This window comes from Falco biarmicus, chromosome 9 (assembly GCF_023638135.1).
Source record: "Falco biarmicus isolate bFalBia1 chromosome 9, bFalBia1.pri, whole genome shotgun sequence".
Classification (NCBI taxonomy): Eukaryota; Metazoa; Chordata; class Aves; order Falconiformes; family Falconidae; genus Falco; species Falco biarmicus.
In genome coordinates this window covers 16684027-17150615 of record NC_079296.1, presented here as the reverse complement: position 1 = coordinate 17150615, position 466589 = coordinate 16684027, and the positions used below count along the sequence as shown (strand labels likewise).

Here is a 466589-nt window from a genome sequence, read left to right as displayed (position 1 = left end):
CTGCCGTACAGCAGTGTGGCGGTGTGGTAAACAGCAGCCTTGCAGGCCTGGCACCAAGCTGCCACCACGGCAAGGAGGTTATTCGGTAGTGCTGTAAGCAAGGGCTTTGCAGGCCTCAGGGTGTTGGCCCTGTGAGGCAGGAAGGTGCTGTTAGCCCTGTTTTCCAGGTATTTGCCGACAATGAGGGACAGAAGGACAGGCAGGTGCCAAGTATCATGTAGAGAACAAATGCTGATTATCTCTATCCAGGGTTTAATGGTTACCCAACAAATTGACTTACTAGATCTAATTTGCCTATTACTTGTAGTGCCTTGTGTGTTCCCTCTCAAGCAGCAAGCCTGCATGGGTGTGGCAGGTATGCTTTTAAAGTGAAGCATGTGCTTTTGATGACTGGTAAGGAGAGTGAATTCTTTTGAAGCTTCATTTTCATGGTCATCTGCTTGCAGCTGTTATTTTAGCAGTTGTAGCAATACAGTAACAGATTTACCTCTAAGTCTCTTGGTTCAAAACTCTTTATTGCAGTTTTTAGTAGTAGCTTGACAAACTTTAAGGGAGAGTTTCAGGTACCATTGAAGTGCTTGGGGGTTTTTTTTTGGTCTCGAGCTGTTCTTTTCCCACAAGTAAACTATTTGTATGTACATGCATGCACATACATAAACACCGAAATACCCAGAATTCTCACCTCCTGATAAAATGCTTAGTCCAGTGAAACCATGCCAGTCAAAACCTGCATCAGTTCTCTGGCACCACTTTGTCTATTGGGTGGCTGCTTGAATAATTGAGAGCACTTCCAGGTAGCTGTTTACCAGGTGTAGCAGATAAAAAAGCATAGTGGTTGTTACTACCTCAGATGTAATCTTTTTTTTTTTTTTTATAGAGCCACTTTGGTGTCCTGCCACACTCTGTCCCACATTTAGATTACCAATTATGTTATTGTTTTAACATAAAAACCAATTTTATCATGACTGGTGGCATTTGGAGTTTTCTCTGCTTCATTAGCTGAGGGGTGAACATCATCAGTTGATTAGTACTTTCAACTCAGTCATTGAAAACAGGCTCCTGAGTATATAAGGAGCAGCTCAATAAAAAGATAATACATTCTACTCATGTGCTAGCAATTTGTTTCTTTTACAGAAATGGGGAACACCTGTCAAAGCTACAAAAGAGAGCTAATGCATGGGAGTACAAACAGGTTTTCTTCATAAAGGCACTTTCTTGTCTGGGTACCAGTAAAAACTGGATCTCCTATTCTTGGGCTTTCATCATGCAGCCTTTGTTTCTTGTAGGTGTGCCTGGGTCAAATTGCATAAAGCTTTTAAAATGTTTCTGTTCCTGGAGCTTTGATGTGTCACTGAGAAGTCAAATGTGTGAGGCATTCTTGTTAGAGAACAGCTGTTTGATCTCATTCTTGTTTGCATCAAGCTATCCTTGATGCTTAATTTGATGTTGTCAGCTGCAGATTCAGGTGAAGCAAGCAAAGCATTTAAGACCTGCCCATTATAATTTTTTGTTGCCATCTTAAAAATTTGGCTTCTTAATATGGAGCTGCAGTTGTGCTTCAAAACTGGCAGCTACAATAACCTTCTTTTAATATGTTGATGTCAAGCTGCTGGACAGAATGCCAGAGTGTGTATACAGTAAGTAAAGATGGATAGCCTGTATCTCGAAAGTCAAAGATCAATGGTTGGCTCACACAAAGCCCACTTAGTACAAAGCTTGCATAAATTTAATGATAAGAAAATCAGTCCTGTGATAGTGCTTGGAGCAGATGTGCCCAAGCTACGAAACTGTTTTTCCTTGCTGAATGGCTACTGAAAAATAAAGATCTTAATAATTAATGTTCCACAAAGGACCAGTTCACTAGTTACCAGTTACACACATTAATGGTGCCTGTTGCTGAAAACTTAGTGTCCATCTAGTGAGATGATTAAGATGTTCAGGTACTACCTTGTTACAGTAACATCTGCCTGCCTAGAGGAGAAACAGGAGACACATCTGTACATGAGCACGGATCAGCGTGGTAACTCAGGGCCTTCTGATTTTACACGTTTCCTTGCATCTGATTTTGGTGATTAATATAATTAACCTCCTAGCTCTGCTCTTGTATAATTTCTTCTTGTAGTCCTTACATGTGGCTGAGTCATTATTATTGCATTTGCTGTCATGTCAGCTGCATTTTTGCAGGTGATGTGTAATTTCTTTATCTTCTCATCTTGCTTGTGTTACTGGAAGTAACATCATCTCTTGCTCTAAGGAAAAATATTTCTTATGTTGCATTACAGGTAAAATATTTACAACTTGCTTGAAGTGTACTGTTGTCTAGGTTTTAGGTTTGAAAATGGAGGGAAAATGCAAGAAAGGAAACAAAAGGATGAAATAAGAATAAAAAAATATATAGGACATGGAGAAAAAGAAACAGGATAACAAGAAATAGGATTGTTTGGGAAATGCGAAGCTTCTTGTCCTGTGAGATTGCTGGCCATTGAGTGATGGGAGAGCTTGTGGCGGCTGCTAGAAGACAGACCTGGCGTGTCTGGGTGCCCCACCGGCAGTGCTTTCCCTCAGGCCGATGGCCCTGACCGACGGTACTGTCCCCCCGCCCCAGGGAAAGGCCGTTCATCCCGGTGTTCTGCGGGCGGTCTCCTTGGGCTGACCCTTCTGGGCAGCGGGAGCCCCTGCCCAGCTCCGTGTTCCCACCCGCGGCCGCAGACGGAGAACGTGCTGCGCTGGGCTCCCCGTCGGCACCGGCGGCTCTGGGCGTCCCGGGGTGGCGGCGGGGCTGCAGCCGGCGCTGCCCGCCAGGTGGCGACAGGCACCCGCGAGCTCGCCCTCCCGCCCGCCGGCGCTGCCCCTGCAAGTGTTTCGTGCTTAATTGGATTTACTGATCATTGCTAAGAGACGCAATTTTATTTTCCTCTGATACTAAAGCAATTAGGTAGTCAAGAATACAAACCACATCCTTTGTAATCAGTGCTAATTAATTAGGGACTTAACTCTGCCTGCTTCGAAGTAAGTAGCATAAGTGGGAATTTGTGCGTAGTACTTTTCACAGTAATATTTATTATATGTATTTGACTTGCCATTTTCTTTCTTGAGTTAATGAAGTAGGATCAGTGGGGTGGAATTCATTAATTTTACCCTAATTCTACCTTAATTCTTCTGTGCCGTTTCACATAATGTCACAGAGAGATTTACTTATGGATGTTACGGCTGTGCAATCCTAAAATGTGCTGTACAACCCCAAATTTTATTGAAATATATGGTAACGAAAGGTGTTTTGGGTCTCTGATGAAAGCACAAACTCCAGCCTCTCAGGACACTCCTGCTTCTTAATCTATGGTTGTGATTATTTTCTGCTTTTGACTGAACTCATGTTGAGAGTCAGCTTTCAAGTGAGAGGCGTTTTATATACTACTTGTACTTAAAACTAAGAATGTGCTTGCAGTGACCTAGTGAGACAGTTGGGCGCGCTACCTTGCAAGATCAGACCTTGTGTCATTATATTATATTACATTCTTCCTGCCTACCCCATGCAGTGAGAACTGAAGAAAACCTAGACATGACTCCTGGCTTTTTTTTTTTTTTTTTCCCAGGGAGTATAGGGTAGAAGTGTGGCAGTGCTGCTGTCCTTTCCATGTAATCAACTTGAATAAGTAATCTCTGGCAGGCAGCCTTTAACACAGTGTCCCTTTGGTTACTTGCTGCTACTGTGCTTGACTTAAAAGCATTTGTAACAGAGCAGTGCTGTGTCCTTGAATACCTACCGACTTCCAAATAAAATGAAGTGTAATGTCACTGATAACAGATAAGTATGAAAGCTCTATGCAGGCAGATTTCAAATATTAAAATTTTCTAACATTTGTAATCAAACAATGTATCAGTGTGCTGTTTGTTGGAAAAATGATCTCTTCTCTCAGTCCTTTATTCTTCTAAAATCACTTTACAGCTTCTTTTATCAATAAGCATGTCTTTTCCTTGGTGTCCTTTACAGCGTGGGTTAAAATCACCACTTTCCATACATTTGAGCCCAGACCAAAATTGCCTATGTCCCCAGAAGCATTGAGCTAGACCATGGGACTGGAACTGTTAGCTACGTCACTCAGCACAAACATTTGCTTTGGTGCCTTGAGATGGAATCTGCATGCAAAAGTGAAGTAGCTAGACTGGAAAATACATATTTCATTTGATGGTGTGGGGAAGGCTACTGAGAGAATGGCAAAAATGTTATTTTGTGAACTCTAAGGATTATATAATTTTTACGTCACCAGAGTCTGCCAGTGTTGTCTGTCCCTTCACAGCTCTGGGTTCTTTTTCCAGTTTGAGGCAGCTGCATCATGATGTGCTGGATGAATAAGCAGGCAATCAGGGAGAAGGTTAGAAGATAAGCATTTACATACAGAAATGGGAGCTGAAAAGGAACAGTGGTAATAAAATCTAGGGGACGGTTTCTGTGTAGGAGGCTGAGACACCTGAGGGCCCATTGCATTTCTGTTACTGGCATCTTGGGCAATGTTAAGGCAAGTCATCCACACAACTGAAGTAATGACTGAGACATGCTTTGGGCAGTGTTTTAGCTCTTTCAGTGTGAAGTGTTTGATAACAACTAGAGAGTATTTTCCTCCTATCTGTGCTACTGACTTTGGGGAAGTCATTTAACATTTAGATCTCAGGTTTCCACTTCAGCAAAATATGACTAATGATATTGTAGTGGCTAGGTTTGTATATTGGACAGGCACAGTCTACTGAGGAAAAGCAGGAAAGACCTTACTCTTTGAGGAAACAGCTTTGAGAGGAAGATGAAGAGTGCATTTCCTGACTCAGAGACTGTACACTTTGGAGAGGGAGGAAGTGGTTGAGTAGCCTAAGCAGGAGAACAATAATTTTATACTGTTTTCCGGTAACAAACAGAAATAATTCTTTAGCTGAGGTGAATTCATGATGCTACCTCAGGTGTAGCAGCAAAATTTGATTGCATTTTATATCAAACCTGTTCATCACAAAAGCTTGGACTATACTATAGTATTTGCAAGGGCTGGTTTTGCTAAATGCTGTCCTAACCAATCTGTCTGTAGATTTGGAATACCCCAAGGGCTGACATATAAATTCACCTTCTATATTCTGTTTGCCAGTTTGTCTTTCTGCATCAGAAAGCATGATACAGCATTGGCTGAGTGTACTACATGGGACTGGTTGGACTGGTCTGCACAAATAGAGAATTGACTGTGCTCCAGCTGAATGACAAGGCTTTACAGCTCTGATCAACGTTATTGTGGCAGAGAGGGGAGTGCACAAACACAATTAATTAGGCTGTTCAGGTGAGATTTCCAGCCCCCTCTGAAAAGTCAGATTTCTGTTTGCAGATACCAGTTCACAGCCTTTTTTTTTTTTTTCCTGGTGTAATTTGACCTGAAAAGTTCAGAATTTGCCTCATTTTTAAATGTACCAGTATCTTACACTTCATCTATATACACCTTGGGCTATTCTGTAGAGTTCATTAACATAATGGTCAGGTTCAATAAGTACATCTTATGTTAAAGACAGTGGAAGTCACAATCTTTTGCATTTTTATGTCTTGTCCCAGTTTAGCAAATATGAGAAACAAATCTCTTCCTTGTTTCTGAAAGGAAGGATTTTTGAATGGTAAGAGAAACTTACCCAGAAGAAGATATTTCTTTGACTTCCTAGTAAGAAGTCTCTCAATTGCTTTAAAAGATAAGAATAGGTAGATGTTGCAGCCTTACTATTCAGTTCTAATTCCTCTTATACCTCATTTGATATTTTAAAAATTAGGTAACAGAAAAGTTACTGGGTGATACTTTTCTAATAACTTCTGGCCAAGGGACAGAAGCATAGGTAGTATTTCCATAGTCTACCTTCTGTCTTGGGTGATTGCCCGTGTTTGGAGCCTAAAGCCTGTATGTTCTCTCTGTGATCAATGGTAAGAGAAGTACTTCCAGAAGGCCAGTCAGTCACCTTGCTAAAGTTTAATATAGTTGTTCGTAGTTGCCCTCTTCAGGCAATTGTGACTCTGAGTATTGATTGAATGGATAGTCTACAGAGCCTAGATGGCTAATGTAAGCATCTAATGTACATGCTTAATGCAAACCATCTGAACATAGCCCTAACCTGTGAAAACAGGATGAAAGCACGAAACGAAGAACTGAGGTGGCATCAGCTTGTGATAGAGCTGGCCAGCAGTGGGTTAGCAGATTTCTGAGTATTTGGGAATGAAAGGGAGACTGAGCTAGCAGCCTGCTTTTCTGTTCTTGCTTCTGCACTCTAATCACTGTACTCGAGTTCATTATTGCATCCTATCTTGTTCTGAGCATGCTGGCTGCTATGGCTTCAAATAAATCTTGTCTGTATAGCTAAAAAAAATGTTTTATTGCAAGAATCTAATTTTTGGAGAAAGTCTTCATTTGTTTCTATTTTTTTACTTTTTTAAAAAACATTTTTAGTTCTTAGAATTGAAGAACTGATAAGAAACAGGAGAACAGAAGATAGAGACTCATTTGAAGAGCTGCACAGCATCTCTCCAGCAAAATGAGTCTGGAGCACTGGACTTAGAAACATATGTTCTCAGAGTGGTAGAGGTTAATGTACATTGTGCCCAGTGGAACTGAGTCAAATTTTACCTCAGTCCCTTCACTGAGTTCTGTATTGGATACTAGTCTGTAGGAAACACTAAACGTAGGGACATGGGTGAAATATTGGTCATCTGAATATAGCCTAGAGCCTTTCTGCATCAGAGTAAGGTACGGATAACAACACCGCCTTGCTTTGCAGGAGAATCATGGAGGCAATTATTTTAGTTTGTTAGATCTTGGACGTTCTGTCCTGGGAGATGTATTGTGGTAGATAAATTGAGGGAGTGAAAAAAGCTTCTCTGTATTTCTTCTGTAGAACATTCCTGAGACTGGCAGTCTGCAACCTTTCAGCAGTGTTTGAATTCACTGTCTTGAAAAGCAAAGCGTCTTGCTCTCTGTGGTACTGTTTGCTGTTTCCCTGTTTGAAACTAACTAGTAGAACCCCAGAGGATTTCTGAAACAGCTGACCGTTAAACACATTGAGGAGCAAAGATCAATAGAAAACACATTTAGATTTAAGCTTCCTGGTCTGCTTTCAATTTTTTCAAGTCATCATTGGGAGTTATTACCATGGTCGATCTTGTTTTATGGCTTATTCATATAAACAATCAACTTCAGGGATGCCCAACTGCTTTCTGGGGGTTTTAATTTGCTTTTAATATCTTCCAAATATTCCCAAAATTAACAAAGGATTATGGTTTTAAGTGCAGAAAATGTTAAATAGAAGCATGCTATTGGACACAGAACTATATTTATGAATTTAGAGGGAGCCTGCAAGAAACTCACTTTGCAAGCAGAATTTGGGTCATGGCACCTGAAAGCTTCAGTAGCCTTCTTGAGTCTGGGATCTGGATTATTATTTCTGTTCAGATGGAGCTATACAGGCACAAAAGGATATATAGCTCCAAAGAGTATGCATTTCAGATAGAAATCAGGAATAGTCGGTGGTTTGGCTGAGCTTACTTATGCCTTTAGGGGACAGGAAAGAATCCTAAATATAGTTTGTAGCAATCCCATGGCATTAAAATGACTGAAGCACCTGCAGTTCTGTCCATGGCTGTTCTGAGCCCTGAACTCTTTCTCTTGTGTCAGATGCCATGCTACTGTATTGCCACCAGAAGTGTGATGCCAAACACATCATTTTTTTGCAAGTCTTGCAATAGTTGCTGTTTTTGGCGTTGGGTTTTGTTTCTTTTTCTTTTACAACAAGCTACTGTAGTGCTAAAGTTAAGTGGTAGTATCTGCTTTTAGAGTTTTGTATTATGTTTTTAAGTCATGTTACAAAATAAAAGTATGACTATAGGAATACTGTATCAAGCAAATATTGTTTTGTCAATATGCAAAAGCTTTCACTCACTTTCACAGTTTTGGGAATCGTTAGACTATGTGAGTGTTGAAAGCTGATGGCAATATAGCATCACTGTCAAGAAGAAAATAGTAATTAAAAAACATACATATGTTTGTGTTATATATGTTAGAACAAATACGTTGGCAAATACATTGCAATGCAGACACGCTCAAAATAGTTAAGGTACAAGAAGCCCTAAAACCACGTTAGTACAGTAGCCTTCCTGGGCTAATATGCCCTTCACAGGGGGGCCACTTCATTTCTGTGCTCAGTCAGCTGTACTATTTCCATACCCAAGCTAACCTGCTCAGGTACCACAGCTCTCACTGTATGGCGATGTTTGCAATGCAGGCATGTAACTTCACGAAAGGCCAAGCACATGGGAATGAACAACATCCCCAGCAGAGATCCCAGGCTCTGAGTCAGTATGCTAAATCTTTTTAAGGGAATAGCATTAGTGATAGCTTCAATATACAGCAGGGTATTCATTATTAATAATGGTAGCCTAGAGCCAGCTAATTATATTTGCAGAGTGGTTTCCCTAAAAAGCAGATGTTGGACAGATGGTAGTCAAATGATCAGTCACGCCACCACCTACAGCAAGTCCAAGGGCTGTGGGGAAAAAGGTAGTGTGTGGAACATATGTCTCCGTCCTGTGGGAGCCTTGTACTTTTTTACAGGTATACAAAGGCTCACAGTAATCTATAAAGTGTTGGTTAAGAATTGTAGAGCTGCTGATGGTTGGATACAGCAAGTGGGCAAAGCTTCACCTTAATGTGCTTGTTACCCTCGGATGCCTGAATCCTCTAACAGAGCTCTCCAGAGATGATGAGACTGCATGCTAGCCAGAGCTTTGCAGAAGCCTTTGTTAGGCTGGAACACTTCTTGCCTCTCTCCTTATTCCTTTGCAAACTTTTCTATACTTTTTTCAGTCTGCTTTCTCATGGAAGTTCTCTATGCTGTTGTGTTGCATGCCAATAGTACGGGAACAGCATGCCTTCAAGTGAAAACTGTAGTTCAATATTCTGTTGCAACTGAAGTGCTTAAAGCAAACATGACTGCCCATGTAGATGACTTGTAGCATAGTCCAGTTTTTAAAAGTGCTTTTGTAAGGTAGTGTTCAGCCTTTATCATCTTTGTTCAGCAAGGGAACTAGAATTTTATTTCCTGTGTAATAGCAAGCCTTTCCTAAGACATAATTCTGATCATTGTTTCATAACAATACTGATTTTAATGTATCTTAATTGTTGCTAAATACATCTATTTTGTCAACTGAAGTAAAATTACAGGACACATGCTATGCAAATAGAGCATGGTACTTAATTGTTTGAAGTGGTATGTGCAGTTTGTGTTGCCACAGGAGTTGTTCTTCTGGGTTTTGGGTAGAACTTTTGCAAAGGCTCAGGACTGCTCCATTAAAATTAAATCTTTGATTTCCATTGCCCTGTAATCAAATGCAAGCCAGAGCTTCCAGGGATCGTAATGGTTTGTAATAATGTCTCAAGTTGAATTCAGCTCTTTCGCAGCCCATCAAAAGAAGTTGTCCTTGACAAAAACAATATTTTAAATATCTGCTCACAAGCACTGGAGCCAGAAGGTTGCTATTTCGTTTGGCAAAACACCTTCCCAAGAACAAGACTGAGACCTGAAGCTGAGCCAAAATAAGCTCTAACAGATGCTTAGCCTAGAAAGCACTACACTGAATGGCTAAAATTGTTGAAAGAGGGTACAGGAAAAGGGAAGGGCAGCTAGCTAGCTCTGCTTCTGACTTGCTGTGTGGGCAAGCTGCATCCCTTCTGTCCTAGTGCTCTGCCAGCTAGAGGACCTGTCTTGTCAGTCTGCCACTTCAGCTTCTGGGGATTAATCCATTTCTTGCTGTGAGTACTGCTGTAGTCAACAATAGACTTTCATCAGTTCATAATAGCTGAAGAGTCTAATCTTGTCCTTTCCTAATGGACTCTGTTCAGCTTGAATAGCAAAACCTGTTTGGATCAAGAGGCTCTGCTGTGGCCTTCCATTCACACTTTCCATGCTGCATGTTATACTTGAGCTTGCAAAAAAAAACCCCACCAACTTTCAGATGCTAGTGAGGTTTGAGAATTGTAAAAGCTGTGCTCCTGTGATGACTGAGGTTGATCTAGTTGGCCACACAGGCCTCCTTTCCTTCCCATTTTCTGGTTCTGGCCTTTATCTGTCCTCATATAATGCTGTCTTTGCTCTCAGATCTGGTGAGAAAGTTAGTAACTTTCTTGGTGTCTTTTCTGTTAATGCAAAGAAGGTGTGTGGGATTCTGAGGCAAGGACAGGGCAGGCCCGTGGAGGCCAGCAGTTGGATTGGTTCAGGTTGTTGGAAACATACAGCCTGATGATGTTGTTCTGTGAGTTTCTATGAAACTGCAGCTTAAGTACTTGGTCATTCTCCAGATCCTGGCAGTGATAGGAGGTGAGGACAAACAAGCTAAACAGCTTTCCTGGGGTACAGAGATGCCTGATCCAAAACGAGAAGTGAAGCCCTGGGTTCTTAAGTCAGACAGTAATCACAGATATCACCAGGATATAAACAGCTAATTGCTCTTTTGGAAACAGTCAGTCTAGATGGCTTTGTTCAAGTTAAGAAATGCCAAGCGTCAGTGCTCAAGGGAAAAGCTAAATAAAAGCTGGTTATGCTGCAGTAGAGGGTGGTACAGATTCTTATCTCATTGACTTTGATGCATGTCAGGAGTAGGCCGTCTATCTGGTGTAATTGATACCAGGGTGTCTTATGAAATTAACATTTTCTAGAGCTTGAGGCAGAGAGAAGAGCAAGTGGCAAGGATACCAACTCTGTTCATAAATCTCCAAATTCAAAGAAGTAGGTGTGTGTTTCGGTATGTGGCTTGCTTTATTTATGGTGGCTTTGACATTGGGTTTCCTCCCTGGGCAAAGTTCAGAAGGAGCTTTGCCTTAACTGCTTCTGTGAAGGCTGTGCCCATGGAAATAACACAATACGACTGATGCTCCTTTGCAGAAGCTCCAGTGTGGCTGAATCCAAGGAACAGGTAATCTCATTCGGTAACTGTAACTCCCAACATCTGAAAGCCAGGGTTACAGTGGAGAATAGTAGTGGGAGAAAGATAGATTGCTTAAAAAAAAAAAAAAAAGGTGCCATTTGCTCTTAAGAATAGCTAGCATACACTTTCTCAGAAGCATGCCATGCTGTGATGTGATATATAACAAATTAAGGTAACATTAGTGGCCAAAAAGTACTCATAATGAACAGGAGATATCCTTTGGAAGGTGTTGGTTTACATTGGTTTCAGTATCTTACTGGACAAAGGTGGTTCCAAAAGCACTGACTTGGACTTGTCACAATTCTGGTGAATTGTTATCCTGATATTGCTCTAATGAGGTGCTATGAGCATGGTGATAGCAGGCAAAGCTCTTGGGAAGCTGGGACTCAGGGAAGCCATTGAAAATCTCAACTTGATTAGGAGCATCTGACTGTCCTTAGAAAACTGACTTTGTACTAAATATATGGCAGCACTGTGTTAACCAAGAGTGCACCTCGGAAAAGGGCACTGCCAGAAAAATCTCTTTCCCAGTATTTCCTAGGAGTCAGTTTGACCACATCTGGAACAAGATCACTGCACTGCAGACTGCTTGGTTTGTGTGACTTGGCTGGAGCTGCGCTTGGGGGACATTTGAGCTTTGATTTGCTCACTGGTCCAGACTGAGGTCTGGTAGAAGAAGTTGCTTTCTCCATCCTATATTTAAACAAGCCTTAGTGGGTTGCTCTAAAGAATGGGGATATTGGCTTCAGCTTCAAGTTAATGAAACCATAGCAACATGCTGTGGGATGCAGCAGCTGACAGGCTATATATCAAGAATTGTTCAGTCTCTGTGAAAAGTGGGAATGAACCTCCAATACCTGATTTTAAAGAACTCCTACAAGTTTGGCTAAGACTCTGCATTTAACAGTCAGGGGTCTAGGACATAAAATAAGCTATTTAGGTTCCATCTAGCAGAAGCTAGATGTGCTTGCTTTAATGTAACTACAAGAAACTGTATATTCACAGAGGGACTAAGAATAATCTGAAACCAGAAACCAGTTGTCTATAAGCATAGACAAAATCACAAGAAAGACATGCTGATCATTGGCTAGAAAAAGCCATGAAAAAAGTTGGTGGCTCAAGGAGCAGGCATGTTATTCTCTATAATGGGAGGAAAGTATTTTTTTTTTGGTCTGATTTGACCTCAAATCGTATTGTTCATTCTGTTATCAGAACTAGTGGCCTATAAACCCAGGACACTGTCTTTTAAATGATGCCCGTATCATTTATCACAGTTTTTCTCCCTAGTTCATCTCTTGACATTGTGAAACACTTCAGTAAAACCTAAATTGCTGAGGTTAACTTTTGTGGTGTGTTTGTGGGATTTTTGAGTGCTACCCTGAAGAAGCCATTTGCAATGCCCCAAACACTGATGCTCTACAAAACCAAATTACAAGCAGTGTTTATTCCTAAGCATTATTCACTTGCAGTATTTCTGGTTTATAGGAAGTCTTAGCTCAAGTTTATCCCAACTCAGAATAAAAACATGGCTTCCAGTAATCTGCAAATCAGAAATTTTCACATACCCCCTTGGAAATGACAGTTTCTGATTGAAATCACCTGTTTGCTTGTTACACAAGGAAGTGTTGAGCAAGGCAGAACAGCTGATTAGAACTTGGAAGCTTTGAGTTTTCCTCTCAGAGCTGCTGCTCTGAGAGGAGTGTTGGAAGCCCTAAAAGACTGTGCTTCGCCTTGAGTTCTTCAGGTTCCAGCTTACATTGGAAAAGAAGCCTAAAAGCCCTTACTGTCTGTAGTCCTGGTTACTGCACTAGTTTACTAGTCAGGCTAAACTAGAAATCAGAGTAGATAGGGCTTGAATTAATTTGGTTTCTTTTTAATTTTTGACCAGATCTACCAGTGAGGTCCTACCTGCTGCGTGGTCCTCTAGCAACTAATGAAACAGAAGTGTTGTGTGTACATAGAGGTATTATAACAGGATGTGTTGTGCTGTCCAAAAAGGTAACAAAAATCTGCTGTGTTTTTTTTTTCCCTTGCCAAATTCAGAGATATCAGCCATTTGAGGCTCCTTTTTAAAATCAGTTCTGTATTGCAGCTCTGCTTGTGCTTTCTATGTCCCGTATGTGTTTTACCTTGAGGAGGTGCTTGGGTTTCTTAGTCCTGAGATTGGGTTGAAATTTAGCACAGACAAGTGCACTGGCAATTAGGGAAGAATTAAATACAGCAATGCCCCTGACTTGGGGTGTATGTTTATATTGGGGATCTGTGATCCTGTTCTACTCTCTGGTTTTGGTGTGTGGGTTGGGAGTGAGGAAGGTAAGGACACTGATGCATAAATATAAGGGTTTCTTTGTATTGCAGCTCATAGCAAGCTCATGTGCTTGCAGAGTCTAGTGTGACAAAATTAAACCAATTTGTTTCTCAGTAAGAGAAGCTAATAGAAAATGTGCCAATAAGCATTTTTTCCTGAGTATCGATTGTGATTGTATATGTCTGCTCAAGGAATGTGGGTATGGTGACCGGTCATGGGTGCGGTGTCTGGTCACATAGGCACACAGCTTTGAGGAGACGCCTGCCCTTCTTCCTCTAACAAAGGGGCTATTTAAAAAAGAATGAGAAAAGGATGAGAGACATTCAAATGCTGTCTAGAGGGAGGGAGTGCTAAGTCTCCTTGCTGGAGAAGATCAGACGGTCACAAGGACATGAATCACCTACAAACCTGCAAGACCACCACATTCCAGGCAAAGGACTGATAAGCTAATTAACATACGATGCGGGAGTAAGCGGGTTTAGGTAACGAATATGTATAGGCGTTAATTGAATATTCATTTGTTTTATTGTATAAATGTGAGATGGTTCGTCACTTCGGGCACGCACGCTTGTGGAGGAGCGATCCCCGTGCATCTGCGCGCAAGAAACATACCTACTTTATAACTTTCGAGTTGTAGAGTCTAATTCCGTACGCCAATGTAAAATTGCAAGTGTGTTTCCATGAAAAGCTATCATACTCCACCTGACTATGAATACAACATCAGGGTAAGTCGGCTGGTGGCATTGGGTGGAATAAAAAAGCTGTTTCTCGAGAGGAACTTATCTTGAGGCTTTTGTCACTTTTTATAAAATGACATTGTCTGTGTTGCATCCTCTGTTTTAGCTGACATTTCCTGTTTTCAATTTTGCTGATGGACTTCAGTGGTATTTTTGTCCTACAGGGATCAATTAAGGAGTTCACCCTCTATGTTGTAAGTAAAAGGCCTCATGCGGTGGGAGTTTAAGTCACTATTAGTTGTAGCAGGAAAATGATGAGGGTTATACATCAGCTGTCTAGCTCTGTCCATATGACTGAATTAGAGGAAAGTTGATGACTTTGTGTTACAGGAATTTTGAGAACTTTATTTGGACAAGTGACCTGTTTTGCTGGGATACCTTGCATCTGACAACTGCATGCAGAGCAAGCAAGTAGGAGCTACCACCTGTGGTTGGTTTGGGTTTACAGGCCAGCACTTCTGTCCCCATTTACACATACTTGCAATTCCTTCTTGGCCGTTGCAAGGGATGGGCAGTTACTGTGCACCGTGAAGGTGTCTTCCCAAAGGAATAAAAAAAAATTATCTAAATCACCAAAATAATTGGAAATAACAAATTCCTCTGTATATCATCTATTGCCTTTTCAGACCGAGGGATGCAGCTTGAAAACTCCATGAACATTTGAAGAATTGCTAGATCCACCCTCAATCCAAACATCTCTGGGTGGTTCTACTGTGCTTGGAGGGAAGGAACCAATTCCAGGAGCACACTCCCCAGACTGTTATGCAACCCAAGCATGCAGGCATTCAAAGCATTTCCCATAGGTGAGCTTGATGGTTTCAGCTCCCTAAAGAGACCAGACTTTTTGCCTCCACTTTGATGAACTCTGGCTGCCTTCTCTACATGTCAGGGAGGGCAATAGGAGTGGCTTCTGATCTCTCCTGTGAGGCACTGTGGGATGCCATAGTGCATGGCACTATAGAGGTCCCACAAGAAGGACGCTTGCAGCAAACAGTGGCAAGGGAGAGCTGGCAAATGTAATTTGCCTAGAGTTTCAGTCTGCAAGACGTGAAGAACCTTATGAGCTGTGCTTTATGTGGGTAAGGCTAAGCTGTTTAACCATGCTTTGTGGGGCTTGTTTTTAGCTGTAGCAGACGCTGTTAGAAATATTTAGACAGATCGTCAAAGCATCACCAGTCAGCTCAGTGGGCCTCATTTTTATTAATATGGTATTTGATACTAATAAAAATCAATACACGAGGGCATTTACAGCAGAGAACACAGTTATGACAGTAGAAAGGCAGGATATTGCAGTTTGTCAGCCTCATATGTACAATGCCATTGATTTGAAGATATATACTGTAATTTTGCTTCCTAGTTGGCCATTTCTCTTAGAATGGAGAATGGATGAAAGGGTTTCCTGGAGAGCTGGGGGCTAGGAGTGAGTCAGGAACTGGAGGAAGTATGGCCAGTTTAATGGACCACTGAGGTAGCAATGGTGGTGCTAGTGTTAAGACACCAAAATAAAGCATTCTGGAGATTTGTCTGTGAAAGGTCTGAGTATATCTGGTGAGAAAGCTTTTTTCTTGGTTTCAGTGGAAACCCAGGTGCTGAGGAAAAAGCGAAAGAATAAGAAAAGACATGAAAGAACTTGTAACCAAGATTGCTTGTGTTGGACTTTGGATGAACAGCAAGATCCAGTTCCCATTGCTGTTGGGAATCTTTTAACAGGAAGAAGATGAATACGTGAAGAAGGAAACATACAAAGCTCCAAGATGGAGGTATGTGGGAATTCTTGGCATAGCCAAGAAATGTGAAATTGGTCTTAGTATATCTATTTAATAAATCCTCTATTAGAGTTCTTGCTGCTCCTCAGAAAATTCTGCCTCTTTCAAACTGTATCTTGTATGCAGGAAAGCACAGTGTTTACAGCTCTGTGAAGACTTATCCTGGGTTTCCTGCAGACTTGTAAATCAGCTGGTTTTTTCCTTCAGTCTTAATCTTAACGCTTGTAAGAAAAAGTGTTTGGAAGCATGAAGTTGGGCTGAATTGTCATCCCATTCCTTCAAATCATGGTCACAGCAGCTGGTTCTGATGCTTATTACTAGTTAACCATGGTATCCTAACTGCTGAATTTGTCTTGTTATCTCTATAGACAGGCTGCTCTGTTACCAGGCACTGTTAGATTGAAGAAGGGAAGGGTCTGGCAAAATAATTTGAACAGTTGTGTTTGTTTAAATATTTAGATCTAACCACCAATTTCTTGTGATTGTGTTTTTATTTCCTGTCTATAAAATGTGACAAACACTTTCTTCTTCCCATCAAATATAAAATTATTTGCTTTTTAGGATAGTGACTTTTCAGCTGTAAGGCTCAGAGGACCCCTTGTTGACCCTTAAGCACGCCAGTGCTGTCACCAATAAAATGATCTTAAATCTTCAGCCACTGGCTCATTATTCAAGAAAAGCAGCATGGTCAGAGTTAACACTTGCAGGGACCATATCCTAAATGAGCTCTTGGTGTAAAGCAAAGCACTATTTCATGCTATTCTTGACATAACTAAATACTATTATGGTGTTTCGGGGTCATTTTTTTGCAGCCTGTCTTATTTTGAAGAGTGGGAAGAAGAATGTTTTCTCTGTTGTTGTGTATTTCTTCATGGAGTACTCTGTTGCCTTAGCAAGTTAAAAAAACACACAACCACCCACCCTGGAAGTGGTCAAGGCCAGGTTGGAAAGGGCTTTGAGCAACCTGGTCTAGTGGATGGTGTCCTTGCCTGTGGCAGGGGGCTTGGAACTAGATGGTCTTTAAGGTTCTTTCCAACCCAAACCATTCTGTGATCTGGCTTAAGTGTACTGTTCTGCAAATGCAATTTCTACTGGCATGAATTAACAGGCTTCCAAAAAACAACTATTACATGGAATATACAGTTCTGTTTTGACATCGCATATATCTAGCATTATATATTTATCTAAAAGATAACTGACAAAATGAAAGTAGCTCAATACCATCTCCAGCTGAAAAAACAGATTTTATACAGCATAGCCCTTGGGAAGGTTGTGTTTGTGTCTTTTGGATCAAATTACTTTTCAAAGTTGGAGACCACTTTGGAATTTTGGATCCTTTTTGTTGAGTTTAAAATATGATCAAAAGGGCAAACTTGGCATGTATCTACTGGTTCAGAATTTATTGGTAGGAGTTCTTTGAAGGATCAGTTCAGTATAATTTTTGGAAAATAATCAATTTTAATAAAGTATTATACAATGAGAATATACATGGCTGATTCTGTACTAGACCTCTATGTGTCCCCAGAGATGAGTTTCTAGGCAATTGGCTGTATGCTAAAGCAACTGCATGGAGAGGAAATTGGGTAAATGTTAGCTAACATGATGCCTGTCTGAGGGAGGTCTGAGTCAGGTTTGCTGGGATGTGGAATATCTTCACTATAAATACCAACAGTCACTGCAAAGTTGGTTAGGCATGCTGGCAGGAACTGCACGGTTAGGTGTGTACTGCTGACCACAAAATTCCTCAGAAAATCAAAGCAACAGCCATAGAATGGAAAACTATTAGATGAGTGTGCTATAGAAGACACAAGGGTATAAACTTAGTGTCTAGTCCTTCCCTTTGTTCCTCATTTAATCTTCCCTTAGGTTGAGTACCTAAGTTCAGTTTAAGTTGTGAGTTCTAAATCTGTCAAAACTACTTGAATATTTGATCAGTAAATATAGGTCACCTGGAAGACAGAGAAGATGATCTCTCACTTGCCCATCGTAAACATACTGCATAATACTGTAATGCAGTTTGTGGTATTTGAGGTTGACCTTTCTCTTCTGGCAGTGCAGAGTATTTTCCAAAATAGGCACAAGTCAGTAAGTTCCAACTCGAGAGCTCTCTGAGCTGTGAATCCATTCCTAGCAAGCATCTAGCTTTAAGTTGTCTTGAGATGCAACTCCTTATTCTTTCCAGATAAGGAGTGGTGTTGTTCTCTTGTAGGGAATTAAAATGTCCTGGAAAAATTACATTTTTAACTATCTTTATTTTTTTAGAGTTCTGAAGTTTATTGCTAAGTTGATAAATTGTGTTTTTCATTCCTCCCCGTTCTTTATATCATTTTTTCCCCACAGACATTCAGGTTTTATTTTAATCATTATTTGCCTAAAACCTATCTAGCTATGACACTGGAAATACTAAATATAACTGATTACTTCACACTGCCAGACTCTGCAATACTTCTTTCTCCTGTCCTAGTTAAGATTAAAACATGCAGCACAGTGGCAACAGGGAACATCTTGCATGTTTGAGAATTACAGGATGGCATTTTGGTACACTGGCTTGCAGCAGGACCAGGAGTTAACTTTGCTGGAATACCTGACAACCAGTGGGGTCAGAGATCCCCTTAGTAGCGATCTCTCTGTTTCTGATGAAGGTTCTAATGTTTGTCTGCTGCACCTGCAGAAAAGTCAGTGGTGTGCCCAGATAGGCAGTAGTTTGATGCTTCCTACCACACAGAAGACCTGTGCACAGACTACTTCCATGAGACAACATACAAGGAGAAAGAAGATGGTTTTCATTTTTTATTCACCTTTTAAAAGCATCCACTACCTTTTGGCTTAAGGGAGTTGTACATATGATGACTTTCAGAAAACAAGTAAAGCTTTGTTGTCAGAAGAGGAAAGCAAAGGACAGGAGATAAGAGAACTCTCCTGTTAGCCAATTTCAGTCTATTCCTGACTATTCCCTGCATGTATTTAGTCTTTGTTCCTGTATTTTTTTTTTCCCCAGGGGGACAGCATGATGTAAATACCAATCTGAATACATGATTCACAGCCTAATGTTCTTGCAAATCTAGTGTCCCTTAACCGCTGCAATTTAATTGGAGTTTTGATCCAGGGCTGGAGACTATGGCTGATCTAAAAAAAAAATATAATCCTTTCTTTTGATGGCTGGTGGGTAGTGTTAAATGATGGCAAGGGTACTCACCTGTGTGTCAAAAAAAGAAAATAATATCAGCTTGGTTCATATGATCTATGTTTGTTGTATAAACTCTGAAGTCCGCTTATTGTTAGAGAAGTGATGGGTGTAGCAATCAAAGAGGCTCTGTTAATTAAACAGTTTTCTCCCAAAAATGCATGGAATGATCAAACAAATATGAGCAAGTTTGAAGGTACAGGACCACTTTACTGTTTACAGCAAATATTTTGTGGTAGCAGAGAGAAGCTTCTACAGTGGTACTAAATTTTGTTGCCAGTGTGATGACATGAGTAAACTGGCCATAACAAGCAAAACCTCAGTAAGCAACATGGCCTGTGAGCTTGTGTTGGTGTCACTGTCATTCACATTATGCAATGGACAGTGTAGAAAACTACCTAGGGTCAGCAGAACCTGAAGACGGGTTCCTCATGTGGCCTATTTGCTGCTTTTTTGTCACTAACTTGTTTGTTCTGGTAACATGATGTGTTTCCAGGGCACAAAAAGAAGGTTCTCTGCTACTTCCTGGAAAACTGATAGCCCATACTATTAACTTTCTAGTGTTTGATTCCTTCTTTTACACACAGAAAACTGTTAATTCATTTGCATTCTGACACAAAACTATGTGTTCCTGCAGGCAGTTGAGAGAATAATCTGTAAGTATTGTGGTTTTGGCTAGTATACTAGGAATGCTGGCTCAGGCCAGGCTGCCTAGGGGCATTCCTGGGACTGCAGAGCAGTCCCAAGGGCATATTAAGAGCAGTTGTAACAAAAGGCAAAGGGCAGTAGCTAGAGAGCTGGAAGTGTCTCCCCTCCATGGATTTTAAGGTAGCGCCAGTGTGGAGAATAAGAGACTCCAGTTTCTTGTGAGCGATTTTTGTTTTGGAGGAAGTAGCATGTGTGTGTTGAAGTGAGCTTTCTTTATGGAAATGGATGGAGAAAGGCTTTTACAGAAGATTTCAGGATGTATCACTGCAAACTCAGAGTAGCTCACTGAGTAAGTGATCAACAGATTTTTTAAGGTCTTCTTGGAAGACTTTCAGTGATCTGCATGTACTGCCTGAAAGGAGCTAAAAACCAGTCTGTCAGCAGTACACATCTGCACTACCCTTCTGCAGGCCCAATGTGAAGAAGGTTATCTAAGGTTAGTTGGTAGTGGCATGAGTTAAGAAAGATCTTGAATTACCCAAATTCATAATGTGAATGAAAAACATACTACAGAAGTAGCTTCAGTGGTAATTTGTTCTTGCTTTTCCTTCTGATTTCTTTTACCTTTAAGCTTCCCCTCATGAACCATATCCCAAGAAGGCAGCTGGAAAGGAATAAGGAAATGTAGAAATAAAGGCTAAGCACTGAATGCTGAATAGCATTGCCTCCCTGATAGCTATGCTTGCTTAGCATAGTCCGACATTTGGGAGGGTGCTGGTTTCTTCGTAAGTTTTTGGGTTTTTCTGTTTTACTAACATAACATTGTACATAATACATAACATTATTCATGTACTGCAGTTTAAGGAAACTCTGGTAGAGTGATGACTCTATGAGCTAGTTTGGTCTTTTTTCCTATGTAACACTTTCCAGGAAAATGCTGAATTATTTTAGAAAAACTTATACCACTTGTGGATTTTTTTATGCGCCCCCCCCCCCCCCCCCCCCCCCCCCCTTTCCCTTTTCAAAGAGAAATGGTAGCTGGGACTATTGGGAACACTTTTTGCAGCTCGTTATTGATATTCAAAAGCTTCTATTCTCAGAAATGATGCTTCCAAACTTGTCATGCAGCATGAATTCCAACTTGCTGGTGAGCATAAAATTGCCTGATTTCCCTGTAACAGAGAAGACCTTCTGTTTAGTGGTTTCTGCTGTTACTAGGCTTTCAGGTATTTTTCACAGATTGTGGAGAGACTCTACAGAGCTCTAAACCACCAGTTTTCTTTTTCATTCAAGGATCAAATGCATGTCCTCTGGGGTAGTTTTATGTGGAGAAGGAAATTGAGGGGGAGAGGAGGGGGAATATCAGCTGAAAATATTGCAGTGAGTTAAACCTCCAAAATTATACCAAGACTTAAGTAATCTACTGTCAATTTTAAATGATAAATGCCATTATTTTTCCAATGCAATTGATCAGGTGGTAAAGCATTGTCTTGTTAAGTTTGCTAGCAACTGCAGAATAATATCACAGTATAAAAGCACAAATCAGTGGTTGGCACAACAAAATTGATTTGCAAATTGTGTAGCTCTGTTGAAAAGCTATATGAGGAATCCTTTTTTTCCTTTTTTTTCTTCTCCCCAGTTCTGCAGAACATTTTTCTATTTCTGCAATGTGGCTTAAGTTCTTAGGGTTTGGTATTTAAAGGACTGATGCTGCATGCAAAAATCTGAGCACAGAAATGTTGCTGTTGGAAGGATATTGTAGTTGAAACTGGAGAGACACTGAACTAAAGAGCTACGGCAGACTAGGAAGGAACAAAAGTACTGAACCTTGGATTTGTTAATGTAGTTTCCACTCCATGAAAACAGAGCTGCCCCAGAAACTTAACTACTGTTCTGAACAGACTTCACAATGAATCCCTACAGCTTTAAGCTGGCCTGCATGAAAAGCCCGGTATTTTATGGGACATCTCTTATTCATGTGCTAAATGAATGACTTAGCTGTTCAGTAGCTTGAACTCTGCAGAAAACCACTAAGAAATATTGTTACCAAACACACTCTCTTCTTAGTGTGGATTTCCACCTGAAAAAGCCTTATGTTTGATCTTAACTCGCTATATTAGGTTCAAGTGTGTTGTCTGAAGACTGTACTTAAAATAGTAGAAATTGGGGGGAGGGGCGGCAAGAAATCATGGATGTATTTGAGACTTTGCCATTGAAATTACAGGTCAGGGTAAGACATATTTTGTACTTGTGACCCAGACAAAGAAATGACATACCTTGTACAGACATCTGAAAAGGCTCTTTAATGAGTATGTAAACAGCAGGTAGACAGTGATATATCTGAAATCTTTCAGCTGATAGTATTTCCATGATAGGGCTTGTTGGAGGCATGATTTTGCAATAACTCATCTGACTGGGCCGGCGTTTCTAGGTAGAGGCCTTCTGGAAATTGTTGTCTGGGTCCAGAGGCTATCACAGTGGAAAACTTTACCTTTGGGGGACTTGTTGTTGCCATGCTGATAATAAGTGGCCTGAGGGAAAGGTTCAGGGTTGAATGAGAATTGGAAAATGAAATTGCTTCCTTCAAAGTTGAGCTGGGAGTCAGGCTTGGAAGACATTCAGAGAAGAAGGCTTTGTAGAAGTTTTGGGATGATGGAAGTACCAAATGCCTAATATCTCAAATAACTTCTGAATGATGGAATCTTTTTGGGAGCACTTGACTGTGATTTCAAATTATACTTCATTTTGCAGGCTTTGAATATCTGGAAATGGGTGTGTTGTCTTCATCCCCAGCTTTTCCCCAGCACCCATAGGGATCTCTTAAACTCTGTAGCTGAAGGAATTTTGAATGTTTTTCACAGGTTAGAAACACTTTTGTACATTGGACAAGGACTTTGTATTTGCAGCTAAGCTCTTTAAAGATTTCTAAAATGATAGGCAAACTATAATGATGATACAAATACTAATTATTGGGAAAATAGGACGAGTTCTAATTTTAAGACTGCTAAATATTCAGAACTGCTAAGAACTGTTTTTTCAAGACAGCTTCAAATTAACTTCACTTTTAATTTAAGTTGTCTTATGAAATTGATTGCAATATTTTGGAATGTTATAACTGGTGAACTTTAATAGTTCAAAGTAATTCATAGTTGAAGCGGATAGAGACTTGTGAATGGGGAGAATCATAACTCTTTGAAGGGAGTACACTTGCTATAAAATATCCTGTAGAAGAGATGTAGTAACTTTTACTTTTAAAGAAACGTGCTTGTACTAGAACAACTTGTGACTGACCTTGATATGGAGCCAGCCTCTATGAGTTCTGTGCATCCTTTGCTGTTCCATTCTCTGTCCCGTGCTACTATAACCCGTGGCATTGCTAGCGGTTAGCTGGAGCTTCAGCAGATTGTAGACAAGTCCTGCCCACTGATGCCTGTGCAAGAAGAAATGAGTGGAGAAAGTAACAACAGGGATGCTCTAGGTACTCATTATCACAAACACTGAGCCTGTTCACTTCTTTTAAATTGTATTCCAGTATATTACTAAAGTTCTCTTTAAAATGTTTGGGTTTTCATCTTTGTAATTAAAAGAAGCAATGTGTGAAAGTACAAAAGACATGTAATCTCTGCGACCCAGCAAATGGCACTTTATATCCCCAAGCAAGGAATCAATTGGATGTAAATTGATAGCTTATGAGGTTTGTCAAACATGATATATAGTATGAATTGGAATATAAACCACATGGATTAACAAGTCAGTTGCCATAGAAACTTCTTCTGAAATTGGATCTGAAACTTGCTGAAGAACACAGCCCATGACATTTCGCTGGTTCTAAGCTTTTTATATGTAATAGCTGCAACAACAGCTATGTGATGGGATTTCTTTTTTTGTCCTCCTAACTTCTATTAACACTGGAAATGGGTTTTTTATGGTTAACTCTGCAGTTGCTCTGGTTGTTCGAGCTGCTAGGGATCTCCCCATACAAGTGATCACTCCAAGTCCTGTTGTAGCAGGTATTTTGTAGGCAATAATAGGCTGCAATTACTTAATATTATTAATATAGTAATATTAATATACTTAGAATATTAATATATTGCATCCAAATGGCTTTGACAGCCACAGGCCAACTTCAAGAATATGCATGGACCTAGCAGTTATATAGCGTTCGCTCTTTAAAAGCTATATATAGCTGAATTCACCAGCTTTCACAACTCGACTGCTAAACTGGATCTAGAGCGACCCTATATGCAATAACAATTAGCTGGTTCAAATGGTGGATGGCAGCATGTGGACCTTACATTTCTGAGACAGTATTTTAAATCTTGGTGTCTTCTCATTGCTGTCAGTCCTGGATTTTTCAGTTCAGTGCATCTGCAAATTAGACATCTACAGCTTTTGAGAGGCTTCCATTACAGTATGCAGAGACACATGTTGCTGAAGTGGAAGTCTGCATTTAGAGCGAGTCCATGTTCATATCCACTAGCTGAGTCATGGTTAGGGGGATGAAAGGCTGCTCTGCTATTCTGCTGTGCTGTGTGCTCTCTATAGCCAGGTCTTTTGTCTTCAGAGCTGTTAGTCCAATATTTCTTGTGCTAAAGTCACTTGAAATAGAAATAGAGCTGCTAGGATATAAAACTAAAATAACTTTGAGGTTATTTACTGCAAGAGAGAATGTCAAATCATTGTTCCACTGAAAGTGAAGGGGTTATAAGACAAGAGTTTTGATCCAGCCTTTAAGTGGGCTTGAAGTCAAGCAACAAACATCCTTAGCCATAACTTTGTTCAAAGTTGTTATTTTCAGCAGTTTTGTCCTGGAGAAATCTGAGACTTGGCTTGAAAAGAGATAGCAAAATCTTTAAGTGATGACTAGACACCCAGGCCTGGCTAACCCAGATAGCTTTTTAACAGAGCCTACATTGCTGACCTATTGGTTTGCTTACACTTTAAGCCTTTGGATACCTGGATATCTGGATGAGGCATCCATGGATTAATGAAATCTCTGTGTAGTAATAGCTGAGTCCCTCTTTAACCTGTAGCTTGCTGCTTAACACATATTTACAAGTGCTCGGTGTTTTGTGCTTGCCCAAAATATAATGTACTCATTGCTATTAATCAATGCAGAATCATATTTGAAACAGTACTGTCTTGTGCACCCCGATTCCTCAGTTAAACTAAGTTTGATTCATTCATTTTCAGCATTTTTACAAGTTGTAGGATCTAGCCTCTTGCTGCTGTTTTCAATATGTTGTTCTTCTAGGACTGTTGTTTAGATTTTAACTATTTATAGGGGCCTTGTGATGTGCATTTTGGCTGTTCTTACCTCTTACTGGAAACTGAGACTGGAGTATTATGAAAACATAACTGGTGCATGCAGTATTGGGCTGTGTGCCAAAACAGAGAAGGGACTGAGAGGTGGGAGGAGGTAGGAATAACTGGAATGGAAAAGGTCACGTTCTCAGAATCAGTAGCTGCAACTTGGAATACATTTGGAAATGGCATCTGTTTACGCTAGTGACAGATTTGGCATAAAGTAGTCGCCGGTTCTCTTCAGTCTAGAACTTAGTTCTGTAGCCCTTCTGATTATCAAGTGGAATTCTAATCTTGACCCCCTGAGTCTTGTTTCCTTTATTTCTCTAAAGTTGATGGATTAATTTGGTTGGTTGGCTAGGTCAGAAGATTTGGAAAATTATTTGCACATTTAAAGGGACGGAAATCCTAAAGACTCCTCAAGTGAATGCAGATATAGCAAGAGCCTTTAATAGAGACTCTGTAAAATAATAATTTTTAAAAAATCATTACAGCTGTAGTTAATGGATATAGTGGACAGAGATATTAGTCCCTTTTGAGGCCATATTTCTAACTGGACAAGAATCCAGAAAAAAAGAGGTGGGCTCTGTTACATAAACAATTGATGCAGTTGAGACTTTGATTCTTTATGGAGCTTTGCAGAAAATATGCAGTTTGCAGGACTGAGACATAGACTTTTTAGTGTGTGAAACCGTTGTGGTAAATACCCTTTTAGCATATTGCAGCTTACTATTTTCATGGATCAGATAATCTGCATAGCAGTAACAGTGAGCACTTAATGCTATTGGAGTTAACAAGTCTGGACTAGTTTCTGTTGTTGTGACAGTGCTGCTGTATCAACAGGAGCAGATTCAAAAACCTTTTCTGCAGATGGGTTTCTCTTTTTTTTTTTTTTTTTTTTTTTTTAAACTGTTCAATTTATAGCCCAGCAAGTTACTATGCAATAGTAGAGAATATAATTCCTTAGTGTCTAAAAGCTAAACAATTGTTTATAGAGTTTATTTATACTTGAATCTTTAGCAGTAGTGGAGTCGGGGATGGGGGATGGTGTGGGGAATAACATAACTGTAAAAACAAATATAATTGGAGTGACATTTCATAAAATGATGAAATAGACGAATGGAAAACTACAGATAAAGAATGGCAGGAAATGTATACAAAACCTGATTCTGTGGGAATTGCTTTCCACAGCCCTCCCCTTTTGACAGGACATTAAGGGCTGGATCCTCAGTTGGTGTTAGTTGTCCCCTCAGCTGAGTCAAAAGAGCTGCAAGGATTGCCGGCTCAGGCTCTGACATAGCCCAGCTGGCTTCCAGCTTGCACTTGTGCATCCAATGATAGATACTTCATAGGTGTAGGATATAAACACATGCATGGCAGAAATAGGAAAATGACACTTTTTTTCTGCAAGAATAAAGCCTGGCAAACATGAATCCCACCCCCCTTCCTGACAAACAAACAAACCAGCCACCTCCCTGACAACCCTTGAATCTTACTTTATTTTCTATTAGTATTTATCCTTGCAAACTTTTGCTTACAAGAACATTCCTAGAAAGAGAAGACTAAAATCTTTGCAAGAAGTGTTTGCATGAGTACTTGTGTGTGATTTTGTGTAGTCACTATGATTTGAGTCATGCAACGAGACGCAAATTGATACCATATAGGATACGGGAATGAACATGAATGGTGGGTGATTGATGTAAAACAGCCTTGAGTTGGCATAAAATTGTGAATTTGCTCATCCTATTAGGAGTTCAAACAATGAATAAGGACCACACTTCTAAATAAAAAGTCTGGTCAAATGTTTATCTGCAAAAAAAATTAGTTAATATTTGTTGAAGATTTCTGTTGTTATGAGCAATTATTTGGATCAGTTTTCATGCATGTTTTGCAAAATTTATTAGAACCATGACTTTGTAGAAGTGCACACTTAAAAATCTGAATCAAAACTTTTGCAGATAGATTTATATGCTGTTATTATTCCCAATGCAGTTGACCACTTTTCAGGAACAGTTCCACCGAATTCAACCGGATTATTGATGGAATAATAAAAATAAAGTCCAGTGCTGAGACCTAAGTAAGAAAATGTTTCAAATGCTATAGCTAAACATAGGTGTGCAACATCACGTTGAGACAATGTTACAGACATAAGGGGATGTGGATCTGCTGTGGTCATTGCATCCTCCATCCTTAGCTACAATTTATTATAAACTTTTGGTCCTGACAGTGATTTTCACATAAGTACCTTGAAACAGTAACATTAGAGACTTGCTGCTACTTTATCGCGTGATATTGCTTCCCAGCTGTAAGAAGTGACCTTACTTTCTGAAAAGCTTAATCCTAAGGAGTACAGATGTCTGTCTTTACCTAGTCATAAAATATCTGTGCCCAAGAGTGATGCAAAAATTCTGAGAAAAAATCTTTCTTACCTGCTTCACTGAGATTCCCTGAATCTCATTTGCTAGCACCTTTTTGCAGCTATGAATAGGAAGCCTAAAAGGAAGGTCATGTTGTGCTCAACTACAGAGGCAAAAATGAATTCACAAGGCGGCCTGTGAAAAAATCAGTCTTTTTTTGTTGTTGTGGTTTAACCCCAGCCAGCAACTAAGTGTCTTGCAGCCACTCACTCACTTACCTACATCCTCAGTGGGATGGGGAGGAGAATTGGAAAAAGGTAGAATCCATGGGTTGAAATAGCAACAGTTTCATAACTGAAATAAAGTAAAATATAATAATAATAGTAATGAAAAGAGGGATAACAAAAGACAGAGAGAGAGAGAGGAATAAAACCCAAGAAAGAGAAGTGATGCACTATACAATTACTCACCACTTGTTGACGGATGCCCAGCCAGTCCCAAGCAGTGATCAGCAGGCCCTGGCCAACCACCCCCAACCCACCCCCAGTTTATATATTGAGCTTGATGTTCTATGGTATGGAATATCCCAGTGGCTAGTTGGGGTCAGCTGTCCTGGATACGCTCCCTCCCAGCTTCTTGTGCACTTGCTCACTGGCAAAGCATGGGAAAACTGAAACATCCTTGACGTAGAGTAAGCACCACTTAGCAACAACTAAAACGTCACTGTGTTAGTAACATTATTCTCATACTAAATCCAAAACACAGCACTGTACCAGCTACTAGGAAGAAAACTAACTCTGTCCCAGCTGAAACCAGGACATTTGTACAACCAGATGCAAGTTTGCCAGAAGAAAGGATATGGGAGACTAAAACCTCCATAGGCTTCCTATAGTACTACTTAATGCACACAAACTGGCGGTCACATAACGCTTTTACAGTCATGTTGGTTCATTGCTCCAGTGTCTTCAAAGTGTCTCAATGCAGAACCATAGGCAGTGCTGAAATGTCCTTCTTGGCGTGATCTTGCACAAGTATGGCCAACTGTGCACGATGATATGAATGTTGCCTAATAACATCGATGCATGAAAAAACTAACAGAATATTCTCCACAGGGAATACTTGCTTAAGGCTTAGTAGACTCAGGGAACGCTTAAAATGCATATTTTAAAAATATGTGACTACATTAATATGTTTACTCATTCCTTAACTTCTAATGTGAGGTAACACTGAGATGCTGATAACATTGATATTGGCCTCATTTTCTACAATATGCTACTCAAGCTGGCTCAGTGCTAAAAGTCACTATATCGTTATCTGTGATAAGGGTAAAATGATGGTCATTTTTAATTTTATCTTTCATTTGCAGAGAGATGTTCAGGCAGTACTAATGATGTCAATGTTCCATTGCTGTCTTGTAGAATTTGCACAATGCAACAGATGAGAACCTTTTTCTTGTCTTTTGTAACATTTCAAGCAGCAATTTCTTTGCCTGTTAAATGTGTTTCTGAGCATTTGAAATGTTGAAAAATGATTCAAGAGTAAAAACCTAAATACAAAACACCTTAGATCATCACGTTCCTTTTGTCTAGTAAGCCACAGTAATCACTATGTACCCCAGGATTATCTCTAAAGAAGAAAATTGACTTCAACATTTTGCCTTCGCTGAGTTATTAAGACCTGGCAAGTCATGTGTAATTGTGTTAAACTATGCTTTGTGTAAAGCTTCTAAGCTGACCATGGTGACTAGTTTAATTTTATTTCAAAAGTGTAAACTGAAAGCCTCTTACTGGTCTGATGAACACACAACTGAGGATTCAAAAGCTTAAGGAGAAAGTTTGAAAGGCAAGAGATGACTGGACAAGATCACTGTATTAAAAAAAAAAAAAAGGAAAAAAATGCATGGGGATATGGAGTCAGTAATGTTTTCTAATCTAATGTTGTTATCAGGCACTGAGTTTGTCCTGTTTGTAGGCATTCTGTATCCTGCAGGGAGAATTACTGAGGTGGGAGTCTCTGAAATAAGCCAGAACTTAGTTTCTATCTTGCCTATGCAGCTGAATTTAACCCTGATAAAAAAACCAACAGTTACTTTTCAGCTCTCTGTTGGAGCTCCTAGTAACTGCTATTAAAAATATAATGAACTGAATATGGCTTTGTCAGTAAGGCTCTGAAATTTTCTACATTAGGTACAAATCTGATGCAATTTGAATAATGGAATATTCTTGGGGTTTGTGGTTTTAGCTGAAGTTGGCAGAGTGAAATATCTCACAAAGGAAAAGCAATCTCGGTAGCTCAGACTGAAGCACAGATAGATGTGGTAACTGGAAATCAGCAAATTTAAGCTAGAAGTTAATGCCATGGATAAATGAACAATTGCAAAATGTTCCTAGAATGCAGTGGATATGTAGTTTGACATCTTTATATCAAGACTGGCTCTCGCTCTAAAGTCTTTGAATAGTTGAGTTACTGTCTTCCTCCTCCTTAACAGGCAGTGCATGGTATTTTTGTGTGGCAGCCATGAAACACCAATGCCTTGGAAAACAGTGTCACAGTCAGCTTTAAGGGGGTGAAGGAAGGTGAATCCCTGAAAGATAGATCATGGTATACCAAAGCAGTGTTGTGGCTTGACTGGTAATTTTTGTTTGCCCAAGTTGATGCTAGCTATGGGAAACTGTGCAGCAGTCTTCGCATTCAGCTGTGTGCTTTGTCCCTAGCTACCTAACCCATGGCCTCCTGCAGATATAGATGTTCTGCAGTTTGAAGTTTAGGAACTTAGCACACATTTTGGAGACTGCTTAGTATTTCTGTGTGACTTGCATGCACACTGTGAGTCTTGGCTGCCAGCTGTCAATAGTGGTTTGTAACCAAAACAGACCAGAGGGGTCAGGGTCCTAACATGAGGAATGTCATGGCCTGATGTGAGTCCTCACGTGGGGGGGAGGCTGTCTAGGCAAGGCAGACTCAGTGCCTACCTCAGGCTGTGCTGTACTTGGGTTTAGACATGCATTATGGAGACGATGCCGTATGTCAGAGTGATAATTTCCCTTTTCTGGCTCCACGGGGAGCAGGCTGAACCCTCTGATAAGGATGCTGAGCTGACTTTTAGCCCTCTCAGGCAATGGATTCTGACACCCTCATGCAGATCATTTGGACAAGTTCAGCTTGTTAGAACAGGAGATTACATTTAAGCTACTGCAAGTAAGGACTTTGCCTGCTGTCGCTTTGTTTTGCCCACAATGTATAGCAGTCCAGCACAGAGTACAAATCCATTTTTGTCTTGCCTTCTCTGAAACAAGATTACCTTTGTTTCACCCTAGAGTGAGGAACCTGTTGCTTTTAAATACCTTATGGTAACACCTGCTGTTTCCCTTACCAGTACTTTCAGCATCTTTAGCACTGTATGCCATTTTCCACTTGCCATGCACGTGGATTTATTAACTTATCAAAGATGATAAATTTACTTGGAGAACTATTTTCACCCCAGATCACAGTCCTGCTTTAATTTGCTGATGGGCCTCTGTATTTCTTTGCCAACATTCCTGCATGTTTCTGGTTCTTATTTATTTTTCTAATGCTAGTTTCCTCTCATTAATCACTCTAAACCTATACAGAAGTGATTTTCTCATATTACAAGAAATATCTTACAGGGCATGAACCTTATGTTATGTCCTGAATATATTATAATATCTTAATTAGGCTGCATATTAAATAGCAAAATACTTGATTAGATCACTTACTATTTCTGTCTACGGTAAACTAGTATCTGCAAGCTTAACCCTAGAGGCTGATTCTGGCTAATCATATAGTGCATAAATCATGAGTGGCCTCAATGTAAGCAGCTTTGTAATTCCTCCCTTTCTGAGCTCTGATGGGACTCTTCCCTAGAGGACAATTCAACACCTCGTTATTAAGTATGAAAAGACGGAAGTATGTAAGGTAGATACATTTGCCTCCTCCTTACTGAGCATAAAATGAGCTGGCTAGCTCTGATTTTTGGGAACCTGGTCAGGGTCTAAAATAAGGTTGGGCTTTTTTAGCATTAGGTGATTGAAGTACATAAAGCAATCCCTGCAGCACAAATATGTCTCAGTTATAATTAAACATCATCTGTATGTAGCAGGGGGAAGAGGACTGATATGAATGATTTAAGAGCAAGTTCCTCCTACACTGCATCACCTAATGAGAATGGGCTGAACCTTGCTGCACTGCAGTGGTTTTTAAATTTCTTCTGTTTCTGAGGACCCAAAAAGTAATCAGGAAACAAGTGAGCACCTAAATGGAAGGGAAAGAAGGGATTATAGGGAAAGAATTCAAGGCGTACTTATCCCACTTGGTAAGTCTGTGTCAGTCTGTAAGGTTTGGGACAACTGTGTGTTGGGAGGATGGTCACTAGAATTTCAGGAACCAGCCCTTGTTGAAGAGGAAAGTGACTTCTTGTGCCAAGTTGCATTTTCTGGTTATTACTCATTCATCCCCATTTGAGGTTCATGCAAGCAATTTTGGGGAGTAAAACTACATTACTTTTAAAATGCACTTTCTTATACTGAAAGAACAGGTAGTTTGGAAGGGGGAAGGAGGAATACTGAGGGAAGGATCAATCTCATTCCCTGCACAAAGCACTGCTTTGGGTTGTACCTGCTGAGCTCTGTGCACAGTTATTGAGTATGCACAGTATGGCTTTCAGGAGCAGAGAATAAACACTTCCAGCAAATTTACTCAGGAGGAGCCTGTCTGCCAAGTGGAACCACCTCCCTCCTTGGTTGTGTTTATGAAAACGTTGTTTAAACGGGGAAAACAAGAGAAGAGCAAACAGATTCCATGACCCACCCAGCACTTCTCTCTGCAGCACAGCCACTCCTGCTGTGTGGGATCCATCACATGATGAGGAGATGCTTCTGGGAGCTGTTATTTTAAAATACTGGCAGCACATCATTGGGTGGGACTGCTCTATCTTGTATCTTCTTACATTCTCCTACTAGCTACTTTTCCTGTTTTATACATCTTCTTGCTCTAGCTGTATCGGCTATAACAACATAATTCTTGTTTGTCCTCTGTGTGACTGTGTTCGTATGCTTTGATTGAGGGTTGTTCTGTGGATGATGTGCCAAAGACCAGTCACCGAATCTGACACTTGTGAGCCTCTGGAACCCCGATGAGGAAACACTGATCTCCAAATGGCATGGGTGGCTTTTGACACTGTATTAATGCATGTGGACGGGCCAGAGTCTGTCTGTGCGCAGATGAATGAAGAGGTGGTGTTATTCCAAACACAGAGTATCTATGCAAGGCATGATAAATGTCATTGCGTGTGCTTGTTCCCTGGTACAGTGGCATAGCCAGAACTTGTCTGACTCCAGGTTCCTGCTGTGCATTTTACAGCAGCTTGCACTTAACTCTGAGCCTGGCTTCAGGAGGTCCTGCCTTACAATATCCTGTTGCATTCACTAGACAGCAGCCTCCTGCCCTTTTATTGTTTGAGGCAGTGGTTGTACATAGGGAGAGGGAATGGCAGAGAAGTGATAAAGCATATGTAAGCCCTCGCATTCTGTTTTTTCTTGCTGGTTTGAATAGTAGCCAATGATATTTGCAAAGCTTCTTGCTACTAAATGGAGTTATTCCATTCCAGTGAAGGAGACCCTTTGCTTCTTGCTGGGTGTTCAGAAACAATGGACCTGTCACAAAAGGATTTTGCTTTAGCAGTTATTTCTGTTGGCTGGCCTGTTCCTGATAACATCTCCTGCTGTGTACTAAGAGTGCTTGAGCTAAGGGCTTTAGTATCTTGTATGGTCAAGGTTTTGTTTTAAAGGGTGTAGTAGTTTATTTTTGGAAGGAACAGAGGAGCGGCCACATAGCATTGAACTCTCCTATCCTGTTTATCACCTCCAAGCCCAGCCCTTCTCCCAAAATGGGTTTTCAAGATGCAGCACTGTGCTGAACTACAAGATAAGATTTGGCAGTCAGTTTTCTGCTTTTGGCAAAGTATTACTTGGCACAGGAGTTTGAAAATGGAAGTTGCTTGGGGATAAACTACTTAGGCTAATTCACACCTAGAATAATATTAGACACTAGTGGAGTTCCTTTACAAGTGAATTTATTCTCTTTTTTCCATGTGTTGTTTTAAATCTGCTGGAATGTGGCTGCCATAGCCACCATGGAAGGACTGATTAAGTCGAAGAAGGGCTAATCCACACCTTAGCTGAAAGCATTTTTTAAGAAGTTGAATTCTAGAATTTTCTTGTCTTATATATCTGGTCCTGTCTCATGTTTTGCTTGTGCTCTTGGCAGAATCCTGCACAGGGCTTTTTCTGCATTGCAGGCAATGTAAGAGAAGAAAGTAGAGAGAAAATTGCTAGTTAAAAAAGCTGTTTAAGCTAGACGGATGGATACCAGCAATCTTAATTTGCAGAGTCCTGGAGTTCTGAATAATCTAATTTAGCTGTCTGAGAAGTATAATTTTGCTAGACTTCCAGTTGTGTGCTCCAGGAGCATGACTAGAATGCTGCAGTAGGAACTCTGGTGTGCCTAAATGTATCGCCTGTAATAGTGTCATGAATGGATGCTGATAAGCAATGCCGCAGCAGCCCAGGTGCTTAGATCTGTTGACTTTAATGAGACTTAAGACCCTTCTTCTCAAGTGCCCTTCTTGAACTGGTGTCTGAATACTCCAGGACTTCCTAAGTGGTTGAATCCAAGTCAAGAGAAGTAAGAAAACTCAAGTTGAGCAAAGCTCTGAAACCTGCCTCGGTTAAAGGGCAAGTGTTGAATATTCATATTGCAGTGATGGGCAGGAGATAAGGAATACAGAAGACTGTAGTGTGTTCCCTATTGCTTTAAATGCATCTTTTAAAACATTACCAAAATCCCCTGCCTATCACTTTGACTAATTAATTGAAATAGGGCAAACCTTTTTGTTTTGAGTGTCATCCAGCCTGAGGTAACAGGGCTTCTCTTTGTACAGGGATATCTACCAATACCTGTCTACAGAAATGGGTCTTCCAATTTTAGAAAAAATTCATGAGTGTTTTAATCATGTTCTGCTTCCCTTCTGCAGAAGAGCTTGGCATATGCATTTGAAATGGTAGTCGAGCACAGAGCTCAGTGCCAGCCACTGTAACAGTGAACAGATGTTATCTAGTGAGGTTCTGAATTAATTGGAAACACCAGCTCCCTGGAAGTCTTGCATGCTACAAGACTGTTTTCTTAAATGTAATTAAGTGCTGAATGCAAATGGAAATAGCGTTGGGGACAAGGTTAGGGGTGCAGAGAACACAGTAGTTTCCCAGTTTTGTGGCAAGCTGTTCTAAACTTGCCCCAGCAAAATTTGTCAGTTTGTACCTTGCTCTGAAAGTTACATGAATGGTTGCTGACCCGTTATTCTGGAAGCTGGGAGCAGGGGAATTGTTGCTGTCCAGGCCTTACTAACTTTCCCAGCTGCATTTCCTATAGCAGGGGCCAAGGAAGGAAGAGCTGCAATTGTCTTATGCTACAAAAGGACTCCATTTCACAGGAGAAATCCTCTGGTGAGTGGATTCTCTACAATTTAAGCCTGCTTAGTGCAGAGCATCAGACACAGGGCAGCTGTAACAGCTACAGAATTGGGTCTTTCAAAGATAACACTAGATATATAACAGTTGGTTTCTGAGAGGTGGTGTTAGGGATACTTTTTCTGATTTTCCTCTCTCATGGATTTTGGTGCATACTTCTTGTGCATCCTGCTAGGCACTATGTATGTGGCTTGCAGTTCTCTCTAGTTAGCACAGTTAATCCATAACCATGAGGCTTCTGGGCCTTGTAAGTAGTACCGTCTCTGACAGTAATGCTCTACTGTCCCCCAGAAAGGATTTTTATTCTCCTGAATACTGTATGAAACTACAGCCTTTTTTGGAAACTGTTCATCTAACTGTAAGCAGTCTCTTTCAATAACTTAATCTATGACCTTTGCCTTCTCTAGATGCTGTGTGATGACCGTCTTGTTCCTAACAAGTGACATATGTAGCTATCCATGTGCACTACATAGGTATTTCACCTTTGTCTCCCCTTCCCTCAGTCCCTCTTCTTTATTAAAAATAAAGGTGATCTCTTCTTTATTAAAAATAATAATATTGACTGGGTCTGTTTCACAAAGAATTAGAGGGATTAGTGGCAGAAACTAAATGCCGAAGCAGTTGCTGTTTCTTCAAGAGGTCAATTTGGCTTGTTAGAAGTGAGAAGCCTCTAGCAGTTCCCCTGCATCCTTGCTCTTTGCATACAGATCTTGGGCTTAGAAGTGTTTAGCAGAGGCTTGATGCTAGGTTAAAACAACTGTAATGAAAATAGAATATTTATGTGTATTGGAAAACATTTTAACAGGTCCACAGATTGTTGAAAACTGGTCAGAGCAACTGAAATGGGTTATGCTAAGTGTTGCAATTTCGTTGTGTGTTTTGAACAACAAACATTTTAATGAGTGTTTGAATATACATCATAGGGATAAAAATTATCACCAAATTTTCCATTCCTTTTAATAAAATACTGCCACCTGTCCCAACCGATGCTGCAGTAGTTCCTTTTCCTGCTGAAGGTTGTCTTGTTCCTTGAACAGTATTTACTTAAGCATAGTAAATTCCTTCATGTTTCCTGATAGTTTGCTTGGAAAGCAGTAGTAAAACCTCAGTGCAAGCCACATAATTATTGTGGTAGTAAACTGCAATATGATGCCCATGCATTTTCTGGTATTTAATTCCTGTAAGCTTTTGTTATGAAACACTTTGTAATGCAGATCAACACATGCTAGATCAGAGGTTTCCAGACTTTTGCTGTGACAGCACATGTGGCTACAGAAAGTGCACAGTGGATGGAGTCCTGATGACAGCACTAGTAGTTACTTGAAACTGTGCTGGCCTTGCACAATGTTTCTGGTGGCTTCATTTGAGAGATGCTGTCCCAAGCCTGTTCCAACTTGAAGGTCTTTAGGACAATAATTTTCATCCCATCTTTTGTCCTGTGAGCTATGGAAGGGAAATGAGCGTGGGGCAGAGGGACTTGCCTAGAACCAGACTGCAAGCCAGTGGCAACAGCGAAATACAATATGTGATGGTGGGAGGACTGCAGTGAATCGCCTCTCCTGCTAGTTTATCTGCAAGATCTTCTGTGACTGGGAGAGAACAGATGGGATTGCTACAAAAACACTGACTGCCCCATTACCCAAGCCAGACAGCTGAAGCAGAATGAGGCAACGTTTAGCTAATGTTGCTGCAGCAGCACAAGGGAACAGTACAGGCGAGCTCCCAGCACACCCATTTGAAAGAAAGGCAGGTATTGTTGCTGAAGGCTTTATTTTGGGCTGTATCTGTGCTAGCAAAATAGAAAGCCATGTTTCTCTTCCCCAGCTAGGTCTCCAGGTGTTCTTATCGCCATGGTATCTAACGTTATTTTGATATCAGTGTTGCTAAAGGCAACACAGGCAAGATTGCCTGTGGTTTGAACTCTTATCGTTGGAGCAGACTCAGGGTCATCTTTGCTGGGGAAAGCCATTCTCCACAGCCTCCTGGGACACACTGCAATAGGAAGAGATTTGGTCTCTGGAATTCCCATAAAAGAGACTTGCTTGACACCTTTTCATCCATGCTAGTGGTCTCATGCTGCAATGATTTACTGCTTTGAAAGCCTCAGATGATTTTAAGCTGCGATTGGATATGCTCATTGGCAAAATTACATGAACTGCAGTAGCAAAGTTCATGCCATCTATGCTATGACTTTCATTACTGCTGAAGTTGCTTATGTGTGGACAGATTCCTAGAGGATCTATAAATAGCACAGCTTTCAGTGGGCTAGAGCTGATATACACTCCCAAAGGATTTGGTTCTTTTTGTCTGGAAGACACTGGGTGATGACATTTCTGTCAGAGAGAGGGTCTCTGTCTGTAGCAGCTGTGTTGGCTGGAGCACTAGAAACTGATCAGTCACCTAACAGGCCCTTGAGTAGCTGCAAGAAGCATTCACTAAGAGGAAAACCTTAAATTTGCCAGACTAGTACCATCCACTTAGATGCACTTCGACCTTCACTGTGCAGCCTCCTCTCCAGAACTGATGCTGCAGCAGCAGCAGCAGCACACCAGTGATGCACTGACTTGGGAGACAGGTTTCTTTCGTCCGATGAATGAACTGCTAGAGTTCATCCAAGTACTGCTGCTCTCCTTTGGGTTGTGAAATTCACAGAAAGTTGTAACAAACGCAAAGTTTTGTCCTGTGAGTTTGCAAAGTGCATTTTTTTCCTCCATAACAAGCAGTTGGAGAAGTTTTCTTGTTAGGTGCTGTCCTAAGCTTGGATCAGCATTACGCAAACAGATTGGTGCTTGATGTGCTCTTTGTTGCAATTACTTTTAAAGGAAGTTTGTGCTTATTTGGAGAAGCTGTGTGTCAGATATGACAGCTAAAAACAATTACTCTTTCATCTGTACAGTCCAGTATTTAGGTAGTGTTTGGAATATAAAAGCATGTGCCTAAAAACACCCTTCCCCTGAAACAAGACTTTATTTTGGATATTTATCTTTCCCACTCCTATTGTATTTGAGAGGCTACAGTCTTTATGTAGCAATTATCTGAGTGAAAACAAGCAATGCATCTGGGAGCTAGGGAGGTGTGGTAATAGGTTGCTGGATGACTTTGGCTTTGATATGTAATGTTCATTTTAAACATGAGTAGATAAAAAGACTTATCACTGGAGCTTTCTAGCTTTTTCTCAGCACTTGCCATAAATCAAGAGATGCTTCTGTGAGACATACACTCTGCTTTGTGATCAAATGGCATTGCTGAAGAAACCTCAGTATTCTCCTTGTGCTACAGCTTTGTGTGATGTGACCTGAAGGCTGTGACAATGAGACCCTATACTCTGGCAGCACCAGCCAGGGCTCTTGATACTGCCCTCAGCAAAAATGCTAACAGAAATTATTTCCTGAAGTACGTTTTAGCAGCTGCCTTGACACAGAACAATCTGTGAGCAGAATACTGTGTGTGATTGAGCTTTAACCATAGACAGGTGAAGGGAAGAAAAAAAAAAGTGTCTGCCCAAGCATTACAAAGGAGGAATAAATCTCAGCAAGCGCTATGCAGAGACAGAAGTTGAGTCGGGGAAGGGCCTTCTCTGTTGTCACCCAAAAAGCAATGGCACATCAGCTTCATTTTTCCATTCTGTGTTAGCTGTGCTGAACCCATCCCTGGTTTGTTTTATGGCTATTTAGTTACATAATCAGGGAGACCAAAATATTGTTGCGCTTGAAGTAATTCCTCTTTGTCAGAGAAACTGACTAATAAATAAGAGAAATTGCTGAAGATGGCTGCACCAATGTTAGAGTTGTGAAAAAGAAGGCTAACATTTGAATGAAATCCTCACCCTTGATATATTTAAATTGAAATGCATATAACTTAAAAATTGTTTTCAGAAATGCTGCAGACTGCAGACACTCAGTGCTTGTGAGAAAAAAAGTACAGGCCCAAGAAAATTCAAATTGGGCACTTGCAATCAGCAATCACGTGAAACGGTTTTTACTGTCTTTGTTGCTATCCTCAAATCTTACTGCTTTTCTTTACATAGTACAGCTCTGTTCTTAACTTTCATGTACTGCATTCCTAATGTCATGTAAAAAATGCTACAGGACATGTTTCTACCTCACCACATTTAATTTATTTGACATCTATGTCAATGAGATACTTGATCTGTGCATTCAGAATGTCAGCTTTAAATAAACATCTCTCACTTTAATACTTTGTAGAAAGCTGTGTTAAAAAAGACCTCACTCACCATCACTGATTTTTGGAAAATGCAGCCATTAAATTATCCTGATATGCAGTTGTTGGAAATGCGTAATGCTTTTTGCAAAATAGAACTATAATCACATTTAGTTACAGCTTGCACTTTGCCTGAATTTGCTGACCTGCAGCTCAGACTAACCAGAGCCTGTGTTTTTGAGGTTCGTGATCAGAGGTCAGGAGATACTTGTTGCAGCTCTGCTACTTACTGACTGGCTGTGAACAAGTTTCACCTGTCTCTTTAAAGGCTTCCTCGTATGTCAACAAGAATAATTAACAGGATCTTACCTTACCTGTGATTACAAGAAAGCATTTGAAAATTGAAATGCTGTCAAGCCTCTAAGTTTCCAGGTGCAGAGCTAAGCAGCCCTGCATTTATGTTTTGGTAACAGGGATCTACAGCACTGGCAACTTCTGAAAGAGATAGATCTGGTAACAGAACATAAAAGGAAGCCTACATGGGATAAACCACTCCTTGTGTGCTTGACCCTACACTGCGTGAAACTTACTACCTTTTCCCTCTAAAGCAAAAAGACCTCTCTATTGATGTAAAAAAGAAGAAAAAAAGCCGACCCTCTGTGCTGAGAGCTTCACAGATGCCTTGAGATGCAATTTCAAGAGCATGTAGCAATGTTTGTCAGAAATGTGAATGCAACTATATTGCACAGATCTCATCTTTATAGAATAGAGCAGAGAACAGGACTGTTCCATTTAGGAGAGATTTCAGGTAGATACAAAATTGTTTCTGTCAGAATAAAGGAAGTGCTGTTATGTAGAGAAGCATCATGAAAAAGCCACTCTAAGGAGACCAGGCAGTATATGAAAGCAAACATGCCTTTTGGTATAGAAGGCAATGGGAAAAAAGAAAGATGAAAGAGTCAGAACATATCATTTATATAAAAGCAATAAAGATGCTATCCATTATTTGGCAATTATATTTCTGCTATAGGGAGGAAAAAGTGAGCATTCACTGTTTGAACTTTTCTCTTGGGATTCTTGAGGTCATTATTTCTTGGTTCATGAAAACTATGAGTACTGAGAAATAGGGACAGGGAAGATAGATGGACTTACACTTTCAGGCCCCAAGGACCTACAGGTTTTTCCCTCACTGGAGCAGGAGGGAGCAAATAGTGTATGTGCGCCCAGACTCCAAAAATCTTGCGGTTATTCCAATTACTATGCAAGTACTGACTACACAGGGTCCTGATAGAACCTCAGTATTCCTTTATTTCCACCTCAACATGTTACCGAAAGATTGGTTGAATGAACATTCTAAGATACGTTTTGAAGTTTAGGAAGCAGGCATTCTTTATTACAGTGCTGGGAGCAAGGGGGATATCTCCACCTAACATGCTCACCTTGTCCTCGAATACATGCCCCTTATATTCTGTATAATCGTACATATGCATTACATCTCCCTGAAATCCCATATATATCTGATTATTTCCCAGAATATATGTTAGTCCCTCCTCCTTTTGCATATGCAGAGTTTTCTTATTTGAGTCAGAGGGCTGATTTTGGGACTACTGAGATGTTGTTGGTTTCTAAGTACTTCATGACCTGGTCATCTTGGTCCTTTTACAATGTTTTCTTGGCAAAACCTGCTAGGTTTCCATGAGACTCAATCAGTTATTTTCTTTCATCCTAGATGTTCCTTTCAAGTTGGATCATAAATCTTGTCCATACAATACAGGTGTTCTCAATCGCAATCTAATAATTATACTAAGGTTATACATTAAACTTCTGGTATCACTGGTATCATCTGAAGTCCTTTAATTGATGTTTCCCTTGTAGCAGCAGATCAAGTAGTAAGGAAAAATGGTAATATGACACAGGAAAAAAAGACATTCTGTCAAACAGAAATGGCAACAGCTTCTCTTAAACAAATAAATAGACACTACCACAATCTGATCACTCTGTGGCATAAACCCCAAAGCAAACCCCACAGTGTGTGGCAGACAGAGCAGAGGGAAATTGAAGACTAGGAAGGGCTTACAGGGCTTTGAAGGAAAATGTCCATTCCACCTGGCTTCTCGTCTTCTAAGGACTTTCCTTAACAGTGCTCTGGTGCTACACTAGATGTGGTTATTTCTGTACTGGGCCATTGGCTCATGCTGTGAGGTTTAGTATAGAAGATGAGGCCAAGGCACATGTTTCAGACTTTGATAAGAAAATGTTGATGCTGGAAGACTGCAGTTGTATCATGGCATGTTCACAAACACTGTTAAATAGTGTAGCATTCAGCTGACAGCACTTTTGGGTATGTTAAAATTAGTGAGTTGACAAAAAGGAGAATACACACCAGAAGTCTAACCAGTGTTGGCAAAGCTGACCAAAACCACATCAACTGTCCCAGCATCTTTGCATGCTCCAGAAAGACAATTTTTGTGTCTTTACAGAAATAACATCATTCATGGAAGAGACTGAATAATTCTGATTTGCTTTCAGGCCACTGATACATCATTTGGGATATTAACCTGGATGCAGAGAAAGACAAATTTACTGAGCCAGAATGTAGAGCACATGTAGCATTCACATTCAAGAGAGTTACAAATTATATTCATATACAATTATTTTGTTAGTGGACAAGTCTATATTATTTAAATTTCCATTGGATAATAACTGTAGTGCATGATATGGTAATGTACAGAGAATTTGGTTGAAAAATATGTGTTTTAGGAAATAAAGCAGTAATGCTTTCAAAACTAATCATAATTTTCTCATTTACTGATGAACATTAAGAGCATAGTAGAGAGCAGAAATATGAATTATTAGTGTAGTCTTATCTGTTGTTAGAAACGTTAAATAGGACATAAATGATACTGTCATGCTGCATAACACCTCCCACTAAATGTAGTTCTGCTAGTGATGACGTGCGGAATTAGACTCTATAACTCGAAAGTTATAAAGTAGGTATGTTTCTTGCGCGCAGATGCACGGGGGATCGCTCCTCCACAAGCGTGCGTGCCCGAACCATCTCACATTTATACAATAAAACAAATGAATATTCAATTAACGCCTATACATACTCGTTACCTAAAATTGCTTACTCTCGCTTCGTATGTTAATTAGCTTACCAGTCCTTTGCCTGGAATGTGGTGGTCTTGCAGGTTTGTAGGTGATTCATGTCCTTGTGACCATCCGATCTTCTCCAGCAAGGAGACTTAGCACTCCCTCCCTCTAGACAGCATTTGAATGTCTCTCATCCTTTTCTCATTCTTTTTTAAATAGCCCCTTTGTTAGAGGAAGAAGGGCAGGCGTCTCCTCAAAGCTGTGTGCCTATGTGACCAGACACCGCACCCATGACCGGTCACCATACCCACATTCCTTGAGCAGACATATACAATCACAATCGATGTCCATTGTCCCCATTTCACACTATTTCTCCATATCAGTGACAGCCCCACCTTTTCATGGCCTAGCAGCTTTGGATAAACAAATCTGCAGCTATGTCCTGACTTTTCCATGAAGTAACAGAACTGGTTTGCCAAGACTTTTCATGTTGGTTTAGATGGCTTTAGTTTCTTCTACTCTGTCAGGGATAGACCAAGAAAGTGGCATTTGAATTTTGTAAGCTTTTGGCCAGGTTTCGATCAGGCTTTTGTAGACCTTGTGGACTGTGGCTTTAGCTCCTTCTTGGTCATGGTAAGAGAAACTTGCTCTCAAATGATTCCTGGATTTTGTAGTCTGCAATTGGAAAAAGTATTAGCCATGTCCAAACTCCTGTCTGACAGAAACTCAAAATAGCCGAGGGAGAGGAAATAGCAGCCAATGTTTAGATTTACCCCATGGATACATGGATTGCTGTAGAAGTTTTGGCCTTGTTCCAGTTTGTGTATGAACTTTGCACAGCACTTGTGAAGTGCTCAGCATCAGTTTGGACACAGCAGGTGGAACAGGGACCTCCTGCATTCCCCTGTGTTCCTGCTCTTCCCCTGAACATGTGAGAGCAGCCTGTGGCTCAGCACCCTCCTGGGGACCTCCTGCTTCCTTCCACTCTCAACAGAGCAATACAACGATCTGTAACTCATCTCCTGCATTAAAAGTGCTGAAGTTAGGGTTGGTCATTAAGTAACACCACCAGATACCTGCTAGTGGAAGAGGCCTTCTTATCAAGTCACTAATCATTAGCCACTCTTTCTCTTATCTGATTTTGTTGTGTTGGTTTTTTTTTAATTTTTTTTTTTAGGTAACTTTATACAGCGTATGTATTTCAAGTACAGTGATGTGGTTTAAAATTTCTTTTTGACCAGTAGCACTCCACTCAGGCTCTAATCAGTCACTTTCTGAAGTCAGATACATGCCCAGAAGCAGAATCTTTGTCTTGCAAAGGAAGAGCTGGTTCTGTAGATTAGCATAATACCAAGTCAAATCAGTGAGCCAGTGAGTGGCTCCTAAAACTGTAATGCTTTATGTTTGGATACTTGCCCTCAATACAGGGCAGTAAGGAAGGTGTGAAATTTCTCATTTCCTAGATTTGTAGAAATCTAAGGAAATCAATGAATAGGTGGTTTTGGTTTGTGCGGTTTTGTTTTTTTCCCCCTTCCTCCTTCCCTGCTGATACACAGAGAAATTGAGTAATGGTTTGCTAGATCTTCAATAATACTTGAATGGTCTTTGCAAGTGCTCCCCCCTTTTGATCGCTCCCAGATGCAAATGAAATGCATGGTCTCTGTCATGACCTAAATAGGCTGGGATCCAAGTTTGCAAATTTGTCCTATAAGGATGGTTATTGGCAACATCAGATTTAGGCTCTTCAGACAGTAGATCCTTGGTAACAAAATTTTTCAGTGAACAGCTCCTGGCAAGAACAAATTTGATACAGAAGTGAAGTAAGTAGTCTGAACATGTCCATGTCTTACCCAAGGCTTGTTATTCTCTGTAGTTATATATACTAGTAAGTTAAATGTCATAATGAAAGGGTTGTGTCAGAGGGTCAGAGAAGGTAAATCTGCTGGGAATGATGGGAGTGTTTCTGTCAAAGACTTAGGAAGCAGACGTCACCAGAAGCTAGTCTGTTTTTTCTCAACTGTATCAGTTAATTTAGGAAGAGATAGTACCTTTTCCTACAAAACTTGCCCCAAAGGATTTTACTAGTAACATTAACATAACTGCTAGCTAGGATTCAGTGAGAACTACCCAAACATGGTATTAGTGAAAGATACTATCAGTTTAAGCAGGGATATGAATTATTAAATTCTGTTGTATCAGATTGATTTCCCATGCACCTTCTTTCTTAACAATATACTGATATACTTGGCCTTTCACCACTCCTAGTGAAAATTCTTACTATTTTTAGAATGTGAGTGTTCATTACTTCTCCAAGTGGAAAAACCCAAGCTTGTTGAGGTAGTATAAGCTGGACACTTCAAACCCAAAATCATGTTTCATTAGAAAAAATACAAGCCTTGGTAGTTATAAAAAAGCCAAAGGAGCAGTTTCTTTTTCATTGCAAGGACTTAATCCACTACTTAATGCAATACCTGATTTCCTGTGCCTCTGCTTTATTCCACCAATATTTATCTCCTTATTTGCCTGCATTTTCCCATTCAGGCATTTTCTCTTGCAGATGGGAGGAGCTCATGTGCCAAACTTCAGCTACCCACTAGCTGTCCTCCAAAAGCCTGTCTTTGCTGCACTGCCTACAAATCACTGTCACCTGGCAGTGCTGAAGCTGGAGGCCATCTGTGACCATGGTGACTGCTGATTTATGTGAGCACACCCATCGTCATTGTTATTCATGCCACCTTCTTTCACACATTTTTGCCTTAGTCGCCCAATTTCTTGTCTTGGGAAGGTGGAGTGTAGAGTCTGAGATGGGAGCTGCCTAAAATAATGAATATAAGGCGTAAAATAGGTGTAGAGCTTTGAGCAAAATATGTTGAGAAATAGTAATATGTTTGGAGCACATATCTGTCAAAACAGGACTGTATCAAATATAATTACAGAGGAGGATGATGTATCTACCAAAATACTTAGGCCAGAATCACTGATCCAGCCAAAGACTGGAAGGACTCTGGTGACTTAAATCAGTCACAAACTTCAAAGCTAGACAAGCCTCCATCTAACTCAGGATAACCTTGAAACTCTTCTGAATTTTCTTCTCTTTCACAGCTCTCAAGGTACACCAAAGCTTTGACGTTTTTGGGGCATATCCTCTTCCATATGGTTAAACCTCCAGCACTGGTGGCTGAGAATGGGGCAGATCTCTGGTGTGACAGATTTTTCTGGTAGATCTGTCCCGTGGAGGAACTCCTTTATCCCAGACGCTTCTCAAGGGACACATCAGGAAAGCTTTATGGCTGCCATGTGTCTCTGGAAAGGGCTGAAACATTTACCCTTTTATAAAACTTTATTAGGGGAAGATAGGAAAATATGTAAGTGGGAAGCACCCAACTCAGTGTAAAGAAAACTTGTTATATAAATCAGAAAATACATTTTTTTTTGGGGGGAAACCTGTGTCTAGTAAGCATAAAATTAATTTAGTGGTAGTTCAGACATTTTAGAGGAACATGCTATATTCAACAACAGAGGCCCAGTCCTGCAATCACTGGAGCAATAGTAGTGCTGACATAGGACAGAATTCCCAAGGTGTTAAGTGAAGTTTTTTTATTTTTCGTAGCCATAGATGACACATAATCTCTACATTGCCCCATCCTGCCTTTCTACATTTTTACATGACATAGCGGCAATCCAAGGTGATTTTGGAGAAAGCTGGCTTACCTGTGCACAGAGCTGTGCTGCAGCATCAGCCTAACCTTTTTGATTTATTTTTCAAAGCTCTTCTGCATGGTTTCTGTCTTGATTTTCTTGTCAACATGATTTAGTGCAAATCTCTGGGGATGCCTTGTGCATTATATGAAACTGGTGTTATTGTTGTTGGAGCAGACTCAAGCAAAGAGCTTCTGTTTGTGGAACTGTTTTATTTTACATGCATTAATAATGTCAAACTTCTGAAGGAAAATCTCTTGGAACAATCTGAACCTGCCTTTGCAGAGCAATCTCTTTACTCTTCCCTGTAGTCTTTATTTGTCTGCATTCCTTGCTTCCCCTGATGGTTTTTTGTTTGAGACTTGGCCGATTAATAGCTTTGTGTCAGTGCCCTAATTTGAGCCTGATTTTCTAGCAAGGTGCTGAGCACATTGGGTGAGTCAGTGGGAGTGCCTGGTATTCAGCACTTTTGCAAACCAGGATGCTTACTTCAGTGCTTCAGTATGGGTTCAGGAGCCTCATTTAGGCTCCTATTTTTATAAAACAGAGTCATGACATCCAAATGTATTAAGTGATGTGTTCTTTGAATAATCACAACTAGTATTTTTAAAGAAGATGAAGTCACTTAGCCAATTTTTAATGGGATTTGGGTGTCCAGTGCTCTGAGCTTCTCTGGAAATCCTGTCCTGTCCCTTTTGTTCAGCATAACTCTGGGCCAGGAGGAATTTCTTTTTTCTATGTATCAGCTTTGCTGAATATGTATTTGGTTCTTCTGCTTGCTTGACACTTCCATGACAGTGTAATTGGGACATGGTGAATGCCTTAAAACGTGAGGACAGTCAAGGTGCATAGATGACTGTAACTGATTTCAGTACATGAGTGTACTGAATGTGTTCAGGGCTGTAAAGGGTGAACAAGGAGGTAACAATAAGAAACACCATGTTAAGCATTTTTCCAAAAGGTCCTGTGAATCTCTGGTCCTACTGAATCTCTTGTTGCATAAACTGACCCAGTGAACATGTCAGATCCTGAAACATAGCAAGCTTTTGCAGGTGGTGTCTGAAGTGAGCTGCAAAACAAGACAGCCTTTGATAGGTGTATGAATTTGTTTAAGTGTATGAGGAACTGCTCACATAAATCCCTGTGCTGCCGCGGTGATTTATTACATGTACAAACCTCAGAACATCAAAATGGAACTGTAGCTGTGCTGGCTAACAGCTGGACCTGGAATGAATTAATACAATATCATAATTCACTAAAGGAGCTCTGCTCATGTCACAGAACGAAAGCACAGTGTATGAGTGTTTTATCATCCTAGCACTGACCTTGAGAGTATATAAATAAGTATGTAGTCTATAGTGCTGTTCTATCTGTTATCCTATGCATTAACACTGTGGCTTCATACTCAGATTTAACTAATAAATGCAATTCAGGTGGTAGTTGGATAAGAGTTATCTGGTAGTACTAATTCATGATTTAATGGGATAATTCTTTCCAAAATAATGTATATGAGTCTTTTAAATTACCCCTCCAGAGCTCTGCACAATGAACAAGTCAGTAAGTAAATACAACTGTTTCTTACTGGGCTTCAGCTTCTGACAGTACTTTTTGTCCTGTCACGCAGAGCTTCCCACTTCTTTTCTCTGTCCTTCAGATCACTCCCTTGTCAAATTAGACCTAACCTGCACGGTGCCCCAGAGGCCAATGTGCATCTCTTCTGCCGATAACTAGGAGCCTGGTGGGTCTCAGCCGGGGGAGGCTCTTTTCTAAGAATACCCTGTCCCATGTTTATACCTGGGCACTGCCCTTCTGAGCCTTTTCATTTCATATGAAAGCCATGTTGCCACACAGAGAAGAAGGCAGTACCCAAACTAATGAAAATGTGACCCCCATGCAGCACTGTTCTCTATTAGTTACAATTTCAGAGTGGTCTTTCACTAGAGTCAGTTCTGTCCATCCTGGCTGAGGCGATGAATAATATCTGATTGGAAAAGGAACAGCTTTTGCTCTTACCTCAAAAAACTGGTAAATGAAATACCACTGGCTACCTCAACTGCTTGAATATGTTGACGAGGCCAAAGAGCTAAAAACATACAGCTAATTGCAAATGTTAGTAGAAAAACGATTAGAAGGTAGGTATTGCTTCTTCCATTTCCTTTGACTTGTTGTTTTTTTTTTTTTAAAAAAAATATATATATCTAATATCCTGTCATCTTCCCTATCTGAATTGACTGATGCACATGGCCGGATGAATCAAAGCCTCTTTCTCAGTTAAGCATTAGGAAATCTGCACAAGATAGATGCAATACGCTCAAACTCTGGAACTGAATGTCTCAGACTCTGGGACTGGATAGCCTCATCCTTCTTATCACAGCCACTAGCAGAGACAGTCAAGTGGTGTAGGCTGTGATATATTGAGAAGCTTACCTGTAATACATATTACTCATACACATTCCTGTGATCTATAGAGGTTTTCAGGCAGGAAAAAAGTGGAAATCCAAGTTGTGTGAAAGCTCGCTTGCTTGTTTCAGGTTAGTTGAGGTTTTGCTGCTTAAGAAGGCAGCCTGCTTCAGAAAGCTGCATGATTCCATCTGTCGTGAGACCCGCCTGTGCACTGGAGATGATGAGTGACCAAATGGTGCCTTGTGCACCCACCCCAGAGAAAACTGTGGAATCAGCAGGAAATTACCCAGTGTTTTGTACTTGGTCTGATCAGAAAGGAGAGGTATTACAAGAGTATTTCCTTCTGTTTTGAGGGAGCCTAGAGACTGGTCAGCAGCACTTAATGGTCCCTGGAATAAAAGCCTTAAGACTGATAGCTGCTTTGCAGTTCCCATGTTTTTTCTGCAGAGGTGGCTGTGTGGGGTGGCAGTGCTGTAGGGCTCAGCTGCACTGCACAGCCAGTTGCGTGGCAAGCAAACTCAGCAGATGTGAAAACTCATCTTTTCCCCCATCCCAACACAGAGATAAATGTAACACTTGCCGATATATGGAAAAGGGGCATGACAGGAGGAAAAAGATGATGGTCAAGACAACTTGAAGACTGCTGATGCCCAGCCTTTTGGCTTAGGCTAACATTTTTTTTTTGCCCTGTATTTTCCATATAAGGCTGCTGGCATCTGGAGCAACTTCAGAGCCCTCTAGTCTAACCCTGGAGAAAGGGCCAGTTCTCAAGTATTAACACAAAAGTAAGCCCGAATTCTACTTATCCTGCAGCTACGACGTTCATATCACAATGCTTATTTCTGTGCACAGCTCGTGTATACATATATCTCACATACAATTTGTAGAAATTTGTAGGTGAAAGAAGCAATCTGCAAAGTAACGTCACAGAACTCTATAAATTACCATAAGGGATGCTATTTTTCTTACTTTCCCCTCATTTCTTTATCAACTGTTGTTTGAAGCTCTCTGTAATAGTCTAGAAGCCTTGCTGGCAGTTTGAGAGCTGCCAGGAAGCTGATACTTTTATTATGATCTTTCCAGATATGATATTCTTCATTTTTATTGCGTCATAAATCCTGGTCATAATGTGTTTGTCTAATTTGCTTTCTCTTGCTTCTAGGAACAGGCACTATCTCTTCATTACTCTTGAGAGTTAGCTGTGAATGCATTACAAACTCAAGGGGTGCTTTTTTCTCCTCCATTCTGTGCCCTTTTCAAAGCTCCCCCCCATGACTGGGGCAGTCCCCGTTAATCATTGCCATGTGTGCCTCGTTTTGCAGCCGATACTCTGGGCCACTCCTGGCTGTTGAGCAAATGTGGCAGACGCACATGAGTTGCTGGTCATACTTCACAGGGTGAACAGACCACACACAGGCACAACCTCCAAAGGCTGAGAAGTCAAAGGCCCCTGTTAATTTAATACGGTGCAGCTTTTTACAGTCAGGGAGAGGGTGGGGGGAACACTGACTTTTGGTTTTGCACAGAAGATGATTACGTAGTGATTTATTTTAAAGGAAGATCAGGTCAGATCTCTGTTGATAATATATCCCTAGGAATCTATTTTACTATTTATCCAGCTTGAGGTTAACCTCATTGCTTTAATTGGAGTTTCACAAGACAGGTATTTGGTCTATTGTTCTTCAAATAAAATGTGCTTCACCTAGGTGATATAAATCTATTTGCATATTCCAGGATGTGTATAAACAACATGTAGTTGCTTTGAGCTGTTCAGTTGGTTCCAAAATCAAAGTTGCTTAATTGTATGGGTCTTCTAGGTTCGTGATGTGTCTGGTTGCTGCAGCAAAGATGGAACAACAACAACAAAACACAAAGAAATATGCTGATGTAGCAATAATGGAAATATTTTCTCACACAGCATGTAATTAAGGAATAGAACTTACTATTGGTGAATGTCATCGAGGCCAAGGTTTTAGCAAGATTCGAAGTGATTCTGGATTTTTATAGGTCCCTCCTATAGTTACTCTGCCTAAGGACAATAAAGAAAAAAACCAGAACTTATGAAAAGTTCTGGGTTTCATAATGAAGCCTTAAGTTTGTGACAATTTTAGGCTGTCAGCTAGTAAAGACATTAAAATCTGAAGTTTATGCTAGACCTTTCCACAGTACCAGTGGTGGCTTGCCTGAAATCTGAGTCCTGGTATTGTCCCAGTACCGACTGTTAATCCTGTTAACACATCCCAATTACTTTTTAATTTTGTATGCTTATATTCCTGTCTAAGGGTTCCTAAAAGCTAAAGCAATGAATTGTAGTGGATTAAGTTTGTGTAAAAATACTAGAATTAACATGTTGTGTAGCATGTCCCCAATGCAATTTTGCTATATAATGATGTTAACTTTTCTTTCTCTTTCCTAATAGTTGTAACCCAGATTGGTGTATGTATAATTGTTGTGTTTCAGGAGTATACATCACTTTATAAACATATAGAAATGATAGAAAAAGAAATTTACAGAAATGTGCAGCATAAAATTAATGAGGAAACAATAAAGTCTTTCCCAATCTTCAGTGCATGCTTTGCATGCCCTATTGGGCCCTCCAGGGAAATGCAATTCAGTGTTGCCAAATACTTACTTTTGGAGGGGCCTTTCTCTGTGTGCTTTCAATCTGTCCATGTTTTGAGGGTGAAGGAAACTCAGGTGCCAGCATCACGTGCATAAACCCGTCAGAGCCCTGTTCAGCATGTAGCTCATGTACCATGTTGGGTCAGAGCTGTGCTAGCTTGGTACTAGAGGTATGGAAAATCTTTTGATGCCTTCTCCTCTCCTGTTTCTAGTTTGAGCCTTGAGACTTTTGGCAGCACAAACAGCTCAGCCTACAATCCTGCTGCTGTGACTCAAGGATATGACAAAACATTTCAGAGCACGATCATGTTGCTAGCATCAGGTTTCAACATGTTCACAAATACTGCTCCATCAAAAATGCTGGCATCAATGGCAGGGGTTGTACCTTGAGGTTGAAAGTTGCTTTCCAAAGTAGCCATCAGATTACCATTTCTTTTGCCAAGGTGATCCTTTTGCATTGCATTTTTTTCTATGAACCTTTCAAGGTTAATCTCATGAACCCCAGTGTAGCAGGGTTTGTGCCATTGACAATAGTCCTTTTAAAATGTCTTTCTCTAGACCATTACCACCTAGTCTAGTAATTTCTATTTACATGAAAAGTACATTCAAATTAACGTATGACATTTTCTCCAAACCATATACAATATGGCCTTTTTCTGATTCTGTTGCAGTAGTCTCTATTGCACTGTTGTCCTCCTGCCAAAGATTGTATTTGCCTAGTCAGTGAAGGCATGGTGTTGGTGTACCCAACTCATGAAGGGATGTGTGTGTGTTTATTTTTTTTAAGCACTAGGAAGCTGGTGATAGTCTTTCTTTACTGTATGCAGTTAATTTTCCATAGCCACTGAGCACCTTTTACAGCACCTTTTACAGACTCAGGGTGCAATGTAGTAATAAAGGGATTAAATTTTCCAAGACCACATTAATTACAATCTGTTTATCATAACAGCTAACATTCAGGCAAATTAAATGTTCACTGGAAGGCAGACCAACTTCTCTGTAGCTTCAAGAATCACGAGAAGATTATGTTCACAAAGTATAACAATTTTTACATAATGCATTGTGTGGCATGGGAACAAGAATATGCATATATACGTACATGCATACGTGGCTTTTCAAACAAGAATGTACCTGGCAGACTTATATTTGTCCATACCTTGGAGTGTGTCTAATTATCAAAATTGCTAGTGAATGTGTCCTTATATCAATCACAGCAAAGTTCTCGTTGAAGAAAGAAGAAGTACACTCTGTGTATGCAGTGCAATAAATGGCACATGGCAATGTTCTTAAAATGGTTGCTACAGCCAGTAAAGCAGGAGTGGTCCTGTTGCATATCCAAACATATTTATTAAGTCAACTGATGGTTTTAACGCTTGTTACATTTGCATGTATTCCCTTGGTTAATATGCAGAGGACAAAAATCTGTCCCCAAGCTTCTCTTCTGGGTAATAATGACAATCAGGCTGACTTGGCACAGGAGATTCATCGTTGTAGTCCAGTATCAAAACCAGTAACCCCAGGCTTTGCCCAGTAGACCCCAATGTTGTTATCCTCTTGTCACTTCTGGAGTGTGCACACTAAATGATACTCAGTCTCTTTTCCTTTGTCCATCCCATCAGGGTCAGTCAAGCAAGGTGCCAGCTAAATAAGGAAGCTGCTTATTTGTTGGGAACAGGCTCAAAACAGTCTGAGCACAACGACAATGTTCCAAGCACACCACTGAAATACCTCGGTAGCAGCAATCTGTGTCACTGTGTAACCTGGTGGGGTTTCACATTCATAATCCTTAGGTGGAAGCTCTGCATCGCCCTCCTTCAGCTGCACTATATTACCTGTTTCAAACGTTTATTGATTTATTTGTCATAGAAATGGTTTCTATTGATAAATGTTCTCAGACAAAGGCTTTTGTGCAGATAGGTTTCCTAAAATACCGTGCAATCTCAAAGGAAAGCACTAGTTTAGCAACTGACAGAAGTGCTGGGATTGCAAAACAAAACTGTGATTATTTTAATGGCTTGGAGATAATGAATGGAGTTTTCAGGGTAATTCACAGATATGAAAGGACAGATTTCTGTTCTGGAATAGAAAAAATGTCTTAATTTGTGTTAAGAGACATGATTACACCTTGCAGTCACTGTCCTGTAATGGAGTGTTTGGTGCACAGGACCTCAGACTGGGAGTCAGAACCGCAGGATTTCTGTCCTGGATCCATGGCTTGGTGTTAGACTGTGTGCCAGTAATTTAATTTTCTGAGTCTCAGAAATAATGAGCTTTGCTTTCCATCTGAAACTGCTTTGAAAGCTACAGAGGAAAGTTGACTCCCATCTTGGGCATTAAGGGTATCCCAAAGTAAATAGCAGAAGTATTTCTATATGCTTATAAGGTATATGTCATAAAGATGTGGCTCTTTGATCCTTTGTGGTTACGATATAAAATACTGACACTCCCAGAGTGGAGTGGTTTATTCAGCGAACAACAGTGAAAGCCCAGTGACTCAGGGTATGTCTTTCAGTAATTCTCTGTAATTTGTATGTTTATTTCAAACAAATGCTAGCACAATGACTTGATATTATCTAAACGTTTCAGAACATTAGGGATTCCACATACACAGCTTGCTTCTCACTCAGCAGTTTTAAGCCTCAGACTGAGACAGACATAGACTATGCAGCAGAACGCAAATGTGAGGACTCGAGTTTTGTTTGACTAGTTGTGATAACTTTTAAAACAGTACTGCATCCGGTTTTCCTTTTGCCCCTTAACTGGAATTAAACAACCTGTCAAAGGGGTGGCAGAGCAGGATTTGTGCTCTGTGCTAGAACTTTTGCACTGGTACCTTTGCTTAAGCCACTCGGCAGATCAGCTGTTGGGAAGCAAGTCCATGTCTAAGGTTTGTGGAGAGCACTTAACTTACCTCAGTGGGATGGTGACTGCTTACAAAACTAGAAAATCCTGATTTTCAGACTGTGGATTACATAGTTAGTTTTGGGAATTGGAAGAGAAAGGGCATGAGGCAACAAGGCATTACACTTAAATCTGCCATGAAGAATACAAAGGCCTGGAAGTAAACTGGGTACTGAAAGCAGGCTACTGGTGGCAGGCTGGGACTCAGCATGACTCCCAGCTTCAAGTAGGTTGGTCAAAGAATGAATACCTGGAGTTACTACTTTGCTCTGTCCCTGGCATTATACAGGTTTCAAGTTAGATGTCCACCCATTAGGATAACTGCCCTGGTGGGAAATGGATTATTTGGGGATGTTTTAAGTTAGGCTTTTGAGTGAACCTTTCCAGGTTATTTTAGCTTAAATTTTAAGGTGGAGAGAGGGAGTACTCACCCCATAGTACTTTATTCTTTGATGAAAAAGAAATTTGAAAAGAAAATCTGTCTGTGCAATAGCTGGACTGTGAGTACTAGTTCAGTGATGCTCCCAAAATGCCTGTAGAGCCTTTAATGGAAAGCAAGATTATGATGATGACAACTATTATTATTTCAAAATCTGAGTGTTAAGTTTACCACTATTTATTATGATTCTTTATGCAAGATAGATCTGAACTTAGATCTAATGTTCTGTACAAGCTTAAATCTGTGATGAAAAAGAGGTGAGGGAACCTGGTTTTTATAACGCTTTTTTTCCCAACTTTAGCTTTGTTTCTGGTTTTGTTTCTGTTTAATGTCGCTGTGCTCAGTTCCTTCACACTGCAAGTGTTTTGTGCTTGCTGTGGATAGGTAAAGATTCCTTCTGGCTGACAGAAATACAGGCAGAAAGCAAATTAAATCCCAGCAGAGAATAAGTGCTTTGCTCCTCTCTCAAATTGCTTTCAAGACTTCAGTTTCACAAGTGAAAATACTGATGAATAAACCTGGCTGTCACTGGTGCTGAGTAAGAATCCACAGGTCAGAGACTTGGTGATGGGCCTTGGTCTATATATAAAGCATTACAAGCTTCGGTTCTCTTGCTTTATTAATTTCCAAAGATGTTTAGATTCAGCACATCTCTCAAGTTGTTTCTTTACCTATCTTTTGGTTAAAAACAGGTATAAAGAAAGGCAAAGAACACAGAAATCCTAGAAGTTATATCAGAACTTTTCCAGATCTGTTCAGTTCAATTTGCATTTAAAATTAAAAATTAGACTACAGAAGCTGGATTGGTATTTCATCTAAACAATCAGTCCCAAACAGTTCTGAATGAAGGGAAAAAAGTATCTATCATTACCTGCACTTTTGCTTTTCCATTTGTCCATGTAAACAGTTCAATCTGTCTCTAAACCTATGTTCTTTCTGCAATTTTACTTTAAAAATCTTCCCTCAACAACACAGCTCACCTTCTCCTACAGGTTTTTAAAGTTTTTTTCATTTCTTCTGTCTACTTTCCTAGGGTGGATGGGGCAGGAATGGGCAGAAGAGCCCTCTCAGTTCTTCGGTGAGTGGAAGGGAAGAAATTGTCCTGAGCCACAGAGAATTTCTGCTCTTTTAAGGTAGGAAAAATATCAAATCTTGGAGAGGAGGATCACAGGAAAGGCAGACAATCTGAGGGAGATATTTTTATGGTTAGTCACAGACATTGCATAGTATTATTGATTGCTTACCATTTTCCTCACTGTTTACTTTTGAGATCTGGCACACTTCGTGCATTGTGCCGGCTGAAGTTTCCAGCCAGATAAAGGTATTTTGCTACCTGTAGAGACAGATGGGAAAAGTCTCCCTACTGATGAACCCTGTTGTTCCCTAGGTCAGATCTGATCCCTCTTTAGGACAGCATGTCCCTGTGAATTCTATTAGAGATGAGAACGTATCAGTGAAAGAAAAAATTTGTTTAGAATTACTCAAGCAATGTGAAATGAACTTGGACTCTGTACCCCTTTAGTGTTATTATTACTAGTATTATTTATTCATAAACCATCTAGTCTGTTGTCAGAACTATTCTTCACAACAAAAAGTTGAAGCAGCCATTATAATGCGTTTATAGAAAGCATTTATTCTAAGCATTATCTGTATTTTACCAGGGAATATAACATTACCTGTTAAAAATATGAGCTGTGTTTAATTAAGAAAGATGGCTTTGTGTTCTCTCTGTGTTCATGTGTTTATGTGCATGTATATATTAATAGATATGAATGACCCTGCGTAGCCTGCCAAAGAAGAACTGGTTGTTGAAATGGTTTAATGATTAATTAGGCCAGGCAGAAACATATGCCCACACACCCTGTCACAACTGCACAGCAAGACACTCCCTTTGAGGAAGCATGGATTTCTTGCACATATGGTCTGCAATAGGCTCAGGGAAATGAAAACTTTCTTGACTTTCTGCATTAGGGACAGAGAACAAGTCTGTGGACACTGGTATGTGTGGCAGCCCTTACTGGAATTGATGGGGCTAGAAATACGGGTAGTGTGGTAGAGTGGACAAAGTGTTCTTGTACAGGGCTGCATGAAGTAGTGGCAAAGTGGGAAACAGAGCTATGTGTCTGAATGATTTCATCTATACATCCTCCTCCATACCACCCAGCCTACCAGACACAGAAAAGGAATAGGCTGTGGTGGTGGAAGACAGAGGCGGAAGAGTCAAACTTTGTCTCTGCTCAGAAGAAAACTGTCTTGGTTTGCAGAGCCTGCTGTTCCCTTTACATAGTTCCCAGCAAGGGAAGTGTTAAACCAGTATTCAGAGCCCTCATTCCTCCTGGGATTCGGAATATAACAACAGATGCCAAGGTTGTCTTTGTCCTATCTCTATAGTGAGGCTTTAGAGCAAGCACAAACAGAATGATGCTTTCTTCCCTTTTCACTCCCAATACCAACGCGAATCATAGCTCTTTGCTGTGATTCCATTTATATTACAAAGAATAAAGGTAGTGGAACTCTAGAGACTCTAAAATGGTTTAAAAGTAACTCAGAGTCTTTGGAGGACAAATAAAGGCTGCTCATTGAACGAGTGCAAACCCTTCCAGAAGACAATGCTGTCCTGACTGCTCCCATAGCAGCTGGGAGCCTGCAGCATTTACCACAACCAAGGTTGAAAACTGTGACACAAACGCCCTGAGCTGTTCAAGATCAGCTCATAGCTGAACCTTTCCACAGAGTAGTTTCTCAGCTTCCCTTGTTTGTCTGTGCAAAGGAGGTATAAATCACCGTGATCCTGGTTTAATAATTTGTAATAATTCTGATGCAAAAACAAGGTGGAGCTGCCTAGTGGATACATGATGAAATTAGGCCTCGAAAAGCCTGAGATCTCTGCTCTGCTCTGCCGGTGGTTTGTGGGGTGGCCACGGGCATATTGCCATTCTCTGCTGCTATTTCTCCATTTGTAAAATGGAGGCAATTTGTTCACTTTGCATTTGCTCACCATGGATGCGAATGGTTGTCTGTTATGTAAATAAGGTGGATTCTGGCTTTTAATTTTTTTCCTGTCCTTTTGGCCATCATCCTCAACAGCTTTTTACCTCACGCCATCATTTCCACTCTGTGTTTTTCATACAAGACTAAACGGGAGAAGACTCCTTCCTTGATGGTAGTCCATGTGTATTAGCCAAGATACAATGTCAACAGAAAAAGCAGGGGGGTGAAGATCCAGGCCATTCATCCTGACAGCAGAAACAAATGTGTCTCACTTTTGCTCTACTATTTACTCAAGCAGAAAACAAAACAATAGAGATGGGAAAAGATCTGAAAGAGCTGTCACAGAGCAAGTGCACCATGCCAATAATTTGAAGGATTAAGGACCCCAAGCTGTATGTACTGACACAATAGCTGGGGCCATCCTGTTCACTGGGTTCATGGATTAAAGGGATGTTTCATATGATTCTGGTTTTCTTTTCAACTCTAGTTGAACAAACATAGCCTGTGTGCTTGCAAATCCCTTGTTAGAAATGGAAAAAGTCAATACAATTTCCCTTTCACTACACTCTATGATTTTGCCGTTGGAAAATGTTGCAGTTGCTCTGTCTGGATGCCTTCACAGAATCAGCATGACTTTGTGTCTGGTTTAAATTGAGTGATGGTGAATGGTGGGAGCCCAGAAGAGGGGCCTGCAGTCAGTATACCTGCACTGAGGCAGTGACACTGAGAGGCTGGCCAGAGTTACACCACTTGATTTGCTTGTCTAAACTGCTGTCTTAGGAGGTGGGGTAGTTCACCCTGGCAGTGCGCTTTTTCTTGGACTATGGCTATGGAAACAGCAGGGTTTGGGATCAGTGGTGTCAGATTTTATTTTAAAAATGTCTTTATTTTACAAATAAAAAGCTGGTTTTGCTTTAGTGCTGTGGAAAGTTTATCTGGGTTTGAGTCAAGCAGGGATTTTTCCTCCTCTCACGCCACTGCCAGCATGCTGCTAGCCAGCTCTGTCCCATGCAGTTCCTGTGCCACCTCATGCAGGGGACCCCCATTCCAGCACTAAATGGCAGCAGTGGGCCTGTTCGTCCAAAAGCCTTATGTGTGCCACCTGTGACATAATCTAGAGATGCAGTTTGGGAATTTCATGGTCAATGTGATAAACTCTCGTCATCATGAAAGATATCACAGAAGTCCCACAAACTGCAGCAGTTAGGAGTATTTATGCCTATATATTTATTACATATTAAGAATCTACCAAGTGACACGGTTTGTGTGAGCACAGAATAATTTCAAGGGAGAGGTATGACAGCTCCTGGAACTAGCATATGGATTCAAATGCTAGCTATCTAGTGAAGGGACACTTTTTTTTAAAACTCACAGTTCAAAATTTCAGTGGGAAGGGGGGAGGGGGAAGCAAATGTGCAGTGAAGCCGAAGTCTTCCTATTCTGATATACTTTTGTGTACTTTTTGTCTGTGTTGCCCCATAATCCATTTATCTCTGTTTTCTCATACCAGTTATTTAGCCATTACATTTATCTTGTTTCAGTGAGGTTATTTAGATTAGCATTAAAATTCCAAAGCACCTGGCTAATGTCTCAGGGTTGTAAGTGTGGTGCAGTCTTTGTATTTGCACATAGGACAAACCCTTTAAAGAGGGGGTGCCTGTCAATTGATATTACTGTGGAGGCTATTAGATAGTTGTTCTTACAGGCACCTGAAGTGTTGGCAGTGTTGGTTTCCTCCTTGTAGTTGTCCTTGGGAGACACTGTTGAAGAGAAAAAGAGAGTTCAGTCCTTGTTCTCTGGGACAGTTTGCTGAGGATGCAGTCACAGTGGGGAATATTCATTCATTCAGCCTGAGCTGCCTCTGCATTGGATTCAAACCGGTAAACTTGCGGTCAAGGATTTGCTCCTTCTGGTAACGTAGCTCCCTCCATGGAGGAAGCGCTGGGTTCACTTCTTCCTAATGAAACGATTAGCCCTGCTACGTACTTGTGTTCATGCTCTCATGTTCTTGTGTCATCTGTGACTTATCTTACTAGCTTGGCTGCTAGTAACATCACAGTCAATTATATGCCTTTTTTTTTTTTTTTTTTTTAATACAGCAGGGGCACAAGCAGGAAGGCAGGCTTCCTGCTTTTGAGTAGAGCAGGAAGATGGGGCATTGCAGGAGACAAGTGTTTGCTGTTTACAAAATGGCTTAGCAGATGGGCATCTGTAAAGTCACCTGCTGACAGCAGTAAGGTACAAAGCCCTCTCCTGTTACAGAGGAAACGCTGGCTTCTTGCAGATAGCCTGGGGATGGTTTGATGGGTTTTTTATCTGCATGAGCTGAATGGTGCAAGCTTGGGTTTAGAGCATTTTATGAAAGATATCTGCTCTTATTTAAGTGGATGTTCAGAAAAGCTCAACAGGTTTTGAAAATTGGATTGTGTGTGTAAGTACGCTTTCACTTGAAGTAGTTTCTCCATGGTTTGACTGCGGTTGCCTGCTGCTGTGGGTGGGACTAGCTTGGTGGCCATGTCAATGCTAAGCTTGTATCATAACAGACCCAACTCCTCTGTTGCAAGCAGAAAAGACCTTCATTTGCACATTCACTGTGATCCCGTCAACTCATTTGTAGTGCTGCACAGGGTCCATAAGCAACTGTATAATCTTTCTAAGGACAGCAGGAGTGGTACTTACACAGTGCAGATAAAAAGTGTGGTCCAGGACTTCTTGCATTGAGAGGCGTTAATCTGGTGGAAAGGCACTGCCAGCTTTGTTTTGTGCTGCTGGTGGCTCTTTGCCACCTAGCAGGATAGGTCTGATTGATGAACCTATCCTGCTAGGCACCGGCCAGCCTTCCCTACGCAAGAGCTGGAACAGGATAGCTATTCTACATGGGCAGATTGACATTCCTGGGTCTGGGGATGAACCAGGAAATTCCTGGGTTCAGGGATGAACTGGCAAATCCCCAATCTATTTAAATGAAAGGTACTTGAGCTGGCCCTTGGAAGCACTGTTTCAAGAGCAGAGACAGGCAAACAACCCTTACAGACCCTGAACAGATCAGGAGAGATCAAGGCTACAGTGATTAACTGGCCGTCCACCTACACTGATCCTGGGCTCTGCCTCTTTTGCATGGAGCTGTATATACATATTTGCACATATTTTGCACTTCAGTGAGCCTCTAAATTGAAAATGAGCATTTCAGTTCTTAGGTCAACCCCAGGCCTTGCTCTCAGTTATTCTCTCAGACCATTATTCTTATGAAGCATAGAGTCTTTTTTTTTTGTTTTGAGGGATGGGGATATTGGTGAATCAAATGTCAAACCTAGGGGTTTTTTTTCCTCCTTGATGCTATTCAACCTGGGTAATATGAGTTTTTGTGCATAAGTGGGTTCAATGGTTTTGGCAGGATGCCACAAATTTTATCACCCTTCTCTCTGTCAGATGAGAGGAAAACAGACATTTATTTTCTGCCCAGGCTGGATTTCAGATTTGAGATTTCATGGCTGTCCATTTTGCTCGGCGATGACAGTCACGTTCCTCTCTCCTGAGGACTGTAAGGAGCGGAGGGCTGCTCAGGATCAGTGCCGCAAACTTCCGGGCCCCATCTGGACGGCAGCTAGCCTGCCTTTGTACGCACGCATCTCTCGGGAGCGAAGGAGGTTGTTCCACGGCCTCTGAGAGGTTAGTGTGCTTTTAGAGGGAGCAAAGTTTGGTGCTAAACTTCCTTTGTGTCTTCTGGCAGCTGGAGCCAAGATAGGTCTGATCTTTTCTCAGACTTGTTTACAGATTGAGATCTAAGTAATTTCTTTTGGCAATTGGTTTGAATCATTTGGTGATGTTTTTGATTCGTGGGTAGCATTTGAGTAAAGACAAATAAATTAGATTCCTGTGGCGGCCAGTGTAGTAAAGATGAGAACTTTGAAGGTGAAAAAGAAAGCAAGTAGACCTGTAACTGCTACGGCAAAAAAAGGACACGGTATGCCCCGACAGGCTGACAAGGATGAAATCCCCTCTACGTCCACTGCGTTTCCTCCTCACACAAAGGCGGCGCAATCAGGCCTTCGGTGGGTTGGTGCCTTTGCGCGTTTTGTGTATATGCTCTGGCGCACGGACTGGCTCACCCTTGCCTTTGCAGAGCACCTAAGCCGACCCAGGAGTAGTGCCCTCAAGCATTCACGAAACCAGAACGGTGGTACTGACCCCATGCAATGCAGGGTGAGCGAGAGAGGGATTTGTTAGGGATTTCCCCTCCGTTTGATCTTTTTTCCCAGATGAAGCAGTCAGTGATGTACCGGTCAGCCCTTCCCCGCGCCTCCATCCCTTCCTCCTTATTTTTCTGTGATTTCTATTACACGCAGCCAGTACAAGGACGGCTGCACCGACACCCCCCCTGCACGTACCGCTTGCCGAGCCCCGGTCCTGGCCGCACCGATGCACGGCTTCCCCAGTCCCACACCCTCGTGTCACCCCCGCCAAGTGCCAGCACCCCGGCCACGGCCGGCAGCCACCGACCCGCGCAACAGGTCGGGCGAGGGGCTGCGGCTCGCCGGGCTGCCCGCCGCCCCCGGCGGGGCAGCGCCTTCTGCTTCCGCTGCCGGCACCGGGCTCGCTCCGTGCCGGCGCCGAGCGGGTGGCTGCCGGGGCCGCCGGGCGGGCGGGCGGGCGGGGGGCGGCGCCTGCCGGGGAGCCGCGGCGGCTCGGCTCGGTACGGCTCGGCAGGCACGGCTCGGCTCGGCTCGGCTCGGCGCGGCGCGGCAGGCACAGAGCCTGCTGCTGCCCCTCCAAGGTAAGCTCGTCTGCGCGTTGAACTTTCCGTGCCTTCCCAGCTGTGGCAGCTGGTCATTCCCCCCCTGCGATGAAAATCGCTTTGGCTCCATTTTATTCTTGCGATTATTTATACCCATAAGGACTAGGTGTTCTTTAAAGGGCCATTATGCTGTGGGATGTTAGCGCCTCTCTCTGTTCCCCCCCAATATCTAGGGGTGGGCTTGGTGTCACAACACGATTTTCGCAAGCCTTTATTTAAGCCTCGTTGCTTGCAGGTAAAATACCTTGCAGATGCGGAGGAGTAGGTTTGGGAATGAGTTTCTTGTGCGCCTGAACAGAAATGTTACGTTTCTGTCAGCGGGAAGGAGGAGCAGAATACAACATTGGTTTTAAAAGGAGAGCGAACGCACACGGGCATTTTCTGTGTGCCTTCAGACTCAGCACACTGAGTGAATCTGGTGGGGGGGAGACTGTATGTACTTGTCCCGAGAGAGCTAAACCCAGGATGTATGCATTACGGTTGTTCATTCATCAGCGGCTGCAGATAATGCAATTACCAAGTCAGCGGCGCATGGATGCTGCCCTGCATGTGACATGCTGAGAATACTGTAGTTTAGGAAGCCCACACTTGCTGTAGTTGGGTAAAACAGAAGCCGGGAATGGCCGGGTATGAAAGCCTTGTGTCTTTAAGTAGAGGAGAGGCTACTGGTTAGTCTCGGTCGTTTCCAAAAGATGTGTGTTTTATGTGCTTCTATGCAGAGGTGTAAATACCTTTTGCAATCTGTTCATAAGAAATTCAAGAGTGAAAATTAACTGGCAGCAGCTTCAGGTATCACCAGCGTCTAATGAATGGTAGATGGTTTGTATGCCTGAGAATTCACAGTAGTTTTAATTAAATCTTATCACAGAAAGGGCTTCATTTAGGTCTCAGTTTTTTATTTACAGATCAGATTCTGCAGCTTTGGTATGGCTACCTCTTTTCTAAGGTGTCTTGGAAAGGAAGGAAAAAAAAAATCACCAGCGTGATTACCATGGACACAACTATCCCTTATTTATTTATTAGGCTATTAGGGTAATGAAGAAAAGCCATGCCTGCCCTGCTGTGCAGATCTCATTTCAGCAAAACTGCCTGTGCTCCTGCTGTTGCCCATGTTTGATTTTTAACCAGTAAGTGCCCTGTGCTGGTGTCAGTGCCATGGCTGCTGTACCTCCACATGTGGGTGTTTGTCGTAGCCCCCAAATCAAGGGGATCAGAGCAGAGCCCAGATGATTGGTAATGGGATTTGTTCTAAGCAGAATGTGCTTTTCACTCGTCTATCCATTGCTTCCTTGTAGTTGCTGCTTCTTTATTCTGCCTGGCACTGCTGTTAACTGCTGTTGTTCTGGGGCAATATTTGGTATATTAGTATTTCATTTTTATGAATTATGCTACTAAAACATTGCTTTTCTTTACATTTGTTGCTACCATGTCAGAAAAAGAAACAGCATCTGTCCCAGGCAGCTCGTCTACATAGAATGTATGGGAAGGCAAGAGGAGGTTTAGCTTGCTCAAGGTTACTAGCAGAGTTAGCGTCTCATGACTTCTAAAGGCTGGACCATGTTGGTTCTGCTGCACGTATACACATACAGAAAACATCTGCCACATTAGTATCCCTAATGACTCTTACTTCTTTTATGCTCCCCTCTTCTTGTTCAGTAAGTATACTTATCTTTAAACAGGAGTGATTATTTTTAAAGATAATCCTGTTCCACAAAGCCAATATTGTTTGATAATACCATAAAGAAGATACAAGTAGTGATATTTAGGCAGTCAAAACACAGCAAGTTTGTCTTTTTTGGAATACATCAGATTTTTTGTAAATGTAAACAGAAACATACACGTACACACTCATGCCTAAGGTGTCTACAGGAAGAAAGAAACAGTGCCTAATAAATTTTCCATGCCCAGAAGGCTAACCTAAAAGTCAGGAAGGTAAGAATTATGTGCTCCACGTGAATATTATTTGCAGCTTCCTTTTTCTTCAATACATCAGTGATTCAGAAAGTACAAATGTAAGGATTCCTCCAAAGGAAGGTCATGTGATGAACAGGTCTCTTCTTGTGTTTTCTGTTTGTAGGGGAGGGAAAGTATTTGGAGTCGGGGGGGGAAAGGAGAGTTCAGAGAAACTTCTAACCACTCTGCAAATGTTGAATTACAAGTTTACTGTTTTTTTAAAGGTTGAATCTGGGGAAAAAACAGGAATGTTAAACCTTCGTGCAAATTACATGTCCTATTTTTAACAATGTGCTCTGTGCCTGTGTACTTGGGTGCAATTGATGTGTTTGCAGACACTCGGGTCACTAGTAGGAGATGGCAGCAGATGTTTGTCACAGGGTTTATTTATTCTGATGTGTTACTGTATACAATGTGCTAATTAATTGATGAAACTACTATAGAATGCTTTATCTCAATGGTATCCTGCATCAGAGAGCTACACTGTTAATTATCTGTTCCTCTATGCTTCTTTGGTGTTTCTTCAATTTTCTGGTCCTTAACCTCACTATATGCCTCTTTGGTCTGTTATAAGAGAGGACAGATGGGGATACCAAAGCAGTGCTGTTCATGTTTTTGTTTGTTTTGTTTTGAGCAAAGACTGCAGCATGTATCTGCCAAGATGGATGAACAACCATCGTGTTTTAGCTGCTTGCCCAGCCCTTTGCAGTGAGCCAGAGAGGTTCTGTTAGTCTCATCCTGAAGTCTTCAATCCCTTCCATAATCCCATTAACTTCTGTGGAGCTATATATGTGAATGAGCTTTATGGAATTAGGTTGTACACTGTGTGTTGTTTGTGTGCAAGTGTTAAGCCAGGGTCAGCACTTTCATTGCCTAGCATAAATTATATCAGAGCAGAGGCTACCTATAGGGTTATGGAAACTGCTTGCGCCTTTAAAACTGGACAAGAAGTTTTCAGCAGAGAAGCTTTGTGTGTGTGTGTGTGTGTGTAAGATCTTTGCTCTGGTTTTATTCAGCATTGGGAAATGCACTGGCAGCATGGATAATGTTCAGTGTTCTTTGAAAATTGTTTTTAGTTCAGGCCTTTGAAGTTCTCAGTCATGGGTAGGTTGTTTTATTCTTTGCTCTTATTGTGTAAAAGAGTATGTTAGGGCTTTTGCTTGCTGCTCAAGATTTTTGAAATAGGAGCCTAACAAAAGCCTGAGTTTTCAACAATTCTGGGTACCCACATGCTTCCCTTTATTTTTCCCTTGAGTGATTGGCACTTAATCTGTATATCTAAATAGGGATTTATGAACCTGACCTTCGACTTCAGTATGAATTCAGCCTCTGTTCCTGTGCAGATTATACTGTGATCCTTCTACGTGCCACACTATAGGCAGGTTTTAGACTGAATTGGTATTTGGATCAGTTAGAGGAGAGGGTTTGGGAAGTTTTGATGTTGTATCTTCACACTCAGCTAAGACAGTGCTTATCCAAGCATGGCAGTAAAGGCAAATGTGCTACTGAAGGTGTCTTTCAAAGAAGGTGCCATACTAATGTCATGCCTGCTTGGGTTCTTCCGCACTCCACAGTTCTTTTTGCATGAAAATTGATGCATGCCAAACTGCAGCTTGGATAGTGATGGTTGGCCGCTCTGTAATAACTCTGCTAACTAGATAGTTATGCTTCCTTCTCCTTGTTGTGTGTGGTTGCTGAGTGTTGCTAAAACAGACCCAGAGAGAAACGCTATTTAAATACTAGAAGGAATAGTACCTTTATGTGTGCCTTCTCATGGTCTCAGTAAGATACCATGAAGCATGATTAAGTAATATTGGATTCCTGCATCATAGAGGCTGTTTGTTGGAATGTGTTTAGAAAAAAACAAAATAGTATTGGATGAGGGTAATTAGGTAGAAAAACTGGTTTGTGATGTCCTTCTCAGATCAGACACTTCATATCTGAATTTGGGCGTGTGAATGCCTGTATGTCAGTCAGTATTTTATTCTCTCTCTCTTCCTTTACTTTTATACCTCTCTAGCATGTACGATGTAAAGCTGTGTGTTTGCGTTTCCTACCCATTCTCATTAAGAGGAGATGATCTGCACTAATTTTTTAGGCAAGTTTGTTCCATATCCTGTGTGAAGTTTCTCTAGCAGCAGAATTAGAGTGTAGCACTAAATCTGTTTCTTATCTACAGATGCCAGCATGGGCAGGCAGCTCTGCCATCACTTTACAGCTGAAGGAAACGAGATGTGGAGAGGTAAAGCAATTTCTACAAGAAATTGTCTTTTATATTCATAGCCAATCTTGTAACAGTTTATTGATGTTTGCCCTCTTCATAAACAATAAAAACTTTGAAGTGAGTGGCCTTATCTTAGAAAGCAAACTGTTGCTAAAATCATTCTTTGTTAGGAAGACTTCCGAAATAATTCCACTTCCTCTTATCCTGAGAACCAAGAGAAGATTGTTCAGTACTGTAACGGCTGGGGTTTTTCAATGCCTCCATCAAAATGGGAAAACAGGAAACAGCAGCATGCATGAAAATGTAGTTTGCCTACCGGTTTGATTTATAGCTATTCTGGTCTTTCAAAGAATCAGTTATTTACATAATATGAATGAAATACGCTCCAAGACCAGAAGGCTGTTCTGGTTTTGAATAAACACTGCAACACTCGTTCACATAAGGAGCAGAAGTTACATTTTTCCTAGAGCAGAATGGACATAATTAGGATGAAGATGACTGTGTGGAAAGGAGGCTGATAATAGAATATGAGTCCATTTTAGTTTGTTTCTGTGTCTGTATTGATCCTAACTTTTAAAGGTCAAAAGCAGTGGTTGTTCAGTTATTATGAGTTTTGAGTTTCAGCCCACTTTCCAGCGCCTGCAGCCTTGCTGCTAAAGGAGACACCAGTGGTGCCCGTGCAGGAAGGCCAAGCCTAATGGTCCTCACAGTCAAATGCCTTCCATAAGCATAGGCATGGCTCTTCTGGGTCGGGCAAGGCCACTTCGTTGTGTGAGGCCCTAAGAGAGGAAGGCCAGGTTTAGGGACACTGCACTGAGAATTTTTCCCAGCTATGTCAATAGCAGTAATGACGTGTAAGGTAGGGCTATCCCTCGCTTAGCTCAAGCCCACAGTTTTGAAGAGCTAAGAAAAAGCAATGAGCCCTGCATTGGAACAGAATCTTATTTGATATAATGTAGAATTACAGCTGTCATTATCTCAAAAATATTCAGATCAAGTCATCAGAGTGTTTATACAGCATTTATGGTAGATGAAGGTATAGTTACAAAACTGTCCCAGTCTAGGTGAGTTTATGGGTATTTATCCTTTACCATTGGTGTTATTTAAGCAAGAGAGAGTACTAGATTGTACTAGGTCTGTTTCCTACCCACCATGTTCTTTGTTGTGGTGCGCTGTCTCTGAGCTCTCTAAATACCATGGAAAACTATTTGCAAGTGGTTGTTCAAATAAGACATATCTTTGCAGTGGTGGTACTCTTAACTCCTTTTGTTGGCTAATTTTGTAGAGTTTTATGGAATAAAGTGTTAGTTTTACAAATGTTTATTTTTCTGAAAACTTAGGTGAAATTTATGTACCTCTGATCCTCATGGAAAGCCATTCTTGTGTTCTTGGGATAAGCCAGTCACAAAACGTAAGCTGCTCTGAGAGCTTAGCCAGTCACGCAGGCTGAGCTCCACAAACACTCGGTGATACCGAAGTGTGGTTGGCAGTCTTCTGCTTAATTCTGTGTTGAGATTTGTGTGGTTGTGGTGGGAGGCAGCCCAGCCAGTGCTTGGTAGGGGGGGAAAAAGCCAGGAAGGTTAATGTGATCTGTTGGTGTCTACATTGTGCCCTGGAGGATGATCCTGGTCCTAGGTGCTGGGTGACGCACTGGCAGCTGGGGTCTGACACCATACTGTCCCTAGCAAAGAGTCTGAACCGAGCGAGTCCAGCCTGCCTAAAACCGCTACAAGTCCTTGTATCGGGTAATGTGAGACTGCGGGGTATTTTCAAAAGATTCCCACCTCATCTTGACCACGCAAAATCATCACTGCAAGGGTAGATGGCATGACTAGAGACTGTACCATGTCACATCTCCTCACTATGCTGGCTGTGTCTCGGCTTTTCTCTGGGAGTATCAGTAGGGTCACGAAATGCCTATCCTGAGGTTCCTTCCAGGAAGTAAGTGGATTTGCTGCTCTGGACAACTGTGAGGATACAGCTTTCATCTCTAGAAGCTTTAGAGAAGCTCTGTGTTAATTACAATGGAGTCCCCTCCATCTCGTAGTGTGAGAGATACTGCACATAGTATTCTGTGTATCATCTTAGAGTTACTAGTAAAGTGTTCTGTCACAAGGACAATTGCAATGGATTACTGCTTAGCACCCCATACCAGTATAATGTGTCTTGAGAAGAAATCTTCTCAGAAACCTGTTGGCTACAGGTCTGCAAAATTGGGAAAGAATATATCACATACACAAACATGTTGGGTGACAGTTAAAAGCCATACGTGCCCCAGCTTCATGAAAAAATGAGTAAGTATTATAGTTTCTCCTGATACAGTGTGACATTTGAAGGGCTAGAAATAGCATTTTGATTAACACAGTTTGGTGACTAGATACTTAGTTTTGTTCTCTTGAAAGGTCTGGCTGTGCTGTCAGTACAGCTAGACTGAAAGCTCTTTGGCTCATTAATTATTAAAAGAACCCTCTAAATATTTTACACCTTTATATTTTTTATCTTTTTATCTTACCTATTGATACTTTTCTTCTAATAAGAGTTTACAAATCCAGAGGGAAACTAATCACAGTATACGCTAAGAACTTCTATGGCTTTCTATAAAAGATTAAAATCCCCCAAAGATTGTGTAAGTATTTGTCTCCTCACTCTATTCTTGCTTCAATTTCTTCTCACTTTCTCTACAGTACCTCTCTGAGGGTGTTTTGTTGGGTAAGTAACCAAATAATTTGGGGTTTTTTTTAGATTTGTTGTACATTTATATGTCCAGCACATTTGTGCTCCCCTTATGCAAGATGGTGTATGATTGTAGAATAAAGGCAAATCCATGTGGCACAAGGTTTGTTTTCTAGGTGAGATGTGCCAAGCAAGGGTAGCATGCTTCTATAAGACTAGGGTAGGCACACATTCACGTAGAATACATGGTTGGTGCCCTACGTAGCCATGATATTAGGCACCATTTCTCAGCACATCTGTGAGTTAGGAGTCTTTACAGCCAACTATACAAATGTACAAAAAATCATAGAATCAGAGACCCCAAACCTAGAAATCATGTTTCCTCAGACACTGAAGACACCTGGATATGAATTTAGCATCTTGAGCACATCAACAAAATACTTGTATGGTCTTTGCTTGCTCTTCTAACATCCAGATGTTTCAAAGAACAAATTGTGTTGTGGTTCTCCTAAAAGTGGTGCTTAGTTACACATATGGCAGTGCTATAATATAAACAATGTATTATTGTGCTTGACCTTTTCTTGCAGCAGGTTCTTTTTTATTGCTTGGATTCGAACTACTGGCACCAACTAAGATCAAAGTCTTCATAACAACAGACCTTGTGCAAATACGCCAGAGACAGCATTGGCCCAGCACACTGCTGGGCTAAGTAAGTGGAAAGATTGGGAGGAGAACGGAGAGGCAGTGGCAGGTAGTGCTGTTGATAGGGACTCTTGGTGAGGAGTGAGATGGGGTACTGGTGGGCTGCCACTTTTTCCTTTCTTTGGCTTTGTAGCTCAGCTTTGTTCTGTGATCTGGCATTGTTGTACAGTTTACATATTTGGTAGTGACTCCTCTCCTGCCTCAGACAGGTGTGAGACAAAGCAAGCACTAGAAAACCCACAGATTTTTTAACCTCTCTTTCATAGCAGTCCATATAGTTTTGTGAGACTTCCTCTATGAAGACTTTCATAAATAATACACTGCTCATTCAATCAAGAGATATATTATCCATAGAAAAAAATGCCTGAAAGTACTTGAGAAGAAACTTAACAACACCTTCACAGAGAGATGGCTATCTTACTGATTGTAAGACTGATATTCATGATAGAACAGATCTTCAGGCCCGGGTATACTTATTAACAGTAAGTTTTTAATAAAAGTGTTCTTTAAATTATATGGCATTTATTGCTTCAGTTTGCTAGGTGGTCTCTGGAACCCTGTTCTAAAAACAGTATCAATATTTTAATCACAAGGCTGTGCTTGTTTTCTTAAAAATTATTTATACTTATGAAAATAAAACAAAGCCCCCAGGGACTTTTTCCTATTACAATTCCTGGGTCACTGTGCCCGATGGCACAATAGGCATCAATGGGGCAGATGGCTGGTGATGGCCAATGCTTGTGCCTATGGTACTGAATGAGTGATTATTAGACTTAAATCATGTTGCTCATTTTTTATTTTTGGTTAGCTGAGAAACATGATGCATGTATTTTTACATGATGGTTGTGATCTATAAAAACGCTAGTCTGTATCTTGGTGCTAAAACCGAACAGTAAGAACTCTGAGAGAAAGGGTTTATCAGGCAAGTAAATTAGCTGGAGATTCTTGGGTTAGAAGCTATGGAGGCACAGAAGGGAATCCTATTATTTAGCTCTGAAGGATGGAAAGTGGGATAGACTTAGCAGTCAGACGTTCCGCATAAAATCATTCTGTTCAGTGCAGAAAATAAATGAGGCAGAGGTGTTCCTTCTCCCTGCAGCTGGCTTTAACTCATGGCACTCCTGCCAGTAAGTCTTTTTCCTCAGTCTATGTATTTTGTATGGCTGCTTCTCTTTGGGTGGAATTTTGATTATAAAGAACCCAAGTCTCTTGTTTTGCAATCAGATTGCTGGCCTGGAGTAGAAGCACCTCAACATCTCCCCTTGTATCCTCCATCCCCTCCCTTGGAGTGGGGGTTATAATATTAATGTCCTAATGTGTGCATTCATAAGGTTGGGAGATGGCCTCTGGAGAATCATCTGCTATCAAAGACAGGACAACAACCCTTTGCCATCTCACAGCCTTCACTTTTGTTCTTTCTTGCTGTCTTGCTTTGTTTTTTACTAGAACAAGCAAGCTATGAGTGCACTCAGATGTGTGTATTTGTGCCCACTGAAAACCACAGCGTCAGGAATGTGATCATGATGTTGATCCAAATAAATGTTCTGCTGCTGATACTGTGCTCAGCAGAGCTCAGACACAGTGTGAGCTGTGGTTATTTTGTGGCTCATGCTTCATCAGACTGTAACTGTTAGCTGTGTTCCAGCCCTTGCCAGCACAAGAAACCCAAGGTCTGATCCAAACTTACTGGAGTTGGTGGAAACAATCTCATTGGCTTCAGTGAACTAGATTCATCCAGAAAGGTTTTGGGCTGAGTTGTCAGGACAGGATATTAAATAATCTCTCCCTTTTGGTTTTTAAATTTAAATAAGTTGGCCTAGAATAATATATATATATATATAGAGAGAGATAGAGAATGTGGAAATACTGCAGTGGCATTGTAGTTGGTTGTTACTTTTGAGCAACACTTTAGGCTCAGTGGATGGACTAGCCCCTTCCTGCCGTACCACAGCTCACGTGGTTCACAGCCGATGCCAGAAAATTGTTGAACACCACTCTGTTTGCCCTGTGGTTCTCCCAGCAGAGATTCCCTGCTGTGAAGGGAGGATGCTGGCAACTTCCAAAGGCCAGCCTGCAGGGCAGGTGCCGTCACAAGCAGTTGAGTGTTTCCTGTATAGATTCCTCAAGGAGAGTAGATAGAGAAGCTCTGGAGAGGGCGAAAGATACTACTAGCTCACAGTCCACTAGGAGCAGACAAAGCGGACATCTCCACCTCTCCCTCCCAAAGCACAGCTGCTGGAAACCTCCCCCATCTTAACATGTCTACATGAACATTCTAATTTACATTTTGGTTGTCACTAGAACTGGGGTTTTCTTTTTTTATTAAATGTGACATTTTTCCTCTTTTTTTTGAACATTGTCCTGCTGCCTTCTTAGGTAAAGCACTGTGTTGTGATTTTTTTATTTAAAAGACCAATATAATCTAATTTACATAGCCTCGTATTCATAAAGGCTTGTAGTTCAGCCCTGTGAAATCCTGTGACGAATTCATGATATGCCCTTGTTCTATTCTAAAAGCTTCTAAGCCCTCAGCCAAGAGATATGATGGATGTTTCAACACAGATAGTTTCTTTTCTTTTACAGGAAGACTAGAATTTTATGATAAATTATTTCATGCCTGTCTATCATAGGTTTTATCCCTGTACTAATATTTTGCAGTACTGTTGCAGTACTAGGTCACCGTGTCTCCCACCTTTGTGATGAAAATGGAAGGTTTGTAGGAATTTCAGGCCAATTATAGGCTTTAATTAGGACCCATGTGCTCTGGTATGTTCCCTGCTACATGCGCTAAAGCAAAATTACTCTTAGTGGGTAATGGCTCACTGCTCAGCAATTGGATCTCATCCAGGTTTATGTACTCATATAACTCAATTCAATGAAGTTTTTTCAAATGAAATCTGGCTGTTGAATTAAAAATAATAAAAAAAAACCCTTAAAAATTCAACTACAATAATTTTATATAGACTCATGTCCTTCAAAAATACCACGCTGCTTCTCTGGCACATCAGCTAAGACAAGAATTAGGTGACCTGGCAACAGAAGTCCTTCGTGAGTCCCAAGCACAAGGACACCCCAGAGCCTCTGTTCACCTTGTAGCAATAAGCGACAAGAAATCCTCCCTGCTTGAGCTGCTGGATGTCACAGACCTCCTTAGGTGGCTCCTCGATGCCTCTGGTTGACAGTTGCTTCTCAGCCAAAGCTTAACCCTGTGAAAAGTCTGCTTTACTTGGCATCTTGTCAAACCATGGTCCGTCCTCGTATTAGTTCAGAATTAATTAATTAATTCTGTTTCTAATGACTTAGTAAACTAAGGACAAGTCTAAGAATGCAATTAATTTTGTATTTCAGAAGGCTCCCACTGAACTGAAGATCATTTTGCTTGAATAAAGGAGCCTAGGGGTCACTGCCTTTCTTTATGAAGGCTCTATTAGAAGTGAGTCACTGTTACATTACCTCCTCTTGTCACTATGTAGCTGCAGACTGAACAATAAAAATTCATCTGCAAGCTGGTGACTGCATACAGGGTAGATGCAGGGGAGAGTATTCACCAGCAAGCTTAACAGAGCCTGTCTCTGCAGCCGTCCTTGCCTCCCGGTGACGTGATGCCCACGTTCTAGTTGACACGTGCTTTGGAACAGGGCTCTGCAAAGCACCTGTCATGCCTCTTGATGTGGTGTCTAATAGGGGAGGTTTCTATTTCCAGCTCTGTTACTGATATAGAGTAGGGTGATGGGTAAATTACACAACTTGTTTTTATGCTTCCACTCTCCCATCTATGATGTGGCCAGAGGATTTTTGCCGGCCATTCAGGGTTGCCTTCTTCTATACAGTTAAGAGCCTTGGTTTATTTGTGCTAGCACTCAAGGTGCTTTTGGGGCAGGAGAGGGATGTTCTGCCCACATCTAACATTCAAATTTTGTCCTGGTTTCAGCTGGGATAGAGTTAATTCTCTTCTTAGTAGGTGGTACAATGCTATGTTTTGGATTTAGTATGAGAATAAGGTTGATAATACACTGATGTTTTTGGTTTTTGCTAAGTAATTTTTATACTAAGTCAAGGACTTCTCAGTTTCTCAGGCCCTACCAGGGAGAAGGCTGGAGGGGCACAAGAAATTGGGAGGGGGCACAGCTGACCCAAACTAGCCAAGGGGGGCATTCAATACTATAGAACATGGTGCTCGGTATATAAACCGGGGGTGTTGGCCAGGGGCTGCAGCTCAGGGACTGGCTGGGCGTCCATCGGCAGGTAGTGAGCAATTGTATTGTGCATCAGTTGTTGGGTATTTCCTTTCGGGTTTTATTCCTCTCCCTCTCTCTCCTTTTCATTACAGTTGTTATTGTATTTTATTTTATTTCAATTATTAAATTATTCTTATCTCAACCCACAAGTTTTACCTTTTTCCTGATTCTCCTCCCCATCCCGCTGGAGTTGAGGGGAGGGAGGGTGCAGCTGCATGGTATTTAGTTGCCAGCTGAGGTTAAACCATGCAAAAATTACATGAAAGCATAAATGATGCAGGAAGCAATGCTGATGGTTCAGTGCAAGGCAGTCCTGCTAGGTGTGTGCTGATTGTGGTACCATCCATGGCAAGTAGTTAGCGGGCTCGTAATGTGAGCAAGGGGTCTGACCGTCTCTGTCTGGCACTGTGCAAGTGTACAGAGACATTAACTCTGGCAATATCCCCTCATTTTGGATATAGAGGCACAGTTCCAAGCATCTGTTGTAACCTACCCCAGAAGTGTCTATGTTCCCTGTAGTGAGTACAGGAACTTTCACTGCATGTGGCTTATGGGAGTGACTCTGAGTCATTATGAGCGGAAAGTACAATAGACGAGTGAGACGCTGTCTTTGCGGGGTGTGTGTGTGTGTGTGGTCATTGCTGGAGTTTTCTTAATCATCTTCATTACCATAATCTTCCACTCTAAATACAAGAGCTTTCTACATTTTCTTTTGTTTGGTCAGTGTTTTGTACAAGCCTGCTAGTCACAAGATTTTCAGAAGCAGTGTATGTTACCTTTCAATTCTGTTTTGCTTTCCCCTCTATGAAATGTTGAGATAAACACTTTTATAGCCACTGAGTGCTTGTGGACCATATGTTCTGTGAAAGCTGTAATTTCCCGCTGAGGGCTTCGCTTTCCATTAAGCCATTCTGGTTGTGTGCTACGTGCTGTAATACCCACTGATTTGAAGAGCTGCATTGTAACCCCAGCTGGGTATAGTGCTGGTGCCTGATGCCGAGACCTGAACCCAGAATATAGCTGAAGTATTTGGAGCCTGACCTGGCACCAGATCTGTGTCTGAGAGAGAAGCTTTTCTTCTTTAGTATGCAACAGAGAACACGTGAAAAAAGTGTCCCAGTGTGGTCAAGGGCGGAAGACTGTTGTTTATGCTCCCAGAACAATGATCGCATAGGGGGACTCAGAGACAGATACACAGTGTAACAGAGGAGCAGCTACTAAACACTCATAATTCGGTAATCACACATAAATTAACTCACTGGATAGCCTGGACATTAAAAGAACTAAAATAAGACTCACTTTCCCCAAGTTATTTTATACCCCAGACAGTCACCTGATATATCACATGAAGTTAACAATGTCATAGATCTTCCCAAGGTCCCTAGTGGTTCCCATGGAAGAGCCCCTGTTCCCTGAATTTCAGGCTGGGTGATGCCGAGTTCACTCAGTATGCCACAGCATTCACATCCTTGGGTGTGAATTACATGCTCAAGCCCTTCTAAAGTAGCCATGTAAGTTTACTCCATTTTTATTAGCATTGTCAAGGATGACCAGCCTGTGAACTAAAGGGACTATCAGTTTGCATCTGGCTTTTATTTTTTTTTTTTTTTAAGACCAACTCAGAATCAATCAATAGCAGAATTAACTATTTTTTGGTTATTGTTGTGGCACATGCTGGCATAGCATGTATCACAGATGGGGGCTTATATTGAGAGGAGGGCTGTACAGCAAAGTTCACCACGACTGTTAAAGTAAGGTGGGCAGTCTGCCTGCTGGGAGTTGGGCTCTCGTGCCCAGGTGTGAACCAGGAGACCCTGGTGTCTGTGCAGCCCCAACCAAAATGAGGACAATCTCAAAAACAGGCCATGGAGAAGGAACAGCAGAATGATAAAGTACATGGGTTTCTTCTTATTTTGCTATAGCCTTCTCTGGTTACTCCAAACAATGAGTTATCCCAGCTCCATTTGTTGTGGAAGGCATCTGCACAGCTTGGTTAACTTTTGGATGGCCAAATGAGGAAAGCTGGAACCGCAACCAGGAAGGAGCCCAGGGAAACAGAAAACAAGTACAGTTAGCCACAGGAACGGGGATTCAGCATACATGCCTGTCAGCCGGGCTCTCACCCAGCAACTGTTTTCCTTCTTTAATCTAAAAAAACTTTTCTAGGTTTTAAAATGCTTTTAATCCAAAGAAATTTAGTTTGTTATGCAAATCCTATCATAATTTCCCTCCCATAATTATGAAATCAGGATTTCATAAGAAAATGTAATTTTAAATCTAAAGATTATGTTTATGATATGATTGCAGACCAGCTAACTGCCTGCTAGATAGTTGTCCTTAAGCAGAGGGTTGTTAATTTCTATAACCTTCCCATATTTAGTGGATGAACTAAATAAATGAAGTTTGATGTCCTTCTGGGGACTTTTGCGAGCTTTCATGAATTAATCTATAAAAGATAAAAAATACACTTGTGATCTATTGTTTTGGGTTTTTTTCCCTGTTATATATAAAAAAGGCCCAAAGGTCCCTCTGTTTTCTACCTCTGTTTGTTTCTATGTAAGAAAAGCATGTCTAGTTTCCTTTATTTTTTCTTATTTTTTTAAAAAAATAATTTCCAAAGTGTATGCATAATTGATGATTTGGTGGAATTATCACAAGGGTATTATGAGAATAAAAGCTAAATAAGTGTCCTGGGAAGAGATGTGTTTATTTTGATGGCTTAATAGTTTAAAACAAGCAAACAAAACCCCATAGCTTTTGAACACCTGAATAAATATTTGGGAGAAAAGTTTTTGTTTGCCAGAATGTAACAGCTTGCTCACATAGATGGCTGAAGGAGCTTCAAGTCCATGTCTAACACATCTAAAGAAACCACAGAATTAGACAAATGATATTTTAAATTAAAAGAATAAGTGGCAAAAAAGGGCCAAAACACCGCTTTCTCTCTCTCATTTTAAACAGTTTCCAGGTCTTTAGGAGTTAAAAAAGAAGTGGGCACAGAATTGGAAAGGCCATCTTTTATGTATTTTACCATGGAAGTCAATGTTATATAAATTAGACTGATAAGCACAATATTATTTATGGTAGTAAATATTAATCAAGTATGTTGAACAACTCTTTTTGTATGAAATTAGCCAGGCTGCCACTGTTTGCTATAAGTGAAAGATCTCCTAAGTTGCACCTTTCTTCCCTGCACCAGTTGTACAAATAGGTGCCCGGTTTCTGTGCCACTGAACCTGCAGGAGCTCAGAAAACATCTTTTTTTGCTGCTGTCGATTAGTAATGACCCTGGCTTCAGGGAGTCATTCCATTGCTTTGTGCATGAGGGTTTTGTTCTTCATTTTATCAGCTCCTGATCGTGCCGCTGTGTCTTGCTCGATAAAAGCTGACTTTGAGGAGGGGTCAGTGTTTACTTGTGTGTGGCTGAGGGCGAGGGAGATGCGCAGGGCTGAGGTCAAAGGAAGGGGCAGGAAAGCTGCTAGGCAGAATCTGTCTGCAGTGCAGATCAGGGTGGTCCTCCCTGCCTGGGAAACAAGGTAAGTCATGAAGTCACACTCTGTCCTTCAGTTCAAGACAGAAAAAAAGAGTCGAGACTGCTGCTTCTCTCTTAACTCTCTGTATCTTAATACTATGTATGTAAGTCTTCTGGGAAATGTTTTTCAGTTGCATCGACATAGCTAGCCAATTCAATTGATTGGATTCCCTGAGAAGCTTAAAAGAAGTATAAAAAATTAGATCTCTTTTTCTTAAACTAATTTGTGTATCTGAAAGCATTTCCCATTAGATGTTGTTTGGGATTATGAAGTATTCTAGTGGTGCTTTGTGATGGGCTGGTTTGGTGCGTGATTTGTGTGTCTGTATACTCAGTGCTCTGCAGGATAAATGGTAACTGTTTTAACTGTGTATTGTAAGTCCTCTACTGCCTTTGAAGTAGCTCTTGGAGAGTATGGCAAAGCATTATCTCCCTGCTTGTGATTTTGTGCTTTTGGAGAAGCTTTTGGATCCGTGCTTGCTGTCCTCACTGAGGAACTGCAGGTTACACGGGTGCTGCCATGGGTAACTCACGTGTTGTTTCCATATTTGAGGAGGTTGCACAGCCTTAGTGCAGTGGGGTGCTCCTTCTTTGCACGGGCTGTTGGTTTCTGAATACCATAGGGAATGTGTGTCTTGGTGCTTCTCTGTGAGAGAGAGAGGGAGAGCAACCATGAGAAGACATTGAGAAGAATGCCAAATGCAAAGGGAGAATCCTGAGGCTTTGGAGCCTCAGCTCTTCCCCACATTGTTGCTGCTTTCTTTTAGGAAATGGGTGAAGAGGTGATGCTTTTTTCTCTGCTGGTTTACTTTAAATTCCAGCTTAAGTTCCAGGCAAGATTAGAAAGAGTTTTGATCTGGATTTGAGCAAACTGCTGTCACTAGAGCTGCGGTTCTGATGGGCACTGACACTAAATTGGGCAAGACAGCCTTGCAAAGTTAATGTGAAAGGACAGCGATGCCTTCTCCGTGTGAAATTCATCATACCAGCATGCCTATCTGTAAAATCTCTATTGCTAAGAGGAAAGGAAAATATTTGAAAAGGGAAATGGTTTCTGCAGCAAGCCCTGTGGTGTGTACCGTGTTGCTGGGATGCTGGCAAGTACCTGGAAAGTCTGTCCTTGCTTATGCCATGCTGTCTTTCTAGGTACTCCAAGATAGGCAGGAATTCCAGCTCCCTCTTGTCAAGAAACACAGGAACAGCAGAAGAGTACTGTGGGTTTAGTTCAGTTGGTCCTTCTTGGCCTTAAGGGACATCATCATCTTGGGTCTGGAATGATCACTAATGCGTATTTTCCATAGAGTACAGTGCTGTCCATTTTCTCTGAGGGAAAATGCCTTCACCTGTTTTTAGCTCTTGCTGCAAGGAACCTCAGTATTCTGCATGGAAATTAAATTTTGTTCTTTCCTTTTCTGAGCCAGCTCAGGGCAATGAAAGCCCTGTCCTTATACCTGGACAGAGTTCACATTCTGGTCTTTGTCGCTGATTTTTTAGTGCAAGTTCAGGTGAGGCTGTGTGAGGCTCCCATGAAAGGCCTGCATGGAGTGTAGGGGGGCTCAGCTGCAATAATTTCATCCCCATACCAGTGCTGTAATTGTAATTGCAATATATAATTAAGGTAATCTGGAGCTGTGTTACTCACGTGTGCCATTTTTTCATTAGAAATGCATGATTGTATTTAAATTCTCAGGTGACATAATCCAATATAGCCACTGAAGCCTGTAACAGAGGCAGAAATGTCAATGTAATCATAAAGACCTTTACACTTGGTTCACTGAACCTGACATCATTTCACTCCAACTTTTCTTTCAATCTAATCAGACTGTACTAGAATTCTAAATTCAGCATTTTGTTTATATATTGTCATGGTTTCTGTCTGGAACATTAGACACTGGTCTTTTTATTTCCCCTCCTGAGCAGCATGATGGTAATCAGTAAAGAGCAGTAAAATCAGCGGCAGTAACAGATTGTTGAGTGATTGAGGAAAGTATCTACAAAAATTCCGTGACTGGCCTATGAGGGTATCTCTACAGCTGACCCCCCCTGCAACCTGCCCCAGCAGTATCTGAGCAATGTGGGTGGTCTCAGAATTCTTTGTTGTCTTCCTCTTCTTTCACTAGTAAGGTCTGAACCAGAATCGTTCATCTGAGCATCCTTTAAGATTGTGTATATGTAGTATTTTAAAGCTGAGATAAAAATTGGATGGCTCAGATGGTCACACTTAAATTAGTTTATTAGTTATTGATGTTTTTCAGGCATTAAAAATGATATATTAAGTACTTCAGATGATTAAATACAGTTGTCTTCTCCTTTCCAACCTCCCTCTTAACCTACTTGGAAAAGGAAAAATGAATTATTTTTGTGACAGTACTGAGGTATCTCAGTGCAGGATTATTATTTCTCTGGAAAGCAACAGAAGAAATTTTCAGAGGAAAGCATCAAAATGTAATTTCTAAAAGCTCTGAACCAGAGAAGAAAAAATGAAATATAATAGATTCAAAATGTATCATTTATGAGGTTATCTGAAAAACAAAGCAAAACCTTATGATTAAAACTATTGAGAGAGCCAGCTCTCCTGATTTCTGAATGTTTAGCTCTAGTCCTGGTTTCAAGGTGGTCACTTCTAAGATAGCCAAATACTGAAATTTGAAGCCCAGAATCACTCACAGAAATCTTACTTCAGAGTTCATCGTTGTAGCTCTTGTAACTCTAAGGAGCTATAGTGCAGGTCCGAAAAGCAGGTAGTGCTCCCCATGGCTGTGATGAGGTGCAAAAAGCATCCATTAAAGTTCTCCAATAATGGTAAAATGTGTGTTAGACCCGGGCTGGCTGGGACTTGTGATTGCAGTTTCTGTCTCTAAATGTCTGCATTAAATTTGTCCTTCAAACTATTACAGCTTGTTTTCTCAACCACTGACTTAAAGTCAAAATCTCCTGCTTCTGTAATTCTTTGCTGGTGGGAATGTTCTTGTGTGTGTTTGCAGCTATTCTGAAATTTTATCTAAAGTAATATTTAGCAACAATTTCTTGCTGGTTGTTGCTACTGACCTGGCTAAACTTAGGCATTCCATTTTTCCTAAATGCTTGTGTATCCTGGGTTAGCATATTACCACCTGCTTCTTTTTCTCTTTTGTCAATCTGATTTCTATTTCAGACGGGCTTTTCCCTCTCTTGGCCATTATTCTGATGCATCTGAGATGCAGATTCTCGATGATCAGATCCTGCTAACCGTTTGCATGCATGCAGGTAGTGGGCTTGCACGTGAAATGTCCCCATGCTTCCTACCAGGTGTGTTCTGGCACGCTGCAGCATGCGCTGTGTGTACTGCCACGTGTGTTTCAAAGGCGGTCACAGGGAAAGCGTGTGGTCTGATGTTTTAGAGAAGGGAGCTCTGAATCAGTGTCTGGTTCTGATGCCAGCTCTGTCAGAGTCTGACTGCCACGGTGGGCAAATTCCTTCATTACCTCATGAACAAGCACTGCTGTGACCGGCAGGTGATGCAGGCAGTGGCAGCACAGTGAGGCATCGCAGCCATGCGCTGTTGTTCTGCCTGAGTAGTGTCTCCCCAGCGTGCCCGGGCTGCCTGGCACCCCTCGCTAACCCTCGTTCCTGTTGATGTTCACCCACCGCTTTACATCTTCGTTAATTCATGTATGCATGGGAAGGAGTGCTATTTATCTCACCAGTTCCATCCCACACGTGTAACGAGTTGAAACATGCTTTGGTAAATGTTTGTGGTGCACTGCGAAGTCTTCAGCTATGAGATGCTGCATGAGGAGGGAGATGTGTCCCGGGGAAGGGAGTCAGGGGTAGGGAACAGGCACTGCTGAGGGCTGCGTTTCAAGTGGCTTTACAACATATTCCATTTGTTAATTCTGGTCCTTCACTTTCTATATAAATCCACGTGGTTCTAGCAGTTTCGTTAATCTTTATTTTCAGACATTCAGAAAAGTGTGTGAAGTAGAACTAAAAGCCCAAAGAGTTATTTACAGTCTGTTGTTCTGTGTGCCTGCTGATCAAACTTTTTTCTCGTTTCTCCCCTCTGCTCCCCGATAAAATGAGAGTTACTGTACATAGTGCACCAGGAAGCCATGAGGGTTAATGACTCATCCCACGGCGATCTGAACATTAGAGTTCTTGAAAGATTTTTTATCTATAAATACAGATTCTGCCTTTCTGATCTAAGCTGAAGGGTGCAAGCAGGTATTTTGAAAAGCATCTGTTTGCATCTAAGTCGGGCACTCCAATAGCTGTATGAGACGTTTGTTACCAAGTTTATTGGAAAAGCAGCGGGAGGACTTCTGCTACCGGTTAAGTTGCTTGAAGAATAGAAAGGGCAAAGCTTGCACTGTTTTCAAATGAGCAAGGCCAAAATTCTTCCCACTGTGCTTGGACCTGCTATTGTTTGGTGAAATTGAAAATAGCCTCTGAACGTGTTTGTAGTGAAAGATAAATTTGTAGGAATTGTTGCATTTGATACTTTTCCTTTTTAAGTAGAAACAATATAAAGGGCTTAATTCAGCACAGAATAAATCTCAGTTTTGTTGCACTGATTGTATAAAACTAGGCTGCTCTGCTCTACATTTGCCTTTAAACTGTTTATATTACCCAAAATGTCATTCCAGAGGAGAGTTTGGCTTAGGACTGCAGTGAAAGCCATTTTATTCCATGTATGGACCTGGTCTCCCAAGGCTATTTTAGTGAGTAGCTAAAAAATATTTTCTAGTGAACCATAATTTCATTTGTGTTTATGTGCATTGGCCAGTTTAGTGAGGGAGCTATGCTGTTCTGCAATTCTGCTCTGCATTGTTTCAGGGAGAAGAGGAATTTTCAGGTGCAGGCTGGGATTGTGTTTTTTTAAATGCTTTATTTAAAACCACATCTTGAATTCACTGTGTTCTCTGTTTAGCTACTGAGGAATGAAAGCCTTCTGTGCTTGGAAGAGGCTCTGTTAAAAAAATGACATCCCCTGTCGGTGTTAATCAACATTGCCTTTAACAGAACCAAGCCATTTTTAAACCTTTGCAGGTGCGGGTTCCAGCTTTCACATCTCAGCCTTCAGAAACTCAATCATTTAACTTGTTAGAACACAGTGATAGGCGAGTGAAGAAGGTCTGCAGGTTGAGCAGTGGAATCAAAAGTCTTTGTTTCAGCTATTATCCTTGGGACTATGTCGTGGCAGTCCCGCAGAAGCCTGATGTAAAGCTGTGATATAGAGCTGTGCTGCTGTGGGGACGGCGGCAGCTGGATGCTTGCTCTCAGGACAGCTTCCCTTAGGGTGGATCCTGAAAGGGTGGTAAGGATTTGACTGTATTTTTAATTTGGCATTACACCATGCTAAAGAAATAATTTTGAGTCTTTTTATGTTTGAGACACTGTTTGGTGCCTGTTCAGAATACACCCTGGTAATAATGGATATAATGTGATGTTTTAACTTGGAGGAAATGTTATAAAAGTGGTATGTAGATATATGTATAATAATGGATACAATCAGAAATGGTCATCTTTTATGATATTGAAGTACAGAACCTGTATCTTCTCCTGCTGTAAGCAGCTGTCATTCTAATATGGCTGCCCAGTTTTCTCTATATGTATTCTAGAAAGTCCTTTATTCCTCTTCCAGGGGATTTATCTCTGGAATTAAAGGGAAAATTGCACCTCTGATAAGGCCATGCAGCCTTTTCTTTGAGACTACCTACTGCTGTCATCCATTGTTAAAATCACTTTAAGTGACCTGGAGCCAGGTTATCAAAGGTATTTGCTGAAGAGTCATTAGACTCTAAATGGGATTTCAGAATTGCTGAAGTAAATTAGACTCCTAATTCACTCTGTAGGTCTGATTAGGAGGCTTCATGTGTCTCTAGGTGCCTAAAAACTTTTGTATAGCTGCCTGCTGGATACTGGGAACTGGCCTGAAAGGGTCCCTGAAGGCCACAAAACAGTAGTCAGAACACAATAGTTTTTGATAGATTTTTGAAATTAGTAGTATTCAGCTTATTGAAGAAGAGGTGAAAGGCTCTGAATTTGGTTTTGATCTTTGCCTTCGAAAGCACTGAGTCATCAGCTTGAGTGAGCCCATATTTTAGGGCTGGGCTGGAGTGGATGTGGGGCTGATAGGATGCATATATAGCCTGTGCCAGTTCCAGCACCAGCTGGGCTACAGTCTGGAGCCATTTCATGCTTCTGTTGATATGAATAAAGGCTTACAAGAGACATTAGCAGCTGTCAGAGAAATCCATGGTAGATACTCACTGGCTTGAACCTCAGTGTCTCCTCAAAATATTGCCATTCCTTGTATTGGTTTCGTTCAGCTTTGAGTTCTTGCAAAAGTAAGTTTGTCTTTCAAGCACGTGTTCAGTAGGCAGTCCTTTAGAACTTCTGTCTGTTTCTGAAGAAATTCCTAGAAAATGTTTTAAACTTATCCTTTAAACTTGGTACTTACCTTGGTCTTTCTCCTAGCAGAGAAGTGAGAAAAAGTACAAAAGCTTCAGAAGCTGCAGGACTAGGCTCTGTAAATCCTGAACAGGTCTTAAAAAATGCATTTGTGCAGCAGTCTTATTTTTAGATATTTAGAGTTAATATGATTATTTTCAATTCCATATGTCTCAGGGAATTGTGACTAAGTTCTTAACAGTCAGCTGAGAATATTCTTGCACGAGAGAGAAGTTTCCTTTCAAGCATGTGACTAAATTCAGCTAAACTGTAAGTTGATCCCGCTCATCTGTCCTTGACTTTGGTGTTATATTAGTTAAAACTCATACAGATTGTGTGGGTTGAGAATCCTATGACCTACCTGGGGTATCACTTTGGGTTATGTTCAAATGCCAGTGACAGGTATGCAACATGGACATTATGTTTTCTCTCATCCATTGATGGTGTCAGGAGTCAGGCTTTTCTTGGGTTTTAGGTAAAGTGCTTATTGCAGTCTTGAACTAAACTGGCATAGTAGCCACAGCACCAAAGTTGGGCACATGTGGTGGGCAGTCTGAATAATGCCGTTTGTCTCAAGGCTGCTGAACAAGTTTGAGAGAGACTGATCTATCTCAGATTTGTGTGTGACCATTCAACACCGTTGTTTAAAGTAAGCAGTGAACTTCAAGGGGAGAATTTCGAGTGGCCTGTCTAGGTCTTACATCTTATAGCATCACACTGTCACCATGTTTTTTCATTTGCTGTTATGGCTTTTTCAGAGATGAATGCAAAACTGTTCCTCAGAAACACTATTGAGAAATATTTTTCTTTATTTACTTTCAAATGTCAAATATTTGGTTTTCCTCTGTAATCCTTGGAAATTATTTCATTGCCAAATACACCTGGAATTTACTGGATACTGAACAACACTGTTATCATTAACAGTAGTAAAGGCAGAGAAGCCAGTGAAACCTTCCCTAATATGCAGCGTCACGCTGGAGCAGCTCTCAGTAACACAGCGTGGCTCTGTATACCCCTGAGCTAGACCACGTTGCAGAGCTTTGTCTGTTTGCTGCTTCCTCTGAGCTGATCGACAGTCTTTTAATCTGAAGCAGTGGAGGTTCATACTTTTGAGTTAGTGTTCCAGCTTTGCTATCTGTGTGAATGATGTTCCCAGCAAATTCTTGTACTGGGACAAAGGAGGATAATCAGTAGCAAAATACCAACAAAAAGTTGTTGATTAAGCACAGTGATTTTGAGAGAAGCATACCATGTCATAAGATTTAAGCCCCAAATTCCAAAGAACTATTTTGTCTCAAAAACTAACTTTGAAAAGTCAAGACAAATTCCCTTGTTCCTTTTACTGGGAATTTCACAGGTGCTGAAAGGCACGGGATTCTTAACAACAGTTAGGTTCCCAATACCTTGGGCCTGTCTGAATATCCTGAGTAGAAAAAGTCGGTAACCGTCTTCTGAGAACGTACCATATGGAGAGGACAAAACACCTGTTTTTGAGCAGTGGTTTGCAAAAAGCTGTAAGTACAGCTGGGAAAATATTACTGTACTCATAGTCATAATGGCATACTGCTTCATTTGGAAATGCTGAAACTCTGTAGTAAGCTGTTAAATGGAAATCCATTAATATACCCTTTAAAGTTTTCCACTGCAGGTTCTTGAATGCATCTGCCTCCTTTTTTGCTATAATAGGCAGTTTTTGTTTGCGCTGGCTTGCATACCAAGTACAGTTAGTTAATGAATATTTAATTGACATCAATGCAGAGACTCTTGTTACATAGGAAAATATATTATAAAAGACAAGCCTCAGACCCTTCCTCATGCTAGAAATGGAAGTTTGAACATTTATTCTAAGTCTACTTTTGGAACATCTGCTACTTTAAGTTATCTTTTAAATGGCTTGGTGTGGAAGCTCCATGTTTACTGGGTTTTTATTGTGGCTGTTGTGGGGAAAAATGATGCTAGATTGTTGAGCATGCTAAACGAGGAAGGATCAAACATAATGGAAAGAGTCGTGTTGTCTGATTTGTAGGCTGTAAGTCTCTGAGACAGTACGTTACATATTTGCACAGTGTTCTTAGGTGTTGTGATAATACAGATAGTGCATAACTCATTCCAGCTTTCATCACTGTCTAGAGACATGTGGAAGTAGGAGAGGAACCAAGTGTTAAAGGCTTAGAAATGAACATGAGCAGAAGTTAAGATCGTGCAGTATCTGGAGCAAATACAGGTGGATGGAGGATAAACAAACTCAAAACATTACAAGTATGGATGTGCATCTCTAATGCCTAAATCCTCAAATGATGTACCCTTTGAGACACAAGAAGGCTGTGCTGCCATTCAGTGAGACCTGAACAGGCTGGAGAGTTGGGCAAAGAGGAACCTAATAAAAAGGAACCCAATGAAGTTCAGCAAAGGCAAGTGTAGGGTCCTGCCCCTGGGGAGGGACAGCCCCAGGCACCAGCACAGGCTGGGGCTGGCCTGCTGGGAGGCAGCTCTGCGGGGATGGGACTGGGGGTTCTGGGGGCAGCAAGTTGCCCGTGAGCCAGCAGTGGCCCTGTGGCCAAGGAGGCCAGTGGGACCCTGGGGGGCATGAGGAAGAACATGGCCAGCAGGTGGAGGGAGGTGATCCTCCCCCTCTGCTCTGCCCTGCCGAGGCCGCCCCTGGAGTGCTGGGTCCATACTGGGCTCCCCAGTTCAAGAGAGACAGGGAGCTACTGGAAAGGGTCCAGCGCAGGCTGTGAAGATGATGAGGGACCGGAGCATCTCCCTGAGGAGGAAAGGCTGAGGTCGCTGGGCCTTTTAGCCTGGAGAAGAGAAGACTCAGGGGGGATCCTATCGATGCCTACAAATATCCCAGGAGCTGGTGTCAGGAGGACGGGGCCAGACCCTTCCCAGTGGTGCCCAGGGACAGGACAAGGGGCAGCGGGCACCAACTGCAACACGGGAAGTTCCACCTGAACATGAGGAAGAACTTCCCAACTCTGGGGGTGACAGAGTGCTGGAACAGGCTGGCCGGAGAGGCTGCGGGGTCTCCTTCTCTGGAGACATCCAAACCCGCCTGGACGTGACTGTGCAGCCTGCTGGAGGAGAGCTGCTTCAGCAGGGCCTGGGCGATGTGATCTCCAGAGGTGCCCTCCCACCCTGAGTACCCTGTGACGCTGTGATTCTCTGTGCAACAAAAGGTTGTGCTGTGGTCTAACTAGTCTGGTTCACTGCTTAGCAGGTATCAGGTTGCCTGTGGTAAGGGATGTTGAATTAGTCCAGAGTCCTCACAAATAGGATATTCAATGCTTAGACAAACAAAGTGTTTTGGTAAATGACATTGCAGCATGAGAACAGAGTGATGCCTGTGTGTGTCTGCTGGGTCAGGTGATCTGTACAGTGTAACAATCTGTCCATTTGATAGCATGCTTCAAGTGTCCTAAATATTATGTTTATTTGTTTGGCAGGCATTGTGCTTTCCTATTGAGAGCCTGAATGTTTCATTGACAGTAGCAGTTCATCTGTAATAATCTACCTTGAGCAGGTTGGTGGTTTTTTTTCATTAAATATGAACTAAAATGATTTGTTAGGTAATCAGAATGAAAAGCCATTTAGATTTAAAACATTTAAAGCAAAACTGCTTTTCACACAAGTTCCTTTGCAGTGTCTTTCTCTTTTCAGTGCTTTTTGTAGCACTGTTCCCAGAGAGATGAACTCACTAACAAGAGGCAGGGACTGTAAGATAACAGTCTAAAGCCTGATCAGATACCTCTGTGAGCTGTGGGAAATGTGCGTATCATGGAAAAAACAGCGTTTAAAAAAGAACACCACCAACAAAAAAAAGCCCTATTGTTGTGAAGATTTGTGGATATTATTCTTTGTGTAGTGCCAAGAACAAGATCCAGACTCAGGAAGTGGTATTTAACTTTATTTGTTATCGTAGAGTTTAAAGTCCATGATCTCTCCTCTGTAGAGACAGAGTCAAAGAGGCTAATTTTCTCAGTAGCTCACAGACTTCTCCAGGACCTGTTGTCCCCAGGTCATTTAATTTAACTGCTCTTTGACTACTAAAAGCAAAATGATAAATGGTCTTTTACTGCAGCCTGGATGTCTGCAAAGGGTGGTAAGGATGAAAGGATGTTGTATATATTTCCATATGCCTACATTTGGTGGATGTGTGACCTCATAGTTAGGAAGAAAAACCTGAAGCTATGTTCTAACTGCCATACAAAACAAAGTTGAACACCCGCTTGCGTCGCTGGTTTGTCTGTCTGTCAGCCTTTTTGTTAGGTCTGTATAATTTATATGGATTTCCATGGCATGGTGAAAGATTATGAGGACAAATTCAGATCTCCTGGTGGAGCTGTTCCGGCAGGTGACCTCCCAAGTTCTTGCACCTGATTCCACAGATCTGAAGAGGCAGGCAAGTTTAATTAGGTGAAGTGTTCTGTCATCCTGCCTTGTGAAGAGCACTACCTGGATGCATTTTGGGTTCCCATTGTTAATTTGAGTCTCAGCTAAAGTTAACATTGCCAGAATTTCTTCTCTGTGGGATGTCAGGAACTGTACCTGATAAACAAGTCAAAGCATCAAAGGCAGTACATTTCTGCCCTCAGCACTCCATCGTATTCCATCTCAGCAGTTTGTGGCAAGGTTGCTTCCATTGTACACTGGGCTGAATATGTCTGTAAGGGATTCTTTCTGCATATCAAGGTAACTAAGCCAAATTAGTGCTAATAAAGACACTGGGCTGGCTTTTCAGCTAGAATAAATCTTCTAGTGCAGTGTTTGAGGAAGTTCCTATGAAAATGCAGGTTTCTCCTTCCTTGATGTAGGTATAGATTCATCAGGCTGGTTTGTACCTCAGCTGGTTGTCTTTTATGTATGGTTCTTCCAGTTTCTGTGGAACCACTCATTCAGGTTTTGCTCAGTAACTGTCAGTGAGTAGTGTTTTATGTTATGACTTTCAAGCAGCAAATAACTTTTAGCATGTAGCCCAAGAGGTTTTAGTATGTGGGCAGCTGTCACTCAATTGCAATTGAACACAAGACAGTATTTTATTATGTATTATAGTAGTGCCGGTAGGACAGTTAGGACTACAGCCTCCATTTCTCAGGCTCTAAACAAAAGTAAATCTAGTTCTTGCCCCAAAAAGCTTAGAGTTCAACCAGATGATGTAGTACAAATACATTTTATCTGTGGTCAAATGAAAGTATCTTTTTTAATCTGCCTAGCTGAAGAATTGTATAATGAAGTGTAAGCTTGAGAAAAAGTGGAAAGCAATTTTCACTTAGCGTAAAACAATACTGTGTAATTCTTCCTTATGACATTACTGAGTGGTTTCTTGCACTGTTAAACTGTAGTAATGGCTGCTGCTGAACCTCAGTTTATCTGGTTTTGGCTCAGACCTCTTCCAGTTCATTTATTCTCACTTTAGTTGACATTTACATCCTGAATCTATCTGTCAACCATCAACAACAAAGTTGTTCTTCAAGTAAAATGTTGTTATCAGTTCAACAGTACTAACTCAGCAGTGGAAGCTGGACATATTGTGGATTTGAAAAGAAAAAAAAGAAAAAAAAAAAATCCACCCCCCCGCCCCCCCCAACAACCATTTAGTTTGGAAGTCTTTCCTCGTCTTGTTATCTTGGTTCAATTTGCAGTGTATTTTGAATGTACATGTTACAGACTGCATGGGGCCACAGGACAGATAAAACCATGGGTTGAAATATCGCTGTGCTATTAGAATCAATTTTGTATGGCATTTTTCAGCGTCTCGTTATGGGAAGAGCATTTAATTCCAGTCATGCACCAGATCTGTTTGACTTATACATACCACAAAATATACATAAGTGAAACAAAATGACTTCAGGCATCAGGGCTCTGGGAACTTTCTGAACAAGTGTAACATTCCAGACACTTGGCGCAACAGTATACACTGAAACAAACATTGTCAAGAGATACACAGGGGAGGTATTTTTTTTATATATTACGTTCATGCTGCAAATCACATTGACTTCAGCAGGTTTCTTGGCAAATCACCAAACCTCTGTGGTGATTTAAATAAAGAGGAAAAATATTTTGTTAGAATGGCAGAACTGTGATGTCCTAAGGGGTCAGGAAAAGCATGTAAATGCTGTTTAATGTTGTGTTTTGTTGTACTGTTACAGTAGCTTCTTCATTGTCATTAAAATTTGGTTATATCTGTCTAGAAAAATGCTAAACATGTTTCTGTAGGGAATACATTGTCCTTCTAACACTGAAGAAACTTGTGTGGATGGGTTGGTTTTTTTTGTGGTGGGTTTTTTTTTTATGTCATAGCTGAATCAGTTGTGGTTTGCATCCTGTGAAAGGGCTGAAGCCTTTTTATTTGAAATATTGAACAGCAAATGCCTCTTTTATTCAGAGTGTCCCAAAGCAAAACATAGGAAGGTTCTAATTCTGATGGACTCCTGCAAAGACATAAAATAGCAGCTTAAAAAACCCAAATTACCCAAATTTTACCCTAGTTTGGGTGAACCCCAAATATCACTCATTGGAGTGAACATTCTCAGTCAGTGCATGAAACCAAGAAATATTCTGTTCATCAGAGCTCTTCATGTCAAATCTATAAATACTGTCAGGAACTTAGATAATGTTGATGCACATTAAAGCACATTACAGTTTGGTTCCAATGACTACAAGGTGTTGGAAGAATTCCAGTGCCATATTTTTAGCAAGTCACAAATTCTCTGAAATTGAAATGTGCTTCAGAGATAGCTCAGCTTTGACAAAATGCTGACAGGATCCTAACTGCCAAACACATTTCCTGTCTGGGTGCCTGTCTGCTTCCTTGGTTGTCCATTTGCTGGGATGCCTTGTCCCAGAGTCACTGCCTTGGGGAGGTGCTGAGTGAAATGCTCTGGGCTGCAGGTTCTGGCTCCCGGGATCCAGAGCTTGCCCTCGACCAGTGCTCTGCACCCTTTTGCAAAGAATGGACGACGATTTGATATGCCTTCATTCTAAGGAAGAGGAAAAAAATAATTCAAGATGAAAAAATGCCCCACACTTAAGAATTGCCTTTTTGTGCACTGTTCTAGAGCGTGCGTCCTGTTGGCAAGTAGACGGACAACTTCAGTTGTCCTGTTGATTTAGATTTAAGTCACTGTCACTTTGCAGATTCAGCTATTATATTGCCGCAAGGTAGAAGATCAATGCTAGCCTTAAATTTTAGATGGGGGGTGGTGCTAGGAGCTTAAATGACTTGTCCAAGTTATTCAGAGAGCTTCCTTCCAAGGAAGCTAGAGTCAAGCTCTTCAGCCTTCACCACAGGGTCACCCAGCTTCCCTTTGTGAAACAGAACCAGTGTGGTCTTTGGCACTGCAGCCTTCCCCTCTCTTGGCGCTGGTAGTCTCCGAGTATTTGAAGGTCTTGTCAACTGTCATGGAATTGATCACGTTTCAAAATGGAACCACCTTCTTTGGCCTTTAAAGCTGGCTCCAGGTGCCTGTGTGGGTGTGATGATATGGTTTTGGGTGATGGTAAGAACTGCAACTAAATTAGAAGCTCCGTTCCTGTGTTCTTCAGCTATAAAAATAGGGATCTTGTTATACGCTTTGGTTCAGGCACAAAATGCTCAAGAGGAGCACATGGGTGTTGTTGGGAAAGACTTCTATTTTCTTGGCTTTCAAACTAAAAAATGGTTAACTTAGATCACTTTTTTCTTTATTGTATTTCTTCTTTAGCTTTAACATAGCCTGGCAAAACCAGGAAACATCCACAGAAGTTGCAAGCCTTATCTACAGTAGTGTTTCCCTTCCCTAAGCTGCAGTAGTGCTCACAGCAATGATAGCTTCTGGTATTTTAATTGGTGCCTAGTGTCCTCTCGCTGTCAGCGTGCCTGGATTATATGGTAGTCCCAGCTGGTGGCCATGGGCCACTAGGGTTAATAGGAATGCAGGCACAGCTGGGCTGGGTCAAATCCATGCATGCTTTAGTTTGTGAAAATTTCCGATGGCCTCCAGTATGTGGTGGAAAGGATATAGCAGTTAAAAGGTATCTTTCATTATCATAGACTAATTAGGGCTGTCCTAGCTTCCTGAGGGAATACATAGTAATACCCGGTAGTTACAAAAGATTGAAACCAGGCTGGGGTTACTAAGCTGTGGAGGAGAAAATGTACTTGTTTTTGCTCCTCTGCCCTTTAGCTCCTTCCTATATCTTAATGTAATTAACCTGGATGAAAAACAAAGCTGGGAAAAAAAAATGAAAAATATGTTCTCATTTCTTTGCAGCCTGTATGATCAGCCCCTAAAGGAGGCTAGAAGTGTTTTCTTTCTCACTGTGGAAGTGTGATTACATGGCAGCCTTGCTTTTTAAAATTTGGAGATATTTTTTCCTCCTTTTCTCCTTCATTTTTGTTTTGTTTCTCACTTGCATCACTGAGGCTGGTGCTATTTTGCCTGCAGCTCTGGAGTGAAAACAGGCTTTGTGTTCCTGAGCTTCTAATCGGAAGTGATGACAAGCCCTTGAACAGAGCACCGTTGCCCTTGTCCTCATGAAATATTTTATCCTTCCTGATATTATTGGACATGCAACTGTAATAAAGGCCAGTTTCTGCTACTGGGTATGTGTAGAAGTGGGTCCCTGTTATCTTTGTGCAGGAACACCTCACGGTGACATCTGTGGCTGTGCTGAACACGATTTCCTCCGTTTCATGGGAATAAGATGATGCTTGTGCATTACTAAAAGGGCCTAACAAGTTTCTTGGGGAAAGATCGTGAAGTGCAGTGTATAACAGTATTTACGTAATTAACTCCTTGGGATTTTAATGAAAAATACTGCTGTTTTGCTACCCTGATTTTAATTTTCTGGCAACCTCAGAGTAACAAGGAAACTGCAAATTGTACAAAGTTCTTAAGCTGTTGTCTCTGATAGGAGAAGTGGACAATATTGCTGTCTTGAAGTGATGATTACCTGGGATCTAATAATGATATTAGCATATAATCACAAGCATTCAGTGCTACCTCATTGAAGTATCATTTCAAGGATTAGGAATAGTAAGAAAGTTGCTTCCTGCCCTGAAGTTTTTATTTGAGAAGAGGTGAAGGAGATTCAGAAAACAAGCAGCAAGAGGTGAAACAAAATATGTGTGTTGCCTCAGACTTCCCACTACACCCCCTCCCATGTAGAGCTAGATCAGATTCCAGGTCAGCTACTAGGCACTCCGAATGCACTAGCTTTTTGAGCTTTCACTCTGTTTTCCTGCCTGGACCACCAGCTTTGTCTGAGCTGCCTGCAGCTGTGGCTGCAGTGCTATCCATATCCACTCCTGAGCTGGCAAAGTGAACAGTGTCCTACGCCTGATGGTTGCAGTAATGATAAGGGTACATGTACCTGCAGCTCCCTCCTCTTCGAGCTTCAGAAGTGTAATCTGCAGGAATGTTGTGCCTCCATGCTGATGGCATCCATCCTGAATGCCCTATCCCTTTGTGTGGGACATGATTTGTCCTGAAGGTAGTGCCCTTGACCTGACTTAGTTGAAAGTATTGTAAAGCAACGGACCAAAGGTCCATCTGTCCTCCAAACCCAACCCCGCTGAAAGTATAAGTTTCTTTCGTGCCCGAAGACTAGCAAAATTGTCTTCATTCTGTACCGTCTCCCTGGTGCGGGACCTCCACCCCTCTCCAGGGACCTGGACATGGTGTGTCGTCCTACTGTGCTGTTCTGATGACAGCAGGGTTTATGTATGGGGAACCTAACACAAGCTGTGACAGTCTGCTTGATAGTAGATAACAGTTAGCAGCTGTCTCCTCGGAGAGCCCTGGCACTTGGCTTCATTACAGTAGGGAAGACAGTAAGGGAAGGTGAGGGGAAGAGCTAGTTGCTGGTGAACAGGAGGGTAGTCAGGGCCATCTGGAGATGGGGCAGTTGCAGTCAGGTAGAACATAAATTGTGAAAGTTTGTTTTGGTGGAGGATGGTATAAAATCCTAAGCAGACTTGTTCGGGGCATCTTTTCAGGTTTTATGTTCTGCCTTGTACACAGTGATTACTTTATCTTATACATTTTTTAAAATGCTCTGTGCAGCTCAGTCCAGGATGTTTTTCCTTCAGACCAAGTTTTCTGGGGAGGTTGCATGCTATATGGTGACACTGGGAAGCCTAATGCCTTTTTGGTCCCAAGAAAATTTCTGGGAGAGTTTCTCAAGCGAATGATTACTGTCTCTTGCCCCTGTTCCTTCTCTAACAGACCAGAAATGTTCTGATGACCTCAAAACTAATGCACTCGAGTGCCTCTGGATGGAGACAGTGACATTTTTGGCAATGTAGTTTTGGAACATTACTCTCCCTTTCATTTCCAGCATTTTTGGGGATGCTTCTTGCAAAAATCATGACCTTAGAAGCATCTGCTGGGAACTAGTCCTTCCAGGACACTGGAGTGATGAATTTTGCTCTTTGTGCCATGGTACCCTCTGTGAAGTTGAAGGAGTTTCCTGTGTGTACATAAATGGAAGCATTTAATCTTCTGGCTAATTATGAACTTTCATCTGTATTGTCTTAATCAGACCACTGAAATTGTTTTATTTATTAAACTTATGATCTGTGGCTACCGTTATATGTCAGAAGGTCTAGGAACAAGTTTCACTGTGTCATTTCACATCTGAAACTTTCAAAAAAAGCCATTGACTTCAGAAGGTAGTCTCACTGTACTTGTTGGGGATCTGGTCTTCTGAGCCTATATATACTCCAATTAATGTTGTTAATACCATAATAAGTTGTCTTAGTTACTTCTAAAAATGTTCTCTTCATTTTGCAGATGGTGCCCTGGATATGACGGGAACTTGCCCAGTCAATTTTGCCTTCTATAGGCTTATAACAACCTTTTATAAAAGGTTTTAAATCCTCTATTCCTATATTCATGTTCTGCTTTGGCCTTGTTTATTCATAACTGAATGCCTCTGATTATTTTAGCTGTCATGTGCTCAGTATTTGTTGCTTTGCATAGCAGAACTGGAATAAACTGGCTGTGCTATGAGATGTTCAGTGTATACTTAAGACAATGACCATTTAGCTGTCTCATCTCCTTAGCGACATTTTAAAGATTAATCATAGAAACTGGTGCAAGTCAAGAAAAAGATAGTTGAAATAGAACAGAAATTTAAGTATTTTTCTTCACAGTGTTTTGCTTGGGCTTAATATTTTGGTAACTTTCTTGCACAATTCTCAACAACCCTGATTTGTTTGTGTGCCTGAAATGTGGATGAACAGTGATAGAGCAATTCTCAGATACACAAGGCTGAATTTGCTGAGCCCATTACTCAGTTTTCGGTAAGCCTGTGCTAAGCATTCAGATGTTTAATACTGGTGGCAGAAGTGGGTGTGTTTCCGGTGGGGGCTGGAGGAATGGCCACAGCTGATAAATCCCAGACAGCCTACAAGTCCCTGCAGTACAGACTTCCAAGCAGCAAAAGTTACAGCCTCCTTCATCTCGGGGAGATGGCTCTTGGGTTCTGCATGTGAGAAAGAGCTCCTGGTTTTTGTAGTTTAGCAGCACGGGGGAGAGAGGGAAGGCTTTAAAACATCTAGGGGAAGTGTTTTGTTTTCAAGTACTCTTATGTACAAGTGTATTCTTAAAAATCTTTGCCATTGGTGTTTGGTTTTTAACTGTTTTGGTTGTTATATTACCAATTGTATGAGACTGATTCATTACTTTTTATATATTTAAAAATATATTTTATATTTTTATATTAAAAATCAAGGCATGACCTCAATACCAACACATATTACCTGTGTAAAAACCCAAAATCCCCTGGAAAACACACCTCTCCCCCCCCCCCCCCCCCCAAAAAAAAAAAAACAAAAAAACAAAAAAAAAAAACAACACCAAACCCAAACCAACCCAACCAAAACCAACCAACCACAACCAAAAAAACTCCACAACCCACCACCAATGTCACCAAAACCCCAACAACCCTGCCAAAAGCAACCTCCCCAGTCAACATTATTGCTTATATCAAAACAACATTATATGGTCTCTCTTCCCTTCCTTCTGAGAAACAGGTATAGGCACTGCTGCGGGATGCCTCTTAGTAAGTCGTAATTCACTCGTCCAGGTGGTTGAAATTCCACCGCAGGCCTGAAAGCTGGGAACGGTTGCTGCTCTCTTTCCCTCTGAAATACCGTGTTGGTGTGGTGTGGTGGGGTTTGGTGTGATTTTTCTGACAGGCAGTCAGCCAGTCTCAACTGAGTAGCTCCGAGTGGAAGAATCATGAGATCAGCTAAACTTCAGGATGAGGATTTAGGCTGAGGTTTAACAGTGTATACTGTAGTTTGTTTAATTGCTTAGTAATGCAGCAAGGAAGGACTGGGGAAATTTATACCTTACCTGATGTGGATTTGACTGTATTTTGGGGAGAGACAGCATGTTGCATGCATGCTGGCTGCTTATAATTGGAACACTACGCATTTACACCCTGAGTGGAGGAGATGGCTGGGAGGACTCTCTGAAGCTCCGTGAGGCCCGGATTGCCCGTATGCAGCTTTAGAGAAATCCTTAGAAAGAGTTCCCTTGTCACTGCTTAGGCAAGCAGACCTTTGTCAGGCCGTTTCTCAACAGTTACGCCTCGGCTGCGTAACGGGCCCTGTGAGCAAGTAAGTACAGATTTGACAACAGAAATGGTGTTTTTAGTGCTTTCAGGCTCAAGCACAAACTCAAGCTCTCAGACATGGATTTCAGCTTCAGAAGATGTCAGTGATCAGTCATGGTTCCTAAATGAATGGGTTTTGTGTTCTGTGCTCTTGTAGCTTTTCAAGTATCCTCCATACATCCTTGGTTCTGTATACATTTTTAGTTATTTTCTTGAACTTTCTCTTATTTCTTGGTCCATTATACATCAGCATGAAGAGAATATGGAAGTCTGCCACTCTGATAAGGTGTAATTTTCATCTTTAAGCACATAAACTCTTTCTACATGGTTATTCAATTATTTGCATTTGATATAGCCTAGGCTTGTCTCAGTCGTGAGTCAAAGTCTCCTAGGATTTTCACAAATGCTGCACTGTCCCTGGGAAAGACCTTAGACCTACTCAGACCTATCCTGCTTTTCACATAGAACTAGTATGAAATTACTATAAGGTACAGTTCATCAGTTTTGAAAGCAGATCATGGTGCCAGTATCTGAGAGTCAGAGAAGGCATAAAGCGTGTCTACTTCACCACTTAGTTATTCAATATTGCAGCTGGAGATGGGGAGGCCATATGCAATGTACTGTCCCTGGGTGACACAAAAGATTTCATTTGGCTGGGGCCCCCTCAAGCTGTCACAGGTGTTCTTCTTTCATTTACAATAGCTCCCTTAAAATATAAATGACTGCATTTATTACATCAGCTTTTTTTCCTTCTTTGGAATACCCCAGCTAAAGTTACATTACACATAACAAATGTTCTTGCTCTCTTGAGAATTAGTTTAATTACTGATGTAGGTGGGTAAAGGATCTATCGTGTCTGAGATGCTAATTTTACCATGCTTTAATTAAGAGGTCAAGTGTGAAAGGCTGCGGAACACCTCCCACTTAAAGATGGTGAATAGAATGGTGGGGGGATAGAAGGCACTGATACGATGAGGTTTTTACTGTCTGTAGGAGTATCGACTTTCCTTCTGCATCTTGTAACAATGAGGCAGGCATCTGGAAATGCATGCCAACTTGTATTCGCTCATTGTGTTTTCTAACATTAATGGCTTTTTCCACCCAGATTCTTTAAAGTACCAAAACAACACGTCTGTCCTTCCAAAGGTGGTGGTCGCTTCTGGGTACCACTAATTGCCATTAGAAATGTCAGGACAGTGTCCTCTTGCGCAGTGCGTTTGGAGAAAGGGGCTGTGACTGTCCTATGCCCCATGCTCTGGCACAAGGGATGATGTGGGATGCGTGTTCACCAGAGGACAGCAGGTGCTACCATCTCCGAACACCCGGTTGTTTCCTCCTTATGTCTCACTGTGAGTGTGGGCAGATTCCTTTCAGCATTTAATTTTAAAGTCTTGTTTCTAGCTAACTCAAAAACCAAGGAAAAACTCGGACAACATCTGGGGGAGGAAAAATGGGCAGGCAGAAGGAAAGAGTGTCTCATAACAAGATTCGAGAAAACTAGACAGTGCAAACGCTTTGCAGTAGGGTGGCTGGGATGTCCCTGACTGAGCTTGTTATGTTTGCCCTGGCAGTTGGAGCAGCAGTGCCACAGATAAAAGAGCAGATGTTCACTGGCCAGTGCTTGAAGGTTATCATGAGACTTTGCACTTTCAGAAAGACAAGTGACCAAGTAAAGCAGTAGTGTGCAGTACAGCTGTGTGGAGGACAGCTGATGGGTTTTATTAACATCTTTTTCATCGCTTACTGTCTATGTGAATTGCTGATTCATTAAGATGTTCTTGTGATGTGTAATACAGAAACTTTCTTTTCAGAAACGTTTCTCCTTTATCTTGTATTTTCTGTTGCTGTTTTTTTTGTAGTGGTCACTTCTCTTGCTTTTAAAGGATAGTAACAGTTCAGCTATGCCAGTACCTTCCTCAGCATCCCTGGAGGAAGACTGGTGTAATATTGGAAAAACACAGAGTTAAATATTAACATGTACTACTGAATGTTCCCACTAAAAAAATCAGGACCATTTCCAAGCAGTGAAAGCAGACTTTCCTTTCCTGTAGTCAAGTTTTGCTGCTTAATTTTTAAAACTACAGCTTGCTTGGTCATTTTAACATGGTTAAAATTTAGAAATTGAGAGTGCTCTGTTTCTCAAGTGCTCTCACTCAGGCTGCTTCTCCTTTCCAGGTGATAGACTTAGGGGAAGAATTTCACGTGGTGGATTACTGCTGAAACATGGAAGTTTTTTTCAAGGTAACAGGTTGAATATTTACTTACTTTTCTTTCCTCTGCACTTTGGCTTGGAAGTGGAAGTTTCATTGCTTGCTCTTTTAGTCAGAAAGGTGATGTTAACAGATGTTGTGATTTGGTGTCGATGCTACAGTAACTCCTTAAGGCATATTCAGAATTAGCGTTCCTCTTGTGTTAGGAAGACTCGTAGCTGCCCCCATTTGTATTAGCTCATCAGCTAATGCCACAAATGTGGCATTTTTTTCTGCCAACTTGAAATGTCACAATCAGTCTCTGCTGAGGTAAAAAGGTGCACAAAGGAAGTTTTGATGAAGAGGAGTCTTTCACTCTTAACAGTTTGATGTATTCAGAACACGTATTTATTCTGTCGTGCTGGTTGTCTCGGGTGTCACGACTTCTGCCTCAGTGGCTGGGAATCCCTGCTGGAGGTGTTAAAGCTCTAATCTTTGCAGAGCAGCTCGGATAACAGCTGTGGTGAAGCAGGAACAGTAACGCCTATGACCCTGAACTGGAAGGGCTGGATTGGTTAATGGAGTGGTTGTGGGGTGGTGTTGCTGAACCTCCTCTCTAGATATATAAAAAATATTCATGAGGATATTGACTTAATCCTTCAGAAATGAAATGATGTGTTTTTGTTTTAATTCCAATTTACTTGCATTCGCACAATAGCATCCCAAAGCAAGAGATGTCTTGGCATTTGCATGAGGTACGTGCTGCTGCCCACAAAGAGCCAGTAAGATAAGTCAATAAAAACAAGCCATGCAAGGCATGAATTGCTTAGAGGTGGAGGAGACTTATTAGGCTATCTAGCCCTCCTGCATGCCAGCAAAGAATTGCTTCAGCTGGATTTGCTTTAAAGGGCAGATGAATAGCTGAGTAAAACACAGGATCGCATTTTCTGTATGGTACGGTGGAAGGCCGCCTATGCTTCAGTTTTTACATGTGCGCCTAGCTCTGAACCTCATAAGCAACAATATCCCAGAGAAATTTTTTCCAGGCGGCTTTATTTAAGGTGTAACAATGGTCTGAACAGAAACTGCTCTGATTGCGCAGATGTGTGGTTTTGCTTTGCGGGGTGATTTTTATCTCATCAAAGGAGAACAAGAAGAAAGAGCAAAAATCTGTGAGTATGGCTATGTATGAGGGAGTGTGTATGTGTTTGACAGAGCGAGAGGTCTGACCATGTTATATCAATTGTGAGAATGAAATGTCTACTCTGCCTGACTGTAGGGAGGGAATTTTACAAAGGCAACACGTTGCAAAGAGAACAAAGGCCTCACTGCGTTATGGCTGTGTGCGACACTGTTAATGCTAAAGCAAGCTACCACTTCCTATTAAAGCAGTGTCTCGCATGTTCATGAAACAGGCTGTAATGCAAAGTGATTTAGTTCACTGGGAGCTAATGCATCTAGCCCTGGCACAGACATAGAAGGTCTCTGTCCTAGACAGAAAAACATGTTGGTGCTGGTGTTTTAAGCAGCTTCTTCTGGTGACTGGATGGGGAACTGCAGGCACATTTGTTTCATTGCATTAATTTCTTTCATTATTCCCCTTTTGTCTGTTATTGTTTCCTTACCAGTATTTCTATTGCAATAGAAAAAGAGCTCTGTGGTAAGTTATGTGCATGCCCCACTTCTTTCCAGGCTTGGCATGTTTATATATACAAAGAATTATAAAGGAATTAAAGAGAGGACCAAAGAAGCTCAGAAATTCCTTGGGAAAGCTTGTCAGATTTTTAATTAATGGGCATATAGCAGAGGGAGTGAAATCTGTTGCTCAGTACCATAATAGGCAGTGCAGTGCTTCTGCCTCTCTCTGTCATCCTTAACAGACGGATTTATTTTTGGTAATGAGACATTTATCTCCTTTGCATCTATTAAAAGCTAGTTCCAGTGTCAAAAATCATTTGGAAATAACATGAAGAAGTTTAATGGTGAAGCGTGTTTCTTCTGGATGCTTGTCACAGCTCCATCAAGTGCTGGGGATCCTTTTTCACTTTATTTTGGTGTTTTTTTGTCTTGCTGCAACTTGCATTTCCAGATGTTAGATGTTTTTCTGATACCACCAAATAATGGTGTGAATATTTAGATTGTATGAAGAGGCTTAATGAAATTACTTTCAGGGCAGTAATTAATATACTGTCGCTGTAAATAATGGGTTTTCAGCACTTTGCTGTGTGTGAACCCTTTAGGACTCCTTGTTAGCTGCAGATCCCTGCCTACCTGACTTAAGCCTGTTGAAAGCAGACTTGCTTTTATTCATGGGCATCCTTGAGGCAGCCCACAGAAAACCATGTGTAAGCAGCCACCTGGTTGAACTCACTTGCTGTGGAGGAGTCCACATAGAAGTAATTGTGGTAAAGGAATGCCGTTAGTCAAAAACTATGGGCTCTGCCTGTATTTCTGGTCCTGATACAATGCAGCTAGGAAAGTATTTTCACACTTGTGGACCGAGTAATTAATGTCATACTACAAGCAGGTCAACAAGACGACCATTTTCCTTAATCTGTCCATAGAGAAGCTTGTATGGGCTCTAGATGAAGGCAGTGGTTTTTTTGTAGGCATTTGTTTTAAATCCTGTGGGATTTATTAGATGCCTTTTAATAGGTTTTCAAACTGTTCTTAGCGTTCTGCAGGTGGGATGTGATTTTCCTGGTGAAATCTGAAGTGCTTGACAACCGGTGAAAAAAACAACTGCCGCCTTTTAGATTTGTAAATAAGATGCCTTTATAAAAGTTGTCTGATGCCTCTGTGCTCCTCCATTTTGTTAGCTATAAAAGAGGGGAAATGGCCAGGATATCGGAAAGGCTTACTGATGTAAGTGACCCAGAAGCTTATTCCAGGAAGTTTATTTTCAGGAAGTGTTGAGTATTCATACTTTGAAAACCCTTTAAAGTATTTATAATTCACACCAGACATTCTTTGCAGTCTTAGTTGGTGACCATCTCATAAAGGTGACGTAGGACTAAATAGATTGATGCAAGGAATGTTTTGACTTTTTAGCTGATAATGTGCTAATTATAAGAACTGGAACCCGTCTAGTAACAGAACCACAGATAACAAACACTGGAAGGTTACTATTCCAGAAGAGTTATGTCATCCAGCTCCATGGATGAGACATCTTTTCCATGGTATTCCAGAAGAGTTATGTCATCCAGCTCCATGGATGAAACATCTTTTCCATGGAAGAAATTGCATCCTGCATGGAAGGGATTCTCTTCTGTACTGTACAAATCCTACAATTGTCCTTACCTACCCATTTCCTTTCACTCTTCCTTTCTTACACAGAAGTTATTCTCCTCATTTGGCTCCTGCCACAGTCCCTGTGTCTGTGTACCATAAACAATGCGACCCTTTCTTCCCCCTGTCCTCCCACACATGCTTCTGAACAATGCTGGTTGCTAGGATTACAGTCCTCATAAGGCTAGAGGTGGGGAAAAAAGTGTCCCTTCATCATCAGCTTCCTTTTGTGATCTGCTGTTCTTTGAATTACTTAAGTCATTTTTTCCAAAGGCATGTTTGTTTGAAGACAGTGCTGCTGCTGCTGCGCTCCTTGGTGCTCTTCCTGGCCTTTTGTTTAAAAAGGCACAGAAAGTCAGTGACTAAGTTGGGGAAAATGATTTAATTTCATTGTACGCTGTGAGTTAAACCTTGACTACCTTCCACAGGGACTACGTTAATACGTGATGAAAAGGGACAAGTGCTCCAAAACAGCAGAGGCAGTGACACTCTGTTCTGTTCCCTCTCCTTCCTCCCTTCTCCCCCACACTCAGGTTTTACAGACATCAGTGTTGACTGTGTGATGCGTCACGTACACTGCAGAACTGGGCATGTTTCTCCTTCACAGGAGGTATGTGGAAAATGACAGCCTTCACATTATTTCAAGTGGCACAGCAGCCATCCTTTGATGTGCCAGAATAATTCTTGCAGGCGTAAATGGAGACTGAGTTAGACTGTTGTGGGCAGAAGGATGGATATGCATGCTCTTTGTTTCTTAATAAATATGTACTTCTGTATAGTGTGACCACTGATTTTTTTTATTTTTATTATTATTGTTTTTTAAACATGGATCCTGTTTGTCAGCATGCTTGAGCTACAGAGTTCAGCTCCGGGAAGTTTTAGTGCTTATTCCAGGGACCTCCCATAGAGTTTCCCTGGAAGGGATAAAAAGTATACTCATTCCAGAATCTATATAAAACCTTAAGTTTGAAACACCTTCACTGTGCTCAAAATAGTACAGGTTAGTACCAAGTTCTTCAGAGCCCACTGGGCCTGTTTCACAAGGCAGGAGCTCGTTTTGGAAGAACCCGTGTTCCCATGCGTCTTAAAATTTTGCCTGCAATATTCGGGAGTGAGCTGTTTAATAATAGTGCTACAGTTGAATGATCCCTCTTGATCAAAAGGCACAGCATGCAGCTACGAGGTGGAGTTGAACAGCCTGGCGCTGATCCCTGCATCCCACCCGCCTGGCTGAGCCCCACATTGCCTTTGGCACCCTGTAGGGGTGGGCAGCACTGAAGTCCTGCCTCTGTATCGCTGAGCTGTGTGCTTTGGGGATGGAAAGGACACGGGTCAGGAGGACGTGTTGTCCACCTGGAGAGATGATGTGGTTAGGGGAGTGCAGGCGTTCAGCAGTCGATGCAGTAAATTCAGGACAACATTTGCTCCATCAGAATCAAAGAATAGGGGAATGTTCTTACCCTTTCTGTCACAGGTAGCGTTGAAAGACTTTGGTTGCAATAAATTCCTAAAACAAATGAGCGAGTCTCCCATTCCCCCATAAAAAAACCATGTATTTATTTCTACGCTGCAGCTAAGAAATTGCACAGGAACAGAACTCAACATAGCAATTCAGCGAGAAAACTGTTTCTTGGGAAAGCTCACAACTTCTTCGAAAACAAGACCATCAGTGGAAGCACGCACACCCTGACTTTGTGGGTCTTAACCTGCCTGGATGCGACTCTGTGCAACCTGCTCGAGAAGAACCTCCCTTAGCAGGGGTTGGACGAGATGATCTTCAGAGGTGCCTTCCCACCCTGACCACTCTGTCACTCTGTGATGACTAATTTAGTGTGGAGCCCTAAAACAGTGAAGCAGTCAGAACACGTTTGTACATTTTGCATACTACTTAATTTAAAAGTTAATTCAGATACTGTGTTCTCGTCTTGCTCAAGCTGTTTGGAAGCTGCATGGCTGCCACCTAATCAAAAGTTAGACCATTGCGCTTGCCAAAAAGGAAATCTGTGCATATTTTGCCCTGACCAGACCATTTTGCAGGGAGCGGTTGGCATCCTGGATACTGTTTCTTCAAGCTGTAAAACAGCAGTTTAAAAGCAGAATTTCATTTTGCTGTTACTGCCTTTCTAGCTGTCAGGAATGTAGTTGCAATGTGTGCCTGATCCTCGGGGATATCTGTAGGAAGCATGTGTTAGTGATTGAACTTAATTGGACTCTCAAAGAATTTCTCCTCTATTGCAAACCAATGGAAACAACAGTCCTTTGGCGCTCTGGATTAACATTAGATAAGAATGGTTCATGTTGGGGTTACTTATCTAATGGCAACGCATAATATTACTGCTATTCAGAATAACATTTGCTCCGGTATACTTAGGCATGTTGCTGTCTTGTGGTGTCTGGGAAGTCCATGACTTTCCTGGAGCAGTGTTGCTGCAATCAGGGTATGTCACTTACTGTTCTCAGCCTTTGACTTAACATTCTAGGCAAAAACATGCAGGACTGTTTTGTTTTGTTTTAAAGAGGTTTGACTGGTTTTTTGTTTTGCTTTGTTTCTCTTTTCAGAGGCATTTGTTTGTGCAGTGTGGCTGAGGGTAGGGCAGGATTTGAATCAAAAAGCTTTTTGCAGGTAAACAATCAAAGTTTGACACATTAAAGGCAACCTGTAGGCAGCATTTGCCCCTCATAAATTAACACGTAATATGTGTTTTCCATAACAGCACTGGCATTAGGGCATGAAATATGCGTTGGGTAGGGAATTTGATCCAGAGTAAGTACAGGATAGAAAGCGAAGATACAGCTGTGCCATTTGCTAGTGTGCCTCTCTCTTTTTCTGTATTAGAGTTCCTCTGTAGGAATGTCAGCACATCATAGCACCCAAATTGGATAGGATAGTGTTACTCTTCCTGCTTCAGACAGTAAGTGAGAAATTAAGAGCTGAATGGCACAGGAAGACAGGTAGCTTAGGCACGGAGGCAAAATGTCTCTGCCAGTAAAAGCGGCTTTAGGGTGTCAGTGGTAGTACATGATACCTGACTGGTATAGCCAGTGGTGTTATAGCGTTGTCATGGGTTGCACTATCCAGTGTGGTGGGCTTGATCCTATGGACTTTTGAGGAAAATGAAGCTCAGAACCTGTGGAGGTGGGTTGAAGAGGGATGAGGTGTTCTAGAGCCCTAGTCCTTACTTAGGGGTTCATACATCCTTACTAGTGGGTTCAAGTAGCTGGTGAGGTAAGTTGCTTTCTGAGGAGGAAGAAGTAGAAAAGTTAATGGGAATTCTGTTTACTCTCCAGAGCAACACTGTGGGGAGGGAAAAATTCCTCACTGATTGGAATACCCACAAGAACACATCAACATGTGCATAAATCTTGCAACTGAGAAAGGAACAGTAGGGTAGAAAAACAGTGGGGTGCTGTGAGTCTTGTGTAGAGCTCCCCAGAAGGGCTTCTCCTGCACAGGATGATGGACTGATGTTTGATGTGAGGGGTTACCTGCCAGGGTAGGCGGGAGCCCTCCCCCATGACAGGTTGTCTTGCAGAGATGTTGGATTTTTTCCCTTCTGCTTTGGGACTACAACTGTCCTGACTCACATGTAAAACTTCCAGGATGAGAAAGGGAAGTCTGGACACGATATATTCTGCTGAATGAATACTTTTCATCCTATGGTGCCCTTCCCACTGGGGAGAGGCTTGTGTCTTCTCCCCATCCAGAGGTACCTACTGATCTACCATTTGAGAAACAAATAAAGCACCTTCTCCTGTACTGAGAACAGACAGCTTTTCACTGCGAGTATGCAGGAGGTGTAAATGTTCCCTTACCAGGATCCAAATACGAGGATGATGCAAAATTGTGAGATCTGCCTGTCCTGAGGCTCTGTGCCACAGGGTTAAAGACAGCTTGGAGCATGGGCCCTGCTTCTATCACTCACACTGGGCTCAGAGAGTTCGAGCTGAATTATGCTGCTTGCTTGGCATTTCTAATTGTATGTCCTTGGTGGTGGCAGCAGCAAATGGATTTCCCAGCTGCTATTACCTGCTCTTCAAAACATGCAGAGAGGTGCCTGTTGCAGGTGGGGAGATTGTCAGGTGATTTCCCACACTATGGCCTTAATGAGGTGAGAAAAAACTAGATTTAACCTTGAGCAGAAATCCTGAAACCGGATCCTCTACAGGGCTTGGATCTCATTTAAACACTCTAGCTTTTGCACATCTGTCTTTCTGCTCCCAGTTGCTTCTTAGGGAGACCTGGAGGAAGAGACAGGCAAAGGCCAACCTCTTCAGGCAGGAGGAGGCACTTCTCTGAGAGACTCCAAGATGGAGAAGCAGCAGCATAATGTCCGCAGGAGGGAAATAGCTCTGCGGCACACCCACAGTGTCCCTACGTGTAGGCATCCACAGGCTATGTCCTTGGCAAGTAGGAAGACACCTGACTAAATAGCGATGGCCAAAGCGGTAAAGCAGACTTCTCTGTACATGAGAACCTTTGTCCTAGTCCTGACTCACATGTAAGTTTGTATTAAACACAGCATAGTGAGAGTAGTGTTAGAACATTTGTATACATCAATCAGACTGTCATTAATGTGACAAGCTAGGAGACTTTAACTATTTACCAACTTCTGTGGTATTTTGAGAATGCTTAGAACACTCTTGAAAAAATCCACAAGTGATGAGTAGAAGTTACTCTGTATGAGTTGCAGTAGTGCTTTCATATTTGGCTCTCTTTTAACCTGTTATGCAACCTGTTACTTTCTTGTCACCAGGCAAGCCTGTGTCTGATGTATTACATCAAAACATATTCCTGTCTCCGAATGCTAACAGCAGCACATTCAGTTCTCTGGACTTCAGCAGCTGAAGTGGGTGTTGCAGGAAGTTTGGCACTGTTTCTCTTCACAGAATAATAAACACAGATGATGTTGCCTTGGCTTTCATATAGACATAGAGGCTCTTGCCTCATAAAAGCTGATTCATAGACAAATGGTGACTCTTAGCTTTTTTTTTTTTACTTAGTTCAAGTAGATGGGCTAGAAATAATCATCAAATTTTCTAGCAGACCCTAGGATGGTGGTTTCTTTTATTTTAGAATGAGAGAGCATTTTATAGTTTGTTTTTCTAACAGCTGCATTAGATTATGGTGTTTTGTAACATTTACTGCTTTTTTCTTTTCCAGGAGGAATCCAGAAAACACCTGTAGAGCTGTGGCTTCTTTCTCCAAGCTCAGCCAAAGGTATGTACTTTCCCCACTGTTACTCTCCCTAGTGTTCATCTCAAGTGCAGTATGGAAACTTTCAGAAAAGCGAGTTTCAAAGGTATTGGCAGGAGATGGCTACTCCCTTGATTTTTGAATGCAGTATTTTAAACACAAAGGTCTTCTCCAGAGAGTTGCATTGAATCAGAACTAAGCTTGAGAATTCACGTTCATGTGTAGAACAATGGCCATCCTGCTTGTACTGGCTGTTGCAAGTGATGTTCAATATCAGGCTGCCTGGTAATGGGTAAATGCTTGGTTTCACAGGCTCCAGAAAAAGAACAGAGCTATTTAGTAGCAGGTCTACAATGACTTCAAAATCATGGTCAAACTGTTAATTAATATGATTCCCCAAGGTTACACCCTAACTCAGTTATCATTCTGGGAAAATAACGTGGCATGACGGAAGCGCTGTGTCCTTCCCTTGCCCAGGCTGTGAGTCTTCCTGGCTCTCTGTAAGAAGGTCTTGTTTTGTAATTAAGCACTGAATCAGGGTTGTACTGCTCCTCCTCAGCAGCTTAGTACCTGAAGCACTTTTACCAGGAGAATTGCCTGGTGTAGAGAAAGTGCTTTCAGCAGATGTGCAAAATTTTGACCTAAAAATAGGATAACATAATAAATAAGAACCTGATGTTCAACTGTTCAAAGCTGTCCTTGCTGTCTGGTTTGTTGTATAACTTGGAAGAACTGAAATAGCTTTTGTGGTGATAATTGTTAACACATGGTTGCATAGTTAAGAATAAAGAATAGTGTTTTTCTATAAATGTTACTGTAAAAGCCCATAACATAGCATGAGATTTCAGTGGTTTTTCTGAACTAATGCAGAGAACTATGTAGCCTAATGATTATTTTCTAAATCTATAAAATAATGCAAAATTCCCAAGTAAAATTCTAATTCCTATTGAACTCTGCACATCAGCTTGACTGTGTCTGCCTGGTAGCAGAGAAAGCAATGTATGATAAGGAACAGTGGAATTCTTTTTGTTTGCTTGTTTTTTCTTCCTTTCAAGCAGATGTTGGTGGGAAGTGGTTCCTTTGAACTATCACACCACATAAGCTTTGACTGCTGTGATTTGTCCTCACCGCCATACCTTCTGAATGTACCACCCCCCAGCCCTTGCTGCTGGAGCTGATGGTGCCCCAGGTTCTCAGCGAGCCCTGGGCAGGGAGGGTGCTGGTTCTCTCTTTCAGCGTCCCAAGAACCGTGAGCATTTTCTAGCTCTGCATTTGCAAAGCCAGATATTCCCTGACCCTGTGTGAACTCACAATGCTTTTCTCCCTCCATAGACCCCTCTTTTCAGTGTGGAAGAAAGAACTGAGAATGATTCAGAATTAATTTACGCAAAGTTTTCCCAAGTAATTCTCAGCCACCCATGGGTTTTCCTGGAAGAGTGGTATACAATAGGCCTTTGTCTCCGAATGGATTTATTTATTATTTTTGAATCTAAATGCCTAGTTTGACCCCAATCTTAAAGGGCTTTTTAGTCCCCAAGGCTTAGCAGTTCATTCTCGAAACCTTTTGAAGATGTGACTCTGCTGTGAATATACAAGGTATCATAAATCTGTTCAGTAGTAGAATGAATGCAAATTATTCTAATTATATCTGAGTCAGAGCTTGTTACATTTTAAAGGAACTAGAGACAAAGCAAAATGGCTATGAAAGAAGTTTTATGGTTTCTACAGAAATTTATTTTTGTGAATTAGGTCTGTATTCCTTGACAAAAACCAGTGCATCTGTGGGGGGAGGCATACTCTCAGCAACAGGTTTGGAGTTCCTACAAGCTGTGAGCGCTGAATTGAGATGAGTTGCTCAGTTAACTATTCTTTTGATTATTTCTTTGGATACTTGAAGCTGTGTTCTTTAGAGACAAAATAAAACAACAAAGGGATCTCCATCTTCTCTTTGCTTCAGATTAGTTTGCATTAAGCACAAAGGCATTGTACCACTTGTCCAGCTGGTGACACAACAGTTACTTTAATTTGAAAATATTGCTCATGCAATGAGGACTTCACCAGGAGGTTTGCATTCTTCTGCTTAAAAGTGGTTTGGTTTTTTTTTGCCGGTCTCTGATCAGGTAGAAAAGGAGTGAGGTTTTAACTTAGTCGGTTTAAATGTCCCCTCTCCATTTTAGTTTGATTCCATTAAGTAGTTTGACCTTGTGGAACACAGATTTCATGTGAAAATCCTCTCATGTCAGCTCTGGTATTTGATGAGCTGAGAAGTTCATGTAAATTATGATATCTTCAGAGAAGTGTTTCTGACAACTGTTACAATAGGTAGAGAGCTGCAGCCAGGTTTTGCTGGGTGTTTTTCTCAAGAGCTAAACCCTTGCAACTGAGTGGAAATTTCTGTAAAGCGTTCAGCTTCCAGTCGTATGGGGGCAGATTATCTGAAGTGTTTCTGTTCTGATCCTTCTGAAAGTCTTTGTCCCTAACTCACTTGCACTGAGCTGCCTTGTCCCTGCCTGCCCCGCCTTCAGAACTGTTATACTGCTCACTTGATAGATGGTGCACACCTTTCCTCCCAGAGAGGTGTTAATTTGCTCCAAATCTGGACTCTGAAAATTGTGTTGGTTGCAGGTAAATAAATTTTACTGGAATCTTGTCATGCACAATCCTGAAAATGAGAGAAAAGAGTTATTAGCTCATCTGTTTTATTGCTGTGCTGATATAGCTGTATTCCCTGCAATATATTTTTGTACTGCTTGGTCCAATCTACTTTTAAATGACTGAAGTGGTGTAGTATTTTTTATGCCACTGAAGAAATGGTATAAAGTCCAATAGATTTCACTGTTACGGGAATTTGTCCTAATAGAGTTGCCTCTTGTTTAATTTTAGACTTGCTTCCATCAGATATAGCTCCTTTTCTTTCCTAATGCACACTGACAAATGTGAAAACCCTCTCAATTAATCTCTTAGTCGAATCTCTTTCAAGGATAAAATAACAAGAGTGCTGTTAGTGAAACTGTATTAAAATTAATAGGAAAGAACTCCTAACCCTAGGATGCAGCTGTGGAGGTGGATGGCTGGATGAACACTGTCCGCCGCTCCTTGTTCAGAGGCCCTACAAACGTGCCACAACAGCAATTCATCATATCCCTGAATTTCATGTTAACAGTGTGCAAATTGTTGATATTATGGGATAAGACTCATCACCAGCTTCACCATTAGGAGCAACCTGATGCAGAGAGAACAAACCCCAAAGATTTCTGTTTGTACAGGTTATGGAAATTTGCAATGTGGTTGGTTTGTCTCCACGAGCGTTACCGCGAGGCTGGATGACATGAAGGCCTGACACTTCTGCTGCCCTCTTGGGTTTTCTCCATTATCATGAGCATATTTTATTCATTGGCCCTGAGGCCAAGATATCATACATCCCCTGTTTGCTTGAGCCTTCAGTGCTTGTGTGGTGTCAGTGATGAAATCACTCAGCTCTTGTCTGGTCCCTGAAACTGTGCATCCGATCTGCCACCGGGGTTTCTGTTTCGCAGTTAATTCCACACAAGGCATGACACACTCAAAGCCAGAGAAAAGTCATGTCAAGAATGGTGTGAAAAATGGACAGGACCATTCTAGACTCTTCAGCCAATATTAAAGATAAAGCTGAGATTTGAAATAGTCGTTTAAATTTTTGTGAACATGAGGGTCTGGAGGTAGATAACATAAAGGAGAGAAGGCGCCGTGGGTGTAGCTGAGCGCAGCCCCACGTCCATAGTGCTGAGCTCCCAAACTCCATCCTGATTCAGACATGGATGTAGTAGATAGAGACATTTCCAGTGCTATGACATTTCATTCAACTTGCATCCTTCAGCTTTGAAACTGCAGTGTCACCAAACAACTGCATATTTTTTAATTCCAGAAGCTTCTGACAGTCAGCAAGGATTGTATCCAAACAGTTGTGCTGCATATTAGCACACAGCTTGTTCCAGCAAATGCATTAGTACCTATTAAAGATTTATACAGCGGCATAAAGTTATACAGGGTTTCACAAACATAAATAAGACCTGTTCTTTGTATTGTAGAGCATCCAGTCTGAATCATGCCTAGGTGATGACATACAGCACAGCTGCTTACAGGAAGAAGGGTGAAAAATTTTGAAGGAAAAGTGATTACTGAGAAGACGGTGACTGGAGAAGGGGATTTGCAGGTCTAGGAACTCACAAATCAGAAGGTGCAAAAAGAGTGAAAATAGGAATTGAAGCTATATAACAAGCTTAGGAGGTAGTAAAGAATGGAAAAGGTGTTAGCTATGAGATAAGCTTGAATATGAAGTGGCCAGGAATGGGTAGGAGAATTCTGTCTTGCTGCTTTGTAACATTCAAGCTGATATGGCTTTAGTATCCAGGTCTGACTGAAAGCATGTTGCAGATTTTGAGGATGGGACACTTTGGGTGGCTTTCTACCAACATTCTCTGCATACCAGCAGAATGGAATGAAGTCTGCGAAAGTCTGTCTTGAAAAGCAGTAAGTATAGTTTCTTTGGTCTGCCCTGATCAAAATGCAAGTGTTCCTTCATTACCTACTGGTCTTTGGAGCACCGCACTTTTATTTTTTCTTTTTCTTTCCCCCTCTCTATGCTCCAGCTGGGAAACTGCTTTTATTGATTTGGTGCTTCTAGAACTAAGTTTCTTTTCTCTAGGTTAATACTGAATTCTTCAGGCTTCTTGCAGTTTTCCCCTTTTTTTTTCAGCAGTATCAAGGAATTGAAAAAGCAAGGGTGGTACAGATGTTTTTATCTCTTGCCTGGAATATGTCCTATATGGGCACTACAGGAAGCACTGCTTAACGAGCTTCCAGCCAAATGCAATCTCAGTAAATCTGTAAGTCTAGTGGACTGTATAGGAAGAGAGAAATGGTGGTGTTATTATCTGGGGCTGGCTCTGAGCAAAGCTGCCTAGGGGACTAGATAGCCCTACAACTAAAAAAATAGTCATCCACATCCTCACTGGTCTGGAAAACCAAAACTGTTGAAGAGGAAGAGTACATGAGAGAGAGTTGGTGTTGAGAAAGCAGTGGCATCAGTTGCTACTTTTCCTTCTCAGTGTCTCTTGGCAGTATTGGGAGCAGCCGGGCTCCACAGCAGTTTTGACCCAGCCAGATTCATCATTCAAATGCATTCAATCTCACCCATACTGCTAGGAAGCTTCTCACCTATTAAAACTTAACAAGTGCAAGTTCTTAGTAGTTCATAAAAATAATTTCATGGCAGCGTGACAAAATTATGGATGTTTCTGCCAGTTTTGTTTTGTGGTGCCTTGAGGTTTCATCTGAGATCTGGGTATAGTGAAAGACCCTGGGTATACAACCTTGGTATGCGTAGCATTGATGTAAACTTTTGCCTGTTTATGAAACAGCAGAAGGTGAAGTGACTCAGCCCCGGTCCTGGAGAGAGACTCTGGGTAAGGCTGGATGTGAAACGAAGGTCTTTGCCGAGGGCTTTTCAGTGCCTACGCACCCATTTTGTCCCTGCAACAAATCTGCATGTGGAATTTGGAAAGCAAAATTTTTTGTTGCCCAGCAAACTTAATGTCCTCAGACCATTACACTTCTCTTTGCTTTCCCTCACACCCACAGCAATTTTTGATATACAGAATCAGAGGAGTTACTAAACGTTTGGCTGAATTCAGGAATTTTTATGAGACCACTCGTGGAATGTGGGAAATCACATGCTGGAGAGCCACTTGCACAGAGACAGCAAATTCAGGAGTAATATGGTCAGAAAAGGGATGTCCTGTCACCAGCTTTTGTTCTCCAACAAGTTGCCAGCGAAGCGAGGGGCCGGTCACACTGTCTGTCCTGTGCCTGCCAGCTCTGGCAGCTCCAGTCTGTTTGTGCGCGGTTCCGCAGTGTGGCAAGGGCCGCTTGGGACACAGGGAATTAGCCCGGTGGCAGGGTACTCCTGGCTCGGGGCTGAGACCAGAGTCAGATGTTGAAGTGCGAAATCCCTGCTGACAAGTACTCCGTGGACTGTCTGTGTGTAAGCCTCTGTTCCGAGGGTTTTGACCCTCGTTTGGACAAAATCTGTGTGACTTCAGGTCCTGGTTTCAGATTTCTGGGTGCTTGGGTTCCTTTGCTGATAGGATCTATTGGCAGCTGCCAGTAGTCTGATGCACCAGCCTACGGAGTGCGGTTACGTGCTCCTTTCGTAGACTGATGGCAGTGTTCAGGAGTTGGCCTGCAGTGAGTAAGCCAGCTCAGAGAAACATAATATTGCACAGGAGGGGATAGAATCACTGCAGCCACCCCTCTCCCCACAAAACCTGTCTCTGTGTATGAGTGAGTGGAAGTTGTAGTACCCTAAAATTGGGGTGACAGTACCAGTCCAGCTGGAGTGTGTTCTTTTAGGTTTGATCTACAGTTAACGTAAGTTTGTGAAACTGGCTTGAATTGGCCTGTTATTGAAACCAGTTTTCACGGAAACATGAAGCAGAGCAAAGGTAATTTGTGAAAAAGTCTACTGCTGCTGCAGACGCTGGGTGCCAAGGGAAGACAGCTGGAGAGAGGGAAATATCACAGAGAAGGGGGAGGGGACCTGTGAAGTATCTATAAACTTAAGACTTTAGTGGCAGCTAGAAAATGGGGGTGAGGTAGAAGGGGAAGTGGCAAATGATGCAGATATTAATCCTGCTTAACAAAATATTTCCAAGAAATAAAACGTTGTCCCTGGAAGAAAACCAAAAAATGCTAAAGCCAAAGCTGATGGTCTGAAGGTGAAATGGGAACCAAAGACTGTGCCAAGGTTAAAGCTTCTTTTTTTTTTTTTTTTTTTCTCCTCCCCCCCATGTATTATCATGGGGGAAAGGCAGAAACTGCTGGTGTTTGCCTGCCCCAGAACCAAGCTGGGCAGGTTGACTGAGGGATGCTTAAACTATTTTAGGATTGCATCTGAAAGATCAAGGTGATAAATAATTACTTGCATTGGAACAAGTCGGGGTAGGGAAGAAAGTAAAGGGTGGGACACACGGGAAACATCTGCTCCAAGGAGGCATTTCAGAAATAAGCTTCAGCAAGAGGGAAGAAGCAGCAGCTATGCTGCATGCAAGGTACCACGAGGGCTGCAGTGAAAAACAGGAGAGAAAAGGAGCCAGAGTTGGTGGTAAGTCCGAGAAAGAGGCAGAGGGAGGATCCAGCCTGCAGCTCTGTGGCTGAGACACCTCTCTAGTGTAGACTGAAAGTGGGAATTTGGAGTGTCTGTGGGTGGTACACTGCCTCTGACCTAGACCAGAACAGGGTGCTTTGGACTTTCCACGTTGCTCATGGGATGCTGATCCAAAGCCCAGTGAAAGCAGTAACAGGATTCATGTTACTGATAGCAGACTTTGGATCAGAAATAAATCCATTTGTTATGCCTGGGGATTGTACTGCTTATATCCACAGCTCAGTTTCCATATCCCATGGTGTAACGTTAAAGAGAAGTTGGAATAAAATTCATCCTGTATATCCAGCTGTCTCTATAACTCTTGGCATTTATAGGAAGTCCTTCCTACACTTAGAGACCAAAATTGCCCTAGAATTGATCTAATCCCTGTTTTTATAAAACCTTTGTTTGTATGAAAGCATCTTGAAGTGGTCTGCAATAACTGTGCTCCAACCATTCCAGTACAGCTCTTTCTGTGGTTGTGCTACACCGCCATTCCCATAATAAGCCACAAGAAATTGCAGTTGTGGGATTGCTTCCTTGCCAGCTGAAAAGAACTGTCCACAGATGAGCAGAATTGTTATACTGCATTTTGCTTGGGACTAATGTTTTTTTCCAGCCTAGGTGGGCCAGAGAAAGGAAAACAACAAAACTTTCCATCAGCCACATTAAAAGAAGGTTTCTCTTCCCTGGTGAGAAAAGCCGCTCCCGAAGCAGAGTGCTTTCAGGGGGTGGGGGGAGTCAGCTGGGAGGGAGAGGCTTCACTCTCCAAAGAACAGATTGAGGCTGCCGAGGTTCTGCTCAGCACCTCTGATGCTTCATCATGTCACCTCAGCCTGCAGATTTCTGAGTTAGGACAATCTTGGTTTGGTTCCATAAAGTGTGTGCTTTTTTTTTTTTTTTTTTTTTAAATGGGTCCTGAGACATTTGAGCCTTCTGTGCTCAGGTTGGATATTAAAATATCCCATGGGACTTCATCGTAAGCCTGGCAGTTTGTGGTCACCTCAGTAGAAATGAACCTTATCTTCCATGGTCATGAAAAATGCTGGGTATGGGCAACTTGCTGGTCTCTGTTGAGAAAGTGCTTATTTTTTAAAAAGAATTTGTTAGTACGTGTTAGGCTGAAAGTGGGAGCTGAAAGCTTGTCCAAAAATACTGCACTTACAGTTGAGGGCTGTGTGCGATTTCTGAGGCTCTGATCTGCTCGCAGGTGCTGGTTAAAGGAGCAGTAGCCCTCTGTTACCTTGTAGGGGTTTGAGATGAGATAGCAGTCAGGACAGATGTTGTCCACTGGCAGCTTTTCAGTGATCTTTATCTCTGTGAAAACGCAAAGCTGTTTTTCAGGGTAGACTGTAGAAATGGCCTGAAAGAGTCAAGTGTGGCAGAATTTGGGAAAGATCCTATAAACCCCTGATTATGTTATAGAAATGAAGGTCTTAAAGCCAAAGTTAATAATCTGGGTATTAATAAGATTGCTGCAATTTTTCCAAATGTAATAACATCACTAGTAATACACTGCAGGCCATCCCAAAAAAGTTGTTGTTTTGATACATTTAGGCATCCAGTCCATTTGTATTGCAATTCCTCTCTCCCTCTCAATATTGAATTTGAAATGATTATGAATGTTTCCAGAAAGAAACAATTGCTGATGAAAATTGTAAAACAAAATGTGTCAAAAGAGCTTAAGTTTTAATGGCAGAATTAACTGCATTATGTTTTCAGAACAAGATGAAAAGTTTTTCACTTTTCAGCTTTGAAATCCCTTCCTTCCCTTGAAAAATTGTTCTCCCATTCTTTGTGTTTCTCCTTCTCTAACCTAAATGTGTTTGCTCTCCTTTCCTTTTCATTTCTTCGCTCCATTCAATGGAGAAGAGGGTAAGGAGGAAACAGAACTGGGAGAAACTCACTGTTTTCCCAAACCTGATATATTAATAAATAAATAAATAAATAAATAAATAAGACAGGGTGAAAACTTTGAGGAACTGCACAGAAAATCTTGTTGGATTACAGTTGCTGCAATAAATTGTTATGCTGTTTCAGCTCAAAATGCAGGTGTAACTCTCGTCAGCTGGGTGTGCTGGAGGCTATCCAGTTGCACCTTCAAACACTGTAGTGACTTTCCTGATCTGTAAAAACACTTGTGTTTGAAGGCTTTGTGCGGAGGCACTTGTTCAGAGGAAAACTTCATTTATTGAACCTCCATCTCCGTCTCTTAGCACCTAAGGGACTTCCTATGCAGTTATTGTCACCAGTCTGCTTATTTTAGGAGATTTTGGTGGAGCTGCTGTACAAAGAGGAATGCCTGTGGGCACAGACGCATCCCAGAACATGTCCCACCAGCGTATCGATCTCTTATTCAGCTGCTGAGCAGAGTATCTGATTGCACCTTGGCTGTTGTTTCGATAACCAACATCCCACCACGTTGCACCTACATGAGTTACTCCATCAGTGATTTCCTTAATGTCTTCTGACTTAAGAGGTGTAGTTGCAACTAAATGAAGATAACGAGATTTCCTCTAAGCCCCTCTTGATTCCTCTTGATTTACCATGCAACTTTTAATTAAAAGAGGCAAAGAAGGAATGGGGAAGAGAGATCTCATCAGCTTTAGTCAAGCCTCGAAGAAGGGAGGGTAAGACTGCATCTAGAAAAGGCAAATTGTCCCAAAGTTATTTTTAATTCTGCTGGTTCTCTAGCAGTAGGTACATGGTAAAATGAAAGAGAGAAAGGATGGATCTGTCAGGACATGGGGATCCCAGATTACTGCCCTGAATGCGTCAAAGATCAGGACGTGAAGGTTATTGATTAGGGCCTGTGTGGGAGGGTAGAGAACATCTGTTCTTGTTCCATCACCCCCTGACCTGCTGGGGAGGGGATGGCACATACTCTTCTGGTTGGGTGAAGTGAGAGGGGATAGGAGTAAGAAGTGAAGCCTTGTTTACATTTATATCTTCACCATTTTTCAACCTGTTAGCACTGAAACACTTGAAATTTTCCCCAAAGGGTATCTCAGTGTAGGTGTGCAGCCTTGCACAGGAAACAGGCATTTTCTCGGGTAGACCAAAAGCCTGTGGTTTGCTGGTTCCTGGTGACCACATGACTTGTGCAAACCTAAAGCTTTGACCAACCCAGGTTCAGAAACCAGCTTTCTCTTGGTGAGGGTCTTCAGCAGCTTAAAAGAACTACCTGGCAAAGATGGCATCAGAAATTTCTTTTTAATGTGAAGAACAATTCTGTCAAAGGGAACAGTACCAGTCCTTAACCTGCATTACTTAGACAAGAAGTAAACTAAAATAGACAGCATCTGTATTTACGTTGTGGACGGAAAGCAGTAAATATTTATCTGTCCTTTCCTTCCCTTTGAAATAAACACTGAAGACTGCTGTCAGTCAGATAATGTCTGTTTCCATATGAGACCATCTCTTGAAGGGCAACGTCTATTTCCTATTACAACCATAAAGAGGCCCTGAACTAAAATATTTTGCATGCCTTTGCAGGCCTCCAGGAAACATTAAACACACACAGACGGACAAACAGCTATGAAGCCCCTGTTTAAAATTAAGACCAGAGAAGGGAAGCAGAGTTTGTGGCTGCTTTTCTCAGACCTGATCTGAAAAAGATCTCAAGTCAATTTGCTTATTTTGCATAGAAGTATCTTGTTTCTCGATATTAATTAAGACCAGCTGTTGAGCCAGCAGGGCCAGTGGGCAGTTATGTCTTTTACCACATGGTAAATGCTTGGCCACAAGAAGGGTATTTTTAAAGTGTGTCTCTTATTAGAAAAAAGCACCCCACAACCTTGATTGCACAAACTATCTGGTAGCTGCTGCTATAAGAACAGCCATTACCCAGCGAGATAGCCTGCTTGCCTGACATTGAAAAGTGCTATTTGACAATATACAAAAAGCATGTATGTATTTAGAATAGCTTTGCTACAATAGGATTTCACTATCAGAATGCATTAGTTTTTGTAACTGTAGTCAAAGGGAGAGAGAGCAGAAAATGGGAGTAATAGCTGCTGAAATTGTTGAGAAATGGGAAAATTCCTGTTGGTGAGTACCTTCGCTTATGGAAGTTGCTAGGCTGGAGAGCAGTGAAGAGTCCCAGGTGCAGGGGTTTGGAAGTCAGGCCACCTCAGGCACTGCCCTTCAGAGGTACAAAGGCACTTGGGGATGACTTTTCAGGGTAGTACCTAACTGTGGAGTTGTGGTTACTAGTCAGCATTTCCGAAGAGCTGTGCTGCCCCACCTGTGAAACGGACCTAATAATCCAGCTTCTGGTGAAGGACTGTTGTGAACATTAGGTAAAGGGGGAGGTAAGAACGGGCACAGCTGTGGCTCAGAGATCCTTCTAACACAGCCTGCTGCTCTGGCAGCGGTCTGTGTCATGGGCTTAGGGGAAGGGTTAATGTCGAGGGCAGATGCAAATTGCTGCTTCACCTGGGGCATCCACACCTTCTAGTAACTAGTGGTTAATAACTTCCTAAGCTAAGAGTTTTAGCTTAGGACTGTTCTTTCAGTTTATGAGCTTGCTCACACAGTGGATCTCCACAAGATCCTGGGGCAATGAGCTCTGTAATCCAATGATGTGTGATGTGAAAAAGTACTTCCTTTTGTTTGTTTTAAAACTTCTGCCTAAAGATTTCTTCCGGTGCCCCTTAGTTCTTGTGTTACCAGAAGGAATGAGCTGCTGTTCCCCGATAAGCATTTTTGGTGCCTTTCAGGGTTTAATAGAGCTCTCTCCCCCCCCCTCGCCAGCTCTTCCTCAGGCTCAGAAATACTCATTTATTCAGTGTGTCCATGTCAAAAGTGGAGGAACTTTCCTTGTTCTGCCCCCCACCTCTGTCCTTACCCAGTTTTACCTGTGAGGTGATCATCTGTAAGAGGTATGCCAGCAATTCTAGACGTTGCAGGCTGTGAGCTAGGATTTGTTGTCTGCTTGGGGCTTCTTGGCGGGCAGTCGTTGGAGGTGAATTGAGTATTACAGTACTGGAAGACTGCAGCGTTTTAAAGCGTAGTTGTACTAGTCCTTGCAGGGAGAAGGGGGAGGATATTTTAGGGATCTGTTTTCCCCTAGTGAGATGTAATGATTTTGAGAACAGAGAGCTGACTATCTACTACGCTATACTTGTTTCTGAGCTGAGTTAGAGCCAGTTTCTCTAATAGCAAGGCAGAGGAAGAATGAAATTCAGAAGAAAATTTGTTTTTCTTACTGACATTCCAGAACAGAACCATTTTACACCTAAGAAACTTAATCAAAAACTGCTTGGACATCCTCTTCCTTTCTATGGCAGCTGTTTCCACTCTATATTTTAATGAGTGGGCTGAACTAAAATCTTTGGGGAAGGGTTTTCCCCTCCCTCCCCCTCCTTGGCATCCCGACGTAGCAGGCTGCACTACAGTATCACGCTCTGCTTCTGTTGAATGAGTGACTGCCTATGGCTGGACGGTCCAAAGGAAAGGCTACATCATGTTCTCAGCTAGTTAAGCTGCTTAATGCAAGCTTTTTAAAATTTTCCTGGATATTCAACTGATGTGATTTTGGCTGCAAGAAGTAAGTATTTAAAACCTCAGAAGATTTAAGACCTTTCTGAACTTTTCTAAATTTTCCGCTATAAATAACTTGTGGAGTATTTGTTGGTTTTGGAAGTAGATTCTGTTTGAATTATTTCATTTTACGTTTCCTGTTAACTGTTTCTATCTCTTCTGAATGACTTACTAATTCCCTAAAGTTGCATACTGAGATTGCTGGAGGAAAGTAGCTCAAATGGTGTCGTGTATGATGTACAGTGGAAGGCACTGGTTCCCTTTCCCTGTGTAACAACATGAGACTTACTTATGGCTACAGATGTTGTTTCCAAACTACTTTTTGAGTCCCCTATTTCTTGATTTCTGTCTGTCTGCTGAGTGACTGTTCCCCGCTCCTCGGCTGTTTAGTTTTATTCAACGTCTAATCAGTCCCTTTTATGTGTGCTGAGAACATCTGCTTTGCAAGTTTCTGTCCGCTTTCAAAGTAATACAATAATTTCTCTGTCTTTTGTATACTTTCTTATACGAAGCAGGACTGAGAAAATGGTGAAAGCAGTGGCATTCCCCCCCCCCCCCCCCGGTTTTCCTTCGGCACTAGATTACATTCACTAAACTCAGCAAATAGCAGAATTCCCTCTGGAGTGCTGGGAAGCAGCCCAGACACACTACAGTTGCATTTTGCTGGACTATTCTTGTAGCAGGGTTTTCTTTTTTCTTCTCTTTCTTTTTTATGGTCTGCTGAAATTCTTTCTGTTGTAACTGCATTCCTGATTGATTCCATTCTCAGCTAGGCATTCTTGCCTGTTAAATTTCCCCAAATGCACGTCCTGAAACAAAAGTAAAAGAGGTACCATGTGTCTAACTGCAAATTCAAGTTGAGGATTTTTTTACTAAAACTGGAGTAAGATGGGCTCAACTTTAAGCCTTCCTAATAACTTAATTAATTTGAAAGTATTGTCTTAATTTAACATAAAATTGAGGCTGAAATTAAGCCTTAGAAATTTAAAATTTGGGTTTGGTTCTAGATTTCTCTGCTGCATCTGGAACCATTTAGGGCCAGACTCAAACTTGATTTGACTCAATAATTAGTAGCACAGTTAAAACATTTTAAGTGAGACCTAGGGTTAGGTCTTTCTTGGTTATGCTGGCATAAATACGGGAGAATTCCTTTCATTTTAAAAGTTCCAGTCTCTGTGAGCGTGCAGATGCTTGGACCTCGAGACAAGCATTGTGGCTGATGTCTGGGCAGGATATTCACTCTCATTTTCCCGTTTTACTCTACTCCAGTCATCACCTGCACCTGTCCTTGCAATATTCACCTCACCTGAGTTTTGCATGGGAGCAAATACCCCATGCTTCCCCAAAATGGGGTATGGCTACTCTGAGCACTTCCACGGCCACAGGGAGCCTGTGTTGTGTAGAGCAGCCCAGCAACTGTTAGGTACTGGAGTTCTTCTGTAGGCTTTGGTTTGAGAAATTAAAACTGCAGCTAATCCAGGTTTTATTCTGACACAGCTCCAGGCTATGACCCTGTCTGTTCTGGTTGGGAAAACCAGGTTTGAATTCAGCAGACAGAGGTTACAGTAACTGCACAGTCATTTAAAAAACGCTTTTTGATTCATGTAGATGTGGGTGATAGCTGAAGATAGTAACCCTGTCTCTTTCTCATGGTGGACTTGAATATTTCCTTCAGGTATTCATCTTCTTGCCTAGTAACTTACAGTTGTTCCGAAAGGCTGGAGCTATATTTTATATTGCTGCAAATAAAGGGCTACCTGCTGCTGCTGCTCCCAAGCAAAGAGGAGTCCCACTCTGCGAGGCCATCTGGGGCACCCATGTGTACCTTCCCAGTTCTCCCATCACTGGCTGCAGATGGCTGTTAATGGTCTGAGCTCAGGGAGCTGAACTGTGTTGAGCACCGTGCCTCAGTTTCCTGTTAAGCTTTTCCGCATGCTTTCCTTGAAATTGAAATGACCAAGTTTGTTCTTCCATAGCTTCCTGAGGCAGACGGCTCAGTGGAAGCAGTCACTTAGAGGAAGAGCCAGAACCCCGAGCATGGTTAATAGCTTTTAAAGCACCTACTAGAGAGCTTCCTGCTGCTCCTAGAGATGCCTCTTGTGGGACTCCTCTGAGGTGACTGAATGATCTCCCCTTACACAAAATAGCCTCTCTATATGACTTTCATACGATCGTTTACTGTCTTGCACGCCTATAGTCCATGGCCAACAGGAGAGAGAGAAATGCCTAGATGCGGGCACAGCAGCCTTATCCAGCCTGCCCTGTGGCAGATGGAAATGAGCTTTGGCAGGGAACTGGGGCTTGCTAGGAGGAGTAAGTTTAATACTTAACTCTGTGGCATGCACTGTGTGATCTCTAGTATGTTATTTGATCTGTCTGCATTAAGTTTCCCCACCTGTGAATATAATAATGCTGTGTTTGTCTGTCTTGGCTGTGAACTAGTCTGATAAGGACCATAGTCTTATGCACACCTAGAACATTACAGGTAGGATTTGACAGGACCTTTAGATAATACTGAAATATGAAAACCAATTATTTCAGGTAACTGCATCCTCTCTGTTTGTCCATACAAAAGGTATATGATGAATGCAAGATCTAATGAAAGCTTTATTAAGAAAGAGTCACATCTCTCACATAGAGCATGCCTGTTCGCCTTACTCCAATTAATCCACAGAAGTGAGATACTTGTCTCTTACTTTTGATTGTAAGTTCTGGTAGTATCTGAATGGAGGGAAGCAGAGATTTACATGTTGATATCCCCTACTAGGCAAGCTGCAGTAATATTTAGCACATTAATATCCTTTAATGTAACTTTTTACATTATTTTTAGATTCCGTTAAAATCCGCTGGCTCTGTATGTGGTAGATCCCCCAGGGCCAAAAGCACACAACTCAACATCTTGTCCTGCTGTACGAGAAACTCCACCCAGCCCTGGACTTGATTAGTTTCTGAATTCCCACAGCTGGGCATTCTGAGCTCCCAGGGCTCATAAGACCCACTTAATTTTCACAGAGAATAAACTCTAAAGCCTGTTTCTTTTTTGTCTGCCCCTCATCATTTTGCCAGGTTACGAGAAGCTTTTGGCACTCAGTCTTTGCTAACCTGTTTTGCAGCTCACTGTCGGACAATTCTGCAGAGTCTTCGTCCTCATTCAATGCCCTGATATCTTCTGTGTGAGAAAATAATTTGCAACTCTGCTGATTCTGATGTTGGAGTAAAAAAAAAAAAAGAGAAATGGCTAAACAGCAAATTTAGGTCCTCATTAATAAGTAAGGGAGAGCAAGTAAAATGTGAAAAGATTTGTAGGGAGTATTGTTTAGATATGACTTTCTGCGTGATGTGTGATTCTTTAAAGATTATATGAAATGAATGTATTCTATGACAAATAGAGTACTAATTATCTGTAATGATATACTTTCTTGTGCATACTATTCATAGAAAGACTGTCATCCATGACACAATTAAAAGGTACAGGGGGTCTTTCTTTCAATGTACTCGGTATTCACGTTCTTCCAATTTATTCATGTTGTGATTTAGGGAATGGCTGGGGTAGGAGGGAAGGTGGGATTTGTAGAAGTAAAGGAATCATCAGCAATGCCATCAGAAATTAAATGGCATAGGAATCATTTTGGACCTGTCAGTCTCTGCATTACCACCACACCCCCCCCCTTTTTTTTTTTTTTTTTTTTTTTTTTTTTTTTTTTTTTGATTGGGCAGACTAAGGCACTCTTTTTGGTTGGGATCTTTATGGCTGAACTGGCATGAATCAGATTCCATGACAAGGACCATAACTTGGATTTACAGCAACAGAACTGAGATCTGGGGTAACTGCACTTGAAATCAGTTATTCTGGATTGACTCCGGAGTAAGTGAAGTCTCTGCTCTTGAGTAATGCTACTGTGGTTGATTGGCATAGATAGCTGGAATATTCCAGGGGAATACAGCAAATAAATGTGAAAATCTGGCTGTTTTGGGGTGGAGGGAGTGAGTACTTAACATGTGATACAAGTGCAAAGCTTTTATAGAGTATTGATCATTTTTTTTAAGTGCTTGAGAAGGAGACGTGGTTTTAGTTCTGTTTTTTAATTGAGAAAATGAGAGACTGCTCTGTAGTGCAGTGGTTGCCAGAAGGCTGGGAATAAAGCTCAGATTTCCTGAATCTTAATTCCTCAATGAGCTCTTTGAGAATCTGAGTCCCTATGAATTATCTTCACGGAGGAAACATTGCACTGAATTGTGATTAATTAGCAACAGTCTGAATGGGAACATCCTAAAAGGTTTGAAAGTTGTCATCATAAAATCTGTTTTTCATAAAGGCAGATCTGGTAGATGTGTGGATACAAGTTTTCTAAAAATATGGGGTGGTGGTTGTGGAACAACGACCTCCATATTCATGAATTCTGTTTGCTTCTTGCAGTATTACCGGGAGCAGGATGTTGTCCATGGTGAATTCCGCGTGCCTAGGAGTAATATCTTATTGTTGTGTCAGCTTCTACACAACATTTCCTGTATCCTGAATCTTTCCTCAAAGTGTTGTGGGGATTTTTGGCGTTTGTTCTTGTTTGAGGTTTGTTTTTTTTTTTTTTTCTTTCCTGAAATGTCTGTTTCTTACGGGGAAGAGGAAGACTGCTGTAAAGTTCTCCCCAGTAACATGTGCTGTGACAGGAGATTGTAACTTTAAATTGCGTTAGAGCTTTTTGTGTGATCAGCCACTCTGAAAAATGGCAAAACCTCACTGTTTCATGCACACTGAAGGATTGTAAATAAGAAACTATCCAAAAATACCATCGTTTTTGGCAAGGACAAGCATATTTGGCAGGAAGTTTGTCTGCAGATAACACACATAAGACTACTACTTTATATGTTGGTTTCTTCTTCTTCCTTTTGATTAAAAAAAAAAAAAAAAAGGCTTCCTACAGTTTTTGACATGGTAATCTGTATTTGAACCGTTTTTGGGGCATATTGCATGTAATTAAGTTTATAGATTTTTCCAAAACCCCAAATTGTCAGCTCCTACACATAAATGGCAACTCATCTATCTCATCTTCAGTAGCAAGGGGGAGCAGCCCATTTCAGAGCCATTTAAAATGCTTTTCTTTCATATTTGCCAAGTTCTTTTATTCTCTGTAGGTTTTAATGACTCAGACCTCTGAAATCTCTTCCATACATGGTTAAAGTGTAACTGTTGGTTGGGGGTGGAGGGGGAGGATGGAGGGAACAACTTACTGAACTCCTGGAGTTTTAAACAATCATGAGTGGTTTTCTTGAAACAGCATTTCAGTCCTAAGTCATAGACTCACAGACAGGGCATCTCTCAGCCTTAGTAATGCTGGAAGTTAGTGAAAATAAGTATCTATATACAGTGAATGCATTGTGTTTGCAGCCAGCAAGGGTAGCTAGCCTCGGTCCTCCATCCAGGCCCATCTTCTTGGCCAGGATCCTTTTCTGGGTTCTTACTTCTACAAGACTCCTTCAGCCTTTTTGCCTTTGTCCATCTTTCAGACACACATTAATGAAATAGCTTGGTTGCTATCACCTTCATTTAACAGTGGGCACCCACTGGAGATCTATCTTGTTTTCCCCTTAAAGTTGCCTAGTAGAGGCAGCAAGAACTTTTTGAGCAGGTTAGGAATGGACGGTCAGCAGAACTATCAGATCAAACATTTTGCACCCATTTATACATTTAAAATATCCTTTAAAATAATGTAAAGTTTTCTGTGTGATGGAGCCCTCTTCCATGCTAGAAACCTGTTTGGAGGGGCTGGTTTGGTCTAGTGCTGACTAATGCCAGACACACCGATTTGTCGTACTGGCTCTGTCACAAGCCTGTTGTGTCATGTTGGTCAAATCATCTTACTGTTGTGGGCAGGATTTTCAAAAGCACACAGTGCTTAGGTAAGTTCATTCCCATTCAAGCTGATGGATTCCCAATTCTTATTTTCACTACAGCTTCATTACACTGCCTGGCAAGGTCAAGATACTTAAAACTGGGGGGTTTGCCCTGCTAGAAGGGAACAAAGGGGACCCCATGCAGATCTGGCCCTGACAATTGTTCTGTTGATATCAGTGGAAGTAAAATAAAATGAACATAGAAACCTTTAAAAAAATTCAGTTTATGCTTCTTTGTTTCTTCAGTAAGCCTAATAGCACACACCTACTTCATATCAATGCAGCGAAGCTAATTTAATGTTTGCACAGCCATTTGAAGATGTCCAGTGCTATGTAAGTGTCAGCTCGCATCATTAACTTGAACTAATTTGTCTGCTGATCAGGGAAAATTTTTTATGGCATTTTATATTTCTCTGAGAAATATCCCCAGATCCAGTAATTTAGTTTTATTAAGACAAGCAATGTATCGGTCGTGAATTTAAGAGCCCCAGGCATCGTGTGGACTTCTGATGTGCAGGGCTGCATCATTGTAGGAGGGTGTTTGGTCCTGTGTTAACCATACTGCAGGTCAACAAGACTGTTGATGGGAGCCAGGTTCTTTCTGTCCCAACACTACCACGATCTATCAGTTGCTCATGGCATTTTGTAACAGACTCTTGCAAAAGTTCACAAGGGTATGAGGATCTCTGTCTTCTAAATGCCACATGTATCTTGCAGACTGATAATGGAGCGTTTTGTTAACCACGATGAACTGCCTTTTCTCCTGTTGACACTCTGGAGCTCAAATTAATACCACACTCTGTAGCTCAGGATAACGTGGCTCAATTTGTATTGAAAGCGCTAACAGAAGTAAAAATAAAAATTTATTTCAAGGGTGTTCTTGTTACGTGTGCTGAGATGGTTGTTAGATAAATTAAGAGACCACAACAATAAGTGTCAATTTAATTAGGAACATACAAACGTATACTAGTGGATGCCTGCAAACCCTTGCTTGCATGAGAAATCCCTGCCTGTGTGAGCAACTGCCTTGCTGTCAACAGACTTGCTCATGAAAAGGCTGTTTGTGTGCAAAATTGCAAAATCAGGTCCTAAATAAAGAATACAGCATGGTTATTCTGTGAAAGTGAAGGGGTTATCCTGAGGCGTAGAGCTTTTGCCATCTCTTTCAACAGATGAGTGTAGTGCAAAAATGATTGTGATCTAAAATGTTACTTCAGGAAACCTCTCATTCCATTTTCATTCCTTAGTGCTGTCTCCGGATTTAAATGATCAATAATGTACATAAATCTTTCATGGACTTAACCTGTATTCCTTTTCTTGGTAGGTGGTTTTGTTCCTTTCAGCATTGGAATAAACAGGATCTGCCAAAACAGATTATTAAATACAGCTCGTAATACTGACTGTTGCTGGAATGCAACCTGATTTACAATTGGAAAAGTAACTGGGGTTTGTTAGCCCAGGAGCAGTAAGGCAGGCTGGAAAGGAGTAAATCGGCACTTTTCCTGTAACCTTGTAGCTGGCTGAGAGCACTCCTTACCATCTCTGATGCCCAGTGCAGCATATGTTAAGCAGCTTATGTTTAAATGCATTACGCTGTATTGGCTACAATATTTTGTAGTTCGTACAGTTGTCCAGATCCCCCAGTACTCCAAAGAGGTTGCATCCAGAGACCACCAGTGATGAATAAGCACCCTCAGGACTCTGGCTGCAGCCCGGGCGCAGGCTGCCTCTGAGGAACCTAGACCCCAACCCAGCTTTTAAGAAAAGGGCCCTGGCCCCGTCTGTGCCAGGGCAGAGAGAGGAGTGCCAGGGCTTGAGTCTTGTTTGGCTGCTCAGCCCCACAGCCTCCATGGGACCCTTGGGAGGGTGAAGGGGTAACAGTGTTATGAAACTGCTGTTCTAGTGTTCCAGACCTACCACATTCACCAAGGAACCGTGCCATTGGGCATTGGATTAGTTAATGCCGTGGGATCCCAAATATTCCAGCATAGCCTGGTCTATGTTTAAGTACAACCACGTTTCCAGTCGGGAATTGACACCTTCAACTGTGGTATTTGCCCCAAATGCGGTTGGTTTCAAACAGCCTCTCTTCCAAAACACAAACCAGAACTTTCAAACCCACAGCTTTAAGACTATTACGAGCTGATGCTACCTAACTACATATATACTGTTCTGGTGGGAAAAGAAATCTGTGTGGCTGTTTAGTGCCAGTTGTTCCCTTTCTTTTTGTAAAGGATTAAGCATGTCCACATAGCAGGGAAAGAGAGCAGCCCTGCAAATGGGCATACTGCCTGCGTGCTGTGATCTACATCTAGCTAGTTGCCACTATCTTGGCCATTGTCGCCCGAGGCTGTGACAGAGGATTTATTGCTGTGTTTCCTAGGGGAAGTACAGCTCACTCCTCTGTGTAAAAACTAGGTTTTGAGGCACTTTCCATAGTGAGAGGGAGAAGCACTGCCATGTGATTCATTCCAGCTTACATGCTTGTCTTAGAACAGGGTGGCTTGTCTTCTCAAAGCCCTTGTTGTTCACCGTTGACCGGAGAGGTAACTGTCTCAATGCCTGATAATTGGTTAACGGTGGTTAGGTGAAGTGTATCCTGCCATTGATATTTATCCCTCATGTTTGCACATGTGGAAGTGTCCATGTTTAGAATCAATGGTGTCACTAATTATTATCTTGAGTGAGTATTATGTTTTACAATGTTTCTGTATGTGTATGCTGGTTTGCAAGCCACACTTTGGCAATATTTTTTTTTGGAAGATTCTCACTGCTGTAAGGCACTGAGTAGCTGATCTTGTTGGGAGAAAGAAAGTAGAGGGTCATGAAGAGATGGTTAAAACTGCAGCTCTCTCCCAGATCTAAAATTTCTGAAAAATTAAAAAGGTAAGAGTTTTGTGCTATGAGTGCTTCAGGTGTGTGGTGTCTTTGGTGGTTACTCAGACCTGAATGGGGTTCACCTTTTGCCTGTGTAAAGTTGTTAATTAGGAATGGACAGTTCTGCTCTGAACATATCACATGGTTGTGGTGAAAATTTACTTTTAGGAATTTGCAACGACTGTAGATATCCAGAGGAAGTTAGGGGCGAAATTAAATCTGTTTAGTAAAGTCCAATGGCGCTTGCATGAACGGCATGCTGCCCCAGAAGCCTTCTGCAATTGCAGCTGTTTACATCCTTAAAGTCACGGTAATACCGAATTCTGTTTCGTGGAAGTGATCATGTGTATAGAATTAAATACTTGCAGGGATAAATCCTAGTTTTGTCATTTTTTTGAAACCTGGACCTGTTGGTAATCCAAGCTGTACTGGGAGTTCCTTAGTGTATGGTATGTGGGGAAACTGTTTATCGTTCCAGCTGGAGGGCTGTGTCCTGTGTTCGTTTTGTCTGGGGCAGGAGGAAGGAGTTGCAGTAAGATACCGTGTCCTTGTCTTCTCTTGTTGCATTGGTGGGGAAAGAAAACCTGGTTTGATTGCCAGGTGTATTGAATTCCTTGAGTCAGCGGCCTGGTGTACCACGGGCAGTGGTGATGTCAGATTCCGCTCTGCCGTCTGCTGAGCTGAGCTGCCCTGAGCTGATTCCTGGTGGGGCCACTCTGGATGGAAGTGCTTCCATGCATGTGTAGCAGGTTCCTCTTCACAAGGTGCTGAGCAGCTACTTTGGTTTGCACAGTCCAACACAGTTGTGATATGGAGGTGACTTCTGTTTGCCCCTGGACTGGTTTCAAGATCCTGTTGTTGTGAATCAGTTATTACACAGAAAGCGGTGCTCTTCCGAGTCATCCATTGTCTTCATTGTGTTGTTTACGCGCTTCTCTAGTCACGCTTGTGGTGTGTGCCTTTTGAAGGGTGTCAACACTTCGCTGTATAAGCGTATTAATTAACTCTTAATATCTTGACTGTAGACATGAAGCCCCAAAGCACTTAGGTTATTTAGAGAAGCAGAGCCTGGAGAGGGCTTGCTGTGTTATTAAGGATGCTCTTTGTTGATGAAGTTCAGTTCATCAGGCCTCTCGTGGCTTCCCTTGGGACTTTGCAACAAAGCATCCTGCCTGTGCTTCAGTTTCTCCATTGACGGAGTAGGGACAACTCTTGTGTACTCATAGCGAGAGGGACTTCTTGGCTTAGAGTTGCTATGAAGCTGTTGAGATGACATATGCTATAGAAACATATTGCTTGGTTCTGACTGAAATGCAGCATTACTGTTCCCCTCGTAATTCTCTTTAAGAAGAGAGTGCCAGGACTTCAGTGCTGATAGCAGTTCTCTTACTGCATCACTGGGCAAGTTCTTGCTATTTGTACCAGCATAGTTTCCATTTGTCATGACAGACTATTTCTAAGCTTTGCTCATTATTTAGGGCTGGATTATATTGCTTTATTTGTTTCTGTAGATGCTTTCATTAGAAACCAAGTCCAGATGTAGCGGGTTGGCAGTAGATCAGGTTGAACTACCCAAGGTTTCGCTGAGGCTAAATAAGGCTTAAATATTTTCATTCCATTTCCTCTGCACCTTATTTATTGTGCTGGCATTGACAGAAGCAAGGCTGCTTGCCTAAGTGTTGGTCACCCTTCTGCATCATCAGAAAGTGCTGTTAGCAGTGTTTAAAATACAAGTGACTTGTTGGTGCAAGAGAGACAGGGGTTTCAATAGCTAACCTTCCTTGTTTTGGCGAACCTATTAAGATGTCAAGTGGCTCATACGGTGGACAGAATTCTGAGACCTGCAGCAGCACAGCGCTGACATTTGAAACTGGCAGCCAGCCCTGAAGGTAACCACGCACTCGGTCTGTTTTCACAGTGATTCTCCTCACAGGTCCATAGCTGGTAATAGGCTGCCACTGGCAATTTGCATGGCAATTCAGACTAATTGCCAACACTGTTGTCACCTGTCACAAACAATCCATAATCAAATACTCCGCAGCTCTGGGCAATTACCTCGTGCGTTACAAGATGCGTTATAACGTTCTGTGATCAGTGAACAGCAGCGCTGGACTGACTTCTACCTTCTACTTCCATAAGAGTGCTGGTGGAAGCGAGCTTGCTGCAAGACGTGGCTACCTGTGGCCCACAGAGGACATCCGTTGTTTTCAGTGTGCAGGAGCCACGAACGAGGGGTGGCTTATGCTTGGAGCGGGATGTGTGACAAAACACTGCTTTAAGAGCATCGATACCCACAAAAGGGCTTCATGGTACGTACAGCAGGTTGACTTGAAGTCATCCTCTCAGAATAAAAGACGTGATCTCCAACCCCTCAAACTAAGATCTTAGAGCAATGTGGGCTTTATGGAAAGTGCTGGTCTGATTTTTAGCAGTTGAGTCAGTAAAACAGCATGACTTGGCATCCAGTTATAGAAGAGGTTGGGGAAAGATATTGCTTGCCAAATATGCAAAGTGTTTGTGTGATTTTCTTCAGCAAAGATGCGAAATACATCTTACTCGGTCTGGGCTAAGGAGGAACCCTGGGGCTAGGAAAGTGCAGAGCTTTGAATGTCAAATGGAGAGTGGAAAAGCTGTGAGCCCCCCAAGGAGATGCCTTGTCTCCTTCCTGCTTGAGGCCAGCCCATGGTGGTGGTAGACCTGCTTCTGGGTTGAACCCCTAGGACTGCTCTCTCTCTCTGACACAGTGGAACGGTGAGGTTTGACAGAAGATGAAAGTGAGTTTAGGCTGCTGTTTCAGAAGAGCTCCCGCAGTGTTCTGTTGAATGCAGATTGCTGTTGGAACTTCCTGATGGGGTCAGGGCCAGTGCTGCTTTTCTGCTGGTAGGGAGGTCTCTGATTTGTGATACAACTTAGTTATGCATGAAGATAAAATGTCTACTGTTCCGGTCTGTTTTTTTTCCTTACAGCTCTCACAGGAAACATCTCAAATGCTGCAAGCTAATTAAGTGCAGGTACTGTTTAGTTACCAGTGTCAAATCTGTGGTATCATCTTCTGTATATGGACTCCTGGCTTCTGAAAGCTGTAAGTCAGAGTCGGTCCTTTTATCTGTCTGGGGTTAGGCTTCCTGAATACTTTCCTGTGAATTATGCAAATGATGAGGAGGACAAAATGGGCCAGTATATATCCAAATTTGGTTGACAGAAGTTGCTAGAGTAGAATTACTTTGCATTACAGAATTCTGCCTCCTTCCAGGAAACACACGTACTGGTGACCTCAGTGAATCAGGCAGTCTTCTATGGAAGATCTCATTCTGTACAGTGATTACCTATTTGAGAGCGAGTTACCTAAACTGCATTAAAATATGTTCAGTCACCCACCCCTTCACAGAGCACATGCAGCATTCTTTCCTTGTTACTGCATGAACATTTTCTGATAGCAGAGCAAGAGAGGATTAATTTGTACAAGAAGTCAGGTCCACATGAAGAATGCATCACTGGTACACTGTGACTGAAATGTGTGCGCACTGTCAATGTAAGTTATGGACAAACTGCACCTTCTGGAGAGAGATCACTCCACCTGCCTCATTCTCTAAAAACAAACAACAGGATCCCAGTGCACGGATATAACTGCACCGACACAACCTTGGTGAAGGTAGTTGTGGATTGTGCTTCATGTTAGTAGTACCTTAGCAGATCTGCGTTCCCCTTCATCAGCTCCCTCCTTTTTGGAGGGTCCTGGTCTTACTCCAGTTAAACAAAGAGCTGCTGCTTTATTGCTTTTGCCATGGGGCTCAAGAATTCACTTACATAAACATGCCTTGAAATCAATGGGGGTTTTGCCATAGAGTATGCCACGTTCATCTCCGGAACATAAAAGGTTTATCGTCATTACGTCATCAAGACAAAGAGGTGTGATAATTGCTGGCTCAAGGGGCTCTGGAAATCTGTGGGCCTGGCTACAGAATTTGTCTGGTGTGGAGGTGATGCTGAGGTGGAGCTAAGGCTCAGCAGACAGAGACTGCTGATGTAGTTACCTCCATGGCATGGATGTACCTTGATGGCCTAAGCGGTGTGTGCTTATACCTGTTGGAGAGACTCTTCGGACTATTGTGTTGAGCCCTACTTTAAAAAACACAGGAAGCATCTGGCTCAGGAAAATGTGGGAAACGAAGAGAAGATTTTTAATAATTATTGTGGAAGTTTATTTAGCTTCTATTGGCACATAACGCAGCTGGGAGCCTCTATACCATATGTGAGCTGTGTAGAGTTTAGAATTAAATAGTTCTCCTTCTAAGGTTTGAACACATTTCAGGAGTAAAATATGTCTGCCATGAGCACACGTTACAAATGACTGTGTAACAGTTTAGCACAGCTGCCCTCACTGCCTACAGGCCTCGCGGAGTTTAGCAATCAAGAGGCAAGGAACTGAGTCTGTAGAGCTGCAGTCCTCCTAATACTGATCTTTGGAATGGGGCTATCCTCCTAACTCATTCCAGTCCCGCTGTGCCGGGAGTAGCGCTGTTTGCTCCGATTATGGGGAAGTGTGGTGGAACAATGCTGGCCACACGTGTGGAGTACAGTGCGGTGGAAGTTCCCAGGATCCTGGCAGCTTAGCTAATGGACACTGCATGTCTTTGTTAGTGTTTGAACATCTGTTTAGTTAGTAAACCTCAAGACAAGTGAGTACCTTGCTCTTATTAGGACAAAACTAATAATGTTTGAACAACTTGTTGGAAATGCTTTGGCCCAGCATAGTTACAGCTAGCCCAGCTGTGTTATAATGAAGCCAAGCCCTTTATTATCTGAATGGATGGATGGGAAAAAATATTTCTTATCATAACCAAATACAAAGCAGCTGAGTTACTGGTCTTCTGAAACATGGGTCACTTTTACTATGAAGTCATGTTCAAAAGGTCTTTCCAGCCTTTACCATTCAGAGGAAATTGTCTGCTTGAGCCCAGAGCCTTCTCCAGCTGTGAATTCATGGCCAGGCTCTGCATGGCAGCCCCTTGGCTAGGACAAGGAGCTGCTTACACAGGGAGTGTCTGCTAAATTCCCTGCTTTCGTTAAAAAAAAGTGCAGGTGTGGTAGGTGGTAGAAGGAGTGAGAAGAGAGTATATCCTCTTTCTGTTGGTGTCCTTGTTTCTCCACAGCACTGATGTGGTCTAGCTGGTGAAGATCCATGAAGTCAAAGGAGTCTTTAGGGTTGAATTTCAGCCCTTAGGTCTGAAGGGGAAGAGGCTCTGCACAAGATCTGGTGCAGGGTTAATAGAGAATTCTTCTAACCATGATGTGGTCTCATAAATGGCAGTACTGTCTCAGGTTGAAAGTGTTGACTTGGATTAAATATGTAATAAACATTTACAAAGACATCAGTGCGAGTAGCTAGCTAGAATTTTATGCAGCACTGAGTAAGAAACAAGCAGAGTTTGATCTGGATGTCTAATGCCAGATAAGTTACTCATGTGCTTCTTTCAGATTTGAATACTTCTTGTTCTTAAAAAGGGAAAAATGGAGCAATGTCACCTCAGAACCATTTTATAAATCACTGTCTTAGCCTTACAGCAGCATCCTTCCTCTCTTGTGAAATTCTGCAACCATATTTGACTGTTCTGCCTGCGCTATCCTAGACGTCTTTGCTGCTCTTGTCAAGCACATGGCTTAGTTGTCTCTTGGCACCAATTTGTAATCTGCCATAACTTTTGTCACTGACTTTTTTTTATTTTTTTTTAAATGATAAGTCTGAAGAGTTTATAGTTCACTTGAGTATCTGTGGAGTGTCCTCATCTCTCAGATATTTAATGACCATATTAGGGAAGCTCTGGAAGCCCAGGGAGTCTGGTTTATAGAATTAGTTCTGAAAGTTTAGTATGCTTACAGAGTTTGAAAAACAGCTTTACTTGATGGCTTGCGTTTTATGCAAAGCTGTAAACAAGAAGAGAGTAATCAAAGACTGGCTGGTTCACAGATATGAATACTTTAATAATATCTCACAGGAAATACAAGAAAAGCCCAGTTATCCAGGTTCACAGATAGCATCTGCTCTGGTGAGTGACCTCTCGGAGTAGGTACAAAGTTGACCTATGGGTTGTGTTGCTCTGCTAACCTTTCACCATCCCGAGTGACACGTCTAACATGTGAGGGGCCAACATACCAGCGGGGGATGAGGAAGCGTTGATGTTCTTAGTGCTCTTCTTGGAGACAGAGACATTCTGAGAGATGTTCTGCACAACCTGCATAGGTGTACTCCGTTCCTAACTGGATTACCATTATATCTCACATTCCATGGGATATTTATCAATGAAGTGTGTCTGCCTCTGCATTCGGATAGAATCTCAGTGAATAGGACTTCCAATGCAGTAACGAGGCTGTTGTGGTTAATCTGTTATGAGGTATGTGGATTTTTGAATAGTACCAGGATCTTCCTGTACTATTTTGATATTTGTTTTCACCTGAGCCTTTGGTAATGTTTTTCAAGCTGATTTTCTGTAGCCACAAAGGCAGCTGCCGTTCTTAAATATTCATATGGTTCTTCAATCTTTTTAAAAAAACAAACAAACCAAAAAGAAAACAAAAAAAAGAAGCAAACAAAAAAGAAATAGGCCTTTAAGGATGGCTATACCTACTCTGCAAGGTGATGGAGCCATTACAGCTCTTCTGCAGTGGAAGCCCAGTGCCTGCTTTTGCAGAAAACGCAGGTAGTTATTGGCTCTGGTTGATGATGCTGACAGCCTGGGCCTTCAGAGGTGATAAATAGGGTCCCTAAGGGCAAGTCAGTCTTCAGGAATGTGAGAAGTAAACACTGCGTAGGCCTCATGTATATTTACAGTAGCAATACCCACATGAACACTTAATTGATCCCGCCTGAGGACCTGGTGCAGCCTGCCTGTGCCCAGGAGCACAGTGCTGTCCAGCTCAGCACGGCTCGGCATGGCCCTGCACCGGCCAGAGCAGGCATTCCCAGAACGTGCTGCTTTGTTTTTTCAGTTGAAACCTAAAATTTCTGGTTTCTGTGTGAGCTACAGCAGCTCAGACTTTGCAGAAAAACCCAGCTATTGTGGGAATCGAGGTCGAAGCGCATGAGCCGGCACAGCTCTGCACCTTCTGCATTCGGTCGGTGTTTGACTTGCAGCTGGTTGGTGTCCCCTAGGGGTGACCCTCCTGCCAGGTGGGATAGAATTCTAATTCATGCCTGCTGCAGAGTAAACTGTGAAAGGAGCTGGACCCAAGGAGAGCCACTGCTTCTTATGCCTCTTCTTGCTGAGCTTGACACCTCACTCCCATTTCTCAAGTCCTGGCTGACCCAGGCACATCCTCCCGCAGGGGAGGACAGAACTTCCCAGCAAACACGTTCATGGAAGACAGATGGGAAAGCGGTGTCTTCTGCAAGGTTCAGCTCTCCCCTACTCTTGAGCTTCTGGGATTACTGGACACGCTAGTCTTCAGCACTAAGAAACTGCAGAAAACCTCTGGTTTCATTCAGGTTTGGCTCTTCCTAGCCCCACTGGACACCTGGCAGGAGGTGGCAGCAGTCCCAGGCGTTTGCTGCTCCAGGCAGAAGTGACTGAGTGCTGCTGGGGGATCCTTGACCAAGCACAGCATCATCCTGCCCCCAGCACCCAGAGCGCTCCTGTGATGATCAAAGGGAGGCAGTGGCCCCTGAGAAATGTCACCAAGTATTTAGAGAATCATTCTGCTTGGCAGCATTTCAGCTTCTTATGTTATGACTCTCCCCTCCCTTGTCCTTTGATACTGTAGGCCTTTGTGTCAAAATAGGATCTGTGTTTCCCAAGAGAGGATGCCCGGAGGATGGTGGCAAATCAGATGTTGTATGTTCATGGTATTGCTACTTCAGATGTTCCTGACTCAGCATGTGGGTTCTGTCATCCCCATCGTGTGTGGTCGTCCCCCCTCCCCACCCCAATGAAGCAATCTCATATAAAGACTCATGAGGGGGTTTTGTTTGTTACATAAGAATATACATTAAAATGACCTTTATTTGTCTTGTGGTTCTCATCCTTTCTGGTTCTTCAAGTTTTTCTCTTCACCATGACTGTCAGTAACTCCCTGTTTTTATTTTGGGGTTGTTTTTTTATTTCTTTTAGATGAAAGCTGAGATTCTCATGCAATCTTTTGTTCCCATCAGGTGAGGCTTTATGAAAACATCACACATTGTAACAGCTGACAGCACCATACTAAATGTGCAGCACCCAAGGGTGTATCAAACTGGGAGGTGGCACTTTGTGCTGTGCCCATTCTTAACTGACTGGGAGATTTTATATAGTTTTGAGCAGCTCTTTAAGTGATTGTGGGTGATTCTGGATGGGTTTAAGCTTCAAGAATTCCCCGGGAAATTTTTTGTTAAAGACTGAATGTTATTACTTGACTAGAGCTATGTGAGAAGACTTCAGTGTTTTTGCAGTGACATTTTGGAACTATTTCAGTTACTGGAACAGTGGATGTTAAAAATCTCAGCCATATTTCAGCACCAGGCCTTTGTTGAAGACAGGGTGGCTTTTATGAGAACAGCATCTCTGTCAAATTTTGTGCATTTTGTGGTGGTCTGAGTATGAAGACCAAAGATGGAGGTCTTTTGGTGCTTGTCTTCATTCATAGGAGCAGGCTGAGTCACAGCTGGGGCAGACTTTAGAGGAAGAAGGACTCTTGAGCTGAAGCAAGTAACATGCTGCTGTGCTCGTTAGCTTTCCAGCTCATTAGAGGAATAGAAATACCAGTTGTCGTACCAGGCAAAACTGAAGGCTTGCTCACTGCTATCTGTGCAATCCAAAACTTTTTGAGAGCTTGACCCAGTGCTCCCCGTGGTTTGTGCACCCATTACACACAAGCCCATGTAAGGGCCAAATAGGAATTTTACAGCCTTTGTAATTCCGACAGTGTCTCAGAAAGGGCAGACCCTGCCTGAAGGCACAAATATGGGGCTGCAAATGGGCGAGAGGTGCCTTTGGGCTGATTGTTCTTGTAACTCTTCATGTTGCTGTAGGTATTATTTATGTTGATATAATTGTCTAATCCTTTTTGAAAACTCGTAAAGCTATTTCCCTACAGTATTCCCTCCTTGCCCTGTGGTAATAAATTCCTTGGGCTGATTTTATGCCACCTTTTAAAAATTATTTTTATAAAAGAACATCTATTACATTTACTGCCTTTTTATAGCGTGGAGCAGGATAAATCAGCACATCCCAATCTCACTTCACAATTATTCATTCATCGCTTCACTCCCAGCCTGAAATCAATCAGCTTTTCTTCTTTGCTTCCATCTTTACCAACTAAATATTCCTCTAATCTTTTCTTGTAACCTCAGTATATGTTTGCCATTTTTAGTCTCTTAAGCATTGATTAGATTCAGTTGTCTAATCTTACAGGGTTCTTCAGTATTATTTAATTATACGTTGGTTAACAAGTCAGATTTTCTGGGCGGCTGCTCCGAGAGTCTGCCTGATTCTTCTATGGCTGTTGCCTGGAGCATTATGAATCCCAATCCAGGTAATTATGTGCTCCCCATGACTTTTAACAGCTTCCATATACCTGCTCCAGGGCTGTTACTGCCATTACTCCCTTCCTGTGCTTAAGGCAAACAGGAATTGTCTGAAATCCTATTTGTGGGGCTCTACCACCATAGGCAGAGTGCTGCCCCGTCCAGCAGCAGCCACTGCAGCCTTGAAACTGCCTCCTGTGTTCCCCACTCAGCATCCCTTAGCAGCACCCTGCAGCGCAGGAGCTGTAACCCGGTGTGCTCTGGCCCAGGCTCTGACCTTCTGAGAGCTGCTCTGTAATCGGTTTTAGACTCCTGGAATGGCCGCCTAAGCAGGAGGTGTTTTGTAGTAGGTTGTTTTCACCTACTTTAAGGATGCCTTACTATTAGTGTAACCACAGTCATACCTGACGTAACTTTGCCAGCTGCTTTGTCGCTTGCAGTGTTCAGACACGAGGTACAGAGTTGAAAGGGAATCTCAGGAGAATTCTTCTCATGGTGATTACAATCAATTGTCTTTTCTTCTGTTGTGTATAAAGACATCAGAACAACATGAGGTTTAAGAAAGTATGAAACATGAATTTGGCTTTCAGAACAGGAACCCTTTCACTTTTCCTGTAGTCCTGCTCGAGAGCCTTAGCGTTCGTCCTCTGTTTTGCCAAGAACAGATCATGTTTTCTGGGCCTGACTAATTTCTGAATTAAAAGAGCAACAAAGAGAAGAAGAACTCAATTTTTAAAGTCTCAGTGGAATAATAAAATGGGCACGTATGCAAACACGTGTGTGTGTGTAAGCACATGCACGCATGGACAGGGACAGAAGCTGGCAGTGTGACCTGCTGCCATGAGACACGCTTGCAGTTTCTCCGCAACATGGAGCCCACGTACAGGGAAAGCAGAAGGGTGTTTCACATCAGTTACTGTGCGGCTCATGGGTGGTATGCCTGTATTGGCTTTTCTGTGAGCTGACAGTGACCCCATGCAGTGCATGGTTCCTTTTCTCATTTCCATCTGTTCAGCGTTTCAGTTTCTCAAATCACTGGAAGCCTGCTATTGATTTTCAGACGTGCCCTATGTTTGCCATAGCTTTTATACAGTGACCTCATACTGCCAGAAAACAGGATTTCAAGACACTTTCAGCCCAACACGTACCCTTAAATGAATGGGAGATGTTTGCAAATCATTACAATCTATTTACAACCCTCTGGGAATGCCTGAGCTGAAAGAGAATCACCACCACCTTGGTGGTTATTGATCCCTGCAGCATAGATCTTTCCTTTCATGGGATAATTCAGCCACTTTACTCTTTGTTCTCTACGTTTTGGTTCACGATCATCTCCCTTGATACACACACAGCAGCACCAAATTGTAGCAGTTGTGCCTGCCTTTGGCCAGCGCACTGTGATTTCACTCGCAGGCAGCGCCGGCGCTGCTGTCAGTCAGGGGATGCTGCTCTGGCAGTGGTACCTCTGCCTGACATGCTCTGCTGCTCCTGCAAGCTACAGCCAAGCCCTCTGTGTGCCATGCCGCTGTTCCTTTTCTCATTTCCATCTGTTTGTCGTTCCGCGCTTTCTTGAATAATGGTGGAGATGCAGCGATTGCTTTTGAGATGTGTCAGAAGCTTGTCGTAAGCATTTTGTTTCCTTTAATAGCTCCCTTTGCCAGGCAGTGCCGTTGGAGGATACAGTGAGGGGAATTGACAACTTATTCCAGCTGTTCTGCTGAAGCTAATGCCAGTGGCTCTGCTGCGTGTTTCCCCGCTCGTTGTCCGCATTGATTCTCTATTATTCTTGGCAGAAATTCTGAGGCCCGTTATTGCAGCCACTGAAAATTAAGGAGGCTTTGTCACTTGAAGCGCTAGAACAAGAGAGGTTTTATCATTAGGGAGATGAGGAAAATAAGTGCTTGCACTTTAAAGGGTTATTGATACAAAATCTAAGACGAGAAGCTTACTCCTGTTCTGTGTTTTGCATGCTTCACCATTGCTATGTTCATTGAGGTAAAATTAATTACCATAGTTGTTAGCTGTGAAAAATGGTATTCACCGTGAAGTTAACTCATGTGGCTGGATTTAAAGCCCCAGCTTTATTTACAGCCACTTCGTGTTTGCCTCAAGCTGTGATAAAGATCTTACACCTTAGGGCTCCAAGTGATTTGCAGAGAGCTCAGGTAGAAATAAAATACTGTCCTGCTTGCATCGCCTTCCTGAAATGCCCTGGGAGGGTGCAAGGGGCAGAGCCACCGACTGCCGTGGTCTCATCCTTGTACAAGTCCTTTGTGAGCCACGCCGCGCAGGCTGGAGAAATCCTGCATTGCCTTCTCTTTCTCTCCCTCCTTCCCTGCTGCGGTGACTTATTTTTCCTTGGTACTTTCATAGTTCTCAGCCTTTTTGAACCAAACGTGGTGAGCGTGACCTCAGTGAGATTTTGTTGCGGTATTTTTCCCCTCTCCCTGGAATGAGGGGCTATTGTTTCCTCCTAGAGAAGTGTGATCAGCGCAGGGCCTGGAGGCCAAGCCACTATGTGTTTGACCCCTTGCCTTGGTCACTGACCCACATTTCATTCAGATACTTTGGTAAATAGTGGCACTCCTTATGTCTTTAAGATTTATGTAACAGACGGGGGAAGATTAGAATTGGAGGTATCTCTTACTATTCCGGGGCCTGGGCTGCCTGCCAGTTTTACTTCTTGAGAAGCAAGTGTTTGGTTTTGTGAGTATGAAGCGTGTGACTCATTCTCCTCCTTGACATGCTTTAATACATGTACTGAGTGGTGATTTCCATGAGGATGCACTGAGGCTCTGCTTGAGCTGACAGCGCTTGGTGCACTTTAATCTCACATGTGGAAAGAGGAAATGAGTTAATCTGCGGTTAAATATAGAGGTGATGAAAGAGGTGGGAAGGGGAGGGGTTGACTCTAATCTCACTTAGGTTGGGGTCAGTCGAGAGTAACCTCTGAATCTGGACGGTGTTACTCTGGGGTAAGTTGTATCTCACCTCTGGGGAGCTGACAGTATTAGCTAATGGAAAATGGCAACCAAGTGAGAACGTGCCCCGAGCTTTGGCATCGCTGCAGTGCTGGTCTTTCTGTCCACCCTCTACATCAGGGGTCCTCAAACCTACGGCCTGTGGGCTGGATATGGCCCCCCAGGGTCCTCAATCCGGCCCCTGGTATTTACAGAACCACCACCACCACCCCCTGCTGGGGGTTGGGTGGGGGGGGGGAAACCAAGCAGCCGCAGATGACATCCTGCCACTTAATCCGCGCGCTGGCTCCCTGTTTAAAAAGTTTGAGGACCCCTGCTCTACATGCTGGTAACACCTTCCCCCTGACTCCCCTTCCAAGAGGTAACTGATGGGTTGTAGGGGTAAGCGACTGCACATTGCTGAAATTACACCTTACAGACTGAATCCAAGAGGGTATCGATATTCACCTACAAGATTGGCTCTCTGTGATTGTCGTGAAGATGTACCATGACTTTGTTCCTTGATTTTGCAGTGTATATTTGTTTTCTGTTTATTCCTGTCCTCAGCTTTGAGCTGGGATGCAGAAGAATTGAGAAACCAGGATACCTCCTCTGCAGGTATCCCCTTCTCTTCTCCCTTCGTGTGCAGATGTGTTCTTATACTCCGTGTCAGACTGAGAGCTGCCACCAACCGTTCTCGCCACCTTCCTGTGTGCCTATGTAGGTTTTGGGGGAAGGCTGCATTATCGTACACCTTACTGGTATATATTAGCTGCTTTGGAGCAGTTTTTCTCTGCAACGACCTGCTGGTATGCTGCCTGCTGGTATGCCCAACCAGGAGGATAGCCACACTGGAGCAAAGAGGGGGTGCGTTGCTCCCAGCTAGCACTGCTACCTGCACCATGAAGGTCTGCGTTGCCTGCACTGTGTTGGAGGAGGTGAAATGGATTTTGCTGATTTCGTTGGGCTGGTAAAAGCAGACTTTCAGGCATGGGCTGAACAAACCTGCAAGAGGAATTTCAGCAGCAGCCAAGAGTTGCCTCTTCTGAGAAGGCAGCTAGAGCTGATCTCTTATGTGCTGGCAGTGTTTTCTCAACAGAGCTGAACCCAAGTAGTCCGTGTAAGGAATTTGCATTTGGAGATCGCATACTATACGGGTCATCTTAGTTGAGCAGTGGGTGGGGAAAGACACTAGCTTATATAAGCTCACTAAGATGAAAGATTTGTCGGTGAGAAGAGTTCATTTTTATATTGGAGAAAATCTAAACCAGCTTTTAGAGCTCAGGATCTACCCTGGAATGTACTTGTGCCTGCTTTGTTGACTTCACTGAGAACCACATGCTTTTGCAGGATTTGGCCTTGCGTGTAGATTAGCAACAGCATCACGTTTGTCTTCACTCTCCCTGCTGGCCCAAAGCAATATTCTGTGAGTCATTCCAGACCATGGACACAGGCTGAACTCTGGCCATCTGTCCCTAAGCAGTCCATATAGCATACAAACGGTTTGTTAAAATCTAATACGCTGTCCAAAGGCCAATAACATTAGATATGGATTATCAATGACAGGCTGATTCTCAGTATTATCATTAATTGTAATTGCCAAAAACGTTACCAGAGTCTGATCTTTGCTGCGCTAGTGGAAGATGGCTTTTTGTTGTATTTGGTACTTAGTAAGCTAGAACTCACAAGATGGAGTGGCTCAGAGAAGACATTTGTAAAAGATCCATTGATAGCTCCTCTTATCTGAATCACAAGTCTTACAAATTCCAGAGTGGAAGAACACAACCATATCTGGGACCAAAGGCAAGCATCAACTTAGCAAACAGTTGCCCGGGCTGAAGACAGGGAAGCCTTGTCCTGCCTTCCACACTGCTGCTTATTGCTGTACCGATACTGATGGTTGACTTCACTTAGAGCTTTGCCAGCTGAAGGGTGCATGTGAGCACTGTCTGATCAGCATTGAGAAAATAATGAGCTTCATTTATCTCCACTGGTTGTTCAGTTTAGCTTGGTGGATTCAGCCTTCTGTGGATTCTGGAGTGCTCACATGGACACTTCTGCTACCAGTGCCATGCAGGGAGTAGTAACTTCCAGCAGGTGGGATGGTGACAAGCAGTTTTCAGTGGGAACACCTTCAAAAGATGGGTGTCAATTTCCAGCCTTAGAGGCAGTATAGACCAGTGAAAAGAGCATTGTGCTAGGAAAACAGGAGCCACAGTTTGTTCCTGGCACTGATCCTGGTGTTGTGTGATCAGGTCAAATCACTTCTCATCCATGCATCTGTTTGCCCTTCATCTGTCTCATCCATTTAAGCTCCTTGGGAAAAGGGGCTGTCTGTTCTTATGCGGACAATGGCAAAATAATAATATTTTTATCCTGCTAGTCTTACAGAGCTGCTTAAAGTTGTTGTTTTCTAAATGGCCTTTAGGTCTGAGTATTATTGGTTGGTTTTTTTCCTTTCTAACCCTTTGCTTTTCCATTGCAAAGCTGACCCCACACTGATGTGTTTGATTATGTTTTCATTGCCATTGTGCTTACTTTGATTTTGCAGCTCGGTGCCCAAACGCAGGGCGCTGTACAAACAACATGATGAAGTCAAGCAGGGTCAGCCCCTTGCTCTTTTTACCATAAAAACAATATGAAACTCCTATGTTTCTTTTGCTTGGCACCTCCAGTTCTTGAGCTTGAGGCTGTGTGTGTGTGCGCTGCCCTCCCATCGTGTTCAGGTGTGAGATCGCTTGGACAGTGTTTTCCATTGCTGCCTGTGGAGGCACTGGAAGCTGTGCTGTCTGCTGGGTTGTGTGTGAGATCAAGCTGTGAAGTGTGGAAAATTAATGCGAGAATAGCAGCGTGCTGAGCTGATGTCCATGTCTACAGTGGGTTAGCTGTGACTAGGTGTCATTACCAGGGCTCACAGATGTACGCAGTGACTTTTCTTGCTGGATCATCCCTGGCCACTGCCTGTGACAAGGAATTTTCTCCAGTTTCTCACCTCTCCTTTTTGCTTTTGGCAGCATTCCTTTCTCCATGGGGATGCGGTTTGAACGTGGCCTGTGTCCAACCCTTTTAAGAAGTGCCAGGTTACTGGCTGTTGATCTGAGAAAGGGAGAAGGAGCCGGACAGCTTGATTCTGCACTACCATCGTGTTGTCAGCCACTGCCTCAGCCTGCTGTGTGAACAGGGCAGCCAGAAACACATGTAAAAATGGGGACCTTGGTACTTTTGTACTTGAGGCTCATCCCTATCTTGTTCCTGCTAGTCCCTTCCTGTGTCACTCTGAAAAGCCCCTTACAGCAGGTTTGCATGTGGGGACAGACTGAGGCTGTAACTTGGATGCATCAGAACTACACAAACTGCAGTTTGCCCTAAGCCACAGGGATTGATTTGACTGATGATCTGAGCACTCTGAACTCAAGGAGTGTTTAGTTAGGGAAACCCCTACTTAAAAACAAACAAACCAGCCAAGCCACTCACCTGTTACGCCGCTGCATTCATTCAAAGTCTCTGGGTAGGAGCACTGGTCCAGTTTTATGCTGCTTTTTGTAGCTGGCTGAGCAGTTGGGTCGCTGTCGGGGCGGTGCAGGCTGCTTGGGCAGGAAGCCTCCAAGTACCTTTTGCATCATTCAGTGGAACCTCCTTCTGCAGACTTTCCTGTTGCAGTGGAAATCAAACTCTCAGCAGCAGATAAAGCCAGAACACAACTGAAGACTAACAATTAAAATTAAAAAAACATTGAAAACTTTTTGGCAGTGTCCTTCCTCTCTGACACTGTCAGCTGCCCTAATTCTGCTGCCACCGGCAGGAAGGGACATTTTGTCACTAACAGCAGTGGGTGTAGAATTTGTCCGAACTGAATTCTTCTGTGAATCCTGCATTGATTTTTCAACAGAAATAGCTTTTTATGGTCCTCCAGGAGCTAGCATAGGGCATATTTCCAAGGGGAATGTTTGAATGTTTAGCTGTCTCGTCTAGATTGGGGCACAGACCAGCCGTAACCTGTATTCATATTCCGTGTCCTGCTGCGCTCCCCGGCTCAGTGCCAGGTTAGAGCCCTAGCTGCAACAGCTCTCGGCACCAGAGGAGTTCCTATCAGTTGCTTTTTCTGTCATTTACTCTCTCCTCCCCCTCTCAGCCTAACTCTTAGTCCTTGTGATAAGTAATGAGTTCTGTGCTTTGGGCAGCTTTTGGTAGCTGGGACTCTGGCCAGCTTCTGCCTTTTGCCCACTCACAAGGACAGGGCAGGTTGGGAAAGCAAAGAAACTGCAGTTAATGCCAGGGCAGCTCCTTGTGCTGCAGCGAAACCAGGGCTTGACCTTGTCGCTGGAACATTAACTCTCTCTTAGTGCGTACTCCGGACAACTTTACAGGAAATTTTCTGGCTGGTACTATCAACAAACCTTTCTAATGGGTGTCCTTTCACTGATCCCTTCCTACTTGTTGGAGACAGACAAACTACTAGACCGTCCTAGACAGAAAACTCTAATTTGTTGCAACTTTGTGTTTTCCTAGGACTGTTGCAGTTTTATTGAAAAACTAGCCTGGTTCTTCTAGGCTCGTTGTCTGGGTTGTTAGCAGGTCTTGCAAGAAGTCTGGAGGCTTGTAAAAGCATTGCATTATTGGAGCTCTGTGAGCACGTCCCGTGGTGGCTCCCAGGCAGGTCCCTGATCCTCTATCAGAGTTTTTACCTTTGAGCATCACCTTCTGTTTTCTCCGTGTGGTGTTTATGCCCCACCTGCACTGTCATGAGGACATCTACCTGGTGGGGCTTATTGGCTGACAGACTTGTGGTACCGGGCCCTTGGAGGTTCTGGTCTCGTGGTGCTTGTTGAGGGGAATGTGACTCCACTCCCCTCAGAGCTTAAGGAAAACACACACGAGGGTTTGTTCAGTCATCCAGCGTAGGTGCAAAACCTTGCTAGGTCGTCTCCTCAAGTTCTTTGTGAAGTTGTTGAATACAGAGAAGTACGAGGAAGGCAGTATTAGGGAGAGGCTGGGTTGCCCTCTGGAAGAACCCCTTTCTCCACTCAGTGTGGAAGAAGCTTAGGGTGACCGGCTCGCTAGTTCAGCCTGATAAATGACATGATTAAAGTTGAGGAGTGTTAATACGTACCTTATAAATCAAACACCAAAGACATCTCACTGAAGCCAGGCTGCTGTTAATGCTATTGAATGAAACAATAAAGCTGCACAGCCATCTAGCAAAGCAATGTCAAATCTAACCCTTTAGACTTAATATCGGACTGTTAACCTTTGGACTTAATATTGAGTTAAATCATCATGTTTAGTAACCGTCAATGAATGCAAAAAAAAAAAAAAATAAAAAAAATTGCTCTCTCTGGATTCTGCCTTTGTGGCTGGCTGTCTAGCCATGTACCCTAACCAAGGAATTTGTCCAAGGACAACCTGATGTATGTTTCTTGGTACATGCCTACTACCTGCCCTTCCTTCTAAGAGTTTTGATTCCAGGTCACGAGGAAGTTACGTTTTGTGGTGGTTGCTGCCCCTGGCTCCCAGCCCAGGCTCTGCATAGCACTAGTCTGTTTGTGCATCAGGGATAGCTGCATAAGATCTGTATTTGCTTCTTTTTTTCTGCTTTTTGCAAACCTAATACTAATCAAAATACTAAATTAAGCTGAAATCAGCAATCATTGACATTAGTGACCAGACTGTAGGTTGTAGGGAGGTGTGCTGTTCAGCTGGCCTTGCTGCTTGGCGGGGAATCTCTAGCAGAAAGGCAGGAAAACGGATGTGGTTTCAGCCTTCCCTGGAGACAACCGTAACGGCCAGTTCTCACATCGGGGATGCTAGGATGCGGGTCTGGTCAGACTGCTGTTCATACTAACTATGCTTCTTGCATGGTAAGCGAAGGGCATTGCTTCGTCTAAAAGTAACGTTATTTCTGTGAACGGCTGATTGCTTTGGTACAGCTCTCTCAGTAACTGTGTTGGACAGCAGGACCAGTGGCACTACTAGCGTTTTCTTGCTCTTTTGTAGGTATGTGCTGTTACATAGCAGCTGCATGTGAAGAGACAACAGAGTGGAAGTTGCTGCCAGAGGATCCTGTCCTTCTGAGCTGGGCCTGAATAGTTCAGCTAGCTGACTGGTGTGAGTATCCCGAAGGGGTGGGGAAGGAGTACATCACTGGGAGACCTCATCCTGACTTGGGTCACCAAAATGGCATCTATCTCCCATCGCTTGCAATGAAGGATATTTTCTTCCTGGCAGCAGCCTACCTGGGTTGTGCAGCAGAAGGCTACATGTTGGGGAGAGCACCACTGTATTACATGAGTTTTTTTGGTAGGTGAGCCAGTCAAAAGCTCTAGTTCTTGGAAGAGGATCAAGCTCCAAGTTCTATTTTTGTGGCAAACCATGGATGTGTTAGATAAAACACAGTAGTCCCAGCAAGAAGGCATTGTATTGGTTTTCAATGTGATCTGCAGTGTATGCTGCAGGTCAGCTCTTCATGTCAGACCTTTAGTCCAGGCATCTAGCACTTGGTGGAGAGAAACCAGTTCCAGGCCTGACAGGCTGGACCAAAGGCATGGGGGGCAGTATCTAGCCAATACACCAGAAAACAAAATAAAGTCTATGAAAACACAGTGGGGAAATCCTGACTATCTCTTTTGCTGTCACGGCGGGGAAGGCAAAGTGCAGAAAATGCTACAGGTAGGTCCAAGGCTCTGTAATTGTTTCTCCCACAAAGGAGAAAAACTGCACTTAGTGCACGCAGAGCACTGTTGCAGAGATTGCTGGAGAGTTGCTGTTCTCACTGATGGCCAGATTTCCCAGGGCCCGCTGGTCAACAGCTGCTGCCTTATTCAGTTCGGTTCAAGGGAACGCTGAAAGGTACTCGGACAGGCTGCTGCAAGGTGCAGAGTCCTTTTGCCGCTTCCCCTGGGGGCAGAGCAGGATGCCTTCTAGAGGAAGGCATTGCCCAGAATGTCATTTTGCTCCAGTCAGCTGGTCACACCAGCTCTGTGCTGGCTCTGCTCATCTTATACTATAAAAGAGGTTTAAGTGGTGCAGCTCTGTGCCAGAAACCAGAGCAGTAACAGTGAGAGTCAGTTTTAGAAAGTGGGAAGATGGAGTTTTCATTTTTTCCATTGAACTTTTGGGAACAGATGGAGAATCGCTGAGGCAGAGATGCTGGAAGGGACAGTGTGTTTCAGATGTTTTCCTTAATGTCTTCCCAATCTGCTCATAGATTCATAGCTCCTGCCTGTTCAGTACAGGGCAGTTAGTATAGGCTGTGCAAACTTAACGCCCCCAGGCCTCCGGAGGTGGATCCCCAAGGTCTGTTGAGCTGTGGGTTTTGGGCTAAGGAACTTCTGACATGCAGGGTCGTGGGAGCAGCTCATGGCCTGATAGGCAGTGTCTTTGTTTACTTCATTTGAAGTCACCACAGTGAAGGATCTGGACTTTCTGGATAGAGACAATGACCCAGGAGCATCCTGACTGAGCCCTGTGCCGATGCTAATAGGCCAGTCCTGCCTCTATAAATGGTCAGTGGTTTTTTTTTTTAATTTGGTTAGAAGCCAGGAAGAATCTAATCAGAGCACAGCAGTGCACTGAGCAGCAGTCATTATCATTACTTAGTCATCCAGTTGCTGTTGCTTTGCTCTGACAAGAAATGTTGGTGTGGTGAGAGGGGATGGGGGAAGAGCAGCATTTGCCTTTGTCTCCTTGAAGGGGTTGAGGCACATTTCCCCTCAATACACCGGTACTCAGCATTGCCCATGGAGGACAGATTTAAAGTTGGTGTGGCCTTCAAAACCCTGTGGCAGCCGCGGCTTGAGGGAGAGACATCAATGAGAAGGGGGAACTTAAACCCTCATTAACTCCCAAAGGCAATGACTTTCGGCTGTGAACTGTGAGATATGATTACTCTCTCATTAGCTTTCATAGTTACAAATGTAACTGGTGAATAATTCCAGCCAGCTGGCCAAATTAGAAGCAAATCCAAATTTCTCCTGAGCCTGGTGTTTTGGGCTGGATCTCGACACTTACTAATGACATACATGGGAAGTACATTGGGCAGAACTGCTGGGGCTTAATTTCCATGGCTGCCCAGGCTCGTCTGCTGGAAGACATGTTGCTGCTTTTGGCTTTTAGTTCTGTTCCTGGAGAACAGAGAATCAGCTGTGGGTAGTCTGGTTTGACATTCACTTGTCTTTAGCAATTAAGGTGCAGGGAAAAGATTTGCAGGAAAATACCGAGATGGAAAGAGAGCACAGTCTGAATTTTCTTTGCTGCTTCTGCTAGTTCCCTTCTTTACTGCACTGCTATCTCTCCTTTTTTACCCTCAACAACCCACCAAATCACTGTTATTGGAAGAGGCAGTCAGCTTGGGCGCTGGCTCAGGGATTATGCCAAATATCTGAATATTTTGAGTCTGAAGAAATATGAGAGAATTTTTGCAAAAATCAGCTTCCTTGCATGTCAGATAGGAGACGATTTTGTCCTTGCTGCACCTTAAGGTTAATTTAAGCTCTACAGCACAAAGGTTAAGAGCACTGGCAAATGGCTAGTGCCATTACAAAAGCTTTTAATATTGATTGGGCTGTATTCTGTTACCTTCACAGCCAGAAGTGCCTTTCATTGAGTGAGGTGCTGGTTGGATGGCTCTGGCCATACAAACTGCTGTCGATGGTCTTCTGTAGTACAGAAACAGAGACAGGGTTCTTCTGCCACTCTTATGATCACTGAGCATAATCCTTGTGTCCCATGCCCAAGTTTGGCACACATGGCACAAGTCACAGCATGCAAGTTTGGCTTCCATGTTGCCGGAGTGTAGGTGGTGGTACAGGGTGCAAAGGGCTGGTGATGCTAATGTGCAGGTGAGGATGCTGGTATTGTTGATTGCATGCTGTTGCTGCCATTAATTTCCTTAGGACTTTTGTGAACACAGCTGAGCCCTAGGATTTTCCCCTGCAGTGTTGTATTTAGCAGGTCCTGAATTCCACAAAATAGCTTGGACCAGGGTCAGCAACTGTTCAAGGTAGATGGGCAAGGTTATACTTTCTTTATGCATGAGAGTTTAAATGGGTCAGCAGATCAGTAGGAGCAGGGAGAAACTGCTACTCAGGTGACTGCTAAACAGCTGATCGCTCCCAGCTTGTGTTGGCATGAGGTAGTGCTTTCCAGCTCCTGCTGAGTTCTCCAGTCAGCAGAGACCGCAGCGGGAGCCATGCCTCTCAGAAGTCTCTCTTAAGATGCTGTAGATCCCAGATGCTGGTAAGCTGTGATCCTACCAGGTAGTTGGGTTTTTTTCTTCCTGTTTTAAATGAGGGATCAGTAGCCTACAGCATAACCCCCATCTCCAACAGCCAGGAGGGGCACTGGGGGAGTTCTTCAGTCTTCAGCAAGGAAGCCAAATGATGCATTTGCTTTTCTCAGCTCTTTGAGAAAATATTCTTGCAGTTTGTCTTGTAGCCAATGCTGTTCTCGCTGTATGCTTAGCAAGTTATGTGCTTTCACTGGATTAATACACACATTACTGTTACAAGGGCTTCTTACTAGGCCTTACCTTCTGCCCTGCAGACTTTCTCCTACTGGCAGATTAAGTGCTTACCTAGAGTTCTTAAACAGGCCTGTATACATCTTTACAAGGAGTTTTGCTCCGTCTCTGGTGACAGTCTCAACCCTTTTGTGCCATGGAGCTTCAGCTGTACGTGCTTCCTGAGTCCTTGTGCAGTTGCCCTGAGCTGCCTGGCAGGTTTTCTGTTTCATTCTGTGGTGACAGTGGGCTCCCCGATCTTTAAGCTGGGGAGGACTGAGCTGCAGAGTTCAGGCTCAGGTCTGAGGCATGCCAGGGGAGACCGACCTGGGTGCTGGGAGCACTGGGGCAAGCTAGGGCTCATCTCTGATCAGCAGGGAGGGTGCGGTAAAGCTATCTGAACCAGAACGTGGGTGGCTCTTCTGCAACCAAGTAGAAGCTCTAGCCCAGCAGGGTGAGGATGATGAGTGAATGAGTTTGTGCTCATTCGTGGTACTGGGTGTAACTCTAACAGCAGCTTGTTGTTCTGGCTGAGTTTTGTTTTGCAATCCAAACCCCAGAACCTCAGAGGGCACCGAACTAAAAGCACGAATGTGGTGTAGGTTTGCTTGCCTTCCTCCTCCATCTGCAGAACCAAGTAAGCTCAGACACTTTTGCTTAGCATCTCCTGGATCTATCAAAAGTGCCTCCTTTTCTAAACTGCGTGTCACAGCACCTTTCTGACTTTTTCTGGTGGCTGGAAAGCCAAGCCCCACGGCATATTGGGGTGGCATAAAGAACTAGCATGGCTGCGTGACGTTTATCAATACACAAAAACTGTATAGATTGTGCAGCAGACGTTCCAGGGTAGCTCATAACTGGAACAACCCACTCCTTCCAGGGAAAGGATTTGTTTCTGACTTCGGTAGCAAAACAGACATGGTGAGGGTAGGCTCGTCCAGTGGGTACTGGAGCAGTGGCCCAGAACATCCTAGAACTGGCATCTGCCCCTTTTATGCCAAAGACTTCCTTTTGTTGTACAGATTGTTTTACCAGTTTTGCTGTTCCCTTCAGCTGTGATGGTGGTGCTGTCTTTCACGAAGACGTGGGTTTTATGGGGGAAAAATACAGCAGTGATTGTGCAGCAATAGGGGCGGGGGAAATTGCAATGCGTAGTATGCTATTAGTGTGGGTTGATGGTAAACCAGCAACACTTCATAAAGCTTTTTATCCAGCACTCAAGGTTGACTTTAGAAACAGCCAAGCTGTGTGACCATGCAAAGCTTGCTGCCCGGTTCTCCCTTCACCCAAGCAGAGTAGCAAATTCCATGAAAACTTCGTTTTCCATTGAAGCAGTTGTCTGTAGCAGTAATTCCTCTCTCCTTGCCAAGTGGTTTGAAGGTTCTCTGAGCTGGTTCCTGCAAAGACCAGAAGTGTTTCAGACCAAGTCCTCGATCTGAACTTTCCTATCTTAAGTTTGGACCTGATCCAGCCCCTGGATCCTTCCCTACCGTGCCTCTCCCTAGGTGCCATTCTTTCGTTCACTAACTGTTATTTTTACAGTATGGTTTCTACTCTCTCAATGTTTTAATCACGGTCATTTTTATTACCTGAAGACAAACTGTCAGAGGCTTGTTTATAAACCCCTGCAACACAGCAAGGATGTTCCAACTAATGTGCTCTCATGTGATTGAGGCTCCACAACAGACCTGAAGGAGATCAGGGAGTTTATCTTCGGGGGTGAGGGAGGTCTCCTGTTGTGTACTGTTGCATAAACAAGTATGTTTCAAGTAACTGGAGCTGGTGATGACTGCACAGCTTGCTTTGGACAGTGTGGGCTTTTTTGTTGGCTTTCCTGGTTTGTTTTTGAGAACAAGGTGGGTTTTGTTTGGTTTGGGGTTTTGGGGTTTGGTTTTTTTCGGAGAGGGACAGTAGGGTCTGACTGTACAAAAGCTGCTATTTTCCATCATTCTTTATTTTGACTGTTGATATGTCTGAAATAACCCTCTTCCTCCTTCACCCAAACTAAATATGCCTGACTTTTAAAGGGGCTGGAGTCTAAAGCTAGATCCAGACCCAAATTTTGCAAATACCTTCTGATATCTGCTGGGGTAAATGAAACCAAAACCCCATGTACAAGCTCCCCAGCATCATTTTTTTGGATGTGGTAGTAAATGTAGACTCGGGGGCCCTTTGTTTGCTCTAATTAGAACTACCAGTGGCATGCTTATCCTGAGGTATGGGATTGGTCTTAAATGAAGTAAGATAGGGGAGCATTTTCCAACCTTTTCAGGCCCCTTAGCCCAATAGAGCAAGTCAGAATTGTGCCTATTTGCTTCATTTGTTGGGAAGTGAGTATTTGGATGCTAAAAGTTGTATTGGGGAGGAAAAAGGAGAGCTTGTGCTGCTGGCAGAACCTCAGTCAGCATTTTACAGTGCATCAGTATGGGTTTCCATGTGTAGGTATTTGGAGACCTTTGCTCTGTGTCCTTTGCTAACGTTTTACTTAAAGAATCTGAAGTTAGGGTGAGCGCTGACCCACCCAGTAACCTTTGCTCTGTGCCCTTCTGTATCAGCAACTCTTGCCATCTGTGTTGCTTTCTAGGTCTAGGTTTGAATGCTGAGATGCTCGCCTTGCAATAATTTTCGGGACATTTTTTCAGTCTGAGTTTGGCAGCAGATCAATGCCTGTACATGCGTATTTGAGGAATCAAAATCCAGAGACAGGCTGCAGACAGGAAAACTATGGAGTGTCGGTCACAAAAGCCAGCAGTGCTTGGTGCACTGGTTGCTGTGGGCTGGTGACAAAGGACAGGACCAAGAGACCTGACAGTCTCCTTCAAATTGTTTCCGCTATTAAGCTGCCACTTGGTCTTGCACGAACCAGCCTCCAAGGTCTGATTTCAGGAAGCCTTGGTCCCAATCCTTTGTTCCGTAGACATTCATTGTGGAAGGAAGGGTGATCCTGTGCTGCTACTCACCTTCCTCACTGAACAGGCTGCCCCGTCCCGGGGACATGTGAGTATACCCTCGCTTTCCTAAAAGCTGGCACCACCTCCACTCCAGCGCAGGTCTCAGGCTGTCTGAAGGGAAGCCAGGCTGCACTGTGGTGGGGACACCCTGCTCCAGGGGCACCCTAGTACATCTTGTGGCTGAAAGCTCCATTGATGTCTCTTAGGATGCCCATGGGGTTGGTATGTAATATGTAATAGCCATGCAAACATTTAGTTTCCCATTGTGTCATGACAGGTATTTATGCTACAAATCTCTGCTGCCAAGTGCAGAAACTTTAGCTGCCCCTTCAGCTCCTGCCCATTGAAATAGGATCTGCCATGTCCTGCGCTAATGAAAATATTCCTTCCTTGACAAGCAGATGCTGCCTAATTTAATGGGGGGGGAAGGGAAAAAAGTGCTTTTTCAAGTATTTTCCCCATCCTTTAATATGTCTTCAAAGTCTGCCTGTCACTTCCCTTCTGAAATGCATCCCATATCTGTGCTACTGTGGAGTGTCACCGCCAAACTTCCTCTTTCCTTTTCCCAGCTCCAGAGCTGCAGGAAGAGTCAGTGTCTTTGGTGATGACAGTGGCAGGCTGGGTGGGGGTGGCTGATGGTGAGCAAGCCTAGTGACAGCATGGGGTGACTAAGTACCAACTGGCTAATTAAAGCACAGCAGTAGGAGGAGCAAAGTATTTAAGGGTGCCAGAGAGAAAGAGATGCCTCCACAAATTTGTTACACCTCAGCAGCCAAGTGGCAGGGCAACTCAGTGAAAGGTTTCCTTAACTCTTTCGTGCCTCTTATGGAGTAAAATCAAGGGACTAAGAAAATGGCACCATTAACTGAAAAGCCTGAATCAAGGTAAGGACACCAGTCTGTTTTTTTGTCACAGTTATCAAAGCTAGCCCTTTTAGAGCTGCTGTGGGCTGAACTCCCGGGGCTTTCCATGGCACTGGCCAATGCTAACGTGCCCTGAGTGGGAAGGTCTTTTGGGTCAGCATATGCTGATTTTTAGATTGTTTCTTTCATTTGGATGGGTATTTCCAGTTAACGCTTGAAAAGAGAGGAGTTATCAAGGTCGTCATTACCTGGGTTTGTGCTTCTGTGTAGGGAAATGGGCAGGTCCTTGCCTCTTTATCCTGGTGACTGGATCTTCCTCCTGACTATTTTTATGGGAAGGAGGGATTGAAAGCAATTCCTGAATGCTGATTCTGAGACAGTTGCTAAAATGAAAGTGATGAGAATGGATGTGGAACTCTCACCAATATGTGAATTTGGTCACCTGAGGCTGGAGGAGTCAGAGGGAAGTGAAGATGAGGACTGGCTTCTGGGATGTAACTTTCTGCTATTTCTGGAGACACTTTGCATGTCAGTGTGTTGCCTAACCCAGCAGCTCAGTTTTCTTGGAGCATTTTCAGTACTGAGTAGAGGAGCAGTCGCTGTATTCTTCATTCTGGTGTGTAGGTGACTTTAGAGGCAGCACAGCCCAACCAGGCTAGCAAGCCAGCGCTCCAGCCTGAATTCTCTGGCAGGCATGGGTTTGCTGTCTGGCCTTGGGCATGTGATGGTGACCAGCCTTCTGAGTTTTGCTGGGACCCTTTTGTGCCTGATACTCCAGTAGATAAATCAGTTTCCTGGCAGTTTTTCTAGTGTAGGAATGCCTCCAGGTTGGCAAAGGCTGAGGAGGATGACCCCGTCTTAACTTCATCTTGCATCTGTAGGCTTGTCAAAGGTGTGTTAGAAGTGTTGCGTGCCTGGCTCCCCATATGCATTGGCTAGGCTTAGCTTTATGTGGTTCCCTGGAGGTCACTGTGGTTGTGTGTAAACGAGACCAACTCTCAAACTGGTTTTGCTTATTCTAAAAATCAAAAAAGAGAGCTGTAAGACTTGTTATACTGTGCCAGCTAAGCTCATTTCAGATGCTGCATAGAATAGAGGCCCTCAACTTCCATCTCTGCATAAAATCTCAGGGTGGGAGGGCACCTCTGGAGATCACATCGCCCAGGCCCTGCTGAAGCAGCTCTCCTCCAGCAGGCTGCACAGTCACGTCCAGGCGGGTTTGGATGTCTCCAGAGAAGGAGACCCTGCAGCCTCTCTGTGCAGCCTGTTCCAGCACTCCGTCACCCCCAGAGTCGGAAAGTTCTTCCTCAGGTTCCAATGGAACTTCCCGTGTTGCAGTTGGTGCCCGCTGCCCCTTGTCCTGTCCCTGGGCACCACTGGGAAGGGTCTGGCCCCGTCCTCCTGACACCAGCTCCTGGGATATTTGTAGGCATCGATAGGATCCCCCCTCAGTCTTCTCTTCTCCAGGCTAAAAGGCCCAGCGACCTCAGCCTTTCCTCCTCAGGGAGATGCTCCGGTCCCTCATCATCTTCACAGCCTGTGCTGGACCCTTTCCAGTAGCTCCCTGTCTCTCTTGAACTGGGGAGCCCAGTATGGACCCAGCACTCCAGGGGCGGCCTCAGCAGGGCAGAGCAGAGGAAAATCACCTATATATCCTGAAAAGTGTTAGCTGTTGCTTAGTGAGTGTTTGTGCAGAGCTTCAAAACAGGTAGTGCAAGCAGAGGTCACAATTAAAAAAGTTCATTGTGGTTGCCAAACTGAGTACTCATTAATGCCTGTGCAATTCCTCTGCCTTACACAACTAGGAATCTCAGGAGTGGCTGGGATGTTATAAGGTGGTCTGCACCATTAAAGTATCTGGTTTATAGGTCAGATTCTTCTCTCTACCCTCATTTTTGTGGAGCATTTAGGATTTGAACTCTGTGACACTAGTCAATCTGTAATCAGTATTTCTACTTAATGCAACTTCCTCTTATTCACTAGTTCGCTGTTTGAGAGTGTGTGACAGAGGTGAAGACAGCCTTTGTAGTCTTTGTTATACAAAATCATGCAAGAGAAGCTGCTGGATGTTGTTTAGATGATCTAATTGATCGTATTTATAGAATGCCATTCACTGTAGTAAATGCAATGTAGTGTTTGTGTCCCTCAATCCTGCAGTCAGCTGAATGGATCCGTTGTTATACATAATTAGGGCTTCTGGAATTTGGGTCTGTTTATTTACAGCAATTGTTCTGCAGAGGCACAAGTGGCCCCACATCAGAGGTGTACAGAGAGTCAAGTGCAGTACACAGAGCACCCCAGCTGCACAGCTCTTACGAGTAGATGCACAACAGCTTGGACTCGGGGAATCTTCTGTTTCTTCCAGCTGAAGCATAAAAGCAGCATCCTCTTGGCTAGGTGTGGTCATCGCAGATGTCTGAAAGATTTTCCTTTTGCAAAAAGGTAAATCTGGTGTCACTGAATTAATTACCCCTTAACTGTAAATAAATCCCAATTTCGTTAGTTACGTGCTCCCTGCCCAAATTCTTCTACGAATCTCTGTTAAGTGTCCTGAGTGGTCCTAGGCTGCAGTATGCTGTTAAATCAATCATCTACAGCTTTCCCTCCAGAGCTGGCAGCCTAAGCGCTGTGCCCGGCAAGCTCCCATGTATAGGATATACATCAGCTCCTTTGTAAAGTGCTTCCATCTATGAGGTGTTAGTGTATGGATCACAGACAAATCTGAGCAGAAATCTCAGCTTCTGCTGCTCTCAAATGATGTGCCTTATGTCTCCTGCTAAGATGAATGTGAGATCTTATTTAAAATGTCCTAGAAATTTTTATTTTTCTTTCTGAAGCTTTAAAATGTCTCTGTGAGCAGCTGGGGCGTACGGGTGTGGCGGAAAGGCATTTGTTTCTTTAGCATGCATGAATGATACATGGGCCACGGCTGCTGTCACTGTGATCGCAAGCCATCAAGTACAAAAACCAGAGGGCAGTCCTGACAGCCTCAGGAGGACATCAGAGCCCTGTTACAGCGGATTTGAAATCTATTGCCATGACAAGAAATGTTTTTGGCCATAAGGCTACTGATAAGAGCAGTTAAGTTGTACAGAGGGAGCCGGTGATGCACTGCACATCCAGTTACTCTTGGCAGCTGCTCTGGGCCAAGCGACCCTCTGGATGCTGTTTTCCAACCCCTGTGCTGGTAGCAGAGCAGGAGGTTGATGGCTCAGGCGGGAGCTGCCTTGCAACCCCACAACCCTGCAGGTGCAAGTGATTGTCACTAATGAAAGTTCGATGGCTGATGTGAAATTATTTGCATCTACTTCTTTGCAGGAGGGACCCTGGAGACATCAAATAGCTATTTGAACTAGCATTGACCATAGAACTGGTTTTAGTAGACAGGCCAGAATTAGAATGGACTAAAAAAGCCAGTTTACTTTTTAAACCTTGCTTTTTAGCTGCTGGGCATGTCAGCTGTAGGCTTTGCTCTCTGGTTCTGTGACATTAACCAGAGTTCAGACTTTGGACTGCTGGCCTTTTACAATCTTCCGCTATTTGCCAGATTTTAATGAGATTGCTGACAACATGCAGACCAGTTGCTTTGGAAATGCCTGTTTACAGGCTTGCAAAATGACTGCTCAGAGGTGCAATCGCTTTCTAAAACTGCATGGATGGGGGTGAGTGCAGGGAGGAAGAGCTGCTTAAACAGAAAAATTGTGTTGGTGCAAAACAATTTAGCTGTAGCTGTTTGTGAATTAAATTTAGCTTGCAAATCAGGAGCAGCATTCAAGCCATAAGAGGAGTGAGTTCTGGAGCAGGCTTCCAGGAGTAGCAGTGGAGGCAGGAAACCTTACCAGTTTTAAGCTGGAATGTGAAATGTTCTTGCACAGGATTGTATGACACAGTTGCCTGCAATAGCATGGGAGTAGGCTTGATGACCCAGGAGATCCTTTTCTGCCCCCTGCTCCAAAAGTGGTGACCTTGAACTGAGTTAACTCAGGTCGCAGCTAAAGTTTGTTTACTCTAAAGCTGATGACTGTAAGATGACTTAGTTCAAAAGCATCTCTCAGTTCTTAAAGCCATACCTCTGAGTTTACGTTTTCTATTTGACTTTTATTATTGAGGGGCACATTCCTTTTAAATTGCACAAAAACTGGCACATATGCCCCAGACAACTTAATTTTGCCCATTAGGAAGGAAACAAACATGCACTATATTGGGGGGAGGGGGGGAAGGCAGTGCATGTGAAATGTGCTGTTTATTTATTCTAACACCTGTAAGTTCAATTATTTATAAGAACACCTTATCCAAGCTTGTGTTCTATGCTGCCATTTGTTTCATTCATTTAGTGAGCTTTCGCTGCTCCCTTGCTGCTGTCTTAACACTCGCCGAAGAGTGTGGGGCAGCAGTTGTCTTGTACAGAATTGGTGTGATTCTTCTATATGTGCACTGCTTGCTTATTCACAGTCTTTTCATGACATTTATTCTTAGCAGCATAATGTCTTCTGAAGGAATGACAGGATGTTCTTTAACCCTTAAAATAAAAATGACAGGCAACATATTTCAGTATTTCAGGATAAGAGAATAATGATACTTGAAGAGAGAGCTGATTGCCTGGGTCAGCCTGGGGCTGCCACCTGTATTCTATTCTTTTTTTTCTTGCCACATTTTATGTGATACAAAGTGAGAAGTACAGAGGAGATGTGCTTTCCAGCCAGTTCCTTTAAGAGGAGGAACCTCCCGGCAGGAGGCACTGGCTGCAGTGCAGCCCTTTGCCCGCTTCCCAGAGTTGGGACTCTGGCGCTGCTGGCGAGGCTGGTTGAGCAGAGCCTGGGTCAGGGGCAGGGGTGCCAGTGTGAGAAAGGGTCTGAGCCAGGGGCCAAACAAATTAGTGCTGTCAGTGACCTGACCAGGGGAAAAGTAAGGTTTGTGATTGCTGATCATCCTTTAGGTCTGAAAGCTTCCCGTTTTTCTGAAAGCCTACTAGATTATACTATTATAAATAAGAATTTGATTTTTCATATAAGTGCAGCCACAAAACACTTAAAGCTCTTGTATATGGAGAGAAAACTTTGGAAATGTAAAAAACTGCAGAACTGAGGAGATAAAGTAGGAGTCCAAAACTCTGGAATATAAGGAACCTGCCCAATAAGTTCTGAATGCTCATCTCATGTTTAGCAATTGTTTTAAAATCTTATGCAAGTCATCAGAGCTGCCAATAATAATGAGAAGAAACAAAAGGAAATTACTTTTCCCCACACACACACATTAGACCACCAAAAATAACCACCACCTGCGACTCTTAGCTGAGATACCAGTGACTTAAGAGCATATGTCCTTGCACGGAACTATTAATGAGCTGTTTGTTCCCCCCTGCCATTGTAGGGAGGGTACTCGGATGTTTAGAGCATGGGAGATTATCCAGAGACGTGCTGTGCAGTAGTTGCCACTTATCTGCATTCCTCCTAAATAGGCTTCCAGGCACGCTGTGCTCTTTTCCACACCAAGTAGGGAAGGAGCTGCAGCCTTGGGAGAAGTGTGCTGGGGGGAAGGGGGGAAGAAGCATTAAACATCCGTCTAGAGGTATGGCCCGACTGGCAAGGAGCTGGTGGATGTGACGTCCTGACATTGGCATGTGCCAGGGTTGCAGCTGCTGGCTTAGGCCCGAGGAATTTGTTACCTTTCATTGTGTCTGTGCTTTGGAGCCTCAGTCACGATGCCTGCGCCGCTTCAGGAAAGGCACTAACTCTAGTCTGGCCAGGAGGCACGGGTTAGCTGCTTAGAGCAGGCGGCTGGAAGGAGACACTTGGGGATTTTAGAGTATTTTAAAAATGATTTTATTTTTTTATTTATGTTTTAAATTTGTTTTGTTTTGCCTGATCTGGCAGTACTGGTTTCCCTGTTTTTGATGTTGACACAAGGGATCTCATTTTCGTTTCCCTTTTGAAAGTCCCTTCTGAAGAGCCGCTGTGCATCCTCGCCCGTGTGCCTGGAGGAACGGTTTGGCCGTGTCTACTGGCAGGTTTTGAAGGGAACTGAGACCAGCAGATGTTTTCAGGCCCACAGAGAGCCTGGCTGGCCAACCTGGCAGGGACTGCTCTGCCCGAGCATGTGCCACCCAAGCACTCATGGTGCACTGGCTGCAGCACCTGCCTTCCCCAGTGACAGAGGGCAGTGCTTCGCAGTGCTGGGGTGATGGAGCCCACCGTGCTGCCTGGCCAGACCCCCTGCCTGCTCCCAGCAGCGGCCGCAGGTGGCACTTCACCGTGTGGCTTAGGTCAAGCACCTGGGAGATGGGTAGAGTAACTGTAGCCCCAACACAAAAAGGCACCGAAACACATCCTCCAAGCAGGCACCGGGGTTTCCCCGATCCAGACAGCAGTTACCTCCACCTGCATGCAGCAAATCTGTGTGCAACTTCTCAGCTGATGAAAATCAACTTCTAACTGGAGTTTCTGGAGTTAGAGCAGCCCAGGCGCTCAGGATTGCTTACTCTCGCCCCAGGCATGCGGAATCCTTGCTGTGGATGGGAACCCACATTAAGTACGTGTTCATTTGAGGGCTTGGATAATGCTGATTAGTTTCACAGTAAGTGAACACTGAATGCTTGTTATTTTAATTGAATTCTGTAATTGCTAGTAAGCGTGGGGATATGTGGAAAAGTAATTTTTCTAGATCTAATGAGTTTGTACACCTCCTCCATATAATTTTAGCAATCTTACTTTAATTATCACTTTATTTTTAACCTCAAATCACTTCTTGTGAAAATAATTTGTCCTTTTAAGGCCAAATAATTGCGCTGGCTTTGGTGTGAATTCTTTCATTAATGCTTCTCGTAATGAAGTGAAGGCTGGTGCTTCAGATTGTAAGCAATGTCAGGACTCTTGAATCAAAAAGACATCACTGAAATCAGAGTTTTGTGGCAGTTGTGATGTCACTATTCCTAAGCAGAGGTGAGACGGTTTGAAAAGTATGGAGCATGGGGCCACAGCTTTAGTTGCTCAGATAGTGATGTTGTGGAGGGGGATAACAGCAGCACTGGAACCCAGCCTTTGCCCAGGCATGAGAGTTAGTATTTTCTCTTTACTCTCCTGAAAAGGTGATACGCCAGATTTATTTCTTTTTCCTGCCTTTTTCAGCATGTATAGCAGAGAATGCAACCTTTGGGGGATGCTCAGAGTGGAAGAAATGTTCTGTTGACTTGCATGAAGGTTTATGGTGAGGGCTCATGCTGAGTCAGAACTTCCGGGTACCAGCAACCTCTTCAGCTTCAGAATGGCTCTGATCCTAAAGCAGAGTTGAGACCTACTGCAGTATCGCCGCCTCTTGTAGTTTTCTCCCTGCCGTGTGGAGAGACTTGTATTCATCAGCGACTTTAACTTGTAACAGGTTTTCCATACGTAGAAGAGCATGATACTACTACAAACCTCCTCAGGCTGGCCAGCCTGTCATTTTAGCCTGTTTCTTTCTGCTTTGCTTGAACTAAGGCATCTTTCCATAACCAAAATGTACAGGGATCAGAAAGACCATTATTATTGAGTACGTTTGTCTAAATTTTCAGGCTGCGTCAACTGTTCCTATTTCAGGGTGCAGAATGGTAGGAGCAAAAAGCAGACGCTCTACAGGCAGGCAAAGCGGGGCAGCAGAGCTTTAAGTTGGGCTCAGCTTTTGGTGCTGACTGATTTTTAGACTGCACCCTCCACTCCACACTGTGCTTTTTCTGGGATCAGCTTGGAGTTAGGCTGCGTCCTGCTGAGCCTTCACCAACCCACAATGTATATCTTATGTGGATATTTTAATGAAGGAAACATTTAAATAATTAAGTGTTGGCGGCTGTTGCTAGGGTGGCATGCTGGAGAGCCCAGATATTGGCTGGTTTTACAGACTGATCTGTTACTATTTTTGCTTGTTAATTTTCTTTTCTTTCCTTTTGAGTATCTGTTGAACACGCTCATTATATTCTGGCTGGTAGGAAACATGCTAGTTAAGAATGGGGATGCTTGAGGCAAGAGAGTAAATTCAGTTCTCTGAAGGCAATTTCCACCTCTTACAACATCCCACTGCTGCCTCCAGTTCATGTAACAGGAAAACAAGTACCTCCAGCTCTCTTGTTTAGTTTCTTGTCTCTCTGAGCAATTTTCCCTTATACTTTAGACTGGGCTCTTTGTGCATAATTTCACAGCTTCGGGTACCTATTTCTGCTCGTGCCTTGGAAGCCATTAAGCGGCTGGAGTTTTACACTTGAGCTCGCTCTCAGCGCTCACTTTTTTTTTGTGGGGGTGTGGGGAGAAGACTGGAACACAAAATTAAAGGGTTGGTAATTCAACCTAGGCCTTTGAGAGCTGAGAGATCCTGGCAAACATGGACTTGTTCTGTAGAAACGCCGCTCTTTGACTACTTAAACCAGCATCTGTGGTGCAGCACTGGAACCTGTGTGTTTGCTGCAGACACCAGGTGCCTGGGGAGTGGGCGCTGGGTGTGAACAGGACCCACAGCTGCCGCAGGCTGGCGTGACCATGGAAAGGGACTTTTGTCTCCTCTGGTGCCCATCTGGTAATTTTTCTCTTGGGTTGGTAATTTTACTGTCTTTGGTCCCAAGAGGATTAAAGCTTCTAATTTGAAAGTTTCACTTGCTGGAGTCTGATCCTGAAAAATCAGCAGCCCCGCAGGACTGGAGGTGATTGGGGCAGAAGTTAATATGCATTTTGGCAAGTGTAATCTCTTCTGTATTCTAACATCTTTCAAAGGAGAGACTGACTTTGATCAGATCGCCTTGAAATCTGCCAGTGGTCTAAGTTGGGGGGTTTAGCTTAAAGCTTTTAGTCTCACTGAGATTTATTTTTTTTCCTTAAAGGTGTTGCACATTTTATGCATTAGAAGCTAGCCAGGTTTGCGCTTTGCCATATATAGACTCTTGGACTTTAATCAGTATCTTCAGATTTGATGTTGAGAATTAGTCTTAATGTCTGAAAATAGTACCTATATTGGGTGGAAATACTCTTGAATTTCTGATAATTATCAGCAAAAAACTGATAGTTGACATAAATCCATTTGGGTTTCGAAACTAAATTTCTTGAAGAAACTGTGACTGTTGAGTTTTGTGATGAATGTTCAGCATCATGTCCAGCGCTGTCTGGGCAGACATGGAACACAACATAAGCATTCTGCCTTTCTTTTTAAACAGACATAAACAAAACCCAGAAGTGAAAAAGGCAAGTCCCTCCACCACGATGAGCTCTGGTAAGTCTGTGTTGTTTTCCACTTGCCCTCATTGACATTCCTTTTTGTTGCTAGAAATATTCCTGTTTCTGATGCAGTCACTCTTTTTGACTCTTCTGCCCCCCAGAAAAAGAGTCAAAGCCCTTGAACGCTCAGGGAGTCTGACTGTTAAGGCAACAGCAGAATCCCTTCATAATAAAAAGTGTCCTGGCTTTGCATTTGTTGTTTTAGTTTGGCTCGTAATGCTCAAAAATTTAGCAGAAACATCTTGAGCTGGAGTAGGTCACTTTAGCTTTTTTCCACTGTGGAATGAAAGAATTCAAAATTATTGATTACCTGAAAAACATATCGGAAATAATTTGATATGTTTTAGTAGGGGTGAATGCAAAGTTTGACATCTAGATAGGAAAAATAAGCTGTTCAAAGAAAAATGAGGGACCAGGAGATGGGGGCTGGTTGGGAAAAGGCAAACTTCTGGGCTTGTCTGGGTGACAGGCTGAATCAGAGTGGAAACCAGAGCAGGCGCCATACTGAAGTGCCATATGTAGGACCCGGGGAATAATATTCCCACTTGATTTTAGCACCTTATCAAGTCTCAGCTGGAGTATTGTGTCCAGTTTTTAGCACCACATTTTGAAAAAAATGTGAACCATTTGGAGAGAGTCTAGAGGAAAGCTAGGAGACTAATCAGGGTCTGAAAAACATGAGCTGGGAATTTTGCTTAAGCATTGATAAGCTTCCATGTTGTGAAGCACTGGAACAAGTTGCTTTAGGGTGATGCTGGAAGTTTGTAAGAACCTGTTAGGCAAGCATTTGTCAGCAGGGAGAGAGGCAGGTTTGTTTTGGCCATGGGTCAGGAATAGGGATTTAGATGACCCTTGGAGGTTCTTTCCAGCACTATCTTCTGTCTTTCTCTGGATTCACAAGAGCCAGTTTTATTCATATCAGCTAGGAACAGTGTGGACTTGAAAATTCTCTCTTGAAAATGCCATCAGCGAGCTGGCTGCTGTATGCACATACAGAGACAGTCCCTGTTTATAAGAGGCTGCAATCCAGGTAGGCAAAGAGAAAGGACAGACACGGGTGTCATCCAAGGGAGATTTGTGTCTCCAAGCAAAATCTCCTGAGACAGTAGAAAATACTTCCTGGTTCATTAATCAAATCGTGCCGACCTGTGGCATCCCCTCCCAGCCAGAGGTTAAATTTGGTTGCAGAGCTTTTAACCAAAGAAGTAATCTGCTGCTTCATTTGTCTTGCAGAACACGAAGAAATGGATGTTACAAAAACTGTTGTCAATGGGCTGAGCACCAATGGACAAGAAAAAGGTGGGTTAAGAGCTTCAGAGACATCTCTGCAGCTCCCCCTGCATGTCAGCTGCCTGGTGTGGTTGATTCCCGGACATTCACTACAGCAGTGGTTTCCAAATTTAGTTTGCTTGGCGACTGGCACAAGAAAAGCCTTGTGCTGCACCATGCCAGTACCAGCAGCATTTTGTAGCTCAACAAGTGTTCTTTGTCTCTTAGAGGTGGCAGGCTGGATTTGCCCCTTTGTATATTTTTAGTGGTGTTCTGAGGAAAGCTGTGTGCTACTTGTGGTGCTTGTGAGCACCTGTGAATCAGTATCTCGGTGTGTTTAGACAGCATGGGTTTGTGGGTGCCTGTGTGTGAATCCTGCTAACTTCAGTGGGAGGTGAAGGTTTGAGCCCAGGGTTAAAGGGCAGGAACTAACCAATTAAGTAATGAAATTTAAAAAAAAAATTAAAAATTTGTCTCCCCAAACTTACCTAAACAAACCAATCGTCACGTTAACATCAGTAGGTTTGCAGCATGTTTTATAGCATTCAGTTTTGCAGAGTGATGCTGTGTGTTTTGGCAGGGTGAAAATACATGGTTGTATGGGTTGGTTTTCTGCTGGTTTCATTTCCTTTCTTTTCCTTTGATGCCTTTTTATAGTGGTTAGTATTTTGACTGCATTGTAGATGGGTGAATTCAGTCAGTTGCAAAGCAGAACGGAATTAGGGTTGTTTCCTAAACCACAGCCTGTTTAGATTTGAGATCTATTGTATTCACAGGATCTCCAGTGCTTGGTGAGAGGCATGGAGAACAGGGTTTGATTTGGGTTCCTCTTTTGTTTAAAATAATAATAATAATAATAAAAAAATTTTAAAGCAATCCCATCAAATTAAAAACTAATTTTAAGCTTTGAAAAAATTCTATCAGACTCTCCCATCATCCTTTTGCTGAGAGCTTTTTTTCCTAGGTTGATAAAGTCTGTGCTTTCCGGTTTGCCAGGGACCAGAAGGGTCTGCCACGAGGGCGGGTGTACACACTGCCGGGATGTCAGTGCCTTCCTCAGGCTGGCCCACTGCTCCCTGCTGGTGTGCAGTGTTGGGGAGGTGGTGCCTCTACTGATTCTGCAGGCCTGAGAGAGGTGGCACAGAATGTGACGAGGCACCTGGCATCAACCGGTCAATGTGTGCAGAAAGCCGATGGGTTTTAAAGGCGAAAACCCTGGCTCTGCAGAAATCAAGAGCACAACTCAAGGTATTCAGGTAGAGCCATGATTTACAAGATATTTATCTTGGCAGATCCTGTTGAGCTTCACTTCTGAGTAGTTTTGCCTTCGCCTTTTTTTACCACCACCTTCCCACCCCCCCACCCCCCCACCCCCTTTTTTTTTTTTTTAATACGAGTTCCACATTAGCAGCAATACAGAGCCAGAGAGAAGTAGTACCAGCTGGTTTGGACAGTTTTGTAACAATTACTAGAATTTTGCACAGTGCTGTGGATGGTTTTCCCCTGTTACTACATCTAGTATAATTAGCGTGCTAGTTGATGGAGTCCAGTAGAAATTTTTTCAATTAAATGTTTACATGGATGGATTTTTTCTGAAATGGATATTTTGTTGCTGCCCTTTGGCATGGGGCTATTTTCAAGATTATTTCATGTTTCACCTCCTTCCATTGCTGAACTTGTAAAACAAGTGCCATAAAATCCAGAATTCATGTAATGTGGCTAGTTTAATGATGCTCTCTCAACCTTTCAATCCTTGTTTTTTCACTTGGTTTTGTTTTAACTGGGCCATATTAATGTTAACTTAACATTTTTAGTTTTGCATGTAGTGTATCTCAGCTAAATGATTACACTAAAATTTGTTGATGGCTTCTAAAAACTAATGCTTCCAGATTCTTTGTGCCTGCAGCACAGTGGCAGTCAGCAGTTAGTCAATTCAGTAAGCACTTCTGTATGCTACATAAAACAGACACGTCCTGAGTTAGGGCTAACGAAGGGATATTTTTAACGGTTGCATCACTGCTCTCTGGACTGCTTTTGTATTTGAAATTTCCTGCTATTGTGTCTCCAAGTACATTAGAAAATTTTGTGGCATGCTTCCCAAACTGTTCTTCCTTTTTGGATGTGCCATTTACACTTTTGTGTTTGCAGCTGTTGGCGTCCCTTTATGTACACGCTCTATTTCTGCCGTTAAAATAATCCCTGTGAAGAAAGTGAAAAGTTCTCCTCACCTAGTGCTGCCTACAGGTATCTTCTTCCTTCCTCCCCCCGCCATGCATTAGTTGGCCATCGTTCTCTCTTCCCTCCCTCCCCTCTCTCTCTGTCCCTCTCTATCTCCCCGCTTCACCCACGCACTTTGGCTGGTTTTCAGCTTTATCCTCTCCTCACTGTTTCCAGAGCTGTAGATTTCATCAGTAGGTAACCAAGTTAGCTCTTGATGGCACGATACACTGTTCTGAATTATGCTGCTCCTCTGCAGACATAATTGTGTCTACTTGAATCAGGAATCATTGTAAGCTCTTCTACTAATGCTTGATTATGAATAATATTGTTATTACAGCCTCATTTTGAACAAACTCCTGATGAACCAAAGAATGTTTCCTGCATATCTGTAGTCTTTCTGAAAGTAAATGGGTGTCAGAGGTGGTATTTTACAGGTTCAAGCATAGTTCAAGCATAGTTCAACATTGGTAGGATGGTTTTATTTTTCTATACGTGACTTTAAATACATGTTTTTAAACACTGACTTTACAGAATCTTTATGTGGATAAATAAGGATATTAGGCTGTCTGTCACCCCCTCCCCAAGCACATGTTCTCCCACTATAAGCACAAGATTATTTTTGTACGTTGCTGGATTTGGACAGTCAGCCTAGCCTAGCTGATACGTGTCTCTCCTGTTCTGTCACACATGTGCTCTCTAGGACTGGTACAGTGCTAATGGCGTGTTTATTACATCTGGTGGGTTTCTGTACTGATGAGCGATACAGATTTTTGTTTTTCATCATTTCACCTAAATTGTGAGGGAATTCAACATCTTAGGTATTTGTCTTCCTGTCCCAAATTGAAATAGTCTGACGTCTTCAAAATGTTTTAATTTTTTGAGTTCAAAGCTTTTTTTCTTGATTCTTATTCTTTTGATTTGCTAAACAGGTTTAATATGTTGTTTGAAAATAACAAAAACTTTGCATTGATTCCCAAATTTGGTTCTTCTCTGATATGATGGAGACATTTATGGCATGTTGAACTCTGCTTCCATTTCTCTTCATCGCCTGTGAAGGGAATCTAGGTGTAGGAGCGTAGGGAAACAGCTACCTGCACTCTTTGTGGATGTCTTACTCAGGCGTGGTGACTCCCAACACACCTCAAAGTTACAGCATTCTTGAAACTGGAGTCCCAGAGCTTAAACCTTTGTCCTCTGGTTTGAAAGTGGCTCCGTAGAGTCCTCAGGCTGTGTGTTGTGCTGTGAGGATGGGAACAGTAGCCACAACTGGACTTTTGGGCAAAAGGAATCCTGACCCCATCTGGATCATGTGAAAATCAATCAGAGAAGTCAATTTCTATTTCACCAGGCATGTGGGTGACCTTAAGGCATGGTCAGTTGCGTGGTGTGAGTGCAAATGTGGTGTATTTAAGGATTAAGCAGCATTTGATATGTCTGTGTGGATAGCCTTTCCCTTCGCAGAGGCTGCCCCAGTGCTCCTAGATGAACTAAAAGCTGAACCGTAGGGAAGTATCCTCTGACTCCTTCTGTGCTCCATCCTTCCTTCGGTCCAGAGGGTGGGTCTGAAGCTGTGCCCTTTGCGACATCCCGAAAGCCTGGGAACCCACCTAAAAGCTTGGACTGTGGTGGTTCCAGCGTAGAGGGCTTCCGATGTGGGCCAGGTTTTTTTGTTTCTCCAGTGTTTGTTGAGCCTTTCCCCTCACCGCTGTTGTCCATCTGGCACTGTCCATGTTTCCCTGGGTTGTGGCCACCTGGGTTGTGGTTTGAGTGTTTTGCAACCGCAGCTGAAGGGTTGTAGTGGTCTATAGGCACTGTACTGGTGTGGATTTAATGGGGCATTTGTCTCGCTGAAATCAGCCAGGGAGTATCGATTGGCACAAGAGTGGGCTGTTGTCAGGGCAAGAAGCAGCAGCTTTTCCCCCTCTGTCCAGTCTGATGGCATAACTTTCAGAATATTAACAGTTGCTAGAGAGGAGCTGGTAGCATGAGCCCCATAAAAATAAAAATCATGTTGGTATTTGTGTAACACAGCAGATACTCAGCACCCCTTCGGGCTCACTGTGTAGTGCTGCAGTAGGACTGGCACCTCTGGCTGGGTAGGTGGCAGTGCAGTCTGATGGCAGCTGCAGGGAGGTGCTGTGTTTTCCTGTGGAAGTAGCTGAGATAAGTGAGAGACTCTTTAGGCTTGTTGTTTCTATAGGTATCTTAGAGGAAACAACTCTCCAGAAGGATTTGAAGTAAGGGGAGGAAGATAGCCTTGAAGTACTAGTTTGTTATTACTTAATAGGATGGCAGGAGGGAAAAAAACAAATCCATGGACTGAATTACACAAAGGTAAGGCTGCACAGAAGCTGAATCGGGCCTCCGCAAGGGTGCTGGCATGATCTGGTGCCTGGCTTACAGGGTGTACATTAAGCATTCTAGTTTGTGGGATTTGGGTTCCTATGTCAGAAGGTGAAACACTGCCATGAAACAGAGTGAGTGGCCAGGAGGCGGCTTGCAGTGCCCTGCCTTTAGATCATATTCAGCACAGTTAAAAGATTTTATCCTCCGGTGGTCATAAGAATATTTTTTTTTTCTCTTCCAGTTCTGCACAAAAGGCATTTTCAAGGCTTCAGCACACAAATCATACTGCTGGGACATCCCTATAGAACAGCCACACGTGTGCTTGTAGAATGTCCTTGCTAGTACAGTGTCTCCACACAAAGGACAAATAAAGCAAATGGACCTGTGAAATTTCATTCAAACACTTTTCCTCTCCTTTCTTAGCTCTGTTACACTGACTCAGAACTTACTCCTACATTCCTCAGTTACATGAATATTGAACTGCTTTGATTTGTCAATGCTTTAAATCCAGAGCTAATCTTCATCTGCATAAACATTACTAGATTGATTCACCCAGAGGCAGCCATGCTAAAATTACTCCGTAGAGCTCCGATGGCTCCTAATAGCTTTGTATCATCTGTTTCAATGTGTCTCCTCTGTGCATGTGCATTTCCTGTAGAAACGGATCCCACTAAAGTCTGCAGTGGAAAAGGAGCAGTGACCCTCCGGGCATCTCCAGCCTACGAAGAGAATCAGAATATCACCTCGCCATGTCCTCAGAATGTTGAGCAACCTGAAAGTAAGTGGGTAGAAAGTAAGCTGGTCCTCACAATAACCTCAAGAGGGGGTGGCCCAGGGACTTGGTGTGACTTTTTTTAGCAACGATTTAAAGCCCAAAATGCTGTAGCATGGTTGGAAACTGCTTGCAAGAACCAGACCAGTGGAGGGAGACTGGCTTCTGTTCTCTCCTGGTGCAGGTTTCATGACCACTCACTCATTGCCTTAAGCTTGTTTACAGCCCCCTTTTGCTGTCAGGAGCACCAAACACTCTTGAATTTTTTTTTTCTTTTCTTCTTCTTTCCCCTGTCAGGCCCATGTCACCTCCTTTTATCCCAGGCGTGAGGTGGAACAGAAAGAGGCCGAGTGGTGCTACTGCCACAGCAGCATTCACTTAGGTTGTCAAGGGAGCGGGGATAGCGTCCCAGACAGACAGTGTCCCCACAGAGCTCTGCCATCTTTCAATAGCAGACGTGTAATTACTTAATTGAAGGAGACGGGCAAAGCATAACAAACCTGGCCAGTGCCGTGGGTCTGGCAGAGAGGAAGAACTCCCAAAGGCAAGATGCCGCTGAGGGAGGAGGGGGTCAAACTTACTCTTGAAAGCAAAGCATACATGGTTTCTAACCGTATTGTTGCAGGAAGGGCAATTCCATTAATTCCAGCCCCAATGTACGGCTTTTTGCTCTGTCTTCTCCTCCCATTCTGTCCCTCCCGTGACCTACCCTCTTTTCATGCTTGCCATTCTCTGTTTCTTCACTCCTACCCCCCACCATTGCCTCTCTCCTTTCTGTTGATGGCTTCATAAATTTCCAGCAGCTTGAATGGCAATGAGCCCATTACTATGGAAATCAGCTCATTAATACTTCCTTTGCTTATTCTCTCAGTCGCTTTATGAAATGTACTTTGGAGATGGAGGAGCTTTTTGCATTTAACTTAAACAGCAAAAGGAGTAGCGGGGTGGGGAGGAGCCCAGTGGGAGGTGGGTAAATAAGTGATGAGACCAGTGCATCGAGCTGCAGGGACTGGGTTGTAAAGTGACATATTTTATAATTCCCTTCACTTAGTCTATAAAACCTGATCTGTTTGTTGGCATTTCTTTATCTCAGTTAATCATACGTAGCAATGTTGATAAGGAAAGATACATCTTCATAGCCTGTATCATGGCTAAATACAGGGTCCCTACATTTCCAGTAATTTGTGGTGTCTGGATGTCAAGATGCAGCTTTAGAAAGTAGCTAGCTGAGCTGCCTTTTTGCCTCTTGAAATAGGAATGTCAATGAACAATTGTTTCTTCATTGCTCTGAATGAATTGCCTTGTGTTTACAAAGGTCAGAAACAAGGAGGGCATCATGTTTAGGGCTGGTCTCTATGGTAATTAGGCAGCCTTGTCAGAAAGCATTTTATGTGTGAAATGAAGTAGCTGGACTCTTAACTTCAATTGGTACATGTTATCTATAAATGTAATGGTTTGTTTTTGTCCTCTTTCTTTTCCGCTGTGCCTGTCCTCTGCCCCAACCTCTTCCATCCCTCCTCTCTGTGAAACGCTTAGGTCTGGAGCCAGAAAACCCAGAAACAGGTACAAACATTGGCTGTTTATGTGTTGTTTTCTTGGAAGTATTTCTTGTTGCCTGGGGGTGGGGGTGGGGGGGAAGGAAGAAAAGAGTCCCCTCCTTTCACTCATCCTGTAGCTGGAGAGGGAATCCTCTGTGATCTGAGTTTTCCTTCCCCTCGTAGATGAATGGAGGTCATCATCTAACACCGATGCCAATGGGGATGCCCAGCCATCTTCTCTGGCTGCCAAGGGTTATAGGAGCGTGCGTCCGAACCTTTCCTCAGACAGCAAGCCACAGGTAAGCCTTTTTTCTGTGACCCTGAGGGTGATCTTCTGGGTTCAAGCACTGGATTCATGGTCAGGAGTCCTGGGTTGAACTCCAAACTTTGCTGCAGACTCGGGTAAGTTGCTGTGCCTCAGCTTTTCCTACCTTTAAAATGGGGGCAACACTGATGTCAGCAGAGTGCTGTGGAGCTCGTGAGTTCAGACACGCCACAGTGTTTCCTTGGTGGATGAAGGAGGAGGATGACATGCTGTTTGTTTGCAAGAAAAAAGGTGAAGTAGTCATCTGTTACTGTTCTGTCTTTTATGTTGGTCATTTCCTAGAAGTTCCTATAGGCTGAAAGTGGAGTTACATGCTATGTTAAAAAAATGATGGGGAAACACCTTTCAGTTTTAGCACTGTAACTGATACAAGCCAACAAGGGAAAGGTTATTTGTACCTGAAGGTAAATTGTTGAAGTCAGTCTGTTAAGAGAAGTGTAACTTCATCCTTTTCCTTTTGGGTGGTCAGTCTGCACAGAAGCAGTCTAAAAGTTGATAAGGAAACCCTTTGCTAGAAACTGCTTTCTTATGTGAAACAGAGTCCCTTTGTAGCCTTGGTCCCTATCAGGGTGACTGCTTTGGTCATCAGGGACCCATAGCAATGCTGCAGAACAGGCGCCGTCCCTGAAATCATAAGTGAAAGTGGCAGAAGGCACAACTCCGATGAATGCACGGGAAGGAGCAGCTCCCTAAAGAGAGAACCGTCTACTGCCCGATACTTAAAGCTGTTCTGTAGCCCCTATTGGTCTTATTGATGAACAAACAGAGAGTGCTGATGCATGTAGTACTACTTACGGCAGTCTCCAGGACCGCTGTCCAGGCTAAGCTGAAATGGAAGAAAATGGAAAACAGCAATCGCAGGTGGTAAATTAGTATTTCCTGATAATACTGCGTGGCAGTAAATTGAGGCCTCGCCTAACCTAGGGAGGTATTGTGGCATTCTGAAGTCTCCAGACTGAAACTACTGTCCTTAAGAAATCAAAAGGAATGAGCCTGTTCTAGAAGCAGAAGCCCTTCAGAAGGAACACTTACCAACCCACTTCTGCCCTCCCTTACATATGAAGGAAGAGGGGGAAAAGGGGCACCATGAGTACAGTAGACTATTGACTGCAGCTGTAATTTTATGAAGCTGTTCTATGTCTACATACATATAATGAGAATAGGTGCTGGCCAGAACCTGTCATTTTTGAGTAAATTTTAAAGGAGGTATTTTTTCAGATTTGAGTGTTGCAAGCTGTTAAGGCATCTCCATTCTCTGGTTTTAGCCAATTTTAGCATTGGTTAGCCATCCTGTGCCTACAAAGATATGACAACAGGCTGTGTGTAAAACCTACTTTCATAGCCTCCAGAGGGTTACTTTGCAAGAATGCACGGAGCTATTGTTCACTAGGTGTGTGTTTTATTTCTTTTCCTTTCAGTAGTTTATAGCTTTCAGCTGCTGACAACAAAGCAATAAATAAAATGAAAACCTCTCTATTGCTAAGTTACTTTACTTCAAAACAGTTTGGCTTTCAGAGACAATTTGCTGTAATTGGAGTTGGAGTTGCAGTCGGCAGGCAGCTGTGGAGTTAGCAACCTATATGTTGCAAAGGACCAAAAGCAGTAAAGCTTTTTGTTATTGATTAGAAGCAGGGTTTCTCTGTTGGTCATCTTGATTCTGAAGGCAAATTATTACAAACTCGGTTTCTCAAAAACTTTAATTGTTCTGGTATTCCTGAAAGCATTTTTAGGACTGAAAAATCCTGAAGACTGCTCAAGAGCTAGCTTTTAGGAGGAAGAAATGCTGACTTCTTACTTAGCCAGCTCTAGCAGGCTACAGTATTCACGTGACACCTGCTGTCATTAGTGTTGGTGAAACCTCGCAACATTCATTTTTCGGCATCGCAGTTAACATGCAGAGATGGCCTAGAGCTCTGAATTTGGCTTTGCCATTCAAATCTCCCCAGTGCTGGCAAGTATTTACTGACAGAGGCATGAGCCTGGGATTAGTTGGCCAGGATGTTAAATCTTGCCTGTGGCTTTCCCGGGGGCACGGTGGGTGTTGCTGCGCAGGCCTCGAAACAATGCAGCACTGAGATTTATGTAGCCCAGAGAGAGAAACGTGTAGGCAGGGACTTGGGAGCTGGGCAGAGTTTGTGTGCCGCAGTGAGCAGTGCTGAGGAAGAGAGAATGTGCGCAAAGATGTACGTGAGTGAGTGCTGCGCTGGCCTTCCAGATACTGTATTTGCTTTTTGTTCTTGCTGTATTAAAACCTGCTTAACCCAAGTCTAATGACAGAATTAATTCTTCAAATTTATTTATTTTTTTCCTTCCTTTTTCCTTTCATTTGGTGCTGCTTCCTCTCTCCCTCTCTTCCTTCTTGACTGCCTGGGCAGGCCCTTGCTCCTCCCCGTCCTCCTCTTCCCAAAGAGGAGAGCTTTGCATGGCGTCCTCGCACTGACACTAAAGTGACCAACCTGTTGCCCGTGCCCATCATGGACTGCGTGTACCTGAATGCGCCCAAGCCTTATACACAGCGTGCATCACCAAACACCAGTGCACGGTGTTATTTCTCATCACCGACCCCCTACGGGGCCATTCCCCGTGGGAAGCAAGGCTTGCCAGCAGGGCATTCTCTCTCTTCAGGCCCCAAAGATGAGATGCATGCTGGGCGGCCTCTCTTGGAAAGTCGCTCCTCGTTGGATGCATCATCCATACAACGCAACCCTGACAGGGCAGATCCCAGTAAGGCTGGAATGAATTCCAGTCATGAGACGAAGGCGGATAAAAAGGTCACCAAACTATATGTAGCTTGTTTATCTAACAGCACTTGCTCAGCTGCATCTGAAAATTCCACTGGCACCACACATGACCCAGCAGCCAGCACCAGTTTGGGTGCTGAGCTCACTGAGGCACCAGCCACCGACATTGTTTCCTCTGTAACAGATACTGGAAAGTCTCTTCCTGCTCCTCCTCCTCCTCCTGTTCCTCCCAGGCCGTACTTTTACATTGTCCTCAGTAAAGACGCAGTTAGTTATGGTGCGGGCCAGCCCTCCTGGACTCAGTCGTCACCTCCGCAGGCTGTGAGGGACAGAGTGCTAGAGCCCCAGAGCACAGCTGCCACAGAGGACAGGATGAGAAAAGAGCCTTACCTTGCCCAGCAGCGACAGCCGCCGTACAAGGCGATGGGACGCAGCATGGTACATGTTTTCTCCATAACCTTGTTTTCTTTCAGCCGTGTGAACGGTTCTTTAATTCGTTACAATGTTCCCTTAATGCTTTGTTCCCCTTCCGCCTCATTTCTGAGCACTTGTTGTGCCACCTGAGTCTTGTGGTCTTGTACTCGGTAATACTTAACACCTCGCGCACCCCCCTCAACACTGATCGGTGTGTCTGTGCGTGCCTGGTGTTTGTAGGGGGTTGGTCTGGCTGGCGAGGACCTTTCTATTTTAGGGTGATGTGAAAGAAGCAAACTCTGTAATGTGACAGTTAGTGCTTCTCAAGTGATGGTGAACACAGAGCTTGCAGGGAGGCTAAATCAGAGCACAGGACTGGAGAAGAGGGGTGGTGAGGGGAAGGAAGATCATTGTGAAAAACCGTGCGCGTTCACAGGGGCCAGGGCTGCCAGACTGAAGAAGTATGTCTCCCTATGGAAAGAAAATCTGTTGGGGCTCTGTATCGTTTTGGGTGCATCCTTGCATGACACTGTATGGCTTCATTAGAATAAAGTGCTGATCTCCCCCATTGCATAACAACACCTTGTTTCCTACAGGATGCCACTGCCACCACCACAGCTCAGCCTGGGGTTATAGTAGTCCCCCTCCTGCAGGTTAATCCAGAAAGACAACAAGAAGGCAGCTCCAGCACTCCACCACCACCTCTGGTTCCTTTCGGGCAAGGCTCCATATCCCCTGAGACTGTTCCTCCTGGCTCACCCTTGACTTTCCCGACTCTAGACGATTTCATTCCCCCACATCTCCAGAGGGGTTCCCACCATAACCAAGCACCCTCTGCATCTGGCACATTACCCTCTGTTTACCCGAAACTGCCATTCTTCTCATCACCACCTTCACTTGTCCCTCCAGTCACGGGGGCTTTGCACAGGGGCTTGAAGCCTGAAATCACTGGAGTCATCTCACGTACAGTAAGCTTGCCAAGTACCCTCCTCGCCCTTTTCCTAAATTTGTATTCCCAGATTAAAATTATTTTCTCCTTGCAATACTAAACTTGAGAGAGGAGTGATGACTCACTCCCTGCCAGCAGCATGACAACTGAAACCTTGTTTACGTCCTGTGCTAGTGCATGCGTGTTGCCTGCCTTGTGCAGCTTTGAAATTTCTATTCACTTCTCACAGCAGTATTTGACTGTCTCCCTTTGTGCCCGTTCTGCTAGGTGATGCACACCTTAAGAGTCTTCACGGGATTTGCTCAGAGTAATGAATTCTGTATAAGTAGAATAGCTGCAACTAACTGATCTCTTCAGGCTCTTTTAATAGCATTCTTAATTGTGTTTGAGTAACATTTAAAGCAGCAACAGCAGACCAGTTAAAGGTTAGGGCTGGCTTTCTGTTCCGCTTGGAGCCACAAGACCTTATGGTCTCTACACAAATCCCTGCTGAAATCAGTATAAGATTGCTGCCAGTATCCAGTGACCTACAAGCGGTAATACCAGTTACTGAGCTTCCAGGTATGTAGGTGCTGTGGGATAGATGAGGGGGAGGGTGTCTTTTCAGTTTGGAATTGCTTGTGTTTGGAAAATTTTGAAGAATTAAATCCGCAACAGTTTTAACTTAGTGTTCTTGGGTCAGGTTTTGTTTCTTTATGAGTTCATCACCTGTTTTAGGAAGTCCTCAGGGACAAGGAGGAAAAGTAGCTCCAAGTTAAAGTTGCAGAGGAGGCAAAAAGTACCTGACCCTCCTTGTACTGGAAGTCGTACAACCACCGTGTTTCTTTATAGGGTTGCTTGTAAAGGACAAGTAAGTTCAGCAGAACCCTCTCCTCTCATGGTGATGCTTTCTCTGCCTCTGCAGGGGTCTGTCAAACAGGCTTTGGGGAGCAAGGAAAAAAACCCAACCCTGGAAGCGTTGAAAAAAAATGCATAGATGTGGCGTTTAGGGACGTGGTTTAGCGATGGCCATGGCAATGCTGGTTTAGTGGTTGGACCTGATGATCTTAAAGGTCTTTTCCAACCTAAATGATTCCATAGTACCTTCAAAAGTTCTCAGCATTGGCATTTCTGCTTTTGTTGAAATTGGTGGTTTGTATATGGGTTTTTGATGGAGCCTAGCTGCAGGCTCCAGAAAAATTCAGCAGGCAGCCAAATTGTAGAGTAGTAGAAATTATGTTGTAGGTGATTTTCATGAGATGAGAATTTTGAAACACTTCTGGGTGCATTGACTTAAGTCACATAGTCACAGAGCCATTTTCCACAATGATTTAAATGGTCTTTGCCCACCCGCTTTGGTGACTTAGCTGGAGCTGCTGAGCCTATCCTGATCTGACATCCTTCTGCTCTGAGGGTTTCTTTATAGTTCAGTTCTCAAGTGAAGCTCAAACCCAACTCTCTCATACTTCTGCCTGACTCCCACTCCTTTTCCTAAATTGTGTTGTTTGGAATATTATCACAGCCAGCAAAACGGGGCTGGGGCTTCCCTCAGGGACATCTGTTTCTGAAGACCATTGATTCTTTTCTGTCCTCATGGAATGTCTGTGGCCTGCTGAGATGCTGCTTGGAGCAAGATCCCCTCCATCCAGCAGAACAGGGTTGTTCTTCCCTGATTCCCCTCTCGGTTGGAGAGACTTGTAGGTGCTTGTTCTGATAATGGCCAGTTCTCAGTATGATTTATCTCTCGGTGCTGGTGCCTCGCCTTGCTCCAGCCCCTGTTCAGCCCCCTGCCTGATCTTGTACGTCCTTTCCCTAGGCACTGGTGGATATGAAGGGCACAGAATTGCATTTGGCCAGAAGAGCCAGAAGTAGGGATTCTTCTGAGGCAATATTCTGTGCATATTCAGGTTTTTTACAGCAATGAAAATCCTCCTGAATGCTCAGCTCCATTTTGCGGGCCAGAGCCCTGCAGCATTTTAGTCTGACAGTGGAGTAACAGGAGTGCAGGCATCTGGTATGCTGTTCCGTGCTCTGTTTGGATGCTCGTTCCCCATTAATGGTAATTGTGTGTCCAAATTCCTTAAGAAGCTTAAAAAATCTCAGCCTAAACTGGCACACACAGTCTTAGTCATCGTCCCTTCTTTATCTCTTCCCCTTACTGCCAACAAAAGCCTGGCACCCCTGGACTGAGACTTTTCAAAGATGACCCAAAGTCTCCCTCCTGCCACAGCCGGTGTTTGCACAGAACCTCCAGGGCTGTGGTGATACCAGAGGTGGGTTTGAAATAAGCAAATAATGGAGCTGGGTGCCTTAGAGGAGCAAGAGCGGCTTGCTGTTGGTTCTCCAGCAGCAAAGCCATGTTGAGTATCTTCCTTGCTAGACTCCTACTTCTTACCTTCTATCAGTTTTGGGTGGTTTTGGTTTTTATTTCATTATTTTAACGAGGTAGGTGTCACACTGTCTCCTGAGTGATGGTGCTAACCTTATTCCTCAGACCTTCCTTATCAAACCAGCTGCAGTAATAACGTTTCACTCCAGAATTGCATGAATTTTGCATGTCTGACTTCTTGCTATGAAAGGAATACTTTTAAAACAAAAGTTTGTGTCTGTATCTGTCAGGGGAAAGATGTCTGTGTCTTGCCCCCAACAAGATTTGCTCATTTCTGGTACCCTGTGTTTGATCCAGAGCGTCTGCCAGATTAATTTAGTGCCTCCTTTTGGGGTTGGAGTTGTGAAACCCAACACCAAATAATTATAGTACTGCCTTAGCAAACTAATTGCATTAACAACAAGCAGGGTATGTACAAGGAGCAGGGTAATGCTCACGCTTGTGCCTTTTTTACTAAAATTTGCTGTGATTATGCTTCTCATTCAGCTTAAAATGGGGTTTTGTTGTTGTTGGGTTTTTTGCACGCCACCCTAGATTTTGCCAGTGTAGCAGCCTTCTGCATGCCGCTAATGACGTGTTGCTCTCCTTTTTAGGACCCAGGTTCTGTGCTAAATGAGGTGCCCCAGCCTGGCGCTGGCACTGATTATCCAACCTCCTTCACTTCAATCAACAAGTCTTCCTCTGCCTATCCCTCTACCACAATTGTCAATCCCACTATTGTCCTCTTGCAGCACAATCGAGGTAAGGAGACTTGCGTATAGATATTTGTGGCTCAGGGTGAGCAACCTGTTACGCTATGAGGAACTGGAGAATGTGTGTGCCGTGGGTGATTAAGTCCAGACTACTAAGAGCTAACAAAGCTGCCTCCAGAAAGTTGTAGTGACTGGAGCACACAACAGGCAAGTAAGAGGTTAGAGGCATGGGATGATGCCTACTTTTTCCTAATTAAAACCTGTGGAGAAGCCACTCTAGGTTGGGGGAGAGGCTTATAACTGGGCTCTGGGCATACGAGTAAGTTATTATAGGGTAAGTTCTTATCCCTCATCAGGATTCCTCTTACGGTGGGAAAGGGTGGATGCTCACATCTGTCTGTCGGTAGGAGCAAGGTAGCTTGCCTTAGGTTCTCCCTCCTTGGAAAAGGGGATATGTTCTCAGCTCCTGCAGTGTGAAAGCAGAGCAGCTGTGTTTTCAATTACTGTGGGGAGATGTGACCTCTGAATTCTCAGCAGTTCACCCAGTAGTAACTAACCCCTTTGCTCGTAAGCGTGAGCTCGGCGATTTGTTCCTCTGTCCGTAATTGGATCGACTCAAACTCGTACTGCAGCAGTCCTCAAGCTCTGGATTTGTGTATGAACAAAACAGCCTTGTTTGAGCACTCCCGTGTTTACTGATCTAAGCCTTTCTCTGCCTCACAGCAGCTCTTCTGAGTGGATAGTTTCATCTCTTTACCTCTGGCATCAGAGGGAAACTTTACTTCTCCTTTTTAGTTCTCCTGATGGCTGGCATTACCCCAGCTCCCAGTTCCATTTTGCATCACTAAAGACCGGCTCACAAAGAGCCACACAGATGCAGTCCAATTTGCCTTGGTTTCCAGTGGACTCTGGAAACTCGAGGGCAGGCAGATTCAAACCTACAATGCTACAACTTTTTGCAAAGAAAAAAAAGAAAATAAAATCAGAAAACAGAGGTAAGGCCTGTGCTCCTCATACTGTGTGCACAGGTGTGCACTGACGTGCTCCTTTGCAGCCCCTCATGGGTTGGTTTTTTTACAGTGCCTTTTTGAAATGGACTCCAGTCTTTGACCCTGAAGATAGCATCCTCACTGTAGCCCAGCTGATTGTAGGGGTAGCAGTGGGTTATCTCTTCCTTTTTGCCAGCATCTGGAGCAGCTTGGCTTATGTGCGTTTGAATGAGGGTATCTGGATTCCTCAACTGCTTCAAGAGGAGAAAATAGTATGTGAGGCAGCCTTTTTTTGTCTCAAAGCTTTTTGTTAAGTTTCTTGAGGTAGGATACTCTTTTGGTTGTTTCTTGCATTCAATCTGTAACCTGTACCACACGAGGATATTTTATCTCTGTAGATTGTAAGAGCACGATAGTTGCATCTGTATGTGATATATATGATGATCCACCCACAGGCTCCAAGGCAACTGATGCCACATTGTTCTGTGTGCTGATTACCTTCACAGTTAAGAATTTGTCCTGTCTGCATCTGTCTTGCCTCTGACAATTAGCACTCATGACACAGTATCTGATAGATTGAAGAGCCTTCTTTCATCACATTTTTGTTGACTGTGATATAGATCTTGCCTGATAAGCAACTTGAACGAGTTGTGAAGTATCTCATTCTAATGCGTGTTTTTCAGTTTTTATTAGTAAAGCTTATAATTTTCAAGAATCATATTGAACTGGTTTGACAAGGCATCTTAGTCATAGATCTGTATTGACTGACATTGCGTGTCATACTATGTATTTATTAATAAAATCTCGTATAAGTCGTTACAATATTTTGTTCCTGGCATTGTTGTTGACTTGACAGACAGATGCCCGAGCTATCATGCTGATGCCCCAACCATCATGCTGATGCTTTTCAAAGGCTGTCACAACATTTGCTTTCTTCCTTGTCCTGTGGAGTTTCCTGTGTATTCCAAGACATACTGAGGATGAATGTTAATGGTCCAGTGAGCTGCCCTCTCCATAACTGCTTTAGAGCAGGAAACTGCTCAAAAACACTTCAATACACTCTGTGTGAACGTGCTAATTTTCAAGCGTCTGACCTCAGTTGTTGTCATTCGGCATAGTCCTTAATTACCATTGAAGTGTAAAGTATTTCTCCATCAGGCAGTAGGACATCAAACTTTTTTCTTTTTCTTTTTTTCCAAATGCAGAATGGAAATAGTACTCAGATGTGTCATCTTCTCTGCACTCTTATGAACACAGTTCCACTGTGCTTATTCGGTAGAATAACTAGATCATTGCTAGGTTTTTGTTTATTATTCATGTACCTTAAAAACCGACTTTTGAGTCTGAGACATTCTGTTAATTCTTTTACTTCCACTGCAATTTTCTTTCATTTCCCAGCATGTGTTACCTACTCATAGGTATAAATTTTCTTAATTTTCCATCTTTTTATGTGTTGGGGGTTTCTTATGGTTCCTTATGCTTCCATTCCTATCGAGGCTTTATCCCAGGATAGCATTAAGATTTCTTTGTCCTAACTTGAACTTTTTAAATGGTTCTCAGATCTCAGTTATCTATTAAATTTCTGTCCTGGCTGACATGATTCATATTTGATTTCATCTTTATGAACCTTTTATATTCAAAACTGGTCTGATGGCATATAATTGTTACTAGTTATGATCCACCTTCCCCTGAATGGTTAATCGTGATTTGTGCTGAAATAAATTCCTTCATGTCAAGATGAAGTTTAATAGAAATTTCTCTTGCATGCTATGAAATACCCTCTGAATTAGAATTTTCAAGGTTATTTTAATGCTGGCAGTCTGAGATCTCCAGTAGTTTTAGTCCTCCAGATGGATAATGTGCTTTTCTTTCTCCTCAGTGGATTATTGATTGCTTTTTAAGGAGCTGGTTATCTTATTCTCTGGAGCAACTGTTGTGGCAGACATCACCTACTGTCCTATTTTATGCTTTATCTGCTAGTTCATTAATCTGTAAGCACGTAAGACCCTTTGATTTGGAGTTATCAGAGATTTAGAAACAGGTAATGGCCATTTGAAGTGCAGAAACCACACCATATGCTTTTTCTGTCGGCTTGATCTTAGTAAGTTGTGATGAGAGACCTCAGAATATTTTCTACTGGATTTCAGTAGTACCAACTGAATAAGATTTATGCTTAGATACAAGTAATTTCAGATCCTCTTTCTCTTTCCTAGCACCAAAGTAAGCATTTCTTCCTTTCATATCTATTTGGCGTCTTGATTAATTTTCTTTTTGACACCTTTATTTTGCACCAAAAGCGTACTCAAGTACTTGTTTCCTCTTCCCCTTCTGTTACTGGTTTCAAGTCTTGGTATCCTCCAGTGCTTCCTCCTCTGGGAATTCTGAAGGCACCTGTAATCATTCCTTCAAGGTTGCCAGCACTTATATTCCTCTGCTTGACCCTTTCTCTGAGAAGGGTACAAATTCCTGGCCCTTGCGGTCCCGGCACACAGGATCAGCGTGAAAGCCGGAGCAGTGCGTGCCTGGGGCTGCAGGCTGGCTCTGGTGGGGCGGTGAGGGGAGCAGCAGGCACCTCCTGTTCCTTCTGCTCCTATCCATCAGCAGCTCGCCTTCCTGTTCAGAGATGTCAGTGAAAAGGAAAACTTTTCTTCTTGTCAAAAGCACTTATTCTTTTTTTATTATTTTTCATGGAAAGTCTATTCATCCATGATATTCTCTCCCCTGTGGAAGAAGAGATAGGAAGGAGCTCTCAAGCATCGACTCTGAACCACACGCTCTTGTGTGTGAGCTGAACGCAGTTCTCCTCTGTGAACGGGATGCCTGAAGCTGAGCCCATCCTCACTCACGTCCTTTCTCATAATACAGCAGGCTGCTCTTGCTGGCCAGCCCAGAAGGGTGAGGCCTGCAGCTCTTCAGGTCCAGATCGCTCACCCTCCCTCTCGCCCGTTGCACACAGGGGTTTCTTTCCCCTGCTGGTAGCTGTGGCGGGAGCGTAACGCATGTGAGCTGCTCGCCATGGGCCGTTAGCAGAGCAGAGGGGCCGAGGGCAAGGAATGAAGCTTACAGATACCGGTGAGGGAGCTGCGCGAAGTGAGAAGTATCGGTCTTCCTGGCTGAGATGATCCCCTTAGTACAAATATCTAGCGAGGATGGGTTCTGCTAACTAGCAGCATACACCTGGAGGATCGTTACCTACCACAGACTTCCCTGGCCAGTGTCCCCTGCTGTCCCAAAGTGCAGTTATCCCCCTGGCAGGCATTGCATGGCATAATTTATTATGAATATATAACAGGTGTGATTAATATATTAAATTTTTGGAATCTTTGCATTAACAGTGTGAGCTTTCAAGAGTGTATTTTGTATGTCAGTAAAGTAGCTAATTATTTTCAAACGGCCTTTTTGCTTTAAATGAAAGAATGAATTGCTAAGGAGTAGAAAGAGCAGAGAACGGAGAGCTAAGAATTCCTGGTTCATTCCCAGCCATGACTTGGACGAGTCATTTGGGCATCCCTTTAGGAAACAGTGTAAGCATCAACTTTAGGGTCAAACACACTGGAAGAGACCACAGATATCCCAGTCTGGGAACTCAGTAATGAAAGGCTCTAAACCAAGAAGGACCGTTCTGAGAATCAAAGCCTTAACCAAGCTGTGTCTGTGCACAGATCATTGAATCCATGCCTCGGTGGTGCCTGATGAGACTCAGCAAGCACCGACAACTCAATCCTTTCCTATATCGCTTCAAAATGCTGCAGCATTATTGTTTCAAAATGTACTTCATGCTAATGGTAACAAAGTTAGTCATCAAGTTGTTTCTGAGTCTTTACTGTTTTTCAAATAGTCTCCTGTCCAGCTTTTTTCATTCTCTGATGCCAAGAAAAAAACCCCACAACCAAACATAAAAATGTTCTTTGCAAACGTATCAGTCACTGCATCATGAGATTTGTATTATTCCATGAGGCCGCTGTGTGGAGAAGGGACTGTGGGCTGTCACTTTGGCAGAGTATTTGAAAACAGATTCTCTCCAGCAGCTGCTGCCGTTCTGTCTACTGTGTATTTCTTGCCTGTCAGAAATGCAGCACCAGAGCACTTGCTGTTTATGTCTCACCCATTTGTTCTGTATTTCTTTTTGTTTTGTTTCTTCCTTTACCACAGAACAGCAAAAAAGGCTTAGTAGCCTGGCAGGTATGATGTGAAAGGTCTGCTACCCCCCTGCTGCTGCCTCTGCTGGAGCAAAGCCGCTGCTTTGTTAGCTTCTGGAGCACCTTTAGCAAACACACTTCCCAGGAACTGCAAACGAATTAGTATAAATATTCGTCCTGGCTTAGTCCAGGTCACTGAATGTTTGATTTCAGTATTTTCTCCTAATGCTACCTGTGGCCTCATGTTAATATGCCAAAACCCGAATTACTGGTCTGTTCCTCCTAACTCATAAGATTTACATACAGTTTGGTTGTTCTAGTTGACTTTGGGGCTGCCTTTGGAGCCTTTAGGTTTATTCCCTTCGGGCATTATTCTCACATTCCTCTACACAACCGTTAGAGTTAGTCTTGCTTGTAGTGAGGGGAGAGGAAAAGAAATAAAAATCAGTATTTACATGACTCCAAGAACAGAACTATTTGTGCCAGATGTGAGGAACTGAATGATAAAATTGTAGTGTGCAAGTATGCACGTGTGCTGCCACCTTGCTCTTGCCATGGGTGTGGGAGTCTCTCCTTGAAAGAAGAGCAAGTTGTTTTCCTGGTCATCTTTCCCCCCCTGCACCCCAAGCAGAAGTAGCTCACTCTGCGGGGGGTGTTACAGGAACAGCGCATGCACACTGCTTACCTGTTCTTCTTTGTTTATGGCCTTGGTGGGGTAAACGGAGAGGTGGGGAGAGAAGAGAGTCACAGAGAGTGCCTAAACCCTTGAAATATCACAATATTAATAAATAGTGTAATATATAAATATACACACTTTTTATGTCCTCTTGGTCACAGCAGTAACACTGTCTTGCTGTGCAACGTGTGTGTCGCTGCTGCACTTGCAAAAGGATGGCTTGGGTGCCATGGAGGGAGCTGGCTGGGGCAGTCTGCTTATTTGGGTGGGCAGGCACCAGATTTGGTGCTCTGATTTTTAAATACCTCAAAGGCCAGTACATAACTCCATAAACTCTTGAAATCCTTGGAGCTGCAGGGCAAATAAGTCAGTGTGACGTTTAGCTGTTATCTACAGCTGCCTGATAGGGGCTGTAGGTGGTGGTGGGGGGTGTCTTCTCCCAAGGAACAAGGGCCAGGACAAGAGGGAACGGCCTCAAGCTGCGCCAGGGCAGGTTTAGGTTGGGTATTGGGGAAAATGTCCCCACGGAAAGGGGTGGCCGAGTGTGGACCAGGCTGCCCAGGGAGGGGGTGCAGTCACCGGCCCTGGGGGTGTTTAAAACACATGTAGATGCGGTGCTGGGGGACACAAGTTAGTGGTGGCCTTGGCAGTGCTGGGGTAACAGTTGGACCTGACGATCTTACAGGTCTCTTCCAACCTAAATGATTGATTCTGTTCTCCAAGTTGCAGGGTACTGTCGGAAATCTGTGGTGAGAAATGCCTGCAGCAGTTCTGCCTGCTGTGAGACACCCCCACAGCAGGGGTCTGTGTGCACTGTCACTGAGCACCACACCGGGGCCGGCGGTTCAGCTCCTCCTGGCTGGGTCCCACGGACCTCAGAGGACTTACCTGGCAGGGAGCATGGGGGGCTTGCCCCGGTACAGCTCGGGCTGTCAGACAGGCCTTTCCCATCCCCAGCATTGTCAGTCCAGCACCTTCAACCAGTTCTAAGTGCACTCTGAAAAATATTTTGGAAACTCCTTCAAAATACATTTAGCTGACTGGCAGATTTTCCCCCTGGCTATGCCACGCTAGATAGCTCCCAAGCTTTCAAGTTATTATAAGGTGTGAATTCATGGTTAAGAGGTGACTGGCACAGGACAGAAAGTGGGTTTTATTTTTTGCTACAGCATCAAAATAAAGATTTTGCTTAGATCATGGCTGTGGCACTGGGAAATTAGATTGTGATATGTTTACCCTGTTGTTTATGTCTGTATTGGGTATTTTGAGTGTTATCCATCATAGTTTCAGATGGGGTCTACCTGGCGAGCAGCCAACCACTTTCACAGTGCAGGGAGCTAGAGAATCAAAGAGAAATAATATGTGCCCTGTCACAGAAGGACTTTGTGACCTTCTGTGGCATCGGATTCTTTAGCCTGCAAAAAATAATGACTTTTCTAGACCAGAAGCTCAGGAGTTGCAACATTAGCAATGACAATGATAAATAATGGAGGAAAGCTGTGACCTTTTGTAAAGTTTGCATCCTCTTCGCATCCAAAAACCCCACTTCCTTTTGCTCTTCAAGGTCATGGAAGAATGCTCTAGTTTCAGTTGCTCTTTCCGTGCTCTGTTCCTGGAGGCTTAGTGAGGAGTTTAGGAACAGAAAAGGACCAAATACTTCCTATGAAACGGAGAGCCCTGTATGCCAGGGACACGAAAGGACCAAAAGACAGTGCACACACATCCACATGGAGCAGAAATAGGATGCAAATGCTAAACAAGGATTTGATAGGTGCTTTGCCCCATTTTGAACATTTATGAACATGATTTCATTTTTTTTCTTAGAGGAGGAAGACTTAAAGTTTGATGGTAATTTCAAACCAACCACTCAAATGCAAATCATTCACGTACTGAGTTTTGCAGGGCAGAATTGTGTTTGCTCAAGGTACCAACAGACCGATGGTTTGTTACGCATGAGCCTTTCCTCTGCTAACTGCCCCTCTTGGTTCTCTGCACATTTAATCGCTTTGGGCAGTATGGTGATGTGCATGTGAATAAACATATCTCTCTCTCTCTCTTTTTTCAGTGCATGCAGTGACATAAAAAGGATAGGACTTGGCAAAGTCTTGATGAGGCAGACTGTAAAATCACAGATGTTTCCTCTCCAGAAAATCCAGACCGAGAAAGTCCTCAGCAGAGCCTAAGGGTTGCTGCACTGCAGCTCTCCAGAGCATGGTAGAGCTTCAGAGCAACACGAGCTCCCTTGACATCTTGGCTGCTGATGGTGCCTGCTGCTACGTGTGGGTGTCAGTCATGCAGCATCAAGGAATTCTAGGCAGAAGCAAGGCAGTCTGAAGCAATTACTTGTTTTTAATTGCTTCATGCAGACTCGTGTGCAAGAGGAGACATATGTATGCTTAAACATCAGTGGAATTTGTTGTTTACAAACTCTGGATAGGGCACAGAAATGAATCGGAAGCATCATATACTGACTGTAATGAGTGGCATCGTCAGGCATGCGAGAGTAGGCTGTTAAAAAGTGATGCCCCATAGGATGCTCCGTTAGGTTGAAATTTTTAGCAGAAAAAGGTGTCTAGGAGACCATATCATTTATGCTTTTTGATGAAGAATGAAGTTGCAGAGTCACAAATTAGTCAAAAAGACACAGAAACCGAACCCCCAAACAGTCCTTGAAATGATATTTTCCATTTTCTTATATGACAGCTGAGACTGTCCTGATGTGTGTGAAGGTAGCTCCCTGAGAGCTGCCAGCCTGCTTTGGCTGGCATCAAACTACCTCTCGGTAGATTCCCTTCAGTCCAGGTGCTAACCGCAGCTAGCAGTGACACAGTCTGTCTCATCAACTACTTGCTAGGAGTTTTGCCTTAAAAGAGTGGAATAGGGCGATGTGGTGAAATGCTGGGATGGGATAAGAATCCTCCATTGTCATTTCCAGATTCAGTGCCAGACAGAGTAGTTTCTGATAAAGTTGATTCAGCGCTCATACGGGACAAGCCGGTTCAGGAGGCAGTGCCGAGTGAGAGGAAGGCAATGGAGGAGAAGAGAAGCATCGTCAGGAGCCCTCAGCACATGGCTGATACCTCCGTCGATGACATTGGCATTCCGCTGAGGGTAAGACAACACTGAGCGTGTGGTCGATGCACAAAACCTGAGCCAGATGCTGCCTACCTTAATGCTCAGGGAATTCACTAAAGCTCCAGAGATGGCAGAGGTTTAAGGAAAGCTAGAATTCCAATGTATTTTATATATTATTTATATATATATATATATATATATAAATATAACATGTTGAAATCCAATGTATTTTGTTATTAATGTTTCCATTTGCTATCAACAACCTGTTTCAGCTGCCTCAGGGGGAAAAAATTAAAAATTTATATATATCTTCATCGTATTTGAGAATATTGTTTTCTATTCTTCTGTTTCATTGACAGCTAGCAGCTAAGGGAGAGTTTTGTCTCATTTTAGCCACCTCAAAGGCAGATATCTCTTTTATACAACATGTTTAAGTTCATTCCGTGTTGAGGGAGGGGAAATCATAATAAAAAGCATTATTAACTTGTTCTTACAACTAGTGTCTGGAGTGACTTGAATGCTAAATGTTTCTTAACTGTCCATTGAATACTTAGGAAATCAGGATGTATGACTGAAATAGGCAAGGTGTCTACTTTTAGATGTCAAATCAGATTAATACACAAAACCTTCCACACAATCTACAGTCCTGCACAGGTTGCAACCTACCCCTCAAAGCTTGCACATTAGTAATAACTAGAGTGAAGCCTGTAGTTTCATTATGCATGAGATTTATATATCTGAGCAAAATCACTCATATTTCAAAGTATTCATTTCATATAGCCCTCACATAGCAGAGTGTAAACCTTTTTCATTACTAGAAGATTCACAAGAACTTTGAAAGGCTGATGGAATTAACATTGTGATTATTTATGTGTATATTTATTTTTCCAATAGAATACAGACAGATCGAAGGACTGGTACAAGACGATGTTCAAACAGATTCACAAGCTAAATAGAGGTACTGTAACACAAATGTTTTTTATTTACTTTAAAAGACCACTTTAATGATATTTTTATTTCATTCTTGTGAAGAATTGTATTAGATGTTAATAAGTGGTTTATGTTAACTAGTATTTACTCTGCACCACAGAACTCCACCAATCTATTTGAAATCTCTGAAGTCAAAGGTGAGAGAACAGTGAAGTCCAAAGAAGGGCCTGGGTTGTTCTGGAAGGTGAACTGCAGTGCCCTCATGAAATCAGGAGTACTATTTAAGATCAGAAAGCTGCTAATAATTCCATTGTTAGAGAAAACAGATCCCTGAACTCCAGTTTCAGCAGCTAAGCCCCCCTGCCCCGTTAAAGGACAGCAGGTTATCACTGAAACTGCTCCATGCACAAGGCTTTTTATGCTCTGAAACATAACAAAGCTTGATTTAAAGCTTGCCAAGACTAGTGAAGAGGTTCCCATTGATTTTTGGTGGGTTCAGAATCTGAACTCTGCTTTTTCAAAACCTCAGATTTTCTCCTTTCAAAACCTGAAGTTGTGATGAGCACTTGAAAATGTAGTGGTGCACCCAGGGGATCTCCTGCTTCAGGGCACTTCTGTGCCTGGCTGCTGATACACTCACGTTCCTTCTTCTGGGAGAGAAATGGCTGCAGTAGCATTTGCAAACTGAACCCTCTAAAGAGCCTGATGTGCAGGCAGATGCCATTCAGAACTGCGCTTAATAATAAAACACAGAGCATGCACAGCTGGAGCTGTCTTTGCTGCTGCAGGTGCTGTCGTGATGAGCTTTATGCGCACATAGATGCTGTCTTGTGTTGGATGGGATGAGAAGGAGTTGAGCTGTTTCCTAATCCCAGTGCTCCTAACAGAGGTTCTTCAGCTCAGCCAGAGCGAGTGCTTCAGAAGGAGGAGAATTAGTTTGGTCCCCTGGGCTTGCAGGCTGTCCCGCAGACACGCCAGGCAGCAACGAGCAGAGGCACCAACCTTGTGTCGTGCTAGAACATCAGCAGGAGAAGGGCTGTTCTACAGTCAGCTTGTATGGGTTCTTGTCTCGCCCTCCTTCCCCTTTAAATCTGTCCTCTCTGATCTTTTTTGCCAATCATGTTCCTCTCCTTAGACACTCCTGAAGAAAACCCTTATTGCCCTACCTACATATTTCCTGAACTTCCTGAAATCCAGCAAAAAACTGAAGGTACCAGAAGTTTAGTCAGAGTATCTGTTGTCTTGTGCTTTGAGTTAACTATACTATAGCACCCTAATAGTAACTAGATCCAGGTTCTAGATTTCCTTACCCATATGTTACACTGGCTGGAAATTCAGTTATGCCCAGTTTATCTTCTTGTGTGATGCATAAAATAACTAAATCTTTGCTAATCCATTAATCTTTTTTTAAAGTATGATGCCATTTACTGTAGTATCATTAAAGTAGGCAATAAAATCATATGGTGATAGGAAATTGGGGGATGAAGCAGAACCTCCACTTCACTGTGGATAGTCTCAAAATCCACTGCTTTTCTCTGCTGCAGAAGACAATCCTTATTCTCCTACATACCAGTTTCCTGCGTCTACTCCTAGTCCTATATCTGAAGGTAATAATAAAGGACCGTATATATTTTTCTGCACAAATGCTGCCTTATCCATTTATTTTCTTCCTGGAGTTTTTTCTAGTTGCTGAGCATTTTGCTGCCTCATAATGATTTGCTGCACTCTAAGCATTGCCTGGACTGTATGATGCCTTTTTGGCTTTGCGGTGCTCCTCTGGCTTTGTAACTAGTATTTAACTAACGCTACGGACGTGGGGTTTGCTTGGTTTTATGCGCTTATCAGTTGTATTTAGCCATGTGTGTGCAGTGATTATTTAACATGCCTAGAATGCTGACTTACACGTAAAGATGTGGTTTAACTGAGATTTCTTCCACCCCCCTTTCAGATCAATTAGTTTCTTTAATTATTTACTTCTGGTTTTGACTATTAACACAGTATTGGGGCCAGACCCAAAATGCCACTAAAGTCTGTTGGTAAAAAGGATGCCTGCTTCAGTGGGTTTTGGATCAGTCCCTCAAATGTAATCTTTTAAAATAAATATAACTCAGTAACAAAGGTTCAGGGCTGGCCTTAGGTGCACTTGGCATATCTAGGCAAGGACAGAGTTTGACAGGCTCATCAGCACATCTGACAACTTAAAATAACATTGTCTTCACCGTATCCTCTTCGTGTACTCGGCAGATTCCTTTGAACTTCCATGTACAAACCAGAATCCTTTACAGTCGTGTTTCGGGAATGGTGAAATAGCAGCTATTGCAGTGATAATCGTGTAACTGTGTGCATATGCATGAAAACACCGATACATGAGAAACATGGAATCCACTGTGCACATCGGACATACAGACGTTTCCTGACTGGGAATTTGTTGGTGGTGACAGCCTTGTTGACTTGGTGCTTTGGTGTCACTTTAGATCCTGCAATTTAGGAACTTGCCTACTTAGCCAGTGCCTCAAGCCAGCCCTGGTGAGACTATTAATTAACCATTTCATTCAGTGTTTACATTGAATGCCTGGTGGGTAGTGTGTAAGAAGAAAGCATACAATATGGGTTCTGGCTGAGGTGCTCAGAACCCACTAGGAGATGCAAGGTGCATTTCACTGTTAAAATGCATGTGGGCTAGTGTCATACGGGTGTCTGAGAGATTGGCTCATTTCTTGGAGAAACCTGTAGGTGAAGGGTCCTGTCTTACAAATCATAATGCAGAGTAAATTGTTTTCTACTGGCGGAATGGTATGTGGGTATCGATGGGAGAGAAACAAAGAGTCTCAGTAATTATAAGTGATTGATAAAGGAGTTTTACAGAGATTCAATTTTCTTGTTTGGAATGAAGTTTGAAAATCCATTTTCCTCTTGTCTGAACTAACATTGTTTGCAAAACCAATGACAATAACAGATTTAAGAGTCTGTTTTCCTGTAAATGTCCCCTGTGCACTTAGAAACATGTATATGAAAGTAATTTGCTGGTTTAGGTAGTTGAAATGTTATTGGACCAAAGACTCTTTTTATCCTCAATACGTTGGGAAATGTTTCTCTAATATTTGCTTGGATTCTTTCCTTGATAAGGAATCCAGAATATTTGGTGATGTAGGTGGGTTGGAGTGCATGTTTCACATTTAGAAAACATTTCAAGGTTTTATACTCGGTGGTAAAGTGTTTATCCCAAGGTGGGCTGAAGCTTAATTTCATACAACCAGTGTCAGAGTTTTTACTTTGGATGGATGCATAGGATCTCCAAGAAGCATCAAGATTTGGGCTTCCCTCTAAAATACCTTTAGAGTCTCTAGAAACGCAGAGAATATGGCCAACCCATGAAAAAAACCCTGCAGATCCTCTAGAACTACAGAGGAACAGCCTCTTCTCACTACAGGAATCAGATTTTGAAATCAGAGACTGGAGATACCCTGCTCCGTTAAGGGGGGTCTCCCAGGCAGAATGCAGCTGTGAGCACCAGGAGGTCTGGTTTGAATGCTCATCTCTGATTTACTCATTAATCTTTATCAAGTCCTTCCAGATTTCTGTGTTTCCGCATTCCTTGCTGTAAAAAGGGCAGAAATATAGATGCTTTTCTTCATAAGATACTTGAAGAGACAACACATGCCTGTTCTCCATATGAGTGTAGCTATTAGAATATTAGCAACTGGAAAATAGCACTTACCTGAAGTGGATTTTTTTGTTGTATGTTTTTCCTATCTGAATGATGAGCTATAATGAATATTGATCTTTCTCTTGAAGTAAGTGAATAATTTTTTCATCAATGACCAGCACTAAATAAGACTGAGAGAGGTGAATGGCCATGAAGATAATTTTAGACATTTGTTCATCTGTGTTTGTAGGGACCAAGAGTTTTACGATTTACCAAGTATTTTGCTATCTGAATAAACCAAACTTTTATAGCGGAATGCCCGTCAATTTGCCAACAATTCAGTGTAATAACAGTAAATAAATAGATACTTATTTTCTGTCATTTAGGTTTAAAGTATGGGAATTGGCCTGAAATTGACTGTTGCTATTTTTTTAACCTGAAGGCTATGATAAGCGCACCTGAGTCAGTAACCGGCTTTTTGAGACTGAAACCTTCTCATTCATTCACCAAGAAGAACTCGGCAGAGAGGCTAAAAGTTAAAACTGGTTGAGCCTTCCTGGAAGGCTTGATCAAGGCTTGAGAGCCATTTCAAGTCAGCTGTGTTAGCCAGCCGCTTTTATCCAGCAGATGAGGTTGACTGTATCAGCTGATTGATGTCCTCCTTGAGAGAAGATCTGGAAATTGTTTCGATATGTGGATCGGCATCACTAAATTGACATAATGGGGTTTTTTTAGTATGTACTTTTCTTATCTGGCTTATTCCAGCCTCATCTGTTTTGTTTTTCTGTCTTTTTATCTCTGTCACTTCTAGTGGTTTCTTCATGGAGGTGCCAGTAACACCTTTGCTGGCAGTTCTCTTTGCAGTCACTGCATTGTACTTTCCTGCCTTTTGCCTTGGAAGTCCCGTAGATGTCTCAGATTCACATCCCTACAAGTGTGAACCCTGCTCGGCAGTGAAAGGTGATGGGCCTGTGGGTCCCCTTCACAGGTCTGATCCCAACTCCCCCTGCTACTGCCTGCAATTCACTGAGGATTCATTCCAAAGCCTGCTGAAGGTGGTGGAAAGATACCGCTAGGTTTTGATCAGGTCAAAGTCTCTCCGGCCATCACCTGTAGAGCTGGGGGGTGGTAATGCTGCCACCCTCCCACCTTCTTTGGGGGCACGTCTGCCTTGAGCACTACAGTACCACATCCTCTGCAGTGCCATGCTTTCACTATCAAAGGGAGGAGGTTGTTCAACCGGGGTCCAGACTGCACCACTTGGTTATGCTGGTGTCAGTGCCAGCTCTCTTAGAGCTTCCTGAATATCCTTCTTGCATTCTATGGACATATCTTTCCTATTTAAAAAGTAAGCTCTTCAGAACAAGGACAGCCTCTTGGTGCAAGTAGACATGTGTGTCCCGTGCCAGGCATGTTATCTGCACTGGAAAGATAGTCTGAGTCAGTGAACGTACTTCAGCTTCGCGTGCAAGTTAATACAGTGGATATGTCCCAGTGATTATCGTGTGTGACTGGGATCAGGACTTTGCAGCTCTATTACTGTGCCTAGCACCTAATGAGCTGTTTTAGGCATGTACTGCAGCTTTTAGATCCTCTGTTTATCCTTCAGCTTTTGACAAAGTGGATCTAATAACTCTTGCTGTAGAGGAGTTTTGTGATAAAAAGTGAATGTTTTCTAAAATGCTTTGAGAGCCTGGAGAAAGGTATTACTGTGAGGAGTACATTAATATTTATATCTAATCTAGGAATTCTATGTAAATGTAATTTAAACCTCATTGGAATTTTCTTTTTTAGGTTCCTCTCCCTGTGGTAAGTATTGGGCACATCACTCAAATTATGGCCAGTGTGTTAGTAGAAGAAATGAGAAGGGTCTCTGATGTGGCTTCTTTGGGGCTTTTTCAGCTCACTTGCAAAATGCTTTTGTCTTTCAGATGAAGATTCTGATTCATACTCTCCTCGTTATTCCTATTCTGAGGACAGTAAGTAACTCACATTTCTTGTGTCATCTGTCAAACAGAAAGGGCATGTAAAGCATGTATTTATTTGCCTCCTTTCCAGTTCACCAATATACCTATATTTGACTCACCCTACAGGCAGAACCCAGCTTTCAGTTCCCCGTTCCAAGAGTGAGACGGACAGCATTGATTCGGAGAAGGTTGTGAAGAGGTCTGCCACCTTGCCACTGCCAAACCGTACTTCATCACTGAAATCCAGCCCAGAAAGGTGACATGAACCAAGATGTATTTGGATCAGTAGTGGAAGAATCTCTGAAAGCTGTGAATGGGGAGGGGACAAAGGTGGAAGCTTTAGATCCAGAACGCCAGTTAAACATTCTGGGAGAAGTGCAGGTGTAGTTTTGACTCTGGCTCTTTTACTCGGCAGCAGTGAACTCCTTTATTCATAGAATCATTTAGGTTGGAAAAGACCTTTGAGATCATCACGTCCAACTGTTAATCCAGCACTGCCAAGGCCACCACCAAACCGTGCTTATCATCACCCAGTCTCCCATTTTCTGTCTTTTTTCACTGGGCATCCCACAGTGTGTTGCCTGGTGTTCTGCCTGGGTGAGGAATGTTCCCCTGGGTGCTATGCCTCTTCAGTGCCTACCACAGAGACACAGTGGAAACTCTTGGCTCAGTGTGACACTGTCAAAGCACTTCAGAACACAAGCAAATAGCAGTAATTTTGCAAAAGCAAAATGTGGATTTATATTGTGCCTTGGTAAAAGTTTTATTGCTTTTTCCATCTTGGAGGAGTCCCACCCGCAGGAACTTTATTGGAAGTGGGTTCTACTTAGTGTTGTCAGTTCTGATCTTTCAAGATGACTTCCCTCCTGGTTTCTTGCTGTGTTTATTGCCACGTATTTTAACCCCTCTGTACCAGTAATGAAAGTGTTTACCAAATGAAGTGAAAGCAGAGAGAGCGATGAGTATTTTATGTCTTGCTGAATTCTCCCAGCTCTTAAACTGCTCCGTCTTTCCTCACGAACTTTCACATGCTCTTAATGTTTTTCACTTGCTGCCTGAACTGAGAAATACCGTAATTTGAGATTTCTAATTCAGCGAGCATCTCAGGCCACTGCATCAGGTGACAAAGGCTGCTGGTAGAACACATCTTCCTTACGCAGGAATTGAAGGCATAGTACATTGGCCCTCTGAGAAAACTTGCAATGAAAAGGATTACAATAATCAATGCTTCCTATTATCTAGTGACAAAACAGTGTTTCACCAGGGAGAGGTTTCCTGGGTCTGGAATCTTAAGCAGTCAAGTTTATTCTAGACAGAAAAGATCACCCTTGTTGAAATTTGTAGTGTTTGTAGGCCAGTCATTTTGGCTGTTATCTTGCCTTTAAAAAAAATTAAAAAATAAATTAATTGTTTCTCCTAAACCAGTGGAGAGAGTTTGGGCAACTCAGTGAGTTGTTCCTGCCCCAAGCCAGGTCAGTAGGGTAAGTGGGAGGAAGCCTGGAGCAGCAGTCCTTGGTTAGGTGCCTCGCTTTTGTTTGGTGAACGCTAGGTGAGATGAATCCACGTACAACGTTGCCCATCAAAGGGAACATAGCAAGAGCAGGACCAGAATTAGTTTACCGGCTTAAATGGATGATTTATGGGCTTTTCTCAGGGCACTGGTATTCTGCATGAGGTATTTGAGTGTATTACTTTTCAGATTAGCTGGATGTCATAGGATAGGGACCCTGAATGTTTTGTGACTACTGTTGTCTGAACTGTGCCAGTGTGGACACAGCACAAAAATATAGTGGTTTGGGTGGTCAATGGACTGCTTTTAGCCATCTGTAGATATACCAGCCTGAGCAAATTCATTCATGTCTCTAGAAAAGACCCCTTCTTGGACCCCCGAGTGCCCCCAGAACCCAGAGCAGTACTAATCGGGTAATCAGTGAGGGGGCTGAGATAAAGAAGTTTAGTAAAAGCAATCTAGTCTGAGTTCTGCTTGAAGTTTGGACGTTTTCATGTTTATGAGCTTAGTTGAAGCCCATTACTAAGTATTTCCACTGAGGAAAGGTACGGAAATCTGGAATTTTATGGAACGTACTTGGAAGAACCCCCCAGTGTTTTGAGCAGCTGAGCTGTATCAGACTCTGCCTCCTATAGATAAAGAAATACATGCCCAGAGGCCTATCTGAACTGTTCCTCTTGCAGCAGGCTCCCTTCCCAGATTAAAAAAAGTACCCTGATTAAACCATGATTAGCAGGGAAAGGCGCCTGTCAGAAGGAAGTGCTTGTCTCCGTGGAAACGGCAGCGGTTTGGGTTAATTGAACTTTCTTTCCTCAGGACTGACTGGGAGCCTCCAGACAAGAAGGTGGATACCAGAAAGTACCGTGCGGAGCCCAGGAGCATTTATGACTATCAGCCAGGAAAGTCCTCAGTTCTGAACAATGAAAAGATGGTAACGTTTGTTTTATCCTATTTTGTGGCTTTATCCTGTGGTTGTAAAATACTCCCCAAGTGCCTGTCCAGTTCCATTCAGATGGGATTCCCTATGCTTACATTGCAGTGCTCATGTGATGTATTTCTTGTATATTTTGTTTTGAAAACTTTTTTGCATAACTTCCTAACATTTTTGTTCTCTATAAAGCAAGACCCAGGGGGATTGAGAGGCTTCTTTCCTTTTGGACGTGTTGTTTTCTGTGTTAAGTATGGATCACTAACCCTAGTTTTTAATCCGTGTTTGACACTGTGACCTGTTCAGCAGCTGTTTTCCCAGCTGTACTTTTTCTAGGGCACAGCATTAGTTGATGCAGGATGGTTGAAGGCATTCTGCAACAAGCAGGATGCTTCAGTTTCTATGTTCTTCTGATGCTTTAAACACCAAACACTTTTTCAAGGGCCTGTAATGTGCCCCAGGGAACGCCTCTGAGGTGCATTAGGACGTGGCCATCTCCCCTGGGCTGCTTTCTTGCTGAGCTGGATCTCAGCAGGGGGGAGCAGAACTGAAGGTGAGCTGGCTCCCCAGCTGTGCCGGTGTGTAAGGTGGAGTATTAAGTGAGTTGTTACTGATTTCAGGTTGAATTAGTAACGCTGTGTGTTGTGACAGCTAGGGAACATGCAAAAGTCTCATTCCGAAGGCAAGGCAGAGAGGTGGTGCTCATCTCGTCAGCTGGTCCTGCGTAAATCACCACAGCTCACTTAAGGTGTCCTTTAGTGGTACAAGTGTGACACTCCAAGTGTGAGAAAATACTGAATGAGGTTACTAGTGAATCACCAGATGGTACGTAAAGACAGAATTGTTCTATGTAGGCATTAATTTGAAGGATTCAATTAGAAGCACTAACTGCATGTCAGATTCCAAATGTAAACTGGACTTTGTGCCTTAACAGCTCAGGCATTGATCCATGCATAGAACATAGAACAGGTAAAGGAACGCTCCTGAAAAACCTGCCAAGGATTTTATGCAAGAGCGAACAGCAATTGAAATTGATAGAAATGTAAGAATAGAGTCTGATCTGGGACCTGATGTTTCTCCTTAGTATTTTGGTGGCTTTTCTTTTTTCCTTCCAAGTGCAGTCAAGGTCCATCACTTTTTGAAGATCCTGCAACCAACTTCTTTTCACACCCTTGTCCCTTCATTGACTTTAAGGAAGTTGCTGCTGACAGCAGTGTGATCCTAGTGCCTATAGAAATGGGTGGTAGATGACTCTCCCTCGCTACGACTGGCCATTGACTCAACCCGTTAGAGAAGTGCCACTGAGGAGCAGTTTGGACACGGTAGGACGACCCCATTCCTGCAGTCCATCCTGGAGCAAGATTTCTGTTAACTGAAGTGGCAATTTTGTCTTGCTGTAAACAGCCAAGATTAAGCCTTGTGGCAAAAGGCCTGCTTCACCTGCGTACTTAAGCCTCTGCGAAGGGTCCATCATCACCAGTGGCACTGTTCACGTGTTCAGACTTCATCAGGTACTTCATTGAGCTGTTGACTCAAAGTCTAAAAGCCACAAGCAGGACCATCATCAGCGTAATTGAGAAATATTGTACAGAGCTCATCAAAGGCAAGAAGACTGCAATAGCTGTGTTACTTCCAATGTTATTTTTTTGAGCTTTAGTTTCAAACTGTACATTACAGAAGAAAGAAGGTCTTGAAATAGTGGCTTCATGATCTCTATCAGCCTAATTAAATACAGTGGTTAGCAATGAGATCTTTCAAGGAGGCTGCCAGAGATTTGTGGCTATCTCCTGGTAATCACGCCCAGAGCTGTGACTGTCAGAATCCCGATCCAAAAACGTTCCAGAACAATGAAGAGCCTCCCGTTGACACCAGTGGACTTTTTTGTTAATGTAAAGGCAGTTATATAACAAGATGAGTACTATTACTTGGAGTACAGCAAAGAAAAAACCAGAGGCATTGCTTCTATTCTGCCTTTAAGAAATAGCCAAACGTTTCTCCAGGCCATCGGAAATCAAACGCAATGTAACCATTTATCTTTCAGATTGAAGCGTTGCCCCTCTTTCAGCATCAGCCCTGAGCTCTTGTCCCAGAGCTTTTTCTGTGATGTGTAATGGCTGTGGCAGAGTCTGGGACAACTAGCAAAGCCCAGCACCATTGGAAACTCCCCCCACCTCTGTCACCCCCTCACAGGACGATTTTCATCAGGATGCTTTGTTATCCCTCTGTGCGTGTGTGTGGCTCACCACCTGTTGTGATGGAGAGCATGGGATTACACTGGCATCTCAGACATACTGTATTTATATTTTTAATGCACTGGGATCCATCTTGTCTAAGACTAGGTACACTGAAATGCAAGAGTTAGCTGCTCGTCTTTTGGAGTGTGACACCTCATAGCCCTCAGCAGTGGATTTGACTCTTTTCTCTCACCAGTAGTGTTTTTAACTGGCTACAACTATTTCAACAGGTTTTGTTTCATTGAAGCAGATTGTATGAGCAAAAGGGAATTTCCTTTTCAACTGTACTGTTTTCTGTCCTGTCTGATTTTTCCTTTGTTGTAGTTTTGTCCGATTCTCTAACATTTATTTGTGAAGAAACAAGTAATATTGTCTCTCTGTCCATCCCTTCAGAGATCTTTCAGGGATGTACTCTCTCTGACTTGTGTCTCCTTTGATTTAGAAAACACCTTTCACTCTGTTTGCAGTGTATAGAACAGGGTTTCTCACATATTCATGTGCTGTTAAAGATGCAGTATTTGTTTCAGGTCTCACTGAATCCCTCTTCTTTTAACCAAATGAAGATTAAAATTTTAGTTTTTAAGTACGAGCAGCTTTGGACTTGATGGAAGTTGCTGACAGTAGGACTGCGGGACTGCTTGACTCCCAGCTCTTCCATTGAGTCTCCTTGTGACTCTGGGCAAGCTGCATAATCCCTCTCTGTGTGGGTCTCCTGATCTGTAAAATGCAATTCATTCATATTCATGTTGCTCACAATGATGCCATTAGGCTTAACTGATGTTTGCAAAGCAGTTCGTGGCCTTTGTGAGAGAGGTGCTATAGAAATTCCAAATTATAAAGCTAAATATCTACATTTTAGAATGGAAACCATGGCATCTGCATCTCTAACAGTCCCTTTCCGTGTATTCTTTGCATAATGTTATCCTTCTCTTTCTTCCATTCCCCTATCACCAACTCCTTTAGACTCGGGATATAAGCCCAGAAGAGATAGATTTAAAGAATGAACCTTGGTATAAATTCTTTTCGGAATTGGAGTTTGGGAAACCGGTAAGTTTGATAGTTGCGATGACCAATGAAGTCAACCTGCCTTTTTTTTTATTTTTTTGATGATTGTCACATCTCCCTGCTAGGCCCTGAACCTGGAGCAGATGCCTTAACTGATTTTAAAATGTGATAGTTCATAGCATCATCCTGCTACTGACGTAAAGCAGCTGTTCTGTGACCACTTTAAGTATTTTGAAGCCATTTACAAACATTCCCCACTTTCCAGCTGTATGTATCAACTACGCAGTATTTTTTTCGCACACCGTAGCTCAAACAGCATTTTGGTTGTCAGTGCTAGAAGTAATGCCCTGCTTTCGTTCTGGAAAGCCCTTACACAAAGCCCTTGTTCTCCCCCTGCCTGACAGGCTCTGGGACAGCTGACAGGTAGCTTTAAGTCAAGAAGAATCTTTTATTCCTGGCCTTGACCTGTAAGCTATGCATCAGTAATTTCCAGCTATATCCATAAAGGGATCATGACCCCCTCTCCTGCTCCTTTCCCTGTGCACATAGCTGCCCATTGCCTAAACGGGGTGCATCGGGTTGTGTTGAATTCCTGGCCATTCCCCAAACCCCAAGGACTCTGAGAACAGTGGGCTGCCTTTTCATGTGGAGCTGGATTGCTGTGGGAGAGCCGGGGGTGCTGGTGGAGAGCCTTGATCTCCTGCTCTGGAAAATGATGAAGCAAAGCTTGATTATTCAGTAGGACAAAGGATATTTTGATAGAGGGAACACATCCGTGATCATGGCTACTGGAAAAAATGTGACTTTAAAGCATTTTGTGGCCTGGTTCTTACTGATTAAACACTATTAGCTTCATTATTAAATACTATTTAATAAGCTACTGGTACTGCACCAGGGGTCAGTGTCAGGCTCTCACGTCTGTTGAAGTAGAGAGATGGTTTCTCCTTTCTCCTGGAGGTCAGTTGTCACTGCCCATGCACACCGGCTCTGGGTGCTGCTGAGGTGTCCCTGCATGTGCGACAAACAGAAACTTAGTACTGGCTTCAAAGGCAACAACACGTGGACACCAGAGAGCACTAGATTTTCTTTAAATGTAGTTTTTGTTCTCACAGAAGTGACAGAATTGCTCTGTGCAGGACGTGGCTGCCTGAGACTGAGAGCCCAGTCTGATCACATCTTACAAACAGTGTAATTTTTGCTGAAAAATAAACATGTACAGTGGCTGGGTGATCCATTCTGTCATAGAAAATTACGGTTTATAGCTATGGAACTTCCATCCTCAGCTGAAGAAGGAGCTTCAGCAGTGTTTGAGATGAGACCCTCTAACTTTTAGGCAGTAGAAGTCAGGTAAATCCCATCTCACTGAGGCTTTTAAGTGATGTCAGTATAAGGATTTAGCCCTTCACAAGCTGTCATGGTTTAAGATTTCCACAAAGTGAGAAGAAACCTGCTTCTCTCTGCTGCCATGTAATTAATGGCCGTATGCTCTTGCAATGAATGAAGGTTTGTCATCTCTGTGGTACTTCGAATTAGCGTAAGTTAATGGAAAATGAAAGAACGAACATTTATGCCCTTGAGTGTCTCTAGAAGTGAGGGTGTACCTGTTCTGTAGAAGCATTGTGCTTGCTACACCAGCAATACATCTCCTCTTCAACGGAGCATCTGTTCTGGTGACCAGCTCCCTGCCTTGCTCAGGGCACTCTTGTTAGGGGCTGCTTTCTTACAGCTTGCCATGAAATGATACCTGTGTCAGCTCGCTGCAGCTCCAAAGGCACGCAGCCGTGCTCCCTGAGCCACCGTGCCAGCCCCTGCATGTGCTATGCAGTACATCCTGCTTCGGCACCAGCCGCTTGAATTGAGGATGCTGTCTCGGACTTGTACAGCTAGCGAAGCGCCCTGTGGGCTTCATTGCCACAGCCAAAGCAGTGTGCTCTCTGTAGCTTTGCTCGCTCCAGCCAGGAGAGGACCAGGTTTTTGTGACCGGCTAGTGGCTGAGCCTCATGCCTAATCAGAGGGTTTCAGCTGACCTGTGGTAGCGCCTGGGATTTTCAAAGATTCTCCGCTTGTCCCAGCTGCTTTTTCACCAGTGCTGGAGATAATGTGTACTTCTACAGGGTGGTTTCCCCTGGCTCTCTGACTTTATTTGCAGTGATGTGACACGGGCAGGAAACACCCCGGGTAAAAGGGAGTGCGGGGTCCATGTGAGCCTGTGCCTGCAGCTCTCCAGACGTGCCATGGGGGTTTAAATTAAAAAATGGCCGTGCTGGGGCTTTCCCCATGGAGGAGAGCACACACACCTCCCCGGCAGCTGGAGCCGCGCTATGCTGGACCAGCATCCCAGGTGCATTTCTGGCAGCTCCCGGGCAGGCGCGTGCCCTGCAGACAGGTGGGTCACTCTCTGCAGCATGGATGCTTTTTGGCGTGCTGCTGAGGCTGCAGCCCACACGCTCACTCCTTCCTTCTCCCCAGCCATGTGCCTGCCACCCACCCACAGCCTCAACGTTCGGTCAGTCCAGGGCTCGGTTGTCTTCTGCTGTGATTGCAGGGTCACGCACACGGGCACTTTCTCCCAGCCCTTCCTGAGACAGCGCTAATAAAAATAAAAACTGTTGTAAATGGAGAAGCAGGGGCCTGGACAAAGGGGTGAGTGTCCTGCCTTCTCACCTCCTTCCCTCCAAATCTCAAACCTAAATCTTTGCAACGCTATCTACACCCCCTGCTCCTGCAGCTGCTGATCTGATGGGTCAGAAATGGGTATTTAGTGTTTGCATCCCCATGGTGGCTATCTGAACATAACGTGGAACAGATTCAAACTGCAGATCCAGGTGGTCTCAAAAGGGATTTGGAGCAAGCCCTAAGTGCTGTAGCTCAGCCTCACCTTTGATAGACGGACACTGGGAGATTCCCGGTCAGTGACCAGAGGGATCCGGTCAAAGGAGTCAGCAGGGTTGCGCAGGATGATGCAAAGCCTGCCAGCCCCAACACTGAGAGAGGTTATTTCTTCGGGGAGACAAAGCAAATATATTCTGATTTCACAAAGTAAGAACAAAGTCTCTTTATCAGTGAGAGGTGTGTATCTAGTGAAATGAGGATATTGGTGTGGCGTTATTTGGTTAGGAGCGGCAGGACAAAGGTCTTTAACGTTGAACGATCCTCCCTGATATTTACACGTGCATCCAAACAGGAAAATCGGCACCTTCACCTATAGAGTGAATTTTAAAAACTTAGTTCCCAAACTCCTGCATGTCCCGCTCTCTCCACCAACCCCCACACACAAACACATCCCCAAACCAGTGAAATAACAAGTAACAACTCTGCGTTCTCGTTGCCCCACAATGCCACCACTGGAAATTCAGCCATTTGTTCACATGGTATGTATTCGTAATCTGTCCAGGGTGGGAAAGTTTCTCCCTTTTCTTTATCAAAGGCCATTGTTTTACCCTTGCCATTTGAAAAGAAGAATGAGCGAAACAAATGCTTTTTATGACTGTGTGGGTTTTTTGTCCCCATTTTGTTTTGGTTTTGTGTTAAGAATGCTTTAACTGCCAGCTGTGGGCTCTCTCTAGAGTCCAAAACCCCTTAGAGCACCTTGCAAAAATAAAAATGTCCTCAAAGACTACTGAAACAACCCCTCCCGGACTGCATGTATGCTCCCGTTTGCCTCCCATGATCTCTTGATGTTTGTGCTATAGCGGATTTATCCCTCTTTCTATCCCTCTTTCTCTGTTGTGGTTTTTTTTTAATTTCTTTTCAGTGTTGATGCAAATCCCCTATTGTATTCCCCCTCTGTTCTAATCCAGTTTCCATATTCTCTGTGATGTCTTTCCTTATCTTCATTTCCTCATTTCCTTCCTCTGCTTTCCATCAGCCTCCAAAAAAGATTTGGGATTATACTCCTGGAGATTGCTCTATCCTTACTAGAGAGGATAGAAAGGTAATTGTGCCTCACGTACGTTGTACTACAGCATCTAGCGCGTATGTATGTGTGTATGTGATTTTCTTTTTCTTTTTTGTTTTTGTAGCATTGCTTGGGTTTTGTGTGCTTGTGAGTGATTTTTTTTAATTGGGCTTGAGCTCTTTAGCCTAACAATTAAGTAGCTATTAAATTGATTTGATAAACAATCCTTAAAGCATAATCAGCCATAATTTAGAGTGATGGTTTTGCTATCTTGACTTGCAATGATAATTATACTAACAGCACATTGCATATTGTTACAGTATCTTTTTCTTTTTTTTTACAGGTGGGTTTTATAACTTTATGGTTTGTAGAATTAGATTCTAGCAGGCCTGCGCATCTCTTAATTTTGAATATTAAATGCCTAAAACTATTTCCAATGTAATGATTGAAACATGATTAATTACTAGTGAATTTCTGTGTATTGTCCATACCATCTTTGTCTTTTTTCAATTAAAAAGGCTCGCTTTTTTTTTTTTCAAAATTAACATTCCTTTGGTTTCCCCTAACCCTAAGCATTATTTTCCCATTCTTCTTCTCCTTCTTTAACCAGAGTGATCTAGAAAAAGACCTCTACCTCTACCAGACTGAGTTAGAGGCAGATTTAGAAAAAATGGAGAAGCTTTATAAAGCGCCACATAAAAAGCCACAGAAGGTATTTCCTATTCTTTTCATGCTGCCAATCCCTGTTTCCAAACTCTCTGCTCTAATCTATTCACTGCTGGATGATTATTAAATGAGGTTGGGATAAATAATGGTTCTGACCGTTCTGACTGCATGGCTTGCTGTGTTGCTGTCAGAAATAATAGAACGTGATGCTGAGAATCCGGCTTGAAATCCATTTCAGATACAGTGATTTCCTCTCTCTCCCCTGTTCCCTTTCAGCTGCCCCTGCCCCCGTCCTCCTTTAGGGTTTTGAGTTCAGTGTCTGCAAAAAAAAAAAAAAAAAACAAACCATCTCTCTATTTTTCACATGAATAGGCAGCAGCAATCAGCTTAAAATTCTTGGTTGGTGTCACGTCATCATCTCGTGCCTTTGAAGCGTGTTGCCATCTAGCCTCCCTTCATACAAGCCCTGCTCTCTGCTAGGAGCTCACGCCTACCCGAGATTTGGATATTCCCAAGAGATTTTACACAATTTTCCTTATGCTGCACCTTGCTGTGGCCTTCTAGGGCAGGTCAGCTGCTGCTGCTGCTTCCAGGGTCTGCAGGACCCGAACCATGAAATGATAGCTCAATTTGGTAATGTGCCATTTTTTCTATTTTTCCCTGTTGATTTTTTTTTTAAACTGCGGCATTTCACCAGGACTTGAAAAAGCTGCTTTTTCAGACCCAAGATTTACTTTTTCTTCCTACGTAAGAATCCTCGCATAGATGAGGGGACACCAAACAGAGCATTTTTTTCTGAAATTGCCTTCAATTTTTTAAAATGACGTGCCTAGCGTTAGATGGATTTAAAGCAAGCGGATAAGAACTGGCTTTTGCTATTGAACCGGTGCAGCTGGCATTGCTTCTCTTAAGTAAGGAAACCGAACTGAAACATTGCTTTTCTTGTTAGCGCTTTGATATTTTTTTGAATGCTGAGGAATGTATTGTGCTGCAGAAATGTAATATACCTTTAAAGCAAAGGCGGGCAGTGACCGGTTGGGGGAAAAGCTTGGGGAAATAATTATGAGCATGTGTCTCCTGGTCATGGCCCAGCTGGTTATCTCTTCTTGCTTTTGGCTTTATTCACAATGACTCATTTGCGGACAAAAGAATAGGCGCTACGAAAAGGCATCGGCTGTGCTAAAAACCTGTCACTGCCCTGAAGGAACTTAGGAAAATTGTCGCTTTTCTGCAAAGACTTTGACAGCTTAAATTGCATTTAGACTTAAACCTCAATGTCTCCTAAAGGCTAATATTCAAGCAATAGAAGGAAAATTACTTAAGCAAGCCTTTTTCTTTCTCCTCATGTGTGTGTATCAATGACTCCTTTGTTTGGACTTTTGCAGAATACAGCAGGTGTTGCTCCCCTGGAAACTTCCACAGACCATTCTTCCTAGTAAGTTTTTGGATTGCTTTTTGACGTCTCTTTTACAGTCTGAAGGCATGTAGGACAGGGGTTTGGGTGCTGAAAATGGGGTGTCTTTATGTTTTGGTGATGGAGATAGACAAATACATGTACCGTGAGAATATACAGGTGCTTTAGATGAGTCCAGGTACAATATCCACTCTATGATCTCAAATTAATTTTGAAGTGATTACATGAGTGATTGCATTGCCTAGATAATAATTGCTGATTGTGATAGGCAGTGACTAAAAAAAACCCTAACAAACAGACCTTTAACTCTGTCTTGATGAAGTTTACAAACTGACTGTAACTTCATGCAAGTAACTTTATTGCATGGAATAAACAAAGTTTGTTTCTGTTACACACATAATGATAGATCGGCTTCTGTTAGATGTGCCCAGTTGTGTGCACCAGATTGAAAGGATGCTGTTGATGGAAGGCAATTATTTTCCAGCTTCCAGGAAGGGAGCAGCAGTAGCCATAACAATAATTCTCAAAGACCTAATGAGGCACTGATTTTCTGGAGGAATATGTGATAAACAGTATACTCTGCCTAAATGGGTTGTACATGGAGCTGGCTTGTCTTAAAAGAGGAACACGAAAAAACAATATTTTTTTTGTTTTTTCATCAGAGCAAGATGTTGAGCTGTGCTGAGTTACTTGAGCCATGGAGCCAGCTCCTGCTGCGAACCTGCTGCTCCTTGTAATTGGACTGAGCGCTTAACGTTGTCCGTAGGCACAGTGATCCCCTCTGCGTGAATGGTTTGTTAGGAAAGGCATGTTCTCCTCCAGATGCCCATTAATGTCACGGGTGTTCACCACCCCTCTGCCTTAGGGGTCTCCTGTACTTCTCTCAGCTCTGTTCCCATCTGTGTGTATTCTGCTGGGAATCTCGCACGCTGCACGTTTTGTTGGTTGCTCCTGTGACTTTTGTTTTGTTTTGATAGGGAGAGAGCAATAAAATAAATGGAAATCTCAGAGATTAGCATAAATAGGTGATATCTGCCGAAGACTGGTAAGGTTTCGGCCCAGGGCAGTGCCGTCTGTGCCCTCTCTGACACCAGCGCACAGGAGTGCCAGCGCTGAGCCAGGGAAGGGGAAGCAGCCTGGGAATGGGGCACAGCAGCGAGGCCCCGGCATGCTGCACTTTCCTCCCTGCCTGGCCTTTAGAGAGCAGGGAGAAAAGATTCCCTGAGTTTATTGTCTATTTTGCTGCGTTGCTCTTCCCTCCCTTTGCCTGATGGTGATCATGCAGGCTGCTTGGGCCCCAGGCGGGGCTGCCTGCTGGCCCTGCTGAGGGAGCTGCCATAAAGGAGCTTGGCCAAATGCCTCCTCTCTCTCTCCGGTGTATTCCCAAAGGAGGATCATTTTAACCCTTTGGTTTTAAACAGCTAGGCTAAAATGCTTTTACCTCCCAGGTGAGGAACCCCAGGGCAGTCGTCGTTCCCTTCAGCCACTGGCAGGGCTCCCTTGCAGCCCGGCGGGGAGCAGCACTGGGGCAGCCCCGTCAGCTCTGTGGCTCTTCGAGCATTGCTGAGGTTGAAAAAGTGACAGCATTCCCTTTCTCTTCCGTGTTGCTTTTCATGAGCTTTTACTTCAGAAAGTAATTTATGGAACTGTGTGTGACCTGGTTTTCCTCGTCCGGAAACTAAACTCTTCTTTGTGATCCAGACATTGTGTAATTCCGCCTCCATAGCCAATCCTGTGATGTGTTTGAAAGCTTTCTCTTTACCCCAGAAGTACAGCATCTCTCCAAAATAAACAGATGCATGTACAAATTTATCTGCAACAAGCAGGCATAACCACGAGCATGTCCATGCCCGCATAGATATGAATCTCTCCTGAACATCAGGATGTAAACCAGCTTTCAAAATGTTTCCGTGAGTTGGAAAATGCCCTATTTTTTTATTTTTTTCAAATTTTCCAGCAGTCATGCTTTGGCCCCAGAATAGTTTTGTGTGAGACTCCATTATGTTCTGAAGAGCCTGGCTGAGCACAAGAACTGGGATCAGATGAGTTTTGCTTTTGGGAAAACATTGCCTGCCTGGCTGCTCAGTGAGTCTCTTGTACCTGGAAAGGCCATTCGTACCACAGCATTGTCAGCTGGGGTGTTTTTAGACAGAAAACATGAAATCTAGACATCAGATGTGGTGGCATACTTGTGCTTAGATTCATGGCTGAAGAAAGGGATTTGTAATAAATGTCCAGTCTTTCAAAAACTAAGAAATTAAAATTGTACTCATTTTAACAGCATTTTGTTTATATATTTGCACAGTAGACCTCGAGTCTGGGATTTTCCATTCCCTGTAGTGGAAGCCTGAGGCAAGGCTGAGCAGAACTGGGCACGTCTGGGAGTTTCTTTGGCATTTAGAACAGCACTGTCTGTAGCCCTGTGCTCTTGCTTCTCTGCGTGGTCCCTCACCAATGGGCTTCAGAAATTGCTCTCTGGAAGTCTTGAACTCCAGTGTTAACTGGGAGGCTGAGCTGGTTGAGGTAACTCCTGAGCAGGTGTGCTTTGTAACCAGGGGACAGCCATGACCAGTGTTTAAGGACAGAGGACTGGGAGCTGGAAGATCCTTGGCTACTTCCAGCTAGCCGATTGCTTTGTGTCTGCAGACAGCCGCCACGCATCTGCTCTGTGACTCTGTTGCCTCACCTGTAAAATACAGGGGTGCCTTCCCGCCACCCGTCTTCTGGGGGCGGAGCTGGGAGGGTTCCCTCAGGCAGAGAATGTTACGGCAGTGCCAAGCCTAGAACATTATCTCAGTGCATTCATAACCTCTTCTCACTCAGCACCAGTGCTGCGTACAGTCTGTTGTGGGTTCACAGGTGTGGTTTTCTCTGACTTTACATGAAGCTCTCGGTAACCAGAAGTGACCCGCTGGTGTCCCTCCCCCTTTGTTGTGTTTTCCAGCTCCACGTATTCACCCATCTATCAGGCAGTGAAGAGGGAGACAGAACCAGCACTGGGGGACCCTGCTGGCTTGGAGAATGAAAGGCAGATTTACAAGAGTGTGCTGGAAGGTGGAGATATCCCGTTCCAGGGGCTGAGTGGTCTCAAGAGACCTTCTAGCTCCGCTTCCACAAAAGGTAGGTGGTCAGGGCACTAACCTCTTCTCCATTCTGCACACAGTGTGAAAAGCCAGGTGATAGGGGGCAAACTGCCGCAGGCTTTAGAGTCCTGGTGAAGCCAGTTGAGGTTTCCTCTGTCCTTCCTCTTTGCCATCCCCAGTTTTTTCCCCCTCCTTTTTTCTCTCAGACCACACTGGCCAGTATTTTTCATGACCCCTTTATCTGATCCAGGTTCCTCTTCCCAGCAGGGACCAGCTCCCTCCATCCAGCATCTCAGCCGCACCCCACGCCCTCATGTTCTTCCTCGAGGCTGCTCGGGCTGGCCTTGCCATCCATCCGCTCTCACTGCCTTGCCGTGCTAGAGCCCTCCCCTGCCTTTTCTGCTTTTCCTGCTGTGGTATCTCAGCAGGTCACACCACGTCTGCTGGCTTGGCTACCCTGGCGTAGCCGGTGCTGCGTGCTCCACAGCCCCCTGCCTGCGAGGGGTGTGCAGGGAGTGCACGGGGCACTGCGCCCACAACAGGGACCGCTGCCTCTGCTCCCCATTCCTCCCCTGCCGTGGGAGCCTGACTCCCATCGGGGAGCTGTGCTGGGGAACTGCATCTCTGAGCCAACTTCAACCTAAAAATGGCTTGAGATGGGGAGAGGACTGGGGAAGGAATGCACTGGGTTTCTGAACAGCTCTCCCTAAAAATAGTACATCACACCAAAAAGGTCTCTCTGCCTCCCATCCTCCAGCTGGTTTTCAGCATGATGGCAGGCCCGCAGGGCAGGGGGTCAGACCGGATCTGACAAAAAAAGTCCGTTCAAACAGTTGTTGTTCCCCAAGCTGCAGTTGAACCTGAATGGTTATTTTGACATTTGACTTTGAACTCAAATCGGAAACAGACCGAAAAGCTGCAGTCTGAGCTGAACCCAGACTGGATCTGGCTTGAAAAAAACCACATAACGTCCCGATCTGACTCCCTGATTTTTAAAGCAGACACGCCAGCCACATTGGCTGAAGGACGCAGCTTATTCCTAGCGTGGGGAATCTCTAAGCTGGAGGGCAAGGCCAGCTGGTGCGCCCTGCCTGCGCTAGTAGGGTCAGCCGCCGATTGACTTCTCCCTCCCAGGAATAAACTGCCTGGCAAGCACTGTGCCGAGACCCTAGTAGGTGTGATTACAGGCTTGGTATTAAGCCATTTTTGCCATGTTAGCGCCTCTGCATTCTTGCTGACACCCTGCTCCTGCCCCGAGTTCAGCTGCCCTTTTCCATGGTGCCACAGCTTCCCTGGAAGCTTCTGGTGCCTAGCACTTTTGAGGAGGGTACCTTCAAAGTGCTCCAGAGCTGCCTCTGGTTTTAGAGACATTAGCAGCAGCACTTCACCTCCTCCTGCGAGCGCGGCTTGTTGTGCAGTTCCTTCCTGCTTTTCTTTTATGTTTTGGAACTTTGTTTCTTTAAAGTGCATTTTATGAAACCCAAGCATGTTCTTGCTCCTTTCTGAATAGCTTTCTAGCACTTGAGCTAACAGGTTGTATTTATTTTATTCTGCATGCTTACCAGTGGATCGTAAAGGTGGGAATGCTCTTATGACTGCACCCTCTTCAGTTAATAGCCGAACCTTTAACGCTAGTCATACCGGTATGTTAGGTCACGCATGTAAACATAAGAAGCCCTTATCAGCTGCAAAAGCCTGCATTACTGAAATCCTCCCTTCTAAATTCAAACCCAAACTAGCAGCTCCAGCTGCTCTTGTGCAGGACAAGAAGGGTATCTTGCTGTCTCATGAGAAAGCTCAAAGCTGCGAAAACCTTCGTAGCTCTATTGCCTTGTTTGATAATAAAAAAGCTTTCATGGTAGACATAGGGGAAAGCATAGAAAACATGTTGATGAAGTCGAAGCAGGAGTACGCCATCAAATCTGGCAGTACCATGAGCCTGCAGGAGTATGGCACCAACTCTAGGAAAGGCTGCCTGTTCCCTGCCCCCAGGAAGAGCGGGATGGAGTTTACAATGCTGTATAAAGACATGCACCAGATCAACCGGTCCAGGATCCACTTGGGCCCAGTCTCCTCCTGCAGCGTGAGGGATATTGCATCTCAGTTTGAGAATGAAGCGAAGGGCAGGATGGAGCACAGCCTTAGTCGAGAGGACTCAGAGCAGATCCCCAAACACACCGTTTCCTCCCGTATCAGTGCCTTTGAGCAGCTGATCCAGAGATCCCGATCAATGCCCTCGCTTGACTTTTCCACTGGACAAACCAAGTTCACCGCTTCTCTCCAGTCTAAGACTTGCCTGAGTTCTGCCTACTCTGCAGAGTTTCTTCTGGATTTGCCCAAAGCACACCAAGAAGAGAAGGATGCTGCCAGCTTGGCAGAAAAATCCTCCCGCTCCTGCAGCAATGTGGAGGACACAGCTTCAGATGTCAGCGATGCCATCCCTATGGACACGCTTTCAGCTTGCACGGACGAGATCGATCTCCTCTCAAACGCGTCCAACGACAGTGGCAGCAGCAGCAGCAACCTCAATGGGCCACAGAAGCATAAAACCAACAGATGCAAAGGCGCATGCCCAGCGTCCTACACCAGGTTTACTACCATCCGCAGGCACGAGCAGCAGCAGGCCTCCAGGAACCCCGATTCCAAAGGGGATGTCTATGGGGACAGACACGTGCTCCCCAGAAACGTCTACCTAATGAGCCCGCTCCCCTTCCGATTGAAAAAGCCCTTCCAGCACCGATCCTGCAGGACTCCACCCCCAGAGTGCCCGGGGAGCCCGGCCGTGGCCAGCCCCGAGAACCCGGGCGAGCCCGTGCCGCCGCAGGCGAGCGTAGGAGAGCAGAGTCACCACTGCCAGCACCAGCCCTGCTCCAGGAGCGGGCCGCTGGCCCCCCGACGCCTGTCCTCCTTTGACATTGTGGAGAGGCTTAGCTGCTTCCCCCCCACGGGATCTAGCCGAGATAGCTTCGTGGGCCGGGCTGACACTCCTGACTCCTTAAACAATGGGAACCCTGTTCCATATGCCCTCTGTCACAGCCTGGACACAAACAACAACCCGCAAAGTGAACTCGGGACGTACCTAGGAGGTGGCTTTTTGTGTTCTTTACCAGTGTCCCCTCACCTGTCTCCTTGCTTCCCTTCCCCTCCCCTTTTCTTCCACAACCCTTGCATTTTTACACCCCGCCTTTGCATCCCCTGACTCTCTCTGTTTTTCTCCCTTAGTGTGTCTAACGTCCTTTGCGTGTCTTGCTGAGCATTTTTGTTCAGGACTTGTTAACAGCTGCACTTCTGAGAAACGATTTCCGCTGCCTTTCTAATCACACCGAGTTCAGTTTGTCTCTCAAGCAACTCTGGGGATGCAAGCATCTCAACACGAGATATTTCTAGTCCTGTATCATTTGCACACATGGGAATATAAAAAGAACCCAGATGATTTGCTTTAAGGAGTAGTTTCTCAAGGTCTAGTTGTGTGTGTGTGTGTGTATTAATTTTTTCTCAACAGTAAAATGCCAAATCATACTTTGGCAGCGAATCTTTTCTTCGCAAAGTCCTTTTATGTCTTTACACTTTGCCGTACCGTTATTTTCTCCCTGTTTTTGGATCTTTGTTCACAAGTACAGCCCAAAAAGTGGGAAAAAAAAGAAAATGGATAAATTATCAACATCTGATTGGCAATTTGGACAATGGCAATTGAGCACCCTTACTGTCGTGATGGAAACAAATTGTTTAAAAATACCTGTGTTTTTTTCCTTTCTGGTTATGCTAGATAAATCCATCTGTATTTTAACTTCCTTATGTTGTTTCGAAGTAGATTCAGAATCACCAAGGCATTTTGCACCAGTTGATTACATGGAAACTCCAGAAGAAATTATCCGCAGACGGCATGACGATAAAGAGGTAATGCCCTCCTGTACAGCCTAACAACTGTTGTAGCAGCTCCACATACAAGAAATACAGCATTCAGCCTTGTGTAAGGACAGCTTGTGTGCCCGTGGCTGTGGATATTGGAAGTCAGAACAGCAAGTTGGAACTAGTATGTTTTAATTGTAATACTATCCCTGCCACTGGTTTAATGTATAACGTGTAGTCCAGTTTAGCTTTTGTTTAAAATGAACCTGATAGTTCTCATCAACAGCACAAAATGATATATGGGGGCTTTAAGGAATGTGAAAAGGTCGGAGATGTATGTGAGATGCGGTACAACACCCCAGTACTTGCAGGGAAAGATTAAGCAATTATTCTGTAAGTGACTTAAGGTTTTATTGTTGTCCAAGCAAGCCACTGGAGTCGGTATTAATCAAATGGGTGAGAACAGTATTTTTCTTTTGGGAGCCCTCAGTTTTTGAACAGCAAATGTAAGATATTTTGAGCTATCAGAAAGTGTGAAGTTCCCCTCTGGTGCGAGCTAGAATTCTTTACACTGGCTCAAGTTGTTGATGATGGAATGTAGCAGTTGTTGTTGAAGTGGCTGGGCAACACTGAGACAAGCCGAAATAATAGGAGAGCCACAAAACTTTTCAGTGCTGACTGTATCCAGGCTGAGTTAAAGAACTCATGAAGTGATTGCTTTCCAGGAAGCTGGAATTAATTTTCACTGCCTGGGGGGATGGGGAAAGAAGGCATATTTTTCATGTTAAGTCTCTGAGTTCATATAATATTTATGTGTGCTTTGAAATATGGTAAAACCTGCTCTTAATTCCTACGTGAAAAATATATTTTTGCTGATTTCTCCTGTGACACAGTCAGTAATCCCCCCACTTCCAAAATCCAGCACAAAAACTCATGTAAAAGCAAAACTCTGAATTCGCTGAGACCTGCTGGCTTCAAACGAGCTAGCACAGGGCTGAACTCTTCAGCCTGCAGTCAGCCTCAAAAGGTGGAAGACTCCTTCTGCCCAAGTGCTCAAGAATGCATGTTTCCGTCAGCATGCCACAAACTTCAGAAGTCAAAAATAATTCTTTGGGGGTTATTAACTTTCTTTTACAAAGCGTGTTACGTGAGCCCAAAGGAAGCGTGGGAGAACCTGATCCCTGGAGGTGGTCAGGCGCTTTCCCAAGCTCCCTGCAAAGCTCGGGGCAGCTCAGTGCCTCAGAACTTACCTGCGGGGCTGATTCAGGTCTCTTGGAAGTCAATGGATGAAACTCCTTGTTGGTTGAAGGGGCTTTGGGTCAGCCCTCTGCATTATCAGCAATCTTCTTAGAAGCTTCCATGGCCTGGCCCAAACTTATAAGAAGTCCCTGTTGACTTCCATCAGCTTCGAATCAGATCCCCGCGTGAGCTGTATTTCAGTCGTGCCATGACGGTGATGTACTTTCTGTGCTTGCGAAGCGGACGGGTGCTGTGTAGTTAGTACAATCGGCGTTTTATGTTGAACTGTAAAATCCCAGCTGTTTGCTGGGACCTCAGAAATTTTATTTAAGTCACATTTATGGCAGCTTTTGAATGCCTTTAACTAGATGATTTACTGCCCATTTTATGCAATTTTATGGCAGAAACTTTTAGAGGACCAGAGACGGCTTAAACGTGAGCAAGAAGAAGCTGATATTGCAGCTAGAAGGCACACAGGGGTTATTCCAACGCACCATCAGTTTATCACTAATGAGCGATTTGGGGACCTCCTAAATGTAGACGATACAGCAAAGAGGAAATCTGGGTCAGAGGTCTGTTTTAGTTACCTCAGTCTGCTGCTTGACCCAAAGCAATATTTGCCTCTCACAATGTTGTGCTTTAGGCCGACATTAGCTCCTCAGAGAATGTCGTTTGTTATTTTTTTTCCCACCTTCCCCTTTCCCATTCTGGCTTCATTTAGATCTGCTTCAACTCTTGTGCCTGGTAACTTAATTGATATCTCTATACCAAGCTGCATATGTTAAAGCATGCCTGCTGAGGATTGCTGGTGCACACCTGTGATGCATGCCTTTAAATATCAGCTACTTTTAGTGAATCAAAGGCATTCTACATCCTTTGCATCATATTGCTACGTTGTCTTCTTGTCTGTGCCTTACGCTTAGAAACTTCGTGTCTTGTTGATCCTGGCCATGTGACTGTCTCATAGATCATTTTTTTTAGAAATAGATTGTTTCTTCTCCTCTTGAAAGCTGCTTGACGTCCTTTAGAGACAACTGGAAAAAGTCTCAGCATGTTTCATTGTGTACGTTCTGAAAGAGACAAAGGAGGAGGGAGACGGTGTTCCTATGAGCCCAAGGCACTTTTCCTGAGGGCTGGATGCTCGTCCAGGTGTCCTGGCCAAACGCCTTTTGTCTGCCTTGGGGATGGCTGCTGGGGCTGCCAGCAGTGGCTGTGTCTCTGCAGGGTGCTGGGCTGCCCCAGGGGTGCTGCGCTGCGGTGGGCGAGGTGGTCGGCACATGGGTGGCGTACACTTGCCTGCCCTGTGTGTAGTTTTGAATGCTCTGGCACCATGTGAACGTGACTGCTTCTTATTTTATGCTGTGTTACCAAAATTACTTTAAAATTGTCTGAATATGTTGTGGTCATTAGAAAACCAGCCAGGTGAATCAAGTTTTAAAGCCCAGGCCTGCTGTCAGCGTTCTCTTTGACTTTAGAGCCGCTGAAGAAATTTTTTCAGACACGTGCTTAATTTGTTCACATTTCCTCCTCGCCTTTGTCTCTTTCCTACCAGTTTATACAGAGTAAGTGGGTCACATTGCAGGATTCAGCAGGGCCAGGTAATAACCAATAAGAGCCACATCAAATAAAATCCTACTGTTTTTTTCCCAGCTAGTAAATTTTGCTTTTCCGTTTGCATGTCAAGGGAAATTTGGTCCTGGAGCCCCAGTAGCGGTAGTTACTGGAGCAGCTTTTGTTCAACAGGGTTTGTCACATTTAAAAGTTTACTTCTGTTAAATCCATTTTCTGCAGGGCTCTTAATTACTGTTACACCAGGAGTTGGCACTTATTGCCCTGGTGGGCGAGACCCATCCAGCACATGTGGACTGTAGTAGCAGTTGCACACAAGCTTGTAGTGGAATACCTGCATTCAATGCCTTCCTCAGACTAATTGTAGTTATAGAAGAGTTTGGGTGCTTTTCCTGAAACAGAGTTGAAAATCTAATTATTATTTTAATGTGTTGATTTTTTTAAATCTCTAGATGAGACCTGCTAGAGCCAAGTTTGACTTTAAAGCACAGACGCTAAAGTGAGTACGGCTTGTTACTACTGCCTTGAGTGTTCTTCCTCTGCTTTTTCCCCAGGATGCAGCATTTAGGAAGCGTCGTGTAATTGAATTCATGTTTGGGGCGTTCCTTTGCAGCAGCTCAACACAAAGGTGTCCATAGTAAGGCAGGGAAAAGTCATACGAATCTTGTAGGTCATAGCCTTGAAAGGACCTGTAGGAAAATGTCTTCTTTCTCGGTGCATCCCTATCTCATGGTTTTTAGGGCAAACCCATGTTCTTTGCTGGAGCAAGTGGGTGCTGTGCTCTGGGGTTGAGTGGAGCTGTGGGAGAGCGCTCTGGCACATGTTGCTCCTTGCATCCTGTTAGCTGGAGGGCTGGGGGAGACCTGCCGGCAGCGGCTGTCACTGCCCTCCTACTGGAGACGGGGGGATGCCCCTGCATGACATCCCTGGCTGTGCTCTGCTTGAGGAGCTGGAAGACCTCTGTTAGTCAGTAGCTCACTGTGTAAACCTGCCGTACAGATGGTCAGAAGAACGTAGAATCCGCAGAACCACAGCATCCTTTCCACTGTGCTAAGCACAGCCCGCAGGCACCAAGGGACTTACACGGATATTAGCTTTAAGCGTGTAGCTGGTCCCTTGCCTCAGGATTTTCCTGATTCAGGACCTGTCAGTGTGCAGAGTGGTCACTGCTTGCTCCCCTGGCATCTGCAGATACACCAGCAGATCTTTCTGGTGGCATAGTTGTACCTCCACGCCCTGTTGTGGTCCCTCAGGTGAATCACACAGCACTACTTTTGGGGGAACACGGCTGTGAGGAGAAAGCCTTTCCCTCTGCATGAGCCCCGAGAAGCTCACATTTTAACATCAGTGAAGGACTTGCTGTTTTTCTTCTCACGTGCTGATGTCCTGGGAATGTTCTTTTCTATGTTCTACAGGTGATGACTTGTGGTGATTTACACAGCATCTCCCCAGCACCTGTGGTAAAATGGAGGCAGATGTCAGGTGTAACTGCTGTGTCCCTTGAGCAGAGTGTACCAGGGTGCTGGGCAAGCGAAGGAGAGCTTGTGAAAATCATGTTAGGAAAGGCTGGGTTGTTTGCTTTCCTGTGGGGACCCAGGTAGTAGGTTTATGAGCCTAGTGCAAGCTGCCCACAGTCAGAGGTCCTCAAGCTATGGACATTCATAATTTTGGCACTGAAGACCGTAGATTGAAATGCCAGTTGTAAGCCCAGGTGAGGTCAGCGATTGCACAGCCACAGGCTGGCCAGAAGTGTAATTGTTGCAGGACCAATGTTGGCTGTGAGGGGGTTCTTCTAGTCAGCAAGCTAGTTTCCATTAAAATTGTGTCTCTTTGGAAGGCACTTGTGACATGACCTGTTTCAAACCAGGAATTGAGCACTGCTCACCCTATCCAACACAGAAAGCAGCTGGGAGCATCTTTTGCTTGAGCCTGACCCCACTGCTACCAGAGGGTGTGTGGTTAGTAGGGCCCTCACAGAGCTGCTTTTTTGCCAGGATGTCCCAAAAGAGCAGGAGAGTGCCTGCATATCGCGGTGCCAACAGGGTAATTCTCAACACATAGCTTTCACTTTGGGTGGCGTGTGGTTTGTATGGACGGGGCTGGTGCAGACTCTGGCACCTAGGGATTGCTGGACAGAGAAAGAACACGCCTGTTCTCCGGTGAGGTCCTGATGGAGTGCTTGTGTCCTTAACAGGGAGCTTCCTCTGCAGAAAGGAGATATTGTTTACATTTACAAGCAGATCGACCAGAACTGGTATGAAGGCGAACACCACGGCAGAGTTGGCATCTTCCCACAATCGTACATAGAGGTAGCTACTTTCCTTGCAGGCGTTCTCTTTGTCCACTCCCCTTCTGCTGGCAACCAGTTTATGGGCTTTTTGTATATGACTCATGTGATTCTGTTTGTCCATTCCAGCTGCTCCCACCAGCTGAGAAAGCTCAGCCCAAAAAGCCATCACCGTTGCAGGTATTGGAATATGGAGATGCTATTGCCAAGTTCAACTTCAATGGGGATACCCAAGTGGAAATGTCCTTCAGAAAGGTAGGACTTTAGTCATGCTGATGAATTCAATCCTGAAAAATGCGAAAGATTTTTAACACTAGTAACTTGGAGTTTCCAAATGAAAACTCCAGGAAGATAAGCTCTGTATTCAGGAAGGATTCATTCTCATTGCCCACGTTTTTAGTCCATAGCCATTATGTAGCACATTGCAGCAAGAGTGTTGCTGCTAGGCTGAGTCAAGAAGTGCCAGCTGCTTCCTTAGGGCTAGCTGAGAAGATCCTTTAAGGACAAGTGCTGGAAGCCTGGCTCTGAAAGGCAGATTGGATATTTGGTGACGTGTGTCCAGTCTGATCCTCTCCAGTGGAGATGCACAGAGTCACATCAGAGCGGCAGTATAGAAAGAAGGATACTGAGTTCGCCTCCCTTCAGCCTATAGGCCAAATCATTGAGCACAGGTGGGTGAGGTTCTGCGATACTGAAGTGAGTGGCTGGACCTGACTGCGGAGTGAAGGGGTAGGGATGGGTTGTGTAATGGCTGTTCAGCACAAGGTCAGCTCTATTTAGGTTAAGTAGCAGCATTTCTCCGTCCCACCCAGCATTCTGATTTGATGCTCAGATTAGATCTTCTCTGTCTGCTTTTTTAATTATACATGAAGGTGGGGCTTGCAGTTTATATTAAGGATCTGGAAATTGCTTTGTTTGTCAGCAAAACAGAAGGGAGCATAGGGAGACCGAGTTTTTAAACTGCAAACCTGTGCATACTCCCTGTACACCACATCCCTGAGAGTCATGGTCAGCCTGAAACTGCTGGTTTCCATTTTTTTAAACTGGCTTTTAGCAAGTAGAGTCTTGGAAATGTGAGCATGACGGAGTCTGCAGACAGCCTGTCCCCACCAGAAGATCTGCATTTCCTCCTTCTCTGAACTGAGAAATATCATCACCACGCAGAGGTTAGGGTTAGGACCACCTAACTGGGAAACAGGGTGCTGAAAGCCAGCAATTGTTTTAAGTCAGCTGCAGCATCAGCTGCAGCAAGATTAAAAATGTAATCTGCTTTGGAATGATGAAATATGTTAAAGTCAGGGCTACATTACTATTCCTTCTCACAGGGTGAAAGGATCACATTGATTCGACGAGTGGATGAGAACTGGTACGAAGGAAAAATCTCTGGCACCAATCGCCAAGGCATCTTCCCTGTCACTTACGTGGAGGTGCTCAAACGGCCAGTGGTCAAGAATGCCATTGACTACCCTGACCCACCAGTGTCCCTCTCCCCCAGCCGCAGCATGACAGCTTCACCACAGGTATTTGGACTGGACGCAGCCACTTACAGCACCTTGCAGAACAGAGGGATGTTGCCATTGCTGTGCAAGAAGCAATAGCTGAAAAAAGCTGTAGCCTAAGACTAGTGTTTTGCACTGTAAAAGCCATGAGCTCCCTGCAGTACGCTGTGACTGCAGGAAAAGGTGATGTTTCATTTACCAGAAAGGTTAATGAACGGGTTGTTTGGGGATTTGGAGACTCAGCTTTTAATCTCTGATCTGTAGCTTGAATTCAGGCCAGGTTGAAAGGGCTACAGTGAATAAATTTCACTGCCAGATGGAATGAATTGGTGATCCAGCTCCTCCTGAGTGCATATTTACACTTTACAGACCTCCACTGTGATGAGTGAATTTTTTATTGTGACTATTAAAAGGGTATCAGACTGTTACAGTCTGTAGGAGTCATTATGTCGATTCCAGTCAGATTGAATCAAGCTGTATACTTGTTCCTAAATGTTCCAGCTCACAACCAAGATTTTGGGAGACAGGATTAGGAGACCTGCCTGTATTATTTGAAATTGATGCTAAACGAACTCAAGTGTTGAGAGCAGGCTGGTCTGAGATCTTTCATGAATATTAGATTCACTATAAACCATACTGCAGTTCAAACCAGAAATCAAAACGGCAGCCAGCAATTGTATCGGGATCCCAGAATGTTTGCTGTGAAAAACCTATCAGGGAGACAGTGAGTCTCTAAATCCCTTTGTTTTGCTCTCATCCTGCAAATACTCGTGCTTGAAGGTCAGCATACATGTCTGGGTTGCAGCCACGAGGTTGTAGTGCATCCCACTCTCACCCATGGGACCAAAGCAAGGTCGTTCTGAGGTCAAGACTACAAGGAACAGGAGTGAAGGATTAGGATCGGGAGGAAGGGGTATATGGTACAGGATGGGTGGGAAGGGCTGCCATGGCTCATACCTGGTGTCTGTCTGGATCTTCCCTGCTTTTATTCTTAGGCACTGTGTAAAGGGGAAAGGCTGGGGACCTCAGCTGAGCAGTTCTGTTTGAGCTTGGCAATCTCTCCATAGCTGTTGCCTGCCTGCCACCAATCTCTGCAAGCCTCTCCCTTCGATGGAAGGGATCGTATCCACCCTTTTTTGGTTTCCTTTGCTATTCTTTGGATTCCTCCCGTAGTAAATCAGTTCTCTCCCTTTTTTGCCTAACTTGGCAGAGGACTGAGAAACACTGTGCTCAGTGCTGGTGTGGCTGAGCTCCCTGACATCGCTGGTGGTAACAGCTAAGGGCAGGACTCGGCTGCGTGCTCTGCCTTGATAAACACAGGACCTCCTTTCATCACCTGAAGGCCAGATAGCCAGAGCTGGCTGTTTTGATCCCTTTCTCCTCCACAGCTTCAGCAATGCAAGTTTCTTGAGGAGCCGGCATTGCTCGTGCTGGAGGCGGATAAAGTCAAAACCCGTTGCAGCGGTGAATGCTGCCTGGGTCGGCAGCGTGAGCTGCTGGGGCCCCGGCTGCTGCTGCCAGGCGAGTCAAGTGCTGCGTGCTGCCCCCATGGGTGGGGGCTTCAGCTGCTCCCTGGGGGACTTCGGGCATACGGTATGAAGTCCAAGGTCTTCCACAAGACGTTTTGTGTTTGGGGTTCTGACGAAGGCTGGAGAAGGGTGTTAGCAGCACAGGTGCAGAATGGACCCCGTGGCTGGAGTAGCTGTGGGCAGGGTGTTCTCCAGTGCGGTGCACCGTCTGCAGAGAATTTACGTACCACGCTTGGTCACAGATCTGTTCCTCTCCACACTCGCTCTTTCTCCTTTTGCTCAGTTGTTTTGTATTTTCCTTTATTACTTTTTTGTTCATTTCTTTCTTTTTCTCTCCTGCTTTTGTCTCCTTCAAGTCTCCCAGCTCTGAGCTGCTCCATACACCAACTCCTCCGCCTTTGCCTTTCGCGCGCCGCGCCTTATCTCCAGAGGTGCAGGCGGTCACATCCGAGTGGATTGCTCTGACCGTGGGAGTGTCTCCTAGCACCACTCCTGCCATAACTCCTCCATTGCCTCCTCCGCCTGAAGCCTCCCTCTCTCACACTGGCTATCTCTCGCCTTCTGCTGCAGCCAGCCCTTCTCCCACGGTCAGCCTCCACCATTCTCATCTCTCTGGCTCCTCGACTCCCAGGTCCATTAAATCCCCATTGCCCTCTTACTCATCCCGACCTCAGTCCTCCGCCCGCAGTTTCTATCAGGCCACTCCGCAAAGTGAAGAGAAGTTTGCTGGCTCCCCTTCTCCCACCGCGAGCCACTCTAACTCCCCTCGCTGGGCAGTGGAGAGCCCCGACAGCATCCTCGCGGAGCAGCATGGCACCTCTGGCAGCCAAGCCTGGCTCCAAAAGACTAGAGAGGGCAGCAGCCACCCCCAGCAGGGTGCTCGTGCTCTTCCCAGCATCTCTGTCGAGCGCTGCCTGAAACCATCCCAACTAGACATGCGTGTCAGCCCAGAAAAGAGACCTGTGGGTTCCTCTGAGGACAACCAGTTGTGTCAGGAGCTAATGGCTATTGTGCAGGGAGGTAAAACAGAGAAAAGAGGAGTGAGGAAAGGTGATCTGGGAAAGTTTCAAAGCGGGGAAAAGAAGGTACTTCTGCATGTGTGTGTGCTGCTCTGCATTGCTGATTTTCACGGGTGTGTTGAGGTTTGTGCTGCTCGGTCAGCCAGGCGGAGCCAGTGGCTGCCATGCATCATTTGGACGATCTTAAGCCCTTCTTCCAGGGGTCACCAGTGGCATTCACTGTGTAGCAGATCAAAAGGTTTTAGAAGGCGCTTCAGGAGCAGGGTAGTGAAAATTATTTCAGAATAGGTAACAACACAGGACTGACTCAGTTGGTCACATCTAACGAGGTGACTGTCCCAGAGAGCAGCCGTTACCAGCTGTGTCAGATGAAAGTCTCACGTGCCCATATACCTCACTGTGTGGAATACAGGAGATTCCTTGCTATTCAGGGATTTTCCAGTGTGCAGTGGATCCTCTTTGGTTATAGGATCTATTTGTTCCTTTTAAAGCCAAGGACTGAAAAGCCTTGTAAACACTATCCTGGCTCCTAGAGTCACAAAAGCTGTCCCCTCTGGATCCTGGAGCCTGCGATTTAGTGAACCTTCGTCTGGGACGTGCGTGACTAGGTCAGGGAGGCTTGATTGTTATCTGTGCCTTGAGTGGAATTTATTACCTTTGCATTTCCAAAGTTGTGTGAGAGGGTCTAGCCACACATGAGAGCTAGACCTAGTGGTAACTTTTCCCCGGGAGTTTTTAGTTCTATGTAGCTATATGTTACAGTGAGAGGGAACATGGGGGAACCCTCTCGTAGATTCTGCCCCATATCTTCCACCCTCAGTCTTGACATAGGAGATCTGCCTTACTTTGCAGCTCTCAGTTGACTTGGGGGTCCATTGTGGGCTACAGCGGGCCCAAATACGGTGGTACCCCCATGCTGCCCCGTGTAAGAGTGGAAGTTAAGAGAGCTCAAAATTAGAGCATTATAAATACTACCTTGGGTGCACTGCGATAGCCTCCATGCCATACCCCCCATCTAGCCAGCATTAAGTGATGAGGAACTGAGGGTTCAAAGATGATACATTTCACACTGGGAAATCTTATGAAAAATTGTTTGATTTCTGCTTGAATCATAACCAGAAGTGTACTGAAAGCTGTATAAAGACTGTGATGTTTACTATCTGGATACATTTTTAGTAGCATGCATGTTTAACAGAATGAGGTGGTCAGCTCAGACAACTGGAAACTGCACTTGCCCTTGCATGGAGTTACGTTTGCTGTGTGTGCATCGAATTTACTGGGTAGTAGATGCTCTTATCACTAGCAGCGGTTGTGATAAGAGGGTGTGTGCCAAGCTGACCAACTTTTCTTTTCTTCAAAAGACTGCAGACTCAAAAGCATTCTCTTCATCTGCTCCTCTCTCTTCCTCTGCCCTCTCTTCCTCTACTGTCACAACACAGCCACCTCCCAGACTTACACGCAGAGTCAGTAAGCCACAGGTAATCATCTTTGCTGATTGCTTTTCCATTACGTAGAGTTGTATCCATGCCTTGCCATTGTTTTGTCATATGCTTGTTTAGCCATTCATTGATTCCACAGGTGAGGTATTTCTCCTGTCGTTTAATGCAGAATTTTTATTTCTTTTTAAAACAATAATTTCAAATTATTTCCAGGCTGTGCAGAAGGGCAGGTATGGGCAAAACCTTCAGCTGGTACAAATCCACGCAGCTCAAGCCCAGGTTTCTGCCAGTTTGTACCAGCTAAGGATCTGATTTTCTGTCCCTCCAAAGGATTAACCCAGGACTGACTCAGTTCTGACCTTGGGTTCCTCCAGCTCAGCTGCACTGTTAGGCAGTGTCCGAGCGATGCAGGGCGAGGTGCTTCGCTTCAGGTTTTGTTTAACCACCTGAGATCTGGGTTCAGGGTTTGAGTGTCTCAGAGCTGGGGGTAAGGCACACGCAGCTTGGTAGCCACAACATCAGGGACCTGCTCCAGCCTTCCCAGGCAGGGTTCAGGGGGTCCCAGCTCTGATGCTCAGAGACGCAGACGTCTCTAGAGGGAGATGCAGCGGGGTCTGTGCAGCAGAACCAGCTCAGTCCCACAGCATGCGGCTGGGATGGCTGGGGTCCGGAGCCGGGGTGCTGGCAGCTGCTAGCGTCCTGTCCGTACTCCAGAACCTTCCACAAGATGGCAATGTCTGAAACGGAAAGCTCACAGCAGCGGGACCAAGTTCGAAGCGATGGGCATTGGGGAAGCCACCTTGGGCTTGATCAGTGAACCGGGCAGGTGCTCCTGCAGGGCCAGTGTGGGCAGTAGTTGCCAACGGTAATATTTTCATCATCAGTTTCTGACAGCCAGATAGTTTTAACCCTGAATTTTGCCTGTTACCTTTACTTACCCCCTTTCCCTCCGATCGTGAGATTGCACAGCTTTTTACTGAACAGTCACCTCCTGCTTCCCTTTCAGTCTCAATAGCTGAGGCCAGCAGGATACATACCCTCCATGGTAAAAATCCATCGCAGTTTTCTGTGTTGCCCTTTCTCTTGACCTCTGAGCTGCCTGGTCCGGCTGTGCTCGCACTGGGTGTATGCAATCCAGCAGCACAGGAGCCGCATCTGGGGGAAGGTGGTTTTCCTGAGTGCTGCCTACAACACAGTTCTATTTTGGGTGTTGCACCTGGTTGTAACAGGACCCTGCAGCCTTTCTTTGGCATCGAAGTCAAGCCAAAATTTATATTTTACATGCCTTGACAATCAGAGCATTGTCAGTGTCAAGTTAAAACTCGGTGACATTGTCAGTAGTCTTGGCCTCCTTTCCAGCTCTGGCTCTACAGTTGTTCAGGGAGCAGGAGCGGTATTTGTATGTGCAAATGACATGTGCAAATGACTTCTTCTTAGCTGCATGACCCATGCAGAGGCTGATGGCTTCAGGTAATGCCCTGGAGGCCTTTTCAGAAATCTGTCCTCTTTCCATTGATTTTAATCAAATGAGAAGAGCACTTAGTAGATGTGGAAATGGGACATTACATTTGGGGTTTGTTTCCTTTACTGGCCATCCCCTGTTGGAGGTATTTTACCATTTGGGATTTTAGTTTTCTTTCTCGCATTAGAGACCCTCCCCAGTTATGAAATTCTGACCCAGGGTTTTTGGCAGGTTTAAGACCTTTTTGGTGCAGGGCTGGTATAAGGACCGTGTTCCTGCCTGTTCCATTAGGCAATAATATAGAGTGCAGTGGCTCTTTTAGCTATTCTGAAGTTATTCCTTTTTGTTTAGTTTCGCACTCCAAACTTTTTTTTTTTTAAAAAATGACCCCACAGCATGTGAAAGATATTTTAAGTACACCTTACAGATAATTCCAATATTCTGGTAAAACACGATCTTAAGCAGTAGCATAATCTACCAAATTAATTTATTTCAGGGGACCCTCGGAAATTTTCTAGTTTACTTCCCATTTTACGCTGGGGTCCTGTTGGCGCAGCGTGACAGCCGGTGGTGGTGCTGGCGAGGGTGCCCGCGGTGCAGCAGCTTCGGCCTGGGGCTGGACTGCGGCTGTGAGGGGGGAGGGCAGGAGCGGCTGGGCGAGGGTCCCTGTGTCATCTGAAGGTCCCTGTGTTGCCCGGCAGCGTGAGGGGTGTTGGTGGGGGGCTGGCTGCTCCTTGGCGCTTGTACAAAACCCCTCGGGCGGAGCGGGGAGTGATTTCACCCCTTTGTGGTGGTGTGGAGCAGAGAGGAGGGTGTGCGAGGAGGATGCTCGGACCCCAAGCTCCCCAGCACAGGCCAGCAGTGCCCACGTACCATGCTCCTTGCTTAGCACCTCTGCCCAGGTCAGCCTCTGTCCTTCCCACGGGCTGCTGCTGCCGCTGCACAGGTTCAGCTGGGCAGCGTTTGTGCCCAGTGCATTTATCGCCCGGACTGGAGCTGCCCGGCCAGCATCAGGCGGTGGTACCTGCGCCCCGGGCAGATGCGTTTTCTGCTGCAGACACAGCCTGCACCTTCTGACCCGGGGGCCAGGGAGTCTGTCCGCAGACTTTAACAGCCATGAGGCCAGGCTGCTGCACACCGCAGCCTTTTCCGCATCCTTCATGAGAGCTCCTTGGCCAGCTTTCCCCTCGCTTTCACCAGGGCCGGGGCTTGCTGTGTGCCACTGTTTCCCTTTTTCCTCCTGGCTGGGCTGGGGTGTCCTCCCTGCTCATGATTCTCCATTCACGTGTGGGATGTGTGCCCTTCTCCGAGGGGTGTACCGATTTGTCTGTCTTGTTTTGTCTGTCTGTTTGTTCTGCTTCGCTTTCTCTTTGCCTGTGTGGTCCTCTGACTCCCACCAGAAAGGGGTGGAAGACAACATGTAAACATGCTGCAGTGGATAGACACGCAGACGATGCTTGACTTCACTAGGAGCAGGGAGGGCACTGCTGAGTAGCCCCAACATCTTTCTTCCCAACAGTTAAAACCTGCCTCAAGGTTTTTCTGAGCTCTTAATGTATAACCTTTTTCTGGTGTTCTTGCAAACTTGTGGTGCTCTTTAGGTCCATCCTCAAACACTATATGAGGTGTAAAAAGTGGCCAGCTGTGCTTCAGGCTGAGTGTACCACATATTCATATATGTGAGTGTGTGTATATATCCATATATATGCCAGCAATAGAATTTATACAGTCTGTAAACATGACATAGACATAGACACTTCAGCACCTGCTTAAGCCTATTCACTTAGTCTTAACAAAGCACGTGGTGTGACTGAGAGGGTCGGAGTTGTCCTGATGGATTGGGAATACTTGGTCACTTGTAGGGCCCTCAGTTGACCTCCAGCAGCAGTAGAGCTGGCTCAGTGTTTTGAGGGAACCTCTGTGGTTTATGCTTTGGAGCTGTGCCCCACACCTGCTGATTCCTCAGCTGCCTTGGGCACATGGAGCCACCACTGTAGGTAGGACACGGGCTTTCTGCACTCATGTTTAAAGGGCATTTGTACCTGTAACACCTTCTTTTTTTGTCATCCTTTATTCTCTTCTCTCCCTGCGAGCATAATATTGGCTGGTTGGTGGGGGTTTTTATTAAAAAAAAAAGCCATCTGGGCCATGCCATCGAGGTCACTTGTTTGAAGCAGTGGGGTGGTACATTTACAGCCTAGAATTATAGGATCTGATCTGGTCAGTGTTCATCCTGTTCAGGTAATGCTGCATTGCTGCTGGCTTTGGGGTGCTTTGTCACTGCACTGTGCGGCTCTGCTGTAGCCCTGGGGGTTGGTGCAGACACCCACTGCTTTGGTAGGAGCTGCCTGGATCTCTGGAGCAGAGTCCAGAGGGGATCCACTGAGTTTCGTGTCTTGTTGGGAACTGGGGGCTGCTTGGCCCCTGCCCGGCTACCTCGTGGAAGTCCCCCCACCAGGAAAGGGGGTGCTGGCAGGCTGCACCTCCTGGTGTCACACTGCACCACAGAGCATTCAGAGGTAGTGTCAATTTTTTTAGCTTTCAAATAAGTAGCTTAATTCATAGTGATTAATGCTTTTCAGAGGAAAAGTCATCAAGGAGGTGACAAGTCATCAATGAGAAATGGACCACACAGTTGTTCATGGAGCAATTCCAGCAGTCAGTTTATTAGCATGGAGCAGAGAAGTACTTTCTTGAATTTAAAAAAAAATATCACTCTTACAGCTGCCTCTCGCTTCAGCCTGAAAATTGGTTTTCCCACCTAACTGACCACCTGAGTTAGCTCCAATCTCATCAGATTTGATGTGCTATATCCAGCTGGTCTACACAATATTAATTTTAAATTTCTAATTATTCCATTTTCCTTTCAGGGCTGGTGATAGACAGGCAGGAATGACTTCCAGAAATCCTGTGATGGTTTCAGGCTTCACAGTAAATGCTTTGAATGTGAATTCCACTGCAATTAGCCCATCCAACTTACACTTTATTTTCTCTCTATAGAAATATACATGGTAACAGAGCCTTGTTTCTTAAGGGCAGTGACCCCAGACTCCAGCCCCAGGCAGTACAGCTGCCTACAAAGAAGTTGCGGTGGGGTTGGGTTGGCCTGGTCACAGTCCTCAAGAAATAAGACAGTTTGCTTTAATACAATGATGGGCACAGCTCCAGAGCTCCAAGATGTGGTTCAGAGGAGCTTTGAGAATGGGAATTAGAGATGAGCTCATCACCCTGCGCTTCTCCAAGCTCTTGGAGCATGCTTGGGCTGAAGGTGTCACAAACCCCTTTGTCCTCTGCTCCTGCTCTGTCTCAGGATGCCATGAGAAAGCAAACCCTCTACTGAAGGGCACGGTTGGAGTGAATAAAGAGAAGGAGGGAAAGCAAAAAATGGAGGCCTTTGGGATTTGGGTTGAAAATTGTGCAGAATGATCCCAGAGGATGGCATGCCCTGTGCCTTGCCCGATCCGCTTTGCAGGCGGCCCTGCAGGTGGTACAAACAACCCTGCACGCGTTCAGCCGTCCTGTTTGCTCAGACAAATAAATATAAGTAATATTTATTATTAAATAAAAATAAGTTTGAATAAATGCCAAATAACAGACAAAACACCTCGCTTTTGGTAGGTGTTTGAATATGCCAGAATGATGCAGAACCAGGCTCTGGATACCTGTGTGACTTTCACAGTGACCTTCCCCTTCCCCATAAAACCTCCAACCCCAAAGACCTGGATTTTCCCTACTGTGCTGGGGACACACGTGTCCCAGCGGAAAGCCGTGACAGGGCAGGGAGGCAGGGCAGAGACCAGGAGCTTCCCAGGGAGTGGGGGTGTCTGGAGCTGGGCTTTCCAGCCTGACCCAAAGCTCTGCCTCATTGTGGGAATGAAAGAGCAGCTCGGATCCTTGCTCAGTACAGGGTAAAGTGAGTTTGATGGGGCTACGTGGCGTTGTGCCTTCGGAGAACCTGAGCTGGGCTTCTGTAAGAAGCGAGCGAGTTCTGTCGTGTGTCAAAGTCATTGCGGACCTTTCTAAAAACAGCAGCAGATTCCTCTCAACATGCTTTTGGCCGTTCAAGTCTGATGCTCTCAAGTGTGTGCTTCTGTTCTTGTTTTTTCCCCCCACAGGAATGCAGTATGACACTATGTCCCATTTCTGGTTGTAGCGGTGTCTGCAACCTTGCACTCCGGTTCCCTGCTCTGAGCTTCTGTTTCACTGTTGCCTTTCTCTGGGCAGCATTCTGTGTGCCGCAGCCGTCGCGTTACCGTAGCCTGAATGTCTCTCGTGTAAATGAAAGACCTTGTTGTCCAAGAAGTGTGGTGTTGGGGTGGGGAGGGGATGAGTTGTTCATTTTCTCTTGTTGTCTGCACTCCATTTACATTTTTTAAATTCTGACCACTGTAACATCTGCTAAAATGTCTTCCTTATCATTTGCTTGGTGATCACACAGCCTTCCCACCATTCATTGAGAGCTGGACCAGATCTCACAGAGTCTGAAAAGAGCTATGTGGTAAGGCCACTGTTTAAATCAGATGTGTAGTCCTAGACTCTCTTCACCCAGACAGTAACTCCTCAATAAAGATAAAATGCCAGCACTATTTTTAGCTGCAAAATAGGTACATGTTTATCTATTTGCATACAGTGTCTTGTTTGCAACAGAGAAAAGGGGATTAAGCAATTAGAAAAACTGTCGTAGCCAATGAGAAGTTGGGCTAATTGTGCTGCCGGTCCCTGGGTATAAGTTAAATGAAGCAAAATGCATGAATGGAGCGGCCTGCCTTGCATTCTTGAACTGACTTCATAGCATTTGTAATGGTGCCACTGCATAACTAATTGCAACCTCTTACGCTGCTGCTTTTAAAAATATATGTATATGTATTTGTTACAAATCTTCAAACTAAATGCCAAATTCTTCTGTATCTTGCCTGTTTTTCCATGCTTACACCTGGATCCCTTCTGCACTCCACTACCTGGATATTTACCTGGATCTACAACTCTTTTTTTTTTTTTTTTTTTTTTTTATAATTTTATTTTTTTTTCCCGCACCGGACTTATGTGCTGCATCTGGAATGTCCCATCTCTTCTTGTCTATATTTTCCCCTCCCTCCCCCCTGTTGACTGTCCTTTGGGTGTTCTTGGATGTCAATGCTGCCTACCACGCAGGAAGCTGTTTGCAATGAGATCATAAACATTGCAGAAAAATCTGTTCATTACTGCAGTACTATTTCTCAGCCTCTTGACTCTCGCCACAAGGTGACCCCTAATGACCATAAACCATCTCTCATCATTTCTCAGCAACCTCAAGCACAGCAGCAAGGAACCAGCCCTGACAGAAGTCAAACGCCACGAGACATGTAAGTCCTTTTGGCTCCCATCTCTGCCAGGGGCCTTGCCTCTGACCGGTGGTGCAGATGGGGAGGTGTGAAAGCTTCAGTGTTTCAGCAGTTAAATTAGAATTATGGGAGAGTGTTGGCTTTCCTTTAGAGAACAAAAATAGCCGCATGTCATGGTAACGAGTCGTTTAAAACTGGGACCTTTGTGTCTGCACCTGAGACAATGACCTCACCATCTGGGGCTGGGTCTCCTTTGGGTACTTGATTCATGCTGGGCATGGAGACTCCCTCAGTGTCTTTGTGTCTTGAAGCTGGAGACAAATCAATACCCACTGGCTACACCTGGCTCGTGTGATAGAGCGGGTCGGTGTGCTCACCCCGATGTCAGCTCCTCAGGGTGCAGCGAGCAGTGCCACCAGCGTGGCAGCCGTGCACCGTGGGCCAGCGCAAAGGGGCACTGCTGGCTGAGCCATCGCAGAGGCCAAGGCTGAGGTTCTCAAAGCTGAGATTCTTCGGTGGGTTTAGACCTGGAGCTGCCATTTAAGCTTAGTGAGGCCCTTCACTGCTGGTTTTGAGAACAGTAGCCTGCACTGCGTGCTGGGGACTGAAGGTCCTTGGCAGTTGGCTCCTGAAAGGAGCCTTTGCTTTTGCCTGCCCCTTTACGTGGCAGGGAGAGTCTCACACCAGCTCTGTTTTCACTCCCTGCAGGCAGGGGATCCTAGCCTCCCCAGATTTGCCCAGAGATTGTTCCCACTCCATTAGGTTCCTTTCTGATAAATACAGAGTGCCTCTGATGCAGGTGGTATCTCAGGGCAGGATTCAACCTTAGACTTTGCTTGCACTGTACCTCCTCAGCCGTGGTTTATCCAGCAACCTCAGTGCAGTAGGGTAGGCAGTTATCTTTTTCCAAATCCTTTGCTCTGCCGTTTGGTCACCGGTGCCCTGCTGATGTGCCTGGGCAAGGGAACACCTGATGTGCCTGGGCAAGGGAACGCGTGCCTCATTTAGCCCAAGAAGGAACGTATCCAGGTTTTGGCTTGCACTCCATGGGGTGCCTGCACTCGTATGCTCTGTAGGTGCTACGCGTTAGGAAGACTCTGGTGGTTACAGTCTATGGAGACAACCACACAGAATCCTTTAGGTTGGAAAAGATCTTTAAGATCATCAAGTCCAACCGTTAACCCAGCAATGCCAAGTGGCAAAAAGGACACAGAAGCTCTCCGCATATCCCACGCAGTGCAGGTGTGACACCTTTTACCGCCGTGGCCTTGTGACCACAGCCAATTTAATGCAGTTGGCCTCCACCTCTCGAATGCAAAGCACAGGTCCAGACTGCACTGAGCAAAACATAATAGGAATTAGAAAGGGGATGGGAGATGTCTCCTTCTGAAGGGTTGTCAGGGAAATCCAGTGGCTAATGTGCAGTATCTTTCTGGTTTTAGAGTTAGCTACCAAGCCCTCTACAGCTACACTCCTCAGAATGATGATGAGCTGGAACTGAGGGACGGTGACATTGTTGATGTCATGGAGAAATGTGACGATGGCTGGTTTGTGGGTGAGTGTGACGCTTGTCTGTCAGCAGAACTTTTTGATATGCAGATGAGCCATTTTGCAGAAATTCTGTAAGTTACTTCCATTTGTGGCATCAAAACATGAAAAAAATCAACTCCATGTTTTTCACAGTTTCTCATCTGTTCCCACCAAGAGCATTAAAATTAGGGTGCAGGGTGGTGGAGTTTTGTTTTCCTTGCTAGGTCTCTAGCTTTTCCTTTTTTCTTAATCTCCCCATTCCCCTCTTCCTCCTGATCCTTCTTGTTCACCCTGATGACACAACAACGGGGCAACCAAGGCAAACTGGATTTCTGTAGCTTTTCCAAAGCTGAGGTAGCCAAGGCGACTTATGGAAAGCGGCAAGTAGGGGGATGAAGGGGACAGCGTGTGGATAGGACTTGCCACCCCTGAAAATCCAGCTTCATCTGTAGCTGTATGTTTAGCAAAATCTAGCCCTTTACCTTCAAAGGATGCAAGTCTGGACAGTGTTCTCCATCTCAACACTGCAGATTCAGGCTTGTTATCTCTTCTTGAGGGAGATTAGCTCATTTACACTGATAGGTGTTTGGCTCCTCGCCTACAGGCCCAGGAGCTTTCACCAGCACCTTATTAATTGTTAAAAGGGAAGACCAGAGATGATTAGTGGTGGAGTGAGCTGGGATCTTGTCTGCACCAAAAGGCTCTTTGACCAGGACTCCTGTGTACTTTCAGAAGCAGTGCCTGCAGGCACAAGAGGCTACTACCTCTACCTTTTCAAACCCCCAAGCCCTCCCTGCGTGGCTCCATCTTACTCTGGCTTTCTTGTGTTTTATTTTGTGACAGGTACGTCCAGGAGAACAAGACAATTTGGCACCTTCCCAGGCAACTACGTGAAGCTTCTGTACCTGTAAAACAGCAGCAATCCCACTGTGACAGGGGTGGGCTTGTTTTCCGGATGGTGTTTTTAAACAGTGAAGAAACAGACAATTTCTGAATGTAATCGACAGGAGACGAGATGTGTTAGAAGGATGTGGTTATGTGGTACAGTACGGAGTTGACCGTGTAGCCCTGCTGCCACAGACGCAGTGTGCGATTTGTTTGCTGAAGAAGAGACAGTTCCTAGTTTACAGCGCTGCCTTCGTGTATTCCTCTCCCCTCCCCAGCAAGAGTTCTGGTGATAATCTGAGTTTGTATGGAGTACTTACCTCCGAGAAGGCTTCAGGGAAGCACACGGTATAGGTTTTGTTTGTGTGTGGCGATAGGGTAGTTCCTGGGGGCAGTCGGTGGCTGCTCCCTTCCATGGCACGGGTCAGGGGGCCAGGCTTTCCGCCTGGGTTCTGCCTCGCTGGAGACTCGCTTCGCTCTGCCTTCCACTTTCACCCAGAACCTTCCTCCCTGGCACGCACCTTGAGGCCCGGCAGAGGCGGAGGGCAGCTGATACGGTCGGACTGCAGAGCTCTAGGTGGAGAAGGTGTTTGGGGCTGGTGGTTTAATCCAGGGAGGTCAGTCATAACGTCGCGGTGAATGTGCAAAAACCCCAAACCCTTGACCAGCGTATTACCTGTCTCTGCAGGGGGGTTGCTTTTGTGCAGGGTGTGTGTGTGTGAGTGTATTGTGTGCATCAAAACGAACAGAGTCCTGTTTTTTTAAAGAGAAATCAGCCTGGCTTTGACATTTATCTGCACAAAGAATAGAACCAATAAACAGAACATCCGTGACAGCAAATCCTGGCTGTGAGTCCTACGGCTGTTTGCTTTCTCTGCTCCTCCTGCCCTGTTGCTGGCCCTAAAGGATCACTCGCTTCTCAAAGCATTCATACTCTTTGGGATGAAGACTTTGCTTCTTTCCTGGCATTAAATCTTAGAGGCTCCGAAAATCTGAGCAACGTGCCACTGAGGGTGCCGCTTTTTTTTTTTTCTTTTTGGTTACAGTGTCAATGGTAGGTCTCGAATAAATACGTGCATTTTGGCTGCCTCTTAGTCATACAAAAAAAGTCTCATCGATTTGGAAAGCTGTTCCCAGCTGCTGATTACCAGTTACAGGGATTCGTATTTCCTTGAGAAAAAAAACCACGGCTTGGCTGTACGCTTGCCTGTAAATCCACTATGAATACTCTTTTGATAGACATTTTGTTATTAAGAAAAAGCATAAACAAAACTGGTTCTATCAGTCTCTGCTTCCTACAGTTACCATACAAATAGCAAAGGGTTAGATTGCTATTTTGTCATAAGCCGTATTTCATAATATAAAATGCCTATTTTTATGCTGATGCTTTTATACAGATTTATTAAGAGTAACTACAACTAACTGTTAGCACGACTTGCAATGTTTTGATAAACGAGCCATGCTCCTGGGTTTGAAATCATGTAGGCTTGTCTTCCACCTAGGTCAGCGGAAGAGAAGACTCAGCGTCTCAGAAGTTTGACTGTAAATATGTATATTTAACTTTGTACAGACAATGTACTTACCTTGTATAGAAGAATAATTTAAACACATTGAGTGAAGGGAGGAAAAAAAGAAGGCAGTTGCGAAAGGTTGGGATTTTTTTCCACTTTTATTTAAATGATGGAATTCCATGTATGTTCACATAAAGAGTTTTAGCACAAAATATCCATTATAAAAGGGTTAAAGATAGGACACAAAGCACCGTTTCTTTTCTGCAGGAGATACCTTTAACCCTGCATCTTATTTATGGGTTTGTTTTTCCTGCTTTGGGTTTGCCCTCCAGTTATTTGCAGCAATATTTAGGCCTGTTGGATAACACCAAATTAATCTATCCAGCAAAGTAACACGATACTGACTGTATATAACATACTCATTTAAAGGTTTATTTTTTGTTCTTGCTCTTGCCATCTTAAGTTACACACACACACAGAGATAGACACACACACACACACACATTCAAACCGCAACTTATTTTTGTGTTGATTTTTTTGTTTATTGCAGTGGATTACTATTTGACAATTAATAAATGGAATTATTGAACTACTGTTGTGTTCCTTGTACAAATTATTAAATAAAAGTCTATTCCTGCCCTTCCTGTAGCGATGCCCCTTTGTGCCAGTGCCTGTCTGTGGCAGTCTTCGGCTGCATCCACGCCAAGTGGTAGGCGCCTGCTGTGGGCTTGCGGCCCGAGCCCACGGGCCCTCCCTCCTGAGCCATCAGCCGTGACTTTCCCGTGACAGCAGGGAAGGAGCCGGGTCACTGCCAGATCGTGGTGTAACGCGGGGTTGGGGTGCAGCCGCCGCGGTATGTGCACAGAGCAGGGAGCTCAGGAGCACAGCGGGTCGACCGTTTTGCAAAGGGTCTTTGTGATTCCCTCCAGATGAGAAGACCACACAGGTTAAGTAGGACGAGAGACCCACAGGCTCTGTGGGATGGGATGGTAGCTGCTGTTGGGTTTACATGGGCATTTTCAACCCTTGCTCACGTCGAAAGCCATGAGACGCTGACCTCTGTGGTGGCTGCAGCCTGGCCGGGCAGGTGCGGCTGCGGCACTAATCCAGGGGTCCGTGCCCTGCTGCAGTGGATGCGTCGTGTCCCCCAGCCCGCAGCAGGGGAGCCAGCCGGGGTCTGGGGGTGCCTTTTGCGGGGGAGCATTCCCCGCAGGGGCAGAGTGAAGCAGCCGGGGCTGGCTGCCTGGGACTGGCTGGGTGATGTGCGAGGACCACAACAGCACCCCCTGCACCTCTGGTGCTGCACTCTGTGCCCCCCGGGGCTGTGCCCCCCCCCCCCCCCGCGGCGCTGCGCTCCTGCAAAGAGCAGTACCTGCCTCGGGACCCTCCGCCTGGGGCCAAGCCACAGCCAGGCCACGGACCCGCATTTGGTGGCGGTGGGACTGGCCTGCGAGGCAGGCGTGTACCGTGTGGCTGCATTCGATGATTTTAGGAAGTCACACTATAAACAAGCCGATCTGAAACCCAAACAAAGAGGACAGCGAAAGCCTCAAGCTGTCTTGCAGGCCCTTAGAAATCACGCAGGTGTGAGCCAGATTGCTGTTTCATGGGTGACCTCGTATAGAAGCAGAAGGGCAGCCTGACCACTGCTCAGCTGCCCTTTCTTACAGTGCCCTGGCCAGGGAGCGGGGAGAGACTCCCCTGCAGCCCCTGAACCTTGGTATTTACTGATGTCACTCTGTCCTAATACACTGTGTTGGATATACTACGTATATCCACAGTATGTACGGCTATCCGTAGACAGATGTGTGGATAACCTGTATAACATAAGGAACAAGCTAGAGGTTCTTGTGGCTGCAGAAGCCATGTGAGGGGAGAAGGAACAAGGACGCAGCCGTGTGTCACAGCCCTCCAGCTTGGCATCGCTTCTTGTACTGCCAGACACACAGCAGTGTGGTGGGAGAGCTCTTGCTCTCTGACAGAGGTGCCCGGACCCCGGGAGGGAATAACAAGTTAATGCAGGGAAAGGGAGGAAGGAAAGAAAGGGGATTGCAAGGCAAGGGTGCGCCTTGCCACTGGGTCATTCCTGGCCCTTTCTTGTAGGGCCAGCACCTGGGCCACCCAGCTCGCCCCCGCCTGCCATTGGCCCCCTGCCCCGGCTGTGGCTGAATCCGGCTGCAGCAGCAGCCTTGCGCTGTGGCTCCTGCGTTCGTTCACTAAACAAGCAGCAACTCACGCTCCGGGGGGTAAATGCCAGCACCTCTGCTGCAACCAACCTCTCCCGCCTCCCATCCTCCGATTGGTGGGGGCTTAACGTGCAACTGGAACAATTATTTTTCCCAAATCGCAGTGACATGTAGAAGAATTCCTTCTTCCCTTGGTGGTACTACCCCTGAGGGGCTAAGGATAAAACCCTGCTCCAGGCAGTGATGCACCTGGCTAAATTAGCAGGAAGGCAGGCTCTGCCCTCCCTCATCAGCTCCCAGCTGGGCCCCTGTGCCCAGCGCTGCCCATTTCCATTGCCCTCATTAGGTTTCAGAGTTAACATCGTGCCAGGTGGGAGCGAGCCGAGCCCTGTTTGCCCGGGAGATGCCACCCCGGGGTGCCCCCCCTGCAACGGCTGGCCCTGCAGCAGCCCTGCTCTCTGCTCAGGGTCCAAGGGGTGAGCCAGGGTGTGAGACACGCTGAGATCTGAACCCCCACCGCCCCCATCCCCCTGCAGCAGCCACCCGACACCGCAGCCCTCCCCGGGGGAGTCACCTTAAAGCGGGGCGGGGCGGGGCGGGGGCGGGGCTGCCGGCGGGGCTGCCGGGCGGCCGGTGAGGTGCAGGCGCGCACATGGGGACGCACCGCATCGTGCTGCCGGGCCCCGGGCCCTGGGGCTTCCGCCTGGTGGGGGGCCGGGACTTCGAGCAGCCCCTCACCATCTCCCGGGTAGGGCTCGGCGCGGCGGGGTTGGGGGTGCAGCCGTGGCGGGGGGCTCTTTCCTTTCTCTTCTCCCTGTTTATTTATTTTAATGTTTATGGAACGGGGGGGCCTTCACCCGGCTCTGCCCGGGGGTCTTTGCCTGCCGCCCCCCGTGCCCCGCAGCGAGCGGGCGGGGGGAATCCCGGCTGCCCCGGCAGCTGGGGGCTCGCAGCCCAGCCCGCGGCGGCGGCGGGGACGGGGGGTGCTCCCCTGCTTCTGCTTACCATGTATAGGTAAAGCGCAGCCTTTGTTTGCAGAAGCCGTGTTAACCCACCTCCGCCCGTCCCTATTAACCCCACACACACCCCCACCCCCAAAGAAAATTTCGGTGGCAAGTGACAGTTTCGCACCCAGACGGGTTTAGTGCCGCAACTTAATTTGCCTTCTGCTGCTCCAGCTTTGCCCGTGCGCCAGGGCAGGTTTAGGTTGGGTATTGGGGAAAATGTCCCCACGGAAAGGGGTGGCCGAGCGTGGACCAGGCTGTCCAGGGAGGGGGTGCATTCACGGCCCTGGGGGTGTTAAAACCCCCGTCGGTGCGGTGCTGGGGGACACGGGTTAGCGGTGGCCACGGCAGCGCTGGGCTGACGGCCGGACCTGACGATTTTACAGGTCTTTCCCAACTCCAGCGCCCCCGTAATCCGCCAGCGCTCGGCCCCGGCTGCGCCGCTCCCCGGCCGGCGCCGCTGCCGCCTGCCCCGCTGTGCCGGGCCAGGGCACCCGTGTGCGCTGCCCCGCCTGGGGCCGGAGCCCCGCCGCCGCTTCGGGCGCCGGGGGGCGGAATTGACCCGCTCTGCACCGATAGCCCACCCCGGGGCAGCCCCCCACCGCACCCCGGGGCAGCCCCCCACCGCACCCCGGGGCAGCCCCCCACCGCACCCCGGGGCAGCCCCCCACCGCACCCCGGGGCAGCACCCCCGCTCTCCGGCCCCGCCGCCGCCCGGGGCCCCAGGTGGGGAAGGGCCGTGGGGCGGCGCGAGCTGCCCTTGCAGCCCCCCGGGCTGGCGAGCCCGTTCCCCCGGTGCCTCCTGCCGCAGGGTCCCGCAGGACCCGGGGCGGGCTGCCGGCTCCAGGAGGGTACAGCGAGTGCGAGCCCTGTCAAGCCCGGGGGGGGGGGGGGAAGGAATTAATTTTCTGTGTAATCTCTTTCAATTACATTAATAATGCTTCATTCTACCGAAGCGTTGTTTGGGCACGGCGGCAGGTTCAGCGGAGGGGAAGGGACAGTCACAGGCTGTTACGGCCACCGCAGCCCGGTCACTGCCCGCACCCCCGGCCCTCGGCCGCCTTCACCCCTGCCCTTGGGCACGTACCTACCGGGGGTGTAGGTCAGCAAAACGGCAAAAATAACCACCTCGTGAGAAATTGTGACCCTGGAGCCCAAAATGTAATAAAATAGCCTCTCTGGCGGGGGTGACGTAAATGCTGACAATTGGCAGCCCTTATCACAGCTTTCTCTTGTGGCCCCTCTGACATCTTTAATTTCCCCTCCAAGACTTGAAGCCATTAATCTTTCCTGTGGTTTGCGTCTAAGGTTTGTACCCTTGGCTCAGGAGCAGAGCTTTCAGCGACTCCCCTCATCATGTCAAAAAAGATCTGGTCCAGTTTTGGCCTGTCTTAAAGAGTCTAATCCTTGTGTGGGGACTTTCCAGGCCTATAACTTCCACCCCCCGCCCCTTATTGCATTTGGTACCCATGCCCTGGCCAGACAGCTTTTTGGGCAGGGAGCCCTCCACCCCCTCGCAGGATGGGGTGAGCTCTGGCTGCAGGACCAGCATCTTCCTAGAGTTACAAGGCCCTTGGTCCCACGGAGGTGTGAGACAGAGGGGCTACCAGAGAGGCTGGGGGGGGCGTACCTGTGATGAGAGCATCACCCTAGGAGCAGGGGGGGATGCAGCTGTCCCTCCCCAGTGCTGTTACATGTTTGTGACGTGCTCGTGGGCAGCGCTGTTTGCAGCAGTGCTGGGGGCCAGGCTGCACAGGCTGTGCCCGGCATGCGTCCCCCATGGGGGATCCCCCATGGCGCAGGGGATCATCGTCCTGCCGCTGCCGGCTGGGAGCGCAGCATCTCAGGCGTGCTGTGTGGGGGACAAGCCCCTTCCCCCTGGGGGAGCTTGGCTCAGCCTCGCCCAGAGCTGCCTGTCCCACTGCTGCACTGGTGGGGTCACCCTGCAGCTCCAGGTGTGGTGGGGTGCTACGAGAGAGACATCCATCCCGTCGTGCGCCATGACTGGGGGTCTTGCAGCTGCCTGAATTTAGCCTGTGTTGCCTACCAGGAGCTCAGGTTTGGCTTCTGGCGGCACCATCATCATGGTGAGCTCCTGAGCACCTCGTGGTATTTATGACGCTCATCACTGCTCTACCTCAACTCCTTGCTGGTGGCTTTCAGCTTCCCTAATGTAGGGGTGTTGTCCCACTCGTGCTGGTGGGAGGCAGCACCGCTTGAGTAGCCAAGGCAGCATGCTCGTGGGGGTGTGTTGGAGGTTGGCACTTCAGTCCCGGACCCAAGGAGGGTGAGGAGCACTAGTGCTGTGTACACGGGAGCCAGCGGAGCAGCCTGTGTGACACCTGTGGCTGAGGAGAGCAGCAAGTGAAAGATGATGGTATTTCCACTGATGCTCTTGACTTTTGTCACTGCCCTGCCCCTCTTTCCACTTGAACTGTGTGTGTGTAAAACTGCTTTGGGCTCAAATGCATCATGAGCATCTTGTGTGAAGGTTTGTGGTTTCTTGGTAGTGTCGGACCAGTCATCCCAGCAAGAGCGGAGCATGGGCATTTCACAAGTGCTGCATGTCAGGCTTTCATGTGGAGTCCTCAGTCTCTTTCAGAGAGAAGTTTCACAGATGTTTATGTTTCTTTTTACAGCTGTAGTTTTATGGCAGACGCTTTATTACAGTCTTTGTTCAGAAAAAATACCTGTGTTGATCAGCGGAGTGGAGCCCAGCCTGCAGCCTGCTGGATCACCTCACAGGAGCGGGAAAGACCCCTGCCTGGGTGATACCGTGCAGTGAGTCAATGGGGTGGGATTAGAGAAACGCTCCTTCTGGGCTGTGGATGGGCATGCTGCAGGGTAATCGTGTCCACAGAGCTGCCCCATGTGCGGGGTAGCTCCCAGTTAAATCCAGTGAGGTTGGTGGAGGAAGCAGGCGACATGTTGCACGGGGAGAGATGCCGATGAAGTGGCGCTGGCTGGAAAGCAGCGCGGTTTGTAGATCCCATCCCTCAGGTAACATGAGATTTTTCCTCTTTGCTTACATTTGATTTTGGTGAACACCAGGGATTTCTCTGTCCAGTTGAATATATACATGGGACTGTGTGATAAACCTTGTTCTTGAGATGATTTTTGTGGTTTGTGGTTGTGGTGCATTGATCTTGAACATCTGACCCAGAATAATAGGGACAGGAGGGAGTTTTGCTCCATGTTTTGTCATATTAAAAAAAGCTCCCAGCCCCATTAAGGAGGAGTGTCTGTCAGGGTCTGTGAAACTGGATGTTTTGTGACAAAGCTGAGAGTTTTCCCAATGAAAAAGTGGTTTCAAGACAGCCCAGTTCTGCAAATATATTAAAAAGGTGAAATCTCAACATTACGCTTGTTGCTGATTTCAACTGCAGTGACATGAGTTCATCCCTGTTTAGTCTGACATTTTACCTGTTCATGGTATTTTACGTGCTCAGGATGTATAGCAAGAATAGAATTGGAAGGTAATTGGGCTTTTCCTGGGCATTTGGGATTTTTGGTTTTTAGCATGGCCCTCTGACCCAGCTCTATAAACTTACAACTGGATTTAGTGGTAAAACTGGACTTGATGGTGTGAGATCAGGCACGGGCTGGAATCACATGGTATGAAAAGACACCGGGTTTGACTTTGGTGGTGGCTGACATCCTCACCCCGCTGTCAGCTGGTCGCCCTGGTAGGAGCAGCTGTGCCAAGGGATCCTGGAGGCACCGGCGGCATGGGGCACCCCAGTAACTGGCATCGCTGGGGGGCTGAGCAGCTCCTTGACCACCACTTGAGCATCAGTGAGCAAATCGCCTCACCTGTGTCATTTAAGACCGTCTGCCTCTGTTCTGTGTCTAATGACTCCTCTTTTCTGTGTTAATAACACTTGTCTAGCTGTCAGAGAAGGGCAGGAAGGGGGGTGAGGGTGAGCTGGGCTGCCCGAGGGGCTTGTGCCATGGAAGCCCAGACCCTGCTGGGATGGGCTGGTGCCCGGGGGTCTCCCCAGCATGTCCCTTTCCCCTTCTCCCTGGCGACAGTGTGGCCCGGGCCAGCGCATAGCAGGCAGCAGCCTTCGGTGTCAGGCCGCAGCGGTGCAGAGCACGGGAGCAGAATCTCGTGGAGCCGGCTGTAAGGAACCCGCCTGTCATCCCCCTCCCCTGGAGAGGAGAGGTGGGGAACGGGCTTGTCTGAATTTTCTCATAGCCTCTGATCTCTGCTGAGCCAGCTGCATGCTTTTGCTGGGAGAAACTGTGGCTGCCTCGCATAGTACTCCAGGCACTGAGGACATTACTCATGGTAAAGGAGCAGCGTGGGTGGGTGGGGAGGACTAAAGGGAATGTCAGAGATGTCTGGTTGTCACTGGTGGCCTTACAAGTATGTTGCTGCATGTCTATTCTGTCCAGCAGAGCTACAGCTGGGTTTTCCTCTCAAGCTGAGATAGGTACTGCTTATCCAAATCTTTTTCTTGGCTGATGTTAATTTTCTCATTTCTTATCTCTTCATCGCTTGCTGCGATGTGTGCCTAGGTGTGGGGTGATGGGTGGTGCCGGAGGCTGTGCGGTCGGTGAGAAACCATGAAGGGCTGACGGAGCGGCGAGCAGTGCGCCTGAACCGAGGGGGGAGAGGGCCAGAAAGAATTGAATGAATTTTAGACCCACCCATCTATCTTGACGCACAGGGAGCTGCGATATGCTGCTTTCCATAGGAACGCTTCCCACCCTTCCTCCCTCTCCTTTGCTGTGGGCAGCAGCTTCCCCTAACGCACCCATGGCTCCTCTGGGACCCTGGCCTGCAGGAGACAGGCGCCGTGCGGCCCGGGGCAGGAGCGGAGCTGGCTGGGCAGCTCTGTGGAGGTGCCCACCAAACACAACACCCATATGTGTTTAATTAGCTCTGGGACAGGCAGAGGTGTTGTAATGAGCGCCTGGGAGCTGGGTAGGCAGCCAGATGTGTTTCATTCCTTCTTCTGAATCCAGGTGTTTTCTCTTCTAGTGTAAATGCACTTGCCTGAAGTCTTGACATGTCATAGCCGACTCCTCTGTGTGCTGCCTGGCTGCCAGTGCCCGGGGACGAGAGCAGGCAAACCGCCCGGGAGAGAAATCGGAGCTCTGCAAAGTCCCGGTACTGCTGGCGCACTGGAGCCCAGGGGTCTGTGCAGGGAAGGTCACCCCCCCACCCCGTTGGGACTGCAGATACATATCTCTGTGTGTGCAAGTGTGTACATATGCAAAGCTTCACTCTGTAGTATAAGAAAATAACGTATGTTTGTCTTCTATCCATACGACCCCTGAATCTGCGGGACCTCTTTTAAAAGAGGGGTCCAGTCCTACAACTGGTGTAAACTGTTATCTGCTACACTGAGCTTTGCATGAGTAAAGAGCGCATGATCAAGCCCATGGATTATGGGGATTATTTGTTTCTTCCATATGCTGGCAAATGTGTCTGAGCTGGTATCAGGGACCTGGTCTGATGATTGTCCCCCTGTACCCGGCACTGGTGGGGCTGCAGCTCGAACCCTGTCTCCAGCTGCAGGCCCTTCGCTGCCAGAGGGATGCAGAAGGGCTGGAGCGTGCCCAGAGCCGGGCAGGGGGCTGGGGAAGGGGCTGAGGCACCAGTGTGATGGGGGGCGGCTGGGGGGTTCAGCCTGGAGAGGAGGGGGCTCAGGGAGGACCTGATCGCTCTCTGCAGCTCCCTGAAAGGAGCGTGTAGTGAGGTGGGGGTCAGCGTCTCTTCCCCAGTAATAAGTGATGAGGTGAGATGAAATGGCCTCAAGCTGCACCAGGGAAGGTTTAAATTGGGTACTAGGAAAAATTTCTTCATGGAAAAGGGTGGCCAAGCACTAGAACAGGCTGCCCAGGGAGGCAGTGGAGTCACCATCCCTGGAGGTGTTTAAAAGACATGTAGATGCAGTGCTTGGGGACATGGGTTGGTGGGACTTGGCAATGCTGGGTTAACAGTTGGACTTGATGATCTTAAAGGTCTTTTCAACCTAAACAATTCTAGGATGCTATGTGTCTGGTTCTAAATATCTAGATTATTTCTGTAGTAGCCCAGATTTCTTACGCAGTGACGCCAGCACAGCAGAGCGTCGCCAGTGGCACACTCTGGGACCGGTGCTGGGTACCATGTGAAGCAGTGCTGCTCAGCCTCTCTCAGCGCTGTCTGTTCAACAGTGAAACAACCTAATGGCAAAGCGTTACCCCATGGCCTGGGAGCCATCACCGCATGGTAGGGCATGGCTCCTTCCCAAAGGGCGCCCTTGGGCATGGTGTTACAAGGTGCACAGAGCTTTACCCACCCGATGACAGTGTCCCTGAGGCTGGGGGGCTCCGTGGACCCTGCGATGCTGCCCACTTCCCCTCTGCCAGAGGCTGTTTGACCCCAGTGGGTGAAGCCCAAGCCGGTCAGGGAGTGCTTTTGAAGGAGACTGGAGCTATGCTTTTGCACGAGATGTCACTTGTGCAAAGTTGGCATTTGCAGGTTTTGTTCTTCACGGCGCCTTTTGGCTCTCCTCGCCTTCTCCCACAGAAGTGCAGCTGTAGCTGCTCATTGCTAGGCCGCCCGCGCGTGCAAGGCACTGGTCCCTCAGATCCTGCTGGTGTCTGCTCCGTGCCCGGTCAAGGAGGGAGGGAAGAGGCTGGTGCAAAGCTTTAAGACATCTGAGAGGAGGACCAAAGCGGTTTCAGGCGGCGCATCGTTTGCTTTTCCATTTTTGGAGTCCCTTCGGTTGGGTTGTGTCAGCTGACTGGTGGCTGCCAGCGCTTCGAGCACCTCTGCCTGTCCCTGCTGCTTCCCATGGACCAGGGAGGGATGTGACAAAAATAAAAGCAGGAAAAGGTTTTCCCATTGGCAGCTTTCTGCTCCTTACTTAGTAACAGAAACGCTTTTTGCTTCCCTGACTTGACTGGTAGGTGAGCAAATCTCAAAAGCAGCATTGACAGTGCTGAGATAAGCCCAGGCCTTACTGGGAGGGGGGAAGGGGACGTTATTAGGAGCTATTAATCATCCTAAAAGGCGGGGGGATGGGTTCCCTGCAGTACTGTGCCCTTGTGCGGACGTGTTTGCTATGAGCAGCCCTGGCAGGGAGTGCGGGCTGGATGCAGGGGAGCAGTTTGTGGAAGGTTGCATTTCAGGGTGAGTTATTTCCAGAACTGAAGAAATTGGATTTTAAAACCATGTTTCCTTTTGGCAAATTCACTTACCTTTTTCATGCCTGTGCATCCTTGTAGCTTTCCCACAGGGGAGAGGTTTATATGGTGCCTGAGTGGAGGTCATCACCCTTCTGCTACCAGTGGCCCTTATCTGATGGAGAAGAGCACTCACATTTCAAATTCCTTTGAAGTGGACACAGAAGGGGAACGTGACACCACGGGCACTGGCAGAACACTGAGATGTTTCTGTGAATGCCGCATGCTCATCCCGGTGGCTCTTGGGGTTTCTTCAGGGAGGCTTCAGTATTTCGGTGTATCTGGCTCAGCTGCCCCTTGTAGTAGCAGATCATCTCTCGCAGCCTGCCACATGTTGGGCAGATTATCAGTCTTTAAATGCAAGCGGCACACCAAGCCTCCAGCAGCGTTCCAGCGGCACTGTTAATCCATTCCAGCGGCACTGTTAATCCGCTGTTACTCGTGACCCCTTGGCAGTCTTGTCTGATGGAAAATGCATCATGGCAGTAGCTGTGCTGACCTCGGTGCTCCTCACAGCGGTGAGCAGTGTGCCACTCTCCCTCCTTCGGCAGCGGAGGAAATACAGGCACCAGGCAATCGAGTGGCTCAGCTGAGGCTCAGCGAGCAGGGCAGGACCCATGGGGCAGCAGTGGGCTGCGCTTGGTGGTCTCTGTAAGCCACTGGTCAGCTGTGGGCTGCAGCCTGGGTGGCAATGATCTTCACAGTTAAAGCAGATTTTCTGTATCCATCTGGTGCCTTGTCTGGACTTTCCATTAGCGGTTCCTCAGTCAGTTTGCAGTCTGCTTGCAGCATTCAAAGTGGCGGGCGGGCAGGCAGGCACTGGCGGTTGACCCATCTGAAGGGTTAATATTAGGCACCTTGGCCAACCTTGGGCATCTGTGATACGCATCTGTGTCCTCCACTTTTCAGTGAAATACTACCCTAGTAGAGAGGTGAGAATGAGAAAAGCATCTCATGATCTTCCTTCTGGTTAGGGAAAACATCCCGCTACAGCTGTGAGGAGCTGTGCAGAATGGCCCTGGTTGAAGCCCAGGGCAGGCAGCGATTGCAGCTGAGCTCTGACACCTCCAGGAGCTGAACAATGTTTGTTTATGTCTGACAGCTCTGTGGGGTTTTCTCAGCTGCTTTCCAGCATGCTGAAACCTAGCCTGCATGTGTAGAATGAGTACCGGTTGCAACAGACTCGTAAAAGAGGTATGTTTCAGCTGCAAGGCACGTTTTAATCTGTACTCGTGTCTGCAAGCAGTGCACACTTCTCATTTCCTCTGTCTACGAAATAATTGATGAAAGCCCACAGTAACCATTACGCTCCTTGCACAAAGTCATTAAAACCACACAGTGTAGTGTTTGCAAAGCTGCACACAAAGGTGACATTCTTCTCTTCAGGCCAAAATTATTGCCTAGGCAGAGGGTGGTCTCAGTTGTTAAGAGGACACCTCTTTAGCAGCAGCAGTAGAAAATTAATGAGCCGTTTTAGTTGATTTGCTTGAGAATGCTTAAGTTTTAGCTGGGACCTTCTTTTTTATGAGGAGTATTGTACTGATGGCATTGCCGCATAGCAGTGGTACCTCTGGGAAGCAAAGTGCCATGTGTGGAGAGGACAGGGGGATGTAATATGGCAGAATGTATCCAGGTCAGGCCAGCGATGATGCTTTTGTTATTTCAGAAAGTATCATGAGATTGTGGTGTAAAGATGAAGTTTGTGACGCCTTTCTCCCTTCCAGTCTGCTTGTTGGAACAAGCCCTACTCTGGGGTTGACCTGGCTGCAGTCAGTGGGCGTCTGTTGCAGCTCTTCTGGGCAAGCCCAGGTTGTTACAACAAGAGAATCAATCCAAAGCCTTGAGCCCAAACCTGTCCTCCAAGGAAGGAAGTGAACGAGACCGTGATGCAGACGAAGGTGTCTGTGACTGGTGTTGACGGTATCTCAGCGGCTCTGATGCTCTGTTCTGCCACCCCTGTTGTCAGAGGCTTGCCCCTCCCGGCTGCCTTCAGCACCTTCTGTCTCGGAGTGCGCTCCTCTGGCCAGCAGGAGCAGAGCTGCCTTTGCATGGTCTTGCTCTTTAGCACGAAGGCAATTGGCTTGAGCGAAAATACAGTTTTTGACATGTTGTCCCCCTCCCCAATTTTTGTCTGCGGGTGCTGAAATAGAATCCTGCCCTTGACTAATACTGAGGAGTGTCTGAAGCCAGGTACGGATATATTTCTGCTGAGAATTCACTTTTGTTACTTTTCACCTCTTTGCTTCCAGGTGTCAGTGAGAGAAGCCCCAAGTGCTCCAGCTGCTCTTCAGCCATTGCAATGGAAAGCTGCAACTTCCAGGAAATGGAAAGTCCGTTCACTCTTTTTGTTTTCCCTTAGGTGACTCCAGGTAGCAAAGCGGCAATAGCCAACTTGTGTATAGGAGACCAGATCATAGCCATCGATGGAGTGAACACGGAGGCCATGACGCACCTCGAGGCACAGAACAAGATCAAGGCTTGCACGGATGAGCTGACTCTGACGGTCAGCAGGTACGTCGGCAAGTGAGGCTGGGGCTGGGGAGGGGCACGGGATGGGCAGTGGCAGTGCTTGGGTTTGGCAGCAGACCTCTGGCTGGTTTATTTAACTTGACCTCTTGTCTGGCCAGGCGCTGGATAGCAAGAGGGAGCCACGTTTCAGTCCTTACTCCTAACGCCGCTTGCATTTGCTGCACTTTGACCTTATGAAAACAATTTTCCTAGTGAGAAATTGGCTGATAATTTGCAGCAGAGCCTGTCAGCCTGCTCTGTGGCTCCTGACAGCAAGAAATCAAAGACATGTCTCGTGGAAACTTCAATCATAGCAAAGGAGGTACAACCAGAGTTGACCTTTCTTCCTGTTGCACTAATTTAATGGTTAAAATATATCGTTGTGTGTTGTCCAAGCAATTAATTGCCTAGTTTCTGCCATGTGCAGACTCAGAAATGTTGCACATTTTGGAGCCTCTTGATCAAACAGTGCTAGATGATGATGATCCACGGTGCAAGAAGGTGGCTGTCAGGCATCGGTCTCCGAGTCCTGAAAAACTGGAGGGAGGTAAGAGCGGAGCCACAGTCTCTGGCACCAATACGGAGCATGGGCTGGCTCCTGCCTTCTCACCGCCCTGGGTGGCAGATCAATGGACAGCTTCATCCCTTTCCCAGCCATGCGTTGTTCTTGGGCCGTCTTTGCACAGGGAAGTCATGGAGGCTGCGAGGGTGGGGGTCTGCTTTGCACTGATCCATTGCTTCTTAAAAGAAATGGAGCCTCGGGTTTTGGTTGCAGGTTTGGGTTTTTTTGTTGTTGGTTTGTGGGGGTTTTTTGAGGGTGCTGAGGATTTATCCTTCCCCTTGAAGTGCAGCCCTAGGTACCAGCACTTCTGAATGCCAGATGGTAGCTGCAGCGTGGCATTTTCTTGTTGCCCTGGAGTAAGTTTCCCTGTGGCCGCCTTCCCCTGAGCAACTGTCCCTCATGGCAGATGCAGGGGAAGCGCTTTCAGGAGCAGTGCAAAAGCGTGCCTCGAAAGGCACAGTAGTTCAGTTGTTCAGGGCTTTTCTGTAATAAACAGAAGTCTTTTACCGTAGCTCGGACAATGCCCGGAGTTCAGCAGGCATTTCCCAGTGCAGGAAGAGGCGATGGGTCTTGGCCAAAAAAAGCCCGACAATTCATTGAGGGAATAGACAGAGGGAGGGACGGAGCACAGTGCGGGCAGTGTGAGCGGGTGGCGAGCATTGCAGCAGCCTCTGAGCCCCACGGTTTCTCGTGCTGGCCTCTAACTCGGCAGGCTGTAGCCATCCTGCGAAGGAGGCTCCCCTTCCTCACCATGACAGCCAGCTGCTGGACTTGGCAAGCCAGAGCTCCGTGCTTCTGGCTGGGGGAGAGGGGAGGCACGGGCTGCTCCAGCCTGCGGGCAGCCTCCTCTTACAGATCATTGAGTCTGCAAAATGTGTTTGCTAATGTTAATTACAAAGTCGTTCACTTTATAGCTACCCGTGCATTTCACGTGGGTGTGGAGGCTGCCCAGGGAGGCATCTCTAGCTGCGTGTGCAGCTGTGTAGAACCGCGCAGGGGCTTCGACTTAGTGCAGCCCAACTCCTGTTCAAGCCCCCCCATTCAATGAGGTAGCATGAGTGTGTCGGACGTGCCTGTGGCTGTACTGGTGGGTGAGTGCGGCTGGCAAAGGGGCCAAGGTGGGTGTCAAGACCGCAAGGGCGTGCAAGCAGTGATCTGACAATATATCCACTTCAGGGTTTGATATCGCTACCCACCACGCTGTGTAAAATCCATTTTAGATAATTCTAGACTTTAAGTCTTTGGTCCTCCTCTTTCTTGGGAATAAAGTTCTGCTTAGGGAAGGTTTGCTTACTTTTTCGGAGACTTGGTAGCTGCTGGAGATGTATTTGTGTTGGGGAACATGATACTGCAGGAGGCTTCCTTGGAGGAGAAAGCTCTTCTTTAATGCTAAAGACAGTAGTGTACATCATGTGGTCTTTTCTGGTTGTACTCTGAGAATATTTTACCCCCAACACCCAGCTGTCTCCTCCTGGGCCCCCGTAACTGTGTTGTCCCAAATGCAGCTGGACTCGGTGGTTGGACATGCGATGTAGGTTTGGCTGCTGATGCTGGAGCCCTTTACTTTGCAGTCTAAGGCCAAGACCTTAAAAAGCAAGATCTTGAGAGGAGGCCCAGGGGGGTGACAGAGAAGGCATTTTAAAACAGCTGGAGCCCATGCATCACCTTCCTGCTCAGCTTAGGGTAGAGGAGATGGGTGAGGACATGGGCAGGTGAGCAGCCCTCCGCTGTAAAGACGGGAAGAGCACTGCTACAGAGGTGGGGAGGGTGGAAGGCACCCGGGGAAATGGGTGCCACCTGGCCAAGCGGTATGGCTTGGGCTTCCCGAACCTTGGCGGGCCAGGCTCTGCTAGTAAGGCTTGACCTTACTGAGGAAGGCTGACGATGCAAGGGTCAGGGCTGGCAGTTTTTCCTCCAAAGCAACTCTGCAAATAGTTGGCTGAGTATGGAGAGGAAAGTGTATCATGGGCACTTTGATGCCACCAACTCTTGGGTCTGGCTGCCATGCTCTGCACTCACGGGTCGTTAGCTGGGTGAGTTGCACCACACACAGTGCTGGCACAGGCCACTGCTCCGACGGGGCAGCAGCTCCATGGGCTGGAGCATTGCACCCAGCTGGGGCTGGGGATGCACCAGCTCTGCCTGCTTGTCCGCAGTGGTAAGTCTTCCAGTCCTTCTTTTGTACTTGCTGTCACAAGGATGTCTTGTGAAAGCTTAAACCCTTAGTGATTTTTTAGTTCCTATATGGTCAGTTTTAAATGATTACTCATTTAAATGATTACCTGTGCAAAACACTCTCTGACCAGTGTTTGGGGTGGCAGCAAGGTCGTGCCAGGAGAGAGCTGAGACATGGGTCTGTGTTCACATCAGGCGCTGTGGTTCCACCAAAAGGTCAAAACAGTCACGACAGTGGGAGCCTTTGTTTGTGACTGTACTGTGGATGCTGAACGTGCATGTGGGTGCAAGAGGAGACTGGGTGAATTAATGGAAGACAAGTCTGTAAAGGATGTATTATCTGTCATGGCAGTGTCTGGGTGGCAGCAAGCCCTTAAGCTGCAAGTAGCTGGAGGCTGGGAGAGCCTTTAGGGAAGCTTTGTGCTAGGCTTGTTGTCATCTTGTGCTCTTCTGTGGACCAAAACAAGCTTTCTCTGTGTGTGTTCTGCAAATATACAACCCTCTTCTCTTCTAGTGGTAGCCAGGCAGTTCAGATGTCTTCCTGTTTGGCTGTACTAATGATCATTTAAGAGAAGTGTAAGTGTAGAGGACTGAACAGACTTAAACACTTCTGGTAAAGGAAATGCTGTTTGCACTGGGGGCTTGATTGTGAGTATCAACAGCATTCTGATGTTTCCTGTTTCGGTATTTTCCTTAACGATGGTAACAGTCCAAAAATATTTCAGATCAGACCATAGGCAGGAAGCTAGCCTGACACATGTCACCATTAAACATGGATCAAATTGCTAGCTGAAGAAAACATGCCTGCTCTGCTTTTTCACCCAAAGGTGCAAATCTGTTAATTTCCTAGGGTTTAAAACCCAGCCACAAATTGCTTTCTCTGAATATGCTTCTCTAAGTGGTGCTGCCAGGTGCTTTGCTGTTTGACGTGTGACCAGAGTTGGAAAGGTCTGTTTTATGCCTCGAAAGTGGGTGTTCAACAATGTTGACGCATACACTGAATTCCTGCTGAACTTGGCCTGGCAGCTCCCCGCTCTGTTCTGAGCCGCCTCGGTTTGTTCATTTTGCTTTTGGTTTGGGGCTAAAGAGTGCTTTTGGAAATGGAGCTCCCAAGACGCCAAAGTTAAGGTTCCATTACTGTCCTCAGGGGTGTGAAATGAGGCTCGGCACCGTGGTTCCGTGGCATGTGCGGGCAGCCCTACCTGCAGTGGACGGTTGCTCTGCTCAGCTCAAAACCACCTGGGTGCTCCACTGAGGGATTGCATGGGCAGGTTTTTGAGCCTCTCCCATTCACAGCAAAAGTGAAGGTTTGGATCTTGAGTCTTTGAGAAAGGCTGCTCTTTGCCACCCCCCACCCCCCTTTTTTTTCTTTTATTTTCCTTCTTTTTTTCCTTTCCTTCTTTTCTTCCTGCTTTTGCCCCCCCTTTCTTCTTTTTTCCCCCTTTTCTTTAGTTAGTGTGTTACATCTCTGCATTGACATTCTAGAGCCAAGCCAAGCCTCCCCCCAGGCTGCCCCCTTTCAAGCACACCTGATTCTCCTGTAACCAGTGTTAGCAGCAAGACACATCCAACAGACTGGAAGAAGCTGTCAGCTGCCTTTGGAGCCTTAGCACGTTTTGGGAAAGATGCTTGCTTTGACAGAGCACCCAGAAGAAGGGAAGGCTCAGGAGGATCAAATTCTCCTACTGCAAAATTCACCTGGCAGCTGAAAGCTCCGGGCACCACCAATGTCAGTGGTAATGCTCACGATGGATGTGGCACACAGCTCTGTGCAGCTGTAGCTGTGGCTGTACAAAGCAAATGGTCACTGCAGCACAGGTGACAATTATTGCTAAAGCAAAGGGCTCTCTGCCTGTGGCCTTAGTCACCAAATGGCTGGTGGGACTGTGCAGCCCTGAGCAACTCAAAGGCATGGCGTGTATTTATATGGGTTGTTTTTTCCAAACAAAAAGGATGTGTTTCTAAAGTGAGTCTGTCCCTCCCTTTGTGTCTGGAGGTGGGTTGGGGTTGGTAATACCAGGAGAAGAGTTGTGAAAAGGGGCTGCAAACATGTAACCTCTTGTTTTGCTCCTACTGTCCCTTTCTTCAAATTTCAAGTTGCTTTTCTGCAGCTCTACTGTCAGTGTACAATATATTAATGCACCTTTCTTGTTTGCCGAGCAGCCTGTCGCTTTGTTAAAAGTGGTGCCAGGGAGTGAAGCTGTGTACTTGTTCTTTGAAAAGCACTAGGCTCAGGGGAGTCATGTCTGCTGCTGGCACATGTTAGACGTGTGGTCAGAAGGGACCGCGTGTAGGTGCTTACGAAGGGGAGAGCATGCGTGCGATGTCGTCTGTGCGTTGCTTGGCAGCCGTGGTTGCATTCTGTGCTTGCTCCATGTGTTCCCAGGTCTCAGCTGTGGGGACCAGTTGCACAAAGCCACAATGGGCTCGAGTTTGTGTTCTAGGAATTTGGTGAAATCCGTTGACTTGTTTAGGTTTGCATTTGCTTCCCTGCCAAGAAGACTTTCCCAGCTTTGTCATCTTACTAATAATTCTTTTGGCCCTGGGAAAAGCCTGATGCTGTGTGTGTATACGTGATGCAGCTATATACGGGTACGCAGCTTGCCTGATGTCTGTGGCAGCTCGCAGCCTCCCCATGGCTGGTGTGGGGCTCCCAGCCCTCCCGGGTGCTTTTGATAGGGAGTGGCTCGTTCAAAGTCATTTTGCCAAGTCGAGCTGGGCGTTCATTGTGTTTTTACAGCCTCCTTGGCGAGGCAGCGCGGTTAGCTCTGCGGCTGGCTAGTGGAAGGGCAGCGTGCATCTGAGCGGCCAGGGCTGGTTTATCCGTAACTCTGTAAGGAAACTGCTCGTGATAAACTCCTCTGCTGCTTCGGCGAAGTCGGAGGCGCCTGAAGTGCCCGGAGCAGAGGGCCGTGCATGAAGGTGTGGGCAGTTGTGACTGGCCTTGCTGCTGGGCTTGGCAGTGGGTGGCACGCAGCCTGACGGCGGCTTCGCTCGCCAAAGTGAGTGTGTCCATTAAGGGATGGTTGCTAAAAGTGATTAAATCCAAGGGCATGTACTTTGCAGCTGTTGTAGCTAAAAGGCTGATTAAGAGCTTTGGTAGCCTGAGCGCTCTTGTAGTTAGTTTCCAAACAAACAGAATTAAAATGCCTCTCTAAAACTCTGGGGGAGGGTTTGAGAGAGGAATTCTTTAAGTCTTTCCTCTTCTCTTTTTCAGCTAGCAAACTTTCTGTCACAAGGAACTTTTCAGTCATTACGGGTTTATTTGCTTCTTTGGTTGGTATTTAAGTCACGTCCATCCCAGTGTTTGAAATGGGAATGTTAAACGTGCCTTTCTTCTTTAGGGAACTTACGCAGTTCCTGGCACACAGCATCAGACCCTCATTTTCCGGCTCTGAATTTTCCCTGGAAGCTATGGCCCAGCTCTGCACGCAAAGCGTTGATAGCAAAATCTCGACTCTTATAATGTTTATATTACACCATGTTCAAGCCAAGCTTCTTGAAAAATGTTGTATTTCGTAAATACCTCTCCAGATTCCTGCCTTGACTTGCATGCAGTTTCCTTCCTCCCCTTCTTGCCAGTACCTCCCCATCCCGACTAGCACCAGAGAAATGTCTTTCTAACTTTGGGTCTGGGTTTCTGCCTGGGTGAAAGAGCAAACGCTCGGCTCAGTCCCTGGCCCTGTCTGGGTTGCTCTCTGCCCTGTAGTAAGGAAGCAGCACGGAAGTATGAACTGCAAACATGACGGAGTCTGTATATCCATGTGTCTGCAATAAAGTTGCTTGGCACTTCTTCCAGGGCTTGTTTGTGCCATGGTTTTGTCTTCTCTTTCTGCACTGTTTGGGCATCGCTCCCTGCTGGCATCTCGTTTGAAAGAATGGGTGTGAGAAACCATATCATAACATAAATATTCATCAATTTAAGCAGGAATCTGTGAGAGCCTAGGGGGATGTCGAAGCCTGCTGGCTTTCACCAAAGGCAGGGTGGGGTTCCCCAGCAGGCTGGTGGGCATCCAGCCCCACCACCACTTGAGAGGGATGGGGCAGCCTTGCCAGTGTGGTCACGCTCGGTGCAGGCGTCCAGCCTCACCAAGGGGACTGCAGAGGTGAGTTTGTGGCTGAGGGTCCTCTCCCCAGATCTGGGGAAAAAATCCTTCAGAAAGCCACTCTAGCCTACCCATGGCAGCCTGCTGTGAACTGAAGGCACCACTGCTGAGGCTGGGTTGGAGCCGTCTGCTCTGACGCCTTTTCCCTGCCTTATATAAATAAGAGATGAAACGTATAGGTAAGATACAAACAGGGTGAGTGTAACCAATCTGCCCTCCCGTCTGGGCCGTGCACCCACGTTTCCCAGCCTTCTGGAAAACACGCCCTGGGCCAGCAGTGGGATGCAGGGCGAACTTCTAGGTGCTATTTTTCTTTTTCCTGCCACACTTCACTAAAATGCAGGCGCTGACGCCAGGAGCAGAGCCAGGAAACCCTTATAGAATCATTTAGGTTGGAAAAGGCCCATCAGGTCTGACCGTTACTCCAGCACTGCCAAACCCATCACTAAACCAAGTCCCCCAGCACCACATCTATGTGTCTTTTAAACACCCCCAGGGCCGTGACTGCACCCCCTCCCTGGGCAGCCTGGTCCACGCTCGGCCACCCCTTTCCATGGGGACATTTTCCCCAATACCCAACCTAAACCTGCCCTGGCGCAGCTTGAGGCCGTTCCCTCTTGTCCCATGGTGGGAGAGCTGGGACTATGGCAGTCCTGCGATGCAGTCCTACTGATGGCCCACAGCCCATGCGGTGGGACAGGGCAGCACCTGGGAGGCCCTGCTGGGCAGAGCCGCCTCATCTTTGCCACTTCGCTGGGGCCATAAATGGGCTGTGGAGAGTGGCTGAAGGGCTCTGCTGCAGCTGCTGTGGAGACAAAGGGAAGCTTTATCCTCCTGGCCTTAGAGGGACAACCGCGTGGGCTATTTAACCTTTCTGTTTGGATAATTTTTAAACTGACTTGGAAGTAAAGCCTGGAGTGACCTTGCTGCTTCCATTTATATCCAGTGATGGATGGGAATGGCAGCAGGCTGGGAAGCAGACTAGAGCCTTTTTGCCTTGCTTATAAATAAGGGAGAAAAATCTGGTCCAAAGCCCCCACTGGCTGCAGGAGCTGGCTGGCTGCCTCCCCTGCACTGGGACCAGCGTGCTGCATCGCCCCAAATGCACTGGGTGAGGGGCGGCGGGGTGAAAGCAGGTGCCTGGGGGGGAGTTTCTGCTCCGAGTTCACCCCTTGGCCTGCTCTGAGCTTCAGTTTTCTGTCTGAATAAGGGCTTTTGGCACTTCCGAAATCTGATCGTATATTTGAACTGCTGTAAGAGAAAATGCTGCCTCAGGAGTACTTGCATCACAGCTAGTGAGAACTGGCATGGGGGTGCCTCACACTAGGAACCAGCTGAAGTGTTTAATGCTTCTGAACTGCTCTTGCCTTTCCAGCCAACATCCAGTTGCTCCTGCCCTGCCAGCCAGGGTGTGTTTGACTTCCATATGCTTTGCTGTGTCCCCTGTTTTTCCTGAGGAGATGAAACTTGGTCACACATGATGTGCTAACGCTGTCGAGGAATAAGGCTTTGCATCAGGTGGCGGGCTGCTCCCCTCTGCACAAACACAGTCTCCATGTGCAAAATGCAGCTGTGGCTTTGGCAGGCTTGGTAGCCACAGTCTGGGTGGAACTGCTGGGTCCTCAGGCACCTTAAAGCACGAGTTGCCAGGAGCAAGGAGGGAATGGTTGTGTTGTGCCCACCTGGGAAATGTTGCACAGCCAGTAACAGCAGCTGCTGGGACAAGGTGATAGGCATAGATCCGATCCCATGCGGTGGTTAGGTTTGTGTTCGTTAGCCTGGGTGCCCCAGCTTCCCAGCCACCAGGATCTGGGTGATGTAGGATGTGGGGTATTGGCACTGGGGCTGGGCCCACAGGATGCAGTCACCTGTGGTCAAAGGTTTGCTGTGCCTGAACGCCAGCACAGGACACCTGGTGTGACCGGTGTCTGTGCATGTCCCTGTGAAGGGCAGTACAGTGCAGCAGGCTCCGTTCAGGTTTCTTCTGTGTAAAGTCCAGGGTGCGACAGAGGTAACATCAGGGCAATGAAATTTCTCCCTTTGCCTGCATGAGGATGCTGCCTCCCATCTCCTCCCACTGAGCTATGCTCCAGCTACGAGTATTAAAATACTATTTATGCAGCAAATGTCTGGGATATACATGTGCATCATGGTCAAGTCTGAGCTGTTTAAAAAAAAAAAAAAAGTCCTGCCATTGGAGGGCTTTTAGAGGAATGGTGTAGAGCAGATTGAATTTATCCCAAGTAGCTCCGCACCCTGTTTCTCCACCCTTGTTGGTTTTATAAGACTTTCCTGTTTAAAGTCTCTTTCCAGTTACCCATTTACTTCAAGCATCCTTGTTTTGCTAACTAAGTACTTAAATTGTAGCTGAGCCTGGTCCCACAAATATCTGGGAAGCGCATCTATCTGCAGTTGCAGATTCCACAAAGGGCTCCTGTCAAAACAGGACATGGTTTTCAAAACTCATCCCAAGAGTTTGTCGGCCATCTGGTTGCTGTGTGATGTAATGTTTAGCGTTGAGCAGCGGTTTTCATTCCACAACACTGCAGCCACTTGTTCCCTGCTATTGAAAAGTTCGGGAAGAGCGGCACTGTTTAGTCCATCTGAGATGCTAACTACTGCCTGTGCTTCTGGGGAATGCAGGTAGCGTGTGTTTCCCACAAAGTATCTCAAGCAAATCTAAGCACTCAGCTTCTCCCTCGCCACTTGTTTGTCTCTTGTTCTTTGGGACGTAGCAAAACACCAAAACAATGATGATGATAGAAGCTGTCGGTTTTGGTCATAGATCTCGGCTTGTGTTTCAGGCTGCTGTGGGTAATTGGGGCAGCCCACAGACCAGTAAAGGTTATGTAGACTTTCTCTGACACAGTTTTCATCTCAGTTCTTAGTCCCATTGCAGACTTGGACCCATTTAAAAAAAAAATATTTTTTTTTCATAATTCCCAAACCCCTCTGTTTGTTCAGCATGGATACCACTGTATAAATAAGAAGAAAAACCCAGAGACCCAAACCAAAAATATTTCTAGCTTATCCAAGGCAGACTAACTTTCAGGAACAAAACATTCTCTGTATAGTCAACACAGACAAGAATTGTTCCTCTTCCCAGCTACCCATGAAGGCTGAAACACACAGTAATCTGAATTGTCCCACTTAATTAAAGGGTCTCCATCTAAGAGATATCTCCAGCCTCTGCCACTGGGTGACTCCCAGCTCTACCAACTCTACTGCCTGGGTTGGAGCCCACGCTTGATGTGTGGCCACTGGAGTCCCATGGGATAAGCCAGGACAGTCCCTGCTGAGATCCTATCTTTCTCTGAGGACCTCATACAACATAACTAAGTGACCCAAATTACATGCCTGAAGTGAGGCTCTCTGGATTCCTCCTGATGTGGATAGTGCTCTATGCAAAAGACTGGAGAAATGTTTGGGAAAGGGAGGAACTTCAAGTCTTCCGATAACAACAGCAATGCTCACTGGTGACAACATAAACTCTTCAAAACTTGTGTGTTGCAGAACGGAGTCAAAAGTCTGGTCGCCACTTGTGAACGAGGAGGGAAAGACGCACCCTTACAAGATGAACCTGGCCTCTCAGCCGCAGGTAAGGAACGGGATAACTGCGAGCTCCCGGATGGCTTCAGAGCCGTTCCTGGCCTGACCCTCCAAGGGGCTGAGCACATGCCACTCGGTGGGTCATGCTGGGGACAGCACCCTGCCCCCTAACTCCCAGAAATGAGATGACCCTCGGAAGCCTGGCTCCCTCGGTGGCAGTGAGCAGGCTGATGCCTGGGCAAGCTGCTCGGGTTGGGGCGCTGGCTCTTGCACCTCAGTAAATCACTGCTTTGCCCAGATAAGAAAGGGCTTGAGAGGGGAGGAAAATTATTCATTCTTACAGTGTTTTCTGCTGCAGGGGTGTTTTGGTCATTTTGCATTGTTTCCTTGCTAACAGCCTGACTGTGGAGAGTGTGAGAGAGAAACACACCAGCCTTTGACGTTTGTAAACGTATCCGTATCCGTGTGGCAGACTGTGCAGCCTCCCTCTAGGAGGCTGGTTTTTAACCTGTTGACAGCTCTGCTTCCTTGGTCCGCTGCCTCTGCCAAGTGAACGTAGCAGTAACAGCGACCTGTGCGAGGGCATCGCCTGGGCTGGGCTTAGAGGGTTACACTGCGAAAATCAACAGTAACCACGCTGACATCAGTGGCGTTTCTCTGGATTTTCACCGGGGCAGTGATGTGGATTCTGGCCCTAGCACACATCCCACGTGAGTCTTTCTAGCAAAATAAGTAGAGATAAAACTAGTTTGGCTTTGCAATTAATTAAGCTAATACATCTGTCTGAGTTGGAAAGGACCAGAACCTAAAGTAGCACATGTGCGGCAGCACCCTGCCCAGACCTGGCACTGGCATCTGTCCGCATCCCCGCTTACATCCAGCTGCTGCCTGTGGCTTGGCTGGAGCATGCAGTGCAGGGTTCCCCAGGTATTTCACAGCTCGTCCAGGGCACAGTGTGGGACTGAGCCATCTGGACTTGGTTTGGGCTGGGGCCACACAGTGACACCTGCCTGTGACATCATGGAGCTGAGATCTGGTCCGTACCTTCTGCTGCTCAAGCTCTGGAGAAGTTCTGCTGCAAAGCTTGAGGCCTGGGGGCTATCCCACGCCGGAGGAGCGGGGCAGCCTGCACCAAGGCTTTGCTGCGAGGCTGCGGAGTGTTATTCTTTAATTCAGCGGGAGACCTGATCCTCAAGGCTAAGTCCCTTGCTCAGCCATGAACCGGAATTTAGCTAAATGACCCAGTATTAACCATAGGGCACTACTCACGCCAAGCAAGAATTTAATGTAGCTCGCTAAAGTTAACTGCAGCAAGAAACCTGCTGCTGCAGCCCCCCCATTTACCCTCAGCCCAGCCTGGATCGCTGGGTGGATATCCACTGCTGGTCAAGTACCTAAACATATAGTCTATTTTAATTAACTGATGTCCCCACTTAAACTCATTTGCTATGGCAATTTTAACCCCGATCGATGGCTTTCAAGGGTGGAGTGCATGTACCTGCGTCAGCGCTGGGCTGTTGGAGGGGGCCTCCTGCAACTTGGTAAGAAATAAGGGTGCGAGGGCTGGACCTTAGCTCTAACCTTTGCCTTATGAGCCATGCCCAGCTTTCTAGGCATCATGAAGGCCGGGCTGTGCAGGATTCAGCAATAATCCTGGCGGCGGAGCACACCCCCTCCTAAACCTGAACCTTAGTCCCGATCCTGGTTCTAGCCCCGGCCACTCTGTCAGTGTCCCGATGCTGCCAGTCTGTAAGTGTGGCATGACTGAATTTGTTGATACCAACCTGCCACTGACTTCAGCAGGAGAATTTGGTGAGAAATCGGCTGTGGAGAGATTCCTGTTACAAACTTTATCTCTGAGCAGTGACCCTGGTCTTAGTCTTGCACTAGGAACCAGCTGTTGCCAGAAAATTAGGCTTTGACCCCTTGTGATGGCTGATGAGGGAAGAGTTATCTCCTGGTGTGAAAGGAACACTCAAGTTCTCACTGAAATCTTGTCTGTCTTCTTCCCATCCCTAAAATGAAGCCAATTAAGTCCTTTGCAGTCGCCAGTGTGAGTGGGGCTTGCCACTGCTCAGAGCACAGGGCTTTCCTCTAAAGGGCTTGCCAGCCGCACGCTCGGAGTTCAGCAGCATGAGGGAAGGTGCATCGTGTCTCCAAACCACAAGCTCCCATGTGCTCTTACAGCTTAACAGCGCCTGAGCATCCTAGTCTGTGGTGCCAAAGAAAAGTGTCACAAATGCCACCAAGTTTTAAGGTTTTCTTTTTGTTTGTTGTTGGTTTTTTGGGTTTGGTTTTGGGTTTTTTTGTGTTGGTTTTGGTTTGGGTTTGGATTTTGTTGTTTTCTTTTTTTAAATATACACCCGTTTCCTTTTTCAGTAGCTGGCTTCAGCAAGTAAGGTTTGTGGCAAGGTCTGTCTGCTTGGAGCATGAGGTCAGCGGAGCGTGCTGGCTCCTGCCAGAGCCGTGGCAAGCATCGGCCAAGTCACTCTGGGGCTGTGTCTCTGCAGCATCACCAGGGATCTCAGCCAGCCTGGCTGCAGACGAGCGGCACATGCTGTGCATGTATATACCAACATGGCAAACTGCTACGGATTTGACCACAAAGGTGCTGATCTTGTTTTTCCAGCAGGATTGGTGGAAGTTGTGAGTAGAGCTGAATCTTCAAAGGCAGCGCTGAGCTGTTCAGGTTTTTGTAACTTGCTTGCCAGTGAAAGCAATATATTTGCTTTCCTTGGCAACAGCCTTGTGCAGAACGGTTATTAATTCACTTACCAAAGAAAACAGGACATGCTGAGTCCAAGTGGTTCATTTAAGTCCTGATCCAGGTCCTCTGATGATGTTTCTCACTGGTTCTGCACACAGCCCTTTGAATGCAGAATTATCATTGTGCATGTGCATGGACTCACTTCAGGCTCAAAACCCAGAAAAAACAGCTTTAAAGCTTTTGCTGTGGAAATTGGACTGCAGTTGTTCAAATTAAGATTCCGCCTTTCTTAGAATTAGATAGTTCGATGTTGTCTCCCCTCCATTCAGAATATCTTAACTGGAATTTTTCACAACACTTGTCCACCTTCTTTTCCTCTTCCCACTTTATTGGTGCAGTTAAATGACTAGGTAAGAAATTACTTTTCAGGCTGTCTTAAGAACTGTATGGCTAGCTACATATTTTAAGATGGCTGCTTGCATGTTTTTTTACCCTATTTGAAATGGACTGTTTGTTTACTTCTGTGATGCGTTTGGAGGCTGATGCATGGTGAAATGCTGGGTCATCCTGTGGAAGTATTTTCCCTTACTTGGAATGTGAGTTCAAGATACTTTTCTGTGCCTTTGGAAAATAAAAAGGCATTCTACAACCCCCCATGCATTCCCTGAAGTCCCGAATCCCAAGACTGACTCCGTTGTCTGAGCTGACCTTTGCCCATGAAAGAGCTACAGCCTTATTATTCTTTCATTACCATTAACTTTATCCTTCTAAATTAATTTAGGCTGAGGCGAGTGATGACGACTTCATCCAAAGGTGCCGCAGCTTGTCAGTGGTAATGGCTCAGCAGCAGAGCCAGCTTTGTTTTGGGTGCAACCATGGCAACGTTAGGGGAAGGAAATGACAGGCTGAGTATATTTGCCCAACTATTTCACTTGCACTTCTCACCCAGATCCTAAGGGCGATCACTCAGTGCCATTTTCCCATCGAGAGCGTTTCCTCACCGCAGCGGGAAAGATTAAAATAACACATCTGCCTCTCCCTTCTGCGGAACGTTTCTTGAGAAAAGCGATGGCAGCGAGCGAGAACAAGTTTCTTGGTGACCAAGGGCATTGTAAGGCTGGTAGCACTGCCCCGGGACCAGCATGGCGCTAGGACCCAGCCGTGCTCCCTGCTGACCCTGCCCAGGCATGAGCTCTGCACCTAGGAGGGGCTCTCTTGCCCCCTGGTAAAGTTAAACAGCAAAATTCTTTATCCCTCCTGGGCTCCGTGGGAGAAAGGTTGTTGGTTTCCCATTGTTGGTGGTTGGGTTTTTTTCCTCCCCCCTGTATTTGCAGGATGCTGCATCAGTGGGGTCTGGGTCTGGGAGCTGAGTGAGCTCATGTGGGGAAGGAGTTGAGGGACCAGCTCGAGGGTGGTCAGCCCCAGTGAGGGACCTCCAAGGGTGGTCAGCCCCAGTGAGGGACCAGCTCGAGGGCGGTCAGCCCCAGTGTAGGCAGTCAGTCCCAGGGCTGTCTCCAAAACGCCTCCGGCTCCCGAAGGACACACAGCCCGTTTGCAGGAGGCACAGGCAGTAGCGTCACCCCTCAGGAATGTCAGCTACAGCTCTTGGGTTGACATGGATAGGTCAGCTCTTCTGGACCACAGAAGATACTGGCTTTTAAGTGTGTGAGCATGTTTGGGGTTTTGTTTTGGTTTTTTTTTTTTTTTTTTTAATGAGAAATAGCCCCCAGGTATGCAGCTGGAGGGCTCTGGAGGTGAATCAGGGTGTCTGTGGGCTGGCAGAGGCAGGCAGCCGCTTCTGCCTTCCCAAGGCTCCTTGAGAATGCCCGTCTCATCCTCATCCTCATCCTTGTGGAGTGATGTCATTGTTTCCATCCTGTGTATTTTATCTCCTTGGAGACAGGGAAGGCAGGGGCTATAGAAACTGGGTGTGTGGCCGCCTTGGCCTCTGATAAGGCTGTGCATGTGTGGGCAATGCATGAAGCAAGAGGTATATAAAGTAACGTTGTCGTGTTTCAGACAGGGGAACCACACTGGCATATCGTGACCTGCTGTTTTCGGTTAAAAGGCGTTACCGCATGAATGTGGAATGTGTCGGGGATGTGGAGGGAGAGGATGTGGGAAGCCAGCCTTGTTGTTTTACCCCCCTACAGTAACAAAGCCCCAAACCCTTCCTAATTTCTAATCTGATTTCAAAGCATTGCAAAAGATCTTTCCATAGCTGAAAAACCCCAAACAATAACAGAGGGAGAGGTGAAAGTAAAGGCACTTCTTAATGCTTGTGATCGCAGCTGATGAAACATAGCATGGGGTAGGGTTTGCCGTGAAGACGTGATCTCGTTTGCTGAGGTTTGGTCAGGGGCCCGTTTTCTTAGAGCTGAGTAAACATTTATACTGAGAAATGTTTAATCCTGTTTCCTCTTGGTGTGGCTCTCGAGGTGTGCAATCCAGGATCACCCGTCCCAAGCCTCTGGGCTCTGACCTGGGACAAAGCAAAAGCATCCCACGTTCCTGGGCTCGGTGGGGCAGTGGGCTTTGCTGGTTCCACTGGCCGCTTCGGGGGTCTGTGGGGCCCTGGAGGCTGTCACTCACCCCTGCAACTGCAGAGCCTGGGTGCTAAGTTTTTATATATTATTTTTTTTTAATAACATGAGGTTGGAGTGAATCCCCTGATTCCACGAGCTGGAGCTTTAGGAAATAACTATGCTGGTTGGTTGCTAGATCATGACTCCACACCTGAAACTAGTTTTTGGTGGCTTCAAGCAGTGCTCCCACTCCCTACTTCGACCTGCCTTTCTTCTGGGCGATGTGGGGAGATGCCCTGGGAGGGGGCAGGGGGCAGCAGCCAGCACCCCTGAGGTCCCAGCCCTGCAGGCTGCCTTCAGGAGAGGAAAACCCTGCTCCGGGGAGAGGCTGCCCTTGCCCTCGCCTCTCAGTTTAGTTTATTTAGAGAGTACAAAAAGCCTCCAGGTTTTTCCTGTTTCTCGTGGCGGTGAGGTCAGTGCAGCTGGGATGGCCTTGGCCGTGTCACCGCGTGGCAGATGGGACCCCAGAGCCCAGCCTCACCCCTGACTGTCCCCAGCCAAGGGCATGTGGGGCCGTGGAGGTGTCCAGGTGGCTTTATGCCCCAGCTGCATGGGGATGTGCCCCAGCTCAGCTGCTGGAGGTGGCTCACCCTGCGCTGCCTGCCTGCCTCGCGGATGGCTGGGAATTGCCCGGGAGCCCTGGGTCCCATGCTGGTAGCCACGTCCATCTCTGGTGCGTGGAAGCAGCCACCCATGCTGCTAGCTGGCCCCGGGCATGGAGGTGGCGGCTGATGTAGCTGTGGGGGTGTCACAGGCTGGGCTTCTGCATCACCGAGCGTGGCCTGGCACGGGAGGGATGTGGGGAGGAAGGGGCCTTTGTTTTCCCAGATGACGCAGCCTGCGGCTGGGGCAGTAGGAAATGCTGAGCTGCTTCCTGCCCCGGCAAAGGGATGTTTTCCCCGTTCCTGCAGCCTGACACCGGAGCTGGCAGCTCCCTGCCGGGAGAGCCAGGATGGCAGGGAAGCGCCTTGGCATCCAGCTGGAAGGGGTGGCACTGCAGTGTCCCTGTCTGCCCCTGGAGAGGGCTGCTGCTGCTAACAGCTGGCACCCAGAAACCTCATCTGGCAGGAGACCTGCGTATTTGACCTAAAGCTGGGGTACTACAAACCTTGTTCATCCTTAGGATTGGGAAATAGCTTCTTTCTCTGGGATGGGGGATTTTGCACTGGTGCCTGGGGGACTTGGGAGCATGTGGGAGCCAGGTGGAGCTCGTTTGTGTAGAGGAGGTAGTTTCAGGCAGGGAGAGGAACTGCTGGAGGAATGGCTTTGTACTGAAAGTGAAGCAGGTTGAGACCCCTCTGGAGTTCAGAAGCAGCACCGTGGCAGAGGAGTCTGTGCAGCTGCTCATCCATTGCAGCCACTCTGCCAGCCACGCTGCCAGCTCTGCTGGGGTTGTACCTCTGCAAAGGGAGAAGGGGAGCGAAGCTGCTATCTGTGCAGGCAAAGCAATGTAACTGTCACGGTATCGGTTTATGGTGGTAAAATACTGCTCTTGAATATCCTACCTGGAGGCTTGGGAGCTTCCATACCCTGGCTTCAGGCTGAAATAACCGCTGCCGGTACCCCTGCTCGCTGCTGACTGCAGCCCACTGATGGCAGCCGAAGATGTTTCTGAAAAGATCTAATGAGTCACGCTGCTCTGTACGTGACCAAGAGCGGGCCATGCTCTGGCTGGATGAGAGCATGTCCCTGTGCCTGCCTGCCAGTTCTTCCACTGCAAATAGAGCATCGCTGCCTGCCCTTGCAGCCCGTGCCCCAGCCAGGGATGCTGTTTAATGCCACTTGCCCCCTTTTCCTTGTGTTGGTCCTGGGCACGCCACAGCCTGAGATGTGGCAGAGCCCAGGCATCTCAACCCCGCGCTGCCCCGACACACGTGCATGGTATAGTGGTCTTTTTGTGCTAACATCTTTCACTTTCCTGCTGGTGGACAGGTTTTTGGGAGTGTCACATTTCTTTTTTTTTTTTTTTTTTTTCTTTTTTCCAGTATTAAGTCAGAAACCCTCGCATTAACACATGATTCCAGGAGCTGGGGCTTTAACAAAACTGCTGCACAGTGCGGGGCCTGGATTGGCAGTTCTGGTAAATCCCTAGGTAAACATTTTGACGGTCAGAACACGTTATCTTTTGATCTTGGGATCATGAAAGCACTTGTTCTTTGCAAATTCCTTCCACAGCTCGAGCAGAAAAAGCAGCAGCACAGAAAAAGCAGCAGCACGGCATGACAGGAAGGGCTGGAGAACTGGGATTATCCAAATGCCCTTTATAATGTTTACTGCTCTTGTAATCCTTGTCTATAGGCACTCAGGTCAGCTACTTTCTCTGCGGTTCTCTAGATGAGATTTTTCTAACCTAACCTTCAGACACCACTTTCTGCACCAGTATCTATTTAATCTGTTATAAACTCCCTTACAATCAGTGGACTTTATCCACGTGAGACTTAAAACAGGTGTGCTGACACTTTTGAAAGCTTAATTTATGGTCTTGGATGTTATTACACAGCAGAAACCCTACCTGGTGGCCCAAAGTAGACCAAATATCTCCTGTGTGGATTCTGTGCCTGAGCGCATCTTGCAGTTCTTCTTGGAGCCAAGGTACTAATGTGATTTCAGTCTCTCTCCTCTGTCTGGCTGTCCATTTTCTCAGTGCTTGAAGAACTTAAGCATCCTCGAGGCTTCCATTGCTGTCAGACTGATTTTGGGCTTGGCTGACAGATTCAAAGGTCCTTGCTGGAGGTGGGAATGTGCCCGCATGCACGTGGAGTGTGTAACTGAGACGCCTTCCTTCCTTAGGAAACCAGAATTTAAAAGAAAAAAAGACTTTAAATTACTTCCCTTTCTCTAATTCTTGTTTAGTACTTAAATGTTTCCACAATACGTGTGGCATGATTTCAACTTTGAGCCTATTTGACCTAAGAGCTTAACCCCTTTAGCCTCAAACTCCTGCCTCTGTCTTTTATCAAACCGACTATTTATGTGCACGTCTGACACCCTCTCCTACTTGTGGTCTCCAAGCACAGGGCCAGCATTAATGCTGATAGAAGATTGCTCATACTTTTCCCCATGATGTGATATACAGGCTGAAGTAATATATTATTTATTTTTTTTTTACTAAAATCCACAGTTTCTGCCATGGGAAAGACTATTTTTATAAGTGCTATTATGTGCTTTGGATGAGATTGCAAGAAAGGGAGATTAGCTAATTACTCCAGGGTCTTTCTTCCTTTGCTGCGTGGGAAAGCTTTGTGGCTGGCGTCCATCTGTGTCGGCCAGAAAGCGGTGGGAGAGCAGTCCCGCCACCCCCTGCTCATCAGCTTGATCTCGTCCATTGCTTTCAAATGACTTGCAACCCACGAGCACCTTGGGATCCGCACCACTCTCCTCCGAGGGACCCTGTGCCGTGCCTGGTGCCACCAACAGCGTTAGAGTGCTGTGAAGTGAGGTGACCCCCATCTGTCGGTCTGGGAGTGCCAGCCAGCTGCCTACGGAAAGCTGGGGACATGGAAGTGACATAAAGAAAAATCCGTAGGAGAAGTCACTCATACTTGTTCCTAGCGAGAGTCTGTCCCGTAGCCGTACCACACCAGCACCGTGCAATGCTCGCAGGGCAGCGGAGCCTCACCTGGCTGCGGTACACGTATGGAAGCAAGGACTGGTAGTAGCTGCCCGTGTGGCGCTGGGGGGGAGCCGCTTGTGTTAATTAGAGCTGGGAGCCAGGGGCCCGGCCTGCTCAGAGGGGCCCTGCTTCATCCTGCGCCGCTGGGCGCTCGCCCTGCATTGAAGCCTGGCCCAGCCTCTGCAGCTGGCTGAGGCGCTTCACAGTGCACGTTTTGGTGCCGTCTCTTCGCCCTGGGATTTTCAGCCACCTCTGTGAACGTCAGGTCTTTCTTACGCCTGCTCTAGTGAGGCCATCTTGTACTTTCTTTCTCCTTGCTTTGGTCAAGCGTCTTCTCTGGGGAGAAATAAGCCCTGGATGTTGTTACCTTTGCCCGAGGCTGCCAGTTCCCAGCCTGCTGAACTGATGGTGGGGATTAGAAATTTCCCCGTTTTTGTTAGTGCTGCCTGTGATTCAGAAGAGTCTTACCTCATGCCTTATTTAACTTGGATTTGGCCCTTTTCTTACTGCAACCAGTGTTTCTAAGTATCCACTAATACTGCTGGAAGCCTCCAGTTTGCAGCAGACCCAGAAGGGCTGGGTGATAACTCATACCTGACCCTGAAGAAGTCTCTGGCAGCTGGCCATCGCAGCCCATGGAGAGTCTTTTGTATTAGCAGTGGTCTCTTCCCACCATTATTGTGGGACTTTCTTTTCTGGAAAGTCCAAAGTTGTTCCTCAAAGCCAGCTGTGAACCCCAGTCTGAGCTGAAGGAGACATTCTCCAGAGCACTTGTAGCAATGACAGGTCCCTTCTTTTTGGGTTGCCTGTATTTAAGGAAAGCCAAACTTTCAGATGTCGCTGAAGAGTGCTCCTCTTTCTGCTCCTCATCTTCACTTCTCCATAGAAAACAAAACAGCCCTGCTTTGAGAAATTGCAAGGAATGCTTAGAATCTGTAGTCTTGCACGAGAAGGTAGGTCCTGCGGCTTGCCGTAGGCTTGCCCAGGTGTGTGGCACATAGCTCTGGCAGTGTTTCTGAGCTCTTATATTCCCAGCAGTCAACTCTGAAGGTCACCCGGAGGCCCTCCAGGGTGGAGCTGGGGGCCTCGGTGATGTGTGGAAGATGCTCACCTGCTTTGGCCAGTCACTGTCGTGTGCTCCTCAGCTGCCACAGCTGCAGTGGCTGCTTGCTGCCGGCTGCCCTCACACCGCCTGCACACCTGAGCACCTCTGACTGTTGCCTCTGCTCCTTTGCATGCAGGAAATAAGGCACATAGGAAGCGCACACAACCGGAGCGCGGTGCCCTTCACCGCTGCCACGGCTTCTGCTCCCCGAGTGATCACTGCTCAGTACAACAGCCCGGCAGGGCTCTACTCCTCGGAGAACATCCAGACCTTCAACAGCGCAGTGGAGTCAAAGGCATCGCCCGGGGCTGCAGAGCCCAGCAAGCCGTAAGTATCTTCCTCGCCTGCCCTGGGGAAGGCTGCAGGAGACCCGAGGCCATGGCAAGGGTACCCCGCTGTTATCCCAGCTCTCTTTCAGCACAAGGGCAGGAGCAGAGGCACGAGTGTGGATGTGGTTCCCAGGGGCAGGGCTCGGAGCAGCGGGGAACATTTCATGAGGTGCAGAAATGAAATTAATGCTGTTGTGTTTCTTTGTTTAGCAGAGACCGGCGCAGTTTCCGTGTGCGTTCAGCGTGACGTGCCGGCCCGCTGCCCTGAACAGGTGCTGACAGCTTGTGGCGAGCCCCTTGGAAAGCCGGCATGCGGTGCTGGCTGCGTGCGGTGCTGGGCGGCCGGGGTGCCCGTCCTCGCCTGGCCGGGGGCGCATAGCTGGGCTCTGCCAAAGGTTGCATCTTTCCATTTTTTTATTGTTGAACCTCGCCTTTCACAGGCGTTTTGAAAAATAGCTGGAACATTCGTACATGTGCGAGCGGGTTTATCTATGGTGGGATCAGAAAGGGTCCCAACGTTAGAAGAGCCTATTGACGTTTATGGTCACGTCTGAGCTTCACCAGAAAGTTAACCCTAGAACTCCAAAGCTCCTCCTTTTTCCGTTGGAAGCAATAATCCAGGAGCTGTCTGAGAGCTTTCTGGCTGTGTTGGTCAAGTTACTTGTTTGCCCTAAGTCTCTATAGCAGTACCAAACTGCCTGGAAGGCTTTTCACCCACTTTTACAGCAAAAGCTGCGAGGCCAATGCTTTAGGTGATATTTGGCTAAAGTCCTGACTTGTGAATGGGGAGGCAGGAGTAACTCCAGCCTCTGCTTTGCAGGGCACAAAAGCCTGAGGTTGCAGTTTAGTTTAGCAGGAGCCTGAAGCTCGCCCCAGACCGATGGCAGTGTGGGGCCTCCTTGGCAGCGCCGGGTGCTGCAGCCGGTGGGTGAGGTGATCTGTCTGTTGCTCACTTGCTTCTGGTAGATCTCAGCAGCCTCATTCAGGGGCTGAGCAAAGGCAGAGTGAGGAGGAGGGAAACCTGACTGTGTTCCCGTGATGGGACCACTTGGCAGTGACATCCCACCTCTGGTCTAGGCTGGAGTGCCCGCCAGCTGGGAGCTGTCCTGGAACCCAGGTGTATTTGGCTGGGAACTTGTGGCTGATCCCTTTTTCTTGCAGGGATCAGTAAAGAGGTGGGCTTCTTCTAGTGCTGTGGCTCGCTGTGCTGCTCCTTGCAGGAAGGTACCTGCTGCGGGGCAGGTACATGGCAGCTCTTCCATCTTTCCCTTGCTGAAACACAGCAAGTTGCAAAGGAATGCTGGGGGCACTGTGCGTGAGACCTTTGCCAATATGCTTTTTCCAGAGTCATCAATAGTAACTTAATTGCTGCTGGTTTTCAGTGGCAGCCAGGGGCCTCGCCCTGCCATTGAAACCCCACTGCGGTCTCCCTATGCACAAACACAGGACGTGTAGGTTCTCCCTTCACGCAGCCCTCCAGCTGCTTTTAAATTCCCACCTGTGTGTTTTGCTGAGTTATTTGTCCACGGCTGCCCTTGCTCCGGGTTGATCTGGCATTTATCTGTGTCCCCATCCCGCACCCAGCAGCCACGCAGCCTGCCCCAAGCCAGCAGCCGGCGGTGACGCAGCATGGGGACCTGATCCAGGCTCCATGCTCAGAGGGTGCGTGCCGGAGCTGCAGGGCTGTGGTACAGGCGGAAACAACAGCAACCGTCTCCACTGGATTCAGTGTCGCAAAGCAAGCGGGGAGGACAGGGAGAAGCCCTGCTGCTGAGCACATCTCTTTTGGGATGGGGGTGATTGCCCCTCAGCAGGGTGCCCAGGCTGGCTTTGGGAAGGTCGGCAGTGAAGGTGGTGTTTTTGGCTGGCCAGTGGGACCAGGAAGCCAGTTCATAGTGAAACCTCTGCTGCCACGTCTTCGTTGCTTTTACAGCCCCTGCGTTTGCTCATCAGTGGAGCGAGGGCGTTTTAGTTTTTGTGTTGGCACACCGGGAGTGCGAGAGCAGAGCCACAGCGTTAGCCAGAAGCCTTTAATGCAAAGCCATGGTGTGTCCCTCGGGCAGTATTCTGCAACTGCTTGTGTTGCTTGGAGCAGCTGGTCATTCATTAGTTCTTATTAATGAACATTATTAATTCTTAATTCTTCATTAATTTCTTCCTTCTTTCTTTCTCCTCTGCATTTTTTGCTTGATGCCACCAACACAAAACACAACCAAAACACAACTCAAAAAACCGCCTGTGTGGGCCCGCAGCTGCCCGGCATCGGTGGGTGTGATGCAGGCTCCCCTCGCCTCCGTCTGTAGCCCTGTGCAGGCGCAGCCCCCCGAGGTGCCGCGGCGGAGGCACAGCACCTCCTCCATCCCCAGCCAGCTTCGAGCAGGGCCCCAGCAGCTGAAGCACGTGGCCCGGGTCTGCCCCAACAGCCCCGTGGAAGTGGAGGTGCCGGGACTCAAAGTGCTGCACGTGCAGTTCAATTCGCCCCTGCAGCTCTATTCACAGAGCAACATCATGGATTCGCTGCAGGGGCAGATCTCTTCCATTAGCCCCGACTTCCCCAGGTAACCTGCCCGCTGCCTCCGTGGCTGGCTTGGCACATCCATTCATCCGCATCTCTGTGTCCACGGGTGCCTTGTCCCTGTCTGTGGCTCATGGCATTGGCCGGTCACAAGAAAACAGCATTTACATTTCACCTCTCTGATGTTAGTGCATGACTCGTCACAGGAGCTGTCTCCGCACTGTGTCCGTGTCCAGCGCTGCGGGAAGCACCAGAAGTGGTTTCAGCCTGGGGGTGCAGCCACTGCTGCTGCACACCCACTTTCCTGGAGGAGCCACCTCCAGCAGGTGGCTTGGCGGGGAGCAGGAGAATGCTTTATCCCAAACGCTGGTGTTTCCCCTGCACTGAGCCCACTGTTGTTGTTTGCGATGGGAAGGTGCTGCCACACGTGTCATCGTGCTTCTGTTTTGCTGGCTGTGGGCTGGGCCGTGGGTGTGTGTCATTTCAGGCTGAGGCAGCTCCCCATGGGGACCATCTTGGACCACCACCTTTGGCTGGTAACACTCATGAGTTTGGAGCAGCCTGGACAGGCACCAGGCATGTGGAGGACCCAGCTGTGTTTCCACCCCGCTTGCTTGTCTGCACAGGTTGTTGCCTTTGGGGCTGCCCCTTTGTCCATTGGAGTGGAGGATGCTCAGGATGCCCTGCGGGTTGCAGGACATGGGGAGAGCCTCAGCATCACATAGCCTGGATGCTCTTTGGTGTTTTCTTAGTGGCAGTTGGGAACCAGCTGGTCTGTGCCTCCAAGTGACAGCCTGTGGGGTTTTACAGGGAGGACTTCAGTATGGAGATAGATGAAGCAGAAGGCAAGTTTGGACATCTTGCAGGATAGCTCTGATCAAGGCTGAGTTGTTTCAAATGTGAACCTCCAGTAGTTACCCTGCTATGTGGCCAGGCAGCTTGCAGCTGTGTGTCATTGTCCAGGGAGCAAAAGCGCACAGCCAGATCTCATACCTCCTCAGCTGCTCACAGCCCCCTCCCGGGCCGAGCACCATGTGCTTCAAAGCAGAAGAAACCTTGGTGTCCTCGCCCACAGACCCAGACAGCCAAGCTCTGCCACGTGCCAGCAGCCAAGAGAGAATGGGAGGCTGTGGATTTACTCCTGCCTTGTTACTCAGCCCAGTTATTTGCCGTAAATTGCTGCTCCGGCTTGTAGTGGAGAGCGGGCACACCAGGAGCGGTGGGCACACTGCTGGCTGCCCGTGCTTCTCTGGGCACCTGGTAGCACTCACAAAGGGGCCCCAGGCATTAGCGGCTGCTCCCTTGCAAAAGCAAGTGCTCCAAGTCCTGGACCTTCCAGTAGCCCAGGATCTCCAGTAGCTTTGAGATCCTTGTGAACTTTACAAAAAGTGCTAGCATAAAATAGTAAAATGACATTAGTGAAGAATAAGCCATGTTTTCCTGAAGGTGCTGTACCAGGCTGTATCTTGATGTTTTTTATTACCACCTTCTCGCCAACTTTCAGAGCCACCCAGCATTACTCAGTCAGTGGTGCCAGTTGCCCACGGTAGCAGCAGTGAGGTCCGGGGTGTGTGCGAGTCTGAAATCTGGTAGCGTGGTCGGAGTTGTCCCCTGCACAGTTCTTGCATCAGGGGCCTCCTGCACGTGGGACAGGACACCGGCTGCTGGTGACGCTGCATTGTACTGGTGTAAGGGAGATGCCTGAAGCCAGCTGAGGTACAGGCACTCATCCTGCAGGCACAAGTCCTGTGCCTGTGGCCTTGCCCATTCAAAAGATGCATGTGCTTTCTGGTGCTGGTTATTATTATTATTATTAAGCAGCATAGCCTTGTGCCACAACAAGTTGAGGTATTTCACTCTGCTGGTACAATTTCTAGGATTTGGGGGTTTTTTTTAAGTCTTTTGGAAGTCTTCTGTGTGCAATTATGGGGTGCGCACCTGGGAAAGCTGATCTGTGTGTTCTGCACGCTGCCACAACGCATGGTTGGAACACGGCGGCTTGCTGTGGTTTGGCTCTACTGCTCGTTTAAGGTGATTGAGCCTTTGCTGTTTGAATGCACGTTGGTGAAACGTTCCTAGTGTGCCAGCTGCAACAGAAGGCTTCTTGCCTGATGTTTTTATGGGTGGATAGAGTGGTGGGAGTGTATGGCTTTACATAAGATGAATGTAACGTGGAGCATGGATTCATTTGGGACGACCTAGGACATTTTCTGTGTAAGAGAAGGCAGTCATTATTTTATTTTTGGTGAGAGGCTTCAGTAAATGTGATTCAGGCTTCAAGGGTTCAGCTGCCTGCAAGCCTGATGTGCTTCTCACTCCACTGCAAATTACTAAAGATGGAAACATCTTGTGAAATTCTTTTTATGGAAATAGTACTTTATAACGTGTGATGATTTTGCCCCTGGTGCTTGAAGAGTTTGCTATGTAGAGTAACTCGCAGATGACTCAATTGTACATTGGCATGGAAAGTATGCAATTGCCTCCTCAGGAGGATGATTTCCCTCTGCAATTTAGTCTGAACTTCAGGATGTTTATGTACTTTGCAGGCAATCACAGGGTGCAGGGCCGGTGAGACCTAATAGACCATTTACATTTGTAAGGCTGCATTACGGAATTTAGCCATCAGAGGAGACTTGTTAGGTGTCCCCTTTTTCCAGGGACATTTTACTCTGGCTGCAGAACACAGGGCAGGCAGGATCTTCCTGTGTCCTTTAGTCCATCCCTAGCCCAGCAGCCGGTCAGTTTAAACCATTGATTTAAATCATTCCCAGTGGATGTTTGTCCAGGTTCTTTTAAAATCCTGTAGTACGGGGGCTGCTTACCCAGCCACAGCAATCCCCTCTGACATTTCAGTGTCTCTTGTCTATTGGAAAGCTTTTCCCAAGGGATATTCCGAATAATCTCCTGCAGTTCTAAGTTTGCAGTTTACCCTGTACCCACTGGATGTGGAGAACATCCCTAGGTACTGCCTCCAGCTTCCCACCGCCCCCCCCCCCCCCCCCCTTAAAGATCCTTCCAGTGGCACAACGACCACCCTTGCGGACCCCACACTGTGAAAAGCTGCTCCTGAAGCACCTCGGGCTTGAGGCTGAGGGTCAGGTCCCTCGTGACACGAGTGGCAGCAGCAGCGATGCCTCAGGAGGAGCTGAAAGGAGGGCTTAGTCTCAGCAGGCACAAGTCTCCTCTGCCCTTGACCGGCTCATCAGCCTTTGTTAAATGCTGTAAATGGGCTGTGGCTCAGGGCACCCACCTGTAAAATGGAAATAATAACACTCACTTGGAAACCAAATTAAATTATTGCCAATCGGAGGATCTTTTCATTAGATTCTACAGCTGTTACTTTGGGCCACTTCACAGTGTACTTGCAAAGGTTTCTCTTTAATGGAATAAACTTAATTTGAGATTCACAGTGGTGTAAGGCAGCAGTCTAAGGTCGTTTGTGCATGCAAGGAACATGCCCAATGACACAGCTACCACCTGGGACTCCCATCCCAGCACGAGTTCTTTATTTTCCTATTAACAGAACAGTGATTTCCCGGGCAGAAAGTTTCAGCTTCTGGAGCACATCGTAACTGCAAAGTAGGGAGAGCCCTCGGGGGCTGGCCGGGGGCAGCCGGTGGGGACCTGCTGATGCCACCGGGGCTGCAGCTGTCTTGTGCGAGCACATCCAGCACCTCCATTTTCTGTGGCGTCCTGCTGGGCATTTGTTTTGCACGTCCGTTCTTCAGCCATATCATGCCTTGTGAAAATGCTGCTAGAGGGACTGGCTTTCATTTCCAGCTGCTTAACAAACATGTCCTCTGTTCCTTCCTCAGTTTGGATCAGCATAACCAGCCCCCAGGTGGCATTGTCATAGACAGAGAATCTGAGGTTTACAAGATGCTCCAGGAGAACCAAGAGTCAAATGAGCCGCCCAGACAGTCTGCTTCGTTCCTCGTGTTGCAAGAGATTTTGGAGTCAGAAGAGAAAGGTGAGCACTAACCGCACACCTGGTCTGAGCACGCTGTTCCCTTTTGCCATTCCTTGGGCTGTGTGCAGCGTTTAGGAGTAACATCTAAAACTTGTATTTTCCTTCCTTAGCTGTTGATTATTCAGAGTAGCATGTGTAGGTGGTTTCTACAGGAACCTACAGACCCTTTCACTAACCTAACTCCTAAATATTCTCTCTGTGATTAGTTTTAGTGCCTATGGGCCCGTGTCATTGCTTGCCCATTGAGTGACTCAAGAAATAAAGCCCTACACCTTTTAGTTATCAGGAAGGAATTTTAAAAGTTGCAGAAACTCTTCTATATTTTCTAAAGTTTTGCTCCTTTAAGATGATATTCACTGATTAAAGACCATCTTAGATCCAAGACTTGGAAAGGGTCAAGGCAGGGCTCTTCAGTGAGTGAGTCCTAAAGCTCCTGATCCCCATCCCTTTACAAAAGAAAAAGGATACACTTCTGAAGCTGAATGTAAAAATATGGAAGCTGCGTTACAGCAAGCAGTTCAGAGCTTTTTAACCTCTGAAACTTAGCTCTGCTTGGCATTCTTGATCTGACATCTGGGCTTGTGCAATTCAGGGCTATAGACTTCAAGATAAAAAAACCAATTAATGTAGGTGGGGGCCAAATCGTACTCTCTTCTCCCCTTAAATAAAATAAAATAAACAAATAAATAGGGGAAGAATTCCAAGAACGACTTCTTTTTTCCTTAGATCAGTTGAGACTTTGTCCTTTTTTGTTATTAGCTTGGCAGTGGTATGTTTAGTTCCATCCAAGAAAAGCCTGGTGCTGAGATCCTCGCCACAAAGGGAAGCAGATCAGCCAAGTGTGGTAGGTCTGTAAGGAAACAGCAAAATGAAGGAAATGAAATAAGGAAACAATAGGAAGAAAGCAAACAGCATCTTGGGAGTCTTAATAAGCTGTTGAAATACCTAACTGAAAGCATCTTTTAAATATTAGGTGTTTGCAACTTGCCCTCAGGGTTCAGCTCCTGCATGGATGGGACTGGAATAGCCCGGACTTCTCATGCAGCTGAAGTCCTCCCCCGTGCTTAGTAGTGCTGAAGAAGATAAGAAGCAAAAGCCTCTCTGTTTGATCTTTCTTTGAAGATTTGCAGCATTATTGGGATTCTCTGGCACAAGGTTTTCCTGCCCCCTCACAGGCCGGGTTAGGTTTTGGCGTTGCTCCACCGTGAGCTGATAATCACCCATGTGGAGCAGGGCTGGAGGTTACGTGGTCCCAAAGGAATGTCTGTCCCCAAGGAGATGGTGTCCCTGCCTGCTGTGCTGCTCGGCCAGACTCAAACACCACAGCTGCCGAGTCAGATCATGTCCACAGCAATAAATGGCATGTTGGCTCCTTCTTCCAGCCTATCTTCAGGTGACGGCTGGTGAGCAGCAGCTGCCCAGCTGGGACAAGTCCCTGGGAGCATCACTGTCTGTATCATTGGCTGCACTGGTTTACACCAGCTGAGAGCCTGGCCCCAGAGATGTGTGTGTGTGTGTAAGCACCATGGCCAGTTGGTGTTTAGACCTGACCTCGCACTCGTAAGTGGAGAGTGTTTCACAGGGCAGAACAAGTTATGGGTCCTGTGGGTATTTGGTTAAGCTGGTTCCTTTAGAGAGATTTAAAAATGTGTTGTCGATGGCACTAGTATGAGCAAAGGCAGAGGAGCGAGCAGAGGCGATAGGGAAGAACCTGCAACTATGGTTGCAGCTTGTTCCATCCCAGCAAGGGTGACTTGCTGCAGCTCTGCTGGGGGCCAGCGCTGCCCGCCAGGTTTGGAGGGTGAATGGGCTGCAGTCCCCAGGAGGGAACCTGCACCATGGGACCAGCATCTCTGCAGAGCTGGGTGCACCCCGCTGAGCTGAAGGCTGCCCTGTGCAGCATCACCTGCCCCACGGGCGAGCAGGGGTGACAGGTAGGTGCGGTGGGCAGTCCCCACCTTGTCCTTCAGCAGTGACGCTGCCCTGGGCCATGAGGTGTCCCTGACTGTGCTGCTCACCAGCATGTGCCTTGGGAGAGTTTTTCCTCCCCTTACACCAGGAGCAACCTCTGCAGTGTGCTCTTGGTTTGACACTACTTAGAAAGGTTTTATCAGTGTCTCCCAGCCTGAGGTGCCCATTGACCCCCTGCTCTGTTTCTGGCGAAACATCATGGGTGTCGCCGCAGCCCTCCTTCCCTTGCTGCCTAGTGTTGAATCTCTTGCAAAAGTCATATCCCTAAGACCAGTCACATCAATGGTGGTGTTTTGTAGGAAGAGGCTCCTTTTTCACTGCAGACAAAGGCTTGCCAGTGTCCTGCATCTAGGATCTGCTGCCGTTGTAGGCAGCCAGGGTAGCAGCGAAGGACCTGCAGGACATCCCTGCTCCAGAGGGGCTGCACTAGGGAGATAGCTGGAGCACAATGCGCAGCAGCAGGAGGGCACAGGGTCAGCCCGTGTCCTACCAGAGCGAGGGGTTTATTAACCAGATCTTCCAGGAGTCTTGGGGGGAGCCAGCCCCTCTAGGCTGCCAGGACACCCACCTCCTCTTTCTGAGCTCGGACCTGGCAGTCGCTTGCCCCTGCCTGTGTGATCAGGATGCGGCAGGCAGGCGCTGGGGCTGCCAAGGCTGGGGCTGCGGCTTTGCTTTGTGCATATGAGACGCATCAGCTGAGGTCTGATGAGCTTTTAAGACAAGAAGGGTCTCTCAAATGACTGCCCACAATCTCAGGCCCTCAAATTTCTAGGTTAAGATTGTGTCCTGTCTCTCCCTCTTCCCCACACCCCCTTAAGTCTCTGCCTGCTTTCCGTGCACAAATCCCTGCCTCAGAGCTGGGGTTAAAGTGCATCACCCTCCCTAGCAGAGAGCATCTGCTTGGGAGCAATAGCCTCGAACTGTGCCTTTCACATGCTCTGAAGCACTCTCCTTCCACCCCCAGGAGACCCTACCAAGCCATCGGGCTTTCGGAGCGTCAAAGCCCCCACCACGAAGGTGGCCTCATCCATCGGCAGCGCCCAGAAGCTGCCCATGTGTGAGAAGTGCGGCTCTGGTATCGTGTAAGTATGCCTATCCCAGGGGCTGCAGGGCGAGCACCCCGTGCCTGGGGGGGCTGAGGGGCTGCCCCCCCGGGCACCTCACCTGCCCCCACCCGGCATCGCGCAGCTAGCTCAGGGCGCATTTATTCCCAGCAGCTCTGACCAATAGCACCAACTTTGCGGCTCCCTGTGGGGAGGGAGGAGTTCGATTCCCCCCAGACTAGTGCCAACCCAAGCAAGTCCCTGGGGGACAAACCATGAGGCAGCTGGTGCTGCAGCGTTCTGCCTCCTACCTGGGATCTGTTGACAGCACCCAGAAGCAAAGTGCCCTTTCCATTGCGGGCTATTTCATGCTTTCCATATCTCAGCTGTGGAGTGGCCCCTCACCTCGGTGGTCGGGCCGGTTGTACCAGGAGAGCTGCGGTCCACTCCCTGCTCGGCTGTAGGACTGCACACCTCCCCTGTCTATGCAGACATCATTTTCCTTGTCTTTATGTAGGTACCTCCATCCTCCAGCGCAGCAGGGTCACAGGTTCCATACAGAATACAGACCTGCTGTACCATTCAGTGTGACAGCATGAGGGACCCAACCTGCATCTCTGATTCACCATTCAGTTTCTCAACCAGAAATTCTTCCCTACAACCCCCTTCTAGCTTAACAGCTGACTCCAGCAGCCAGGTGCTGGTAGCCCACCTGCAGCATCATGGCAGAATGTGGATTTCTCCCGGGCTGCCCACCCCAAGCTGCCAGATTGTTGCTGAGCCCCACTACACTGTGACTGCATGGTCCTGGCGTGGCTGGAGCACCAAGGACCAGCAGAGTCATTACAGAGGCAATCCATACCTTCAAATATGATTCAGAGACAAACCTACAATTATTCTACCAGCTAGGTAGATGGGGAGAAAAAGCACAAAGCTATGAATAGCACTCAAAACTAATGAATCATGGAAAACATAGATGGCTGCTGGAACAAAATGCTACTCCTGGCAAATTGTTATGTTGCTGCTGGTGGTAGTTAACGAGTTGCTATGTAGTTTTTCTCATCACCAGCTGCATTAGGCTGCAAAGTTTTCCAGTAAGAAAAGCGTTTGGCTGGATCTGTTCATTGCAGCGCCTTAGCAGCAGCATCTGAGCTCAGAATCGGGAGCTGGGCTCTGTGCTTCTCCCACGTGTACCTGGCATGCCAGTGACTAGCAAAAGGGTAGTGGCTAGCTGTGCAGCCTTCATCCCCCTCCCTTGGTGCCTGGCAAGCATTTCTGCATTTCTTCTGCAATTTAGATTTTGCTCCCCAAGGTGGTCCAGCTCCCTGCCATTTCATTCTGGGCATTCAAAAGCTGTTGCTGTCTCCAGCCTTCAGCAGTGGGTCTTGCCCCTGCAGGTGACAGGGCTGTCCCTGGGAACGCAGGCAGGCCAGGCGAGGAGACACTTCCCAGAGGCAGGCTCCTGTGCCAGCACACATCAGGTTTGAGCGGTGCTGTGAGCACCTGCCTGCGCAGAGGTAGTACTTTGACTTGTCAGGAGCAGGAGAAAATTGCCCGCCTTCAGCACTGGTGCGGGTCTGGGCTGGGTGGGAGGTGGCTGGGGAGGAGGGGGGCAGTGGTGGGTGCCTGGCGCTGAGGGGTGCTGCTTCCTTCCCCAGCGGTGTGTTTGTGAAGATCCGGGACAAGCAGCGTCACCCCGAGTGCTACGTCTGCAGCGACTGTGGCACCAACCTCAAGCAGAAAGGACACTTCTTCGTGGAAGACCAAATCTACTGTGAGAAGCATGCGCGGGAGCGGGTGGTTCCCCCGGAGGGCTACGAGGTGATCACCGTCTTCCCCAAGTAAACCGCGCTGCTCACAAAGCCAGTCTCGATGGTTTATCCATTGCTGCTTTTCCTTGGAAAGCATCCTTCCTGCCCCCTCCGCTGAATCTTGTTTGTATTAAGGAATGCTAGGCATGGCTTTGAATTCCCTTGCCATTAATCCGCCATCTGTTCACAGGAGATGTCACTAATTGTTCAACATTCTTTTCATCTCCTCTTTTGCTGTTTGGGTTTGGTTTTTTTTAGATACACATAATTATTTTTTTCCTCCTCCTTTGTGCTCTCAATTGCACAGGAAAATCAGAGGCCTAAGTCAGATTACAGATCTTCTGTGTCCCAGTTATTTGCCTTCTGTTTGCATTCAATAAATGGGGTAAATCCACAAGGCAGGACGTGTCTGCTTTCTCCTAGCAGCCTGGTGCACGGGACCCTTGCTGCCCACCTTCTTGGCAGGCTGGGGACCACATCCCAATGCGTGCAAAGTCCCTCAGCATTCTCACACCACAAAAACATCCATCAGCAAAAGGGGGGCTCGCTCCAGAGAACCTCACCAGCCTGTTCTTGCATGGGGGAGGTCAGGACAGAGGAGCCTGACCCGTGCCCAACATTTCCCCACCCCAGCCCCCCGCTACAAGCCCCCTTTGTCCAGGGCTGTGCACTGTGTCTCCCTGGCCAAGCCCCTACAGCTAAAGCTGGCAACGCTGCTGGGAAAACACTGATTGTGCACGGCTTGACGCAGGAGCCGGGAACTACAAAAGGTTTGTGGGGTAGCTCTGGAAAGGTAGGGTTTTTTAATGCAGATATTAGTATTGAACCAATTTATTACTGTGGCAAGAGGCTAACAGAGGCCACTTACGGTCGTTACTGGGCGAGGACTTCGATCACACTGTCTGTTGTAGCTCACTGAGAAAAGAATGTATTCCTTTTTTATGATGCAGGACAAAATTTTTTGGCAACTGCAGTCAGTGTTCGCTGTAATCTGACTTTCCAAATTCCTCTAGAGTTTAGCAGTTGGCATCTGGAGTTTGTCAACAATAACAAAATAGGTTAAATTGGGTCACGCCTGCAACCACACTGAGCTGCCTGCTCCAGAAGTTAACAACAACATAATAAATACAGAAAAGGTTCCTATCTGAAGCATGTCGGGCAGTTTATAAGCAAGCAAGCATCATGCCAAGGAAGGACTGTCTCACCTAAGCGTGCAGTGCAAAGCACTGTCATTTTCAAACAGAACACTTGGGTTCCTGGTCGCAGCCTCTCTGCATCTCCCCTTTCCACCCCCCCGTGCAGCAGACAGCAGTTTAGGGCTGCTGCTCCCCGCTGGCTTGCGGGAGCACATGGCAGGCTGGGATAGAAGTAGCTCAACTCCCTTCGGAGCAGAGAACATAAAGCACTATTTTTTTAAAAACTGTTTACACAGTTAAAATATACCACTGTTGGCAGTGACTCAGCAGAGCTGGCGCCCAGGAGATAAAGCCAAGAGATAGAAAGTTTTAAGAAAACCAGCAAACCAACAGCATCATCAAGACAGACCTCTCATTGTCTCCTCCTCACACCCTACAGCAGCAGCACCATTCCAGTTTCATTTGCTAATGGCAACCCCATAAGCTCAGATTGTTGTCAGCGTGGCAGCTCAAATATCATCTTTGTTAGGCAGATAAGTAAAAATATCCTAATGATAGTACGTGCAGAGTGTATTCAAGTGCTGCTGAAACACCATTAAATAATAGTTTAACGTGCAAGATGAGTTTACTGTACATTTTCTTGTCCTCACCTGGAAAAACCATCAGCAGCCTTCTCCCCAGCCAGAAGTATGAGCTGCTCACCAGACATTAAAAATACTCCAGAACCAACAACAAAACCCCCACCAAAACAGAAAAGAAAAAACCCCTGCAAATAGACACACAGTAGCAAAACACAAGCAAGCTGAGACCTCATCTTTCCATCCAGAACTTAACTGCTTCCTCATGGGCTGACCTATGTCAGTTATTAAAACTTCTACAATTATGCCATTCAGGCACCATTCTAGATACATCATTTACTCTTAAATGTTGTAGTAGGGTTTGCTAGCATAAAACAGTGCACAAAGGAGACTAGCAAATGTTAATTTGCTAAATGGTAGCTCAGCAAATGCAAGCAACACGTGGAGACAGCATGTGTTGGACTTTGTAATACTCAGGCTAATAAGTAACCCAGCAGAAAACTTAAACTTTTGTCCAGCAATTAGAAACAAGGCAGGGCTTTCAACAGGCAAAGGTCAGAGCCAGCCTATCGTTAACTTAATAGATTTGTTCCTTTGTAGAGGTAAGGATAAGCATCACTAATATTAAATAACTTTCTCACAATCAGGCTAACATTACTCTCCAAGGAGAGTAAGAATGATCATGAAGTGACTGCAAACTACAGCTGGCTCTGAGAGGCTGCATATGCAAGTAATATCCTTCACCTGTCTTTTGGCGCCCCTCTGCAGGCTCAAAACATCCCCTTCCCAGAAAGTACACCCTGATCATCCACACCCATCCCAAGACATTCTGAACTTCCCCTTCCAGTATCTTTACCTCCCTCCATGTGCCTCAAAAAGGCACCTTTCAGCTTGCACAGCTAAGCCAGTCAATACATAAGTAATGTCTCCAGCAGAAAAATTTAGGGGGGGGGGGGGTGTTGGGTGTTTGGGTTTTTTGTGGGGGGGAGGGTGGTGGGGGTGGGGGTGTTTTGAGGATGCGTGAGATTGCTAAATGCATAGGGAAAAAGTGAATTAACAGAGGCAACATAAACAAAGCTTAGTTAAGAAGCTATACTAAAACCCCTACGTCTTAAGACAAACCAGACATTTATTTAATCAAAATAATTTGCAGAAGTTAAAACCAGAAGCTACACAATTGGCTGTAACAAAGGCACATGTTCTTTCCCTTCCAAATAAATCCATAACTGACACAAAATTAAACCCCAGTATTTTAGGACTTCCACGGGAAGATTTTTTTAAGCACTAATTTGCCAGTTTTTACCAGTGATCACAAGAGCTAGCTGTAAATGTGAAACATTCTCATTTTCTTAATTCTTTGAGAGCCTACCAAAGCTGCATGAAACTATCACCTGCACTATACTGCAGAAAGTGTTAAAGTTCACTGAAAGAACACAAGGGATTTGAACAGGCCTTAAAGAAAGTCAGCATGTGTAAGTGACACTTGAAGATGTGATTCAGCCATACATTTGTCCTGTAAGACTACAGGCTGCATTTGCACATTAAAACACGCATTCTGCATTGGGATCTGACTATTCTTCTAGGACCTTGAAGACACCCATTTTTTCTTTTTTCATTTTCTCGGAGGTCTTCATTTGATCTAGGATTAAAACAAAACAAACATCAACAATTACAGCTGAAGTGTCTGCAACCTTATTATTGCAGACATAAAAAAGTCACATGCATTTTTGTTTAGATTTGGAAAGGAAGTTGATTAGATCACCTTGCTCCTTCAACAATTTGCTGCTAAAAATTTGTGCTTGAAAATATTTTCAGTCGTACACTTCAAGAAAAAAAATCCAATAGGTCTGGCTAAGTCTGAATGGAGGTAAGCAGTTTTAGAATCTGCCTGAATTAGTCTTATTTTCTTGAAAAGGAAACAGAATGCAGTAAACCTATTTTGTGAAGTTACTGGGAAAGACACAGAAAGTTAGGGCTGTGCTAAGCAATATTCTTTTCTAAAATTCAAAGACCTACATCTTGTCTAACTAGCATTCACGATCACTACGTTCCCCTTCCAGTGAATATAAAACTAAAGCAGAAGTACTGTCTTTATATCAAAATTAATAATTAAGGCTTACTGGGATGGGAGGTGGCATTTCAATTTCTAAAGTGTTAGCTGCAGTAAATATTCAGTACATAATGCTCGACTAGTATCTCTGTATAATCATTTTTAAACAATTTTAATATACTAATTTTGCTTAGTATTCCCCAGAAAAAGAATAAGCAACCATTATAAATACGATGCACACTAATAACACAGAACAAGTGGCATCTTCTCCAACTTGAATGAAGCAAGCAGACTCCTTCATAGCCTGAACTTGTAAAGATAGCAATATACCATATTATCAGTGCATCAAGAATCATTTTCTGTATTAGCAATCAGTTAACTGAAATCATAGAAAGTTTTGGGCTGGAAGGGACTGTGAAAATCATCTAGTACCAACTCCCCTGCCATGGAAATAAGCAGTTTTATAGAACATTTTCTTTAGATAATTTAGGGAAAAAAATTCTGAAGTATAGCAACAGTTCTCCTAAGACAAAGTTATTTTACTTGAACTATACACATCTCGCTTATTTAAGGCTAGGTATCATTTTTATTTCTAAAATCTGTAATAAGTCATTTTTTTCTATATCTATGCTTTGAGGCTTATCTCTCCTAAAGATGATGAAGGAAAAGAAGCGTATTAAATCTACTGTTTAGATGAACTGGACAAGAATTTTTTCCTTTCTCAGAAGAGTTAAGGGTTTGGGTTTTCTTATAATATCTTGGCCTGATCAAGCACTAGAATTTGCAGACAACCAAAAAAAAATATTTTTTAAAAAATATTTGACCCACTGACAAACCATAGTAACTCTGAAAAGCTCATTTTTTTCCCTCTCAGAATGTTAGGCTGTATTTTGAATGATGATAGTATCAAAATAGGTTTTTAAACAAGTTTGCTGAAATATTCTCTATTTTGATAGAACAATCTCTATTTTGATCAATTACAGCAACTCACAGGGAAAGTTCCTTTGCAGAACACCTCCTAATCTATGCTCTTCATGCCCTGTATGCTCAAGGCACACTATGTGTGAATGTGGTTTTCTGGAATATTTTTAAGTTCTTTTATTTTTCTTCAGCAAATCCTATTGAAGTGTCAGCAGAGGGGCCAAAGGGGCCTTCTTCAGATGCACCACACAGCTGTTGGGAAGTGAAACGGTGGCAACTTTCTCCACATAAAGACTTACAAAATATGAATTTACTGTTCAACAGAAAAAACACAGATGAAAACTGACTTACCAATAAGATCACTTCTATCCAAGAGTAACTGTAGATCTTTATCACTGATTACTTTTTCTTTAGATCCTTTAATCTCCCTGTTGAGAAAGAAAGAATCTCTCAATACAGATAAAAGCATGTTACAGTTAGTATTGCAAAGAAGTCAGTTTTCCCACATAGCAGAATCCCTAGGACATTCTTTCCACTATGAAGATCCACATACCACTTTGTAAGACAAAAGAGCTATTGACAGCTGCAAGTTACAAACTCGTGGTCCAAAAAACATGAAATATGCATACCTCTCATAGTCTCTGGACTTCAGTAATTCTATTAATTCCTGAGGGTCCAGGCAGCTCTTTGACTGTGCTAGACCAGATTTGCCACCTTTAAACTGATCTGTAGAAAGGAGAAATTTTAAGAAAGTACAGAGACAGGAACAAATTTTGTAGATTAAATCAATGCTGGATGCACATATCCCAACAAATTACTCTTGCACATGAAAACTAACGCTGTATTTCACGGTTTTATCCCTCAGGTAACACACCTTACACTTAACAACTTAAATGGGGAAAAAAGTCAGAGGTAGATGAAGAGTTAACATGCAGGCCTTCCACCTTCTAGCTGTAGTATGCAGAAGAACTGACTGAAACACCAATTCAACATGCACACACACACAGAGCAGAAAAGCCTTTAGTTCTACTTACAGCAAAACCACTTTAAATAAAGTTAGATGGTAGATGAAGTTTCTTCCCTTTGTATTGTAAGCTGATTAAAACAAAGTAAGCAGTATTAACCACAAGGTAGGAAATACATGAAATATATGTATGTGGTTTGCAGAGAGAACATCCCTCAGTTTAACGGGCTGGACAGACAAGACAAAATAGTACCTGACACAGGCTGGTTTCTTGAAGAAACTATGCCAGTGCCTATCTACGCACAAATTTGGATGCCAGCCCAAGTGTTCAAAAAAAATTCACAAGTTTATTACTTAACTAAAGCAGATCATGGATGAAGTCAAGCTCAGTCTTGCACATTTCAAGGACACAGGTAAAGCTGACTGTTCTGTACCAAGTTACCCCTGTTTTTATGAACACATGTACCCGTTTTATTAATGAGTCTTCATCAATCCCTTTCATCACACTCACTGCTGTTCTTTCCTATATCTTGGTTTCAGAAGTCCTCCCCACACCTTTTCCCATCTTCTTCCAAGGGCTGGCTGTGGCACACAGGATCCAGGTCCTGTCATGCATTATTTAACGCCGTCTCCCCCTTTCAGTTTTCAAACACTATATATGGCATTGAATTAGTGCTGCACAGGTCTTGGGTTGCCATAATAGGGACACAGAGGAAAAAAAAAAACCAAAACAGAAGACCTTATCAAGCACTTAACACTTTAAATAGAAGTTTATATCCATTACTTTCTCTTAGTCTAACATCTACTAATTCATATAAAATCACACTGGGTTCTCATACTGTTTCCTTGGCAACTTTCTTCAATGAAACAGAAGCACAAGACGGAAAGAGTAACCCCTCATGCTGAGGCCAAAAAAGCATTCTGTTTTGCCACAAATTCCAGTTCTTAAGCTCCAGTACTTGTGCCGTACACACCCTACATGGTTACACACCACTGAAAGGTCTGACTTAAGTAAGCTTTGTATTATCCCTTCCTCATTCACTCCTCCAAAGTTCTAACACTTTTTAGATACTCAAAATAACAGGACCCATTACATCACCTTTAAATTTACAGTGAATCCAAAGGTTCCCGGAGGTGACACCCCTACCTAAGCTGCAAGATTTAGACAGGACTCACCAATAGCTACCAAAATAGACTTTCAACTATTGCAAAACTGAAGGCATGACCCAGCTTGACACTTAGCTTTCTTCCAGTACAACTAGTCCCAGTTCCTGCTGCTACGTGAGTGTATGGCAGTCATCTACTGCTAGAGCCCATTCTGTTTTGTGCACTCATCTTGCCACTTTGGTTTTAACTTCAGGTTGAACCATAACCAAATCATTAAAAACCAAATTTTTCTTACCTAAAACTTGTCGTTAACATGCCTACAAAGAGTCAGACAGCAGCCCCAGCAGTCACACCAAGCAGCAGCAAACAGATTACAAAGACAGGCTAAAGCTGGGATAAAGGAGACATCTAACAAACATCACCCAAAACCAGAGGCAAACCACAGCTTAGGCTTGCCAAGCAGTGTACTGCGCAGTCTATTACAGGTTAGGCCTTTCTCCCCACCTTATGTCCACATGAAAATGCTGCCCCCCTCCTTAATATACTATAAGAAGTTATTAACCTCCTTTAAAGTTTGATATAAGGCTAATTATTGTCAGACACCCACACTAAGTTACAAAAATTGTATTTGTCAAGTGAGCTTAACGCTTGGAATACGCTATAGGGAGCTACTGTCCAAATATCACAAACAGAATAAGCACAAAGGCAGAGCAGGATTCCAATAGGACCCAAACAAGAAAAAATTACCTTCTAAAGAGACACTTCGACCTCACTCACTTTCTACAGCCTTTTGAGTATGAGCAGCTATATAATCAAGAACACAAGAAGAATCACCATTGTTCTGCACCTAAATTCAAGGGCTATTGTTCTATTCAGCACTTGGTTAACTTTAAACAGGACTACTCTACTGTGGTTATAACATACTGTTCTTCATTTCAGCAGGACAGATGCAAACAGGATGCTGAGATTTTTTACAGTGATTTTACAGCTCTAGGATTTGCAGTCTCAACCAAGTTTAGTAGGAAACTCCCAGAAACCAGTTGTATAGTCTTTACCCATTTTACTGATTTTAATAGGAAGACTCCCTACTCAAGTCAAGTTTGCCAGTGCAACTGGAAAAATCTATCCCTAAGCTTCACATCACGGAACACTGCTCTAGATGTTATTAGGTAGGCATACTGCTCCAAATGAAGAATTGTTATAAATTAAATTTTTAAAAAAACTTACTGCTTGCAGTTTATCTGCTTTCCCTTTTATATTCTGGTTCATTTAATTTAGCTTTAATGGTTTTACCTATATTTCTTCCAGGTAGGCTCAGTCTCTCATCACTCCCCTTTTCTCCTTACCTACTAGTAAAGCAGTAGTCATAACATGACTACTTTCTACATTCCAGAAATAGTAGAAGTGCTTTCCTTTAATTCGCTGTGGAAGTTACCTACAAGGTGTCTAAGAAGGCGTTTTGGAAAGTAATACTATGTAGCCACTTGTTGGGAGGATGAAGCTTTTCGCATTTAAGGAAAAATACTGAGCAGTCACAAACAGAGCAGTAAAAGTTTTCTCTCAAGATTTAAAGAAGCAACACATGCTTACAAGTCAGAAGAGAAAGATACTAACTTTTGTGGATAATCAGCTTCTCCAGCTTCCTCTTGGCAGCAGCTCTCTCCACAATCTTCTGGTCAATAGTATTTGCTGTCACAAGACGATAAACAACCACCGGCTTAGTCTGGCCAATTCTGTGACACCTGTCTTGGGCCTGCAAATCCGACTGAGGGTTCTGAGCAGATAAAGAAACAAGTTACCGATACCATTAACATTTTTTTATGAGTTGTACCATAGGCAGCATTTTGAATAGTGAGCTCTTGAAGTTAGAGTGGAAGCAATAAGCAGGGCAGCCATGAAGAGAAATCTGCATCTCTTTACTCCTGCTTGTCCATGACAAGCTCTGCTGTAGCAGCACAACCAGGAGGACCACTTCTGCTCTAAGTGCTGCACTTTGCAACAGATGGACATGTTTTGTATCACAAATTTACCCGAGGGTGTTAGTTGCAGGTTTGTGGAGGTTTTTTGGCTGGAGAACACAAAAAAGGATTTAAAAAGTTTTCAGCTGTTTTTGAAGCTGCTTTAGCTCTCCTGAAGCTGAACAGTCAGGAAAACAGCAGAGCTGTCTATTAAAATAGAAGTGAAGATGCAAAGGTCCTCAGTCATTTCCTTCCATTTCTCTTCCTCTTCCCAACCTCCAGACTTGCAGGAACAGCAGAATCCTAGCTAGCTAACACATATGTGACAAGTCAAAGGAGGAAATCTTAGGGGCTGGTACTAACACAGCAGCAGTTGGAAGAGTGAACCTGTAGAAGGTCCAGCTATGTTCAAACTCAAATAATAAATTGAAAGAAGGAAATGTATTTTTAACAGTAACAGAAAAAAAACTCCTGCTTTTGGTGTAACTTGGGGGCAAACAGGCTAATTTGGAAACCAACTCTAATTCCGTATTCAGTAAGCTATGACTTTTCAAATGACACTGCATTATTTCATATATAACATGTTTGCATACACTACTGTACATTATCTCCAGGTAACACCTCATTAAAGTTACAGAAATAATCCATACCATAATGGGATAGTAAATGATCATCAAAAGCACCAACAGAGAAAACACTATGACACATATCACTAGGTTAACAGTGTGTCAACATACCCAGTCACTGTCGTATATGATAACTGTGTCTGCTGCAGTTAAGTTGATGCCCAAGCCTCCAGCTCTTGTACTCACTAAGAACAGGAAGACCTCAGAGTCAGTATTAAATTGATGCATCTGGAAGAGAATTGATGTATTAAAAACCAGCAGATGGATCAAATACTATGTATCTAATATTTTGAGACCTGTGTTTAAAAAGATGAAGACAGATAAAATGCAGCACACACTGTCAGAGGCCAAACCAAGGATTTAAAAAATATTACATGCATTTGGGACAGGACAAGACCAAGGAGTGAAGCAACTGCATTTTTTTATCTGATGATTCCAGTCAGTAAGTTGTCTAACAGAGAGTGGAGATGACTCTAGTGAGGTATGGTCCAAATCACATTCACTGCCACATAACCTACCATTCAGTGATGAGCAAGGTGGGTACAGTCCAAGCTGGCAAAGCCTAAAAACATATCTACTTCTTGACACACACAACAATCTAAAATACTGATGCCAACTTGGCTGTAACTTGCAGCCACTCTGTATACTTCATCCTCTTACTTCAAAAAACTAAAAGTAACTTTCTGCCTCCTACTCAGCATCTAGCCTGCTTTCACTGCAAGATGTTCCCAAGTGTCAGCACAGCTCCTATCAAGTCCACAATACCAGTCAAAACCTAGTCTACTTAGTCTGACCACCCACATGCTGGTAGGAAACTGGAGCTGCATAGTCATTTTCAGGACTTTGATCTCAGCAGAGAAACCATCACCCCACTGCTGCCAGGTGGAAGCAGCTACCCAAGCTCTCTAAAAGCCCCATATCCTCTGGGGTCTCCTGGACATCAGCATCTGCAGCACCAGCAAGTCACAGAGGTGGGAAGAGCCTTGCCAAACTTAAGACTGGTGACCTAGAAGGCTTCCTTCATCCTGCCCCCACACCACACCATGGCAGACACACAACCGACTCCTAAAAATCGTCACAAGCCGGCAGTACAAAATCTTACCAGCTTAATAAAAGTCATTATAGCTTGCTGACATGCTGCTAGTTAGCCTTTCCTTTTTAAGGATCAGCTCTAACAGTAGCAGCCGAAGTGTTTAGGGATCTGGTCTTCCTCAGCCACACTGTGGCACAGAAAGAAATGGCACAAAGGAAAGCATAGTTTCAGCTAGATGATCTGTCATCTGCCACTGTTTTTCTGTATCTTCATAAACACTAGTGCATATTTTGGAGACCAGATGTCAATTGCAGCACATCCCCATGATACATCCTATGTACCTCCTCCATCTATGCACTGCTCTCTTACACAGCTGCAAGCCCTCATAAAGGTGGTCTTCCAGAACCATCCTGCATGACTGCTTTTCATGATAAATATATGCCTCAGCAGTGAGGCAGTTTGTGGTTATTTGAAACCATTACAAGTATGCAAGAACATAGGATTGCACTGGAACAAATCTGTGTGCAATTTCAGGCTGAAGTTGCAGCTGTCCCACTAGGTACCAGAAACTGATTTCCTGGAAATCTACTTTATGTGACATTACACTTGCAGCATGCTCCCATAGATGTTGCCATCACATTCTGGATGCTAAGAAACAATACATGCAGGGACAAAACTTGGATTAGCATCTGCCACAACTAGGTATATTACATACTTCATATTTGGGCAACAGAGTAGGTGAGCACCCACCATTCTTGGCATACCACAAGATATTGGTCATTAACACATGTCATTGCTTCAGTATTTCTGAGCTGCAGCAGCAGCAAGGATGTCAATTTTCAGCATAGATGTCTTTTGCCTATTAAACGCTAAATGCTGTGTGAAATCACATCCCAGTATCACAGAAACAAGCAGAATCTGCTAGCACACGTTCAAAGGGCATGTACATCTACTTACATTTTCCTCTCTCTCCGCGTAGGACATTGAGCCATCCAATCGACTAAATTTGAAGTTTCTCAGATAGCAGTAATCCATCAAAATGTCAAGCATCATAGTCATTTGTGAGAACAGCAAAATCTACAAAACCAGGAAGATTCCTTAATACCATTTTTTCAATCCAAGGAGACAACTATTGCACCTTACCAATCATCAGCTTTACCTTATGTCCTCTCTTCTTCAGTTCTGGAAGCATTCGGTCCAAGAGCAGAAACTTGCCTGAATTCTTGACTAGATCTTCATCAACCTTGGACAGGGGATCATGTATTAGAGGGTTATCAAAAGTTTCCCCAACTCAAAAGCACCATCAAAAGCAGTCTGAAAGCTCTGCACAGAGACAAGCTTGTACCATCTTTTTAACTAAACAGCTGTAAGGTTGAAAGCAAAACTAATTTTAGCAAGCTACATTGAATCAATTAAATCATGATGAAACTAAATCAAGACCCACCATTTCATATGCCCGAATAATTTTCAGAACCACCAATTAGTTTTCATCCCATTTCTAGAACAAAAAACTTGTTGATTTTAATTTTTCCAAGTGGAAAAGCACTGCTGTTTCTTTCCCAGCTCGTCATTAATGCACAAGGCCTCCCCCTGCTGGATGTAAGGAAGCACTGCTGAACAAGTTAGGACACATCAGCCAAGGGACAAAAGTTCACAGAACAAGTTTCCACACTGCTACCTTAGCCCCCTCTTTTGCTCAAGAGTTTTTCATCTAATTCGTGCTACGATCTAAGAGCAGGGATGCAGTAACTTCTCAGGTTTGAGCCATACAGCAGCCACCTCGATATTTCCATTCTCCTGAGCAGATACTAGCTCCAGCAAGCAGCATCAAACAGCCTGCATTTTCTACACGTTAACTAGTTTCCCCTCACCACCCAGACTGGGCTATCTGCTTTTTATGCACTGACTTTACATTGATAAACTTCAATAGCTTGCTCCTGAGTGCAGCTAAATCTGTTATTAGCCACTGAACAGGAAACATGACTACACATGCCCACAAACCTACATTTAGAATGTGCAAACAACTTCCAGTTGTTCAAGATTCCTTCAATTCACATTACTACGTACTTCCCTGTATCACCAACTACTCTGTGCAGATTAAACTACCAGCTGGCCTTTGAGATACAACTTGGATTTTTTCCCTTTTGAGGAAGAGAAAGGATTATGTATTCTCCAAGCAGACAACTCTCATACTTGGTTCAGCCCTGCAACACCTCACACTTAAAAGTTACCACTGCAACTCCCACAGTGCATACGTGCAATTTGTGTCATAAACAGTTTACCAAACCAGTCAGTGAGTTTGTTTCGAAAACTAACCTTTGTGAGGAGAGCTAGAGGCAAGATCCTAAAACACCTGGAGTCAAAGGAACCCAGCTACTGGTTAAATTCAGTAACTTTGCTCCCTGCGGGTGAGCACTGCCATAATGAAGAACACTAAGGCACCACTATGCAAAGGCTAAATGGGCACAAAGCTTCAATGGTTTCTGCAACTGCTGCTGCAGGAAGCTTCAAATGATTCAGTACACTGCTGGAATTCATTGGGGAGGCGTGTGCCAAATACATTAAAAAGGTCATTCTTTACTGCCATCAGCTCAGTGTCTATTGCTTTTTAATGCCTGGAATAATTTTCTCTCATAATCTTTTTAAAACATGTACCTTGAATTGTTGAGTAGCAGGGTCCAACGGATATTCAATAAGATAGGGGTGATTACAACATTTCCTCAGTAACATCATAATATTCTGCAATTTGAGGTTCACCTCTGAATCCATGGGAATGCTCACTTCTACCACTGGCCTTGAAAAGATAACATCATCTTATTAGTACAGAACGTGTCACCTTATGCTACAGATACTGAGGAGAAAAAAAATAATATAACCAAAATCAACCAATGGATGCAAGTGCTGCATCAAATGGCCTCAAAATCCCTCATAGTTAGTAAAACTATTACCAGACTAAACTTCTTTTAGTGCCACACTTGGCACTGAAGGCACAAGAGTTTGCCCTTATTGGCTTAAAATACAAGAGGGTAGTCAGTAGTAACCAGAAACGGAACAAACAACCTTCTGCAAGTCACCCAGCAGAAAAGGGAACAGAACCAAGCTGTGTCTGGAACAAATGGTCAGATCTCCTACAGAACAATAAACAAGCTATTCCAGAAATCAGCTTTCTGTCTAGCCTCTTTCGGCCAAACATACACATTGCAGGATTCACAACGAATACAGCTATTTGGTCTTCCACATCTAAGTACTGCCACCAATATAAGGGATACATGCATACCATAAGACTAATACAAACATATGTAAGTGTCTGTTCTTGCAAAGTACACTGGACTATAATAAAAAACTAGCAAAATAAATACATTTCATCCCTGAAGACTAACCTGGTTTTCCTTACACCAAGGGACTCCCAACCAATGCAGAGCCACCAACAGACCTTGCCAAACCCCAGAATGAACGTAATTCCTCAGCTCCCTCTGTCCCGAATCTCAACTCTGTTCTTTATCACCAGAAAGTGACCAATACCTGTCACCAAAACAACAATAACCATGCTGGCCATTTGGGTTCCAGGTCTCAGCTTAAGTATTTTATAAAATCTAGCATGGAAACTACTCCTCCCTTTTCTCCAGTCTTGAGCCACAAAAACATAGGAGTTAACTGCAGCTAGCACACCAGCATTATCCCTTGTCCTGTCTTTCACAGGATCCTAGAATGGTTTGGGTTGGAAGGGACCTTTTAAGATCATCTAGTCCAATCCCTCTGCAATGAGCAGGGTTATTGAGTCAAAGAGATGTATATGTGAATGTAATTGGACACTGGAGACAAAAGGTTTACCTGAATCTTGCAAAGCCTGCAAAACATACCAATAATTCAAGCTCTTCAGCTCTTTGTCCTCATGGCTAGCTGCAGCCAGGAACCAAGTTATTACAATTACATTTCAACTACCAAACAACTAAGAGAAGCAGTTCCTTCCCTAGCTCACACCCAACACCGTCCTAGACCTTGAGACTGTGGTAAAACCAAAGTTCTTCACTACCAAAATGTTTCAACAGCCCAAAGGAATTACCATTTCACACTAGGACATTTTAATTCTTCATGGAGTATCAATAGCACTATCATCACAGGACCTACCTAAGACTGTGACTAATGAAAACAGGGACTTAAGAAGCAATTTTATTGGTAGATCTTACAAAGGCCATGGGTCTAACAGTAAATGTCTCACAGTTAACTGTTAACTCTAATGAGTCTGTGAGTAATGGTACAACCCAGTTATTGCTGTAATGACCCAGCAAATATTAGGTAAAAGCAGAGAATCAAATCATAAAGCTACAAGCATAGCAAATTATGAAATGCCATTCTTCTTGATCAATTTGAATAAGCAAAGCTCTGGAAGCAAACTAAGAGGGAGACATTCAGTGAATAATAATAATAAATTAAAAAAAAGAAGAATCTTTTAAGGCAGGCACCTCTCTTTTTCTACTTCCTCTTGCGTTTTCCTGATCAATTTTTCCAAGTCATCAGGTGAACCATTATGTTCCTCAGAATAATCAACCAGTTTTCGACTACGGCGTTTTGGTCGGCCCGTAGGAGTCAACTCAACTACTTCTTCCTGTGGGAAATGATAACACTGCCATCAACAGCAGAAGCGATCAGCTTCATATTCAAAGGCCTATGCTGACCCAATAATAATCAATACTGAAACGGTCTCAGTAGTATGCATCATGCAGTATTTACTTACAGCAGCTGTAAGTTTTGCTAAGTAGAAAATACAGCCCAAACAGTAAAGGTTTATAATTGTAGATTTTGGAAGCTTCCGATTGATTTTTTGAAGTTGCATCAGTACCTTAGTGATTTAATAGCAGAAACTGTCAATTCTGTGAACACTGTCTTCATTTTCCCCCAAGCTACAAGTAATCAAGAACATATTTACACTCATATTGTGTTAGCTCTGTGCCCACTGAGGCCAGCCACAGTAACTGTCACTGAAACAGCTAACAAAAGGATCAGACTAAAAATTTAAGCAAAAAGCTGGTTTAGTTACAGTGGCAATGAAGCAATACCGATGTGTTTCTGCCTAAAAACCATTAACAGCAAGCACATTCCTAACATCTGTATCAGTAGATACCTCATTATTTCCAAGCAGATTCCTAATGGTGCGATTTACAATGGCAGTATAGAAAGTTTCCTGCTTCTTTGTCAGCGGTGCATATACCACAACTTCTCGTTTAGGAGGAACCTCAAGAGCAACATCAGATTTCAGCCTCCTCAGCAAAAAAGGTGTCAGAATCTGAAACGTTGAACAGATACGTTAGTTATTCAAAGCTCTCAACATGGCTACTTTACAAAACAAAAAAACAACAAAAACCGAACACAAACAGGTCTACTGACATAATGCTATTTTGACAATTTAAAGCAAGGGAGTTAATTTGCAGAGTTCCACATGTCATTTTTTTAATATGGATGCCTACTCCAAAACTTCTATGCACATGCTGGTAATACATGTGTTCAAACATATCCACTGACATTTTAAAAATTTTGAATTGTTTCCTAAGAATGCAGTAGTAACTACATCAGAGACCTTTCAAATAATTTTCATTAACTGAAAGGAATTTTATTATGAAACATCTCATTTTGCTTGTATTTCTTAAGTTATTCCAGGAAAGCCCGAAATCTTTAATCAAAATAAGTTGTCATTAAGAATTGCATCTAGAATATACAATTTGTATCTCACCATCAACATGATGGGAAAATGATAGTACTGCTAACGTTTACTTCCACACACTTCCTTTAAAAAAAATGTTTTTGGAGTTAGTTTGGTTTTACACAGGCACATTATACAACTAGTTTGTCAAAAGGTATTCTGTTCAACACCTAAAAGTTAAATAAATTCCCTCAGTTATCTTTCAAGAAAATAAAGGTACCCATTAAATAAGCAAGCAACTTCAATCAAATTTGACTAAACTGAATTTAGCTCCAAGAATAAAAATGAGTCATTACCAAAGAGGTACATCGTTCCTTTCAGCATTTGTAAGTGCTGTAAACCCTAAAAAATCCCACAAGTCTAAGGAAGTCCAGAAGTGCCACAATAAAAGCCTCAGGCCCAGAATTCAACTCCACAAACAAGATTTTGACACGCTTCATAATAATGGTCAATGTTAGAAATAAACCATGAAAAAAACAACACAAAAAGTAAGTGAAAACCTGATGCAGCATATGCAAGATGTTTTGCTCCCTTTCTTTAGCAATAATATCTTCAGCAGTTTCCGTAATGGTGGTAATATCAAACCAGGATTCAAAGCTATAAAAACAAAGGAAAGAAAAAAAAAAGAATAGCTTACTCATAGCTATTATTCTTCATTATTTAACATACTGTTCTCTAATTCTGCAACTGAAGAAAAACAAAGCACTAATATCCATCATGAATAGAGGTGAACAGTGAACAAGAGGTTTCTGAAACATGCCTGTCAATTCAGATGCTTCATGTTTTAAGTGATTGGTAAAAATACTTGTATTACTTGGAATATTCTCTGTGATCTATTATATTCCACCTAGTCTATAACTTTTTTCAAAATTAGTCTAAAGACTGTTTTGGTGATGTTCTTCCACGTGACCCCTTACTGCTTCAGAAAAGGATCTATTTCCCACAGAACCCATGCCTACCAGCTTCACTTTCTCCAGCACCCTAAAGAATCTCAAGCATCACCCAGGCACTTAAGATTAGACAAACGTCTCTCCCTGCAAATGCTCATGTGTTAGCTCAGAGCTCAGCTTCCACTATCCATAGAGCTGACAATTCCTTTATTCTTTTCTGAAGCAGGTAAGTGTGAAGGCAAGACATATTGCAAAGCCTTCACTACCAATTAGTCATACTGAAGTATAACCATACCATAAAACAGCTCCTCACATGCTGATACAAGTTTAATAATTAAAAAGTTACAATAATGCCCAAACAGGACAAACCAGAATAGTTTTCTCCATCAGATTGCAACCTACCTTTTCAAATCATCAAACACATCTGGCAACAGGAAGTTAAGCAACGACCAAAGTTCTGCCAAGTTGTTTTGCAGGGGAGTACCGGTTAACAGAAGTTTATTGTCTGCATTAAATTGTTTCAATTCTCTGATAAGACGGCAGTTCATGTTTTTAATCCTGTGGCCTTCATCTACTATCAGGTATTTCCAGAAGCAGTGCTACAAAATGAAAGGGTATTTCAGTAAATAAGAGCTTTACTTCATTAAAACATGTGCCAGATGAGGTAAATGGCACTAATAAGACTCTGATACTGCTCATCACAAAGATTCTATTTACTGCTGTTCCTCACTTTGCCAGACTAGAAGAACAGAGCCCAAACAGTTAATGCCATAGATCTGTTTCATGGTGACTGCATTTAGAAAGCTTAGGTGACTACAGTAAAACTTCTACAAGAAACTCATCTCACTGAAACAACCTTTCTCATGTTAACTATGATACTTCTACACTAAGTATAGCTTTTACTCTGAGCCTTCCTCAACCATCACCTACAGAGAAGTAATGGAAAGAAAAAGAAAAGAAAAAAAAATGTAGCTATCTGCTTACTTTACTTTTTGGATAGTGTTCCGATATAACTTCTTAAGCATAAAATTCCAGAGCTGCTGCTACCAAGAAAACAGAAATGAATGCCAATACAAATGGTACAGTATGACACTCATTGTACAGGCAGTATCCAGCTTTTTGTTGGTGCGGGGTTTTTTGGGTTTGGTTTGGTTTTTTGTTTGGTTGGTGGTTTTTTTTCTGAATTCAAAAGCATTGCTATTATTCCACCCATCCTAGGGCTTTCAAGAGAATTTAAGATACCTGTAGCACGTTTCTGTCTCGCATTGCTATTTCAAAGGAAGTAATGACCACAGGATGGATTTGTAGTGATCCTTGTCGCCCATGAATTTTACGAACCAGTTTACGACGTTCCTGCTGAGCTCCATGATACAGCATTAGCGGAATCTGAAAAAAACCCAGGTTTAGAAGTCAGGTGAATTAAGCCAATTTAAACCTAAACAGAAGGTACTACAGATAATGTCATGCATTGTGTAGTAACCACATAAACAACTACAATTAAACTGATACTCTATATATAAAGTTTCAAGGCAAAGAATTAGAATAAGAATTAAACAGTTTGTTCTTTTAAACCTAAGGAAGAAAAAGAAAAATCTTAATTTCTTTTACCTCTGGAGTAAATCTCTTGAATTCAGACATCCAATTTGGAAGAGTAGACAAAGGACCACATACTAAGAATGGACCAGGGACTCCTCGCTCCACCATCAGTGCTATTGTCGCAATACACTGGATCGTCTTTCCCAGCCCCATTTCATCAGCTAAAATACCATTAATACCATTTTCCCAAAGCATCTGCATACACAGAAAAAGAAATGTAAATGCAAAATAACCAACACACCTTAGGAACAACAGACATCTTTAGGAATGCAGCACCTGTGGAAACTCTCTACTAGGCACATTTTATATTGCAGATGAGGATGATTTTCTCCACTATGAAAATAGATACAAGCATCTTGTAAGCCACATACATTCATACATAGCTGCATGCATTTCTAGCCAATTAAGTGCCTGACTAGGGCGCAAAAATGCAGAATATTAAAGGAAAGGATGTAAATGCGTGCTATATCAAAAGGCACTTGAACTGCAAGTACTGCTCACACTATCCAAAAATTTTACTTCTTTCCAGCTCCACAGAATTTCCTTAGCTCCCCCCTCTAAAAGACCCAAGTTATTTTCCTGTTTCAGTTTTATCTATTCAAGTAGCTTCTGCAGGCACAGCTACTTCACCATAGGAACACAGCCACATGCTCCAGTCAAAGTTCTTTGTGCAAACACTGCCCATTATTCTGACAAGTGACAGAGCAACCCCTCACAAAAGAGCAGAAAGGAAGACACAGAAGTGCTCTTCAGCTACTCTCTCTACTATTCACAAAGACTCTTAAAAAAGGTTGTTATAACTGAGGGCCCAACCAAGGAAGCTGCTTCCCCCGGCCCCAGAAGAGGCCAGTCTTCCCTAGGCACTTCCCAGTGACAGAAGAAAGTGAGCAAGTTTAGCGGCACTCGCTTGTGAGATCAGCCTAAACCTGTCAGAACAGGATACATATGCTTGTGGGGAAGAAAAAAAAAAAAAAAGAAAGAAAAAACCCAAAGGAAATAAATATGAGATCAGTAGCAAAATGAAAATTAGTTCTGCCTGGCTCTGGTGATTAAAGAGCAAAGTTGTTCTAATCTGGCTTGCTAGCAAAAACAGATACAAGTTAAAGTGGGCAACTTTTATGGCAAGTTTCTTTAGTTTTTTATTTCAAAGGCTAAAGACAAAACATTTAAAAAATACTATGTTAATATCACTAGTTAGATTTCAAGATACAGAGAACAGAAAACTTGTCTGTGTCAGGCCTGCAAGGTAGTGGGTCTTTCAAACATCTACAGACTAGGTAGTCAAGCCCTCAAGAGAAAAATATATTAAGACTGTCCCTTAGTAGTATACATAGTCCTTCTGCTTTCACAAAGTATTTCCAAGAAGAGGCTGAAATGACAGTTAAGCTGAACAAGAAAACAGACAGAGAAAGGACAGATGGAGAACACCAACGAGAAAGTCCAAAGGAATGTTTACAAACATGGGTATCTTTCCCATGCTGAAACATTGCATCTGCTGCTTTGACGATTTTTTTGTAACACCAGATTCTTGTATCATGAGAAATCATAAAGAACCATCTCTCTCTTCTTCACCTTCCCTGTACCAACTATGATCACAGACATCTAGTGTCTCTTCCCCTCCATTTCTGTTCCCAATCAGCAACAGATTCAATTTCATTAACAATCACTTCATACCCTTAGCCACTCCATGCCTTCCACTTGGTACCACCTCATCACACCACCAGTAAAAATCTTTGGCTGCTGAAAAGGCACTGGTTGTCCATTAAATTTCCGTACTGGATCAAGGAATTGCTTGGCACTGTGTCGTACAGCTTGACACAATCTATCCTTGATGATGCTATTTGAATCTCCATTTTTCTGCAGGTCTTCTGGACACAGGTTGCCTGAGGAGCTTTCATCCTATAGAGGGAAGTTCAAGGACCACAAGTGGAATGCACGTCAAAGTCCCACTAAGACATACATTTGCCCAATTTACACCAGTCTTAGTGTGCAGCAAAGTACGCCAGCCCCTAACACAAAGACTTATTTTGAGTAACTGTCAATTCAAGAGTAGAATTTCTAGGATTTTAGGATTAATGTTACTATGTAGGTAGATGTTAACATGCAAAATTTCAATGCCTTATATACATTCTTTACTCCTTCAGAACTGGAGAGCAGTGATAGCTACTAAAGCCATTTGGCTTATAATTTTCTAGCCATAAAAGCAGACTTAAAACCTTCCTCACAGCACTTTGCATTTAACGTGGCTATTTCCCTTCTGTAGGCAGATTCTAGAGAATGGTGGAAAAAAATGCCTACCGTGCATGTAGCTTTTAAACTACAGCAGAAGCAAGAGACCACACCTGTTATCCCCACACTCAGATGCTTAAGAATGACTATGTCTCAGTCTCATATACCAGCACAAATATTTTCAGTAAAGTCTTATTTCCTTTATTTTTGAAACTATAGGTGTTCTATGAAGTATAAATACATTCAAATTCAGTGTTTAAAAAAAAAAAAAGTAAATCAGAAATTTTCACCTCTGATTTCCAAAAAGAACTAATTTAGGACTTCAGTATCTAGCAGAGATGTTTATTTACAGGAAAAGTTTAAGGATATACTATAAAGTACAAAAACCCCTCCCTCCCTTTGGGCTTAACACACTTAAACTGCAATAACACGTGCCAACGTACCTGATTTTCCACTTTACTTTTCTTTGCCACTGATAATATTTCCTGGAAACAAAGAAAAAAAACTATGCTTATGTGCTTTTCAACCTTAAAGATTACTACAATTTGTATTTAATAAGATCTTTTAACTGAAGAATCCAGACATACTTTAAAAATCTTTTCATACAATATCATTAATCATACAAGTGACTCTAAACAAGACCACACACCAGAGGATGTACTCAAATTACAAAGGGTAACTGAAAACTCAGCTGGCAATGCAGTCTCTTCACAGCTTGCTTGCCTCCCTAAAGACTCCAAAAACAAACAAACAAAAAAAAGAGGCGCAAAAAAACCCTACCCCAGCATTTCAATTCTATAGGTCTGACAACACTGCTTGTTACATAGACCTTTGATGGAAGAAAGTCCTATGGTACAGACAGACTACTTTTGGCTGTTGGTTGATAATCCCTGATGGCAATGTACAAGAATGTGTTGCTCTAAAATACAGATGTCTCACAGCGATTGCCTCACCAGTTAAAATTTGTGCTACAAAAATCCAGACAAGTCTATTTATAGTTATGGCCTACCTCTTTGGACATAATTTCTGAAATGTTGTATGTCCCATCTTCTCTCCCTCTCTTCTTTTTTGCACCTGTAAGATATAATTTGAGTTTCTACAGTAAATCAGACATTAAAGAAACACCAGTACTGACAAGAAATAAAGCCTAACACATTACCCAATTTCTCTTCTTTACCATCAACTGGATTTTGACCCTAGAAAATAAACATAGGAAGAGGTTCATCATCATGTGCATCTATAAGTACCAGGACACAGATACAAAGATGTAATCAGCCTGAAACCACTGCCTTACTAAAAGTGCTAAGCAAAGCTTTCAATTAAGCACTTTTTAAAATATACAGTAAAAAAAACCCTGCTTATCCTTTTTATTACTTATTCAGCATTTTGGCTGAATAAACAATCCTTGCTAAAACAAAAAACCCCCATCTTTTCAACCATTCAAGCCATTTTCTTTAGTATAAATTAGTCACAAACTCTCCTTAAGATGACTGTCATGGAGTACAATTTTAAGCACTTTTAAACTCTCTTATTATGATTAAAATAAATATGGTATACTAGATAGAACCTGCAAGTCACATACCAGCTAATCTAACTTACTTAGTTTACCTACCTTGATCAAAATTGACATTGTAATTTGTCAGACTTTACTCAGAAAGTTGCATAAAATAGCTAGTCTTACCTTGGCAGATTTTAACATCATCTCTCTCTTTCTTTCCAATTTCTCTTTCCTTCTCTGTTCCTAAAAAAACCAAACAAAAATCCAATCACCAACCAAAACAAACAAAAACCCCATATACCTTTACCTTTCAATAACATCCACAAGAGAACTACCCATTATAGAAGTGATAACAAGCAGATTATATTGGTAAGAGTTCTGTGTACTCTAAAGACTTTGTTTTTGCAACCTTATTAAAAACCTCTATTCTGACATAGCTTAAAATGATAAAAGCAAAACTCAGACAAGAAAGTGCAACTGCTCTGAACTGCTTGTCAGTGAATACTTTAAACACTTAAATACAGTAATTTAGAAAGACTCCAACAGAAATAGTCCTAACTGCAAACACCTTAGAGAACACATCTACTGAGCTAAGTTTTCCATGTATCCACCTCCCCTTTAACACCTACATAATATATATGAACAATTTCTACTTTGTTCATTGCAGAACAGAAAGCAATGTTAAGTAGCTTACAATGCCTTCAAGAAAGAAGTGCTTTCATGTCTTGAAGAATTTAAGATTTTTCATTCCTTCTACTATTTTCTACTTGCTGAAAGCAGAAGGACCCTGGAAAATGAGACAAAATACCTTGCTATTTACTAGACAGAGCAATACTTAGTACTGAAACATGCATGCTATCAATGCAGCAACTACAAAGTTGAGCTCACAGTTAAACTAGGGAAGTGTTTTAGAAAGGAGGTTTCTGCAGTTTGACAGTGTCACTTTTCCAAGAACATCGCTGCCCTGAATCTTTTCCTAAGAATCTCCCCCTCTCTTAAGTGTAAACTCTTACAAGCGTGTCCATACAGGTACAGTTAAGAAAGTAAAGATAAAGCTAGATATAAACTCAGCAGCCCATGGATTAAAAATGGAAAACACATGATTTTATAGAAGCTCATTTGGCAACAGCATGGCCTCAGATCACTGTAATTTATAAATTTGTTCAAAGGAGGCCTATGTTAGCATTGTTGAAGACAAGCCTCATGCTCAGCCTTCAGTACTTAACACAGACTGCACAACTTCCTATTTGCCAATTCTTTGCATCTTCTATCTTCCCTCCAGGTTTTCTAGCTCCCTTAAATATTATGAGTAAGAAATAAAATTTATTTTCTCTTCCTAGTACTCGGGCCAACAGAAGAACTGTAAAGATATCATGTATGATATGTAAAGAAATGTAAAGATATGCCACCTTTACACTGCAACTTTAAATTAAAATTCATGCTCTTTTCAGTCTCATTTATCTATTAATTTATAGAACAAATTCTGAAAAAAGCACCACTTCACCCCCTGGCAGTAGTTTCAGTAGATTTCCATGTTATTACTGTAATCTTTCCAGCACTTTTACTTCAATTCAAACAGCTGGATGGAAAAAAAAACCCAAACCACCACCAAAAACCAAACAGATGGCAGCCCATCTTAAGAATCCCCACCGTAGACAAGAATACACCTACCTCTAGTTGCTGCTGTTCCATTTTAGTTAGCAAGAATTTGGAATAGATGTTGCTTTTTTCAAGCAAATGTTGAAGCCTCTTATAGCGCATTTCACTTGACTCCCGGTCCCAAGAAGTGCAAGCCTGGCCAATAAAAAGAGATGTCAAGTATTTATAGATGCTTCAGAGCTAACACTTCTAATACTGTGAAGGGTTCTTCTACAGGATAAATATCGTTGTCTCTCTCACACACACATACACCCCTTCCTTTCCAGTCATTATAAATCTATGATTTGTGAGCGTATGGACCTGCATGTACCTATGAAGTACTGCAAGATGAAAGTAACTGAGCATTGCATTCACTTGCATATGTAAATAGAACTCTGCAACACACACTGCCAGTACAATACGCACAGGGCATTCAAGGGCTCAAAGGTGTCTCAATTCAAATCTGTAGATTTAGAGCAAAATGAAACTTAAATTTATTTACAGCCTGCAAAATTTGGGAGGAAAAAAAAAAACCTACCTAGCAAAATGCAGCAGTTTCCAAAGTATTAGCCAGGAATCCTCCATGTGCCATTTGCACAAAGGTACCGGTTTTCATTAGGAAGAAGCTATTCAGACAGCTACAAAACCATCATGCCTAATTTACAGAGGCCAAGTCAACACCCAATGTGAAGACGGTGGCTGCTGCTTGCTTTGGCTACAAAATCCCCACATGCTTTTGAAAGTCATTTCTGTTAGATTAGTCAAAGCCATGCACTTCAAGTTTGCAAATTACTCTTTAAAATTCAAAAAGCATTCATCCTTCCATATTCATCTAACATCCGCCTGTTAGACTGAGATATAAATTAGCATCTTCAAGAGAAAAAGGAGAAAGGTGAGATGCAGAGCTTCACAAGATTCTTATCTATGCCATTGCTTTCAGAAGAAACACTGGGGGAAGGGCACATTAAGACAGAAAGGTAAGGGAGTCTTCTGAAACTAAACAGACTAACAGGCAGGGAAAAAGGGATATTAGCTGAATCATGGGACAAACTGTGTGACACAGCAGAGGGGGAGCGTGTTTCCCCCAGATATCACACCTTTATTTTTCACAAGTATTAATCCATTCTTATCAAGTAGCTCTCACTGTGTTCTAGGCAAGACCTATCTCCACAAGTTCTCTGGGGAAAGAGATTGCCTTCTTGTGATTATCCGTACAGTTTTTGCTCGCTTCCGCTCTCCCCAATCCAGGTTTTATCCTTCAGATGAAAAGCGCCTGAGCTCAGAAAGATCAACCCTTGATGGCAATGCCAAGAGACAATATAATCAAAACTAAACTACTTCATTCAGAAAGTTGCCATTGCTCACTTTTTACTGGAGTGAGCATGGCATCCTCCCATTAACTGGTCAGTCCGAAGGACTGCTCCCTTTGACCAGTGGGAGAACTTCATGGGGAAAAAAGAAAATTCAAAGAATACAAACAGCATTGAACTCTTATAATTTTTCCGCTTTGCCCTTTGACTCAAACCTTCAAGCCTCAAGAAAGTGGAGGTGTTTCCCTCTTTTTGACTGAAAAGGTAAAAAAACCCAAAATAATCTTTTTCATCACTACATTCTTATATATTTATGGAGTGGTATTTTGCCATCAGCCCACAGAGAGAACAAGTGACTCCTTTGCTGAACTGCTGTACAAATCACCTGGCAGGGGGTTCACCGAAGTGACAAGCATAAGAAACCCAGAAGTTTCAAGAACATCAACTGCCCCTAGATGCCAATAAGCCTAGGTTTAACGACATAACTAATTTCCCTTGGCCTGACTGGCTCCACATTGCATAGAAAAAGTGTGACAGAAGCATGCAGGACAATCAAGTGATACCCTTACTAGAAGGTTTCTGTGGATTCTCAAGAAACAGACAAAATTAAAAAGAAAACAACCAGCCCTATTCACATTATAGCATTGTTACAGAGGTAGTTGGTTGTGAAAGAAATACACCAAGTCCTTTTCTCAATACTTCCTGTGCAATGGGATAATTTGCTCTGCAAGGGTTTCCTCCTTACCCTCCAAAAGCATTGCCTCCAAATTTTCATTTTCAAGTCTGATCAAGGAATACCTGAAAAGAAGTTTGTATAGGCTCTGTCATGACTTACTGTTTGCAAGGAAAATGATTATGAAGCTTCTGGAATGATAAAGTATTATTTTCTAACTACAGCATCACAAAACGCTGCAGCCTGAAAGCGTACTTTTATAAATCACAACTTTCCTCAGTGAAAAGAGGAATTAAAATTAGTTCCTAGGCCTTCAAAATTGTATTTTTCATGTCCTTAGAACAATGCTTAAATTTTTAAGACAGGAAAAAAACCCACTGAAAATGATTTCTCGAGTATTATGAGTAATAGCATTAGTTAAGAATACAACTCCCACAAGAGCAAAACTGGAGTCATGCCTGAAATACAATACCTTATATAGCATTCTGCCACCTTGATAATTTTTATCAGCACACACCTAGAAGCATCATGTTTTCACGTTCTCTCCAAAAGATCGGTTAGTATCAACCAATGCTTAATATCAACCTATGAAAATTTTCACAGCAAGAGACATGAAATGTAGTAATGATTATGTCATTTTATGTTACTGATGTATCATTTCCTTGAGGCAATCTATATTTCCTGCAACATAAGCAAACGGAAGTACACAAACCAAACATCAGCTCTCAGTAGTATTACACGTACATTTCTCCTGGCAGCAATGCCAACTCAAGCAGCTCCCACTCCCCTCAATTTAGGGGTGCCCACACAACTGCATGCATAGAAGAGCAGGAGAGCAGACATGAGGAACGACTGGAATAAACCCATCCTTTTTGGCTAGGCATTTTAAGCTAAGCTGCTTCCTTGATACAGTAGCTCCACAAACTATAACTTTACCTGCTACTAAAAGAAAGGCTTAACTGTACGTATTTCTGGAAAGGATAAATGGGATTTAGAGAACTGTCCTGCTGAGGTCATCTACTCAGGTCGTCTGTTTGGTGCTTGTTTTTTGTTGTTTTTTTTTTTTAATAAATTAAGGAGGAAAAAGAAGAAAAGCAGCCAGATATATGCATACAGAAACTGCAAACAAAAAAGTCTTGCCTTTAATATTTCAAATAGAAATTCAAAAGATTGTGAACTTACTAGCCTTTCTGAAATTAGCTTTACTTTAAAGGCATGATATCTTAAGATTTTTAGGCTCGGAACAACAAAAGTAAAGAGGCAGTCTTCTCATTGCAAACTTAAATGCCTAACGTAAAAAACAAACAAAAAAACAAAAACCACGCCAAAAACCCAAACAGCCTCCCGTGGATGATCAAAGGCGCTTGTGAATCACAGCCACCGCCTGAACTTTTAACAGCTTCTCCTCAGGCTTGTTTGTTTTGACACCAGAGGAGGTGTGCGACACGCGGCCCCGGCCCGCATACGGGCGGACGAACGGCCCCAGACAGACCCCACTGCCCGGGGGGGGGGCGCCCCTCACCTTCTGCAGCATCTGCCGCTCCTTCTCCAGCCCCGCCGCCTCCAGCTGCTCCTCCTCCCTCAGCATGGCCGGTGTGATCACCGCCGCCTCCGCCTGCTCCCCCATCTCCGCGCCCAACGCTTCTGCAGTGACCGCACGGTTACTTCTGGCACCCCACCGCCGGTCCCCGGGCACCTCACCCCGGCCCCCACCACTCATGCCCTCACCGCTGCCCCCCAGGGCCTCACCCCGGGGCCCTCACCGCCCATGCCCTCACCGCCGCCCCTCGAGACCCCCAGGCCTTCATCCCCCCTGGGCCCTGACCACTCCCCCAGGGCCCTCACCCCCCGGCGCTGACCACCCCCGGGCCATGACCATCCCCCGGGGCCCTCACCGCCCCCCGGGCCTCACCGCCGCTGCTGGCCATATTCCAGGCCGGCACGGCGCGCGCCGGGGCCGTTGGGCGCGAGGCGGTACGGCACGAGCAGCCCTTCCCTACTAGCTCCCGCGCTCGCGGCCTCCCCGCGCGGGGCCCGCCCGCCTCGCGAGATCAAAAACCGCGCGCTAGCCAAGCCGCGCGAGAGGCGGCGGTGCTCCCGCGAGACTTCGCGCTCCGCCCACTACCGGGCCGGCCCGGGCGCCATCTTGGCTGCTGGTTACGCTGCCCGGCGTTCCGTTACACCGCCTGCTCCGCTGCAGAGGGCCCGGGGCTGCGTCCCTCCGCTCCAGTGAGCCCGTGCTTCGGGCCCTGAGGCGGGCGGCCCGATGCCCTGAAACTGCCGGGGCCCGGCCGCCTTGCTTCCCTCAGCCGGTGGGACCGGCACCCGCCCCTGCACCCCGGCAGGGAGCGGGGCTGCCGCAAGGGCCGGCCATCCCACCGCGCAAGGAGCGCTCTGAAAAACTGCTTAAAAACGCGTAGGTGCGGTGCTTAGGGACGTGGTTTAGCGGTGGACCTGGCAATGCTGGGATATGCCAGGGGAGGTTTAGGTTGGATGGGCGGCCGAGCACTAGAACAGGCTGCCCGTGGGGGGGGTGCAGTCACCGGCCCTGGGGGTGGTTAAAAAACACCTGGATTTGGTGCTTAGGGACATGGTTTAGTGATGGAGTTGGTAGTGCTAGAGTAAGAGTTGGATCTGATGATCTTAAAGGCTTTTTCCAGCCCAAATGATTCTATGATTCCAAATGTTTAGTTCGACGCTTCTGATTGTGTCACGGGAGGGCAGAAGAGCCCCTAAAACCCAACCGGGAGCTGTCCTTCCCTTAACTGGTGGAAAACGCTCTTTCCCAAGACATTACCGTAAGTATTCAGAACACAAACACTTTAGCTTCACCTAAATAACACAAGCTGTCAGAATACTTTGGGCTTATCGCCTCACATCCATTAAAAAAAAATGCTGTGCTGGTAATTTCTTGCAGCTGACTGTCAAAGGGATCACTATTTGAAACTTGGCTCTCCACACACATTGGGACCAGAGCTCCTGGTTCTAAAAAGAGACCTGGGAAGGGAGAGAGGAGGAGCAAAGAAGCAGCAGCATAACAAGTCTAGTAATAACTGAAGCGGATAGCATTCTTCTCATTCCCAAAGCCTTAGAGACTTTCTGGATGCTGTAATGTGGTTTATGTAAAAGTGATTCTGCTTTGCAAGGTGTAGTTTGGAGGTGAACTCGAGATGGTTCTGCATAGATGCGAGGGAATGTTTGCAGTGAGGAATGTTATTAACCCCCTAATAAAGTTATTGGCATTGTGGCAATTGAATGCAGCCGTTTCCAAGCTTCTGATTCACTTGCAACTATTCTCAAGTGAATTCACATTGCAGTGAATAAACAAAGGAAACCTTTATTTTCTAAGGCACCTTTCGTTCTGTGAGACCTAAAGTGCTTTCCAAACTACACCGTTAGAGTAGATTAATGGCCTGGATGACAACTGAAATGCATCCAAGCTGGAACATGGTGGTGGCTTAAGTGGCTCCCAACAGCAGTTGCAGGCAGGAAGTAGGGATGAAGATGTAACTAGAACTTCAGGAGCACGTGGGGAAATGAAATTGCAAAGATTTTGGCTGGGATATAAATGTTAACACCTCCACTACTTTTAAAAAACACCATAAGGTCAGTCCTGCCCAGAAATCGTAAGAAGCAGAATTTATCTCTATTATCCAAAGAAAGTAAGCCTCTCGGTAAAATACATAATAGAACACAAATGTTCCATCTTACTTCTCTATCTGTACACGTAATTTTGTAATACCATTAAAGCCATTTTTAGAATTGGGAGGCAGTGAGACATACACCACCCTACCTCAGATTGTCACTTAAATCAGACAGTTTTGTCTCAGCCGTTTCCTGCTCTGCCCAGTACCTCGTCTGTAAGCTGTTTGGGGTGGGAAGGGATTTGCTGGTGGTTAGCAGAGCTGTGGCTCCCTGAGGATGGCTCAACATCACAATTGCCATTCATTTTTGCAGGGCGAGACTGCTGTTGTGTAGCAACCCTTACCCTGCCTCCCAGCACCAGGGCTGCACCACCCCAGCCCAGGACCCCCTGCAACAGGAGACTGGCTCTCTTAGCCTCTAGGGGAGCATTTGTCTTTGTGCAGAGCGTTTCTGCATTCAACTAGTCATAATTTAGGGCTGGAATATTATTTTCCCTGTTTATTGGTAAAAGTCATCAGAAATAAATGACAAACTAGTAATTAATTAGCCATCTCTTTGGTGGCATTCAGCTATCCAATACCTACAACGCTTGGTGCAGTGAAGGGCTTTGTAAAACACAACTTAAAAAAATATTCCAGGTAAATGCTACCAGATCAGTCATTTGTGGCTAGAGCCGGTTGGACACACATCATGGCCTGTCTTTAACATCCCACAGACAGAAAGACAGACACTTAGAAGGGGAATGTCCAAAAGATTCATGTCCAGTCCTGCATACAACGGCACTTACCGTGGCTTAGCACACATGAGTAAGGTGATGTGGACAAACATCCTCCTCCAGATCCAGCTATGGCTGTGGAATGAGTAAGTGCTGCTTGTCACTGCTCCTCTCCAAATATTCTCCAGACTGAGACTTCAGTAACTGGTGCCAAAGGTCTGAGGTAACAAGGGGAGTAAGGCAGTGTTTATGTAAATTGTTTGTGGGGTAGATCCTTAGGGGCTGGGAATAGGGCTATTTTCACCAGCAAAGGGTGTTAAACTGGCAGAGCTGGTAGCACCTTCCATAAGCGTAGCAGGATCCAGAAAATGATGTGTCTGCATGGCATCTCCACTCACTGCTTAGCCCAAGCAAAGAGGTTATAACACATAACTTCTATCCAGAAGCAATTTATTATTTTTTTTACCTCAGTAGTTGGCAACTTGTTATTGCAGTGCAGAAAGTCACTAGTCCATCACCTTTAGTTTCAAAGTCCCTCACAACACACCTGGACAGTATAATGCAAGGTGTGGAGAAAGATGAACCCAGTGGCACAGAGAGGGCTGGGCGAAATTACAGTGCAAGAGAGCAGATAAGAGTGTAGAAAAATGCAGATTGTAAACAAAGACAGTTCTGTTCTTGGGTTGGCCAAGGGGCTGCTGCTAAGTCGCAGTAACCCTGGGCTGTCACCTTTGAGATTTACTTGTCACTGTGGTATGCAATACAAGAATGTGCATCATTTCATCGTGCTCCTTACCTGCGCAGGTTGCCCTACTAATTTACTACAAACTGTAAAAGTAGTTCCTTGTACTAATTACCCTGTCTGCTGAATGGCCAGAGAGGAAGCTGGGAGATAGCTTTCTCTAGATGAGAAAAGTGAGAGATACAGATTCAGGCTATTGTCTTTGTCTTATTCATGATATATGTACATGGCTTTCCTATTGCTGAGCAAATGAGAAAGTTTCCAAAGCACTGTGGCAGGTAGCAGTGGCATCCCTGAAGTTTGCTCGCTGATCTACAAATTTAGTTGTTTTTGGGTTTTTTCTGGGGGTTTAATTTGTTTGTTTGTTTGTTTTTGGTTTTTGCTTAAGAATCAACAACTGTTAAAACACAGCAGTAGCAGCCTCGGACACCCTGGTTGCTCTTCCTGATAATAACAACGCATACTTGCTCTGGCTAAAAGAAATACTGTAGCAAGATCCTCTCCTCTATCCACAAGAACAATCTTTAGGATGGTCAGAAATTGCAGATCGAGATCAGTGGACTGGCAAGTTTAAATCTCCTGCAACTTAAACATTCAGCTGCAAGACATGTAGGAAAAAAGCTCTGAAGGTATCTGGGGTCTGGGCAGGTGACCAGCATGCTATATATATGACAACGCTAGATGGCTGCACAGTCTCCAAGAAACTGCTGTTGCCTTGGTTTTAATTATGTAGCTTGTGTGCCTGAAATACGTAAGGCAGGATGTGTTGATCAGTGAAGCAGGAGCATGTTTGCCACCCCTTCTGTGTTAGTAAACGGCCAAGTTCTCCTCTGGCAGTCCGAGCTGCAGGGGGCCAGGGATAGCATTTGCTGGACTGAAACATCCCACCATTATTGCGAGAAAATCATGCTATGGTGCTGCGGCCTTCCTCCAGATTTGTTCTGTCTCTGTCAACAGGAGCTGAACCCCATGGTCAAGCAGCTCTTGAGACACCTGTTTCCAACCTGGCTGTTTGAGTAACCTGAAATCCCTGTATCTGCCAAGAAAAAGGTGGGGTGTGCAGAGGGAGGCAGAAACCTCCGTGGCCCTCTAGCTTTAATCAGCCACATTTGTTTGTTTACAAAGACATCTAAGTAACACCACCCACCATTCTGTACGTCAACACCCCAAGGTTTTTCGAGATACAGCTCTCAGTTTTCTAGCTCCTGCTGCAGCATGCAGCCCAGACAAGACAGACCAGGATTATGGTTGTCAGGGAAGAGAAGTGATAGCATGATGTTACACTTCAGCAGGTAAGCCGTTCGTTTGGGGGCCAGGATCCTTTCCTTAAAAAGCTGCTGCAAAAGTGATAAAAGCATCACCACATTAGTCTGACAGCTACAGTGAGCTCTCAGCCTGGCATTTGAATACACAGCTTTTATTCAGGCATTGCTTAAGGGGTCATTTGTGTTTTTTTCACCATGATTAGGTCTGGATGTTACAGCACTTCTGCTTGTAACTGAGAACATGACATCTGCTAAGAAATGACAGTTTTATCCAGCTCATCACCTGGTTCAAATCTTTCAAGCATAAGTTCTGTCAGCAAAGTGTTTCCTGGCTTACATTCAGGTAACCGTAACAAAATCTTCTCCTGGTTTCTCTGCCCGTAACTGTTTGGCTCTTTGCGATCATTTGTGGCTGTGCATTCAGGCAGACACTAACTTCATGCATGATGAGAAACAGCACTTACCCTGATAACCTTCTGCTTCAAAACTGCAGGCTGCTCTCACTCAATGTGAATAGGTACTAGGATCGGAGCTTATGACTTCATTTCCAGGCACCCCAGGTAGGCAAGCTGGCTCCAGACCCTGGAAGTCATCCAGCCCCATTGGACAAAGCTCCCACGGTCCCTCAACCACCTCTTTGCTTGTGGCTGCAAGAAATGAAAATGTTACGGCTGAGGCAGAGAGGGAAAGCACAGAAATGCTGCTGTGCTGCAGCTTGCTACCTACCCAGCACTCCTGCCAATCTGATCGCCCCATGAAGACTGGGGGTCACAGCACGGCTGATTGCAGCCTGTGTCCCGCGGGGTGCTGGTGGTTCGCAGGCTGGGTCTAAAGGATGTGGCAAAGCTGATCACTGGGTGCAGCTCTGGACGTGCTGCACAGCAGAGGTGTGGGCTCTGAGTCCTTACCTACGTTTGAACATGCCAGCTCCCTGCTGCTCCTCACGGTCACACGTCCAACCAGGAATGATTACATTTTCGAGTGTCACATGAGACAATGACCTCTAAGTCATGCTAAAAGAAAACTCTTGTGAAATTTTTGCTGGCAGGCAAAGGGGGTACACAAACATCCATGAGCTCAATGTACCAGACATGCATGTTGAGATCTTACTACAGGCTGAGAGCACATGTATGTACAAGCAAACCCCAGAGCTGACATGCAAGAGAGGTCCAAGCACCAGGGTGTTCACAAAACTCTGTGCATGGGTAGTAAATTGGCTCCTTCTTTTGTGGCTTGTGATTGCTGTGATTCAGCCGCATCACCTGACAGTTGGTTTGCATGAGATGATCGTCTTGTCTTTTTGTAACACTGGGCTAGCTACAAGCATTATCACCCAGTAAATGTTCTTTACCCATTTAATTGTCATTACAAATATTAGGAAATGCTCCGTCATTAGCCAGACCCCGGTTTAACCCCAGCAGTAAGGAGGGCCAGATTCCCATGCACATCACCTTCTTCGAGGCCTCTTGAACCACAGCCATGGTGGAAAGGGACCTGTCTGTGCCATTAAGAACCTTTTCTCAGGGCTTAGTCAACACCTTTACTAGGCTTACATTGTCTTCAGGGGAATCTACTTTGCACATGGTTTGCCTGCAACTGCACTTACAAATGTGATTTGTTTATGTTTTGTTATACAGGACCCAAAATTCACTTGGTTCACAGCATGCAGACAGTAAAGGGAAGCTGCTATCTCTTTTGATATCCCATTCCTTCCAATTCCTCCATACTCAGTTTTTGAAGACTGAGGTCTTCCACGCTGCAAGAGCATATTGATCTCTGGCAACAGGCAGCCATAGTCATAGACCCAGAGTCTCCAGCTGCGTGTGCCAGAGCTCTGGGATCAGGCAGCCACAAACAGCTCCCTGCAACTGGGGTAGGGTGGAGAGCCCATGCCATAATACATGCCTTCAGCATATCTGCTGAGAAGCGAAACTCCCTTCCCTCACACTCACCGCAGCACAAAGGTATTTTGAATCCTACGAAAGGCATGCCAAAAAGCAAATTTCTTTCCAGCAGTAAAGAGAGTGAGGAATGCGTGTAGCTGGTCTGTTGGGCTCGAAGGGGGAGATGATGATTAATCACTAGCGAGGGAGGATGACTGTAGATGGCAAGTCAGCATCTCTGAGTATTTTGTTTTCCCTCCCCTCATCCCTTTCTCCTTTTAAAATGAATTTTAAGAGAGTATTTACATGCTTATCTGCATGCTTTGGCATCTTGTCTGAAGTCAGCAGGTCCCATCCTTTCTGCCAGCATTCAGAAAACGCTGTTCATGAAGACGAAGCCTTCCTTGAAGACCGGAGTAGCTGTAGATGAGGTCTTGGAGAGGGGCTGAGATGGCCAGTAAAACATCCAGGAGTAACTGGGGGGAATACCAGCCTCAGTGAACCCACTGAGTATTTTGCTGTGTCAGCACATACCCTCTCCTTGCCAAATTTCTATCAAAATTCCCAGGATTTCTCTCAAAATATTCTGCACCTCAAGAGTCTGCTCTTCATATTGAAAGCTTCTGCTGTGATCAAGTCAGACTGCACAGCCCAAGAATGAATGACTCAACCTAAGGGATGGGCAGAAGACAAGCCATGATAAATGGTAGCCTAGTGATGCTCTTCTTTTTTAGCCCCCAAGTCACAGAAAGCCTTATGGCATGTGGAAACAACACCGGTTAAGCTACAGGACCTGTGCTGGTAGAGATATTACACTGGGCCTTGAATGTAAAGCTGGAGTGTTCATGCAACTACAGTCATTAAGGGTCACATAGTATTCACTGAGTAATAGAGATGTTGATATTTGCACCCAGATGAAATGCTCTCTCAGATCAGTTCCTGCCCTATGCTTTCAGCTGGGTACACTGTTTGCATTTCGTCTCAAACTCTGGACTGGGAGTGAGACATTTCCTTTCATGCTGTTACGCTGAGACCAAAGTCTACCTCATTTATAAAGTATCCCAGACTCAGGGAATGGGAAGCACTATAAACCCACAAAAGTGCATCCTTTCCCTCTGTCTTTTAGGCAAGAGGAGAGGCAAAACCCAACAAGCTTCTCTCAGAAGATTTTACACTGTGGTCTTGATCCTGAAAAGACAGAAATCCTAACAAAACCAGTGGTTTTCATCCAAAGAAAGGTTTTTAGGTGGTTTTGATAAAAAGTGTATCCACAGCTGTGCCTCTGGTATGTACCTGCTCTTTAATCTTAGTGCTGGGTACAGAAGCAGAGCTGCTACTTGGACCTATAGATGAATCTAATTGATACAGACCTCGTGGAAGGGAGTGGTGCTAGGTAAGAGATGGTCCACTACAGATCCAGTGAGCTCACCCTCTGTGGGGCAAGCCTGTAGCATCCCTGGGTGCTGTGCAAGGTAACACAGGTACTGCAGGGTGAGCACTGACCTTGCTCTTTTCCTGAAACACTAAATATCGGCCCTAGGACCTAAGCAGGAATCAGCAGGAGTTGTGAACAGTTGGGATGCTACCGTGCAAGAGGTCATTAGAGCATGCATGGAAACAACCCAGGATCAGTAAATCTGGCTTGCAGCAAAAAGCCAAAGAAACCTGAGCGTTGTGGACTGACATAATTAGGTGCCAGACAGGAGGGCTCAGGACATATTGTACAGACTATTTGTAAAGACACGTTCCTGGCATTCTGAGCCCATAAATAATGTTTGTGAAAAGGTATTAGGTGCCTTCCCCAGGGGCTGCCAGAGAAAAGAAATAAGCAGACCAGAAGGAGCTCAGGCACATTCCAGTTTGGGGAGGAGAAAGAGGCTGCAGAGACATCTTTAGCAGACTTATTACGGTACCTTTATGATATGTTTGCCTTTTCTTACCCAGAGGGCAGGGTGGGGGAAATATGATTCCTCTCTCTGACAGCGGTGGGGATCGAATGCTGTATGTGTATAGACAGCAGTCCCGTCTCTTGGAGCCAGTCCTGCAAAGGTGTCCTGACCCAGACTGACAGCAGCCGGAGGGGTCTGGCAGCTGCCCACAGCCCAGGGCAGTGGCAGGTATATGAACCGATCACATCAGGATCGGGAGAAAGCGGGAGGAATGAGGAAAGTGTTTGGATGCATGCAAACAAATCTTTTCTTGCTCCTTTCTTACTTACAAGGTTGATCCAGTGGAAAGCATCACCTCTTCAACCCAAACGACGCAGCACCACGAGGGAGCATCGCAGCCCGCCAATGTCCTTCCTGGCTGTGGTCCTGCAGGGGCCTTGAAGCACTTGCAGTTAAAAGAAATTGATTGCAATGATAAAAGAGAGTTATCTTTGCTTTATCATCATATGCTCAGGAAAGTCCCACAAAAACTTAGCAAATTCCCCCTGCTGCTTCCCCGAATGCCTGTGCCTCAGGCCCAAACTCAGCTACCCCTTTAATCCTGTGCAGGAGATCCAAGATCAAAGTTGGTGGGACTTCGTTTCATCACAGCTATTCCCAGCACCATCCCTGGAATTCAGACAGCTGCTGGTTTTCATTCCTCAGACATGGGATAGCGAGATCTGACACTCCGGCGTTCACCCCTAGCTTTGGCACGAGTTATGGAGTCTGGCTCCCGAGATCTCCCCCGGCCCATGGCAGATGGCTCACCTTCATGGCGGTACCCTGTGGGGGATAAATTGTTCACCGGTGTTTGCCCCACGGGTACCAATGTTTCAGTGGCAAAGGGAGCAATCCCTGTGCAATCTGGGGTGTTCTGAGATGGAAGGTGATCTATAACTATCCATTATATTATCCCCCCAGGAGAGGGGGAAGAGAATTGAAAACATCAAACATTTACTGGAAAAAACAAGACCAGCCCTGTATTTAATCAAAACATTTTGTTTTGTTCCATTTGTAATTATTTCCATCCAATGGACAAATATTTTAGCAATGAAAACGACAGTTCTCTTCCATGGGCAAACAAAATAAGAAGTCATGTCAGTTCCCGTACAATACCACAGCGAAGGTGACATATTTTTAATGCTGTGTTGAAATTCTCTTTACTTGTATTCCAGTAATACTGAAAGCATCAATTTAGGTTTAACGATGTATTGTGTTCAGTGCTGGAGGGTTTTGTTAGGGTAGTGGTGGGAAAATCAAAGATTTGCAGGGAAAAAGGCTGAAGCGACACTTCATTTCCCCTGAAACCCATGAGAACGTGGACACGAGCATTGACTGCCTGTGAGACTGGCCGAGGCAGAGGTTCCTGGCAGATGAAGACCAACCTGAGAGCCCAGGAATTATTGCCCTTGCCAGCTATGCTGGTACCTTCCATTTTTTTATTGCAAACTCTTAAGTTTCACCTGCCAGGAACAGGTAAAGAAGGGGAAAACATAAATAAAAAACCCTATCCCCATTCCTGTACAGGACTTGCTCGTACACTCCAATGACTGTCACAAAATCGAGTCAATGAACTGCAGGTGGCTTAATTTTATTTATTAAGACCTCATGCCAGCCAAAGGCTCTCTATATGTTTGCCTTAATTATCGTGTGTCCCTAAAGAGGGTCCCAGTTTATGCAGATTCCCTACAGTGCCTGCCTCCCTGCCCTGTGCCTCAGGTACCTGAACTTTGTGTTCCACACAGACAAGTGGAAATAACCACAGAGACTTCCTCGGCAGGACACACCATGATCTGCTGGTGGAACACCAGCAGAAACACATGACCACTTCCATGTGCTGGAATATTTTCTCCCAGAGCTCTCGCACAGTCACCAGCAATCACAGTTGCATTTTCCTGCCTTTCCTCTTCAATACCAGCTGACTTCAGAGCCCAAGTGAAAAAAGGTGAAAAGGGAGGTGTAATTCATGGACATCACTACTTGCTTTTAAGTGGTTTTTCACCCAAGAACACCACCCGTGTTTCTGCTCCACCTCACTGTACATCCTGCTCCCTGGTACTATCTCTGTACCTCACCCATCCAGCTCAACAGGTATATTCTCATGCCCTCTAGCAACAGATACTTTGTGGAGGAGCCAGCATCTGCCAAGCATAGTTTAATACTAATTAATGCAGGCTCCTCACCGTTTTCTTTTCCAACTCAAAATGACGGCGCACCAATCACACATCTTTTTCACCAGCACATCATCTGGCTGCAAGACCAGAGTACCCCACTGAGATGCAGCTGCATGGCCCTTTGCTGCAGCACCCACAGAACCCGGCCGGCCACCTCTCGGGCAGCTCTGACCTTTGGAGACCCACCTGACACTGGCTTAAAACCCCCTTGTTGCAGCATTTTGCAGCAGACAGCATGGCTAGTGTGCATGGTGGTGGGAAAGCAGCATCTGGCTTGGGGAAGAGGAGGATGGTTCTGAAGAGACAGAGGTTGCCCAAGAGGTGCCCAGTCAATATAGGGAGAGCCACCCGGGGAAGCAATGCTGGAAAGATCAGGAGGCTGGTCTGCTGGCTCGCTGGTGGATGGAGTGAGAGCAGGCACCTGATGCTGTCCCTCGCTAGAGGCCAGCACCCTGGTAGCCAGGGAGGGAAGGCTGCTCCATTTTTGTGAGGGGAAAACAGGGTGGCCACAGCACGCTCAGTAGGTCAGGTCCTCACCAAATTACCAGGACGAAATCACGACTTTTATCTGAGATATTTAGACCTGCTGGTACCAAACCTCACATTACTCATTGAAAGCTCCACCTCGTCCTCCCTTTGGGTACTGCTGATATTGTGAAATCTTTTCCTGACCACAGTTTTTTCCACATAGTATTTCTGTGCCAGCAGAGATGTCTGCACTGCTCTGGGAGGCCAGGAAATCTGCAGAGCACCATCCTGCCAATGCTTTCTGCTAAACATCTGATGGCTGGCAAGAAACTCAGAGTTAAAACTGATCAATGATCCAAAAAGTTTAGAGTCTATGCCAAAGAATCCCCTAAAAAATATAAATAAAAATCGCAGTTGGATGCTAACTAGAGCTGTCTAGCCTGCCTAGCTTTGCCTGCCTTGTATCCCCCTGTCTTCCCCCACCCACGGCTTTAAAGATTGCCTCTGTTTCTGCTAGCGCTTTCTCAAAGTGTTTGTGAGCTGCCCAATCCAAATCTGCATTAAATCTCCGTAAAGGGCCAGGTGTTCAGATACCAGGCTTGGGTTACGTCCGTGCCTCAAAACTGCCAGGTCACTAGCTCGCATGTGTGGAGCTAGCAAGTGGGCTATGGACTCACTTGTACGTTTGCATCACGATGGATTTTCTCTAATTGTCTTTTTTTCTGAATTCTAATGGTTGTGAGCCATTGCAGGCACAAATTTATATAGCCAGAAAAGTTAAATACAAATATATAAACCTCTTAGCCACCATGAGAGACTAGCATATGAAAAGAGAGGCCAGGGAGGTTCAGAGTTAAGGGGTATTTCTACTTCAAGTGGACAAACACGTAACGCTACCTGCAAGGCTTGCTGATAAGAATGTGCAGACGCTTGGGTTGGTGCTGGAGCCAGAAACGTTACACCAGGTCTGAGGGGAGAGGCAGTGCGACTGCAGCTTCCAGGGGGCTGGCAGCGCAACCGTTTGCCATCCCCTGAGCTTTTTTCTGTGTTGTGGAATTACACAAAAAGCAAGAACTCTCCATTAAAAAAAAACCAACAACCAAACTCTGAGGTACGATCCATCAAATCAGTTGGACTTGATGATCTATTCCAACTAAATGATTCTATGATCCTACAGACCTGTACTGTCTTTACAGGATCGTCCACAGCAACTTAGGGATTCCCACCGGCTTTCACCTTTGCTTGGACCAAGTCTTCTCCAAACACCAGGACAATGACAACAAAGGTTCACTCTTTATGAGGTTGCTGGTGGCCAGGATGAGCGGCTGCTGGCAGCATGCTGTCCCCTGTACCTGCTGCCAGGGATGGCTGAAGGGACACTGCTCAGGGCATCTGCTTCATCCAGGGAGGGAACAGGGACTCCCTCCGTACTGCAGTCCCCTGGTGTTTCAGCTGAGGGACCCAAACCTGCCTCCAGTATGGGGAAATTGGGAGACAGTGGAAAGGAGTACTCCTGCCATCGTCCACCCCCGCCCCCCCCCCCCCATCCCCTTCTTTTCCCTGCTTGTCCCTTCCCCTTCACTCACCAAATCCTCCCCTGGCCTTATCACATTCCCTCCATTCCTCCCATCGACCTCTGAGCTTGCTTCTGAGACGCGGAGCCGCTGCTGCACGCCACCGGCTTCCAGGTCCTCTTGCTCAGACCTGGGCGCTGGGCTCCCGGCTGCTGCAATGGTGGGGTGGGGAACCCCTGGCTCCCACTCATCATCTTCTCCCACAGCTCTGAAAAAAAAATATAAAAAATATATATATACTCTCTCTCCACCTCTGCCATGCACAGCACCCCCTAACCCCCCTCCCTTCCTGATGCTATCTACTTGTCATAACTGAGTTTCCATAAACTCTCTTCCATTTATTCCTCACTGAAGCACCCTTATCTTATCTCACAAACCTGACTTGACATCAGGCAGTTTGGTGTTTATATGAAAAAAGGGTTTGGCTTTTAAAACAGTTCAGCAGCCACAAACAGAGCTAGGTCCTCACAACAGCTTAGCCTGTATTTTTGGACACTGAAATGAGCAGCCAGCTCTTCCCGGCGGACTCTCTGTAATGGCGTGCTTTGTAAACATGACTTTAAATATCCCTGGAACGGTTCAGATGTGGAGCGTTTGCTGGGAAACTGGGCAGTAGGCAGTGGCTCCCTGGCAGCCAGGCTCACCTGCAGCCTGCCTGCAGCCCCCTGCCGCCCCACCGGCACGGTTTGGGGCACAAGAGCCAGTCTGGCCTCCACTGCCTGCCCATTTTGACAGACTGGAACCTGCCTGATTCAGTTTGCAAACTTGGGACAATATTTTATTGTGTCTTTGCCTGTTCTTGCACATTAAAACTGACTCAGGAGCAAGCAAATTGTGCTGTGGGACAGTAAATCACTGAGATTCAAAGCTGGGTCACCTGGAGGTCAATATTCACTCTTACTCTCTTTTTTTTGTTGTTGTTAAGAACACTGCCAGAAACTCTGTGGAAGGCACCAAGGAAAGCTCTCCTTGCACAAACCCACTGCAAATACATAAGCCCGTGGTTTTTACCTGTCGTGGAAACGTGTGTGTCAGTTCAGTCATAGGGGCTGTCAATGTCAGGTTGTTGTGCAGTGACTGTCTTGGTGTACAACAGCCTGGTGACATCTGTCCTCCATCCTGTGAGTCACGGAGCACCGCAGTCATGAAGCGATGCATCACAAGCCTCTGTTATTTCAGGATACGGAAATATCTCCAAAGCGCTGCATATAGACTACGAATTAGAGATAAGCCAACCTGAAAACTTCAGTGCGAATGGCAGTCTTAAATTAGTAAGCACAGGGAAGTCTGCAGTAACACAGCCGACCGCCTCTGTTCATCCCACGCTAAACAAGCGTGCAAAGAGAAGCAGAGTTTTATAGACAAAAGCACAACTAGCACTGCTAAGGTGAAAGTCACAAAGCTCCTGGTCCCAACCCCTCAAAGTCCTTGGTAGTGTTTGATTTTCTTCGGTGGGCTTAGATCAGACTTGAACAGAGGGGATACGTATATATCACTGGCATTTCCCATCTAGACCCAGAAGAGCCCTGCTTTGGGATTAGTTTGGGGCGGGGAAAGTGTCCCTCTGATGAGCTTGCTTTTGTTACTCTGGATGGCCAGAATCACTTATTGCTTGTAGAAACACAGGGTTTAATACAGACACACAGCTTTAATGCCCAGGCAGCTTTACAAAGGAGAATGGTTGTACCTCCTTTGATCAGGCAGAGAGATGAAAAGCCCAGAGCACAGAACCAGCGTGCTGAGGAGGCAGCACCCCTCAACGCTGGGCTCAGGTCTGAGCTCCTGCGCCCTTTCCTGCACCAGGCGCCCGAGCTGGGGCCGCTGCAGCTCACACCTGCTGCTGCACACAGCCATGCAGGTCCCGGCCACGTCACCCGCCTCGGTTCACAAACAGATATCCTCCGGGATGTCCAGAGGAAATACACACCCAAGAACTGCATATCAGAGTTGTACACAAATGAAAGAGCATTGGTTTGGCTTCAGCAAGAGGGTTTTTAAATAGCAGGTTTGCAGAAACAGATGCTATTTGTAAAGTATGTCCTGGGGTTATCCAGCCAGGTCCTTGGCTACTGAACTCTGCCTGCTTATCAAGGACAGTCGATTTCAACATTTTTCAGCCTGGTAAGCCCCTGTATACTTTTCCAGTGGAGGTTAGGTCTCATGCAATGCATTTAAACACACTCACAGTCAGCCTGCTTTCCTGCTGCTTCCCCGAATACCAGAGCAGCCAGATCCACAGGAACGGCAGCCACTGCTCCAGGCTAATTTTACGATGTCTTCTTTAGGGAGAGCCCACGTGGCCACTCTCCACTCTCGGTGCTCCTGTCGCATCCAGGGACAAAGCAGCTCCATCGTTTCACTGGACTGGGCAAATCACCTCATACCTGAGCCCAGGCTCACGTACTGCATGTCAACAGTCCCTGGTTCCCAGTTTCCTTTTGGAGGAGGTGTACAACAATGTATCCCCCCCTCCAAGTGGGAAACAGTAATTTCTGTAATCAAACTGTGAAAGCAAAATTACGAGTACAATTAAGGTGAAATATAGCTCTATTGAAGCTGGTGGGAGTTTTATTATTAACTAAAGTTTCACCTTTGTGTTTCAGGTGGATAGCTATCCTGTTCAAGCAAAGAAGCCATTATTTAATCAAAATGACATTTATAATGCAATGCCGCTATCATATTTAAACTTTCAGAAAGTGTTTACTTTAATCAGTTCTAATTAAATTGCTACACAAGAAATATACTTAGTTCTACTGATGAGTTCACATATATTCAGGGGAAAGCAATGCAAATTGCCCAGGATCTCATTAATTCCTATTTGTACTGCTTTAAACTCTGGTGATGTATTTAGCAAGTCACACCTAACTCTTTTCTTGCACTCCACTGAAACAGATTGCTCTAAGCTGAGAGTGAACATTTCCAAACTAAAGCAATTGCAGCACTTGCAACGATGCAGCGTTTGCAACAAGGTAAACGGGGCAGAGATTGCCAAAGCCTCAGCCCTGTTAATGGCAAGGTTTAAGCAGCATTGTCACAGCCACTGGGATTCTCCAGGGGTAGAAAGCAAAGAAACAGTCTGAGGGATGCTCTGGATACTCTGGCTCCCCAGCAGTGGCCCATGCATGGACAAAGCTTGGCCCAGCTCTGGGGGATGCTGTGAGCTGGAGGGATGTCAGAGCCTGGGCTCGCTGCCAGGCACAGGCTCACAGCCCCCAGAAGCCAGGCAGCAGGCACAGCTCCTCAAGCAAACACCTTCACACCTCTTCTGCTCCTGGGGCTGCAACGCCCTAAACCTCCCCATCGGTCTGTCCTGGTGTTACCTGCAAGGCAGTGAGAGCAAGACAAGGCTGGCACCAAGGTGGCTCCTGCGACAGCAGGGCTCTGCTGCATGCTGCTTGCCCATGGCTTGGCATGGAGCAGGGGGATGCCAGTAGGAGACCTGGGATGGGAGAGTGCCCCAGTGCTCCTCACAGTAACCCCACGGCACCTACCAGGGCTGTCCCACAGAGAGACTGAGCCAAAGGCTGTTGCCCTCCATCACAAAGGTAAATTAAAGAATCACAGAAATAAAGGCAGCGCTGCACAAGTGGGCTCTGCCCAACGGCCTCCGGCACAGCCCAGACACATGGTGCCCCTGGCCGTGACTTGCCTTTTGTTGGGGCCACTGAAGCAACCCTCTGGCACCCCAGGACACCAAGGTCCCAGCAGAAAAACAAGGTGCCTCTCTCCCTGACCCAGCTCAGCCTCCACCCTTGCTTCCTTCCTTCCCGAGGGGTTGCTGCTGCTCCATGAGCACCTCTGCTGCTTTTCCTGGCCCTCACCAGCTCCCCGCCATCACTCCCCTCTGCTCCTCCACTTGCACCCAGCTGCCCCACTGGTGTATGGCTCCCATCCTATCCCATCCCATCCTGTCCCGTCCCATCCCATCCCATCCCAAGCCAGGCACCCTTCTCTCCTGGCTGAGCCCCAGCACCCACTGACTCAGACACCCAACTGAGAACCGCTGGCAGAGAGGGGTGCTGGTATGCTGCAGGAGGAAAAGCGGATGGGGACCCCTCTGTGCCCGCATGCCACCAGCCAGCCTGCAGCATCACAGGAGGAAAACAGAGAGTCTGCGTTGTGGCATAACCCAGAAAGCAGCCAGCATGGCTCATCCTGCCTTTGGAAGGAGCTGACGAGGTCCCCTTGGCTGGAAAAGGTGTGAACCCCCAGGGCAGGTAATCCACAGGAAAGCGAGGGGGTCTGTGCTGGCTGTGGAGAGTTACAGAGGCAGCAACCTGAGTTTAAGCATGTGTTGCAGCAGCTTTTGAAGTCAAAGGTCCCTTCAGCCCACAGGTGATGTGCCTGGCAAGCCACCAGCCCTGGCTGCCTGGGGCACAGCGCTGGGCAGCATCTTCCCACCTGGCTCACCAGCAGGGAGGAGTGGGGACCACATACCTGCTCCGGGATCCAAAATGCACCTGGCATTTGAGCCTTCTCTGCTCTGGAAAGGCTGCTGGACACCAGCAAGCAGATTTGGGGCAGTAGGTGCTGAGCTGGGCAGCAGCTTTCTCCCCTACTCTGTGGTTGGGGCATTGCTCGGGGCAGCGGTGCCCATGCAAGGGGTGGAGAAGATGCAGGGGGCTTTGCTTGCACAGGCCGGCTTTGCTCGTTTTGAGTATTTAGCACATTTATCAGATTCCCTGAGGAAAGAGCAAAATCTGCAGTGTCTGTAGACTAAGACAAGCATCTGGAGCAAAACACAAGATTCGCAGGGGTTAAGACGTTACTGCTAAGACTCGAGAGCTGCTTGCTACCGCAGCAAGCTATTTTTTGCACTGTAAGGGCATTGCAGGAAAAAACTTCCCCTCTTGTGACTCCAAACCTTCACCTGGACAAGCTGTACACGTGAGTGCCACTGTCAAGTTAGCAGGAGAACTGTTTCACAGGAAACTGGAGTCTTCCAGAAACCTCCATTTACCATGCAATTCCTCTTTGAAGGTCTCTCTCTTTCCATTTTTTTTTAATTCCTCCCTCTCCTCGACCCAGCGGTGTGCAGGCGTGCTGCCCAGCTCCCCAGGAGCTGCTGCCAGCTCTTGCTTCAGTAAGATCAGTACAGCACCGCTGGCACGCCCGCTTGGGCAAAGGCAGCTCCAACCTAAGACAAAGAGCAACCCCTTAGAGTCACCCACCAGGGACAGGTCTGAGCCGACCCTGGTGGCTGCGGCCCAGATCATCCCCTCCCTGGCCTTTCTCTGCTGATGGGGAGCCCCCCCGTAGCATGCCGTTACATACCCCCTTTTTCCCAGGCTGTCACACAGATCCAACGTCCCTCTGCCAGCTATGCCCCAAAGCCCTGCTCATACCACAATGGAAGAAAACACATTTGAGCTGAGCAGGTGACTGTGCTGCACGGCCCCTTTTGTGCCATGCTGCAGGTGTACAAACGAAAGCAGGAGGCAGGCGAGTGAGCCCTCCAGATCCAGCCTTTGACTAAGGGGTCAGGGAACGCGATGGAAAATGAGGTCTAATATAAACATATGATGAAAGGTTGACAGCAATTTCACCGCACGCTTCGGTGTCAAAACCGCAACGATACTGGGATGTGTTTTCCGTCACCACAAATACTTCACGCCAGGTGGAGGGGCCTTTTACATGCATGAGAAATCCCGTGATTTGGGGGCTGCATGACTTATAGGCGACGGGTCCTGAAACTACTTGCAAAAATCCTGTTCTGCCAGACAAGCTGCAGCAGAAGGAGGTGAAGTTATTTACACAGGGGACTTGCCTAAAGCAAAAGAGCAGAGGAACACCTGCCCCAGCCAGGAAAGCTCAGCCACGCAGGCTGTACATGCCTGGGGCTTTGTCCTCTGCTGAGCCGTTTGGCTTTTGGGGAGTTTTTTGAAGCAAGGCTCATGTCTGACAGGCATCCTCCTCTGCAGCTGCAGAGCATCTCAATGGGTGCTGTAGCAATCGCTTTTATGGAAGATTTAGGGGTGATTTCAGCCCCTGTAGGGCACAGTAGTAACTGGGGCATGGAGGAATGGCATGATGGCCCGCATAGCACTAGAAGTCACCACTAAAAGCACCCCTCTTGCTTTCCAGGCACCTAACATGGAAATTGCCCTATAAACAGACCTTGTCACATGCCCTCAGCCCCCCCCCCCCCCCCCCTTGGTGCAAAGGCTGAGCGGCTCCCTGCGAGCCTGTGCCTGGCTTCTCTGTGGTAGGGAAGTGCCCCCTGCTCTAAAGTCGCTTCCCACCAGCCCTAAGGCTCACAAAGGTGATGAGAAAGATAGGATGCAGCTGTATGCCCAGGGGACCCAGAGACACAACAGCCTTCCACACTCGGGGACTTCTTTGGGTGGAGAGTTTTCTTATGGCTGAGGAAATGGATGCATCCATCAGAAATTAAGTCAATGCTGACTAAGAGGTTTTTCCTCTTCCCGTTACATCCTCTGTAGCTCGAGAGGGAGTTTCCTGCCCAGTTGCAATTCGGAGAACCCGTCCCACATTCTCAGCACAAAGGTGAATGGGAAGGAGCCCCAGCATGAGGACCGGTGGCAGCAAGGAAAGAGCAGATGGAGGATGTGCCAAACCCCACAGCATCCTCACAGGGCACCAGGTAACGTGGCCCCAGTCCTCAGAACAGGCTGTTCCCACAGCTGAGGCAGGTCCCTTCCCCTGCCTGACTGGTTTCCCCCTTCCCTGGGCTCTGCCCCCAGCACAGCTACATATGGCTCAGAGCTGGCAGCCCACACTCCCCTAACAGGCTGGACTTTAAGGAAAAAGGAGGCAGCCTGTCTCAAAACTCCCAATTAAATGGTGAGACCTGGCACTACTCTTGCTGCCAGACAAGAGACGAAGCTGCATGACAGAAGCATCCTTCCTTTTTTGCTGGGCTACAGCAGCAACTGAGCTCAATGCGTTTCTGTTCAGAGGGCATACAACCTCTCCCATGTCAAGGGTGTTCACAAGGTTTAGACAAAAGCACATTAATAATGTTCCCCTTTTCTGCACTATCTTCAAGTTTGGACACCAAAACCAGGTACCAGTATTGCTTCTTGCTTGTGGGCTGTTGTTGGGGGGGGGGGGCTGGAATCGGTGGTGTCCTCCCTTTGGAGGGTTTCACTGCTGTTAATAATACAACCACAAAATGGCAAAATCTCCCTTCCGGTAGGTGCGTTTACACTGGAAGAAAAGTCCCAGGCACGCTCTGGTTCTTTTCCTGATCCAGTGCTAAGCTATTCATGTGTAGAATATAGCTAATAAACCTGAGCTGAAAAAACCCCAAACCCAAAACACAGTTATGCTACTAAAGCTTTTCAAGTGTGAGACAAAACTGAACACGTACAACACCTAACGACAGCTTTGTGGGGCCCTCTAGACTCTGAACACTGTCACATATTGTGTCAACGCAGAGCATTTCCAGTATTAATTATCAGTTTCATACACACAAACACACCCTCTCATGAGAATACCAAGAGCATTCACATCTTGCACTCATTGCCAGCCATTTCCATCCCATGTTTGCCCTGGCCCAGGGCCGGAGCGCTTGGCTTGTGCGCATTCCAGGGGATGTTTCATTCTTGTTCAAAAAGCTTACTGTCACTGGGTTCTTTTATTTATTATATTTTGGTAACACAGTCATTTCTGTTGGCCCCAAGCGTTTGTTGAACACAAGGGGTAAACTGGGCTTAGAAACGGCCAGATTGAGACTCTCCTTAGGAACCTAGCTTTTGCTCGTTACAAATTAGATGCGTTTCAGAGCACTTTGAGTTATAGCTATATACAGACATCAGCACAGCAGTTTTTCTTCCTTCTCCAAAACAGTTATTTTAAAAAAAAAAACCAAAACAACAAAAAATTAAGCCTCTGGGTACTATAGGAGTGCATTCAGCAGCATACAAAGCAATGGAGCTTAATGGCAGAAAGGCAGGCCTGTGCAATGGTGTGCAGGCAGCAGAGCTGGGGCTGAGAGGGTAATACTTTGTCCCCGGAATTCCTCTGGCTGCTAACAGTGCTACCACAAATTTATGCTAAGGAACCTGTACGTTATCCTTCCGCTGCTCTAATCATTTTAAGTCTGCCCACTGTAGCTGGGAGCTGAGGCGCTGAGCCTGGGCTGGCAGCACCGGTAGGGCACGGCGGGCAGCGTGCACCAAGCACGCAGCCATAATGGTGGTGGTGCACATCCCCCAGCACGGACCCTCACAGTGCAAGAAAGAGGGACCTCCTTCACCCAGGGAATTTATGGTTTCCTTCTCACACCCCCGGACACAGCCTTCTCTGGCTTTCCCAGAAAAACAGAAGCAGGCGCTGGTTGTGCGATGAGTGCCCAGGGTGCTGCAAGGGAATCGGGTGCAGCCCACAAACTCCCCATCCCACTGCAGTGGGAGGCAGGAGGGAGCAGCATAAGGAGCCCCCCAGCCTAGGGAGGAAGGCTGCCTCCTTCCTCCTGTCGGGTGACATGAGTTTGGGAGCAATAAAATAAGAGCCATGTGGTGATAAAGCAGGCCAGTCCAACACCCTGCCTTTAAATAGTGGCTGGTGCCAATCAGCAAACTCCAGCCACAGCAAAAAGGCAATTAGTTCACTTTGGTTGATGCCTGGCTGGTGGCGTGTGGCAAGGGCACAGGAGGACCAACACCTAGGGGAGCAGCTGGAGCGGACCTCCCCTGGCAGGTCCCCTCCCGCGTGGCTTTCTCACGGCATTTGTGGCAGGGCTGGAGCAGCCGCTGGCTCTCTGTGATCTCCTGATCCTGCGGATGTCTGAAGTCCACAGAATTAGGCCGGTTTAACTGGTGGAGCAGCACATTTTCTCCCGACAGTGCTTAAGTCAGCAGAAGTCTGGATGGGAGAGTAATGCAGGGGCTGGTGCGCTCTGAGCAAGCAGAGATCCCATGCAGGTTATGGGGCTGTTGGCTGTAGGGAGCTGGCATGGTGTACCCCTAGCCTAGGAGGAGCTGGCATGGTGTACACCTTGCCTAGCAGGAATGTCCCATGCTTCCCAAGGCAGCGCTCGTGAGCTGTGCCCAGGGCATGCCAGAGCACCCATTCCAGTGCTTGAATCAATACACTTGGATCAAGAGAACCAGTGCTCTTGTTCATAGCCTGCAGCCCCAGCTACCAACAAGGCAAGAGTTTTGTGTTGCAAACATATGCAATTTAAATAGATAAAGAGGAAAAAAAAAAGAAAAGGGAAAAAAGAAGAGCGAGAAAAAAAAAGAAGAGGGGGAAGAAAGAGAGGAAGGGGAAGAAAAAGAGGAGGGGGAAAGGGAAGAAAAGAAAAGGGAAAAAAGACAAGGGGAGGAAAGGAAAAAATAAGAGAGGAGGAAGGAAGAAAAAAGAAAAGGAAGAAAAAAGAAAAGGAAGAAAAAAGAAAAGGAAGAAAAAAGAAAAGGAAGAAAAAAGAAAAGGAAGAAAAAAGAAAAGGAAGAAAAAGAGAGAGGAAAAAACCAACAAAAAAAGAAAAAACCGAAAAAAAATCCACCAAGCCCACTCTACTCCCTCCTCCCCACCCAAAACATTCCAGCCTTTCCTTTCCTGCCACTTGAGAGGGGGGTTGTTTATTGACATTATGCAAGCGCTGAAATATTTTTCTTTTTCTTCTCCCCCGTCCCTTTTCCCTTCTCCCCCCGCTCCTCCGGGGGTTGCAAAGGTAATCCGGGCCCCTCCAGCCTCCCCGGCTTATCAGCCGTAGGAGATGCATTCCGCCGCACGGCTCCCTTCGTAAGGGCGCGCTGGCCGGGCCCCTGCCCGCCGCCCCGAGGGGGGCCTGCCGCCCCGGCAGCCCGGCCGCGCCGCGGGGGGGCCGCGATGGCAGCCCGCGCCCCTGCCCGCCCCTGAGGGCGGCCGCCGCCGGGATGTTCGCCTGGCACCGCAGCTTCAGGCTGGCCGCGGCCGGCCGGAGAGGTGAGTCCGCCGCACCCCCCCCGCGCCCCCCCGGCCGCGCAGGCGGTACTTAGGGCCGCGCAGCGCTGCGCGGCCGCCCGCCCCCATGCTGCGCTCGCTGCTCGCCGGCTGCCTCTGCCCGCACGCAGGTAAGCGCGGAGGGGAGGGTGCTGCTCGCCGCTTCAGACGGGGGTTATTTGGCTTTTTTCGGCGTGGAAACGGCTTGCGAGGGGAGGAGGGGGGCAGGAGGTACGGGAGCGCGGGGGGTCCGGGCGCGCGGAGGCTGCCACCCCCGCACCGCCCGCCTCGCACCGCACAGCCCCGCGTTCCAGGCGGGTCCGCCGCCCCCCAGCAGCTGCTGTCCCGGGTCTGGGACCACGCTGGGTGCCCCCGGGCGGGCCGCGCCCCGCACTCCCCGGCGCTGCGCAGAGCGAGCGGCGCAGCGGGTCCGGGATGGTTTATCCCCAGGCAGCGCGGCGGGCCCGGGGATCTCGGCCCCGGGGAAGCGGAGCCCCTAGCGCACCCGTTCCCCCTTCAGCCGCGCTGGAGGCGGCGGTTTCCCCTCGCCGTTAGCATCGCTGCCGGCGCCGGCTTGCGGGGCACGGCGGTGGCTACTGGGGTCCCGGCAGCCCACCCGGAGCTCCCGCCTCCCTGCAGCGCTGCGCTGCCGCAGCCCGAGCCGCCACGGGCACCCACCGCTGGGGGGGGGGCGGACACACGACACACACACACGACTGCCCTGCTCCCCTGCGCTGGGGGGCCTGCTGGGGGCTGGGGGGAGCTGGAGCCCCCCGAGGTGCCCGAGCTGGCGCAGCGCGTTGCCCTGCCCGGGCTCGGCTGGGGGCTGCGGGTTTTGCCCAGGGACGCGAAGGGCTCTGGGGCAGCGCTGCTGCGAGAGCACTCCAGCATCAGCACTAGGCGCGAAGAGATGCCCTTTTACAGGGCAGTGGAAATTGCTCTTTTTCTTTTTGCTCTGGATGTAATTTGAGCGTGAACTTGTGTCCCCCAGGCTACATAGTGCAGGTCTGACGGCAGGGTTAGGAGGGGAAAGGAAGCTTGCTCTTCCACTGGGAAGCATCCCTCATCACCCAGACACAGAAGTACTGTCAGGGGCAGGTGGAAGCTTTGGGGGGGGGGGGGGAACAGACTTATCACGTGGAGCACTGATCAAACAGAGATTCCGCTAGAACTTCTCCAAATACGAAACAGGGACAGCGCTCCCTCATTACCTCAGCTACAAAGAGGCACCAAATATTATTTGCATCCTGGTTTGGACCCCATTTCTACTCAAAAAGCCAAGAGTATGCTGCTTCTTGCAAGCTTTGTGGCAGGGACTTCAGAGCTGCGTCTCCAAATGCAGCCTCAGAATGTAAACAGAACAAAACTTTTTTTGTTCTTTCTTTAGAATGGCAGCTAAGTAACAGGGGTGTAGGCTGGATCTTCTCCCCTCCTTGCGGGGGCTGTTAGAACAGAAGTATCAGGGTGGCAGGACCTCTTGTATCAGCAAGTTCAGCTTACTACAGCTACAGAGCCTTGCATCGCCACCTCCTCCTCATCATCATCTCACCACAGTCCCCATGTGGCTGCAGTAAGAGCAACTAACCCAAAAATTGTCACCGCTCTCATTGTGACCATAAAAGACTTCAGACATACCAAAGAGTATGGTTACACCCACCCACTGCTCCGTCCTCAGAGCAGGAGCAGCGCTGGGGTTTGGCCTAGGGACAGCAGTGACTGCACATGGAGGATGGGTTAACAGTGACCTTTCGGAGTTCCTCTGCCTTCAGTTGAAGCACTGGGGTCTTAATGGCTTTGGTCTGTGGGACTACTGAACAGTTGTTTATCCAAGCTTATTATAGGCAATAAAACCTGAATGACTACATACCTGTCATCCCTGGGGGGCAAGTTCCATCCTTGCAAAGGGCCTCCTGTCTCCTGGTTTCTGGCTGAATACTCCTTAAGGATACAAGGCAGCCTGCAAGTCAGATGTGCAAGGAAGGATCTCCTGAACTAGACAGTTTTGGCCAAGGTGTGGTATATCTGTTTTCATTTTCGGCTCAGCCACGTTAGTGAGCTGTGTGCCAAATAATCTTTTGCTGTTATACAGGGCTGCTTGTGAAAGCACCATTTACTTTAAGGTTTTGAACCTTTCTTCTGAATGAGCACATGGAAATTTCCAAGAAGGATTTGCAGGTCTTTAGGGAGAGCTGTCATCACCCTGGCAAAGTCTCACAAACAAGCACCAGGGATGCCTGTGGGAGCTGAACCCCCCACCCCAGGAGTGGGTACGCTGCAGAGCAGGGAGGACTCTGGCACAGAGCCTTGTGCACCATACTTATCCTTGGCCTCGTTTTCCCACTGGGCTATACATCTAAAGTAGTAAGTTGCAGGCTAAATGCAGCAAAAAAAGTTTATCTGGCACTATACACATGGTCAGGTGTTAGGTCGAAAAACTGGTGGCTGCCAGCCTGCGCGAGCACCACCGGTAAAACAGGTGGTCTGCGGGGACCTGCTGTGCCCAGGGACCACCTGCCAGAGGTCACTCATCTGTCAGACCCATCGCTCTGTTTCCAAAACTTTGTGGGTCACTTGGAATGACTAGAAGCAAGTTGTAGAAGTGTCAAGTGACCTCTGTACTTGGAAACCCATTTCCTCTTTAGTTCACCCAACTGTTGCCACCAGTAAAGAAGCTCCCTCTCATTCTGCCTCAAATGCCCGAAGAGAGCTATAAGTATCTCCTCCTCTTCTAAAATGTAGGTATTAAGACAAAGAATGCCTCTTCAGTCAGTCCTTGAACCCTATTATCTTTCTCTCAGCATCTGTTTTATATGGATTTATCATTGCTAGCTGCGGCTATGGGGGATCTATAACATTTCTGGCCACATTATATATTACCAAACTATCATCTGGAGGAACTTCATACACTTATAACTAAAAGTTTGGGAGAGCACCTTGGAGGAAAACCACCCAAGAACTTTGTGCTTTTTGTTCGAGGGCTGTCAGAGATCTCAGCTGTGTCATAATTGTTCCTTTGCATTCAACATTTCAAGCAAATCAAACTGTATATATACTCCCATGAAATCCACATGCATTTCAGTGGGCGAATTGAAATATTGAGGATTGGGTCTATCAAGCAAATATTCAGTTACCACATGGGAGCGTGTTCCTCTGCAAACATGACTTGGTCAGTCACAATTCCAGTAAAAAAAAAAAAAACCAAACAAAAAAACCCCAACAAAACCACACACCAACCCCCCCCCCCCAAACACACACATTTCTATAGCAGTGATTTTTCAAGCCTGCACAAGTTTCTGCTTTTGTAGACAGAGGTTGTAACTGGTGCAAGACCTTTCTGTAAGCTCCCCTTAGAAATGCTCAGGCTTGTGATTGTCCTAACAGCTCCGGAGAAGCCCTTGCTCAGGCTGGGCCGTGCTCACAGAGTAGCTTTGCTGGAACAGCCTTGGGAGGGCAGGTTATCTGCAGAAACTTGGTACCAAGCAGCACCCCTGCCATCGTCAGGACTGGGACCAGGTCTTTAACAGTGGGAAGATCCTCACCCCATGGCAAAGCTCCATGGAGACAGATTTCCTTGCCATATGGTCAGTTGGTAGTGCTTGATGGGGTTTGCTTGTTTGTTGGGTTGTTCTGGTTGGAGTTTTTTGGCAGCGTAAGAGTAATCCAGTCCTTCCCTTGAGCGCTGGGCTCCGTGTGCCGCAGGGCTCTGCAGGGGACAGCCACTGCCCCGCTAGGAAGGTAGTGTGGCTCCAGCATGGGGGTGGCTGGTGCCGAGCAGGGGGTGCCAGCACAGCCCCAGCCCTCCCCACATGTGGGGGAAGAGTCAGCAGCAAAAAATGCCTATTGTTTCAGAAAGGAAGTGACCCCTTTTCTCTCAAATGCTGGGAAATTGAGACCTCATCGCTGGTGAGGGAAAAAAAATAAAGTCCCCTCTTCGCAGGGAAAGGGAAATAATACCTGGGCTGTACTGCCAGCAGTGGTAGAGAACATGTTGGAGCAGCAGGACTAAAGGGAGGCTTTTTTTTGTAAAGGAAGGAAGGAAAATGAGGGAATGCAAGGACTGAATGGGAGTGGGAGAGCCTTTCATTTCTAGGTCATGAGTTTGACTTCAGCTCCCCAGTCTCTGCTCCCTAATGATTCTTCAAAAGCTGACGAGCATCTCTGTCTGCTACTAGGAGGCCACAGCCGCACCATAGGACCTGTCCTGCGTTGCACAGGATTTAACGCTCGGCACAGCCGGAGCTAGAGAGGAGTCACCAGGCAGGCTGTGCTGGTCCTCCGCAGGATACTGACAAACCTTTCCTGGGGCTCTGCACATGCATCGTGCTCCTGTGCTCAGGGCTAAGCAGCTGGTCGGAATGATGGGGTTTGGCTCTGGTCTTCCTTTGCAGGGCAGCTGTGCGAAATCCCTGCAGCAACCCAAGGCATTGGTGTTGCCCTTTATTTCTGGTGCTCTGTTCCCATGGCACACTACAGTTGGAAATTTTATCTTTTGTTTATCCTATACATTTATTCTATACAGTGCTATCCTTTGTAACACAGCAGCAGATGGAGACAAGCAAAGCTTTAGCTCCTGTTGGGCCAGCCATTGCGCACGTGTTTAACAGAGATGAGGATGAACATTTTGAGAAGGTGGGTGGGTGCAGACCAGAAGGGAGGAGAGCGGCATGGGGCTGTGCTGGACGGTATAGCTCTGTACTGCTACTGGCAGCACTCATCCCACTGCCAGCCCAGCCCCTTCCCACCACGAGCCCTTCTGTTAGCCAGATGCATCAGAAGACCATGAAGATACTCGAGTCAGTGCATCAGAGACCAAGGACCCCTCTCGGGGATGTAGGAGGGCTTAACAGGGCTTACACTGAAGGAATTGCCAGTGATACATGCCTTTGAGCCACAGGCGTAGATACAAAAAAGTAAAAAAAGGACCTGGATTTCAATGCTTTGGAGCATGGTAATTTAAATATAGATGTTAGCTCCTTTACTAGAAAAGTGGGAGTTTTTGCAGGAGTTGGGCCTTGGCAGGGCTGGGAATGCCTAGGAGTTCTGCCTGGGAATGAGTTGTTTGAGCACATCTCTTGCATGCGACTTAGGATAAAGAAACTGCTTGAAAGCATTTTCACATTTAGATATCTGCTCTCCTTCCTCAGGTCAGGAACCTCTATAGCATCGCACCAGGTTGAGCACTGGCAGCTGCTAGGCATTATAAACAGGAACACGACACTCAGACTTCAAACTGCAAGGAAAGGAAAGGAAAGCCTGGGGACAGGAGCTGACAGGAGAGTATTCACCTCCGAAGGGTTGAAGTTTCTCTGCTAGGCTTTGCTAACTGCCAACAGAGAAGTATCCTAGAAAGCAGTCTGGAAACAAAGCAAAGCAAAGTTCTAGATACTTAGCTGGGAAACATAAATTCCTTTTACTCCCTACTAATTACCTTCAGATATTAGCTAGGTCGCTGTTCCCACCTCCCTGTGGGATGGGAAGCAGTCTTAATCTCCAGCTGTACAGGCACAGGAAGTCCAGCAACTTGCCAAAGGTCACACATAATCAAGTCACCATCAGCTACAGCCTTCTGTTACAGCCCAGGAACCCTGCTCAGTGTGATCGCAGAGCCAGGCAGCCCTTTGGGGGGCTGCTAAGCAGGGAGCATGAGTTAACCCCCGACAACATCTGGCCTGGGCACACATTGCTGATGATGCTGCAGGCAGTGATACCAGTCCCTAAGCACGCACACACAGCTCCGTCCCCTCCCCTGCTGCCTGAAAGCAGCATCCTTCCATACCTTACTTACCTTCACCCCAGAAGGGGTGTGGAAAACCAGCCCAGGGGAAAGGAAACAAACAAACAAACCCAACAAAAACAAATCATGGCTGTTTTCCCAGGAGCAGCATTATCAAACGTGGCTGGTCTCCAGCACAAGTAAATACATCTCACCCACCTTAATGCTGCCATTCAGCTCTCTGAAGCTCCTCACGCCTCCTTTCAGAAGCCTCCACATGGGCTTGTAACCGTAGCCCTGCAGCACGCTCCTCCAGCACCTGGCAAAAGCCCATCCTGCCCACATTGCTCTGCTATCAACCTGCAAAACACTGGCAGCCAAACCCTCAACCAGAACCAGCTGACACTGCTCCATCAAGGGCCCTGCTAATGAGCTAATTTATAGCAGCTGAGGGTCAGGTTTGGTGGGGGTGGGGGTTGTTGGGTTTTTTTGGGTTTTTTTGGGTTTGTGGTTTTTTTTGTAATGGCACAGATGAGCTTTAATTGCACCATTCTGGTGTGTGTTGGCAATGTGCTTGAAAGAGCTGAGTGTATTTGCGTGTTCCTTCCAAGATGCGTAGCAGAAACAGTCTGCTTGGAAGCTCCATGGTTTAGACGCCATTACCCAGGCAACAGGGAGGAAGAAGAGACTGTTCTGTCAGTGAAGTGCAGCAAGAAAAACTTGAGTTTCAGGTCACTGCTTTAATCATGAGGCATCTCCCCGCTGTAGCACAGATGACCATGGGAAAGTATCACTGAGTGAATGAGGATGAGGTGCCCAAGTGTGTTGCAAAATCCTGCCGCCCTTTGCATCTATTCTGAACTTGTGGTAGAGGGATGATAACATCTCACATCATCACAAGGCATTGGGAGGATAAATCAGAAATGTTCCGACACTGTGGTTACCAGGACCTGCCACTGCTGAGATCAATGGGCTGCAGCCTGGAACACATAAACAAGAAATTGTGAAACCATGCAATGTCACTGCTGACCACAGGATAGGAAGAGCAAAGGACCATGTTGTCCAAAGCACAGACCTTGCTCTGCACTGAGTTGGTGACATTGAGGGGATCCTCATGTGGAGGGTCAGAGATTTCATCTCATTTTTCATGTTTTCTAGCCCAGCCAAACTTTCTGGTACAAATTGTAGCTTTTGCAGTCATAAAAGACAGGAGTTGAAGTCTCTGACATCTCCTTCTGTAAGTAGCAAGACCTCATTTTAATATGCTGCTTCCTGATTTCAGACAAAGAAATATTTGTGTAGGCCAGGGTGAAACCGGTTAAGCAAGAAAAGAGGGGCAGATTGAGAGACAGTGAGAGGATCTCCAGTCAAAGGAAAGCATGGCATGATTAATTAGGGAAGGCAATCAGAGTCTTCGGGAAGGAACCACCATTGCATATAGCAATTCCTGGTAAGAGTGGCAGTGGTAGGATCTGTTCTTAAGGAGAAGGTGCAGCAACACATTTGCTCTCCCCCTGATGCTCGGTGGTTTCGTTGTGCCGTCTGGGGTGGTGACGCCACCAGAAGAGCCTTAACGTTAGCCTTTCATTTTTCATGCAGATACAACACTTTGCCTCTCACTGGCAAGAGATGTTTGCAGCTGAACAGGTAGACCCTTTTCATTCCAAATCAGTCACGATTCAGCTCCACCTCCTCCTCCCAAGACCTGGCACCAAGCTCCCTCTTACAGGTGGTGTTTGGCTGTGCCCAGAGCTGCAAAGCAGGCTCCCCGCTCCCTGTCCTCAGCTCGGAGGCTGTCACACTTGCTCCAAGAGCAGAAGCCCCTGATGAGCTTGCCTGTGGCATTCCCCTGGGCGATGGCTTTCTCCTGTCCCCTAGCCCAGTGAGGTACTGGTGTTGCATTGCTGATGGTCTGGTACTGACCATCCCACATGTGGCCCTTCCCAGTGGGGCGATGCCTGTGCGTCCTGCCACAGAGGTGGGTACAGCTCTGTATGCGATAAACACAGTTGTCTGTGAGGGGTTATAAGCACTGTGTGTGCCCAAGTGCCACAAAGAGCCCATCAGATGGGATTATTTATTGCTGACAGCCCTTCATGGAAATCCAGGGTAAAATATGAACTCTATGGCTGTCTGTGAGCAGGAAAGGGCACAATTCAGTGGTATCCCAAGAAATTTTCAGGATCAAATAGAAGGGGTTTAAATAAAGTAGAAAATGATCTGTGTGGTAGCCAGCTCGGGCCCTTAATGGGTGAAAGCCTCCCTTGCCTGTGGATGCTGTGGGAAGCAGGCTGGAGGAGGGAAGGGGGGAAACAAGTCCTTTCTGGACGGGGAGCTGTCTGGGCTGTGGCGAAGGAGGGCTGTGCATGCAGCAACCCCTGCCCTCCCGCCGGACGGTGGGGGTCCCGGCCTGCCCTGCCTCCTTAGGGATAGTTACCTTACCGGGAGCGAGTTTGTGAAGCAGCTGCTGGTTTGGTATCAAGCAAAATGGAAGGAAGTAGGAGAGGGGAATGAGAGGAAGTGAAGTAGGAAGTAAGATATCCTGAAAAGTGTATGTACTGTAGCCCTCTGAGGTGCTCTGGGTCAGGCACTAATGGAAAAGATACCAAAGGAACTGAAGTCTTGTACTGCAGCAGTTGCCGGCCCCATATGTATATGTGTGTATATATATATAAATACACAAACAGTTGTATTTGGAGCTGAGATTTGCAGCTTGCTAAAGGGTGGATGCTGGGCTTTCACCCTGGCTCTCATACCATTGCCGTGAACCAGAAGCCCGCACTGTGAAATATAAGATTCAGAAAAACAGTAAGAAAACCTGGGGGCAGATCTTCAGCTCCTGTAGATCAGTCTTTCATACAGAGGCTGTTCTGCCACATCACCCTCTGAAATAATTGTGATGTGAAAACAAGTCATCTTTGTCCACGTGTGAAAAAAGCTCACAAAGCTGCCCCCTTCTCCTTTCTCTTTACGAGGCAGGTAAGGGCTCATTTAAAGGAATTACTTCATAGCTAAAACCATACAGGGAGTGAAGAAGACCTACAGTGCCTCATTTGCTTTTCCTATCAGCATTTGCTTTTTGTCACCTGTGTGTGTGCAGAGAACAGTGCAGAGAATACCAAACAGCTCGCAAATTGCCTGTTGCGACCCAGAATTCACTTAAGCCTGCAGAAAGATAGATTTTGTTTCACCCTTTTTGCTGCTGGTGTGGAATACATTTAATCAGAGGAAATATTTTAGACTTAAATTAAGGCCTGTCGTGCTGAAAGCACACATACTTCTCTGTGCCTGGGCACAGGTAATCACCAAAAACTTATCTGGCTAACGTTTTGTTTTCTGCCTACCTATGAAATCAGAACTCTGTCTGCATTGATGACTCCCCCCGAAGGACTCTGGGGCTGCGAAACAACACATGTGTTGTAGCAGAGCCTGCGAGAGAGCTTCATATAGCTCCCCAAAAAACCACATTAGGGCTCTCCCTCTCCACCACCTTACTACGGGGGGCTTACACTTCCACCCCTCAGGGGTCGTGCTAGACACTGGGGTTTGCAGCCTCTTGTGACCTTCTACTTCTTTTCTTTTAAGCAGGTAAGAAGAGCCCACCTGCCGAGGACAAAGTCGTGCTGACACACATGAAGATACTGAGCAATGAAGGAATCCAAAACCCCGGGTTGATCCCAGAGGCTTCCGCTGGCCCAGCCTGCAGGGAAGAGCCCCAGCTCCCCGGTGCCAGCCCGCCACTGGCCCGCCAGGGGACCCCGAAGGCGGCAGCCGCCCCGGCAGACCCTGACTGTGCCGATGGGCTGGCAGGCACAGACTGCGTAGCCACGCTGCCCGACCTCAGCGCCTTTGAGTCCAAGTGCCGACTTCACAGATTCTCCAAATTCGAATCCGAGGACTCGGGGGTTGAATTGCCAAGTGGGGCCAATTCTCCCTCAACGCCGACGGGTTCAGAGAAGAGCTTTGTGCTTCACAGCAGAGACTCATTTTGTGACTCGGGTGTGCTGAGCACCTCTTCTTCCCCAGAAATTGACCATCTGATGATGAGAACGCATAAGGAGCACGCCAGGAAAGTCAGCCACCAAGATCCAGAGAGCCAACAGCAAGCTGAGTACTACAGCCAGGAGGCAGATGCCGTGCAGGGTCCTGCAGCTTCCCCTGAAGACCTCAGCATCCCTCAAGAAGAAAGTCCCAATGAACATTCTGACCAGAGCGAAAGGCAATCTCTGGAAAAGGAGTCCACCCCAGAGACGGACCTTCCCAGGGAAAGCACTCTTCCCACCCCAGGTCCCATAGAAGAGCCAAAGACAGTTGCTGACAGCTTCCCAGAGAACTTTGGCAGCATGCAAGACCTTCAGATCCATGGCCATCAGCTGAAGAAGTACCCCACAAGCGACAGTCTGGATGAATACATGGATGAATGCTGTAGACTGAGCGAGGTAAGAAACACCTAAACTGAAGCTTAGAGCCAGGCCTGTCCAAATACCTCAGTCAGGGTCTGAGTCCTGTGGGTTGTCAGGAGCTGGGACACATCCCAGTGAGTTAGAGAATCTCCCCTGCAACTGTTGTTGTAAGCAGCAAATCATGGCAAGCGGTTTTTAAGAGCTCTTTTCGTAGCAGTTAAATCCTGAAGCAGTTCACATATATCCAGTCTGGGTGAGGATGGCTAATGGCTCATGGAGATCTGATGTTTCAAAAAGCCCCAGATTAGAGGACAGGCTCAATTCTGGTCCTAAAATGAAGGTTGTGAAGTTAGTCATTGTTGTCTGACACACGGGATGGGGGGCAGAACATTGTTTTCTTCTCAAGGTCGAGTTATTCCTGTTCCTGGGAACTGCTGGACTGCCATCGGGGCACCAGAATGTGGAAAGAACTTGTCTAAGGGGTGGCTCGTTTCTGTCCAGGCCTGTCCTGTCCTCTCCAGTCAGCTTTGTCAAATAACGAGTGAGCAGGGAGCTAATGCACAGATCCAAATCCTTGCCGGGCTGGATCGGAGCTCCCATCTTACCTCGCCAGTGCAGCTGTGATGGAACAAAACTGCAAAGGCATATTTTCAGCAGCTTGTCCCGCTCCAGACTCCCTCTTTTTTCTGCTTGCTGGATACACTGTGCCACTGACAGGAGGATGAAAAGCCCTTCTGTGCACCTTCTCCTGTAGTGGATGCTGGCAAGCACTCACCCCAGCACATTGCCCAAAGCCCTGGGCTACCAGCATGCAGACAGGTCACTGCCTTGCCTGCCCACTGCAGTGGCTCCCGCACCAAGGAAAGACCTAACTGGAGAGGTGATTCATGACAGAGAGATGGGCCAAGGAGCCCCATGAGCAAAGGGCTGGAGAAGGGCAGACTAGGCGGAAAGGGTCACACAGCAAAAACATCCGATGGTGCACAACGGGGATTTCTGTTCAGGGCATTCGTTGCGGTAACAGTGATGGATCGGAAAGGGAGATGGGTGGGAGGAAGCCAAGTGAGAAGTGCTGTCTGCTGTGCAGATAATTTCACCGTGACCTCTCTGCCCAGGCCCTGAACCATCATTCCTCCCCAGCATGCCAGACCCTCCCAAGCAATGAGGAAGGTCAGCCATCGCCCACTTCTGCTAACTTTGCCTGTCGAGCCCGTACAAGTGAGGCACGATCCCGCAGAGCAGCCTCTCCCCCCAGCTGTCTCACATACAGCGGAAGATGGATGTCTATTTTGCACAGTCCTCAAACAGTCAGCGCCCTGGCCTTTTGGCAGAGAGTTCAGAAAAGGACCAGAGCAGGAGAGTTTGACCGCAAGGAGACTTTATAAAATAAAGTTACCTAAATTCTCTGTCACACTCCAGAGGGTTTGCAGCCAGCTTGGTCTTGTCTGACAGCTCTGGCTGCCCATGAAATTCCTTTAAATCATTTGTGAAATGGAGCCTCCCCAAAGCAGAGCATTTAAATAAACAAGAGAATAAATTAGAAAGAAGGTGAAGAGGAAACGAAGCTCTTGGGAGCTTATCTCCCCTTCTTTTTAATATCCTTGCTGGCTGAGTGCTAAAGCTCTGTGCCCCAGAGCACTTTTCTTTCTTTGTTTTTTGAGCTGTATAAATACAGCTGTGACCTAGATGCTGGGGAAGCTTGCCCCTCTTCACACAGCACCTCCAGGCTGCTGTAGCCATAGACCAGCACCTCTTCCAGCTGCCAGGATGCCAGGTAGCACCCAGGCTGATGGGGGCAAGGGATGCCCACGGCTGCCGCTGCAGAGTCTTCTGCCCTTGCCCAGCCTGTGCAAGGCTGGCCTGCCCTCACTGTCCTGCAACGGAGGTGGGACCTGCTCGGAAGGGATGCCCAGATGTCCATGGCTGAGGGATGCGCCTGGCTCCCCGCAGTGAGGAGGCTCTGCTCCAGGCTTACTCTGTGGCTCTCACGTGTCCAAGAGACAATGTGGTACATAGGGGCCAATCTCTTGTCCAGCCTGATGTCATCTGAAGGGCTCAGATACCCCTGGAAATGCAACCAGTGTAATCTGAAAGGTAGCAGGCCAGCGCAGAGCATTCCCACTCTGCTCAGCAAGGAACACAGCAAACCAAATTGTTTTGTTGCATCATTAAGTCCATGTCAATAGAGATGCAAGAGTGCTTATGCCGGCTTAATTTGACACCAGGTGAGAGCATTATTTAATTATAACTGACAGCATCCTCAGTTCTGCGGCTGGTTTGGGGAATGCAGCTTCCAAGCGAGAGGGGACCAGCTGCGTGTCCCCAGCCCACTGGCTGCAGCAGTGCCAGCACGGTGCTCAGCGGCACAGCCCAGTGCCAGCATGGTGCTCAGCGGCACAGCCCAGCAACTCAGGCTGCCAGCACTGGCCGAGCATGGCCCTCCGCACCCTCCCAGCTGAGGCTGCAGGAGGGAAAACACCAAAAAAAAGAAACTGGAAGTGACCAAAAGTTTGACCATTTGGATTCATTCAGTGAATGGCTTCGGTGGAAATCTAGATGGAATCATTTCAGCCTGGCGTTTCTCAGACAAAGCTTTCTGATCTTTTGTTTTGAACTGTTGTTGTTTTGAAATTTGCCTACATTTAGAAAGATGAAAGAAAGTGGAAGCTGTCAAACAACAAGTGAAAGAACTTTGAAGCCTAAATAAAAGCATTTCCTTTTAAGCCAAATTAAATGTTTGGGGTCAGTTTGAAGATGCTAGCTTTTGATGCTTTTGCTGTGCAAACATTCCCTCACGCTTTGTGAAGTTTGCATTTAAAGCCAGCCCATACCCCTAGAAGAAGAGAGAGGGTGGAAGCATCATCATCATGAAATGAATCCCCCCCCCATTACTGATGCAGCGCTAATTATCCTGGGCTGAAGTAGTCAAAATACTTCTCTGCGGAGAGCAGCACGGTTCGGGGGAGGTATGGGGCAACCTGTGGCCATCAGCCCATAGCCTGTGCGTGCTGCTTGGAGGAAACTAGAAGCTATCAGCAAGCACAGCCCCTCCTGGACAGCCGGGTGGAGCCGTCAGAAATATACAGCATGATCCCCCTCTTTCCTGTTATTCACAAGCCTTTTGGTGCTGTCAGCTTCCAGTGACAAATGCTTCCCGCTCTGCCTGTGGCGTCACCCAGCAGTTGCTCCAAGCCCCATGAGTGTGTGACCAGGGTTTGCCGTTAGGGACCATGCTGCCTCCGTACTGGCCGTGCTAACACGGCGGGAGTGGGCAGCGAGGGATCTGTGGGAGCGTGGAGCAGGGTATAACTCAGACCTGTCCGCAAGTGAGGAGCATTGCACAAAGCACAGAAACCTATGACATTGCAAGAAACATCGGTGAGCTCTTGCCTGAACAAAGAGGAGCTTTGCCTGCAACCTAGTGCCACCCGTCACCCTCAGCTCCTGCTGCCAGGCCCAGCTCAGGGCAGATTTTCATTGATCCCAGCTGAAGAAAAGCCCATTGCATGCATCAGAGTAATGGCAGGAATGCATGGGACAAAGCACTGGTTAGATGATCAGAAATGCAGCTTTGATTATGCCTCAGTTGGACGAGAGGCTTGAAAGCAACCGCCCGTCTTGCAGCTCCTGCCGCCCTTCAGACCTCTGCAGTGCTCAGGGGCTGAGCACGATGGCACGTGCACGGGGGGACATGCTCACACCACTGCTACTGGTGGCTGCAGGGGAAAACTGTTGGTTTACCCCAGTCAGAACAGTGACTGGAGGGCTCTGGATAAGCCAGAGCTCCCAGTGCAGATGCTGATCCTGTATTTTTAAGTTTCCTAGGAAATCTGTGGGGCAGCACAACAGTGATGGTTTGTCGGAAGCTGAGCAGGGACCCATGTACTGAACCCTGTTCCCAGAACTCCACCAGGCGAGCACCCACCGGGCAGAAAGCCCTTCAGTTACCTGGCTGTACGGCGGCGTAGGGCACCACAGCTCTGCAGGGGCTAAACTGTAACGGGAGCGACTCGGCAAGCCTTGGGTTCCTCTCCTTCCAGCAGTGGGTCTGGCTCAGCCTGATCTACCCAAAAGGAAAATCTGGCATTATTTACGCATTATGTTGGTACTTCATAGTGCAACTTTAACCATCTGATTCAAAAATTGTGTCAGTCTGATCCTTCGCATCTTCACCTTCAAACAAGTGGGTGAGATGGTTTTCCTTCTTCGTAGGCTTCATCGACTCAAAAATGGGCACGTGGCTTTTGTTCTAACACTACTGGGCAACCCCCGTGTGGGGAACAGGAAACATTTCAGTCCCGTTAAGTGAATGTTTTGGGAAGCTTTGGCGGGGAGGACAGAGGCTGGAAGAGAATCATCCTGGAAAATGTTTGCGGTTTTCCTATGGTTGCTCACCCTCCACTGCTGGCTTAAAACTGCTGAGAGGAAAATATTTAGACCAGAATGAACATGACAGACCAGGTTCTACGCAGCACTTGGCATGACCTTAGAAGACAGTGAGGGCTGGTTAGGTATCTCCAGTCCATGGAAAAGAAAGCCCTGGAAGGGTCCCTAGAGACACCCTCTCCTTTTGGGGGCAATCAGCTAAATTACACATTTTTTTAGTGTTTAACGCCTGCCATATCTGAGCCATCCTGAAGCTAATGGGCCTTGTGGCAGGGCAAGCAAGGTGAAGCATCCCCCTTGAAGGCTTTCCCCCTTTTGCCTGCTGCCTGCAGAGGCAGCTGGTCCTGCCAGGATGGGCAGGCGCCAGAGGCTGTGCCTGATTTGCCTTTTCCTCATTTGTGCTGGCTGGGATCACTTCAATAAAGTGCAAAATAATTTCCTATTAAATAGCCCAGACTGCCTGCTTCTGAAGGCTGGCTGTGAACTGTATCAAGTCCAACCTCTATCTGGTTTAGGTCCTCTACAGGGGTAAATCCACCTTGCCTCAAGGCAGGGAGCAACTGCTCAACATCTTGTCCCTCTCATTTTCTGAAGGCCTGTATCTATGCTCAGGAGTTGGAGGTTCTCTCTAACTTTTGCTAAAAGCCAGATTTTCTTCATGCCTGCCCCAAACACACCTTTGCTTAAGCCCTGGACACAGAGCACTGGAGATCAGGGCCACTGTCCCTTCTCCCCCCGCTCCCTGTAACCCTAGCAGCTGCAAATACTCATCAGGAACTTAAAATATCAAGCGCAGGACAAACACGGAACCAAAGGAGGGGTTCTAACAGAAAGAGGTCACACTCAAATGCTTTGTGCTTTCTCCCCAGCCCTGAGGTTACGGACGCATGTTTTACTTTACCCTCTTTTCCAAGAGCTCCTCTGTCCCTTGTAGTCTTCCCCTCTGTTTCTGCAGCTACAACGGGTTGGATTTGGCTTAGTGTCTCGTTAGGGCAATACAGACATTCCATCCGCCACTGCAACAGCAAACTGGCAGAAAGGGGATTGTTAAACGTGAAGAAAGAGGGTGTGGTAGCACAAAGGCTGTGTTTCCCAGGATAATGAGGAACTTCTGACTACCTATTTTGGGTCAGCGTAAAAAAAATGACTACTCATTTTGTGGCAGCTCAAAACTGCCCAGTTTCAGAAGCCAATACTCACATACCTTCTGCAAGTCACGCTTCCGAAGCTGGGCAGCCCCAAATCCCTGGATGCTTTCAGATGTATCGGTTATAGTGCTTTTGATTCAAGCTTTTCCCAGCAGACACCATGTAGGCTTTGTTCTCCCTGCGGGTCCTGGGGCTGTGCCCCTTCCCACCGCACAGACACGCTAAGGGCTCGGTTTTATGGCTGAGTAGCCTTTGTCTTGCCACCGCTCCTGCAGGCTCTGCCCGAGAGGAAAATAAAAATCATGAATGTTAATGACGGGTTGGCTCGGAGTCATCACCGGTTTTCATGTGATTTCATGTGACCTCTGTCCCAACCTCAGACGCAAAAGCATCTGGACATAATAATACCTGTTTATAAACAACTTTGTATCATCAGTTGTTTAAAAAGAAGTAAATCCTAATGTTGATTATTTTTGAACACACCATGAGCTTTCTGTCATAATGAAAAGACAGGAAGAGTCCCAAGGCTGGCATTTCCCCAAAAATGCAGATTGTTGTGGGAAAGGAGACAGAGCAAGCTTCCTGCTTTTGTAGAGAGAACTTATTTTTTTGAAGTAAGATAAACTTAGAGCGCTGCTTTTGTAAATATTGAGGCTTATTTTACTTACTGATATCACATGCACATCAGCAGGCAGCGCCAAGGTGGAAGCGAGCCCTGCATGTGTGTGTGAGCAGCACGTTCAGAGCCCGCCGGCGGCACGGGAGAGGATGCTCGCTGTGCTCAGGGAAGCCTGGGGGCCAGGAGCGGCGAGGTGCTGAGCAGGAGGCTGGGAAGCACCGCTGATTTTCCTCTGCCACAGAACTGCCTGTCTGCAGCACTGCCGGTGGCTGCGCAGCACTGGGATGCTGCAGGTTCTGGGCACAGAGAGATCCGTGGTACAGAACACCCTGCCAGAGCCAGGCAGCAGGGTTGACCCTGCAAACTTGCTTCAGGCATCTCTTAGCGACTGAGAAAGCAGCAGCGGGGACGTAAGCTGGGATCTGCTAAAGACCACTTTGGCAGCTCGGTCCAGGCATGCATCCCTCTCGCTGACCCAGCGGCAATGAGGGTCTGAGTTCAGCCGTGCCATAATGGTTGTGGATTGCCAAAGGCAGGTAAAACCTACCCTCAAAGTTGGCCACACGGCAGCAAATCACTGCAACCTGCAGATGCCTGCCTTTGGGTAGAAGCCAGGCTCAGCCCCAGTGCACCTAGGTGTGACTTGCCCGAGGGCTCTGGGCTAAGGGAGCCATACGAACCCCAGCCATCTATACCATACAGTAGAACTATATTTGTTTGTAAGGGTCCTGTGACCAGCAAAAGATGAAAATTAACCTGGCAGGTGGAATTAGAAACAGGCTGTCAGGTTCTGCTCCGTGTCAGCCTGTGATCAGTCAGAAGAGCCCCTCTGATGGCACGTCTTGCTGAGCAATCCAGAAAAGAGCTGTGAGCAAGCTACAGGCCTGCTATAGCTCAGGTCTGTACATGTAGCTATACTCAGGTCTGAGTATGACCTCAGGTCTGGCTGTAACCAAAGCTCCTTGCAAGGGGAAGCCTGAGCATCTTTACCATGGCCCACAGCTGCCAGGGGTGTGCTGGGCTCCCACCCACAAGTAAGGGTTGCTCTGCTGCTGCTGCATGGTCTAAGATGCGTTATCATTGCAGGTGAACCAAGGGAACAGCAAAGCCCTGGGATCTGGTCTGGGATACCTGGAACACATTTGCCAACTGATTGAGAAGATCGGGCAGCTGCAGGAACACAACCTGCGTCTCCAAAAGCAAGTGTGCAGCTTGCAGAAAGAACAGAAGATGAGCCAGATAAAAGAGGTAAGCAGACACCATAGTATCTTCCATTAAAAGCTATACTCAAGGCCCAGATGCGAAGTTCCATGTCTGTGTGAGGGAAGATGCTAATTTACTGGACCCCACGCTCACCTGGGCTGGTTGCTCTGGTTTTCAGGGACCCCTCGCCCACCACAGTGGGCTCAATTTCCCTTGGGATGGGCTTGGGTTTCTGTTCTTGTTCAGTGTTGTTTCGCAGGTGTGCTTGCTTCTGTTGAGTTAAACAGCATCCCTCTCACCCCATGCAATGGCCAGCTCAAAGTCAGTAGCTTTAACTTCTCTACGGTTGAAAACGTCAAGAACACATCTGCCCCCGTCAATGCTATCAAAACAAAACATTCAATTGTGTTTTGAATTAAAAGCTCCTTCTTTTCTTTCTGGTTTCAAACCCCAAAATCCCAGACTTTCCCACAAAACAGACATGGTGGGAAAGAGAAGCAGTGGTACCACTACCCAGCTCCATGCTCTCTTTCCCTTGCCGCGCGTCTAAGCTGCCAAATGAAGAGTCACCGACATGAAACATCTCAGGGTTCCTATTTGTGGTTGTTTCTTTATCAGCCAGAGATAGCTGGGGAATTTGACTGAAATTTGCAAATCATTCCAGCATCCTCCCAAACAGTGTTTTTTAGCCCCTGCATATTTTGTTCAGCTCTACCCCATTTCTGCTTCTCAATTCTTTTTCTTTGGCCATCACACCAGGTTTCCAGCTTTTCTCCTCCCCTCCCTTTTTATTATTTTATCACTCCCCAAAGAAACAGAAGGGGTTTGTCACACTCAGCTGTTTCTTCCCAGCCATGCTGTGGCGAGTCTTTTATTCTCCCGACAGCATCATTCCTCCCCTGGTGCTGCTCTCCCACCTGCTGTGACTGGATCTGCAGTAGGTGACTGCTGCCTCCTCAGAGCCAAAGCCAAGTTTGTGAGTCAGGTTGCAGAGCAGAGTAGCCCGTCATTTCCATGTACCCATCTTTCATGCTCAGAGGAATGCAGCCTCCTACATAGAGCCTGGGAATTGTTAACACATTTCCTGGAGCTTTACAACTGTGAGTCATCGCTCAAAGTAACCCTTCCAAGCTGCAAATTCAGGGTCAAATCCTCATCTGGTGTACGTGCCCCCTCCTCCCCAGCTCCCACTGAAATGAAAAGCACTTGCTTTCATTTCACTGTTTGAAACTTTGATTTTTTTTGTATTTTCCAAGAGCTCTTAGTAGTACCTTCTCAGCTGCACTTGTCCCATACAGTTTGGTGGGGAGCTGTAACATTCAGCACTTGCAATGTGTTCTGCAAAGCAGGGTGCTCTCCCTCGGGTATCTCCATGATGCCTGCATCTCCTTGATCTGAGCAGCTGTCACTTTCCTCTTCAGAGTCATAGCCCCTCTGTGCAAAATAGGGACACTGCCACCCCTGTCTGCCATAGGACATGGATGTTGCTGTCCACATTGCGTTTTGGAGGGTGTCCTGAGGCTACTTTCCAAAGCATGTTTGCTCTCCATGCAGACCATGAACACGGGAAGGTTTCCATGCCCAAGGCACACCTAGGGAAGTCACAACCCCCAGAGCAGAGATGGGCTAGTGCAGTGTTAAAAGCTGGTCGTGAGAACTGTAAATAGCCAGTGCTCCCAGTGCTGCTCTTGAGAGCTGTACAGACATCACCACAGACACCGGTGGCATTTCAGTCCTGGGACACAAAGGAAATGCCATTACTCCACATCCTTTGCTTTACAAGATCTCTAAAGCCGTGGGCCAAAAGCAGCACCTTTCAAAGCACCTCCCAAAGGCACACGTAACACAAAGCGCCATGCTGCTGTGGCAACATATACAGATGAGATGTTACGTTAGAACTGTTACTACTTGGGGGTCTCTGGAAGTGCTAAACTGGTGTTGGCCTGCACTGGTTCCAACCCCAATAAATAGTTTGGTTCCCTTTCCACTTCAGCTGGATAAAGCCCTTCTTGCTTTCTGCCCCACCAAAATCTTGTGCAGCATGGTCATGCGGGGTACATCTCCCTTTCCCACCATGCCAGCTACAACAGACGGACACCAGCTGAAGTACCACGTGCAGTGAATTGGAGTGGTAACATGCAAGTGAACTATGGCAGCCCATCAATAAAAATACAAGAGATTGTTGTCTGTCCGGGTCCCAAACCAAATAATATTGTCTTAAAATGCAAGTCATTGTTATGATGCATCTGTTTATTTACACAAATGCCTTAGCTGAGTAGCTCTGCGTTGAGAAATTTGCATTCAATTCCTTCAGGGAAACAAACATGAAAGATGCTGAGTATCAGGCAATTTAATCTAAACACCAACAACCCCACAAAAAAATCTATATTACCAACTCCAGGCAGCTCAGCATTTTAGAAAATTAAATAACTTCTCTGGGTTCTGATGGGTCCTGGAGCAAGGCTGGGCATCCCTCATCTGAAGCAGCTGCGATTCGCCCATACCATCGCCGTGCTCGGTTGCCTGGGGTCATGCAGCCCGAGAGCCTGCACATTTCTTTTTCTTGGTGTAGGAGTACTTTCTGCAGCACTGCTCCTGTGGAGCTGCCAGCGTCTTCCTCAACTCGTACCAAGACACGAAGACGCTTTTTGCTGGGAGGAACAGACCTCACAGCCTCTTGGTTCAGACTGGAAACCCTTCTGATCTTTCTATCATCCCAGAAATAGGAGCGAATGCTGAGAAGCTGAGCAGCTGCAATGGTGAGTTCAGGTCCCTCGAACCTACCCTCTGCTTGCCACCAGTGGATGGAATAAGCTGACCAGCAACCTTCTCCCTAGGAAAGGCAGACTAGAACAGAGCAAGGTGCTAGTGGAATTAAACCTTAACTGGAAATCCAAGAGATGAGTTTTTAAACACTCTACGCCTAGGATTTTAACGCTTGCCGCCTCACATGCATGAAGCAGGACTTCTTGCTCCACAGCTGTGGCAACAAAGATTAGGATAAATGCCTTATAAAACAGGTCTCTCTTGGAAACTCAGCACACCTGAGTGGGTCTGTTAGCAGAGCCCCTCCACGTGGCTTTAAAATCCCCCCCAGCCAAAGTAGGATTTGATCCAAGATGGAAAGCTGTATGCCTGTTGTTAGTTTCCTACCCTCTCAAGCAGGCACAGAACACATTCCTGGAGGATGACCTATTCTATAGACCAAGTGGAAATAAGCCCCAGCTGCAAAGCTTGGATCCAGGGACCAGCTTTCCCAGAAGGCTGAGAAAGACTGAGCTCAGCCTGTCTTTGGCTTCAGCCAGCTGAAAAGTCTGGATCCAATGTTAGATGTGAACCAGCCCACTAAGTGAGACTTAAGCTTATTTCATACCTTGGGCTTCAGCCTGCCTCTAATACCTGGTGAAACACAGAACACCAGCACACCTCCCAGCAGGACCGAGTCGGTGGAGATGGCCTTGGGGATCTCTAGTGCCGAGGCTCAGAAATTCTTTTTCCTGGCAGTTTTAGAGCAGATCTGGAAGGAAAATAGGACCATGAGGAAGCCATTAGAAAGTCCTGCTGTGGTCAGACACTTTGTCAGAGCATTTACCTTCTTTCCACTGCAGAGTGGCATGAAGGCACGTTGGGGTCTCATCCCATCATTAAGTCCGTAGGGTTCTCATCCTGGCTGCAGTTGCAGCTTGCTGGCAGCACTGGCCACAGGCCACCCTAGCAGGATGCTGCTGAGAAACGAGAGCAAGTCCTTGTCTTTCATTGCAGGAAGCGAGAGACACCCTGAATCAGGAAACAGCCAGCCGATGGTGGGGCTGAGGAAGTCGTCAAACAGTAGGAACAACAAGGAGAATGAGTTCAGAGAAGCTGGTGGTGTGGCTGAGGGACAGGCTTTTCCATCAAAGGACCCTGCAGTGAGAAAGGTGAGTGATAAGCTCGGAGTCAGCTTTCCAGTGGGACCAGTGGGAGAAGTTCTGCTCAGGCGACCGAGAGCAGGGTGCAGGGGGAGCAAGCCAACCCTGCCTGCTGCTGCAGGGGCTGGGGTGGTGGGGGCCAAGGTGCCCTGCACCTCTGCTCCCAGCATTAAAAGAAGACAACGGCAATGGCTTTACGCCGAGAGGGCACCAGCAGAGCACTGGCACAGGGGAGAGGGGCCCTGCAGACAGCAACGTGGGCTTTAGCCCTTGCTAACTCCACGTAACATGTGAACTCCTAAATATCTTCATTATTGTTGCTGGTGAGATTAAACCAAGCACACATTCATTACCACAGATGAAATTTATAGCGAGCCAGTCCTTAGCTGGCAGCGCTTATTAGCAGACTGGCAGCATATCAGTGTCATCAGCTGCCCTCCCCAAAGCATTTCGGGGGAGCTGTGTGGCTGAAGACCAAGGGAGCAGCTTTTCTGAAAGGAATGCTTTTCCTCTCCCTTTCTTTCCCATTGTTTGCAGTGCCTCAGCACTTTCAGGTTCCGGTGGGGATCAGAAGTGCTGAAATGCCAGGGCAGAGGCTCTAATCAGAGTATTCCCAGCCCGGCAGGAAAGAGGAAGGAGTAGGGGTCTCACAGGAAAGGCCTTCCCATGAAATTTCCACCCCAAAGTTGCAAGTAGGTTGCAAACGCTTTGATGAACTTCAGAGGCCAAACAAAGGCTGACTCCTGAAGGTGCTTCATGCTCTGCCTTGCGTCCAGCCAACTGCTGGAGCATGAACATCATTTTAAGCACATGGAAAGCCCTGATGACTTCACAAGACTGCAGAATCAGTGTCCACACTCTTCAAACCAAATCCTTATTCTCTCTTGTTACACCACACCTTAGTATTGCCACTCAGCATTGCATTTTCTACCCTGAGCATGAAACAGAAAAATTTACTTCTACAGTGCGGGTACTGCTTGGGAATTCTGTGGCACAGGTCCCCAGGCTACTAGATGCTATACAGGTGAACTGGCAGTCTAAATACAAGAGAGGTGGAGGAGGAAAGAGGGGATTATCACACACCTGAGGGACTGAATCCTAAAGAGATAAAGGACCTGACCAAGGCTACGGGTGGGCTCCAGGGCAGAGCTGAGAACAGAGCCCAGTCTGTTCCCAGCGCTGTGAGATGGTCTTGCTGTCTTGTTGACATTTATCAATGTATTTGCCTTTTGTTTTTAGGGTCTGGACATCAGCAAGAACAATTCGGTATGTACTGCCTTTGCAGAATGTATTTAACTCATATCAGCATTCTCGTGACCCGAGCTCCTGTGGCACACAGCATCACACGTGGGCAGAAGAGGCTCACTGACCCCTGACATGTGCTGTCAGAGTAACAGACGTGGATGTATTGCGACTTACTGCGCCTGGCCTGTGGTCCTGCCACCCTCCCTGCAGACAACAGCTAGCTAGCTTCCAGGAGCAGGCTTTCTGAGATCCCAGCAGCACTTGCTTTCCTGGGACACCCTGAACACAACGAGGGACCAACTGCTGAGCCCCCAGAACCTTTCCACAGCATACCTTAGTCCTAGTACTAAACACAAAGGTCTGATATTTCATGAGTAAAGTCTCACTTACGGGCAATTAACTCAATAGCCCTGAAACCGACGTTGCTGAGCCCGTGACCTCAGCTGGAGGTCTGAGCTGCAGACTCAGCAGACCCCCAAGGAGAATTACGGCAGGAGGCTCTGCCAGGGCTGGCACACCTCTGCCGAGGTGGCCCCAGTGTGTGGAGCCATGGCTCTGCTGGTGGCACAGCAGGCAGGCACCTCGGGACAGGGCAGAGCAATGCCCCGGCCATGGTCTGACAACTGCATTGAAAGGGGAATGGTTGGTTTCTCCGCGTTACACTAGTCTTGGGGCATGATCTTTTTTGTTCTGTCCCTAAGGCTTTCCAGCTATTACTCTAGGAAATTTACAACAGTGTAGCAAAAAAAAAAATGAAATTTTTTTGATGCGTGGCTCCTTTTCAGTTCGTGAGGCCAGATGAGCTCAGCCTGGAGAGAACAAACATTAGGGAGGGCCACGGGAGGCTCCCTGACCTCCTGATAATCTCTATTAGCATTTCAAATGTAAGTGCCCAGTGGCTGTGGCTCGCAGAGTGACAGGGAAACAAAGGCTTGATCTCACGGTCCACAAAAGCCACCACCTTGAAAAGGGCTGATACCAACGCACCTGGCCTCTCAGGAAGGAGAAGGGAGTCAAGTTGCTTTTTTGGGTTGTTTTTGTTGTAAAGGCCCCCCTGGGTTCGTGTGAGTAGGTGGGAAACCAAACCCCTCTTTGCCTGCAGCACAGTATAACAATAAGGTAAAACGTGCCTTTAAGCAGCTACTCAGCCCTCCCCAGAGAATGGCCTCACCCCTGACACCAGAAGGAACAGCAGGGTCGCAGGCATGGAAATGTCATCAAAGTACAAGAAGGATGCTGTTACGGACAGTTGGTCCAGCCTGCCTCGTTGTGCCCTGTACAGGTACAGGCTGCCCACTGGGCATCACTGCAGGCAGTTAAAAATACTTCTGTGGGACCCAACTGTTCTGAAATAAAGCAGCTCCCATCTTCTTCCTACCCCCCTGGAGTACCCCCAGGTATCATATGTTGGCCAGATGAGGTCTGCCCGCAGCCAGCCTCTGGTCCTTCAAGCTGTGGTTTCTTTTTGCTCCCTAGGGTGAGAGCCACGCTTGGGGAAGAATGAGAGATCTTATGAGAAAGACACGGCTGAGAAACCAGAACAAGCTGGGGCTGTCCTCCGCTGCTCTGAAGAGGTCCTGCCCGCAGCTGTACAGGTAAGGCAGAGCTGCGGCAGATTTTTCCACTTAGTGTTGGGAGATTTTTGCTGGCCAAAGATGATCCCTCCTTACCTGCTTCTCCGTTGCATGTGGTGGTCCTGGCCAGCACAGCCATTTGCTTCCGTAGTGCCCAGGTGCTCCAAGATCCAGACGGGATAACAGGACCTGTGTGAGAACAGTGGAATCATTAGGGTCCCTAAAAGAAGGTGCTTATCCCCAACAGGGCAAGGCCATGCTGACAATCGGCCAGACTCATTCTATAGCCTAATTATTTACCTTTCTGCTCCCTCCTAAGCATCACAGTTAAGGTTAATGCTTTCCTCTGTCCACCTTCCCACCTTTCATCCAGCGGAACAGTAATCCATGTGGCATGATGTGTGATGGGATGGGACAGTCTGGACCAGCTGGAAGGTGTCCTGCCAGAGGAAGGCAAGACAGAGTTTGCTGAGCATGTGCTCATGGCGGGGACCTGCTTGTTGCTTGGGTGAACATTTGGGTCAAGCACAAGGTCTCATGCCTGTTAAGAGATGCCTGCTGGTCCCTTTGGGCAAGTTTATCTACCAGGATAGTGACAGCCTGGCCTCTGAGCCATGCTGTGTGATATGTCTGGCCGAGGGGGTGAGGGTGCTGCCCGCTACCCCTCGCACAGATGCTCCCTGTGCGCTTGCCAAGTCCTCCCGGCTGGTCTGGTGAATTCGGCGTGTTTGGGTATATAATTGGGTAACAGGAAGAGCCTAAGTATCTTACTCACCAAAGCCAGCAGCATGAGATGGAGCTGCACACTTCCCCCGTGTTTTTTCAGCTGAGGTCTCTGTAACCTTAAGCAGAACAGCTCAAATGTGCTTAAGTCCTCCTCAGGTTTTAGAGAGGGTGATGGTTGGGAAACAGCAGTTGTTTAAGCACTTAGGAATGTCCCATTGTTCCCCTTAGACAGCCTGTACCTACCTTAGAAAATGCATCAGGGAACTGGGAAGCTTGTAATTGCAGCTGGAAATAAAACCCACCCACCTCCTCTGTAGTTCATGGAGTGATTTTTCCAGCTGGGAAAAGCTTGGTTGGGGCCTGAGCATGCATAACAGGCAAGCTTCCTCCTATTGTTTGGGAAGCTGAAAGAAACACAAAGCAGAAAGAGATCAAACAGTTCCATCTAAAATAGAAGGTAGAGCAGCTGGGGGAAAAATACACACTCTTGTGAACCTGCCCTCTAAACCAGGACTTTATTTGAGCTTCAGAAAAATCCTGTCTCTGTAACTTCCCACTCGTCCCTTTCTCTGCAGCACTGAGGATGCTGCCAGTGCTCGCTGTGTGACAGCTGCAGGATAGGTTCCCAGCCAGCTAAATGGGATGTACAACTGGGCATACAACCGAGTGTACTTCCAGTGAGGGGCCAGCCCGATAGTTCTCGACAGAAATAGTTTTTGCAACTTCCACGCATATACTGGACAACTGCTACTGTCATGGAAATACTGTACAGGATGCCAAAAGGACAAATTTTTTTACCTGGCTGTAACTGGGCAGCCCCAGTGATCTCGTATGCTGATTTTTTCCAGGTTGCTTTCTGTAGCTGATGACTGGCCTTCACTTTTCTTTCACTAACTTTCTTCTGCCACATATCTACACAAAACCCTTGCTTCTGCTGAAGTCCATTGCCTCTCCTCCTGCTTCCTAGCTCCCCTCCCTCACCCTACCTGTATCTGATCTTGCTTTTTTACCCCACACCCTGCAACAGCAATGCAGTGATGCTGGGCTTTTCACCGGTGCCTGCAAAAGCTGGGCACCTTGCTGCTACGGCAGCTGCCCTCAGGCTCCTTTGAAATAAAAAGTTAGGCTTCATGGATCAATGACAGCCTTGCAAATACTGCTGGACAGAAAGCCAGACCCTTCCTACGGCAGCACCAGAACAGTAAATCAAGAAAGTCTCACTTGTCTGTGGCTTTTGGCAAACCAAACATTGAAGCTCTGATACTCTCAGGCATTTAAAGCCACTGTCTTTGTTGTAATTTATGAAACATGTTTGTCCTGGCTCCTGGTCCTGTTTATGCATGCAGGCACATGGAATTGGCTGGTGTTTGCTTACCCGGGCTTCCCCGGGCTCAGAGACATCTCCCAAGGTCTTGAACAGGTTGGAGGCTGGTGCCCTGCATTAACATCCAGCTCTGAAACAAGCAGAGATTTGTTGCTTTTGACACCCAGTCACACTTGAGTCATTTGGGCAATTAGAGAAAGTCTCTTTGTTTTTGTTTTTATAACTAGGTCAAAGCAAATCCCCTTTCATGCTCCCACTCTGCCTATGATGAGTGATCTGCTTCAGGGCAGTTGGTTTGTTTTCCTTTTCGTTGTGGTGGTTTTTTTGTTTGGGTTTGTTTTTTGTTTTTTTTAACATCCACAGAAGAATTCTTATGATAGAGAGAGAACTTGGTTCTTCCAGCAGGAGAGAGGGGGTCCTGCCAAGGGAAACACACCGCCACAAGACTTGGTGGTTTGTCATACATTGTTCTGAACAGGCTCAGGTTTTCATTTCATTTTCTCTTTCCTGCTAGTACATTTACTCCCGCAAAGCAACATCTATTTTGTGCAAAGGGCCAGAACAGGCTGATGAATTACTTGACCATGGTGTTATGAATTTAAGCAGCACATGGACCTGGAGCTGACCTGTGGCAGAAAAAGTAGATTTCTTCCCCAAATCATTGCAGGACGATCCCTCCACAAAGAGCAAGGAACTTGCTTCCAGCTCAGATGACACCCCCCAAGATGAAAACCTTTTGCCTTTCCACTGTGACTGGTTTTAGTGACAGAAAATGGCTCTTAATTGACAGCGGAGCATCATACGGCCAAACACTTGCCGTTGTTAAGCAATTGCAGTCTGAGGCTGCTCTGAACAGTAAGGTGTGAATGTAGCCTGGCCTGGGAAAGCTGGGCTGAAGGCTCCGCGGGAGCCGACCTCGGTCAGTTTATTGCCCACACATTGCCACGCCACCTGGCTTCATAAAATGGTATTACAAACAAACCCCAAAAATCCAGGGTTGAAGAACGTTAGCACCTTCCTATCATTTTTCCTTGCTTTCCCTAGCTCCTGTTGAGGACAAGCGATGGGACGTGCAGTGCCCCACTACCTGCCAGGAGTAATGCTGGGAAGCGGGCTGGCCCAGCCCTGGCAGATGTAGCCATCTCAAGGAAAGCATCTGTGCTTGGCAGCTTTTCCGATGCTGTCCCCAACCCCTTTCCAGCGCAGGGTCCAATTTGGGAAGCTCTAGACAATCCCAGCCTGGCACTGCTGTGCAGACACACCTACCTGGGTACCAGTGCGATTATTATTATTTTTTAATGCAGATGCATGGGAACAAGCTAACCTCAAATCACAGTACATTCCTAGCTTCAGTTTGACAGCTCCCAAAAGCTTGCTGCCATATGAGGGCTGCTTTGTGGTGAGGGTGAAGTAGGTTAGGAAGGACAGTGCATCTAACATTACAAAACCCATCTTCAGCATCATACAGCAAAGCCTGAGAAGGGCCCTAGAGCCTCAGATCCAGGTCAGATTGTGTGGGAAATTACAGCCAAGGGAGACCCCTGTGCCCAGGGTTGAGGAGCAGCCACAGAATTAAACAACATCAAGGCGGAGGTTTTGACCATTCTGTTGTAAAAGAATTGAGCGCTGAACAAAACAATCCTACAGCATTTAGATTAAAAAGAAAACGAATTAGTAGTTGGCAAAATAAATAGTCGGCACCACATCAGTCAGGACTTTGAGCTGAAAAATTTTTCAAATCAAAGATTTGAAGCAAATAGCTGTTGTTATTATTATTATTATTTGAAATAAATAGTTATTAGCTATTTTCTGTAAATAGCTTTGAAATATCGCATTAAAAAGAAACCCCAAAAGTACAGCTTCTCTTTCTTAAACAGCAGCTATTTTTAAAAAGTGTTCCAACAGGTTTTCTTAGCTCAGACCTCCAGGACTTACCAAAGTAACTAACCCATTACAAGCAAAGAGGATGCGTTACACTTATTTCAGTCATATGTAATAAATAATGGACAAAACCCCTAAGCCGGAGACAGTCCACAGCAGCTAGCTTAGTGTTCTCCTTCAAAATGTTGCATTTCCTACTAACCACTTCAGGTCAGATTTTTTAACTTCCCAGAAATCCCCCCTCGCTTCCAGCTAGCGGGAAAACTCTGGCCACGCTCAACAAAACAATGTTCGTGCCCATTCGTTCTGTTGTGACTCCATGCCGAGTACTGCATTTTGTAGCTTTTTTTTTTTTTTTTAATTCTGCCACAAATATGTGGACAGCATCTGTTTTGGAATTTCAAAGCGGAGAGGGGGAAGCTGCCTTGGGTGCAGCTTGGGTGATGGGTACATATGCACAGCATATTAACGGTAAAGCCACAGCCATGCGTTCTGACCACTGTCAGCTTTAATTGTATTTTTCTATTTGTTAAGGCCAGATATTACGTCTTCGGAGCTGGGGAAAACCGAGAGGAACTCCATGATTGTTCTGGGGCAAAACACAAAGAACGAAAACATATGGCCTTTCTGATAACCCAAGTCAAATGGAGCAAGGTAAAATAAGTAATGCAGCATGTGTTTCTTTGTGGGTTGGCGGGTTTTTTGCCTCTTCTCAGCACAGAAATGAGACAGTCTCGTTCCAGACATGCTCCAACAAACATGTCAGATTACATGGATTTATGCCAGCTGAGGACTGGCCCATAAACCTTCACTTTAATAGCCTCCCACTTAAAAAAAAACAACAACAAAACCAAACAAACCCAAAAACTCCAACAACCCCCCCCCCCCCAATTTAAAGGCATCTAGTCATACAAGCTACATCACGCAGCCTTTTTACCAGAAGTACAGCAGCAAATTCATTTACCTGCAGTCAGCCAACAGACTCCCAAATCACAGCCCACCAGATGCCTTGGGAAGCAGGCGGTCTGCCATGGCTGCGACTCGGAGACAACCAGGCTCAGCCTTGTCCTCCACCTTCAGGCTCGGCCCACAGGTGAAGGCAGAGGAGCCCTTCCAGTCTCTCCCATTCACCACGTGTTTCTGTTCCAGAGGCAGAGCGGGAGCACCAGCAAACACACAGCCACGAACCTGGGGCTCTGCACTACCTGCATCCTACAGCCATCAACGGAGCAACTCCAACTTGTGCGGGACAGGAAGGGGGAAAGGGGAGAAGGGGGAGGTCTGGAAGGGTCTGTGGACACACACGTGCTCTGCTCTACACGGCTTCGCTCCTGGACCTGAAGCATACTTACAACGGGCAAGCCAGGGGTGAACGTTGCTGTGGGCATCGGGGCACCGTAACTGAGGCTTTAAAGTTTGGAAATTCTTCCTCCTCCCTGGATTAGGAGCAGAGTTACCTGGAACATTGAACCTTTTAAATTATCGTTGCTTTCTGGGGACCTTCTGCAGCTGAAATAAGCTTTCTGGGGCAGCGTCTCCTTGTCCCAGCACGGCTCCTCCCTTCAGAGCAGCATCTGGCCAACTGTGCCATTTTACCAGCATTCAACAGGAAAACCAAGACATCCTATGAGGCCGTTCCCAAATCCACCACTAGCTTCTAACCCCATGGGCCCACTCCTTCTGCAGACCCCTGGCTGCCTGGCACGGAGCATGCTTGCTGCCAAGACGGGGAAAGGGGCACTGCGGGAACAAGCCCCTCCAGAGGCTCAGGTTTACCAGGCAGCCCAGCTCTGGTGCTGCCAGCCCTTTTTCGGGGGAGCCAGGCTTGAATTCCTACTTTTAAGGTATAGAGAAGCCCTCTGGCTCTGCAGGTGGGGCAGTCACGCTGCGGTGCAGCTCAGCCTGTGTGCTCTCCACTGGGAAAAGGTGGGAGGGAGAGCAGAGCTGCAAGGAAGTTACTCACATATGTACCTCCTTTAGGTCAGGTTAACAACTGTGTAACACCAAGGCTGGGTTTGGTGGCTGCCTTATTGCCACATGTCCACAGATTCCAGACCCAAGGGACAGGCAGCACATGCTTCCAAAGATCCCATGGTGGCAGCGATCTCTGCACACCAGCTGTTATTGGTACCAGCACAGTAATTAATGCACATGGAGTAAAGATTTAACTAAACCAACTTTGCCTCTTGTTAAAAAATTATTCTGCTCCCCTAAATTACAATATAACTGCAAGTCAAGCAATTGCTGTTTAGAAATTCCTCCCCAACCCAAGCTTGCCTGGGAGCCGCGATTTGAGAAGCTGGCAGGCATGGATCAGCCTCAGCAGGCGCAGTCTTCCATAGCAGCTGCTTCACCCATGCTCACCCAGAGCCCTTGGAGTCCTCAAAACCAGGGCAGGATCTCTTCTGAGATTCAAAGCACCCCAACCACACTCTCCCAGAGCAGCTGTAGTTTGCAGGGGCAAGTGAACACAGCAGCTCAAACTCAGCTCTCCAAGTACTCAGAAGGTTTGTTACTTAGCATCTAAAAAAAAAAACCCAAAGCAAACAAAAAAACCCACACCCAAAACCCAATAAAACCTGCAAAATCCCCAATAAAAAACCCCACATGGCTGTGCTGAAAGTAGGTGGTGTGTTTAACGTTCCAGTTCTCACTGCTGCTGCAGGACTTGGTTATCCACTGTGTATCTTGCTAGCTGCATCCAAAGCTAGAAAGATTTATAACTTGATTATTCTGTGAATAGTCTGTATATCTTCATAAGTACAGGGGACTAAAATTCTACATTAACTTATACCCCCTGTTATCCCTCCAGCTTTACAGAGACCATAAGGAATGTGAATCAATGCAAACTGAATTTAAAGTTTAAGACATAGCATCATGAACTCATATACTCTACCACCTCCATTCACATTATATGTTTGGTAGTGGTGTGGTTTTTTTCTCTTTTTAAACTAAAGTGAACTAGCCCTCTTATCACAGCATTATACAAAATATATTCATGTATTTTCATAAAGAAATATATTTATAATGTGTAACATACTGTATAGTTCTCCACTCCAGGATGCATTGTAACAGAAGCATAAGAAACTTATTAAAAGCATCACTGTTATTGTTTTCAGGCATTTTTTTAATCAACATGTGGGTTGTAGTACAGCAACTGCCCCATTTCATGTTTCAGGTCAAGAAAGGAGCTGCTACCACCAAGCTTTTAAAGAACTTTAGCTCTGGCAGAGAAGCAAGTTTGTTCTTTTGAGGCTGGTGCTGTTTTCAAAGATGCAGAGGGCAAGGAGAGCCTTTGGAGCCTCAGCCAAGCACAGGTGTTCCTTTTGAGCAGCACTGCCTTCAGTGCTGATGCTGGGCTTTGCTTCCAGAGCTGCCAAAGTGGGCAGACACGGCAGGGCAGCACATGCCACTGCCAGAGGGAAGGGTGAGGACACCCAAGCACGTCACTGCTCAGCATCCAGCATCAGGGTTTCTTTTGGAAAGCCTGAGTTTATTAGCAGCACCACAGCCCCAACAGAGAGGCACTGGCTGGCCTCAGGGCTGCTTTTCCTCAGCTTCTCCTTCTCTCAGAGCCCAGGCACCCTCTGGGCAGAGCTTCCCTGCACCTGCAGGAGCCTGAGCCAGCATCACAACAACCACCAGCCTCCAGCTCCACAGTATGGCCAGGCGGCCCAGAGCAAGGCTCAGGAGGGTGTGGAAACAACGAGGTAAGTGCAGTTACTCTATAGAAAGTAAGGGAGAAAAGTCAATGAGACCCAAGTAAAGAAAGTGGAAGCCTGGGGGGAAAGCCAGAAATCCACTTGTGAAGTTAGAAGGCAAGAGTACACTTTTACAGGAGAGAAACCTGCAGGACAAAGGAGCCCTGGATGCCACCAACACCCTGGCAAAGGGGAATGCACTAGGAAGAGGGGGACAACGTATTGGAGGAAGAAACCTCCATGCTTCCCAGCTTTCACCCCGTGGTTGCATCCCACTGCTGCCTGTGCCTTCCCCTCCTGCTAGGGACCAAACAGCAAGCCTTCAGCACAGAAAGCTTCCCAGAGTGGATCAAGGAATTAAGTTCGCTTCCCTGCTCCACCTGTGAACACCTCCACCTGTCCCTGCACACCCCCAGCCCTAAGCAGGACACCCATGATGGGAAGACCCCGCTCCGTGCCAGGAGGGACAATCCCAGCAGGGGACCCTAACCCAATGCCCAGATGTGCCCAGGGCCCCCCCCCGCCACCCAGGGTGGTCTGGCAGCCCCCAGAGGGCAGGGGGTCATTCTCCCAGCCCTGCCAGCCTCTGCTGAGCACCTGGGCTCTCTAAGCAAATATTTTTCTGTACACCTCACGGAGGCTTGGGAGGACTCCAGCAGCAGCCAGGAAGGAGCCTGGATCTTGGCTAGCACACGGGGTCGGAGCAGTGCCGGGGCACCCTGCCTAGTTACTGAAGAGGTTTGGTCTGTATTACACCTTTAGTCACACAGTTAATTAACATTACAGACAGCTGCTAAAGACTCATCATAAGGCACATTATGAGCTTATACTCTGCTTTCCCAGACAGAGCTCCACCTGTACCAAGACCATTTGGTTGCCAGAGGCACTCCCTAGAGGAGAAGGCTGTTTGACCCATCTCTGGCTGATGATTTCTCCAGCCTGTTATCTCCTTCACCCTTCTACCATAGAACTTGGAGCAGTCTTTTCTTCCGATTAGTCTTTGCCTGCTTTTAAAGTCCAAGAGCTCTGGTTATCCTGTAAGTAGCAGGAAAGAGCAGCTCTGCTAGAAACATACAAGTGCTGTAAGAAGATTCCTGAAGTTTCTTGTTGGAGCAAGAAAGGAATTGAAAACCAGATCCCACCACCTGTTAACACCTTCCAATCACACAGTATTGTCAGAAGCCTATGAATAGAACAATTTGCTACTTCAGGCAAGATACTGTGCAGTTCTTTGCTTCCATATATATGAGCTGCTCTTCCCCATTAAAGGCCCCTAAGCAGTATCATTAAGATTACTCCCGTTTTTTAACAGAGGGCATTTCTAATCAGACCTGTGGGAAAAGAAAAAAAAATATTTCTGCTTCCCCTCAAGCATACTTGCTCAAGGACTACTCCCCCAGCTGTAATGGGATCTCTGTGTGAGCACAAGCACCAGTGCTCCTCCAGCCTGGGCAGGAAGAGGGCTGCCAGAGCCCTTTCCCCCTCTACCATCAGGAGAGGTTTGCCTGACCATTTTTGCCTCAGAATATGAAAATGATCCTGGCTCAGCTGCTGCGTCCAACACCACCACACTGAATTGCTCCTGATGGGCTTTATTTCTCATCTCAAAAAAAAAAGCACAGTTGTGCCAACAGTGGTGTCAAATTAGCTTTCATCTGAGAGCTTTGAAGACCCAAGTGTCTGCTCTCACATGAAGTCTGAAGCATCAATCAAGTCTGATTTTTCCCCCCAAATTTTCAAACCACCTAGACCCTTTGATTTTTTTTTCAGTTGGAATGAAGTTTCCATGTTCTTATCCTCCAGAAAAAAAAAAAGTATCCCACCTGCCCTTTTTTGTTGCCAAAGCAAGAGGGAGGTTCATGTTGTCATCATTAGGAAGGCCCATTTGGACAGTGCTTTGCCATGAAGGCTTGCCACACAAGCACAGCCCTGACTTAGTGAGCTCAGGGGCAAGTGGGCAATCCCAGCTCCTCTGCACAAACACCAGCTCTGCATCCCCAGAGGAGAAGCAGGATTTGTTCTTCATCAGTTTTGCTGCACTTCGAGATGAGCAAAGATAAGCAAGTAATTTTGAAGGCTACCTTAGGCACTGGCAGAAACACAGATACCACTTATCAGCCTGCAGCTTCCCAGAAGCTTGGGCCATGACAAGGGCTCCCCATTGACAGCAGACAGTACTAAACCCAGAGCAGAATAATACCCAGCAAGCAAGATAGATTTGGAGAGACAGCATTTGAAAAGCTTGCTCACAGTCAAGATAATTTATTTGCAAGCAAAGCCTTGCAGCTGGGGTCCCCAAGACCCTCCTGTTGAACCCCATGTGCTCTGTGTTAGGGAGGAGTACCACAGCCCAAGGGGGTTTGGCAGCTGCTTTATTGTGATACATTGATCTCGTGCATTACAGGTGCCTTCCTTTGCCACAGCGCAGCAGCCACCAGCATCACACTCAGAGCTGCACCAGTCACCACAGCAGCAAGCCCCAGGGCCCAGGGGGCTGCAGCACACACAGCTGCTCCTGGAGGGAGAGAGACACCCATTGCACTCCTCCAGGGAGGCACAGGGATGCCTTAGGGGCCAGACTTTCTGCAGGAAAGCCTTTGACCAGGCCAGCTATACAGAGCTAGCACACTTACTGAGGCCATCCTTGGCTGTGTCTTGTCTCAGCTCATCCTGGAGGAAAATCACAGGGCCTTTGCTGGAGACATGGGAGGCACCATTCTGAAGATGCTCAGTACTCCTTTTGCCCCCTACAGAGCAATGTGAAGGTTTTAGGTGAGAAGATTTATAGCCCTAAAGGTCAGCAAACTTTGTCCAGGTCAGCTTCTTAGCACATGGGAAGTTCTGAAGGCCAAGCCTTCCACATGAGTCAACATAATTAAGAGCTTATTAAAACATCTGCCTTTCAGGCATAAGGGTGAGGGCCCTTCCTTAGTGGAAAGGAGCAGGAAATGCCTTGTCAAGCTGCCCATGGCTCAACGGAATTAGTCCATAGCCTACATGTTCTCCTACCTCCCAGCTTGGAGGCTAAACCCTTGTTGCCCTTTGGATGGGGAAGCAGGAGGGCTAGGACACTTACTGGCTGTAGCAGGACAAGTGATGATGCAGAACTCTTGTACAGAGCGGTGACACACTGAAGCACTGCAGTGCAGGTACACCTAGAAAGAATGGGACAGAGCCTGGAGCCACTCCAGCAATATCTGTAGACCGGTAACATCCTGGCCAGCAATTAAGTACCCACACAGCCACTCCTTCTACCCTACCCCAGCAGAATGGAGAGAGGATGGGAAGAGCAAAAGCAAGAAAACTCAAGGCTGGAGAGATAAAAACAGTTTGATAAGTGAAAGATGGAAGAACAAACCAAAGCATAAGTCACACAAAGGCAAGTGACCCACCCCACTCCCACAAGCTGACTGACACCCAGCTGGTCTGAACATCAGCTACACTGGAAGACAAATGCCTCCAGTGTTTATTGCTGAGCTTTACATCGTACAGCATGAAATACCCCTTTGGCCAACTTGGGTCAGCTGCTTCTCAGCTTCTAGCCTGCCCCACGCCTACTCACCTGGGGCTGAGGAACAGCAGAGCTGCAGAAAAAGCCTTGATGCTGTGCAAGCACTATTCAGCGAGTAGCTAGAACATTGGGGTGTGATCACACACTTTTAGCCACAAATCCAAAACCCACAGCACCATACAGGCTGCTGTGAGGAAAGTTAACACCACCCCAGCCAGAGCCAGTGCGCCTGGTCACAGAAGGGAGAACGCAGAAAGATTGTTTTGGCTTGCTTCACATACAGGCTGTAACCTTGGAGCCTTTCACTGCCTGCTGCAAGGCAGCTTTGATACCTTTACACACAACTCAGATCTGACACTATAGCACCTCTCTACTGCTAGGTAGAGCTGGGACCAGTTCTGAGTCTTCAATCTCAGGAGCATGGAGCAAGCAGTACAAGGCACTATGAACTTCACATGACTTAACGGCTCAAGCTCATGAGATTCAGAGCCCAGATGCTTCATAGGTACCAAAAGCCATTTCCAAGTAATTTTGACCAAGAAATTTAGAGTATATTAGCATAGTTTGAGCACACACCCTGAGCTAGTTCAACAGAATAGCTTAGGCAGCAGGCTAACACTCACCTAGGTAGACCTACCCTTTCAGCAGGCTCATCTTGTGTCACACACCTCCGTGATGCATCATACCTCTGCCACATTCATCAGGGAACAGAGTTTCTTGCATTCATCTCTCCCCTCCCATTTCAGGATTTTCCTAGCCTTTGCTCTCCTCCTGCCCCAAAGGGCCAAGAATCTCATAGTTATGGAGCAGTAAGAACTGCTCTCACACATGACTTGCCCCCAGCAGGAAGCTAGGCAACCAGGACAGGATCTTACCAGCCCAGAGAGCATCTCTTGGGAAGCAGAGTCCACAAAGGTGAATGTATAGAGGGTGAAACGCTGGTAGTGAGAGGGGAACAGCAGTCCTGAGGCAAGACTCAGAGGCACCAGCTGTGTCTGATAGTTGTCCCCTGCATAAGGGCACCTGAGAAGAGGCCAGCAGTGAGAAAAGCATGAGCCATTCCCCTGACCCAAAGCTGTTTACAAGTTGCTTACCCATCCACCAGAACAGGCCACTGCAGCTGGTGCTGGGGATTGATACTTGGTGTGGCCCAGCAGTGGTGCAGGACCAAGATCAGGTCTGGGTCTGTTCTCTGAAGGATCTTGACTTCAGCATAAATGGGGTCTCTCAGAGTCTTCACAACAGGATAGTCACTATCAGTATAGTAGGAAGTATAGCTTCCATCTGGGACAGAAAAAACCCTCAAGAGTCATTTTAGAGCAGGAGCAAACAAAAAAGACAACCCGAGAGCATCCCTTCTAGCCACATCAGTAAGTTCCCACCACAGCAGCGAAGGGGCAGTGCTGGGTTTGCCCATTAGTATTCCCTGCTTACTCAGAGGCCAGAGCCCTGCACCAAGAGGCTCGAGCAAGTCCTACAAATCTCTCCTACCTGAGGCAACACGTAGCTCCAAGGCCAGAGGACCTGGCTGGGACACAGCAGGGAGTGGTGGCAGGGTGAAGACCTGAACACTTAAGGGAATGAAGCTGCCAGTGATGGAGTAACTACAGCGGACATGTAACCTGGTGGGACAGGAAAACCCCAAGTCAGGCAGATAAAGAAAGGTCACTCTGATATCTCCCAAGATGGCAAGATATTACCCGCTTTAGTCACATCCCCAGTCTTTCCTCCAACACTTCCTTTTTACAAATACTTGAAATTCTCTTCAGAGTTCAGATTCAAGCCTGCAGAGTGTCACTGATCAGCACCAGCTTTACTCCCACCAACCAGAGACATACCAGTCCCTAGCCTGCTCTAGTGCCCTGCTGTGAATTCAGAGCTCGTGACAAGCAGGAAGCTTCTCTAGTAGCACTGAGCACAGTGGCACCAGCCCCAGGGTATTACCTGAATGTGCTATCCCTAGTGACAGAGCCAAGGCTCCCAGTCTTCACATCCCTGGATGCCACCAGCTCATTCTCATATATAGCCTGGTCTCCAGTCACCTGGAACGACAGACCAGGCACTGTCACTGCACTAAAGCCAAGCTGGGTTAACACCAGGCTGGAGAACAGCTCTTGGAATTCTGTAGGGTGCCCATTAAGTAGCCAAAGCCACATCAGGTAGCTCCAGGTCTGCAAGTTCCTGCTATTCCAGCCTGGTGACAGCTGCAGCTCTTACCTGGAATGTGGTGCCACAGGCAGAGAGTGGGAACTGGAACACAGCAAAGGCATTGCTCTTCACCACAGGGATGCAGCCAGCGCCGTGCCCGCTGGCCAGGTGCACAGAGTCCAGGTCAACAGGTGGCAGGGTCACATCCCTAGAGATGGCTATGGAAAACTGGCCATCTGGTGTGCAGTGAGCCGTCACTGGAGGGAAAGATATAATCAGTCTTGAGCTCAGGGAGAAGAGGAATGGGGAGGAGGCTCAAACATCACAGCAGAGACATGGCCAGCAGCTCCTGCGAGTTCTCCTGCCAGTTAGCCACAAGGCAAGCGCCAAGCGCAGCAAGGCAAGTGCAACTGGCTCCCACAGCAACACCAATTCTGGCCATAAACCCAGGCCTGTTGCAATGCATGTGAAAGGGCTGGATGCTTCTATGGGACAGAGCATTCCTGAAAGCCAGAAACACAGCCCCAAGCTGCCTGCAGGGCTGGCACCAATCCTGCTCTGCCAGGGAGGCGAGGAATCCCAGACTGCTGCTCCTCCAGGAGTCAGGGAGAGCAGCTGCCCACACCTACCTGTGTTACCAAAGTAGCAAGGCTTCACCCCATCCCGAGGGTCGTAGCAGCAGCCTCGCGCCTCGCAGTCTCCCTGGCTGACAGGCAAGGTGGCACAGGACAGCCGGTCCTGGCTGAGGACAGCTGAGCAGACAGTGCTGCTGGGAGCATCCAGGGCTGGAAGAAACAGCAGGAGTTTACAGCTGAAAACACAAGAACAAGGAGACAGAGGCACAGAGGACACTGGCAGAAGGTGCTCCTGGTGACTGCATAAAAATTGAGGGAAGTCAGACCCAGGTGAGGGTCAAGCACATGGCCTGGAAGCCTGCTCAGAAAGCACCTGCATCTCCCTGGAAGAGACTCCCCCTGAAGCCATGTGCAGGGGACAGACTGCATGGGATCTGTCAAGATGAAGTGTTCTGAATCAATTCTAGTAGTTAGGACAATCACTGTACCTAGTCTCTGGCTCAATCCCTGAACTTGCAGGGACTCACACAGTCAGAAGATGGCTGGGAGCTGGTGGCTCCTATATCTAAACGCTTCTCCAGGGAGTCTTCCGCACAGCAAGTCCTGTTTCCCAGCCCCCAGACTGGCTAGGAACAGCCATCCAAAAGGGAGGGCACTCACTGCCACAAGATACCAGCAGAGTTTCCCAAGGAGCTATCAGTCTTACCAGGAAGGTCCACAGGGCACCTGAGGAGCTCCTCCTTGTGAAGAGCCTTTTGTCCAGCAGCATCTGTTTCTTCAAGCCCAACCAGCATGACATAATTACCATCCTGGGGAAGAACCACACCAGTCAGGGCAACCAGAGCAGCAGTAGCCACAGTCCCAGCAGAACCACTAAGGTCACTCACCCATTCAAAGATGTAACAGCCAGCATAGGAGACCAATACTTTCCTGGAGCCATCTGGAGTCCCAGATACCGAGAGCCCACAGTCAGAGTCATTCTGCAGAGTGTGTGCCTTTCCCTGTTTATCTAGGGAAAGAGGGGACAGCAGCAGGGGCTTCAGCATCCCACACCAAAGATGAGGGTCTGCCACAATCCTACCTTCCCATAGGAAACAGGGCCCTAGCCAGTGCGAGGGTCTGGGCCATCAGGGGTGCACAAGGGAAACCAGCAGCCAAGACTATCTAGATCCAGGCACAGCACTCCACCAAAACCCTTGACTGCTGGGTCATACAAACAGCCCCCAGTTACACAAGATACACTTAAAACTGTTAAACAACACTTCACACCAAAACCTTCCCCTTTCTCCTCATTCCAGGCATGCCTCTATGCTGTGCAAAGTAAGAGCCTCTCGCCACCACCCTCACTTACCCCAAGCAACCAGCATGAAGGAAGCATTCCCTTCCCAGCCTGAAGGCAAGGTGAGCTGCAGGCTATCCTGGCCACAAGCCAGCAGGATGGAATCAGAAAAAACACCGTCCTGAAACCCCACAACAAAAGCAAGGGACACAAGAAACCCCCAGAAGAGCATGGCTCTACATGCAGTCCTAGACTGCCCTGCAACACCCATGCTGCTCTCCTGCTGAGGACCATGAAGCAGCTGCCCTTAGCCTAGCCCTTTTAAACTGTGGAGCCAGCTGGGATCAGAAGTTCCTGAAGCATCCAGGTGGACCCAGCCCAGCAATTTAGCACCTTCCATTGTCCTCAGCTGGCGCTGAACCCACCACAGTCTGTTGGCACTGTTGGTTTGAAAAAAAACACAGGGCAGGAGCTGAGCTTATGTCAAGAGAAGGGTCTGTATTCATATCACCCAGCTGAGAGGAGCTCATCTGTGCAGTCTACTGCAGAGCACCAGGAGGGTCTTCAAACCCTTTTTTCTCATGCTGAGCTCTTCCCACAGCTGACCCGTCCAGGAGATCCACCTGCTGCTCTAATTGCTCACTGCAGGGGTGCAAGCAGCTCAGTGACAATGCTCCTTTGCGCTTCTAGAGGTGCCACTGCTTCAAATGCCAGACACAGGATGCTGATGTATAAGCACAGTAATAGCCCTTCACGTGAAATCTGTGGAAAACACGGAGCTCAGGAGGCTTTGCACACCTAAAAGGAGGAGATTCCCCTTAAACACTCCTGGCTGCGGACTATGGCCCCATTTGCAGGGTGGCTGTGTGGGACAGCTGCAGGACTGCTCCAGGCTGCCTGGTGGCAGGACCATATCCTCTGTGGGACTCCCACCTGCAAAAGCTGGCAGATGGACCCCTAAGGTGGGCCTGAGACACAGGTAAGGGGAACAGCTGTGATCCCAGAGAAAGCTCTGCCTGCCAGCACCCACTGCCTGCCTGTACGGCAGCATCTCACATAGAGCCTTCTCCCTGGCCACGCATCAGGCTATGGCACACACACAGAGTGAAAGCCTCATTATCCATCTTTCTCTACAGATGTTTCTGCATTCCTGCAACAAAGGTGTGAATGTCTTTGCACTGTTGCACAGGTGATGCACACATAGTTTGTGCATGCCTTTTTATGCCCTATTTTTTGCAGCGGGAGCACTGGCATAGCCTGTGCCATCACATTCTTTTGTAACCTGCTTATTTCTTTGGAACTAGATGATCACAAACATTCCAGCAGTGTGTAGGTTCAATGAGTAGGTTTTCTAATTTTAACTGTTAATAATGCACTTCCATTGGTAGCCATCCACACTTCTGCTCCCAGCAGACCCTCCAGCTCCCAGATGGAGCACCATGCAGCAGGCAGCAGCTCGCCCCTCTGGCCAGCCCTCATCTATAGGTGCAGGGAGTAGCTGAGTCCAAGGGAGCTGTTTCTTCTGCTCTTCCACACACCCTGTCATCCTTCTACAGCTGTACGGGATGCCGTGATCCTAGCTGGGTGAGGAACATCACTGTGCCTACCCTCCACACTGCTCATGGCATGCACCAGCCAGGAGGGCTGCTCCACAAAACACAAGACCTCTTCAGCCACCCTGCACAGCAGGACTGAAGCAACGGGATCTCAACAGGTTGCCAGCACAGCTGCTTTTTGAGCAGCGCTCATGAACCAAATGTGCTTGTCCCAGCACCTGCCTAGGATGTGGGCAGCTGCGACGGAGAGGCACCCGGGGGAACATTCGGACTTTGGCAGGGGGGAGGCTTCACGCTGTGCGAGCTGAGCGTTGTGCCAAGGCGGCTTGCTCAAATCTCACAGCCACTGTGTGACTGCTGAATGCTTCACCTGACTGCATTACCTGATGATAATTGGGTAAATAACAAATAAACAGAGTACTTTGGAGCTACAGAGAGATGGTTTTCATTACACTTTAACCCACCAGCGCTTTGTTTATGCTGACACAAAAAATGTCTAGATGCACTTGAAGAATAACTGTGTGAAAGAACACAGGGAGTGCTGTCGATCCACCAAGCAATACCTGTGATGAGAATGGTTTCAGGTAAGCACCCTTTCCTAATTTCTCCACACACACTTGACAGCTGTGTTGGAGCAAGTGAAACAAGCCTGACACTCATGGAAATGGAACGCTTTGTTTGGAAGAAATTGTTATAGGCAGTGGAAAGCAGCCTGGCTGAGAGGAAACAGGTAGGTCTCTCTTCATCCCAGATCTCATCCTCATCCATTTACTAGTTCTCACACATTGCCATGACCCGGCTGTAAGCACCAATTTAGCTACCATTCAAGACCACCACAGAGGACATGCAGAGATGAAGGTAGGTAAGGCAAACATCTCTGCAGGCCACTAGCCTGAAGCTGATCATGACCCCAGTAAGCTAAAATCTTCCTGGGATGTCCATCAGGAAAATCTTCTCCCCCTAACAATTTTGAGCCTGGGAGGCTGGGGCAGTCATAGCAGCAGTGTAGGAGTTGCCCTGGCTGTAGAAAGCTCTCTAGAGACCTGTGGGAAGAAAAGGAGATATTAAACACCACCACCAGGAAGTGCCAGGAAGAGGAGTACAAAATTCTTTGCACATTGTGGGATTGCCTCCTACAAGGTTTCTGCATCTTGGGCCTGTACTGTGCACTGTAAGTGGGATAAAAGGGCAGTGGATGGAGGAGTGGCTTAACCGAAAGGCTCCCCCGCAGAAGTTGAGCAGTGTTTGCAGGGATACCTGCACCCAGCGCGCGGGAGATGAGGGGTGCTGGCTGCACAGCGGGCAGGAGTGGCATTGGGCAGTGCTACCTGCTGAACTCAGGAGGTGTGAAGTTCAGAACTCCTGTGAAGCCTGCAGGAGGGTCTACACAATGATGACAGAATTTTGTCAAGCTTGTGATTTATTTTTGAAAAAAAGAGGCAAACCTACAACACTGGTAGCCTTTTCTTTGCATATCCCCAACACGTGCCTCCAATGAACTTAGAACCAAAGTTCCTGGGGAAGATGGAGAGGAGGGGATTTCAGCCCGGACTTTCACATGGATAGGGAGAGCAGCCCAGCTCTGCCCACTCTTAGCATCTACAGACAGAAGTGCTCAGAAAACCCTTGGACACTACTGTGACTTGGTTTCCCACAGGGAAAGGTCCAAATGACAGTTCTTATGGGTTTTCCTTCCTTGTAAATCCCCAGTGCGTCTGCCAGGGCGGTGGGACTCTTTGGAATATAATGATTTTATCCTAATAAAAATAAAAACTCCTGAAAGTATTCCTAGTTCCAGGGCTTTTGCCTCAAGTATTTTGCAGACTGTGAGGCAGAACTGAGAATAGAGCCTTCGTTCCCAGGAACGAGGGAACTTTACAGGGAAGGTGGAAAGGTCACGAATGCTGTCAGCAGAGACCTCATGTAGCAGTGCAAACTCCCATGAACTCCACTTTCACCAGGCGGAGGTCCCTAGGGTTCATGGTAGAGATGAACTTCCATGAACTGCCCTGGCAACGTCTGAGCTGATGCGGAAGTTTAGGCCAGCAGATCAGCAACTAGCCCAAACTTGTTGGCAGTTCAGGTTTTCCACCAAAGTATCAGGTACAGGTCTTTAAGAAGTGGAACAAGATTTTAATAGAACCACTAGCAAATTATTGCACCTATGCGAGAGAGCGAGGATGACTTCAGAACTCATAGGGTAGCTACAGAAGCTGTCGTGAGGGATGGAGACTTTTGCTAGCAGCTCCGAGCGGAGGGGACGCTCACAGTAACACACTGCTGCGCAGCAAACCCAGCACACTCCAACCAAGCACCCGGCTCTCCCAGGCCCCTCACTAATTCCCACCAAGTCCCACACAGAATCCTGTGAGGAAGCAGCCTGAAGCTGCTCCAGGGGAGGTTTAATCAGATATTTGGAAAAATTTCTTCACGGAAAGAGTGGCCAAGCCCTGGAACAGGCTGCCCAGGGAGGCAGTGGAGTCACTATCCCTGGAGGTGTTTAAAAAACATGTAGATGTAGTGCTTAGGGATGTCGTTTAGTGGGACTTGGCAGTGCTGGGTTCATGGTTGGACCTGATGATCTTACAGGTCTTTTCCAACCTGAACGATTCTACAACTCTATGAGAACAGGAACTCGCACATGCCAGCTGCCAGCAGCAGGTTGGTGGGCTTCTTAGGTCATTGCAAGTGCAAGGACTAGTTGCCAGGTTGCACTAACCTATACACAACCTCTCACAAGGGCAGCTCCATCTCAGCTTTGGAAGCCACTCCCCAGAGACCCTCTCAAGTTCTTGGTTTCTCTCTTCTCTACCAGCTTCTCTTACTCTTTCCCTCCTCGAGGAGACCTTGAAGAGGTCAGAGTCCCAAAGTCTAGTCCCCTTTTCTTATGTCTTTATCTCTCCCAGCAAGTCCTTTCTTATCTATCGTGATGTCTGGAGACCTTTCCGCCCTTGCCAGATGGGTATTTTATACCTTCCTCTCTTGTGAGGCCACCCCTAGGGACAGAGATTGAGGCAGTTGCTGTGCACTGAGAACACATCACTGTGTCCTTTGGCATGTCACACACAGTGCGAACTCCATTGATAACGTCAGGAAGGCTTCAGGACCAGGCAAGGATTGCTCACTGCACCGAGAGCTTGTACAATCAATCCTGAAGGATAGAAAATCCAACCGGCACTCAAGTGCTTGGGAGACGCTTTCGTGACAGTGAATTTCTGGGAGCACCTCCGTAGGTGTGATCCCTAGCATGATCCCTTTAACAGTGAATCTTAGGTGAAACAAAACAAGTTTTATGAGCACATTACAAACCTCTTAACCTCTGTTGGCCTCTGGGGTTGTTTGAGATAAGGTGTGTCTTCAATGACCAATTAACACCAACAGAGATCCTGGTTTCATAACACAGGGCAGGCTAACAAATGATTGACTACTCAGCCACGTGATCCAAAACCTGCTGTTGAGCCAACACAGCCCTCAGTATATAAACTCGGGTGCTGACAGCCAGAGTCACACCTTCCTCAGCCGCAGAAGCAAATAATGCTCCTGGGAGCAGCTGCTGTTGTCTTCCTGGTTTGCATTGCTTGCCTGCTCTCCTTCGCAGCATGGAGAGGGAGGTCTGGAAAGGGGAAGATGCCTCCAGGACCGTCTCCCCTTCCCATCTTAGGAAACGTGCTTCAGGTGAAACCAAAGAACTTGGCCAAAACCCTCCAGAAGGTAAGGTCACTTTCTTAATGTCTTCTGTGGGCAAGAAGTGTGTGGGACCTGTGCATGGGGACAACCTGTGGCTATAGCTTCATGAGTGGCAATCCTAGAGGACCAGAATAGTCATGGCACTCTCAGTGGCTCCCCTCACTGCTGTTGCCATTGTTCTTTGGGGCTTGATAGCGGGGAACCCCCCACATCCACGTTCATCACAAAAGGACCAAATGTTGACGTTGCTGGCCTGTGAGGCTGCACTGCCTGCAGTGGGATGCAGCAGTAAGGCCACTTTTCAACTGCTCCTCCCCATCTGCTCCATGGCCATGTTCTCACCTGCATTTTGACAGCTCAGTGAAGAGTATGGACCAGTGTTCACGGTGCACCTGGGCTTTGACCCAGTGGTGGTGCTGTATGGACATGATGTGGTGAAAGAAGCCTTGGTTGATCGTGGGGATGAGTTTGCTGCAAGAGGACAGATGCCAATAGGAGACAGGACTAACAACGGATTAGGTATGTTTGCTGACTGAGCTCCTTCTGAGGAGAAGGGAAGGGCTGAGGGTGTGAAAACGATGTGCGGATATGAGTGACGAATTGTATATGAGGAGGTTGGGTATGTGGTGGAGAAGGCCAAAAGCAGGCAGTTGGACTACAGAACCTTGAAAGATTGCCTCCAAATCACAGTACTCTATGGCAATACCATGTCAGTGCTGTCCCAGGCCAGGCTGGATGGAGCTTTGAGCAACCTGGTCTAGTGGAAGTGTCCCTGCCCATGGTAGGGGCATTGGAACTAGGCGATTTTCAAGGTCCCTTCCAACCCAAACCGTTCTATGATTCGCAGTTACCATGGGCCTCTGTTCATCTCACACCCAGCATGCCCAAGGCAGGTCTTCCTTCTTCCTTTTTCCTCTGTAGGGATTGTTTTTAGCAACAACGAGGAGTGGTTACAAGTCCGGCGGTTTGCTCTCAGCACTCTGCGCAACTTTGGAATGGGGAAGAGAAGTGTTGAAGAGAGGATCCAGGAGGAAGCTGAGTACTTGCTGGAAGAGATCAACAAAACAAAGGGTATCGTTTGTTTTCAATATAGCTTATGTTTGGAAAAAAAAAAGACTGTGTTAAGGGACCCTATGCCTTTAGCATAGAACTGAAGTTCCCGTGTGTTTAGTCCATGCACTGGCTACCCCTCATTGCAAAGCAGTAAACAGGTCTGTGATCAGGTACTGTTCTTTTTGGAGGACCCTCCTGTGCCACTTCAAGACTGTGCCCTGGCATTTCCACTAACAACCAGAGCTCGGGTTACCCACGGTAGCCATAGTTTTTTTTGTTTTGGTTTTTTTTTAATAGTTTGTAACTTTTCTGACATCACAGGAACACCTTTTGACCCAACCTTCATGCTGAGCTGTGCTGTCTCCAATGTCATATGCTCCATCGTCTTTGGAAAACGGTACGACTATAAAGACAAGAAGTTCCTGGCCCTGATGAACAACATGAACAACATCTTTGAGATGATGAACTCCCTCTGGGGACAGGTACACTCAGTAGCCATGTCACAGGGGCAACACCCTCCCAGGGGAGCAGGAGAGTCCCCTCCCGATGAAGTCCCTTTTCAGTCTTCTAAGTAGGACCCCATCAATGCTGCACAGCAGGGAATTCATTCAAGAGCAAGAAGCACCCTCACCAATGGAGTTGGCTTTGCCAGCTAAGTGCAGCTTCCCTCTGGCCCTGAACACCCTTCTCCACCCCTGAGGTTCCCGCTATTACTAAGCCATCCCTTCCCACCCTGTTAGTGCCAAGCCCCACAGCTGTTCCACCTGCTCAGTTGGGAGGGTCATGGCCTTCCTAGGCTTTTTGCTAATACTGAAGGATGGGGCAATGATCATGCTAGGGACCTTCCTGTTTCTTTCCTTCCAGCTGTACCAGATGTTCCCAAAGATCCTGGATCACTTGCCTGGCCCACACAACAACATATTTGCGGAATTTGATTCTCTAAAAGACTTTGTGTCAGAGGAGGTGAAGACACACCAAGCCTCCCTAGATCCTAGCTCCCCTCAGGATTTCATTGACTGCTTCCTTAGCAAAATGGAGGAGGTAAGGAGACAGCATACAGCCCCAACTCATCCCCAACTGAGCTGAGCTGAGCCCATTCCCTCTCCCAAGTAACACGGACATTGGAATGACCCCAGGCAGCTGGGCTGGGCAGTGGGAGGACACCAACGATACCCTAGATAGTGCCTGTATGAGAGCTTATAGCTCCAGGTCTGCACACCCACCAGCTGCTCCCTGCAGCTGCTCGGACAGTAAGACATCCCTCTGCTCTCACCGGGACACAGGAATATTTGCAGTTCAGTGTTGCGGTTCTTTCACTGGAAAACAGCTGGTACAGCAAGGGCAAGCAGGCAGCTACGTACTGTTCGGTACACAGCTTGAAAGAAGGTTGCTCTGGGGTTGAACTTACCGCACAAAGATAGAATTGCAATTCCCCAGAGGGCTGCTGCACCTCAGCAAACACAACAGCTTTAGGTGAAAAGGGAGGTCTGGGGTCACACAAGACAGGGTTGCTTTTCTTGGATCAGCCAGAGAAACAGCCTAGCCTTTTCCCTAGGAGAAAGAGCATCCCAATTCCAGTTTCCACTTGAAGAATGTGATAACCAGCACCTTTGACTTGTTCCTTGCTGGAACCGAGACAACCAGCACCACCATAAGATACGGGCTTCTGCTTCTTCTCAGATATCCAAAGATACAAGGTATCAGTCTGTGACCACTGCCGCTCCGGCTATTGCCCTGTGCTGGGCGCGTGCCGAGCACCAAATCCTTCTCCCAACTTTTATCTCCTCTCTCATATTTTACCCAAATGGGCAAAGTCCTTGCACCGTCATTCCCCAGGGTGGCTGTTAGAGATCCCTCAGCTCCACTATCATGATCATCCCCTCACAGCCAAGGACTTGACTGTGTCTGAATCTTTATCTCCCAGTACTCCCATTTAGCCAAGTCACTAGGAGAACAGTCTTTGCATGCACTGCAGTGGAGCTGTGTTCCAGTCAACACCAATGCTCCGACCATCTCTGATCTGTGATTTGTAGACAGCTTAGGACAAACTGTTTAGGGTTTGGGTTTATTCACCCATGTTATGGTTTGTGCTTCTGATGACAGAGAAAGTTCAAGAAGAGATCGACCGGGTAGTAGGACAATCACGAAGACCTTGTGTGGCTGACCGGGCCCAGATGCCCTACACAGATGCGGTGGTCCATGAAATCCAGCGCTTCATCTCCCTCATCCCCCTGGGCCTCCCCCACACTGTGGCCAAAGACACCTGCTTCAGAGAGTACATCATTCCCAAGGTTGGTGGGCAGGCTCCCTCAAGTTCAACAACAAGGTGGCCGCACGTTTGCTCTTGGGCTGTCAGTTACAAGCCAGAAGCTAGAAATGCTGTGGCTTGGCCTGGCTGTCACCCAGCCCTTCACAAAGCTTTTACCCTCAGGCTGCTGTAGCTCACTTGCAACCCTTTGTTGCCACTCCATGGGCCAAGGCTGGTAGGCTAGCCCTGCCCAACACCTTTGCTCACTTGCTCTGCAGTTGTACCTGTCTGCAGAAACACAGTGGGTTCACGAAAAACCCCCAGCCACCAACAGAGCAGCGACTCCTCACACAAAAGGCAGCAAGGCCAGGGAACTGCTCAGCACTGCTCAGGAGGGCCCGTGCCCATGCAGGGACACACAGCCAGTCTGTGGTTATAAGCACAGGGAGCCCCTGAGCCACAGGGTGCAGGGTGTGTGTGTGTGTGTGCTGTGTTTGCATTCAAGGGAACAAGCAAAACCTGCTTGCCCTGTCCTTACACACTTCCGAAGCCACCACTGCCAGCGGCAGGACGATGGGCTGGGGCCACCCATGCACAGCCTGGCCTGCTGCAGCCACGCTTATGCTCGTTGCTCTTTGGGGTGCTGTGGTACAGCAGGGGAACAGTGGCACACGGGCTGTGACAGCGGCACACGGGCTGTGAGCATTTTGATTTTCAGCTCTCTGTGTGAAATCAAAAGGCACGACCTGGGAAATGGCTCAGCTTCCAGCAGAAGGCTTTTGTGTCATCGCTGCCAGATTATTTATCCCACCTCCCCATCAATGGTTGGTCAGGGAGAGGGAAGGAAGAGGATCACGGCAGGAGAAATTTGTCAGGATAGGGGAAGAGAGCTCCACTTCCACAGCCTTGTGTGCCTTTGCTTTTTGGGCTCACAGAAAAGAAGAAACATAGTGCATCTACAAGTTCATTATTGTGAAAGACTAAGAAAGAGGAAGAATTATGTGGGGTGTCCCCAGATGACCAGGCTAAGGCAAGGACAAATAGTCTGCTGGTGAGAGGGAGCATCCAACAACTGTCCCTGCTGTGACACCTAGCAGGGTCCCCCTAAAGCTGCCTCCCCAGAGGAAAGGTCCCCAAAGAGAAACCAAAGGCACTGGGAGGGCTGTGCTGGGAAGCTGTTTTAACTTGGCAGGCAGTTGGGTTAAGTGATCTAACTCGCCTCCCCTTCTGCTCTTCTCCTTGTGTTACCTCAGGGCACCACAATCTTCCCCATCCTCAGTTCCGTCCTCCATGACAGTAAAGAGTTTCCAAACCCTGACGAGTTCAATCCCGGACATTTCTTGAATGAGAATGGCACCTTTAGGAAGAGCGAGTTCTTCATGCCCTTCTCAGCAGGTAAAGCCCAGGCTTTCTCGCTCTTCCTCTCTCTGTCACCCTCCTCCTCTGGGGACTGCCCTACCTTTCCCTACAACACATGCTCCCTCTTCCCAGCATGGTCCCACTGGAGTTGCCTATGTAATGACATGAACGGGACCCACTGAGACCTTCTAAAATACCTCTCACCTTTCTGCACAACCACCAAAGTCATCCTTAACCAAGCTGTCTTTCTGTGGCAGCTCCACTTTTCCCCAGCACCCCTGCAGTACTGCTCAGGCTACATGCACCCACCACCAGCCCCCACCCTCCGCTTCCTCACCCGTGCTGTACATCACCTTGCTCTCCCTCACCTTGCTCTTCCTCACCTGTGCTGCACATCACCTTGCTCTCCCTTACCTTGCTCTTCCTCACCCATGCTGTACATCACCTTGCTCTCCCTCACCTTGCTCTTCCTCACCTGTGCTGCACATCACCTTGCTCTCCCTCAGCTTGCCTCCTGTGGTGCACCCTCCATGTTTAAGATGCCTCCTGCTCTTCTTCCTTCACACATCTGACTGAAGGGTCTTTCTCCAAGAAGCTCTTCTCTAGCATATGTCCTTGGCACCCCTGACAGTCACCTCACTGCTGTGGCTGTGCCTGGTAAAGCAAGCTGCACAACACATCTGCTTGGCAACATCTGCTGAGTGTTATTTGCTGTTTTCACTTCCAGGGAAGCGAATATGCCCTGGAGAGGGCCTGGCACGCATGGAGATATTCTTACTCGTGGCCACCATCTTGCAGAACTTTACCTTGAAGCCTGTCATTGACCCCCAAGACCTCAACATAACCCCAACCCTGAGTGGGACAGGCAACGTACCTCCTGCCTACCAGCTCTGTGCTGTGCCCCGCTGAAAAGCACAAACCCACGCTCCACGGCGTCCCGAGTCCAGCTACTCCTTTTCATCTCCCTCGCTACAGCCAGCGGCAGGAGCACTGGCCCACCTTCCCAAGGCTGCCAGGAAGGCAGCCCAAACACAGGTATGCACAGACACCTACGAAGCCTCCCAGAACTGCTGTGCACCCATCGCAGGGAGACCCTGGGTGCCATCGCACCAGTGCTCTGTCCGCGGGCACAGGGAGCGCAGCGGCTGCGTCAGACAGCCAACCTGCTCCCAGGCACGGCTCCTGCAGCTGCCCATGACCTGCTCCTCCCGCAGCACGTATGCCACCACCAGCAGCACGCTGTGCAGATGGTCAGTGTTGTGTGTGTGTATGTTAATGACCCAATAAAGAAAAAACTATTTGTGAGGTTTCGAGCCGTTATTTCCTTTGGGTTGGGGCAGCACCACACCTGCTGCTCCACTGCAGTGGAGCTCTGCAGCACCGGTGGCCAGCACCCTGCAGGAAGGGCTGTCCCCCCCAGGGCAAGGGTCCTGCTGGCTTCATCTGCTGGACCCACAGCTGCTGCCTGCAAGGAGCTCCCGGCCAGTCGCAGCACACCACCAGTCAGTGGTGTGAGATGGGAAGGGGGTCCTGTGCCCGGGGGCTGTCAGCAGCTCTATCTGCTGTTCTTGGGGCTGCCAGTCCTGCTGCCCACAGCTGGACAAAGGACAGCTGCAGCATCCCTCATGGAGGAGAGGGCTTCCCCCCTCCCAGTTCAGAGGCTGAAGCTCCAGCTGCCTTCACCCCCTCTGATGGGACCTCTGGATGCTCCTGGGGCTCTTCTGATTCCCCAGGCTCTCCATGGCCCAGCCTTTCCAAAGCTGGGAGCACCTTCCCTATGGCTCCTCTCTGTCTTCCTCCCACCATCTCCCCCAGGCTGCTGCTCTACCCAAGGCATTTGCCAGCACAACCCTGCCTGTCACCGTGGCCACTCGTCACCCCCCTACAAATCAAGATGGGGCTGCTGAGGAGACAATTTCTCCGGATGAGTCTCCTCCTGCCTGCATGATGCTCCCACCCACCTCCCAGCTGAAATACCAAGGCACAGAGGAGAACAGTGTGAGTGAGAGGCCATTGCAGACAAGGAACAGCTGAGAACTAAGGGAAGTTACCGTCACAAGGGCTAAGTTCTGCAGCTGGAGTTGCATTATCCTTCCAGTTTTCCTGGGCATATCACTTCATCTCACTTCTGGTCTGTGCTCCTTCTGCCAAATGAAGAGTTCATCCCTGCTTTTGCAGGCTGTTGCGAGGAGCTCAGGCACCAGCTCTCTGTCTACTCTTTTCTAACATCAGCATCACTGCAAGGATTTAGATGTTCTTTATTAAAATGAATTTGTTTAGGAGGACAGCCAAAACTATCTCTCCCAGAGAATTTGGGTACTCCAGGGGAATCTGGTTTTGCTTCCACATCTTGGAGGCATCACTGAAAACAAGTTCTCTCCCCATCCAGAGTCTCTGTCCTGTTCTCCATAGAATTTCAAGTCTGCACAAAGAGAAAACTCTCTTGTTCATAAACTGCAACTGTGTGACCCCTGGTGTCCAGGAAAAGGACTGTGTCTGTTATTTCTGGCCCCAGCCACTACTTGGTGCTTTTTATTCAGTGACACTGTGGATGGTTTTCATAAATGCATTCTACCACAGGTGGCTCTCTTCTGGGCTTCTTTGTCTTCATGGGTTTTGGTTGTGCTTGGATGTCTGGTTTGCAGTGCTTATTTTGATCTTCATTTACATAGGTATTTGTTGTCTCTTGCATCATGGTCATATAAAAGTCCTAGAGGCAAAATACTGTTTCTGTGATGGTTGTCACAAGGCACTTAGAAACCTTGCGAGTACTGCAGAGAATACAGTATGCAACAATTCCCACCTCCCTTTGGAAATGTTTAGTAGTATTTTGAAGAAAATGTCATATTTGCTCACACCACAGGTTCACCCCTCATTCTCCCTCCATTTTTGCCCATGCAGGACGCAGCTCCAATGCCTGTGTACTCTGAAGCAACAGCAAACCATTGCTGGCCTCCCATCTGGGACTGCATCAAACAGATAGCCATGCAACCAGAAATGGCAGCCATGTAGGAGCCCAAGGCAAGCACAGGGAGAGAGACTACCATGAGCTCTCCAGCTGTCTAGGGCTACCCTTAAAGCCAGTTCCATGTTTAGTGACTCGCTCAGCAGCGCGCGGGCTGTGTTGAGAATCAGTTAGCAGGTGACTTACGTCTGGAGGTCTGGGAGGAGGTGGTTCATAATTGTGTTCTTCCTGCCCGTCAGGATGTTGATTCGTCTGAAGCAGTGAACAAAACAGTGACCAACAACATCTATCTACAATTCACAAACAACTGCATAAGAAGTACAGGGCAGTGAGAAAATGTTCTGTTACTAAACAGCTCCAGAACTCAGGATACACTCAGGAGAAAACCAACCACACAGAGGATAATACTGGGGATAATATCGGGGATAAGACCAAACAGATTCTAAGCTGGGTGCCAAAATGGTCTTTCATTTGGGACAATCACCAGGTTCACTTGATGCCTGCCCACAAGGATGACCTTGCAGAGGGGAAACCTCAATGCCTGAGTGTTGCCTTTATTAGAACACCCCAGACCCACCTTGTCTTTTAACATAGGGAGAACCCTCACTTTCACAGCTACACCCAGGGGAAAACCAAAAAAGTTAACCAACAACTACAGGGAAACCACCTCTGTCAGTACTATCATACATTCCTCTCTGAAGTAAGGCAACAAAGATCCATGCAAGTACTAGAGCTGGTTAAAAGCATCTGGAAAGTGGTGGGGGAAGGAAAGGATCCTTTTAGGTAGACCTGTCAGTGTCTGGTTGCCAGAATGCTTCATGGCATTCTGCCTCTACAGGCAGGTTGACTGTCTTTTTGGTGGTGTGGGTGACTTTTTCAGCCCAGAAGAAGGAAGTATGATGCTACGGAAGCTGCTCGCTCCACCCCAGCACTGGGGAGGTAGGCAGAGCATGGAGACCCACCCCATGGGCTGGAACAGAGGAAAAAGGTGACCAAGCTAAACATACCACTAAACACCTTGGCAGCATTTCTGGAGCTAAGTAAAAATGTTTTGGAGTGAGAGGATCCCTAAATGATTTCATTTATGAATATGTGAAATGACAGAGAAACCCACTGAAGAACAGTGGTGATAGTTTGGAGTTTTCTTAGTTCCCTGCTAGCTAACAGACCACTGGGCAATGGCCCTTCAGTATTTTCACGAGAATTTCTCTTTTATCCTGATGAGCCTTCAACTCCTAGGCTAAGGTCCAGCCTTTGAGTGACAGAGCAGAGGCAGCGTGAGTGCCAAGGGATGTATGTGGTCCTGAACTTCCCAGGAGCTGCCAGAGGGTGTTGAATCAGGTTTCTGATGTGGAGGTCTAGGCTTGGAAGTAGCAAGGCACCCATGGAGAGGGAAGGCAGTCACCTGATTCCAGCTGTAGTTCTTCCACTGGAGAACATGGACCACCACTAAGATGACTGCAAGGACCAAGGCCAGGACGCTGCGTATCCCTGCAGCTACTCCGACCACCCAGGGCTCATACTAACTTACAAAGACAGACAGTCAGGTCAAACGAACCCAGTGTGATCCTTCAGCTCTGTGCTTCAGAGCTGAGCGAGTGGCTACTATATAACAGCAAGAAAAGTCAATGTGAGGAACAAAACTGCAGCCCTGGATCAAAACAAGGGTGCCCAGCCCAGCTGTATGGCACACTGGGATGGACAGGGGAAGCAGAGATTTGACTTCAGGGGGAAAACATCCCACGTAATCAATCGTGCTAAATAATGAAACAAAGTCTTACCCCAGACGAAGAATCTGCCTGGACAGCTGTGCTTCCAGATGTATGTGCAGAAGTCTAGAAATAAGGTGGTTATAGAATATTTACAAAAAAGCATTTCATAGAAAGCAAGCAAGGAGGGAGGCTAAGTGAGCAGCTGCAAGACCACAACAACAGCACGTGGTCAGTAACAAATGGAGCACCCAGCTATGCCCTGAGCTACGCCTGTGCTTGCCAGTCAAAAACAAGAACCCAAACTCTGGTCCTTCAAACAGTGGCTCTGACTGAATGGAAGGATTACATATTTTTCTGCAAAAAGTGGCTTGAGGCTGAAAAAAATCTTATACCAAGCACGTACAAGAGATAAGCACAAATATAGGCTGGAGAAAGCTGGATTCAGAAGGCAAAGCAGCACAAAGGGGAGTGGGGAGCCCCAAAAGGAGATGTGCTCTTGCAGGTCTGCACTCTGTCCTTGCCCTGATGCTGGGGGCAGCTGCCTGCACGGCCTTGCCTGCACCTTGGCTCACAGGTGCAAGGTGGGCAGTGCAGGGCACTGGCAGACCCGGCGTGCCCCAAACCAAAACCTCTGGCTGCTTCCACCCGTTGCAAAAGATCACACCCAGCTTCAAATGACAAGGCAGGTCCAGCACGGAGGAAGCCCGTGGCACAGGCAGTGCTGACAGCAGTTCCTCACTCGTTACCCCCCTCTCCTGGGCTGACCCACCATCTCAAGCTGACATTGCTGCAGCCGAGAGCCACAGGAGCCAGTGTCCACCCTGGAGTGCCACAGGGAGCCGGCTGTGGGGACAGAGCCTCCTCAAAGGCCACGAGTCAGCCAGGTATTCTCTGGCCCCCACAGCCAGCAGATGCTCTGTTTAAGTGAGCAATGGTGACTGGTGCCCACACATACATACATACATCTTTCAGGAACTCACAGCCAGCGAAACTGCCCTTCCTCATCCCAAGGCAGGTCCTGACTGGACTGCACACACCATGCCCGTAACTCAGCCGAAGAATGCCCTTGGTCCCTGGCTGGGAAGATGCAAAACCAGACAGGGTCTGTGCATCGGAACAGACTCCATTCCACAGTCTGGCGAGCGGTGAGGCAGGATTAGAGAGCCCAGACCTTTGCACGCCCACAACTCTGTGGGAAGAGAGAGGAACCTCATCTCTTTCAGCAAAGAATTAGCAACACAAACCTTAACTGAGTGGCAGGACATGTTAAAGGACCCTCTGATAATCACTGCAATGGCTAATGTCCTGCTCCCCTCATCACCCCCTCTCTCACTGAGAGAGAACAGAAATTATGTCTGAAACGACACTCGCATCCTCTCCATGAGAGGAGCAGGATGAAAGCGCAGCTGCGTTACAGGCTTAGCAAACTAACCACGGCTGGTTTGCTCACTTGTAAACAGGGACACAGGCACAAATACAGCAATCTGGGTACTTTAAGCATCTCACCTGTCTTTACTGCTACAATATAATGTCAGCAGCATCTGTCAGAAGACCACATCAACACTCACCCATAAAAGCAGCACCTACCCCCTCAGCTCCTACAGATAACATAATGGTGAACTGACCTTCATCCTATGCAACGTACTTACTGAATTTAGAGTTGTGTTGTGAAACAGTGAGAAAGACATTGTTGTGTCCTGCAGAAAAGCAAAAAAAAAAAAAAAATTATGAAAACCAGACCTGAGTATCAGCAACTGGGAGACATCTGGAGCCAGGTGTGGGACAGGAGCTCCTGCAGTGACTGGAAATGATGGCATGAGAACATACTCATCGGAGCTGAACAGGGAGGGAATGCTTGTTACTCCAGAAAGAAAACAAAACCCATGCCATGCTATTGAAGAAAGTGGTATGAGGAAACATGAACTGCTGTGCCTGAACTGTTTATACCATGCAGATATAAACATATCTCTGAGTAGTCAGGACCTTATAATTTAATGCATTTACCCTGACAGCTCTAGAGTGAGGAAGGGGAAGGCTGCTTAACCCCCTACGGCTTGGGAGCTGAAGTACAGTGGTAGTTTGTAACATAGCAAGGACTAGCACCTGCAACCTTTGAGCCCCAAACTAAGCACCTGTGCCTGCTCCTGTTGATTCAAGGGCAGCTGAAAATAATGGAAACACATTAACTCCTTCCTGACTAAATTGTTTCCACACATAGAAAGGGAGGTATCCAGAAGACTCTGCCAGATGTGCTGCTGCCTGTCAGCTGGGATATGGAGACTCTTCCAGCTGGGAGGAATGCAGAAAGAGGCTTGGAGACAGCCGAAAGCTGCTTTGAACCTCATTTGTTGATGCAGCTCTACTGCTGGAAGCAACACTGGGTCCGTGACAGGGTGAGCTGCGTGCGCAGTAGGCGCTGCCTGGAGGGATTGGCACTAGTCATGGTGTCGGGAAGGTAACTTGGAGCATCTTGGCTTCAGTGGTGGGTTATCAGGACAAGCAGTGCAGGAGCCTCTACAGCAATCCAGGGGTGAGCAGTACGCACATCTGTACGAAACAGCTCTGTTAGAGCAGTTGGGTTCAGTGTTACACCTGAGGCCCAATCAGTCCCAGAAACATGTAAGTATTAAATGAACTGGAGTGAAAGAGCAAAGCTGCTGAGGTGTCCCTTGGAACCGAAACTCTGGTGCTCTGGAAGGTGACAGGAAAAGGCCAACGGAGCTTTGCCTTGCATGCAAGAAGCCAGTCGGGAGGGAACGGGCAGAACGCCGGCCACATTCTGACTGTGGGAAGCCCTGCTGCTCTGCACCGAGGGGGCTGGCTGCACCAGCACAAGAAGGGCGATGCAGTGACAGCTGCCAATCAAAGCCTGGATGCTGCAAGGGATGGAGGAGGAAGGCCCAACATGCAAGTAAGCTACGAGAGGTCTGGCTCAGTCTAAACCCTGCAGTCGAGGGGCAATACATGTCGCTGCGCGTTGAGGACCACAACCCACAGCAAAGTCACAGAGGGTTGAGGTATCGGCAGATCCAGCAGTCACCCTCCTGTTACGGACACGTGGCCTCTACACACAGGCTGCAGAGACAGTGGAGGCACACCCTTTGAACAGCTTATCTAGTGGGACCGCAGGTGCTGGGAAATGCCCCTGAGCACCCAGACACAGCTGGCAACCAGTCACTGAGCAAAGAGGCTCTTCCCAATGCCTTAGGGGTGCAGGTATTGCTGCACCCAGGCCACCAGCTGGGAATGAAATTGAGCAGACATTTCTTGCCCACATTTTCTACTGAGCCCTCCTTGAACTGACTGGCTCAAACACACTTTTGTGAGCAGCTGACCTGTTAACATCTGAGCTTCGATTTTCCTATCCACCTCTTCTCTGAAGCTGTAGATTTATTTCATTTCCTTCCCTTCTTCTTGGTTAAAGACAGTTCACGTAACAGACTTCATAATTATCTCTAGAACTATGCATGCAGGTTAAACGGAAGTTTGAATAGAAGGAGCTACTGAGTAACATTTATATATGGTCACCTTTCTCAGCTCAAGCTATTTGCGAAACTGTATTTGTGTGTGCAACTGACTATTTACAAATTTAAGTTGCCAGCTAGGAAGAGGTCTGTTACAATAACCTGCCTGGTAGCCCTTGCTTTGAATAGAAATGTTTTTCCTAGCATGTTCAACCACAGTTCCAGTCCAGGGTTCAACGCTCAGTTTCTTAAGGCAGAACACTAGTGGACAGACCATAAAAGCAAGCCCTATATTCAGGAAAAGCCTGGCTCTGCACTTAAATCCCTGACAGGTGACTTGCAGGGCACTGGGTGTTTGCACTCTCCTCCAGCTGCCTTTAATTACAAAATTTGGGATATCCTGAGACTGTCGTATTTGGAAACTGAAGTGTCTAACCCACTAGCATGCGAATACAGAAAGTCCTAGCAAGACACGGAGAAACAGGCAGTTTCTCTTAATTGTACAGTGCTTTAAAGCCATTGTCTCAAGTCACTTGCAAAAATCAATCAGCCTGCAGGTTTGTATGCTAGCCATGTCAAGCATGTCCTTTACATGAAAATTACTATTACAATTTATTTACTTCAAAAAACAAATGACACTTCTAATCCTCCTGATTAAGACTCTTGACCATTGCCCTCAAGTTTCTAAATGTGAAGTGAATGCAATTCAATATCATGATATCTTTCTATGCCTGCAGTGCCCCTGACTGCTCTGGAGCAATGTTTACAGGGCTCTGAGCACCAGTGACCCTGTGTCGGTCAGGCAGGTTTCCCAGCAGCACTAACTGCAGCATCGACTGCCTGCCAAGAGCACATCTTGGGTGAGAGAAAGCCTTACACTGCAGCCAAGGTAAAAACCATCAGTGTCACAAACTTTTCCCTCTCCCTTTTTGCCCCTCCATAACTCACAGCGTTCTGCAAATCCAGGAACAGAAGGAGAGACCACCAGGAGACAGGCCCCTTCCCCAGCCAGATGCATCCTCACTGGGAGCCTGTGGCTCGGTGCAGCAAGCTTCAACCTGCAGGGTGCTGGGGGACAGGTGTATGCAGTTCACACATGCATCCAGAGGTCAGATGCTCTGGACTGGCTTCTCAGATTTACCACAGGTAAATCAGCATCAACCCTCCAACATATGGATAACACTCGCTTTTTTTTTTGTTCAGACTGTGATTGCTCATGGGCAGGGACCCCCTGTGCTGTGCCCATCCCGCTGCAGGGTAGCAGCTGGCCAGGTCTTCGATGGAGCCCGCCCAGGCTATGTGCTGTTCCCTGGGCAGGGCCGTGGAAGAGGCAACGGGAGATCCCGAGGGGACCGATATGGGGAAGTGAACAAAGACCAACAGTGGTGAGGGAGACCAAAGCCACAAGCTATTACTTCTGTTTGCATGCCATTAGCAAGCAACCTTGTGCTGCAGTCCCCTAGCTCTGCTGCTGGTGCAAGATCCTCTGAGAGCATGTTTTCACTGAATGCTCATAGAATTAATTCATTATTACGTTTCAGAGGAGAAAACTGCTTTAGCCTTAGAGCCAGATAGCTTCTGGGAGGAAGGAGGTTTCACTCCCAGCCGCTCTCACCTGGCTGTTCCTAAGGAGACAGTGTGTACCATTTTGGTGGGTTCCAAGTCCCAGGAGAAATAATCTCAAGAAGGGTCCACAGCATGACCCAGGGCATAAGCCTCCTCTTTGCTTCAGCCACCCTAAGACCAGGCAATACCTCCAGAACAGAAAAGCTGGGGCAAATGCTAAAATCCACACAGGTGCCTGAAGGTGTTGGTTGCACGGTAGGGAAATGCAGAGCTAGCCAAGGGGCCAGCTGGACTGATCTGCTGAAGGCAGGGAATGGGAGGGTTACACACCAGGGAGCTTTTCATCCAACAGGTAAGTGGTCTGGTGGCCTTGTTACCGAAATCTCGGAATGAAGAACTTATCGACACCAATGTGATGTAGATAAGCAGACACTTCTTTATTAACAGCCAGGTGCGTGAGTGAGTCGTCTCACAATCAACACACACCAAGTTTCAAAATCAGACACCATATATAGAACTTACTCATGCATATTCATTAAGTATTCATGCATAATCATGATATTTCCCAAAAACCATTAACATATTCTCCTCCCATATCCGATTCTGTGCAGTAAAGGTTAGAAAGGTCCAGAAATGGGTCTGGGGTACAATTTGGGTAGGTGGTATATGAGTCGGTGGTCGCGATCTCCCCCTGCCGGAATTACCTTTTACTAAAATTCACGGTTTCTTGGCAGGTAACTACAAGCTGTTCCAGTCGACTCTCCCCAGTTTCCATAAATCCTATATTCTGACATTTCAATACACTTTCTACATACGGAAGACTAGTTAACTACAAAGAAACCTTTCAAACCCTAAATTTATTACCTAAGTTTAAACACTGATTCTAGCCCACTCTTCTCGCCTCGGTACAGGACTGTACAAAGGATTTCATAACAGCTTTTACTGTGCAAATATATTTCTTATCCCTCTATATTTCTAATAAAAATGATTTTATAAAATCAAATAAAGTCAATCTTAACATATTAGCAAATCTGTATCATTTCCCCCCTTTGAAAGTGCTGAAAATTATTATTTCAATACTTTCACGTTATTTACATATCATTTGTTTCAGCATATTTTGGTGGTGGACTATGTCTTGATGGAATAGTTGGTACTTCTCTCATACGATTGACTGAAATTCTATTGGTAAACTGTTTCTTCAAACATGCATATACTAGCATGATCATCAGAAAGACAATCAGTAACAGAAACAAAGTTTTGATTATGGATTGTATCCAAGAGCTCAAATTCCATCCCAGTTTGTTAAAAAAATTTTCCCCAGCCAATCTTCTAACATATCTTCTTGAATTGATTCTGTATCTTTTCTCAATTTTACCTAATAGGTCCAGATCATGTTCCACATCTTGAGTGACATTTGGAATGTGAATGCAACTGTGGTTCAGTCTATCCTTGAGATATACACATGCCCCATGTTCTTTAAGTAGGAGCATATCTAATGCCATTCTATTTTGCAAAGTAATCTTGGAAGTCGCCTGTAACTGTATGTTCAATTCCTTAAACCTCTTTTTGGTGACATTTGTTAATTTTTCTACTTGACCTGTTAACTGATAAAGCCATTCTCTATTTCTATATGGCTATAGGATTCAAAAGCGATTCAAGTGCCCAGCCAATTTTTACTCCTGTTGAGGGTTCATTCCAAGTATCATCATCTGTCTCAGACCTCTTGGTTAGTTTTAATTTTAAACTTTCTAGGGATCCTCTAAATGGTGATTTTTTCCAAATCGGACACAATGTTGGCATGCCTAAAGTGATTTGTTTCACCTTACCATCTAATGGTAGATGAGTTGTCCAGGTTCCGTCACTTAATGCCCAAATTAAATGTCCTGGACTTTGAATAGTAGATTTTCTGCAACTAAACAGAGTTCCTTTCCTGGGTGTAAAAGTGCTGGTTAAATTGAGAGTATTTTTAAGACCTCGGCAAAAACAACCATATTTTAAAGCAGCGGCCAAAGGAGGAATTTGTTGAATTATTAAGTCTGCATTGCTGCAATCATACACTTTTTCACCTTTCCACCATGACACTATTTTACTTTCCTTCTCTCTCAGTGAAGATGCTCTATCATAGACCCAGGGTAAAACTGCAAAAGTTTTTCCATCCCAGGTAAAATACCAAGGAGTTCTGGCCATCTACTGGAATTGAGAAAATATCGCCATGGACCATATAGAGCCCCGTTGTTCTACTAATTGTGTACCTTGGCCAGTTTTGTTACACTTCCGTTGCATGATACTTTTGTTTACGTTGGTTTTAAGTTGTTCATCATAAGAACACCATCTTAACTAGGGATTTGGACCCCCAGGAAAAAGAACTCGAGCTATGGCACTAGGTCGGGATCCTGTTATAAAATCATAATTCGGTAGTTTTTTACAATCTGTTTCTTTACCTGGCAACTTCCACTGTTTTCTAATAACCTTTACTTGTTCATACCATTGAGTTACTGGCCTTTGTAACAATAGGTGGTCTCATTTTTATGTTCCAGATTGGTCAGATTAATGGTTAAAATTCCCCATGGAATAGATTCACCTACTGCCCTCGGTATTGGTAAACAAGCAGTAATGTGTGTAACATTTTGCAAATTGGAAAATCCTTTAATCAATCCCAACATCAGATTTTCCTCAATCATTTGTTTGGGAATGTCAATTACTTGTTCTGTTTCTAGTTGTCTTTTGTTCCTATCCACCAAGTCAGCCCATGATCCTACCAGCACTACCGACCAAAATAAAATCCAAAAAAATCCCAATCAAAATCTGATATAAAAAAATTAGACATGTTTCAGTGTCAGTTTTAAAGTCTCTGGGTCACGATTGACAATCTTCCATGGAGTAGGTGTACTCTTCACTTGAGTATAATGTATCCAAACATCTGATTCTGCAATCTTGATAGCTGTAAAAGTGGTTAACAGTTTCTGGAAAGTCTCCAACGTTCCTGTAAATGTTCGGAGGTCCAAGTCTTCACATAGACATAGTCTCCCAGTTGGAAATCATGCTCTGAATTCTCCAGGGATAAAGGTCTATTCCAAATTACTGCACTCCGAATTGCAGCCAAAGTTTTCCTTAGAGAAAGCAAATAGTTATACACATCTTGTTTTCCTTTTACATGTATGTTTGGATTTGGTTCTGGAGACTCATATGGTTTTCCATATAATAATTCATAAGGACTGACTGAGGTTCCACTCTTTGGCTGTACCCTGATTCGTAATAATGCCAGTGGAAGAGCCTGAGGCCACTTTAGACTAGTCTCTTGACAAATTTTACTTATTTCTATGTATTCTATTAAAAATTATTTTATAAAATCAAATAAAGTCAATCAATCTTAAATATTAGCAAATCTGTAACAGCCTCACATCTCCCACACTTTGTCCTCCCCCACCACTGCCATCCAAACAAGACCCAACAGACTCCAGGACGGCTCCCACTCACCATTTTGCTCCTCTCCCCATAGGATCCCTGCACACAAGAATGGCAGGCTGCCCCACGCTGGAGTTGGTGCTCCTGTGACATTCTCTATCCTCCTCTTTTTTGCTTGTGAATTGCGACAAGGCAAAGGTTGTGTGTAGCTGGGTGCCCGTGACCTGATTTATGTCACACTCAGCTAAACGCTGAATACAGGACAAAAAGGCATAGGAGACATAAGGCAAACATCAATACAGGGGTTAAGGCGATTATAATAAATCCTGGACTACTTTTGATCCATGGCCCAAAGTTTCCCAGCCGTGAGAAGAGACCAAAGGCCTCCCACCCCTGGCTCTGCTGCAGGTCTTTGGTTTAAGTTTTGTATGCTTTTGTGGATTGATTCAGAGTGGTCACTCAGACTGACGTAACACAACCTATCAAAGCCTTCACACCCTTGTCCCTGCGCTAATAATAAAAATCAATAGCAACTCGGTTCTGTAGCAACATACGACGGACAGAATCGACACCTGTTAATAATAATAAGCCAGGGGAAAAAAAAAAGAAATAGTATTGTAGTATTAATTTCTTTAGCAAGCTAGCAGCCTTATTTACGAAGCACGTGAAGAGCGTGCACTGTTCTTACAGAAGAGATTAGAGAAGCAAAAATGTGTTACGCTGCATTCCAGAACTCAACCTGAGAGTTACAGTCTGCTGTGAGTTCTGGGTTATAACCATTTGACACGTGTTGGGGTTGCGACTGTGCAAGGGCTGCGATGCCCATGTTCACTTTTCATTGGCATTATGACAGCTAGTTGTTTTAAAAGCAACCCTTGAGCTTCCTCCTGCTCGACTTGTTGTTGCAAAATATTCTGAAGCCGATCAATAAAGTTAGTCTCTGACTCTCTAGGACCCTGCAAGACCGTGGCGAAGGACGCACTAGAGGCTCGCCCAGACTCCCGTATCCCCCTACCCGGACTGCCTTCTTAGCCATCTCCTCCGTCTGCAAATAGCTGTCCCTGGGATGCCTTGCCTGAGTCACAGGATCGGTCGGCACAATTATTTTCTCCAGCCAACGGCTCACAGTTCACAGCAGTTCCCCGATTAAGCTTTTCAATCGAGGCCACTACACATAGCTCGCAAAAACCAGATAACCACATGCACTGCGTCGGTGTGCGTACCACACAAAGCGATGACTTCCAATAATCACATGGTGTGAGTGTATAAGGCTCTGCCATCACTCCAAGAAGGGACACAGCAAAACTACTATGAATCCCCCCTTCCCGCATGGCTTTGCTTAACCCTTTAACAGCCTCGTATTGCACAGGCTGCCACTCTGCAGGTTGATTTGGCTGACAAAATACTGAATGTGCCATGGCGGCTCCCAAATGCCCTCGCTTAAGCGCTTCCCGCCTGCATTGCTGCCACCGATCCCTCAGACCCCCTTTCACCCTCCCCGAACATACAGCCAGTGCATCAGGGGGAGGAGGAAAAAGGTCTAGCTCCTCTTCCGGGTCTATAGGACCTGGGTCCAAAGGTTTATCGGTGTCAATGGAATCATTGTCCGAGTTGTCCTGTTCCCGCGCTCGGTCCTGTGCTGTGAGGGTCGCTGCAATCAGTGACAGGAGCTCTGGGGGCAGAGGAGGTGTGGAGGGAATCGCCGTCGTTGACGGTGTGTTGAGAAGAGCCGCGCTGTCGGGGGGATTTACAGCCTCCCCTGGTTTAGCACCGTTAGTAGAATCAGCCCACGCTTGGCAAAAGAGGAGTCAGAATTTGCCAGCAAGGCGCTAAACACATGCCTGCCACGGAGTCCCCCTCCACGGCAGCATCACACAATCGCCTGCCGACCGCTTGCCAGGCAGGAATTTGCAAAGTGCCATCAGGTGGAAAGTCCAGCACTTTGTCACGGATCCATTCTAGCAGAGTCACTAGCTGCGGACCCATCATCACGTTCTCTAACAAAATTTGTGTAAAAGGAGAATATAGTGCATTTTGCGTGACAGTTTTCCGTAGTTCCTTAATCATTTCCCAGTGAAATGCCTGATACTGGCCTGGGTGTCTATCTTGTAATATCACGGGAAACGCGTGCGCTCCCTCTTTCATACTTTCCAAGCGCAGTCTCCTCCACCCCTCTGTAACGCGTCTGCCGATAGCATTTTCATCATCGCCGCTGCTCCCCTTATTACCGCTCTGCCGCACCACTCGCTTCCTCCTTACTTTTGACTGTTCCTGTTTTAGCCGCAAGAACGAAATGTGCTGCTCCAGTTCCTCCAGGCTGTAGCCTCTGTAGCAGTAAAGGTAATTCGGCACCTACCCATTACTGGGTAGCGCTGCCACACCGTCACCATTGAGAGTCCTCAGAAAACATTTGAGTAATAGATGTTCCAGTTGTCTCAGAATAGAGGTTAAGAATTTGCTCCCAGGTTCACGCGCTGTTTTATAGGCTCTTCAATAAGTGAATTCCTGAGAAATGTGACAGCTGCTTTATTCAGACAGGACAGTTCAATACAACTTCACCTTTTGCCATTCACCACAGAAATGATACAGAACCTCTAGATACCCGAGCAGTTAAGTACAAAAATGCAGAATACCCAGACTCACCCAGATGTGATCATAAAACAAAACCAACCCCCAAGCCACCACAAATTCAGCCTTCTTCCCTTGCTGCTTCCGAGGGTTTTTTCTTTTCTTTCAAAGCAGCTATTACATTGCACGTTTGCATGCCCTCGCTTCCTCTATTATTCAGTAACCAAACAGCCCCTGGATGCTGGAGAGAAGCAAGGTCTCCACGGGAAGAGTCTTCACATCAACCTGAATTACGGCCTTTCCAACAAACGAAAAAAAAAATATACTGTCCCATCAGACAGGAGACAAAATTATCCAAAGTCCTACATCCCTTTCCCACAAGCAGGACACAGCTGACAGATTCAACAGCTTTCACGTTGTAAAGCTGCTCGGAAATAAGGCTGTTCATGCACGCGCTGTTGCAATTCCACACACACGCTTCTGAGGCCACCTTCTGTCCGTTCTGAACCAATACCACACCAAACCGTCACGGCCCAGTAAGTGTCAGCTTTGCAGGACGGGGCAATCTTCAGGTTCAATACTAGTCGCTAAGCTCCAGGTCGTATGTATTCAGGGCAGAGCTGCTTTGTAGTAACCCCTCGGATAACAGCTGGAAAAGAAAGACGGCTATTTTCATTACAGAAGTATCAGACCAGTCAGAAAAGTTGTGTTTTCCTCCCAGTAGCCCCTAACTCTCTCACAGAACCTCCCATAGCTAAGGAACCAACCTAAGGTTTTGCAGCTGCGCTCTCTGCTTGTCTCAACACTCTTTTAAAGTATATGAAGAGCAAAACTGACAAAAATTGGTAAGACTGAACAAAGTTTGGCAGTACATAACACAGACTAAAATAGCAGTAGATGACAATTCTTTCGCATGTTCGGTTCTAAACACATCCTGCGAAAATAACGACAGAAGTGTTTGTGCCTGCACAAGTGGCTGGGCAATGAAAGCCCTAGAATTCAAGAATCTTTAAAACAAGCTCTGCCTTCGTGGCGTAGTACCTTCTCTCTCTCTGTCTACATGAAAACATTGACTGAGTTGTTCATCAACAGTTTTCCCCTTCCTTACCCAGTTTGCCCAGCAGCATCTGCCCAGCATCTTTAATATCATTGTACTCATGGAGCGAGCAGAGAAATGTGCTGCTCCAATTCCTCCAGGCTGTAGCCTCTGTAGCAATAAAAGCAGAAAAGGTCAAAAATGCCGCACGGCGAGTGTTGCCCCTACTGACCCAGCACAGCAAGGAGATTTGAGACGCTCAAGCCTGGCACTACCCAAAGCAGAATCCGAAGGCAGCAAGTACAGTTGCTGCAAGTCATCAACACGAAAGCTACAAATGAGCAGACCCTCATTTTGAGTGGGTTTTTTTTTGCCGCATCGACTTACAAAAAAACCCCAACCCACCCGAATTCTCAGAATCAAGTAGGAACAGGAATAGGCTGTGGTGAATTCAGTTTATATCTGTATCTCTAATCTGTAGCTAGTGAAAAAAAAAGGCGTGGTGGTAAAGCAAAAAAGCTTTGGGAACAGCCTTTGTTGCTCTGCCGTTTCCATTCTCTGTACTACACGTGACCTTAGAAAATAACACTCCTTTGCAACAAATAACCCACAGAGATACCCTCTCTTTAAAAACCAAGCAGCAACTTGATCTCAAAAGAGCTGCTAATAAGCAGCTGCCACAGTAGGTCATAAGAAACCACAGTTAAAGCAGTTGCGCTACCCTGTAAGCGGCACCCATCTCTTTCCAGGCCCTTCGCTTGCCTGGGAAACACCTCTGCTTCTTGAACACCAACGTTTAACCCACTCGCTTCAGACAGGAAAGAAATAGACACTTGATCGGGATGGAACAAACAAGGAAACCGTTTCATCCGGGGCTAAACCGGGCAGGTCATACAAGCCACAATCTCAATTTTAATTCTCACATGAACAAGGCCTTCTGGTAGCATGATGTGCCATAGCATCACGACGGTTAAAACCATTCATTCCCAGTTCACAGGTAATTTGCCTCAGCAACACCTGGGGTAAAGTTAAAATGCTCCTATCCCAGCTCCTAGTGAAACCTGGGTTTGCTTTACCAAATAAAGTGGAAAGAATTCTCCCTTAACGGGTCCCATAAATCAAAACAACGCTGTAATCAACGTTGCACAACACCACGATAAAAACGGTGGCGTAAGAGGACGGCTTTTAGCTCTAAGCCCTAGACCGTATTTTTTTTTTTAAACAAAACCAACTGAGGCATCACAGCGGACACTGAGCTGGCCAAGGACGTACTCGGACAAGAATTGTGCAGTTTCCTGGTCTAGAGCAAGGTCTTTCTGCTTCAGCTCTTCGATTTCATACTGCAGGGCTTCTTGGCTGGTTCCATTAGGTCGGCAGGACGCGGGACGGGGCATCTGTAGAGCACAGGAGACATTTCACGCTACCTCAGCCCAGGGGAAGATGCTGCGGTGCTGGGGGGCACTAACCAGAAAATCCTCTGATGTGTCTGTCAGTGGATAAAAGAGGAGAAAAAAGGGAAAACGTGTCTCCTGGGCAGGAAGGGGGGAAGCTCAGGTAAAAGACTGATGGGTTTCTGTAACGTTGCCCCGCCCCCCATCATATTCTACGGCGTTTTGTAGATTTACAGCGTCAGGTGACAATAAGACCGTAACCCCCACAATTTCGGTGTTCAGAGGCGCTGCCAGGACGAGGCAGCGCCGGGGGGCGAGGCCGGCAGCTCCGCCCCAAGAAAACACACCCCCGGCCGTGCCGTGCCGGGCCGTGCCGGGCCGTGCCGTGCCGGGCCGGGCCGTGCCGTGCCACAGACGGCGGCCGGGGCAGCCCTGGAGCAGGGCCCGCTCCCCCCAGCCCGCGCAGGGCCTCACCGCGGACCTGCAGCCGGCCGCGCCGCTCCGCCGGCCGCCACCGGAGGCCCTGGCAGAGCAGAGCGGCGCCGCGTCAGGGGCCGGGCCGCGCCGCCTCAGCGCAGGCACGGCCCGCGGCGGGGGCGGGGAGCGGCTGGTACCGAAATCTCGGAATGAAAAACTTGCCGACCCCGATGTGAGGGAGATAAGCAGACACTTCTTTATGGACGGCCGGGTGCGTGAGTGAGTCCTAATTACTAGACCTACATTCTTTGTGTAAATATATTTACCCGGAACTGATTGTCCCCATTCCATACAATTTCTTTATATCACTATTATTAACGTTCACGGTTTCTTGGCAGGTAGCTACGAGTTGTTTCATTCGGTTGCTCTCAGTCCTTGGCCTTGGTACAGGGCTGTACAGAGGATTCCACAGCAGCTTGTGTGGTGCAGCTGCTAGTTCCACTAAAATATATTTCTTATTCCTCTACAGTTCTATGAAAATGATTTTATAAAATCAAATAAGGTTAGTTAATTGTAACCGTTAGCAAATCTGTAACACGGGGACCCGGCTCCTACCGGCCGGGCCCGGGCCGCGGCGGGGCGGGCGCGCTGCGACCCGCGCTCGGCGGGACCCGCTCGGCCAGGGCTGCCGCCTCCCGCCGGGCCGGCCGGGTGCGCGCGGGGCCGGCCGGGAGCGGCAGGCGCGGGCGCGCCGCGGGGCACGCTGGGAAGTGGAGTCTCCCAGCGACAGGGCCCACTGTGCCGTCAGCGCCGGGGAACAAACGTCTCCGGGAAGCTGCAGGTGAGCTCTGGGTGGGGCACGCCGGGCAGCCAGGTGTCACCCGAGCAGCGGGCGGTGCGGGCTGTCACCCGAGCAGCGGGCGGTGCGGGCTGTCACCCGAGCAGCGGGCGGTGCGGGCTCCAACATGGGGAGCAGGCACTGCAAGGTGGCACCTGCTCCTGAGGAGAAGGAGGCAAAAGCAGAGTTGCCGGGCCCGGCGGGGCACGGACATGGGCCGCAGCCCGGCGGCGAGCCCGAGCCGCCGCAGCCCGACCGCGAGCCCGAGCCGCCGCAGCCTGGCGGCGAGCCCGAGCCGGTGGAGCCCGGCCACGAGCCGCGGCCCGCCGACGAGCCCGAGCCGCTGGAGCCCGGCCACGAGGCGGGGCCCGGCGGTGGGCCGGGCACGTCGCGGCACGGCGATGGGCCGGGCCTCCAGGGCGGCAGCGCAGGCTGGGCGGGCCCTGGCTGCTGGCGCCGCTGGTGGGCGAAGCTAAGGCGGCGCAGGCGCGGGGCGGCCGTGGCGGGCGGCAGCGGGCAGAGCTGGCTGGCGGCGGGCAAGGAGAAGGTGAGGGGCGGCGGTGCCGTGGATCTGCCGGGTTCGGTTTGGCGGTTTTCCCTCCCCCTGGCCTCCCCCACACCCTTTTTTGGGTTTTTTTTGGTCTCATGTTACTTATTTCCCCGGCCGCGGCGTGGGCGGCGTATGTGAAAGTCCTGGGGAGGGGAAAGTGTCCTGGAGCGGTTCGGGCTTCCATTTTGGAGTTCTGCCAATAACGGGGCCTTCTTTCCCCACCTGGAGGCCGAGGCGCGGCCCGGCCCGGCCCGGCGGGGGGGCGGAGGGCGGGCTGCGGGCTGGGGAAACGGGCAGTTGACCGAACTGCCTGGGGCTCGCTTGCCTGGGGGCTTCACCCTGCTGGAGCACGAACGATTCGGCTCGGAAGACCCAGCCGAATTCAAGCGAATGGCTTATCAGACTAGCTTCTCCGGGGTGAAGCGGGTGCGATTGAAAAATCCGTTGTAGGTTGCTTCTCCCCTTAGTTCACAGTGACTACGCTGCTTGTATTAACGTGGCGTTTGTCTGTAAGGACTGTAATGTTCCTTCTCAAAGTGTTTCACAGAGTGGGAGACCTTACTGTCAGGTGTTGATGTTTCACTTGACATTCAGATTTAATTGCCCTTTATTCATTTTTCCTTAATGCTCTTAGTTAGAACCCTAAAAAAACCCCACCCCAAGATACTTCTTTTCATCTCCTTGTAGTTGCAGGATGGAGTATCAAGTCGTTTCCCAAAAACTCTTAGCTGTATACAAAAGTTGAACACTCATCACATTAGATCTTAGGTTAGCCTTTTCTGGACGTGTTTTGATTTTTATTTTTCTTCCGCCGGAGCGACAAACTCATTGAAGAGCATTTCTCTTGGTCTTTTTAGCCAGTGGAGTTGGGGCTGGGGGGTTGACATCATTCTCGCGGAAGGCATATTCTGTTTGGATTTCAGATCATTATTATTATTATTTTTCACAGCTGAAGGAGTATCAGCAGAAGAAGAGCCCTGGAGCAGCTGCAGGAGCTAAGAAAAAACGCAAAACTAAAGACGACGGTCGGCCCGAGACTCCCACGGGCGATGACCAGCAGCCTCCAGAGAATGTGAGTGCCTCGGTCTTTGTCCCAGCTCATTTGCTACCTCCTTGCTCTTTGGTTTTTCTGAACAGCTGCCCTGAGGAAGCTGTCTAGTTACTCCTGCCAACCCGTTTTACAACAGGCAATGAAACTTGCGCAGGGGATGCACAGTCTGGCAAGTTCCAGTGCTGGGTTTAAATAGGTTTAGGCAGGAAGTCGGATCCTTTGAGTCAAGCATTTACAGGCTTTAGCGTCTTCATGTTGCCAGGCTTCTGAAGAGGAAAGGGCAGGAACTATGCCAATAAGCCACAGAAACGTGTTCAGGCACAAACATAAAACCCCAGCCTTTTTAAAAAAATGCTTTTTGGGCAGTTTATTTAAATGTAAGGCTTGATCAAATTGGGATAGAAGCTCAGGGAAGTCAAATTTGGTAGCCCAGAGTTGTCTTCCGCTGTTGCTGTGGCAAAGCTCTGATTTTCGTTTCACTTGCTTCTTTTTGGTAGCTTATTTTCCTACCATTGCTTCAGTTCAGTTGTCATAAAGTAACTCCTGTTTACTACATATCTGTGCGTCTTTTATCAATAAACGTAACTATAGTAATCACCAGCGGTACCAGGTAGATGCAGTGAAACCCGCAAGACGGAACAGAGTTCACTCCGATTTGCCTTTGGTATTCCTTTTCTCCTTTTTTTGTGTGATAATACAGCAGCCGTTCTGTCCAGCAGACAGAGTGAAAAGCTGAAAGTCCCTCCAGCTGGACCTTGTACGTGTAGGTTGCGTACCGGTAGAACCCGAGTGACGTGACATACTGTTAGCTCTGAGGGTGCTGGGTGTGCCTGTCTAGCACCAGAAAGCATGTATTTTGATTGGGGTTTTGCTCTTGTCACGGGGATTATTTTCAGTGAATGCTCGTAAGCTCAGTTTAAGTTAGATCTCAGAGAAAGAGGCTGGTTTCACACTGGAGGGTGAGGTGAAGATGGGTGGTCCGGTGCTGTTGCTGAGCTGGCATTTGGTCTTGCAGTGCAGGCCTACCTGCATCTGCAGTTTTAGTCCTGTTCTGAAAAAGGAGAATTATGTTCCTTCTTGTTTTCCCAGTTTTTTCCCCGCTCTCGTTTTCTTGGCACGGAGAGATACATTTTGATCTGATTGGCTGTTATGTGGACCGTTGTGCCTGGGGTTTCAGAAATCATTTGAAAACTAATCTTTAATTGCAATATGTCATGACAGATTTCTTTTTCCAGTTGCCGTCTTGTAAAAATCCTGCGTCAGGAGAATGCTGTTCAGAAGCTCACTTGGCGCTAATAGGGCAGAAAAGCTGATTGTTGGCATGAGCTTCTGCTGCCATTGGTGTCTTAACGCGAGGCAGACCCTTCCCGTCTCAGCCACTTCAGCTTTCTTGGCTGTGAAACACAGAAATCTCCTTTCCCCCCTCTTTTTTTCTTTTTTTTTTTTTTTTTCCATTGGACATCACCGTGAGTCGGAGCACTTTAGGGTTGCAACATGGATCATAAGTGGCAGGTTACTGTCAGGGGAAAGGCTATGCAGAAGTGGAGTGTTAACATTTTGCCATGACTTTTTGATTTTTGTTGGCAGTTGTCAAATCAGGCAGGGAGTCTGGATGCAAAGCAGCAGTTGCAGGTGGCACTGGAGGAGAAGGCAGGCCTGGAAACCCAGGTTGCTCAGGGGTTGTACGAAATGACATTCAAATCTTCATGTCTGTAAAGAAACTTGTGTGGCAGAAGAATGCAGCCTGAGCTTTGTGTTAACACTGGTTTCTTCAGGCTTTATCCCTGAAGCGGTCACTGCCAAATTTATTTAGCCAATACGATTTTCTTTGTGTTTAATTTTGTTTTGAACAGCTCTCGGAGTCCGTTCACCAGCTCCAGGCAGAAAGAGAGCAGTATGTAGAGAAAGTGAAGGTGTGGAGCATTTGGCAGCAGCAGGTGCAGCAGCTCTCTGAACAGGTAACACCAGGGGCAGCATCACAGCTGCTTTAGACAAACACAGGCAGGAGTGAATGCACCATGAACGCTGTTTTGACTTTTATTGTGTGGCCTTGCAGGTCCATGCAATGGCAGACGAGAAGGAGGAGCATGTGGCCTGCGGAGATGATGACGTGGACTCCTGAGTTCGACCAGAAGACCTTTTATTAGTCCAGAACCCACGCTTATAATATCCTCGTTTGCTGTTCACGCGCCCCATACTAAAATATCCTTGGTTAATCAATACTGTTCACGCACTTCTTGGCCACGTATAATTGGTCAATTACTAAGCTGCAAATGCACTGAACTTCTTGCGGTTTTTTTCTCTCTTCTTTCTTATCTCTGCGGGTTTCATGTTCTCAGCCAGCCAGCCGCCGAGATGTGGCATCGCGCATCCGCTCTGGCCTTGCTTCATACCCCGTCTTCCTTCCAGGCGTTCAGCCAACCTTATCGTACTTTCTCTCTTCTTTAGCCTTCAAGGCCCTTCACAGGCATCGTGGCCTCCAGCACTGGCCATAAAGCTCTCTACACTTCCCCCGTCTTTATTTTGAACAGAAACAACATTAGAGGTTAAACTACTTTTGAATCATAGGTCTTACACAGTTCAGCATACAGGGAATAATGGTCAATAAAACTACAATTACCAATAGCAATATTCCTCCGCGTGTTGTGAAGTCCTGCAACCATCTGGTGGTTCCCCGAGACTTGAAAAGATTCCGCAACCAATCTCCCAATAGTTCCTGCTGTAAGCCCTGTGACATGTCGTTCAGTTTTTGTAACTGACTGTGAATCGACACGGAACAGCCCGGAAGGTTCGTACAACACATTCCTTAGCGCTGTGCACTGTAGGCTACTGCAGAGGAACGAAGCTGGGTTAATCAGCACTGACAATGTACAGCTGTGGGCTGGCTTCAGGGGCGGTGGGTTGGCTGGTGTAGACAAGGTGCAGCTGTGGCTGGTTCTGTGAAGCGGTTGGGCAGCCGAGGAAGAAGCAGAGAGGGTGAGCGTGCCCTGGATGAGGCGAGACTAGAAGGCAGCAGAGGGACTGCCATGGAGAGTGTGATGGTAAAAGACCTGGCTGCAGCTGGCTCCTTTGGAGAGTGCTGCGACAGGCCACTCTCTGCTGTTCACTTGCCTTCTACAGGTGAGATCACATCCCTCCTTTCTTTCTGTCTCATGCTGGTTTCTTCTCGTGCTCCCTCAAAGTTATGTGACTCTTTGCTGCAGGTTCTCAGCTGCACGTTATCGATGTCGAAACAACCCACTGTCTCTGTTCTCTACAATTCACCCCTGTTTGTGGTTTTTGGTTTTGTTTCTTTGCTGGGTTTTTGGTTTTTTTTTTTTGGTAAAAGGTTGCTTTACCATGTTATGGAGTTGTCATCCTTTTTCTTTTGTTTTCTGTCTCATGACTTAATTACCAGTTTTAGCCTTCTTTTATGTGTACGTTCGTACATTTCAGTCGGGTTCACAAAATGTTAAACTTGTTATCGGTGCATTTCATGCAGAGGTCAACATACAGGTTTATGATTATTTACAAGAACATGCAATAAGCTATGGAAGTGTTATGAAAATATTTTTCAGAAACTTCTAATCAAATAAACGAGCATGAGAAATTGTGTTTAACTTGTAAATTCTATATGTAAGCTGTTAAGAAACATTTTCTCTCCTAAAATGAAAAGATAAAACCTACTTAAGAGCTCTTGAAATCTTGCCCTTGGGGAGTGTTCCGCTGTGCCTCCATTCTAAAGCATGGAAGTGGAAGTTGCGTAGAGCAAAGTTTCACTTTAAATAACTGCTCGACTGTTATTGCTGCTTTTCAAAGAACCTGGGAGCACACAATGAAGACTTGGAACTAAGCAAACAGCTGAATGGACACCTCTAGATTGTTACTGGAATTAAATGCAGAAGTTAACTATAAAAGTTTCTCAAAATGTTCTGGTTGCTTTGTGTTGGTGGTTTATATCTAGATAGGTATAGAAAACTATACACAAACAGGGAAATAAAAAAATGCTTAAAAAATAGGGAAAGATAAGAGTATACAGTATTTACAGCTTAGTCACTTTTTTTTTTTAAATTGTAGAGAAACTATTACCTGAACATGCAGTACATCCACAACTCTGAATTAATACCGGTTTTGTAGTGTGATATAGTCCTGTATGAACCATAAATCAACTACGTGTTAAATCACTCTTCTCCATCACTGTTGTCACGATCTTTGAGCTTCGTAGCATTGCCTAGGTCACAATCCTTTAGCTTAGGGAACTTCGGCAGGTGAAAATGCAAACATCTATTTCTAATACAAGTTTGCAGAATGCGGTTTAGCCACAAGAGACTTGATGGAGAGATATTACGTTGTATGGTGTATAATCTATGAGAAGTGGGAAAATGGTGTTCCTGAAAGAAAACGCTTCACTAGATCGTTACTTTGGAACGGGTTTTGCACCTGCTATACCGCAAGAATCCCCTAAGCAGTGATGTATCTTTGTGGACTTTGAGATATCTGTGTGATTAGGTTTAAACTTAACACGCAACCTGATTTCAAGTACAACTCTAGGCACAAGCGTGGGAAAGAGCATGCTGTCAGGACACAATCTTTCTCGCTTACAAGGTATCAAAGGGTATGTTACTCAAGTTAAAGTCTAACTTCTACGACAACTTCATTTCCACCAAAGGAGCTGCAGTTAAGTACACAAACTACTGCAGCTCAACTGAAGTTTCCCCGCTGCAACAGGGTACAGAATGCTTTTCCCACCGGCCTTAAAGGTTGTGGTGGTGGGGATGAAGGTGTGACAGATACTTCTAACCCAAAACAAATGTTCAGCTGTGTTAAATTCACCTGTACACAAAGAACACGTTATTCCTTCTGAGGCAACAGCTGAGGATTTGAACAGTCTCTTTTCACCTTGAGCTGTTCCCAGTTTAGAGGTTATGAAAAAAAGAAATAACTCAAAAGGTATTCTGTCAATATGCTGATGCAGTTGCATGCTAAATTCTGGTCACACTGAAATAGAGTTATGTTCTAGCATTCATATATAGGTAGCACTCCATTACAACTTATGAACAAATTCAGAAGTTCATCTTATCTCACATTTCTTGGAATTCGATCAGGTTGCAGTCTTATTAAAGTCACTGTGTTTTTTGGTTTGGTTTGGTTTGGTTTGGTTTTGTTTTTTAATGCAACCAGAGACACTTGACCATAACAGAGAAGCCCGTATTGACATCTCTGAGCCCGGACACAAACCACAGCTGCACGTACCACCAGGCTCAGGGCAGAAATCATTCACGCAGTTGCATAGCTATGTACCGCTACACGCATGCAGACACCTATTTGTCACTAGATAACCGTGTTCATCTTTCCTCCTCTCCTTCACAATACCTAGCTGTTCTCTCATCTCTCGTTAGGTCAGCCATTCCCTATTTTCCTCTCCTCTATATCTCTTCAGACGTTCTCTATCCTCCTCTTTTTTGCTTGTGAATTGCGACAAGGCAAAGGTTGTGTGTAGCTGGGTGCCCGTGACCTGATTTATGTCACACTCAGCTAAACGCTGAATACAGGACAAAAAGGCATAGGAGACGTAAGGCAAACATCAATACGGGGGTTAAGGCGATTATAATAAATCCTGGACTACTTTTGATCCACGGCCCAAAGTTTCCCAGCCGTGAGAAGAGACCAAAGGCCTCCCACCCCTGGCTCTGCTGCGGATCTTTGTTTTAAGTTTTGTATGCTTTTGTGGATTGATTCATGGTGGTCACTCAGACTGACGTAACGCAACCTATCAAAGCCTTCACACCCTTGTCCCTGCGCTAATAATAAAAATCAATAGCAACTCGGTTCTGTAGCAACATACGACGGACAGAATCGACACCTGTTAATAAGCCAGGAAAAATAAGAAATAGTATTGTAGCATTACTTTCTTTAGCAAGCCAGCAGCCTTATTTACGAAGCCAGTTAAGAGCGTGCACTATTCTTACAGAAGAGATTAGAGAAGCAAAAACGTGTCACGCTGCATTCCAGAACTCAACCTGGGAGTTACAGTCTGCTGTGAGTTCTGGGTTATAACCATTTGACACGTGTTGGGGTTGCGCCTGTGCAAGGGCTGCGATGCCCATGTTCACTTTTCATTGGCATTATCACAGCTAATTGTTTTAAAAGCAACCCTTGAGCTTCCTCCTGCTCGACTTGTTGTTGCAAACTATTCTGAAGCCGATCAATAAAGTTAGTCTATGACTCTCTAGGACCCTGCAAGACCGTGGCGAAGGACGCACTAGAGGCTCGCCCAGACTCCCGTATCCCCCTACCCGGACTGCCTTCGTAGCCATCTCCTCCGTCTGCAAATAGCTGTCCCTGGGATGCCTTGCCTGAGTCACAGGATCGGTCAGCACAATTATTTTCTCCAGCCAACGGCTCACAGTTCACAGCAGTTCCCCGATTAAGCTTTTCAATTGAGGCCACTACACATAGCTCGCAAAAACCAGATAACCACATGCACTGCGTCGGTGTGCGTACCACACAAAGCAATGACTTCCAATAATCACATGGTGTGAGTGTATAAGGCTCTGCCATCACTCCAAGAAGGGACACAGCAAATGTGTTATGGATCCCCCCTTCCCGCACGGCTTTGCTTAACCCTTTAACAGCCTCGTATTGCACAGGCTGCCACTCTGCAGGTTGATTTGGCTGACAAAATAGTGAACGTGCCATGGCGCCTCCCAAATGCCCTCGCTTAAGCGCTTCCCGCCTGCATTCCTGCCACTGATCCCTCAGACCCCCTTTCACCCTCCCCGAACATACAGCCAGTGCATCAGGGGGAGGAGGAAAAAGGTCTAGCTCCTCTTCCGGGTCTATAGGACCTGGGTCCAAAGGTTTATCGGTGTCAATGGAATCATTGTCCGAGTTGTCCTGTTCCCGCGCTCGGTCCTGTGCTGTGAGGGTCGCTGCAATCAGTGACAGGAGCTCTGGGGGCAGAGGAGGTGTGGAGGGAATCGCCGTCGTTGACGGTGTGTTGAGAAGAGCCGCGCTGTCGGGGGGATTTACAGCCTCCCCTGGTTTAGCACCGTTAGTAGAATTAGCCCACGCTTGGCAAAAGAGGAGTCAGAATTTGCCAGCAAGGCGCTAAACACATGCCTGCCACGGAGTCCCCCTCCACGGCAGCATCACACAATCGCCTGCCGACTGCTTGCCAGGCAGGAATTTTCCAGGTGCCATCAGGTGGAAAGTCCAGCACTTTGTCACGGATCCATTCTAGCAGAGTCACTAGCTGCAGACCCATCATCACGTTCTCTAACAAAATTTGTGTAAAAGGAGAATATAGTGCATTTTGCGTGACAGTTTTCCGTAGTTCCTTAATCATTTCCCAGTGAAATGCCTGATACTGGCCTGGGTGTCTATCTTGTAATATCACGGGAAACGCGTGCGCTCCCTCTTTCATACTTTCCAAGCGCACTCTCCTCCACCCCTCTGTAACGCGTCTGCCGATAGCATTTTCATCATCGCCGCTGCTCCCCTTATTACCGCTCTGCCGCACCACTCGCTTCCTCCTTACTTTTGACTGTTCCTGTTTTAGCCGCAAGAACGAAATGTGCTGCTCCAGTTCCTCCAGGCTGTAGCCTCTGTAGCAGTAAAGGTAATTCGGCACCTACCCATTACTGGGTAGCGCTGCCACACCGTCACCATTGAGAGTCCTCAGAAAACATTTGAGTAATAGATGTTCCAGTTGTCTCAGAATAGAGGTTAAGAATTTGCTCCCAGGTTCACGCGCTGTTTTATAGGCTCTTCAATAAGTGAATTCCTGAGAAATGTGACAGCTGCTTTATTCAGACAGGACAGTTCAATACAACTTCACCTTTTGCCATTCACCACAGAAATGATACAGAACCTCTAGATACCCGAGCAGTTAAGTACAAAAATGCAGAATACCCAGACTCACCCAGATGTGATCATAAAACAAAACCAACCCCCAAGCCACCACAAATTCAGCCTTCTTCCCTTGCTGCTTCCGAGGGTTTTTTCTTTTCTTTCAAAGCAGCTGTTACATTGCACGTTTGCATGCCCTCGCTTCCTCTATTATTCAGTAACCAAACAGCCCCTGGATGCTGGAGAGAAGCAAGGTCTCCACGGGAAGAGTCTTCACATCAACCTGAATTACGGCCTTTCCAACAAACGAAAAAAAAAATATACTGTCCCATCAGACAGGAGACAAAATCATCCAAAGTCCTACATCCCTTTCCCACAAGCAGGACACAGCTGACAGATTCAACAGCTTTCACGTTGTAAAGCTGCTCGGAAATAAGGCTGTTCATGCACGCGCTGTTGCAATTCCACACACAGCTTCTGAGGCCACCTTCTGTCCGTTCTGAACCAATACCACACCAAACCGTCACGGCCCAGTAAGTGTCAGCTTTGCAGGACGGGGCAATCTTCAGGTTCAATACTAGTCGCTAAGCTCCAGATCGTATGTATTCAGGGTAGAGCTGCTTTGTAGTAACCCCTCGGATAACAGCTGGAAAAGAAAGACGGCTATTTTCATTACAGAAGTATCAGACCAGTCAGAAAAGTTGTGTTTTCCTCCCAGTAGCCCCTAACTCTCTCACAGAACCTCCCATAGCTAAGGAACCAACCTAAGGTTTTGCAGCTGCGCTCTCTGCTTGTCTCAACACTCTTTTAAAGTATATGAAGAGCAAAACTGACAAAAATTGGTAAGACTGAACAAAGTTTGGCAGTACATAACACAGACTAAAATAGCAGTAGATGACAATTCTTTCGCATGTTCGGTTCTAAACACATCCTGCGAAAATAACGACAGAAGTGTTTGTGCCTGCACAAGTGGCTGGGCAATGAAAGCCCTAGAATTCAAGAATCTTTAAAACAAGCTCTGCCTTCGTGGCGTAGTACCTTCTCTCTCTCTGTCTACATGAAAACATTGACTGAGTTGTTCATCAACAGTTTTCCCCTTCCTTACCCAGTTTGCCCAGCAGCATCTGCCCAGCATCTTTAATATCATTGTACTCATGGAGCGAGCAGAGAAATGTGCTGCTCCAATTCCTCCAGGCTGTAGCCTCTGTAGCAATAAAAGCAGAAAAGGTTAAAAATGCCACACGGCGAGTGTTGCCCCTACTGACCCAGCACAGCAAGGAGATTTGAGACGCTCAAGCCTGGCACTATCCAAAGCAGAATCCGAAGGCAGCAAGTACAGTTGCTGCAAGTCATCAACACGAAAGCTACAAATGAGCAGACCCTCATTTTGAGTGGGGTTTTTTTTGCCGCATCGACTTACAAAAAAACCCCAACCCACCTGAATTCTCAGAATCAAGTAGAAACAGGAATAGGCTGTGGTGAATTCAGTTTGTATCTGTATCTCTAATCTGTAGCTAGTGAAAAAAAAAGGCGTGGTGGTAAAGCAAAAAAGCTTTGGGAACAGCCTTTGTTGCTCTGCCGTTTCCATTCTGTGTACTACACGTGACCTTAGAAAATAACACTCCTTTGCAACAAATAACCCACAGAGATAAAAAGGGAAAACGTGTCTCCTGGGCAGGAAGGGGGGAAGCTCAGGTAAAAGACTGATGGGTTTCTGTAACGTTGCCCCGCCCCCCATCATATTCTACGGCGTTTTGTAGATTTACAGCGTCAGGTGACAATAAGACCGTAACCCCCACAATTTCGGTGTTCAGAGGCGCTGCCAGGACGAGGCAGCGCCGGGGGGGCGAGGCCGGCAGCTCCGCCCCAAGAAAACACACCCCCGGCCGTGCCGTGCCGGGCCGTGCCGTGCCGGGCCGTGCCGTGCCGGGCCGTGCCGTGCCGTGCCACAGACGGCGGCCGGGGCAGCCCTGGAGCAGGGCCCGCTCCCCCCAGCCCGCGCAGGGCCTCACCGCGGACCTGCAGCCGGCCGCGCCGCTCCGCCGGCCGCCACCGGAGGCCCTGGCAGAGCAGAGCGGCGCCGCGTCAGGGGCCGGGCCGCGCCGCCTCAGCGCAGGCACGGCCCGCGGCGGGGGCGGGGAGCGGCTGGTACCGAAATCTCGGAATGAAAAACTTGCCGACCCCGATGTGAGGGAGATAAGCGGACACTTCTTTATGGACGGCCGGGTGCGTGAGTGAGTCCTCTCCCGACCAACGCACACCGGGCTTCGACATCATACAGCTCATCTAGGACTGAGTCATGCATATGCCGTAAGTATTCATGCATGAACATACTGTTTCCCCAAAATCATTAACAGACTCTCGCTTCGTATGTTAATCAGCTTCTCAGTCCTTCGCGCCTGCGCAAATCCTTCCAAGAACTGTGGGCAGGGGTCTGCGGGACGTGGGCAGTGGTCTCTGGGAGGAAGGCCGTAGGTCTTCCTCATGGGGTACTTTTCACCTTTTGCCTGGTATGTGATGGTCTTGCAAGTCTGCAGTGTTCTTGTCGGTCCGAGCTAATGGATGTCCTTGTCGACCATCTGGTCCTTCTGCTTGTTTCTTTTACTCGCTCCCTCTAGATAACTTATAAACAGGCCCCTTGTCAGAGAAAGTTAGAGAAACGGACTCCTTCTTTCGCTAGCTCTGTCATTAATTATTTCGTTCAAACTATGGTTCCACGACCTGATTACTAGACCTACATTCTTTGCGTATTTATTAAAATATATTAAAATACATTTACCCGTAACTGATTGTCCCCATTCCATGCCATTTCTTTATATCACTATTATTAAAGTTCACGGTTTCTTGGCAGGTAGCTACGAGTTGTTTCATTCGGTTGCTCTCAGTCCTTGGCCGTGGTACAGGGCTGTACAGAGGATTCCACAGCAGCTTGTGTGGTGCAGCTGCTAGTTCCACTAAAATATATTTCTTATTCCTCTACAGTTCTATGAAAATGATTTTATAAAATCAAATAAGGTTAGTTAATTGTAACCGTTAGCAAATCTGTAACACGGGGACCCGGCTCCTACCGGCCGGGCCCGGGCCGCGGCGGGGCGGGGCGCGCTGCGACCCGCGCTCGGCGGGACCCGCTCGGCCAGGGCTGCCGCCTCCCGCCGGGCCGGCCGGGTGCGCGCGGGGCCGGCCGGGAGCGGCAGGCGCGGGCGCGCCGCGGGGCACGCTGGGAAGTGGAGTCTCCCAGCGACAGGGCCCACTGTGCCGTCAGCGCCGGGGAACAAACGTCTCCGGGAAGCTGCAGGTGAGCTCTGGGTGGGGCACGCCGGGCAGCCAGGTGTCACCCGAGCAGCGGGCGGTGCGGGCTGTCACCCGAGCAGCGGGCGGTGCGGGCTGTCACCCGAGCAGCGGGCGGTGCGGGCTCCAACACGGGGAGCAGGCACTGCAAGGTGGCACCTGCTCCTCCAGTCCCTGCAGTAAAAGCAGAGCCACCGGGCCCGGCAACCTCGAGGCGATGGAGCCCGGCCGCGAGCCCCGGCCGGTGGAGCCCGGCCACGAGCCACAGCCCGGCGCCGTGCCGGAGCCGGTGGAGCCCGGCCATGAGGCGGGGCCCGGCGGTGGGCCGGGCACGTCGCGGCACGGCGATGGGCCGGGCCTCCAGGGCAGCAGCGCAGGCTGGCCGAGCCCTGGCTGCTGCCGCCGGCGGTGGGCGAAGCCAAGGCGGCCCAGGCACGGGGCGGCCGTGGCGGACGGCAGCGGGCAGAGCTGGCTGGCGGCGGGCAAGGAGAAGGTGAGGGGCGGCGGGGGTCGGGGCGGGCCGGGCCGGCGGTGCCGTGGGTCCGCCGGGTTCGGTTTGGCGGTTTTCCCTCCCCCTGGCCTCCCCCACACTCTTTTTTGGGGGGTTTTGGTCTCATTTTACTTAGTTCCCCGGCCGCGGCGTGGGCGGTGTATGTGAAAGTCCTGGGGAGGGGAAAGTGTCCTGGAGCGGTTCGGGCTTCCATTTTGGCATTCTGCCAATAACGGGTCCTTCTTTCCCCACCTGGAGGCCGAGGCGCGGCCAAAGCCAAAGCCAAAGCCGTGTCTGATCATGCGGTGCTGTCACGCAGCCCTGGGTGTGCCCAGAGCTGCTGCTTTGAGCTGCGTGCTCCTGGCCAGCCGGAGGATGCCGGTTTCTTTGGCTGCCTTCGATTGACACTTTCTCTCTGTCCTTTTCTGAGCCGTTCCCCCTTTTCTTTCACCTCCTTCAGATTCAGAACATTCTGAAGGTGCCGGTGTCGGACCTGAAGCGCTCCAATGGGGTAGCCATACCCTCATTGGACAGGAGGAAGGTGAGGCAGTGCTCGTGTCCCTCGCAATGACTCGCTCTCCCTACTGCATGCTTCAGGTTCTGTTTACGCTGGCCTCGATTTCCTGGGTGGAGCCTTGTCCTGACATAGCCCCTGTCAGTTGCTTGAGTTTTGTTGCTGTTTTTATTATCATGGAGCTAGTTGATACCATGCGTTGCCATTGCTCGTAAAGTGCTTGCGCCCTTCTGGTTTGTGTTGAACTGAACGTGTGAAAAAGTGAACCTTGTCAAAACCTCTTCCGCGAGACAGCTGAGCTTTGAGGAAAAGGAGGAGTGTGGGGTGAGGCGATAAACTAACTGAGCTGCTGAGGGCAAGTGCAGTAGGGAGAGGCAGTGTTTTCTTAGTCTGTATTTCTCCCGCTGTGCGTGTCGTTGCTGTATTCCCTAGGGCCTTGCTTCTGAAGGGCATGACTCTGCTGATCTCCAGGCAAGCAGCTGCCCTGAGGAAGCTGTCTAGTTACTCCTGCCAACCCGTTTTACAACAGGCGATGAAACTTGCGCAGGGGATGCACAGTCTGGCAAGTTCCAGTGCTGGGTTTAAATAGGTTTAGGCAGGAAGTCGGATCCTTTGAGTCAAGCGTTTACAGGCTTTAGCGTCTTCACGTTGCCAGGCTTCTGAAGAGGAAAGGGCAGGAACTATGCCGATAAGCAATAGAAACGTGTTCAGGCACAAACATAAAACCCCAGCCTTTTAAAAACAATTCTTTTCGGGCAGTTTATTTAAATGTAAGGCTTGATCAAATTGTGATAGAAGCTCAGGGAAGTCAAATTTGGTAGCCCAGAGTTGTCTTCCGCTGTTGCTGTGGCAAAGCTCTGATTTTCGTTTCACTTGCATCATTTTGGTAGCTTATTTTCCTACCATTGCTTCAGTTCAGTTGTCATAAAGTAACTCCTGTTTACTACATATCCGTGCGTCTCTCATCAATAAACGTAACTATAGTAATCACCAGGGGTACCAGTTAGATGCAGTGAAACCTGTAAGATGGAATGGAGTTCACTCTGATTTGCCTTTGTATTCCTTTTGTCCTGTTAATTCTCTTGATATTTGATGTGGAGCTTTAAGCAGTCAGCTCAAGAAAACACTCCTGGATCTCAGCGGTGTCTGCAGTCATCCTACTGAACAATATGATATTTAAGCATTGAGAAGCAAAAAATCCTGGTTTAGAACGTAAACTTTCAGCAGTGGGAAGAAAAGCTGAGTGGGATGAATGGACAGCATGTATGCATGGAAAGATGTATTCTTGCTTTAGTGGGAAAGAATGGGAAATCAACCTGCATCATTGACATTAGCTTGTCGCAGAGGGAGTCTGCATCTCTCCTTACCCAGAAAAGGATGTTTTCTCTGTGTGGTACTTTGGAGTGAAAGGCGCTATAAGGAGCATTATTGTGATAGTCAGTTCTTCCTTAGTAGTGACTTGTTTCCGTGGGGGATAAAACTGGCTGACTTGACTGCTTTGCTTGTAGTCTACATCATATGTGAATGGAGAAAGTGCTGTTTCTTCCACAAATATTAAGGAAACGGAAGGAGGTTGTTCTCAGTGTCCCCGTCCCCCCCCCGCCCCCTTTCTTATTTGCTACTGTTGATAACTTACTGGGACTCTGCTTTCGGCAGTGTTAGCGAGACCTAATTGAATGCACAGTTCTCGTTCACTGCTGTCTAGTGTTGTCTTGTGCTATCATCGGGTAGTTGTGATCAACACTGGGGGGCAGGTATCGGAGGTGTTTCCAGTTTGGGGACTGGGGATAATCTGGCTTCCGTGCAGCTGCCGTTCTTATTTGTGAGTCACTGTTGGGTCAAAATGAAGCCTTGGCAGAATGGATAAAATGTGTTGATGTCTCAGCTGCTTTTGTTGAAACGGTAGATTTTTGTTTTGTTTGGAGAATCTGATTATCACAGTTCGATAGGATTTATTTTTCTGTCCTCTTTAATTCCTGCTTTTTTTCCTCCCCTCCTCCTCTTCTGCTCCTTCCTTTTTCTCCTGTCTGCATGTGCCCATCAGACACGTTACCGGGAGCTGGCAGTAGCCCTGGATTCCAGCAATCTTAACGAACAAGCAGTTCGTTACACAGATAGAGGAACTGGTAAGAAACAACCCAACCAACCAGTCTGACATGGTCCTCGCTGCTCCTCCAAGCTCTTTGGGTGTCTGCAAAGTTATGGGTTCTCTCCTAGTGCCACAAGGAAGGCTGCTTACACGGCACTCTGTAGGGAACAAAATGAGCTGCACGGAAAACCTGTTAAGGGGCTCAAAGTCTAAGGCCGCTGGTGAATGTATTGGCTCAACTGAGGAACAAGAAACGGAGTTTTGTTGTTTCCATTTAAGTGTGCTCTGCTGATCTCATCAGGCTTTCCCTGGATGATAAGCATCCTGATAAAACAGCTATTTCTGCGCCTGGTCCGAATCCTTGAAACACACAACTCTGGTGCTGGCAGCAGTGTGAAAACCTGTTTCTGCAGGTGGTGCTGCTGGTCTAACGATATCGGCAGAGTGGGAGCAGTAGGCCTGAGAGGGTCTGGGGCTGGTTTCTGATCATATCCTCAGCTTCTCTTGGCGCGATGAGTGAACTGCTTTGTCCTGTGGCCTGCATGGATTCCCGCTGCAGCTTTTCAGCCTTCAGCTTTAACACTGCAAGAAATGCAGCCAAGTGGACTTGTTTCAGTCTGACAAGAGCCTTTCTTGTGTGAAATGCTTTTCCCCATTTTGTTCCTCTGTAAAAGTACACTTTTTGCAAAGTTCAGCATTTCCCAGTGTACCCCGTGACCCCCCCTTGTTGTTTTCCTTTGGGCTTTGGGTTATTTTTGTTCCATTCTGTTTCTTTTTGTGTTTTAGCTGGGCTGCAGAGGAACTTGGCATAGTGCATTGCCCACCCAAGATTCTCCTTGTTTGCCTGCTTTTACGCTGGCCTGCAACTGTGTAGGGCCTTTGCTGCATTTGTGGTCTTGCCTTTGCTTTTGCTGGTTATGTTGTGCATGGGCATTGCTAGAACCAAAACCTCTCGCTCATCGCTCTTCCATCTGTAGACACCTTTCAAAATGCATTGAAGTAGTAGCAGCAGTAGTAAAGAAAGAGCTTGGACAATGCTCGTTCTTTGGGAAGGCAAAAAAGCCCTGCTTATGTAGTTAGTTACGAGGCATCTGTGAAGAAGCTGTCAGGGAGACAACAAGCAAATAGCAAACGCAGCAGCACAGTTGTGTGGCGGCCTGGGTAGGCAGCTGCCACCTTTGTCTCCTTCACCTCAAATCTAAAGGTGCATTACCTGCGGACAACAAATCTCCAAATACTTCACCGCTAAGATGGAAATGGGCTAGGACAGAATTACCCCTTCTCTTTGTATCTGGCTTCAGCCCTCCCATACCACCTCCTGCAGAAGTCTGCCAACACAAGTGCGGCTCTGCGTGACTTAAGGCCAGCTCTTCAGTGGAAGAAAGGTCTGAGGTCTCAGGTCAAGGAAAAGACTACGTTTTTCTTTGGGGTTATTGGTTGGTTGTTTTTTTTTTTAATGTATTGGTGGTGTTTTTTAAAACCCCCCAGCATTTCTGGCGATCATCCCAATACACCAGGATTACTGCCATCAGTTGCAGAGATGTGGGGGTGCGAGTTTAACTGAAGGTGGTAGATGCTCAGATGTAGACATGGAGGGGTTTCAGCAGCGGTGTTGGAGAACAACTGTGGCAATCTACTGAGCGATGAAAAAGATGCCTGGCATATGAAGTACATTAGTGAAGGCAGCTCCAGATCTTGTATTTTTAATAGCTAAGATGAACTTCCTAGTCCTCTACAGAAAGGACTACAGAAAGTGGAAATTCTGTTTGCGTGAATTGGGCATGTATCCTACTTTGCTGAAGTGAAAATGTGTTTCAGATGTATGAGAGTATTTTCTCTGGTGCATCACTTTTCTTCCACAGAAAGAGCAGAGCCAGGAGGCAGTGGATCAGCTGGAGAAGGTAAAGTGTGTCCTCTTTTTGGACAGGCAGAAAAACAGTATCTCTTCCTTGGCGGCGCAGAGAGTATAGTGGGCTGTGGCCCAGGCACGTGTGGTCTTGTCTTATGTTAGATTCAGTTTCATTTGTAGCGTAGGGTTGAATGATTTGACTTCATGAGTTAGGCCTGCCTGGCAGGTAGCGTTCTTATTTTGACACAAGCGAACATTTAAATACTCAAGTATTAGAGGAGTGTGGTGGAGGCAGGAGAATACAAGTCCTTGCCAGCAGCTTGCTTCCAAGCACTACCGTTTTTATGCTAGCAGCGATTGTGCTATGCTGTTACTGCCAATCTAGGATGGATAAATAGTGAAGGCGTTCAAATAACGCAGGGCTGAAGTATGTCTTTAAAAGGCTGCTGTCGTTTCGATGCTGCAAGTCCTACCAATGTATCACTGCTTTTTTAGTTTGACACAAAACAAGGGTTACCTATCTACATTTTTGTGCTAAATAGGCATCATTTCTTTATACAGGAAAAGGAGTTGGAAAATACGTTTTCTGAAGAGCAAGCTGCACTGAGGAAACAGCTACGGGTAAGGAAGAGCCTCCATTACAGTAACACCACCTGCCTTCTGCTGTTCTCTGGATTACTGACCATTCATAGTCTTTACTCGGGAAGCCGCGAGCGCGTTCCTTCAGGAAAACTGGGAGTCAGCCCGACTGTGCTTAACTGCACGAGCTCTTTCCCTTTACTGAGTTAGCCTTTTGTGGCAACAGTGATGTTGCAATTACAAGCAAAGAAGTTTCGTGCTGAGCCGATTTTCCTTTCCCAAAGGTTCGTGTCCAGACTATTGGAATTCTAGCTTCTGAGAAGTCTGAGTTGCAGGCGGCCCTTGCACATACTCGAGAAGCTGCAGGGAAGAAATCAGGTAATTGACTGTGGGCACTCCAGCTCAAGCTGTTGGTCAAAGTGTGAATTTCAAGCCAGAGGCATGACAGTTGCTGGCAGCCAGCTCACAGCAGTGGCCGACTCCTCGGTGGGCAATACTTGGCACCATCGCTGCCTCTGTCGCCAGAGCTGCCCCCAAGTGGGAGCATGTTGATCCCATGGCAGTTGAGGTTCTTTTGTGCATCGCTAAAGCCTTGTCAGCCCTGTTCAGCCCCGGTGACTACCCCAGGCTGTTCCTTTCTGACTTTCTTCTGATCCTTTTAAAACTTAGTTCCCTTTTCGCCACCCTCCCTCCCACACAGCTATCGCGTAAAGGTAGGTTTTACCCGAGCCCTTCATTCTGCACCAAGTTTGAGCGACTTCTTCTATTAGAAAGAAAGATCCCAACCAACATATTGCCTATTCTGCAGAGGAAGTTTCGTCATCTCCCTCAAAGTGAGGATGGTAGTTACAGAGAGCTTTACTGCCCAGAGCTGCTAGTGAGCCACCTGTAGAGCCAGGGGCAGAACCAGGTCTGCTGACTTGCAAAGCTCTGTGCTGCCTTAAGAGCTTGTTGACAAAGTAGAAAGTGCTGTTTAGCAGTTCCAAAAAGCTCTTTGTGGTCCAGCCTCAACTCACTCTGTTCTGACTTGTTCAGGAGAAGCCAAGAGCCTTGCTGCTCGTTTACGTTCATCTCACCAGAGGGTAGTGGAGCTGGAACGTACTTTGGCCTCCGTCTCTCTGCAGCAGAAACAGGCAGAGAAGGTAAGAGTCACCTCTGCTTATGCTTCACCAGCAGCTCTGCCTTTGGCTATTTGCTTGTCAGTACACTAATGCAAAGTCTGTAGTCCCTGCTCGGAGAAGAGGCAGAAATTAACATTCTGAATTGTTAATTAACCTTGTAAAGCCCTGTGTTCTCCATGGTCAAGGCAAAGTTCATTCAGGTTTCTGTGACCACTAATCATATGGTCCAGTTGCTGTCTTCAGATCCGGCACCTCACTTCATTAGTCTTGCCAGCTCCACACGCAACAGAAGCGCCACCGAGACCTTGTCTCAGGAGGGTCTCCATCAGGCAGACACTTCAGTATTGATATTCATCCAGAAGTCTGCAGAAATGACCTCACGTTCAGTTAGTAGCATCGCGTTTGAAAAGGCTGAGCAGATTTATTCCTGGCAAATTCAGGAGGTTCTAAGCAACCTGTCCTGAAGGGTTTTGCCAAAGTTCTGATGCTTTCCACTTCAGCTGATGTGCTAAAGGTGAAATATTTTGCTGAAGTCTGCAGCTGAATCGGTCATTTCTTTTTTCTCCAGCATAACGAAGAGTTAATGAAGGAGCGAAAAGACCTGAAACAGGAGCTGTACGAACAAAGGTAAGTCCATTTGCTGCTTGTTACTGCAGAGTAACACTGCTCTTCCCGGTAGAGCCACAAAACATCACAAGGGGCATGCACCACAGGTGGTGACTTGGGAGGCTGGATATTCAGCTTAAAAAAAGTGACTGGATGTGATGTTTCTGTGATTCTGTTAACGACTAGCTGGACTGTAAATTTATGACATGTACTTGCCCAGACCCATAGTACATACAGTGATGCTGCTTTAATTTTGGTTTGTTTCAGCAAAAGTAATGAGGTAATTAATCAGAAGAATTTAGAGCTGTCAGAGAAGATTCACTGCCTGTCTTCCAAAATCTCAGCTAAGAATTTGCGTCTGGATGACTTGGATCAGAAACTGGACATGGCTGAACGGAGGATCCAACAGGTGCCCATACTGCTTCCAGGCTGTGAGGGTAGATCACACTGACCGTTGTAAGACTTTGCTTCTGAGAGTGGGGGCAAGGCTTAACCCTTGTTCGGAAAGGAAGGCACAAAACCTCATCAAGGCATCCTCTTGGTCAAAGGCCTTCGGCGAGGCCTCTGAGGAACAGAAGGTCTGTTTGAAGGAGCTGGAGCAGTAGACTGAAAGCTGTTGTGACGCTGGTCTGCGAAAAGAATGTTGTACAATATGAGAGGGTGACTGAACATACAGCGCGTGACAATACGAAGACTTTTCCTGCTTTGTATCTGTTTGGCATTTTGGTTACGCAGCTGTCTCGTGGTCTCACTGAGAAGCCAGTTGAATAGGGGTGGTGTTTGTACCCACCCTTGCAGAAGGAGAATTGGACAATGGTAACTCGAAGGTCAGCTGGGGAAAGTTAAGAGAAGCAGCCAGTTAGGAAGGGAATTCAGGAAGCCAGCTGTTAGCAGTTCAGAGAGCAAGCCGGTGTGAACCTGAGCCTGTGAGGGAAGAAACTGCTCTTTTGTTTATTTTTGGGTTTGGTTTTTTTTTCCTCCCCAGTCAGTGGCTTAAGTTACCCTTGAAATAAAGGCAGCTGCTCCTCTTCTGGGAAAAGTACTGTGTGCCAACTGACATGCTCCAGACACTGGCTTTAAATTCCTGACGTGTTTGACAACTTTTAAAATCACAAGCTTTTAGACCATCTGGTCTGGCTGTGTAATACAGACTCTGGAAATGCACAAAGTTTCTGAGCCCAGTTTTTTCTCTGCTGTCGTTTTCTTAGCACGGAGAGATACATTTTGATCTGATTGGCTGTTATGTGGACCGTTGTGTCTGAGGTTTCAGAAATAATTTGTAAACTGATCTTTACTTGCAATATGTCATGACAGATTTCTTTTTCCAGTTGCCGTCTTGTAAAAATCCTGCGTTCAGGAAAATGCTGTTCAGAAGCTCACTTGGCGCTAATAGGGCAGAAAAGCTGATTGTTGGCATGAGCTGCTGCTGCCATTGGTGTCTTCATGCGAGGCAGACCCTTCCCGTCTCAGCCACTTCAGCTTTCTTGGCTGTGAAACGCAGAAAGCCCAGCAAAATAGGACTCCGTGTGTGAAAGCAAATGGATCAAGCATGGCGTGCCAAGCTGAGCAGAATTACTAACTTTTTTTTGCTATGTTATTAGAATCTCACAATGCATAATTTCCCGAGAAGTGTCTTGTTCCTAATTCTCTCTGTTTCCAACAAATCCAGCTGTTCAAGTAGTTTATTGAGTTGTTGGTTGTTTTTTTTTGATTTGTTTCACAACTGATGGTGGAGGAAGAAGGAAGTTCTTGTGGTTAAGGCACATTACAGTTCTTTGCATCTTGAAGCGTTAAGCAAACAGAATGTCTGGACTGGAAGAAATGAAGGAAACATTTTTGACAGGTACTGGTGAAGGTATTCCTCTTGTCCCTCTGATGTTTCATATTGAGGAGTGTTTGAACCAATAAGGGTGAGGTGACCTGTAGCTGGAAGAAGTAAGGGAGTTCCTGACCTTCCTAGAAGCACCTAACATACGTTTTCCCTTGAGAGCACAAGTATCTGTCCTGCTAAAAAGAAACGGAGAAAATTCTGTTAGTTTCCCTCTGCAGTCTTCCACTTTATTGCTTTCCTTAAATGTCTTCACCATTACCGTATTCTTGCTGCTCGATTCACGAGAAAAGTGCTGAGCAGGTAGACGGGGAATGCCAAGAGAGAGATTTCTTGTTTCCCGTGAAGTGCCAAGAAGGAAGCGACTGAAGTAAGAGGGAACCCTTGCAGGTGGCATTGCAAAGAGCTGTGATACATTGCTGGGGTTGGATGTTGAAAACGATTATCTCGTTTGTTTTGTAGTGTTTTTAAATTATGGCTTAGCAGAGCTGGATGATGAAATAATTTGCCATGAAACGCTAGAGCACTGCTCCGGGTCTTCATGGCGCTCTGATGCTGTACAAGATAAATGAAGTTGTTAGTTCACGGTGGGTAGAGGTGTGGTCAGATGCTGTTCATCCTCCCACGAAGGCTGGATGAGAACTTGCATTGCTGTCCAGGAACAGGTTTTTGGCCCTTTTCCGTTTAGTTTCTTCTAGTCATGGGATTCATCGCTCCATGAGGGCCACTGGCACCTGCTCCCAGCCACGCTGAGTTTGGCCTGTTCGTAAATGTCCTCCTTCTAAACTTGTGGTTCATAGCGTGCCACACATCTCACCAAGTTTTACAGGGAGCGTTTGAGTTTGACTCAAAAAACCAGCAGTTTTCAGGTAGTCGCTGACCGGTTCTTTTCTATCTTAATCTGCATCCAGCGATCTCTGTTTTCCCCAGATACATCCTGAAGGTAGCCCTTTTCAGAGCAGAGTGGCCACCATCTGGCTTTGCCCTCGCTCGCTTCTTGGTGCATCCTTTGCCATTAATCTAGTGTGTGAACTTGAAGAGTTGGGTGACGTTACTGCCCCGTGTTCTCGGGTACAGCCTCGTTTTGATCCTTTTGTCCTATTAATTCTCTTGATATTTGATGTGGCGCTTTAAGCAGTCAGCTCAAGAAAACACTCCTGGATCTCAGCGGTGTCTGCAGTCATCCTACTGAACAATATGATATTTAAGCATTGAGAAGCAAAAAATCCTGGTTTAGAACGTAAACTTTCAGCAGTGGGAAGAAAAGCTGAGTGGGATGAATGGACAGCATGTATGCATGGAAAGATGTATTCTTGCTTTAGTGGGAAAGAATGGGAAATCAACCTGCATCATTGACATTAGCTTGTCGCAGAGGGAGTCTGCATCTCTCCTTACCCAGAAAAGGATGTTTTCTCTGTGTGGTACTTTGGAGTGAAAGGCGCTATAAGGAGTATTATTGTGATAGTCAGTTCTTCCTTAGTAGTGACTTGTTGCCTTGGGGAATAAAACTGGCTGACTTGACTGCTTTGCTTGTAGTCTACATCATATGTGAATGGAGAAAGTGCTGTTTCTTCCACAAATATTAAGGAAACGGAAGGAGGTTGTTCTCAGTGTCCCCGTCCCCCCCGCCCCCTTTCTTATTTGCTACTGTTGATAACTTACTGGGACTCTGCTTTCGGCAGTGTTAGCGAGACCTAATTGAATGCACAGTTCTCGTTCACTGCTGTCTAGTGTTGTCTTGTGCTATCATCGGGTAGTTGTGATCAACACTGGGAGGCAGGTATCGGAGGTGTTTCCAGTTTGGGGACTGGGGATAATCTGGCTTCCGTGCAGCTGCCGTTCTTATTTGTGAGTCACTGTTGGGTCAAAATGAAGCCTTGGCAGAATGGATAAAATGTGTTGATGTCTCAGCTGCTTTTGTTGAAACGGTAGATTTTTGTTTTGTTTGGAGAATCTGATTATCACAGTTCGATAGGATTTATTTTTCTGTCCTCTTTAATTCCTGCTTTTTTTCCTCCCCTCCTCCTCTTCTGCTCCTTCCTTTTTCTCCTGTCTGCATGTGCCCATCAGACACGTTACCGGGAGCTGGCAGTAGCCCTGGATTCCAGCAATCTTAACGAACAAGCAGTTCGTTACACAGATAGAGGAACTGGTAAGAAACAACCCAACCAACCAGTCTGACATGGTCCTCGCTGCTCCTCCAAGCTCTTTGGGTGTCTGCAAAGTTATGGGTTCTCTCCTAGTGCCACAAGGAAGGCTGCTTACACGGCACTCTGTAGGGAACAAAATGAGCTGCACGGAAAACCTGTTAAGGGGCTCAAAGTCTAAGGCCGCTGGTGAATGTATTGGCTCAACTGAGGAACAAGAAACGGAGTTTTGTTGTTTCCATTTAAGTGTGCTCTGCTGATCTCATCAGGCTTTCCCTGGATGATAAGCATCCTGATAAAACAGCTATTTCTGCGCCTGTCCGAATCCTTGAAACACACAACTCTGGTGCTGGCAGCAGTGTGAAAACCTGTTTCTGCAGGTGGTGCTGCTGGTCTAACGATATCGGCAGAGTGGGAGCAGTAGGCCTGAGAGGGTCTGGGGCTGGTTTCTGATCATATCCTCAGCTTCTCTTGGCGCGATGAGTGAACTGCTTTGTCCTGTGGCCTGCATGGATTCCCGCTGCAGCTTTTCAGCCTTCAGCTTTAACACTGCAAGAAATGCAGCCAAGTGGACTTGTTTCAGTCTGACAAGAGCCTTTCTTGTGTGAAATGCTTTTCCCCATTTTGTTCCTCTGTAAAAGTACACTTTTTGCAAAGTTCAGCATTTCCCGGTGTACCCCGTGACCCCCCCCTTGTTGTTTTCCTTTGGGCTTTGGGTTATTTTTGTTCCATTCTGTTTCTTTTTGTGTTTTAGCTGGGCTGCAGAGGAACTTGGCATAGTGCATTGCCCACCCAAGATTCTCCTTGTTTGCCTGCTTTTACGCTGGCCTGCAACTGTGTAGGGCCTTTGCTGCATTTGTGGTCTTGCCTTTGCTTTTGCTGGTTATGTTGTGCATGGGCATTGCTAGAACCAAAACCTCTCGCTCATCGCTCTTCCATCTGTAGACACCTTTCAAAATGCATTGAAGTAGTAGCAGCAGTAGTAAAGAAAGAGCTTGGACAATGCTCGTTCTTTGGGAAGGCAAAAAAGCCCTGCTTATGTAGTTAGTTACGAGGCATCTGTGAAGAAGCTGTCAGGGAGACAACAAGCAAATAGCAAACACAGCAGCACAGTTGTGTGGCGGCCTGGGTAGGCAGCTGCCACCTTTGTCTCCTTCACCTCCTATCTAAAGGTGCATTACCTACGGACAACAAATCTCCAAATACTTCACCGCTAAGATGGAAATGGGCTAGGACAGAATTACCCCTTCTCTTTGTATCTGGCTTCAGCCCTCCCATACCACCTCCTGCAGAAGTCTGCCAACACAAGTGCGGCTCTGCGTGACTTAAGGCCAGCTCTTCAGTGGAAGAAAGGTCTGAGGTCTCAGGTCAAGGAAAAGACTACGTTTTTCTTTGGGGTTATTGGTTGGTTGGTGTTTTTTTTATTTATTGGTGGTGTTTTTTAAAAAAACCCCAGCATTTCTGGCGATCATCCCAATACACCAGGATTACTGCCATCAGTTGCAGAGATGTGGGGGTGCGAGTTTAACTGAAGGTGGTAGATGCTCAGATGTAGACATGGAGGGGTTTCAGCAGCGGTGTTGGAGAACAACTGTGGCAATCTACTGAGCGATGAAAAAGATGCCTGGCATATGAAGTACATTAGTGAAGGCAGCTCCAGATCTCGTATTTTTAATAGCTAAGATGAACTTCCTAGTCCTCTACAGAAAGGACTACAGAAAGTGGAAATTCTGTTTGCGTGAATTGGGCATGTATCCTACTTTGCTGAAGTGAAAATGTGTTTCAGATGTATGAGAGTATTTTCTCTGGTGCATCACTTTTCTTCCACAGAAAGAGCAGAGCCAGGAGGCAGTGGATCAGCTGGAGAAGGTAAAGTGTGTCCTCTTTTTGGACAGGCAGAAAAATAGTATCTCTTCCTTGGCGGCGCAGAGAGTATAGTGGGCTGTGGCCCAGGCACGTGTGGTCTTGTCTTATGTTAGATTCAGTTTCATTTGTAGCGTAGGGTTGAATGATTTGACTTCATGAGTTAGGCCTGCCTGGCAGGTAGCGTTCTTATTTTGACACAAGCGAACGTTTAAATACTCAAGTATTAGAGGAGTGTGGTGGAGGCAGGAGAAGTCCTTGCCAGTAGCTTGCTTCCAAGCACTACCATTTTTATGCTAGCAGCGATTGTGCTATGCTGTTACTGCCAATCTAGGATGGATAAATAGTGAAGGCGTTCAAATAACGCAGGGCTGAAGTATGTCTTTAAAAGGCTGCTGTCGTTTCGATGCTGCAAGTCCTACCAATGTATCACTGCTTTTTTAGTTTGCTACAAAACAAGGGTTACCTATCTATGTTTTTGTGCTAAATAGGCATCATTTCTTTATACAGGAAAAGGAGTTGGAAAATACGTTTTCTGAAGAGCAAGCTGCACTGAGGAAGCTACGGGTAAGGAAGAGCCTCCATTACAGTAACACCACCTGCCTTCTGCTGTTCTCTGGATTACTGACCATTCATAGTCTTTACCCGGGAAGCCGCGAGCGCGTTCCTTCAGGAAAACTGGGAGTCAGCCCGACTGTGCTTAACTGCACGAGCTCTTTCCCTTTACTGAGTTAGCCTTTTGTGGCAACAGTGATGTTGCAATTACAAGCAAAGAAGTTTCGTGCTGAGCCGATTTTCCTTTCCCAAAGGTTCGTATCCAGACTATTGGAATTCTAGCTTCTGAGAAGTCTGAGTTGCAGGCGGCCCTTGCACATACTCGAGAAGCTGCAGGGGAGAAATCAGGTAATTGACTGTGGGCACTCCAGCTCAAGCTGTTGGTCAAAGTGTGAATTTCAAGCCAGAGGCATGACAGTTGCTGGCAGCCAGCTCACAGCAGTGGCCGACTCCTCGGTGGGCAATACTTGGCACCATCGCTGCCTCTGTCGCCAGAGCTGCCCCCAAGTGGGAGCATGTTGATCCCATGGCAGTTGAGGTTCTTTTGTGCATCGCTAAAGCCTTGTCAGCCCTGTTCAGCCCCGGTGACTACCCCAGGCTGTTCCTTTCTGACTTTCTTCTGATCCTTTTAAAACTTAGTTCCCTTTTCGCCACCCTCCCTCCCACACAGCTATCGCGTAAAGGTAGGTTTTACCCGAGCCCTTCATTCTGAACCAAGTTTGAGCGACTTCTTCTATTAGAAAGAAAGATCCCAACCAACATATTGCCTATTCTGCAGAGGAAGTTTCGTCATCTCCCTCAAAGTGAGGATGGTAGTTACAGAGAGCTTTACTGCCCAGAGCTGCTAGTGAGCCACCTGTAGAGCCAGGGGCGGAACCAGGTCTGCTGACTTGCAAAGCTCTGTGCTGCCTTAAGAGCTTGTTGACAAAGTAGAAAGTGCTGTTTAGCAGTTCCAAAAAGCTCTTTGTGGTCCAGCCTCAACTCACTCTGTTCTGACTTGTTCAGGAGAAGCCGAGAGCCTTGCTGCTCGTTTACGTTCATCTCACCAGAGGGTAGTGGAGCTGGAACGTACTTTGTCCTTCGTCTCTATGCTGCAAGAACAGGCAGAGAAGGTAAGAGTCACCTCTGCTTATGCTTCACCAGCAGCTCTGCCTTTGGCTGTTTGCTTGTCAGTACACTAATGCAAAGTCTGTAGTCCCTGCTCGGAGAAGAGGCAGAAATTAACATTCTGAATTGTTAATTAACCTTGTAAAGCCCTGTGTTCTCCATGGTCAAGGCAAAGTTCATTCAGGTTTCTGTGACCGCTAATCATATGGTCCAGTTGCTGTCTTCAGATCCGGCACCTTACTTCATTAGTCTTTCCAGCTCCACGCAACAGAAGCGCCACCGAGACCTTGTCTCAGGAGGGTCTCCATCAGGCAGACACTTCAGTATTGATATTCATCCAGAAGTCTGCAGAAATGACCTCACGTTCAGTTAGTAGCATCGCGTTTGAAAAGGCTGAGCAGATTTATTCCTGGCAAATTCAGGAGGTTCTAAGCAACCTGTCCTGAAGGGTTTTGCCAAAGTTCTGATGCTTTCCACTTCAGCTGATGTGCTAAAGGTGAAATATTTTGCTGAAGTCTGCAGCTGAATCAGTCATTTCTTTTTTCTCCAGCATAACGAAGAGTTAATGAAGGAGCTAGAAGACCTGAAACAGGAGCTGTACAAACAAAGGTAAGTCCATTTGCTGCTTGTTACTGCAGAGTAACACTGCTCTTCCCGGTAGAGCCACAAAACATCACAAGGGGCATGCACCACAGGTGGTGACTTGGGAGGCTGGATATTCAGCTTAAAAAAAGTGACTGGATGTGATGTTTCTGTGATTCTGTTAACGACTAGCTGGACTGTAAATTTATGACATGTACTTGCCCAGACCCATAGTACATACAGTGATGCTGCTTTAATTTTGGTTTGTTTCAGCAAAAGCAGTGAGGAAATGAAGCAGAAGAATTCAGAGCTGTCACAGAAGATTCGCTGCCTGTCTTCCAAGATCTCAGCTAAGGATTTGCGTATGGATGATTTGCATCAGAAACTGGAAATCGCTAAACTGAGGATCCAACAGGTGCCCATACTGCTTCCAGGCTGTGAGGGTAGATCACACTGACCGTTGTAAGACTTTGCTTCTGAGAGTGGGGGCAAGGCTTAACCCTTGTTCGGAAAGGAAGGCACAAAACCTCATCAAGGCATCCTCTTGGTCAAAGGCCTTCAGCGAGGCCTCTGAGGAACAGAAGGTCTGTTTGAAGGAGCTGGAGCAGTAGACTGAAAGCTGTTGTGACGCTGGTCTGCGAAAAGAATGTTGTACAATATGAGAGGGTGACTGAACATACAGTGCGTGACAATACGAAGACTTTTCCTGCTTTGTATCTGTTTGGCATTTTGGTTACGCAGCTGTCTCGTGGTCTCACTGAGAAGCCAGTTGAATAGGGGTGGTGTTTGTACCCACCCTTGCAGAAGGTGAATTGGACAATGGTAACTTGAAGGTCAGCTGGGGAAAGTTAAGAGAAGCAGCCAGTTAGGAAGGGAATTCAGGAAGCCAGCTGTTAGCAGTTCAGAGAGCAAGCCGGTGTGAACCTGAGCCTGTGAGGGAAGAAACTGCTCTTTTGTTTATTTTGGGTTTGGTTTTTTTTTCCTCCCCAGTCAGTGGCTTAAGTTACCCTTGAAATAAAGGCAGCTGCTCCTCTTCTGGGAAAAGTACTGTGTGCCAACTGACATGCTCCAGACACTGGCTTTAAATTCCTGACGTGTTTGACAACTTTTAAAATCACAAGCTTTTAGACCATCTGGTCTGGCTGTGTAATACAGACTCTGGAAATGCAAAAAGTTTCTGAGCCCAGTTTTTAGATTAAGAAAATAGGTTTTAATCAAACAAGTTGTAAATACAAAATTGGTAGGGAGGAGCTGTCTAGCTCAGCCTGTTTTACAGGGCTAAAATCTAAGCTTTTTGATTTTAATCTCCTTCCCCCCTCCTCTTTTTTTTTTTTTTCATTGAACATCACCATGAGTTGGAGCACTTTAAGGTTGCAACATGGATCATGTGGCAGGTTACTATCAGGGGAAAGGCTATGCAGAAGTGGCGTGTTAACATTTTGCCATGACTTTTTGATTTTTCTTGGCAGTTGTCAAATCAGGCAGGGAGTCTGGATGCAAAGCAGCAGTTGCAGGTGGCACTGGAGGAGAAGGCAGGCCTGGAAACCTGGGTTGCTCAGGGCTTGTACGGAATGACATCCAGATCTTCATGTCTGTAAAGAAACTTGTGTGGCAGAAGAATGCAGCCTGAGCTTTGTGTTAACACTGGTTTCTTCAGGCTTTATCCCTGAAGCAGTCACTGCCAAATTTATTTAGCCAATATGATTTTCTTTGTGTTTTGTTTTGTTTTGAACAGCTCTCAGGGTCAGTTCACCGGCTCCAGGCAGAAAGAAATCAGTATGGAGAGAAACTGAAGGAGGTGCGGAGAATGTGGCAGCAGTAGGTGCAGCAGTTCTCTGAGCAGGTAACACCAGGGGCAGCATCACAGCTGCTCTAGACAAACACAGGCAGGAGTGAATGCACCATGAACGCTGTTTTAACTTTCATGGTGTGGCCTTGCAGGTCCGTGCAATGGCAGACAAGGAGGCGGAGGAGCATATGGCCTGAGGAGACGATGACGTGGACTCCCGAGTTCAACCAGAAGACCTTTTATTAGTCCAGAACCCACGCTTATAATATCCTCGTTTGCTGTTCCCGCGCCCCATTCTAAATTATCATTGGTTAATCAATGCTGTTCACACACGTCTTGGCTACATATAATTGGTCAATTACTAAGCTGCAAATGCACTGAACTTCTTGCGTTTTTTTTCCTCTCTTCCTTCTTATCTCTGTGGGTTTCATGTTCTCAGCCAGCCACGGAGATGTGGCATCGCGCATCCGCTCTGGCCTTGCTTCATACCCCGTCTTTCTTCCAGGCGTTCAGCCAACCTTATCGTACTTTCTCTCTTCTTTAGCCTTCAAGGCCCTTCACAGGCATCGTGGCCTCCAGCACTGGCCATAAAGCTCTCTACACTTCCCCCGTCTTTATTTTGAACAGAAACATTAGAGGTTAAACTACTTTTGAATCATAGGTCTTACACAGTTCGGCATACAGGGAAAAATGGTCAATAAAACTACAATTACCAATAACAATATTCCTCCGCGTGTTGTAAACTCCTGCAACCGTCTGGTGGTTCCCCGAGACTTGAAAAGATTCCGCAACCAATCTCCCAAAAGTTCCTGCCGTAAGCCCTCTGACATGTCCTTCAGTTTTTGTAACTGACTGTGAATCGACGCGGAACAGCCCGGAAGGTTCGTACAACACATTCCTTAGCGCTGTGCACTGTAGGCTACTGCAGAGGAACGAAGCTGGGTTAATCAGCACTGACAATGTACAGCTGTGGGCTGGCTTCAGGGGCGGTGGGTTGGCTGGTGTAGACAAGGTGCAGCTGTGGCTGGTTCTGTGAAGCGGTTGGGCAGCCGAGGAAGAAGCAGAGAGGGTGAGCGTGCCCTGGATGAGGCGAGACTAGAAGGCAGCAGAGGGACTGCCATGGAGAGTGTGATGGTAAAAGACCTGGCTGCAGCTGGCTCCTTTGGAGAGTGCTGCGACAGGCCACTCTCTGCTGTTCACTTGCCTTCTACAGGTGAGATCACATCCCTCCTTTCTTTCTGTCTCATCCTGGTTTCTTCTCGTGCTCCCTCAAAGTTATGTGACTCTTTGCTGCAGGTTCTCAGCTGCACGTTATCAATGTCGAAACAACCCACTGTCTCTGTTCTCTACAATTCACCCCTGTTTGTGGTTTTTGGTTTTGTTTCTTTGCTGGGTTTTTGGTTTTTTTTTTTGGTAAAAGGTTGCTTTACCATGTTATGGAGTTGTCATCCTTTTTCTTTTGTTTTCTGTCTCATGACTTAATTACCAGTTTTAGCCTTCTTTTATGTGTACGTTCGTACATTTCAGTCGGGTTCACAAAATGTTAAACTTGTTATCGGTGCATTTCCTACAGAGGTCAACATACAGGTTTATGATTATTTAGAAGAACGTGCAATAAGCTATGGAAGTGTTATGAAAATATTTTTCAGGAACTTCTAATCAAATAAATGAGCGTGAGAAATTGTGTTTAACTTGTAAATTCTATATATAAGCTGTTAAGGAACATTTTCTATCCTAACGTGAAAAGATAAAACCTACTTAAGAGCTCTTGAAATCTTGCCCTTGGGTGAGTGTTCCGCTGTGCCTCCATTCTAAAGCATGGAAGTGGAAATTGTGTAGGGCAAAGTTTCACTTTAAATAACTGCTCAACTGTTACTGCTGCTTTTCAAAGAACCTGAAAGCATACAGTGAAGACTTGGAACTAAACAAACAGCTGAATGGACACCTCTAGATTGTTACTGGAATTAAATGCAGAAGTTAACTATAAGTTTCTCAAAATGTTCTGGTTGCTTTGTGTTGGTTGTTTATATAGAGATAGATAGATAAAACTATACACAAACAGGGAAATAAAAAAATGCTTAAAAAAATAGGGAAAGATAATAGTATATGGTATTTATAGCTTAGGCACCTTTATAAAAACAAAAAAATAAATTGTAGAGAAACTGTTACCTGAACATGCAGTACATCCACAACTCTGAATTCATACCGGTTTTGTAGTGTGATATAGTCCTGTATGAACCATAAATCAACTACGTGTTAAATCACTCTTTTCCATCGCTGTTGTCACTATCTTTGAGCTTCGTCGCAATGCCTAGGTCACAATCCTTTAGCTTAGGGAACTTCGGCAGGTGAAAATGCAAACATCTATTTCTAACACAAATTTGCAGAATGCAGTTTAGCCACAAGAGACTTGATGGAGAGATATTACGTTGTATGGTGTATAACCTATGAGAAGTGGGAAAATGGTGTTCCTGAAAGAAAACGCTTCACTAGATCGTTACTTTGGAACGGGTTTTGCACCTGCTATACCGCAAGAATCCCCTAAGCAGTGATGTATCTTTGTGGACTTTGAGATATCTGTGTGATTAGGTTTAAACTTAACACGCAACCTGATTTCAAGTACAACTCTAGGCACAAGCGTGGGAAAGAGCATGCTGTCAGGACACAATCTTTCTCGCTTACAAGGTATCAAAGGGTATGTTACTCAAGTTAAAGTCTAACTTCTACGACAACTTCATTTCCACCAAAGGAGCTGCAGTTACGTACGCAAACTGCTGCAGCTCAACTGAAGTTTCCCCGCTGCAACAGAGTACAGAATGCTTTTCCCACCGACCTTAAAGGTTGTGGTGGTGGGGATGAAGGTGTGACAGATACTTCTAACCCAAAACAAATGTTCAGCTGTGTTAAATTCACCTGTACACAAAGAACACGTTATTCCTTCTGAGGCAACAGCTGACGATTTGAACAGTCTCTTTTCACCTTGAGCTGTTCCCAGTTTAGAGGTTATGAAAAAAAGAAATAACTCAAAAGGTATTCTGTCAATATGCTGATGCAGTTGCATGCTAAATAATGGTCACACTGAAATAGAGTTATGTTCTAGCATTCATATATAGGTAGCACTCCATTACAACTTATGAACAAATTCAGAAGTTCATCTTATCTCACATTTCTTGGAATTCGATCAGGTTGCAGTCTTATTAAAGTCACTGTGGTTTTTGTTTTGGTTTGGTTTGGTTTGGTTTGGTTTTTTAATGCAACCAGAGACACTTGACCGTAACAGAGAAGCCCGTATTGACATCTCTGAGCCCGGACACAAACCACAGCTGCACGTACCACCAGGCTCAGGGCAGAAATCATTCACGCAGTTGCATAGCTATGTACCGCTACACGCATGCAGACACCTATTTGTCACTAGATAACCGTGTTCATCTTTCCTCCTCTCCTTCACAATACCTAGCTGTTCTCTCATCTCTCGTTAGGTCAGCCATTCCCTATTTTCCTCTCCTCTATATCTCTTCAGACGTTCTCTATCCTCCTCTTTTTTGCTTGTGAATTGCGACAAGGCAAAGGTTGTGTGTAGCTGGGTGCCCGTGACCTGATTTATGTCACACTCAGCTAAACGCTGAATACAGGACAAAAAGGCATAGGAGACGTAAGGCAAACATCAATACGGGGGTTAAGGCGATTATAATAAATCCTGGACTACTTTTGATCCACGGCCCAAAGTTTCCCAGCCGTGAGAAGAGACCAAAGGCCTCCCACCCCTGGCTCTGCTGCGGATCTTTGTTTTAAGTTTTGTATGCTTTTGTGGATTGATTCATGGTGGTCACTCAGACTGACGTAACGCAACCTATCAAAGCCTTCACACCCTTGTCCCTGCGCTAATAATAAAAATCAATAGCAACTCGGTTCTGTAGCAACATACGACGGACAGAATCGACACCTGTTAATAAGCCAGGAAAAATAAGAAATAGTATTGTAGCATTACTTTCTTTAGCAAGCCAGCAGCCTTATTTACGAAGCCAGTTAAGAGCGTGCACTATTCTTACAGAAGAGATTAGAGAAGCAAAAACGTGTCACGCTGCATTCCAGAACTCAACCTGGGAGTTACAGTCTGCTGTGAGTTCTGGGTTATAACCATTTGACACGTGTTGGGGTTGCGCCTGTGCAAGGGCTGCGATGCCCATGTTCACTTTTCATTGGCATTATCACAGCTAATTGTTTTAAAAGCAACCCTTGAGCTTCCTCATGCTCGACTTGTTGTTGCAAACTATTCTGAAGCCGATCAATAAAGTTAGTCTATGACTCTCTAGGACCCTGCAAGACCGTGGCGAAGGACGCACTAGAGGCTCGCCCAGACTCCCGTATCCCCCTACCCGGACTGCCTTCGTAGCCATCTCCTCCGTCTGCAAATAGCTGTCCCTGGGATGCCTTGCCTGAGTCACAGGATTGGTCGGCACAATTATTTTCTCCAGCCAACGGCTCACAGTTCACAGCAGTTCCCCGATTAAGCTTTTCAATCGAGGCCACTACACATAGCTCGCAAAAACCAGATAACCACATGCACTGCGTCGGTGTGCGTACCACACAAAGCAATGACTTCCAATAATCACGTGGTGTGAGTGTATAAGGCTCTGCCATCACTCCAAGAAGGGACACAGCAAATGTGTTATGGATCCCCCCTTCCCGCACGGCTTTGCTTAACCCTTTAACAGCCTCGTATTGCACAGGCTGCCACTCTGCAGGTTGATTTGGCTGACAAAATCGTGAACGTGCCATGGTGCCTCCCAAATGCCCTCGCTTAAGCGCTTCCCGCCTGCATTGCTGCCACCGATCCCTCAGACCCCCTTTCACCCTCCCCGAACATACAGCCAGTGCATCAGGGGGAGGAGGAAAAAGGTCTAGCTCCTCTTCCGGGCCTATAGGACCTGGGTCCAAAGGTTTATCGGTGTCAATGGAATCATTGTCCGAGTTGTCCTGTTCCCGCGCTCGGTCCTGTGCTGTGAGGGTCGCTGCAATCAGTGACAGGAGCTCTGGGGGCAGAGGAGGTGTGGAGGGAATCGCCGTCGTCGACGGTGTGTTGAGAAGAGCCGCGCTGTCGGGGGGATTTACAGCCTCCCCTGGTTTAGCACCGTTAGTAGAATCAGCCCACACTCTGCGGAAGAGGAGTCAGAATTTGCCAGCAAGGCGCTAAACACATGCCTGCCACGGAGTCCCCCTCCACGGCAGCATCACACAATCGCCTGCCGACCGCTTGCCAGGCAGGAATTTGCAAAGTGCCATCAGGTGGAAAGTCCAGCACTTTGTCACGGATCCATTCTAGCAGAGTCACTAGCTGCAGACCCATCATCACGTTCTCTAACAAAATTTGTGTAAAAGGAGAATATAGTGCATTTTGCGTGACAGTTTTCCGTAGTTCCTTAATCATTTCCCAGTGAAATGCCTGATACTGGCCTGGGTGTCTATCTTGTAATATCACGGGAAACGCGTGCGCTCCCTCTTTCATACTTTCCAAGCGCACTCTCCTCCACCCCTCTGTAACGCGTCTGCCGATAGCATTTTCATCATCGCCGCTGCTCCCCTTATTACCGCTCTGCCGCACCACTCGCTTCCTCCTTACTTTTGACTGTTCCTGTTTTAGCCGCAAGAACGAAATGTGCTGCTCCAGTTCCTCCAGGCTGTAGCCTCTGTAGCAGTAAAGGTAATTCGGCACCTACCCATTACTGGGTAGCGCTGCCACACCGTCACCATTGAGAGTCCTCAGAAAACATTTGAGTAATAGATGTTCCAGTTGTCTCAGAATAGAGGTTAAGAATTTGCTCCCAGGTTCACGCGCTGTTTTATAGGCTCTTCAATAAGTGAATTCCTGAGAAATGTGACAGCTGCTTTATTCAGACAGGACAGTTCAATACAACTTCACCTTTTGCCATTCACCACAGAAATGATACAGAACCTCTAGATACCCGAGCAGTTAAGTACAAAAATGCAGAATACCCAGACTCACCCAGATGTGATCATAAAACAAAACCAACCCCCAAGCCACCACAAATTCAGCCTTCTTCCCTTGCTGCTTCCGAGGGTTTTTTCTTTTCTTTCAAAGCAGCTATTACATTGCACGTTTGCATGCCCTCGCTTCCTCTATTATTCAGTAACCAAACAGCCCCTGGATGCTGGAGAGAAGCAAGGTCTCCACGGGAAGAGTCTTCACATCAACCTGAATTACGGCCTTTCCAACAAACGAAAAAAAAAATATACTGTCCCATCAGACAGGAGACAAAATCATCCAAAGTCCTACATCCCTTTCCCACAAGCAGGACACAGCTGACAGATTCAACAGCTTTCACGTTGTAAAGCTGCTCGGAAATAAGGCTGTTCATGCACGCGCTGTTGCAATTCCACACACAGCTTCTGAGGCCACCTTCTGTCCGTTCTGAACCAATACCACACCAAACCGTCACGGCCCAGTAAGTGTCAGCTTTGCAGGACGGGGCAATCTTCAGGTTCAATACTAGTCGCTAAGCTCCAGATCATATGTATTCAGGGTAGAGCTGCTTTGTAGTAACCCCTCGGATAACAGCTGGAAAAGAAAGACGGCTATTTTCATTACAGAAGTATCAGACCAGTCAGAAAAGTTGTGTTTTCCTCCCAGTAGCCCCTAACTCTCTCACAGAACCTCCCATAGCTAAGGAACCAACCTAAGGTTTTGCAGCTGCGCTCTCTGCTTGTCTCAACACTCTTTTAAAGTATATGAAGAGCAAAACTGACAAAAATTGGTAAGACTGAACAAAGTTTGGCAGTACATAACACAGACTAAAATAGCAGTAGATGACAATTCTTTCGCATGTTCAGTTCTAAACACATCCTGCGAAAATAACGACAGAAGTGTTTGTGCCTGCACAAGTGGCTGGGCAATGAAAGCCCTAGAATTCAAGAATCTTCAAAACAAGCTCTGCCTTCGTGGCATAGTACCTTCTCTCTCTCTGTCTACATGAAAACATTGACTGAGTTGTTCATCAACAGTTTTCCCCTTCCTTACCCAGTTTGCCCAGCAGCATCTGCCCAGCATCTTTAATATCATTGTACTCATGGAGCGAGCAGAGAAATGTGCTGCTCCAATTCCTCCAGGCTGTAGCCTCTGTAGCAATAAAAGCAGAAAAGGTCAAAAATGCCGCACGGCGAGTGTTGCCCCTACTGACCCAGCACAGCAAGGAGATTTGAGACGCTCAAGCCTGGCACTACCCAAAGCAGAATCCGAAGGCAGCAAGTACAGTTGCTGCAAGTCATCAACACGAAAGCTACAAATGAGCAGACCCTCATTTTGAGTGGGGTTTTTTTTGCCGCATCGACTTACAAAAAAACCCCAACCCACCCGAATTCTCAGAATCAAGTAGGAACAGGAATAGGCTGTGGTGAATTCAGTTTATATCTGTATCTCTAATCTGTAGCTAGTGAAAAAAAAAGGCGTGGCGGTAAAGCAAAAAAGCTTTGGGAACAGCCTTTGTTGCTCTGCCGTTTCCATTCTCTGTACTACACGTGACCTTAGAAAATAACACTCCTTTGCAACAAATAACCCACAGAGATACCCTCTCTTTAAAAACCAAGCAGCAACTTGATCTCAAAAGAGCTGCTAATAAGCAGCTGCCACAGTAGGTCATAAGAAACCACAGTTAAAGCAGTTGCGCTACCCTGTAAGCGGCACCCATCTCTTTCCAGGCCCTTCGCTTGCCTGGGAAACACCTCTGCTGCTTGAACACCAACGTTTAACCCACTCGCTTCAGACAGGAAATAAGTAGACACTTGATCGGGATGGAACAAACAAGGAAACCGTTTCATCCGGGGCTAAACCGGGCAGGTCATACAAGCCACAATCTCAATTTTAATTCTCACATGAACAAGGCCTTCTGGTAGCATGATGTGCCATAGCATCACGACGGTTAAAACCATTCATTCCCAGTTCACAGGTAATTTGCCTCAGCAACACCTGGGGTAAAGTTAAAATGCTCCTATCCCAGCTCCTAGTGAAACCTGGGTTTGCTTTACCAAATAAAGTGGAAAGAATTCTCCCTTAACGGGTCCCATAAATCAAAACAACGCTGTAATCAACGTTGCACAACACCACGATAAAAACGGTGGCGTAAGAGGACGGCTTTTAGCTCTAAGCCCTAGACCGTATTTTTTTTTTTAAACAAAACCAACTGAGGCATCACAGCGGACACTGAGCTGGCCAAGGACGTACTCGGACAAGAATTGTGCAGTTTCCTGGTCTAGAGCAAGGTCTTTCTGCTTCAGCTCTTCGATTTCATACTGCAGGGCTTCTTGGCTGGTTCCATTAGGTCGGCAGGACGCGGGACGGGGCATCTGTAGAGCACAGGAGACATTTCACGCTACCTCAGCCCAGGGGAAGATGCTGCGGTGCTGGGGGGCACTAACCAGAAAATCCTCTGATGTGTCTGTCAGTGGATAAAAGAGGAGAAAAAAGGGAAAACGTGTCTCCTGGGCAGGAAGGGGGGAAGCTCAGGTAAAAGACTGATGGGTTTCTGTAACGTTGCCCCGCCCCCCATCATATTCTACGGCGTTTTGTAGATTTACAGCGTCAGGTGACAATAAGACCGTAACCCCCACAATTTCGGTGTTCAGAGGCGCTGCCAGGACGAGGCAGCGCCGGGGGGCGAGGCCGGCAGCTCCGCCCCAAGAAAACACACCCCCGGCCGTGCCGTGCCGGGCCGTGCCGGGCCGTGCCGTGCCGGGCCGTGCCGTGCCACAGACGGCGGCCGGGGCAGCCCTGGAGCAGGGCCCGCTCCCCCCAGCCCGCGCAGGGCCTCACCGCGGACCTGCAGCCGGCCGCGCCGCTCCGCCGGCCGCCACCGGAGGCCCTGGCAGAGCAGAGCGGCGCCGCGTCAGGGGCCGGGCCGCGCCGCCTCAGCGCAGGCACGGCCCGCGGCGGGGGCGGGGAGCGGCTGGTACCGAAATCTCGGAATGAAAAACTTGCCGACCCCGATGTGAGGGAGATAAGCAGACACTTCTTTATGGACGGCCGGGTGCGTGAGTGAGTCCTAATTACTAGACCTACATTCTTTGTGTAAATATATTTACCCGGAACTGATTGTCCCCATTCCATACAATTTCTTTATATCACTATTATTAACGTTCACGGTTTCTTGGCAGGTAGCTACGAGTTGTTTCATTCGGTTGCTCTCAGTCCTTGGCCGTGGTACAGGGCTGTACAGAGGATTCCACAGCAGCTTGTGTGGTGCAGCTGCTAGTTCCACTAAAATATATTTCTTATTCCTCTACAGTTCTATGAAAATGATTTTATAAAATCAAATAAGGTTAGTTAATTGTAACCGTTAGCAAATCTGTAACACGGGGACCCGGCTCCTACCGGCCGGGCCCGGGCCGCGGCGGGGCGGGCGCGCTGCGACCCGCGCTCGGCGGGACCCGCTCGGCCAGGGCTGCCGCCTCCCGCCGGGCCGGCCGGGTGCGCGCGGGGCCGGCCGGGAGCGGCAGGCGCGGGCGCGCCGCGGGGCACGCTGGGAAGTGGAGTCTCCCAGCGACAGGGCCCACTGTGCCGTCAGCGCCGGGGAACAAACGTCTCCGGGAAGCTGCAGGTGAGCTCTGGGTGGGGCACGCCGGGCAGCCAGGTGTCACCCGAGCAGCGGGCGGTGCGGGCTGTCACCCGAGCAGCGGGCGGTGCGGGCTGTCACCCGAGCAGCGGGCGGTGCGGGCTCCAACATGGGGAGCAGGCACTGCAAGGTGGCACCTGCTCCTGAGGAGAAGGAGGCAAAAGCAGAGTTGCCGGGCCCGGCGGGGCACGGACATGGGCCGCAGCCCGGCGGCGAGCCCGAGCCGCCGCAGCCCGACCGCGAGCCCGAGCCGCCGCAGCCTGGCGGCGAGCCCGAGCCGGTGGAGCCCGGCCACGAGCCGCGGCCCGCCGACGAGCCCGAGCCGGTGGAGCCCGGCCACGAGGCGGGGCCCGGCGGTGGGCCGGGCACGTCGCGGCACGGCGATGGGCCGGGCCTCCAGGGCGGCAGCGCAGGCTGGGCGGGCCCTGGCTGCTGGCGCCGCTGGTGGGCGAAGCTAAGGCGGCGCAGGCGCGGGGCGGCCGTGGCGGGCGGCAGCGGGCAGAGCTGGCTGGCGGCGGGCAAGGAGAAGGTGAGGGGCGGCGGTGCCGTGGATCTGCCGGGTTCGGTTTGGCGGTTTTCCCTCCCCCTGGCCTCCCCCACACCCTTTTTTGGGTTTTTTTGGTCTCATGTTACTTATTTCCCCGGCCGCGGCGTGGGCGGCGTATGTGAAAGTCCTGGGGAGGGGAAAGTGTCCTGGAGCGGTTCGGGCTTCCATTTTGGAGTTCTGCCAATAACGGGGCCTTCTTTCCCCACCTGGAGGCCGAGGCGCGGCCCGGCCCGGCCCGGCGGGGGGGCGGAGGGCGGGCTGCGGGCTGGGGAAACGGGCAGTTGACCGAACTGCCTGGGGCTCGCTTGCCTGGGGGCTTCACCCTGCTGGAGCACGAACGATTCGGCTCGGAAGACCCAGCCGAATTCAAGCGAATGGCTTATCAGACTAGCTTCTCCGGGGTGAAGCGGGTGCGATTGAAAAATCCGTTGTAGGTTGCTTCTCCCCTTAGTTCACAGTGACTACGCTGCTTGTATTAACGTGGCGTTTGTCTGTAAGGACTGTAATGTTCCTTCTCAAAGTGTTTCACAGAGTGGGAGACCTTACTGTCAGGTGTTGATGTTTCACTTGACATTCAGATTTAATTGCCCTTTATTCATTTTTCCTTAATGCTCTTAGTTAGAACCCTAAAAAAACCCCACCCCAAGATACTTCTTTTCATCTCCTTGTAGTTGCAGGATGGAGTATCAAGTCGTTTCCCAAAAACTCTTAGCTGTATACAAAAGTTGAACACTCATCACATTAGATCTTAGGTTAGCCTTTTCTGGACGTGTTTTGATTTTTATTTTTCTTCCGCCGGAGCGACAAACTCATTGAAGAGCATTTCTCTTGGTCTTTTTAGCCAGTGGAGTTGGGGCTGGGGGGTTGACATCATTCTCGCGGAAGGCATATTCTGTTTGGATTTCAGATCATTATTATTATTATTTTTCACAGCTGAAGGAGTATCAGCAGAAGAAGAGCCCTGGAGCAGCTGCAGGAGCTAAGAAAAAACGCAAAACTAAAGACGACGGTCGGCCCGAGACTCCCACGGGCGATGACCAGCAGCCTCCAGAGAATGTGAGTGCCTCGGTCTTTGTCCCAGCTCATTTGCTACCTCCTTGCTCTTTGGTTTTTCTGAACAGCTGCCCTGAGGAAGCTGTCTAGTTACTCCTGCCAACCCGTTTTACAACAGGCAATGAAACTTGCACAGGGGATGCACAGTCTGGCAAGTTCCAGTGCTGGGTTTAAATAGGTTTAGGCAGGAAGTCGGATCCTTTGAGTCAAGCATTTACAGGCTTTAGCGTCTTCATGTTGCCAGGCTTCTGAAGAGGAAAGGGCAGGAACTATGCCAATAAGCCACAGAAACGTGTTCAGGCACAAACATAAAACCCCAGCCTTTTTAAAAAAATGCTTTTTGGGCAGTTTATTTAAATGTAAGGCTTGATCAAATTGGGATAGAAGCTCAGGGAAGTCAAATTTGGTAGCCCAGAGTTGTCTTCCGCTGTTGCTGTGGCAAAGCTCTGATTTTCGTTTCACTTGCTTCTTTTTGGTAGCTTATTTTCCTACCATTGCTTCAGTTCAGTTGTCATAAAGTAACTCCTGTTTACTACATATCTGTGCGTCTTTTATCAATAAACGTAACTATAGTAATCACCAGCGGTACCAGGTAGATGCAGTGAAACCCGCAAGACGGAACAGAGTTCACTCCGATTTGCCTTTGGTATTCCTTTTCTCCTTTTTTTGTGTGATAATACAGCAGCCGTTCTGTCCAGCAGACAGAGTGAAAAGCTGAAAGTCCCTCCAGCTGGACCTTGTACGTGTAGGTTGCGTACCGGTAGAACCCGAGTGACGTGACATACTGTTAGCTCTGAGGGTGCTGGGTGTGCCTGTCTAGCACCAGAAAGCATGTATTTTGATTGGGGTTTTGCTCTTGTCACGGGGATTATTTTCAGTGAATGCTCGTAAGCTCAGTTTAAGTTAGATCTCAGAGAAAGAGGCTGGTTTCACACTGGAGGGTGAGGTGAAGATGGGTGGTCCGGTGCTGTTGCTGAGCTGGCATTTGGTCTTGCAGTGCAGGCCTACCTGCATCTGCAGTTTTAGTCCTGTTCTGAAAAAGGAGAATTATGTTCCTTCTTGTTTTCCCAGTTTTTTCCCCGCTCTCGTTTTCTTGGCACGGAGAGATACATTCTGATCTGATTGGCTGTTATGTGGACCGTTGTGCCTGGGGTTTCAGAAATCATTTGAAAACTAATCTTTAATTGCAATATGTCATGACAGATTTCTTTTTCCAGTTGCCGTCTTGTAAAAATCCTGCGTCAGGAGAATGCTGTTCAGAAGCTCACTTGGCGCTAATAGGGCAGAAAAGCTGATTGTTGGCATGAGCTTCTGCTGCCATTGGTGTCTTAACGCGAGGCAGACCCTTCCCGTCTCAGCCACTTCAGCTTTCTTGGCTGTGAAACACAGAAATCTCCTTTCCCCCCTCTTTTTTTCTTTTTTTTTTTTTTTTTCCATTGGACATCACCGTGAGTCGGAGCACTTTAGGGTTGCAACATGGATCATAAGTGGCAGGTTACTGTCAGGGGAAAGGCTATGCAGAAGTGGAGTGTTAACATTTTGCCATGACTTTTTGATTTTTGTTGGCAGTTGTCAAATCAGGCAGGGAGTCTGGATGCAAAGCAGCAGTTGCAGGTGGCACTGGAGGAGAAGGCAGGCCTGGAAACCCAGGTTGCTCAGGGGTTGTACGAAATGACATTCAAATCTTCATGTCTGTAAAGAAACTTGTGTGGCAGAAGAATGCAGCCTGAGCTTTGCGTTAACACTGGTTTCTTCAGGCTTTATCCCTGAAGCGGTCACTGCCAAATTTATTTAGCCAATACGATTTTCTTTGTGTTTAATTTTGTTTTGAACAGCTCTCGGAGTCCGTTCACCAGCTCCAGGCAGAAAGAGAGCAGTATGTAGAGAAAGTGAAGGTGTGGAGCATTTGGCAGCAGCAGGTGCAGCAGCTCTCTGAACAGGTAACACCAGGGGCAGCATCACAGCTGCTTTAGACAAACACAGGCAGGAGTGAATGCACCATGAACGCTGTTTTGACTTTTATTGTGTGGCCTTGCAGGTCCGTGCAATGGCAGACGAGAAGGAGGAGCATGTGGCCTGCGGAGATGATGACGTGGACTCCTGAGTTCGACCAGAAGACCTTTTATTAGTCCAGAACCCACGCTTATAATATCCTCGTTTGCTGTTCACGCGCCCCATACTAAAATATCCTTGGTTAATCAATACTGTTCACGCACTTCTTGGCCACGTATAATTGGTCAATTACTAAGCTGCAAATGCACTGAACTTCTTGCGTTTTTTTTCTCTCTTCTTTCTTATCTCTGCGGGTTTCATGTTCTCAGCCAGCCAGCCGCCGAGATGTGGCATCGCGCATCCGCTCTGGCCTTGCTTCATACCCCGTCTTCCTTCCAGGCGTTCAGCCAACCTTATCGTACTTTCTCTCTTCTTTAGCCTTCAAGGCCCTTCACAGGCATCGTGGCCTCCAGCACTGGCCATAAAGCTCTCTACACTTCCCCCGTCTTTATTTTGAACAGAAACATTAGAGGTTAAACTACTTTTGAATCATAGGTCTTATACAGTTCAGCATACAGGGAAAAATGGTCAATATAACTACAATTACCAATAGCAATATTCCTCCGCGTGTTGTGAAGTCCTGCAACCGTCTGGTGGTTCCCCGAGACTTGAAAAGATTCCGCAACCAATCTCCCAAAAGTTCCTGCCGTAAGCCCTCTGACATGTCCTTCAGTTTTTGTACACTGACTGTGAATCGACGCGGAACAGCCCGGAAGGTTCGTACAACACATTCCTTAGCGCTGTGCACTGTAGGCTACTGCAGAGGAACGAAGCTGGGTTAATCAGCACTGACAATGTACAGCTGTGGGCTGGCTTCAGGGGCGGTGGGTTGGCTGGTGTAGACAAGGTGCAGCTGTGGCTGGTTCTGTGAAGCGGTTGGGCAGCCGAGGAAGAAGCAGAGAGGGTGAGCGTGCCCTGGATGAGGCGAGACTAGAAGGCAGCAGAGGGACTGCCATGGAGAGTGTGATGGTAAAAGACCTGGCTGCAGCTGGCTCCTTTGGAGAGTGCTGCGACAGGCCACTCTCTGCTGTTCACTTGCCTTCTACAGGTGAGATCACATCCCTCCTTTCTTTCTGTCTCATCCTGGTTTCTTCTCGTGCTCCCTCAAAGTTATGTGACTCTTTGCTGCAGGTTCTCAGCTGCACATTATCGATGTCGAAACAACCCACTGTCTCTGTTCTCTACAATTCACCCCTGTTTGTGGTTTTTGGTTTTGTTTCTTTGCTGGGTTTTTGGTTTTTTTTTTTGGTAAAAGGTTGCTTTACCATGTTATGGAGTTGTCATCCTTTTTCTTTTGTTTTCTGTCTCATGACTTAATTACCAGTTTTAGCCTTCTTTTATGTGTACGTTCGTACATTTCAGTCGGGTTCACAAAATGTTAAACTTGTTATCGGTGCATTTCCTACAGAGGTCAACATACAGGTTTATGATTATTTAGAAGAACGTGCAATAAGCTATGGAAGTGTTATGAAAATATTTTTCAGGAACTTCTAATCAAATAAATGAGCGTGAGAAATTGTGTTTAACTTGTAAATTCTATATATAAGCTGTTAAGGAACATTTTCTATCCTAACGTGAAAAGATAAAACCTACTTAAGAGCTCTTGAAATCTTGCCCTTGGGTGAGTGTTCCGCTGTGCCTCCATTCTAAGGCATGGAAGTGGAAATTGTGTAGGGCAAAGTTTCACTTTAAATAACTGCTCAACTGTTACTGCTGCTTTTCAAAGAACCTGAAAGCATACAGTGAAGACTTGGAACTAAACAAACAGCTGAATGGACACCTCTAGATTGTTACTGGAATTAAATGCAGAAGTTAACTATAAGTTTCTCAAAATGTTCTGGTTGCTTTGTGTTGGTTGTTTATATAGAGATAGATAGATAAAACTATACACAAACAGGGAAATAAAAAAATGCTTAAAAAAATAGGGAAAGATAATAGTATATGGTATTTATAGCTTAGGCACCTTTATAAAAACAAAAAAATAAATTGTAGAGAAACTGTTACCTGAACATGCAGTACATCCACAACTCTGAATTCATACCGGTTTTGTAGTGTGATATAGTCCTGTATGAACCATAAATCAACTACGTGTTAAATCACTCTTTTCCATCGCTGTTGTCACTATCTTTGAGCTTCGTCGCAATGCCTAGGTCACAATCCTTTAGCTTAGGGAACTTCGGCAGGTGAAAATGCAAACATCTATTTCTAACACAAATTTGCAGAATGCAGTTTAGCCACAAGAGACTTGATGGAGAGATATTACGTTGTATGGTGTATAACCTATGAGAAGTGGGAAAATGGTGTTCCTGAAAGAAAACGCTTCACTAGATCGTTACTTTGGAACGGGTTTTGCACCTGCTATACTGCAAGAATCCCCTAAGCAGTGATGTATCTTTGTGGACTTTGAGATATCTGTGTGATTAGGTTTAAACTTAACACGCAACCTGATTTCAAGTACAACTCTAGGCACAAGCGTGGGAAAGAGCATGCTGTCAGGACACAATCTTTCTCGCTTACAAGGTATCAAAGGGTATGTTACTCAAGTTAAAGTCTAACTTCTACGACAACTTCATTTCCACCAAAGGAGCTGCAGTTACGTACGCAAACTGCTGCAGCTCAACTGAAGTTTCCCCGCTGCAACAGAGTACAGAATGCTTTTCCCACCGACCTTAAAGGTTGTGGTGGTGGGGATGAAGGTGTGACAGATACTTCTAACCCAAAACAAATGTTCAGCTGTGTTAAATTCACCTGTACACAAAGAACACGTTATTCCTTCTGAGGCAACAGCTGAGGATTTGAACAGTCTCTTTTCACCTTGAGCTGTTCCCAGTTTAGAGGTTATGAAAAAAAGAAATAACTCAAAAGGTATTCTGTCAATATGCTGATGCAGTTGCATGCTAAATAATGGTCACACTGAAATAGAGTTATGTTCTAGCATTCATATATAGGTAGCACTCCATTACAACTTATGAACAAATTCAGAAGTTCATCTTATCTCACATTTCTTGGAATTCGATCAGGTTGCAGTCTTATTAAAGTCACTGTGGTTTTTGTTTTGGTTTGGTTTGGTTTGGTTTTTTAATGCAACCAGAGACACTTGACCGTAACAGAGAAGCCCGTATTGACATCTCTGAGCCCGGACACAAACCACAGCTGCACGTACCACCAGGCTCAGGGCAGAAATCATTCACGCAGTTGCATAGCTATGTACCGCTACACGCATGCAGACACCTATTTGTCACTAGATAACCGTGTTCATCTTTCCTCCTCTCCTTCACAATACCTAGCTGTTCTCTCATCTCTCGTTAGGTCAGCCATTCCCTATTTTCCTCTCCTCTATATCTCTTCAGACGTTCTCTATCCTCCTCTTTTTTGCTTGTGAATTGCGACAAGGCAAAGGTTGTGTGTAGCTGGGTGCCCGTGACCTGATTTATGTCACACTCAGCTAAACGCTGAATACAGGACAAAAAGGCATAGGAGACGTAAGGCAAACATCAATACGGGGGTTAAGGCGATTATAATAAATCCTGGACTACTTTTGATCCACGGCCCAAAGTTTCCCAGCCGTGAGAAGAGACCAAAGGCCTCCCACCCCTGGCTCTGCTGCGGATCTTTGTTTTAAGTTTTGTATGCTTTTGTGGATTGATTCATGGTGGTCACTCAGACTGACGTAACGCAACCTATCAAAGCCTTCACACCCTTGTCCCTGCGCTAATAATAAAAATCAATAGCAACTCGGTTCTGTAGCAACATACGACGGACAGAATCGACACCTGTTAATAAGCCAGGAAAAATAAGAAATAGTATTGTAGCATTACTTTCTTTAGCAAGCCAGCAGCCTTATTTACGAAGCCAGTTAAGAGCGTGCACTATTCTTACAGAAGAGATTAGAGAAGCAAAAACGTGTCACGCTGCATTCCAGAACTCAACCTGGGAGTTACAGTCTGCTGTGAGTTCTGGGTTATAACCATTTGACACGTGTTGGGGTTGCGCCTGTGCAAGGGCTGCGATGCCCATGTTCACTTTTCATTGGCATTATCACAGCTAATTGTTTTAAAAGCAACCCTTGAGCTTCCTCATGCTCGACTTGTTGTTGCAAACTATTCTGAAGCCGATCAATAAAGTTAGTCTATGACTCTCTAGGACCCTGCAAGACCGTGGCGAAGGACGCACTAGAGGCTCGCCCAGACTCCCGTATCCCCCTACCCGGACTGCCTTCGTAGCCATCTCCTCCATCTGCAAATAGCTGTCCCTGGGATGCCTTGCCTGAGTCACAGGATTGGTCGGCACAATTATTTTCTCCAGCCAACGGCTCACAGTTCACAGCAGTTCCCCGATTAAGCTTTTCAATCGAGGCCACTACACATAGCTCGCAAAAACCAGATAACCACATGCACTGCGTCGGTGTGCGTACCACACAAAGCAATGACTTCCAATAATCACGTGGTGTGAGTGTATAAGGCTCTGCCATCACTCCAAGAAGGGACACAGCAAATGTGTTATGGATCCCCCCTTCCCGCACGGCTTTGCTTAACCCTTTAACAGCCTCGTATTGCACAGGCTGCCACTCTGCAGGTTGATTTGGCTGACAAAATCGTGAACGTGCCATGGTGCCTCCCAAATGCCCTCGCTTAAGCGCTTCCCGCCTGCATTGCTGCCACCGATCCCTCAGACCCCCTTTCACCCTCCCCGAACATACAGCCAGTGCATCAGGGGGAGGAGGAAAAAGGTCTAGCTCCTCTTCCGGGTCTATAGGACCTGGGTCCAAAGGTTTATCGGTGTCAATGGAATCATTGTCCGAGTTGTCCTGTTCCCGCGCTCGGTCCTGTGCTGTGAGGGTCGCTGCAATCAGTGACAGGAGCTCTGGGGGCAGAGGAGGTGTGGAGGGAATCGCCGTCGTCGACGGTGTGTTGAGAAGAGCCGCGCTGTCGGGGGGATTTACAGCCTCCCCTGGTTTAGCACCGTTAGTAGAATCAGCCCACGCTTGGCAAAAGGGGAGTCAGAATTTGCCAGCAAGGCGCTAAACACATGCCTGCCACGGAGTCCCCCTCCACGGCAGCATCACACAATCGCCTGCCGACTGCTTGCCAGGCAGGAATTTTCCAGGTGCCATCAGGTGGAAAGTCCAGCACTTTGTCACGGATCCATTCTAGCAGAGTCACTAGCTGCAGACCCATCATCACGTTCTCTAACAAAATTTGTGTAAAAGGAGAATATAGTGCATTTTGCGTGACAGTTTTCCGTAGTTCCTTAATCATTTCCCAGTGAAATGCCTGATACTGGCCTGGGTGTCTATCTTGTAATATCACGGGAAACGCGTGCGCTCCCTCTTTCATACTTTCCAAGCGCACTCTCCTCCACCCCTCTGTAACGCGTCTGCCGATAGCATTTTCATCATCGCCGCTGCTCCCCTTATTACCGCTCTGCCGCACCACTCGCTTCCTCCTTACTTTTGACTGTTCCTGTTTTAGCCGCAAGAACGAAATGTGCTGCTCCAGTTCCTCCAGGCTGTAGCCTCTGTAGCAGTAAAGGTAATTCGGCACCTACCCATTACTGGGTAGCGCTGCCACACCGTCACCATTGAGAGTCCTCAGAAAACATTTGAGTAATAGATGTTCCAGTTGTCTCAGAATAGAGGTTAAGAATTTGCTCCCAGGTTCACGCGCTGTTTTATAGGCTCTTCAATAAGTGAATTCCTGAGAAATGTGACAGCTGCTTTATTCAGACAGGACAGTTCAATACAACTTCACCTTTTGCCATTCACCACAGAAATGATACAGAACCTCTAGATACCCGAGCAGTTAAGTACAAAAATGCAGAATACCCAGACTCACCCAGATGTGATCATAAAACAAAACCAACCCCCAAGCCACCACAAATTCAGCCTTCTTCCCTTGCTGCTTCCGAGGGTTTTTTCTTTTCTTTCAAAGCAGCTATTACATTGCACGTTTGCATGCCCTCGCTTCCTCTATTATTCAGTAACCAAACAGCCCCTGGATGCTGGAGAGAAGCAAGGTCTCCACGGGAAGAGTCTTCACATCAACCTGAATTACGGCCTTTCCAACAAACGAAAAAAAAAATATACTGTCCCATCAGACAGGAGACAAAATCATCCAAAGTCCTACATCCCTTTCCCACAAGCAGGACACAGCTGACAGATTCAACAGCTTTCACGTTGTAAAGCTGCTCGGAAATAAGGCTGTTCATGCACGCGCTGTTGCAATTCCACACACAGCTTCTGAGGCCACCTTCTGTCCGTTCTGAACCAATACCACACCAAACCGTCACGGCCCAGTAAGTGTCAGCTTTGCAGGACGGGGCAATCTTCAGGTTCAATACTAGTCGCTAAGCTCCAGATCATATGTATTCAGGGTAGAGCTGCTTTGTAGTAACCCCTCGGATAACAGCTGGAAAAGAAAGACGGCTATTTTCATTACAGAAGTATCAGACCAGTCAGAAAAGTTGTGTTTTCCTCCCAGTAGCCCCTAACTCTCTCACAGAACCTCCCATAGCTAAGGAACCAACCTAAGGTTTTGCAGCTGCGCTCTCTGCTTGTCTCAACACTCTTTTAAAGTATATGAAGAGCAAAACTGACAAAAATTGGTAAGACTGAACAAAGTTTGGCAGTACATAACACAGACTAAAATAGCAGTAGATGACAATTCTTTCGCATGTTCAGTTCTAAACACATCCTGCGAAAATAACGACAGAAGTGTTTGTGCCTGCACAAGTGGCTGGGCAATGAAAGCCCTAGAATTCAAGAATCTTCAAAACAAGCTCTGCCTTCGTGGCATAGTACCTTCTCTCTCTCTGTCTACATGAAAACATTGACTGAGTTGTTCATCAACAGTTTTCCCCTTCCTTACCCAGTTTGCCCAGCAGCATCTGCCCAGCATCTTTAATATCATTGTACTCATGGAGCGAGCAGAGAAATGTGCTGCTCCAATTCCTCCAGGCTGTAGCCTCTGTAGCAATAAAAGCAGAAAAGGTCAAAAATGCCGCACGGCGAGTGTTGCCCCTACTGACCCAGCACAGCAAGGAGATTTGAGACGCTCAAGCCTGGCACTACCCAAAGCAGAATCCGAAGGCAGCAAGTACAGTTGCTGCAAGTCATCAACACGAAAGCTACAAATGAGCAGACCCTCATTTTGAGTGGGGTTTTTTTTGCCGCATCGACTTACAAAAAAACCCCAACCCACCCGAATTCTCAGAATCAAGTAGGAACAGGAATAGGCTGTGGTGAATTCAGTTTATATCTGTATCTCTAATCTGTAGCTAGTGAAAAAAAAAGGCGTGGCGGTAAAGCAAAAAAGCTTTGGGAACAGCCTTTGTTGCTCTGCCGTTTCCATTCTCTGTACTACACGTGACCTTAGAAAATAACACTCCTTTGCAACAAATAACCCACAGAGATAAAAAGGGAAAACGTGTCTCCTGGGCAGGAAGGGGGGAAGCTCAGGTAAAAGACTGATGGGTTTCTGTAACGTTGCCCCGCCCCCCATCATATTCTACGGCGTTTTGTAGATTTACAGCGTCAGGTGACAATAAGACCGTAACCCCCACAATTTCGGTGTTCAGAGGCGCTGCCAGGACGAGGCAGCGCCGGGGGGCGAGGCCGGCAGCTCCGCCCCAAGAAAAGACACCCCCGGCCGTGCCGTGCCGTGCCGGGCCGTGCCGTGCCGTGCCGGGCCGTGCCGTGCCGTGCCGTGCCGGGCCGGGCCACAGACGGCGGCCGGGGCAGCCCTGGAGCAGGGCCCGCTCCCCCCAGCCCGCGCAGGGCCTCACCGCGGACCTGCAGCCGGCCGCGCCGCTCCGCCGGCCGCCACCGGAGGCCCTGGCAGAGCAGAGCGGCGCCGCGTCAGGGGCCGGGCCGCGCCGCCTCAGCGCAGGCACGGCCCGCGGCGGGGGCGGGGAGCGGCTGGTACCGAAATCTCGGAATGAAAAACTTGCCGACCCCGATGTGAGGGAGATAAGCGGACACTTCTTTATGGACGGCCGGGTGCGTGAGTGAGTCCTCTCCCGACCAACGCACACCGGGCTTCGACATCATACAGCTCATCTAGGACTGAGTCATGCATATGCAGTAAGTATTCATGCATGAACATACTGTTTCCCCAAAATCATTAACAGACTCTCGCTTCGTATGTTAATCAGCTTCTCAGTCCTTCGCGCCTGCGCAAATCCTTCCAAGAACTGTGGGCAGGGGTCTGCGGGACGTGGGCAGTGGTCTCTGGGAGGAAGGCCGTAGGTCTTCCTCATGGGGTACTTTTCACCTTTTGCCTGGTATGTGATGGTCTTGCAAGTCTGCAGTGTTCTTGTCGGTCCGAGCTAATGGATGTCCTTGTCGACCATCTGGTCCTTCTGCTTGTTTCTTTTACTCGCTCCCTCTAGATAACTTATAAACAGGCCCCTTGTCAGAGAAAGTTAGAGAAACGGACTCCTTCTTTCGCTAGCTCTTTCATTAATTATTTCGTTCAAACTATGGTTCCATGACCTGATTACTAGACCTACATTCTTTGCGTATTTATTAAAATATATTAAAATACATTTACCCGTAACTGATTGTCCCCATTCCATGCCATTTCTTTATATCACTATTATTAAAGTTCACGGTTTCTTGGCAGGTAGCTACGAGTTGTTTCATTCGGTTGCTCTCAGTCCTTGGCCGTGGTACAGGGCTGTACAGAGGATTCCACAGCAGCTTGTGTGGTGCAGCTGCTAGTTCCACTAAAATATATTTCTTATTCCTCTACAGTTCTATGAAAATGATTTTATAAAATCAAATAAGGTTAGTTAATTGTAACCGTTAGCAAATCTGTAACACGGGGACCCGGCTCCTACCGGCCGGGCCCGGGCCGCGGCGGGGCGGGCGCGCTGCGACCCGCGCTCGGCGGGACCCGCTCGGCCAGGGCTGCCGCCTCCCGCCGGGCCGGCCGGGTGCGCGCGGGGCCGGCCGGGAGCGGCAGGCGCGGGCGCGCCGCGGGGCACGCTGGGAAGTGGAGTCTCCCAGCGACAGGGCCCACTGTGCCGTCAGCGCCGGGGAACAAACGTCTCCGGGAAGCTGCAGGTGAGCTCTGGGTGGGGCACGCCGGGCAGCCAGGTGTCACCCGAGCAGCGGGCGGTGCGGGCTGTCACCCGAGCAGCGGGCGGTGCGGGCTGTCACCCGAGCAGCGGGCGGTGCGGGCTCCAACATGGGGAGCAGGCACTGCAAGGTGGCACCTGCTCCTGAGGAGAAGGAGGCAAAAGCAGAGTTGCCGGGCCCGGCGGGGCACGGACATGGGCCGCAGCCCGGCGGCGAGCCCGAGCCGCCGCAGCCCGGCGGCGAGCCCGAGCCGCCGCAGCCCGACCGCGAGCCCGAGCCGCCGCAGCCCGGCGGCGAGCCCGAGCCGGTGGAGCCCGGCCACGAGCCGCGGCCCGCCGACGAGCCCGAGCCGCTGGAGCCCGGCCACGAGGCGGGGCCCGGCGGTGGGCCGGGCACGTCGCGGCACGGCGATGGGCCGGGCCTCCAGGGCGGCAGCGCAGGCTGGGCGGGCCCTGGCTGCTGGCGCCGCTGGTGGGCGAAGCTAAGGCGGCGCAGGCGCGGGGCGGCCGTGGCGGGCGGCAGCGGGCAGAGCTGGCTGGCGGCGGGCAAGGAGAAGGTGAGGGGCGGCGGTGCCGTGGATCTGCCGGGTTCGGTTTGGCGGTTTTCCCTCCCCCTGGCCTCCCCCACACCCTTTTTTGGGTTTTTTTGGTCTCATGTTACTTATTTCCCCGGCCGCGGCGTGGGCGGCGTATGTGAAAGTCCTGGGGAGGGGAAAGTGTCCTGGAGCGGTTCGGGCTTCCATTTTGGAGTTCTGCCAATAACGGGGCCTTCTTTCCCCACCTGGAGGCCGAGGCGCGGCCCGGCCCGGCGGGGGGGCGGAGGGCGGGCTGCGGGCTGGGGAAACGGGCAGTTGACCGAACTGCCTGGGGCTCGCTTGCCTGGGGGCTTCACCCTGCTGGAGCACGAACGATTCGGCTCGGAAGACCCAGCCGAATTCAAGCGAACGGCTTATCAGACTAGCTTCTCCGGGGTGAAGCGGGTGCGATTGAAAAATCCGTTGTAGGTTGCTTCTCCCCTTAGTTCACAGTGACTACGCTGCTTGTATTAACATGGCATTTGTCTGTAAGGACTGTAATGTTCCTTCTCAAAGTGTTTCACAGAGTGGGAGACCTTACTGTCAGGTGTTGATGTTTCACTTGACATTCAGATTTAATTGCCCTTTATTCATTTTTCCTTAATGCTCTTAGTTAGAACCCTAAAAATACTCCACCCCAAGATACTTCTTTTCATCTCCTTGTAGTTGCAGGATGGAGTATCAAGTCGTTTCCCAAAAACTCCTAGCTGTATACAAAAGTTGAACACTCATCACATTAGATCTTAGGTTAGCCTTTTCTGGACGTGTTTTGATTTTTATTTTTCTTCCGCCGGAGCGACAAACTCATTGAAGAGCATTTCTCTTGGTCTTTTTAGCCAGTGGAGTTGGGGCTGGGGGGTTGACATCATTCTCACGGAAGGCATATTCTGTTTGGATTTCAGATCATTATTATTATTATTTTTCACAGCTGAAGGAGTATCAGCAGAAGAAGAGCCCTGGAGCAGCTGCAGGAGCTAAGAAAAAACGCAAAACTAAAGACGACGGTCGGCCCGAGACTCCCACGGGCGATGACCAGCAGCCTCCAGAGAATGTGAGTGCCTCGGTCTTTGTCCCAGCTCATTTGCTACCTCCTTGCTCTTTGGTTTTTCTGAACAGCTGCCCTGAGGAAGCTGTCTAGTTACTCCTGCCAACCCGTTTTACAACAGGCAATGAAACTTGCGCAGGGGATGCACAGTCTGGCAAGTTCCAGTGCTGGGTTTAAATAGGTTTAGGCAGGAAGTCGGATCCTTTGAGTCAAGCATTTACAGGCTTTAGCGTCTTCATGTTGCCAGGCTTCTGAAGAGGAAAGGGCAGGAACTATGCCAATAAGCCACAGAAACGTGTTCAGGCACAAACATAAAACCCCAGCCTTTTTAAAAAAATGCTTTTTGGGCAGTTTATTTAAATGTAAGGCTTGATCAAATTGGGATAGAAGCTCAGGGAAGTCAAATTTGGTAGCCCAGAGTTGTCTTCCGCTGTTGCTGTGGCAAAGCTCTGATTTTCGTTTCACTTGCTTCTTTTTGGTAGCTTATTTTCCTACCATTGCTTCAGTTCAGTTGTCATAAAGTAACTCCTGTTTACTACATATCTGTGCGTCTTTTATCAATAAACGTAACTATAGTAATCACCAGCGGTACCAGGTAGATGCAGTGAAACCCGCAAGACGGAACAGAGTTCACTCCGATTTGCCTTTGGTATTCCTTTTCTCCTTTTTTTGTGTGATAATACAGCAGCCGTTCTGTCCAGCAGACAGAGTGAAAAGCTGAAAGTCCCTCCAGCTGGACCTTGTACGTGTAGGTTGCGTACCGGTAGAACCCGAGTGACGTGACATACTGTTAGCTCTGAGGGTGCTGGGTGTGCCTGTCTAGCACCAGAAAGCATGTATTTTGATTGGGGTTTTGCTCTTGTCACGGGGATTATTTTCAGTGAATGCTCGTAAGCTCAGTTTAAGTTAGATCTCAGAGAAAGAGGCTGGTTTCACACTGGAGGGTGAGGTGAAGATGGGTGGTCCGGTGCTGTTGCTGAGCTGGCATTTGGTCTTGCAGTGCAGGCCTACCTGCATCTGCAGTTTTAGTCCTGTTCTGAAAAAGGAGAATTATGTTCCTTCTTGTTTTCCCAGTTTTTTCCCCGCTCTCGTTTTCTTGGCACGGAGAGATACATTTTGATCTGATTGGCTGTTATGTGGACCGTTGTGCCTGGGGTTTCAGAAATCATTTGAAAACTAATCTTTAATTGCAATATGTCATGACAGATTTCTTTTTCCAGTTGCCGTCTTGTAAAAATCCTGCATCAGGAGAATGCTGTTCAGAAGCTCACTTGGCGCTAATAGGGCAGAAAAGCTGATTGTTGGCATGAGCTTCTGCTGCCATTGGTGTCTTAACGCGAGGCAGACCCTTCCCGTCTCAGCCACTTCAGCTTTCTTGGCTGTGAAACACAGAAATCTCCTTTCCCCCCTCTTTTTTTCTTTTTTTTTTTTTTTTTCCATTGGACATCACCGTGAGTCGGAGCACTTTAGGGTTGCAACATGGATCATAAGTGGCAGGTTACTGTCAGGGGAAAGGCTATGCAGAAGTGGAGTGTTAACATTTTGCCATGACTTTTTGATTTTTGTTGGCAGTTGTCAAATCAGGCAGGGAGTCTGGATGCAAAGCAGCAGTTGCAGGTGGCACTGGAGGAGAAGGCAGGCCTGGAAACCCAGGTTGCTCAGGGGTTGTACGAAATGACATTCAAATCTTCATGTCTGTAAAGAAACTTGTGTGGCAGAAGAATGCAGCCTGAGCTTTGTGTTAACACTGGTTTCTTCAGGCTTTATCCCTGAAGCGGTCACTGCCAAATTTATTTAGCCAATACGATTTTCTTTGTGTTTAATTTTGTTTTGAACAGCTCTCGGAGTCCGTTCACCAGCTCCAGGCAGAAAGAGAGCAGTATGTAGAGAAAGTGAAGGTGTGGAGCATTTGGCAGCAGCAGGTGCAGCAGCTCTCTGAACAGGTAACACCAGGGGCAGCATCACAGCTGCTTTAGACAAACACAGGCAGGAGTGAATGCACCATGAACGCTGTTTTGACTTTTATTGTGTGGCCTTGCAGGTCCATGCAATGGCAGACGAGAAGGAGGAGCATGTGGCCTGCGGAGATGATGACGTGGACTCCTGAGTTCGACCAGAAGACCTTTTATTAGTCCAGAACCCACGCTTATAATATCCTCGTTTGCTGTTCACGCGCCCCATACTAAAATATCCTTGGTTAATCAATACTGTTCACGCACTTCTTGGCCACGTATAATTGGTCAATTACTAAGCTGCAAATGCACTGAACTTCTTGCGTTTTTTTTCTCTCTTCTTTCTTATCTCTGCGGGTTTCATGTTCTCAGCCAGCCAGCCGCCGAGATGTGGCATCGCGCATCCGCTCTGGCCTTGCTTCATACCCCGTCTTCCTTCCAGGCGTTCAGCCAACCTTATCGTACTTTCTCTCTTCTTTAGCCTTCAAGGCCCTTCACAGGCATCGTGGCCTCCAGCACTGGCCATAAAGCTCTCTACACTTCCCCCGTCTTTATTTTGAACAGAAACAACATTAGAGGTTAAACTACTTTTGAATCATAGGTCTTACACAGTTCGGCATACAGGGAAAAATGGTCAATAAAACTACAATTACCAATAGCAATATTCCTCCGCGTGTTGTGAAGTCCTGCAACCATCTGGTGGTTCCCCGAGACTTGAAAAGATTCCGCAACCAATCTCCCAATAGTTCCTGCTGTAAGCCCTGTGACATGTCGTTCAGTTTTTGTAACTGACTGTGAATCGACGCGGAACAGCCCGGAAGGTTCGTACAACACATTCCTTAGCGCTGTGCACTGTAGGCTACTGCAGAGGAACGAAGCTGGGTTAATCAGCACTGACAATGTACAGCTGTGGGCTGGCTTCAGGGGCGGTGGGTTGGCTGGTGTAGACAAGGTGCAGCTGTGGCTGGTTCTGTGAAGCGGTTGGGCAGCCGAGGAAGAAGCAGAGAGGGTGAGCGTGCCCTGGATGAGGCGAGACTAGAAGGCAGCAGAGGGACTGCCATGGAGAGTGTGATGGTAAAAGACCTGGCTGCAGCTGGCTCCTTTGGAGAGTGCTGCGACAGGCCACTCTCTGCTGTTCACTTGCCTTCTACAGGTGAGATCACATCCCTCCTTTCTTTCTGTCTCATCCTGGTTTCTTCTCGTGCTCCCTCAAAGTTATGTGACTCTTTGCTGCAGGTTCTCAGCTGCACATTATCGATGTCGAAACAACCCACTGTCTCTGTTCTCTACAATTCACCCCTGTTTGTGGTTTTTGGTTTTGTTTCTTTGCTGGGTTTTTGGGTTCTTTTTTTGGTAAAAGGTTGCTTTACCATGTTATGGAGTTGTCATCCTTTTTCTTTTGTTTTCTGTCTCATGACTTAATTACCAGTTTTAGCCTTCTTTTATGTGTACGTTTGTACATTTCAGTCGGGTTCACAAAATGTTAAACTTGTTATCGGTGCATTTCATGCAGAGGTCAACATACAGGTTTATGATTATTTAGAAGAACGTGCAATAAGCTATGGAAGTTTTATGAAAATATTTTTCAGGAACTTCTAATCAAATAAATGAGCATGAGAAATTGTGTTTAACTTGTAAATTCTATATGTAAGCTGTTAAGAAACATTTTCTCTCCTAAAATGAAAAGATAAAACCTACTTAAGAGCTCTTGAAATCTTGCCCTTGGGTGAGTGTTCCGCTGTGCCTCCATTCTAAAGCATGGAAGTGGAAGTTGCGTAGAGCAAAGTTTCGCTTTAAATAACTGCTCGACTGTTATTGCTGCTTTTCAAAGAACCTGGGAGCACACAATGAAGACTTGGAACTAAGCAAACAGCTGAATGGACACCTCTAGATTGTTACTGGAATTAAATGCAGAAGTTAACTATAAAAGTTTCTCAAAATGTTCTGGTTGCTTTGTGTTGGTGGTTTATATCTAGATAGGTATAGAAAACTATACACAAACAGGGAAATAAAAAAATGCTTAAAAAATAAGGAAAGATAAGAGTATACAGTATTTATAGCTTAGTCACTTTTTTTTTAAATTGTAGAGAAACTATTACCTGAACATGCAGTACATCCACAACTCTGAATTAATACCGGTTTTGTAGTGTGGTATAGTCCTGTATGAACCATAAATCAACTACGTGTTAAATCACTCTTCTCCATCACTGTTGTCACGATCTTTGAGCTTCGTAGCATTGCCTAGGTCACAATCCTTTAGCTTAGGGAACTTCGGCAGGTGAAAATGCAAACATCTATTTCTAATACAAGTTTGCAGAATGCGGTTTAGCCACAAGACACTTGATGGAGAGATATTACGTTGTATGGTGTATAATCTATGAGAAGTGGGAAAATGGTGTTCCTGAAAGAAAACGCTTCACTAGATCGTTACTTTGGAACGGGTTTTGCACCTGCTATACCGCAAGAATCCCCTAAGCAGTGATGTATCTTTGTGGACTTTGAGATATCTGTGTGATTAGGTTTAAACTTAACACGCAACCTGATTTCAAGTACAACTCTAGGCACAAGCGTGGGAAAGAGCATGCTGTCAGGACACAATCTTTCTCGCTTACAAGGTATCAAAGGGTATGTTACTAAAGTTAAAGTCTAACTTCTACGACAACTTCATTTCCACCAAAGGAGCTGCAGTTAAGTACACAAACTACTGCAGCTCAACTGAAGTTTCCCCGCTGCAACAGAGTACAGAATGCTTTTCCCACCGACCTTAAAGGTTGTGGTGGTGGGGATGAAGGTGTGACAGATACTTCTAACCCAAAACAAATGTTCAGCTGTGTTAAATTCACCTGTACACAAAGAACACGTTATTCCTTCTGAGGCAACAGCTGACGATTTGAACAGTCTCTTTTCACCTTGAGCTGTTCCCAGTTTAGAGGTTACGAAAAAAAGAAATAACTCAAAAGGTATTCTGTCAATATGCTGATGCAGTTGCATGCTAAATTCTGGTCACACTGAAATAGAGTTATGTTCTAGCATTCATATATAGGTAGCACTCCATTACAGCTTATGAACAAATTCAGAAGTTCATCTTATCTCACATTTCTTGGAATTCGATCAGGTTGCAGTCTTATTAAAGTCACTGTGTTTTTTGGTTTGGTTTGGTTTGGTTTGGTTTTGTTTTTTAATGCAACCAGAGACACTTGACCGTAACAGAGAAGCCCGTATTGACATCTCTGAGCCCGGACACAAACCACAGCTGCACGTACCACCAGGCTCAGGGCAGAAATCATTCACGCAGTTGCATAGCTATGTACCGCTACACGCATGCAGACACCTATTTGTCACTAGATAACCGTGTTCGTCTTTCCTCCTCTCCTTCACAATACCTAGCTGTTCTCTCATCTCTCGTTAGGTCAGCCATTCCCTATTTTCCTCTCCTGTATATCTCTTCAGACGTTCTCTATCCTCCTCTTTTTTGCTTGTGAATTGCGACAAGGCAAAGGTTGTGTGTAGCTGGGTGCCCGTGACCTGATTTATGTCACACTCAGCTAAACGCTGAATACAGGACAAAAAGGCATGGGAGACGTAAGGCAAACATCAATACGGGGGTTAAGGCGATTATAATAAATCCTGGACTACTTTTGATCCACGGCCCAAAGTTTCCCAGCCGTGAGAAGAGACCAAAGGCCTCCCACCCCTGGCTCTGCTGCGGATCTTTGTTTTAAGTTTTGTATGCTTTTGTGGATTGATTCATGGTGGTCACTCAGACTGACGTAACGCAACCTATCAAAGCCTTCACACCCTTGTCCCTGCGCTAATAATAAAAATCAATAGCAACTCGGTTCTGTAGCAACATACGACGGACAGAATCGACACCTGTTAATAAGCCAGGAAAAATAAGAAATAGTATTGTAGCATTACTTTCTTTAGCAAGCCAGCAGCCTTATTTACGAAGCCAGTTAAGAGCGTGCACTATTCTTACAGAAGAGATTAGAGAAGCAAAAACGTGTCACGCTGCATTCCAGAACTCAACCTGGGAGTTACAGTCTGCTGTGAGTTCTGGGTTATAACCATTTGACACGTGTTGGGGTTGCGCCTGTGCAAGGGCTGCGATGCCCATGTTCACTTTTCATTGGCATTATCACAGCTAATTGTTTTAAAAGCAACCCTTGAGCTTCCTCCTGCTCGACTTGTTGTTGCAAACTATTCTGAAGCCGATCAATAAAGTTAGTCTATGACTCTCTAGGACCCTGCAAGACCGTGGCGAAGGACGCACTAGAGGCTCGCCCAGACTCCCGTATCCCCCTACCCGGACTGCCTTCGTAGCCATCTCCTCCGTCTGCAAATAGCTGTCCCTGGGATGCCTTGCCTGAGTCACAGGATTGGTCGGCACAATTATTTTCTCCAGCCAACGGCTCACAGTTCACAGCAGTTCCCCGATTAAGCTTTTCAATCGAGGCCACTACACATAGCTCGCAAAAACCAGATAACCACATGCACTGCGTCGGTGTGCGTACCACACAAAGCAATGACTTCCAATAATCACGTGGTGTGAGTGTATAAGGCTCTGCCATCACTCCAAGAAGGGACACAGCAAATGTGTTATGGATCCCCCCTTCCCGCACGGCTTTGCTTAACCCTTTAACAGCCTCGTATTGCACAGGCTGCCACTCTGCAGGTTGATTTGGCTGACAAAATAGTGAACGTGCCATGGCGCCTCCCAAATGCCCTCGCTTAAGCGCTTCCCGCCTGCATTGCTGCCACTGATCCCTCAGACCCCCTTTCACCCTCCCCGAACATACAGCCAGTGCATCAGGGGGAGGAGGAAAAAGGTCTAGCTCCTCTTCCGGGTCTATAGGACCTGGGTCCAAAGGTTTATCGGTGTCAATGGAATCATTGTCCGAGTTGTCCTGTTCCCGCGCTCGGTCCTGTGCTGTGAGGGTCGCTGCAATCAGTGACAGGAGCTCTGGGGGCAGAGGAGGTGTGGAGGGAATCGCCGTCGTCGACGGTGTGTTGAGAAGAGCCGCGCTGTCGGGGGGATTTACAGCCTCCCCTGGTTTAGCACCGTTAGTAGAATCAGCCCACACTCTGCGGAAGAGGAGTCAGAATTTGCCAGCAAGGCGCTAAACACATGCCTGCCACGGAGTCCCCCTCCACGGCAGCATCACACAATCGCCTGCCGACTGCTTGCCAGGCAGGAATTTGCAAAGTGCCATCAGGTGGAAAGTCCAGCACTTTGTCACGGATCCATTCTAGCAGAGTCACTAGCTGCAGACCCATCATCACGTTCTCTAACAAAATTTGTGTAAAAGGAGAATATAGTGCATTTTGCGTGACAGTTTTCCGTAGTTCCTTAATCATTTCCCAGTGAAATGCCTGATACTGGCCTGGGTGTCTATCTTGTAATATCACGGGAAACGCGTGCGCTCCCTCTTTCATACTTTCCAAGCGCACTCTCCTCCACCCCTCTGTAACGCGTCTGCCGATAGCATTTTCATCATCGCCGCTGCTCCCCTTATTACCGCTCTGCCGCACCACTCGCTTCCTCCTTACTTTTGACTGTTCCTGTTTTAGCCGCAAGAACGAAATGTGCTGCTCCAGTTCCTCCAGGCTGTAGCCTCTGTAGCAGTAAAGGTAATTCGGCACCTACCCATTACTGGGTAGCGCTGCCACACCGTCACCATTGAGAGTCCTCAGAAAACATTTGAGTAATAGATGTTCCAGTTGTCTCAGAATAGAGGTTAAGAATTTGCTCCCAGGTTCACGCGCTGTTTTATAGGCTCTTCAATAAGTGAATTCCTGAGAAATGTGACAGCTGCTTTATTCAGACAGGACAGTTCAATACAACTTCACCTTTTGCCATTCACCACAGAAATGATACAGAACCTCTAGATACCCGAGCAGTTAAGTACAAAAATGCAGAATACCCAGACTCACCCAGATGTGATCATAAAACAAAACCAACCCCCAAGCCACCACAAATTCAGCCTTCTTCCCTTGCTGCTTCCGAGGGTTTTTTCTTTTCTTTCAAAGCAGCTATTACATTGCACGTTTGCATGCCCTCGCTTCCTCTATTATTCAGTAACCAAACAGCCCCTGGATGCTGGAGAGAAGCAAGGTCTCCACGGGAAGAGTCTTCACATCAACCTGAATTACGGCCTTTCCAACAAACGAAAAAAAAAATATACTGTCCCATCAGACAGGAGACAAAATCATCCAAAGTCCTACATCCCTTTCCCACAAGCAGGACACAGCTGACAGATTCAACAGCTTTCACGTTGTAAAGCTGCTCGGAAATAAGGCTGTTCATGCACGCGCTGTTGCAATTCCACACACAGCTTCTGAGGCCACCTTCTGTCCGTTCTGAACCAATACCACACCAAACCGTCACGGCCCAGTAAGTGTCAGCTTTGCAGGACGGGGCAATCTTCAGGTTCAATACTAGTCGCTAAGCTCCAGGTCGTATGTATTCAGGGTAGAGCTGCTTTGTAGTAACCCCTCGGATAACAGCTGGAAAAGAAAGACGGCTATTTTCATTACAGAAGTATCAGACCAGTCAGAAAAGTTGTGTTTTCCTCCCAGTAGCCCCTAACTCTCTCACAGAACCTCCCATAGCTAAGGAACCAACCTAAGGTTTTGCAGCTGCGCTCTCTGCTTGTCTCAACACTCTTTTAAAGTATATGAAGAGCAAAACTGACAAAAATTGGTAAGACTGAACAAAGTTTGGCAGTACATAACACAGACTAAAATAGCAGTAGATGACAATTCTTTCGCATGTTCGGTTCTAAACACATCCTGCGAAAATAACGACAGAAGTGTTTGTGCCTGCACAAGTGGCTGGGCAGTGAAAGCCCTAGAATTCAAGAATCTTTAAAACAAGCTCTGCCTTCGTGGCGTAGTACCTTCTCTCTCTCTGTCTACATGAAAACATTGACTGAGTTGTTCATCAACAGTTTTCCCCTTCCTTACCCAGTTTGCCCAGCAGCATCTGCCCAGCATCTTTAATATCATTGTACTCATGGAGCGAGCAGAGAAATGTGCTGCTCCAATTCCTCCAGGCTGTAGCCTCTGTAGCAATAAAAGCAGAAAAGGTCAAAAATGCCGCACGGCGAGTGTTGCCCCTACTGACCCAGCACAGCAAGGAGATTTGAGACGCTCAAGCCTGGCACTACCCAAAGCAGAATCCGAAGGCAGCAAGTACAGTTGCTGCAAGTCATCAACACGAAAGCTACAAATGAGCAGACCCTCATTTTGAGTGGGGTTTTTTTTGCCGCATCGACTTACAAAAAAACCCCAACCCACCTGAATTCTCAGAATCAAGTAGAAACAGGAATAGGCTGTGGTGAATTCAGTTTGTATCTGTATCTCTAATCTGTAGCTAGTGAAAAAAAAAGGCGTGGTGGTAAAGCAAAAAAGCTTTGGGAACAGCCTTTGTTGCTCTGCCGTTTCCATTCTCTGTACTACACGTGACCTTAGAAAATAACACTCCTTTGCAACAAATAACCCACAGAGATAAAAAGGGAAAACGTGTCTCCTGGGCAGGAAGGGGGGAAGCTCAGGTAAAAGACTGATGGGTTTCTGTAACGTTGCCCCGCCCCCCATCATATTCTACGGCGTTTTGTAGATTTACAGCGTCAGGTGACAATAAGACCGTAACCCCCACAATTTCGGTGTTCAGAGGCGCTGCCAGGACGAGGCAGCGCCGGGGGGCGAGGCCGGCAGCTCCCCCCCAAGAAAACACACCCCCGGCCGTGCCGTGCCGTGCCGTGCCGTGCCGGGCCGGGCCGGGCCGGGCCGTGCCGGGCCGTGCCGGGCCGTGCCGTGCCGGGCCGTGCCGTGCCACAGACGGCGGCCGGGGCAGCCCTGGAGCAGGGCCCGCTCCCCCCAGCCCGCGCAGGGCCTCACCGCGGACCTGCAGCCGGCCGCGCCGCTCCGCCGGCCGCCACCGGAGGCCCTGGCAGAGCAGAGCGGCGCCGCGTCAGGGGCCGGGCCGCGCCGCCTCAGCGCAGGCACGGCCCGCGGCGGGGGCGGGGAGCGGCTGGTACCGAAATCTCGGAATGAAAAACTTGCCGACCCCGATGTGAGGGAGATAAGCAGACACTTCTTTATGGACGGCCGGGTGCGTGAGTGAGTCCTCTCCCGACCAACGCACACCGGGCTTCGACATCATACAGCTCATCTAGGACTGAGTCATGCATATGCCGTAAGTATTCATGCATGAACATACTGTTTCCCCAAAATCATTAACAGACTCTCGCTTCGTATGTTAATCAGCTTCTCAGTCCTTCGCGCCTGCGCAAATCCTTCCAAGAACTGTGGGCAGGGGTCTGCGGGACGTGGGCAGTGGTCTCTGGGAGGAAGGCCGTAGGTCTTCCTCATGGGGTACTTTTCACCTTTTGCCTGGTATGTGATGGTCTTGCAAGTCTGCAGTGTTCTTGTCGGTCCGAGCTAATGGATGTCCTTGTCGACCATCTGGTCCTTCTGCTTGTTTCTTTTACTCGCTCCCTCTAGATAACTTATAAACAGGCCCCTTGTCAGAGAAAGTTAGAGAAACGGACTCCTTCTTTCGCTAGCTCTGTCATTAATTATTTCGTTCAAACTATGGTTCCACGACCTGATTACTAGACCTACATTCTTTGCGTATTTATTAAAATATATTAAAATACATTTACCCGTAACTGATTGTCCCCATTCCATGCCATTTCTTTATATCACTATTATTAAAGTTCACGGTTTCTTGGCAGGTAGCTACGAGTTGTTTCATTCGGTTGCTCTCAGTCCTTGGCCGTGGTACAGGGCTGTACAGAGGATTCCACAGCAGCTTGTGTGGTGCAGCTGCTAGTTCCACTAAAATATATTTCTTATTCCTCTACAGTTCTATGAAAATGATTTTATAAAATCAAATAAGGTTAGTTAATTGTAACCGTTAGCAAATCTGTAACACGGGGACCCGGCTCCTACCGGCCGGGCCCGGGCCGCGGCGGGGCGGGCGCGCTGCGACCCGCGCTCGGCGGGACCCGCTCGGCCAGGGCTGCCGCCTCCCGCCGGGCCGGCCGGGTGCGCGCGGGGCCGGCCGGGAGCGGCAGGCGCGGGCGCGCCGCGGGGCACGCTGGGAAGTGGAGTCTCCCAGCGACAGGGCCCACTGTGCCGTCAGCGCCGGGGAACAAACGTCTCCGGGAAGCTGCAGGTGAGCTCTGGGTGGGGCACGCCGGGCAGCCAGGTGTCACCCGAGCAGCGGGCGGTGCGGGCTGTCACCCGAGCAGCGGGCGGTGCGGGCTGTCACCCGAGCAGCGGGCGGTGCGGGCTGTCACCCGAGCAGCGGGCGGTGCGGGCTCCAACACGGGGAGCAGGCACTGCAAGGTGGCACCTGCTCCTCCAGTCCCTGCAGTAAAAGCAGAGCCACCGGGCCCGGCAACCTCGAGGCGATGGAGCCCGGCCGCGAGCCCCGGCCGGTGGAGCCCGGCCACGAGCCACAGCCCGGCGCCGTGCCGGAGCCGGTGGAGCCCGGCCATGAGGCGGGGCCCGGCGGTGGGCCGGGCACGTCGCGGCACGGCGATGGGCCGGGCCTCCAGGGCAGCAGCGCAGGCTGGCCGAGCCCTGGCTGCTGCCGCCGGCGGTGGGCGAAGCCAAGGCGGCCCAGGCACGGGGCGGCCGTGGCGGACGGCAGCGGGCAGAGCTGGCTGGCGGCGGGCAAGGAGAAGGTGAGGGGCGGCGGGGGTCGGGGCGGGCCGGGCCGGCGGTGCCGTGGGTCCGCCGGGTTCGGTTTGGCGGTTTTCCCTCCCCCTGGCCTCCCCCACACTCTTTTTTGGGGGGTTTTGGTCTCATTTTACTTAGTTCCCCGGCCGCGGCGTGGGCGGTGTATGTGAAAGTCCTGGGGAGGGGAAAGTGTCCTGGAGCGGTTCGGGCTTCCATTTTGGCATTCTGCCAATAACGGGTCCTTCTTTCCCCACCTGGAGGCCGAGGCGCGGCCAAAGCCAAAGCCAAAGCCGTGTCTGATCATGCGGTGCTGTCACGCAGCCCTGGGTGTGCCCAGAGCTGCTGCTTTGAGCTGCGTGCTCCTGGCCAGCCGGAGGATGCCGGTTTCTTTGGCTGCCTTCGATTGACACTTTCTCTCTGTCCTTTTCTGAGCCGTTCCCCCTTTTCTTTCACCTCCTTCAGATTCAGAACATTCTGAAGGTGCCGGTGTCGGACCTGAAGCGCTCCAATGGGGTAGCCATACCCTCATTGGACAGGAGGAAGGTGAGGCAGTGCTCGTGTCCCTCGCAGTGACTCGCTCTCCCTACTGCATGCTTCAGGTTCTGTTTACGCTGGCCTCGATTTCCTGGGTGGAGCCTTGTCCTGACATAGCCCCTGTCAGTTGCTTGAGTTTTGTTGCTGTTTTTATTATCATGGAGCTAGTTGATACCATGCGTTGCCATTGCTCGTAAAGTGCTTGCGCCCTTCTGGTTTGTGTTGAACTGAACGTGTGAAAAAGTGAACCTTGTCAAAACCTCTTCCGCGAGACAGCTGAGCTTTGAGGAAAAGGAGGAGTGTGGGGTGAGGCGATAAACTAACTGAGCTGCTGAGGGCAAGTGCAGTAGGGAGAGGCAGTGTTTTCTTAGTCTGTATTTCTCCCGCTGTGCGTGTCGTTGCTGTATTCCCTAGGGCCTTGCTTCTGAAGGGCATGACTCTGCTGATCTCCAGGCAAGCAGCTGCCCTGAGGAAGCTGTCTAGTTACTCCTGCCAACCCGTTTTACAACAGGCGATGAAACTTGCGCAGGGGATGTACAGTCTGGCAAGTTCCAGTGCTGGGTTTAAATAGGTTTAGGCAGGAAGTCGGATCCTTTGAGTCAAGCGTTTACAGGCTTTAGCGTCTTCACGTTGCCAGGCTTCTGAAGAGGAAAGGGCAGGAACTATGCCGATAAGCAATAGAAACGTGTTCAGGCACAAACATAAAACCCCAGCCTTTTAAAAACAATTCTTTTCGGGCAGTTTATTTAAATGTAAGGCTTGATCAAATTGGGATAGAAGCTCAGGGAAGTCAAATTTGGTAGCCCAGAGTTGTCTTCCGCTGTTGCTGTGGCAAAGCTCTGATTTTCGTTTCACTTGCATCATTTTGGTAGCTTATTTTCCTACCATTGCTTCAGTTCAGTTGTCATAAAGTAACTCGTATTTACTACATATCCGTGCGTCTCTTATCAATAAACGTAACTATAGTAATCACCAGGGGTACCAGTTAGATGCAGTGAAACCTGTAAGATGGAATGGAGTTCACTCTGATTTGCCTTTGTATTCCTTTTGTCCTGTTAATTCTCTTGATATTTGATGTGGAGCTTTAAGCAGTCAGCTCAAGAAAACACTCCTGGATCTCAGCGGTGTCTGCAGTCATCCTACTGAACAATATGATATTTAAGCATTGAGAAGCAAAAAATCCTGGTTTAGAACGTAAACATTCAGCAGTGGGAAGAAAAGCTGAGTGGGATGAATGGACAGCATGTATGCATGGAAAGATGTATTCTTGATTTAGTGGGAAAGAATGGGAAATCAACCTGCATCATTGACATTAGCTTGTCGCAGAGGGAGTCTGCATCTCTCCTTACCCAGAAAAGGATGTTTTCTCTGTGTGGTACTTTGGAGTGAAAGGCGCTATAAGGAGCATTATTGTGATAGTCAGTTCTTCCTTAGTAGTGACTTGTTTCCGTGGGGGATAAAACTGGCTGACTTGACTGCTTTGCTTGTAGTCTACATCATATGTGAATGGAGAAAGTGCTGTTTCTTCCACAAATATTAAGGAAACGGAAGGAGGTTGTTCTCAGTGTCCCCGTCCCCCCCCGCCCCCTTTCTTATTTGCTACTGTTGATAACTTACTGGGACTCTGCTTTCGGCAGTGTTAGCGAGACCTAATTGAATGCACAGTTCTCGTTCACTGCTGTCTAGTGTTGTCTTGTGCTATCATCGGGTAGTTGTGATCAACACTGGGGGGCAGGTATCGGAGGTGTTTCCAGTTTGGGGACTGGGGATAATCTGGCTTCCGTGCAGCTGCCGTTCTTATTTGTGAGTCACTGTTGGGTCAAAATGAAGCCTTGGCAGAATGGATAAAATGTGTTGATGTCTCAGCTGCTTTTGTTGAAACGGTAGATTTTTGTTTTGTTTGGAGAATCTGATTATCACAGTTCGATAGGATTTATTTTTCTGTCCTCTTTAATTCCTGCTTTTTTTCCTCCCCTCCTCCTCTTCTGCTCCTTCCTTTTTCTCCTGTCTGCATGTGCCCATCAGACACGTTACCGGGAGCTGGCAGTAGCCCTGGATTCCAGCAATCTTAACGAACAAGCAGTTCGTTACACAGATAGAGGAACTGGTAAGAAACAACCCAACCAACCAGTCTGACATGGTCCTCGCTGCTCCTCCAAGCTCTTTGGGTGTCTGCAAAGTTATGGGTTCTCTCCTAGTGCCACAAGGAAGGCTGCTTACACGGCACTCTGTAGGGAACAAAATGAGCTGCACGGAAAACCTGTTAAGGGGCTCAAAGTCTAAGGCCGCTGGTGAATGTATTGGCTCAACTGAGGAACAAGAAACGGAGTTTTGTTGTTTCCATTTAAGTGTGCTCTGCTGATCTCATCAGGCTTTCCCTGGATGATAAGCATCCTGATAAAACAGCTATTTCTGCGCCTGGTCCGAATCCTTGAAACACACAACTCTGGTGCTGGCAGCAGTGTGAAAACCTGTTTCTGCAGGTGG

The 466589-nt window shown here is 46.2% G+C and overlaps 7 protein-coding genes and 1 long non-coding RNA gene across 28 annotated transcripts; 5 read left to right on the top strand and 3 right to left on the bottom strand.

The window, feature by feature from the left end:
• The first annotated feature begins 55183 nt into the window (after positions 1-55183).
• On the top strand, positions 55184-235028 carry SORBS1 (sorbin and SH3 domain containing 1). 14 transcript variants are annotated; one of them, XM_056350927.1, is made up of 37 exons: positions 55222-55283; positions 87137-87213; positions 106935-106991; positions 146911-147021; positions 163396-163451; positions 164690-164755; positions 166874-166969; positions 169950-170069; positions 171600-171626; positions 171785-171900; positions 174302-175105; positions 175678-176049; positions 178992-179139; positions 184232-184261; positions 187830-188005; positions 188864-188927; positions 190035-190109; positions 190444-190506; positions 194477-194524; positions 194639-194768; positions 196839-196953; positions 200148-200231; positions 204058-204123; positions 204698-204799; positions 206139-206188; positions 209112-209287; positions 210816-212336; positions 213062-213147; positions 214743-214910; positions 216360-216406; positions 218102-218216; positions 218324-218449; positions 219520-219714; positions 229581-229640; positions 230426-230484; positions 231906-232018; positions 232837-235028. In XM_056350927.1, the coding sequence occupies exons 5-37, from the start codon at positions 163442-163444 to the stop codon at positions 232902-232904; spliced, it is 5496 nt and encodes a 1831-aa protein (XP_056206902.1). In that variant the 5' UTR covers positions 55222-55283; positions 87137-87213; positions 106935-106991; positions 146911-147021; positions 163396-163441; the 3' UTR covers positions 232905-235028. The 14 variants fall into 14 exon arrangements, with proteins under 14 accessions (XP_056206911.1, XP_056206912.1, XP_056206913.1 ...); XM_056350928.1 differs by lacking the exon at positions 55222-55283 and adding an exon at positions 61810-61915 and having other exon boundaries at positions 146911-147019; XM_056350931.1 differs by lacking the exons at positions 55222-55283; positions 146911-147021 and adding an exon at positions 61810-61915.
• A 2152-nt stretch (positions 235029-237180) lies between these two features.
• On the top strand, positions 237181-279707 carry PDLIM1 (PDZ and LIM domain 1). The gene is made up of 7 exons (XM_056350753.1): positions 237181-237323; positions 247121-247272; positions 257626-257710; positions 267808-267998; positions 274331-274485; positions 277421-277538; positions 279158-279707. The coding sequence occupies exons 1-7, from the start codon at positions 237228-237230 to the stop codon at positions 279342-279344; spliced, it is 984 nt and encodes a 327-aa protein (XP_056206728.1). The 5' UTR covers positions 237181-237227; the 3' UTR covers positions 279345-279707.
• Positions 279708-282135: 2428 nt separating this feature from the next.
• Positions 282136-312722, bottom strand: HELLS (helicase, lymphoid specific). Of its 2 annotated transcripts, XM_056350752.1 has the most exons (23): positions 312491-312722; positions 312047-312229; positions 309648-309793; positions 303266-303388; positions 301778-301837; positions 301256-301292; positions 301106-301170; positions 300540-300581; positions 299542-299766; positions 297880-298062; positions 297514-297657; positions 296674-296870; positions 295882-295978; positions 294806-294967; positions 294147-294289; positions 292339-292477; positions 290843-290926; positions 290641-290760; positions 288762-288878; positions 287681-287840; positions 284625-284721; positions 284347-284423; positions 282136-282663 (listed from the first exon to the last, which is right to left on the bottom strand). In XM_056350752.1, the coding sequence occupies exons 4-23, from the start codon at positions 303353-303355 to the stop codon at positions 282596-282598; spliced, it is 2307 nt and encodes a 768-aa protein (XP_056206727.1). In that variant the 5' UTR covers positions 303356-303388; positions 309648-309793; positions 312047-312229; positions 312491-312722; the 3' UTR covers positions 282136-282595. The 2 variants fall into 2 exon arrangements, with proteins under 2 accessions (XP_056206727.1, XP_056206726.1); XM_056350751.1 differs by lacking the exons at positions 309648-309793; positions 312047-312229; positions 312491-312722 and adding exons at positions 306738-306859; positions 307128-307280.
• Positions 312723-329212: 16490 nt separating this feature from the next.
• On the top strand, positions 329213-360190 carry LOC130155186 (uncharacterized). 5 transcript variants are annotated; one of them, XM_056352204.1, is made up of 9 exons: positions 329213-329506; positions 338802-339655; positions 346859-347020; positions 349548-349734; positions 350738-350892; positions 352123-352149; positions 353605-353723; positions 358168-358287; positions 358783-360190. In XM_056352204.1, the coding sequence occupies exons 1-8, from the start codon at positions 329458-329460 to the stop codon at positions 358262-358264; spliced, it is 1650 nt and encodes a 549-aa protein (XP_056208179.1). In that variant the 5' UTR covers positions 329213-329457; the 3' UTR covers positions 358265-358287; positions 358783-360190. The 5 variants fall into 5 exon arrangements, with proteins under 5 accessions (XP_056208179.1, XP_056208180.1, XP_056208182.1 ...); XM_056352205.1 differs by having other exon boundaries at positions 329214-329506; positions 338805-339655; XM_056352207.1 differs by having other exon boundaries at positions 329502-329634; positions 338805-339655.
• Positions 339662-345770, bottom strand: LOC130155189 (uncharacterized). 2 transcript variants are annotated; one of them, XR_008823941.1, is made up of 4 exons: positions 345210-345770; positions 344907-345034; positions 343568-343682; positions 339662-339948 (listed from the first exon to the last, which is right to left on the bottom strand). It is a non-coding gene; the product is annotated as an uncharacterized LOC130155189 (long non-coding RNA). The 2 variants fall into 2 exon arrangements; XR_008823940.1 differs by having other exon boundaries at positions 339662-343682.
• A 2983-nt stretch (positions 360191-363173) lies between the features above and the next one.
• Positions 363174-370804, bottom strand: ZP4 (zona pellucida glycoprotein 4). The gene is made up of 11 exons (XM_056352209.1): positions 368920-370804; positions 368275-368577; positions 367623-367778; positions 367063-367250; positions 366790-366887; positions 366337-366467; positions 365940-366129; positions 365721-365868; positions 364411-364489; positions 363968-364081; positions 363174-363849 (listed from the first exon to the last, which is right to left on the bottom strand). Exons 1-11 carry the CDS (start codon positions 369116-369118, stop codon positions 363707-363709), a joined length of 1749 nt encoding a protein of 582 aa, XP_056208184.1. The 5' UTR covers positions 369119-370804; the 3' UTR covers positions 363174-363706.
• Positions 370805-373902: 3098 nt separating this feature from the next.
• On the top strand, positions 373903-380055 carry LOC130155440 (cytochrome P450 2C19-like). Of its 2 annotated transcripts, XM_056352697.1 has the most exons (9): positions 373903-374114; positions 374447-374609; positions 375012-375161; positions 375465-375625; positions 376008-376184; positions 376699-376840; positions 377247-377434; positions 378645-378786; positions 379478-380055. In XM_056352697.1, the coding sequence occupies exons 1-9, from the start codon at positions 373938-373940 to the stop codon at positions 379657-379659; spliced, it is 1482 nt and encodes a 493-aa protein (XP_056208672.1). In that variant the 5' UTR covers positions 373903-373937; the 3' UTR covers positions 379660-380055. The 2 variants fall into 2 exon arrangements, with proteins under 2 accessions (XP_056208672.1, XP_056208673.1); XM_056352698.1 differs by lacking the exon at positions 374447-374609 and having other exon boundaries at positions 373909-374114.
• Positions 380056-426136: 46081 nt separating this feature from the next.
• On the top strand, positions 426137-428006 carry LOC130154896 (golgin subfamily A member 2-like). Its single transcript, XM_056351578.1, has 3 exons — positions 426137-426188; positions 426435-426576; positions 427897-428006. The coding sequence occupies exons 1-3, from the start codon at positions 426145-426147 to the stop codon at positions 427981-427983; spliced, it is 273 nt and encodes a 90-aa protein (XP_056207553.1). The 5' UTR covers positions 426137-426144; the 3' UTR covers positions 427984-428006.
• The last annotated feature ends 38583 nt before the right edge of the window (positions 428007-466589 follow it).

Bases quoted from the DNA above. Each gene is read 5' to 3' on its own strand.
- SORBS1 (XM_056350924.1), top strand. From the start codon at position 154,216: ATGGCACCATTAACTGAAAAGCCTGAATCAAG. The intron at 190,507-194,476 runs GTAATAATAAAG...TTTGTCTTTCAG, and splicing joins TCCTAGTCCTATATCTGAAG to ATGAAGATTCTGATTCATAC. The intron at 194,525-194,638 runs GTAAGTAACTCA...CTCACCCTACAG, and splicing joins TTATTCCTATTCTGAGGACA to GCAGAACCCAGCTTTCAGTT.
- LOC130155186 (XM_056352204.1), top strand. From the start codon at position 329,458: ATGTTCGCCTGGCACCGCAGCTTCAGGCTGGCCGCGGCCGGCCGGAGA. The intron at 329,507-338,801 runs GTGAGTCCGCCG...TTTTCTTTTAAG, and splicing joins GGCCGCGGCCGGCCGGAGAG to CAGGTAAGAAGAGCCCACCT. The intron at 353,724-358,167 runs GTAAGGCAGAGC...CTATTTGTTAAG, and splicing joins TCCTGCCCGCAGCTGTACAG to GCCAGATATTACGTCTTCGG.
- PDLIM1 (XM_056350753.1), top strand. From the start codon at position 237,228: ATGGGGACGCACCGCATCGTGCTGCCGGGCCCCGGGCCCTGGGGCTTC. The intron at 257,711-267,807 runs GTAAGGAACGGG...CTTTGCATGCAG, and splicing joins ACCTGGCCTCTCAGCCGCAG to GAAATAAGGCACATAGGAAG. The intron at 274,486-277,420 runs GTGAGCACTAAC...TTCCACCCCCAG, and splicing joins TTTGGAGTCAGAAGAGAAAG to GAGACCCTACCAAGCCATCG.
- HELLS (XM_056350751.1), bottom strand. The intron at 301,293-301,777 runs GTAAGACTAGCT...TTTATTTTCTAG, and splicing joins TGATGTTAAAATCTGCCAAG to GGTCAAAATCCAGTTGATGG. The intron at 297,658-297,879 runs GTAAAAGAAATT...GGTTTTTTTCAG, and splicing joins TCAAGAGATTTACTCCAGAG to ATTCCGCTAATGCTGTATCA.
- LOC130154896 (XM_056351578.1), top strand. From the start codon at position 426,145: ATGAAGGAGCTAGAAGACCTGAAACAGGAGCTGTACAAACAAAG. The intron at 426,189-426,434 runs GTAAGTCCATTT...GGTTTGTTTCAG, and splicing joins CAGGAGCTGTACAAACAAAG to CAAAAGCAGTGAGGAAATGA. The intron at 426,577-427,896 runs GTGCCCATACTG...TGTTTTGAACAG, and splicing joins CTAAACTGAGGATCCAACAG to CTCTCAGGGTCAGTTCACCG.
- LOC130155440 (XM_056352697.1), top strand. From the start codon at position 373,938: ATGCTCCTGGGAGCAGCTGCTGTTGTCTTCCTGGTTTGCATTGCTTGC. The intron at 376,185-376,698 runs GTAAGGAGACAG...CCTTTTCCCTAG, and splicing joins TCCTTAGCAAAATGGAGGAG to GAGAAAGAGCATCCCAATTC. The intron at 378,787-379,477 runs GTAAAGCCCAGG...TTTCACTTCCAG, and splicing joins CTTCATGCCCTTCTCAGCAG to GGAAGCGAATATGCCCTGGA.
- ZP4 (XM_056352209.1), bottom strand. From the start codon at position 369,118: ATGGGTGTTGCAGGGCAGTCTAGGACTGCATGTAGAGCCATGCTCTTC. The intron at 367,779-368,274 runs GTAAGACTGATA...TGTTTCTTCCAG, and splicing joins GTGCCCTGTGGACCTTCCTG to CCCTGGATGCTCCCAGCAGC. The intron at 364,490-365,720 runs GTAAGATCCTGT...CATTCTTTCTAG, and splicing joins AAGAGATGCTCTCTGGGCTG to GTGTACCTGCACTGCAGTGC.